Genomic DNA, 475,060 nt, shown 5'->3' with positions numbered 1-475,060 from the left:
TCCTCGGAGCATCTCCAGCCTGGAGACCCAGAGACCCGATAGCTGTGAACTTGAGAATTCCTGTTGGGCCACTGGTTATCTATTCCCTGCTGTGAGCGCTGTTCCTCCCCTCCCTCTCCCCTCCTGCTTCACCTCTGTGAAGAGGAGGAGGGCTTCCCTCCTTTTGTGGTCTTGAGGACTTCCTGGGATGTGTTTTGGGGGACCTACAGGGTGGCAGTAGCAACTAATCCTGATTTTTTTAAATAAAGATTTATTTATTTATTCATGAGAGATACAGACTGAGAGAGAGAGAGAGAGAGAGAGAGGCAGAGACACAGGCAGAGGGAGAAGCAGGCTCCTCACAGGGAGCTTGATGTGGGACTTGATCCTGGATCCCAGGATCATGGCCTGAGCTGAAGGCAGGCGCCCAACCACTGAGCCACCCAGGTGTCCCTAATATCTTGATATTTATGTCGTTGGCCGCCAGGCAGACTTGGCCGTAGTTTTGACTCTGTTGCTCATTGGTTGTGTGGTCTTGGGGGTACTTCCTAAGGTTCTCTGTGCAGTTACCTCATCTGGAAAAAGATATTCTTCATACGGCTGTGTGTGGATTAGCACTTCTGTGCTGAGCACACTGTCTTCATAAAGGCTCCATTCGGTACTTCATAAATGCTAATCCCCTCCGTCTTTTCCTTTAAATCAGGGCTGCCAGCCCGGCTTTGTTGGGATCGAGTTGGCACCTGGCATCGTGTGGGCTTGGGGTGTGCAGGGTGACGGTTTGATTCACATGTCTGTCGGAAGATTACTCCGCACTGGGGTTAGTTAACCCCTCCATCATCTCACAGTTACAGTTTTGTGTGTGTGTGTGTGTGTGTGTGTGTGTGTGTGCACTTAACTTCATTTTCCAATGTTTCTTAAATATATTCTGATTCTACAATAAGAAAAAAAATGTAATTGAAGAAAACAACCAGGGAAGTCACACTTGTTCTAAGTGTATAAGGATTTTCTACAAGGCTGGGATTTTCTGCAAGGACCCTGGGTACAAGTAGGCGGCCCCCTTCTCATGGTGAGTGCAAGGGTTCTACTTAGTAGTCTTGTCTGTCTCTTTGGGCTGAGAAAACTTGGTCATTGTGTTTGTTACCTAAAACAGGTCATTTGGACATTTTTGTTCCATTCTTGGAGGATGCCGCTGTCTCATTTTCCTCCAGCTTACCTTGAGAAAGACAAGGGAGTTGGTAATTTATATTGGCAGGATTGAGAGAGAACATAAAAATGGGCGGAACACATCCAGTGATAGATGGGGATGTGAACATTTTTGGCTTAAAATCAGTTTTCCCTTGCTCTTGTACTCAGGCCAAGGAAGGGCCAATTACTTTGGGTCTTTCCTGGATTAATTAATTCACCTGGAATTCCTTCTTCTCCTCCCTTCCTGTCATTCCTGTCTCTGTAACTTGTTTTCCTTTATTCAAAGGACCTTTAACTAAGAGCTGTATGCTGTCCTAGGGACAGAGCTGCCAGAGGAAGAGGGCAGGGGCAGAGGGCACTGGGCAGACAGAGATGCACACGCTCGTGCCCTCCACTCCTTGTTGAAGTTTGGTGCATTTGGCTCGGTGGCTGGGGGGAAGGCAAGGGCCCTGGGATCCGAGTATCTGCAGGGATCACTCCAAGAAGTGGAGTGAGTGGGTGCAGGCCTGGCCTCACAGGACTGAGAAGGGAATCAGCAGAGCCAGAATGAGTGATGGGGATGGGGCACGCATGTGGGTGGCCTTCCAAGAAACACAGGTCAGTAAGGGTGACATGCGGAGGAGTGGGGAGAAACCCATAGTGCAAATGGCAGTAGGCGAGGGCCTCTCTCTCACACATCTCTGCATATCTGAGCTCTTTCTGGATCCATCTGGCTACACATAATGAGCTGCTTTCACTTCATTTAGAGAAGCATCCAGTGGGTCATGCTGTTCTGGAAGGGAGGATACAAAGCAAACCAGGATGTGGTCACTGCTCTGGAGTTTGCAGCCCCTGTGCTGGGCTTCTTCATCAGGGCTGTGTATCAGAATCACCCCAGAGCTTTAGAACCTTGCACAGCCCTGATTCAGCAGATGGGGCGGGGCTGCCATTTCCGGATCTGAGAACCTGCGTCTAGTGAAACAATGAGCAGGAGAGGAGGTCAGCGCCCTTGTTTTCTGGGCACTAGGCTAAGTGCCTCATCATTGTAGGGGGTAAAATACACAAGCAGAAGTGTTCCTGAGCAGGCTCAGCTCAGTGTGCAATGGTCAATTATGCTCATTTCCTCTCAACGTGGCATTCAATGGCATCACACCGGCTACTCTGAGATCAGCCACGGTGGGAATATTTACACTAGGGAAATTGGCAAATGCTAAAAACCAGGGCATTTTCCTCTCTAGAAAGCCAGTTGTTAAATATTTCCTGAGACACCACAGGGTGTGTGTGTGTGTGTGTGTGTGTGTGTGTGTGTGTATAGTCTCATTGAAATTAATCTCCATAATAAGCCCAAATTTTATGCACGGAATGACACTATGCTGCTTTCTAATCCCTTTGAAATATGTTACCTTACTGTCACAATAACCCAGAGAAATATTGCTATCCTCATTTTAAAGAAACACTGGTTCAAAGAGGTCACACAGTGAGGAGGATGGACCTGACCTGAACCCCAACTTTGCCTCCCAGCCGCACTCTTCCTGTTCCGGCAGGCACTGCCCCAGCAGTCAGATTCCTGGCTCTGAGTCAGTGTCTTGATCACAAGGGCTGGAGGGACCAGACCTGACCCCATTTGCAGATATCTGATAACAGGAAGTTTCCCCAACACTGGCAGGTGGAGCTTTAATAAATGACCTCCCCACTCTGCTTATTTTTGTGCATTGAGTATTCTTATGCTAAGTTTAGGCAGGCTTACAGGGACCTGCGATCCAGGGGGTTATATTTTGGGGGGGTTGTGATGCTGTGGCTGTGGAAATGTGCCTCTGGCTGGCACGGAAAGAAGGGAATCCAGAACTTTTTAAAACCCACCCCATTAAGGTCTTGGCTGAGGCCATGGGAATTTCCAAATATTTCACTGGTCTAATTGAGGTAGCAGTGAGTTGGAGGCTAATATGAGGCCTGAGATTTATGTCAGATGGCAAATTCCCAGTAGACAGGGAGCTAATTCTAAAATGGTGAAAATAGCAGCAAATTCAAGCAGTGCCAAAAGCTATCACCTGCTGGGGACCGTGTCCTGAGGAAGAAAGGAAAAAGAGACTCCTCATTCCCAGGGGGATGCTCCCCACTCTTCTTATTTTGTCAGGACCCACCTACTGTCTGCTGGGATAAACAAGGGAGTGAAAAGCTGGTCACATCATGGAAAAATCACACTGAAAGACTTTTTAAGGCAGAATTTTCCTTTATGTCTGAAGTTCAGGCGGTTGGGATTGTTCCACTCATGTGACCAAACACCCACACGGATTGCCACTGAGAGTTCCTTGTGTGACCGTCATAGTCTCTAGACTCTATCTGGGACTTCTGCAGAGGTGTCAGGTGTCACTTCTTTATGTTCTAAAGGATGTCCTCTCTGGAGGATGAGCTTTCAAGATGGTGCCAGGTGGAAAACGGGGGAGGGAGTCGTGATCTGTGTGGCAGCCATGACATCAGGCCTGCAGAGGCCTCTGAACAATGGGCTCAGAGCCTCCAGGCCTGGCGATGGAAGGTAGATGATTGCTTCACTGAGCTGTGCCCCCCACAGCCACCATGCTCCCTACCACCCCTGGGCTGAGCACAAAGTGCACACTTGTTTTCTTTGGAATGTGTAAACACAAGTGTGCCCCATGAAGTGGCTCAGACAATGTGGAGCAGCAGGAGTCCAGGAGTGTTTGTGCAGAGTCCCCAGGGTTGAAATTTGACCTCAGACCCTGGCACTGAGCACTCTCCCGTGGGCCACACTTCAGCAGGGAACCCTCCTCAGGAGCTCTGACGTTGCCATGAGTAATGTAGAGGGACTCAGAATTTCAGACTCAGGGCATGAGGGGAGATTGGAGGTGACCAGTGTATATAAGAGTCAGCAGGAAGAAGGTGCAGGATAAAGCACATTCACTGGCCAACATTCTCGAACAGCTCACTGCAGTGTGGTTCCCAGACTAGCTGCAACCAGCATCACTTGGTTGGGGGGGGGGGGGGGGGAGCTAGGTATGCAGAGTCACAGGCCCCACCCTGACCTCCTGACTCAGAGTCTGCACAACATACCCTGGGGAATTCCGGTGGATTTATAGCTTGAGCGGCACAGCTCTGACCAAGCCAGACAGGCCTCTCCCCACTGACTCAGACTGGGTTCAGGGCACATCCGGGCACTGGACTGTTTACTATGCAGTAACCTAAAGACATTTACGATAGAGACTTAATGGGGGGAGTTCTCTTTTCCCTCCCCCCCTTCACAGACACACACACACACACACACACACACACACACACACGTGATATTATAAAGGATCAGGAGTCAAGAGATTTGAAGTTTCATGCCTGGCTTTGTCACTTAATAACTTAATACTCGTGGGACCTCAGCCAGGTCTCTGACTTCTCTGAACATGTTTCCGTATCTCTAAAAAGGAGACAAATGGTGACTCTCCTGAGCTGGGCACTCACAGGGAGCAAGCAGTAAACATTTTACATGTACTAACTCATTTAATCCTGTGACCAACCCATATGATGCTTGCACTATCATTGTTCACATTTGACAGGGGTGGCTCTGGAGGCACTCACTGGCCTGCTGGAGATCACACAGCTTGCAGGTGGCAGAGTGGGGCCTGGCTCTGGAGTCCACACTCTGTCCATACCCCAGGTTGAGGACTCAGCCAGATGACCAGTAGGCTGGCACAGAGCATGTGGAATGATGGATGTGAGCCACGCAGGCCAGCAATGGGCCCTCAGTAAATGATTACTTTCAGTACTATCCATGCGCAGTGAAAGTTGGAGAAGACATAGGACTTACTTAGGTATTAGTCACCATTTCTTTAAGATGCTTTTTCTTGTCTTTTTCTTGTATTTTTCCAAAATTTGTCTTTTTTTGGTCAGGAGAATAAATGAGAAGTTGTAATTTATGAAATCCCTCTTGACTTGCTTGTATGAGTTGCTCATAGGACTTGCTCATTCCCAGCATGAAGAAGGATAGAAAGCCTTCAGAGCCTCAGTACCTCCTAACTGTAGTAACACAGAGGACACTTTCCCCAACTCTGAAAAAGCAGCCCCCCTGCACCTCTGTTTCCAAGAGTCACAACAAATGATCTGCAAGAAGAGTAGAGCATGCCACTTGCAGCAGAGCTCAAGGAACTCCCTTTGGTGGGTCTGCATTTAACTACCTTCCCACACCAGGGACCAGACCCTCTGGGGAGGGGGATGTCCCTGTTTCTCTCCCTAGCTCCAACACATCCAGAATGAAACTTCTCAACAATAAACCTTTCAATGCATAAAGTAAGGGCATGGAGGAATGCATGTATTAGAGATTCAGGGTTAATGACTTCCTATGTGTGGAAAATTTTCCCCCGAAGTGTTTCCAAATATAGAAAACTCAACATAATAAACGACAAGAGCTCACAGATCTTGGCGGCAGCAGTAGCAGGGTGCAGAGTGAGGAAGGAGAAGGGGTTCCCAATTCCCAGGCCAGCCAGCCCTCACTGACTTCCTGCCTACTGAACTGGAAGGTTTCATAATTGCACCCACTCTGGACCTCTTCAGATAAATAATCTAAGTGCAAATCAAATGCATTATGATTTTTTAAAGTCACTGACCAAGCCCCTAAAATAGATTGCATTTCTCCCAGCTCTTCTGTGTTGGGGAGGTTGGGAATATCACTAGTCACATTGTTCTTTTCTCTTGTGTCCCTAAAGGAGTTCGTTGTGGGGGAGGGCAGGCATTGTTAATGGCTGTCAAACACTCACATGGCTCAGGCATTTTTAATCTGCCAGGAGCTTGTTGGACCGAACAAACTAAAACCACCCCTGATTCTCTGAAGACTATATTTACCAAGATTACTTCCTATAATTATCAGGTTGCTGCCTAAGCCAAAGGCTACTTTCAACCTTCCCAGCTGAGCCATCTTTTGCTCCTTGACAGCTGTGAGCCTCCTCATCCCCACGGATGGAGGAAAGTGATAGACGTGTCGGAGATGGGAGGATTGTGGAAACTTGAATCTCACTAATGCTCCCCAAACTTTCCTTCTCTGAAGCAAGGAAGGCCCAGTCTTAGGACAGAAAAGCTACTCAAATATATATAAAAAATGCTCAACTGAAGGAAATTATGAATTAACATCGCTGGGATCACAGCTGCCCAAATAGGTCTCTTCCAACTCCGGCTAGTTCCCAAAGAACAAGGGACCCATCAGAGGCTCAGAGTATATTTCCTCAAAAAACAAAAAGGCTCTGGAGGAGGCCTGGGACTTAGGTGGACCTCCAGAAGAATGGCAGCATTTTCAGTCCTCGACCGAGCCATTGTCATAGCATAGAAGAGCTATATAGGGTTTGGGCTGGTGGCTGTGAGGTCCATTTTATGAACGAGGTGGCACCCATCTCTTAAGAGATTGTCAGGGAGCCCTGGACACATGTTTTGACTTAGAAAACCCTAGGAGAGTAGAAGGAAAGGTCACCATGTTATTTTAAACTCAAACTTGATACTTGGATGTATTAATGGCCTGGCATACAGGGGTTGAGAAATAAGTCCTCACTCCCCTTGCCACCGCTCAAGTCCTCATCCACACATCATTAAAGTATCCAAAGAGGTCCCAAGAAGAAGAGAAAAAAAATCGGTATGAAAAGGAAGCATGGAGTTAGGTCTTATGTAGAATGTTTAAATGTGTTGGGAAGAAAGCCACAGGACAATGAAATCTCTGTATTTAAGGAAAAGAGGGTGCTTTTTACAAATGATGCCGATCTGGGACGCCTGGGTGGCTCAGTGTTGAGCGTCTGCCTTTGGCTCAGAGTGTGATCCCGGTGTCCTGGGATCAGAGTCCCACATCAGGCTCTCCGCAGAGAACCTGCTTTTCCCTCTTCCTGTGTCTCTGACTCTCTTTGTGTGTTTCTCATGAATAAATAAATAAAATCTGTTAGGAAAAAAAATGATGCCGATCTGTTTCCTACTGTCAGCTAATTAAATGATTTTCTTACCAGGTTCCCACGAGGTTCCATCTTGGTCAGTGAAGGCATTGAATAAGAATGTCTTCTAAGGGAAGACCCTGAGAATTCAGTTCTGGAGAGGGAAGATGAAGAACAGATTCACCTCATGAGCCATGCAAACAAGGACCTGCCAGAGCCTACCTGGTGACCTCAGGTGATGGCGAATTCTAGTGAAGAAGCTTGAAAGACATGGTGGCCAACAGAAAAATAAATCATTAATCCTAAGGTTAACTAACTATTGAATAAAGGCTATGAAAGAAATAGTGGGGGTCTTAAGAATGATAGCCACCTTCCTCATTTTGAGGATCTTTTTGCTTGGAGTCAGAGGGTATACCAGATAGCCTCTCAAAGCTCCACCTATTTTTATGAATCTACGATGTATTTGAACTCTGAAGATGGAAATCCAGTCCTGGCTGGCCTGGGCAAAGGGGCAGATGTAGGGCTCACATAACCAATCTCCAGTGGGGCAAGGCTGTGGTTGGTTTGGGGGCCCTGCAACCAGAGGGTGGGGTGCCATCTGCACTCTTCCACCTCTCCCTTTCTCTTTGTGTTGGCTTTGGATTTTTGTTTTTGTTTTTCACACAGCAGAACACATAACCCCTGAGAGGCCTGGCTTTAGTAAAGGGAGTAAAGAGGAGTTGCCTCTCTTTCCTTGATTCCAGGCCAAAATATTCTACAGAAGGGCTAGGTCAAGGGCACACCCCCAAAGGCAACCAACCCATCCTTCAGTGGTTGGAGTGGAGGAGGAGCAGACCCCAGGAAGAAGAACTGCGCAGACACACCCACAGACACCCAGCGCGGCACCAAGCCAAATGCTAAATTCTGAGTATGCATGAGCTGGGGTAGAAGAGAGAAAGAGGAATAGAACGCATGTCAGAGTAGAGCTGGGAAGGAGTGAGGGACAGGGTCACTCTGCAGCCTAGTACGCTAATTGAAAGGACATTCAGTTCTACTCTTGAAAGAAGATGCCTCCAGCCATATGTATTTCTTGCCAATTTCCTTTCAACCTTAACTAATAACGTTTCCTCCTTAATTTCTGTCCGAGCTAGTTGGCAAAGCATACAAACACTTTCTGTTTATTTGTGCTTGGTATAGCTGGAAAGAGTCCCATGAAGATTTTTGCTCTCATCATTTTGTCTGTAAGTTTCTCCCCAACTCAATCCCTTTCTTAGCCGGCTACCTGAGAAATGCGAGGGGCAGTAAACTTTGTCAATAGCTGCCTCTGTTTACTTGGTACAATATATCTTGCAGCGATGAACTCTAGCTGTGGGGCGGGGGGGGGGGGGGGAGTTTATTTATGTTGAAGCCGGACCCGGGGGACAGGATCTTAGTTTTCCCAGAACAGACCACCAACTAAACAGTGGTGATAACAGGGATGTGCAGTGGGGATGATTAGGACTTTGGAGCCTGAGAGATGAGGATTTGAATCCAGGCTGTAAAATGAGCAAGGACCATATTGGAGGCTGCAGGGCACCTCCCAGATCCTCCTTCCCAGCTAAGACATTCATTCTCCCAACTGCTGAGGGGCATTGGCTGCTGAGGCCTCACAGCTGAGTTCCCTCCTAGGACTGCCATGGCTGAGGGACCAAAGTTACATCTCTCCCAGAATGGCCTGATGCAAGGGTTCAAAGCCCAGTGCTCGTACTTCAGTCCAGGGCAAGTCTGAGGGTATCCCAGCTCCAGAGCTTCCAAGGGATCTGCAGGGGCCTTTCTTGGGACCGCCTCAGTGTTCAACTTCAGCATCTGCTCCATTCTGCTTCCTTACTCCCTAAAAGCTATTCCTTCAGAGAACACTCCCCAGTAAACTTCCTATGTGCAAATGTCTGTCTCAGCATCTAAGACAGAGTTTCCTTGTAGGACTTTTCCCCATCAGGATGAAAGCCAGCCAATGTGCATCTTGAGCAGGTGCTCAAGATTATTGTAATATTTTTAAAGCTATAACCTTTATGGTTCAGTCCCAGAATTGAGCCACAATTAAGTAGGATACATTCTATTCAACAGGAATAATTTAAAAAATAACTCAGGTCCTTTACTGATTCTGTTGAGAGTGAGACTTTTGGTTGCAAGTTACAAAAACAACAACAACAACAATAACAAAACCTAAGTAAGACTGTTTAAGGAAAGGAAAGTTTATTTATATATTTACATGGCCAATAGGGAATGTTCATGAACTCTGAAGTCTAGGCGTAAACTTTCATAGATGTCTGGATCTAGGGGCTTAGGGTAGGGTCATAGGACCTACTCTCTCCTCCTTCTTCCTTTATGTTGCTTCAGGCTCTGGTGGGTACCCCCTGCTGATAAGATGGCTTCCATTACCTGCATTGTTTACTCCAACATTCCAGCCTCATGGCTCATGTTCACAGTAGAAGAGAGAATGCTTCTTTCCGAGGTGCTCCCATAGAACAGGTACATTGTAGAATGATTGAGAGGATGGAGTCTCACCCCACGTTGTCCAGGTTCAAATTCCAGTTCTGTCCCTTAGCAGCAATATGACTATAGATGATTATAGCCCCTGAATAGGTCCTGTATCTGTACAGTGGTTGATGACAGCACTACTCTTCCCATAGGATTACAAATATGAAATGTGTTAATACTTTTAAAGTGTTCAGAACAGTGCTAAACATATAATAAATACCACATAAGATTTTTTTTAATTAAAAAATACCTAGATGATTTACTTGGCTTGAGTCACAGTCTCATCTCTGAATTGATAACTGTGCACCAGAAGAAAATGTTTAGGTTGCTCACCCCTAGAAGTAGGGGTAGAGTTAACATCATTGAAATAAGGTCTGAGGTGGGAGGTTCTCCAACATCACTCAGGCTTCTGTTACCAGATGAAGAGGAATAGATGCTGGGCAAGGCAAAATAACAATTTTCTCCTCTATTTGTATTTCTTAAAATAGTATACACAGACATACAACTGCTTAGCAGTTTTTTAAATCCTAAAAAAATTAAGATACTTTTATAATGAAGTGATCTGATAGACACCAGATATTATCCAAGTGAAAAAAAAAATTGGTTTCATCTAAAATGAAACAAATTTATCTGTTGACTTTCTAATTTGAAGATACTCTCCTTTATTAGCTTCTAAGAGTATTTTTAGGACTATTTGGAATTCATCTTTGTATGTGAGATGAGTCTTTATTTTTTTCCCAATTTGGATACCCAGTACCATTTTTAAAAGCTCATCCTTTTCCCTGCTATCCTATCTATTCTATCATGCTAATTATATTTCAGTTGTCATAATTGTGAGTTTATTTCTGGCTTTCTATTATAATTCATTGGTCTATTTGTCTATTTCTGTGCCAATACCATACTGTTCTAATTACTATACAGAGTTTTAAGTGAAAAGGTTTAACAGATACTAAAAAGTCCTAAAAAGATAGTAGGAAATTCAAGAAGCCAAATAAACTCTAAGGAAGATAGATAGATAAATATAATACATATATATATTTTTATATATAATATAAATAATAAAATAAGATAAACAAATGAAGCCAGGGAAGGCAACCATAAAATATATTCACACCAGACACATCAATAGAACTACAGAAAACAAATAGAAAGTCATAAAAGAAACTTGAGAAAAAAGACAGGTTGCTTATTAATGAATGACACTTGACTTCTTAATATAAACAAAGGAAGACAGAAAACAGTGAAATGAATCTAAAATGTCCTAAAGGAAAACAGCTGCCAACTTAGAATTCTGTACCCAGTGAAAATATCTTTTAAGAATGATGGTGAGGGGCAGCCCAGGTGGCTCAGTGGTTTAGCACCGCCTTCGGCCCAGGGCATGATCCTGGAGACCTGGGATCGAGTCCCACATCGGGCTCCCTGCATGGAGCCTGCTTCTTCCTCTGCCTGTGTCTCTGCCTCTCTCTCTCATGAATAAATAAATAAAATCTTAAAAAAAAAAAAAAAAGAATGATGGTGAAATAAAGACATTTTTGGACCAACAAAACAGTAGTTTGCTCCCAGCAGATATGTGCTAAAAAAAATTCTAAAGAATACACTTTAAACCAAAAGGAAAAGTATCCTGAATGGAAAGTCTGAGATGCAAGCAGTAAAGAGCAAAAATCTTGGTAAATGTGGCTCCAGTGATTATAATGGTACTTTGTGATGGTGTTTTGTTGTTGTTTTCCTATTGCTACGTAATGACAACCATTTCATTGTCTCTCATGATTCTGTGTGTTGACTGGCACAAGCAAGACAGCTCTTCTGCTGGTTTCCCTTGGAACATCTCATGTGGTTTTCATTAGATGTTGGTGAAGGCCAGAGTAATCTGGAGGCTCAACTGGGACACCATCATATCTGGGCCTCGCTCACTCTCCATGTGGTGTTAGGTCCTCAAGACTCCTGAAAGTACAGTAATGGAAGCTGCCAATGTTTGGTTCAGAATATCACTTCTGACTCCTGTACTGGTTTTTCGAGAAGCAGAACCAATCAGATGTGTAATATACATTATATATGTATATATGTATACATAGATGTATATATTATGTACATATATTGTTTGCTTATTATACATATGTATATGCATATGTATTATACATATGCAATGTATATTATATATGACATACACATAAATATATGTATAGTATTAAAGTGCTTGGGTGACTTAGTTGGTAAGGGTCCACCCTTGATTTCAGCTCAGGTCATGATCTCAGGGTTGCGGGATTGAGCCCAATATTGGGCTCCATGCTCAGTGGGGGGAGTATGCTTCTCTCCCTTTCCATCTCCCTCTGCACTCTCAAATAAATAAATAATTATAATTAAATTATATTTCTGTAATATATACCCACATATATAGATTTATTATATGGAATTGGCTTATGTGATTATAGTAAAGAGATTGAAATAATAATAATAATAATAATAATAATAATAATAATAATAATACAAACTTCCCACAAATGAAAGCCCAGGCCTAGATAGCTTCACTGGTGAATTCTACCAAATATTTAAACAAGAATGAATGCCAATTTTTCACGAACTCTTCCAAATCCCAGGTGAGCCCTGTGGGACTACATCAGAGAGAATACCAGGTGTTCATTGGGGATCATCTTTGGAGGCCAGCTACCAAAATCCACCTTGTGCAAAATCTGATTAGATCAAAAGAGCAGACAGTTTTTGGCATTAGCTGATTGCTTCCTGAAACTCCTTTGGCTGGAGCTCTTCCGTGTTCAGGCTTTGAATCTTAGTGAATACAAAGCCCCTTGAGGAAAAAAAATAAAATAAAATAAACAAAAATAAATAAATAAAACAAAGGCCCTTGAAGCAGTAACACACTAAATTTATAGCAATCATTTACATCTTAGTACAAACCAAGGACTTGGGGATGTGATATTTAATGTTGTGATAAAAGAAGATATTTCAAAGCCTTAGGACTCAAGGTGGGAAGAAAGGAAGTTGAGTGAAGGATGGGTGGAGCAGGCTGGATGGCAAGGTTGGAGTCAGAAAGTTTCCTCACTTGCTTGTTGATTTGCTTAGTACCAGGACTGTTTAAGTCCTTCATAGATAGGGACAGCAGTGTCTCCTTTCAAGGGGGGACTTTAGTAAGAATCTCATTCCAAAGCCATGAATCTATAATGGCACGATTTTGGATACATACCAGCAGGAAAGGAATGGCCTTGGGGGCATTAGAGCCTATTCAGAACCCCTAAAATTACAAATTAGTTCTGCAGTGTGGTCTGTTGACAGCCTCCTAACTCAGACTACATTTACTACAGAACAAAGATTCTATCCTTTCCCCTAAAAATTATGCTTTTCTTAGAGATTGGAGCACATAAGAGTCTTTGGAAGCTACTTTATAAATATTGACATCATAGTTATTTTGACCTCAGTAACCCAAAGCTACCAGCAGTGGCAGAGGAGCCAAAGGGTTCAATGTGATTGGCCAGACTGAGAGTTCTTTTCTTGGATTTCAGCAGACCAGTGATTCCTCAAGTGTGTTGGGAATGGAAACCATAAACAAGAGACGTTGCTTTCTTCTTATGTGGTGGTCCCCCATCTCAGGCTTGTATTTCAAGTTTTACCTGTACCTCGTACAACCTTTGGCATGAAGCGTTTCAGTGAATAATGCTTTTAAGTGGCTTGCTTAACTCCATTTCTCTTCACACATTCAGTGAGCTAATTCTATTAGCAAAGGTTGTTGATGGTCTAAGAAAAATTGAAGGAGTTCATTTTTGGCAAAGATTCCTAATTTGTAATGTTGGTGGTTACCGCACCCAAGGCTTCCAACTTAATTGGAAACAGTGGAATGTAATTTAGTGGTGGCTGTTCCTCTGGCTGTTAATTTAGCTGATTTGAATTCCATTAAGGTTTTAATGGAAACAGCTCCTTGCTAATTAATCAGAACCTCCACTGCTAGGAGCTGGTTACAGGTAGGATGTGCACAGTGCTTTGCTCACCCGTGTTTCCTGAAGCACACTCTGCAACGGTGCCTGGCCCAGCTCTGGATACGTTTGGTATCTAGAAACAGATTTTTGAAACTGTTGGTGTTTATAATCAAAACCAGAGTCTATTCAGTGACCAAACACTAAAACTGCTTGAGTTTTGTTTTTCTAGCTGAATTTCCAATGACAAAATATTGAAGGCGTTTTGTTTATTGGCTTTTCCCAGGAGATCTACTGCTAAGATAAGACTCAGGCTTTACAACATTGTTTAAAAAGAGAAGTTAGCATCTTAAGAATCTTCTTCTTAAAAAAAGATAAAGCAAATATTTTCCACTTTATTATTTTATTAAGACTTTAGTGATTTTGAAAATCTGATATTTTGGTCTGCTAACCCTTGTGGACTAACTGTGGTCTTCTAAGTTTTCCACGGGAGTGTTTGAATTGCCCCATGTTCCAAAATAGTTACAAAGCATGGGTAATGGTCCATCTCATTTAGTCCTCCCCAAAGTTAGGAACCAGGCTCAGCGCAGTTCTGAGAGAACAGACCTGAGCCCCAGCTGTCCCAGGCCTAGTAGATTCCTTTTCCCCTTGCAGAGGTAACTGTGTCATAGAGCTCCAATCAAGAGTTTCCTCTATAAGGTCATGGTAAAATATTGTTGATTTTAATTTGCAAAGGCAGATTTAGAACAAATCAGAGAAATCTATGATGGCCTTCCCCCCCTCCCCATCTTCCCCTCTCCCTACTTCTCCTTGCAGCTGAATCTGGTAGGTATTCCTCCTTCATCTGTAGAAAAACACATTCCACTTGTTGTAAATTGCCTGACTTTTCAGTGGCAGCTTAGATGTTGGCGGAGCTTTAATCAGTCTTGCAAGAGGAGTCTTCACTCAGCACATTCACTTCTGAGGTCCAACGGGAATGTGTGTGACTGCATGGCCTCACCGGAAAGCCAGCCTCAATGCCTCCCAGCCCCATCATGTGGTTTCCTTGAGGTCGAAACTACTCTTCTTAATTCCTGCTTTCATTGGGCTGTTAGTCTCAAACCACATGCTTACCTCTTCTCAAAAGTCAACATTTAGCTTACATAAGAGTGGAGACCTAAGGATTAACATGTCACCCTGCTGAGGAAAAGGAATGTGTTCTTATATGCTCATGATTCAGCTACCATCCATTGGATGTCTATTCAGGGATCAGATGGTTTAGATTTTCCAAGATAGTGCCGTGGAAAGAAATTTTGAAGTTTTCCACAAAGGCAAATTATTAACTATATATTAAATATGGTCATAATATTTGAGGTTCTGATAAATATATAAATAAGGAAAACAAGAGGCGTTGAATTGTGTGTCCCATATTTGAGGTTTGACTATCTGATCACCTTAGCTGTGCGTTCACATATTTTATAGGAGCAAAGATGATTAAGGCATGATTCTGCTTTAAATGTGTTCACAGGTAGCAGGGGACAGAGGCAGTGTATACCAATAACATTAATAGAAGGTAGAAAGTGACAGGTGTGACCAGGAAGAAAATACTGATGGGGGAGTTCAGAGAAACAGATTATGTTGAGCTAGAAAGGTGACCCAGAGGAAGTATTCTAGCCAGGGTTGAAGGACCCCAAAGCTTTGGAATAGTAGAGATGAATTGCAGGGTGTTGAAGACTTGTAAGACATATGAGCAGAAATCTGCAAATGTAATGTTGTTGAGGGCATGGAAGGCATGTACAATGAAATGAAGAGAGAGTGACAAATCAATCCAGGAATCTTAGGCCAGAGAGATTGGACATCACTTAGTTGGTGGTGGGGTGAAACTGAATATTAAGGTAGGGAAGCATGATCCGAAGAGTTAATGTGGTGTCATGAGTGGACTAGGGATGGGCAGGGGGTTAAAGGGAAAACAAGAGTATACCAGGAACTTGGAGGAACCCCTCAGGTGCCTGTGCAGGAGGTGGAGAATTGTCTATGGAAATCTGTGGTCACATGGGTAGGGTTCTGACATCTGATAATATGTGTGGCAACAGTCCAGCAAAAGGCTCCGGCCAGGAAAAAAGGACTCCAGGTGAGTTAGAGCCACACTTCTCAAACTTTAATGTGTACACAAGCCACTTGGGGATCTTGTAAAAATGTAGATTCTGAACCTGTCGGTCTGGGTGGGGCCTGAGATTCTGTGCTTCTTAACAAGTTCCCAGTGAGGTTCAGACTTTTGGTCCAAGGCTCATGTGTTGAGTAGCAAAGAGCTAGAATAATTCACATTTACTAGTTTTAGGAAATGATTTATAAGCTCTCAAAGCCTGTGAGAACCCAATTATTTCAAAGTATGTTTATTTCTTTAAATCCCGTTCTAAATGTGGCAAGAAGCTGGCAAATTGTATTAGATTGTGTTTGGTTTTTAGGTTCTTGCTTGATGCATCCAGACTGTGGCCTTCTTCTCAGAATAGTATGTGAACAGCCTTTGTGGCCTTAGGCTAAGTCACAAAGGAGGGTCTGCTCAGGTATGAGCAGCTCTTTGAGACAATTCAATGGCTGCTCTAGTTTCAAGTAATAGATGTCTTCATTATTACAGAAGCCTCCCTTCTATGTTTAGGATATAAAGGAGTAGAAATTGAGGAAGGAAAGCTAATTGTCCAGATGTGGCAGGTCCTCAAGCCTATCCTGACCCAGTAGTCTGGAGTCAGTCTGTAGCCTGGGAGGGAATGGGGTTAACCTCAAGGCAGTGTGGTGGGTCAGTGACCAAAATGGTGACAGGAAAGCAGATATTGCCACGGGTCAGTGACCAAAATGATGACAGGAAAGCAGATATTGCCACATTTGAGGTTGGCCCATGCAGGTTAATGGCCCCCCTGTCTCTGGAATTGCTCTTCATGACCCTGAGGAGTGCCGCCAGCTATACTGCCTGAGGCCCTTCATTTATGGGGAGACCAGCTTTAGCTTTGTGCCAGCCCTTTGGCAGTGGAGACCCCTGGCCCTCCACATGAATCAGAAGAATTGGCTTTGAGCTTCTCCTCTTGGAGCTGAAAAGAGTTGGGGGGAGGTGCATAAGCCAAATCCACTTACAAATATAGGGGAACTATTTATCTCCCTTCATTATCCTAGACCACAAGGAACTCCTGTTTCTCTTAATAATCAAATTGGCAGGATTCTCAACCACCATCTACTAACTTGAGCCACCTTAGTACCTCCTTAGTTTCTTTCCAGGGACAGCCTCCTGATGTCACTCCCGAAGCCAGAGCTCCAGCCAGTCCCAGTGGGCCTAGAGAAGGCCTGGGCACTGCTCTGCACAGAGGGCCTTGAAGTCCCCGTGTAGGCCCAGGCCCAGCATTGTCTGTGGCCAGCACATCATCTTGGGGTTCAGCCCTGGCAGGAGCTGATGGATCAGCCTCATTGTCACATGGGATTTTTACAGAAGCCCAAGGCTTTGCATGACATGGCTCTGAGGCCCCTGGACAGGAGCAGTTTCTCAGGGTTGGAGGGGAAGGGACAATAGATGGCTCCCTCTATGGGACTGGGTCTCAGTCCCCATGTGGCTCACATTCTTGCGGGTCATTAATGCACTGCTCAGAGGCCCTTATGAGTCCCTTGTCATAGGTCATCCCTGGACAGTCAAGGTCCAGGCATAGAACTGGGGTCACTCAACTGGCATCCCCTCATAGAGAGTTCCTCCTGGTTTTCACCCATTGATTGGAAGTTGGGTCTAAGCAACCATCCATTACTCTCATAATTGGAGATGTACACATAGGCATTCTGGAGTTGAACAGCCAGTGGTTAATCCCAGCTTTACCAAATAGTTCATGGCCTCCTGATCAGGGGCACGCACCTTGGGGCCAGCCCGACTGGGACCCATGCTCCAGATCCTCATCTTCCTCGGCCAGGCCTAGGATCGCTTGGAGTCTAGGTGTCCTCAGCCACAAAGCAGAGATGCTGAGGCCCCCTCCCCTGGGGCTGCGGTAAGAATGGAGAGATGCAACGCAGGGGGAGCACTCTGCATTGTGTGTGGCACGTGGGAAGCACCCAATAAATATTAGCTAGTGCTGTGAAAAGATGCTTATTTAATAAGTAAGGAGTTGTGGGTTTTATTAGAGGCAAAGCAGGTATATCTGCTTCTAAGTCCCTCATCCCTCTGGGAAGCCACACCACGAGCTCGTAAATGCTGAGTGCGGCATCCACCTGGTGGCCGCATCCCCAAATCTCTCATCAAGAACCTTGAAGGAAATGAAAAGGCTTGTAATTTATAAACCGAGGCTTCTCAAGGGGGCAAGGAGAGGAGTGGGGAGGGTCGGAACCCATGCTCTGGGGCTTCGTGGGGTCGGCGCAGGCAGCTTGAAAACAAAGCAGCACTTTGTCCTGTGGCTTTGCTTTGCTTTTTGTCATAATATTTAATTAATTTTGAGATTTCAAATAACATTAGAGGAAAGTGTGAGATATTTACATCTCTTAAGGAAAGGGGCATGGTTTTAAAAGGTTGAGAAGCCATCTATAACCTATAAAACACAGCAAAGCTCCCAGGAATGTTATAGCTACAGGAAGGCATAGTGCTCTGCACACTCTGTCCACCCTGCCAAGCACTCACCCATCCCCAAGGTGGCAACGGGTGGGTGGAGACATGCAGCCCTCCCAGTCGGCCTAATTGGAAAAAGCTGGCACATGCACAGGGCGCTTCTGTGTTCTGGACCCTTCCTTTTGCTTTATAATGCTAATGAGTGAAACTTGAATAAATGTTCATTAAAACCATCTGAAACACGATGCCCCTTCATCCTTGGGTTTTCACTATTATTCCAGCTATCCATTAGGATGTAGGGCATAAATCCTGTATTCGATCTGAGAGGTCCATTTGCCACTCTGGTGAAATAAAACTCCTTTATGGATCTTTTGTCCTAGTTTTCATTTTTTTTAACATAAAATATTTAATAAAAATTTAAAAGTTAATAAAAGTGAAAAATATTCTTGCAGAAAAAGTACACAAATGTATGGCTTAATGAACTGTTACAAAGTGTGACCAATCAAGAAACAGAGTATTACCATCCTCCCCTGCCCCTCTCCATATCTTTGGTCACCAACTACCCCCAGAATGATGAACACAACCCTGGCTTATAACAGCACATAATTATTTTGCTTGATTTTGAACTTTATGTAAATGGAATCATACAGGATATGCTCTTTGGGGTCTGCCTTTGTCCAAGAGTATGTTAGTAAGACCCATCATCCATGTTGTTGAGTACTGTAGATCATTCATTCTCATGCTGTGTAGTAGGATCGTTGTGTGGCCCTTCATGTTTGGAGCTATCCTCAGTAGAGGTGGGCTTGTGTCCCTTAACAGGACTGGTTGAAGATACGTGAGGGGACTGAGGTGAGCCGACTGGGATTTCCCAAATTGGAAACAGAAAGTATCTTTCTTCCTTAGGGAAGTAGTCCATCATAGCAGATTCAGGAATCAGACCATCTGTGCTCTATCCTGCCTGTGTCACTGACTAGCTGTAGTATCTGGTATAAATTTTGTAATGTCTACATTTCCAGTCCTAGTTTCCTTATCTTTAAAAGGGGATAATAATAATACTAGCATTATCAATAAAATGAAAAGGCAACCTACTGAATGGGAGGAAACATTTACAAATCACATGTCTGATAAGGAACTCATATTCAAAGTATGTAAAGAATGCCCAACTCAGTAGCATAAAAACAAACAATCTGATTAGAACATGGGCAAAAGATCTAAACAGATATTTTTCCAAAAAAGACACACAGATGAGTAACAGACACATGAAAAGATGCTCAACATCAAGGAAATGCAAATCAAAACCATAATGGGATATCACCTACCACCTGTTCGAATGGCTAGTATCAAAAAGACAAGAAACAGCATGTGTTGGTGAGAATGTGAAGAAAAGGGAACCCCTCTGCACTGCCGGTGGGAATACAAATTGGTACAGCCACTATGGAAAACAGTTTGGAAGTTTCTCAAAAAATTGAAAATAGAACTACCGCATGATCCACCAATTCCACTTCTGGGTATTTATTTGAAGAGAACAAAAATACTAACTTGAAAGGATATCTGCACTCCTCTCTGCTAATTGCAGCATTATTTATAACAGTCAAGACATGGAAACAGCCAAAGGAAAACATGCCATTTGTGACATGTTTGAACCTCAAAGGTATTATGCTAAGTGAAATAGGTCAGACAGATGAAGGCAATGACACCAAACTATATGACTGGACACTGGATTCATCATTATGTACTCATAAAAAAGCCAAATGCACTTAAGAATGCCTTTGATTAGGCAGTAAAAATTGTCAATTTGTGACCTGTGACGACCTGTATTTTAAAATTTCTGTGTGACCAGATGGGAAGTACACATTAGGCACTTCTTGAGTGCACAGGAGCAGGAGGGCTGTCTCAAGGAAAGGCCCTTGGGCAAATGCACTGCAAGCTAGATGGGCTTTATTCATGGAGAACCATTTTTATCTGAAGGAGCAAGTAACAGACCATGGTTGTTCAGACTTGGGGATCTAGCAGATATTTTCTTTTCTTTAAAAAAAAATATTTTATTTATTCATGAGAGACACAGAGAGGGAGGCAGAGACATAGGCAGAGGGAGAAGCAGGCTCCCTGATGTGGGACTCGATCCCAGGATCTCAAGATCATGACCTAAGGCAAAGGCAGACGCTCAACCACTGAGCCACCAGGTGCCCCTCTGACAGATATTTTCCTTAAAATGAATTGAGAGAGCCTGCTACGTCAGAGAAGGTAACGGTCAGTATTTGTTGCCAAAGATAAGATTTGAACTTTCAAGTACAAAATTAGAATTCCAGAAAACATGGAAATGCCACAATGTGTGAAACAGCTCCCCACTGTTTGCAGGCTTTTCTGGTGAGATGACAGGAGACAGTAATGAATGCGATTGGGTCATGATCTTCCATGCCTCTCTTTCCCTTTCCAGGTCTCCCCCTTTCCAGGTCACCATCCTACTCCCTGCATGAGTTTTAACCCACTTGTCGGCTCCCTCCCCTCCAGGTCCTGTATTTCACTCCCCACATCTAAGGCCACTCCATACTGGGCAGAGTTCACTGGGAAGGAGCTGGGCTCACTTTCGGGACACCTGCCCCATGTACTACAGCCTTGTGGATACAACATCTGCTCGTTGGCTGGTCCCTTCGCTTAGGGTCCAGGGGATTTGGATTCTAGTGGTGGGAGGCTAAAGCCATGGGAATGTGGGGAAGCTGGAGGGCTGGAGAGAATGGTAGAGACAGGCAAACATTACAGGACCCCTGGGCTCACACTCTTGCTTCCACCTAGAATTCCTTGTGAAAAGAGGAGGTGTCATACGAGCATACTCTTCCACTCTTTGAAGGGAGAGCTTTGTGATCTAGCATGTTGTTTTATTCGAAGCCACAATGAGGAAAGAATATTAGGGCCTGCCCTAATCTCCCATCATTAGTTTAAAGGGGAGAAAAGTCTCTCTCAGCCTTCAGTGGATCATAGGAAAGTATTTATATTAACTTCTTGTTAAGAACTGATTAATATCACTCTATCGCAATCATTCTGAACTACCTTTTAATTCCCCCTCTTGAGGAGCATTTTTCTTAAAACATCAAAATCTCTTATGTCTCATTCCTTCTTTGCTTCAGGAATTTTTAAACATACTATTTCAAAAATTGTTTTAGACTCAAAGAAGTGCAGAAATGGTATGGTGCGTTTGTCCCCCTGAACCCATCCCACAGCATCCCCCAGTGATAACACCTTATATAACCAGAGTCTCTTATCCCAAGCAGGGAACTGACATTTGTACAGCACAATTAACCAAATGACACATCTTACTCATTCTTATTTATTTATGCTCCCTCCTGTTACTCCTTTATAGATGTTCTCCATTCATCTTTAAAATATAGTTTTTAGGGGATCCCTGGGTGGTTCAGCGGTTTAGCGCCTGCCTTCCGCCCAGGGCGTGATCCTGGAGACCCGGGATTGAGTCCCACGTTGGGCTCCCTGCGTGGAGCCTGCTTCTCCCTCTGCCTGTGTCTCTGCCTCTCTCTCTCTCTCTCTCTCTCTCTCTCTCTGTCTCATGAATAAATAAAATCTTAAAAAAATAAAATAAAATATAGTTTTTATTTTAATTAACACTCCATAAAAGTATGATCAGAACCACTGGAGTCCAGTAGAGTGTCATGCATATGAGGCAAATTATGTGCAATTTAAGGTTGAAATCCTGCCTATAAATGTTGAATTGTGGCTCACTTGCTGTGTGATTATAGGCAAGGAACACCATATCTTTGAGCCTTGGTTTTATCACCTATACAGTGAACCTAGTAATACCCACTTGGTAGAAGTGCTGTATGGGTTAGACAACAAAGTGTATGGGTGCCTGATGTGTTGGTCACAGGTGCTCTGTCCAGGGGCTGTGTCCCAGGTCAGGTCACCCAGGAAGACTGAGATGGAAGTGGATATGCAGGAGGTTTACAGGGAGTGCTCAAGGGGTCACATGACCAGCTGGCTGGAACACAAGGTTGGACAGAGGGAGAAGCTGAACTACCTGAACTAGCTGAACAACACGAGGAGCCAGGTGAGAGCTGGGTGGCCAGACCTGTGCACTCCTGCATCCACCTGTCACTGCATGTGGGCTGCTTTTAGGGAGGGGGTAACCTTGGGCCTCTGGCTTTAGCTGAGGGCAAGGCCTGGGGACAAGCCCAGCTGTGAGCCCTCAGCAGCTAACAGTCACCCAACGGTGAGCCTCTGCCCTGCTGGGGAGTCTGGGAGCCTCTGCTGTTTTATGACAATGGCTCTGAGGAAGGGCACATCAGAAAGGGAGACAGTCATAAGTTTTTCACCCACCCTGCCCAATAGCCACATTAGACCCTGGCATATGTGAATGGTTTGATAACTCCAAAAAAACTGTTCCCTTTTCTGTTTTAAGTCATTGAAGGGAATCTGTTTACATTTTCAGGAAGAGCTAATTTGGGAGAGAGAGAAAAACAATGGATCTTAATCTTCTTTATGGCTACTAAAGGGAATTTCTTAAAATTCTCTTTGCCTTCCCCACAGAAGAACCCCATCTTGTACATTCCTGCCCTACATGAGGACTACCTTGAAGTGAGTTTTGGAGGCCGACTTTTAATGACTTTTCAAGAAATCCCTCTCAGCCTGCCAAGGACAGGTTGGTTTCAGTGATGTCATACAATAATTGTGTTTGTTTAGTACTAGCTGAAAGCTTGACACTGAGCTAAGGCCCACTGGGGGATGCCAAAGAAGAGATACCAAGTCTTTAGCTATAAAGTTTCCATTTTGTGCCTTTCTCTCTGCACAGCCACTCAGAGATAGAATAAATAATGGAATTTTGAAAGCACCAACTTGAGTGGTACGATTTGGTTTTGAGTACTCATTGGATATGGGTTAAGATCCTGATAGTTCTTATCTAAAGTTGGTTAATGTGCTCTGGTCTATAACATGTGATTGTGTTCCCTTTTATACGGGAAAGATCACATGTGTTAAGGCAAAGCACATCTATTTGGTGCAGCACTGCAAGTTTTGAGGCAAACAACTGAAATGAGTTTTCATGAGTTTTCCTAATTTGTTAAGTCTCTTTGGAGCAAAGTGCTCTGGCCAGTTATCTAAGGAACTTTTGCCTTTGTTTTTAAATAAAGATACAGCTCACTGCACACAATAATAGTGACATGATAACACGAAGAATTTTCATAAATTAAGGGGATTTTTCTGCCAGAAAACTTGATAAACAATTTTTATCTTTTTCTAACATCCATGCTGGGGATTTGGGGGGAAGTGTCTCCACCAGCACACAGTAGAGAGTGACCTAGAAAATGTTCACATCTGTGACAAGAGTTCAAGCCCTTATGCTCACCAGAGCTGGGAAGGGTTAAGCCTAACCCTGCTGGTCATGGTCCTCCACTAGTCTCTGAGTCTTTGTCTCTCTCTCTTTCTCTGCCTCTTTCCAAACTGAGGACTTACAGACAGCTGTGGCCTGCTTAGCACGGAGGAGGAAGAAGAGTGGGTGCTAGGTCAATGCCCTGGAAGGCCCAAGAATAAAGCTCTGCCAGAGGAGAGCCCCTGCAAGATGGAGTGATGGGAAGGTCTGTCACCCCCCGGGACCTACAGGGCCAATGTCACTCCTCTTTTGGCTTGAAGAAAGGTCTAAGGGGGCAGGAGCCAGATCTGATTTCCCTTTGGTTGCTCACAGGGCCTTGCACAGATATAGTTAGTGACTAACAAGTGTTGGAGAGTGAATGGCCTTTTCTGTTACTCCTTGTTAGCAGGGCCAGAGAGTGAAGATATGAACTAATCAGCATTGATGAGTTCCGCAAATTAGTCATGTTTGGAGGCAGCAGCATTTGGACAATTACATCAGTGATCATTCCTGGAAACTTAATGGGCAATTGTCCTCTTAAATCAGAATCTGTGGTGAACTCATCTCATGGATGGCTGGATGTGCATGTTCTGGAAGTCAGAGGAGGCCAGGGCTCAGATCTTTTCCCAGCTACAGGACCCTAGAGAAGTGGCCAAACCACCTGAAGTCAGTCTTCTCTGCATTTAAATTGGTTGATCCCACACTACCTGACATAGGCTTGTTTTATAGGTCCGATTAGCCTGCAAAGGGCTCGCCCCAAGTGCCTAACACGTGGTGGCCATTACTATCACAACTAGGGGTAATGATACAATAGGTCACCAAATCAAGATACCTTGGCAGCAAAGGGGTCATAAAAATAATTAGAATGATAACCTTCTAAAAAGTTTATTTAGTGGCCAACAGATTGGTTCCTTACATTGGTGGACCTATAGATGGTTCTATTCAGGGACTCTTTTCAAACATAAAATTCTTTTGAAGAAATGAAAGAACATATATCTGTGTACATTAAAGCAAATTTGACATTTTTCTCTATATCGATCTTTACATTAAAAAAATTCTCACCAGAATAATTATTCTTCATACATATTTATATACTTTAATCAATTTCTTAGCTTATCTGTCATGGTACTTTTTTGCAGAATATATCTTTAAAGGATTTATTTATTTATTTATTTATTTAGCATGAGTGAGTGTGCATGCAAGCGGGGGGAGGGGCAGAGGGAGAGGGAGAGAGAGAATCTCAGGCAGACTCTCACTGAGCACAGATCATGACCTGAGCCGAAATCAAGACTTGGACAATCAAGGGAGTGAACCACCCAGGGTCCCCGGCAGAATGTATTTTTAAATAGTTTTATTATTTTGAACTTTTTCTACCAAATTGTATTTGGGGCTTAATAAATTTGAAATTGCTGATACTTGCATTGACTTCTCTATAGATTATAATGTATTTAATTGAGAAAATATTCTCTTTACTGGTGTTAAAGTGCCTGGAGGGGCAAGAGCAATTCTATTAAACAAAGGCTATTATTCTCAATTCTAATTTTTAAAAATATTTAAAAGTATAAATAATTCAGTCCAAATATTTGCTCAGGAAATTTTGGCTTTTATTCAGAGTCCCTTTTTTGACAAGTATTTTTACGATATGACTTGTTGAATAAATTGTCTCTATGTATGATTCTTTTGAATGGCTCACCAAATTTAGATGATTCATAATTGGAGGCCTTCTCAATTACATTCTATTCTGGGACAGAATTTAAATTTATCCAAATAAAAATAAGCTCCATCAAAATATTCTTCTCACAGGTTGAGATCATCTAGGGCACAATTATAGAATTTCAAAATACTTCATTAGAGCACTCATGCCCTACCCCCCACTTTTGCAGGATACATTTCAACGTCTTCCTGTTTGCAGAGCTGGCTTCATGGGCTGTGGCTCGTGCAATCACACAGAACCCAGTGCTTAGAAGAACTCCACACTTGGTTTACTGTTCTGCTATTGCCATCCTAAAATTCTTAATTTTTTAACAAGCATTTTCATTTTGTGCTAAGCTCCACAAATTATGTAGCTGGTCCTGCTTGTTTGTCTTGGTTTTCAATAATTGCAATTTTCCAAAACCTTCAAGCTCAAAAGCTGAAGGTTTTTAAAAATTCCATTTATTTGATACTTTAAAGATTTCCAAATGATTTTGAACAAAAGGCGACCCAAAATTGTAAGACACTTAGGGTGACTTTAAGAAAATGATTTATCAGAAGGACTGAGATATTCTAAGTCATTTGGTAGGCAAGAAGGAGAATTTTGTGAGCCAGTTACTTTGTATGTCTATAAAATTTGACAACTTAACTTCCATTTCCCTTGATAGACCACCACAGCTTGTTTGGACCAAAGTACTAATTACATATGTTCCACTACCCAGTCCAAGTACATTTCAGCCCCAAAAGTTCTTATATTAGTAGGAATACTGTTTCTACTAGGATTCTCTAGCCATCAAAATATACCATCTCGAAAACAAAGTTTCCCTGCAATGATGAACTTTTAAACTGGATTTATAATAGCAATCAGAATATGTCGGATTTTTCACCTTTGACAGAATGAACTTTCCAAGTATTTAATTTTGCTCCCTGAATTAGGTTTTTTTTTTTTAATGAACCATTATTAGAATTAACAGATTTCTCATTTGAAGGATTTGATGACTCTGATAGAAAGCTTGTGTCATTTCACTGTTCATGTAGTGCTACTTCTGCTACAGGCAACTCATCAGCAGCTAATACTTCATTGTTCAGTCAGGCATAAGAAATCCTGGGATTGAAAATGAGTGAAATTAGTTTAGAGAAACAGTCATTGCATCCAAATAAAAGCTCAGCTGTGCAGAGTAATAGGAAAACACACCTGTGCAGCTGCTTATGCTAGATTGTTATCTTTGTGCACGATCTACTTATTCAACTTACTTTTGAAGAAGCTGATTTTTTTTCCCCAGCAAAATTGCGTTTGCTGGTTTTCATGATGATATCCCTATGGTAGAATCAAGAGGTCAGTATTTTATGCAAGTTATTCATTTATCTACAACTTTAATATTTTAATTTTTTCCCTAAATATATGCTTTGATCTTTTTTCATCTTTCCTATTCCCGAAGCTGATTGCTGCCCAAAGAGTTTATTGCAAAATAAAAAGACGTTACTCAACAGTGTAATAAATCATAGTTGTAGGTACACCGCATAATAGGTGACAAAACTACGGTAAGCAAGAGTATTCACACTACAGTCTCTGCTCTGTGACCAGGCTGCTTAGCTTCCATTTCCTGCATGTGTCTCACTTCCACCCACCCTGGGCTTGCACACATTTCCCACCGCCCCTGCTGGTGTGTGACTAGTGAGGGGTGGCAGGTAGCAGGACTACTTAGCACCACTACCTAGTCCCTAGCAACTGGTGGCATTTTATCATGCTGTCCTCCAAAGGCACTGTTAGTTGCACCTTACCAGGAAATGGCCAGGGAAAAAGAGAAGGGCGTTGTTGGTCATCTTTCCGGGTTTACCAGAAGAAAAAAATGAGATCTCAGTTTATTGCACTTGTGTCTCAACATACTGTTCAAGACTGGCAGAGGCTGAGAATGCCAAGTGCAGGTCTACGAAGCCCATTCTAGTGTGTTTAATTCCAGTATTATTACTAACGTGTTTTAAAATGAAGTATCTGATATATGTTAAACTGCCTGGCACTGTCCTAGACAAACCTAGACATACCTGATTATCATCTATTGCTTTGGCTGTCCTATGACTCTTTGCTGAAACATAATATTGCACTATTTTGCCAACAACTTCTACATCAGAAAAATGAACTTTCATTTAAATGTGAAGGAAAGAGTGAGGTTGGTACAGTCTGGAACAGGATAGTGTAAAGCTACAAGATGAATGGCAGCTCAGGGGACCCATTTGGATATCGTGACTTACCTCTCCTGGAAGCCAAATCCCAGAGACAATTTCTGATCATTTTCTTACTGGTCCAGAGCTATTTTTAGCAAAAGCAAGCTGAATTCTTGAGGAGCAGGAGAAAGCTAGGTAATTTATCTCCCCTTGCTTCATAAGCCTAGGGCCTACATAAGTTTGAGTCTGTAACACTGAAATCCCCTTTTAACTGTGCCCCAAGTGAAGTGTCAGGAAATCACTACCTTTTTGGGGGCATGGAGGTGGGGGTGGTGTTAGAAGTCCAACATTGTATTGGAGACCAGCTATATACAAGTTGTGTAAACTTTATTGTCTGAGGGCTTCATCACCTGTAAAATGGCCCTCACAGCATGGGCTGCCAACACATCTGGGTCAGAACAGCTGGGAACAATTTTCAGTTGGAAAAATAACTTATGTGGAAAAGGAGCATAAACTTTCATCATATACTGGCTGGTTGTAAACTAGGGCCATGTTAGGGAGAAATTCTAAAGGCTTGTTTTTCTATTTGGTTATAGTCAGATATTTCTGGGGCACACAGGGTGCACATTTCCTAGGCAACAGGTCAGAATAATAAAATGAACTGGATCACCTTATTACCTTTCTGGAGTCCTTTACTAGTGGATTTGGGAAACAGATGCTAAATCCAAATATAGCTTTGTTAGGGCTTTTCTACAGTAACCTAATCTACATAAGGTATCTGTAGAAAAAGCATATCAAAGTAAACAAGTATGACCTAACACAGTTTAAAATTGTACTTTTTGAAAGATTTATTTACTTATTTTTGAGAAAGAGAAAGAGAGAGAGAGAATGAGCAAGAGCTTGGTGGGGAGGGATGAGACAATCCCAAGCAGACTCTGCTCTGAGCATGGAGCCCAAGGCGGGGCTTGATCTCAAGACCCTGAGATTATGACCTGAGCCAAAGCCAAGAGTCAGACACTTAACTGACTATACCACCCAGGTGCCCCCAAATTGTATTTTTTTAGTGCCAAATAATGCCACATGAACTTAGGTGACAGATGACTGATATTGGGGATGTTCAGAGAGGAGAAACAGCAGAGAGGGTCCTATCCAAAAGCAGAATCAAACATATTTTAAATTTGGAGTTGCTTATAGCTTTAATCGTAGGATATCCTTGCTCTTTTCCTGGTTTGGAAAGCAAAAAGCATGAGTGGACTTCAGTCTACAGAGTGTTTAAGAAATAGAACTGCACCTGATATTTGTAAACTCTACCTGGACTTGTATCTTGTCAATTTGGAAATCTTTCTTTCTTTTTTTTTTTTTTTAAAGATTTTATTTATTTATTCATGAGAGACACAGAGAGAGAGAGGGAGGCAGAGACACAGGCAGAGGGAGAAGCGGGCTCCATGCAGGGAGCCTGACGTGGGACTCGATCCCGGGTCTCCAGGATCACACCCTGGGCTGAAGGCGGCACTAAACCGCTGAGCCACCTGGGCTGCCCTGGAAATCTTTCTGTTTGCCCAAAAGACATGATAAAAAGCCAGTTATTTACAATTTCATTTGACCTATTATTCAACTATTCTTTAAATATTTTGTTATTTCTAATTTCAAAAAACTGTAGCAGAACATAACATTGACTAATCATTAAGTGCATATACAATTTTGTGTAACCATCATGACTATCTGCTTCCAGAACTTATTTTTTTTATTTTTTATTTTTTAAGCTTTACCAAGATAGGGTGATTAAGCATAAGAGGAAAAGATACATGACTTTGCTTTATTTTTTTTATTTTATTTTTTAAATTTATGATAGTCACAGAGAGAGAGAGAGAGAGAAGCAGGCTCCATGCACCGGGAGCCCGACGTGGGATTCAATCCCAAGTCTCCAGGATCGCACCTTGGGCCAAAGGCAGGCACTAAACTGCTGCACCACCCAGGGATCCCCATGACTTTGCTTTAAGGTGAGATCAAGAAGCAATTGTTTGCAGTCTTCCCGCCTGGGAGTGTAGACTATTCCTGAGAGCTCTAGGTAAGTATGTCTGTATCTATCAACATGTTGTGCTTAATCTGTTTTGAACTCTGCTTTTATTCTACGAGGGTTGTAAACTAATGAAAAGCTACAAAAATCTTTAAATGCTCTAAAAAGAAGTTCCAGGCCTATATGGCTGGTATGGGAGTTGAGGGGAACTTTATTATGTTCTTATTTGGAAGAAATGAAAGTCATTTAAGTCCCATAGTGGTGAGATGTGATGGTGCATGTTAACTAAATAGGGCTTAAGTAAGATAGGAGTAAAAAGTAAGATAGCAATTTAGTTGCTAAACTAAGCAGCTCAAACTGTGTATGGATGTTATTTAAAATGGAGACACTTATAAGATAAAATCTTAGAATATGTTTGCATTAAAGGAAATCAGTAAAGTAAAACTAAATTTAGACTTTCAATCTCTCTGAAGCTCATGATCTTCAGATCTAGCCACTCTCTTGCTTACAGAGCATTTATTTCTCCTAGATGTTCCATATCAGTGTCCACACAGACTCTCTTGCCCTCTCTCACCCAACTTCAGGCAGGAGCAAAGCTTTGTTGAAGTCCTGTTTGAAATATTTATGGTCTACTCGGGAACCTGTCTCTTCTGTTTTGAAATCATGGTTGCGAAAGACTCAGAAATGAAAGGTTTAATTGTAAATGTCCCTTAAAGAGAAAAACGGAAGAGGGCTTGTTGGTTTAACCCAACAATTTATTTCGTGGGTCAAATGGAGATATCCATCATTGTATTTATACATGACAGAAATATGGCAAAATATTGCGTCTGTTAAATCTCTATGGTTACTACATAGATGTTGGTTTTATTATTCTCTGTGTTTTTCTGGGCCTACTATTATAAAAAGGAATAAATACAATTTATGGAATTGACAAAGCAGAAGAAATCCTATCATAGACAAAAGAAATGTCAACATTATATTAATTTGGAATTCACTGGCCTTCCTAAGAATAAAATTGCTTCCAAAATCCCAAGCAGTCTTATCTTCACATCTTTTGAAAAAGATTTAATTGTTGTGCCCAGCCCACGGGCTCATCTCATGACATTGGTCCTGGGGTACTACAGCCCTTTCACTATAGTGAAAGAACATTTTCAATGCGTACTAAAGATTGGCCCATGTTGGCCGGTTTGGAAACTGTGATGAGTGAATTCAGAAAATAAATTGTTCTGATTCTTTCGAGCTTTTAGGCTTTGAACAAAATAATGAATAACCCTTAGTAATTAAATGCCTTGTTTGTTTTTAGTTCTTTTGAATGCAATCAAGGAAAGGAATGGAAAGGAAAGAAGTGCTCAGGAGGCCCCCAAAAGCACTTTGGCACTCACCAAAGCAGGCAGATGATGAATAACACAGTGGGGGTATATGGCTAAGTAGGTCCTATTTTTGTGTTGTTCAATAACACTAGGAAACATGCTTTAGTTCAAAGCTTTATTTCTCTTCAAGTGTCTCCAATCAGCATCGCATAGCTTTTGGTAATGCTAGAGTGATTTCAATGTACCAAGTGTCTTTGAGTAGTTGTCTAAGGGAATAAAGCTAAGGAAAGAAGAGGGCAGACAGAGGGCATCTGACCACAAAGACTGAGCAAATTTCATTGGTTTGTGGGAGAATTCCTTGGCTAGGACCTCTGGGAAATGGGGTGGTTTGGAGCAAAGATTCCCAGGCATACATGTTCTTAATAACAAAGAGGCCTTTTCGATGCTGTCTTGGTGAGGATGCTTTTAGCTGCAAGTAACCACAGACCAACTGAGGATAGCTTCAGCCCTGAGGGGGTTCGCACTCTTGCAAAACAAGTCCTGAAGCAGGCACGCTCCACCCAGCACGCACAGATTGCTGGCTCTGCTTCTCTGCGCCTCTCTGGGTTTCTCCTTTTCTTTGTGTTGGCTTCATCCAGCAGCAGTTCTGAGCATCACATCCACTCACAACAGTGTCTTGAGGTAGGTTTAGCTCCAGCCTTGAGGTCCTGATCAGGCAATCCCAGAAATGGACTCTTCTCAGTGAGTTGGTGCTCAAAGCAGTGGCCCTGGGGGTGGTTGATGTTGAAGAGGCTGAGCGGTACTGTAAGAGTCGGAAAGAGATGTGTGATTGGGAACAGGATAACCCCAGTTCTTGAGGAGGACACACTCCCTGCAGTCACTGTTTCCTGACTTCTGAGATAAGAAAGCCAGCAAATTGAGTGAAAACAGTACTGCGCTCCATAGATTACTCTAGGCATAATGCCTTGAGGACAAAATGTCTTCTCAAAGTCGTAAATGAAAGAGGCTACTCTAGGTAGAGATGTACATTTTCCATATTAACACAATGACTTTGCCTTGGTTTGTGTAACATAACCATCACAAGGGCCTGGATTTTGTGTTATTTACTACTGGACCAGCAGTGCCTAGACCAATGAACAGCATATAGTAGGTCCTCAAATATTTGCCAAAAGAATGAGTAATGGTAGTGGCATTTTAATTTGCTGGTTAAGAGGCACCTGGAAAAAAAGTGACAGGGAGAGGAAGACCAGGATCTGAATGCCAGTTCTGTAATTTACTAGCTGTGGAATCTTTTCTGTTTTTCAGTTTCTTTCTCTGTAAAATGGGGCTAATAGAAAATGGCTTTGGCGGGTTGTAGTGAAGCTATAATGAATTAATACACGTAAAGTGCTTGGAACAATAGTTCTCAGAAAGTACTTATTATTATTACCACTACTACTAAGTTCTTAGTTTTTCAATTTCCTTAGTAGTAAAGTGGGGATAATATAATCCCCACTTATGGGGATAATAATGGGGATAATAATCCCCATTTTGAGGATTAAATAAGACAGTGTCTGTTCCTTCCCCCTGGGGTCAGGTATGGTGTTAGGAACTTGGCCAAAGTCACTATAATTCTATATCAATTCTCAGTGTTTTTTATTTTATAAAGTAGTTTTCTAAAGATTTTATTTATTAATTAATTGAGAGAGAGAGAGAGAGAAAGCATGTGAGCAGAGGAGAAGCAGAGGGTGAGGGAGAGAGAATCTGAAGCTGACTTCATGCTGAACATAGTCTGATGTGAGACTCGATCTCGTGACAGCAAGATCATGACCTGAGCCAAAACCAAGAGTCAGGTGCTTAACTCACTGAGCCACCCAGGTGCCCCTAAAGTTATTTTTTTATTAAAAGATTTTTTTTTTTTTTTATGTATTCATGAGAGACCCAGAGAGAGGCAGAGACACAAGCAGCAGGAGAAGCAGTGTCCTGCAGAGACCCCATCCCAGGACCCTGGGATCATGACCTGAACCAAAGCAGACGCTGAACTGCTGAGCCACCCAGGAGCCCTGCCCCGAAAGTTATTTTAACCCCATTATGTATTTGGTTCCCACAACAAACTACTGAGAGAACAGGTCAAATATTATGCCCTTTTATAGTTTGAGCAACTGAGGTACTAAGGAATTCAATATGCCTCTAAAGACTTACTAGGCAAATGGTAGATTCCAAAGCCAATGCAGCAACTGTATGATGCTTTACTGTGTAGATCTTCCATTTTTTTTTTTTTTATTCATAGAGACACACACACAGAGAGAGAGAGGCAGAGACACAGGCAGAGGGAGAAGCAGGCTCCATGCGGGGAGCCCGACGTGGGACTTGATCCCGGGTCTCCAGGATCACACCCAGGCTGCAGGCAGCACTAAACCGCTGCGCCACCGGGGCTGCCCCGATCTTCCACATTTTAAATGTCTAAGCAGACTTTTCAGGGCTAGAGAGTGACTCTATTGAGTAAATGTGAAAGGTGAAATATTTCTAAGTGGGATTGTTAAGGGGAAAGAGGGAGAAAGTGACCAGAACAGGAAATGGCATTTTTAAAAGATTTATTTATTTTATATCAGAGAGAGAGAATGTGCACACGAGAGTGCACAAGTGGGAGCAGCAGAGGAAGAGGGAGAGAGAATCTCAAGCAGACTCTCGCTAAGTAGGAGCCAGACATGGGGCTTGATCTCATGACCTTGAGATCACATCCTGAGCTAAAACCAAAAGTCAGTAGCTTAACCAACTATATCACCCAAGCCCTCCAGGAAATGACATTTTTAAAGAGGTGCTTATTAGGTGGCAAGGTTAGAGTGATCCATGTGGTACTGGATGAGAGTTGTAGACTTCTGTATTAACTCATGTGTGTTATATATAGAAACACACATGGTTATATATAGAAAATGTACAGCTATCTGTAGATACACAGGTTAGTATGCTGCATGCATACTGCATACGTTTGCTTGCTTTGTCAGCTGAGGGCCTAGAAGCAACAACATCTCAGTAGTAACAAGTGCATCCAGCATCCAGTTCTTGGTTTCCAAAACTTTTCTTCAATAGAAGGAACCAAGGCTCCTTAGAGAAATGGCTTAGAGAAATGGAGGATCCTGTAGTGCCAGAAAGTAAGGGAGTGCTAAAACAAACAAACAAACAAACAAACAAACAAACAAACAAACAATGAGGAGTATGTCAAAAGGACATAGTAACCAACTGAAAAGTCTTCCAGTAGCCAAAGTGGAAAAAATATGAGCAATAAAACAAATAACTTAGTATCAGGTTATGACCTAAATTGTAAATAAAGACCTATTAATCCAAACTAATATGAATAAATGATTGAATAAATAAACAAATGGGGGAGAAGAGACAAATCTCCCCTGCAGAAGAATTAAAGACAATTTATGTAGATATCCCCTCTCAAGGAGATGGAACGTAACTTCTTATCTCTTAAGTGTGGAGTACATATGATCACTTCCTTCCAAAGAGTCCAGATGGAATGTGGGAATAAGAGAAGAAGCTTACAATGCAGAAACCTGACAAACAACCTCAGCCAGGTGATCAAAGTTCATATCAGCAGAGATAAGTCATCTTGATAGTATGCACCCTTGATATAATGCCATGAGAATGGTACTTTATCTCCATCTACAGTCTTGCTTCCAAAAACCCATAACCCTAGTCTAACCATGAGAAAAACTTCAGACTAACACAAACGAAAGGACATTCTATGAAATACCAGACCAATATTTCTCAAAACTGTCAAGGTTATCAAAAATAAGAAAAGTCTGAGAAATTGTCACAGCTAAGAGGAGCCTAAGAAGACATGACAACTAAATGTAACAGTATCCTAGATTGGGTTCGGGAATGGAAAAGGGACAGTTGGCAAAAACTAAGGATATCTGAATAAAGTCTGAGTGTAGTTAATTCAAATGTATCAATGTTGGTTCATTAGTGACAAATGTATTATATAAATCTAAGATGTTAACAGTAAGGGAAACTGGGAGTCAGGTATACCAGGACACTCTGTACTATCTTGCAACTGTTCTAGTTGTCCAAAACTATTATAAAACTTAAAATTTAATCAAAATAAAATAACCAGGCTAGTAGGACAGCAATAACAACAGCAACAAAAATGTAAAGAAGAAAGAAAACAAAGAAAAAATGGAACAAATAGAAAACAAACAGCAGATGATGGATTTCACCCAACCGTGTATAGAAAATTACATCAATTGATGGTCTAAACACTCCAATTAAAAGCCAAATATGGTCAGATCACATTTTTCAAAAAAAGAGCAAGCTCTAGTTGTATGTTGTGTAAATAACTGCTTTAAATAAAGATGTAGACAGATTTTTAAAAGGATGACAAAACATATGCCAATCAAACACTAAACAAGAGACAGCTGGAGCAGATAAAATAGTATAAGACAAAGTCAAGTTCATCACAAGGAATATTGCCAGGGATACAGAGGAATGTTTCACAATAATGAAGAGATCAGTTTATCAAGAGGACATAACAGTCTTTAATATGTATTTACCTAATAATAGAAAAAAGTAAAGACAAAAAGAAAATCTGATAGAACTGAAAGCAGAATAGAGAACTGGACAGTTTTCACTGAAGATTTCAACACTCTTTTCTCAGTAATTGATAGAAAAAGTAGAAAAAAGTAAGAATATAAAAGATAAGTGAAGTTAGAACAAAGCTAACAACATTCTTCCTTACAACAGCAGAATCAACAAAAGTGCATGCCTTATAAATAGCACAGAGATGGCTGCCACTTTTTAAATCCAGTCTATAGATCTCTACCTTTAATTGAAATGTTTAATTTCTATATTTGATATCATTTCTGATAGATTGGGTTTATGAATCATCTTGCTTTGTTTTCTGTCTCACGTATTCTTTGTTTCTTGCCTTTTCTCAGACATTATTATTATTTTATTATTATTATTTGAAGTAGGCTTTGGGCCCAGTGTGGAGAACAATGTGGGACTTAAGTTCATGACCTGAAATCAAGAGTTGCACACTTAACCAACTAAGCCTCTCAGGTACCCCTGATTATTATTTTTATATTCCTTTTAGCTCCTCTTCTAGCCCTTAGCTATGCCTCTATGTTTTCTGAATGGTGACTCTAGTGTCCTCAGTATGCAACTTTAGTATATTGTCTACAGTGAAGAAATATTACAGCAATTCATGGATGAAGTGATAACACTTTAATTCCATTTACCCCTCATTCCTTTGTACTCTTTTGTTATATGTTTTACTTCTACATATGTTATAAACCCCACATACTTGCTATTATTTTTATCTAAACATTTAAACATCTTTTAAAAATTAAAAGAATGAAAAATAGTCTTTTCTATTTACTGGCATATTTGATTTTCATTCTTTCCTGTAGATTCAGACTTCCATATGGCATAACTTCTCTTTAATTCACAAAAATCTCTAGAGACTGTACTGATGTAAACAAAATGGCCCATTTATTATACTGTGGTAACACGTCCTCTCAGATCTTGTTTGTTTCGAAATGTCTTTATTTCTTCCTTATTTTGAAGTATATTTTCACTGGATGTAGAGTTCTAGGTTGATATTTGTTTTTTGTTGTTGTTGTTCAGCACTTTAAGGGTGGTATTTCATTATCTTCCAGATTCTATTATTTCTTTCTTTTAAAAAAAGTATTTATTCACTTGAGAAAGAGAGAGTATGTGAGACCAGGGGGAGGAGCAGAGGAAGAGGGAGAGAATTTCAAGCAGATCCCTGCTGAGGGCAGAGCCCAACACAGGGCTGAGATCATGACCTGAGTCAAAATCAAGAATTGGACACTTAAATGACTGAGCTACCCAGGCACCCCCTACCCACTCAGATTCTGTTATTTCTGATTGCAAGTCAGTTGTCATCTGTGTTTGACAGATGACTCTCTCCCCTAAAGTATCTTTTTCCTTTCTGGCCTTTTTCTGAGGCGGGGAGGCAAAGGATGTTGATTTAGGTTTGATCCCTTGATACTGCCATGAATGCAAAAACATATAATTTAAAGTGAGGGAAATAACAATCAGGTTGGTGTCACCTCTCTTCCTCCCTTTTGGCACAGCTTTTCCAACTGGCCTTCTTTCTAGCTGTCCTCTTAAAAATCCTGGAGTGTGAGGGACAGGGGTCATTTCTTGGCATTTTTCTGCCTGGGCTGCCAAATCTGCCTCTTTCTGAGCAGCCAGGAATGCGACCCACTCCTTCTGGAAAGCTGCTGGCTCTTCTGAACTGAGGTTCTTTACCACACGAATGTCCAGGGAATGGGCAGAGCCAATGATGGAGCAAACAACAGAGGACAGGACACATCCTGCTTTAACTCAGGTGATGTCATACACATACTTCAAGGTCACCTAGCCTACTACCTCCTTCCCTGTCTGTCGGGCCCCCCTTCTCAATCTCAGCAGTTGCCTTCAGAAAGTAGGAAACAATGGGTTGTGCAATCTTGATTTCAAATGTCCTGTTAGCCTTCACAAAAATCTTGGTGGGGAAAGGAATGCCTTCTTTCATGTCTTTGTCTTCTCATTGAACTCCTTACTGGTGAAAATCAAGAGTCAGAGGCTTAATCAACTGAGCCACTCAGGCACCCCTTTGATTGAGATATTTATTTATTTATTTATTTATTTATTTATTTATTTATTTATTTATTTCTCTGTGCTTCTTGTTAGAATCATTTATATTGACTTGTCTTCAAATTCTCCAATGTTTTTTTTTCCTGTGTCCTTTATTCTCAGGAATTCAGTTCATTTACTCTTCTTTGTGTCCACGGTTCTTCTCTATTCTCTAGCTTTCAAGAATTAAAGACACAGATATAAATGTAGATATAGATATAAAATTTCCCTTGTCAAGAGCAACATTCTTTCATAATTGTCTACATGTTAGTGGGAAGTAGAACCTGCAGTGATTCTCAAGTAATCTTAAATCATCCAGGGAACTTGTTTAAAATTCATATTCTTTGGAAATGGCACCAGACACCATACATCTAGGGTACTAAACAATTCTCCAAATCGTACCCACGCTGGAGTCCCCAGCCACCCTTTGAAAAATTTGGGGCAGCCCCGGTGGCGCAGCGGTTTAGCGCCGCCAGCAGCCCAGGGCGTGATCCTGGAGACCCTGGATCGAGTCCCACGTCAAGCTCTCTGTATGATGCCTGCTTCTCCCTCTGCCTGTGTCTCTGCCTCTCTCTCTCTCTGTATCTGTGAATAAATAAATAAAATAAAAAAAAAAAGAAAAGAAAAACACTCATTTGTTTAAAGCCTAAAGTCAAAATAAGTAGTTGGCAGTTTGAAAATGCAAATCAGCCTCAATTGAGATGTAAGTAAGACTATCAACAAAGCTATCAGATTGCTTTACTGAACACAAATTAAAAAAAAAAAAAACCTAATTTAAACAAATAAGTACACATGGAAACAGACACAGCCTAAAATTGCCAAAAGCCAGGAAGTTGCTCCATTTCAGATGGTATTAATTTCATGTTGGGCTGTAGCTCTTCAGTAAGCCAACTGGAGACATTGGATAAACAAGAACATCTTCATGTTTGTTTGTACCAGTGGGCTGGTATAACTCTTGAGGATCTCTAAAGAGGAATATAAGTGAATGAAAATATCTGGATTTACTATGCCCTAATCAATTTTGATTTGCCCCAAATTTGTTCAAGGCCTGGAACAAATACCAAGAGCCAAAGACATTAACTGACATATGATGTGGCTAATTTTTAGACAAGCATACCAGAAACTACATTCAAATGAGTACTGTTCTCTTCAATAGGGTATAATGCAAAAAGACCAATAAGTTGAGTATCAATACCACTTCATTGGTTTGGTGCCCTGAAGAGCTGGATCTAGGTAGGAAAGAGTGCTTTTCTCTACTATCAAAATCTGCCATGAGCATGGTTGGGGACAGTGGGAACACACATGCTGTATAACTACCTTCCTGGTTAAACGGTAAGACCCCTGGATTTGGGTTTGAAGATTTGAACTTGAATCTTTGTTCTGCCATTTACCAGCTGTGAGATCTTTGAAAACAAATTCTGTAAGCCTCAATTTCTTTAATTTAATGACAATTGGTCTTAAAAAATATTTCCACTCTCTCTTTCATAGATATGTATAGGATAGCCCCTTTCTAATTTATAAAGCAGTAGTCATAAATTATTCAAAGAAGTCACTTTGGTAGGCTATGGCCTTATTCACAAATAATTTGGTTATCGTATATAATACTTTTGGAGTGCATTGACAAATATTTTGAGCAACTTGAAAAAAATACTTTTGTATGTACCTCGTTTTTGTAATTCAGCCAGATTACTAACAAATTGATCATGACCTTTGGTTCTAAATGACATGATTCTTCCCCAAAATAAAATTCACTATCAATGGATGAGCATTTGCTACCCCTGGATTATTAAATAGGGGATGCCTCAGGCTTTGGAAGATTCTTCCCAAAGAGGAATTCCTAAAATTATTTGTGCAATTGCAGCCTCATTAGTGTAAGAGTATACTCTTCAAGAGTATTACATTGAAGGCCAAAATTCACTTGAATGTGTAACTTCCTGTTAGCTTGTTTAATAAGCCAGTCATTTTGCATTAGACTCTCATGCCATGTATAGCAATATCCCCATGTACTGAATCCGAATGATGCTTATAGGCTGATCCTGCAGTAATCTCTAGGAAGGCATGGTGATGTGAACAAGGAGCCCAGGTAAACTCTCAGCCTCTGATAGAGAGGGAATTGGAGCTCTGCAGTTCTTATTGATAATGTTAATCTCCAAGCAACCAATTGTTGGCCATGCTAGAATTATGAAATATGGATTTCACACAGCTGTGAAAATCTTGTCTTGTATATAAGTAACTACTGTGATAATAGAGAAACAAGAAATATTTAAAAGAAAGCAACCAGAGTCCTTGGGAGAAGTGTCTTTCAACATTGGTGTCTGGGCTTTTGAAGGGGATGTTGGTATAATTCTAATCCTAAACAATTATAGAAAGTGAAACCGGGTCATGGAGGGCTCCTGCCCTGGGCCCTGAGCTTTTGAGGGTCATACTCTGGCCTTCCTATCTCCATGAGGAGAAAAGTCCCATAGACAAATGGATGTACCACCTTAAGTCCATTGTGGTAGGAAGAAATCTAAGATGGTACCCAAGATTCCTATCCCCTATATCTTCCTTCCTCCTTGAATACAGCAAGACCTATTAATATGATGGATATCATTCATGTGATTAGGTTACATTATATGGTAAAGGTGAAGGGATTTGGGATATGTAATTATAGCTTCTAATCAATTGACTATAAGTCAATCAAGAGAGATACTATCCTGAGTGAATCTGACCTAATTAGGTGAAATCCCTTAAAAAGAAGACTGAGCCCTTCCTAAAAAAGAGAAATTCTCCTACTGGCCTTGAAGAAGCAAGTTGCCATTAGTTCTATAGCCCCAAGGAACTGAATTCTGCTAACAACCAATGAGCTTGGAAGAGGACCTGGAGCCTCAGATGAGACCCCAGCCCTGGTTGACATCTTGACTGCAGTCTGGTGAGATTCTGAGCAGAAGACCAGGATAAGCCATGCATGGACTCTTGTCCCCTCAAAAGTAGTACCAAATAATAAATATCTGTTGTTGTTAGCCACCATGTTTGCAATGATTTGAGATAACAGCATAGACCACTGGTTCACCCATGTTCATCCTATAATTGGTGACACTTAAAGTATGTCTATTTACTACTGGTCCATAGTGAGCCAAATACAGAAGGTGAGAGTTAATGTTCCATACTTGCTATGGCAATTTGCTACTTCTCAAACATTTTAATTGTATTTTACAAAAGTATTGGCTCACAGTAGAGTGATATTTTTAAAAAATAACTAGAAGTAGCTCTTCACCAGAGAGCACAGTTTCTAGTTCATGATCTGGGTATCTAGAACCCCAAATTCCCTGCACAAATGATGGTAAGCCAGCTTCCAGAGCCTGCTCAGTCTCCTTTCTCTGGTCTATCCAAAGGCATGTAGCTCTGCTGCTGAACTGATCCTAGGCCTGAGGGTAGCCAAGGGGTAGCTCTTTATAGGGAAGAGAGGTTGGAGCTTAGGAGGGAGGCATGGGTCAGTGTCCACATGTGGATGTGAGCCCTCAAACATGCTGGCAGGAGGTGGGAAGAGAGGGAGGGAATAGCCTAGGGTCAGGGGCTATGGATAGCTCTCTGTACCCCCTCTCCTTGACAAAATATGGGGAATTCACATTTTCTAAATTAATTTTCTAAATTCATTCATTTTCTTAATGGCTTTCATTTCACTATGAAGGTCTGTTGGTCAAAGTAGGAGGAGAGAATATATTTTACTTAATATTGTGTTATCTTGATTTGTATTTTTAAACATTCTAGACACAGGCTATGTGGGCTTCCATTTGTACTCTTCACTGGCCTTACAGAGGCTGAACGCATCTGGAGTATGGTCATTACTCATGGGTCGCTTACAAATTCTCCTCCCAGTGCCTGCAAACCTAGAACCCTGGTTTGCTAAAATGCTAAGTGAAAAGCATTGTTCATTTTGTTTCTAGTGAACAGCTCTCTGCACTGATTATGCTTAGCATTTTACTCCTTTTTTTTTCTTAAGTATATGAAGTGCGTTATCCTGGATCCATGATAACCCGGGGGTCCAGCACTTTTCTTGAACATTATTTCAGATCCTCAACAGAAGATAGACACTGTAAAGAGACCATGCATTTGCCACATTGTGGTAGGCTGAATAATGGCCCCTAAAGATATTGGGTCCTAATCCCTGAAACTATGAATGTTACCTTATGTGTCCAAAGAGACTTCGCAGATATGATTAAATTAAGGTTTTTATTTTTTTAATCCTTTACTTATTTTTTTATTATTATTTATTCATGAGAGAGAGAGAGAGACAGACAGAGGCAGAGACACAGGAGGAGGGAGAAGCAGGCTCTATGCCGGGAACCCAACGTGGGACTCGATCCCGGGACTCCAGGATCATGCCCTGGACCAAAGGCAGGCGCCAAACTGCTGAGCCACCCAGGGATCCCCAAATTAAGATTTTTAAATGGGGGGTTTATCTTGGCTTATCTGTATCGCCCTTAAATGCAATCACAGGTGTCCTTACAAGAGGGAAGCAAAGGGAGACTTGACTCAGAAGAAGGACATTGAACGGTGATGTTACACTGCTGGCTTTGAAGATGGAGTAAGGAGCCCTAAACCAGGGAATGCAAGGAATGCAGTTCTAGAAGCTGGAAAAGGCAAGGAAAAAGATTCTCCTCCTGAGCCACCAAGGGGCGTGTAGCCCTCCCGATACTTTGATTTTGGCTTGAGAAACTGGTCGTAGATTCTGACCTTTCAGCTGCCAAGTGTGTCATAATTTGTTACAGCAGTCATAGGAAAGTAATGGAGTGAACATTAAGGCTGTACAATCTGAATTAAGAGTCTGGGGTTTTGGTGTGCACGGGCAACCACCATCAGTCTTCTAGATGCTGTTCTAGAGGTACGTACCATGGAATAAGTGATATAAATGACAAGGAGGAAGAGAAGGACATCGACCCAAAGGGCATGCTTCCAAAGCAGCACGGAAGGCTGGGTCCCAGCTGATGTACTACTTTAGAACAAAAGGGTGTTTCCTTAAAATAACTGAAGGAATGCTGAAGAGGACTATATGTGTGTACAGCCTTATTCCCAGTGGACATTTATGATGTAACGGTTCCTGCTGATAGCTTGACTGTCAATCAAGGCATGCGTAGACCTTCCTTCTATAAATGGTCCTGAGCACACCCGAGAGGGAACATGCTCTAGGGCAAGCTTTGGAGACCAGACAGAAATTAAAAATTGAAACGAGGCAAAGGAAAACTCAGGGAGGCTAGGGAACAAACGTTCCCAAATAAAATTTCTGAGCCTGGGGCAGCCCAGGTGGCCCAGTGGTTTAGTGCCACCTTCAGCCCAGGGCCTGATCCTGGAAACCTGGAATCGAGTCCCACGTTGGGCTCCCTGCATGGAGCCTGCTTCTTCCTCTGCCTGTGTCTCTGCCTCTCTGTCTCTCATGAATAAATAAATAAAATCTTTAAAAAAAAAATGTCTGAGCTTGGAGTCATTTCTGATCACTGGGAAATAGTGAGAAGCTCTGGATATGAGATGACTGAGATGTGACAAATATTTGTGGGCAAATAAGGGGGGGTCCTTTCACCCTTCCCTCCCCTGAAGCTTTGGGTTAGTCCCAAGGACTGCGGATGCTGTTGAGGTCCAGGGAGTGCCAAGTGGTGGAGAAGATGAGACTCACTTTCTCTACCATCTTCTCTGGGCCTCAGAGGGGAGCTCAGACTATTTTGGAAAGTGCTGTAGGCACTTCTTCCAAATGGCCTTTTTTGGTTCCTTTTGCCTCCCCGCCCTTGAACACATTCTGTATTTTTCTACTCATGCTCGTGTCTGTTTGAGTCCAGCCTGCAAAAGTGTTGCTGAAAGCCATCGCATAGTGCCGCTCACTTTCATCTACACTTGACAAATGGTTTTTTTGAGGGTTGGTTTTTCTTTTTTTTTTTTTTTCTGACTCAGACCTACTGACCATAATATTCTCCAAAGAGCTGCAAAACTATCTCGCTTAACTAGTCTAACTTTGGATCCAACTTGCATCAAAAGAGAAACTGTACCGAATAGAGTTAACTACCCCAAATCCATGTACCTCCACCGGCTTCCCAAGAGTTCAGTGTTTTCCGGTTGTGAATGGCAGTGATGTGCGTGGTGAGAAGTGAGCTGCCTTCCAGAAACACTTCATCTGTTTGCTTTGGTGTTCAACTCTTTCTGCCTGAAACTTAGTGTAGTATGTGCTTCTATCTCTCTCGGGAGAGGGGATCCTTGAGGCAAGGGAACATATTGTTCTCATTTTCATATTCCCTCCTCTTACCCACCCCCATGCCTGCCTCTTCCCCTGCCCTTGGCTCTCCACCAATACTTAGCAACTGCCATACCATAGTTAGGCTCTTAATGTATAGTCCATGAATATATGGATGAATAGGAGCCTTCGCACATTAGTTATTTGGCAAAGTGATAGCAGAAGTATCTCGAATGTACATGGCACCTAACCAGTTTGATATGTTTTTGAATATAGCATCTTATTTTATCTCTACAACATCCCTGTGAACTCAACATAAGTAGTAATAGTTCCATTGAACATGTTTAGAAAATTGAAATCTGGAAGTGTTGTGACTCTACCAAGGTCACACTGCAAATTATTGGTAGAATTCATGTTAGGTCCTGTTTCTTACTCTTCTCTCCTTGCCATGACACCATGAAGCTTTGGTTCATGTCGCTGACCTCCAGTAAAGTGATAAACGTTCTCAGTTTTACAAGCAGAGAGGAGACTGGGACCTAGGCATCTGAGTTTTGACCTGGCTATAAATTGTGTCAATAGGGCTATCACTGTGGTCTCACGGGTTCAAGAGTGTCAATAAAACCATCGCTCTGTACCTAACACAAAAGGACACCTTTCGTCCTGACCCACAGCAGATAAACCACAATACCAACTTTGTTTTCTTTTTTTTTTTTTAAAGATTTTATTTATTTATTTATTCATGAAAGACTGAGAGACAGAGAGAGCCAGAAACAAAGGCAGAGGGAGAAGCAGGCTCCATGCACCGGGAGCCCGATGTGGGATTCGATCCCGGGTCTCCAGGATCGCACCCTGGGCCAAAGGCAGGTGCCAAACCGCTGCGCCACCCAGGGATCCCCCAACTTTGTTTTCTGATTACAATCGCTTACTTAGGTCATTTTGTTGAGACTGAGGGTGGGAGGCTCCAGGCATAGTGATTTCCAGAAGGAAGAGTCTTACTCTTAGGTGCTTAGGAGTGAAGACTCACAGAACCCAGAGGATGGTGCTGCATGCCCATTCCTTTCCCATCAGGGCACTGCCATTCCACATCAGTGGAGACCAACTGGGGTTTCCTTTCTCTCTGTGGCCGCATCATGTCACAGTCCCTTCTGCCTTTGGACCCACCCTTCCCAGCGCTCTCTGTTCTCAGCCACATATATTCAGCCTGAAGGGACAGCATCAAATACTTTATGTTCTTCCCAGAGAAACCAAATTCCCCCAAATCAAATCATGCTTATCTTGCAAATATTAACTTCTTTCCTGCACAGCATCCATGAGCTATTACATGACCGGAGTTTCCATCTCTGCTTCTTCTTACAAAAACTATTTTCAAAAAAACAAAACAAAACAAAACAAAACCTATTTTTCCAGCAGAGGATGAAATTAGGGGTGGGGCAAGAGGAGGGTGAGGAGGGAAGAAAATCCCAGGCTGTCACCCTGGGAGCGTTCAAAATGATCGGTGCCCCGCTCTCCCCCACTTGTTCCTCCAACACATGTTGATTGAGGATTTGCCTGGTGGCAGGAACCATGACATGGGATATAAGGATCTATGGAATAGAGTCCCTGAGCCAAGGGAGTTTGTGGTTTAGAGAAAGAAGCGGGGTCATTTTAAGGAGAGGTGGAATTCCAAGGACATAGAATGCCGAAGGCAGCAGGAATGAGGGGCACCTGTCCCTGGTGGCTCCGAGCGTCCTGGGGGGGGTCCCTGGGCGGCCCATTTCTCGGTGGCTGTGGGGTGGCCCGGGCACCCTGGAGGCCCGGGGACACTCAGCCAGGCAGGCCGAGGCGAGCTTCCAGAGGCAGGTAGACAGTCTCCAAGGGGTGCCCTGCAGGAACTGATGTGATCACGGAGTGAGTGTGAGGGCTTTGGGGACCCAGGGGATTTCCCCAGGGTGGCTTGGGGTGGCGCAGGGCAGCAGCCGGGAGGCGGGTTGTTGCCAGTTTAGGAAACATCTTCCTCTGCGCTTACCTGTGTTCACACCTGGGCCAGCAGCACCTGGTCACGTTAACCAGCTCAGCCGCTGCCCACCTCACTCCCTTCCCTCCACACCCCCCTGAGGGAGAGTCAGTCTCTCTCTTTCTAAAATCATTTATTTTTCCTCTCCCTCTCTCTGTTTTTTATCTTTTAAAGATTTTATTTATTTATTTGACAGAGAGAGAGAGAGAGCACATAAGCAGGGGAGGGGCAAAGGGAGAGGGAGAAGCAGGCTCCCTGCTCATGTGTGGATGTGGGGCTCGATCCCAGAACCCCACTATCACGACCTGAGCCAAAGGCAGATGCCTAACTGCCTAACCCAGGCACCCCTATTTCTTATTTTGAGAAAGAGAGAGAGAGAGAATGTGAAAGTGCATGCCTGGTGGTGGAGGGGGATGCAGAGGGAGAGGGAAAGGGATCTTAGGCAGGCTCTATGACCAGCACAGACCCCACCTGGGGGCTCAATCTCACAACCCTGAGATCATGACCTGGGCCAAAATCAAGAGTGGGATGCTTAACCAACTAAGCCAGACACCTCTCTTAATCTCTCTCTTTCCCCCTCTCTCTCTTTCTGTTTTTTAAATGGATGAGAAAACTGTGGCTTCAGAGGTTAAGCCACTCCTTCCAGATTGCATATGGAGTTTGAACCCTGGTACTCTGACTTCAGAGGCCAGGTCCTTAGCAGTTATACGAACATAGAGACCAGAAGCAGCTTTGATGTTAGGGTGAATCCACAGATCTCTGTTATTTGACCAGTGCAGAAGAGGGCTTCAGAGTGTACTAGCCACTATTTATTGACCACCTGCTAGGAGCTTTATCAAATATTTTTTAAAGATCTATTTACTTATTTGTGGCGGGGGGTGGGGGCAGAGGAAGAGAATCTCAAGCAGACTCCCAGAGTGTGGAGCCCCCAGGCTCCATGACCCTGCTATCATGACCTGAGCCAAAATCACGAGTTGGATGCTTCACCGACTGAGCCACCCAAGTGCCCCAGGAGATTTATTTTATTAATCTTTACAACCTCTCTATGAGGTCAGCAGAGTTACTGCCTCATCTTACAGGTAAGGACATTGAGATGCAGAGATGTGAAGCAACGTGCTCCAGGTCACACAGCTAGTACTATGTGGGTGAGAATTTGAATTTGAGTATGTCAGATTCCAAAGTCCATGCACTTGTAGTGGTAATATGTAAAGCATAAAAATAAGCTAATGTCACAAATGATGTTTTAATAATCTGAATCAGTGTTTCTCCACCAGGGCAAGTTTACCCTCGAGCGGACATTTGGCAATGTCTGGAAGCATTTCTTTTTGTCATAACTGAGAGGGGTGTGCTACTGGTATCTAGTGGGTCAATGCAAGGGATTCTGCTAAACATCCTATAATGCAACAAAGAATTACCAAAATGTCAATAACGCCAAGGTGAAGAAACTCTGGTCTAAATTTTTAAAAAATTCTAACGCAATTGGAAGAAATAGCATATTTTTTATTCCATTATGAATTCCTCGGTCAAGGTCAAAGGATCCTGGTTCTAGTGTCCTTCCAACTTTGCTCCTTGCAGAAGTTTTTGGACAATGGGACTATGGTTGCCATGGAGATGAATGGCATGAGTGCCACTGGTAGGCAGGCCCAGGAGAATACCTCACTAACTTCCAGGGGGAGGGCATGAACCCTGGCCCAAGACAATGGCAAGGGGAGGGCTCCTTGGAGATGGAGCATCCATTTCATATTTGCTAGTTGTTGGTATTCTTTAGGATACAGTTAAGCCTTCTCAAATGTAAAGAATTTTTTAAGTATAAAAATATATCAGGGCTGCAGCATATTGTCCTGCAGGTCACACCCTGGGGATGAGTCAGAGTTGAAATCCCTGGCATGTCTGGCTCTAATTCGCACAAGGGCACCAAATAAGCTAGCAAAGACTCAACCCTCCACAGGCCCCAGGTGTGAGCAGCTAGCTTGTAGATTCTTTTGATTGCAAAAATATATAATGACCCCTTAACTACTCTAAATTCAGTAACACATTAAAATGAACTTAACATTTTATTAATCATGGCAACATCAACACTTTTGAAAAATTGTAGTGCCAGGATAAGCCAGGGTTATTTATTCAGTCTGCAAATAGTGCATGGCCCGTATGGGTTTGTGAACTGTGCTATAACTCCAAGTTCTCCCAAGACTCTGGGGCTGTGGGACAATCGATGCTCCCCTAGACCTCTGTGCACAAAAGTTATTCTATTCCCTAGCTGAAGAATTTATTTGAGGGGCAGAAGGCCAGTTGGCAAAATATGAACATTTTACACATTATTGTTGCACAATAAAAAATTCAAACGTTAAACATTTTCAGTTTTCACAGTTGTTGGAAAGAAATTAAGCCCTTGGATGAAAACCAAAGGAATAATGGGATCTATAACCCCTGTCCCAAACTCTTCTTTTCCTGTCTGGGCCTGCCACAGCTTTGCTGTTCCTGTATTTGAAGATCTTCTCTTGTCCGCTAGACTAGCATCCAGTAAAAATATAATGCTAGCTACATCTGCAGTGTAAAACTTTCTAGTAGCCACATTAAGAAAGTAAAAAGAAAGAGGTGAAATTAATTTTAATAGTATATTTTATTTAATTTGTCAAAAGTATCATTTGAACCTGTAATCAATTTTTAAAATTATTAATAAATACTAGAAATAATATATGTGCTGACATGCATACATTAATATTGTATGTGATATAGCAGTGTAGGCTTACCAAAACAATAAAGTCGTGAAAGATATTTTACACTAGTTCAATTTTAAAATTTAAAATTTAAATTCAACAAGATGATATAAAATGTAAAACTCAAAGCCTCCATCACACTGGCCCCATCTTAAGTGTTCAAGAGCCACATGTGGAATGGCAACTGTATTGGACAGCACAGCTCTAGACTTTCTGTGTGATTTTAACAGGCCTCTATAAAACCTCACAGACCCCATCATCATGTGTCAGTGGTTTGGAGAGAAGTTCTAGAACCCTCTCTTTGTGACATCAGAGCAAATCCTAGGTGGTGGTTGGGAAGCTTTTGGTTTATGTTTAACACAAAAACTTCCTGTGGTGTTAGCACATTTCAGGTGGCTGTTACCCTGTGGAGATGAAGAATACTCTGCTACTTTTGAGTCCTGTGGTGAATTCCATCCACAGCTGAAGGTCATTCCCAAGCAGGCTGGTTTGCTGGTCTCCTTTGACTGTTTCTAGGAGTGTGATTTTCAAAAGGAATCAGAAAGGCAAACCCTTCTCATGAAAAACCCTTGAAAAATATCATGCGTGAACTTCAGGCTGAAGCCAGTGGGAATAAGGATGGAAGGCTGGAGGTGCTCCCTTCTCTGAGGGAACTCCACCCCTACACTGGGAGAAAGCACTGTGATGTGGTTCAAGCTGGGAGGAAGAAAGAGCATCTTAAAAAAAAAAAAAAAATAGGCGGAGAAGTTTAAATGGCCACAGAGCAGCAAACCAAGGTCTACACAGTTACCGTGAAATAGGACGTGGTCAGTACCTCTATTGACCTCTCTTTGCTGTTCCAGAATATTTTAATAGACACACCCAAAACATGTTTAGTATCACACCACCTGCTGCTTTCTCGGGGCCAGTATTATTGTCATCAGATCTGATCCCAATGTTTGCCATATTATTGGATATCCTGTGAAACAGAATCTAAAAATATACTTTTTTTCCCCCTCTAAATCAGTCCTAACCTTACCACAGGGGTAGCAACTACCACACTGTTGCCTATTTTTTTACTCTCAAGGATTAGGTAATAATATTAAATTCCCCCAGCTCATGCTAGTCTGTTTGCACTTGGCTTGGTATTTGAAGAATATATTTATAAACTAAAGCCGTGCTACATTTTATCCCATGCAATTGTCCCATGTGGTTATGGGTTTATAGATTTGTGGTCTCTCCGTGTTTTCTGTCTTAAACAGAATAGTCTCTCCCAACTGACGTTGCTCAGCTGAAGTTATTTCCATCTCTGAGAATTTCTCAAGAGCTGTTTCTGTTATGAAGGAAGAAGGATAAAGAAGTCCAAATTCAGGGCCTCCTTAAATACCTTAAATACAGGCCTCGCATGCAGAACTTGATTTCTTCCTTTAATGGTCCTCCAGAAGGTCCGCACTCAAGGATGGAAGGATTTACGGAGGAGTCCAAACAGCAGGTTTGCCTGGGCTTGTGCTCCACTCTTGTGTGGCTGCTGTTACGAGGGCCTTCCGGCATGTTCTAAGAAAGCCAATTAAAGCAGAAAAGGCCCTTAGAACCAATTCTGTCGCCCCCAATATAGCTGTTAAACTTATAACTTTCAGAAAGCAACCCAGTGTTTTGTGTGCCCCTAAAGCAGATCATAAGTACTGCCTACTGTTTTTCTGTGACATTCTTGAAAACCCTTGTTATATTTATATATTTATTAGTAGATGAATCTATTAGAAATAAAAAGGGTGGGGCACCTGGGTGGCTCAGTGGTTAAGCATCTGCCTTTGGCTCAGGTCATGACCCTGGGGTCCTGGGCTCGAGTCCCACATCGGGCTCCCCACAGCGAGCCTGCTTCTCCCCCTGCCTATGTCCCTGCCTCTCTCTCTGTGCCTTTCATGAATAAATTAATAAAATCTTAAAAAAAAAAGGGGGGGGGGCAGGAGTATTGACTGCAGGATCAGTTCATAGAGAAAAAAGTACGTTTCTATTTTGTCATGTTCCACAAAGCACCTAAGTCAAATACACCAATTGTTTCTGGGATCTATGGCCATGCATTTTACCTGTGAAGGCTAGATAGTTTAAGAACTCTATTTCTGTTTGATTTCAAATAAACACCAGCTTGATTTCAAACAAACACCAGCTTGATTTCAAACACCAGTATGATTTCAAATAAACACCAGCTAATTAATTTTCAGTAATATACATTGGCTCTGACATTTAAAATAGAAAGTACCTAATTTTCTTCTTGCTTTCACTTTGTAACTGTTGTTTGCCATTTATTTTAGTCCTCTAGAAAGAATTAAACTTCTTACAGACTTAACCCAAATGGAAATAATAGACCAAAGGCCTGAACGTGTACTTTATGATAAACACAAGACTCTAAGGGATTCTACCCGTTCGGAATCATCATGGAATTTGCCCAGGAAGCATGACATTGGCAGAAAGGGATAATACGTATCTTTTACCATGTTTGTATGGACATGGATTCTGGGTTTTACAAATAGAGAAATCTCCTACAAGTCCATGGTGATAGTGAAGTGAAATGCAGAGAGGGAGAAAGATCTTTTGTTTTTTAAGATCAAGTAGTGTAGCCAAGTGAGAGAAGTGAGAGCACAAAGGTAAAGGTATTAAAACATTATTGTTTGCTCTCTTTAGTTCTCTTTATGGGGCATCTCCCAGAGCGCAGTTTCACAATGTGGATGGAAAGTGTATTAATATTTTTTGACCCAGAATAGCCAAAATGGTCTTGAAAAAAAAACAAAGTTGGAGACACATACTCCCTGATTTCAAAACCTACCACTAAGCTACAGTAAGCAAAATAGTGTAGTATTGGCATAGAATAGGCATATGGGCCAATGGAATAGAATTGAGATTCCAGAAATAAACTCATACATCTGTGACTAGTTGATTTTCAACCAGAGTGTCAAGATCATTCAATGGAGAAAGAATAGTTTTCTCAACAGATAGTGCTGGGACAACTGTTTGTCTACATGCAAACAAGTGAATCTGGAACCCTACTTCACAACATACATGAAAATTCAAAATGGATAAAAAATCTAAATGTATGGGCTTAAACTATGAAACTCTTAGGTGAAAACATAGGTGTAAAGTTTGTGACATTGGCTTTGGCAATGATTTCTTACATAGGAGAACAAAAGCACAAATAGAGGGAAAAAAAGGATAAATTGGACTTTATCAAAATTAAAAGCTTTTCTATGTCAAAAGGCTATCAGGAAAGTGAAAAGACAACCCTCAGAACAGGAGAACATATTTGCAAATCCTATATCTAATAAGGGTGTAGTATTGAGAATATTCAAAAGACTCTTAAAGCTTAACAATAAAGAGAAAACCCAATTTAAAAATGAGTCAAGGATATGAATGAACACCCCTTCAATTTACAAGTGGCCAATAAGCACATAAAAAGCTGCTCTACATCACTAGTCATGGAAATATACATCAAACTGCATGAGATACCACTTCACATCTACTAAGATACTATAATTTTAAAACGTTAATGGAAAATAAGTGTTGGCATGGATGTGAAGACTGGAACCTTCGTGTATTGCTGGGAATATAAAATAGCGTAGCCACCGTGGAAAACAGTTTGGCAGTTCCCTAAAAAGTTAAATATAAAGTTACCATATGACTCAGAAATTTCACTCCTAGGTATATACCCAAGAATTGGAGACATATGTTCATACAAAAATGTGTACATGAATGATCATAGCAGCATTATTAGTAATAGTCCCAAAGCAGAAATAACTCCAATGCCCATCAACTAATGATAAACAAAATGTGGTATGTTCCTGTGAGAGAAACAAAAGGAACTCCTGACACGTTAATATTTATTCCCCTTGCCCACCCCCTCCCCCCATTGTCCTGGCAGCCCCTGACAACCATTAATCTACTTTGTCTCCTTTGATTTGCTTTTTCTACACATTTTATATAAATAGAATCATGCAATGAGTGGCCTTTTGTCTCTAGCTTCTTTGTGTGTTTGTGTGTGTGTGTGTCTGGCTTCTTTCACTCAGCTATGTCTATCCCAGTCGCAAGATGTATCAGTCCTTCATTACTTTTCGTTGCCAAATGATAATCCACTGAATAGATAAACAACATTTTGTTTACTCATTTGTCCATTGATGGATATTTGGGTTGTTTCCTCTTTTTTCTTGCTATGAGTATTCATTCATAAGTTTTTGTATGGTCATATTTTCATTTCTCTTATGTTTTTGTGTATATTTTAAAGGCTGTAAAAATTCTGATTTAGAAAGATTGTAATTCCCTTCTTAACGTGTATAAAGCTTTCTCATCAAAAGGTAGAAAACTCCGTTAGAGCATTTAGCGCTCTAAGGAACCTAAGATGAGAGACTCTAATTTTATTTTTTATTTATTTTTATTTTTAAATATTTATTTTTTATTTATTTGAGAGAGAGAGAGTGAGCCTGTGTACATGAGCAAGGGTGAGGGTGCAGAGGGAGAGAATCCAAGCAGACTCCCTGCTGAGTGGGGAGCCCAACTCAGAGCTCCATCCCACAATCCTGAAATGATGACCTGAGCCAAAATCAAGAGTTGGACACTCAACTGACTGAGCCACTGAGGTGCCTGAGACTGCTTTCACTGATGAGGCCTTGAGAGGTGAGGTGACCACCACGAGTTAGCCAGCCAGTGGGTGATCAAGACAAGCACAAAGCTATATCTCCCAACTACATCAGCCACTTTACATCATGAATGCTTTAACCCCATGAGTCTCACCCAGACTGAACCATCAGTCCAACAAGAATCTGGGATGGGAGTGCTCCCATGGAGAAGATGACTTCTCCCACAGTGGGGTCTGAGAGGGAAGTAGGCCTCCTCTACTTGTTCCAAACAGTCCCCATGCTCCATAACTTGCTATGGTCCTGGCAGTTCCACCATGGCCAGCCCCCCTTACCGAAGGGCTCACCAGTGGAAAAGCTAGTGTAATGGGAGAGAGTGAACTGGGCAAGCTGGCAAGCTAGAAGCACATCCCACACCAAGGAGCTCAGGACAGCAGTTGCAGGAGCTGTGTTCATGAAAAATCTTGAAGGCTTGGAGTCCAGCAAGTGGTTTCTGGCCTCAGGCCATAAGTGTATGGGCCACACTAGCCTCCCTGATAGCACCTCACAGTAGCTTAAACAAGCTAGCAAGCGAGGGTGGGGGGGCTTATTCCTGAGCACCATGAGATGCTACTACCATGGTGCCCCCTTGCTAACTGGGAGAACCTTTGAAGAAGTGGTAGCCAAAGTCCCATGTAGGGGCGAAGAGCCATCATAACTTGAGCTATAATACTGCACTCAAGGGCCAGCAAGCCTGGGAAAATGTAGGCTTCATTTCTAAAACAATATTCTCTCATCTGTAGCACATAGAACATTTCATAATCCAAATGGGCTTGCATTTGTGAGATGCTATTATCTCAATAAATGTAAATCTCAGCTCTGTTAGCTTTGGACAAGTTTTGAGGCCTTGGATTGCTGCTCCATGGTCCTGCTATGAGCCTTGCTAGGAGCATATGAATGTGCAGATGACAAGAACAGATGTCAAGAGCCCCCAGAAGATCAAAGTGCCGGCGCTGCCTTAGAAAAATCTGCCTAGGCCACATAGTCCTCTGAATGTGCAGGAAGGCTGTCATAAATATTCAATACAGATTTGTTCAGTTGAGTCAACTCTAAAACAAACATATTCTTTAAATTTTTTTAATTTTTAAAAATTTAATTGAGGCATAGTTGACATATAATAAATTAGTTTCAGGCATACAGCATAGTGATTTAACAATTAGATACATGACAAAATGCTCACCAGTAAGTATGCTGTAGCTCACTTATTATTACTATTGACAAAAGCGAACACATTCTCCACCATTCCTATGGAAAGCTGGCGTGCAGGCAGGCACAGCTGAAAGCCTTGGGAACAGTTGTCACCGCTGGTTTCTTCCCCGAGTGAACATCCATTTCCCTGATATACTAATTAATTTAGTACAAGGAAAATTTTCTCTTCTCTGTACCCAAACTACCCCCTAAAGTTGTTTTTGTGGTTGTCTTTTCAAAACTGAAAATAAGAACACATTGTTTCTAGCACTGTGGACAGTGATTCCAGACAAGGGAAACCAGAAGGGTTTTATGACTCAGGAAAAGAGAGCTCCCACAGGGGCCCAAGCTGTTTTTCTTCCATCTTTCCCTTTTACATTCTCTGAATCTCTTTTCGATTATTTTTAAAAAAAAAAGTTTCTCAACTTGCCCCTCCACATTTCCAGACTTCTCTTTCTGGTCCTTGCACCATCTCTTCCACGTTATTTTTCTGCTTGCTTTTGCTTCTCCACATCAGCAGGCCCATATTTTTCCTGGGCTTCTGGCTCACATTTACTTAGGAGCTCACACTTATTTTTCTTTTATGGATAAAAGTGAGCAGAAAGCCACTAGGATGATTTTTATAAAGAGAAGCTCTCCACAGGCCTGCTTCAGATGGAGCTGAATCCTTCCTAATTGAGCCTGCTTACTGACACTGCATTGTTTTGCGACATTTTGCTCAACTGGAGGATCCCATTATCTTTTACATTGTGCACTTTTCTGTGAGGACGCTTCACCAGGACAGCTGGATAAAACAAATGTTGAATGGGAAAAAAATCAAAAGTAGATATTTTTAAGACCTATCCAAACGTCACTAAGCCTATCTATTGCCAAAACCTGCATCTGGTAGTAAAATCTTTCTTTTTCAAACATTGTTTTCTCCAAAGAACCATCCAGAAGTTGCTACTGTGTGAAAGCTTTTTAACCATTTATACTTTGTGGTTTTTAACAGGCATGTCTTTGCCTGGGAGAGGTTATCACCCATCATTCAGTAGACACACAATTCTGACGAGTCCATGACGTCTCGTCTAAGAAATTACCTGTCACCAAGGATAATAATTGACAAGGGCAGCTCATTTTCCCATATGGTATGGGCTATCTCTGTCCCCAAATATGCAACTCTTGTGGTGTGACAAATTGTTTGTGGGACAATACACGTTACAGCCCAGACAGTTAGACAAAACACCCCGTTGGAGTTGAAACCACAGTCTGGGCCCTTGAACCAGAAACATGCAAAATCACACCTGCTGGACCACATTGCAGTTTGTGTTTTCTTCCTCTGATTTTTTTTTTCCTTTCCAACAAAGAAAATTAAATGTCAAATGAATTTAATGTTGAAAGCATGCAGGGTGAGGTTCCCACAGAAACTTAATTCAGTTAGCGATTTATTAGGTGGCCTAACTATAGATAGCTTGAGTGGCGTGGCTGAGGCCAAGCTGTCTGTGATTTGGAGTTTATTTATTTATTTTTAAAGATTTTATTTATTTATTCATGAGAGACACACAGAGAGAGGCAGAGACACAGGAAGAGGAATAAAAAGGCTCCATGCAAGGAGCCCGACATGGGACTCGATCCTGGGTTTCCAGGATCACCCCCTGGGCTGAAGGTGACACTAAACTGCTGAGCCACAGGGGCTGCCCTGATTTGGAGTTTAAATCCTGATATTTTCACTCTTGGCAGACATTGGGTGCAGCATAAATGGCTGAGAACACGCGGATCTAGTCTCAACAGTTATCTGTAGTTTGGTCCTGCTTGTTGTTTAAAGATTGATGTATTCTAGAAAAGCATCCTTGCTACAATCGAATTCTCGTGGGCACTGCTGTTGGACTCAATATGACACTTGAAGGCAGGGATGTTTCCATAGGTGGAAGGTGGGATTTTTTTGGAGTAAAATAGAGATGAGAGGATTCATTTTTGGAGATCCATTGTGACATGAAAGCACTTAAGGTTATTAAATGTCAAAAACCTCTCTTTTCAAGAGAGAGTTTCTCCTGATGCTGTAACAAGATGAGGATGCTTGTGCTGCCATTAGGAACATTTATGGTATTTGTGTTTGGAGGGTTTCAATGTATATTATGTGCTTTGAAAGCATAGGTGCCTTCTATATTTTAATTTATGAGCAAAAGTCTAAATTTTATAAGCAATAAGCACATATTACATACATACACATATGGCAAAGTTTACATTCAGTTTTGCTGGTATTCATGTTGTTTTTCCCGGGAGCACTGTATGTTCTCGTAGAAATGGCTTATTGGGAGCGCCTGGGTGGCGCAGTTGGTTAAATGTCTGCTGTTAGCTCAGGTCATGATCCCAGAGTCCCAGGATTGAGCCCTGCCTTGGGCTCCCTGCTCAGCGGGGAGTCGACTTCTCCCTTCCCCTCTGTGCGCACACATACTCTTTCTCAAATAAATAAATAAAATCTCTCTAAAAAAAGAAAGAAATGATTTATTGGTGCTTGTGATGGAAGATTCTGAATAGTGGCAGCTAAAGCCCATTTTCCGGAGGGCTTAGTAGACTTGCAGCAGGAAGCATGTACCTTCCCAAATCTTTTTATTTTTTTATTTTTTTTTAATTTTTATTTATTTATGATAGTCACACAGAGAGAGAGAGAGGCAGAGACACAGGCAGAGGGAGAAGCAGGCTCCATGCACCGGGAGCCCGACGTGGGATTCGATCCCGGGTCTCCAGGATCGCGCCCTGGGCCAGAGACAGGCGCCAAACCGCTGCGCCACCCAGGGATCCCCCTTCCCATATCTTTAGAGGTTCTGCTGTCATCATGAATCAATCCAGCCGTAGTCTTTCAGGTCCTTCCTGTCAGCCCCGTTCTGCAGCTCCCTGTCCAATGGCCGCTCAGCGCCTGCTACCTGAGGCCATCTTGGGATCATTCTAGCCATTGGGCTGCAAACTCCATTTTCAATTCATCAATCAATTCTGTCTCCATTACCTCAACACATTTTTGAATGAACTTCTTTCCAACTTGATGCCACACCCTCGGTTTATACTACTGCGTCAGTCGCCTCCTAGAGGCTCTCTCTCTGCTTCCCCCCGGGCCAGGCTGACCCACTCACCCCAGAACTGCTGGGGTCATGACCAAAACACATCCACCAGGCAGATGGTGGGACTTTCCTGCTCAAAACTTGCAATGGCTGTCCTCATCTCTTAGGATACATTTTAAGTTCCTTAAGATGGCAACATCTTACTTCCCGAGTGTTGTCGCTCTTGGCAGCCTTACCTCACGCTCTGAGGTTTTCCTCTCCTGGCGCTGTGTCTCTCAGCCAGGCTTCCTTCAGTTCCTTCGAATGAGTCAAGCTTTTTCGGGTCTCAGGGTCTTTGTATCCATTGTTCTCTCTGCCCCAAAGTGTTCATATAACCCTGCCTTTGTCATATGGATCTCAACACAGATGTCACCTCCTCAGAGAAGTCTTCTCTGAAACCATCTTTCAAGTAGGTACTCACTGTTACTATCTATCCCCTGTTCTTTCCTTCCTGGCTGTTATGATCTGTAATTATGTTTCTTGTTTTGCTTATTGTTGATTTTCTTCCCAAAGACTCTAATTCCAATGAAGGTAGAAACTATATATTTTTTTCTTGAGCAGCATAATACAATGTTTTGAAAATACTTTAAAGTTTCCATTTTTTCATGTATACACTTTCATGTATCTTTTCATGTACCATGCTTAGCACTGGCACAAAGTAGGTGCTCAATAAACACTTGTTGAATAGATGAATGACTAGAAAAAATTTTTAAAGATTTTTTAATTTATTCATTTGAGAGAGAGAGAGAGAAGAGAACAAGCGGGGGGCGGGGGGGGGGGGTAGGGCAGAGAGTTAGGGAGCTGACACAAGGCTCAATCCCAGGATCTCAGGGTCATGACCTGAGCTGAAGGCAGATGCTTAATCAATTGAGCCACTAGGGTGCCCCAAACAGAAAATATTCTTAAATTTAAGGAAAAATTTACCTACTTAAAATTTTTACTGTTGGTTCTAGCTCTGTTTTCTAAGGCAACACAAAATAATTCTACAGCTCCTTGTAGATGATCACATTTCAAATCTCTGCTACCTTTTTTAGTCATCTGTGATTTCTATGCTGTATACTCCTCTCAGCCTCCTCACTGTGGCGTGGCTGCCACTTTTCATCATGCTGATTACTCTCTTTTGGAAGATCCTAATGTGACAATGACCCTCATAAAAAAAGCTATTATGTTGTGACCCACAGAGTCCTTTTGGACTCATCCTCCTTGATGAGAATCACATCCAGCTTATGGATCTTTAATTTTTAGGGTCTGTTTTCCACCCCCTGACACATTGCAAAATAGAACATTTCCCAAGGTTTCTGGCATCTTTCCCATTCTCCATGATTACTCAAACTCACTTTCTTATTTATTTATTTATTTATTTATTTAATTTTTTTTCGAACTCACTTTCAGTGGCTCTGAGGTTATATCTTCAAATTCTTTTTATACTATGGAATATGATTTGTTTGGACTTAGAGGTTTGCAGTCATTTATTAGGTTTTTCTTTTTTTCCAATTTACTGTGCACAGTAGCCTTTGCAGGGTCTCCTTTGCCCCACATTTAGAATTCAGAATCTGTTCTCATTGTGCTGAGTATCTGGTAATTTGGACTTTTTGTCACCTGCTAACATTATACCTTCTTCTTGAATGTGTCACTTTCTTATTTTTTTTCCTTCTTTTATCTTTCTTTGTTCTCGCCTCCTTCTCTTCCTCCCTCCTTTCCTCCTTCCTGCCCTCCTTCCTTCTTCTTCTCCCATCTCATTCTCTCTCTCTGAACCAAGCCTTTCTTGGAACATCATTTCTCAGGTTTCTCTGGTGAAATCTCTCATGTTTCTTGCACTTCCCCTTAGCTGAGGACTTAACCTTCCTAAAAACCCTCATTTTTTTATATTGGTTCTTGGGTATGTGTCTCTCTCACTTTCTTTTGTGAACATGTCCTTTAAAAAATATGAGTTCATGAGAAAGTTTCTGTGAAACTCTCCTCAACACTGGCTTAGGAATTTACTTATCCTTTGCCTTTCCCCTGGAATTGTTCATTATTACATCGCCTTAGAATTCATGTAATGTTCCCCTTCCTTGCTATTATGGACTCCCAAATGGGACATGGTCATGTTCTCCCCGGGTCCCTATAATTTCTGTACAGAAAACAGGTTGTTCTCATTGGTTAAAATTATATCCAGAATGGCAGTTTCTCCTTCTTTCTGAGAGCTGGAATCGTTAGCTAGGAATGTAAAAACTTTTATAAGCAACTCTATTTTGGCAAAATGTGACTTCCAACAGACATAAAGATAGCTCAAGTCCCTGTCGGCATGATTGCTGGCCTGCGGTTGTGCGGTCGGCCTTCAGAAAGCCTCGTCCTTGCCTGGGCCATTGCACCATAAACACCCACCCTAGATGGAGTCTTGTTTATATTTTGGCTGTAGTTCTGTCCTGCTTCTCCTCTTATTTAGTGTCTTTCTGTACAGGACCAGGCCATCTTTTCCCATCCCTCACTCATATGTAAGACTGCTTCCTCCTGTATCTCGTGCACAGTCTGCTTCCTTCCTCTGCTGCATTTTGGGCAGGTGTCCCATCTCACCTCTATGAGAATGGCTGTGCTGATGTGAACATTCCAAGTTCTCTTTCTTTGCATTTCATCCACTGTGAATCGAAATCAGAGAAATATTTTATTTTATTTTTTATTTTTTAAATATTTATTTATGATAGACATAGAGAGAGAGAAGAGGCAGAGACACAGGCAGAGGGAGAGGGAGAAGCAGGCTCTATGCCGGGAGCCCAACGCAGGACTCGATCCCGGGACTCCAGGATCGCGCCCTGGGCCAAAGGCAAACGCCAAACCGCTGAGCCACCCAGGGATCCCCAAAATCAGAGAAATATTTTAGCACATCAGGGCTTTTCCTGATGAGTTTTGGGTGTGAGGTACCAGTTGATCTGATCTAGCAATTTCTTCCAGTCGCCCTGTTCTTCTCATCCTTGAGCCCATCCCCTTGATGAGACTTTCCTTCCAAGTTCCTTATATTCCATCTCTTCTCAGTTGGTTTTTGCTAATAATCTTGTGTATGGGAAGTTCTGCTGGGATTTTGCCTGTTTTTCTGATCACAACCAATGTTGCTGGTGGCTACCCAGGAGCAAAAATAGGATACACGCTGCACAGGGAAGGAGGGAGAAAGGAGGGGGAAGATCCTCATTTTGCGGACAGTGTGATTTTTGACCGAGAAGCCTACAAGATGTATAGACAGGGGACCACAACCCGTACAAGGGGCCCACACAAATGGCAGCGTGGCTCTCTTTGTGGTACAAAAGCAGCTTTCCCTTTGTTCCTGGAGGAAGGGAAGGGGGCTGCGCTTGGGTGAAGAGGAGGTTCAGGGAAGGAGGTTGGACTGGAGGAGGGATAGCAGGCTTGGGCCGGGGAGTGGCTCATGTGATTTGGCCTCCTCTGCCCTCCTCTCTGTCAGATGAACCGGACAGTCCTTCTGGCTCCCATGGGGCTGGGAGGAAAGTCCTTCCCCATCCTGCTCTGACATGGCCTCCCCTCTTCCTGCTAGGATTGTGTCCCACCTACACCCATCCCCCGCCCTGTGCTGCCTGCCCTGGTTCTACCCAGGACCTCAGGGAAGCAGGCTGCTTAGTCTCCAAGTTGCCCAGGCCTGTGGCCCGTACCCCGCCACCCCCTCCCCCCAGGCTGTTCTGCTGTCTCTGCATCTCTGCTTTTCCCACCTGGCCTCTTGCCTTGTACCTGACGCTGGGCACCTGACAAGCAGCATGGACTTATGGATTACAGGTGGAGGCTTATTAAACAACCCATTTGTAGGCCATGTGAGGTATGCAGTCAACACAAGATACAGACTTGGGTTCTAAATCCAAATTTTGCTATTTCCAACCAGGAGATCATTCTGAGTCTCAGAGCCCCAATACATAAGAAATGGATAATAATCCTCACGAAGCACACACCCGTGCACACACCCGTTCACACACACAAAAAGAGTATATGCTCACCACTTACGCTGATGTTTCCTTCTATAAAGTAGATCAAATAACACCAACTATTTGTTTTTTCTTTGAGGGAAGATAAGCAAGTACATTAAATAGTACCCATAATTAAAAGCTATTGCGGGGAGATGGGTAGGCTACTGGTTAGGGTGATTATTAACTTTGGAGTCAGACTGAGTTTGAGGCCTGCTTCTGCCACTAACTAGCTGTGTGATGCTAGGTAAGATATTTAATCTTTCTAAGCCTCATTTTCCTCAACTATAAAATGTGAACAATTAAAGAACTCACCAGCTAGGGCTGTCATGATTGCATGAGACCACCCATGTAAGACATGCAACCCAGCACTTGGTGCTTACCGAGGTCTCTAGAAGGTTTTGTTACTATTCCTGATCATATTGATCATTTTATTCTCCTGCTGCCCTTCCTAGCCCTGGGGCCAGGAGAGACTCTGGTTGCCTGGTGGGTTGGGAAAGGGAGGAGAACCATGGGCAGAAGATCCCAGAAGGTATGACAGAGATTCAAGCCCTTGGTAGAGAGGGAGAATGGCGCATAGAAGCAGCTGGAAAGGGCAAGCTCAGAGAGGATGTGGGTTTAGCCAGGATGAGCACCTGGTACTTTGGTGCTTTTCTTCTGATGCCTTTTCCATCATTTTTATGGGCTGGTGTGTAGACGTTTGCTGAAAGGGCCGCTCCACCTGGATCTCATTGAAATCGTGCAGACTTTCTCTTTGCTGAACATTTTTCTATCCTAGTAACTATATAAATGTTCCATTTGTGATGTAATTGTTCTGTTTCAGATTTGCTTTCCTAAATTGAAAAGTAGAGTATCCAAAACATCTGAGACAATGGCTTCAATGTAACACTTTGTGTGATGAACTCTTTATTTCCTGTGGTTTACATTTCTTTTTCCTACTTAGTCGTCTACACTCTGGCTCTTGGTGGCGGTCCTAAAGATCAGAGGCTGCATTGTGAGGATGATGGAAAGATGAGATGAATTACTTTTATTGTAAACTTTCCACTTCCTAGAGAGCAGGAGTAAGCATCAGCTCAACAGAGGCAACTTTCACTTATTTGGAAATATGGTGCAATCATGATTCTTATTTCAGTTGCTAAAATGTTTGCAGAAAACAACCAGGTTCTGCCAAAATTATAAAGAAAGTCTTCTATGGCTTTCGCTGTGGATGGCAGTGACTTTTTCTTGGAGCCAATGACCCTCCCTCCCACTTCTTGATGGTGCCAAATAACCACACATGGGAAGAAGAAGGAGGAGTCAGGAATGGGCTAGACTTGAACACTGACATTGCTAAGGGTAGAAAATGGACCAGATCTTGTTCAATGAGGAGATGAGATAGAGCATTAATTGTTTAGTTGCCATAAAGTGAAAGGTTCAAAGTCAGACATTTAGGCTCAAGCCCCATTTCTCCTACTCACTTATTTAAATGAGATGAAAGGGACACCTGGGTGGCTCAGGGGTTGTGTCTGCCTTCGGCTCAGGGCATGATGGAGTCCCGGGATCAAGTCCCGCATTGGGCTTCCTGCATGGAGCCCACTTCTCCCTCTATGTCTCTGCCTCCCTCTCTCTGTGTCTTTCGTGAATAAATAAATAAAATCTTTAAATAAAAATAAATAAATGAGATGTAAATCTTAATTGTATTAACCATCAAGTGGGAAGACAACACCCAGTTGGTAGGACTGGCTGAGGCTGAGCAGGAATGACCTGCAGTGCAAGTGACCCTTCCCCGGAGGCATTTGCCTGAATGTGACAAGATATATGAGGATTTTCCTCTTTTTGGCTAGAGAAGACAGAGTAGTTTCTGAGTGTCCTTGAATGCAGGAGGCCCAGAGGTGACAGGAGGACCATGGAAGGTCAGTATGGCATCTGTGTCCTGTGCCCTTATTCCTCATCTGGGGTATGAGTACCTACTCCTGTTTCTGAGCCCTGCCCCCACCCGAGTGCATGGGGTTTGGAGTGGAACAGCCTTGGGGCCCAGGTGATAAAGCCTCATCTGAAGATGGAGCAGAATAACTGTTCCCATCCTGCCCAGAATCTGTGACAGCCCAAGGGCTCAGGGCAAACGTCAGCATCCAAGTGCAGCTCTCAAGTGGCTTGTGGGCTATGGGTGTGTGACCAGAGGAAGGATGAGTAGAGGGATGTTGCACACTTATTCATGAGCTAATCTGTGGCATCTTCTAGGGCATCCAGAAGCCACGGAGTGAAGAGGGGAGGGTTAGGTAATAAAGGCATTGGGTGAGGCGATTAGCCAGCTGTTGAGGCCTTACAATCCTGATGGAGCCTTAATAGGACCTCACAAGTTGGTAAGGCCTGGGGACATTTGAGATACCTGTACCGGATAGGGCTTCAGTGTTGATTAAAAGTGAGAAAGGCCATGGAAAGCACTTTGCAAATTTTGAAGTGCTATAGAACTGGAATTATGGATAAGACTTTCTGTAATCTGTGGTGCCTCCTGTTAGGGTATCACCAGAGGCCCTGCCAAGGTCAGATGGAGGTCAGATACAGATGCAGGTAACCAGGATATAGAAATACCTCCTGAGGCAACCCATAGGAGTTTTATTGAACACCTGTCGTGTTCTATGTGTTTAGGATTAAAAGATAATGTTCTTTAGGAGCTCACAATCCAACCAGGTCTTTTTTTCCAGCCCCTACATCCTAAGGCCTGCTCCAGAGTGGATGTGAGTGTCTTAAAAAACTCACCCAGCCTCCTTTGAGCCTCCATCTCTGCCAGGGTCCAGGCTGCAGGGAGATCCCCCAGATCCAAGTGTCCACGGTGGGAGGAGTGTGTTTGCCCACTTCAGGTGTCCGCTACAACCTCCATCCCACTCAGCAGAAGGCAGGTGACCTCACAGCTGAGTTTACAGCCAAGAAGACTATATGCTTTCAGTAGACAGTTTGTCTCTTCTGCCTCCAAAGTATCAATTGTACAGCAACAATTTACTGAGTAGTTCTTGGAAGTAACCATAAGAGTGAAGGCCTCAGCAGCCCTCAGGTGGGTAAACAGATTAATGCACTAAAGAAAGGCATCACAGGACTGTGAGTAGGTGTCATGAGTCAAGGAAACTATCAAGTTCTTCATGATGAGGAGGCACCTCTAGGATTCCTCAGATAACATGCTTCTGTGTTCACCATGATGACTACCATCAAAGGCCTGCGGGCGATCTAAGGGGAAGGCATTCAGCTCCACTCTACAGACCCAGTGAACATGTCGGCGGTATGCATGCATGGGGGTTCTGCAGAGGAACCACCAAGAACTCATAGTCTGGGTGGGCAAAATGGGTGAAGGGAGTCAAAAGATATAAAATTCCAGTATAAAATAAGTAAGTCCTGGGGATGTAATGTCCAGCATGGTGACTATAGTTAATAATACTGTATTGTACATTTGAAAGTTGCTAAGAGAAGAGACCTTAAGAGTTCTCATCACAAGAAAAAAAGTTTGTAACTGTGTCGTGATAGATGTTAACTAGACTTACTGCGGTGATCATTTCACAATATACACAAATACAGAATCATTTTGTTGTACACCTGAAACTAGTATAATGTCATATGTCAGTAACATCTCAATTAAAAAAAAAACCACTGTCTACTGCAGGGCTTGGCAAACTATGGCCTGTGGGTTGAATCTGGTTTGCTATTTTTGTAAACAATGTTTTATTTGAATCAGATACACCCATTCCCTTATATATTGTCTACATCTGCCTTAGCACCCGCTATAACAGCAAAGTCGAGTAGTTGCCACAGAGGACTTCTGGTCCACATAACCTAAAATATTAACTGTATGACTCTCTAACTCTACAGAAAATGTCAACCCCTGTTCTTGTGGGAGAGACATATGCCCAGTTAACTCTAATTCTTGGCTTTGGGTGATGATGGGGGTGAAGAGCAGAGATGGCTGGTTGGCTGGCTGCTGCCCAAGGGCATTGCCATAATTGGTGGACCTGCCTGCAGCCTTACAGGTCCAGAAACTGAACTTTTTAAGTTCACCTGGTCATGACAATAGTTCATGAGGGATTGACAGGCACCAAAAGCAAAGACCAGTGTACAGCCTAAATGCAGGTGTACTGGGAGGGATAGCCCTTTCAGGGACTGGACTGGTTTCTAGGGGGCCACCCTTTGTGCATACTGTGACACTTACCCAAGTGTTCCTGATTTTCTTGAGCTTTCCTGAGGAGCATGACTAGATTGTAGGACCCCTCCCCCCCCCGCCCCCATAGCAGCTGGGAGTCAAGGTGAGACCAGAAGAATAAACTAACCCTGTCCCTGGCCAGACTGGATCATTCCAGTGTCTGGAATCTAAAGCCCCTTCCCCTGGCATCCCCCCCCCCCTTATTAGCATCATCTTCCCTGAAGAAGGTTGGGGAAATGCCAAAATGTGGTGCTTTGGAGCCCACCCTAATCTGACAACCCCTGCTTCTGTTAACAGCCTTTTGGCAGCTTCATTAGCATCACTGACTAAAAGCTACAGCTGTGGCTAGTCAAAGGCGTAGCTTCTGTAAGGCAAGCAGGCTCTTTTGTGCTTTTCCATCCTGTATTGTCTTTCTGGGCTCCTTGGAAGAGGGAACCCTCACATCTCTGTGCTCAGGTTCTGGAGGGCACCTCACTGTCTCCCTCTGTCCAGCCCCTCGCAGCTGACAACCCTCAACTGTGCTCTAATGGAGGCATAATCAAGATGCTATCTGGCTGCAGAGGAAAGCGCCCTTAATCCCGACTCAAGGTTTGGGAAAAGGCTTCTCAGTGGAGGTGACACTCCATCTGGGCAGAGTGGTGGTGAAGTGCTGATGGGCCACGGGGAGGCAGAAGGAGAGAGAAAAATGTCAAGGATGGCAGAGTGGTGGCCCTGGGGTCAAGTGACAGGAGATGGAGCAGGGGATCGATCAAATCAGAGTGGGAGGGGGCCCTGTGTGCTTGGGTTTCATTCTGAAGCGGGGGTGCGGGACATGAGGAGCTTTTGGGCAAGTTGGGACTTGCTGAGTTCTGTGTTTTAGAAAATAAATCCAGCAGCCATGGAGAGTGCAGATTCAAAGCAGGAAACTCTTCGGGCTTTGGCGAGGATCTTGTTGAGAAGAGGGTGGTGGGAATGGGATAGAAGGAAGGATGCCACTCCAGAGAGACCGCAGTGCTCATCAGGGAGGGTGCAGGAGGGTAAAAGGCTCCTCCAGTTTCGATCCAGAACATTGAGGGCATGGTGATGTTAACTGAGTCACAGCTCTTAGGAGGAAGGATGGAGAGAAAATGATAAGTTGGGGAGGAGAGTAAGGAATGCCTGTAGGTCCACGTGAAAGAAGCAGAAGTACAGGTGAGGACAAAGGGGTGAGGTAGAGCTGTCATGTTGGACTCATGTTCCTGCGAGTGTCAGTGAAAGCAAAGAGAAAATGGATTAGCCAGGGGAAGAGTACAGAAGAAAAGAAAAGGCTCAAAAGAATTGAGCCCAGAATTTTGGGGACTAGCTCTATTTAAGGGTGAGCAGATGATGAGGTCCCCACAAAAGAGATGAAGGATGTGCATCCATTCATTTCACTCATTCATTCATTTGGCCAGCAAATATTTATTGGGCCCCTGCCACGGGCAGATCCTGGGCACTGAGGTGGTGAGGGGGGAGCGGGAAACAAATCTGCCTTCCCGAGCTCATGGGAAGGGTTCAGAAAAGTGTAGCACCCTGTGGAGGACCAGAGAGGAGGGGAGTCCGGAAGGGCAGGGACTGCAGTGTGGGCAGCTAAGAGGCGGGGAGGGGGGGCAGGGGGGAGCAGAGGGAGGAGCTGGGGGAGGAGAGCAAGAGGCAGAAAGGGGAATCCTGCATTCTTTCTCCCACCTCACCTCTGCAGCGCAGTGAATGCCGGCCTAATCAGGTTTACCTCTGCAGCCATGGCAACCTCTGGGTGTGGTTTTGTTGCACATTCTTGAAACTTGAAGTGAGGAAGTGACTTTATATCAGGTTACGTACAAATTAGAAATGCAGCAATTTCCCTGCCTCTTAAAACGTTCTCCTAAAGGCTTGCCATGATTTCTCTTTGCAGAACTCATTTTTCCTGTACTCTTCCATTCACAGGGATTCTGAGCCCTTACATACACATTACTAACAAAGTATTAAAGATGTCAGTAGGATACAATTACTCTGTTTTCTGATGATAATGGTGCTCATTGTAAAAAACTTGAGAAACAGAGTATAAAGTAGAAAATACAAATTATTCATTCCCCATCACTTTTAAAATTGTTTTTTCTTCTAATCCTGTGTCTAGATGCATTTTACAAATTTAAATACATATGTTTGTGATCGGTCTGTCTTTGGAGTTTTGTATATTTTGTTCAATAATTATAATATGGGCATTTCCCAATGCCACTAAAATAGCTATAAAAACATTTTATTCCACATATGCTTCACACTTTAACCATTCCTAGGTTGTTCATTTAGGTTTTCCTAATCTTTCTCAGTTTGATGCAGCAACTCTCTACCTTCATACCTATATTTTTGTCCCAGACTTTCAAAGCCCTTCACACTTCAAAATGATTTATGATTTTTCCTAGAATCCCTGTATTTAATGAATCCTTATATTTAAATTAATAATCTCTCACAAATTTCAGAGTTATTAGTCACAATGAAAAGTGACTCTTTTCTTTTGTCTCAAAATGCAAATTACTTTGAAATTTTGTCTAATTATTTTATAAACTTCATTTTTAAGTCGGGAAATCTGGCTCAAACTGGAGTAGTGATAACTTGCACGTATGTATGTATGTATGTATTTGTGCCATCCAGGCACCCCGAATTACATTTATCTTAAAAATTATTATTTTTTTAGTTGCAGTATAGCTGACAGATTGTATTTATTTCTGACTCACTACTAAACCCCAGTTTTCCACCAATGCTTGCTTGAATTCCACAGGGATAGCACTAATGGGACTATTTTTTTCATATTTTTAGATTTGTCAGAGAATATTAACTCTGAACCTTGATTTTTTTCTCCTTTTTCTCTTCACATTTAATTTCTTTTCTTTGTTTTATTTTAATATCACTTTCCATGAGGATTCAAAGGTTACTCTGGAAAGCAAATAGAAAGTCATTTTTGTCTACTGGAAAAATTTGTTTGCCTTAAAGAACTTTCTCAATTATTTTATTTTCAAGCATTTGTTGTACTTCTGTTTTAAGTGTTTCTTGTAAGAAGAATATAGCTAGGTTTTTAAAAAATGATTTTAGGGATGCCTGGGTGGCTCAGCGGTTGAGCATCCACATATGCTTCGCACTTTAACCATTCCTAGGTTTAACCATTCCTGGAGCCTTTGGCTCAGGGTGTGATCTTGGAATCCCTGGATGAGTCCCAAATCAGGCTCCCTGCATGGAGCCTGCTTCTCCCTCTGCTTGTGTATCTGCTTCTCTCTCTCTGTGTCTCTCATGAATAAATGAATAAAGATCTAAAAAAAAAATGATTTTAAACTGGGAGGTTTAATTAATTATTCTTTTTTGTGATCATTGATGCATTTGGGTTTATTCTTACTATCTTTCTCATGCTTTCTATTTGTCTTAGGAAGTTCTAATTCCATGTTTTTCCTACTCTAGTGGTTGGAAACCTATAAAGTCTATTGTATTTTTTCAATGGGTAGAGTTGTTATATTTACTCTCTTCCTAAAACTTAGTGCTTTAACTCTTTCCAATTTATAGGCTATCACTGTCCAGAATTTTATTTCTATTAAAAATATTTTGCAAAATGTATATAGAGTGTAGTGCACACACAGCCACTCATGAACACTATGTATTTACTATTTTAAGAAACAGAATACTATCTCTATTTTAGAGGCCCATGTACCACCCTCTTCCCCAATTTTTTTTAACTTCACAAATCAGGTGTTACCATTAGCATTGTTTATTCCTATTTATCCATATGATCACCATTTTCTTTGCTCACATGGTCACCATCCTTCTTACACCTCACATCTCCCTTCTGTGGTCCTTTTCCCTCTTCCTAAACTATATCCCTATTAGTACTTCCTTTGCTAAGGGTCTGTTGATAATAAATTATCTTTGCTTTTGTTCATCTAAACCCACCTCTGGTCCTCTTTCTTTAAACATATATTTTGCAGGGTATACGATTATAGATTGACAATCATTTCTTTCAGAACCTCAAAGACATTAGCTTACAGTATTTTGGTGTCTGTTATTGTTCTTGAGAAATCAGACATCAAGCAGGTAAGCTGTCTTGTTGTTTGGGCTCTTTTTAAACTATTCTTTTTTTTTTTTTTTTTTTTCTTTTTAAACTATTCAATTTGCCTTTAACATTCTGCAATTTCACCAGGATGCTCTGGCTACAAGTATTTTTTTCAGTATTTTATATGTCCTAAATTTAGGGACCCATGAAAATTCTTGAATATTGTCTCTCATGTTTTTCCTACTCATTCAGACCTTGACATCTATTAGCTTCTCTTTCATAATTTCCTCGTCTTTGTCTCTGTTCTATATCCTAAGTGATTTTGTCATATCCAGCTTTCACCTCATTAATTATGTTTTCTAATCTGTTAGTTAACTCATATATTGAATCTTAAAATTTCAACTACATCTTCTACTTGGAGAAGCTGCCTCGATATTTATGATACTATTTTATTTTTTGCTTATGTATTAAACTTAAAAAAATGAGAACATATGTATTTTATAAACTATGACTTGCCAGCCAAATCGAGCACACTCCCTATTTTTGTCAATAAAGGTTAATTGGAACACAGCTAAGCCCATTAATTTACATACTACCTATGTCTGCTTTTACTCTAGAATAGAAAGTAGAGGTTTTGAAATAAAAAAATTATTTTCTTTTTGCTTTGGTTTTTGTTTTTAAATTGAGTCTTTTTGATAGAAACTATATAGCTTGCAAAACCTAAAATATATACTACCTTGCCCTTTGGAGAAAAAGTTTGTCAAGCCCTGCTACACATGATAATTCTAACATCTGAAGACCTCGTGTCTCTGATTCTGCTGCTTGATGTTCCTGCTAACTCTCTCATAGTGTCTTGCTCTGTGATTTTTCTTTTTGTTGGGATCTCATTTTGTTGGGGCATAATCTGTGAGAATTTTGTGATACTTAATTTGAAAGAATATTCCTTCACTTTGTGTCTACTTTGCCAAGTACCTGGGAACTACTAATCCAGGACTACTTTAAATTTGTTTCTTTGGCTTAAAATACTTTTGCAACAGGCAAGTATAGTGAATTTGAACCACAGGTTGAGGCCTGGTTTGTGGTTAGGCTTTGGGTGTGGAGGGGGGAAGGTAAAGGACTTTTTTTTTTCCAACCAAAATCAAAGCTGAGACATAAAGCTTTTCTTTGCTGTCCCCCTTTTGCAGGGCATATAGTCCACTCTTTCACTGGAAATGTAGGCTTTTGGGGACTTATTCTAAAGTCTTTATGCTGACACTACCTGCTTGCTACGTCTCTGTCCCCTACACTCACCCTGGGAAGTCAAAGGCCCTCAGAGGTCTTGAGGCCCTAAGACCCGATTGAGTGAGCATTTACCAGCTCATTGTGGATTCTGGCTTCTACTTCACTTTTCACCTCTGAGGATATGCCTTAATTTCTTGCCAAGTCAGTTTTTCATTTTATCCAATATTTTACAGGTATTTTTTAGGGGAGAATTTTTAGGATACGGAGTCTATCATGTTGCTGGAAATAAGTGTCATTAAAAATTTAAATTAGGGATCCCTGGGTGGCGCAGCGGTTTGGCGCCTGCCTTTGGCCCAGGGCGCGATCCTGGAGATCCGGGATCGAATCCCACATCAGGCTCCCGGTGCATGGAGCCTGCTTCTCCCTCTGCCTGTGTCTCTGCCTCTCTCTCTCTCTCTCTGTGACTATCATAAATAAATAAAAATGTAAAAAAAAAAAGAAAATTTAAATTAAAAAATGCACACTTAGAATACTGGAAATGTGAAAATATAACAGCCCTATAGGTTCTAAGCCTACCTAGTATTTACCTACATCTAAATTATGTGTGATGTCTCTGGACTCAGACAGCCTGGGTCGGAACCAGGCCTTGCACAGGGTGGGGAGAGAAGGGGAGGGTCCAAACTTTTTCTGTAAAGGGATTTGTAGGCCATACTTAACTACTCAGTTCTGCCACAGTATCAGGAAAGCAGCCATAATCACATACAATGTAGTAAATGGGCATGGCTGTGTTCCAGTAAAACTTTATTGATAAAAGTGGGCAGTGAGTTGGGGGTTAATGAACATGTTTCATCATCTCTAAAAATAAATACAATAATACTACCTATGCTGTACATGGGTTGTGAGCATTAAATTAGTGAAATCATATAAATGCTAGTGTTAGCTTTGGTGATGCTGCTGGCAAGATGATGATTTCAAATCAGTTCCCTGATGTTTCAAGATTTTAAGGGCATCTTCACTTCAAAATACTCAATTCAGATTTAAGTCTTGCTTACACTGTATTTCCATTATAGGTTGATAGGGGATTCTGTTCACTATTGTTCTCCAGGGACCCAGACTGATGAAACAGCCACCCATCTTGAAATTGCTGGTCACTACACAGGCAAGAAGCTCTGGAGGGTCTTGCAGTATCAATTAAATATTTGGTCTGCAAATGACTGTGTCATTTCTATGCACTTCATGGTCAGAATTGGTCATACCTTCCCCTCCCACCTGTGTCCCTGCAGTTGCTGGGAATGCTGTCAGTAGACAGGTATCACCTGTTGGACCCTCCAGAAGTACCTGAGTTTCATGGCTGCCTTACCCAAGGCTACCCCCTTCCTAGGGCAGCCCACATGTAGTGATTGTTCCAGGTAAGGTTACCGAGGCCTAGCTACTTTAACCTAATGTAAAACTCTGATGGCCACTTGAGCTCCAGAGATCCCTGTGAATTTGACTCAGCTTGTTGGGCAATTTGACTTCTCTCTGCACAATACTGCTTCCTTCCTCTCCTTTCCACAAGGGTTCTCCCACTGACACTCCTTAATGAATATTCTGTACACTGAACTGCATCTCAGGGTTCTCAGAGAATCTGACCTATGACACCCACAACATGCTCAAGAGAGGAGGGCTGGAAATATCTCTGAGGTGAACCCCACTCACTAAAGTGAGTAAAGGCAGCATATATAGCTGGGAGGGTCTAGAATTTAAGCATGGATAATAGCTAATATTTATTAGCAATGACCTGCCGTATGATGTACTAAAAAGTGTTACTTGGATTAGCTCATTTAAGCCTCACAACACACTATTGGACCAGGGAATTAGATGAGGACATGCAAGCTATGGCCCACAGCTTGCATGCTCATTCTGCCCATGCTCATTCCTTTGTGTAATGTTTATGCTACTTTTACACCATAATGGCAAAGTTGAGTTATTACAGTGGAGACTGTATGGCTTGCAATGTTGAAAATATTTACTACCTGAGGCTTTTAAGAAAAAGATTGCTGAGTCCTGAGTAGAAATTATTTGCATTTTATAGATAAGAAAATAGAAGCTTTATTTATTTATTTTTATCACAGAATGCCATTTTTTCGTTACAGGGGCAACTGGCTATAGAATGACCTCCTGTGATGGCAGGTGCGGAACCCTCCTATGCCCACTTATGGGCCTTTGTAAGTGCTCAGTGAATGAATACAAAGGATTCTCTTTACTTCCTTCCACCATCCCCCTTTGTAACATTGAGGTCACCTCTTCCATCTCTGTGTTTAATCTTCTCTTTGACCGAGTCTGTCTTCTGCAGGCAGGTGGGCCTGAAATAGTGACCCTGTGACCTCTCTCTACCAGGTGAATCACATGAGGGACTCATCAGCTTTTGGTATTCGTGACTCTAAAACCCCTGGAGAAAGCTCTATTGTTCCAGAACGCCTTCCTTCTACTGGAAGGAGTTAGGGCAGTAAATGTGTACTGGCTGAGCTGACTACCAAGACACACTTCACCATCACTAAGGACTTATTCTGTGTGCTGAACCATAAAGTGATAAACTAAAGTGGCAGCCTTGATAGCCTTAGAATCTAAGGCTGAGATTATCTATTTCCAACTGCCTCCAGCTGAGAAGTGGTTCCCAGGACAGCGCTGAGTAACTCAAAAACATTCCCTCATAAAAGTGATTGTTCAAGGGGGATTCAAGAGTTTAGTTGCTTAATGCCCAGCCAGCTGCTTCCGAGATTCACCCAGAATTTGGGCCTCTGCCCCCAATTTCACTCTCATATATAGAGGCAGACCTAAGAACTGAGCTCAGGTTGTTTGGCACTGAGGTTTGTCCTGTTAACCATGCATTCTTTTCTTTCCCGACATGCAAATACCCAGGATTGTGTATGTACATTCTGCAGATGCTGCTCCATGTGCTCATACAGATTTTCTGCCAGCAGTTCCCCAGCATTGAGCTGCAGAAGGACTATAGGTCCTTCTTTAAGAAAGAGATTCCACTTAACCAGCTCTTTATTTCATGCCTTCTAACAAATTTCCCCAACTTTCAGAGAGAATCTTGAACCTAGTCAGGAATATTAGGTCCCTAAGTAAACATTTTTATTTTTCATTTTTTATTTTTTTTAAAGATTTTTATTTATTCATGAGAGACAGAGACACAGGCGGCAGGAGAAGCAGGCTCCATGCAGGGAGCCCGATGTGGGACTCAATCCCGGGTCTCCAGGATCATGCCCTGGGCTGGAGGCAGCACTAAACTACTGAGCCACCCAGGCTGCCCCCCTAAGTAAACATTTAAAAAAAATATTTTATTTATTTATTCATGAGAGACACAGAGAGAGGCAGAGACATAGGCAGAGGGAGAAGCAGGCTGCCTGTGGAGAGCCTGATGTGGGACTCATCCCAGCACTCCGGGATCATGATCTGAGCTGAAGACAGATGCTCAACCACTGAGCCACCCAGGCGTCCCTGAGCAAACATTTCTGAAGCCCTTTTTCCATTTTTGTTATTTGAAAAAATGTTGGCCATCAACTTTGGCTAGTGAATGAATGAATGAATGAATGAAAAGGGTCAATGACTGACTGAATCCATTTCCAGATCCTTGACGACTTAAGGATCTTGGACAAGGTTTTCATGATGCAAAAGAGATAGTTTTGTTATTGTGGACCACCCTCTGTAATTAGGTGTCTGAAGAGACTGTCATTTACTCAACAAACACTTCTGCAAGCATTTTTTATGACTTGCACACCATGCTGGGCACTGAGAACATGATATACAAGGTCTCTGCCCTCCATATAGGCCTCCAGGGATGAGGTGGAGGAATGGAAGCTGGGTGGGCATTGACCAGTAACTTGTAGGGAAGAACATGAGGGTGGGGTTGGTTGGGCAAGAGTGGGGGATGGGGAGCTATGTGAAGACTGAAGATGCTCTTTCTAGTAAGTGAAATGGAAGTGTAACATCCAGGTGGTGGGTTGGAAAGGGTTAAGAGGAAAGTTCTGGGGCAGCTGGCAGATGTAACTTGATCTCTCTCAGCAGTAGCCTGGGTTTTAAAACCTGGAAACCTGGAGGAATCACAGACACTGAGCTGGTTTTACTGGTCTCCCCTCACTGTTTAGAAAGCCAGGCCTTTCCTTATAGAGCTGGTGTTTCTTCAGTGGTGTGAGTTACTTCTGCATATTGCTCAGTGCATCCATGTTATGTGGATTTTTACTAGTTGCATTCTCAGGGTATGTCCTAGTCTCCAATAATAGGGCAAGTTGAGAGGGCAACAAAAAAGAGATGTTATAAAAGTACTGACTATTTTAATGATATATCTCTGGCAATGTAACATTTTTCTTTTTTTTAAATTTTTTTTTTATTTATTATTTATGATAGTCACAGAGAGAGAGAGAGAGAGAGAGAGGCAGAGACACAGGCAGAGGGAGAAGCAGGCTCCATGCACTGGGAGCCCGATGTGGGATTTGATCCCGGGTCTCCAGGATCGCGCCCTGGGCCAAAGGCAGGCGCCAAACCACTGCGCCACCCAGGGATCCCCAATGTAACATTTTTCATATACAAATACAACAAAATTCTTTCTATAGAACTTTCCAAACCATTAATTCAGAGGTTGGAAACTTTCTCTTTGTATAGAGGGCCACTGCTCAATTTGGATAGAGCAACTTAATTTAGGTTGGGGGGAAATTTTGGGCAAACCCCATTGCTCAGCAGAACTCTGCCTATAAACATCTAAAGATAAGTTGACTACATCAGAACCAAACCTCAACGGTTATTAGCCACTACTTGCCTTAATTCTGGCTTATCTTCCTAGGACCAAGAATAAAAAAAGCTTTCCCCCTGCCTGAAATGTTTTACATGTGTTACAAAGCATGTATTATGTGCTTGCTGCCCAGAATGGACAATAGATGCTCCAAGGGTTAGGAATGGGAATCAGCTGAGGCTTGTGGTGGTCCCAGGAGCTTCATGAAATAAAGGATCTTGAGTTCGATTTTCAAGGAGAAGGACTTGGTTAAGGAGATGAGGATGTTTCAGGAGCAGAGGCTAGGGGAAGACATGTGAAGTCCTGTTTCTGCAGACCAGTAGCTGGTCTTTCTTTTTCTTTCTTTCTTTCTTCTTTCTTTCTTTTCTTTCTTTCTTCTTTCTTTCTTTCTTTCTTTCTTTCTTCTTTCTTTTCTTTCTTTCTTTCTTTCTTTCTTTTTCTTTTTCTTTCTTTCTTTCTTTCTTCCTTCCTTTCTTTCTCTTTCTCTCTTTCTTTTTTTCTTTCTTCTTTCTTCTTTTTTAAAGAGAAAGAAGAAATACAGGTAGATAAAGGTAGTTGGAACACAAGGTTCATTTAGGGGAGTAGCCCAAGATGAGGTTGAAAAAGTGAGAAGGAGGCAACCTATGAAGGACCTTGGATCTCAGGAAACAGAAAGACTGGCTAGAATTGATTGGTATGTAGAGGTGGTATAGTAACTTCTCTCACTTTCTTCTTTTTTCTCAGTTGCTTTATTCACTATATGGGAAGCAGAGAGAATATTATGGAAAAAAATTAGGATCAATTGTTAAATTCAGGCAGTGTCATGTGTCACTGGGTGAAAATTCTAAATAGGCAAGAGGAGTAATAATTAATAATGTCCTGAAGTTGAGATTGAGAAGCAATTCCAGCAACTTAGCAACCCGGGAAGTGCTGAAGCTTACGTCAAGCAGGAAGGTTCCCTTTAAAATTGGATCACAATTTATAAATAGTTGTATCTGAGCAGAGAGAACATTACTCTGTTTGCCCACCTGGCATTCCGCCAATCTTGCAGGTGTCTGGGCATCTTTGGAATGTAAATCTAAGCAGGGAAACTAGGAATATTCCTTGACTGAAGGGAAGGTCAAAGGAGTGTTTAAAACTGAGATACCAAAGGGCAATGCAAGTAATTGGAAACCTATTTGTGATCAAAAGGCAAATGTTTCATAGATTGCTTTGTAGAAGTGCCCCACAGCTCAACGTATACCTACACCCAAGTGTCTTCCAAGATTCAAACTCATTGAGACAAAGAATAGAATTCAGTTGGGCTCCCTTAAATGTTGACCTGCTGGTGGCCCAGTGAGGTTGGGAAAGTGTGAATGACAAGTGTACAATTGTATTGATACCTCCCCAATTGTTATGTAGCCTCATGTTTTATGTTCAAGAGCTCTGAATGAATGGGTATGAAGAACTTTAGTGAAAGCTACATGAACAGACAGGTTTCAGTTAGATGTAGTGAGGCATTTCATTGTCTTCAGAAGCTGCCATTGTGTGATGATACTTGTCCTTAAAATTTTAAAATATTTGATTTATTTATTAATGAGAGAGAGAGAGAGAGGCAGAGGGAGAAGCAGGCTCACTCGATCCTGGGTCTCCAGGATCACACCTTGGGCTGAAGGCGGTGCTAAACCTCTGAGTCCCCCCCATCCCCAGGCTGCCTGACTCGTCCTTAATTTGATAGACGAGTGAGAAGGGGACTAGAATAATTAGGGAAATTTAGGGCACACAAAAATGTACTTTTAGTGAGTTTACTTTTATTGCTTGGCTCCTCTAAATTTGGAGGAAGGCAGCCCATGCCCCTGACCTGGTTTCCTCTTAGGGGTCTCGTTTCTCACTCTGACCGTCCTTTATCAGTACTCGCCACCCATGTAATTATTTATCTCGGGCCTGACCCCATTAGACTCACGCTCCATGTGGACAGGGTCTGTCTTGCCATGGCCAGGCACAAAGGCACTTGCTGGCCCAGGGGCATCTCTGGGCTGCAATCCAACTAGGCATTATTTTAATGTCTCCATCTGAACTGGAAGTCTGCTTTGGCTTTGCTGTAAGGGGCCACACAGGCTAGCTCAGGGCCCCAGGGCTGTTCAATCAGTGTTTATTGAGTGACAACTCAAGATGCTTAACTTTCAAACCTGAAGCGTTAAAGGGAGGGGAAGCACTGGGATAAACCTCGATTCTACTTGTTGCTCAATTCCAGGGGTGTCTCATCTTTCTCTGCAAATCAGGCCCGCCTCCATGTTGCTCACACAGCTGGCAGACACACTGACATCTTCATCAGATGGACCTCTGCTGTAACTCTTCATTTGTAAAGCTGCATGTGACTTTTCCTGGAAGCGGAGTTAAATGTGGAGGAGGTCACATATTTCTAATCTTCCTCACTCCTGCTTTTGGATGAAATGGTTGAAGGAACAAGGGAGACAGCAAATGAAGGACCCACTTGTGGACATCTGAGCTGAAGCTGCGGTCCTTGGCCACCTCCTGCGGTGGGAGGACTTGGGGCTTCGGGATCCTCCTATCTCACGTGAGGGGTAGGCAGCCAACCAGCCACAGCCTGCCAGCACCTTGTGGGGTTGCAGGTTTACTTCTAGTCCAAACCTGGACAAACCGATGTTTAGATCAGAACCGGCGAATGTTCGGCTGCCAGGGTCCCAGTGAGCAGCCTGAGAAAACTAGCCCACAGGTTCTGGGTATAATTCTTCGTGACCTTACATGTTCCTTGTAATTTTTTCCTTTTCCCCCTCCTCTCACTGCTCTATGTATTCCCTTCCCCATTCATTGATTTCTCCTCCATCCTCTCCATTCATTCCTCATCTGTCCTTTCCTCTGGCCACTTCTGCTCGTCCCTCCTCCACTATGTCCCGTCTTCTCGCTCCTTCTCTCCTGTTTCCTGAGCTCTCTCACTTCTCCATTCCTCAGTCTCTCTCCTGCTTGCTCTTTCCTCCTTTCTCTTCCTTTTATCTGTGACCCACTGACTTCCTTGTTGCTCTCTTTCCTCTTCTCTTTTTAAGAATTTCTTGATGCAATGAGAAGAGGGCTAAAAGGGGCTCCATGAAGTCTTGGCTGGAAGAAAACATGGGTGGAAGCTGTTCTGATCACAGGCAGCCACTAAATTTGATTTGTAGTTGATCCTAAATGTAGGAAAAGATTTTCAATTACAAAACTCATAAAATGTAAGGATGAGGGGACCTGGCTACATTTTGCGTTTGACTAATGGTTTCAAAGTGCTTTAAAGAGTTTGGCATTTGCCAGCCTTCCCTTCTTCCCCTAATCCTCAAACCCATGAGTTTTTATGGGAAACATAATCCTCTTTTCTGATTCATTTACACTTAGCTCATCAGAGTATTGTTTTGTAAAAATCGTCTAAAGTCCAAGAAGTTTTATGAGATCTTTAAAGACTTTTTTTTTTTGAACCAGGAAGTTGTGTACTGCCAATATAAATGGACCTTGAAACCTAGGGGGCATGGGTCCAGAAACCATGACATTAAACTAGGTCTACAATTGGCAAAGGCTGGTCCTCATGCCTGACAGCAACTGGGCTTTCACTTTCAGAAGAAGAGTGAGTGGAGTGTTTAGATGAGTAATCATCTCATCTGACGGTACATAGGGTGCACCGCATATTTTTCAAGGATCATCTTGCTAGTTATGTAGACAGCAAGAGCCTGATGTGGAACACTATGACTTTACTGGTGTTTCCTGACTAGCGTGCTTACTTATGCATATATTAGCATATTAATGGTTGCATATACACACATGTTCACCATCACGGATGTGAGTCCTTTAGGGAGGAGACCCACAATCACACAGGAGATTCTTTCTGTGGTTATGTTTCAGAGTTGATCTATGATATATCCAAATCTGTCATAAAGCAGTTTGCAATCAGGCTGAAGATCAGTTGAAATATCCGCCTGTTGGTTGCTTTGGGTCAAGAGAAAGGAAGACCGCGTTGTATCCTTTGGACGTTAGAGAACATGTTTCTGTAGAGCCACAGGGCATGGTCAAGGTGACTGCTTTCCCCAAATGTGAGGACTTCAGGTTGACCCCAAGGCCCCCTGGAAACAGGTGCAGAGAGGTGAAATGACTTGCTCAAGTTCCTGGCGGGAAAGCAAACTAGCAGGGAGAGAGCCCGGGGCTCTGGCTCCCTGTCCAGGCTCTGCCCTCTACAGGCAGCTGCCTCTTAGTGACAGAAACTGGCTCAGCTGTCTGGGTCCCGTGAGTGGCCCACAAAAACAGTGTACCCAACACAGCCGACTAAAATCTGGTTCTCTGGGGATGCTGTCCTTCACTGTTTCCTGAGCTTTTCCTGCCTGATGCCTCTCCTCCTCTGGCCTGCCTCTTCAGAATGGAGTTAGTGCTTGGACACCTCTTCCCTCCCATCCATTTCAACTCCTGCTATATGATCCCTACTTGTGAGGTAAAAATCTCTGTAGGCTGATTTTCACTCCAAGTAGTAAATATTTTCCCTCTATAATGTGAATTTTCCATGAGACGACAAAGAATTATGGGTGCTGCTGTGACACTGGCCTTGCACAAATCAGATTGTGCCTTGTGAGGGCTTTATTATCTAAGTGTTGCTTAATTCAGCTGTTACTTTTTTTTTTTTTTTTAAGCTTTCATTCATTTACATCTTGTCTCCCTAACCAGATGGGAAGTTTCTCCAAGACAAAGGGGTTGTGCCTTGGGACACTGTATGTGCAGAGGGTCAGCCTCTGCGCTTGCCTGTGTAGGCACTGGGTGGATATTTCCTAGCTCCTATTGTGTTTTTTAAAGAACCCAATGCTGGGAGGCAGTTTCTTGACCCACCCTCCTTCCTCAATCGTCTCAGCTAGTTCTCTTTGGCTTAGCTCAGAGACTGACCTTGAATGACCTCACTGATCCTGTCCACAGGGACCCCGGATGTTCTTAGAGCCACAGATAGTTAGTGCTGGAAGGTACTTTTAATCCAACTATTCTGTTATGGAGGAGGAAGTGGAGGTTCAGGGATGAGAGGTGAACTGCCCGTGGTCTTTTGGCTAATTATCCACAGGGTTAGGACTGAATTGTGGTGTCTCCCTCCAGCCCAGTGCTATTTAAGCTATGGCAGCGGCTCTCAGTGTGTTCTCCCATGAAACTGGTGCTCAGGCAGATGTACTGAGTGAGGCCCTCTCCTGCCAAATCAAATATTGGAGGTCTTTCTCCAAGGTACAGAAGAAAGAGATTAATGAATTGGCTTCAACTTTAAATTATTTTCCATTAACTCGTTTTAAACCATCATCACCCGCTACCAGTTGTCCACTAGCCAATGCCAGCAGACAACAGAAGAAAAACATTAGCCACAAATAAATATGACCGAGAACAACCAAAGCCTTGGAAACCAAGTATCATTTTTAGTTAAAAAACAAAACAAAACTGGACTGCTATGACTATGGGTTTTCTATTGCGTTCATATAATAAAATTGCGCACTCTGCTGCAGACGTTGTTTTAAATTCAAATGCTAGAGTACAGGATTTCACAGTTTTCCCCAAAGAGCCCAATGAACTCCAGGGACTATCCCCAGGACATCCTGCATCTTCCCTAATGTGATTTTGGGTCATTTCTCCCCAAATGAGTGAGTGATCCTTCCCTTTCAGATGGGAGGGGAAGGTCGGGGGGCCCAAGGAACTGAGCTTTTTTTGGTTTGTTTTTGTTTGTTCGTTTTTTTGGAATACTAAATGGCTCGGGGTTGTCACGGATCCTAAAGTCTGTATGCCTATCCCGGAGGCCTTTTCTCCAAAAGCAAGGCTGCTCTGGGGGTCAACTCTGGCCTGGGCTTTCCCGGTCCAGGCGGGCGCCCCCTGCTGCCCACCCTGCACTCCCGTCCGCGCCAAGCTAGGAGCGAGCCGGGTACCAGAGGCTGCAGCCCGAGACGCAGCCCCGCGGGGCTTTCAGCCTCAGGGGGAACCATCTAGACGCCCTGCGGTGGGCAGCTCGGCATCCGGAGCAGGCGCGGCTGGGGCCCGGTCTGGTATCTTAATCCAACACCTAGCGTCGTACCCGAACAAACACGGATAAGAAAAGGCCCTTCCAAACGGTATCGAGCGAAGCCCGTGGGGCTCCTGGGAGCGGAGGGCGGGCAGCGGCTCTCGCCGAGCCCTTTCCCTTGGTGCCTCCCGGGACGCGGGGCCGGGGGCCGGGGACCTGCGCCTCGCCGCCCCGCAGGGACCATCTATGTGGATGTGGAGGGTGGCGGCGCGTCCTCGGGCTCATCTCACGCTTTCCCCAATTAGGACTTACTGCCTGACGTCACGTCTGCCGGAGATTGGCTGTTCAGACCTGACCCTCGGCTCCACGGCGAGAGCAACTTTTTAAAGAGTTTGCAGCCGGGGCTGCCTCCGAGCGTCCCGCGCGCCCACGCCCGCCCTCGCCCGCCCTCGCCCGCCCTCGCCCGCTCTGCCCCGCGCCCCGCGCCCCCGACCTCACCTTGCACCGCCCGCTCCCCCGCCCCGCCCCGCCCCTCCCCTCCGCTCCCCACCCCCGCCCGCCCCCTCCTCCCCGCCGCTTTCGGCTGGGGTCTGGGGCCGCTCGGCCGCCCGCACCACTTCCTCTCCTGCGACCCGGGCCGCCTCGTCCCGCCTCCGCGCGCTCGGGCAGCCGCACCGGGCGAGCCGCACGGCCGGGGGCGGGCGCCGGGGGCGCCGCTCGGCCCGCGATGGCGGGGCCCTGGCTCAGGTGGGGGCTGCTGCTCTGGGCAGGGCTGCTCGCGTCGTCGGCCCACGGCCGGGTGCGGAGGATCACGTACGTGGTGCGCCCGGGCCCCGGGCTGGCGGCGGCCGCCTTGCCCCTCGGGCCCCCGCCCCCGCGCCCGCGCCCGCGCCCGCGGACCTTCAACGTCGCGCTCGACGCCAGGTACAGCCGCGCCTCCCCGGGGGCGCCCTCGGAGCGGACGCGCCGCACCAGCCCGCCCGGCGGCGCCGCCCTGCAGGGGCTCCGGCCGCCCCCGCCGCCGCCCCCGCCGCAGGAGCCGCCGCGCGAGCCGGCGCGGCCCGGGGCCCCCGGCGGGCAGCGCGCCCCCCGGCCCGGCGGTGCCCCGGCGGCCGCCCCGCGCGCCCAGCAGGGCCGGCAAGCCGTGCGCGCAGCAGCGCAGCCCGAGAGCCGGGGCGGCGGGGGCTCGCGGCCGCAGGGTCCGCAGAAGCCGCAGCTGCAGGGGTAAGCGCACCCCCGCCCCCGCGCGCAGCCCCCCGCGGGCTCGGGGCCCCTCGGAGCCGGGCGGCGGGCGCCCCCCTCCCCCCCCCTCCCCGCGCCGCGCCGGGCCGGGAGCGCCCGGTGCGGGCCGCCGGGGGCCGCAGGACGAGCCCCAGCGCATTGTCTCTCCGCTGCGGGTAAACACAAAAGGCATTTCTGCCTGGGGCGTAACCTCCTGAGCGCGACCCCAGCCGCTCCTAGCAGATGGGCGGACGCATGAAGTCACTGCAGCTCACTCCCTCAGCATCAATTAAACTCTGCAACTCGGTCATAATTTTTTTTTTTTTCCTAGCTAGTGGGGGAGGAAAAAAAAAAAAGTTTTGGGAGGGCTGGCAGTAGCGATCAGCCCGTGGTCGGTGCCCTAGAACCTCTCAGCATCCCAGAGACGCTGGGCTGGAGCTTCCGTGCACCTGCGGGGGCTGCTTCCCCGGGGCGGGGGCCCGGGCCGGGGGCCGGGGGGCGTCTCCGCTTTGGCAGAAGTTTCGGTTGGGAAGCTCCTGTCGCTGGGCACTCAGAAACATCCTTCCTGCCCTCCTCCCCATCCATCCCAGGTTGTGGGCAGGGGGGCGAATAACTTGTTTCGTTGCCTCTTTGGTTCTTTTCTTCATGGATGGTTCCAGGCACTGTGATCTCACCCGTTTGGACACTTCTGTCCCAAACTCTGATTCGGTTTAAACGGTGGGTGAGATAACGTGCAGAGGACACTAGGCTCCACCTGGGGCGCGTGGGTGGGGGGGGGGTCGTTACGAAAATCACTTCCGTGGACCTGCTTCTTCCCTCCTGTGTAGCTCTAGGTTATGCAGGCGTTTTGGTTCTCCGGGCTTTCCCCCGTACCTGGTCTTTATCCTTCTACCCGGGCAGCTTCGGCTCGGGCATCCTCTGTATGGCTTGGCACTCTCTGGAAGCCAGAGGAATGTGGAAGCGGGAGCCTGGCTTTGCAGGGACCCTCAGAAATTGGGCTTTCCGGGACAGAAGGTTGCTACTGCTGGACTCAGAGGTCTTGCTTTGTTTTAGGGTTAATGTCTGTGGAGGCCAGTGCTGCCATGGCTGGAGTAAGGCCCCCGGCTCCCAGAGGTGCACCAAACGTAAGTTTCCATGTTCACTGTGGCCCTGCACGGTGGGCAATAGTGGGACTGTCCACATGGGGGAGGGGGGCTTCACGGGAGTCCCATGAAGGGGCTAATGCTGTCCTGGGGAAATTAATGTCTGCAATGCAGTGTACCCCGTTATCGACAGCCTTCATTACCAGCCGTGGAGGGTTGGGTCACAGTGATGATGGTATCAGGACAGCAATTTATTGTACAGAACCGTGCCATGCATTCAGGGGTTTCCCTGCCCCCAACCCAGTATGAGCCATTGTCACACCTGGAGAAACTTCCCATTGGAGAATGTACCCTATGCCAAACCAGTACAGTGAACTCAAACACAGATATTGACAAATGCAAAACCTTTAAGTTGATGGCGGGAGGGGAATGGGTAGTAGGTGGCCCTGTCCTGAAATAAAATATCAGCAGTTTTTAAAGCTTTCTGAACACAGCCACAAGAATCCTCCATCCTTGGGGCCTGATTATTTCCCAGGAGGTGAGCACTTCATGTTCTTCAAAACTTACAAGTGGGGTTTCCTTCAGTGCTTCTCCAATTCGTACACATCTTAGCAGCATTTTAGAAGAATGTGTTATTGGGACATAAAGGTTTGAGAACACCAGAAAACTTTTCCCCGATTATTGTAAAGTGAAGGATTTAGTTAAAACGTGTTTTGAGGCTCCTCTGGACAAGTTGACTTTGTCGCTAATTGGAAATTAAAAAAATCTTTCACTCAAAAGTTCAGCATTCTTAGGTCTTCTTTGCGTGGAGCTTGAGCCATAAATATCGTGAATCAGAATCCAAAATTGAGGTGTTTATTGGTATTCAGCATACTAAGTCACACATTTAGCAATTTGTCTTGTATGTAGTTTGGGTTTTTAAATACTGATTTAATATTTTAAATATATTTAAAATATAGTTTGGATTTTATTTTTTTTTTTTTTTTTTTTTTTTTTTTTTTTTTTTTAATTTTTTATTTATGATAGTCACAGAGAGAGAGCGCGGCAGAGACACAGGCAGAGGGAGAAGCAGGCTCCATGCACCGGGAGCCCGATGTGGGATTCGATCCTGGATCTCCAGGATCACGCCCTGGGCCAAAGGCAGGCGCCAAACCGCTGCGCCACCCAGGGATCCCTATAGTTTGGATTTTAAAATAATGGCAAAAATTTCTAGTACAGTCATTCTGGTGAACTACTTGTTAAAAAAAAAAAAAAAAACCTTCACTCCTTGAAAGAAACAGGAGGGCTTTAGCATAGTGGCCTGGGTTTTGTAGAAAGGAGTGTCTGGATGGGTTATGATTTAACTGTGGTCAAGGAGTAATGGCAGATACGAATTCACTGTCAGCCTCCTGATTATGGAACTCAAACCACTAGATCAGAAATGCTTAGGGTTGTAGGCATTTAGACTGTCATAATTTTTCACTTCTTCTTAGATTATACTTGACAATAGTGGACCAGCATTTTCCTGAATTTATGATGAAATCAGGTCAAATTACACACCCTTTCCCCTTCAGTATCTCCTGCTCAAAACCTGCCATGCTGTAGTTTCCCTAGAACATGGAGCTAACCCACCCATAAAGGCACCATTGCAGTGGGATGCCGCTGTGTGAAGGCTGGAGATACAGAGCAGGGTGTTAGAGACAGTGGGTGGGTTCTCTTCTTTGATGCCTGTTAGAATGCATCAAGACTTGGAGACATTTACTTGGCAAATGGTGCAGTTGAGTGCCTTCTCTGAAAAAGGCTGTCTGAAGATTTGAGGATCCAAAGATGTTTCAGAAGACCCAAAGATGCCTTAGAAAGGAGAGCAGCTGGATCTTGAGGCACCACTTCATGGGTTCCTGCTTCTCCAGGCGAGGAAGTCAAGGGTATAGTGGTGCCTAGGTTTGACCAGGTTTGTCCTTTGGTGATCCAGAAAGAGAGAAGCTGCAGAAGGCTCTGGGGGAACAGGCACTTGCAGGGTCTCAGAGGAAGTTGCTACACTGATTTAGTCTCACAATACCTACAAGAAATATCTCTCGCCTTTGGTTCACGTTCTCTTTCTGATTCCTAGAAGTTAGCCCTTGGACAGCACAGGGTCTAAGCCATGCAACATCACTTGCTTTTTTGATGATTTTTAGCATTCAGAAAATTGGCCTTCCTCTGCTGCCCAATCTGACAAATTAATTCAGGCCCAAGTGGTAGAAACTTACAACCCAACTCCTTTCAGGCATAATTTTAAAAGTGATGCTGGGGTAGGCCAGTGCCCAACCTAAAGTAATATAGTTACTAGGTAGTCATGTTTCAATGGGAGACTTGTTTTGTATATGTGGGAGAGCCAGAGAGATGAAGGAGCGTCTGCTTTTGGATGGGATGACGGGGTTATAACTCATGCTGTGAAACTTGTGTCCACGGCCCAGCAGTGTGCTACTAGAAGAGCCCTTGGCCCTGAGTTCAGATCCCGGAGCCTTTGCTAGCTGTGTGGCCTTGAGGAATTCACTCAACCTTTCTGACCCTGTATCTTCTCATCCAGAAATGATTGTGATAAACCTCGCTCCCTTTGTTGGATCATTCCAGGTATCAAGATGAAAAAGAAAGGGTATAAAAAAGCCTTGATGAGACCAGAAAGATTCCTAGTTTATTATTGGATCAAGCCAAGCAAATCCCGACTCATTTCTTTATTACTTGGTTTTCTTTTCTTTCCTATGCGTGTCTCCCCAGCTGGTGTCATCATCGTCTTCTTTTTAAGTAATATTGATATGGATCGCTTTTTGTATTATAGCTTTGAAGTAGTTTAGGGTTGGGGGATGGGGTAATGGGGAGATGATGGTCAAGGGGTACAAAGTTTCATCACACAAGATGAGTAAGTTCTGGGGATCAAATGTACAGCAGTGTGACTATAGTTAACAATGTGAGGTTGTCTACTTGAAATTTGCTCAGAGAATAGATCTTAAAGTGTTCTACTCCCTAAACAATGTTAACTATATAAGGTGATAGGTATGTTAATTAGCTTGATTGTGGTGATTATTTCACAGTGTATGTGTATATCAAAACATCATATATCGTAAATATATACAATTTTTATTTGTCAATTATTCCTTAATAGAGATTATTGGGGTGGGGGGGAGAGGCAGAGAATAAATGAAAAGGCCAGTCACTCCCATGCTGTCTTGGCTTCGATTTCCAAGAAAAAAGAAAGCAGTTTGTTCTGAATGATTCATTTTAGTAGAACTTTAAAATGACTAAATATTAGACTATTTGTGTGTCTCTAGTTCTTTTTGGATAAAGCTTGCTGTTCAGAGGTAGAAATACTCTCCTAAAGTATATGTAAATTAAATTGAAAAAAATCCTGACACCGTTTTTGTGACGGTAACTGTGTCAGTAAGTACCAGTGAACTTTGGATTGTAAAAGAAATTGATTTTAAATTGGTGTCTCGGGATCCCTGGGTGGCGCAGCGGTTTGGCGCCTGCCTTTGGCCCAGGGCGCGATCCTGGAGACCCCGGATCGAATCCCACATCGGGCATCCCGGTGCATGGAGCCTGCTTATCCCTCTGCCTGTGTCTCTGCCTCTCTCTCTCTCTCTATCATAAATAAGTGAAAATTGAAAAAAAAAAAAAACTAAAAAAAAAAAAAAAAGAAATTGGTGTCTCATTTCCTTATTTTGCTGAATTGAACAATTGCGCTTGGGTATGCTTTTTTATACTTAATACAAAACCTCGGAAGTTCCCTCCTTCCTAGTCATCATAAAATGTGAATGCGCATTTAAACGTACCACCCAGGGTGCCTCCTAATTGTCATTCTATTTTGAGGATAATTGAAAGGGGTTAGCTGAATAATTTCAGTTTATATAGGTCCTGTCCAATTGATGCAAAAAATGTTTCTGTGAGAGATGGGTCGTATTTATGTTGTTCCATTTGCTTACTTCAGTGAAGAAAAATAAGATGCTCTTGGAGCCAGACTCTGTTGTTTTTAGTGAAACTTAATTTAAATATTGTGCCACAGGCAAATGCTTCTGAAGACTAAAGATTAAGGGAGCCTTGCATTGCAGATCAGATGGGAAACAGGCAGGCACAGACCCACACCGTGGCGGGGAATGTGTGTGTGTCTCCACAGAGGTGGTCTTAGGCGCTCCAGTCATCTAGTCTCTGTAGGGATGCCCAGTTGCATGCTAATGCTGCTCTACTAGACATCCTTTGTGTGTGGATCTCTAGAAGCTAAGAGGTTAGTGCGAGATATGTCATTTTAGCTATTAATACTGAGGGACTGTTGATGGCAATCATCTGTTTTGGGCAAAAGTGATGGCACCGCATTTTTTTCTCTTTCCAAAGACGAGACATTTATAGGAGAGTCTTTGTAGCTTTGAGACTTTGTCTTCCACTTGGGGCATTAAATCCCTAATGTGCCCCATTTGTGCCTTTCTTCATTTTTGCCTGTTTTTCCTCTGTCCATACTGAATCTGCGCCTTATTGGTTCTTCGCTCTGTGTCCACACTGCCCACCCCCTCTGCTGCCCCCGCCCCCCCCCGCCCCTGTGGGGTAAGTGCAGCCTAGAGAGAGACACAGCCAGTGGGCTCAGCTTGAAAGAGGAGGCTGGATTGGGAGCAGATGACATAAAAGAGTAAAGGCGAGATGAGGGTGAGGCCAGGTTGGCAGAGTGAGGAGGACGGAAGAGGAGAGATGGCAGGTAAGAGTCCTGCGCGGGTGCCTGGCACATTGCAGGCTCTCCATAAATGCATGGATGGTTCTTTCATTTATTTAACGGATATCTGTTTAGCTTTTACCATGTGCCAGGTTCTATGAATAGAGGAGAAATGCAGCCAGCTGTAGGGAGTACAGGGTCTGTTTTTACTCACTTAACTCATGGCACATCAAATGACTTGTTCTCTCCTTAGCAAGAAACAGAAAAATCGATATTCCATTGCTTTTCCATTGGCATTCAGCCCACACTGCTTTGGAAAAAAAAACAACCCCAAAACACTACCACCAAACGTAGAAATGTTCCGTAATTAGATGCAGAGGAGACAGCTACATATATACCCTTGGTGTTCACGGATGCAGTAGATGGCATCATCCAGGAGGGAGTGATGTGGCTGGAGTTCAGATGACCAAGAGGACTTTTCAGGCTGTCTCCCTTCCCTTTTGGCTAGCCAAGCTTGGGAGTCAGGCCCAGAATGATTACACATTTTTCGTATGCCTGCTATGGCCATTGACAGCTGCTTTGCCAATAGATCTGCAGTGAGGTTTACCATGGCAGCTGCTGGGAGCAGGGGTGGAAGGGTCGGCTGGAAAATCTTGTCATGTGGCACAGACAGCCTGGCAAAGGGAGAGGGACCTGGAGGTCAAGTTCACACTGGGTCAAATATGTGTTCTCAACACTAGTTAAAACAAACATTGAGAAACCATAAATTCTCTGTTGTGATAGTACTTAAACCTTCATTGTGCAGCCCTCCTCCGGCCCATGGCCTGGCCTGGACACACCGCCTGCTCCTGCCTGGCCTGGTTTATTGAAGTGCTTCTCTGCCCGGTGAACCCTTGGCCCTTAGGAAGCCTGACTTGTTGAAAGGACCTTTGGCAGCCTCGAGAGTTTGCTGTCTCTGACGCTGTTATTTGTTGTCTTGGATATTCCAAACATACTCAAACATGTTTGGGAGCTCGAACTGAATTTTCCTGAAATGCAGATTTTGTTTCCAAGTCCTTCCTAGTGATTAACAGGGGGAGTTGGAGTGCTGGGGCTGTGTCGCCACTCCAGTGCTGACCAGGATCGGAGCCTACGCGGAAGAGCTGCTGAGCGATGAGGACAACCTGCATAGTGCTTTCTTGCAGGCGGGGAGCATTTTCTTGATCTTCACACACTCTGCGGGTGGGAGAGGCAGGCATGATTTACTACGTGTTTTACAGGCCGGGGGTGAGGGGGCACTGCTTGGACACCCCCCCCCCCCCCCCCCCCCCCCAGATCTTGCGGTTCCTGATCCCTTGTTCTTTCTACGGGTCTGGGATGCCTGGACATCGGTGCTGTGACCCCTCCTGACAGCCTGCAGAGGGATTGGCTTGTACTGCCTCAAGTCACTTTGCTCGGGCTGCCATAACAAGGTACCATGAACTGGTGGCTTAGAACAACAGAACTTTCTTGTCACAGAGTTCTGGAGACTGGAATTCCAAAATCAAGTTGTGGATAGGGTTGGTTCCTTCAGGGGCTATGAGGGAAGGTCTGTTCCAGACCTCTCTCCTTGACTTCTAGAAGGCCTACTTCTCCCGGTGTCCCTTTATATCATGGTCCTTCTGTCTTTGTGTCAAATTCCCCCTTTTTGTCAGGGCACCCAGCCTCCCCTAATGACCTCATTTAAACTGGATTACCTCTGTAAAGACTCAGACTCCAAGTGGGGTCCAAATAAGGTCGTGTACTCAGGTACTGGGTCAAGACTCCAACACATTTTTTGGGTGGGAGGGTTGGGAGGATATACTCAACTCATAAAGTAAGGCTGAAGATGCTGGGCACATGGGCTTGAGAGGGGAGCTTCTCAAGAGTTGGGCCACCCCTACCTAGGGACTTGGGGTATCCTTAGCAATGACCCAAAGATGCAAGGATGGGTGGGCAGAAGTGGAGTTGGGCCTCTCCCATGCATCTGTGACTGTGGATCTCTCTAGTCTTCTTAATGCAGGAGCTCTGGCTGTGCCAGGGAGTGGGAGAGGTAAGGAACTGGCCACTGTTGATTTTGTTTATGACTGGCCATTCTATGTGGTCTTTTTTAAAAGATTCTAGATCTGGGTGCCTGGATGGCACAGTGGTTAAGTGTCCTACTCTTGATTCTGGCTCAAGTCATGGTCTCAGGGTGCTTAGATCAAGCCCGTGTTGGGTTCCATGCTCAGTGTGGAGTCTGCTTGAGATTCTGTCTCTTTCTCCCTCTGCCTCTCCTGCTCTTTCAAATAAATAAATAGATTTTTGTTTTGTTTTTTAAAGATTCTATTTATTCATGAGAGACACAGAAGACAGAGACACAGACAGAGGGAGAAGCAGGCTCCATGCAGGGAGCCCGACGTGGGACTCGATCCTGGAACTCTGGGATTATGCTCTGAACTGAAGGCAGATGCTCAACTGCTGAGCCACCCAGGGATCCCAATAAATAGATCTTTAAAAAAACGTTAGTGAAAAAAATTCAAGATTGATGGCTCCTAAATGTCAATGTGCAACTCATCCCAAGAGGAATTTGTTAAACTGCTTTATTGAATCAACATCTCTTGGGTTTTTAACAAGCACCGCAAATGATGCTGATGAAGGAAGTCCAGATTTTGAGAAGCAGTTGTCCAGAAGGAACCCTCTTCTGGGCATTATTTGTGATTCTTTGTGTAGGACTTTAAAGACCAAGCCCAGCACTTAACAATTTAGAAATTTCTCAAGGCAAAAGCCCTCTGAATATTGGTTTAGGTCAATTTTGAATAGTACATACAGAGTCTGCTGCATATGGGGTTATTTCATCCAGTTTTTTTCATTAGTTAGTTGGAAGTTTGATAAATATATATACATTGTTATAAGAGTTGGAAATATGCAAACTTGTAAATAATAGGTGTACTTAAAGTGTTTCTAAAAAAGGTTTAAAACACATTGGAACTCATTGGGTGTTTTTTCCCCAATTGAAATTGAAAATATTCAATTTTTATTAATAAAATATTTTAAATACATAAAAACATAGAAAATGCATCCAGTAGCTACTCATCAGGGTCATATTTTTAAAGACTCCATGATGTGATATTTAAACACAATGATTTATAGATAAGGAAGAGACTATGGTCTTATCTTGTTCTAAATGCATGTTTTACTAATGTTTCCTATCTTGTTAGTAGAGAGAAAAAAGTATATGAAAGTAACACAAATTAGGTGTTTCGGTACTTATGGAAAAACACATCAGAGCTGAAAGTATTTGTATATGCTCATGTGTACCAATTAATTTGCTTTACTTATTAAGGATTGAACATTTCATGTAGGCACAGTGCCTTGGTAGCCAGGAATCTGTGCGCCTAACACAGTGTGGCTGCAAGAAGGAAATGCTGCCTGTTACTGGTCTCCCCTGTGCCTTTCTTGCCTTCCTCTTCTTTCTCCCCTTAGTGGCTCTATATTTTCTTGTCCTAAGCTAGAAGGCAGTGTAGGTCAGTGGTTAGAAGTTCAGTCTTTGGGGGCACCTGGATGGCTCAGTCGGATGAGCATCTGACTCTTGATTTTGGCTCAGGTCATGATCTCAGGGTCATGGGATTGAGCCCATGTTGGGTTCCACACTGAGTGGGGAGCCTGCTAAAATTCTCGCTCTCCCTCTCCCTTTGCTTCTTTCCCCCATCCCTCTCTTAAAAAAAAAAAAAGTTCATTCTTTGGAGGATACAGGGCTCCTGTCTGGATGTTAACACCCCTCACTGTGAGACTGGGGAGATGAGGGGGGGGACGGCTAGGTTACAGATACAATAATGGTCTGACTCACCATTCAGAAGCTTGTTGGGGAACCACATGAAGTAATATATAAAAAGTGCATGCAGAACAGGACTCCTGTCCAACCGTATTCAAGTTCTCAGGGGCTTCCATTCTGCTTAGGCCTGCCCCCTCCTGAGCGCCCCAGCCTTTTACACACCCCTGTCTCTGTTTTTCAGGTCCCCTGGTGAACACCATGGCTCCCTCCTCCCCTCTCCCAGAGCACTGTGATTTCACTCTTTCTTGACTTTGGGTGTAGGTGGACCTGGCGTGGGAGAGGCATCTCTCTCCCCATCCGTGTGGAGCAGGATTTACTCTGTTGTGTTAAGCACCCAGGCTCCCTTCCTTGCCACAGTACAGATGCTAGCCGAATTGAATAGAGATGAACTGAACCAGCATCTCTGATGTTGTGTTGAAAATACTGTCCTCTAAATGCTATCTAGAGAATTCTCCTTCCTTTCTTTGTGTACTCTCACCTTTTTAGCAATCCTTTCCATTTGGTGTTCTTTCCCCTCGTGCTTATCCTTGCCCTACAGACACTGCTTATTATGACAGCTTTTCAAGGGCACACCACCTTATTCTGTTTCCTTCAGCTTTCTTTCTGAAGGCTGCCCTGGCATGGCCCAAACTTTAAGACAACTTTTCCTTTCTTCCTGCCAATTTTAGAATCTTTCTGTTCAACATCATCTGATAGAGATTTGGGACCAAGTAAAATGAATGTTGTATGATTTTCCCTGTAATCTTAGATCCCTGAATACTGCTCTTGGCCAGCTTCTCTATTCCCTGTGGCTCTTTCACTGCACCGCATTTGAGTAATATTGTTGGCACAGACGTAAGTAAACAGTTTGCGAAATGTCGTGTTTTGTAAATTAGGAGATGGATGGGCTGGTTTTTGAATACGCACTGTTGGTTCTGCTGGACCGGAGGAAAAGATGAGTTTGGTTGGTGGGTGGGAAGATGAATTTGACGAAGGTGTTGCTCATCTGGAATTGACGTGGTCCACTTTACTGAACTAATGGGATCCGTTCTTCATAGGGGAGAAATAGATGCTGGCTGTATTTTGGTGATGAATTAAGAGAGAACCTTTACAGAGGAGATAGTTGTGCAGAGGTGAGAACAGCTAGTACAAAGGCCCTGGTAGGGAATATATCTGGCCCAGTGTAGGGACCTAGAAGTGGGTTTGCTGGGTTGTCACAGTGAGGGCCAGAGTGATCTGGAGCTAGATCTGGATCCCTATTAGGTCTTGTAGGCTGCGTAAGGCCATAAATAACACAGGGGACTTGTAAATGCAAGTGGATTTTACTGTTAAGAAATAAAACACAAGACAGGATCTGATTTTTTTACAGCACTTCTTTGAAGGTATGGACAAAGAATGCTTTAAATTGAAAGCTCATTTTTTTTTACTGATGCTATTTTTTTTAATTGATGACAAAAACTGCATATAGAACAGTGAAGTACCCAAAGCCAGCAACACAAATTATTATCATAGCCTGACCACCTGCATTGTGCCCAGATCACCAGACTGGCCCTATGCTAATGGCAGCCTCAGGCCTCTGCTGAGCTCTGACAGACAAAAGGTGACACTTTCACCAGAGCCACTGGCCAACATTTAGGATGAAAGTTTGAGGGTTTAAAAAAAAAAATAAAGTCTCTGGTCACTGCTATGTTAAAAGGAAATTAGTGGGGATCTGCATATGGTTCTAAATAAAAAATAAGATGTTATATCCTTTAAGAACAAAAGCTAAGAATCCCAATCTAGCCACCATGGAAAATTCAGAGAGCAGTTAGGATGTGTTAGATGCAGAATATAAAATTTTTGGAATACACTTGAATGCTGTTCTGAGGTTTTCTACATTACAGGACTCCCCCACCCATCTAAATTTCACAAATTGTGAGGCAAACCTGAGGTCGGTGCAAAGGCTACCTCTGCTGGGCCTTTTGGGTGGTCACTCACTGTCCCTGGGCAATTTTATTCTGTTTCTAAATGGGGTTCATAGCACCCGTTGGCTACACACCCCCCGTTTTGTAGAAAATAGCAAGTAAAATGGGGTTTGTGAAAATGTTTCACAAAAGAGCTCTGAAAACATGTGGTGATATTAATAAGGCTTTTCTGGCTATTTGTGAAAAGTTTTCAGTTTGTGAATTTTTTTTTTCTATCGTGTTGGTATATTTTCTTGTCTGGAAAAATAGAAGTCTTAACATATTACAGTGGGTGTTTGAGGATTACAGGTCTGTGTCTCATGTTTTTATGTTGATGGTGCCATTTACTGAAGGTTTATGGTCTCTGGGGAATAGGCTGGAAGTTGGTTTGAAAATAAACAAAAATACCTAACTCCCCACTTTTATCCCCTCCTTCCCATCGTCAAGTGACTTGCTGTGTCTTCCTTAAAGTAGAGGGTAAGGAAAGACAAGAATCCTTTCGAGAGAGCTGTTTCTTTCTTTCTTTACTGTGATAGTGAATGGTTATGTTAAGTTAGTCCAAAACTTCTTAGTAATTGGAGGTGAAATAATACAGACGATAAGTAAATTAAAGGCAGGGACCCTGTTTTTGTTTTACTTTTTATCCATTAGGAAGTTGGACTACATAGCAGTTCTGTGTGCACAATAGACCCTCAGTAAGGTTTCTTGATTAATAAGCATTACAAGTCGCATTTGTTTCTGAGGGCAAGACCAGCTGAAATTCATTTAAATCAGTGGCTACTGAGATTATGTTATTAAGCATGAGAGAATGTATATTACAGCAAATCTTCCTGCGTAACCATTTTTAACGCTGAGTTTTGAGCCTTCAAGGCTCTTTCTTTGGTAAAATTGCCCCATTCTGTCCAAAAGTATAGACTGCTTGACTAGCACTTCACAAACCTAGTGGTTCTCAAAGTATGGTCCCTAAATCAGGGGCAGCAGCAGCATTTGGGGACTTGCTGGAAATGCAGATTCTCAGTCCCTGTCTTAGACCTGCTGAATCAGAAACTAGGCATGGGGCCCAGCACTCTGTGTGTGTTTTAAAGATTTTATTTATTTCAGACAGAAGAGAACAAGAGAGAACGTGATTGGGGGTAAGGGACAGAGGGAGAGGGAGAAGGAGAAGCAGACCCCCACTGAGCAGGAAGCCTGACAACTCAGGGCCAGATCCCAGGACCTCGAGATCATGACCCCAGCACTCTGTTTTAATGGGCCTTCTAGGCAGTGCTGTCGCAGCTGTGGTTTGAGGACCACTGCTCTAGCTATACCCAACTCCTCCTCTTTTTCATCATGTGTAGACAGAGGAGGGGTTCAGGGAAATTGGTTCCCTTTGGTTCCAGGCCTTGGGGACTAGAAGCTTGTCTTTTCCTCCTTCCCGGGCATGGAGCAGTTCCCTAGTCTCAGGTGGGCCACCTGGTAATCTGAGCCACACACGTCACCACACATTCTATTTGCACGCTCACGGAGGGGCCCTGGGCAGCCATTTTGCCATTCGGGGAATGTGAGTTTTGTACCTTCAGGACTTTCTAGTTCTCTTCTGTTCTTTAATATGGAAAATGCTTAAATCATACTTCTTCGTATTCTTCCTAGCTGCGTGTAGCAAGGTATGCTGCTTGGCTCCCTTGTGCATTGTAGTCCCCCATGGGATGCATAGCAGAAGCAGGTTGTGGCCCCCCTCCCACCAGCCTTACCAAACTGGAACCCTCAGGGGTGACCCCGTGACCCTGGTTTTCATAAGCGCTGAGCAGCTGAGCCACACTGAGGCCTGAGGATGCCAGGTTTAAAGTGAGTATACTGGAATGAAAGATGTTAAGGGCCAGGAAGGGAGGAGAAAGGTATTACAAAATTAATAAAAGTAACAGGAGTGAATGTGACATTTTGTTTTGGAGGAAGGTGCCATTACTGGTTTCCAAAATACTTCAGAAGTGAAATGAAGACCAAGCTCTTGTCCAGAACATGCCCTCAGCATTGGCAGGGACAAAGCTTTCTCATATGAGGATGAGGAAGTTGAGACGGAGAAGGGATGAGGCGGTGTTGCTTGGCCATTCCTTGGGGTCCTGCTGATTCAGGCCTGCACGTTGCTGAAGGAATGCATCAGATGTTTGGAAACAGCCCAGTGAAGAATTTCAGCAATGATCTACACTTTTATTAGATGTGTTTTTAGGAAAGGAATTGCCTGTTATGAGACTGGGAACCTTTGTAGAAAGAGCTGAAGAAGGAGTTGCTTTGCTTGTCCTGTGAAATAGGGAGTCCCTCCCCCCCCCCCCCATTATGTATCTCCTTTCTGCAAAATAAATGAATGCAAAGATACTTTACCTGGATATTGAAGAAAAATTAGGTCTAAAAATATCTATTTTCTTTCCAAGTAGAAAGATTTGGGGGGCAGGGCAAGGCTTCTAGTTAAATTATCAGTTTTTGTGGTAATAGTTCTACTTGGTTAAAAGTAAATATTTTATTTTCTTTTCCCAGTGTGAGCAAATTTTCTACATGTTACTTTTGATAATACACCCAAATGTTTATCCTGTAGACAAGGCCACAATCTTAGAAAATAGTATTCAGATTTTTGAAAAAAACAAATTTGAGGAATTGCTGGATTTTAAAAATCTTTAGTTCTTTTTTTTTTAAAAAGATTTTATTTATTAACTTATTTGAGGGAGTGAGAGAGAGAGAGAGCATGAGCAAGGGGAGAAGCAGGGGGAGGAGCAGAGAGGGAGGAGCAGACTCCCCACTGAGTAGGGAGCCCAACATGGGGCTCGATCCCAGGACTCTGGGATCATGACCTGAATTGAAGGCAGCCGCTTAACTAACCGAGCCACCCAGGCACTCCTAAAAATCCTTAATTCTCACACTTTTGGTCTCTGTGTGGATAATCTCTTTTTTGTTTAAACAACTGCTAATGTTTCTATAACTGATTTATCTCTCAATATATGTCCTTTGAAGTCTATTTCTTACCTCTGCCTCAACCTTTCATTTCAACTCACTAACTTTGTCTGAAGTGCCTGCTTTGTAGAAGGCAGTGTGCCAGGGGCTAAGAATACAGTGAGGACACTGCTCTGTGGAGCTCACAGCCAGTGGAAGGCCAGGATGACCACAGCCCTAGGACTATGGCAGATGCACCTCTGTATAATTGCCTCCCCTCGAGTGTGGGCAGAAACTATAACTTGCTTCTAGTCAGTAGAATTTGGCAAAGGTGATGGGATGTCACCTCCTTGGTTATGTTATGTTGTATAGGACTCCTTTTTGGCTGACTGGAGTGAGAGACTTCTTGCTGGCTTGGAAAAAGTAAGCTGACTTGTGCTTGTGGCTTGCCTGTAGAGAGAGCCACGTGGCAGGAAACTGCAGGCAGTGTCTCACTGGTAGGCAGGATGAAGCTGGAGCCCTCAATCCTCCAGCCACAAGGAGATGAATTCTTCCAACAACCTAGATGATCTTGGAAGTAGAGTCTTACTCAGTTGAGCCTCAGATGAGACTGCAGCCCAGCCGACACCTTGATTGTAACCCCTTGAGACCCTGAAGCAAAGGACTCACTTATTCTGTGCCCAGACTACCGTCTCCTAGAATCTGAGATAATAAATGTGTATTGTTTTAGGCCATGAAGATGGTGATTACTTCTTAGTAAGAGGAAACTAATACAAGGAAGAATGTATAGGTTCCAGAAGAGTGTCTCAGACTGGAGCCTCATCCATCCAGCCAATAAGCACCTAATGAACCGATTCTATGTGCTAGCCCCTTTCCCAGCCCTGGAAATACAAAATATGAACAAAACGTGGTTGTATCTTCAGGTAGCTCCCAGTTTGAAGTAGTTGGGTTTCAAGGGACGGACATTGCTCTCCCTTGGGGAAAAATTAGAGTAGGAATTGTTTGAAATGGGTTTTGAGGATAGAGGAAATCTCATGGGAAGGCCATTCAGGTAATGGGTGGTGCTGATGTTATAGTGTGGTTAGAAAAGATGCTCTTCAGTTACAGTTTGAAGGGCTTGGATTTGCTTTAACCACAAGTCTTTATTGAGGATAGAAGAATACCATTGTAGTAGAATAATAAGGTACAGTCATGGGTTAAAGTGGTGAGCTCTTATGGCCAAAGTAGACAACATTAACTTTTAAGAACAATAAAATTACTAATCATAAAGGCTCTGAGGCATCCTCTGATTATTCTTCCCCTTAATTGAAGTCCTAAATTGAATCATTGGATCATAAAGCCAGATTGTAAACATAGTCCTGAATAATTTTCTTCTAAGACATTTGTTTTATGGTGTTTTCTCATATTAAGGATCTGAGGGTAATGAATGTTGTATTTTTAACCTTTAGTTGAGGGTGCTCAAGGGAGGTCCATCAGGGACCCTCAGCAAGGATGCCATTTACAGCAAGTACCTAACCATGTTACAGGGTGGTGTCAGTGACAGGGTGGCCCCACACATAGCCATGAGGTCCTAAACATGGCAGTCCAAAGGGAACTGGTGTGCATCTTGTGTCCTGTGTACCTGGACAGACATAGTACTGTCTGCTTCTGTGCTGCTGCTGCTAACGATCATCTCACTGTGCTGATATACTACAAGTGGTTTTGGTCAAGTCTCTTGTTTTGTCACTTTCTCCTTTCATCTCTCCTGACATTTCTCATCGCTCAGCTTGGTAGTAGAAAACATGGCTTTGAAGGGCCATCTGATGTTGTGATCATGTGGAATCTTCTCTTGATGGTTTTTTTGGAACAAGAGAGCAGACTCTGGCACGTGGCTCAGCTTCACCTGTCGCTGTGGGCCTGACCTGTGGAAATGTGGGGCCAGAATGGGAGGACAGAAGGGTCTTCTTCTGTGGGCATGTTGTCATGTTTTCGGAGCCTTCCATTTTGTAGGAGGGTGGTAAGGGCCAGTGACTTCCCAGGCTCTGTGGACTTGGATGGCCTCTCTTTACAGAAAGGGCTTTAAAAGAGTCTGCCTAGTATTCCATAGGGTTTGATAATAATGTGTAAGGCACATCTTAAACTTACTTGAAAGAAATGTAAATATTGACTATAATTAGTCATGTATTTTGGAGAAGGTATCTCACTTTAATGTTGCTAAACTGCATTGATATAGTATTAATATTAAAAACAAAGCTGTTGGGGATCCCTGGGTGGCTCAGCGGTTTAGTGCCTGCCTTTGGCCCAGGGTGTGATCCTGGAGACCCAGGATCAAGTCCCCCATCAAGCTCCCTGCATGGAGTCTGCTTCTCTCTCTGCCTGTGTCTTTGCCTTTCTCTCTTTCTGTGTCTCTCATGAATAAATAAATCTTTAAAAAAGTAAAAAAATAAAAACAAAGCTGTTTTCAGCTGGACCTCAGAGTAGCCCTGCTTTTCTACAAATGGTGTCCCCAAAGGATCTTTATAAATTGGTGGTTTGAGTGTGGGTCTTCCATTCCCAGGTGACACAGGGCCTTGTACTGAAGCCTGGATATGCCTCACAAGGCTGACTTCTTCATGGATTACTTCAAGTAATCCTCGCAACAAGCTAATGATGAGCTACCATTTGGCACCTCAATTCTATAGATGAGAACACAGGTTTAGAAGGGTTAAATTCTTGTAGCAGGTCTCAAAGCCAGATCCAGCTCCTCTTCATCTCTGCATTCCAGTGCTTCACCGGGAGGAATTCAGTCTAAAGACCAAGGATGGTGCTCAGCCTAGTTTAGAGGCAACCTACCTAGAGATGTTTCTATGGGAAGTACGCTTCAGGTTTTCCCTGGGATTATAGGGTTACATGTCCTTCCATCCTCATGGAGTGGAGCAAGACTTCTTTCTTTTAAGCATACATGTGTAGTTGTCCCCAGAAACATGAAGAACTTTTGTAGGAGCTGGCATTCTTGTTCGTGGTCTAATGCCCCAGGGAACCCCTCTTTCTCTCTTAGGTTCCAGGCCCCCGTGGGGTGGCAGGGGTCCTGCAGATGGGTCGGGAGATATTGTGGGGTAGACACAGGGACACTCAGGGGTGAGTGGTGCACTGTATCACCCTCCAGGGACACTTCTTGTTTCTTCTCTGGAAATCTCAGGGAAAACCTAGGTGTTCTCTTTTCCAGCCCTCCCATACCTACCTTCTGATTGGTTTCTTTTCTCCTCCTCACACCTTTAAGCTCCTCCACCTGTTTCTGAAGGAAGGCCACAGCTAATTTAAGGCTTTCTGAGGGTGTTTTCTACTATTAGTTGCAGGTGCAAAAAGGTTTTTTTTTTTTTAATCTCCTCTGCCTAGTACATGGTAGGCACTCAAGAAATACTTTTTAAATTAATTAATGAGTGAATCTTAGCCATCTTTCTGACCCTGTTGGGCTAATCAGGTGAGTTTTGTAAACAGGGACAATGGAGTCAATTAATTCATCTGTATTTCTGAGGGAAATCCAGACTCTCAGCAGCCAGGGCAGAGGATCAGCTGAGGCTTTTAGGATGGTGTTGGAGAGGCAACAGGTTGACTGGAGGCTAGTGTAGAGGCAGCCCGAGCCGAGTGGTGTGGTGGGTGTCTGTAGGATGTGACAGGAGACATGGTAGATAGGAGATCATTGAGGCAGGACCCTATGGCTCTAAGTGAAAGATACACAGAGTGGCTAAAGGGAAAGAGGCTGTTTATTGCCAAATAGCTGGACATCCTAAGATTTATACTGGCTTCAGGCCTCCCTGGATTCAGGGTTCGAATCATCAAATCAGGACCAAAGCAGCTACATCGTTTACAGGGCCCAGTGCGAAATGGAAATGTGGGAACCTTTGTTTTTTTTTTAAAAAAAAAATAGCATTAGGTTAAGTGTTACTTATTGCAGGTTTCCAAGCAATAATAATAATAATAACCAAGTTTAAGTCCTGTATTTTACCGTTTGGGAGCTTCTGTATTGATCTGATAGTTATTGTGCTCACCAATACTCTGTTCATATGCAGCCGGCAGAGGTCGGGTCAGTTAACTCACAGTCTCTTTTGTCTATTGGGTGTGATGATCTCTGAGCATTCTGTGGGACCAGACTGCTTCTAGAGCTCAAATTTTCAAATTTAATTTTCAAATTTTAACACAGGGATCAATATTTCTATCACATCATATGGGACAAAGTGTAGGGTACATAAAAATACATTTTTTTTTTAGTGTGGTTTTAGTTTTGGGAACCTTTCAATAAAGTTCTAATAGAGTTCCATTTAAAAAATGTCACTTAGAAACAGATGGAGTGAGTTTCCCAAAGCTTAATACCATTGGGCTGGAGTGATCTTCTCCTTTACTATTTACTTACATGTTTACATGTGGGTCATTAACCACATTTTCATGGATTTGGATGCTTCTCATTTTTTTTTTTTTATTAAAGATTTTATTTGTGAGAGGGAGAGAGAGGGGGAGCAGATGAGCATGGGGAGGGAGAAGCTGACTCCCTGCTGAGCAGGGAGCCTGATGTGGGGTTGATCCCAGGACCCTGAGATCATCACTTGAACCAAAGGCAGACGCTTAACTGAATGAACCACCCAGGCACCCCGGATGCTTTTCTTTTCTTTTCTTTTCTTTTCTTTTCTTTTCTTTTCTTTCTTTTCTTTTCTTTTCTTTTCTTTTCTTTTCTTTTCTTTTCTTTTCTTTTTTCTTTTCTCTTCTCTTCTCTTCTCTTCTCTTCTCTTCTCTTCTCTTCTCTTCTCTTCTCTTCTCTTTTCCTTTCCTTTCCTTTCCTTTCCTTTCCTTTCCTTTCCTTTCCTTTCTTTCTTTTCTTTTCTTTTTAAATATTTATTCATGAGAGACACAGAGAGAGAGAGGCAGAAGCACAGGCAGAGGGAAGAAGTAGGCTCCATGCAGGGAGCCTGATGTGGGACTCAATTCTCGGACTCCAGGATTACGCCCTGAGCCAAAGGCAGATGCTCAACCTCTGAGCCACCCAGGCATCCCCCGTGGATGCTTTTCTTTTCTTTTTTTTTTTTTTTAAGATTTTATTTATTTATTCATGAGACAGAGAGAGAGGCAGAGACACAAGCAGAGAGAGAAGCAGGCTCCATGCAGGGAGCCCGATGTGGGACTCGATCCCTGGTCTCCAGGATCCCGCCCTGGACCGAAAGCAGGCACTAAACCGCTGAGCCACCCGGGCTGCCCCCTGGATGCTTTTCATACAGGTTTCTTGAACACCCTTTTTGAGAACTGTTTTATAAACTGTTACATAAATGGAGGTGTGTTGGGAGCGATCCACAGGTTACCTGGTCTGATTCATAGCACAGCATTGCAGAGCAGTTGTGTGGGTCAAGTTGTGTTTCCTTAGTAAAGGTTATGACTCATTTTGGTGTTAGGGTCCTACCTGTCTGTGCAGCATTTTCATGTGCAGGGGGACACAAATTAAGCTTTTGGGTCACACATCCAGATGCATGTAAGGAAGCCAGTGGCCATGGAACTGTGGAAGGCTGTTGGGTGCTGTCCTTTCTCTCAAGAAGCGGTGGCCTTTGTTCATTCTTCACAGCAGACAGTTCATCCCTCACAGAGAGACAGTTTATTTTCAGAGATTATAATAGCTACTCCCCCTGGCTCAAAGTGGGATTACTCAGTTAATAAAGATAGCCGTAGCAGATTTTTGAAAGTGTGATGACAAAATTTTGACTCGGGAAGAAGAAAATGTTTATTTTCTTTTGCTTGAAATTGTTACTCATTTCACTTCTTATCTCCTATCGTAGAACTTGTTGCTGAAAGTTACAAAAGATGACCTCATATTAGCGTCTCTTTAAACATTTGTCCCCATCAGTACCTGCAACCACAGAGAATTTGAGCCCATACATTTTCTAGATGGACCTCGGGTGTCCAGAATTGCAGGAATCGTACCTTTGGGTTTGTTGCACAGCATCATTATTACTTGCAGACAAACCTTTATGATTCTAATGACCTAAATAATCTTTCGTGACTTACAGTTGTGTTACTTAACTGCATTAGTTTGCAAAGCAGTCGCCACCTGAACTGTCTACATATTAAGCTGGTTTTTGGTGGATCTGGAAAATGTTTTAAAATCACACGTAAAAGGAAAATGAGAAAAACAAGGGTTTGGGATCAGAGGATGAACTCATTGGCTTCTTTGACTTTTCATTGTTGCACAACTCCAGGGTTAAGTGACATTGATGCTTGGCTGAGTGACCTGGGGTAAGGTTTCAGTTGTTACAACATGACAGTACGTGCTCGTCATCTTCAGTGGGCGTCCTGACAATGGGAAGGGGGTGGCTTAGACTCCTATTTGGAAATGATCTAGGAAGTCAGACATCTAATTCAGCTGCCCCATCCCCGTTCTAACCCAGGAATCTTCCAGGCACTTTTAGCACAGACCACTTAGCTCATACTTGAATCCTCCTAGAGACAAGAACCTTACTCCTTATGACCACCTCTTTTACTTTACAGACAACTTTTTTTTTAATATTTTATTTATTTATTTAGGATAGTCACAGAGAGAGAGAGAGAGAGAGAGAGAGAGGCAGAGACACAGGCAGAGGGAGAAGCAGGCTCCATGCACCGGGAGCCCGACGTGGGATTCGATCCCGGGTCTCCAGGATCGCGCCCTGGGCCAAAGGCAGGCGCCAAACCGCTGTGCCACCCAGGGATCCCACTTTACAGACAACTTTAACTGTGAAAAATAAAATTGATTTTCTGGAGCTGAAACATGCTTCCTTATAACTTCCATTCATTTGCTAGCTTTTACTTGTAGATGATAAAAAGAGTCCCACATGGATAGGAATTCTTCAAAATATTGGAAGAGGTAAGATAATTACATATAGTTTATGACTCTTGTATATTCTCAGTTTGCTTCTCCTTGATGGCATCTTAAAACATCTCCATAAAGCAAATATTTGCTGAGTACCAGCTGTATGGGAAGCACTATCCTCAATGGGTGCTAGGGTGGCAGACCTCTGTGGGGACACAAAGACAATGGGTCCTGCCATTGAAGAGTATGCTACAGTGTGAAATGGATCAGAAAAGCCCATGGATCGATAAGAGAGAAGCCAAGTGCCACTGGGGTTCAAAGGAGAGAGATTGATCCTAAACTCAGCTCTGTTAGAAAAGTGCCAGTGCAGGATCCAGAGGGAATGGAGATAGGTGCAGGGTGTTTTTGAAGGCTGAGTCTGGGAGTAGGGCATTCCAGGCAGAGAGACCAGTGTGAACCAAAGTCCAGGGGTGCGAACCATAAGTTGTGTCCAGGAGTGGGGGAGTGTTTTTGTTTGCTCAGACAGTAGGATGCTTGGAGAGGAAGGGAAGGTGACTGGGTGAAGGTGGTAGGTTGAGCCAAGGGCTGGGAAAAGCTGGATTCCCCACCTCACTTGTTCATCCAGCAGCACCATGATTCCATCGCAAGAGCACAGGCGTGGATTCGAGTCCAGGTATTGTCCTGACTGTGGATCCCAAAATGGAGATCTGTGTCCATTGTAAGGGGGATCATACAAAATGTAAGTGAAGAATTCAGTACCCTGCCTGGTACGTAGCAGAGTCTTGGTAAACAGGAGCTGTTAGGATTTCTGAATTTGACAGGCTTTGAGAAGCTGGGGGGTGACATGGACAGAGCTGCAGTGGGGTGCAGGGTGGTTGCAGGGGAAAACCACTTCAGAGGCAGTGCCCCAGGTTAGGAAGGAAGGTGTAAATGAGCAGAGAGGAGGCACCGACATGGATTAAGGAGGAAGAGTCAGATTTCATGTGTTGGGCAGGGGAAAGAGGGGAGAGAAGTCGCTTCGGGTTTTCACGAGGGAAGGACGGTGGGCCAGAAGGCAGTGTTGGGCGTGGGGCCTGCTGCGGTGGAGAGGGAGGCTGAACGTGAGGGGTGAGCGGCGGTGGGGAGACTCCGTCCAGGCTGGCACCCGGGGAGCCAGAACCTCAAAGGGGCTCATTTAAAAAAGCAGAGGAAGGAATGAATTCAAGAGACCCAGTGAAAGCAAAATTGGCGGAGACAGTCTGACAGATGATTCCTGGTGTCTTAAGAGTTCTCAGGGAAAACCCAATACAATCATCACATTGTTTTTACTCACACACACACACTCACACACACACTCACACACAAGTTCAATCCAAACACCATCTATTATTTAGGTCTGTTAGTTTCCTCAGAAAAACCCTTCAGGAAATCCTCTGCTCTCCCAGAGAATGTGTCTATATTTAGAAGACTTTTAGAGAAAGCCTATTGTTACATTTTCGTTTATGGGCTAAGCACCAAGAGACTGTAGAAATGTAAATTACACACGGCAGTGGGTAGAAAGCTGCCTTTTTTGTGCTATTGAAGCCCATGAAGCAAAAAATGTGACTGGTCCTTTGTGACCCCAGGGAACCCAAGAAGGGTGACACTGGCAGGGACCACAGAAAACCCCTTGTATAATAGAGAGGAAACTGAGGCCCAGAGCATTGTGACTGGTCCAGGGTCACACAGCTCATTAGAGACAGAGCCTGCAGCCTGATGCTAAGCGTTCCTGCTTCTTGAAGTAACCCATTCTTCCCAGACCAGGACCTTTGGGCTGCATTCCCAGGTGGGTGGCCCAGACCCCAGGGTCTTCAACGAGGAATGTGTGTATGTGTGCATGTGTGGTGGGTGGGGTTATTCAGGGACCATGCAGCTCCAGTGCTTGATAGCTGGACTGTGGGAAAGGACAGAGGGCTGACGTGAATGATTATTGCTATGCCCTCATGATTGTTAGAAGAGCTAGCATGGCTTGCTTTCTTCCTTTCTTATTAAAAAATATATATATATATTTAAAAGATTTTATTTATTCATGAGAGACAGAGAGAGGGGCAGAGACACAGGAAGAGGGAGAAGCAGGCTCCATGCAGGGAGCCTGACTCGGGACTCGATCCTGGATCTCCAGGATCAGACCCTGGGCTGAAGGCAGGCGCTTGACCACTGAGCCACTCAGGCGCCCTTAGGGCAGTGCTTTTCAAACTCATGGGCACAGAAGTCTCTTGGAGGTTGTTGTTTTGTTTTTGTTTTTGTTTTTTTTTTTTAAGATTTTATTTATTTATTCATGAGAGACAGAGAGAGGCAGAGACACAGGCAGAGGGAGAAGCAGGCTCCATGCAGGGAGCCTGATGCGGGACTTGATCCCGGGTCTCCCACATCAGGCCCCGGGCCGAAGGTGGTGCTAAACCGCTGAGCCACCCAGGCTGCCCCTGGAGGTCGTATTAAACTGCACATTGTGACCTAGAAGGTCTGGAGTGGGTCTGAGATACGGCATTTTTTACACAGGTGATGCGGTGTTATTGCTCTTTAAGTTTCCTTTATTGGCTGAAGACTAATCATCAAGATCCCTTCCAGCTCTAAGATTTTAAGATTTTATGGCTCTGCCGTCAGAACTACCATGCCTTTGTGATCTTACCGACTGTCAGCCCTCTGCTACGTACATTACAGACATGATTTCTGGTCTTCTCAGCAACATCCAAAGGAGATACCATTCTCCCCATTTCCAAGATGAGGAAATTGAAGTCTCTTGAGTTTAGCCAGAATCCTAGCCTGAGTCTTCTGAGTCTAACACGTGTGTGATTAACTGCTATGCTATGTTGCTTTCCCTTATCCGTGTAGGTACTGTTCCCAAGAAGAACTTGTATGGCATTGTCTTTTCTGACCCCATGGGTTAGGTTTGCAACCCTAGAGAAAAGGCTCCCAGGGAACTCAGTAGTTATTAGGAACTTTTCTGGTTCCCAGTGGCCTTGTTCTCTTTTCCTTATGGTGGACCTAGTAGTGGCTTATGAGAGTATCTCAGGTGTGCAGTGGTGGCACTTCATTATGAAGTACATTTGTGATATTCAGACTGTTTCCAGTAAAGTTTGCTGTCGGTCTCAGAAATGCTTATTGTATTTGCAAGATGCAAAGTCGAGACCCAAGTGTGGTCTCTGGCCTAGTGGACCACACTATTCCCTTGTGAAGCTTGTTGAACTGTGATCGTTGGGCTCCTTCCCAGGACTTATGTGGATTAGGCCTGGTGACCTGTATTTGAAAGTTCCCCAGACTGTTTTGATGTAACCAAATATTTAAAACCATGGTCTTCATGGTTCTCCAGATGTGGTTTCTGGACTATCAGCATAAACATCACCTGAGGACATGTTAGAAATGCAAAATTTGAGGCCCCACCCCAGACAAATTGAATAAGAAATTATAGGGCTGGGTCTAGTAGTCTGTTTTAACAAGCCCTCCAGGTGATTCTAAAGTTTGAGAACATGAGATCCTTGCTCCTCCAAATTGTGGACCAGCATTACCTGTGAGTCTGTTGGAAATGCAAGACCTCCAGCTTCACCTCTACCGAGTCAAAAATCTTCATTTTGATGAGGTCTCTGCATAGCCACATTTGAGAGCCCTGCTCTAGACAGTGATTTTCTTTCTTAACTAATTGTGCATTGTTAAAGATTTGAGGGGGGAGGGGCAGAGGGAAAGAATCTTCCAATACACTCTGCACTTGGTGGGGAGCCCAATGCAGGGCTCGATCCTACGACCCATGAGATCATGACCTGAGCTGAAACCAAGTGATAGATGCTCAACTGACTGAGCCACCCAGGTGCCCTGATTGTGCATTATAATCCAAGAGGCCTTAAAAAAAATACCAGTGCACTATCTCCCCCACCACCCAAGGCAGTTAAAGCAAAATCTGTGAGGTTGAGTGGGGCCTAGCCATCTAGTTTGTAAAATTTCTCAGGTGATTCTCATGGAGCAAACCATGGTCCACTGGTCAAAGCAGTTCACTGGTGCCTAGTTGTCTGCAGTCCTGTTCTCATACTTAACGGATGGGGTAAGACTGAGAAGGAGTCAGGGCTCCAAGACATTCCTCCTTCCTGCTCCCAGAATGTGACTGGACACCCAGGCTCTGGAGATGAAGGCTCAGGGACTGGTCAGGAGGACTCCCTGCCCAAAGAGATCAGGAAGGATAAGTTCGCTTGATAGTTTCAGGGAAGAGTTTGAGAGATTGAAGGAGATTGGGGTGGAGGAGATGGATAGATAACACATTTTGGTACCAGGTGTGGAAATGAGAGGGATGGAGTCTCTTCCGTAGCCTCAGGCCACAGGGCTTCTCACTCCTGATGCACCCGAGAACCACCCTAACAGTGCAGATTCTTGGGCCCTGAGAGCCAGTTTCCTTAGGGCTTGGGAAGGGCCCAGGAATTGGCAGGGTTAACATCCTCCAAGTGATTCTGGTATAAAATTTCAGTGCCCTCCTCTGAGACTTACACTGCTTAAAGTTTCTCTTTGGTCATGGGGATTACCTGGAGAAACTGAAAAATACAGGTCTTCAGGGCTCATCCCCAGCTCTTTTAGTTCAGCGGGACTGGCAGGGCTCTGGAATCCGTATTTTTTTTTTTTTTTAAGATTTTATTTATTCATTCATGAGAGACCCAGAGAGGCAGAGGGAGAAGCAGACTCCCTGTGGGGAGCCTCATTCGGCACTCGATCCCAGGACCTGGGGATCAACTGAGCTGAAGGCAGAGGCTCAACCACTGAGCCACCCAGGTATCCCAGGAATCCTTATGTTTAATAAGCAGCCTCTGCCTTTCAGATTCTCTCAGAAACCCTCAGGTATCCACTGAAATCTATCAGGGGCTACCCAGGGGGAGAGGTGAGAGGAGAAGTAAGGTGTGTGTGTGGGGGGGCCCTCAAACACCCCTGCTTTGTTTCATATATTAGGCTTCAGTGTAGAATTGCATCTAAAGAGAGGATTTAGCCTTTTATTAAGTGTTGAGAGTGAGTCCTAGCTGCCCATGGATTCAGACCACTCTGAATTTGTTAGCTCAATGACCTTTCAAGCTACAGTTGAGAACAGCATCTGCATTATGACCACCCATCCTTCCTGTCCCTTGACCTTCAGTCTCTGAGCTGCCTTGTCCTTGTCCTGTGGTGCTGACTGTGCTGAATGACCATGACCCTACTCCTATCATGGAATTGCCAGACTCTGCCTCGTGCCCCAGGTATCATGCTACTTTGCCACTAGTGCAATGCTGGTCACCCCAGAGATCCCAACTGCACAGCTCATGGTACCTTAAGACAAGTGACTCTCAAACAGGACTATGACTTAATTTTCCATACATCAATCACCTGGAGTGCTTGATAAAGCAGATTGCTGGGTTCCATATGTCTGAGGTAGGGCACGAGAACTTGCATTGCCAGTAAGATACCAGGTGATGCATGCTGCTAGTCCATGGACCATCCTTACAGCCCCTGCCTTAAGATTAAATAGTGTTGATATCGGTGGAGCCTGTTTCTCCTACTACATGTGTTTCTTTCATTGGGCAGTCCTCTTTTGGTGTTAAAATATGCGAGAAGAGGAAAGGTCTCGCCTGAAGAGTAACCAGTAAGTAGAATGAAGAACTCCGTGTAGGGGAGGATTATGGCTCAGTCCCGAATGTACTCATAAGGTTGCCAAGCTGACAACAGTCTACTACATGGTTTCTGCAGGAAAGTGCATTGCACAGTGGGTTCCCTTGCCACTCATAACACAGACCCTGCCAGAAGTGGTTGTGACAGTGACAAGGATCTGACAATTGCTTTGCATTGCCTAGGGCTTGGTCAAGTGAGAGTGTGACAAACTGTCACTGAACACAGGTTATTAGAAATGCAAATATTTTCTCCTCCCTGAAACAAGTAGTGAAAGGAAAAAGTATGATTAATGGCTCCTTTTTAAGGAGTGTCCCCCTTTACAGCCTCAGACTTCTGGGCAGAGCTGGGTGTGGTGGTATGGCAGAGAGGGGTGGCCTCCCAGTGGCCAGGCAGACACAGGGTCGTGGTCCCTGCCATCAGGTCACAGGTTGTCACCAGTCACTGGTGGAAAATCCCCTGTGGCTGTTGAATGGTTTGATCAGGCAAATGGCTATAATTGTTGTTACATAAAAAAAAAAAAAAAGCCCTCAAGCTTCTTGATTGGGTAGTGGTTCAGCTCTATGGTGAAATATATTTAATTTTAGTTTTCAACAGTGCACCTGGATGACTCCACTAACTAGTCTTGAACAAACACAAAGCTTTAGTTAATAAGGTAATTACATTTGTGCAGGTGATAGGGCAGGCATCTGTGGGGTGGTGAATAGAAAATGTGTGTGTTTAACGTTCAGTGGGGTGGAGTTAGCAAAACCACCTTCTCCTTTTGTGCTGGTGTGTATGGGTCAGTGCTGTCTGGGAATTAGGATGAGTGCTTCCAGATGAGTACGAACACAGCTGCTGGTAGGCACTTAGAGGGGGTACCCTGGGGAGGGTAGCATCAGGGTCTCTTCTCCAGGGTGCTCTCATAGGTTTTCTAGCTCTCTTTATCTTGCCTGCTGAAGGAAGTAGAAGAAAGTCCTGGGTATGACATTAGGAAAAAATGTCCCACTTGTAGGTCTGCCCTGTTCTGCACTGGGCTGCCCACTTTGGAAACATCAGATTAGAATTTTGTCCTTCCCTCCTAGAATCACAATGGATGGAATAATAAAACCTAAAAATTTGAGTGGGCTTCTTGGGTTCCAGACACTGTGCTAGTTGTTGAACATTGAGGTAGGTTCTTTTTAGGGAAGTTGTATCATTTATGTGCTTAATAAGCTTGAAGTATGTGTATGTGTTTAGCTGAGGGAGATTGTGTTTAACTGAAGAAATGGGGACCTGTTCAAAAGCAGAAAGACCTTTTGAGAGACTGTACCTTGGCCCTCCTAAATACACACACAAGGGCCAGGGGTCATTCTATGTGTGATTTTCATCTCTACTTAGTCCCATCCTGCTTCCTCCCCAAAAGATGAGACTTCTTTCTATCCCCATTTTATAATGTTGAACTTGAAGCTTAAGAGGGTAAAGATTCTGACTCCAACCCTCATACTCTTGGACACTGAGACAGAGTACATATATTCAGAGCTGTGCAACTAGGTGATGGAGGAACTTGAAACAGTGCCCACAGGAGGAGTAGCTGCAAGAATGAGTATACATGGAGTCAGGAGGAAAGAAGCCACAGGCAGTGTGGTAGAGCTTTCTTTAAATACTGGGGAAAAAGGAGTTAATGAATGGAAGCTATGGGTAGATGGGTTTTAAGTCAATATAAGTCAGTTTATTTATTTTTAAGATTTATCCGTTTTGGAGGGGGAGAGAGACAGCATGAGTGGGAGGGGCAGCGGGAGAGAGAAAACCCAAGCCAACTCTGTCCTGAGCATGGAGCCCAATGCAGGGCTTGATCTCACGACCCTGGATAACCACCCCAGCTGAAACCAAGAGTTGGATACTGAGCCAACTGCGCCACTCAGGCACCCCAAGGAAAAATCTTTTTAAGATCAACTGTTCAGAGATGACCTGAGCTATTGGTAGGTGAAGATCCTTACTGGAGGTACTTGACTTAGATTGTAGGGGAATTTTAATGCTTGGATGAGGTCCTGCTTAGTCTGAGAGTCTCTGACTTAAGCTTTGGCCACAGCTGGGCCAATTTATCTGTTGTCCTAGATTTCCTTGAGTTTTATAAGCTGTTTGGTGGAATTGCTTTATACGGGCATGGTGATTTTGTTTTATACAACTTTATTGAGATATAATACGTATACCATGTAATTCACCCATTTAAAGTGGTTTTTTTTTTTTTTTTTTTTAGTTTTGTTTCTACATATTATAAAACGGTAATAAATATATATAACAAAATTTGTATTCAGTTGTGGCAATTATTATCAAAGGTGAGTATTTCTTTCTGTACCTGGTATCTTGGTCAGGCAGGCACTCTTTGGAAATCTGGCCTCGTATTTGATCAGTTCAGTGCTTGAGCATGCATAGAAACAGAAGCCTGTGTTGGGTTTTCTCCCTGCTTTACAGGATTCGTGAGGTTATTAATCACGTCTGTGCTAGTTTTCAGTTAGAGGACTTGATCACACGGCCACAGCTTTAAGTGTTCATACAGGGTAATTGAGCATGGTAGAGTTAGTAGAAGGCCTGGAATGAGATCGATGATTCTTCTTTGAGACTGTTTCTGTAATGCATTGTTGCAAGACAAATTATCCTACTACTTAGTGGCCTAAAACAAACATTGATTTAATTGTAATTTTGCAATTTGGCAGGGCTCAATAGGGACAGCTCCTTTTGGTACCATGTGACATCAGCTTGGGTAGCTTACGAGTGGCTTTACTTCCAAGAAAGAATACTCACATGGCTGGCAAGATGATGCTGGATTCTGGCTGTTGTGGTCGGGAGCTCAGCAGGGGCTGTTGGTTGGGGGTCTCAGTTCTCTTCCATATGGGTCTCTCCATATGGTTGCTTGGGCTTCCCTATAACATGGTGGCTGGGGTCCAAGATGTAAGAAGTATTGGTTCCTGGTGTCTTTAATGTTTGGGCTCTAAGGTCTCAAAATGGTGCTTCTGCATTTCCTTGGTAGAACAGTTATACACCCAGCTCAGATTTAAGGGAAGGGAACATAAGCTCCATCTTTTGATGGGAGGAATGGTGTTTGCCGCTAAGGGGTGGGGTGGTGGAATTATTTGGGGCCCTCTTTAGAAACTGGCTACCGCAAAGAACCATAATAGCCTTCTTTTCTTTTTCTTTCTCATTCCCACTCCACAGAACCCTGCTGCTAATCACAGTATGAGCTAGTGATGACCAGTGGGTAGAAATCTAAGAAAAATAAAAAAAAAATGGGTACCAGGAATACACTATTTTTAGGGGATTATGGCTTAGGAATAAATGACTTCATGGTCTGTTAAACAGGCAGTTGTAAGAAATTCATGATGATTGTATTTTTCACAACTTTATTAAAATCTCTGCTTCCAGAATTTTGTATAAAATTTCCTTATTTTCCTTCTCTTTATTATATTTTTCCAGAATTGATTAGAAAACTTAGTTCCACTTTGTAAGAAAACAGAGGCAAACAAAACTACTAGTAATGTAAGTTGGTTATTCATGGCATATTTTGAACAATACAAAGAATTATTTGGATTAAGTCTTTAAAAATTTCTGTGACTATTTACTTCCCTGAAAAAAGCATTAAGATTTTGGGAAGAGTAACACTCAATTATCATCATCCACTTAATAAGTTTGCATACAGTTTTCGAAGGAAATAATTAAAGTTGACAATTTCTAACAGAAAGATAATCCTAGCTTTTAATAGTTATTTAAATTTCTGTTTACTGATGACACGGTTTTTACTTCTGACCTGATCAGAGGTTACAGATTGTTGAAGAGATATTAGAGATCGCTTAAATTGAAAGGTAATTGAGATACAGATGGAAGGGTAGGCCCACTGTAAAAAAGGAGCCGTTAGACTAATTTGACCTTCATAAGGATGTTGTAAATGAGAATCCTCTTTCAACAATTTTATATATTAAGGTTTTGGAAAGGGAGCTTTGCTTGTTCCTTTCAGCTGCTTGCTGATGAGCCCTCAGAGTCCATGGTTCTTTTTCAGCTTCAATTCTGAAAATACTTCTATCACATTTCACAATAAGAGTTAGCAGCCAGGGGACTAATTGTTGACAAATAACATCATCTGCTGTGCAGCTTCCTTCATTAGAGGAATGGCCTTCTATTTCACAAGGAGGATTCAACTATTCTCTTCAGGGTGTAAGAACCTAATTATTGTGGCCTCTGCAGCAGGGGCCATGTCCACAGGCTGTCAGATGTTTGTGTTCTGCAGTGACGCTCAGGCATCAGTGACATTTGCAAGTGTTTTTATTTTAGTGAGGAAAGGCTCTGGCATGGCTTGGAGTGTGTGTGTCTTCCAGGGTGGTGTGTCCTTGGTCACATAATACTCTTAATTTACCTTAAGGAATGCTGTCAAAATAAATGGTAATTTTCAAAGGCTCTGCTCACTCATGTAGCTATTATTCTTTATTCACTTAAGACAATTAGTTTGTAAATATGAGAATAATTACATTTTAGCTTAATGATGCTGTCTGTCTGTTGCCAGCACAGTTTTACTCTGGATGATTAAGTATGGGAAAGAAAGAAAAAAAGATAGTTGCTTATTTTTAATTCAGTGTGAAAGGCTGCTTTGTTTTAGGTAAATGTAAAAAATCTAATGGTGGAAATAAAATTATATTCCAGATATAGATATGATCTATTTCTTAAAACCTTCGTTAAAGGCTATTTTGGGGCACACGTGGGATGAATTTGGTACATAGAGTAATAATAATAATAGCTGACACCTGTCTAGTGCTGCTCTGAACCAGGCACTGTTTTAAGTGGCTTGAATATAGTTAATCAATATAGAAATGCTTTTTTAAAAAATTCTCTTTTTACAGATGGGAAAACTGAGATGAAAAGAAGGTCATAGAAACTTACTCAAAGGCACACAGCTAGTCACCATCTGAGAGGGGACTTGGTTTGGGCTTCCTGGCTTCAGTGGGTTCTTTACCACTAGGTGACACTCCATAATCAAAGTAATGATTTCTGTCTTAGTCTTTTTTCCTTTTATTTTAATTCAAGTTTCAGATACTCAGTTCTCAAGTTGGCAGTCATTTTAGCCTTATAAAACTTATTTTTTATTGCTCTTATATTCAAAAAAGCTTCTCCTATATAACATTTTTGGTTGATGAAAATAAAAGAAGTCAGCTCTTGAAGCAGATTAAACATGTTAATAATAGTACGAGACATATTACCCAATCATAGTATGTTAATAAGTTTCAAAGTAAAAATGTAAGTTCCAATATAGTACAGTTACCATAAAGTCTAGTGTATGGTACTCTGTCTCACATATTGTTTAGATTGTAGAAATTACAGCCCTTAAAAATTTAAGCATGTTTACACAAGCCCTTAAGTGAATTAATATTACTTTTCAAAAAAGTATTGTTGATTTTTTGCCATCCTATAAAATAACAGGCTATTTTAGAAAATCTGGAAAGTATAATATGGTATAAACAAAATTAATAACATGTAATTTCACCACTCATAGGTAAACAATTCATGTTCGCATTTAGGTGTATTTTTCTTCCAGCCTTCAGTCATGTGTTCATTCATTCAACAACTATTTATTATTTTCTATGAACCAGACTTTATTCTAGGCCCAAGGGAAAAAAGTAGTGACCAAAATAGTCTTTCTCACTGTGGAGCTGATGTCTTAGTGAGAGAACAGACATTGAATAGATAAATGTCATGTAGGGATAAATGCTCTGAAGAAATAGGCAGAGTAAGGGAATAGAGACTCAGAGGCTGCTGCTTTGGAGCAGCTGGTCACAGGAGGCTGAGTGATGTGACATATAACATCTAGGGAAGAACATTACAGGTGGAGTGCTCCCAGTAAAAGGGCCTTACGGTGGAAGCAGGTATGAGGGGAGTATGGCACTCTAGGAATGCTAGGAGATGATGTGGGACAAGTGGTGGAGATTTGCAGCCATAGACAGAAGGGTCTAGCATGTGTGAGAGGGAAGCCCTGGAGGATTTGGAGGAGAGGGGTGATGTGGTCTGGCTTTGGTTCTAACAGGATCCCTCTGCCTGTCCGAGTGAGCACAGACTGCAAGGGACAAGGTAGCCAGAGGAAGGGTTTGAGGGAAGGTGGAGAGAAATAGTTAAAGTCAGAATGTATTGAAAGGTAGGGCTAAAAGGTTTGAGATGGATTGGATGGGTGGTATGAGATAAAGAGTCAAATATGACAATTGGGTGTTATGCGTTGAAATATTACCCTGCTCTAATTCCTTTGTGGAAGTCTTAACCTCCAGTTTCTGGGAATGTGACTTTCTTTGAGAGAATTGTCATTGGAGATGTAATTAGTTAGAAGAGGCCCTACTGGAGTGGAGGGGGTGGCTCATCCAATATAACTGGTGTCCTTGTGAAAAGGGTAGCTGGACACACAGATCCTCAAAGAGGGGAGCCATAGGGAGGGATGGCAGCTTCCACAAGCCAGGAGACACCTGAGATTACCAGGAGCCAGGGGAAAGAAGTGGTACAGGTTCTCTTACACCCCTCAGAAGAAAGCAACCCCTCCAACACCTTGATTTCCACCTTCCTGTCTCCAGAACAGTGAGATGGTGACTTGCTGTCATTCAGGCCATCCAGTGTATTTCCTGACAGCAGCCCCCGTAGACAAATGCAGTTGGTGAGCAGCTTGGTGAATGGCAGTGCCTTCTAAGGAAATGAATGCTGAGGAGGAGCCTGTGGTGGAGATTGGGCTGGGGAGGGGCTAGGCTCCATTTGAGGAAGTCTGTTAGGTCTCCATATGGAGCTATCTATGAGGCAGTGGAACGTAGAAATCTGGAGTTCGGATAGGAGGACAAGGCCTAGATTTGACTGCGGGCACAGTCTCCATAAGCCGTGGGACTGGAGGAGGTCACCAGGAGACGGGTCCAAGGACGAAACAAGCTTTGGGAAATTTCAGCAGAGGTCAGGAAAGGAAGGAAGCGCAAGAGGGAGACAGAGAGAGGGGCTGTCAGCCTGTGACCTCTCAGCTAAGGGAAGACAGTAGTGAGGAAGGAGGGACTGATCCACTCTGGCCAGTGCTGCTCTTGGCCAAGAAGGAAGAAAGCCCACTAGATGGGCAGCATGGAGGTCATAGGCAACTCTATTAAGATCTGGCTTAGTGAGTGGGTAGAGGTGTAGAGTTGAGGGGAGAGAGTTCTAGAGCGAGTACAAACTTTTTTTTTTGAAGTATTTATTTATTCATGAGAGAGAGACAGAGACAGAGACAGAGACAGGCAGAGACACAGGCAGAGGGAGAAGCAGGCTCCATGCAGGGAGCCCGACATGGGACTCGATCCCGGGACTCCAGGATCACGCCCTGGGCCAAAGGCAGGCGCCAAACCGCTGAGCCACCCAGGGATCCCCGAGTACGAACTCTTTATGTATTTATTTTTTAATTTGGCTTTACATCATTACTATTAATCAGGCCATTAAAAATGTCTTGGAAACATTATTTTTAATGACTTCTCACATTCCATGGTTTTTATCCACTTGTTTTATGGGTAAGAGGTTTCTATTTTGTACTACTGTATTGATTGTAATACTGCAGTGAACATATTTGGGTATCAGATTTCCTAGGTTAGGAATAGCAGAACACACACCAAACGGGCAGAGGGTGAGGCAGAGAGAATCCTCAAGCAGACACCTGCCGAGTGCAGAGCCCAGTGTGGGTCTGGATCCGAGGACCCTGAGATCATGACCTGAGCTGAAATCAATAGTAGATGCCTAACTGACTGAGCCACCCAGGCCCCCTTGCATTTTGCTACTTAATGGCTTTGTGGTAGATTTCTCTAACATTTGGCCTCATACTCCAGGGCCAGGCCTATGTGTTACTTACTTCTCTCAGCTTTCAGAAGATCCAGTCCTTAGTTCATGATCTCAGGGAGGTCTTTCCTAATACCCTAAATCCCATATGGGTGAGCCCCCACTATGTACCATGCTCTTTTTGAAATGCTTATAATAGTGATAATGACTATTCCAGTCAGTCTCCTGCTAGGGCCATGAGTTTCTCGAGGTAGAGATGACATTTTCTTGCTTGTGGTTCTATATGACTGTGCCTGGTGCAAAATGGAATGCAGAATTGCCACTCAGTTTTTGGTTCAGTGAAGGACCAAGGAAGGCACAGGTCGAACTTGGCAACTGGCCCTGGGGCACAGAGCAAGGGTGTGGAGTTGGGGTGATGCAGACTCAGCGGTGGTGTGACTCCAGAGCCCAGCTTCCTCTGCTTTCATCAGTAGGTGAGCCTGGGGCGGGGATTTTCTCGCTTCTCTAGGAAACAAGCCATTCTACCAATTCTTTGTATCTTTCGTGATCCCCTGGATACAATAAATCAAAATATTTGTCATTTACCCAGCGAGGGCCCCTCCTTTCTCATTCCTTCTATACCTTTTGTTCCCGCACATAACTAATCAGTGATTTTTTAATACTTGTCTTTCCTAACTGGACTCTGATCTGCTTGAGAGCAGAAGATTTTTTCTCCTCTGTCTTTATCCAATGCTTGGCACAGTGCTACCATATAAGGGGGAGGGTCTTAATGTGTGAATGAGTGAAGAAAGATAATATGATGGGATTAAAACACATTACAGGTTTATTACTTGGAAATAAATGGCCTTTCTTCTAATGAACTATAAAGATGTCAATTATAATCATACGTGCATAATATTTTACAGTCTGTAAAACTCAAGATTAGTCACAAACCTGTATTTATCATACATGTGTACTAGCACTAGTGCACAAAATAAAACTGCTGTTAGAGGAGGTGGTTAATAGCTAACAAAATAACATTGGGCTTTTAGTCACATTAACAGTATCAACATTTAAAAAACTCAACAGTATGACATTAAGATTCTCATTTTGAATGGTTGTAATACCATGCTTGATTCCACATATATGCTTCTTTTGGATTTTTCATTGATATAAATAACGTGGCTGTGGGCAGCTGACTTATGTGCATTATTTCCTTTTTTGACTATTAGAATATATTTCTAGAAATAAGCCAACTGAAATATTTGAAACCTGTTGTTAAACTTTCTAAAAAAGGCTTATACTATTCTACCACCTTTGTGGCACTTTATAGTAATACTTTTACATGACTTTGAAAAAGCTAGCCAAATATTCTATCTCCTCAGTTTTGTTTGTATTTTTTGATGACTTAATTTGGACATTACCCTATAAGTTTATTTACTAATTCTATTTTCTTTGGTCTTAATTTTCTTTGTCCTCCTTTTCTTTTTTTTTTTTTTTCAATTTTGTCTTTAATTTGTTAAAGACACTTTTTAAAAAATATATATAAGAGCATTTTCTGAAACTTTTTTTCTGGCTTCTCTCTTCCTTTTGCTATTTTTAATCAAACGTTTACATTATCTAAATGGTATATCTTTAACTTTGCTTTCTTTTCTTTTCTCACTGACTTTAAGAAAAAAAAAAAAAAAGCTAAGAAACGTTAATAAAATGGCAGTAATAAGACCAGAAACAGAACCCAGAAAAAACCGCTGGTGGTTTTTCATTACATGACTTACGACTTAATTACGTTATATTCCATGAGTGATTTCACAGTTATTGATGGCATTGGGAGGAGTGTGTTTGGCCTCAGCTGACCACCTATTTTAAATTAAATCACAGAGTAACAGGCTACTCCTGCTGAGTGCAGGCTTCCAGAACCTCAACCTTCCAGAACACAGCTCCTGGGGAATTAGGCAGATGGCGGCTCAGTACTTAACATCAAGGCCTTCAACTCCTGAAAAAAAAAGCCATGAAATTCTGCCCACGACCTTTGTGACTTGTATTCTATGTAATTTGTGCTGACTGTCTGCTTGGTTAAGTTGTCACTTGAGATTGAGTAGATTACAAGAGCAAGCAAAGTAGGAAAGAGTGGGAGAAAGCCCATGCTACTTGACAACCTGACTTGGAAAGAGGACATGAGACCCACACACCCCTTAGGTAGTTCACGTGGGTGTTCATAATGATCAAAACCCAAAAGGATTAGTCTATGTTTTGGTGCTTGGTTTCCCCTATGTAGAAAATCCAGTGATGTGGAATTCTTCATTATTCCTTAAGGCTGGATAGAAAGGCAGTGGGATGTTATGCTAATATTTTTTGCTCTTGAGGGATTTGGAGGAAGCTGACCCGGGGACATTTGCAAGGCAAGCCCAGCATTTATTTGGGTTTGGTACACGGAGCAGACAGTTAGACTAAAATGTGTGACCTCATGCTATGTTTCTTGTGATCTGATATCACTCAGTGTTATTGAATAACTTCAAAGGGCAGCTGGGAATTACTGTGAAGACACACACAGCAAAGCCATTTCTCACCTGCTGTCTCTGATCACAGAAGACACAGTTAGACTCACATTTCTCTGCGGGACACATGCAGTAGACATGCTACAGCTTGTTTGGAGAGAAAAGCAAGGGGCAGAGAGTCCCACTGTTGGCCCTGTGTGGGTTGGGACGAGTTTTAAATAGAACTCAGAGTTACTTTTTTAGAATTAAAAGCAGTAGAGGCTGAGCTTCAGGCATGGGTTACTTCCTAAAAATACAGTCACTGAATTTTTAAAAAAACATTAGGATCAGCTTGTCAACTGGAGTCGGAATCAAATATGGAAGAAATGGGAGAGTATTCGTTTGGAGTAAAATTTGAGAATTTGTTTCAAATGATGAAAAGCTGTTTTCAGAAGACTGATCTGGCCTTCAGGATGGAGGAAGATTTTTTTGCATATCTTGTTCACCCACATCTTGATGTTGGCTTTCTGCAAATCCAGAATTTGCTTTGTCCAGGGGGCAATTTCTGACACTGACCTGCCTTATCTTGGTTAGCACCTTTTCACCCTCAGACTAAGGAACAATTTTTAACTGCCTTCAGTTCTTAGTTTCTTTTTGTGGCATTTTTTTAAAAAGTTATTTTGATTTTGAAAAATAGGAAAATATGCAGAGTAGTACAAAGGGATACAGTAGTAAATCCCTATTTATATACTATGCACAGCTGTTATAGGTAGGCTCATTGCCATATTTGCTACCCATCTTTCTTATAAGAAAAAAAATTTCAGTAAAGTGATTTATTTTCTTCTCTGGTATTATTCTGCTTCTTTCTAAGAGGTGATCACTGTCATGAATTTAGTGTGAATCCAGTACATATTTTTATGCTTTTGTTGACTTCATGTCTATAAAAATAACTAGTATTTAATATGTTTAAAAAATTGCATGGACAGTTATAATCATATAAAGAACGGTATCATAAAGTAGGATCATATAATTTACTTTCTCAGTGTGTTATTTTCAAGATCCCTCCATGTGGCTAGGTATAGATGGATCATGGTTTTAACTGCTGTATTTCATTGTATGAACAGTCCTGTCTGTGTCTCTTTGAGTACATGACAGCCTAGAAGTGAAGTTGCTGGGTCTTAAGGTTTTCGTATTAGAACCTTACTAAATATTGCCAAATTGCTTTTCAGAGAGGTGAGTATAAAATATCCTGCGAGCAGCATATAAGAGTTCCCATCTCCTTATATCTCTGTTAACACTTGGTGGTAACAGCCTTACTGCCAGTCTCTTTACTGTAGAATTGCATCTCAATGTTGTTTTGATTTTCAGTTTTCAGACAATTGGAGAAGTTGAATACCTTTTCACATTCATTTCCCCTCTCGTTTCATCATCTATGAATAACCAATTCATACCTTTTTTTTTTTTTTGTATTTTGATTTTTAGGAATTCTTGATATATCTGGTTATAATCCTTTGTTAAATCTATTTCAAGTGTCTGTCATTTGTCTTCCAATTTTGTGTATGGTGTTTTTTAAATTATGATCTAGTCAAGTTTGGGGGGCACCTGGGTGGCTCAGTTGGTTAAGCATCTGACTCTTGATTTTGGCTCAGATTATGACCTCGGGGTTTTGAGACTGATCCCCACATCGGGCTCTCGACTGGGTGTGGAGACTGCTTAAGAGTCTTGATATAGTCAAGTTCATCAATGCTTTTTTGATTTTTTACTTAACTGTTACAGATTTCAGAAATTCTTCCTTGCCCCAAATCATGAAGAGATGCTGTCACATTTTAAGTTTTTAAAGATCTAGAATGGGTAGGGCTCGGATTTTTTTTTTTTTTTTAAGATTTTATTTATTCATTCATGAGCAACACAGAGAGAGAGAGAGAGAGAGAGATAGAGGCAGAGACACAGGCAGAGGGAGAAGCAGGCTCCATGCAGGGAGCCTGATGTGGGACTCATCCCGGGTCTCCAGGATCATGCCCTGGGTTGAAGGCAGCGCTAAACCGCTGAGCCACCCGGGCAGCCCTCAGATTTTAATTCTTTTAGATTAATGTCTGTTCCAACACCTTTAAATAGTCCATTGTTTCTGTACAGGTTTGTTGTATCTTCTTCATGTAGCAAGACTCCATGCTTTAGTCTAAGCTTTATATTACATTGTATTGATCTGTTTGTCTGAACCAGTTCTGCATTATCACATAAAATAGTTTGTAGAGTCTTTTCGATTATTTACATAGACATTTACTTAAATTGTAGATGATGATAAATTTGTTTCTTCCTTCCAGTTTTTAGACCTTTTCATTTTCTTGTTTTGTCCTGTTGGCTGGAAACTGCAATATAGCGTTGATTATTAGAGGTTATTGTAGGTATTTATACTAGTTTCCAACTTTGATAGGAATGCTTCTGCCTTTGCCTCAGAGCATTTGCTGTAGGTTTTGGTATGCCGTTTATTGTGGGATTTGGTGTAGATACTGTTTACCAGACCAAGGAAATCCCCTTGTATTCCTGATTGGTTAACAGTTTCTGTTATCAGGAGTAAGTGATGAATTTTATTGGAAGATTTTCTGCACTGATTGAGATAAGTTCTCATTTAATTTTTTTACATGGGGAATTCCATAGATAGGTTTGCTGACATTAAAGCCATCCTGTATTTCTGGAATTCTGCTTGCTTTTCTGTGTTTGAAATACTGAGATTTTATTTAGGTATTTGTATCTGTGTTTTTAATTGGTTTGTGTTAGTTTTCTTTCAAGTATTACTGTTCTTGCCTGATTTTGACATTGAGGTCTTGCTACTCTCTTATTTTTTTTTAACGTAAATCTTAGTTAAACCACAGTGCAGTGTTGGTTTCTGGAGTAGAATTCCGTGATCCATCACTTGCACACAACACCCAGAGCTCATGGGGTTAAATGTCCTCTGTAGTATCCATCCTCTATCTAGCCCATCCCCCACCCACCTCCCTCTCCTTAAAGGAGTTTAATACTGGGGATCTGCTGACTCTGGTAGGGGCAGGTCCTAGGTAGTTTGGCCTCATGGTGTTCTACCCCATGCTTGTGGAGCTTAGGATCAGGTGAAGGCTCGGGAGAGTCTGCAGATCTCTGAACTACTCTGTGCATGTAGTACCTCACAGGAGCACTTTTTGCTTCTACTGCATCTGAACTTCTTAGGTAATTCCCTTTTCCACTGGAACGTGCTTTTCCACTGGAAGCTTAGTAACTTACCACCTCTCCTATGAGTGTATTGTGATGTTCTTTTCTGATAGTCCTTGACCAGCTTGTTTGAGTGTCACATCCCTTCAGAGTTCTTCTGGAACACATTGGGTCTGGGCTTCTGAAATGGTTTCTTTAACAGCATATTGTTTGTTTATTTTTAAGATTTTATTTATTTGAGAGAGAGCGAGTGTGAACATGTGTATAAGCAGAGGGGAGGGGCAGAGAGAGCGGGAGAAGCAGACTCCCTGCTGAGCAGGGAGCCTGATGTGGGGCTCAATCCCAGGACCTTGAGATCACGACCTGAGCCTAAGGCAGATGCTTAACTGACTGAGCCACCCAGGTGTCCCTAACAGCGTATTGTTTATTTTATTTTATTTTATTTTTTATTTTATTTTTTCAGCGTATTGTTTAAATAAAATCTTTAAAAATAAACAAATATTTATTCATGAGAGACAGAGAGGCAGAGACATAGGCAGAGGGAGATGCAGGCTCCATGCAGGAGCCTGATGTGGGACTCGATCCCGGGACTCCAGGATCACACCCTCAGCCAAAGGCAGACACCTAACCACTGAGCCACCCAGGCATCCCAACAGCATATTGTTTAAGTGCCACTACAGAGCTTACACATTAGCAGAGTATATTTTAATACTGATTTTTGTTGGATTGGAGATTTGATTGAAGAGGCAGGATGCAAATGAAGTCTGGAGGTGTACACGTTATGACGTAACAGATTAGGAGCCTTCTGATTATATTCCCTTTACAGATCCTTTGGAAAGGAGTGGCTCTGCTTTCATACTAGTTAGTTGACCAAGATGAAATTAAAGCTCCTGTCCTAGGCTACAGAAAGTTCTACATAAGCCAATTAACTGACCTCACGGTTGATGATAATGTAGTTTGGGAAATAAAAGAACTTGATGAAAGGGGATGGGCATTTGGGTGATGAACAGATTGTGGTGCAGCGGGCAGGCATTTGGGAAGGACTTCATAGAGAAGATTTCACATGAGCAAGAGCTTGGTGGGGGGGCTGTGTTTCACAACAGGGCACCATGTACAGAGGTGAGGAGTGGCAGGCTTCTGCAGGATGAGCCATGGGCAGTGAGGGTGGAAAGGGGGTTGGGGTAGGTATAAAGGGTCTTTTTTTTTAATAAATTAATTTTTTATTGGTGTTCAATTTACTAACATACAGAATAACACCCAGTGCTCATCCCGTCAAGTGCCCCCCTCAGTGCCTGTCACCAATTCACCCCCACCCTCCTCCTCCCCTTCCACCACCCCTAGTTCGTTTCCCCGAGTTAGGTATAAAGGGTCTTGAGTGTATCTCATGGGCAGCTAACATGGGTTGAAAGTTTTTGAATGAAGGAGAAAAAATCCACAGAGCTGCATTTTACCAAACCGAGTCTGTCAGCAAGTCTGGATTAGGATTTTGTTCGAGTTTGGCTGCACATTGCAATCATCTGGAGGCTTTAAAAAAACAAAAAGCAAAACCCAAAACTGGTGTCTGAGCCCCTTCCCCAGAGATTCTGATTCAGAGCCTGGAGTTAGCCGGGGGTTTTGAGAGTTTTAAAAGCTCCCCAGGTGATTCTAATGTGTGGCAAAGCCTGAGAACCGGGGCCCAACCCGCTGATAAGATCTTGATGTAGTGTTTACTCATTGTGTTGAACCACTTCTGGCTGGGAAAATGCAGAATCAACTGGTGGAAAAAGTATTTTTAAAGTGCTTCTGTAACATTTATTTATAATATTCCACATAGTTTGGTGCCTCGGTTAGAATAACCGTTTTCTCATAAGTGCCCACCAATTTTTACATTGGAAGTAGATGGTGACAAACTTTTGGAAAGCACTCATAATAATCTTGGGAATTTGGCCACATGGAAAGTTTTAAAATCTTTTTGCATTAAAAATAAAAGGGCAACAACATAAAACACATTTATCACAGCAAGAATTCAATAAAATAAATGCAATTGTAGTGTGAAAACACCAAATTCACAAGTATAAAAATATAAATCCTAATGTATGGAAGTGCTGATTCACTATATCGTACACCTGAAACTAATACAACACGGTATGTTAATTATAGTGGAATTAGAAAAAAAAAAATCAAAAACTTGCTGGTGGAAGAGTGCTGGTTTCCAAACACTATATGTCAGTGGTTTTCAAAGTTGAGTATGTATCTGACTCATCTAGAGAGCAGTCAGATTGTTGGACTCTAGTTTCAGATTTAGCAGGCCTGGGACCGCCCAGAATGTGCACTTCTGAGGTGCTTCCTGGTCCAGGCACCACACTTTGGGGACTGCTACATGAGAACCACGACTACGTGAGGTCCCAGTTTCCTAGGAAGAATGGCTTGATAAAATGTGGTTGCAGGACTAGAATTTTGCTTTTCTTTTCATGTTGGGTGAGGGGCTGATCTTGGCAGTTAGGGACTCTGTCCCTGTCACCTCCAGCCCCAGGTCAAGCTGCTCCAGGGAGCTGCTGCCTGAGCCTTACTACTTTAGGTAGAAGAGCAAATTATCTAGTCATTCTCCTTATATTCTTTCAACAGTTACTGCAAAAGGGTGATACTGTATGCAGTCATACTGTTATATAACATGTTCTTTCTCATAGTAGAAAATTTTTGTGAGTTTTTAAAAAATTCTTTCCCTGCCTCCCACAGCCTACCAAATTTGAAGAGTTAAAAAAAAAAAAAAAAACCCCAACCCCAATACTTATACCCTTTTTCATTTCTAATCCATCCATGTTCTCCTAAACCCACATTCTTATATGGTCTCAGTGGCATTTTGGAAGATTTCATGATTGGCCCCTATCTAGGTACCAACTTTTGTAAGCTGCTCTGAGCAGTCTTCCTGGTAGATTAGGGGACGTTTGCAGTACACCTTGGGAGGGAGGAGAAGCGGAAATCAGTCTCAGATGTTAAAATGAAACATGCTTCTAATTGAAAGCATGAAGAGAATGTATACATGAAAGTGCCTGGGGGGTGATCTCTGGCAGAGGCTCAGCTTTGAAAGCCCAGTCCTGTCCTCCCTCGTGGCCACTTCTGTTCTCTCTGGGTGGAGCCCATTTCCATTCCTGTGACATTCCATAAATAACCACGGCTGAGTAGGGACTCAGTGGTCATCAGTTGGCCAAGAAAATGCTGATAAATTAGAATCCTGAACCCTGGAAGTGCATAGCTTTGGGCTTTGAATTCTAGAAGCCTAATTTGGTAAGAGCTCTTGGGGACCATTTTAGAAAAAGCAGTCACTGCCCTCTTTCTGCCCCCAAACATGTACAGGTGCAGAGGCCAAGATTAAATAATTTACCCCAAAGTCACCAAGGAGCTGGCTGCATTTTTCTTTGCTTTTTAAGAATCCTTTTACTTTTGCAAGATTTGTTAGCCTAGTATTCTGACACTTGACAGTCATTTCTTACCATTATTTTCTATAACTAATAGGAATGAGATTGTAGGAAGATGGGAAAAGTATCTTCTCTCTTTTATAGAAAATCAGGAGGGTGAAGAGCTTTTAGGTCTTGGTTATTTGGGGATGCATGGTGGCTCAGTGGTTGAGCGTCTGCCTTTGGCTCAGAGGGTGATCCCGGGGTTCTGGGATCAAGTCCCATGTCAAGCTCCCTGTAGGGAGCCTGCTTCTCCCTCTGCCTATGTCTCTGCCTCTCTCTCTCTCTGTCTTTCATGAATAAATAAATAAATCTTAAAAAAAAAAAAAAAGATCTTGGTCATTTGGCTCATCCATAACTGAGGCTTCTCTGGTTCATATCGTACCTCATCTATTTTGTAAATATTTATGGACTATCTGGCATTGAATTTTATGGGAGATTTAATAGTAAGATCTGCCTAAGGACCAAGAGTTTAAGTCAAAAGTGAACTGATAACAAAATCAATTGGCATAAATCAATGCATTTGGACAAATAAAGAAGAAACTTAAGGAATCCCATCCATCGGCCTATAACATCAACCCAATAAAATTTAAGTCTGAAATCTAAACTCCTATTGTACCTTCCCTGTGATGAAGTCTACTTACCTTACCCATGGCCCATAGCCCTACTGACATTAAAACTCTGGCCACAAATCTGGTGATTCAGAGTACATGTACCCTATTGGATAGGAAATAAAGAGCTCATTTTTTTTTGGTTGCCTTTCATTGTAACATTAGGAATGGTGTACAGGGCACTGGTATTTATTTATTTATTTATTTATTATAATAAATTTATTTTTTATTGGTGTTCAATTTGCCAACATATAGAATAACACCCAGTGCTCATCCCATCAAGTGCTCCCCTCAGTGCCCATCACCCAGTCACCCGTACCCGCCTCCCACCTCCCTTTCTACCACCCCTACCTAGTTCGTTTCCCAGAGTTAGGAGTCTCTCATGTTCTGTCTCCCTTTCTGATATTTCCCACTCATTTTTTCTCCTTTCCCCTTTATTCCCTTTCACTATTTTTTATATTCCCCAAATGAATGAGACCATATAATATTTGTCCTTCTCCGATTGACTTCTTTCACTCAGCATAATACCCTCCAGGTCCCTCTACGTCGAAGCAAATGGTGGGTATTTGTCATTTCTAATGGCTGAGGAATATTCCATTGTATACATAAACCACATCTTCTTTATCCATTCATCTTTTGATGGACACCGAGGCTCCTTCCACAGTTTGGCTATTGTGGACATTGCTGCTATAAACATCGGGGGAGGGGGGGCACTGGCTTTTAAAAACAAAAGTAGAGGGCAGCCTGGGTGGCTCAGCGGTTTAGTGCCGCCTTCAGCCCAGGGTGTGATCCTGGAGACCGGGGGATCGAGTCCCACATCGGGCTCCCTGCAGGGAGCCTGCTTCTCCCTCTGCCTGTGTCTCTGCCTCTCTCTCTCCCTGTGTCTCTCATGAATGAATAAATAAAATCTTAAGGGATCCCTGGGTGGCGCAGCGGTTTGGCGCCTGCCTTTGGCCCAGGGCGCGATCCTGGAGACCCGGGATCGAATCCCACGTCGGGCTCCCGGTGCATGGAGCCCGCTTCTCCCTCTGCCTATGTCTCTGCCTCTCTCTCTCTCTCTCTGTGACTATCATAAATAAATAAAAATTTAAAAATAAAATAAAATAAAATCTTAAAAAAAAACAAAAGTAAAAAAGTGTATATTGGTTGATTCTAATCCGTGCAGCCTTCTGTCCTGTAAAAACAAAATAGTGGGTTGAACTACATTTCTGAAACAAACTCTGATAGCTTGTGCCAGGTGAAGTCTGTCACGCTTTTTGGGGTTAGGGATGGGACTTGGGCTTTTTTTTTTTCTCCCAAGTCTTATTTGGATACCTAAAATGTAAACTTGAGCCACAGAGCACAGTTTAAAAAGAAGGGCAAAGCATTTTCTTAAGTTTTTCCTTTGTTTCTGATGTATTTCTGAGAGGTACCCTAATAAAGTGGTTAAGAATGATGGTGTTGCGGCCAGTTCACTTGGATTCAATTCCTAGCTCTTCTATTTACTCATAATTGTGTGACCTTTGGCAAATTACGTAACCCTGGTCTGTTTCTTCATCAGTAAAATAGGTAAAATAAAATGTCTACTTACAGTGATTGCTGGGGGATTAAATTTGTTGATACCTTATTAGAATAGTGCCTGGAACATAAGAACCTGTTAATAAATATTAGCTGTCATTGTCCTCATTGTTGTCATTGCCATGATGTTATATTTTTATTTATTTATTATTTTTAAATATTTTATTTATTCATTCATGAGAGAGAGACAGAGAGAGGCAGAGACACAGGCAGAGGGAGAAGCAGGCTCCATGCAGGGAGCCCGACGTGGGACTCAATCCCGGGTCCCCAGGATTACACCCTGGGCCGAAGGCAGGGCCAAACCACTGAGCCACCTGGGCTGCCCTATTTTTATTTATTTTTTAAAGATTATTTATTTATTTGACAGAGAAAGCACAAGCAGAGGGTGTGGCAGAGGGAGAGGGAGAAGCGGACTCAGCACTGAGTAGGGGGTCCCATGTGGGGCTCGATCCCAGAACCCCGGGATCATGACCTGAGATAAAGGCAGATGCTTAACCGACTAAGCCACCAGGTGCTCTGCCATCATGTTTTTTAAAAAATTATTTTAAATTTATTTTCTAGAGAGTGTGGGTGGGTGGGGGGGAGGGGCAGAGGGAGAGCCTGAGAACCTTGAGTAGGTTCCACCCAGTGTGGAGATCATGACCTGAGCTAAAATCAAGAGTCATCAGATGCTTAAGTGACTGAGCCCCCCAGGCGCCCCTCCATCATGTTTTTAGATAGTTTTAGTTTTTGGTGGAGGGAATCCTGGTGCTACTGTGAAGGCTTTGGAAGAATTTGTGAAGTCTACAATGTTTTTCTTCAAAGTCGTGTCTTCTGTTGCCTTTCTGCAGCAAGCTGTGTTCCACCGTGCCAGAATGGAGGGATGTGTCTCCGGCCTCAGCTCTGTGTGTGTAAACCGGGGACCAAGGGCAAAGCCTGTGAGAGCACAGCTGCCCAGGACACCTCATCACCAGGCTTTGGAGGGCAGAGTCCTGGGGCTGCTTCCTCCTGGGTCCCCCCTGAGCAAGCAGCAAAGCACACTTCATTGAAGAAGGCAGACAATCTCCCAAGAATCAGCCCTGTGGCCCAGATGACCTTGACCCTGAAGCCGAAGCCTTCAGTAGGACTCTCCCAGCAGATTCATTCTCAGTGAGTAGTTTCAACTTGCTTCTACTCAGGCGCACCTTAATTATTGTCCGGGATGCATTGCTTTCAATCCACTTTTCCTGCACAATTTGCTGAAATCACTTGGATAATGATGTCTTGTTTTTCCTTAAAGTTTTACATTCTAAGTTCCTACATCAGGTCTCTTAAAAGTATTTGGTATGCATGCTTAGCCTCTGCAGGGAAGATTGACCATAAACATAAACTGGAGCATTAGAGAGGACTAGGGGAATCAAGGCAGGATGGACATTAGAAAGATAGTTGTTTGTGGTCCACTTGTGAGTTAAAAAATTCTTCTTTTGGCGGAGGGGGAGGGGAATGTCTAGAGTTTTGAAATAATTTAAGAAGAGATGGCAGGAACTCTGCTCTGCACAGAGAAGGTATTCAAGTGAGCGCGAGTGCTGGGAAAACCTTTCTCAACCTCTGTAGCAGGTTGTCTCTTCCATTAGCACCGTGTGTACCTCCCAGTTGCCAGCCAGGTCCATTTTTGGTGAATGAGCTTGTGTTCTATTTATGGGAATGTGGTTTGTTTTTTTTGTTTGTTTTCCCTTAGCATTTGGAGGTAAGTGCCATTCGGAACACAATGAGGACTCCTGGATAAGATTGCTTATCCCTGCCCTCCTCTCAGCGGCCTGAGGAACAGCTCCTCGCTGCACAGGGTCTTTAATGCCCATTGTTTCCTCTTAATTAGCTACTCGACATGGATAACAAGATGCAGAAGGTACTGCAGCTCTCACTTGTCATTTGTCTAGGAATGTAAAATACAGGAAGTTCTCCCCTTGAAAATGGGCTTGACCCAGCAGTTCATTTGTAAGTCACTTGCTGGGAATTTGGAATACTTTTCCCCCCTAGAGACAGCTTCCACATGGTGATTAGTATCCAGGCAGCCCACAGAAGCTATTTAATCTGCTAGTATAGATGAAATTATCCTAATTTATACTTCCCCTTTGAGTAGGCCACCTACTGTCCCTGCTGAGTGGGGTCCTCAACTTTTTCCTCTCTCTTCTTCTTCGCTCTTCACCCCTCTTCTTTCTGTTTTTCTTTCATTTCTTCATGTCCTGTCATTCTGCCATGGTAAAGAGATTTGGGGGGCTAGTTTGAAATCTAACTCCTTTGCTAACATTTCAGTTGGAAAACACATCCTGCCGTCCTCAACGAGAAGGGTTGGTAGTTCCAGCTAATCCTTAGTTATGGCTTACTGTATGCCAAGGACTGTTTCAAGTGCTTTGCCTGTATTCTTAGCTTACAACTGACAGGGACCCCATAACGTGGCGCCTATTATTAACCCCATTTTACAAATCTGGAAACTGAGGCAGAGTGGTTATGTGATTTAGTCACACAGTAAATAAGTGAATAATATCAACAAATGTCAGGCTTTAAATAGAAGCAGCATCCATTCCCTGAAGTAGAGGGTAGCAACTTTTTCTGTAAAGGGCTGGGTAATAAATATTTTCAGCTTTGTGGGACATATGGTTTCTGTTGCAACTTCTCAACTCTGCCATTGTAGAACAAAAGCAGCCATAGATGACGCATAAATGAATGTGTGTGACTGAGCCAATAAAACTTTATTGATGGACACAGAAATTTGAATTTTGTGTAAACTTAACGTGTCACCCAATATTCTTCTTTTTTTTCCCTCAACCATTAAAAAATGTAAGAATATGAGAATTATTAGCTTGTGGGTCATACCAAAACAGGCTGTGGGACAGCTTTGGCCTATGAGCTGTGATTTTCTGACCCTTTCTCTAAAATATAGTGGTGCCTTTTGGGGCCAGAACATGAATGTAACTGTGTGTCCTTGAAATGATACAAAGCTTTGATTTATATCCTACTAGACCTCTCTCCTCCAGCATTATTCTGGATCTTAAAAACAAAGAACAATTCTGTGTTGAACTGTGCCTTGGCAATCAAGAGTCAGGTTACTGTGCATTGCAATTATTTTTTTCTTGCATTACTACTTACATAAACTGTGAAGTTATTTACAAGCAATATCATTTATCTTGAATATCACCATCTACTGTTACAATTTGACCCTCTGTGATGTGTGTATATATATAGATTGTTAGTAAGAACCATATGTCAGAAGTCAGATAAAGGAGCAATTTTTTCTTTTTTTGGTAGCAGGAGTATAATTTAGACAAGAATGTTGTGACTCAAAAAGGTGGTGGCTAAGGTTTCAGCTTTAACATGGCTTTAGAAAAATAAATCAGTAGATAAATTTGCTTCAGAGGCTTCATCTGCTGAATGAAGACACTTTTACCCTGGCATTGTTACAGGACATGTGTATGTGTGTGGCTGTGCCTGTGGCATGCTTTTGGGTAAGGAGAGGAGATAACAATTCTGACAATTTCTTTTTTATTTAATTAATTAATTAATTTTATTTATTTTTTTTAATTCTGACAATTTCTTAATAAAGTTTTATAGGTTGTCCTATTATGTGGGCATTGCAGGGAACACTAAGATGTACAAGATCTAGTTCAGCGTACCTGGGTGGCTCAGTGTTTGAGCATCTGCCTTTGGCTTGGGTCATGGTCCTTGAGTCCTGGGATCAAGTTCCACATTGGGTTCCCCATGGGGAGCCTACTTCTCCCTCTGCCTATGTCTCTGCCTTTCTCTCTGTGTCTCTTATGAATGAATAGGTAAAATCTTTTTTTTTTAAAGGTCCAGTTCACCTCTTAAGGTTTTGAAATGATCGATGAACGATAACTCACGAGGTATGCAAAGGCAGGGGTGCAGTTGGCCCACAGATGATTTTAGGTAATGACCTAATCACCTGAAATCCTATTTAATCAGACCACCAAAGAACAAATGTGATAGGACCATTTTTGGCGACTTTGGGGGAGATGTAGCAATCCTTAAATTATTTTTTTTTAAGATTGCCTACTTTAGGGGAGTTTCAGGGTTTTGTTTTATTTTTATCTACTGAAGGAGGAGATTGATTAAGCTCCCTTAAAGTGCTTGTAGACATAAAGATAGCTACAATATCAAAGTGTGTATTTAGTATTATATTCGTTATGTGGCATATGAAGCCCTATGGTCTTGATCAGTCATCCACCAAGTTGTTGTTGAGCACATTCTGTGTGCCATGCATTCACCATCATAAGGGCTCAGGGTATAGAATGAATGTATACACAAAATATCTGCCTTTTGGGACTTACAGGCTGCAAAGTGGGAGGCCACTGAAAGTGGCATAATTAAACCGTTGTGATAAGTGCTGTGGTGAAAATTGCAGTTATGGACTGGTGCAGGGTGGGAAAGCAAGAGGGCTCTGGTGATTTTAATAGGCTGTCAGGGAAGACTCAACTGAGAAGGTGACATTTAAGCAAAAGCCTAAAGGAAGTGAGAGCATGAACCCTTTATATGGGTGTGTGCCTGGCATGTTTGAGGTAATAGTTACTTTAGTAAAACTGAAAAAGTTAAAACTACACATTTTAGGTGTGTGAGCAGTAGGTGAATTGGTTTTACCTTTCTCCAGATTGGTTTTAGACAGCTTGATTTAGAACCAGATAGAGTTCTTTAGGAAATCAAAGAGAAGGAGCAATTGTTTCCAGATTTTGGAGTGTTGGTGAAGTGGAGGTCCAGGAATGGCTCTGAAGAAGGTGAGCTTGGAAAGATGGCTAAATCTGGACACAAAGAGCTGGATAAGAAGGGCATTTCCAGGAATGACATTGATGTGACATCAGAAAGCATGGCGTATTAGTAACCATGGCTGTGTAACAGATCACCCCAAAACTCCACAGCCTAAAGCAATAAACATTGATTGTCTGACAGTCTCTGGAGGTGGGGAACCCAGGAGGTTCTTAGCTGGGAGTTGTGGCTCAGCATTAGTCAGGAGGTTGCAGTCAGCAAGCATGGCTCAACTAGGGCAGGAGAATTCACTGTCAAGTTCACTCACTCCCATGGCTGTTGGCAGGAAACTTCACTTCCTCTCAACATGCACCTCTCTACTGAACTACTTGAGAGTCCTCACCACATGGCCCCTGGCTTCCTCCAAGGCCAGTGATCCTATACAGAAGAGAGTGAAAAGAAAGCCACCGAGCCTTTGTAGTTTTCAGCCTTGAAAATACACACCTTCACTTCCGCCTTATTCTACTCATTAGAAGTGAGTCATTAAGTTGAATGGACCCTCAAAGAGAGTGAAATTAAGCTGCTCTGCTAGAAGGGACAGATATCAAAGAAGTTTTGGATGTATCGAAAAAAGACCACATTGAGGATATGATTTGTTTGGAACTTGATATAGATGCAGGCTAGTAGCAATAAAAGGTTTTAAGGATTGGTTAAAAAAATCAGATGAAACATTTAAGATTTCAACATAACAATTCTAAAAAGATATACAACGTAGCAAACTAGAATAAAAAAAGGAATAGAGAGGGAAATTATAATTTATTTATTTGGGAAACTATAGTTTAAAAGAGGCTTAAGAAACATGCTAACTAATCATAATGTTTGGACTATATCTATTCTGATTCAAACAAACCATAAAGAAAAGAAAAAGATGATGATGTATAGACGAATCATAAAAATGCTGACATTAATTAGAAATTTAATGGTAGAAAAGAATGTTGATTTGGGGGCCGTGATGAAGGTGTTATAATTATGTAAGGAGAATGATATGAAACTATTTGCACATGAAATCATGTCTGAGCTCTCATTGAAATTACTCAGTATGTTGAGGTATAGAGGTAATGAGATTGGCCATAAAGGGATTATTACTGAAGGTGGATGATGGGTACATGGAGGTTTCTCACAGAACTCTTATCTTTGACATCTTCCACAATGAAGATTGACAATAACAGTAGAACAAACCAAAAGAAAATTTCAAGTGGAAGGAATCCTATGATTTTTTTCTGCCTTGGAGGATTTATCTGGCTGTAGTGTCTGCAGTAAATTAGCCCTAGAAATCATTGGAGGAAGGAAGTGAATCAGGAGTGACCATAAATGAAAAACCTTGGCACATCATGAAATGTGAGAGGCAAAGATAAAGAGGATTGGGTAGGAACCAGGTTTGGGAATGTGAGACGAAGGGGAGATGTGGAGGTATTGCCATCCTGTTGTTTTTGAAGGTTTCTTTGGTGATATCATGGATCTCCAAGGTCTTTGAAGTGGTTGATACTTGGTGAATGGATGGTCTCTGGTAGAGCTTTATGGATGATGGTGAGGATCATTCTCTGTACCCCGCCAGGGGCTAAAAGCAAGTGGATATCAGTGGTTCACGGCTGGACACTTGATCGGGTATTGGTTTGGAAAGATCCCCTGCCAGTGCATTCTGGCAGTAATCCCTGCTGTAGATGGTAGTTTTATTCCTGCTCTTCATGGAAGGTGTTCATTATTATGGTGTTCCTTTATCCAGTTTTGTGGACCACATCACAGCTACTCCGTGAGCTAAACAGAAGACCAAATGATGCTTCATCATCCTGTGTGCAAATTTTGGCAGCGATTTCCGATTCTTTGAACTTCTGCTTCACTTTATAATACTGTTGTCCTTAGGAAGTCCATATTAACACTTCAGGTTACTCTCACACTGTATCCCGTAACTGTTATTGGCATGCAGCTGTTAATGCATTTGCTGAGGAATTGTCACCGTTAGGTCGCAGATGCTTCTCCAGTGTCCGTCTTTAGTCCTCTATGTAAAAAAGGTGTTAATGCTTATAAGTTATGGCTGGGAGAGTCCACAAAGGAGCAAAATTCAAAACTATTCAGCTCTCCAGAGCTTTTTCATCACCTGTCAGTATCGTTATTCACATGTATATTGAAGTTTCCCATCAAAGTTTGTTGTTAGTTCTCTGTGTTGCTCACTGAGACTGTTTTGAGTTGGTAAAATGTCTGTCTTTATCCTTGTTAATCAAGATGAATGTTATAGGCATTGACTGTGAAACCACAAAGTGGAGGTCGTGAGGGGCATTCTTTAGCTGCTGATGTCTTTTGGTCATGAGAGAGGGTTGGTACGAATGACCACTGCTGTGCCAAATGGGAGCTGTTATCTTACCATATAAGGCGGAAGCACTTTCATGGGAGGCATTGTACCCAGTCTCCTCTCTATGAGCTTGAGAAGGAAGTCTGGTTTTACTCAGGATATGGATGTCAAATCTATCTAGGGAGTTCACATGTGTCCCATCTTTTTTCTTCCCTGGTGATGGCTATTTTCATCATCTTATGGTGTCCTGATGTTAGAAAGGATGATAGTTTCCCTGGAAAAATCCTGTCCAGTCTCAATCCAGGTGAGGGGACTGCATTTATCTAATGGCACTATCCCTTTTCATTATCTTCTTCCCAGGGATGTGGTGAAGAGAAGAAGCAAATGAGCAAATGTTCTTTTAAAAGACAGGAGTAATTCAAATGCATTCTATATTTATCAAGTGAGCTCATAGTATGCCAGATATTTTCTAAATATAGGCAAGGCCCTTTAGAATCCACATGGAGATGATGGGTTCCACTTTCAAAGTTCTTGAGAACTGAATGCTTTGCATTTACCATGGGTTAGTTGATAGGAAGCAGCGTTGAATGAGATGGAGAAGAGGGTGCTACACTGTCTTTTATCTCTGCCTCATTCTTAGCTTCCTGTCATTGTGGTTGTGAGTCTTTAAAAGAACAGAAACAAAAACCATATGCTGTGATACCTACAAGGACAGGAGGCTCGTGTAACATTCCCTCAAGTACTCTCTCCTAGTTAACAGCAGCAACAATGCAATGTAAGCTCATTCACTTTATTTGGACTTTCTCCTACTACCCTGCAAGAGGGGAAAAGAAAAGCCTAATTCTAAAACTGCACCAACAGTTAAAACTCTGGGGAGAAGTTTTAAGCTTTTTGTCGAATAAGAATTGAGATTGGGATCTTAACCTGAACTTATTTATTTTTTTTTAATTTTTTTTTTTAAATTTATTTATGATAGTCACACAGAGAGAGAGAGGCAGAGACACAGGCAGAGGGAGAAGCAGGCTCCATGCACCGGGAGCCCGACGTGGAATTCGATCCCGGGTCTCCAGGATCATGCCCTGGGCCAAAGGCAGGCGCCAAACCGCTGCGCCACCCAGGGATCCCTTAACCTGAACTTATTAAAGAAGCCAAGGAAGTGGTCAGTACTTGAATGGGCAGTTTCCCCAAATGATCTCTCCAGCTAGAGGGGGATCCTTGCTCAGTCTTGATCCCCAGTCCCCACTCTACTTACCATCCCTCGGGACTATCTTCTGTGCTTCCTCTACTCTCCATTATCATAACACTCACTCTCCACGGTCTTCCATCTGTTTATTAACATAGGTACACCAAAGGGCCTCGATAAATGTTTAATACATTTTTTGAGTTCTTTTTCTAGAGAAAAAAAATAAGGTCTAAATCCTTGTCTGAGTACTGTTTCATGAATACTTATGTATATTGCAAGGAGTTACCTTTTTCTCTTGGAATAATACTGTTTCCCTTTGTAAAGCCTTGGACGTTTTGCAGAGTACTTTGCATTCCTGTGGTGTCTGATCTACCAAACATGTCTATGCAATGAGGTTTTGATCCTACTTTATGATGTGGAAAAAAAGGGCAAAGTGGCAGAAAGTTGAAGAAAAGGAACTCAACCTGAGGATTGAGTGTACATCTTATGACACCATAGGGATGGGGTGAGAACTCATTAATTTGAACTAATGATTGATTTTCTCATTTTTTAAAAATTTTTTTTATTTATTTATGATACTCACAGAGAGAGAGAGAGAGAGAGGCAGAGACACAGGCAGAGGGAGAAGCAGGCTCCATGCACTGGGAGCCCGATGTGGGATTCGATCCCGGGTCTCCAGGATCGCGCCCTGGGCCAAAGGCAGGCGCCAAACCGCTGCGCCACCCAGGGATCCCTGATTTTCTTATTTTATATGCATATTTTAAACTTAAAAAATTGAAGTTAAATTGAAATTACATAAAAAAGAGTCCACAAATCAAAAGTGCATTAAGCCTAGTGATTATCCCAAAGTGGCAACACCTGTAAGTACCATACACTCCAAAGGGTAGAACATAGCCCGCACCACAAAGCCCCCTTGTTCATAGATCTGCCCTCTCCCTCCTTCCCAAAAGGAGATGCTGGCTTGACTTTTGACACCAGAAATCCAGTTTTTTAATAACGTATGTATAAACGAATCATATAGTGCCTATTTTTTCGCTCATTGGTATGTCTGAGATTCATCTGTGTAGTTGTGTGTGGCTGTAGTTCACGTTTACATTGCTGGAGATTATTTCATCATGTGAATATACCACAATTTATGATTTATTCTGCTCTTGATGGATGTTTGGAATTTTTTAGTTTTTGGTTCTTAGGAATAATGTTGTGTAGGTTGGTATGTGTGGGAATTCCAGAAGAAGACCTTTGTGAATTCATCAGAAAACCAAGCCCAGCTGGACACAGCCACATCAATGTTTGAGAAGGACTTCATAATCCATTGTATAAAGTGTGATCATATTAGTATGTGTGGGCCAGCGCTATTTTGTTTGTCAGTGCATAGGGAACATGGTGGGGTGAGATGGTGTTTGAGGAACTGGAAGCAAAGCACCTTTTCTTCTGATTGGGGCTTGGCAGGAAGAGTGAACTGTGGGATGGGGGTGCAGGAGGCAGGGGAAGGGTAGGGGAAGTCACTTGTGCATTGCTCTGCCTGCACCCTGCTAGGTCCCATGAGGAAGACTTGACCAAGAGCAGTTTTGAGATTCAACCAGCAATTGACTGGGTTTAAATTCTGGTGAAAGGTATGTAAGGAATTGGAAACTCAGAGTGTGCAATAAAAAGGGCAAGTGCTGGGATAGAGTGTGCTCTCCAGTTTCATTGCTAGAAGTCAGGATGCTGTTTTGGTGTTGTATACTCATAATTATAACTAATATTTACTGAGTATTTATTCTGTGCCAGTTCTTTCATCTAACTCTTCCTCCTCCTCCTCCTTTTAAGGACACTTGTAGTTATATTGGGCTTATCTGGATAATTCAGGATAACTTTGCCCATCTCCAGGTCAACTGATTAGCAGCCTTAATTTTATCTGCACCTTTAATTTCCCTTTGCCAGGTACCCTAACATATTCACAGGCCTGGATGTGGATATCTTTGAGGAGCTTGGTAAAATTTTTTGGTAATGATGCTAAAGCCATTGTTCTGGCTTCCAGAGTATTTTACCAAAGACCCAGTCTTGTTTTGGTGATCTTCCCTGATACTCAAGAGCAAAACATAATCTCAAGGGATAGTAAATAGTCATCAAAGTAGCCTTCAATTAATAGCATAGCTGGCCCTTATGACTTTGATGAAAGTTAGATGTCAGCACTTCACATAGATTTAAGGCCTATTTGTGGTCCCCACTGTTCTCTGAAATCTTGGGACCAGCACTCTCAGATACTTTTGGCGGCTAGAAGAGGGAAAAATCGAGAGCCTCAAGATGTCCAGGCAGCAGCAGGGACCCTGACTCTCCTTATGCCCTTAGCCCTGTGGAGCGAGGGATTGAAAAGTCAACACCACTCATAAGTACTTTTTGACATATAACAGTCCCAAGCACTAGACATGTGGTTTGGGGGCTCTGAGTGCAGCGCTCTTGGGAGGAGTTGGGAAGGGGTGGGCAGACATGGAGAGGAGTGGGGAGAGGGCTAGGAATGTCCCTTCCTTCAACAATTAGACTGGGGTCCTTGAGCCTGATAATGTATTTCCCATATGATTATCCTGTGTTGAAATTAAATTTGTACACCGGAAATGAATTAGTTGTCAGAGGATTTGCTGCACACTGACGATGGAACTGGGATGGAAACACACATGAATCCACTGATAAGCAGTAAGAATGGAATGCAACGTGGTGGACACGTGGGACCCATGGGCTTTACCCTTGGCCTGGACGGCTGATCCCAAACCCGAGAATAATTTTTAGAGTCTGACTTTGGATGTTGTATAGATTACAGTAAAAATTCTTCTTTACACTTGGATATGTTTGGTATTCCGTAGATACTGCCCATGAATCCTTCCAAGGTGCCCCTAGGGTTGCACTAAATCCTCTTTCCTTGTTTTCCTTGGCTTAACAGTTTGTTTATGTTCAAGCAAAGTGTAGACTAAATTTTAAGACTAAACTTTTATAGCATTTCTCTGCCCCAGAGCTGTCTGGGATCAGAATAAAGAACCTATAAGATGTAAGTCCTACGTGAGGGAGACAACAAGTACAGTGCACATTATACAAAATATGCGTGAGAAGGAAATAAAAAAAAAACAAGTTAATGTCTATGGTAAACATGCTTAGTTAGTATGTTTTCACCGTGGTTCTCAGGGTTGAGTATTTTTTTTACCTTTTTATCTGTTCCTTGAATGTGTTAGAGATGACCTAGCAGAAAGAGCTGATCCTCTGGTCCCAGAGTCAGGAACTTCTAAAGGGAAAGAATGTTCTACGTAAACACTGTGTAGAAAAGAAACCCTAGATTTTTCTAATCCAGCAGAAAATGTCTGTCATTTTTCAGGACTGCTATTTCTGGTCGAGATGTTTATGTGTTTATGCAGAATAGCAGGAGGAACCAGGAAGACTGGATGAAATTAAATAGTGGACTGAAGAATGTTCCTGTACCCACTAGAGTTAGGTGGATTTTCCCATGAGTGGGGTGGAAAGGCTCTGACTATAACCCAGTGCTTGGGGTTTTATCAAGTGTGAAGTCACAACTGGAGGGATCCTTTCAAAATGTCAGTCTCCTTTTGCCCTCCTCTATGTAACAGCCTTCCGTGGCTTCTCCACGCTCTGAGGGAAAGATGAGTTCTCCCCTCCTGGGAGACAGACTCCCTGATCTCACCTTGTACCTTATCCCCTGGTTGTCATCATCCCCAGGCAGCAGCCTGTCACCATGTCCCAGGCACCTCCTTCACTCTGTCCAGCTCCTTCCTGACACACTTTGTCTACAGTCTACCCTTGCACGTGCTCCTCTTCCCTATTAACACCTGCTCATTTTACTGATTTCAGTTTCCTCAGGGAAGAATTCCCTGACACCTCTGTTACTCCCTCAGGGATGATCTCATGACACCATTTCCCCATCCCTCTCTTCATAGCATTCATTTCCGCTTGTGTGATTTACTCTTCTTGGCACAGTGCTTCCTCGGTGAATGAGTAAGTGTAGGTGATACTCTGGCTGCTTTGAGTCCAGAGTTCTGACCAGGCAGAAATGCAAATAGTAACCCATCAGCTAAGCTGCCTCAGTTTCTCCAAAGTAATCAGAAGAAATCAGTTTAATGAGTCATTGATGAGAGTAAGCAAAACCTGACTCAGTCATACCCCACCCCATTCTGGGGCAGCAGTTCAGTCTTTTGTGGTGCTTCCAGGTGATAGTTAGGACCTACTTGCTGTGTATCTCTGACTGTTACAAGGATTTTTCATTGTTCGGACTATATTTAGTTCTCTGGGTCTTCTCTTCTTGACCTTTGCCATGCCAGGTCTTCCCTCTTCTTGCACTTCCTCGAACGCCAGTGACAGCTGTGAGGCACATTAGCAAGCAGCAAAGTGACAGCTAAGCCCAGGCAGCCAGTCTCTTGGGAAAATGACTGAGATGGACACTGAAAATCCATCTTATGAGCTTCAACTTCCTAGTCTTCATGAGTATTTAATCAAATATTAATTGATTTGCACCTTGATACAAGATTTGGCTCAGTTCTCAGAAGCAAACAGGGAGGGGCAGGCAAACTTTAATTATTTTTCATTTAGAGTTATTTTTTACTAAGGGTGAAATCATTTTTCACTTCGAGCTCATATCGTTCCAGAGTTAGGTGATTCATGGAGTTAGCTCTCACCAAAACACAAATATTTTATCAATATCAGTGTCTTTGAAAAGAATTAATCCTGGGTATTTGTCCCTTTTGAGAGTTACTTGAGTGTAATGGGAAATGGAACAAGAATGTATTAGGTACAATCTTTTTTCCATCTTCCAACATCTTTCATCCAGCACAGATCATAAAATTTTATAACTTAAAAGGATGAATGTCTTACCCAGAGTCACATGAGTGGGTGGTAGCAGAGCTGGGACTTGAACCTTACCTCTTCTTATTCTACATACTCCTTGCAGTTTTTTATATGCTGTTGTCTGATTCTTTACTATCAAAAGTTATGAAAAAAATTTGCACAATGTGTTTGAAGCCCAAAACCTATAAAAGATAGAGAACGATGGAAAAATTTTGAGTTGTTTCATGAATTTTCAAGCAAAACACTTGTTTGCCAGAAGTTGTTTATTTTCAAAACGATCAAGATTCACTTACCAAAATGTGTCCCATCTCCAGGAGAAAATTTGATAGTTACTTCTTTATTGTATGTTACCAATGTAGAAGCTGTTTTCCAATCCTTAAAAAGTAATTGGACTGTCTGCCATAGATATAGAACTTATTTTTTAAAAATTCTCATCTTAGAGCCTTTTTTTTTTATTTTTAAAGATTTTATTTTTTCATTTTAGAGATAGAGCACCGGCAAGGGCAGGAGCAGAGGGGGAGGGAGAAGCAGACTCTGCACTTGAGTAGGAAGCCCAACGCAGGGCTCGATCCCACGACCCTGAGCTGAAGTCAAGAGTTGGACACTTAACTGACGGAGCCACCCAGGTGCCCCTCATCTTAGGGCTTTCTTGACATAGGCATCACTTTTATTGCTTGTGAAGCATGCTGCCTTTATTCTTTGCCGGATGTTGGTGTTTTGCCAACTGCTGGTATTTGGAGATTTGATGGACAGAGTCTAAAGTGAGGCATCATTCTTCCTTAATTTGTTCATAGCCTCTTTACACAGCAGCTAATCCTTCCTAATTATATTTCTAGGAAGGATGTTCTTAACTCCAACAGGAAGGCGACATAGACATTTTGAGATGATTAGGATGCAGTTCATTCTGAGAAAAGGAATTTGCAAGAAGTGCTTTCTGTTTCCCCTACCTCACTCAGGGAGTATAACAATTCACCTTCTAGGCCCTTCACAAAAGTCTTCTCTTTCTTTTCCTCTTGCATGGCTGTAGCTCCTCTTTATCTTCTGGCTTAATGAAGCTATTTTGAAGGAGAAAAAAAAAATTCCTAAAAAAGACCCATTTCCACGAATGAGGCAAGTATTTCACAGCATAATTGCCTTCATGTCTTGAAAGGTGACTTGTGAATTTAAATAGTTCTGGAATTTAGAGTATTGGAAATACTTTATGTGAGGTTGAGCCACTTTGCAATCTTATTAATTTTTGTTGCCATGCTGCTTTGTATTACTTGAATGTAGTGATTTTTATGTGAAAATAAAGAGGTTAGTGATGTGTGTATTAGATCATTTCAGATCCTTAATATTTTGAACAGAGTACATGTGGTCACTGTCAAATAAGACTTTGATAAATCAAATGAATTATAGTCTATAAAGCCTTAGTAGTTTTGAATATTCCTATGGAGTGTGGTTTTTATCCGTTGCTCAGAGATTAATTTCATTTTGTTTTTTTAAATTTTTTTTATTGAACAGTTTCTAAATGTTAGCCCTTTGTATTTTTATATGAATAATCTATTAGCATTTTTTAAAAAAATATTTATTTATTTCATGAGAGACATACAGAGGGAGTCAGAGACATGGGCAGAGGGAGAAGCAGGCTCCCTGCAGGGAGCCTGATGTAGGACTTGATCCCAGGACCCCAGGATCATGACCTGAGCCAAAGGTAGATGCTCAACCACTGAGCCACCCAGGAGTCCCTCTATTTACATTCTTTTTTTTTTTTTTTTTTAAAAAGATTTATTTATTTGTTCATGAGAGACAGAGAGAGAGAGAGAGAGGCAGAGACACAGGCAGAGTGAGAAGCAGCTCCATGCAGGAAGCCCGATGCGGAACTGGATCCCGGAATCACACCCTAAGCCAAAGGAAGATGCTCAACTACTGAGCCACTCAAGTGTCTCTCTATTAACATTCTTTATTTAAATTTCTATTTACATATAATTTCTATAAATGTTCTTTTTCTTATTTGTAAGAGCTTTTTTCATATTAAATATCTTTCTGTGAAACTTTTTTTTAAAGATTTTATTTGAGAGAGAATACGCATGAACAAGCATGAGTGGGGGGAAGGACAGTGGGAGAAGCAGACTCCCTACTGAGCTTGGAGCCCAACACAGGGCTCAATCCCAGGACCCTGGAATCATGACCTGAACGGAAGGCAGACACTTAACCAACTAAGCCACCCAGGAACCTCCCTTTTTGTGAAACATTTCAAGAACTCTCAAGGTTGGTTGGAGGACCCTTTATGCAAGGAATGTTATTAGTACCTACTGAATTTTTTTTATCCCTAATTTAGAAGAAATTTCTTACATTGAATTTTTGAAAATTCAAAAATTCTCCTCATCTGGGAGGACAAGAATATAATCAACGACTTGAGTAATGTATTTCAGAATTCTTCAGTCTTTTGAGAGGCTTGTTGGTTGACAAAAACATAAATCTTGTGGTACTATTGAACCATCTTAATCTTCTAAGCTTGAATAGCTCTTAGTGTATTTCTAACCCAGTTGCCTTATCCCAGGTTCACCATAATGAAATAGAAGCTCTGTTCTCCCCACTTCTGCAAAACAAAATTTAATTTACTGTAATTGTTTGATTTAGTCTATCAACAAATAGTGCTAACCATATGGCAAGTACATTCTAGGCATTCCATTTGGAGGATCAGGCTAATGTGCTTAGAAAGATAGTCCTTAATATGGGATAATACCTTATTGATTGATAGATTAGGGGGTACCTGTTACAGATTCTAGTGGAGAATAAGGAAGGGTTGCCAGAATCTGGAGGACTTTGTGAAGGAGAGGCTGGCCTTTATGTAAAGGAAATGACAGGATGGAAGATAAGTCAGGAACACATCTCCTAGTTCCACCAGACAGGTGGGAGATTGATCTCTTTTGGGGGAATTAAAGGACAGTAGGAAGTGAGATTGAGTGGCAAGATCCAGATTATGGAAGGCCTTGACATTTGGGGAGTGTGACTTTGAGTGGGCCTGTGAGAAATGGAGAGATGTGCCTGAAGAAGAATAAGATTTATTACCTGTGGGGAGCCAGGTCAGGCCAGTGCTGGGGAAATGCTAGGAGAGCCCAGGTTGACGTGCAGATGAGAAAAAGGTTCCTGAAGGAGCTGGCCTTGTAGCCCACCTGCTTCTCACAGTAACTTCTGGAAAGGAGATCTAATTTTCATTAAAAATAGAAGGGATGCAGACTAGTAGTCTAGAAAACCTTTCCTTTGGATGCAGGCTAAGGAGTTATGTAGAGTCTAATGATTGTCTCTAGATGTTAAGTCAAAGGATCTGTCATCTTAGCCACTTGAGGAATGGAAAATGGGCGGTGTCTTTGAAAGCTTTCTTTTTCCGTCTTCCACTGTGTTCCTGGATTCAAGTTCACTGACCTGTAATCAGAAGCAGATTCTATTTCCTTCTGTGTTAATCAAACTAACACTCTTCAAAATGCATTTGGTGATCATTCATCATACTCTGTAGAAAAATCAAGGTCTTTTTTTTCTTTTTCAGTTATCAGACTCCCAATTTTCTACCTTTTATCTTTGTTGACTTTGCAGCTTTTGCTGTAGTGTGTTATCTTATCCTTTCCAGTATAAATCTCATTGCATCCACTCTGGTTTTTGTGCTATACTAGGAATGTTCAGCTCACCTATACTTCTCCTTTAGTAGGTGACTGAAATTCCACGTTGTTCATGATGTTATTACCGATCGCTGAAAGTGAGTCTTGGGTACTTGGGTGCATGTGCACACACAGGTGTGTAGCAACCTACATGTTGATCAGCTCTAGATATTGTTCTAGTTGGATTGCATTATCTGGCTTCTAGTTGGATTGTATTCTCATTAGTTGTTGAAAGCCATGTAATAAAAAGAAATAATAGTAATTAAAATCTGAAACAAATTTTATCGTTTATTGTGTAATATCAAATTATCGATTTTGTTTCAGACTTGTTTAACTTAGCTCTTGAGGCCTAGGGGTTCCTAGGAAAGTTTTTGTGATTTGCTCTGTAAGGTAATCAGTCCAGCCCCAGGCTACTTGATAATAATGCTAGGATTACAAAATCAGAAATATTTTCCAAAGCTAGTGAGTAAATATTGTGCTTCTCTTAAAAAAACTTCCATATATCACCTTTATATTCAAATTAATTTGGGATGTTCATAGAACATAAGGATTTTTTCCTAATTTGAAGGATACATACACCCCATGTTTGTAGCAGCATTATGAACAATAGCCAAATTATGGAAGGAACCCCAAATGTCCATCGACTGATGGATGGATAAAGGAGATGTGGGTACACACATGCATACACACAGGAATATTACTCAGCCATAAAAAAGAATGAAATCTTGCCTTTTGCAATAATGTGGTTGGAGCTGGAGAGTATAATGCTAAGTGAAATAAGTTAGAGAAAGACAAATACCATATGATTTCACTCATGTGGAATTTAGGAAATAAAATGAATGAACATAGGGGAAAAAGAGAGGCAAACCCAGACACAGGCTCTTCACTATAGGGAACACACTGATGGTTGCTGGAGGGGAGGTGGGTAGGGGGATGGGCTAAATGGGTGATGAGGATTAAGGTGTGCACTTGTGATGAGCACCAGGTGTTGTATATAAGTGATGAACCATTAAATTCTATTCTTGCAACTAATACTACACTGTATGTTAACTAGAATTTAAATAGAGACTTGGAAAAAAAAAACCCGTAAGGCTTTTTGGTTAAGCTTTACTAGGAAGTCTTTGGCAGGAAACCAAAAGAAATGATTTGGGACCTCCCCTCCAATCTCACATGTATTTATTGAATACTTACTATGGGTCAGATACTGTGCTAGGGGTTCAAGTAAATATTCTTTAATTTCAGCAAACAACCTGTACCTGTTGTGTTTCTTTTCTGTTTGTAGGATGAATAGTTATTTTGGTGTTTTTAGTAGAGTGTTGTATTTTTATAGGACAAAGTATATGTAGTGCTGTTTCATTTTCTGGCACTAAGTCAGATATTTGACTTGTTTCATCAAAATCCAGTTCTAGCATTAACAGTCCTGAAATTAATTAATCAAATGATTAGCTTGCTGTATCATCACACCAGGCACCATTTCCGACTTGTAGACATAGTGCTCTGGAAGATCAAACCCAACCCTAACCAACCTTACAAATTCAAACCAGTTTAGTTGGGGTATTTAAATGAGAGCTGGGAAAGAGATTTTTGCTTGGTCAGAAACACGCAGCAATAATAGTGTGTGAATTCATAGTTCCTGTAGGGTTTGGAAGAAAGGGCGAGGCCAGCCACAGGAAAAAAGGGCATTGTATGTGTGTGAGAGATATTTCGCAGAAACAGCAGTGTCTAAGAGCTTAACTGGGTGCAGCTGGACAGGCTTCCTTTTGTACGGAGATGCTGCCTCTAGTGTTAAGGGAGAAAACCTATCTGAAGAACTACTGTGACATTAGGGTGCCATCTGTCTTGAAAGTGAATTATTTTTTATAGTCTCCTTCAGAGTAGTTTCCAGACAATTAGAAAACTTCAATGAGGGTGGGTGCTGTTTTGCGTATGGACAAGTTCCTTCAGGCAAGAGCCTTGAAAGCTTTATTTCAAAGGGGAATCACATTGGGAGTTCTCACTGTGGTGTGATGAGGCTGCTTGCCACAAAGCTCCCAAGAACTACACACCTGTCCAGGTTCGTGGGTGAAAGAAGAATCTATGGCACAGCCTGTGCACCTTCTCTCTCCTGATTCAGCCTGTGATGGGTTTCCAAGACCTCTTCCTCTCAAGATGGTAATTTCCCCCTGAAATCAGAGTTTGACTTTTTCCTCTCAGCGTTTGGAGTTTCTTTTTGAGGGGATGGTGACATGAATACACATATCCACAGAGTTGGAAAATGAGACAAAACCTGAAGGTTTGCTTCTTAAAAAAAAGGCTAAAAATAGTTTTAATTCTCAGATTTTCTTGGAATAAATTCAAATGAAGAAGAATGCTAGAAACATTTAAACAATGCAAATGCTGATCAATATTAATGAAGATTTTTAAAAGCTTAAGTGTTTGGAGTTGACATAGCAGTGGTGACATGTTGGCGAGTTTTTTCTTTTTGGTTAGCTGGACTGCTACTTAAGATTGTGTAGTGTAAGTGTGTATAAACCTCAGTTAAACTATTAACGTTTGCATTTTAAAGTCTGCATGGATCAGAAAATGGAGTTAGTATTTCATATCCTCTAGAATGATGACAGGCCATGGAAGTATAGGACAGTGCTGGCACATTTTCAAAGGCATTCTTCCCTGGTCTGGATACCATCATAGACACAACTGCAGTTTGGTTGATTTATTATATACACAACATGTATAATAGTTTGGAAGTTGGGTTTTTGTTTTTTGGTTTATTTTGCTTTTACATGCATTGGTTAGAGTTGATTATGTAAAGGGTTTGAAATAGTGTCTGGTTTAAAAACTTTGGGGCTGATATTCTTATCTTAAAAAAGACTTGGAACTAATGAATCTAGAAAATGCAAACATCAACACAGATCAATTCATAAAAGGATGTCAGCTGAGAAATGTGAACATAATTTGAACTTTTACGATTATGCCATTGGGCAGCAGGTGGCAAGCTTTGCTTTTCAATGAACTCCAGTTTTATTTTTGTACCATAGAATGCCAAAATTTGAAGAGGGTGGTTTGAATCCACTGGAATATGTCATTTCTTGGCAGTGCAACCTCGAACCACCTCCTTTGCTCATTGTGCATAATTGCCTTTCTTTGGATGCTGAAGCTGATCCTTCGGTTCCCCTTGTTGGGGGAATTAATTCATATGAGCAACGCTTTATTCTCTGATGATTTTAGTAACACATTGTAGGGGAGAAAATAAATTAAAAACAAATGAGTTTTTTGAGGCAATCTGGGTATGGTTTGTAAGAGGTTTTGTTGTACAGTCTTAATGCTAACACACACACACACACACACACACACAACTTATTTTGCTTCCACTTAAAAAAAGATCACTTTTAACTGACTAGAAACCTTATCACAAATAAACAGAACTTAATGGAGTTCTATGAAAGAATTTTTGGAAAATTAGAGAAGAAAAATACTTTTGAGCCCAGGATTGAAAACCATTGCCTTCCCTTAGGCTGTACTCTGTGTTTAGTCAGGATTTGGATCCCAGTCTGGTAAAGAGACTCAGTCAAAGGTGAGAGTGATAGTAGGGTGGGCACTGAATTATTTTGTCAACTGTTATACTCCCTATATAAAACTTGTTTTTTGGGTAGTTAGGCATTGTGGAAAAATTGAAGGGAACAGAAGACTGAAGAAGCATGTGAATCATTGTAAATATTTAACATTGAGTAGTCTACAAAAATATGCAACACCTGCTGTGCATTCTTTTTTTTTTTTTTTCCTGTGCCTTTTGTTAGAAATGAGTTCATATGGGCTAGCCTACTTTATGTTCATAGTTTGTTTTTTTCAATATGTTCTCAGGCTCTCGTCTTTTCCAGTGATACTTCAAAAATTTTTTTTAGAAAGTACCATGTACAAAAAAACTATAATTTACAACACATGCATCAAGGATAATACTAATAAACCAGATTTCTCATACCCACTGTCTAACTGAAGAAATAAAACACTGTCACTCTTAGAGGTTCTTGGTGTGACCCTTCTCCATACTTACCCTCTTCCACAAAGTAACTTGTATTAATAATTTTCGGTTTTTTGAAAATAGCTTTATTATATTTCTCGGTACTTCTGAACACTTATTTTGGTTAGCCAGTTTTTCGTTTTTCAGTAAACCTATTTATATTCTTCTGATATTAGCTTTTCTTGCCCAGGTGTTACTGACCTTCATTCATAATAGCAGCTCTCAGACTCGAGTCTGTCTGATTCATCTGGAGGACTTTTTTTTTTTTTTTTTTTAATGGAGCCTAATGTGGGGCTTGAACTCATGACCCTGAGATGAACCAACTTAGCCACCCAGGTGCCCCCACCTCGAGGACTTTTAAAACCTGACTTGCTGTCCCAGCCCCTGCCCCCAACTACTTAGTTTCCAATTCAGTAGGTCTGAGGAGGAGGGTTTGCTCAGTTAACAAACTTGTAGGTGATGCTACTGCTGTTGTTCTTGGGACCACACTTGGAGAACCAAGGATAATTCTGAGAGTTTATAGAGGGGCTTCATTCTTTTCCCTCTTTTGGTGTCCCATTATATGAATGAATATACCACAATTTATATATCCATTTTCCTGATGAAGGGCATTTGAGTTTTTGCTATACCAACAGTGTTGTGATGAGCATTTTTGTATAAGTCCTCTGTTAAACATTTTTAAGAGTTTTTACACAATGGAATAAAAATCAGTATTAAAGATAAGTTTTGTTTCATGAGACTGATATTTTCGAGACACAGTCTATGTGAAATGGCTCTTTTTTTGACATTGGCTGAGAGAACTTTTTATTACTTTTATGTACAGAAAATTTATGTCCACTTAGTCCAGTTTGGTGGCCAGTTCTTCAGCCTTTGCCTTTCCCAGCTTGGCAGCATGAGCCACTGACTTTGGACGTAGGACATTGCCTGTCTAGTAACAGCGAATCTCCTCCTGTCATTGCAATTGGTCCCGATGGCTTCCACCGGCTTAGCCAGAGCTCCTTGGTCTTCCAAGTTAACCTGTGGGAAGGCGACAGTGGACCAGACACCCCTGCCTGGGCTTCTCCTTGCTAAGGCAGGGTAACTCCCATCTTACAGCACAGGGCAGGCAGGAGTTCAGCCAGCTTAGTGGGATCCACATCGTGCACAATCCTTGTTTTCCATGAAGGTGATGACAGTAGTAACCCCAGCTTGCAGGACAGGCAGCCTCTAGGTGGGGACATTGTCTGCCGGCAGCTTTCTTCTCAGCCTGGGCCAACAGTCTCCGATGCTTCTCTTTGTCTCTGGTTTGTTCGGTGGAACAAGGCCTGGGTGAACTGCTTATTTGTGGGAGGCACTTTTAGACATTTTAGAGAATAGCCTTTTGCTGCTGCAGTCATTTGACGAAGCAGGTGAGGTCTCTTTTGGGCTGGATGTCCTGTCTGATGATAATCCTTGGGCCTTTTCTCAAACAAGGGATGACCACCTTTTTGTCCTCCTGCTTCTTGACGACAACAGGAGCTGGGGCCACCTTCTTCCCCTTAGCCTTCTTTCCTTTCGGCATCTTGGATGGCTGGAAGAGAGAGGCGACATAATAACTTTTTTATTGTGAGCTCTTGCCAAAGTTTAAAACCACTTGTCTTGGGTATATTGATCAATGTTTTCCTTTTATTGTGTTATTTGTGTTTGTTTGTTTTTTTAAATCCTTCCCTAGGGTGCCTGGTTGGCTCAGTCTGTTAAACATATGACTTGTGATTTTGGCTCAGGTCTTGATCTCAGGGTTGTGAGATCCAGCCCTGTGTCAGGCTCTGCCCTAAGCCTGGAGCCTGCTTAGGATTCTCTCCCCCACCCCTACACCTCCCCACACCCCTTCTCCCTCTTTATAAAAGAAAAAAAAATCTTTCCCTAATACACTGTTCTTAACATAGTTTTTAAAAAATTTTATTTCAATTCAGTTTGCCAACAAATAACACCCAATGCTCATCTCATTACATGCTCTCCTTAATGCCCATCACCCAGTTACCTCATACCCCCATTTCCCCTTCTGCAATTCTTTGTTTCCCAGAATTAGGAGTCTCTCATGGTTTGTCTTCCTCTCTCTCTCTCTCTCTTTTTTTTTTTTTTTGCCAGTTTTCCCCCTCCCCTTATGGTCCCTTTCACTATTTTTTATATCCCACATGTGAGTGAAACCATACGATGACTGTCCTTCTCCAATTGCCTTATTTCACTCAGCATAATACCCTCCAGTTCCATCCATGTCACTGTAAATGGTAGGTATTCATCCTTTTTGATGGCTGAGTAATATTCCATTGTATATATAGAACACATCTTCTTTAAACGTTCATCAGTCGAAGGACATCGTGGCTCCTTCCACAGTTTGGTTATTGTGGACATTGGTGCTGTGAACATTGACGTGCAGGTGTCCCATATTTTCACTATCTCTGTATCTTTGGGACACTCAGTAGTGTAACTGATGGGTCATAGGGTAGCTCTGTTTTTTTAACTTCTTAAGGAACCTCCACACTGTTTTCCAGGGTGCATTCCACACTGCACCAGCTTGCATTCCCACCAACAGTGCAAATGATTTTAATAACGTATTATGAGCAACTGTATGCCAACAAATTAGGCAATCTAGAAGAAATGGATGCATTCCTGGAAACCTATAAATTACCAAAACTGAAACAGGAAGAAATAGTAAACCTGAACAGCCAATAGCAAGGAAATTGAAGCAGTCATCAAAAACTTCCCCAGAAACAAAAGGCCAGGGCCAGATGGCTTCCTGGGGAAATTCTACCCAACATTTATTTTATTTTTATTTTTTTATTTTCTTAAAAGATTTTATTTATTTATTCATGAGAGACACACAGAGAGCGAGGCAGAGACACAGGCAGAGGGAGAAGCAGGCTCCACACAGGGAGCCTGATATGGGACTTGATCCCAGAACTCCAGGATCACGCCCTGGGCCGAAGGCGGCGCTAAACCACTGAGCCACCCAGGGATCCCCTCTACCCAACATTTAAAGAAGAAATAATACCTATTCTACTATATCTGTTTCAAAGGATAGAAATGGAGAGGATACTCTGAAACTCGTTCTAAGACCCCAGCATTACCTTGATCCCAAAACCAAAGACGCCACAACAGGGGAGAGTTACAGACTAGTATCTCTGATGAACATTAAGAGGATCACTGATGTAGTTTTCTGTGCTAATTTTCCTTTCACATTTGTTTAATGCACTTGGAATTGAGTGTGGTGTGGTTTTATTTTCCATATGGGTAACTTATTGTCTATCTATTGACTAATTCCCCTCTGCCCAAAGACGAATACCATAGCTATCACATGCAGACTTCTAGTGTATGGGCTGCGAAGCAAGCACTGTCATGTGCAAACTTCTAAATAAATGCAAATCTGTTCCTGGATTCTCTGTCCTGGTACATTGGTCTCTGGCGTTGAACCAACATGTTAAATACTCTAACTGTATAACAGATCTTGGTAGGCAAATAGTCCCTCTTTGTTTTTGTTTTTTTTTTTTGTTTTTTTTTTTTAAGATTTTATTTATTTATTGACGAGAGAGAGAGAGAGAGAGAGAGAGAGAGAGAGAGGCAGAGACACACACAGGCAGAGGGAGAAGCAGGCTCCATGCAGGGAGCCTGATGTGGAACTCGATCCCGGGTCTCCAGGATCACGTGCTGGGCTGAAGGCAGGTGCTAAACCACTGAGCCACCCAGGGATCCCCTCCCTCTTCGTTTTTAAGCTAGGTTTCCACATAATTATAGAATTGGCTTGTCACTTAAAACAAACCCTGCCTCCAAAAACCTGGATACCTTTTTGACTGAAATTGCATTGAACCAATATATAATTTTTTTTTGTTTTTTTTTGAACCAGTATATAATTTTGACATGAATATTCATCTTTCTGATAGTCTCCCTATCTGTAAATGTAAGCTCTCTCCATTTTATTTAGGTCATCTTTCATGTTTTTGAATACTCTCTGATAAGATCTTACACATCTTTTGTGAGATCTATTGCTCTATTGCTCAGAATAGTATTCCTGGTTGTTATTGTAATGCAGTCTTTTCTAAAATTTCATCTTCAAACATGCTTTCCTGTAGAAATGAGGTTTTGTGTTTTTCTGTGCACTGAAACTGCTGAACTTACTCTAGTACATTGTCTGATAGTCTGAGTTTTCTACAGAGAATTACATCACATATGATGACTTTCTTTTTCTGATCTTTACATCTGTCATTTTTGTGCCTGTGGCACTGTCCGGGGCCTTCAGTTCCTTGTGAAACAGAAGCAGCGGGAGTGGGTGTGGTCCCTTACTTAAAGAGCGTTCCATGAGTTCATTATTGGAGACCACATTTGCAGGAGGCTTTTTGTAGATACCCTTATCGAGTTAAAGACAGCCCCTTCATTGCTAGATTGCTGAGAGTATCTGTTACAGGTGTTGAATTTGATCTGTTGGTTTGATCATACGGTTTCCTTTTATCTTTAATGTGGAGATTAAGAGACTCGCTGGTGTTGGAACAACCTTGCATTTGTAGAATAAACTTCACTGATGTCTCGTTTAAATCTGTCGTTGCTTTCACTTTGCATCTGTAGCCATGAGTGAGACCGGCATATAATTCTGCTTTCTCATGTTGCTTTGATAAGAGTATGGTGTTAAGGTTATGTTAGCATGATAGAATGAGCTGGGGAGTAATCTTTCCTCGTCTGTTCTTGAAAATTTTGTGTAAGATTGGATGTTTGGTAGAACTTGCTTGTAAAACTGCTTGGGTATTTTCCATGTAGGGCGATCTAATTTTTATTGTGTCATTTAGTACTTTTTATTTGTATTAAAATTTTTATTTTTCCTTTTTTGGGGGGAGGGGAGTATACCGTTCTCTTAGATTTAGTCTTTTCCTCCTTGCTCCCTCCCCACAAACTGCTTTGGATTATATACTCTCTTTCAGTTCTAACTGGTTATCACAGACATTACCTCAAATCAACATGTATTTAAATTAACCAAGGCAAAGGTATTTAGTATTTTTATCTACTATCAAACAACATAAGGCCTTTGGATACTTAAACTTTGATTTTTTTCCTCCAGAGGTCTGTGCTATTATGTTTCATTTTTTTAAAAAAAGATTTTTTTTTTTTTTTTTTTTTAATGAGCAAACAAACAAGCGCACAGGGGAAGAGGGTGAAGGAGATTTGCTGCTGAGCAGGGAGCCTGATGTGGGGCTCAATCCCATGAGATCATGACCTGAGCCAAAGGCAAATGCTTAACCAACTGAGCTACTCAGGTGCCCCTGTGCTAGTACCTTTCAAACTTTCCAGGAAAAAAAACCCAAACCAAAAGCTTTAATTCTACAAATTAGATAATCTATCATAGCTTTATATAGTCAATGCTTACTTTATTTTTAATTTGGTAACTTTTAATTTTCTTATAATTGCAACTTTGCTATACATTTGCAAGAATCCTACAAAGCACTCCTGTATACTCTTTCCCCAGATTCAGTGGTGAGCCTGACATTTGCCCCACTGGCTTTATCATTCTCTCTGTATGTGGATACATGTCTTTTCTGGACTGTTCGAAATTAAGTTGCAGATATCATACCTCTTTGTTCCTAAGTACATCATGTGCATTTTGTTCTAGAAACAAGGGCATTTGCTTACACAATCACAGTACAGTTATCAAAATCAGGAAATTTAACATCTAGATACCAGTCATGGCTTATTTTAGATTGTTGCACGTGTTTGCCCCTTTTGTTGTTCTCCATTTGGACTTGCATTTCATACATTCTCTCTGGGACAGTTTTTCTGAAAGTGCCCCTTTTATAGATTTCTATGGTGAGGGTCTTTTTATTCTATCAAATCCTTCTGGGTGTGCAGTGGAAGCTGGTCAGTTATTTTTTTCTCAGGATTTGGAAGCCATTTTGCCACAAGCTGTGGCTGCTGGTGGTCCATCTGACTCTTGTTTCTTTATGGGCACTTTTCTGTTTAGATTTTATTTTATTTTATTTTTTCAAAAGGTTTATTTAAGAGAGAGACAATAACACAAGCAAGGGGAGCAGCAGAGGGAGAGGGAGGAGCAGGCTCCCCGCTGAACAGGGAGCCTGATGCAAGGCTTCATCTTAGGACCCTGGGATCATGACCTGAGCTGAAGGCAGATGCTTAACCCACTGAGCCACCCAGGTGGCCCTCTGTTTAGATCTTAAAAATTTGTCTTGCTTGAAATTTATTAGAATTGCATGTAAGGATTCGTGTTTATACTTCTGGGAAATTTTTAGTTTTTTTTCTTTGAATCTTGCCTCTTTCCAGTTTCCTCCTTTTACAAGTGTAATTAGACAGCTATTATACCATCTCCTTTTATTCCCTGTGTTTTAATCTCTCTGTTTCCCTGTCTCTGTGCTGCATAGAGGTTCATTTCTTGCAGTTCACTAATTATCTATGGAGCTCTGCTGTACCTGCTGTTGTCCTTCTGGTTCTCCATTTCAAATGTTATTTATTTATTTTTTTTTTGTCTAAAAGATCTATTCATTTTTCAAACCTCTGTAGTCTATAGTAATCTTTTATATTCAGTTATAATTTCAGCATCTTCCTGATGCATATTAAATATACTTATATCCTGTATCTTAAAATCCCAGTTGAATAATTGGCAGTTGTTACTGGACTGAGCCTATGATTTGATTTGTGTGTATGTGTGTATGTGTGTATATGTCCCTACAGAGGGCACTTGTGTTTGCTTTTCAGAAGTTCCTAGAGGTGCTACCCATTCAGGCCAACATTTTACTAAATTGGAGTTGCTCTTGTTTTGGTCACTTGGGTATTTTTCAGTTGACTGCCAAACTTGCATAAGGGTAGACCTGTCATTAGGAATTCTCACCTGAGATTATTTTTGTTGTTATACCATAATTTTTCATGTTCAGCCAAAGCCCTAGCTGAGACAGCCACATATCCTCATGTTCCCAGTGTAGGGTGGTTTTCTTTGGTTCACTTACTACAAGTATTTCTGTTTGGTCTTACGTGGAATCGGTTACCTTGTACAGTTACCAGGTTTGTCCCTGTGCCCCATGCAGCACATTAAAACCTGTAATCGAGGCATCCAGAAATGGCAGATGCCCCTCCAGGCAAATTCCTATTCTGATGCCAACTCATTTCCCTGGATTCATGGTCTCTGGTTGTTTCTGGCCTCTCTGAGAGTTTCTCTTACTCTCGTGCCAGCTCAACCATAGTTTGATATTTTGTCCAGCAATTTTAGTTGTTTGATACTGGCACATTTTCTCTGGACATCTAACCCTTTGTTTTGCCAGGAGTAATTTATTTTAAAGAGTTTTCATTCTGAGAAATTAGAAACCTAATATTTGGAGGATAAGCCATAAAGTTCCTTGTGCTGCGAGGAGCTCATATCACAATTGAATAACTAGACTCCAGGTTGTTGGAGAGATTCATGCATTCTTTTCCTTGTCATTTATAGCATGAGAAATCTTATGAAAACCTCATTTTGGGGGGGCTCTTTCAGCCAAATGGCCAGTGAGCCTGAGGGAATACTCCGGGGCAGCTTTTCTCCATATCTGTTCTTTGGCACCCTGCCTGGGATGCCTGTGTTCTGGGCTGTGACTCTACCTCTTGCCCCTTGTCTTTTTGTGCCCATACAACTAGCTAAACCTTGTCTCCTATTGCTTCATTGTGCTCAGTGGTTTCATGGCCGGGGTGGGGGGTGGGGGGGCGGATTCTTCAGCTTTCACAAACATGTAACAGGAGAGAACCTATTAGTATATGCAGAGGTTAAATTGGCTTTTGTGTGCTCCAGTCCCACTTTTCTTATTTAGAGTTTGAGAGAAAGTTGAAGTTCTGTTCATTTTAAGGGAGGTGGAGAGGGATAGTGATTTGGGGTAGGAGGACAGACAGATACTTGCTCCTTCTACTCCTGTGGCAGAAAGAAAAACTAACTGCTGTGACAAGGGAGAGTAGAAGCCCCGTTGATACCTATTTTCTTAAGCCATTAATACTTCTGAATTAGTATACCCGCATAGTAATGGAAATAGTTTATCTATTTCGACCGTGTTCTTTTCTTGGGTTTAAATGATAATCCTTTAATTTAGATTTAGATGTTCTAGAGTCTTCCCTTACAGTGACCACCTGTAAACTTGGCAGCCTGTAGAGCATTGCCAAAAATATCAGGACACCAAGTAAAACATCTTTTCTAACCGAAATTGAGATCAAGTATATCTTTGGCTGACCAATTCTAATCCCAGACTTGTCTAAGTCATTGAGAAATTACATGTTATGTTTCTGGGGGGGGGGTATAATAATATAATAATAGGCAATTAAATTGAATTGAGGGAGTGAATGAAATTACTTTTTTTTTTTGGTCCCTTATTATTTCTTTTTCAGGAATCCGGGTTGGAATTTGATAACCCTCAGTTTAGCCTGTCAGTATCAAACCTGGGATGATAAGTTTGGAAAGGCAGGTCCTGGGGTGAGGGCAGGCTGACTGTGGTTGCTTCAAGTTGAGGTTTTAGTTATGAAATGCTCTATTCTTTGATTCTCTCTTCTTTTCTATTCTGTTCCATTCTCAAAGAAAGATCAGAGGAGAGACCCAACAGGACAGGTTTTGCAGTCCAGAAGGGGTGGGTAAAGTCCAAGTAGATCAGAAAACAGCAATCTACAGAGTTTTCATCTCTTGGCACAGAAGAAGATGAGCCTGGGTTACTCGAGGGCAAAGCCTGGGTTTGCGATCATGAGTACTGGTTACTGGAGGCTATGATCGGTGGTGCCCAAGGATCTGCAAGCAGGAGATTCACAGGGGATTGGAGGATGGGTGTGGACTGAGATTTGGGGTGGGTATTGTGAACTGCAGCTGCAGAGAGTGCTTCCTCATTATGTGTGTTGGGAATAGAGTCTTTACTTGCTACTGAGGAGCTCACGGTTCTGTAGAAGGCGTATGTACATTCATATGCACACACATGCACAGAATACTTGTGCTAAAGATCATGGGAGAGGTTTTGCAGCGGGTGCTCTGGGAGTTGAAAGAAACATGGTTTACCATTTCCTTCTCTGTCAGACCTAAACTCTTTTTTTTAAGATTTTATTTATTTATTCGTGATAGACACAGACACAGACACACACACACACACACAGAGATGCAGAGACACAGGCAGAGGGAGAAGCCGGCTCTATGCAGGGAGCTTGACATGGGACTTGATCTCAGGTCTCCAGGATCAGGCCCTGGGCTGAAGGCGGCGTAAAACCACTGAGCTACCTAGGCTGCCCAGACCTAAACTCTTTAAGAGCCTCCATGATATAGGTCCATCTACCACTTGCTCAGTGCTGTTCTTCGCTGTTCTCTAACTGATGCCTCCTGCACCATGTGGGCCAGTTTCCTGACTCTTTATCCCCTGACTTCTGCCGTGGTCTTTCAAAGCTCCACGCTTACTTTCTCTCACCTCCATCTGTCAAATCCTTCCTTGAATTGTGAGATATGATTTATTGTTCCCAGAGCTTCCCAAGAACTCTGATGACAGCCAGCATTTACTGAGAACATACAAGGTTCACAACATGTTGGGTGTTGTGCATACGTGCTCTGGTAACAGGGGCGTTGTTCAAATCATGACTGTATAGTCGAGACACGGAGCAGAGTAGACAGCCAGCTGTAGTGCGGGACAAGGCTTCCCACTGCCCTGGAGGTTATTGTCTTCTTTTTTTTTTTTTTTTTTTTAGGTTATTGTTTTAGCATTGTTTTGTAGGGAGAGCTGAAGGAGGTTACTGGGCGGAGCTGCACTAAGGGCTGTTTGCTGTCTGCTCTGTAAGAAGACCAGCAGTTTTATCATGGTAACACTGTCCTGTGGTACCTACCAGTTGACTGTCACGCTGCCTTGCAACAGCCCCATGATTAATACCCTCTTTTGATAGATCAGGAAAACTAGTTTTAGAAATGTGACCTGCCAAAGTGACAACTAGTAAGCGAGGATCAGACCTTGAACCCCAATCATTCTGACCTTCAAAAATGATCATGAACGTGTTACCACCATCCCACTTCACATAGCTGGTAGGTAGTCATTCGGAGTCTCATGTTTACCATTTCCTCTGGGTCTAGCCTGTTTCTCTAGCTAGATGGCTCTCTGATGGTAGCTGGCCAAGGATCATTTGACATGTATATATTTTACTTTATAAGAAGCTGCCAAACTGTTATCCACAGTGACCACACCATTTTGTATTCTTTGAAGTAGTGCGTGAAAGTTCTAGTAGCTTTACATCCTTGCCAGCACTTAGTAGTGTCACATTTTCTTTGTGCCATTCTAATAGGTGTATAGCAGTAGCTCACTGTGGTTTTAATGTGAATTTTTCTAGATTCAGAATGGTGAACATTTTTTTTTCAGTGTTTATTTGCCATGTGTATATTTTCTTTGAGGGGTCTGTTTGGTTCTATTGCCCATATTTTTAATTGGGCTGTTTGCTTTCTTGTTATGACTTCTTTTTTTCCTTAACAGAACCTCCTTTTCAGGGATTTGTTAATTAGGTTTTTCAGTGCATTTGATATAAACAGTTTATAAAGTGCTTCAAAGAAGATGCTCTGGGAGTGGTTGCCAAGGAAAACTAAGATGGACTTTGGTTTTGACTGGGGCAGGAGTGGTGAGGATGTGCTTTCCTCAGTGTGGTTTTGAAACAGGAGGACAGAAAAAAGGGAGAAAGAGAAAAGAGCCAGAAAGCACAGGAGGGACTTTGATCTTCAGTCTAAAAAGGAAAACAGGATTTGTTTGGTTGCCAATGGAAGCTGGGAGCATTAGAAATGCCAAAGTGATGGTTTACTCTGAGAAAAGCAGTTGAACAACAAGAAGGAAGAACTGTCCATCCTTTCCTGTCCAGAAATGGGTGAGGCTGGACCAGTGGGAGGTTGCTACCACTGGGCAGTGACGTCAAATTATTTTGTAACCTAGAGTGAGTGGATATCGAATACTTTAAGGAAGGGTAAGAATGCTTTAATTTATGCCTAGATATTGACAATAGGTACATATTTTCAACATTTATACTGGTACATTAATTTTTTTTTTCTTTAAAAATACTGTTTGGCTTATATGTGAACTTCTGGGAAGGGATCTATAAGGCTGAAGCTCTCCCTGCCTGTCACCTGACTTGCAGGCGCTGTGACATTGGAAAGACCAGGGCATTGTCTATAAACGGTTGTGCATATGAGTATTTTTAGGGGCAATGGTGACACGGCCTCATTGAGGTTCTACAAGAGCTTATAATCCCCGAAACCAGTGAATCTCTGATCTAGAGGGTGTGCTTGGCAAATTGGCTGTGGTGATGGCATTGTAAACCCTCCATGTCTCAGCTTGAAAACATTACAGCAGGAAGTCCTGTGTCAGATGAAATTAGGTATACATTAAAGTAGTGGGATTGAGCCCAGAGTCTTTTCTGGTTTTGTAGAGCAGCTTTGATTTTCTTCCTGACATAATTAATAATTGGCCAAGACAAAACTTTTTCACTTATTAAAAGTACCCCAGATAATGTGTGTTCCTGATTATATAGCTATAATTATAAAAAAAATCTATAGTGTCTAATAAAAAATAAACCCAGCTTCTAGGGTGGGCTGAATTTATGTACTGTACCATGCTCTGCACTAGAGAAGACAGAACAGGGTAAAACATTATTGAGAAGTTAAGGGCTCTCTAAGCAGAGCATGAGAGCAGTAGAAGGGGAGAGCAGCTCAGGCTGGGGTGTGGCAAGTATTAGCTATGGATGGATGGGTAGTAGCTGATAGGCCAAAAGGAGAGGCAATATAAGGAGAGATTGGGCTGAACGTGCTTCACTTGTAGTATTCCTATACATGGGAATAGATGCAAGTGGGTGTGAAAATGCAACATAGGCCAAATGCTAGTTTGGAGAATGTATCTGGTGGTAGAGGCAGGTGTTTTGTAGAGCAGGAAAGGGGGTGAGGACCAGAAAATTCTACTGACACGTAGAACTCTGGGTTCAAAGTATAGATTTCTGTTTGATTACAAAAACAGTTTTCCAAATGTTCAGAAAGAGAACTGTTTGGACCTCTTATTCAGTAGAGTTTTTAAAGGAAAAGACAATTTAAAAAGATGACAATGGATGAACCCTGAATAAGTTGAGAGCCATAGTGTTGTTACCAGGCACCATTTGGGAGTGGTGGATTCGGAGAGGTGCGTAAAGAGAACAGAAAAGCAGAGAGGGACTCGGAAGCAGCTGAGGATTTCAGGTGGCCAATGGTCTTGGTGGAAAGAGATGAAGAGCATTTATTTAGTACAAGGAGGTGTATGACCGTAATTGAACCCATTCCTTAGAGTACAGCCAAGTGTTGGCAGGAATGACAGAACCAGAACTAGGAAAAGATTTTGGAGTGCAGTACTGATCCTCCAGATTCCTCCTGGAGGAGAACAATATTGTTGGTTCTACTAGCGGAAGAAGACAAGTTAACCGGGTTAAGAAGTGGTTGTTACAGTGAAAATCTTGACCTGGCACATTCATGTCTACAGCAGCACTTCCCAAAGGAAGGTAGGTACTCACACTCCAGACCTGTGTAAGACTATAAGACATCCACTGGGATGCAAGAAAACAAAACAGGAGATATGCTGCTTATATTTATTTTTGTCTGGAGATAGGAATTGGGCTTTACTGATAGTCAATCTACAGATTGCCCTCTGCTGCCTTCAGTGCACAAAGGTCAGGAGCAGGGTTTGGAGCCCCAGGCATTTTAGGGGAAGGGTGTGCATTCTGCTGACGAGGGAGGCTGGCTCTGTAGACAGAGGTTCATTTCTCCCCAGTTACATAGATTGACAGATTACAAGATCTCAAGGAGCCAGAAAAATCTTACAGCACATCATAATGGCAAGGAGAGTGATCCTTATAATCTTTGGTACCACAGAAGCTAATAGGAGCAGATTACCTAAAGGAGTTGTTGAATGTGGATTAGGAATTTTTCTTGCAAAGGCAGTCATTTCCAGACTTTTGGCCGTTTAAATGATATTTGGCTGAAGTATTGTTACCCCACAGATATTTTAAAAGCTAATAGACATAACCTAGTTTCAAAGTAGAGACGATAAGTTAATGAATAAGAAAGTGGGATTTTGGAGCTCCTGGGTGGCTCAGTTGTTAAGCATCTGCCTTCAGCTCAGGTCATGATCCCAGGATCCTGGGATCGAGTCCTCTGTTGGGCTCCCTGCTCAGCGGAGGAGTCTGTTTCTCACTCTCCCTCTGTGCTCTCTCTCTCTCTCAAATAAATAAATCTTAAAAAAAAAAAAAAAAAAAAAAAGGAAGCAAGTGAGCTTTTTCTTTTAACCATCTTGTGCTACACAGTGAACATCTATAAATTAAGTGTATGGACACACTTCAGTTATTAAATGGTTTTCATTGTGAAAAGCAGTGGTTGTGTGTTATGTAAACTCATTCCTTTATACTCGAAAACCTTAAACTAAAACCTTGCAGAGGATTTCAAACCCAGTGAAGATTTTTGTCAAAATGGAACATTTTCCAATTAGTTTGCAAGACCAACGGACTGACAAGGAAAATGGAAAGTTACTAATTTTAGTCAAGAAGCCTTTGAGTAATTAATGTAGGAGACTGAAATTGGAGAATGAAGACTTTAAGAACAGTTCTGCTGTTTGGATCTATGTGTCTGTGTCAGGTGTTATTTTTAAGCTAGACCAGATACTGAAGCTAAATATTGAAATACACTGTACTTAGGGGTATTTCAAAGATCTGATTCCATCACAAGATGTTAAACCAAGATTTAGAAAAATACCGAAGCACATTCGGTGGCAGAACCGCTGGGAAGAAATATTTTTAATGAAAATAAAAGGATTAAGAAAAGCAGAATTAGTATTGAAATTCTTAATTTCATCTTTATTTCAGCCTTCTAAATTGATGTTTTTGAGTATGGTTATATATGAGATGTTAACCCAGTAGAACATGTGTGTATTGGGAGTTATAGTAAAGTTGTTCCCCTACCCCCCCCCCCCCCCCCCAATACAGCACACAACTCTAAAAGATGGGAGGATATTGGTCAACAGAAGGAAAGCTGCTAGGAACTTTCCTACAAAATCCATCCTAGTCTCTGAGGGATCGGGGGGTGTTTTGGGGATTTGAGTCTCTCCCACCCTGGAATGGTAGCACCAGGGGTAGAGGAGAAAGAAGAGCTAGCAGCCTTCCTGGAAGATTGAGGGGGGCCCTGCTCATTTGCAGGCTGGAAGGCACTGCCTGGGCCAGGCTGTGGGGAGGGGGGTTTCTGAAGGAGACAGGACTCTGTCCTGCTGGTGAGGACCTGGCATGTGGGAGGACGGGAGGAAATGCCTTGCTGAGGTTCTTCCTGGCCTGTTTTGGTTTCCATCTCTGGCAGCAATGGTTTTGATCCTGAATTCTGTCTTTAGGACAGCACTGTCCAATAGCAATATAATGTGAGCCACATGTGTAATTTTAAATTTTCTATTAGCTGTACTAAAAGGTAAAACAGATGAAATTATTCAATAACATTGTTTAACCCCAAATACCCAGAATATCATTTTATCATGTAATCAGTATAAAATAGTAATGAGATTTTGGGGGTCCCCCCATTCTAAGTTTTTAAAACCAATGAATAGTTGACACTTACAACTCCTCAATTGGGATTAGCCATGGTTTTTGTGCTCGTTAGCCAGTGCTCGGTGCGGCTTTAGAACATCGATCAGAAAGTTAGAGCAGGGCAGCCCCATTAGCTCAGTGGTTTAGCGCCGCCTTCGGCCCAGAGTGTGATCCTGGAGACCCGGGATCGAGTCTTGTGTTGGGCTCCCTGCATGGAGCCTGCTTCTCCCTCTGCCTGTATCTCTGCCTCTCTTTGTGTGTCTCTCATGAATAAATGAATAAAATCTTAAAAAAAAAAAAAGAAAAGAAAGAGCAAAGTTAGAAGAAACCTGGAGATCATCTAGCTTGTGGGTTAGGAGGCCTGGCTGGCTTAAGGATCTTCTCCTACTCACCATATATTTTTTAAGTAAGCTCTATGCTCACCGTGGGGCTTGAACTCACAACCCTGAGATCGAGAGTAGCATGCTCTACCAATTGAGACAGCCAGGCGCCCCTCCTACCCCCATTTTAAAAAAGTTGAAGCCCTGTGTATTTTTTTTTTTATGGATTTATTTATTGCTTTGAGAGAGGGAGTGTGCATGAGCTAGAGCATGTGATAGGGGCAGAGGTAGAGGGAGAATCTCAAGCAGACTCCCTGCCAAAGCACAGAGCCTGACATGGGGCTCGATCTCATGACGCTGAGACCATGATCTACACTGAAACCAAGAGTCAGGTACTCAATCAACTGAGCCAGGGACTTCAGGGTCCCCTATGTTCATAAAGAATACAGAATAGTTAACTGATTTGAACACTTTTTTTGGTAGCCAGCTTACTGGAGACTTGCGTACTGTTTCTGGAATCTCAATTTTTTTTTTCCAGACAGAGACAGAGTTGCTACTTTTTATCTTTGTGACTCAATGAAGAGAGGTTACTCTCCAAGGAAGGTCACGTAAATGTCTCTGAACCTATTTTGTCACCTGAATGTGCTTAGAGTGATGTGGAAGAGCTTAGATATGGGGGGAACGAGCCTAGATTTGGAAAGAACATGCTGCTTCAGGTTTCTGTTTTGTTCCATAGCAGCTTTATCATTTGGGCAAATCTGTGGACCCCCCAGTGAAGTTTCCTAAGCTAGAAAATGAACACTGTGGTCGGTCATGGTGTTAGAGTCAAGTCTGACTTAAGGCAGGGGGAGTGCTGTAAAAAGTTCTGTGAAAAACTGCAGAGCGCTCTGCAGAGCTGCTGAGTGAAGACTGAGAACCGGGAAATGTCCAGTAGCTGCCTTCTGTGGACTGGGGTGACCCTGCCCTCGCTAAGATAGGGAATTCTCTAGAAGGGCCTCTGAAATATCTATACCATTTAGGGCTGCATTTGTGATGACTCAGTTGCCTGCCAGGCTGCTCCTGGGTTCCCAAAGCTTGTGTTGCTAAGTTGTGTGACGTGTGTAGAGCTGTGGGGGTGAGGTGGGGGTGGCCGACTCGGCCTGTGTTGTGCAGCAGAGGCCATGTGTGTGCAATGCTCAGGGTTGGCTTTGCACATCTCATTCCAGTTTTACTGAAGTGCTTTTGAGGGTTGCAGCCTGGTCTTCTGCCTATGTGTCAGGTGAACAGGCTGATGAGGACTTCTTGACTTTTCTGTCAAGAGCCATGAAACTTGAACCAGGAACAGGGCTTTCTGGATGTGCAGTGGAAGGCTGTGTTGTTAGACCGTATTCTGGGAGAATGGATTTAAAAAATCCCAAATAGTTAATGTCTAATATGTGAGGTAGTTAAGAATCTGATTTGCTATTTGGTAGATATTTTTGACAATAAACTGAGGCTGTCTGGAAGAGAAAGACCAAGATACAGGACCAAGCAGAAACTGAGATGCTAAAGGAATTTAGTTTATTGAAGAGATATTAATAATAAATGTTTTTTCCCCTGAAGTGTTGTTTTAGAACATGGCTTTGTTAAAATCTGTTGTCATGGATTTCATGATTTTTGGGTTGCTTCCACTTATTGAGTTACTTTCACTATTCAATAATACCCCTCCCACTTTCCCCCCCTTACAGTTGGGCTAGAAGGACTGGAAGAAGGAACCTAGTACATGGTCTACTCTTCCGAGGCTGGGGTAGGGAGGAGGGATGTGTAAGATACGGTTGTCCATTGGTGATGTCAATGGACAACCCTTTTGGTAGGATACTCACAAGAAAGCTCAAGCTATCTATAATCTTTAGGATTTAATTCTTTTTTTTTTTTTTTTTACGATTTTATTTATTTATTCATGATAGACACAGGCAGAAGGAGAAGCAGGCTCGATCCCGGGACCCCCGGATCACACCCTGGGCTGAAGGCAGACGCTCAGCCGCTGAGCCACCCAGGCATCCCTAGGATTTAATTCTTAATTATCTTTAGGGGTAGACTAAGTTATGCCATGGTAACAATTTCAGTAACTTAATGCATTTATGTCACAGTCCAGTGTGGCATACATGACTCACTCACTATGCCAGCTCTTCTCCAGGAGTGAATCAGAGGCCCAGTGGATTCCATTTTGTAATTCCTCATCTTGTGGTTCTTCATTTCCACCTCTGAGTTCAGGAGAGAGAGGGGAGAGGGAGGGAGAGAGAAGGAGAGAGAGCTCTTGGAGATTCACACATACTCTTTTTTTCCCCCTTTATGACAGGTTTTGTTCTGTTTTTTTTTTGTTTTTTGTTTTTTGTTTTTTGTTTTTTGTTTTTTTTTTTTTAATTTATGATAGTCACAGAGAGAGAGAGAGGCGCAGAGACACAGGCAGAGGGAGAAGCAGGCTCCATGCACCGGGAGCCTGATGTGGGATTCGATCCCGGGTCTCCAGGATCACGCCCTGGGCCAAAGGCAGGCGCCAAACCGCTGCGCCACCCAGGGATCCCTGTTTTATGTTTTTTGAGATCTAAAATACCTACAATTACTTGCCTGTCACTCACATTCCCATGGAGAACTTAGTAGTCCTAACCTAAATTCAAGGAAGGCAGGGAAATAGGGTCCCTCTATGGGCCCAGGAAGGAAAAAAACAAAACAAAACAATTGGCAAACACAATATGTTGTCACTGCTCCACTACGTTTCTGTGACATCCCTTGACTCGGGAAGCTCACTCTGCCTTGGCTCACAATGATGCCTTAGAGTCTCCAGCTCCATCCTTTCCAGTTGCTTGTTTTCTTCTATTCTGTTTGGACAGGCATGAGGATAGGGGTGTAGATCCCCCAGTGCACTGCCTAAGCAGATGCCTGGCTGGGGAACAATTGCCAGCCTCTCTGTGCGGTGGGAAATCCCAAATTTTACAAGAGGTTCAATTAGACTATCTTTCCTTGCTTGACAGAAAGACTCAGTAACCCACAAGATTATTGACTTGATTCCTCTCTTCTGTATTCTTTTCTCAGTCCTCTTCTTTATAGTTTGGGTTTGGAGTTACAGGGTGGGGGGCATCCAAGTCCCTAATAGATACCTCTTGCATATGGGAGGGGAGGGCATTTCTTTTATGGAAAATGAGAGGATTTTCTTTATAATTCCACAAAATCATGAGTTACCATAGAAACAGTTAAAAATTCTGAATCTCTTAAAATGATTTTTCTTCTGGGAATACCCACAAGGTGCTAAAATGTTTATTCAGTATATTTCAAAATTCCTTGTAGTATTGGCATATTTTATTTCAGTGAGTTAATATGGAGTATGAGTCACCAGGTAGTAAATTTGACTCAAGTGTTTGATTTATTAATATTATACAAGCTTTATTTTGGAATAACTTTAGATTTACAGAGAAATTGCAAGGATAATACAGGGACTTCTCATATACCTTTCACACTGGTGCTTAAGGTGATGATTTGAATTAATTTTAATGTACTCATTAAGAGTACAACCATGGTAAATTAGTCAAACCTAAGAAATTAACATGGTATAGTGCTATGAACTAAACTATAGATTTTATTCTGATTTCACCAGTTTTTCCATGAATGTACTTTTTCTGTTCCAAGTCTGGTCTAGGGTACCACTTTGTACTTGGTCATCCTGTCTTCTCAATAAACCCCATAATATATTAATTTGTCATTCTTTCTTCTTCTTTCTTTTCTTTTCTTTTCTTTTCTTTTCTTTTCTTTTCTTTTCTTTTCTTTTCTCTTCTTTTCTTTCTTTTTTTTATAAACCTTGACAGTTCTGAAAGTATTTTGAAGTAGATCACTCAACTTGGGTTTATCAGTGTTTTTTCATGATGAGATTGGGATTATGGTTTTGGGAGAAAAATACTGCAATGGTGCAATGCCTTTCTTATCATGTCAAATGAGGAGGTATATGACAGGAACATGATTTCACTGGTGATAATAATCTTGACCACTTGCTAAGGTTGTGTCTCCCATGTTTTTCTACTGGAAAATTACTATTTTCCTGTTCCATCCTTTCTTATAAGTCGCTAAGTACCATCCACACACAAGGGGTAGGGAATTTACCTCTGGGGGTGTTTGTGGGGGTGGCATATCTTTGTATTTTATTTGGAATTCTTTTGTAAGGAGGACTTGTCCCTTCTCATTTTATTATTCAGTCCCTTATTTATATTAGGTTAGCTGGATACTTGTTTTATTCTTTAGATTATATAATAATAATTGTTCAAGTTATTTCACCTTTGGCTGTTGAGAGCTCTTTCCAGTTGCCTCTTGAGTAAGAAGAAACCTCAATGTTTCCAGTTATTTTAGCTTGGATAAATTGGGACTTCTCCACTTCTTCAAAGTGGTAACTGTTACATGAGAAGCATTTTATGATTTTTCTAGACCAGTAATAACTATCTATAAGGAAGTATATAGAAATTTGCCAATGTTGATGAAAGTAATAAGCATTTAGCAGTATCATTAGCATTAAAAGCTGTCTCAAAGAGATTAATTTCTGCAAAAGACCATTGATCATAGATTCTTAGGGGCTTAGAGGAAATTAGAAATAACCACCCTACCTCCTTTATTTTATAGATGAGAAATGAAAGCTTCCAAAGTTTAAGTGATTTGCCTGTACAAGGCCAGGTCTAACATTCAGTCCAGTGACTTATAAGCCTAGTTCTTTCCACGGAGTCAAGCAGTTAATCTTCCTCTTGTTCTTTTTACGTTTTCAAAACTGAATACTCTGGAACATTTTGCAGATACAGAATCATAGGTGCTATGAATGATAAATACGCTAGAGGATGAATTTTGCTTGTTTGACATTCACATTTGAAGTTGATAGCTTGTTATTAAGAGCACATTAAAAATAATTTATTGAATTTCCTATTTTTCAGCACAGAAAACCGATGTTTCAGGTTTTTTGGATTACTTTGATTCAGAAGTTCTGTTTAACTGGTACTAATTCAATTGCTCCTATTTTATTTTGAAAATGTCAGCTTTAGTATAAAGGTAGCATGATAGAAAGCATTTCCTTTTATGCTCAGAAAGTGACATGGCATGTGTGCAATTGAAATGACAGTGCTACAAGGAGAGGATAGAAAATGTGTGGTACCGACCTGTTAATTTTACCTGTGGCTTATACAAATGTAGGTGTTTATCTTATTTTCACAGCCACACACATTGACTCCCAGTTGGTGTTATCCTTACAAGTGATGACCATTAAATTAACTTGGTCATACAGGAGGGGACAGATGATGTGAATTTCATTTTTAAAAGGCAGCGTTAGCTAGAACAACATTAAAGAAGTGTTTTGTCTATGCCGGTAAAAAGCTATACCATTATGTTGATGGATTTGCTACTTTGTGTCCTATTAAGTATAAAATGTGACCATATATTTTGGATTCCAGGGTCTTTTCTGGTTTGTTGAGCACACTGGTGCTTAAGATGATGATTTAAATTAGTTTTAATGTACTTGGGTAACCAAGCGTACAGTGCTTTGAAGCCACTAGCAGAGAAAAGAAGAGGGCTATTCCAGCCTTCCCCACTAATGAGACCCATAAATCAATGGAATGAACATGGAAACTTCAGGGAGCCTTGGGATCTAATTTCAAACACCGTAAAGGGACTCCTTTTCTTGGGTTCAGACATTCTAGGACGATGGTGCCCAGGGTAATGGCTGAACTGAAAAATCTAGGTACAAAACAGAGAACTTCTCTAGGACTGAAGCAGCTGAGCCACACACTCTCACGCTTACCCTTCATGGATTGGACAGGCTTGTGGTTGGGAAGTCTGGGCCTTTAGAGGTGGAAGAGTATTCAGTATTGGTGTTCATGATAACCAAACATAGGTTATCTGAGAAAACCCAAGACGACTGCAAGAGGGTAGAGTATTTTCCTTTCAGTATATAATTATAGTGGGCTTCTGAAACTTCAGGTGAGACAGAGGGAAGGAGTGGGAGCTTTAGAGAATAAATTGGACACCTCCCTAAAAGAACAGAGAAATGCCTTCCAGACTTCAGGTACATCTGTGGCAAATACGAAGGCAAGCTATTTCTGGGCTTCTGGCGGGGAGACTGGCCTTTAACTTTGTTCTTAAAAACAGAAAGAAAATAGGCAAAGATGTTTGGAGTAAGAGATCCAAGGTCTGTAGATGTTGTTGGTTCAGGCAGTGTCAAATTCTTAGCTCCTCTCTTGCAAGCTGACTTTGGACTGTACACATAGGCCTATTTTAGACAGCAGACTCCATTTTACTCCCACATACTTCACCCTTACGCTGGTCAAGTGCTGACACCAGGGGTTATTTAAAGTCTACATGCCGCTGCATGATGGGATGAGAATTTAGGATTGTGAAGTGGTGTTAGAAGTGGACTGAGAGGAAAAGACCATGTGATAGGGATCCTTTCTTGTTTAATTTCCCCCCTTGAAAACTCACTGGAGTCCTAGAAGACACAAAGGTACTTGATTCTGAAAGCTGTAGGAAGTTATTTGCATACAGGATAGTTTTCTATAGATTTTAGTGACGTGTTATTTTTTATTATTACTGGGAATCATTTAAATCCAAGGTGTAATGTACAATTATTTTGTAATAAAGGTTTTTATTTTAATTTGGGCTGTGTGTAAATCATCTTAAGGGGCACATGTATATGGGACTCCTGGGTGGCTCAGCAGTTGAGTGCTTGCCTTCAGCCCAGGACGTGATTCAGCACAGGAGTTCTGGGATCAAGTGCCACATCAGGCTTCCTGCATGGAGCCTCCTTCTCCCTCTGCCTGTATCTCTGCCTCTCTCTCTCTCTGTATCTCTCATAAACAGATAAATCTTTAAAAAAAAAAAAAATGTGGCACATGTATGTATTCCACGGGTGGGAGTGGTGGGCCTGGGTGGGGAGTTGGTCTTAATGCCATTGGCTGCACTGAATTTAAAATTTTATGTGTTTTTTTGATTTTTGTTTTTGTTTTTCTTAGAAATACATTTTTTAGAAATACATTTATGATGGTTAAATTGAAATATTTGTGGTCTTTAAAAAAAAAGGAGGTCAGAGACAATGGATTATTTTCATATTCGAAAGAAAATTGAGGGGTCAGAGAGGCTTCTGGTTTTGAAATGGAAAGTACAATGTTTATATTTTTTAAGACTCAGGTTTTATAACTCTTGGAATTTTCTTGTTTGGCAGTTTTTTTTTTTTTTTTTAAACAAAAAGTGACATTACTTTAAATGTTTTGTGAAATGGCTCTGGTACACATTTGGCCAAAATTAGCTGTTGCCTTGTACTTGATTATGTCATATCAGATCATAAAACAGTATCGGTGTTTTGCCTGCTTCTGACATGGAAAAGCAGATTAGTAGGGAATGTTCCTTTCACTTAGGGAGATAATGAGGGGTAAGATCATCAAAGTGGTTATGGAAGATAATTTAATCTCTATTTATGAAAGCTTTCATTTTCCTAACTGAGCATCTCATGGTGTACTTCATTGTGTGTTCATAAATCCATTTTGTTGATTTATTGTTTTCAGACTGAGGTGCAGATATTAGTGCTGTATTTTACCCATCAGCACCTCAGATGCATTTTATTAACTAAAGGTCAGTATTTGCTTATAGGTTTTTTTGGTATCCGGTTTACATGCACTGAAATGAAGAATTCTTACATGTGTACCCTTGAACTTTGAGAAATGGATATACTTGTGAAACCCAAACTCAACTGAGATAGAGAACTTAAGCCTGCCAAAGACCTCTGTCAGCCTTTTCCCACTCAGTCTTACCCTCTGTCTGAGAGACCTTGACTGTTCTCATCTTTTCACCCTAAGTTAGTTTTCCCTGTTTGCAAACTTCGTATAAATGAATTTATATAGTGTGTGCTGTAGTGTATGGCTTCTTTAACTCACTGTACTTTTTTGGAAATTCACTCATGTTGCCATCTGAAGAAGTAGTTCATGCCTTTTTTATTGTTGCATAGTATTCCACTGTATAAATAAACCACAATTTGTTTAGCCATTCATCTATTGATGAATATTGAAGATGTTTCTCGTTTGTGGCTTTTATGAATAAAGCTGCTATGAACATCATTGTGTTAGTCTTTTTGTGCACATATGCTTTCAATTCTGTTGGGTAAATACCTAGGCGTACAATTTCTGTGTTGGAAGGTAGGCATATGCTTAGTTTTATAAGAAACTGTTACGATCTTTTTCCGATGTGGTTTTATTATTTTACTCTCCTGCAGAGAAAGAATGAGAGTTCTGTTTGCTCTGTATATACATACACCAACATATGGTATTGTCAGTTGCTTTAATATTAATTTTTCTAGTGTGTAGTGGTATCTCATTATATTTTTAATTTGCATTTCCCCGATGACTAATAACAGTGAATGGCTTTTAAGGTACACTTTGGCCATCTGTATATTTTTCCTTCTGAAATGTCTGTACAATCTTTTGCACACCTACTAATTATTTTTTCTCTGAGTTGGAATTCTTTACCCTGGACACCAGTCTGTTTTGTTACACACACAATGCATTTTTTCTCCCAGTCTGTGGCTAGCCTGCTAACTTCCTTAATGTTTGCTGATGAGAAGAAGATAATAATTTTGACGTCTGATTTGTCTCTTTTCACATGATTGATTTGTGTGCCATTTAAGAAGTCTTTGCCTATTCCCAAGGTATATGCTTTCCTATGATTTCTTTAGAAGCATTATAGTTTTAATATTTAAGATTAAGTCTGTGGTTAGCTTAGAGTTAGTATTTGTGTGTAAGGATCTAGGTTAATTTTTTTTCCATACTGATATGGAAAAGTTTTTGAAAAGTTTCTGTCATTTTTGAAAAGTGTTTTCTCTCCTTTGGGGTGCCTTCTGTCAAAAATCAATTAACTATATCTGTATGAGTCTGTTGGGTAGTTTCTAGTCTATTTTAATGATCTGTGTGTTGATCCTTAATGTAGAACCATACTGTCTTGAATACTGTGGCTTCAAAAGTAAGTCTTCAAACAAAGTTGCATAAGTCATCTTTTTTTTTTTTTTTTTTTTTAAGATTTTATTTATGAGAAACACAGAGAGAGAGGCAGAGATACAGGCAGAGGGAGAAGCAGGCTCCATGCAGGGAGCCTGATGTGGGACTCGATCCCAGGTCTCCAGGGTCACACCCCAGGCCAAAGGTGGTGTTAAACCGCTGAGCCACTGGGGCTACCCTGTGTAAGTCTTCCAATTTTGTTCATCATTTTCAAAACTGCTTTTTGATATTTGCAGAGCCTTTGTGTTTCCATGTAAATTATAGAATCAGCTTGTTACTTTTTTTAACTTTTTTTTTTTTTAAACAAAATAGGAATTATGGTGGGACTATGATTTGCATTGTCATGAAGCTGGGATCCTTGATGTTTACCAGATCAAACTATTTTCATAATAATACTAACACATTGGGGCACCTGGGTTGGCTCAGTGATTGAGCATCTGTCTGCCTTTGGCTCAGGTCATGATCCCGGGGTCCTGGGATTGAATCCTGCAATTATGGGGCTTCCTGCGGGGAGTCTGCTTCTCCCTCTGCCTATGTCTCTGCCTCTCTTTCTCTGTGTCTCATGAATAAATAAATAAAAAAAAAACCTTTAAAAAAATAATACTAAGACATTACATGCTTTCACACTCTTATTTTCTTTAGAGTGTACAATAGTCTTTCAGAGTCTATAATGTGTGATCTTGAAATAGAAGCAGATAGGAAAATCCAGCTGCCTTATATTCTAAATATATTATACAAAATATAAATATAATATTATGCTAAAACAATGCCAATATTTTCAATTTTACTATTTTAGGAAAAATTTTCATAAAAATGTTAATGTTTAATGAATATTAATTTTAAATGAATTGCAACATTATTTTAAATTTCCCTTGGTAAATTTGATAGATATCATTTACATAAATTAAAGCTTTTTGGATCCCCCATTATTTTTAAGAATGTCAAGGAATCCTGAGAAAATTTGGAAATTGCTGCTATAGATTGAATTTGGGATAACTGACTTATCTTAATAGGATTCATTCTTAAAATTCATGAACATGGTATATCTCCACATTTATTTATATTTTGTAGTTTTCAGTATAGATGTTCAAAAATATCTTTTGAGGGGTGCTTGAGTGACTCAGTTGGTTGAGCATTCAGGTCTTGATTTCAGCTTGGATCATGATCTCAGGGTGCTGGGATCCAGTGCCCTGCTAGGGATCATGCTCAATGGGGAGTCTGAGATTTCTCTCCTTCTGCCCTACCCACCCCCTGCCCCCCTGCTCATGCATGCACTCGTGTCCTCTCTCAACCTTTTAAGAAAACAAAAACCTTTTGATAAATGTTATATTCTTTCTGATGCCATGTAAATTTTCCAATGGCTTGCTAATGTATTCAAATACATTTGATTTATACTGGATGACCTTATATCCTGCGAATTTGTGAAATTCAGACCTCAGTCTGGTAAGTCACATTTCAAGAATTGTGAAGAGTTTGAGCTTTTTTCCTGATTGCGAGCAACAATTCAGCCTCCTACAGTTTTGTGGATGCTGATGGAAGATACGAGAATTCCTAGAGATAAAGGACTTTATTACTGATGGCACAAACTCCATGTTCACATTCATTGCCATAGCTCCTAAGTCCCATAGGGCTACTGACTTTTTGGGTTTGTGTCGTAGGCAGAACCCTGAGCTTAGGAAACTCCATTATCAACAAGAAGCTGCTAACAGATTTTGCCTAACCTTTGCCCCAGAGAGACCTGTTCTTTTCATTTTCCTGGACAGCAAACAAATCTATTTTGCTCAGATGGAGATGCTTTCTCTTGTGTGCTTTCCAAAACATCCTTGAAAAGGTTATCCAGATGAAAAGCTGGTACAAGAGCTGAAGAAACACAACAGTGTTTCTCCTTTTGATTACCACTGTAGTTAATTTTTTTTTCCTTCTGATTTTCCTGATTCTACCCCTTCACTTTATCTTTTGTATAGACTCTCAATCTACTAGCTTCTCAGACCTTGTTTTGAAATATCATTTCACTCCTTAAGTTGGGGGCTTAGTTCTGTAGTCTTGAGTTTATGGTCCTCTGATGCCTTAGACCTGCATTGTTATCTGGTCTTACTTCTCATACTTCCATCAGTGATCCTGATGCTTACTTTTACTCTGAGACTTTTCTTGAGGGCAGTTCTCTTCCCTGGCATGTTGTGTTCCTTCTGCTTCTCCAAACACTACCTCGTTTTCAAGACATAAATCAAACCCCAGTTCTATTAAATACTTCCTCAACCTGTTCACTTTCCCCATAACCATTAATCTTTCTTTTCTAAATACCTAGGGCATGATTTAGCAGCTATACATCAGTTAATACATACCTAGTCAGTTGTAGTTACTTAATTATAGAATGAGAGAATATCACTGTTCTAGAAAAAGGCAGAGGTTAACCATTTTGTGTTTCCTTCATTTGACAATACTGGTATAGCTCTCTGCTTATGCTGATTTTGTTCTCCCAAAAATGTGTGGATTGATGTTTATGTTTTATTGTGTTGTTCAGTGCTCATCATAGTGTTGAGAACTTGGTAGATGCTTTAGTCATGAATTTGGCAACTAAATATTTGTAAAGTCTTTATATTTTAACTTCAAGAATGGTTTCTGAAACTTAATTAGCTATATGGGGAATGTGATTTGACCTATAGGGTATATAAAAAGTTCTAAAATTTGAAAATTTTTAATTGAATAGTTGTCATGCAATATTAGTTTCAGGTATACAACATGGTAGTTCAATATTTATACATTACAAAATGACCAAAATTCGTATGTTGCCAGCAGTCAGCATGCTTTTGAGGGAGAGCAAAAGAACAGGAAATTAAAAAATGAATTTGAGCTCTAATATTTTAATTCTATTCTTTTTAGCTTTATTGCTAACTGTATGTTACTTGAGGGAAGTCAGTTTGCCTACCTACTTTTACCTCTAGTAAAATATGAATAACAACGTTCTGTCTACTTCCCAAAGGTATAAACACCCTTAATAAGGATTGGGAAAATACTGGGCTAGGAAGCATGTTGGAATATGGACTGCTCTTAAAAATTAATGGATGTATTCATGGATTCTTCGGTCATCTGGAAAATGTGGTGAAGTTTTTGGAGGGGCTTGTGAGTAGACATGGAAAAGGAGGCTCTTTGTAAAGTTTTTACTTTTTAGGAGGCCAGAAATAACAATATATTGGAAGACTAACAATATATTAATGGATGACAATGGCTTATGATATATTCCTGTTCTAGCATTCTAATCAGGACTTTCTTCATTTTGGTGAAACTAATGAAGAGATTTGTGTACTATAAAACCTTACCTTACTGGCAGGCTCCAAGGCCACCTTTGAATAAGGTCAGCCTGTTCAGAGGATGGAAGGGCCCAGGAGTGGGATGGGATAGGAATCAAATCAGATAAATGCTTTCCCCTCCCTCTTCCTACTTCCTGTAGGCCCAGAGCAGGCACACAGGAAGGATGGAAATCATGCTTATCCAAAGCCAGGTGTCTCTGCGTGGGGTCCACACTTGCCATTCTTACAGGAAAAGGTGATTAGGCTGTGCTGTGCTGTTCCTGCTTTTAGAAGCTGTGGCTGCCTTGAGAATCTGATTTCTCTCCTCTCTAAACCACGTGTGCCCATAGTAAGCCTTAGTCTCGGTGAGAGAGAATGACATTCCTAGGGACAGGGGCTGTGCTTTGCTAAAGGAGCTATTTTTTTTCTGGCCTCATTTGCTGTTTTCAGGAGCTCACTTCTCTGATGGCCCAGGTACCTTACCTTGAACTGTTAGAGCAGTAGTTAAGGATTGGACAGACTTGAGTTCCGATTCTTGCTCCACTCTTTACCAGTAGTAGGACTGATGGGCAATCACATAACCTGTTTGAACTTCAGTATCTTTTTCTTTTTTTAAAAATATTTTATTTATCTATTTATTTGAGAGAGCGCACGAGCAAGAGAGAACAGGAGTTGGGGGTGGGGCACAGGGAAAGGGAGAAGCAGGGAGCCCGACACAGGGCTCGATACCAGTACCGCGGCATTATGACCTAAGCCAAAGGCGGATGCTTAACTGACTGAGCCACCCATGCACCCCTGAACTTCAGTTTTCTGATTGAGGAATAATACCTACCTGTTTTGTGGTATAGAGAGGATTCAATATAAAGCTTCAGTCCATAGATTGTGGTGGTTACCATAATAATAATCACTCCTGTAATCAGGCATCAGGAAATTGGTTATCTGAGACTTCCCTAAAGGTAAATGGACTTGACTCAGGCAACACTATGAAATGGATAAAGTTTATCCATGGCATTTCTAATTCCTCTTATTCTCTGTTGACCTCTCCTTTCCTCCTTCATGGACCCAGTGGCATTCTACTTTCTGATTGCCTTCCTCAAATGGAAAAGATAAAAGTCTGATAGTGGTATAACTGTGCTGATGGAACCATAACTCATGTAAATCAGATGTTGGCAATCAATGGCCTGCTGCCTTTGTTTGGCTCATAAGTGAAGAACCTTTTTTACATTTTTAGATGATTGAAACAAATCAAAAGAAGAATAATTTGCGACTCGTGAATGTATGAAATTCAAATTTCAGTGTCATAAGTCAAGTTTTATTGGAATACAACCCTGCTCATTTGTTTACGTATTGTCTACAGCTGCTTTCTCAATGCAATAGCAAGACTGAGGAGTTGTGACAGAGGCTGTATAGAGCTCCCTCGTCACTTTGTGCTGCCATTTGGTGTGCTACAAATCATGATGCAGCTGTAACTTGACAGTGTTTTGAGTGCCATGTGTATCCCTTTACAGCCTCAATATCCCTTTGTTACTCAAGGAGATGGCAAAGCACTGTGTTTGTTATATGATGAGACCACGATGAAAGAATATGCTGTAGGCATCTCCTTCAGGAGACTAAGCACTCAACACAGTATGCCCTACTCACAAGAAAGCAGCAGTGAAAAATGAGAATTTAAAACCAAATTTCATTATGGTAGTTTCTCTCCCTGACTCCCCAAATTAAATGAGGCTTCAACCAAAGTAAGTTTTCAAGTGGCTTGTTAGCCCAGTCAGAAAAGCCAGTTATTGATGGTGAATTAATGCAATCATGTTTCATGGCAGCAGTTGAAGAAATATGTTGAGAGAGAACAAAATTGTTCAAACTATTAGTATTCTTTAGACAAGAACAGTTTTTTAGGAATTGAGAATATTGGGCTTGATGTCAGTAGTCAACTAACAAGGCAAATGGTTTTCCTTGGTTCTTGATGAGTCCACAGATACTAATTCTGCTCAGTTGTTTGCTTACTTGGATCAATGTACAGTTTGAAGTGATGGAAAGTTAGCATCTATGAACAGTCTGGACAGAACAGCTACATACTAGAGGGAATATCCTCAAACAAAACATAGATTCTACTTCTAACTGTACTGAATTCAAGATGGTTTATGACTGGTGATACAGTATGACTCAAGGGCACATGGCTGGCTCAGTCAGTAGAGCATGTGACTCGATCTTGGGGTTGTGAGTTTGAGCCCCACGTTGGGTATGTAAATAACTTAAACATAAAATCGTAAAAAAAATGCATAGATCAGAAAAAGGCTTAGTTGGATAAATTTACAGAGCTTGTGAAGATATAGGGTGTTGAATGTCTATGATTATTGTTTTTATTACTTATTATTTTGGAGATCCTTGAATTTGTCTTCTGTCAGTGAACAAGTGGTGCCAATGGTAGACTTCATTTGTTCTTTTAAGTCAGTAACTTCTGTGAATTTTTGCCAGGAATAGAAGCTGAATATCCTCATTTGCCCTACCACACAGCATTTGGACGGCTTAGCACTGGTAAAAGTGTATTTGTGTTTTGTGAATTTTTAAAATTTAGGGCCAAGATGAAAGTTCTTCTGAACACGAAGAACTGCCTTTAGCCACTAATACTGAACACTGAATGGCTCTGAAAATTAGCTTTTGTTGCAGATGTGGTAATGAGCTAACACAAAACTACAACTCAAAACATTGCTTATATGTGAAACTTAATACTGAAGTTATTTAGTTATTTAGAATGTTATTTAGTTAATAATGTTTGAATCACTAGCAATGTCAGTCTGCTTTATGTACTTCCTATGTTGTCAAGTTAAAATAAGAAATGAGATCTCTGTTCTCAAACCAGTTTGCAGTGGTTAATTTCTCTTAGCTCAGGGGCACCTGGGTGGCTCAGGAGTTGAGCATCTGCCTTATGGCTCAGGTTGAGATCCCAGGATCCCGAGATTGTGTCCCGCATTGGGGTCCTGAGATCACGGCCTGCCTCGGGCTCCTCGCAGGGAGCCTGCTTCTCCCTCTGCCTGTGTCTCTGCCTCTCTCTGTGTGTCTCTCATGAATAAATAGATAATAGATAATAGATAAAAATCTTAAATAGATAAAATAGATAAAATCTTAAAAAAAATTTTTTTTCTTAGCTCAAATGAAATACCAGCAGTGCTTTTCAGACCTTAGTCCAAGTACAAAAGATATTTCCCTATGTCAAAATCCATTTAACTGTGCAAATGAGAAGCTTCCACCTAATTTCAGTTGGAATCTGTAATATGATATGCTAAAAGGAAAATATCAGGGGAAGAATCTAATAGAATTTCTTAAATGCCATCCATGTGCTGAATAATTAAAATCATTCTCATGGATCAGTATTGCATATATGCGTGAAAAGAAATTTCAAAGGTGAAATACATAAAGTCACACTATAGATTCTGTTTTAACAGGTAAACGTTTGCAGTTGATTTTGATTATAGAGAATGTTAACTTTGAACCCCAAATAAGCAACTCATCATCTCCCAATCTTAGGAGGCTTGTATTACAAATAATTGTATTTTATTATGTTTTAAATTTTTTCAGTATAAAATTTGTGGGAAGCTTTTAATTTTTTTATTTTTTTACATACACCTAAAATATCCTTGATATTCCTCTTGGCCCACAAAGACTAAAACTTATACTCTATGGCCCTAAACTGAAAAAATCTGCTAAACTCTCATTAATATGTGTTTTTTAAAATTCTATATCCAAACTCAGGGAATGAATGCTTTTGTGTTCTTATAAAGATCAACGTCAGAAAACCAATAGTGGTAAGGGAAATTTTGTTTGAGGCTGAGTTTCTTTTGTTCTAGGAGTGAAGCTCACTTAAACTTTCTTCTTGTTCTTAACGTAATATTGTCCAGGAGAGGACAGAACACAAAACAAGGCATGAATTCTCTCTCCCTGTACCTGTTAGGTATCCTTCTACTCTGAGAAATATCCCCCTCCAGGCCTACTTGGACTGAGGAGGAGGAGGAGGAGGATGGCCTGCTGGCTCCGTGCACTGTTTCCTCCCTGCCAGCCTCCCTGGCCCCCACCCCTGTCTGCCTCTCTGTCTCCTTTTGTTCAAGGAAACACATCTCCAGTCTGTTAGAGATTCAGCACACATCCTTGCCTTTCCCTCTGGACAATCCCTTTTGGTATGGAAGATGGTGTTATTTCCTTGAAGGCCTTAGATGAGTTGGAGTCGCCTACCCTAGAGTTGCCACTATTTCCTAAAGCTTTCCTGGAAAGAAGAGGGAAAAGGAAGCCAGGTAACAGTGACCCTGGTGCCTTGACACCCCTGGTGAGTGTGCATGTGTGTGTACAGACACATGCCCACAGTCTGTAAGTCGTAGGTCAGGATTATTTGCAAGTTTACAGACTTAGATGGCAGGGGCATCCGCTCACAGACCAGTTTTTTGCTCACAAAACAACTAGATCAAGGAGTGACCATGGTGCAGTTTCAGTGTTTGCCTATCAGTTTCTTCTTTTCCTCTTTCTTGTCCACAAATGTGCGTTGTTATTACTCTTCTGTGCACTTTTAATTTATCTGGGTAATTTATGGGGGTGGGGGTGGGTAGAGTGCTTCTGACTGCTGGAGAATGCCAGACCCTCCTTCAAGGTGCTGGATATAGCCCTCAGACCAAAGGAAGTTCTTGGAGAACTTGGTCTATTGATCATGTCGAAAGTGAGCATAGCATGTGGGAAAATGACTCATTGCTGTGACTTCACCATTGCCCTCATTTTAAACTTCTTACAGGGAAAGCATAACCTAGTTCTGACAAAGATTTGCAGCCAGGGCTGGGCTTGCCTTTGACTAAGTGATGTGTCACATTCTCTCTGCCGGAAACTCACATTCTTAGCACCAGTCATCATGGTCCTGGCAAGAAACCTCTTGGAGAGGTGTTGGTATTTGGTAGATTTATTATTTTTTTTCCAGCTGCCCACAAAAAACAAACTCAGAAATATCTTTTTTTTTTTTTTTTCCCTTTGAAAAGTTTGTTGGAATAGTTTGTCATTTCTCCATCTGGAGTTGTTTGTTGTTGCTCTGCCAACAATGGTTTGCTTAGGGCCATGGCAAGGTGACTGTGGCCCTAAGTGGAGGGTAAAACAAACTGGGGCAGCGTGCCTGTCTGGGAAGGTGAAACCTCAGAGCTGTTGTTAGGCGGTGGGTGGCTAGCCATGGCTGCTGGCCACGGGTCCTCACTTCAAGTGTGGCTGGGATTCGCTCAGAGAAGCCCTTTAAGTGATGCCTGCCCAGTTGCTCACCAAAGTGGATACTTCCTCACTGTTGAGTAGTTTTGTGCCAAGAGAATGCCTAAACTTGCTAGCCTGCACTGAGAACTTCCCAACCCACAGTGGGAACTTCCCAGAAACCCAAGGGACCACGCCTAATTTACAAGAAAAGGAGCTCTTACTTCTTTATTCTTACAGCTGGAAGAGGCATGTTCTAATAGGCTCTTTCACTTCTAATTTATTGATCCTATGCAAGCAGCCCCTTGGATGGCAGGGGTCTTGCTCCTGTGTTTGCCCATAGTGTTAGGTCACAGCAGACCCCAGTAGGGAAGGCAGTGTGGTATAGGGGATCCAGATCAGAATTCCAGGTTGGTCAGTCACCATAAGATACATCAGTTCTCTGGGTATCTCCTTGTTGTTATTCATTTACTAGGTTGAGTGAGAGATTGTCTAATGCACTGGTTCTTATCCTTGCTATCCATTAGAAACACTGTAGACTCTCTAGTCTGCAAATATACATGATTGAGGTCATCTCCTAGATTGGTTTAGCAGGTCTGGGTAGAGCCTGAGGAATGAGTATTTTTCTGGAATTCTTTATGGCCAGGTTTGAGGACCACTACCTATGTCACATCTGTCCATTATGAATAAATTAAAAAACTAAGTAGATAGGTAATAGGAGCAAAGACTGACTAAAGATATTTCAAATGAGATATGTTAACATGTCTTAAGTAGGACCTTTGGGTGGGTTTTAAAAATACTGAAAATGGAGTGAGGTGAAATAGGACACTTTTCCCCCCTTAATAGAAACCTCAGGATTGTTTTGTGCTCTGACATGTGGAACATCCCATTCTGAATAAAATGGAAACTCTGAGGCTAGGTCACAGGGAAGTTGGGACTATAGCTTAGGGACAATAGCAAAAGAGATGCAGATGGGTGCCTGAGCACAGGGTTGGAATTTCTGTTTTTTTACAAAGACTGAAGAGTGGTTTTTACACTTTTCATTTTTTCATCTCTGAGTTAGACACTGAGGGGTGTTCCCATGCAATCTAATAAAATTCTGTTTAATATAATATGTTATATCTTACAATGGAATGGATTCTGTGCTAGATGCTGGAGGTTCTCAGAAGATGAGAAGCTGAAAAGATGGAGACAGGTTTATGAAAAAGTAAGTAAAATACAATTTGCTAAGCACAGTCATTTGTGAGTATAGGGGAATAATTTACTCTTGGGAAATGTGAAGTGATCAATCAGAGAGGGCTTCACAGAAGTGATGTCCGAGTAGTTTTGAAGGCTGGACAGGAGTTGACTTGGCATCCTGGGACAGGTGGATGTGTAAGGTAGAGAAAACAAGGTGGAGGTACACACACGTGCAGCAGCATGGCATAACACGCTGAACCCCAAGGACTATAGATGTTACTTATCTGTGAAGTGGAGGGAGCATTAGAAAACCAGGCTCATCTTTAAGGGCTCTGGGTTCCAGACTTGGGGATTTGAGTTTTGTATACTAGATTTTTGAAATATTGTGAGATAGGGACATAATTAGGTCTGCTGTTTAGAGAGGTCAATCTACTGGTTAAGTAGACAGTGGCCAGCTAAAGTCACATTGGTAAATCTTGGTGATTGAATGTGGGGGAATAGGGAGAGGAAATCAAGGCTGATTCTTAGGATATTGGCTTGCGTGATAAATGGAAGGTCTTGACACCATTTGACATATGCGTTACATAGGGTGGAAATCAGAGGTATTGGTTTAGAGGTTGAAGAGATGTGTGGACGTTTAGGCAAAAATATCTGGTGGGCATTTGAGAAGGGTCTGTGCTCAAAATAGATTTAGGAGTGATCAATGTAAAGTCAATACCACGGAAAATAATAAAATTCTCCTACATATGAAAGTAGGGGAAACCAAGAAACACCCAAATCTGCATTAGTTAGCTATTGCTGCGTAACACAATTATCCCAACTCATGACTTAAAACCATATATTATCTCACAATTTTTGTAGGTCAGGATTCCAGGTGCAGCCTACATGGGAGTCTCTCTTTCAAGATCTTTACAGATCAAGGCTGTAGTCAAGTTGTTGTTTGAAGCTGTGATCTTATCTGAAGGATTGACTTGAGAAAAGATATACTTCGAAGGTCACTCAAGTGATTTTTGGGTAGGTCTTGGTTCCTTGCTGGCTGTTGGGTTAAGCTTATTTGTGTCTCACCATTTGGGCCCCTCTGAACAGCATCTCACAACATGGCAGGTGGCTAGCTTCCCTCAGAGTGAGCAGGAGTATGGGTGAGATGGAAGCTATGGTCTTTATCATAACCTAATCTCAGAGTCACAAGTGACCTCACTTTGCCATATTCACTAGAAATGATTCAGTCTGCCTCACACTCAAGCCTGAATCCCAGGAGGTGGGAACCATCTTAGAGGCTCCCTGGCCCAGCAGCCAAGAGGTGAGCTGATGAGTGCATAGTGGAGAAGCAGCAGTAACAATGGGAAAAGCAAGTTAAGAATAAGGAGGATGTGGTCTCACGAGGGAGTAGGAGGAAAGAATTCAAGTGCAGGCTATGTTACAATTTGGTTAAAGAATTCATAATCTCAGGCTTAATAACAAAAATTTGTTTCTTGTTCATGCAGATATTCTTTGCAGATTGCTTTGGGCTCTGTGCCCACATAATCATCCCCGGAACATGTCCATTAAAGTCACTTAGGGATTCTTCTTGTCATTTTTTTACTATGGGCCCTAAACTGACAGAGCTAGATTTAGGAAATTGCCACTGCCTGCAATGTTGCTGGTTGCCATGGCGGAGAGGGAAAGTTAGGGAGAACCATGTGTTCGCTCTCAGGACTTGAACCCCTGTTACTCCTTTCATATCTCACTGGCTAAATTTGGTCCCATGGCCTGCCTTACTTCCTATGATTTATCTAGACAGTGGGGGGTCCGGAAACATTTGGTCATCTGCTCCAATGACAGCCCTGGAGGGAAGAGTCATGAGTGTCACACTCCTCAGAAAGGGCAGCATGACTGGACATGGTATTGGGATTGGCAGTGATGTCACCGTTGTTTGTGTTGTGGAGAGCTGAGGCATACCCTAATTGTAGAGGGCTGAGGATTGAATAGGAGATGAGAAAGTGGAGAGAGCTAGCTGGAAGAAATTGTAGAAACTGCTTTCTCAGGCAGAAAGAAGCTCTTTCTGCCTTCTTTTTCATTAATCATTGACTGGTACCATGGTGGGTTTTTGTGTTGTCTATCAGATACATGTCAGCAGATTCTTCTAAACTGCAGTGTGCTGCTCTGCACTCAGGCTTTGAAGATAATCTCAGAAATGACCAGTGGGAGTTGACTGAATTCTGTGTGCCCTTTGAGTATTGCATTTAAACAAGAAATTGCTCCTTTTTATAGTTTTCCTGTTGGGGCAAAATTGGGGTATTATGAGGACTGCCAAGCTGTTTGAAGAAACTTTACTTTTGTTGTTCTTGATACTGCCCTTTTTTTATTATTATTAACTGCTTTTGGAAGTTTGGTTATAATAAAATTTGATACAATCTCCAAATTTGCTCCCAAACATCAGTTTTCCATTTTAGCTGAGTTCAGTATTTCAAGCAGGATATATGAAAGTACTCCGTAACTTACAGAGTGATATAGACGCAAGTTGTTGTTGCCACCAATTCCATTAATTTTTGGTGGTCAAGGAGTAACAGTGCATATTTTCCTGTTGTGAGCTGCACTCAAGAGGCGGCCGACTGATAACCGAGAGGTCAATTGTATTTGATCTCACATAATTTTATTTTATTTTATTTTATTTTATTTTTTTTTAAATGGTACCAATTGTTAAAACTCACAGGACCCTCCGATTTTATTTTTTTAACTTTTATTTATTTATGATAGTCATACAGAGAGAGAGAGAGAGAGAGGCAGAGACAGAGGCAGAGGGAGAAGCAGGCTCCATGCACCGGGAGCCCGACGTGGGACTCGATCCCGGGTCTCCAGGATCGCGCCCTGGGCCAAAGGCAGGCGCCAAACCGCTGCGCCACCCAGGGATCCCTGATCTCACATAATTTTAAAAAGTAGATTTAACATACAATATGTTGTTCTGAACTAAATATTTAGATAAGTTGGTACTTGATCAACATATGAGTTGAGAGAATGAATAGACCTGGCTGCAAACCAGGTGTGATTAGCCCAAGTGCCGCTGTGATTTCTTTTTTCTTTTCTTTTTCTTTCCTTTTTCCTCCCTTTCTCTCTCTCTTTTCCTTCCTCTCCTCCTCTTTCTTCCTCTCCCTCCCTTTCCCTCCCTCCCCCCCTCCACGACTTGTCACTAGTTTCCAATTTTGGTATATGTGCTGCCGAAGCGAGCACTGTCACTAGTTTCCATTTCTATTCATGACACTTCTTTCTCAGCAGCTTCTGTTGATTTGGTGACTTCTCAGCTCTGCAGAAGGTGCAGAGAGAGAGAGGAATAAGTCTGCACTCAGGAATCAAGAAGTAGAATTTGAAGTAAGAGGAGGAGGCTGGTGAGAGTACACTTGGAAGCATCCCTAAAATCTCTGAGACACCACAATTCTATTTCCTTAGGAGGCTGCCCTTATACAAATGGGTTAAGCTGTCAAATATTAAGGCAGATTTTCAGTGGCCTGTGGATAATTGAGATTTGATATGTGAATGATTAGAAAATATTTGGGGGATAAAACTTCCTAGCAAGCATTAGGTCTGTGTTTTGACTTCTTACTAACTTGGCATTGTGATTTTTAAACTTCAGGACTTGAAATGCATTAAAGTTACTAGTATAATTTTAAATGATTATCTTGAGAAATCTGCAAAAAACATGTATTTGTTGGTCCTGTCAAAGGGCTTGACCGTATTCAACTATGAGAGTTATCTTGGAACTATGTTCATGAAAAATTCCTTCCAACCTTCTTGGCAAGATGCAAGAATGATGGACTGTAAAATTGTACCTTCATAATGGCTTTAGGTGTCTTTGAACCAACATCTGACTTTGAAGTTACCCAGCTGCCTGTTACCAATTTACCTGTTTTACTGGGTGTTATTTTTTTTTCAAGGGGGGGTTATTAAATTTAATACTCTAAGCAAGTGATTTAATCCATATTGCTTAGAATATGATGGTATTCTGATAAAAAGTAATTTCCAAGTGCTTCAAAGTGAAATGCTTTAGCAAAAACATCCTTCAAAGGGTCATTTTTCCTAATTAATAAAAATTTGCTTGCCTGTTTTTTTTTTAGACATTGGGCCTTTTTTCCAGTTTATTATATATGTTGTTCAGCTATTGAAGTATTAGAGTTAAATGACCAAAACTTTCCAATTTCCTACTAATTAATTAAACCTCTTTGAGTTGTTGAAATGATTCATGGCTGGTCCTCTATGCCAGTGTGCCAACAAGTGAAAAAAGAGTATCTCGTTGTGATTGTTGGTATTTTGAGCATGAGTGGTTTGTGACAGATTTGTGTTTGTACTTCTCTGCTAGTGGAGGTAAACTGGTAGAGTTAGGGAGGGAGGTGATACCACTACCATTACTGAAGGTGGGTAAGCTGTGAATTTTAAGAGGACGCAGCCATGACTAAAGATCACATGGCTAAGTGATGTCCCATATACACTTTGTAAACCAATGGCCAGGCCACAGTTCTTTTACCCGCTTGGAAAGTTGTTGTGTTGCTAGATTAAAGTTCTTTTCTTGAGCTGAATTTATACTCCAAAGAGTTACTAAGGGTGTTTTAGGCCTTCCTCCATTTGTTTATTTGCTTTTGGGGAAGCAATATTTTTACTTCCAAGTTTTATTTAAAAACAACAAAGCTCAAAGAAATCCAGTGTTAATGGAAAGGATATATGTGAGATGAATGGTGGTCATTGAGAAGCTTTTCCGTTTCTACCAGGTGGATAAAAATCTGAATCTTGAGAATAAAGCTTGTGATAGCCATAGAAATATGTCCTATGTGAATATGTGACCTAAGAAAGATTCTGTTTTGTTTTTGAAATGCCCATGTGCACTCGGGATTGTTCTGAAGAGCCCACCCCTCCCAGGTCCCTCTATGGGCAACGAGGCTGTCCTAAACCGCTGGCGCCACCTTGGGCCTGTCACAGGGATTGCATCATGTGTGACCTCCCCTGTGAATTCTTCTCTTGCTCCTTAGAAAACTTGATTTTGTTTTTTGTTTTGCTTTGACTACTCACAGTGCAGTTAATTTTCCAACAGACAGCTTTTTTTTTGTTCATTTGTTCTTTTAAATCCATAAGCGGTTACTTTTTCTTTTTTTGACGTGCTACCCTAACTTTATGTTGTGAATATAGACCAAAGAAGCCCTAATCATGGAGGCAACTGGGTGGCTCAGTCATTGAGCATCCAACTCTTGGTTTCAGCTCAGGTTATGATCTCAGGATTGTGAGATCGCCCTGGTTGGGCTCCGTGCTCCCTCTGCCCCACTCCCTGCTCGCTGGCTCATGCACACTCTCTCTCTAAAATAAATAAATAAATCTTAAAAGAAAAAGAAGTTGTCCTCATCATGACTAGCAATACTAATTTAAAAAATCATATTGCTGCATTAGAGTGAAGATAGTCCAAGTTTTAAAATAGAACCTATGTCCACATTTGGAAAAGCCCTTGAAGAATACCAAAAGTTATATTGAAAAGCTTCATGTCTTTATCTAATTGTCATCTACTTAAATCTAAGTTCATCCTTTTATAGTATCTGTGTTCAGGACACAGATTCTAAATAATTTCTATTTTAATATAAGATCTTTAAAAGACCATACATTTACAATATTTTATATTGTGTATTATATATAACACACTTTTTAAGAGTATTTTGTTTCAGTTAACTGACAGGAATTAACCCTTGAAAGCAATCAGTTCTTTTTCTTTATCCATTTCCTTTCTTCCTTTCTTTCTTTCCTTGATGAATAGTTGTTGAGGTACTGTACCTGGTCTACAGCACTTGGTCTTTCAGCTGAAAAGGATATGCTCTGTGCCCTTACAGATTTTGTCCTGGGTTAAAGCTTCCACATGGTGCATACACACACACATGTACTTGGCATGCTTAACATACACACTTAACGCATGTTATACACCTATGCATGTACAGTGATATTGAGCTAGGAATTGAAGGATGAGTAAGAGTAAATGGATAAAAATATGAGTAGGGAATTCAAAGTAGGAGGAATATCATGCTCATAGATATGCTGGGTAGGGCATCTCAGGGTGCATCATGTCAAAAGGATTTGGAATTGTTGTCACACGGGTTCTAAACAAGGAAATAGCGAGAAAGGTAGCACAGTAGGAATGCATCTCAGTTCATAAAGTTACCTGCGGAAGTATTTTTTTTTAAAGATTTTATTTATTCATGAGAGACACAGAAAAAGAGAGAGAGGGGGGCAGAGACACAGGCAGAGGGAGAAGCAGGCCCCATGCAGGGAGCCCAATGTAGGACTCGATTCTGGATCTCCAGGATCAGGCCCTGGGCCGAAGGCGGCGCTAAACCGCTAAGTCACCTGGGCTGCCCCTGCGGAAGTATTTTTGATTGTAATGCCACTTACTTTTCAAGCTCATATCTGACTGTGTTGTGGGAAGCATCTCCTTAGTCCATTTTGGGCCTCCCTATCCTATATCATGGTTCTGGAATCTTAGATTTGCCAAGTGAATGTGGGCATATACTCCTGTTGGCTCACATAATTTACTGTGGAAACCTAAAACATCCTGGTCTTTATGACCCTCCAGTTCTCTTTTGCATGGGAATCCTTGTGAGGCTGCAGATGGCTGAGACCTACCACCATGCTCTTTCTTTGTTGGAGTCTTGTTCCCTTCCTAGAAGCTCTGCTTCTGAATCTGGAAATCAACCTATTGGTTGATTTTTTTTTTCTTCTCAATCCTGCCTGATGAAGTCTCTTCCTAGTTTCTGGAAATACCCTTTTTGGTAGTTCTGGCCAGGTTATGTGCTCTATGGTGAGAGCCATCTTTCCGTCTGTGGGCTTTTAGGCTTTTGGACATAAATGTCAGGAATCTTTGCAGGCGAGTTCTGCTTTTTCATTAGCCCCATGTCTCTCCCAAGATGATGAACATAAGAACCTAGTTTGGGGAGAAAAGGGGAATATACCAGGAGAAAAACTGGTTCAGGTCATAAAATATTAATTGCCCCCCCCCCCCCCCCTTTCCCCCAGTAGGATGGGTCTCAGTATTAAGGAGAGTCTTAGAAATCTACAGGAGCCTAGATTCCCCTGGGGAGGTAATAAGCCCAAGTGACACAGGATCAGGGGTGTGCTTTAGGAAGATTCATCTGACAACAGTGTAAGCAAATGGGCGAGGGAAGGGTCTGGGTATTCAGGCACATTGTGGAGTCTGGGCTCTCTAGCAGGTGACATGGTTGTCATTTCATTGAGTTTCCCTGATAGCACAGCTGAGGTCCTGGGGGGCCTCCGCTGAGGTTTTAGTTCCTGGATTTCTCTCCAAAAGGGGTGAATTAACTCCTCTCTGTGTGTGATCTTGAGGCAGGGCTGTTGGAGTGCAGAATGTTACCATTCGAATGGGGAACTTGAGAGGTCAAGAAACAGTCACTGAAAAAGGAAGTTCTAGAAGGTCATTGTTGAAGGGAAACATTGTCCTGACCTTCTGATGCACTGCAAGATGGAGGAAGCCAAAATTCCTAATGTGCTTCTTGACCTGAAAGGAAGGGGATTTGATACTCAAACAGAGGAAGCTACTTGTACTTGGGGGGCTCCCTTGATGGGTAAATAGTTAATTAACCTGGGGAGACCTTGCTGAGTGTTAATTAAATTTGCATTACAGGTGAAGGGATCTGAGGTCTGAAAATGCTTTCTCATTCCATTCAAAGAGAGGTGAGCTGAGGATCTCCGAGGCTCTTTGTGACTCTTGAGAAAATAGACAAAGAAGGCTTTTGTAGGATGAAGATAGAAAATTTCTTGGTGAAACTTGATGAACCTAAAACTGTAGCACATAAATGTATTAGAGCCTGGTATGTATGTGTGTGTGCACGCACCCAGGTAGGGATATATGTGTTTAAATTTGTAGCTGAGTTGGATTACCTGAGTCGTTCAGATAGGCCTCTTCAGGGGAAGACAAGAAGAAAGAGGCTTTAAAGTTGTGCAGGGAACTGCAGAGCAGACAGGAGTCTGGGAGCTGGGAAGGTGCTGCAAGCAGGGCTGTCTCCCGAGGCTCCTGTCTGCATCCTCATTGTTTCCACGCCTATTCATGCAGGGGCTCCTTGTGGATCCTGGGCAATAGTAATATCCTGGATTTAGGAAATCTGGATAACCTACAGGCAAGCAGATAGAACCTCAAACTGTTCAGAAGAATGTAACGTAAAAAAAGGGTCACCATCCCTGGCAGCCTCCCTCCTCACTGCATCCCACTCTCTAGAAGTGGCCACCGAAGTTTCCTGTTCATTCCTGTAAAAAAACAAACAAAAAAATTCCCTATGCACAAACAGGCATACTTTTTTTTTATACTTTTTTTAAAAAAACATTTTTCCTCTTATTTTTCTTTTTTTTTTAAATTATTTATGTATTTATGTATTTATTTATTTATGAGAGAGAGATAGAAAGAAAGAGAGAGAGAGAGAGAGGAGAGAGAGAGAGGCAGAGACATAGGCAGAGGGAGAAGCAGGCTCCCTGCCAGGAGTCGGATGTGGGACTTGATCCCGGACTCTGAGATCACGCCCTGAGCCGAAGGCAGACACTCAACCGCTGAGCCACCCAGGCGTCCCTCCTCTCATTTTTCTTTTTTCTTTTTTCTTTCTCTTTTTCTATTTATTTATTTATTTATTTATTTATTTATTTATTTATTTATTTATTTATTTATTATTTATTTTTTATTTATTTATTTATTTATTTATTTATTTATTTATTTATTTATTTATATATATTATTTTTTCTCTCCTCTCATTTTTCAAATACTCTACTGTACACCATTGCTGAGGGTGCCTGCAGGTGCCTTGTGCGGATCAGTCCTGCTAGCACCTCCCGCAGCTGGGAATATTCTACTGCGTTCCTCTACTGGTTCATCCAGGTCTCTGTGGTGAGCACCTCTGCTGTTCCTGCCTTCTAGCCTTTACCGTGTGGAATGGTCGCCCTCTGAATGGAAAGTCCACATCTTCATCCCTGGAACCTGTGATTGTGACCTTATTTGGAAAGAGTCTTTGCAGATGTATTTAACTTAATACATCTTAAAATGTATTAAGTTAAGAAACTTAAGATGAGATCATCCTGGGTCAAGTGGTTAGGCTCTAATTTAATCACACGTCCTTAGAACAGAAGAGAAGGAAGGCCTGGGAGAGGAAGAGAAGGCCATGTGTGGAGAGGGAGGCAGAGATGGAGTGGCACAACCAGATCCAAAGGCCTCCAGCCCTCAGAAGCAAGAGACAAGGAGGGCTTCTCCCTGAGAGCACTTGGAGGAAGAGCAGCCCAGTCAGCACCTGGGTTTTGGACTCGGTGACTGTGAGGGAATGCATTGCTATTGTTTTAACCCCCTCTAATTTGTGGTGATTTATTAGGCAGTCCTAGGAACTTAATACACTCATCTCCTGAACCCTCTCCAGATTCATCTATACACACTTGCTCAAACTCATCTGAGTTTCCACAAATGGAATTCTGGTCCTCAGTCCTGATAATAATGCATCCTTGTCTTAGGAGTGACGGGAATAGCTACAGCAACTACTGGGTGCTGAGCACTCATTGTGTGTCAAGCATTGTACCTACACTGTTACTCTTATAACAACCCTATCAAATATTGATTAGAATCCTCATTTTACAGATGGCAAAGTGAAGTTTAGAGTATCAAAGACAGTTGCACACGATCATGTATAATTAGGAATTGAGGCCAGGATTCAAACCAACCTCTTACTTAACTCCAAACCCATGATACTTAATTGAGAGTAGGAACCACATTTTAAATGTCTGGGTGCCATGTTGTGTGGACATGGCCTGGCCACTGGGTGTGGTGGGTTCTGGATGGTGACAGGCTCAGCTGTCCCTGGGAAAGGGTCTAGTCTGACAGGTAGAAGGTGGGATCCACCAGGAATGAGAGTCTGAAACAGCACCATGTGTTGGGAGTAGGAGGTCCCAGCAGGTGGAGTGAAAATGTAGGCAATGATAGACTTGAGGTTCTCATTAGTTCTTATGATGTACCAGGCTACGCTCTAAGTGCTTTGCATGTGCTAGTCCGCTATGAAACAGATCCTGTGTTAGCACGGCAGGGCACAACCTATCAGCAACTGCTTGGAGTTCGGGTACAGAGAAGCTCCTCAGTGACAGGGTGGCAGGAGTAAGCAGGACATTAGTCTTGAGGAACTGAGGTACCAAATAGGTTACTAAGAAGGAGCTGTCGGCTTAGACTGTAAACTGGGTATCCAGTTAAGGGATGCCTATGTCCGGAGAGATGGGACTGGGGCCCATAGCCAGAGGTCCAGTTCACCAGAAATGAGTGATCCCAGGTCCAGTAGGTGGCACTCACTGTGGGGTGTGTGGTAGCAGCAGGCTGATGATGGGAGATAGGTAGACCTTGAAGTTGAGACCCCAGAATTATGATTTGATGGGGACCTACATTAGGCCTGAAACTTTGCATCAACCCTTGATAGCACTATGGCTTATTCTCATTTATGTTTTCAGTATAATTAGGGAACAGAGGGTTCGGCTGCCTACTTCTGGCTTTCTGTGAACTTTATGATATAATCTTTAAACTTTTATTTTTAGTAAAATTATCTTTACGAAGACAGTAAATGTCTTGTTAATGTCTTTTATCATCAGAAGCATTAAGAACAGTTTTGGTTGACTCAGCGATCAGAATAATTTTTTACTTCTTGTCTCATTGGGCCCCATTCCATCTTTAACTTGTGGGAAAGGAAAAAGGAGTAACAGTTTTTGTTTTGTTTTGTTTTTGTTTTTTTTTTTAATGGGAGTCTGTCCCCATCTTATGGTTATTTATTTGTGTAGAAACTCACCTGTCTGGGTACTTGATCCTAGAGATCGTTCTGTGGTCTCCAATTATTTGCTGTCATGTTGGATTTGGGGCAATCTCACTTATGTGATATTTCTTTGCCTTTACCCTGGTATTTGACTTTTCCATTTTCAAAGGCTACCCAAAATGATGGTTTCATTTGCTCCTCCAGGGTAGTCCTAAGGATTAGCCTATGTTTTCTAAATGAGGGAATGGAGATAATGTAACAGTAAATTAATATTCTATCTCAGGTCAGAAATTTCTCCTTCTCTTTCTGCACATCAGTTACCACCTCCATCTGCCACCCTGACCCCAAATTCAAGCATGGAAGAAAGTAGAATGTAAATGATAACAGTGTCTGAGGTCATCTTTCAGAAAGCCGGCCACAGAAACAAGTTACTTTGTTTTTGAACTGTCAGTGCAATTTATCCAAACAGAATTTTCTTTGCCTTAATAATTCAAGTAGTTTTCATAAATTTGCAGGAATTGGAATGAGTTGACTTTATAAGCTGTACTAGAAAGTTCCGATTACTACCTAAAGAAGTTAGAGAACTTAAAAAACTGAATGTGATTAGTGGGTAGGCTGGATGGTGCAGGGGTGTAGATTTAGGACTTGGAGTGATTTTTATCTGGTATGTAGAAAATTTTATTAAGTACAGTCAAAATGAATTAAATTTTTTTTTGTTGTGAAAATAGTAAATTTCAGGGGCACCTTAGGTAGCTTAGTTGGTTAAGCATCTGCCTTCTACTCAGGTCATGATCTTGGGTCCCGGGATCGAGCCTCGCTCAGCGGGGAGTCTGCTTCTCCCTCTGTCCCTCCTCCTGCTCATGTTTTCTCTCTCTCTCTCTCTCTCTCTCAAATAAATAAAATCTTCTAAAAAATAGTAAATTTCAGTCTTTAGGCATTCACTTTGATAAAATTCCTAGATAATATCAGTCATATAAAGCATAAAAGCTTTTACAAATAGGATAGCTAAGGCAGTTACATTCATTCTACAGAATAATATAATAGAAATCTTTCATTAATTCCTGGAGATTGGGATTAGAGATGCTAAGGCAGATTTTTGATTTACCTGAGCCAGTGCCTTCATGTTTTACATTCTGCTCACTAGACTGAGCTCCATGAGGGTAAGGACTCTGTCACTTTTTTCATTGCTAAATTCCTTGGCCTCAGATAGTGCAAAGTAGGAACTTCATGTGTATTGGTTGAGTGATTTTTTGAATAGATATATAAAGGGGGCAAGAAACAAAATAAAAATAGATTTTTATTAGTGACAAGTGAAATTAAAAGAGCTCTGTATGCTACTTAATGGTAATCATGATGCTTTGAATATATCATTTAAAACAGTACCTCATTGAAAAATAACTGTACTATAAATGAATGAAAAAAATGGGCAAATTTTGGGCTTCAAGACTTGGTAGACTACTTTGGCTGGATCTTTCTTTAATGGGGACAAAATGGGATTGTGAGATTAGAGATGATGTATGTAGAACATGTTACCGGATAATAGCATAGAATGATTGTTTCTTGATCTCATGCATGTTTTTCAGTTAAAACTGGAAAGGAAACAGTCATGTCTTAAGTCAGTGGTTTCCTACAATGGCAGTCTTGTCCCCCAAAGGGACATCTGGCAATGTCTGGAGAAACGGCTGATTGTCATGATTTGAGGGAGGGTACTATGGGCTTCTGTGGCCAGAGGCTTAGGATGCTGCTAACTACTCTACAGTGCGTAAGACAGGCCCCCACAGCAAAGAATTATCTGCAAAAGAGGCATCTGGGTGGCTTAGTTGGGTAAGAGTCCAACTCTTGATTTCAGCTCAGGTCTTGATCTCAGGGTCATGAGTAGAAGCTCTACTTTTACCTCCATGCTGGCTGTGGAACCTACTTAAAAAAAAAAAAAAGAAAAAAGAATTGTCTGGCACAAAGCAGTGCCAAGCAAGGTCCTGTCCTGGTCAGTCATGAAAGTATGTCATGAAAGCAGTGCCAAGAAAGTATGTCATGAAAGCAGTGCCAAGCAAGGTCCTGTCCTGGTCAGTCATGAAAGTATGATATTAAAATATTGAGCAAAATAAAAAGTGTGTGTCACTGTATGTATCCTGTGTTGGACTAGGTATTACTTACCAACTAAAATCTGTTAATATGGGGATCCCTGGGTGGCTCAGCGGTTTAGCGCCTGCCTTCGTTCGGCCCAGGGCATGATCCTGGAGATCCGGGATCGAGTCCCACATCAGGCTCCCTGCATGGAGCCTACTTCTCCCTCTGCCTGTGTCTCTGCCTCTCTCTGTCTCTCTCTTTCTGTGCCTCTCATGAATAAATAAATAAAATCTTTAAAAAAATCTGTTAATATGTAGCAAGTAAAAGAACTTTTTCAATTTGTGATACTTTGATTCCAGACCTAAAGTAGTTTCCTTTGTATTGGATTTTTTTCATCAATATACTTACGTATCTTAAAAAGTTATTTGCAGGCAGCCCGGGTGGCTCAGCGGCTCAGCGGTTTAGCGCCACCTTCAGCCCAGGGCCTGATCCTGGAGACCTGGGATCAAGTCCCATGTCAGGCTCCCTGCATGGAACCTGCTTCTCCCTCTGCCTGTCTCTGCCTTTGTGTGTGTGTGTGTGTGTGTGTCTCACGAATAAATAAATAAAATCTTTAAAAAAATGCATTTGATCAACTTGATGATATTGATTGAGCTAAACTTGATTGATCTTATGTGCTTAATGTATACTTAAAAACTTGCATTTTAAATTTGAAAAAAATTTTTACATTAAAAACATTTAATGCATTTTGCATTTTTAATGTAAAAAATATTTTTTTCTGGTGGAAGAATATTGTGAATTTCCAAGGTAAGAGAAGAAAGTTGGACACTACGTAATTCCATTTTTTCTTTTTTTTTTTTTTTTTTTTAAATTTTTATTTATTTCTGATAGTCAGAGAGAGAGAGAGAGAGAGAGAGAGAGAGAGGCAGAGACACAGGCAGAGGGAGAAGCAGGCTCCATGCACCGGGAGCCCGACGCGGGACTCGATCCCGGGTCTCCAGGATCGCGCCCTGGGCCAAAGGCAGGCGCCAAATCGCTGCGCCACCCAGGGATCCCCAATTCCATTGTTTCATTTGTTTTCTTATTTAGATGTTGTCAATGTATCATGTTTGAGGAATTGTATGGAGGGAAAAAGACTTTGAAGATATTCTTTATTTATTGTCATCGTCTTCAAAGTTGACCCTTTTTCCTGGATGTTTCATGACACATGAGTTACTTACTTGGTAGGGTAACAGGCATTGTCCTTGGGTGGTCTGATGTTTCCCCAAAAGGGGTTCTGATGTATGATGAATCTGTTTCATGCTTGTAACATTGTGTTCAGCTCTTGAGTGCTATATCAACCATAGCTTGTTGTGAAAATGGTGACACTTACCAAGAACGTAGTTTGTACCAGGTACAGTGCAAAATGCTCCTCACCTATGACTGTTTTGTCCTCATTGCAATGCCATTAGGTAGGTACTATTATGATTCCCAATTTAAGAGAAGGAAACTGAGGCAGGGTTAAGTGACTTGTTCATAGTTGTATAACGAGAGTGTGGTGGGGCCAGAATAGGCCAAGCTATACTGCTAATGATCTTTGATGTCTTGAAAGGAAGCATCGAGGTGGTGGTGGTACTTCCAGGGGAGCATTAGAGAGAAATCTGACCTGAATGCTCAATTGCACAATAACAAAACATCAGTGAAGTATAACTCCGTACCATTTCTTACAGCTCTGCAAGGACAGAGAAGATGCTTATTGGTAGAAGGTGGGGTTCAAAGAGGATTACCTTGTTAAGTCAATTTGGTCCCTATTGTTTGCCATTGGGGCAGAATGTGGCTGTCTAGACTGGGATTAACACGTGTGATGTGAGGAGAAGCCTGCTAGAGTCACGCTTGCTGTCTTCAGTCTGGACAGACCTCTGCATGCCACATGGGGCTCTAGGTGTGCCCAGTAGCTGGGATTGCTGCACCTCTGGGTAGCAGCCCTTTTACAGAGCCTCCTTGTCCCAGAAGCCATATGAAGCCAGGTTTGTACCATATGTGTGTGTACATGCGTGTGTATCATACGTGACTCCAGTTGGCAGTGATGGGGAAGGTGTGGACTCCCCCTTCGGCGCTTGATGGTAGAATGCTGGTCCTTTGGGATGGCAATTGGTTAATTCTCCTCCTCATCTCTGGTCTGTGAGCCCCTTCAGGACAGGGATACCGTGTGCTATTAGTAGGAACAGAGCCCATTTGTGTTCTAGGCCCTCTTGGTTTTACTGATGAGGAAGTGGAGTCTCAGAGGCAGAAAGAACTGCCTGAGATTACCCAGCCAGTGCGTGGAAGAGCTAGGATTCTTACACGGGGCCGTCTGATGCGAACATCTCTGCACTCGTCACCACTTCCCTTGCATCTTAATCTTTTTTTCTGCCTTTTTTTAAATCTTTGCATTTCAGGCACATGATACTTAATAAATGTTGAATGAATGAATAATGCCCATGGATGCTTCTGGGAGGAAGCTAACCATCGTGCTTGCCCAGGTATAAAGCAGAGTAGGAAAACGAATAGGAGTAAGTGGCAAGAGCCCCTAGTACTGGGAGCCTGACTGGCACTAGAAGGAAGCTCAGTGTTCTGAGTCTCCGCCCTGTGTCTCCATAGGCCTGGATTTTTCAATCTCCAGTCTAGCTTTTGAATTTGCTTCCAGAGCCCTGGCAGGGAAAGCTTGCCATACTTTCCTTGATGCTGTTTGGATGTTGACTTGCAGTGTGATTCTTAATTCAGACATGCCTTGATTGGGCTTCCCCGGTTGCCATGAGAAGGAAGTCCTCATGTCACCCATAGCTCCCTAAAACCACAGTGCTCAGGGATGAGGCACCTCAAGCTGTGTGTGTCACTCTGGAGAGAGGTCATTTTTGGTGCACCGCACGTTTCTCATCTGTAAATAAAGGACTTGAAGCAGCAGGTTATCTGCAGTAGAAGTAATACCAGGTGTGGGTGCGCGCGCGCGTGTGTGTTTGAAATTATTGACCTCTTAAATTGCCAGAAACCTAAAAATACATACATACATAATTAGTTGTACAATTCTGTGAGACTCAGATTCCTCTTATCCAAAGCCCATCCACCTGCCAGTTATCCCCTGAAAAGGATCAAGTCTTTATTGGGTTCTGTCTCTCACAGTGTATGGCATGCCAGGATAATGTGTTGTTGTTGATGTTTTAAGCAAATTTATGGAAAAGATAGTCTTATCTATTAGAACTTGAACTTGTAGGCAGACAGCCTCTCCTCTGCTTCCTGTCCTGCTGCTCCCTTGTGTTATATTAATAATAACAATAAATTCAATAAACTTCTATCTCCTAAAAAAATAGAATTTGAACTTGTGAAATTCATAAACCTTGCAGCCTATGTTTTGAAGTGCCAAAAAAAAAAAAAAAAAAGACTTAGAGTTATAGTGTCGGCTCCTATCAAATAGATGTTGACAACTCTGGACTTAAGACTTCTGGATTATTCCTTCTGACTTTTTACTCCATGCTCTTATCATCTATATTACATACAAACAATGGGATAAATGTGTTTTCCTTAGAGGAATAAATAGTAGAGAAAGATTTCATGGAGTGGAGTTTTAACGATAGGGAAACAGAAGTAATACAGGTTTAGTTTTTGTTTAAATATTCGATCAAGTATTTGAGGAGCTCCTGGGTGCCACAGAAAAGTTTCAAATCTTCTTTTGCCGTGACTCTTGCTCTCTGCACACAGGAATTACCCCTGAAAAGCCACGGTTCCCACGGTCCTAAACTCTGAAATTCTTTCCACTTATCTCCCCCTTTGTGAGCCCATTTGCTGCTAGAGTACTCTGTTCTTTCTAGTATAAATCCTACCCACTTCATGGGGCTGCTTTAGAGACCTGGGCTGCTGTTCCTTAGTAGGAAGATTTCAGTCACTTCTAATTTTATATTTCCTTGATTCCTTTTTTTTTTTTTTAAAGATTTTATTTATTTATTTAGGAGACACAGAGGAAGAGGAAGAGGCAGAGAGAGGCAGAGGGAGAAGCAGGTTCCCTGCAGGGAGCCTGATGCGGAACTCAATCCCAGGACCCTGGGATCATGACATGAGCTGAAGGTAGACGCTCAGACACTGAGCCACCCAGGCGTCCCATATTTCCTTGATTCCTGTCACAGGTGGAGGGTAGGAAATCTAAGGAGTAAGAGAGAGACCACCCCACTGGGCATCCAGAGCACCAGAAGACCACGTGGTCCCTTCACTCATTCCAGCAGACATTCTCTAAAGTGGAACACACCTTTCAACAAACTAGCATTTTGCTCATAACGTTCTCACCAGTCCCTCATATATTTGAATCAAACCTTTGTTTCATGTGCATGTATTTTCAAAGGGAAATAAGTGAGCAAAATCAAATATTTGGTTTACAGCAGTTAAGATGGTTAAATGCAAACGTTTTTGGCTTGCCCCTCTTTCCCCTCCATATTCTTCTGCTCCTGCTCTCCCTTCTATTCAGGGAGATAGACTGTTGCCCAAGGACTCTGGGATTTTATTTACTGCCTGGTGGAAACAGTTGGGAGGGGGAAAAAAAAGGCAGAACAATCCAAGCATTTTGAAACAGTTTCTTGGCAGGTTTTTTTTTTTTTTTTTGGCAGCGAAGATAGGCCTGCTCAAAATATTTTTTTAAAAATGTTTTACCTTCATGGGCTCCGCATTTGCCAGTGTAAATGTTTCCAAATTGTTCTCTTGATTTCTTTCTTAAGAACAGGGAACTGGTGTAATACACACACACACACACACACACACACACACACAGATTACTCTTGTTCTTTTGGTTTTAAAAGTGCAGTTATTTCTGTTGAGAAACAATTGCAAAACTGCAGTTATTAGAAGGCAGCTAATGGAACTCCCTGGATGAGCCTTGTTACAGAAGTGAGGATGACCACGATCTCATAGCACTTGGCGTTTGTGGAAATGAGGACGTTGAACTTAGCATCTCCCAGGCCCTACATGGGTAATTGAATGTGGAACTGAAGGATGTAGAAAGAGATATCAATGGGATGAATGGGTCCTGGCGATCAAAGATAGGAGTGAGGGATGCTTGGGTGGCTCAGTGATTGAGCATCTGCTTTTGGCTCAGGTCATGACCCCAGGGTCCTGGGATCTAGTCCCACATCAGGCTCCCTGGGAGGAGGGGCCTGCTTCTCCTCTCCTCTCTGTGTCTCTGCCTCTCTCTCTCTCTCTCTCTCTCTCTCTCTCTCTCTGTCTCTCATGAATAAATAAATAAAATCTTAAAAAAAAAAAAAAAAGGTAGTGGGCGAGTGATGTAAGTTAATAACCAACAATGGGCAAAGCAGTTTTAACAGTTACTCATATTTAGAAGCTACTTGCAGTTATTTTTATTGATATTTGTAAGACAGCTCTTTTGGGATAAGCTTGTTATGCTGTTTCAATTCTTAAAAGGCATAAAAAAGTTAAATACCTAATCTTGACAAAGAGTGAGAGAGTAAAAATTTGGAGGTTTTGTTTGTTCTTCCCTCAAAACTTTTTACATCTGTATCTTTCATATTAAAAAATTATTCCTTTTCTTTTTCTGGATCTAGGACAAATACTGGAAGATACTGGAACAAGCATTTGGCTCTAGACTTGTTTCTGACATTGTTGAGAGTTAATTTTTTGATTTTTGAGTAAGCTACTTAATTCTTGCCCTCAGTTTCCCCATCTTTAGAATGACATGATTGGACTAGATGATATCCAAGTCTCTTTTACCTGTCTGAATACTGCTTTTCATCAATGAAGTTATAACTGGCCTTCTTGCAGGATGTAGAATACCAGACCATTATCACATGAATTACAGATTCAGTCTGGGGAATTATATAAAGCCATTCACTGTAATTGGCTTGTAGTGCTCAGTGAGCACCACATAATGATGTTATTTTGTTGTTCAGTGAGTTAGATTTTATAAATTCCCTAGGTGCCAGAAATCTGATGAATCCTGTTGGCCTTAGCAAACACTGCTTTCCTTAGTTGCGTTGGACATGATAATAAACCTCATGGCTTTCTGAGCTAATGTGCGAGGTAAAGCTATCTTCTCCTTTTTTTAAAAAAAAATAAAGATATAGTTTATTTATTTATGAGAGACACAAAGAGGTGGAGACATAGGCAGAAGGAGAAGCAGGCTCCCCCACGGGGAACCTGATGTGGGACTTGATCCCAGGACCCTGGAATCATGCCCTGAGCCAAAGGCAGATGTTCAACCGCTGAGCTACCCAGATGCCCCAGGTAATGCTATCTTCTAAATGGGAAAAACTACATCTGTCCCTCTTTCTAAAGAGAACATATTTTCCCCCCATTTTAGAAATAATTCCATTACCAAATATGCATGTGATCATTTCCAAGCTTATACCCTATGCCTTTGTCTAATGTAAGCAGAGAGTTGCCATGAAACTGAAAATGCAGATCTTTATTCCTTAGGTAATCTGATTACTTAAAAATTAACAGGAAATATTTCTATTTTATGCCTTTTCTTTTTAAGGAAACTAAACATCTCCATGCAAAATATTAGTGATCTTGATGGAAAGAAACGTTTTTAAACAATAAATGAGGAAGTTTTTTATTTTGGTGATGCTGATAGTGATAGACTTTAAAAGAAATATATTTATTCATGAGAGACACAGAGAGAGAGGCAGAGACATAGGCAGAGAGAGAAGCAGGCTCCACACAGAGAGCCTGACGTGGGACCCCATCCTGGGACTCCAGGATCATGCCCTAGACTGAAGGCAGTGCTAAACCACTGAGCCATCCGGGCTGCCCATGGTAGACTTTTTATCAGACTAGACTTCCTGCAGCTACCATTTATAAACTCTTGGTAAAATATAAAATCTATTACTTGAAGATATCAGAGAGCAATTGAAAGTAGACAAATTGGAGAGGAGTTGGCTCTTGAAAGCAGTGAATTGCATTTGGGTGAATGTGACATTGATATGTGTTGTTTTTGCCTGATGGCATTCCCTGGTCTGTGCAGGATAGGGTGGCTGGACCTCGAGCAGAAAGTGGCAGTTAGTGACGTGAGTCAGGAGATGAATGCATTTGTGACTGCCAGAGTGACTGGAAAGTGAGACACATCCAGGAAAGGAGGGAGCCACAGCAGGGGAAGCCCAACATTTGTATGTAAACTCTGCCCAAATTCCTGGCTGATCCAGGGGGAGACTACAGTTTCCATTGAAATGCAAAAGCTGGAAAGCTGAAAGAACTGAGTAGTGCCAGCCACTGCACACCATAGGAAAATGGAATTTGGAGTTTAAATCTAGCTAAGTAATTGTCTAGCCAGAATTCTTCAGAACAAGATAGTCTCTGCACCATAATATTCATAATATTCTTTCCATAATACCAATCATGAGAAAAAAAAGGAAATATGACTCAGTCAAGAGAAGAAGCAGTCAGTAGAAAACAACCCCAAGATGAACTGGGGTATTGGAATATATGCAATAGAACTTTCAAAGCAGCTATTGTAAATATTCTCAACTTCAAATGTCATAATGAAGCAACAGATGGGGAATTTTAATAGCAAAATAGAAAACATAAATGGTGAAAGTAGGATAAAGATCAATGATGAAAGGAAACTACTCCATCTGGAGAAAAGAGAAAAATGATAAAAGAAAAATGGAAAGTCTCCATACTGTTGGGGTAAAATAAATTAATATATATTTGTAATCTCAGAAGGCAAGAAGAGAGAGCATGTGGCAAGAAAGTTTGAAGAACTAAGGGCTCAAGCAAGGTGAATACAAAGAAACCCATATCTAAGGCACTTAGGCGTGAAACAGCTGAAAATCAAAGATTAAAGACAAATCTAGGGGGATCCCTGGGTGGCTCAGCGGTTTAGAGCCTGCCTTCACGCTCAGGGCATGATCCTGGAGTCCTGGGATCGAGTCCCACATCGGGCTCCCTGCATGGAGCCTGCTTCTTCCTCTGCCTGTGTCTCTGCCTCTCTCTCTCTGTATCTCTTGTGAATAAATAAAATCTTAAAAAAAAAAAAAAAAGACAAATCTGGAAAGCAGCCAAAGTAAAAAGATATATACTATGGAACAATGATATAAATGATGAGTCACACTTCATCAGAAATAACGGAGATTATAAAATGCTGAAACTTTTTCAAATGCTGAGAAGTCCAGTTATCTACTTGGAATTTTGTGTTCAAAGAAAAATCCTTCACAAATGAAGGTGAAATAAAGGTATTTTCAGAGAAATGAAAATGGAGACCATTTGCCATAGATTGGTACATCAAAAAATTCTGAAGGAAGTTCTGGCTGAAGGGAAATGACATCAGATAGGAACTGAATATAATGGCGTGGGAATTTATTACATATGCAGATGTTAAGGTCTAACATTTTTATATATATTACAAGTGCCGTAGTGATTTCAAAGGTAGTGAGATCCATGAAACCTATTCTTGCAAGGATGAGAGAGTTATCAATGGCAATTTTATGGTGCTTTTAGTTTTCAGAGGTTTTTAATGTGTCATGTATTCATAGAATCGTGTTCACGGGATTGGGAGCAGGCGTTTAGAAGATGATATGAAATTCGGATTAAGAAAGATAAGGAAGTGGTGATAGTGGTATAGATTGGTCACATATTAAAAGGACAGGATGTAGTTGCAGAGCGGATTAAAATAAATTTTAATTTTTTCAGGGAACTAGCTCCTTGTTTCATTGATCTGATTGCACTTGTGATGAGCACCAGGTGTTGTATGGAGGTGTTGAATCTCTGTTTTGTACATGTGAAACTAATATTATGTATATGGTAAGTAACTAAAATTTAAATAAAAAGTCAAAAAATTTTAATTTCTGAGTTACTTTTTTTTAAAGATTTTACTTATTTGAGAGAAAGAAAGAGTGCATGCATGTGCATGCTTTAGGATTTTATTTATTTGAGAAAGAATGTGCATGCAGGAGCCTGGAGGGGGTTGTGTGTGTGCAGAGAGCCAGGGAGAAGAAGAGGGAAAGAATCCTGAGCAGACTCTGTATCCAGCTGGGAGCACAACATGGGGCTCAATCTCATGCCCCTGATCATGTCTTGAGCTGAAACCAAAAATCAAATGCTTAACTGAGCCACTCAGGCACCCCAGTGAGAGTTATCTTTTTTTAATTTGGTGACTCCAAGAGGGTAGAAGGGGAGAGGAAATTGCTGATAACCTGATCTAGGGGAAGCAACAGCCAGAGATAGTTTATATGTTTATAGATTCTACAGATTCGTAATTCTGTAGAATCTGTAAGTAACTAGGTGAATAAAACCTGCCTGATGGAATTTTGATGTTAAAACTTAGCCCCGCCTTAACAGTACCACTTCTCTTCCACAAATAACTAATAATAATATGGAAAACAACCTTCTGTATTTCTTATGCCCATATAGTCATGTGTATCTTTTTTAAATTGCATAATAAACCATAGGGACAAAATACATAAATGTTCCTGAATCATGATCTTCTCACTTAAGAGATCATAGAAACTTGTATAATATGTATATAATTCCTTTTAACGGTTATAATATTCCATGTTATAAATGTTCTGATTTGAAAAAATTAGCATAGTAGATGTCAAAAGCAATTTTAAGTTTGTATCACTGTTGTGGTTGGGATGCCACAGTATTTTAGATTTACTCTTCAGGGTGCCGGAGTAGCTCAGTTGGTGAAGGTCCAACTCTTGATTTCGGCTCAGGTTATGATCTCAGGATCATGGGATTGAGCCCCTTGTCAGGCTCTGTGCTGGACATAGAGCCTGCTTAAGATTCTCTCACTCTCCTTCTGCTCCTCCCTGTCACCTCTTTCTAGCTTAAAAAAAAAAAAAGATTTACTCTTCAGTAAATTGCCCATTCATATCCTTTGTCCATTTTCTTACCAGGTTTTGTTTTGTTCCTGTTGGATTACCAATTTGTCATTAATTAACAAGAGATCTCTGTATCTAATACCCTTATTTTTTATGTGCCTTGCAGATACTTTTTTCTAATTTTATATTAATAACTTTTAAAAAAGTGTCTTTTTATATGAAAACCATTTTTATTTCTTAAACTCAATATAATTTTCCCCAAAGTCAAATTTGAGTTATTGGCTTAGAAATTCCAGTGGAAAATGGGGTAGCTCTTCTCAGAGCAAAGCTCTTCTAGTGTATATGGGAGCTAGAGAGGCACTTCCTTCATCAGTCTCTGAATAGACCTACCAAGCCAGCCTTCACTTGGATACCTACCAGCCAAAGTTTGTGAGTTCTTTTGTTTTAGCACAGGAAGATCCAGTGTGGCATGATTTACTTGGTTAGATTTTGCGGCTTCCTATGTACTTTTGTACTCATTGTTCTCCAGACATATTGAAATAGCCATATTTTTTTCACCAGGTATATTGGTTTTAGGAAAAACCCCAACATTTCCAGCAGTGTGGATCTTGCAGGTCCTGTAGGGCAGTGGGTATTTTGTTTCAGCTGGATCAAGCACTAGAAGAGGATTGGAACAGATGTTTGAATTTGGTTAAATGCTTTCAATATTTATTACTTAGGTGACCTAGTTTAGCAGCAATTGTAATAGAAAAAAACAAGACCATTTGGGGAAAACAGAGTTTATTGCATTCACCTTAAAAATTGAAAGAATTTTATTTTTTATGTAGCTTGAATGTGGGGAAATAAAACGTTGAGAGATCCCTTTTCTACTTGAACAGATACCTAAATGTATATTACATTAAAAACAAATACGTCACTTATGAAACATTTATTAATGTGACTAGAGAACAGTTTTGGAGTTAGGGTTGTTGGTGTGTTTATAACAATTTCAGAGCTGGAGTACTTGAGAAGTTGTCTTATAGATCCCTCTGCTTTATGGGTGAGGAGACTGAGGTAGGACTCTGACCCTTGGCTCACAGATTCAGTGGCACAGAAAGTGGGATTTTAATTGGCCAGATCTGATTCAGTGCTGTTGATCCTCCCTTTGTCTTGAACTCTGCGAATGCCTTGCCCTGGAGAACTGAGCTCTTGGATCTTTATACCCATTGTATCTGTCCTTGACACTCTCTAGATGCCTATCAAAGAACTAAGTATAAGGAAGATATTGGTAATTAGGAAGGGGGAAATAGTGAAAGAATGGTTTTGTTTGACATGTTCCCACTATTTGTTCCACTTTTCTAGGTTTACAGGTAATGAGAGGAAGTATATGAAGGTAGCATCCAAAACCAAAAGTCATGAGTGTCTCTTCTTGCTGCTACTAGGGTCCATGATGGAGAGTTGACTAAAAAAATCATGTAAATGTAACAGACACAATAATGCTGGGCTGGGTGGGAGGGCGAGGAGGGTGAGGAAGAATTTGGAGAATGAGCACAATCAGTATGAAAGCCTTCCCAGGCAAGTGGGTAGAGGTTATTTCTCATGTCTGGCAAACAGAATGTTAATTCCTTCATTGCTGTAAGAGGAGGATTATTGGAGAACGTAAGGTATTAGAGCTATAGAGGCCAAAGTCTCAGTGGATTCAAGGAGTGGCTTACTCAAGTGAAGAGTGTCAGAGAGCAGAAGGAAAAAAAGATTGAGATGATATAGTATGGGGGAGGCAACCATATACCTGGTCATTACTATAGAATTGGCATCTGAAACAGTTGGCTAAAAGGGGACAAGAACATACTTGGATTTTGCTGAGATGAACAAGTCTTATGCTGTATTATCCAGAAATTCTGGGTCCTAGGGAGCTCAGGGGCTGAGAAACCTACCTTCTCCTTTCCTCTCTGACTATAGTGCTATTTTTTTTTAAATGGATCTGAGATCTTCATTATGTAGGCTTTTTTTTTTTTTCCAATTGTGGTAAAACATAGATAACAAAATTTGCCATTTCACCCATTTTAAGTATATAATGCATTAGCATTAATTACATCCACAGTGTTGTACAACCATCACCAGTGTCTGTTTTCAAAACTGTCCTCACCTCAAACCAGAAACTTTGTGCCTATTAAGCAAAACCCTCATCCCTTACCCCTGTTCATTCTACTTTGTGTCTATAAATTTGCCTATTCCAGGTAACTCCTAAAAATGGAATCATACAAAATTTGTCCTTTTTAATCTGGCTTATTTCACTTGGCATAACATTTTTCAGGTTCATCCACATTATAGCATGTGTCAGAACTTCATTCCTTTGTAGAGTTGGATAATATTCCATTGTATGTATGTATCACAATTTGTTTATCCATTCATCTGCAAAGGGTATATCTTGGGTTGTTTCTACCCTTTTGACTATTATGAATGATGCTGCAATGAACATTGATATACGCTTATCTGTTTGACTCTTTGCCTTCAGTTGGGTTTATACCTGGGAGCGGAATTGCTGGATCATACAGAAATACTATATTTAGTGTTTTTGATACACTGCCAAACTGTATTCCATAGCAGCTGTGGTACTGAGTTCCTGGACTCTTGCAAACTCATGGAGAGCTTTCCTTTGTAAGTGTATCATTATGAGCAACTGCCCTTAAGGTTGCTGAATGGGACTATACGTTCCAAACTCACGGTCTTAAAAAAAAAAAAATCTGAAATTACTTATAAAACTTTGAAACAAATTCTGCTTTTCTCTCTTAACTATCCATTTGGGTGATTTCTGAATATGAAATCTAATATAATCAGAGGGGTGAAATTCTCTTTTTGTGATGTCCTCCATACCTGGTAGAAGAGAAAGAATCAAACACTCTTGTTTGTGAATCACATGTGTGCTAGGTATTTCCACACATTTCAGAAAAAAAATCACATTTTGTATTTGTCTTCATGTTAACTTTATGAAGTGGTTGTTATTCTCCTTAGATTACAATGAGGAAATTGAGGCAATTCTCCCCTTCCTTCCCATGGTAAGTAGTTGAGTCAGGATTTGGTTTCTAAGATTTGATTTAAAAGCCTTGTGTTTGGCAGTTCCCCAATAGGGTAGAGGCCTTATTGTTTACATTTTGGAATTTTTTTGGATTGCATTAAATTGGGTTTCCTCTGGCTTTTCTTGGTTTAGATAAATAGATGACTACAGTTCCTTTTTAGTTTGTGTTCAGGGACATTGTCCCAAGTAACCAAATGTAGCAGCTCATTTTTTGACAAAACTAAGGACTTTAGCTATTAACATTATTTCCTTCCATGGTTACTTGCTAAATAACTTAATCCAGTTCAAAGTTTTGATGATTTTAGTCTTCTGGTTTTTTCAGGGCTGTTGAATAGTTACTTCACTCTTGGCAGACACGATATCTGTCTCATTAGCACATAGCTATGATAATTAACAATAGAAGGAAAGAGAGGATATGAATTGCTGGCATTTTCTATTTCATCCTTTTTTCCCTCCTGCTGTTCATTGATCTCCATTTTTCTTTTTGTGAATCAGTAATATTCTTACCTTACCCAGAGAGTGCTTGTAAATATGTAATTTGATACAGATTTAAAAAATCAGGAAAGATAATTGTTGTAGGGCATATTTTGTAAACTCATAGATTATTTAAACACAAAAACAACAAAGAAAATAGTATAAAACCCCTCAAAATATCTATGCACCAGCTTTTCATGCTTAATAACTTAAAGTCACTTGCTTTGTTTATACTCAGTCTGTTTCTGTGCCTCCCTCTGATTATTTTGAAATCAATCTGTGAATGTGTCAGCATGTATCTGTAAAAGCCATGGGTTCTTAAAAACTCAGGTATCTAAATTTCTCAAAATGTTTCACAAATGCTTCCTACTTGTTCACATCAGGATCAAAACAGTGTTCATCCATTGCCACAGATTCATATTCTTGAATCTTTTAATCTCCTCTCTTTTTACTTGAAATTTCTTGCAGCAACCATGGATTGTATGCTAGTTATACCCCTGTGATACTAACATGTACTCTGTTCCACTGAGTTTCCTATAAATGTGTATAGATCTAGAGGCTTGATCAGATTCGAATTTGATTTTTGATTGGACTGCTTCATAAGTTGGGTCCTGCTCTTCCATTAAGGGGCACATGTTGTCTGTCTTTGTGATGCTAGCAGCCATTGATGATCAGCACCTCCATTTTCTAATGGCTTGCAAACGATGGTGTTTTAATTCTGTTCCTTTTTTATTTCCTTTCCTCAATTATTTGGCTGGAGTTCAGTTTATATAAGGAAGGTAGTGGGCACATTAGGCATCTCCAGAGAAACAGAACCAGTAAGTATGTGTGTATGTATAAAGAGATTTATTGATGAGGAATTAGCTTATGTGATGTGGGGGCTGGTAAGTTCAAATTTTTGGTTTGGGTCAGCAGGTGAAGACCCAGGAGAACCAGTGGTAGAGGTAAAGTTCAAAGGCAGTCTGCTGCTAAGAATTTGCTGTTAGCCAGGGAGGCCTTCAACTCACATTATGAAGGGCCATCTGTTTACCTAGTGCAGTGACTTAAGTGTTAATCTCATTCAAAAATACCCTCCAAGTTGACGTAAAAATAGCCATCACATGAGAGTATAATATGCTTGGTTCTGTTCTTTCATTGACCAGTTTTGAAATGAGTTGATTATCTAGCATTTTCCAAAGATGAGTTAGAACTTTTTTCTTTCCTCCTCCTCCTCCTTCTTCTTCCTTCCTTTCTTCCTTTCTTCTTTTCTTCTTTTCTTCTTCTTCTTTAAACAAAACAAAAACCAACTCTAGATTTGAATTCATGACCCTGAGATCAAGAGTCAGACATTAACTGACTGAGCCACCAGGTACCCCCCGGCTTATTTTCTTAAATTAATGGGTGTATTTATATATGAAATATTTCAAATGATCACTTTTTCTTACCAGTGCTAAAATTGTTTCATCTTTGGCTAATGAGGGCTTCTTCAAATTGTTCCATTAAAACTTTTGAGTCTGTGGTGGTATCACCCTTCCCATTTCTGATAGTAACAATTTGTGTCTTTTTTTGTTTCACTAATCTTAAGCCAGCTTTTGGGTTTAGTGATTTTTTTTTCTATTTCTTTATTTCATCAATTTCTGCCCTGACCATTATTTCCTCTCCATTTTGGGCTTCAATTTTTTTTTTCTAGTTTCTCTTTGTGGAAGCTGAGGTCATTGATTTGAGACCTTCATTTCTAATACAGATATTTAGCCCCACATGTTTGCTCCTCGATAGGGGTTAAGCAGTATCCCATAGATTTAGGTAGGTTGTGTTTTCATTTTTCAGTTCAAAATAATTTAAAATTTTCCTTTTGATTTCTTCTTTGATCCTTCTTTTTTTAATAATTGACAAAAATTGTACATATTGTAAGGTCTATAATGTGATGGTTTGATATGCGTACGTGTTGTGAAATAATTACAGTCAAGGTGATTAACATTTATTACTTCACAAATTACCTTTTATTGTGGTGAGAACATTTGCAATATATCTTCTTAGGAAATTTAAACTATTAAGTACTATAATATTAACTGTAGGCACCATGCTATATGTATAGTGTGTATTAGATTTCCCAGGACTTGACTTTTTTTTTTTTTTTTAGTTTTTATTTAAATTCCAGTTAGTTAACATACAGTGTAATATTGGTTTCAGGTGTGCAGCATAGTGATTAGATACTTCTGTATAACACTTGGGGATCCTATCACCAAGTGCCTTCTTTCATCCCCATCACCTATGTCACCCATTCCCCCACTCACCTCCCCTCTGGTAACCATCCATTTGTTCTGTATAGTAAAGAGTCTGTTTCTTGTTTTGCTTCTCTCTCCCCCCCCCCCCCCATGCCCATTTGTTTTGTTTAAACTCTATATACGAGTGAAACCATATGGTATTTGTCTTTCTCTTATAGACTTATTTCACTTAGCATGATACTCTCTAGCTCCATTCCAGTTGTTGCAAATGACTAGAGTTCTCTCTTTTCTGTGACTGGGTAATATTCCATTTTACACACACACACACACACACACACACACACACACAGCCCCCACATCTTCTTTATCCATTCATCAGTCGATGGACACTTGGGCTCTTTCCATAATTTAGCTATCGTAGATAATCTATAAACACTGGGGTGCAAAAATTACTATTTTTTGTATTCCTTAGGTAAATACCTAGTAGTGCAATTGCTGGTCTTAGGGTAGTCCTATTTTTAACTTTTTGAGGAACCTCCATGCTGGTTTTTTTTTTTTTTTTTAATTAAAAAAATTTTTTTTCCATGCTGTTTTCCAGGGTGGCTGCACCAGTTTGTATCGCCACCAATAGTGTAAGAGGATTCTTCTTTCTCCACAGCTTCGCCAGCACCTGTTGTTTCTTGTGTTGTTAATTTTGGCCATTCTGACAGGTATGAGGTGATCCGTCATTGTAGTTTTGATTTGTATTTCCCTGATGATCAGTGATGTTGAGCATCTTTTCACATTTTGCTGGCTATGTGTATATCTTCATTGAAAAATGTCTATTCATGTCTTCTGCCCATTTTTCAACTAGATTATTTGTTTTTTGGGTGTTGAGGTTGATAAATTCTTTTTTTTTTAAATTTTTATTTATTTATGATAGTCACACAGAGAGAGAGAGAGGCAGAGACACAGGCAGAGGGAGAAGCAGGCTCCATGCACTGGGAGCCCGACGTGGGATCTGATCCCGGGTCTCCAGGATCGCGCCCTGGGCCAAAGGCAGGCGCCAAACCGCTGCGCCACCCAGGGATCCCTGATAAATTCTTTATTTGGGATACTAGCTTTTATCAGATATGTTATTTGCAGATATCTTCTCCCATTCTGTAGGATGCCTTTTAGTTTTGTTGATTGTTTCCTTCGCTGTGCAGAAGTTTTTTATTTTGATAAAGTCCCAATTGTTTATTTTTGTTTTTATTTCCTTTGCCTCAGGAGACCTATCTCATAAGAAGTTGCTATGGCTAATGTCAAAGAGGTTACAGCCTGTGTTCTCCTCTAGGATTTTGATGATTTCCTGTCTCACATTTAGGTCTTTTATCCATTTTGAATTTATTTTTGTGTATCGTGTAAGAAAGTGGTCTGGTTTTGGTTTCATTCTTCTGCATGTGGCTCTCCAGTTTTCCCAACACTATTTGTTGAAGAGACCGCCTTTTTTCCATTGGATATTCTCTCCTTCTTTATCAAAGAGTATTTGGCCATACAGTTGTGGGTTTATTTCTGGGCTTTCTATTCTGTTCTATTGATCTGTGTGTCTGTTTTTGTGCCAGTACCATACTGTCTTTATCACTACAGCTTGTGATATAACTTGAAGTTTTATATACTATATACTTCCTAACTTGAAGTCCGGAATTGTGATGCCTCCAGCTTTGCTTTTCTTTTTCAAAATTGCTTTGGTTATTTGGGATCTTTCGTGTTTCCATTCAAATTTTAGATTGTTCTAGTTCTGTGAATCATTTGGTTGTTTTGAAGTTCACAAATCTGGTTTGGTTTATTAGTTTACACATATTTAGAGGATTTTCCAGAGATCTTTCTGTTACTGATTTCTGATTTAATTTCATGATGGCCAGAGAACATAGTTTGTATGACTCAAATCCTTTAAAAATTACTGACACTTTTTATATACCCAAATTATGGTCTATCTTGGTAAATACTCTGTATGTACTTGGAAAACATGTGTTAGGCTGTTGTTGGGTGGGGTGTTCTATGAATGTCAATTAGGTTAAGTTGGTTGATAGTGTTAAGTCTTTTATATCCTTACTGATTTTCCATGTACTTGTTCTGTTAATTTTTTAAACGGATATTGAAACAGGAACTAAAACAACAAAATTATGTTTCTCATGGCTTTTTAAAAAAAAAACAGTTTTTGCTTCACATATTTTGAAGCTCTGTTATCAAGTGCACAGCTGTTTAGGATTCTTGTGTCCTCTTGATGAATTGACCCTTTATCCTTATGAAATGATCCTTTTTATCCATAGTAATATTCTTTGCTCTGAAATCTACTCTGCATGTTATTAACATAGTAGTCATAGCCACTCCAGCTTTATGATTCATGTGAACATGTGAACTCTTTTCTCATTCTTTTGCTTTTAACATGTTTGTCTTTATAGTTAAAGTGGGTTTGTTGTAGGCAGCGTGTCGTTGGGTCTTGCTTGCTAACCATTCTGACAACCCCTGACTTTTAATGGAGTTGTTTAGACCATTTACATTTTTTTCCAAGCACTAATTTCAGCCAACTTCATTTTTTATTTCCGAACTGTGGGGATTATTTTGTTAAACTTTCCAAGAGGAGGACTTTTCCCTGCTGCTTTTTAAAGTTTCCTCTTCATTATAACCCATTGATTATATTTTCCCCTCCTCTAGGAACTTGGGATGAGATGAGTTGAGAATTCCTGGGATGTTTTCATGTAGCAGTCATTTTCAGAAGAATATCGCCTAACCAGGGCTGTGTGGAGACACAGGTTCCCTCTTGGGGGGCCAATTGTGAGACGCCTTAGATCAGACATTTCTTTAGGGATGATTTGGAAGACCATTTGAAGGAAGGGCAGATGTGGGAAGTTGTAGATGCAGCACTCACCTTTGTTACCCCAACAATTGGCACCAAGCTCCAAACGTGGGTGACCTTCTTAGCATAACTAAACATGTACGGTAGATTGGACTTGCCTACCTTAGAAAGCAGTTTGGCGACTATTTGCCCACCATCTCTTCATAGCACTCTCCCATGCCAAGCAGTTGAACAAAAAGTTCTTCCCAACTCTATGTTGTATTGTTCCTACAAGGGCTTCTGTGAATGACTTTTTTTAAAAATTGCTATTCCATAACATTTTCAGTGATAAGCTAGCTTCCCTTGCAGTTTGCCACTCAGGCAACTTGAGTATGAGTACAGGGCTATGTCCCTAGTCACAGGCCATTTGCTCTTTACGTATGTTTATTAAAATCATTTGGTGATAATAGCACATGTTGAGAACAGGGTCTTTCATCTTTGGAACTGTTAACATTTGGGGCCAAATAATTCATTCTTGTGGAGGACTGCCCTGTACAATATAGGACACTCAGTAGCCCCTCTGGGGGACAAAATCACTCCCAGGAAAGAACCACTTACAAATGAAAATTGGTTCACGAACTACTTGGTTGTGTTTTCCCTATTTATTGACAATGACCACCAAAGTTTACTTAATCTCCATGCGTTCCCTCTCCCCTTGCAATATCTACTGTCCCATTTTCATTTCCTCAATCCTCTACTGGTCTATCCGCTACACTTAGATTTTTCATAGTCTCTTTTCTTTCTTTCTGTTCTCAAGACTTTGTGTTTGCTTGTTTCACTTTACTTTCACTGTGTGTGTTCTGGCTTCCTCCAGCTCTCCTTATCCGGTTACTGGCAGTCTGTGCTACCCTTTGATCTCGTCATCAGCAGCCTTTTACCTATTAATCTTTTTTTTGGTCTGAGGGATCATTCTGTGTGAATGGGGTCATCACAGAAGGTAGTCTCCCTTTCCATGTGTGTTACGCTGCCTGGGGACCTCTTTGCCGTGTGTTTTTCCTTGGTCCTTCCCCTCTGTGCGTATCATCCTCAAGAACTCTGTTTCCCCCATCACACTGCAGCTGACATCTCATATACTTGGGCGCACTGCCGTTTCCTCGAGGGGCATGTGCCCATGCTTTTGAACAACGTGGAACCCATGCAAGGCACATCTGATCCCTTGAATTTTGTAAGGACAAACTGGCCTTGAAAGCCTGGGGGTGACCCTTGGTGGCTTCCTTCTGTCGTTCTGTTTTCTTCCTCTTCTGATTTTTCTTCATCTGGATTATGAACCTGAGGGCTCTAACCATAGGGGAAAGGTTTGGATCGCGTTAAACGGGCCTTCTGTGGGAAACATTTTATGGCCTGATGGGGGTTTCCTTCTGTGAGGTCCAGAGCTCTTTTCTTAAGTGGAAAGGGGCTTGTGTTTTGCCAGATCCTCCCACCCGTTCCACAGGTCAAATAATGAATCTAGTAGAAATGTGGAAAAGTTTAGTCCATATGTGTGCCAAAAATTGCCACTAGGAAGGCAGCAGTGTAAACAGTGTGTGACTAATCCTTTCTTTTAAGGAAAGAAGTTGTATGCGATTGTTTCCCCTCCGCTTCCAAAGATACAGAGGTGTCTACAGATGCGGGTCTCCAGATGGCCAGCCATACCCCTCAGCTCTGGCCCATGTTTCCTCGTCTGTCTTGTCCTTGTGTCGCAGCATGTCACCTATCAAGTGTATTGCCTGCTGCAGCCACACTCCTCTCACTACTGAAACCACGCTGTGGATGGTGCCAGTGGCCTCCCTAACCCAGGCATGGCCTTCCTGAATCTCTTTCCCTGCTTCTTATGCTGCAATTGGCAGGTGGTCCTCTCTCTTTTCCTCCTAGAAACCTTCTTCTTTTTTTTTTTTTCAATAAAGGTTTTATTTATTTATGAGAGAGATACACGGAGAGAGGCAGAGACACAGGCAGAGGGAGAAGCAGGCTCTCTGTGGGGAGCCCAATGTGGGACTCAATCCTAGGACTCCAGGATTGCAACCTGAGCCAAAGGCAGACACCCAACCACTGAGCCACCCATTTGTCCTAGAAAGTTTCCCTGGAAACATTCTTCCATTTGTCCTTTTTAGATCTGCATTATTCTTGTTTTTCTCCAAATTTTCCCCCCATTTTCTCTTTATGTCCCTACCCTTAAGTGTGAATATCCTCCAGATCATGTAGTTCTGTGTTCTTTTTTTCTGAAACATTTTTGCCTTTAAAGAAATTGGCTCCGCTTAGAACATCACTTTTCTTCATCTTGGAGGCTTTCCCTAATGGGCCCTTAGAGACTCCATGTTCTGTCTCTAACATAATTACCGTCCTTGCAGACTGACCCTTTCTTCCGACTGCCGTAACTCAGCATGTTTCTTTGCTCTTTCTTTTTCCCGTGACCTTGAACAAAAGTACCTGTCCAGTTAACCAGGCTTGAAACCTTCATTATCACTTGAGTCCTTTTCTGTTTAGTCCCCAGCCATCTAGCATTTAATCCTCAAGTCATATTGGTCCTTCTGATAGTAAGTTCCATCCAGCCTTTTCTTCATGTATTCCTTTTAGATGTCTCTAAACACTTCTTGCCATAGAAGGTGAAGATTTAACTTATTTGCTTTCCCTCTTACTTCCCACCCTTTCTCTCACAATCATTATTTCATTTTCATAGCTTGTGTACACCCCAACAGCACATTTATGCTTCTGTTTCTTCTTAAGTCAATGTCATCTATCAAGGTCATGACTAGTATCTAATGACTTTGCATTTTATAAGGTGAAGGTGGTGGCTCTCCCAGTCTTCCTTCCTTTTCTTCTCCAAGAATTTTCCAAACTTCAGGGCGCTTGGGTGGCTCAGTGGTTGAGTGTCTGCCTTTGGCTCAGGTCATGATCCCAGGGTCCTGGGATCAAGTTCCACATCAGGCTCCCCATAGAGAGCCTGCTTCTCCCTCTGCCTATGTCTCTCTCTCTTTCTCTGAGTCTTTCATGACTAAATAAATAAAATCCTAAAAAAAAAAAAAAGAAATTTCCCAACTTCTCTTGCTAATTTTGTACATTGATGTCACCAAAGTTGGTAACCTGGTTGTTTCTGATCATTACAGCATTTGTAATATTTTGTTCATGGATGTACCACTCAATGCTTGACTTTCTTTCTTTATGTGTCCTTCACTCTCATGCATGCTTCTTGAAGAAGTGTTCTTAGCTCAAATTTGAATGTATTCTCCCATTTTTCTTTCTAACAGTTGTATTTATACCATATAGTCAAGTGTCTTCAAAATCGCAATCATATTTTTCATTTTCATGACTCCTTTTCCCCCTAGCATTACTCTCTTGGAGCCTGCGGTCTTCCTGATTTCCTGGCAAGCTTCTTTTTAGGGGAAAAATGGGAGAGCAGTCTTTGATCTAGGGGAACCCAGAATCCAGAATGAGAAGGCCTTATTCTGGGAGTGGGGAGCAGTAAGTTTTTTAACTTATACAATACAGTTCTATTCTTTTAGGGAAGAATACTAGTCCCCCCCCCCCCCCCCCCCGAGAAGGATAGAAGTCTGACTTAATGGATGCTCTGTGTGTTAGAGTTGGGGAGGATAGCTGCCTTTATAGATAGATTTTTTAGTTAAGACACCAGTGTTTAGCCCTACTTTTCATCACCCTTTGCTTTACTTGGTTTAAGGTCCAAAATGCCTCTGTGTTTCCCCAAGAAGATTGCTTTCTTTGTGGCTGTGCCCTCACAGAATGATTCTTGACCAGTGCCCTTAAACCTACTGGTTGCAACCCATTAGGGAGTCATGAAGTCATGAAATCAATGTAGTGGTTCAAGACTGTCACTTAAAAAATAGATGAGAGGACAAAACATCAAAGTGCCCTCCTCATGGTAAGGGTAAATATTGTTGTATAAAACTTGTTTGAGTTATATGAAAACACAGACCCCATATGTACACATGTATTGGGTCTCCCAAGCATGATGGACTTCTTACTGCAGGTTTACCTAGAAGAAGTTAAAATATTTCTCAGGCCATGGCTTCCTCCATGCTGCTACAACAGTCAGCATTTCTCAATCTACTTTGAGTCTTACAGATTTGTTGAAATCTCTCTTGTGTGTTTATTAATGGCCAAAATGAACCATATTTATTACCCTGTGTGGCACAGGTATTGACTAATCAGAAGGGATGCTGAACAGAGATTCAGAGATCCAGAGATCCAGCTCTGCCACATGTCAACTCCTTATTTATAGGATTAAAGGGATGTATGTCTTGGGAGGCCCAGTAGAGGGAGGCGGGGCCACTAAGGGCTTTGGGATAACAGCTGTTTATCAGAACAGAATATTTCCCATCTTGTAATGACTAGTGTGGCTATACTGTTGTGTAACAGCCACATGTCAACTCTGGATTTAAATCTTTTTTTATTTTTTATAATTTTAAGGACATCTTTGGAGGAAACTGAGATATATAGGTACCTTAAAAAAAATCATTTTGAACCAGTGGTCCTACAGTTTTCATTCTTAGCTTAATTTTCCCTAGTATTTTAGTTCTCTCAAAAAAAACTAATGCTCTGACAAATCTGATGTTCACTAGTGATAATTAAATTACGTTCCCACACCCAGGAGGAGGGAAGAATGGAGAAAACCCCAGTTGAAATGAAAGGAGAGGGATTATTCCTGAAATATTTGGGTAAAAGAGAAAGAAGAGTTAAAGAGGATTTATATTTGTGAGACTGAGAGGTTGTCCTGAGTGGAAATAACAGAACGATGAAATTAGAGGGAAGAGTGGACACCCACCATAAAGGGAGGAAGACTGAAGAGGATCCAAATCATGTATTTGTGAAATGAGTGAACAGTTTCCTCCATCTGTCCCATGTGCTGCCACCATTCATGGCTTTGCTTCCTAATCTGTGGGGCCGTCACTCAGAGTGGCTTCAGTCTGTTCCTGTGCATTTATATGCTTGCACTGGAGAAGAGGAAAGGTGGTGGAGAAAGGGGAAGTGCAGTCCAGGTGTAGCTCCATGTCTGCACTGTGTTTGTGACTTGGAGAGTGCTTCTACTGTAGTCAGACTTAAGTATCATTGTGCTGGCATTTACTCACTGCTCATTTCCTTAAGTCCGCGATGGCTGGGGTTGTCACTCAAGTTCTAGACCTGGTAAGCTCATCTTATTTGTTTATTCATTACTTTCCAGTTAGGTGTAGGGAAAAAGAGCCCATATATTAGCTTTCAGCTCATTTCTTAGTGCCTCTCACTTCCTTGATTCAGAGGGGAGAGTAGGGAGGATCTCAAGTAGGAGGCAGGACCTTCTCTCTCCCCCCAGCCCTGAGCTCATCCTACCTGGCAGTGATCAGAGCTGGAATGGTGTTCCTTTGTGAACAGGAATACTTCTACCAGCAGGTGCCAACAGCATAGTGACAGGATGACAGCATAGTTGGGGAGTGAGTTGCTCTGGAGATGGGAAGAAGAGCTTCCTGTTTTCAGGAGGCTGATGGAGTAGACTTGTGGTTCTTATCATTCACCACCAGATGTGTCCAGCTGTTACACTTTCTACTCAATCCCAACCAAACATACTTAAAGTTCAAACCAACACTTACATCATCAAAACAAAAGTGTTTACAACATTAAGCCTTACTTAGGCTTTTAGTAATTTAAGTTATTATTCTAGTGATAGAGGGAGTGCCCTTCCATAGAATTGTGTCTGGGAAAAGTCAGGCCCAGGGTGGATTTTCCTAGGTTTTCCTGCAACTCTAAGCTGTAAAGTGGTGGATCGAGATCACTGACTGGCTAAGGGGGAGGTACTCTTCATCCTAGCCTCTTCCTTCATTTCTCACGGATGCCTTGTCCTACAGAAGAGCTTATCCATCAACTCCAGTTGAGGATCAGTTGGGTAGACTGCCTTTATTCAGGACTGTTACTGCTTTTGATGAGACACTATGTGGTGGTGGTTTTTGTGGCTTGGCAATTGATCTTTCATACTCACCCGTCATAGTGTCATTTCTTCTTATTTAGAGCCCCTCATTTGGGAGAATCTTTGGGGCTTTGGACTACTTATCAGTGTGATTATATCCCAGTCATCTATTTCCTATGTTAAAGTATCATAATTTGGGAATATTTTGATTGGTTTAGATGGCTTTAATTATGCCACGGTCGGTAAAATTCAGGGTTACTCTGGAGAGGTCTCCTTCCATAGGCTCAGTTTGCTGCTAAAATATTCTGTCCCAGGGGTCCCTGGGTGGCTTAGTGGTTTAGCGCCTGCCTTCGGTCCAGGGCATGATCCTGGAGTCCCGGGGTTGAGTCCCACGTTGGACTCCCTGCATGGAGCCTGTTTCTCCCTCTGCCTGTGTCTCTGCTTCTCTCTCTCTCTCTCTCTGTCTGTCTCTCATTAATGAATAAATAAAATCTTAAAAAAAAAAAAAAAAAAAAAAACTCTGTCCCAGCAGTTTTACTAGCAATTAAGCATTTTTAAAGCATTTTCTGGAATTAGTTGGTCTATCTTCTTCACATTGTTTATTTATTAGTCTTGCTTAGCTAATGATGTTAGTTCTGTTCCCCAGGGAATTATTAAATCTGGGCAAAGGCTTATTATTTTAAAGTTTACATGCTGAATAATATTCCATTGTGTATATATTACCACATGTTCTTTATCTGTTCATCTATTGATGGACACTTGGGCAGTTTCCATATCTTGGCTATTGTAAATAATGCTGCTATAAATATAGGAGTGCATGTATCCTTTTGAATTAGTGTTTTTGTATTGTTTGGATGAAATATCAGAACTAATGTAACACGATATGTTAACCATACTAGAATTAAAATTTAAAAAATTACTTAAAAAGAGAATAGTTTCCATTACATGCAACAAAAGAGAACTGTCCTAGAAAACGATTGGGCCAGAGGGTTAATACAGAGTAATTGTGTTCAGGAGTCCCCAGAGGTCTTGACTTGTGGTATTGAAGAAATGAGATTGTGATTAGTTATTATTACCATTGTTATTATTCTTAGGAGCTAGTAATTATAAAACATTTAACCATAATAGTTTTAATGTTATGAGATACAGCATAAAATATTTAAATGTGAACTAGAAAAAGTTGAATATGTTTCTTCCTTATCGTAATTATGTTTCAAAAGGTAATTAAGAATTCTTTTTTTCCAATTTTTGAGCTTTCTATCATTAGGGACGTCCCACTGTTTACTGTTCAGGCTCTGATCGTTGAGAGTTAATTTTGCATAACTGATCAAGCTGGGGATCTCTTGCATAATCTCCTTTCTGTTTTTTCTTCTTCCTTTCCCCCTCTTTGCATTTCCAGTACTGCCTACTTATCAGCATATATAAAATGCACTTTTTAAATATATGTACCTGTTCACATATGTCTTTCTTACATATAAATGTCTTGTGTTCTGCATATGGGCTATGGTAACTGTGCTCTGAATCCCCTGATAGAATCCACTTGTGGTGGCCTCTTTAGCCTACACTTCTTGATTAGATAGGCAGAGTCCCTTTGATGTTAAGGTCTTTTCTTTCTTTTCTTTTCTTTTCTTTTCTTTTCTTTTCTTTTCTTTTCTTTTCTTTTCTTTTCTTTTCTTTTCTTTCTTTTCTTTTCTTTCTTCTCTCCCTCTCTTCCTCTTTCCCTCCCTCCCTCCCTCCCTCCCTCCCTCCCTCCCTCCCTCCCTCCCTCCCTCCCTCCCTTCCTTCCTTCCTTCCTTCCTTCCTTCCTTCCTTCCTTCTTTCCAATAGAGAGCACATGCCAGTGTGGGGAGAGGGAGACAGGCCAACTCTGTGCTGAGTGTGGAGCCCAATGTGGGGTTCCATCTCACTGTCCTGGATCCCGACTTGAGTCAAAATCAGATACTTCACTGACTGAACCACCCAGGTGCCCATATGTTAAGGTTTCTAAGTGTAAGCAGTTAGTCCCTTGTGTTATAAATGGGCAACTACAGTATTTGAAGGAAAAATTGAGCCTTGTGTGGAGTCTATTTCCTTTCTAAGTTTAATTTATTTTTCCCTTCTTAGTTTTAAAAAATCTGTAATTAATATCCCTATCCCCACTTTGTTTCTTCCCAGAGTGACACCCCTTTCCTCACAGAATGTGATGATTCATCATGGCCAGACCCAGGAATATGTACTGAAGCCCAAGTACTTTGCAGCCCAGAAGGTGATATCAGGAGAGCAGTCCACTGAAGGTTCGTTCCCTTTGAGATACGGGCAGGGTCAAGTTACGGCACCTTTTCAGTGTGAGTATAGTCCAGTCAATGATTTTTCTAAGTTACAGTATTACAGTTTGGAAACACTTTGTTTGGTTTAGATGTCTTTAATGTGTCATAGCAGATAAAACTTAAGAGTTGTTTAAAAAAAACAAAACAAAACCCAGAAACACAACAAACCCACCCTGGTTCCCAAACAACCAGACAGCAATTCAGTTTCTTTATTTTGAGGAAAGCAGTTTCCTTGGATGTTGGCAAAGACTGAAGTGGGCTGCCTGTAATTCTGTTTCTCCAAGATGGCTCCATTTCTGAGAGATACTTGTTCTCATTTTAGATAAGTTGTATGCCTGACATGTTTACATTGATAAAATATTTTCTTTAGTAAGCTAGCCAGGATTCATGACTTGTGAAATGCCTGAAATGTCCTGCATTACTCTCTGAGGTTCACCTACAGTGGTTGTTTTTATGGTAGGAGGTCCACTTTTTAGTATATCGAGCAGATGGCGTGGCAGGTTTTACTCTGAATTTGTAAGGAGCTATTGTATCAGTGGCCAGCTTGGTTAATATCTCAGTATGTGGGAAGCTCAAGGACAAGCCCTGGCTCAAAGGGTGGGGAATGTGATGATTTGTGGTTTAGGTATTACAGAGTGTCTGCTGGCAGCATCTGGAGGAAACGTTCTGGAGTGAGGCGCAGACCATTCAGAGCCGAGAGCTAGACACACGCGCCCATTCCAGCAGCTTCCTGCTCTGTCTCACGTTGACTGATTGCCTGCGCCACAAGTAATGAAAGAGGATGCCAGTTGTTAGGTTGAAAAGGACTATCTTTCACCACCAAAAGGAGTGCCCATAGCTGAGCTAGAGGTTTTACAACCATGTGGCCCTTCAGAAGTCTGTATATGTGTGGGTTTGGTTCCCTGGGCCCACGTGCACCTCCTGAGTTGGTCACCATCCTAGAGTGATTGACTCTTCCCTTAGAATTGGTCACTTAACAAAAAGACTATCTAATATAAGGTTTGCATTTTTCATCTTTTGAGAAAATTATGCTCGGTGACCTGAGGCAGGAACCCCAGAGCAGTAATTTGGTGAGGTTGGTATGGCTGATGAGGACAGCAAGTCCTGAGGATTTTCAAGAGGGAAGAATGGAGAAATCCTATAGAGCATCTCCTGGTCCTTTAGGCAAGACGCTTCCAAGGCATTTGTAAAACAATACAAGTGTTTGTCTTGTGTTTAAAGATCCTTTGGGTTAAGTGCTTCATAACCTGTTCTGTGTGAATATCCCGGAGTATGTAGTATTTTTCTAATCTTAATTTAAAAAATAACTCCAAAGAGGTACTTATTTATTTCTTTGGATTTTTATATAGATAGAAATTTCTTTTCTTTTTTTTTTAAATTTATTTTTTATTGGTGTTCAATTTACTAACATACAGAATAACCCCCAGTGCCCATCACCCATTCACTCCCATCCCCCGCCCTCCCCCCCTTCTACCATAGATAGAAATTTCTTAGAAGCCTTCCAGAATTAGAATGTGATGGGAGGAGAGTTTTTGAAAGCTGAAAGAGAAGAGAATTTTGAACTACATGGAAGTATCAGGAAAAGGTGGTCTGAGAATCGCTGGTTTTAAGACTAGGAATGAGACTGGTTTTGATCTGTCGATGATTCATTATTGGAATGACTGGTCCCACTATGTGTATTTTAAACTCTCAGACCTTTGTCCAAGGGTCTTCTGGAAGATGAAATTATATTTTAGAAAAACAGGAAGATAAGTTTATCTATATTGTCCATCAATTTCCCACCCATTCTGTTTAAATGTAGTTCTTCCATAGCTGGGAGCTAGGAGAATAATTCAGATTAACATATAATCACATTGATGGGATTCTCTGCTCATACTCCCCAGGAGTTAGTGGCTTTTCAAAAAAAAAAAAAAAGTCCAGGAACTAACTGAAATAGGCATATAGAAAGGCCAGGAAAGGAGATGTGGCTATTTTTTGCTGAGACCAAAACTCTTTTGAGAGCTGGAAGGCTAATGGGAAAGTTTTAAAAAGAGGTAATTTGGCAGGACCATGAAGTTACGGAAATAGCAAAATTGAGTAAGAACAACAATAGAAAGATTAAAACTAGAAAGGAGGAATGAGTAATACTAAGAACCTAAAAGTAATGTCTTCCCATATTCAGCTTCATATTAGGTGAAAGGATCCCCCAAGAAAACCTTACATGTAACAGAAAAGAGAAAGTAAGGGAAGTCTGAGGAAAAGCAGGAGCTTTTAGTGTCTAATTTCATCTTTATAAAAGAGATCAAATGTAAACAGATGAATCTCTCATTTTGCCAAAGAATTTTAAGGTCCAGGTTTAGGAGGAGATCATTTGAGCTCATGAGAACAACAGAAGATATGACCAGCAGGTAGAGATAATGTATCTGGGGAAGAGACTGAGGAGCCTCGTAACAGGCCACTGCTGTTACTTTTGGGAAGTTTTGGGACTGGAGCAAATGTTGAGATTGGCAAAAGGCAAGTGGTGTTTTCCCTGTTTAATTGGGATTGAAAAAGGTGGTCTGTCATAATGAATGTAGGTTTAATAGTATCATGCAAGTAGCAATGATGATGTTTAACTAGAGCTCTAAGCATTGTGTAAATTAATCACATGATAATAGAGGAGGCCATAGCCCTGCCAAACCCAAGTGAATAAGGATTTGCTCTTGACACCCAGTGGGACAAGAGAGAAATGGTCAGAATAAGCAGGAAAAGGGTGATGGTAGGGGAGTGAGGGGGAGGGCACGGGGAGTGATGGGTTCAGTAAAGCCAAGTGTGTTAATATGTCTAGCACTCTCTAGATAGAACAAAGTAGATAGGGAGAACCAAACTATCAAGCTGCTAGGGAGATGTACTCTGCTGTGAAGAATGAACATTTTGTTAGAATTTTCCGAGTTTTGATCACCTAATGTGCCATCCTTAACCACTGTATACATACTGCCTTTCCTATTTGGGTTCTGTGCTTTACCCTCCTGAGTCACTTCCCAGGTCACTTGACATCCTGTGTTGGGCATTCGCTGCTTGCTGGATATCTCTGGTGACAAATTAATAATGGTGCTACGCTTTATTCATTGGTCTTAAGAGAATTTAATTTACATGAGTGTCAGCTACAGCAGGGTTCTGTAAACTTTCTCTTAAAGGATCTGATAGTAAATACCTCAGGCTTGGTGAGCCAAGATATATAATTGAGGACATTACATATAGGTTCTTACATAACCTTTAAAAATATGACCATTTAAAAATGTGAAAATCATTCTTAGCTGGCAGGTTGTAAAAAAAAAAAAATCGAGTAGCTGGCTAGATTAGTCTCATGGTCTGTAAAGTTTGCCAGGTGCTGATTTAGTGGCTCAGTCTCTCAGTGTACAAAAAACATCTAGACTTTGTATCTGTAGGTACCTAGGTCATAGCCTTGAATCAAAAGCTGTCTAGGAGGCCCTGTCTATATCCAACTGTCCTTTATTGTCACTGCCCTGGCAACTTCACACCATAATGTTCTCCGATAAATCTCCACTAGTTGGAAGGCAGCTGGAAGAGTATGAACTACCAGGAGACCACTCTTATCCAATAAGTCTAGTTTCCTTTAATGTTAGAGTGACAGGCCACACAGCAATTGGGAAAATAATGGATGTTACTCCTGGTTGTTTAAAGAAAGCCTTTTAATATTGACAGAAATAACATTTTCCTTGGATGAACCGGTAACTGCCATCTGGCTAGACTGAATCACATTAAGCTATCACCTGAAGTCCTCCAAAAGTTAAACATAGTTGCTATATGACCCTGTGTTTCCACTTCTAGGTATAGACCCAAGAGAACTGAAAACATATGTTCACACAAAAACTTGTATACAAATGTTCATAGCAGCATTATTCATAACAACCAAAAAGTGAGAACAACCAAAATGTCTATCATCTGATGAATGTATAAACAAAATGTGGTGTGTCTTAAATGCCTTGTTCAGCCATAAAGAAGGAATGGACTACTGGTACATACCACAATGTGAATGAACCTTGTAAGGATGTGGAGTGAAGGAATCCAGACACAAAAGGATTCAGGTCACATATAATTCCATTATACGGAATGTCCAGAATAGGCAAATCTCTACAGACATAGAGTATATTAGCGATTGCTAGGGGTTGAGGAGTGTGGGGGATGGGGAGTGATTGTTTATAGTTAAGGAGTTTCTTTTGGGTTGATAAGTATCGTAGAAATAGATGGTTATGGTGATTGTATGACCTGTGAATATATTAAAAACCATGTTATGTTAAACAAAAATTAAAGTACTTATAAGTTTTTTTTTTTCACCATATAGATAGTTATAAAACACTTAGCATGAACTCCCAGGAATGCAGCTCTTTGGGCTCTCTCTAAAGATGGATGGTATGAACTGAGGGATCTGCTTTATCCAGTATTTTTCTTGGTGACTTCTAGGAAAAAAATGGAATATGTAAACCAAATTCTCTTGTGTTTATTTTAGTATTTACAACCCAGAGGAAGAAAAGTTAAAATGACTTGATAACATTTGAAAGACCATCTTATAAAAACAGTCTTGACTATTAGTATAGTTTGTGCTCAGGAGCAAACCCAAATAATTCATGCAAAAAGAGATTAGTTTGGTGTAACTCCCTTGAAAAGAGACCTTGAAGGTAATGAATATCCACACCAGACTATCTGCTGTTGTAGTAAAAACACTATGGGATGCTTGATAATGTTAGAAGCAGAGAATATTTTTATTATAGTCTATGGTGGAAGGACATTATAAGTAGGAGAGCTTACTAAGAAATTTGGTAGACTTACTTGAAAAGCAGATATTTAGGAGGAGCAGAAATATTCATGTAAATGAAATGGTTTGCAGGTTATGCAAAGAGTCCTATGAGCTAAGAGACTGGGCAATCTCTGGTTTAAATATGCAGCTGCTTATTCTCCTTTCCTATTATATTTTAGTATTTGGAAATATTTAGAAATTTAAACTTCCTCTAAATCAAATTTTCCATTGCCAGTTCCAGTTGTTTTCCTATCAAGATGGACTTAGCTTTTATTTTACTTGATTTTTTAAAGATTTTATTTATTTATTTGAGAGAGAGAGAGGCAGAGAGACAGAGACACAGGCAGAGGGACAAGCAGGCTCCATTCAGGGAACCCAACTGGGACTCAATCCCGAGACTCCAGGATTATGCCCTGGGCCGAAGGCAGGCGCTAAACTGCTGAGCCACCCAGGGATCTCCAGACTTAGCTTTTAAACAGGCTATTTACATTTTAGTCACCTAAAATTTTAGTTTAATTTAATTCAAATTGTCTTTAACTTCATTTTAACTTCACTTAAATTTTTCATTTAAATTTCAGGATAGACACATGTCTTAGTTTACATACTACCTTCTTAAAGTTTGAAAAGCAGATACACATCAGACTCTTAAAAGAATTGCCAGTTATCCTCTGATGTGCCAGAATATGGGGGAGAGATTGATTATTGGCCTTTCAGACACTTATAAAAGAAGTTCGGACAAGCCCACTATTTTCAGTGTTAAACATAGCCTTGCTGCTTGACTAAGCAGCCGCTGTGGTGTAGGAAGCAGGTACACAGCCCCTCTTGGGCCCCTTCTGACAGCAGAAAATGTAATCCTGCCTGTGTTGGGGCCACCTTAGCCCTGGATCCTGTAGTCTCTGTCTGCTCCTTGGAGTCCTTGCTATAGACCAGCCAGCTCAGCAGCTGCCCAGCAGTTGGTCACAGGCAACCTGGAATTCCTGGCTCCCCCACTTGAAGATACAGCAGCCACTCAGGTCTCAGCCCTCAGAGGGGGAGGCAAAGACTCTGTTTTCTCAGAGCAGCATCCTTGCTGTCTGAGCCCCTGCATTCCAGTTCTGGCATCTCAGGGTTTGAGAGTTACATGATCCCCCTTGAGAAAGTCTGTTCCTATGTTTGGAGTGAAGATCGTGTATGACTGCAGACTGGTACAACAAAGAGGTTACCAGGAAAACCGTGTGTTTCCTGGTTGTCCTCACTGTGAGAAGGCAGTGCTTCTGCAAAGACTCAGAGCTGACAAGGTTTTTTTTTTTTTTTTTCTTTGACAAAACAAATCTGAAGGTTAGGAGGCAGGTGGTATTTGGCTGGGACAGTTCTTCTGCTTATCCCAGCCACTTTAAGGAGGTAGACAAGAGCACTGCTTGAAGACTCTGGATGCCCAGTGCCAGTTTGAGTTATCCCAGGGAGAGAGGGTCTGTGGTATAGTTCAGAGCACCCAACATGGGATAGAAGGTGGTTTGAGGGAGAAAGGCCAAATTCATCTTCCACCTATTGGCCCTTCACAAAAAAGACAAGAGAAACCCTGGACTGGCCATTGGAGAAAGACAAATGTAGATGTAATCAGTAGAGATAAGGAAATCAGAGCCAGATATTTCTGCATGGGATAAATTGTGATAGGGAGATCTTCAGAGCAGGAACAGTTAGAAAATACACACGAGGAACAGTCTGGTCCTGAGAACCACCCGGGCCTCACTTTAGGATAGGAGTTTGAAGAGAGAAAAGAAACAGAAGTTACTGATTGATGGGAGCCCCTCTGGATCAAAGCTCTGCACATGGGCAGAGTGTGCATTTCAGGGGAAGGAGAATTCTGCAGCACTGATGGCCTTCCCTGCATGGAGACCACCTTTGGTTTGGTCAGGTGCAAATGAATGTCTTTGGGATTGGCCCCATAACTGATCCAGTTTGGTACAAGGTGGCAGTGAAAGTGGGACCAGCCAGGAACTAGATGTTTTTTTTTTTTTTTCATTAAACTCTAGACACTTTATTCAGATGTTACCAGTCTTCCCAGTGATGTGTTTTTTTTTTCTGTTCCAGGATGCCATCCAGTAACCCACAATGCATGTAGACATGTATTTTTAGTGTCTTCCACTCTGTGACAATTTCTCAATCCTTTCTCGTGTTTACCATTTTAACGATTACTGATGAGGTATTTTGTAGATTGTCCTCCAATATGGATTTCTCTGATACTTTCTTCATCTTTAGCCTAGGGTCATAAGTTTGGGGAAGAAAACCACAGAGGTGGGGTGTCCTTGTCATCACTTCCTATCAGGTGATAATATGATATCCACATGATTATTACTGGTGAAGGACCCCGGCTTTTATTCTGAATGATATGGGAGCCATGGGAGAGTTTTGAGCAGAGGAAGGATATGTCCTCACTTTTAAAAGGATCATTCTGGAGCTGTGTGGAGATGAGGCAAGGCAAGAAGCATGGAGAACAATCAGGAGACTACTGAATTGGATTCAAATGAGAGACAGTCATGGTATTTTTAGATTAGGATAGTGGTAGATGAGGTGGTAAGAAGGGGATGCATTCCAGACATATGCTAACAGTAGAACCAGTAAGATTTGTTCATGAATTGGATGTAAGATGTGAGAGAAAGAGAGGCTAAAAGGTAAGGGTAAGATTTTTGCAGGAACTAGATCTTATAAGAAGCTGTTGGAAACTAACAATTTAGCATTTAAAATACCAGGCGTGGAAAAAAAAAAACTGCTTTATAGAAGGAATTCTGGTAAAGCTCTATGCTTTTTTCCTCATGAAATCAAATTCCTGATTGGTCTGTTTGGTCCCACCACTTACTGTGGGAATAAGGACCCTTGATCCAGTTTCTAGCCATTATGTCAGGATGGATGTTAGCACTATAGATGGCTGGAAGAAAATCACCTGTTCTTCAGTAGTTTCTGGCAAAGTGCTTGTTGGCTTATAAGCCTAGATGGCAAAGCAACAGTATTACTTGGTACAAACTGATGCTCAAGAAAATGTTCCTGTGAATGTTGGTGAAGGACCAGGGTTTCGCTGAGCTCATGCCCTTAAGAATCTATATTCCATTGAAAGGCAGGGTATTACCTGCTGAAGAGAAGGTTCTATGTGTAGTCTTGCCATGGCTGCTGTGCCTCAGTTGAGGGTGGTGAGGGAAGGGGGTGAGGGAAGGGGGTATTTTATCCAGGGGTTGTTTGATCACATCCCAGTCCAGGAAAGTAGGTGAACATGACAGTTCTCTTTGCCTCTTGATTGCTTACACACAGTGGACGATCGCTGGGAAATGGCAGACATAGACTGATCATAAACACTTCCAAGAAGCTTATCCAGCAATATTAAAAACAACAGTGGAGGAAAACCTAGAGTGAAGGGTTATGTAATCTCAATTCTCCAATGGGCAGCCTTTCGTGCCAGAGAAGGAGGTTTCAATCCCAAGGGCCCAAGATTTCATAATAAATAAAGTAATCCAAGGATATTTCTGGGTGTTGAGACCAAGTTTAAGATATTGAGAAATAGATAGCGTGGTTCCGGAATATTCTGTGATCAAACTGTGGTATTGGTGGGGGAAAATACCACGAATGAATTTACAGGATGCCTGGAAAGTACAAAGCAGCATTTTGGGAGGAGGAAACCTCCTGTTTGAAAAAGAAAAGTTGCTGCCTCCTCAGTCTGTGGATTTCTCTGCCAGAAACTGAGGGCTTTATTTTGGTTTTATTTCTGAATAAGAAAATAGTTTCCAGGGAATCACCATTGTTAGAGTTGAAGTGATAGTTTTGATTCAACATGCATTTATTCAACATAAATTCAACATAAATATCACAAAAAATGGTAGTTTTGATTCCACACACAAAAAAATATTGCTAATGAGATATTCTGAAGGGAATTGAAGTAGAGTTTGTATCAGCTCAGGGTAGTCCCCTGAAGGAGGAGGGCTCCTCTTAGCGTTGATAATGACTGTCTTGCGGTGAGTCTGCCTTCCTCACTCTGAGATAGAGACCTCCCTTAACATTTTATGACTTTAGAATTTGTGTTGTAATTTTCTACAATTTTAGTTCTGCATGATTTTTTGATATTTACTTAGTATTAGCCGCTTGTGACATTGAAATGTATCTTTACTGAAACCCAGCTGCCCACGTTCTGTGTTCCCGTGCAAGTTCACACATGGCTGGAATGGGAGGGAAACCCTTCTTCCCTAAGAGGTAATTGCAGTATAGTTATATTGGAGTACTCCTGGCAGGAAAACATTAAACCAGGAAATGTGTATGTGTATGTAAGGCTGTATATGTATGTGTATGTATATGCATAGATAGGCATGTATATTCAATCACACATATAAATGTGTGTTATTTAAAGAATTACTTTTTTTGCAGCTGCCTGCCATTATCCATCTGATGACTATCCATTTAAAAAAAAAATTGCGTGTAGCCCTATCAGTGCTTCACACATTTGCTCTTCCAAGGTCCCAGCTTTTTAACTAGATGAAAACTTGCAACAGGCAGTGGTTGCTCTTGTGAAAAACATCATGGTTTTAAAAAAAAAAACCTTGTATCCTAGGAACAGACATAGAAAGCTTTGGGGAAAAAAAAGAATCTGGACGGCAGGTGGGAGGGCGGTGGTTGTGGCTCCCTTTGGTCGATGGCCCCTAAGGCTGCTTGTGTGGGATTGAGTGCTCTCTGCTAAGGATGTCTGGAACCGTGTGCACCAGGCAGCTGTGCGTCTTGTTTGAATGAATGCCCCTTCATGGCTACAGGTGCATCTCCTGATGGCCGTTGCCTGCCTCAGATCCAGCAGAAGCCCCAGCTCTTCCTCCCACACATTCATTTCCCTTCCTTGCAGAGCCGCTGAAGCAGGCTCTGCTTGACTTCAGAGGGCTACAGAGTAATACTCTCCAAACAAAATCTTTTGATATTTTTTCCCCTTTTACTCATCATTCAGAAATATCATGGTGCCTTTGATGATTCAGTTAGGTAGATGCTATCTAGTCCAAAGGTCTTTTTCTTTGTTTTTGTAACTGTGGATATTTAACAAAAACAAAACACTGTTTAAATGTGCTTTAATTTGTTTTTCCAGGGAGAGAGGGAGGCACATATATTTTGTTAGTATTTCCCTGACCTGTTGAACTTTTTTCATGACCTTTTTTTTTTTTTATCCTGGAATAAATAATAAAAATGTAGATCTTATTTACATGTAATTCTTTCTTCCTGCCTCCTCCTTGCCGTGGCTTCCTCGTGGGTATACTGGACTTTCCCACCCATTGATTTTGAGCTTGGCTATGTGACTTGCTTTTACTAATGGCGTGTGGGTGGAATGACAGTGTGCCAGCTCTCAGCTCTAAATTGGATGGTTCCACTCTTCCTTATACTATGAAAACCGCATTTTTCTCTGGTCTGCTGACATGCCAGTTCCTTTGGCTTCTGATTTCTTAGATTAATTTAGGGCAGAGGATTTACTTTTTAAGACAATCTGGACAATTGTCAGTCTCAGAGCAAATGATACCATTTTAATCTGATAGGTTACACAGTATCCTACTATCCATAGGATAGTAAAAATGCTACTCTGGGTGACCTCTCCTTCTTGCCACTGTGGACTTAGAAGATGGGTAAGCACTTGACCTAGGAAAACCGGTCTGAGTTGGCCAGCTGCCCTAAGGTGGACTGACAAAAAAACATTCCCTCAGAGGGATGATACTGATGAAGTAAGATTAATTAGAATATTTCAAGAATTTGTAAGTTAGAGTTGAACAATAAGCAACTGGAACAGAAAAGAGAACACCAAGTAGAAGAGGAAAAGCCGAGAGAGGCTTTCATGTTAATGTTGGATCCAAGAATGAAGTTCAACAGCATTTTCTGGATACAGGGCAATATATAATGAGTTGCTGAAAGTACTATGTATTTTTAATGTCTTCCCAGTTATTTAGGTATATATTCTAGTCTCCATAAGGTCTGGCTTTATGTGGCTGGTCATTCCTGTGTTGTCTTGAGATGTGCATCTCCCATATTACTACGCACAGCTTTAACGTACAATCTCATCACTAGAGAGCATGTGCAGTGCTCCCCCACCCTGCCATTGTACTGTAGGCAGAGACCCCAGCTAGCACACAGTCTGTTTGAACCCTTCCCTTTAACAGCTGCGTGTCTTGATGTGTCAGAGCACCAAAGGCTGTCTTTTAGAGAAGAAACCCCAGGTGCTTTTTTTTTTCTTCACTCCCTTTCTCCTGTCTATACCCTATTCTTCCTGAGAAAGCTCGGGGTGTTGATAGATCTACAGGCAGGTGGGTGGGGTCAATTCTATCCAGGGAACATTGAGCACTCAGAATTGCTCTGCCTGGCCTGGGCTTTCATAAAGCCTGCAGTATTACCAAATTTATATCTCAGTACCCATTTGGGTTTTTAATAGAAATGTTTTCAGCTCTTGGATTCTTGCTCACACCGAATGGAGAATGTCTAGCTTCAGTTCATTAAAGGAGTATGGACAGGAACCTTTCCAGTAAGACCCCTGAAATCCCATCATGCTTCCTATGCATCTTTTTCTGGTATGGGTTTTCAGGCAACCACAGTGGGGTATGTGTGCAAATACCTGTCAGACATGCTCTTCCATGTCTTGAACATGGAAATAGAGTAAAATTAGATGCCTCTTTTTAAAGTTTTAAAAAGACTCTTAGTGGAGAAAGTGATTCATAATGTTTCTTGTCAGAGATCCCAGTTTCCAAACCACACCTTAATATACCTCGAGAACATATAATACGTATTTTTAAAGACCTGCTGAAGGTATTGGAAATTATATTCTTGTCTCTGAGCATCAGATAATTAGGAAATTTGGACATAAACTCATTTGTTCCCACCAATGGCACTATGTAGATTCCATCTTTCTCTTTTTCCTCATCTGTGTAGTACTTACTGTATGCTAGCCACTGTATAAAGAGACGGATATGCATTAAGTCAGTGTGTTACATTATAACATTAGTATATTAATCATTTTAAATTTACCCTACATGTATATTCATGTGAGTTTGTTAGGAACCAAAAATATAATGAGTTTAAAATTACCAAAACCAATCTATTCATTGGGAAGAGTGCTACTTTATCTGATACGGTGGCAGATGGTAGCTACACTTGTGATGAGCATAGTATAACCTGTATAGTTGTTGATTCACTGTGTTGTACACTTGAAATGAATGTAACACTGTGTTTCAACTATACTTCCGTAATAAAGGTGGAAAACAGGAGTGCTACTTAGCTCTTTATGTGTTATTTTTAAGTGAGTGCAACCCTAAATTTGATGACATTAAAACAAAGCTGTCAACTTTATTGTTATATGCAGGGCTTTAATGATAGTAACTCTTAAAAATTATCTAAACTTAGAGTTTCTGGCAAGAATTGTTTAACTTAATTACAGAATAAGCCATTCTAATCAGTGGGTTTCAATTTGTTGAAATCCATTTTGATACCTTTCAAACCAAGTCAAGCAATCAGATCTTATCTGGAAATTATGTAGGAATCAAAGTCCACAGTGGAACTTTACTTGATTCTAGAGTCTTAAATAATAATTATGACCATAAAGCAAACATCTTGAGACGAAATTTTCCATACTTAGAAGCTCTTGTGGGTTTTGCTATCTAATATATCATGGGGTAAATGTCACCACTAGTTTGAGCTTTCCCTCACAGTTGCTCCACTAAGAACTGACCACATGTAATGATATCCTCTTGGGTTTGCATAGTATTTAACAGCTTATGAATTATACCCATACAAATTATTTCATATGGCCCCTGCCACGGTCTCACGAGGTAGATGGGTTGGGTGGCATTAATCTGTGTCTTTTTTTCCACTCTAGTTTGCAAGATCCTGGAGGGTGGAGCCTGTGACTCGTTTCACTGTATTCTTTTCCATTGAACCTCTGAATATTAGTTTCTCTGTCAAATAAAAATCTTAGCAGTTATTCTGTAGGTCTGTTGTAAGAGTGAAATGAGGTGAGTGAAACCTAACGTACTGCCAAACATATAGTATGTGCTCAGTCTGTTTCCTTCCCTTGCTCCAACCTTCCCAGGTGCTTAGTATCCTGTAGTTTTCATAGTAAATGCTCTTTCGAAGTGTAGGAGAAGCATTGGGCAGTGAGGAAAGAGGGAAGGCTCACACTGAAATGCCAGCTCTACCATTTCCTGACAAAACGACCTTGGTTAGGTTTCTGACGAATATCTCTTAGTTTCGTAGTCTGTGAAGGGGTGTGAGTATCATCTAAATGATAGTGGTGTACCTGTGAGCTCCATAGCTTAATTTAGGTGCTCAGCACACGAGTCCATCATTTATGTAGACAGTGCTCTGTACATTTAGAAAGATCTATAAATTCAGTTTCTGTGTTCTCAGAATCTAGGGAAAAAGAAGCAGAGAAGTGTGTGTGTGTTTATATTTTACTGTGTAACAAATTAATCCAAACCTTAGTGTTTTTTTTTTTTTTTAAAGATTTTATTTATTTGAGAGAGAATGAGAGCCAGAGAGATCACAGAGGAGGAGGAAGAAGCAGACTTGCCGCTGAGCAGGAATCCTGATTTGGGGCTCGATCCCAGGATTCTGGGATTAGGACCTGAGCCAAAGGCAGACACTTCACTGACTGAGTTACCCCAGCGCTCCTAAACCTTAGTGGTTTAAAGCAACAAATGTTATTTTACAGTTTCTGTGCCTCAGAAATTCAGAAATACCTTAGCTGATTGGTTTTGGCTCAAATTCTGTCATGAAGTTGCCATCAGGGTATCAGCAGGGGCTGCTGTCATCTGAAGGCTTGCCTGGGGCTGGAAGATTTACTCTCAGGGTGGCTCACTCACATGGTATTTGGCAGGAGACTTTGGTTCTTTGCCATGTGGACCTTTTCCTGGGCTCTGTAAGTATTCTCATGGCCTGGGAGCTGGCTTCCCCCCAGAGGGAGTGATTGGAGAGAGAGAGAGAGAGAGCCCAAGACAGAAGCTGCAGTGCCTTTTGTGATCTGGTCTCTGAAGTTGAAGCCATCACTTCTGTTTTATTCTATTCTTTAGACAAGAGTTCCTAAGACTAGCCCCATGCTCAAGGGGAGCAGAATTGGATTTCAAAAGAATTTGTGGATAGATTTTAAAACCATCACAGCGTTCAACAGGAGAGGCACTATCTTGAGGAGGGGGAAAGTGGAGAATGAGTGACCTAAAAAGAATTAACCTGAAAGCTGGAGAAGTTACAATGTACGATTACACATCAATTCATTTTTTTATTGGCAGTTAATCATTTTTCAATCTTATTTATCACATGATAAATACAAGCTCGATCTAACACAACTTTGAGAAAAGGGATGTTTAGGCTGAAATCTTTTCTAATGATGAGTTCTATTGAATTTGGCATTAATCCCTTAGAGAGCATCATTGGGGCCATTTGATGGAGTCATTTAGAAAACTGAGCCAGAGAGAATTTCGTGCTGTGGGGAGGAGAACAAAAAGTAAATGACAGAATCTGTATTCTGCAAGCTTGGATTCCTCTGATTCTGTACTTCTAAATTCAGCGATTAAAAATGCCACTTTTCTTCCATATAGCCAATTGCTTCAGCGGATTTTTTTCTTTCAACAGAACCCATCAAACTGAAGAGTTGTTTTGGCAGTTACAAAATCGTTCATATCTTCACCTTCCTTAGGGTTTCTTACAATGAAATGCTTTCAAATTATATCTCTTTGCTCTGGACTTAAACTGCCTCTGTGACAGAATTGGAATTTCTGAGAGGCACATCAAGGTATTGTTTCCAGCTTGGCAGCTCCAGTGATTCAGAATACTTGCACAGGGTATAGGAAGTTTGGATCTCCAAAGTCTGCCCTGTCTTTTGAGTTCTTTTTTCTTCTTTCAGGCAGAATTTAAATTTTGTAAAGTATGCTAGACCATTTTCTTCTTTGTGTCTGCCTTGAGCATGAGAGGGAAGTTCCTAAACCTCCTTATGGAGATGATAGAACCCCAATGGCTCTCAACTCCTTTAAAGTTTTGTGACTTCCAGTTATTAGTTGGAGTAAAAGTTGCTTCTTTGCCCTTTTGGTAGACAGTGGAATGCCTGTGTATTCCTCACCTGGATTCATACTACCTTTGATTCAACTTCTCTTCATTTCCTAACCCTGCATTCTTTCCCATGGTGCTCCCCTCTCACCACCTAAGCGTTTTTTGTCTCAAAGAGGGAGAACCACCCAGTGGGATGTTCATTACAAATAGAGAAGGAGGGTAAGGATACAAATTGTTTTCTTGGGCTTGATTGAGGCCAAAGGAAGATTGGTAAAGTAGGAAAATATGTGTAAATTGAATTATGTGCTAAAAGCCAAGGGAAGATGGAGAGATGCACTGTCCAAACTGGCATGTCTAGCTTGCTGAAAGCTGTATAGAGAAGGGATAAGTGGGTTGGTTCAAAAGGATAAAAGTTGGAGAAAAAGGAAGAAATGTTTTCTAAGGGCAGAAAACTGTACATGAAGGAAGTAGGCATGTGAGAGAGGACTTTTGGGCATTTTGGTTCAACTAATGCCCAGGCTCTGTGTGGAATGCTGAGGATGTGAGGCTAGATTTGCTCTTGATGGGAAGGGGTCTCAACTTTCTTTGAAGGAGTTTGTTTTTGTCAGAAATATGTGTCAAGAAGATTTGTCAAAACCAGTATGTAAATAATACGGAATCCTAATTCTCAAAGTGTATAGTAGATATAATCTGGTACCCTTATGAGAAGTGGCCCCCACTTAATGGAGCTGTGATAATTCATGAAATTTTTTCTTTGGTAAACAAATAGCCTAGTAGGTGATCCGCCTTTTGAGTCAGACTTGCTTCTCCACACACACAAATAAACAGATGTTATTTATGGAAATGGTGAGTGATAGACTGATAACAAATGCCTCCATTTACTTCTGTTTGGAAAAACAACAAATGTGGGGATAAATAAAACCTAATTCTGTTCCAAAATTAATGCACAGAAAATTTGAATCATGTGAAGCATATCTAATCCCTGCTTTCTGTAAGGAGACCATGCAAGCTAGCCAGATTGTATGAGTACAAGACATATAAGTGTTCACTGCTCTGCACCTTGTTCTCTGGGCTCATGGACAGCAGTGCAATCCTCTCTTGTCAGTTGTAGAAAGCCTGTCCTCCCATGGCTGTGTGTGTGATCTTTAACTGTGTTGCTGCAAAGACCAGAATGGGTTTTTAAAGAAAGGTAGAGATATTCACTTGAAAAAAAAAATGCATCTTCTAAATGGTATTTCTCTCTTGGGAGACAAACTCTGAGAGGGAGTAGCATCTTGAATGTTGATGCCAAAAAAGAAAAAAAAAGAAAACCTCCCTGGACAAACTCACAGAACCCTTCCCAAGTATGGTTCCCATAATTGTGAGGATTCTAGATCCAGGTGGTGGACTACATTCTCAATTCAGTATTGAGAACATAGATACAGTGAGTATTCCCCCCTCTGCTCTTTCTTTTTTGCTTCATTTTATGTTATGAACTGAGTTAAGTCTTGTCACCTTGGGGATGTTTCTCTCAATCTCTTTCTTTTCCAAGATTTTATTTATTCATGAGAGACACAGAGAGGCAGAGACACAGGCAGAGCAAGAAGTAGGCTCCCTGTGGGGAGCCTGATGTGGGACTTGATCCCCAGACCATACCGAGGATCACGCCTTGAGCCAAAGGTAGACACTGAACTGCTGAGCCACCCAGGCGTCCCTCTCTCTCTCTTTTTAAAGATTTATTTATTTATTTGAGAGAGAGAGAGTGTAAGAGCATGAGTGTGGGGAGGGGTGGAGGGAGAAAATCTCCAAGCAGACTCCTCACTGAGCCCAACCTGGGGCTTGATCTCTTGACCCATGAGATGGTGACCTGAGTCAAAACCAAGAGTTGAATGCTTAACTGACTGAGCCACCTGGAATGCTTAGCTGACTGAGCCCTGGGAATGTGCCACAGCATTTCAGATGCCACCATCCTTTCTGGATAGATTGGCAATAGTAGATTTCCTGGTATTCAAGATTAGGAGCAGAGATTTCCAGATATGTTCTAGACAGGAGAATTTTTAAAGTCTTGTCAAAGGAACCACTGTGAAATAGCCTACTGCAGTTGCAGGATGCCATGACTGAGGTTCCTCAGAGTGTGGTCATCTCTTTTCCTGGACTGCAGTCCAGAGCCTGCCCTGAACTTTGCTGGGTATTCCTTATTTGATAGCTGATATATGCCTGCCTGAACAGTTGAGTCCCCTTGGGGAATGTTAAAGAAATTATTTTACAAAAAAAAGATCAGAATATGAAAATGTCAAAAAGCATTGGTTTGTTGTGTTAGTTTTCCACTTTTAGTATGACTTTATTTTTTTCCCCAAACACTGGATCCGATCCTGCTGGGTGAGCAATTTGTTGGGTAAAAGTTAGTCTTTTGACTGTAAAATATATTACACCTTTAAACATACTTGATTTTGTTCCAGAGATAAAAATAGGATCTTTTAAAAAATATTTTTAGAGAAGGGAACTTATGGTTGGTGTTAAAAGAGTAGAAATCCTGAGGAGAAAAAGGAAAGATGAAAACCAATCCCATGGTCTCAAGGTGTGTTGCTTAGAGTCCTCCTGGTGCAGTGGGTGTCTGGTTGGCAAGGCAAGATTGAAGGCTGAGAAAATGTGATTCTAGGTGACAGTCTGAGATTTTATGTCTGGAGTCAAGGTAAAACAAAGACTGAATGAAATAGGAAATTAGACCAGATTCCTGAAATATGTGGAAATTTGGGATGAAATCTACCATCTTTGTTGTGGATCTCTGACTAGTCTCTTGGCCAGTCTCCCTGAGCTGGGAACCAACATGTATTTCATAAAATTGTATTTATTTATTTATTTATTTATTTATTTATTTATTTGAGACAGAGAGAGAGAGAAGGCACATTAGCAGGGGGAAGGAAAGACAGGGAAAGAGAGGAAGACTCTTAAGCTGACTTGGCACTGAGTCCTGACTAAGATTATGACTTGAGGTGAAACCAGGAGTCTGGCACTTAACCCACTGAGCCCCTCAAACCATGTGCCCCTCAAACATGGTTGGTATATAGGGTGGGTTTTATGGCCCAGTGGCAATTCATATCAGGCTTGTAGAATCTCAATAATAATGTTTTTGATTTCCTAGTTCTTTGCCTGACAAAGGGTGTGGATACTTAGTAAACAACAACAAAAAATAGGTTTAAAAGCTCCTTATACATAATTATAACTCTTATTTACAAAATTAAAGGAAGTTTCTATCATGCGTCAGTTTGATTTGTGCATTAGTTGTTGTGAAACTGGGAGCAAATAATTGTTTTTCTTTTGAAAAAGTGTTTGAGAAATTTCCGTTTCCTGTTTATTCAGTTATTCTCTCATTGGCATGTTTAATTGAAAAATTTCAGGTTTTTTTTTGTCATTGGCCATTTTGGGGTAATGTTTTAATGATTTTGGGAAAAATGTGTTTTGTAATGATTGCAGGGTTTCCTGAATAACAATTGTGTTTTTGCTTGATCTGAAACTTTTATGGCTAAAACATTACTCTTTGACATACAGCAAAACATACAGCATATAGCAGGTATGTTTTGAGGCTAAAGGTTTAATAGGATTATTCTTTACTATTTTAACACTACTGGCAATTAACTCATAGATAAATGTTACTTATTTAGTTTCTTTCAGTGAAGTTTGTTCATTCAGTTACTGTTCTGGAGCACTTACTATGAGAAACATGTTGGGCGTATAATAGTGACCAGATACATTCCTGTTGGCATGGAGATTATATTCTCATGATGATAATCAAATAGTATAGAAAGATCATTGGTTGGTTGGGTGCACACACATACAAGGTAGAGGCAGTCCAGCCTAGAATTAAACATTTTCTATATGTAAGTTTATAGGTCATCTTTAAATCCATGAGCTAGAACAGGATGATATCATCTAGGAAGTCAGTAGGGAAAAGAGAAGGCTACAGAGGCTGAGCTCTGGGGCCCTTCCCTGGATAGGGTCATGAGGAGCAGTGGACAGCAAGGTAGACCCATGAAGGAGTTAGAATAACTCAGAAGGCCAGTGGAGAAAGTGTGTTACGAAGCAGAATGTCCTTGTGTGTCAGGCTGAATGTTCAAGGAAGAAAGACCCAGAAGGTTTACCAGTGAATTTGGCAATGTGGAGACCCCAATGGCCTTGACAAGGGCAATTTTGGTGAAGTATGGACAGCAACAGCTTAACTGCAGCAAAGTTCAAAAGAGAAAGGTTGGGGCGGCAGTGGAGATAGCCAGTAGAGCAGCTCTTTGGAGAAGTTTTGCTGTAAGGAGAGCAGAGAAATAGAGCATTACCTGCAGTAGAGAGGCATGGAGACAATATTCTTGATATTTTGGGCAAGAGCACAATGTGTTTGCATGCGAGCAGATGGGAAGAAAAGCAAGTCTTTGAGTCTGTAAAAGAGGAAGGGATCCACTGGTTTAGCAAGGGGTTAGGTGAAGGGGAGCTGGCTTTAGCTAGAACCTCTTCTTTCATCAAGGGGAAGGCAGGACAGCTACAGATACAGGTAAGTTGGTAGGCCTGGGTCTTTATAGCTTTTATTTTCTCAGTGATTCAGGGAGTGAGGTCATATAAGAGAGTACGTGACTAGGTTGCTGCTGTGTTTCTGCCCAGGTGGATATTTTAGGGACTGTGGTCACATTTTCAAGCATGGTATACATTTGATGCCTGCTTTTTGATGAGCAGTAGGCAATTCTGTAAGGAGCTCAGAATATATCCAGAAATTTACTCTTACATTAAGTGATTTAACGGACATATAGAAAGGCAAAGAAGAAGAATTTATTTCCTTTAATGTATAAAAAAGGAGAGGAAATCTTGTATAGATGTGTGAGAGAGAAAAGTAACTGATATAATTTCCTTGAGTGGATATTAATGGAGGGTTGAACAGGAGAGGAAACTCACATGGACTTTCCTTTAAATGTGTATCATCTGGGTAGCAACCAGTTCTTCCTCTGCTTCTTCACCTAGTTACATGTACCTGGCAAAAACCTCAAGAGATGCTACTGGAATGTAACTCCTAGATTCTTATCTGAGGAGGTGCTCAATCATACCTAGAAATCTCCTCTGAGTTTCCCTCTTGGAGGATGTTTCCCTCTTGGCGGATGTTCCAGGACTAGAGCCACCTGATGAAGTCACAGACGGTGATACAAGTTTGTTTGCATTGCACCTTTCTCGAGGAACACAGAGTTTTCTCCAGGAATTATTTTAGTAGTCTGTGAGGAGTTAAGCAAGCCTGGAGAGCAGAACAATGAAGCCCTGTTATTCTTAGCATTATTTAATACTTTTATGATTTGTCCTTCAAAGAATTCTTGGCCTTCGGGCAGCCATGGACTGCAGCAGGAGAACAAGCCCTTTGCTCCGTCTCTCACATGTGTCCTGTGTATTGAATCACCTCCAAAGTCTCTTTCAAGAGCCTCAGTTAATGCAGGGCAATGTCTTTTAAACACAGAGAAGGTGCTTCTCCTTCCCAGAGCCTATGCTACTTGGTCCCTGTTTTTAAAATGGGATGAATGGTCATGTGCTGTCACAGCATGAGGGGAGGCTGTATTTATGCATGACATCTGATGTGAGTCTTGAACTTGTTCTGTTCATTTCTTTGGCTGCCTTTGCTTTCGGTTCCATCATAGGCTAGTGATTGAAAGGTGGCAGCTGGGCTCTTTTCTAGACTGAAGTCCATTGGTCGGTGACAATTTTCAAATTTTTGAGTTTTTCTCTGTTAATGATTTGGAAGCAGAAGTGAAAGCTTTTCATACTGGGAAGATATTGTCTTCCCTTCCATCCCATTCACCATACACTCTGAATGTCTGTGGTTTGTTCTAAACCACGTACCAGTACCTCTTCCTGGAGGTTGAAATCTGCATGGGGTCTGGCACAACCTGCAGACAGGATGTTGACTCTTGAGTGTCTTGACTGACTGGCTGACTAGGAGGCCCAATGGAGGTGCTGCATGGCTCCAGGCAATCTGTGGTCCTGGCCAACACCTCAAAATGCAAGGTTTGAAAGTGCTTGCTTAGGATTTTGGGGACTGATTTGACTATGGGGATCTAAAAATGACATTTTTTCACCAGAGGGACCAAGCATGAAAGCCGTGCCAAGCAGTTTTCCCTATTAACTTCCGATTGGCCTGACTTTTGCTTCCCAAATTTGTAATTCTTAATCAGTGTTAGTGCTCCAGGGACAGTCTTAGACTACTGATTTCATCATGGACTTTAGTCTCCTTGCCGGTGAAGCAAGGCCTTATTAGACCACAGTGGAATCCGTGATCTCCATGGGGTTTGACAGTCTTCCCTGGGGTCACTTCATGTATTCTATATTTACTAGGTACTTCCTAGATGCAAGCATGTGGGGTTCTTGAGTATATGTTTACTCAAAGCATTTGAGGAAGGTGCCTCTTGCAAAGGGGTCTCTGGAGGAAAGTTCACTGCCACTGTCGCTAAATTCCCACAAACTCTTAACAGATAAGTGGTATTGTCTTGAGCTTGTCACATGTGAGGAATTTGAAACTCAGAGCAGTTTACCTTACTCTTGGGTACTTTGAAACTTAAACTGTACATGATACCCTAGAAATGATATATAGAATGCATAGAAATGATTTTACAAGGGGATGGAAGAGTGTATTTTCTAATCCATTTAATATTTATGGAGATCCTATTAGAGCTACAAATGACCATCTAGCGTCAAAAGAAGCTGTGAGCTTTTCAGTACTGATTTTGAGATTGTTGTAGAAGACAAGAGCTAGTGTAATGAAGAAATCAATTCTTTGTGAAGACAAGAGGACCTGCTAGGATTTTGTGTCTGCTTTAGAATTAGACTACTTTATAGCAGATGTTAGTAAAACACAAAGGGAAATATGAAATAAAATGTGTCTTCTTCCAAGAAGATGTGAGCATTGTAAAAATCAGAATTAAGTCATATGAAACTGTCTCTGCCTTTTGAAAATCCAAATGATTCCAGGCCAAAAAAATTTTTTTGGCAAAGAAATAGAATAAGTTTTAAAAACAATAGGCCCGGAGAATCTCAAGTGCCTATAAAGTGACTACTGTAGCTGAGAGGTGAAATGGGAATAATGATTAAGTGCTTGCTTTCTTTGGATGTCTCTCTTCGCCTAAGTGAGCATAATTTAGGTGACGGTATGAGCATCTGCATGGCAGCTGCTGGTGCCACGAGTTAATGCCAGAGAAGACAAAATAGTTGGCACACCATTTCTAATTTCATTATTGTACCAAGAGCCAGAAAAAATAGAAGTTTATATTCTTTTGAAGTGGCACGATATTGTCTCTCTCTCTTTTTTAAATGGCTTCACACACTTAGATACACAAAGTATTCTCAAGATATTTGTAAGCATGGTCTGACAATTTAGAGTGTGAGCTGGTTTGTTTGTGTGGGTGTATGTATTCTACTGTAAAAACAAAACAAAACAAAACAAAAAAAAAGCCGAGCTATATGAATTTCGCCTGACTCTGGAATCAACATTCTATTGTAGTTTTTTAAATTTCTGGGTGCACCCAAACATTTTAAATGTCGTGTAAGCATTCAAAGCAGTGGTTGCCAACTGTTTCTTTAAATAAAGTTTTATTGGAATATAGCCACAACCATTCATTGACATACTGTTTTTGACAGTCTGCTTTTCTGTTATCACAGCGGAGTTAAATAGTTGCCCAAAGAGTCCATTAGGCCTGTAGCCTTAAAATATTCATTATTTGGCCCATTATAGAAAAAGTTTCTGGATGCCATTTTGCAAGGTGCTGGAAGATCTGGTCAGCTCCTAGGATATCTCCCCACTTCACACTATGTGTCCTTTCTCTTGTCTTAGAACCACTGAATGAGAATGGGTAATATTCTTGGAAAAACATTTGAAAAGAACTGAGGCTATTTTTTTTCTGGAAGACTCCATGTTAAGTGAGAGGGCCAACCCAAGCTGATCTCTTCAGGTTCCTGCTAACTTGTGCATTCTTTGCTTACTTGGTGTAGTTAATTTTGAGTAGTTGAAGACTGTCTTGTGGAAGAAGCATTATTAGATTGTGAGACCATGGGGAGGGACCAGGGTGGGGATTAAGGGGTGCAACTGACACACTTGAGCTCAAAAAGGAAGAACAGTTGCTAGGAACAGCTTATAACTAGAATGTGCTATCCTAGTGGATAATGAGCTCCCTATCACTAGAGATGTTTAAATACAGGTTGTGTCAGAGGACCTTTGAGGTCCCATTCTATCTTTGAAATTCTAATGTGTGTGTGTGCGGTGTTTTTTTTTGTTTGTTTGTTTGTTTGTTTTTTTGTTAAGGTTTTTTTGTTTCGCCAAAGCTCAGATTTGACCACAGTTTATTTTGTTGAGGGCCTATAGAGGCCTCTTGGATGACTTCCTGAAAATATAATCTTGGTCAGACCAAGGCAGAGTTGCTTCTGGTAGGCAGGGGATAGCCACAGAAAGCCTGGCCTAGTGCTAGTCTCTTTGGCCACTAAAGTAACACAGTGGTGATAGGAAGGGTACTACTTCCTACCGTCCTTAGTCTCAGAGATGAACTGTTTGGGTCCAGCTGCTGCTACCACTTTGCTTTCTGCCTTGGATGCTGGAAAGAGGAAGGGCCTGGATGGAGGAGTAGGAGCATATCACAGACATAGAAGTCAGACTAGAGTTTCTGTCTTGTGCTCTGCCATAGAATCTATATTGAGACTTGGCCATGAATGGCAGTTCTGGGTGAGCTCATACACCCTCTGTGCAACTCTACTATTGCAGCACAAAAGCAGCCATAGATAATATGTAAAGGAGGAAGTGTGGCTGTGTTCCAATAAAACTTTATTTACAAAAACAGGGAGTGGTTCAGATTTGATCCCCAGCCCACAGTTTGCTGACCCCTGATAAGAGATACTGGAAGTCATATCTAGCTAGAAAACATCAGTTGCAATTCTCTCATGTTTCGGAGAAATGGTGAGATGACCTGTCCAGAGTCACATCATGGTTGAGCCAGGATTATAAACCAGAATCTGACTTTGAGATCAGTGCCCATTTTGTGAGTCTCTGGTGCCTCTGCTGTGCAGTCTGGTTATAGCATCTGGTTTTAAGGGGAGGGTCATGTGAATGCAGGAAATACCTGCCTGAGGTGGCCTGTGAATAGCAACAGCCGAGGGCTCCAGGATGGCAGTTTGACAGGGGCAACCCTTTAGCCTCGTGACCTGCCCTCCCTTTTTTTAGATGGACCCTGTTGACAGTAAAACAAAATACAGGTTGCATAAATTAATATGGAGAAATAATGCCCCAGAGTTGTGAAAAAGAAATGGGCTCCCACAGCTGCGTCACAGGATTTGATCACTTCAGCTGAGAGTGCCAGGAGATTTGAGACAGATGTTTTCAGACATGCCGCATGCCTAAAACATTTCCAGGGGTCGGACTGCAAATAGTGACTTAATAAGCGGAGAAACAGGGAAAGTATGCAAGTTGAGGACACAAGCGTTTATTCACCACGAGGTGCATGGCCAACCTCTTTGCATTCCATCTGCCTGTCAGGGTTGGCTCTTTCATGTCGTGCCCTCCGTATTGCTCTTCGTCTGCCCGTGAATAAAGTGCAGCATTGTGGTTAGTAATCCCACTCCAGTGACTCGACTTCAAATGTGGTTTTGGAGTGCATCCCAGAGTTCTGTTTGCTAAGCTTCCTACTCCTGTTTCAGAGACACCACTGGATACAGAGCAGCGAGCACTAAAGGCTTCCCTCTTCCCTTAAACCTGTCGGGTTGTGGGCTCTCTCTCGTTCCCCCTCTCCTTTCCTTTCCTTTTTCCCCCCTTTTTTTTAAGAGAGAAAAAAAAAAAACAAAAACCTTCCAAGGCACGTTCATGGATACTAAGCTGATGTGTTTGTTGTTCTTTTTCTCCCTGCCTCCGCTCCTAGTGAGTAACCACACTGGCCGCATCAAGGTGGTCTTTACTCCGAGCATCTGTAAAGTGACCTGCACCAAGGGCAGCTGTCAGAACAGCTGTGAGAAGGGGAACACCACCACTCTCATTAGTGAGAATGGTCATGCTGCCGACACCCTGACGGCCACGAACTTCCGAGTGGGTGAGTTCCTCCACGGTCCCTAACTGTCCTTCCCGAATAGAGTTTTATGAGATCGGAGCGTTTAGACCTACTCCTCCACTCACCCGGCTCCCTGCTTGAATGGGCTTCTGTATCTCAGTGCGAATATTCTGCTGCTTTCGTGAGATCTTTTAAATAGCTTGCCGAATACTTTTTTACTCTGCTTTTTTGGCTTCTCAGAGAAATGGCAAGCAGGATATTGCCCCTCATGGCTTATCCTTTACGCAGCCTGTGGTGATAGGAGATATCAAGAGGACAGAAGGGAATAGGTGTCAGAGGAAGACCCTCGTGCATGACTTGCATGGATCAGCTTGAGATTTTTGTCTGCTCAGTAGCAGGGAGAATTTGCATTGGATCTGACTCCTGTTGCAAAATTTGGATAGTGGTGATTAAGTTAGAATTTCTCCTTTATGAAGAGTCACGTTCTAGAAAAATTCTAAAAATTGTCAAAAACTGAATTTCGGCTGTATAGAGGAGTACGGACTTGCATCTTTTGCCACATTTCGGCTCTGTATCAAAAGGTTGGATTATAAATTGATATATGACATGGATTTAGGGGAAAAATGCTAGTGGCATGCTGTCAGCACTCAAAACCTTTTAATCTTTTATAACTAATTTAAATACGAACTATGGGGGTTATTGAAAAGAAAGCTTTTCACTTTTAAAATTTTTGTGGTGTTTTTACTTTTTTGTAAAGGGAGAAAGTATTGCGGTCCACTGAATGCTGTCACACAGCCATGTTGTCATGCAATACAGTATTTTTGTCACGGAAAAATGTCTTTTATTATTTTTTGACCAATTATGGTTTGCCATGTGTACTCAAATAATCACAGACACCCACATTGCTTTATGAGTTACTCACAAGAATAACCCAAATGTCAGACAGATAATAACACTGGCTAGATCTGGTCTTTTTATGGAATATTGCTGTTTAGTCTTGAGTGTGTGTGTCTGGGGGGTAGGAGAGAGGGTGTTTCTTTCAAACTGATTATCATCAAGACAAAATACAAGGGGACAGCCTGAAGTCCTTATTAGCTCTTTGATTATTCTCCTGCTTTATTGTGACTCCTAGTCTTATGAGGTCAAAGCAGTGTTCTAGATAGATAGTCTGTGCTTGGAAAAAACATGTGCCCACAGATACTATTTAAAAGAGTATTGTGAATGTCCGGGCTCTGATAGGGGTGTTTGGGCATATTTTAAAAAGAATTTAGCTGGTAGGTGCCAAGGGGCACATTATGGTTTGCAGGGCAGAGAACCGAGTCTAATGGGAAGTGTGTTGAACTGAGGATCAGGAAACTAGATTCTGGTCCTGGTCCTGCCACTAACTCCCTAATCCACAGGGTGTGACAATTAGTGTTTCTGGACCTCAGTTTTGTCTCATCCACAAAATAAATGGCTTATGTTTAGCGACCTCTGAAATTCAGTGTGTTTTTAAAATCTTAGGACTTTTTATGGGTAACAAGTAATAATTTTTTTTGGAGGGTTACAGACAATGAGGGGAAAAGAAAAGGTATTTCCCAGTAGGTCGTTATGGGCTTTAATGGCTTTTTCCCACTTTTACTTTTCTTGATTGCCTTCGTTACTCTCATTACTTTCCCAGCTCCAACATCATCGACAGCGTCTGCTCCTCCTCCTCCTCGCATTTTTCATAAATCTTTACAGTAGGAATGACAAAGTAATCGGATGGGTGGTAATTTTTTGGCTTACAGTGTATTCATTTTGAAACTAAATATTTGAAGGCTTTGAGAAACAGAGGAAGTCTACTTGTTAAAACATGCTGCACACTTTCCTGTCTGGCATTTAAGCAGATGTTTAGGAACAGGATACACGTAGCCTATTCACAGTATGAAACGGAGCAAACTTATTTACACACAAAAAAATTTCAAAACCAGAACTCTACTGTGCCACAAAAGGATTGGCATACTACTTGAAAAGAGAGAGACAGAGAGGGCATGGTAATAAAGTTTCACCCTGGAAATCCTGGGAAGTATTTCATTTATATCCAGAGCTATTTTCCTCTTCCCTTTATTTTAATTCAAATATTGGAAAGTTTCAAAGAGAAGTTTTACATTTTTTTTAAATTGAAGAATGGTTATTTTCTAGAACTCAGAGATGATTAGTCAGAAGTACAGAAAATTTTAGAAATTCATTTTTCAGCCCTGTATCTTTGTGGGCTTAGATGGTTTAATATAGTTTTATTACTTACAAAAAAGTGGCTTTCTAACTTAGTGGGTTTTCTCTCTATACAATATATTACAATATTACAATATATTAACAATATATTAATATTACAATATATTAAATCTTTTGACAAATAAGATATACGTATGGAAAATACAATAGCTTGGGAAAAATTCAAAATTCGTTGTAACTTGTTGCTCTCTTTGGCCTCTGGTATGTAAGGTGTGGAGGCTGGCTAACTTCTGTAAAGGGTCAGATGGTAAATACTTGAGACTTTGCAACATAAACTGTGCGGCGTGCAACTACTCAACTCTAAGTGCCCTTGCACGCAACCATAGACAATATGTATAAGAATGGGTGTGACTGCATTACAAAATCTTGGGTGGGCATAGTTTGCTGACCCCTGCTCCAAGGAGTCAACATAATACGGGGAAAACCATATGGACTTCAAGGTCAAGGCAGCTTAATTAAATAATCTATTTTGAGAATCAGAATACAGAAATAATTTTGAACATTTCCAGGGTGATTTATAGTTTTTTTTTTTTTTTTTTTTGAGGAAGCGAGACACATAGTATTGTTAACATTTTTTTGATAAGGAAACTTAGGTGGGTGGTATAAGTGAACTTGACTTAGTTACACAGCAAGTCTGTTAGCTAGGACCAAAACTTAGATCTCCTTAAGTCATCTGTTTATTTAATTTCCTGGGGTCTGACCACAATGTGTAGGAGGGACACAGGTGAAGGACCTCATGGAGCTGGGTTTTGTGGGAAGGATGAGTGATCTGATAGAACATAGGCGGCTGAGACAACACCTGCTCTGGGTTGGCGTCCTGGCTTCATCATGGCCATTGGAAATATTCCGGCTTTAGGTCCTCATGGACTCAGGTCACTGACCACAAAAAACAAGTAATAATAGATACACAGAGGGTAGTTCTGTGGCAGCCACAGGGGTAATATTTGTTTCTTCCTTTTTTAATGCTGCTTCTACATTAGTCTTTCTGGTTTATGGTGATGGTGAGTCTGGACTGTTCAGATGTGAGAGACAGATGTATTTTTCATGACTATTAAGCATATAGTCTCTATTCTTGAATATTCAGTTGGGGAAAATTTTTTTAAGACTTTATTTTTAAGTAATCTCCATACTTAACCAGTGGGGCTCAAACTTACAACCTCAAGATCAACCCCTCAACTGAGCCAGGCAGGGACCCCCAGTTGGAGAAATCTTTTTTTTTTTTTTTTTTTTTTTAAGATTCCATTTATTTATTCATGAGAGAGAGAGAGAGAGGTAGAGACACAGGCTGAGGGAGAAGCAGGCTCCACACAGGGAGCCTGATGTGGGACTTGATCCCAGGTCTCCAGGATCATGCCCTGGGCTGAAGGCAGCACTAAACCACTGAGCAACCCGGGCCGCCCATCTTAAGTATAACTTCCACTTACTGTGAGGCCTTAATGACGATGATATCCGAGGGAAGTACTCTGAGATTCTAGAATAAACTTATTTTTATGAACATGATATTAATATGATGTAACAGAATATTTACATTAAATGGCATTTCCTTTAAAGCAGATTTCTAATAAGTTTTTTTGTGACATTCTGAGCTTTGTCTCTTTGCTCTCCCCACCTTTGCCTTTTTAAAAAATGGGAACATAGTCCCAGTTGGGTGGGCCAGCAGGTTAACCACTGTTGTTTTAATGGATTCTTTCCATTCATAGGGATATAACGAAGATGACCTTCTGGTATTTTTAAAGTTGTTTATAGAGTCGTAAGTTCTCCTATTAAGAAGAACACAGGAATTCATGTTGTCACAACTTGACTATTTGAAATAAAATAATACTCTCCGTAGCATAGCTTATTTGTAGAACCAGTGAAAAGCAATCATGATTGCTAAAATAACACATTTGGTTTATATGATGCTTCTTTCACTGAGGAGTTACAGGGGACATAGTTACCATCAACATCAATTGAATAATTACAAAAATTATTCGATAATTTAAAAAGTATGTTCCCATATGTTATTTCATTTGATGCTTGCTTCTCCTATTTTGTGGGTGTGAGTATCAAGGCCCTGGTGGTTTGATTAAAGATGACTTTCAGTTGGGTTTTCTGTCCCAGAGTCCAGATACCTCCTGCTTTCCATGTTGCCAAGTGAGTATGTATTTAACCCTGTACTAGATTTTCCAAGACATATCGTCAAGCTGTCTCCTGAGAGCTCGTGCTTTGCGGAGATGAGCAGTATGTGTAAATAAATGGAAAGCAACGTAGCACATTTTCGCAGGAGCTCAGAGAAGGAGATACCCTGTCTAGCTGAGGGAGGAATACTTTGAGAGAAGGAGGATGGTGTGTGACTTTTCTGTTGAGCTCACTGTGCTACCCCAGCTGCTATCCCCGTTGGCTCATGGTGGGAGCTGGGGAAATGCACGTTGCCTGATTGTAGATGGATGGGGGCAGTGAAACTTGAAAGATTAGTTAGGTTTCAAAACACAGAGGGGATGGGAAGGAGTGAGAAGGGATATAAAGCTGATGGGGGAGGAATGACTTCACCTGTTAGAAGGAGGCATGGGGGGCCAGAAGGCTCAGGTTGTTTCTGCAGAGTGGGAAGAGTTTCACTTAAAGGTAGAGAGCCTGGGAGGTAGTGCTCAGAGACATGACAAGTCCAGGACGGTAGGTTGGGGCAAGACTGGAGGAGTACCTTGAATTCCCAGCTTAGGAATTTGGACTTTTTCAGAACTTGCTAACAGTCTCCAAAAAGGGGACATAACTATTGATCATTTTGAAAAAAGAGGGCAGTTTTCTCAGTTTTTAAAGGGAGGAAACTAGTGTTGTAATAGCAGAATTTAGCTTTTGAACAGCTCCTGATAGAGGATGACCTCTAGCCCCTTTTAATGGTTTTGAGGTGGGCTTGCTGCTTTGCACTGGGAGTCTTCCCCACACACCTCACAGAACCAACTTAGTCCTGAGTGTTCTTGAGGAATAGAAGCAGTTCATTTTGTTACACGCTTTCCATAGGATCTCTTTGTGAGGAGGGAAGAACAACAGTTCCCGCTCACTGAGGCACTCAGTAAACCAATAACTGCTCAAGGAGGAGGAAGCATTTAGATTTTTTTTTTTCCAGCAACTTAGTTCAGATGCTGAGTCTTTCGTCCTCTGCCAGTTTTTGTATGGATCTCTTGATGTTTATCCAACACAAAAACCAATGAAATGCCAACATATCACTCTCCGATTCACTGGGGCATATATTTTCCCCTTGATGCATTATATAGGTTTATGTTTTTAAACATAATCAAATACTACATTAAAAAAAAGTGGTGGCTTTTCAGTTGGGCAATTTGGAATGCTTAAGAACTCATCAGAGAAACTGCTCCAGATATATTTAACCTTCTCAAAATATTTTCAGATACTGAATAAATGTCATAATGTAAGGCATTTTCTTGTTTATTTTATTGAGTTGTGGAGGTGGTATAGGAACATGAATGTATTTAACATATTTATCGAGCACCTGTTGTGGGCCAAGGATGGGTATCACATTGGAATACAGCACTGAACAAAATAGATTCTTGACCCTGCAACACTGAAAAAATACAGTGTGGCTGAATAATGTGGGTGAACCTTGATGATACTATGCTAAGTGAAATCAGCCAGTGACAAAGTGCCAAATGGTATATGATTCTACATGTATGAGTTACCTAGGTAGTCGGATTCATAGAGGGAGAGAGAGTGGTGGTTACCAGGGGCTGTTGGAAGAGGGATGGGGTGTAGGGAACTACTGTTTAATGGCTAGAGAGTTTCAGTTTTGCAAGATGAAGAAGTCCTGGAGATTGAATACTCAACAGTATGAATGTACCTAACACTAAAGACCTGTACAGTTAGAAATAGTTAAGAGAGTAAATGTTATTTTGCATGTATTTTACCACAATTAAAAATTTTTAAAAACCTAAGCTGTAGTGTGAGCGTACACTACTGTCAAATGTATACTACCAAAATTTATTACATGTATGAAAAATTTGACATAATGCCAGATATTGATAACTGCTATGAAGAAATAGAAACTTGGGAGGGGGATAGAGATGGGAGTGTTGGTGGAAGGTATGGAATGATATTTTATTTTTATTATTTTTAAAAGATTTTTTAATAAAGATTTTATTTATTCATGAGACAGAGAGAGAGAGAGAGAGAGAAAGGAGCAGAGACACAGGCAGAGGGAGGAGCAGGCCCCCTGCAGGGAGCCCAATGTGGGACTTGATCCCGGAACTCTGGGATCATGCCCTGAGCCAAAGGCAGATGCTCAACTGCTGAGCCACCCAGGCGTCCCCCCCCTCCTTTTTTTTAGGCGCCCCTTTTAAAAAAGATTTTATTTATTAATGAGAGACACAGTGAGAGGGGCAGAGACATAGGCAAAGGTAGAAGCGAGCTCGCTGTGGGGAGCTGGACGTGGGACTTGATCCCACTGGGATCACAATGAAGGCAGCTGCTCAACCACCAAGCCACCCAGATTCCCCTGGATTGCTATTTTTAATCCACCCAAAGGGCTGTCTGTTGAAAGGACTTTTTAGCAGGGACCTGAATGGAGAGAATAGTGAGCTGTGGAAGAGAACATCATAAACTTTATAATCTATCACTGTGTTTATTGTTTTATTTAAACTGTGGTTCATCACCAGAGGGCTGGTGTTTGGAGCTTTCAGGCAAATTTGTCCTATATGTTGTCTTGGATTAGGTTTTATCGATCTGTGAATAGGTGCATTTATACACACACACATAGTCTATCAGGGAATCCTGTTAATAACATCTGTAAATAAAGAGCCTCATTCAAAGAGGATGGAGGCAAGCCTTTTTCCTGGTGTAAAAATGTTCCTGGAATAATTGCAGAAGGAATCTTGATTATTTATAATGAAAAGTATACAGTGTTTAATGTAGAAAAGAATTACCAAAGAAGCTGTTTTGCCTCTTTCTCCAGTATTTTATATAAGACAGATCCCGTGATTTTGGTATGGAGCTTGCTTTGAATGGAAATTAAAACTGGTTGTGAGGGCAAATGTGTATGTGTGTGCATTTGAGTGTCTGTATTTAGGGAAAGGGTCCATCATGGAGGAAGACTGCATGGAAAGGTGATTTCAGGGGTTAGTTGGACAAAGGAGAGGCAATAAATTGACTCTAAGAACCAAAATCAGGAGTGAATGAGGTCCTTTTGGTTGAAAAGGAAGATCTTTGAAGATGAGAAGGTGAGGGGCATCAGAGTGGTTATATAAGAAAGGAGGTCTATAGTCAGGACAGTTAAAGAAAGAGGGAAAGAATGAAAAGAAACGAAATAACTGTAGGTAAAAGAGTTCAGCAGTTTGCTAGCTCTGTGAGAAAGGCATGAGTGATCTATTGTTCTTTGTAAGCCATGCCTGGCCTATATCATGAGGGTGGCTGGGACTCCTTAACGGGGATGTGCTGGCTAACCTAGAATAAATGATCTTTCAGAATTCCTTGGAGTCTGTAACACACTGTCTCGAAGTGTGTATTCTTTCCTAGTCACTCAGCGTGAGCACATGGGATGAACTTTGGAAAACCAGACTCCTTAGCATGCTGGTTCTTCCAGAATAAGCTGCTGCCTGGTTCCCTGGCCTTAACTCAGCCTTAATCTCTGCTTCTTCAGGTTTCCAAAGGTCCCCAGACACGCCAGGCCTTCTGCACTGCTGTGCCTGGCAGGTGCATTTCCCCACCCAGTGTGCCTGGGCAGTCACCCGCTGCTCTGTCAAGAGTCAGCCAAGCGCTGCTCACGTGACAAAGCCTCCTTTCCTTAATTTGTTGTCATACCTGTATTTCACTAAATTCTAAACTGCTTGGGGACAGGGACCTATCTGCTTTTTGTTGGTCTCCCTGGTGCCAGCATAGTGCATTATTTTAGAAATGGTTATTGCATCTTGGTTGACAGAGCAGTTTGTCTATGCAGGTGCCCGTAATAGTGGCACAGAGATTTTTCCTGATAAAGCTTCATCATGAATCCTCAGGCAACTGAAATCACATGAGCAAAATAACCATCTGAGCCGTCTTTATATAGAGTTTGGGGACACAAGATAGGAGAGCATATGCCAGGGGCTGCAGGATGCATGAAAAAGGACACATTTGTAGTACCTCGTATGGAGTTTGGATTTGGCATTTTAAACACTGACTGTAGTGTACTTTCTACTCATGGCAAAGTGCAGTTAGATTCCTATATATTGAGCTGCTCCTGCTACATGGACTTCCCACTCCCACTCTTACATCTGTCTAAATACCCACAGTCTCTTTAGGAACAATTTCAAGCTCTATTTCATATGTTTCTGTCTGTGCTGCTTTTTCTCTTTCCTGTTCTCCTTCTAGTGATTACTCTGTCAGTTGGCACTGGTGATCTAGCTCAGTTGTACTATTGATGGATCTGGAAGCCCAGGCTAGTGATTGAAGTAGTAAAATGAAGCCTGTAATGACCCGACCTTCTTGTAGTACCTTTCTGAGGCTTATGAGAAGGAGCAGGCTGAGGGTGTGTATGGATGGGTTCCTTAGATCGATTTCAAGAAGGCCTTTATCCCAAACATGACCAATCCTTCTCTTAATTCACAACTTCTGTGTCCTGTTATATGGGGCAGTGCATTTAGAGCTCCTGGAGTTTGGATAGGGTATGTCCCCTTCATACTACAGAGACCATGGTTCCTTCATTTACTGATCCTAATGGCACCTTAGCTTCAAAAAAGACATGGGGCACCTAGGTGGCTCAGTTGGCTAAGTGTCCAACTCTTGTTTTCAGTTCAGGTCATGATTTCAGGCTCGTGAGACAGAGCCCCACATCAGCCTCTGCACTGGGCGTGGAGCCTGCTTAAGATTATCTGTCTCCTTCTGCCCCTCCCCACTTCCTCTTTCTTAAAAAAAAAAAAAAAAAAAGACACAGAAGGATGTTTCCATTACTCCTTCACTGTGGTCCTTTGATCCTAGTGCACAGAAGGCTCTGTACTTGCTCACATTTAGGCTAGCTCTGGGCAGATTAGAGTACATACAAAGTAGTATTAGGTATCGTTATCATATGGCGGAGACAATGTAGTAGCACCATGTTCCCTCTGCCTTGGATCTGCTCCTCCTTGAGGGGTTCACTTGCTTACCCAAGAAGCTCTTGCCTGTTTCCAAGCCTGCTGGCAAGAGTGAAAGCATTTAAATAGTGTAGCACATTCTGGAACTGAAAGCTGTGGTCAGGAGGAAAAGTAATCATGCATAGATGGGGGCATCTCTAGTGATGTACGATTGTAACATTTGATCCTGCTTTGTGCTCCTCACTTGGCTGTCGGTTGTGTAATTTACCTCTGGGTTCCTTGGTTATAGTAAATTTAAGGAAGTTGGACTTAACATAAATACTGAACTCACATTTATGAGATATGGTGTATATCTGCAGCATTTATTGGCATACAAGTTGGGCTCAATTTTGCATCTGTAGTATAAGAGTCAAACATTTATATCGGCTTTTAGTATCAAGGTATATATATTTCTTCCAAGTGGAAGAGGAATAACGCATTTGTGTATTGTTGGAAAAACGTCCTGGAACTAACATCACAGATGATATGAAAATGTTTTTGAGGGCAGCCACACAGTCATCTTCATGTTACGCAGTCCAGGAAAATAAAATAACTACCAAATGGGGAAGGATAAAGTTAGTTAGGAAGTTTGAGATTTATTCTCCAAAGTTATATCACAAATAAAATGAGAAGAGCCAGATGCCCTTCCTTTGCCAATTTAATGTAATGCTGTCATTGATACACTTATTGAAACTTGATTTAAAAAAAAAAAAACCAACAACTAGATTTTCTATTTAGTTGGAATATAGTTATAGAGAATGGTTTCCTGCTTGACACCATTATCTTGAATTTAGATTCATGCAATAATTACCAAAAAACTGGCATGGCTGCAGTATTGGCTTTTGTAAGATTTGGTGGGAAAAAGAAAACTTTCGGCAGTAATGAAAGGTTTCTTCACTCTGAGACCAAACTTAGGATGCCCATCAGATTCAATAAAAACTTGTTCTGGATTATGAAGAGTTTCTAAGCTTTCCTCGTGTAAAACCTCAACCTGATTTTCATCAAATTTTCCTTAGAAGAGGTAAAAGGGAAACTTGACATTAAGATTTTTACAGTGAGGAAAGCAGACCACTGCCCTTTCTCTGGCAAATTAGGAAGTACACTGGAACATTTTTAACTAGTCTTATTTAGCAGGATTAGAATATGTCACTTTTTGCCACTTCATTGTCCCTTTCTGAAGAAAGGGTGATTTATGAGTCCTCTGGATCTTCTTGTGGTATTAATAACATTTTGAGCCAGCTGTTTTATTGGGTGTACACAGAGGGTAATTAGAAACATCTGAGAGTCCTGTAATGTGCCCAGAAAACCATGATGTTGTATGGAAAAGAAAAAAAAATAACATTCATGCCAAAGTTGTGTACTTGGTAAATAGATGAATTAGCATTAAACAGAATTTACTCTGTATTATACCCGTTTTGAAAAAGAAGCTAACTCTTCTGGCTGAAAATACCCTCTTATTGAAACACTTTCGCTGCAGAAATCGTAACCTTATTTGGTAAAAGACCTTCTGACTGTGCTGTTCATACAGTAATTATCATTTCCCTTCTGTCAAACTCCATCATATTATAGACCGTTTTCTGCCAGAAGTATTTCTTCTTTTTACCTGGCAGTTACTTGAAAACTTTAGAATTCTGAGGGATCTCGTTTAAGGAAATTAACTCTTAGAAACATACTGCACGAGGGACTAATAGTGTCCAATTTGCCTAATGGTCTATCCTAGAAATTAGGGTGGGACTCAAGAGCTGGGGCTCTCTTTTAGCTGGTTTTTTGAAATCCGATCTGCTCCAGTGGTGGCTGAGTTTGAATATTTGGGTATGCAGCAATAACAGCAGCTAAATCAGGGTCTGATTTAAATCAGGTCCTGTTCTCTCTTCCCTCAAGACAAAATCTAGACAAGAAAACCTAACAATTTGCTGGTGGCTGTTGAATGGTTCCTTTCATCTTCATTCACAAATAACAAGCCCTCCTGACAAGTCAGTGCCGAGTCAAACTGACGCATCCCAGGCAGCCATGGACAGGGTTCAAGTTGGAGGAGTCCAGTCTCTTTTCAACCTGTCTTGCTTTGTGTGTCTCCATTGGGTGTGCCATTTTTGTCCTGTTTACTCATTTTGAGTGGGATTCCTCATCAATCCTGAGACAAAATGGTAGCTAATTGTTAGAGGCTGGTGGTGACTTAATGAAGCCTCTAGAAGGAGAAGTGGATTCACCTGTATAAAAATGTTCATGGGGTGAGGGAGGTAAGATAGTAGTTAGGAGCTCTGGCTGAAACCTGACTTCAGATGCCTGCCTTTTCCAACCCCTAAATCGGTGGTTCTCAGTCCTGGTTCCACAGCAGAATGTCCTATGAATTACTTAAAAGATACAGATGCCCAACCCACACTGCTGGCCTCCTGGATCATAATGCCTGGGTGTGTTTTGAAAATGGACAATGTTGGCAATCGTTAGCTGTGGCTCTGATAGAGAACCTGTGGTCTAAGCCAGTGCTCGTCACCCTTCCAGGCTCAGGAATCACTATGAATCTTGACAAAATGCAGGTTCTGATTCAGTAGGTCTGGGATGGGGCCTGAGATTCAGCATTCCGTACAAGCTCTTGGGAAAGGGATCCCACCAGGCAGGCCATGGATCACCCACACAGTAGCAAAGATCTAAGGTATTATTAATTCATAAAAATTGTTTTGAAAAGATACATTATCATTAATTAATGATCAGGTTCTTAGGAATCTGACACTATGTTGGGAAGTGGTTTATAAATGCTATATAATCAAAATATGTTAACCCTTTGCAACTTTCCTACCTCATTTTCTTTCTCTATTAAGCTGAGGTTACCTGCCAGATAGTCTCTTGGGCACGATCACAAAGGATAGCATCAAATGCTGGTGTGCAGGCTGCCCTCTCTCTTGACCCTACTGTTTCAGCCTGCTGTGGCCGGTCTCTTTGCCTTCAGAATTTCCAGGGGGCAGTCAGATAGCCTCTTTGTTCACCTTGTCCCCTGAATTTCAAGGGATATGTGTTAGGCTCTCCAGACAATTGTCACCTTCTCTGCCTTAGGGCAGCAAGCTGGTTTCTGCAGTGCAGCCAGCACCCCAGGCAGTGAGATGACTATTACTTCTGTCAGCTTTCAGATGTAGTTCAAATCCCATAACAGAAGTTAAGCATCTGACCCTTGGTTTCGGCTCAGGCCCTAATCTCACAGTTGTGAGATCAAGCCCTGAGTCGGGCTCTGTGCTCAGCATGGTACTGCTTCAGACTCTCTCTTCCTCTGCCCCTCCCCACTGTGCTTTCTCTCTCTCGCAAATAAATAAAAATAAAAATCTTAAAATAAGTTCCATTCCATAGTCTGCACAAATAGATGCAAAAACAGTACTTTGCCTCCTGGTACTAGGATATAAATTTGAATTGTTTTTCTAGATGAAGTGAAATGGGAGATATATTTGCACAGATCCATCCTTATTCCAATTAAATTTTACTTGTGATTAATATTAAGTATTTTGAAAGGACTTGAGAATACAGTCTTCATGATAAGATTTATTCAAATGATACTGAGTTGTCTAAACCCTTCACGAAACCATCATCTTGGCTCTTTGATAACATAATCTCTGTCCTGAACTTTTTTATACCCAAGCCTCCCTAGATACCTACAGTGCCTAGATTTTGACTAATGAATGTGACATTTGAGAGCAGTTACAGCATACTAGAGAAGTTGACTTAATGGGAAATGAATTCATTAGCTGGGATAGCAAAGCTAAAACTCTCTCTTGTTTTTGCCACCACAATCTCATTGTATTTCCTTCTCTTCACTCTGGCCTCTTCCTTTTTCTCCACATGCATCTACCAGGCACATCCTAGGTGGCACATGCTCTGTTCTCTCAGTTAGTTACTCTGCAGTCTCTGGCTCACACCCATAATGCTGATGGGAAGGGGAAAGCCAAGCTTGTGTAATGGTTCTCAACGTGGGGAAGTCTTGTTCCCCGCTTCCCACCAAGAGGCACTTGGCAGTGTCAGACATTTATTAGTTGTCCGTACCGGGGACTACTCCTGGTATCTAGTGGGCAGATGTCAGGGATGCCACTAGACATCCTACAAAGCACAGGACTGCCCCTACCACAAAGAATTATTTGGTCCAGCTTATCAACAGTGGCAAAGCTGAGAAGTGCTGCTCTAGGGATTGCTACTTTTCCCTATTGGGCAATATCTCTGACCTTCTTGGATATTTTGTCCAAGTTCCTAAGAAACCCATCCTCTTAAACCTCAAGATTGTTTTCTAGATAAAACCTTCAGTATTTTGTCACAATGCATTATTTTCCCCCACAGTGCACTTTTTTGGTGATGGTGCTTGGGGCTCAAACTGACAACTAGTTTGTTCAGGCCTTCTTGCACATGTATTAACTAGTAGATAGGACCCAGCCTCCCAGAAGCCAGATTTGCATTTGATAATTTATACCTGATGATCATGTTGGATTTCAGAGGGTGCAAAGATTGGGATGATTTGCGGTGTCTCTGGATGACTCACATGGGCTTGATTGGCCTTTATGGGGATTCTTTGGAAACTGAAGAAATAACAGTGGGAAAATGCTTAGCATGGGAGACGTTTTTTGCACATCTCAGAAGTGATTGTATAATAGAAACCACTTTTCAACACTAAGCATTGCTACCGTGGACATTCATTTGCAAAGTGTCTGCGCTACGGCTCTTGGAAAGGGAGAGAAAGCTGAGTGTGTTTATTTGAGCAATAGCATCATCACATGTTCAAATAAACACAGCACCTTGGGAGGGTTACAGGTTTGTTATTTCTAACCCACATGTCTTGACACATGCCTTTTGAAGGGTCATTTTGCCAAGTTTAAAAGAAAAAACTATCCAAGCATTGAGAGTCTGACATATTATTTAACTGGTTGAAAAAAGAAAAGCTTCTTTGTGGCCAAACACTCCAGGTTCGCTGGACAACGAGGTATATCATGTTTTTAAATCATTTGCTTTTGGCCTCAGAAACAGCCCTAGAGAGCAAGTAAGACCTCACCCTCACCTGCACATAACCTCTTACACAGCTTTCCCTTAGGTTTTGGTCATCTTACCCAGGGAACTTGGGATTTTCAGTCATTTTGTGCTTTTTTCCCTTGAACAAAATGCCTGTTCTTAATTCCAACAGTACGGCAATATTTTCTTGCTGCTTTTCATGAGACCCTCAGCCCATAATTCACATGGCTGATTTTTTTCAATTTTGTTTTCAGTTTTGGTAAAATATACATAACACAAAATTTACCGTTTTAACCATTTCTAAGTATATACTTTAGTGGCATTGAGTATATTCACAGTGATGTACGGCCCTGACCACTAACCATTTCCAGAACCTGTCGTCATTTCAAACTAACTCCATACACATTGAACAATAATTTCCCAGTCCCCTCTTCCCCCACACAGCCCCTGGCAACCTTCGTTCCACTTTCTCTGTGAATTTGCCTATTTGTGGTACTTCATATAAGTGGAATCATACAGTATTTGTCCTTTTGTGTCTGGCTTCTGTCATTTAGCCTGATGTTTTCAGGGTTCGTTCCTGTTGCAGCAGGTGCCAGAATTTCCTTCCCTTTTAAGACTGAATAGTATTCCATTGTATGCATAGGCCACCTTTTGTTTATTTATTCATCTCTTGATGGACATTTAGGTTTCCATCTACTGTGAATAAGGCTGCCGTGAATATTGGTAGACAAGTATTTGTTGGGAACCCTGCTTTCATTTCTTTGGGGAATATACAGAGAAGTGGAATTACTGGATCATGTAGTAATTCCGTTTAATTTAAGAGGAATTGTCATACAGTTTTCCACAGTGGCTGTACCATTTTGCATTCCCACCAATGGTATGCTAGGTTCCAACTTCACAGCATCCTTGCTAATGCTTATTACTCTCCTTTACCCCCATTCTTTGGGGATAACCGTCCTAATAGATATGAAGTGGTTTTGATTTGCATTTTTCTAATTATTAATGATGATGAGTCTCTTTTCATGGGCTTATTACCTATTTGAATATCTTCTTTGGAGAAATATCTATTCAAGTTCTTTGTCCAGTTTTGAATTGCTTTGTTGTAGGTGATATTTTAAAAATGAAGATTTCCACTAGGCTAAGCACTTAATTACAGTGTAATCAATAGCCAATACTGATTGCAAATCTTTTGCAAGACCCAAATTCTAGTCCTGGTCCTGCCACTTTAACAATATTCATTTTAAAGTCTTAATTTTTTCATCTGCAAAAGGAGGAGATTAGGGAGTAGATATGCAAAATCCTTTGTAGCCTGAAAATGATATCTGATCTAATATAAAGCCCATGTTATGAAAAAAAAAAAAAAAGATAGAAATAGGATTAGGCTTTCTTTAGTATGTTTTATTCTGAAAATATTTACTATTCTTTCCTAGTATATGTAGTGTGTTCCCTTTTGTATTGTCTGGCTGTGTTTTGCACTGGAAGTTAATGGGCGAATTTATATAAGTCCAGTGATGTATTGTACAGTGATATGTCGTTGCCCTTGACAGGTTTTAACAGAAAATGGGAGGCTTGGGATACCTGGGTGGCTCAGCAGTTGAGTGTCTGCCTTTGGCTCAAGATATGATCCTGGGGTCCTGGGATCAAGTCCCACATCAGGCTTCCTGCATGGAGCTTGCTTCTCCTTCTGCCTACTACGTCTCTGCCTCTCTGTGTGTGTCTCTCATGAATAAATACATAAAACTCTTAAAAAAAAAAAAAAAGAAAATGGGAGGCCTGAAACATTTGACAATCTTACAAATGACTGTTTTTTTTTTGTTTTGTTTTGTTTTGTTTTTGTTTTGCTTAGTTTTTTAAATCAAAGTGCTCAGAAGAGTTTGGCCAGAAACAGAATGACTCCAATGGTGGCTTGAGGAACACACAGCTCTTGCAGAGTGAAATGAGAGGATGTGGATTTGGGCTGGGTCAGTCAGGTTGTAGAGGGGTCATTTTTTTCCCCTTCCCTCCCTCCCTTTTCTTTTCCTCCTCCCTTTTCCTTCCCTCCTTCCTTCCTTTTCCTTCCTTCCTTCCTTCCTTCCTTTTCCTTTCTTTCTTTCTTTCTTTCTTTCTTTCTTTCTTTCTTTCTTTCTTTCTTTCTTTCTTTCTTTCTCTCTTTCTTTCTGTTTCTTTCTTTCTTTCTTTCTTTCTTTCTTTCTTTCTTTCTTTCTTTCTTTCTTTCTTTCTTTCTTTCTTTCTTTCTTTCTTTCTTCCTTCCTTCCTTCCTTCCTTCCTTCCTTCCTTCCTTCCTTCCTTCCTTCCTTCCTTCCTTCCTTCCTTTCTTTCTTCCTTTCTTTCTTCCTTTCTTCCTTTCTTCCTTTCTTCCTTCCTTTCTTCCTTTCTTCCTTTCTTTCTTCCTTCCTTTCCTTCCTTTCCTTCCTTTCCTTCCTTTCCTTCCTTCTTTCCAGAAAACTGAAATGAAAGCTTACAAGCTTTAGAGTATGCTGGGACCCTTCTACAAACTGTAACAGATGTATGGTTTAGGATTAAAAATCTGAGCTGCAAGGATTTAAATCACCTTACTGGGGGGGATAAAGTCAAAAGCTCATTTTAAACTTAAGGAGCATGGTTTTTATAGTAATTGAAGAGGTCGTTTTTTCCATCCGATCCATGTTTGGCTTCATTTATCTCTTGCCAATTCGCCTGGTTATCTTAATTTACTTGGATTAACAGCTCCTTGAATTTTTTCTTTGTGTGGACTTAAAGAAAAGGCCAGATGAGTGAGCATTCTTCAACAGCCAAAATACGAGTTTAATAATGCTTTTGCCCAAATTCCCCGCCCAGCTCTGTGTCCCTGGAGGCACCAGTGGGCTCCCTTCAGTAGGAGACTGGAGGGCAGAAGGGGAGAGAGATTGGGGTATTTATTCTCAGCCACTGTCTGCAGGCTCCCTGGGAGTTTCTGTTGTTTTCACATCTGAGGCTACAGCCTCTGTCTTGAGGAGCTCTCTTTGCCAGTTTCTTCTGCAGTTTCAGGATCCCCTTCTTACTGTGGTTTTCCAAGAACTCAGTCAAGCTCCTATATACCTCCATCAAGTGTCTCTTTATTAGACTGTGTTCAGTTTTACCATGTGCTGACTGCACCTTGATGGATACCAAAATTACAGTTAAAGACCAGAGTAGATTTTTTAACACAGTTGATTGCATGGGATCTTCATCCTTCTTCTTCTTCTTCTTCTTCCTTCTTCCTTCTTCCTTCTTCCTTCCTTCTTCCTTCCTTCCTTCTTTCCTTCTTCTTTCTTCTTCTTTTTTTTTTTTTTTTTTTTTTTAAAGATTTTGTTTATTTATTCATGAGAGACACAAAGGGAGAGAGAGATGCAGAGACAAAGGCAGAGGGAGAAGCAGGCTCCATGCAGGGAGCCTGACATGGGACTTGATCCCAGGACTCCAGGACCACGCCCTGGGCCGAAGGCAGGCACTAAACCGCTGAGCCACCCAGGGATTCTCTTCTTCTTTTTTTTTAAAAATGATGTACTTTTTGGATGATATAACATATGACACAGATTTAAAAAACACAGCAGGGCTTACTCTAGAGTGAAAGTCTCGTTAGTTTGCTTAACAGTTAATATCAGCACAAACGAATCTGCCCTGTTTTTTTTTAAAGGCTGCATAATATTTTATCCTGGCATATACTGTAACAGAGTTATCTTGACTGTGGTGTTCCATATTTGCCTTCTCAACTTTTGCCATTGTCATCTGAACTGTAGCAAATGATGAATTCTTAGTATATGTGTGTATCTTAAGAACTTTTTTTTTTAAAAGATTTTATTTATATTCATGAGAGGCACAGAGAGAGGGGAAGAGATAGAAGCAGGCTCCCCATAGGGAGCCTGAGGTGGGACTCCATCCCAGGATCCCAGGACCCTGGGATCACACCCTGAGCTGAAGGCGTCCACTTCACCGTTGAGCCACCCAGATCTTAAGAATTATCAATTCTTAGAAGTGAAATTGCATTGGAGGGTATTGCCAGCTTAATTTGAATGGATATTTACCAAATTATCTATAATTTAGTTGAACTCTCTTACACTCCCAGTACAGAGAATTTGCATTTGAATTTAGAACCCCAATTTGCATCTCCCAATGGAGAGATTGTTTGACCATATTCTTTCCAATACAGATTATTAAGCATTTTGAACCGTGAGTCTTTTCATGTATCTGCAGTAGGATTTCTCAACCTTCACATTTGGGCTGGACAGTTCTTTGTTTCCAGGGCCTGTTCTGTGCGTTGTAGTATGTTTAACAGTATGTCCATTATCTACCCACTAGATTCAAGTAATAGTCTCTCTCCCTCCCCACACCCTCTCCCTCACAAATGTGGCAACTAAAAATGTCTCCAGTCATTTCCGAATGTCCCTGGAGGCAAAAATCACTCACAGTTGAGAACCTAGTGGTCCAAACATTTTTTCCTTTGCTGCTTTTCTTTTCCACTGGATTATTGGTATTTTAACTTTACTTATGGTAGTGTTTTTTTTTTTTTTTTTTTTTTTTTGTCATGAAGAGACTTGCGATTTTTTTTAATGTAGTCAGGGTTACCAGTATGCTTCTTCTTCCTTACATACAATTGATAGACAAATTTGTTTTTGATAAAATTTTGTTAATTACATCAAGATACCGAATTCTGTGTCCTTTGATCAGCTATGACCCCTTTCCAATACAACACAACAAACTCTGAGGGGTATGCCAGAGGAAAGCCTGAATTTTGTTGATCAGGGTAGGCATATACATATATTGAAGTGGATCAGAAATTTCAGAATGCCAGTATTGAGTGCCTTCTGTATGCCCAGCGCGGTGTTAGACATTTTATCTGCATTCTGTCTTCACCTTACAGTAGTCCTGAAGGATCAGATCATTGTTCTCAGTTTATAGATGAGGAAAATAAGGTCCGGACAAGGTAAATAACTTGCCCAAGGCCACAGAGCATGTGAGTAAGCACACTTGCTTAGGCTTTCCTCAGAAGCCAGGGCCATACCCTGCCCTGTGCATGGTGGTGTCTCATAGGCCCGTCTGTGCCAGCATTGGCGTGAAGTCTCAGAGGAAAAGAATGCATTTGATGTGTCTGATCCCTCTTTTTTCTGCTGGGCTCCGACAGACCCACACACTCCTTTCATCCATTGCATCTGACTCAAGCTGTTTGCTGGATCTTGCATCTTGGTGGAAGCTCTGTCACATGTGTGTGTGAACCTCTTTCCCCATTTGTAGAGTAGGAAAGATGATACCTACCTCATAAAGTTGTTCAGAGAGTTAAATGAAGCGTGGTTTCTCAGAATGCTTTCTGATCAGAGCAGTGTCCATATGTTCAGTATTATTATTAATTGCTTGATTACCATACAGCATATACTTGATTACATCAGAATGCAGTCCATTAACCGTAACGCCAAGCATATTTTAACATACTGTAAGATAGAAGCTTGGCATTCACAAATGTAACCAGTTTATGTTTAATTTCTTGTGTATGGTAAACTTATGAAACATAAATGATGGCATTGCCTAGGACGTCTAGGTTTTTATGTCATTTAGCTGTGGTTCTCTGTCTGATATGAAAAAATTATCTTCTCTACATAGCTTTAATAAATTTTAGGAACATCCAAAGAACTTTGATTCAGTTGAATTTGCTATTTGGAGTTTTCATAAAGAATGTAAGCATTTCACAGTTTCACAAGTGACAGATTTTATACAGTTGGTAGTCGCTCCATTGGTGACTAAAGAACAGATTTTTCATTTGGAGTCAAGGCGAGCATGGAAAGTACACGGAATCTCTCCCTCCTTCCCCTGCTTCTGAAGCATTTGGCCTTTGAAATTTAATATATAATTTAACCTTAAAATTAGAGATGCTGAAAAATTGATAAGCCAAACATCAAAGGTGTTTGGATTCCAGAGACTTGTTATGGTTTCGGTTTATTTAAGAAGTTGTTACTGCAGAAAGCATTAAAATGTGGTTAATACACATATGGGAATGAATCACTATGAGGACAGTAAGCAATGAGGGAAGGAAAATGGCATTCCAGAAGAGGCTTCTCTGTGGTCATTCATGTGTTTCTGAAGAGTTGATCACCAGTGATCATCACTGTGAGTGGGAGATCCTTAGAGCTGAGAATGTCTCATTCACCATTTTCATTTCATACATCAGAACACTGAAGCCCAGAGACAGAAGGGGACTACCTCATGATCACAGCTGGCAGCAGAGCTCTGGTTCAGACTTGGACTTACGACTTTTCTTGCATTACCAAATGGGGTCTTGAGGTTTAAGGTTCTGTCTCTGGAGATTTCTTTTTTTTTTTTAATTTTTTTATTTATTCATGAGAGACCCAGAGAGAGGCAGAGACACAGGCAGAGGGAGAAGCAGGCTCCATGCAGGGAGCCCGACGTGGGACTCGATCCCGGGTCTCCAGGATCACACCCTGGGCCGAAGGCAGCGCTAAACCGCTGAGCCACCCAGGCTGCCCCTCTGGAGATTTCTTGAAGCGGCTTTCTGTCAGAGGATGCCACTGTGTGGTGATTTCTAAGGTGGTTTGTATATGTGAAGAAGGGATTATTAGAGGTGGATTCTGCTCTAGCCTTCCCTACTGACTCCATTCCCACCGAAACAAGATGAGAGTCATTGGGGGGAAACCAGGATTACCATACTCCAAAAAGGAATATATATGTAGAACAGAATATTCCCCAGTCATTGTGTAAACTTTGCTCAACTGAACAGTGAGTAGGTAACACTGTGTGAACTTCAGATAGAGATTGATGTGTGGAATACCAAACCTAGATATCCAGGGAATAAGAATTAAAAATGCAAGCAGTTATGCTGAAGAAGTAGACCAGGGCATTGGCAGACAGGCCTTCCTGTCCCAGCCACTGAAGGCAACTTACTGCCCACGTACGTTTTGCAGGGCATGGTAAAGACTGGATGCCACACTCATATGCCATTTTCTGAAATGAATCCAGAGAGATGGATGTTCCACATGAGTGCAAGTCTGGGAGACTCACTTTCCTTGGCTAATTCCTTGAGGGGGTCCTGAGTAACTTTTTCTTAGCTCATTGAAAGGAAGTCGAGTAATAAAGTACTTATGATTCATTGACTTTGTGGTTATCAAAGGAGTCACCTTTTAGCCAGAAAATGTGAGATTTCTTTCCAGTGATTCACATGTATTACCCAGAATATTTTGGCTTCCTGGAACTTAAAATATAAACTAAAATCTCTTAGTATAATAACTTTTAAGTAACACAAATCAGTGAATCTCCCCCATTCTGTCTCCTCTCCCCTCCTTATCCCTCCTTACCCCATCACTTTCTCCCCTTCTCCTATAATGCTAATCCTTCTCTACCCCTCTCTACCCCTCCTTCCCCCACCCCTTTCTCCTATTCTCCCCCTCCCCTGTAACCCTGATATTTCAAATGAACTGGACTGGACCTAGCTGTGAAGATCAAAGTCTTCTTGGTCTTCAAAATGGTAGAAACGCGGAGTTTACATTTTATTCTGTGAAACTGGTGACACAGGCTTAGTCTAGCACATCATGTAAATGAGGCAGGAAACACATTTCTTTGGAGTGCTCAGTTAAGGTAAGATGAAATGTCTCTTGTGCTTCTTTGTCTCATGGCCAGACAGAATGCAATGAGATGGGAATGTGGGGGGCTTGGGTCTGCTTAATCCCAGCCCTGAGTGTGCCTCTTTGAGTGAGGGAACAAAGCTGCAGCCTGGTGAGCTGTGACCGTATAGCAACAGCTGCATTTAGCTTGGCTTCCTCCCCTTGGCCTTAACTGAGCCCTGCTAGTCTTCACAGTGAGGAGCAGCCTCCTACTGCTGTGTGCCCTGCAAACTCAAGGGTCTTCCTAAAACAAGTAGTGGAAAAATATGGGTCCCTCTAAGCTGCAGCTAAAGGATGGCAATAGTTCCTCTGAACCCTGTCCTTAGCTGTCAAGTCAGGGCTCAGCTGGTTCAGCAGCTACTTAACCAAGCTGTTGAGTTTGAGCTAACAAAAAGGTACCACTGCCGCACCCCCCTCCACCCTTTTTTTTTTAATTAAATTTATTTTTTATTGGTGTTCAATTTGCCAACATACAGAATAACAGTGCCCATCCCGTCAAGTGCCCACCTCAGTGCTCGCCACCCAGATCCCCCCACCCTTTTAAAGACACCTTGCCTGGTTCTTTCGCCACACAAAGAATTCTGCTCCTCATCTCTTCTATTTGTTAAGCTCTCTGAGGATTTAACTCGTTAAATAATATGTTTAAATAACAGAAAGACAGGAACTCCGGTATTTGTGCTTCTGTTTGAAGGTCTCTACTGAAGCCACATACTGACTCTGCCTCTTGGATCTATGGGTAGGTCCAATTTGGGCTGCATTACCTCCATGTGTGATAATTCAGTGGCTTTCTAGAGAAGAAAAATTCCTTTTAGAACCCTAGGGAAAGATCTGGTCTGGAGTTGCAGGAAAAGGAGAACACTAATGTCTATTGAGTCCCTTCTGTGCACACAGCACAGTTGTCAGCATTTCTCACATACTTTTTCTCTTCTTCCTGAGAACAAGAGGTGTATTATTCCCATTCACTGGTGAGAAGAGTGAGGCCTAGCAAGTCCAAGTACTCAACCCAGAGAATTACAATATTTAATCCAACTGTAAAAATAACTGTTGTGGACAATTTCCATTTCTATAGCCACATGGAGAAAATTTATTAGGGTCTTGAAGAGACCTGCCCCTTTTAATTGTTGGTAGTTGAATAGCAAAACTTGAACTTAATGGGATCCAAGTGCCTTGGAATTCCTTAGAGCGGGTCATTCATGTGGTTTGGGCAGCGCTGCTTCCAAGGGGATATTTTGATTGATTATGTCAGCGTCCTTGGGTGGCCCTCCCAAGAGCTTGAATGCTGTGTAAGTTTGGTTTCCTCTTGCTGGCCTCTAAGCTTTTACAGATGAGGCACCACATCTTCATTTGTTCTTTTAATAATAATTCATATAAGAAATGGAAAAGTATGAGAATTCAGTACAGCGGGTTGACATACAATAGAAATAGGCTTTTTCAGCTCTGCTGAGAATAACTACATATGATAGACAAGGACACTGGTAACTAGATGTTGGGCCCTTGTGGTTTGTAACAAATGCTATTTCTCCCTCATTGTTATTGGTGATTGCAGTACTTAGGGATGGAAAGGGGTTTTTATCTAACGACTTTACCTGTAGCCAATCCTCACAGTGTGTTGAGAAGGATTTAGTCTACTTCTAGGTCCAGTAAGAGCTATGAGAGGTTAGTAATTTTCATTAGGAGGGGAGACTGTAGCCCTTGCCCTATGGCTGCTGCTTCTGTGGGTGTTTACCACAGCCCCTACTCATAGCCATGACGACCAGGCCTTGCTATCACCTCCTGAACTCTCCAGAATCTTTCAGGACAGGACAACGTGCACATTTTGGAGATAGCATGGTAGACTGTAAATATTGACTGCCATTTATTGATGGTGTGCCTTGGGAAGGAAATTAGTGGTCTTAGAATCTCTGTTATCTCTTTTATGGTTTGATGTGAAACTGTCATTCACAGGGTTGCTATAAGGAATAAATGAAACAGTGAGTATAGTACCCTAGAAAGAGTAGAAGTCCAGCAATTATTAGTACCTTTCCCTTACACAGAGGACAAATAGCCATTTCCTTATTGAAACCGATTGTCCTTGCCTTCTGCAAACATTTTCACATGGTTGCTTAGATAATGTCAATATTGACATAAAAGCATTTTAAGGTAAGTTATCTCCATCACTTAATACTAGATGTATTAGCTGAAAAGGGTTACTCTATTTTATTTATTTTTTTAAAAAGATTTTATTTATTTGACAGTGAGGGAGCACAAGCAGGGGGAGCAGCAGAGGGAGAGGGAGAAGTAGGCTCCCTGCAGAGCACGATGCCCAGTGTGGCACTGTCCCACCATCCTGGGATCATGACCTGAGCTGAACTGACTGAACGCTTAACTGACTGAACCACTCAGGTGCCCCAGGTTAATATATTTTAATTTATTAATGAAGGAGAGACCTTTCAACAGGTTTATGTTGGGCATATTGAAGAATTTGGATCTTAGACTAAACATACCTATGATTACTTTTACTGCTCAGTCTGAGAAATTTTAGGTCATTTGATTAGTTACTAAATAATCTCTTCTGTACTTCTAGACAGCACTCATTCAACTCTTTCCAGGCCTTTTGAAACACTACTTTCAAGTGGAAATGAAGTGACTTGGTACCAGTGAACATGTTTGCTAGCAGTCCTTGATAGTTCCACAGGCATCTGAGAAAAACACGCGTGGAAGAACTTATTTGATACTCATCAATTTGAGAATAGAGTGACCGCCGCAGATAAATAATTTGTTTGGTCAGGCTCAGAAGAGGAAATTTGGAAGGAGACAGTAGTATTATTCCTCCCTACCTTTTGTGGCTTAGGTGTTGAATTTAAGGTGCCAGAATAAAGGGTGAAGTTTATCAGTCCTGAATGTTTATTCAGTAGGTTTGTATTCATTCATATGTGTGTCCATGGATTTGTGCACAAGAGCATATCAAGATGGCGGTCAAACAGCATCTTAAAAATGAGACCTTAAACATTATTTTTCTTGTTGGCTCTAGGAATTCTGACTGGATGTCATGATCATATATATAATAATTGGCAAATTCCATCAATCCCTGTTTTTTGTGTTTTCTGTGGAGTATTGAGCTATGAAAACTAGAATTTTCCATTTTAATTATAGGAAGTCTGCAGTTCTGTGCAAATGGCAAAAACAGAAATTTTGTTCTTGTTCTCAAGTCAAGTGCAAGCTTTCCTAATTCGGACCATACTAGTTATACATATAGTTGACAAATAAGATTCACTGTCATTCCTCTGCATGGCTGTTGATCAGCTTCTTGGAAGCTGGAAGATATCTCACCATAAATCACTCATGAAGATTAGGAACAAGCTGTAAGTTTATCCACATGTATAGCATTTCTCTTCCAATGGCAGTAGAAGCTTTCTGTAAGGAGAATAGTGTAAGTGAGCAATTAGTCAAATTTTGTAGGAGGCATTCAGAAGAGACCTGCCAGATACAGAAGAGGACTATTGTTGTCCAGCCCATGATTCACAGACGTGGCACACATGTGTATGTGTATGCAAAGGCAAAGGGTTCTGGGAAAGAGTGTGAGGGAGTGTTCCTTTTAGACCTAGGGAATAGGAAGCTTTAAGAGATTTGAATCATCACTTAACCCTGGAAATATTTCAGTATGTTAAAAATTATGGAAAGAATACAAAATACGGTTTAAAAATATTCTGGATATAATGTTAAAAGTTCTAACACAATTTGAGGCTTGTGACCAAGGTAGCAGAAGTGTTCAATCTTTCCAGGATTGCTGCTATCTAAGTCGTGGAAAAAGCGTTGGAAGCAATCTAAAATATCATGGAATGCTGGCGGAAACTACCCCTTCACTTCAAGCATATTACTCTACTTATTTTGGTGTCATTTGGAATAAAAAGAAACAGAAAAAAGCTGTACTGGGAAAAATTTTTAATTGGTCTATGCCTAAATCCAGAGAGAGTTTAACTCTGGATTCTCTGGCCTCTGTCAGAGGGCTGGCAAGCTGGCTCCACTGAGGTCCATTCAAACCACTGGCATTTATTGGGGCATCTACTTAGACATTCAAGATGCACAGGCAGGAGCTTTTTGGTCTGCAGGGGATGATCAAGGGAGACTTCATGGAAAGAGAGGACTTGGAATGGTGGGGGGCCCAACAACTGAAGAAGGAAAGATGTGAATTCTTCCAGAATCTAGCCAGGTGCATTGGCATGAATGAAAGAGAGAGAGTGGTATGTTCCAGGAAATCACAAGTAGATTGATTGCGTGGTCAAAAATGCCCCAAGCAGGACCTGGTGTAAAAAAACAGCAGCACTTGATATTTCATGCACTATTACCAGGAGTAGAGCCATGAATTCTTACCACAAACCCCATAAAGCAGTTACCCCCCCTGGGGTCTTTGACCAAATTCCATTGAGAAAACATTTTTTTCTTCTGGGCGACAGAGAGCCACAGAAAAACCATGTAGGGTAATGAGCTAACTAAATATATATGTCAGAAAGTACATTCTGGACATGGTATGGAGAGAGGTAAGAAAAATCAAGAAGGCTTTGCTGTAGTCTACACAAGATACAGTAGCCTGAACTTGGACAAAGGCATCAGGGAATGGAGGGAGAAAAATAAACAGGAGGGTTACTGAAGCTGAAGAGAGAGGAGTAGTAGGACTTGGTCACAGTGCACAGGTTATTGGACAGAGAAGGAAGTGGCTCCAGGGTTGGTGGCTTGGAAGCAGTATTCTTTAACATTTTGTACATTATAGGAGTCATAAAAGTTGAGCACCAAGAAGGAAATGTATACTTCCGTTCGATCTGTTATTTTACTGACTAGAAAATCAAGTTCCAGAGAGCCAGATTGAATTGCTGAAGATCATTTAGCTGTGTAATGGAGACCAGTGACTGGAACTTGGTCTCTTGGCTCCCAAAAGAGAGACCTTCTAATACGCTATACTTTCACCTTGAACAGAAAAAGTTTCTATGGTGAAGATGATTTTATTATATCCAGGAAGTATTATTGTTATCATTATCATCTGGATCTATTTCCTGATAAAAGTTACAGATCCGAAAAAGTGCATCCCGTGTAAAGTGCTTAAATCAGTTCCAGGTAAAGAATTAGTAGAATTTTAAAGGTGAAAACATTTTGCTTCAAATAGCTTTGCTTGTGAATATACGTCTTTGGCATGGCATTTGATAGGTCTCAGTGGTTTGAACCTATTAATAGGTATAAAAGGTGTGAAATGCTTCCCTCTTTCCCCATTAGCTTTTTCAAGTTACCAGCTCAGTTGTGGAAATCACCTCTACTGGAAGAGAATAATTCTAGAAGTAGATACACATCTAAGAATAACGTGTGGGCTTTTTCTTATTGTTTGGATCAGATCTGTTATATACTATAGAACTTCATGTTGAAATCACTTTGGCAGTTTGTTTAGTTTGTGAGAATTATGGAGAAATGATTATAGTTTGTGGAAGTCTTTCATTTTATATCAGTAAAATCAGTGTATGGTGCGTTTTAATTCTGAATTAAAACAGCTTTATATAGTTGCCTTAAGTTCAGTGTCTGACAGGCCATAAAAGGAAAGAAGAAACAGGAGGAATATCAGGGAAAAGTTTCTGAAATTCTTCTTCGTATACCCGAGTAGTTTCCCTGATGATACTTGGTTTATTTAGGAAAGTTGCCAGAAGGATTTGGAAATTTTTCTAGTCCTGATTAATGATGGTAGTTTTAATTTACTTTTCTTCCATGTCTCTGATTCTTATCCTGTTCAAAATCTAGACCTCCAATTGTTTTATTGTGGTAACTGAGTATTAGTGTGTACACGAAGATGTTTCAAAAGTTAACTTAGTCTGAGGCTGAGCTACATCTCAAGAGAGTTAATTAGAAACATACCCATGGGCCAATACTGGGGATTAGAAAGAATTATCTTCAGGAAGTCAGTTTTGATACATATTGTCTTGATTTAATGGAATGTTCCAGATCCAGGAAGTATATATGGAGCCCGGAGGAATGAATAGGCATATTTTAATAACCTGAACTTGACATATCAAGTTATTTAAGTTAAATAGAAGGAGACATCTTGGCTCATCTCATCAGTCAGTAATGAATCACGTGGCTTTGAATAGCTTTAGCATTTGACTCTGGAAAGTTCTGCTATGTAATTTTTTTTTTAAGTCATCAGTGGTAGAAGCTCTCTAAAGCTATCTCTAACTTTTCAAATTAACCAACCCCCTCCACTCTTTTTAAAAAATATACTAACTGATGCCCATGACATACTGAATCTTCCTACCTGATACTTAACCTCATATACATTATACTTCCCAAGTCTGAGCTAAATGGCTACAAAAGGGTCAATTCTTTTGTTTCTGACCAGAAATTACATCACTAAATGAAGTTTTATGTAAGCCAGTCAAAAATGAGTGCAAAAAAGAGTTTTCTTTTCAAATGAAAATTAAGTCAAATGTTTGGCAAGACAATAAAAGCAAATGACTAATTTTAATGGTAAATTTAGGGTCAGGTAAGACAAGATTAAGAAGTTGGAAAGCAAACTATAAAAAAAATCTAGAATTTGGCATTCAGTTGGCTTCACAATCAAAAAATGTTCTGTAAAAAGAAAATGTTCTGTAAAAAGTTCCATTTGCTCCTTTACTCATTAAAAAAATATCAGTTATTGACCATGTGACTAGCATTTTGCTAAACTCTAAGGTTGGGCCACTGAAAGAGGCAAGATCGTGATCAAGATTTCTTCCCTCCAGGTGCTTGTGACCTTTTGGAGAAATCAGACACACATCCATAGTTAAAGTTCATTGCTATCTGTGCCAGGCTGTCATACACATATATTCATTGCTCATACTGTGTGGCACAGAGTGGAATCTACCAGCTGTCCTCTCCCATTATCAGAAAGGCCTTCATGATGTAGTAAGACTTAAAGGCTTGGTTTGAGGTAGTAGGGTTGGGCTGGTAAGTTGGGAAGAAGAGAGTAAAGAGACCATATGGAACCACATATGTGAGACAGAGCATGGCACACTTGGAACAGACCAATGGTTGGATATAAATGGAACTGAAGAGAACATGATGGCAACAGTGGGAAAACAGACAGGTAGCAAGAGCTAGATCAAGAAGAGCCTTCTGCCATGATTGGGTTTTGATGTCTTCTGCAAGGGATACACAGAATGTCTGAAATAGATAGGCAGGATATTGCTGTGTTCAGCCTTGAGCTCAGATGAGTCTGTATCTTAGAAGGAATGATCCAGGAGAAACTACTTGAGAACCTTTTGTATACTATCCATGTTAATGGTAATGTCCATAGATCACGTTCTAGTTCCTGTTACACGTTCTCATCCCTCTCAATGCGCAGGGACAAAATGAAAAATGGGATGCTGTGTAAGATGAGAAATCTGGGTTAAAAATTTTTTAAAAATCTAACAGGCTGTAAAGTTGAAACTTGGAATGTGGTCTTAGAAATTTTTAGTATTAGGGGTGGCTGAGTGGCTCAGTCGGTTAAGTGTCTGATTCTTGGTTTCACCTCAGAAATTCTGATATTCTCAGATCAGAATCTCACAGAAGAAGATGTGGAATGTATTACAATGGAGTATTACTCAGCCATCAGAAAGAACAAATACCCACCATTTGCTTCGACATGGGTGAAACTGGAGGGTATTATGCTGAGTGAAATAAGTCAGTTGGAGAAGGACAATCATCATATGGTTTCACTCATACGGGGAATATAATAGTGAAAGGGTCTTTAAGAGGAAGATGGGGAACTGAGTAGGAAAAATTAGAGAGGGAGACAAGCTATGAGAGACTCTTAACTCTGGAAATGAGCAAAGAGTTGTGGAAGGGGAGGTGGGCAGGGGGTTGGAGTAACTGGGTGATGAGCACTGAGGAGGGCACTTGATGAGATGAGCACTGGATATTATACTGTATGTTGGCAAATTGAACTTCAATAAAAACAAATGAAAAAGCAAACAAAAAACAAGGTAAGAATCTCACACACACTTCATGAGATCGAGCCCTGCCTCTGGCTCTGAGCTCAGTAGGGAATCTGTTTGAAGATTCTCTCCCTCTGCCTCTCCCCCACTCTTTCAAATAAATAAATCTTTAAAAAAATATTTAGTATTTGTAAAAATCCATTCTTTTATCTGTAATTTCAGTCCCTTCTAGTAAGGCCTGTAGGTCTAAGAGTCAAAGAAGTGAAAAAGCAGGGTTTTTTTTCTTACTAACAGAAACAGCAACTGCTGTGTAATCATGACAGCAGTGGTCAGATGGTTATTCAGCCCATTTCAACTCTGAGTGTGGGTAACCTCTGTCCATACCTCTTTGTATGTCCTGTGACCTGTCTATAAGAGTCTGGAACCATCAGTGTTGGGGATAGCTTACCCAGCAGTCCAGAGAGGCCTCTACACTGGTTTTCCTTGGGCATTTTTGTGTTATAGGGAGCCTGAGAGGCACACAATCTATCTGGGCTCCTCAGTATGTAAAGAAGGCATTGGGAGCCTGTGGTTTCACCTTCAGGGTCTTCCAGTCAGGTATCTAGAAAGATCTGAGATCTCAGCTTCTCACATATCTGTCTCTTCAGCAGCTACACAGCCTACCCCGCTCTCTTGGGAATGGAAAATTTCTTGATTGCTGGTGGTTTTGACTCTTGGTTCTACAGCAACATGTCCTCTGCTTTGATGCTTGTCGGTGACAGCATACTACCCAGGAAGAGAAGGCTGAGAGAGTTACCTGCCCTGTGAAAGGAACAGGGCAACGATAGAGAAATGGGCCTTGCTGTAGCTGTGTAGTGAGGTATGGGAGCCATGGGAAAGTAATGATCCATGGAGGGTGGGGGAAAAGGAAGCCGTAGACGGCCCATGCAGATTCGTGTTTATAGTAGTGGTTCCCAAACATTGTCTACCCAGAATTTATCCCTTTTGGCATCTGCCTGGATTTTACAGACCCCATTTCATTTTATTACCCAATATGTTTCTTCTTTCATGTCTCACAGGGAATGTTTCTCCACTCTTGTGTTAGCTCTATGCCTTGACTCGACTCCTGTTTACCCTGCATTCTTCCCCATGCTCCCAGCCCCAGCCCCAGCCCCAGCTCCACCCTCAACTGCCACATTTCTTTTTCTTTTTTTTCCCCCAAAACATTATGTTTTCCTGATTTTGAGGCCTTCCCGTCAAAATAGCTGCTTAGTGGGAAAGCAAATTTTAAGTAATAACAAATATTAAGATATTTAAATTGCAATTTGAAGAATATTAGTTATAATTCATATTTATCCCCTGGGTAAAAATGCCAGATGGAATTAGTTACACAATTTAGCAAAAAAGAGGTGAAAATAATCTAGAAAGCTAGCATGAAATAGGTTATTTATCAGATACTTGGAGATATAGTAGCTTTTAAAGGAATGAAACTGGGAACATACTATAGAGAAAAGAACTTACAAACTTAATTATGTGAAAACAATAAAATGCATGTATCCAAAACAAACTAAAAGGAACAGGAAATATATTTGCAAAGATTATTTCATCAAAGGACAAACAAGATCTTGAAATCTATTGTCCATAAAATGTCAGGAAAGTAATTAAAATCATTAAGACTCGAAGGGATATGTAAAATACATAAAGGTCAAACAAGAGGAAATAAAAAGTGAACAAATATGTGGGGGAAGTGTCAAAATTCCTTCCTAACTAAAGACATGCAAAATTAGCATCGTGATAGTATAATCTGATCATAGGTGAAATGTTAAAACTCTAAAGTTAACATTTTGGAACTATTAAACTAGTAGAAATATTTAAAAATAAAATCCAATTTTGACAAGATAGATGTGAATTTGATATGTCAATGATAGATGCTCTTGATGTTAATGAGTTCTTTCTGGAAGATTCATCCATTGATGTACTCAGCAATTCAACAACTCCTCAATAGATTCTATGAACAGAGTAGCAACTGAAATAATACAGTTGAGTCCATGACCTGACTAGTTGCTAGCATATCTCTTTCTTTATCACAATGCTAGTTTGGTTTCCCCTTTAGTATGATTCCATTGCACCCTATTCATGAAGTTGATGCTGATTTGCTGAGCCTCCCATTTGCTGAGTACTTGCTGTGTGCTGAGTTCTGAGTGCTTTGAATATATGACCTCATTCAAGCCAAAAATCCAGCCAAGCTGGGTATGGTTTTATTGCCATTTCATAGGTGAAGAAATGGGGGACAGAGAAGTGTTCAGTAAATTACCCAACATCATACCACTGATGATGATGAAACTGGGATTCGCACCCCCTGAAGGTCTGGCTCCAGGCCCTTGGTCTTAATGCCTGTGCTCATCTGTCCTCCTCATGATGAGGCAGGTATAATTGACTCATCAGTGTCTTACTTGTTCACTCTGTCACCTAGCACATTGCCTTTTGCATACTAAACAATCAATAAATATTAGTTTAATGCATGAGCAAATAATTACTAAGATAAAACTATATACTTGACAATGTTCCTTGCAGCTTTATCTGCAATAGTTAAAAAGAAATGCAATCTAAACAAGCAGAGGAATGGCTATGTAATTTATCAGGTGTCAACTTACTAGACTAGTATGTACTTCCTAAAAATGTTAGGACTCTGTAGCAATATATAACATGAAACAGTATGGCTGTGTGGTAACAAGAATGCAAATGTGAACTATAGTGATCATGACTGTAACCTGGATGTCCCTGTAGGCCTCGGCAGCTTGTGGGGATAGATAATATAGTGATAATGAAATAACCAGAGTATGCTAGCCCAAAACCCTTACCTTCTTACACAGAACCTTTATCCCTTCTACCCTCACCCTTCCTGTGAGGGTATCTGAGGATCCCCAAGGGTATCCTGTTCCCCTCCTAGTGCTGGTCACTTGCAGTCATCACATAGCATCTGCCCAGGTCTTCCTGTCTAGATCCTTCCAGGGCCACTGCAGATGGAGTCCCAGGAGAGAGCCCTTTTCCTATCCCAGGGAAGGCCCCTCTCCAGAATTCTCAGCTCTCTGCCCTGCCTGATGCCTCTTGACACTCTTTGAAAGAGCGGGATTGGTAGTAGTAGCCTGCATAAATGGGAGAATAGCTCTTTCTCCAACTGTGTCCTGTCGATTGACTCCTGGGCCCTGAAGCAATTCTCCTTATGCCCAGATTCTCACAGGGGCTGTAGATGACAGAAGCATAGTGCCAGGAGGGCCAGGGAATTTTGTCTGTTTCATTGACTGATATATGCCTCATGCTTGGAATAGGACATGGCCATTGGTAGATCTACAATAAGCCTTCATTAAATGAGCAAGCATCACTTTTTGAGCTTCTAGCCGTCACTTCTGACCTCACTGGAAATCAAGGGGACAAGTGATAGACCAGCAGTGTGCAATAGAACTTTCTGAGTGACGGAAATGGTCTAATCTATGCCATCCAACAAATGCTATTCATTTCCTTTTTCATTTCATTGTTCTTGAATCTGTATCTCTACTCTTCCACTGATGTCTATGGCCCAGCAAACCTATGTGTCTTTCTGTTAAAAGACCAAGAAGGGGATGCCTGGGTGGCCCAGGGGTTGAGTGTCTGCCTTCGGCTCAGGGCATGACCCCAGGATCGAGTCCCTCATTGGGCTCCCCCATGGGGAAGCCTGCTTCTCCCTCTGCCTATATCTCTGCCTCTCTTTAGGTGTCTCTCATGAGTAAATAAATAAAATCATGAATAAAAATAAAATCTTAAAAAAAAAAAAGATCGAGAAGCTCTGGTGTGATGCAACTTATTTATTTAGTCTACCTGATTTGCAATAAGCTAAACCCACCCATCTGAATTAGGGCTCTGTTAGCAAACCCTACTATGACCAATTATGAAAAATGTGCCACTGGAAGAAGAACTTAAAAGGATTTGGGACAAGATTCTGTGGTGATACTTGAGGGACACCTCTTGGTTCTTCCATCATAAGGGCTGTGTGAGCAAGAGCACTGGACTAGAATTTAGGACACCTGTGTTCTGGTCCCATATCTGTGACTATGACTACACAGCCTTGATGTCCTAAGCACACACAATGTCTGTAGCTCACTATCTATAGAATAAGGTGGTTGAATTAACTTATTTTATGGATATTTTCTAGCACTTGTGTGGAACTTTAGTGCTCTCTGGAACCTAGTTAGAAAGTTAGTAGTTAGAAAACTACTCCAGTATATGCTCAAGTTATCATATGCCAGAAAAACAAGGAGTGTTAAAAGAGGTATAGTTACTTGCTGGGTTCTTTTCCATTTGGAATTTTTAGGAGATTGTTGGGAATTTTTTGTTGAGTTCTTATCTGTAAGATTCATACTGTGCTATGAAATACAGGGAATACAAAGATGAGAACACCATGGCTTCTTTCCTACCATGTTCCAAATCAAGCAGAAGGAAAATCAAAAAATAATTAAAACAGGAGGCAGATCGATAAATGATACAAGTTTTTTAGGTGCCCACCTCAAATTAGCAAATGGCACTAGGATTGTTTCTGATGAAGCATGCCTCTTTCTTTGGAGGAACATTCCCTTTTGGGGGGCCATATTTGGACCAGACTTTTTTTTTTTTTTTAAGATTTTACTTATTCATGAGAGACAGGCAAGGGGAAGCAGGCTCCCTGTGGGGAGCCTGATGCAGGACTCGATCTCAGGACCCTGGGATCATGACCTGAGCCAAAGACAGATCAGATACTCAACCATTGAGCCACCCAGGTACCTCTGGACCAGTCTTTAAAGGGCTGCCAGAATTTGGAGTGGCTGTGATGTCAGAAGGTTTTAGTGCAATTTTGTGTTCTTAGGTCAGATGTGTATTGTAGCGGTTTCAACTTTGCAGATATTTTAAAATTCTAAATCAGCATTTAAGTCCTTTCTTGAGGCTCAGGAATAAACAAATAACAAGCAGGTATTACTTAGTAGGAGTATAAACTTGGTCTTGGGAGACACCACAGAGTTTGCAAATTATAATACATACAAAAAGGTTTTTAACCTTTATTTATAATACTTGGTAGCATAAGTGATAAGTGATATCACTTGGTACTAGGCATAAATGATATTACTTGTTTTGAGAAAGCATTTTTGCAGTAATATTAAAGAAAATGCTAGGCTGCAGTAACTAAAATGGCATATGTCTATGCAGATTTTTGCAGTGGTACCACTGTAGAAAGTAGGGTCTGAGGATGAAGCATGTCATCATTTTTATGAAACTGTTAAGTGCAGCATTACCATCTCCCTCCGTGATATGCTTATATAGTTTACCCAAATAAAGTGCTCTTTCCATAACTCCATGAGCATTTTATTAACTGCTTTGTCAGTAAGAATGAAACTTAAATTTGAATGAGTGTCTGATTATACATATAATTCAGTAAAACATACCACCTAACAAAGTAGCTCCAGTTACTTTTACAGAAATTGTAAGGATCTGGGATGCCTGGGTGGCTCAGTGGTTGAGCGCCTGCCTTCAGCTTAGGGCGTTATCCTGGGATCCAGGATCAAGTCCCACATCAGGCCCCTTGCGGGAGGCCTGCTTCTCCCTCTGCCTGTGTCTCTGTCTCTCTCTCTCTCTCTTTGTGTCTCTCATGAATAAATAAATAAATAATTTAAAAAATTGCAAGGGTCTGGATATACATCCTTCCCCATTTTAAAATTTAAATCCTGCCATTCCCATTAGATGAGATGGGGAAATCAGGACATCACTATATTGACTAACTTGGTTAGACTTTTGAAAACCAGAATTTCAGGGGTGGAAAAGAACCTGTAGATTGTATCTTGGAGCCACCCCTTTTAGCAGATGGGGACACTATATGCACAAAATGAAAACATCTGCTTCAGTTTTCAAAGATTCTTTCTAGAGGGTACTCCCATCCTAAGGTGTCTGGAATTCTTGTGTTTACTCTGCAGCCTGCAAATGCTTCTGTTTTTTTTTCCCCCCTAAGGGTAAAAAAAATCCTGGTGTTCAGGAATTTTTAAGAGATAGCTACTCTGACAGTTTCTGTGGATGAAGGGTAATAAGTAGAATTTTGTGATAGCATTGATAAATGGAGCTCCTTGGGTTATGCAAAGGATTAAACTAGATCAAATTAGATAGCTCAGTGCTATGGTGAGGTTGATGCTACAGCAACAGAAAGCCATAAACAAAGCTGAGATGATGAATGGCTTCATCCCAAGTTGGAAGCTCTCGTGTGCATGTGTGTGGCAGGGCTTCATATCTCCTGGATTGTAAACAGAACATGGTATTGAAGCATTTGCTAATGCACCCAACATTAAAAACTAGTGACATTCTTGGAATTCTTGTTTGTATTAAGGTTGATATTTTGCATTTGTTGAAATCTGCAATCCCTTTAACTCGAGCCCAATAATAAACTTCAGGATTTGATAAGTGGGAATGGGATGAACATGGTGTTCCTAATTACCAAAGCAGGTAAAACAGAGAGATTCCCTCTGGCAGGGAGAGGGTGGTGGGTGCCATTTTAACTCCTATGAAAGTTTTCTCCCTTTGCCTCAATATTTCTTAGGACTTTTTATCTATTTTTTATTTTTTTGCCTTTTGCTTGTATTATCAAGAACACAGAAAAAGAAGAAAATATGAATCTGTTCTCCACACATTAAAAAAAAATCCTCTTACCAATGGAATGATCCTGTATTTAATGATTTTTTTTTTTAAATTTATGATAGTCACACACACACACAGAGAGAGAGAGAGAGAGAGAGAGGGAGGCAGAGACACAGGCAGAGGGAGAAGCAGGCTCCATGTACCGGGAGCCCGACGTGGGATTCGATCCCGGGTCTCCAGGATCCCTCCCTGGGCCAGAGGCAGGCGCCAAACTGCTGCGCCACCCACGGTTCCCTATTTAATGATTTTTAAATTAAACCTTCTGGAATTTAACTTGAATCTGGTAGATAGTATTAAGCCACTTTCTGGCTGAATAGACTTTAAGGATACCCTTGAAAAGAGGGCAGCGTAGAGATATTTAGGGGAAGAAATAAAGTGATAACTTTGACTTTCTAAAAATATTACCACTTTTTTTTTTTTCATATTCCAAGGCATATCAACAAAAATGCTGCAACCCTTTCAGGGAACATTATTCTTCTAATCAGAGACAAGTGGGAAACTTTAAGTAGCTCTTCAAATCAAAATCATGTGTGTGTCTGTTCTGTGAAATGACAGATGTAGGTTTTTCTTCAGATGGAGGTTTGTTTTCCCTGTTCTGCCTTAGCCACAATAACTTGAAACGGTCTGTCTGCTGGCACGAAAATCCAGGGGGTGGGTGGAGGGGCCAGGATGTTGCTGCAGGAAAGTCGAGTACATTCCTAGGGCGCCTTTTGGGGACAAGCAGCTGAAGCATTTTTATAGTCAACTGAGATAACAGGAAAGAAAGAATATGGCTTTTTATAGTATGTATCTTGAGAAAATTCAGTTGGCTCATATTTGTATACAAATAATGAATATCTATTCGTTTAACTCCTAGCTTGTGACGTAAAATGTGACTGTTGTATTGGCCCGATTTCTCGAGTAATGCCGAGTTGTTTTCTAGACAACTCGGTTGTCACTCTAGTTGTTTCTAGAGTGAAGGGTGGAACACACTGAGACACTTGGACATATTTAAGACCTCCAACTTACTGTTCTTCCAACCTGGGCCCCTTTGCTTTTTTTTTTTCCCCTCATTTTGATCACTACTACATTTTGACCTCACATAGTAGTGGTATGAGATATTCGGAGTGGTTGTCATGAAATTACACTTTCTGGAATAACAGGCTAAGGACCCATATATCTCTCGTTATTTGCAGTAGGTCCCAGGTGACCATGTGATGCAATATAGTGAATTAGTTAATTATGGTGGTGGCCAGCAAAATGTCAGGCTGCCGAGGAGATGGAATTTCTCAGCCAGTGTTCTATGTTACACCTCCTAGTTGCATGTTCTAAAATTTATGTGCCAGGGCAGCCCAGGTGGCTCAGCAGTTTAGCACTGCCCTCGGCCCAGGGCATGATCCTGGAGTTCTGGGATCGAGTCCCACATCGGGCTCCCTGCATGGAGCCTGCTTCTCCCTCTGTCTCTGCCTCTCTCTCTCTCTGTGTCTCTCATGAATAAAATAAAATCTTTTAAAAAATCAAATAAAATATATGTGCCATAGGTAGACTTACAACCAGCGTACTGCAAGCTTCTCAAGTCAGCCTTAAAGATAACTTATTCTTTTAACTCTTCATGTGTTGAGAAGGTTTTATAGAACACTGGCAGCACAGTCTGTATATCACTAGATGATTGTTTTGAGAGCTGTGTGATCTCTAGAAACAGAAAGGAACCGTTCATAGTTAAATCCTTAAGTTTGTAGGTTGATTTTTGTTTTTTTGATATAAAAGATTATTGAGCTATAAAAAGAGTGCCTGCCACAAAGGACTCAACGTGTAGTTATTGAGTTGAGGCAAAGAACTTGATATTGTAATTTAGATTTTAGGAAATGCTGGAATAAGCGAGTAGATATTTTACATCTCAATCATAAATAGTTATAAATAGTACCCACTTATTGGTTAGAGGAAGTCAGGCAGAAACTATTTCCTTTATGAACGAGAGAGAACAAGGTTACTAGAGCTCTATGCTGGGACATTGCTGTTTCCACTTAGACTAGTGCATCCTTGAAACACTTGTGCTGCCTCAGTAGTTTAAGGGTAGATTTAAATAAAACTAATTAAATTGATATTAGATTCACAATGGGTTGACACCAGAAACATCTCACAAAAGTGAATTGGTTAACCTTTCTTTGAAGAGAAAAGATGGTAACATATATGAAGTTATTTTAGTATAGATTGTAGGCAGTCTACATGGTACTGGAGGACCAAGTAAATGATCTGCAAACTGAAACCATGCAAAATGACCTTAATAATCAATGGGAAAATGACCAGTGTCATGACCTTTAAAATTTTTTGTCAGAACATTGAAGCTTTCTTACTGTAGGTTATAAATGTATAGGGCAATGCAAAAAAAAAAAAAAAAAGTGAAGCTAATATTAATTTAATGCCCTATAATTTAAAATGTTAGAACACTGAGAACGTGTTTTATTTCTTTGAGTAGAACTTATCAAGAGTAGTTGGAACATGTTTGCTTTCTTCTCACTGTGTAACTTGCAATGTGGGCTGTCTCTTCTCTGTGGCGGTGAATTGTCCTGTTCCTTCCCAAGTTTGGATCTGCTTCCAGCTTGTTATCCTTGGTGCTTCCACAGCTGTGAACTGAGTGTTCTTTCAATATAGCTTCCTGTGGGACATCTCCATCCTCTTCCTACAACCACTTTCCAATTTCACGTTCAGTGTTACCACTTTTTATTTCTTTGCTACACTTTCTTTTTGTGCTGGCCCCACATCCTCTTTCAATTATGCACTTTTGCAAAGTGCCCTGGGAGTTTCTTACCACAAGACTAAGGGGGCAACACAACCACCTGTTTACTATCTATCTGTGCGTGAATTGAACAACGGATGTGCAGGGACTGGTTGTCCTGCACAGTCGTGGAAGTGACACGATTGATTAGTAATCATGATACACATCTGTTATTCACACAGAGATTTGTGGACCAAAAAGCTAGCAGTGAATTTTGTGCTTTCTGTAATTCAGCATTAGTATACTGTGACAACTGAAGTTGGAACCATGCTGTCAGGGGTACTGGTGTTATGTGACCAAACTGTGGTCACTGAAATTCAAGCCCATTGGAACCATGCAAAGTGAAGAGTACCTCATTCTGGTAGTAAATTGTTTGTAGTACATTTAAATCTTGGCCTGGCTCCCCTTGCCTGTTAGACCGAGTGCATCTACTGTAGCCAAGTGATTTAAAAATTGAATTGAGAAGTGAACTGGGGGGAGGTCTGGGTGGCTCAACAGTTGAGCGTCTGCCTTTGGCTCAGAGTGTGATCCTGGAGTCCCGAGATTGAGTCCCACATCGGGGTCCCTGCATGGAGCCTACTTCTCCCTCTGCCTATGTCTACCTCTCTCTGTCTCTCATGAATAAATAAATAAAATCTTAAAAAAAGAGAGAGAGAGAGAGAGAGAGAAGTGAACTGGGAGTTATGAAGTGTTTGACCCAACCATGGGTTGGGAGTGCTTTGACTCCTCTCTTTTACCTAACACCTCAGAGTAGAGTGGGCACTGGAGAAAGCATATATTAGTCTCCATCCAGCAGTTAGGTTTCTGTTAAGGACCACTTGGTGAATGGAAGTATTGGGGGGAAGATGATGAGTTTGATTTTGGACATTTACAGTTTGAGTTGCCTGTGGGGTATCTGTGTGAAGATATATTGTAGTAGATAGATTGGAGCTCAGCAATTGAAAGCTTTGGTTAGGAAATAAAATTTGGGTGACATCAGCTTCAGACATGGTAAAATCATCGAGGAAGAGTGTATAGAGTTAGGAAGGATGAGGAAGTTAAGACCAAACCTTAAATCATACCAATAATTAAAAGGCATAGAAAGTGGAGCCTGCGGAGAATATTAAGTTGCAATGGACAAAGGGGAAGGAGCACAATAGGTGAGTGAGATGTGATGGAAACCAAGGGAAGAATGAAATCTGTCCATTGGGTTTAGCAACATGGAGCCCATGAGTGACCTTGGTAAGAGTAGTGTCATGTAGAAGAGAGGTGGAGAGAGGGAAACAAAACCGGGTCCAAGGTAGATGGTAGTGTGTGGAGAAGTGAACAGACAATTCTTTTGAAAGGTTGGTCGTGGAGGAGAAGGTTTAAAGAAGGTAGAAGCTAGAAGGAAGAGGAGTTGAGGGACTTTTACCGTTCAAGCTGGTAGGAATCTGATCAGGTTAAAAGGCTGATAGGAAATAGGAAGAATTTGTTAGTGATAAAGAAGTTGGCTATAAGCTTAATTTAGCCAGAATTTAAAACTTCCCTTACAATTCTTTGCCCTCCATGTCCTTTTATCTTTCTTTATTCTAAATCGAGTAAAGTCCATACTGCTGATCACTCTGCTACTTCTGAGTTTCACTGGGGTCTTATTATCCCTGTGAGATTGCAAATTCCTGTAAAGCAGGATCCAAACTGTTCTTCTCCCTGATTCTGGTTAGCATGTCATTCCCTGTCTTAGAGAAAACCCTCAACAGCTACTTTGAGCACTCTCATTTGTTTCTTTATTTTTTGAGGAACTAACTTCTATGTGCCAGGAATTATTCTAGATGCTAAGGATATAAAAATCACTAAGCCAGACGTATCTCTTTTTCCCAAGGATTTTATAATTTAGGGAGACAGTTAATAAACAAGTAATAAAGTACAAAAGAAGCAAAGTAATTATAGAATGTAACAGATAATAATTCTGAGCAAATATGTATATATTCTTCTCCCTGAATTCTTTCCATTGTTGGGGGGAACAACCATAAGCAATTGGAAAGTTAAATGACATAGATGTAAAGAAGATAGTAATAGAGACTGTTGTTTTTTTTTTTTATGTAGAGACTTCTTTGTTGAATGTTTCTAAAGTCAGGAATATGATGGTTATAATGGGCTGTGTGTTTTGGGAGTTTTCTTGGTTAGTTGTTACTTAGCATTTGAGAAACTAACCAACTCTCCACGTTTTCTCTTTTCCCTTTTAGTAATTTGCCATCTTCCATGTATGAATGGCGGCCAGTGCAGTTCAAGGGACAAATGCCAGTGCCCTCCAAATTTCACAGGGAAGCTTTGTCAGATCCCAGTCCATGGTGCCAGTGTGCCTAAACTGTATCAGCATTCCCAGCAGTCAGGCAAGGCATTGGGAACGCATGTAGTCCACTCTACACACACCTTGCCTCTGACCATGACTAGCCAACAAGGAGTCAAAGGTAAGCTTTTTTATTTTCTTTTTGCCCATTCATCAGACTTCTGTTAACCTGCCAAAGCCATACGGAAGCAAGTGCTGGCAGATGGCAGGGCTGGTATTGAAACAGAAAGAAGTATGTGATCTGTGGCCCTAAAAAGTGGCAGCAGGGGACAGAATATGGGCCCATGTATGTGGCTACAGTACTTTCTAGGCCATAGAGATTTGGTATCTAGGAAATAAAATAAAATAGGAGTCTATCCTTTTCTGCTGGCTCTTAGCCCCAGGAGCTGTTACACACACATATGTCTGGCAGGGCCTAGGAAGCAGAAGGATGAGCAAGGCAGTGTTCAGGCCCATACAGTAATATGCTAGTGGATCACATACTACCTGCTGGTGAATACTTTGTTTATTTTTTAGTCGAAGAGTGCTTAGTTTTAGTTATAAACAGTCAGTTAACCTCACTGGACTTCAATTTATTCATCTATAGAGGAAGGTAAACTAGGTCACTTGGAGCTCAGAAATTCTATGACTAATTCATTTTTTTAAACCTGGCATGTATACATGCACAGTTTTTGAAAAGGGGTCAGAGAAGTGTTACTGGCCTTACTCTTTAAAACTTGAATGTTAGCATCAGAAGATGAAATTTTATTTGAAAGCTGCAGCAAGTAAATACAGATATAAAATATCACATATAGGTATTTTGTGTGGCTCATGAAGCACATGAGTATGTCTATACTATGATGTTCAGGGTAAGAGAATTATGCTCTGTGAAATTGTATTTCCTCTTTTGATGTAGAAAGTTTGGCAATGAAAACTTTGAGAGATGCAGAAGTAGTCAAACTCTTTAGTCTTTACTACTATTTTTTGATAAAATGTACCCACCTATGGCCATAAGCAGCATGGATTTCATAGTTTTCTGACTCTGAAAGAAATATTTTTGTCTCATGAATGTGTCACTGTGAGATGTTTTAATTTCTCTTTATACTTTGAGTTTTATTCTTTAAAAATATGTAAATTCGAGTTTAATTAGTATTTTGGACGTACCCTCTTATTCTCCAGAATTGATGGCTGAGCAGCAAAAATACATACACGCTATATATATATTTTGTTCCAGGGATAGTATATATGCAAATAAACACAAAAGTATGTATATAATATTTGCTTTAATGCTGATTTGCATGTTAAGTATTCATGACTGAGTTTTCCTGTCAATCTCTTTTTAGTGAAATTTCCTCCCAACATAGTCAATATCCATGTGAAGCACCCTCCTGAGGCTTCAGTCCAGATACATCAGGTTTCAAGAATTGATGGCCCAACAGGCCAGAAAACAAAAGAAGCTCAACCGAGCCAATCCCAAATCTCTTATCAAGGGCTTCCCGTCCAGAAGACCCAGACAGTACATTCCACATACTCTCACCAACAAGTCATCCCCCATGTCTATCCTGTTGCTGCTAAGACGCAGCTTGGCCGATGCTTCCAGGAAACCATTGGGTCACAGGTAAGCAATATTGTCTAGCCCATGTTAGTAATGCATTCTAGGCGTGGTCTCATATTAGTAGGAAAGCCAGACCTGGTAAAATGATTTTCTGTAGAAGGGGTTGGCAAACTGACCACAGGCCTGTTTTTTGTAAATAAACTTTTCCTGAAACACAGACACATCCATTCATTTATGTATTGTCTATCCTTGCTGACATGCTATTGATGATAAAATTATGTAGTGTCAGTGAGTTTATGTGATAGCTAAATCCTAAAATATGGTCTGCAAAGCCCTTTACAGAAAAAGTTTGCTCATCTCAGTCTAGAATATTAAATAGTGATCTTTCATAATTGTTGCTGGAAGTCCATGATTGGCTATTTATATAGTTTTTCAATTAAGGTGATCTGTGTATAAAACATGTGTTGGGCGTGAAAGATGATATGTGAGATGTATTCTGCAAAGACATTTGAAAACTTTTATGCCTTTTTACAGTAGCTTGCAGGTTATACAGAGGAAATTTAACCCCTGTGTGCACTAATAACTTGGCATCTTTTCTCTCCTAATAAAAATTCATAACTAGAATGACAATGCAGGAGTTGTTTGAAGTGCATTTTAATATTGAATTTACATGTCACTTCACGCCTATATTTACATCATAAAATGGGACAAAGGCTGAGTTTTCTTTAAAACTCATCGTTAAATGTACATAGCAAAGGCAATATAAAAACATTGGTTCTTCTATCCAAACTACTTTGTGAACTTGCTTTGGGACCACATGATAATGATGTTGATTTGTCCTCCAGTTCTCATCTTGTCATATATGTTTTGGATCCCCCATGAGAAGAGTAGATGAGGTAACTGTATTATTACTTAACTGTTGTTGCCTGAATATTAAAAAGAATATATTGTGTGTGTGAAGTAATTATAGATAATAGAATCAATTGTTACTGCTTTAGGAACCTAGAAAACACTTTTTAGGTACTGGACCAGTCCATGGTAAGGCTATAATTTTTCTTCCAGGGCAGTAAGACAAAATTGGTTTATAGACCCTAATAGAAAAGAGCACCCATGTGGATAGAGTTAAGGGTCTGTGCTAGGAAATCAGCTTCTTTATCTGTAAGGTAGAAAGAATAATATGGAGATTTGTCAAGATGAGACAAGGTAATGTGAGCACTGCTTTGCGAATGTTGTAGAACTCTGTAGTTATTGGCTTAGAGGTTACTCCTCTATGCAGATAGAGTCAAACTTAAAAATAGAGCAGATTATTGGTTATGTCTTGTAATTTCACTAGAGCAAGGAAGGCTTGATCCCCCAAACACAACCTTTGTCCCCTGCCTGCAGATACCCGGAATGCCCACTGAAGGGTACCTTTTCATTACTCAGTTGAAGACCAGGCGTAAGCAAATGCTTTATGGAAAAGGAACATCATCAATTTAAATTTAGCTTAGAAGTAAAGACTGGATTATTGTGCTAAGTGCAGGTTTCAATAGGGATAGAGGGCTGAAGATAAACTTCATAACTTGGCAATGTTGCCCTGGGTTAGCTTTGGAGAGAGAGGATAATTTTCATGCCATTTGCGTTGTTTAGTCATTCCAGTTTGGGCTGGTCATGAGAAAGGAAAAAGCAGGTCTTTTTAAAACTATGTGCCCAATATCTTTCTCCCTAATTTCCAAGTTGGAATGTAGAGCCTAAAAAGCAAGAAAACGAGGCATTAACAAACTTATAATTTTTGTATAATGTTAGGGAGATGATTGCTAACTAGAAAGGATAAAAAACTATTTACTTTTAAGCCTAAGCTGGACAATATAGTCAAAGTGAATTAGATAATTGGTGGAGTTACCCAAATAATCCAAACTCCATGGAATACTTTTGCCTTATCTGGATACTTTTCTGCCTTTTGGTCAGAATGATCCAGACAGTGATCTCAGTTCTTAATTTATTTTGCATGTGTAGTCGCTAATACACAGCTTCAAAATAAGACCTGTTTTCAGAAAACATTCTCGGTGTATATTTGTCTTCTTGTTACTGAGAAATGCTGCTGGGTGCCTGTGGTTGCTCAATTAATTTGTGTGATTAGGATGATCTAGGCATTTAAAAATATACACTACTGGGGCACCCTGGGTGGCTCAGTTAGTTAAGCATCTGCCTTCCGCTTGGGTCATGATCTCTCAGGGTCCTGGGTTTGAGCCCTGTGTCTGGCTCCCTGATGACACAGGGAGCTTCTCCCTCTTCTTCTGCCTCTCTCCCAACTTGTACATTCCCTCTCCCTCTCCGCCTCCCTCCCTCCCTCCCTCCCTCCCTCCCTCTTTCTCAAATAAATAATATATTTAAAAAATAAAAATACACACTACTGGTAAATAGTCAATAATATATAAGATATATACTACAAGAGTGTTGGAAAATATGTGTACTTTTTTGCTGTGATTAGTTTGCAAACAAAACTTCAGGAGGAGGTGTAGGTAGATTTTGAATGAATTCCAGAAACAACTGCATAAATGCTCACTCATTGCACATTGCTTTGCTCAGTTGGGAACACTTGTTAGCTGCAGATTTTGGCTGTTGAGACTTTGAATGTGTTAGAGTTACCAATAAGCACCTGTGTTTATGCCATGAGAAGTCATACACAGAACAAATTTGGCATAAATTGCCCTTGTTTCTATGACACATTCTAATAATTAGTAAATTTGGAGTTGAAAACCCCACATGAGCTGTGATCATGTACTTAAATTCAGGGGATCTTTGTACAGTAGAATTTCGGGAATTACTTGGATGGTAGAGGAAAATGGATGACTGGCTAGGGAAGCCAGCTCCTACAGAAAACAGGGAGAATAATTAAAGGGAAGAGAACAATGCAAGAAATAGAGAAGCAAGTGTCAGGAAAGACCAGAGAAGTGAAATATCTTGGTATTCCTGGCATGCATTGGCATAGATACATGAAGCTCATTACACCTGAGGCATAATGCAATATAAACTACTTACATCAAGGGAACAATGTCATGAAGCCTCCTTGACCAGGCAAAGTCAGAATCATTAGAAGTGTGACAACTGATATTATGTGCCTCCCAATGTGCTACAGTATGGAGTTTACACATCATCCTTGAAGTAGTCTTCTCAAAAATGGTTCATCTGAATCCGATCAAGCCCTTACACCTTAACCTATCCAGTTCGTAGGGAGTGAAGAAGTCAACTAAAAATATTGCACACATATCTCCTCTATCAGACAGATTTATAATGTAGGATATTATTGCCTGGTTTTTGCAAAAAACCTTCTTATGGAAAAAAGCAAGGTAACTTTTCTAGAAAGAGGCAAAGAGACAGAACAACAAATGTAACATATGAGCCTTAATCAAATCCTGGCTAGAAACACATACGACACCTAGCTCTAAAGGGCATTTCAGGAATAATTGGGGAATCTAAATAGGACTGGATATTAAATGATATTTTTGAATTACAGTTATTTAGGTATGATAATGATGTTGTGGTTATGTAGGACCGTGTCCTTATTCTTGAGAGATGAATGTTGAAAGTTTGAGGGGTAAAATACCATGTTTATAATTTATTTTCAAATACATTTTACACAGAAATAAGGCAAAATTTTAACTATTGCAGACTCTGAGGGGTGGGTATTCAAGTGATCATTGTATTATTCTTTGAATATGTCAGAGTATCTGAAAAATTCTTGAGGAAAAGAAAAATGCTAAATTTCTCAATGTAGAATAATCGAATTTTAAACTGAACTTAAAAGCTGTAACTTTGATACATTTTATGAATTTTAAGAAAGTAATTTTTAAAGTTTCAACTTAGGAAAGAATGGGGTGGGTGGATGTGGGAATGGTAGATGTGAGGAGGCCCGGGAAGAAAAGTTGGCCTTGGTCCATTTTGAATTGACCAGGGTCCAGTCTAAGAAGTGAAGTTGAAAATAAAGATGAATGTCTGAGCTTTTGTGAAGAATCAAGCATCAGGATTTGATTATGGGCTGTTGCAAAGAAAAGGATGGTGATGAGTTGGACCATTCTGAACTAACCTGCTTGAGAAAGCGGATAAATCCTGACTCTCATTGATTAACTGACCCTGGGGGAGGATTGTAAGGTGCAGATGAGTAGCTACATCTTTGTTTTAAGCAGCCCCATCCTTGGCTGACATCAAGAGTGGTGTATTCTTGAGTATCAATCAGGAAATCTAGTACTGTTTCAGAGATGGAGTAAGAGTAGATGAATGGAGAAAGTTCAGTGGGCAGCAAAAAGATCTAGTGGTGATAAATTCATGAGAATAGAGGACATTTCTTTGGGTTGTATTATGAAGAGAAAAGAGCAGGAATAATGGGATTGGAAATTTATAATTTTTTTTTTTTACCTTGACAGACTGTGTCAAGATACGAGTTTGAGGGGTGGGGTGGAGGGAGGAATTGGTCCTCTTGTTTTACTGTTGTACAAAGTGTTCCATTTTTTGAGTCCTAAAAATAATGTCTTATTTTTTAGATCATAAAGTATTGGTTTCTGCATGAATTGGGCTGGGTACAGGTACAGACAAAAAAGGACAGAAACTAATAGAATGAATGGTGTGGCTAAGAGGAATGGGTTTCTTGAATGTAAATCAAATTTGAAGTAGTTAGCAAGTCATGATTTGGCATTTACATATCTGTGTGCTACCTGAAGAAAATCATGGTACTCTGTGTAAGTTTGAAAACATTTTGGCAGGTTTGTTTATGGCATAGATTGAGGTAGAATTACATCTCCAATGATTACAATTACCAGCTACTTTTAGGAAAATCTCATGTTATTTCACATGCTTAAAAGTTGAACATTTCCATGCTAGTTTTCATTTCTAAGGAGAGGCCAAATTTCAGGAAATACCCCTCCAATTTCTTTTTGCATCACAGGGACATTGAATACATATACCTTTCCCATTGTACAAGGGTTTCCTTTGTTTTAAAATGGTTCTCTTAGCAGTGACCTAAATTTGAAACTTACTTGGCATTTGAGTTTTTGGTTGTTTTAAGCATGTTTTATTTGTTGCCCAGTTGCTGGAAACAAACATTTGCAGTGACCTAATGATGCCAGATGGTATAAAAAACCTTGTCTGAGAAGTGTTTAGAATCATGATGTAGGGCTTGGGGTCCAGCGTCCACACTTGGGTCTGCCATTGCCCAGTTGCGCAATCATGTGTTCTTTGTTAAACACGGGAACATGCCCCTTAATTAGACACAGACATTACAAGACGAGACAAAAAAGTCAAGTGCTTCAAGACCTTCCTATTGCAAATGCCAAGAGAGCAGAAAATTCCACATATAAACACCTGAGTTAACTAAGAACAGAAGTACTGGAAAACCTGAAGTAGGTGTAAACAAAAAAGATATTTTTAGTACAGTGCTTTAGCACAGATAAAGATGATCAACACGCAAACCCACTTTTTGTAGTTTGCAACTTATAAAGTGTCCATAAGTTCAAAAAAAACCCCATAAGAAACAAACTCTAAGATTAAATTCTCTATTAAAATTAGAGATAGAAATTCTTTGTAGAAAAAATAATCCTAATGTAGATTAGGAAGAAAAAGCAGCAGTAGTTGCTGTGAAATCCTGAAATTATTGGAAAAGCCTTTCTTTCCTTTAATTTCTGGTCATACAAATAATCAGAACTGGGGCAAAACTGAGTTAAAGCAACCCAAGAATTATTTGGGAGATCCTCTTAGAGGTTCCAGAATTGTTATAACAGTTCTCTTTAGACAGGAGAAAGTGGAAACAGAATGGGCCTTTGGAGAAATAATTGGATATAACTGGAGATAGATCTCTTTTGGCAGATAAATTCAATAACATCCTCCATCTCTAAACCTAGGTACTAACACACACACACACACACACACACACACACACACACACACAATTTTTGAAGGGCCAAACAGATGCACTTTTGTTTAAAAACAATTTTTTTAAAGTAAGCGTCATGGAGAAATTAGCAGGAAAGTGTGAGCTTATAAAAGTGGAAAACTATCCTAATTATGGCTGAAAGTACTTTTTAAAAACTCAATTCTTCAGTGACAGGACTTTGAAGAAAAATATTTTTTGGTTTCTACCACACAGAAGCCAGTGAGAAAGTAGGGAAACAGATGCCAGGGCTGTCAGTTCCATGTGGAAGAAGAAAATACAGATAGATGGATAGATACCTGTGTGAATTGTTACCGATGTACATATAGAGACAGACTGTAGACCATGAAAATCTCTTCCAGTGATGGAAAATGGATTAGGTCCTCAATTACAGGGGCTGGAACATTAAGCTCTGCTTAGAAACCTTTTTCTTTAGTTTCCACACTGCCAGAATGAGGCGTAAAGCTAAGATGGAATAACTAGTTGAGGATATTCTGATGGGGATGATGCTGGAATCATTGTAACACTTTACTTTTTTTTTTTTTTTAAGATTTTGTTTATTTATTCATGAGAGACACACACAGAGAGAGAGGCAGAGACACAGGCAGAGGGAGAAGCAGGCTTCATGCAGGGAGCCCGACGTGGGACTCGATCCCGGGTCTCCAGGATCATGCCCTGGGCTGAAGGCGGCACTAAACTGCTGAGCCACCTGGGCTGCCCATTGTAACACTTTTCATGTTGGTTATTTCCCTAAACTAAGTCCCCAAGCGGCATAAGTAGCTGAGCCTTCTAAAGAAGGAGTAAGTAAACGACATTTTAGCGAAGATGCTTGGCCTCTCACTGATGTATTATCCCTTTGGTGGGAAGGGGAATGGAGACAGTCAGGCTGGGCCAGCAGTGGGTACAGGCGTGCCTGTGGTCCTCACCCCTTCCCCATTTCCCCAGCCATGTGCTTTTAGAGGCAGGGCCATCCCAGGTGAACTTGGCCTTCATCTTCTTGCAGGTGTACTGCTGGGCAGTGACTGGGAAAGGCTAAGTCAGGGCTACCAGCCCTCTGCCCTTTCTGTGAGCAGAGAGCCCCACTGAGGTGTGCCAATTGCATTTACTGAAGTTTGGCCTCCTTCAGTTGAAGTAAGTCATTAACACCAGGCATTTCGTAGGACATCAGGGTTTTTCTTCAGTGTCCCACTCAAATACTCCTTTAGCATAATCTAAGAAATATGTAATCAAATGTTGATGAGTCTGGTTGTCTCCAGTGGCTCCCAAATGGCCACCCTTGCTAGATCTTACCTGTGTCAACAGCAGAGGTAGCACTGACGGTGTCACACATATGTCAGTGATGAATGCCCAAGGCTCTACAATGTAGGCTGGTCTTGCTCCAGCAGATTTACTAGACATACTTCCTGCAGGTCCCCTCTCCCTCTGAGCTGAAAAGATCAGTAAAGACAGGGATAAGATCCAAAGGGAGAAAGAACTGCATGTGAAAGAGAACATGTCTGCATGTCATTGGGCTTCTGCCACTGGCAGGGAGAACTGCTGGTTTTACTTGGATTGAATGTGGCACTGAGACATTAGGATAATCAAAACATAGATTCTTAGAACTGAGGTAGAGTACTTCGGAGACTGGACGATGACCCATACATTACCCTTTCTACCCCCTAATACCAGTCTTTCCCCAGACCAGTGTCTTCTGGGCACCTGTGAGTATCTGCTTTGAGTGCTCACTCACCCTGACCTGTTTCATAGACAAGTTTATGCTTCCTTGGTCCTCCTCAAACCCCTCCTCTCAGATGTTTTTCATTTAATTGGCAATGAAAATTCCTTTATCATGACATGCAATATCAAATTTCCATGTGCTATATCTCTAGGGCTCACTAAAATAATACACCTATTAATAATTAGACTCCTGTTTTTGTTGAGGAACAGGCATTGAAATTAATTATGGGGCACTTGAGAGTGAAAGCATGTTATGTCACTTCGGATGCTGGCAAAGTGGCACGGTTTTGTGATTATTAAATTTGAAGATGATAATTCTGAGTACGTTGGGAGTAGTTTTAAGGGACCAAGGCTTGAGTCAACGGTTGATCCTCATGACAAAATGAACTCTGTCCATGACAAAAATGTTTAAAGAGTCGCAGCTGGTATTCTAGGGTCTGTTGTTGTTTCTTGGCTTTGTCTACATGATCCCTTAGAATTGAGATTTGCTAACACAAAGTGGAATCATCTGTTTACTTTAAAAAAAAATCAAAATAAACCCCAGTCGTCCGGAATCTGACCCATAGATTTGTGGAGGAAAAAAAAGCAACATTGCCCTGTGTTGAGAGCTGACAGAGTGACTCCCCCATGCTGCCCTGCCCCTTCTCCCACGACAGTTATAGTACAGATTTCTTTTTCTTTCCTATCCTTCCATTTTTTTCTCCTATTGTCTCCTTTTATGTATCAGAGAATTTATGTATAAAATAGAGTATTCTCTTTCATTGAGATCTGTTTACAAGGCTGTGCCTTTATTCTAGTGATGTTGTGCAAATAGACTTGCAACTTGTTTTTTTGAAGCAATTGTTTCAGAATCGGTTTATGAGCTCATAAGAAAATTAGTATGTCTTTGATCTGCTGCTCACTCATTTTCTGTAGTCTCAATGGATCGAAGGCTTTCAACGTCGATTCAGCCTTCAGCAAGCGAGGATTTGTACCATTGAGGATATTTAAAATAGTATGTCTTCAGCCCTGAAGAGAATTCTGAAATCCAGACAGAGGAGCTCTAAATATTTTGAACACAAACAGCAATGCTTTCAAGATGACACTTTGAAGAGGTCTGGTTTAGAATGTGCAGGCTTTAATGGAGTTGTTAAGAAAATGGTATGAACATTCTGTGGCTTAGGGACAGGCATCTTAGTAAGACAATGCATTTTTATAGAATTGATGGCTGATAGAGAACTTTGACATGTATGACCTTACTTGACCTTTAAAACACAAGGAAAATTGGTATTTTTGTCTCCCATTTACTTATGTGAAACCCGAGGTTCAGAAGTGGGGACTAGCCCTGTTGGTGTTTCCATGTCCATAGATCTTTCTCCATTTTTGCAAACTTGCCATGTCTCTGGCCCTTAGTTTTTTCATTTTTCAAATAACTGCTTTGGCTGAGAAAACCAACACAGTCTCTTTCAGCCCTGCAGTCCTGTGACTGTGATAATTTTGACATCATCTTTCCCACCGTCTTATGTGCCACTGATAGTGACATATGCACAGGATCTGTGGACAGAGCAAACTGCCCAAACATCAACTACATCAAGACCTACTGTGGTCTCAGAAATCTAGGCTGACCCGAGAGCCTCCTCTCCAGTCTTGGCGCTTCCAGAAAGCCTTCCAGTCCTTCAGACCACATCTGCTCTCTCCTCCCTGAACTCTCACTGGGTTTGGAATCCAATCAGGCCATTTTGAATTATCTAAAAATTGTTGATTTTGATCCTCTTTGCCCCATGAGATTGTCCTTTCCATGAGGGCATGGCCATTTAGGAATTCAGCTCAGTGCTGGGTGCAGAGGAATAGTCAGAAAATGGATTATTAGGTTCAGCTAGGTTGTGCTGTGATCATAAATCAACATGACAGAAGCTTGCATTTTGCTAGTGCTAGATGTGTAAGGGGTGAGCAGAGAGCTCTGTGCTATATCTCTGAGTGTCAGGCTGATGGGCTTCCACTATATTAACGCCGTACTCTCTGGAATATGTGGCTTCCTTAATTCCTACAATGGAGTGAGAGAGAGATGCTGCAAGGGACACTACTTTTCCTACAGTTCTTGTTCACAGTGAGTCACTTGGCCCTGCCTGTCAGGACTGTGGACTCACTTGTGGCCCTCCCAAAACATATGTTGAAATCTTAACCTCCAACATGACTATATTTGGAGATAGAGTCAATAAGGGGTAATTAAGATTAAATGAGATTGTAAGAGTAGGGCCTTGATATGATAGAATCAGTGTCCTTTTAAGAAGTGATACCTGAGAACTCACTCCCTTTGCCATATCTGGACACGGCAGGATGGCAGCTCCTACAAGCCAGAAAGAAAGACCTCACCAGAGTTGACCATGCTCTTACATCTTGCACCTTAAGCCTGCAGAGCTGTGAGAAAATGGATGTCTGTCACTTAAATCCCCCAGTCTATGATATTTTGTTAGAGTAGTCTAGCTAACCCATGGTAGTTAGGAAGCGGCACACACCGGGAAGCTGGGACAAGTGGTTCTTTGGTGAACAGAGAACATCCTGCCACAAGTGGCAGAGTGTGGTCAAGACAGACCTGGTTTCCTGCTCCCAGGGAACTAAAGAAACCTATTAATATGATTTGTGGCATTCAGTTTTTCTACACTATTTGCAACCAAACCACAGGTAATTATTAGTTTTGAGTTCTGTGTACTTGGATAAGACACAGAAAAACAGAACTTAACCAGATGAGGCACGTGTTAAAATTTACACAGTGATATGAGACCCAAAATGATTTTCATTTCTTTCAGTATCTCCACATAGACAAAAAGAACCCGAGAAGCACTGAAGCTTAATATAGAAAATTTCCTTCAATGCAGTTGTAGAAATAAGCACTGGGGAAAGGAGGACTTGATGCTCATCATTTTGGGAGTGATCTGGTTGCATAGTAACAACCATGTCTGTCTGCCTATCTTTATTTCCTCCTCAACACGAGTCTGTCTTTTTAGCCACATTCTTGGTAATGGAACTTTGAATAAATTTCATGTTCTCACCATCTAATGTTAGGATTTATGGTGTGATTTGTGTTGTTTTGTTGCAAGGATAGGCTAATGGGAATTATGATGTCAGAATATAATCATGACAATACTTATTCTTTTCACAATGTAAGAATAGCAAGACACATATATCACAACTGTTGAAATGCTTAAATTGTTGTAGAGATGGAGAAAATAGCCCAAGTTTAATTGTTTCTTTAGAAGAGATGTCAAGCAGAATCACAAGTTTCATGCTTAAGAATTTTTTTCCCCTTTGTATGTTACTTTTTAAAACCATTTTTGCCTTAGTGTAACTTTTAAAATACCGTTTTATAAACTAAAGTAGTTGTCTGGAATTCCTTGAAGCCCATGGTTTGGCTTCGGCAGGCTTTAAACAAATACACTGTCAGAAATCAATGTGGATACATTTCCAGCAGTTAATGCCCTAGTCACAGTAGATATTTTGTAAAATCAATAGCCTGAAATATCAGAGGATTATGGTTATATCAGATACCCCAAATGCCTAACATTGTTTTAATTACTCTAATAAAAGAAAGCTGGGTGGATTTAAAAAAAAAAAGAAAAAAACCTTGCCTATAAAGAATGTTCTACTCAAGCCAAAGCAAATTTTTTACAAGTTCTTTTAGAAAATCTGGAAGTATTTAAGCGTTTTCCTCTTCTTATGAGACAATGCCTGTTACCCCGCCAGTGCTCTACCATACAGTATTCTCCTTTATGACAACAGGCCTTTAGGACAAGTTGATCAAGTATGTTGCTCTAGTTGCATTAATGATAGACTTAAATATTTGGACCTTCTTTCTTACTGGCACATAGAAATAAACATATTTAATGGTCTAGTGCATGGACATTGAAGAGCTCTCCTGAGATTTTCCAGTTTAGTTTGGAGCCATGGTTGGCCCAGAGGCTATAAGAGCACCATTTTGCTCAGAGGATGCGCAGAAGTCACTTTGCCGGAGTGGGGATGTGTTTATATCATAGTGAAAAGATTGATGATAGGAATAAAGAAGAGCTGTGACAGAAGTTTGGATTCATCCACCCCATTATATACAGTTAGAACTTTTCCCATAAGGGACCTCATCCTGGTTCTTATGAAAAGAAGCCCAAGATTTCCAAAAAAGGGATTTACATTCCTCAACCAAATTTAGAGTACTGAGGGTATAGCTTCTGTTTGCCAGAAAACCTCGGTTTTGTGCCAGAATGTTGGAATAAGATTTTCTAGCTCGGTTGTTGGGAGGTGGGGTGGTGAGATGAATATCTCAACTGCACAGGTGGACTAATTTATGGGACACCCATTCAGGGTGGGTTGATCAATCACAATGTGACTTTATAGTAGGTCACAGCTCAAGAGATGCAAAATCTGCATCTCCATGACCATCTTGAATAATTTCTGATATTTTGCCTATTGATAATCATAATACAATTCATTATAATTACTATACTCTAGAAAATAGTTGTTTAGGGGCATTTGGGTGGCACAGTTGATTAAGCGTCTGCCTTCAGCTCAGGTCATGATCTCCGGGCCTGGGATCCAGCCCCGATTGGGCTCCTTGCTCAGCGAGGAGTCTGCTGCTCCTTCTGCCTCTCTGCCTGTCCCTCTGCTCATTCTCTCTCTCTCTCTTTCTCTCTATTTCCCCTGTCTCAAATGAATAAATAAAAAATATTTAAAAGAAAAAAAAGAAAGAAAATAGCTATGTAAAAGCCATGACTGTTTTCAGGAAGACATAGCTGCCTTTTTTGTGAGTACTGGCTAGCAGGAAAAGGGTGAGCATAAAGTAATGTCAAGAAGTGGAGGCCCATCCTGGTTATCACTGGTCACCCTGGTCTACGACAGGGTGTGATGTTAGGACTAGCAAACACATGGCATCATGAAATGTACTGTATCAGTCTGGCAGGTAGGAAACATTTGAGCACTGACCTTCATAGGATTTCCCTGGCACAGCAAAGCATTCCACTTATAGCTCCCTGTTATTCTCTACCCCTGCACTGGAGCCTTTATGAAATCACAGAACTTAAGCACATCAATGAGTATTAGTAATTAGTCTATACCCAGAACTTATTGTTGAGGAAGCTGAAGCCCATAGAAGTAAGTTAATTTGCTTTGCATCTTGTATTGACTTTGCAGTTGGTGAGGACTAGAACTGAGGCTCTTTGGTTCCTGTTCCAGAGTTCTTTGTCCTATACCACCCTGGCTCTTAGGCCATCTCTTTTGGACGTGGAGTATTCACAAGAAACCATTGCTATCTATATAAGTCAGCTTGGCTGTCGTAACAAAATACCATAGTTTGGGTAGCTTAAACAACAAGTTTGGGAGATTGGAGACTGATATTGAGATGCTTGCAGCTTCAGTGCCTGGTGGGGCTGTTTTCCTAGTTTGTAGACACCAACCTTGTTGATGTGCTCACATGGCAGAGATGGGGGAAAGGGGGGCAGGCTGTGCCCTGGTCTTTATTCCCCGCCTTGCAAGGACACTAACCCCATCATGGCAGCCCTATTCTCATGATTTCATCTAAACCTAATTACTTCACCTATAGAGAACAAACTGAAGGTTGATAGAGGGGAGATGGGCAGGGGATGGTCTATGTGGGTGATGGTTATTAAGGAGGGCACTTGTTTGATGAGCAATGGGTATTGTATGTAAGTGATGAATCACTAAATTCTACTCCTGAAACTAACCTATGTTAGTTAACATATAGTGCAATACTTAATTCTTACTAAACTAAGAATTTAAATAAAAATTTGAAAAAAATTAAAAATAAATAAATTAGGCATAGTAAGAGATTAACAACAACAATAATAAAGTAGAACAATTATAATAACAGACTGTAATAAAAGCTATGTGAATATGGAAAAAAATAAACCTAATTACTTCCCAAAAGCCCCACCTGCCTATGCTGTCACATTAGAGGTCAGGGCTTCAACATAGGGTTTTAGGGGATGAGACACACATTCAGTCTATAACACTAGTTGAACCTAAAAGGACATATATTTTCTGGGACCTGTCTTAGTGAGTTCCACATTCTGCAGTGGTTTATGACTAAACCATGGATGATTGTGGGCAAGAGGTGTGAGTGGGCTCTGCTATTTTGGCTTCATGGTCTTGATCTTTTGGCACCAAGACATGGTACGTGACCAGAAGGATCTGGATGTCCCCAAAGTGAAACTTACTGCTTGAACATTGACATTAACTGGTTGAATTACTGAAATTCAATGACATCATGTTGTGTTTCTTGAGGAGAATTAAAATGAAGTCCATACAATTATAAATATTCCACAGCATTTATTCTCCAAACATTTTTTCACTAGCCAGAACACTTTTGTGAAAACCTAAACATTTGTAGCAAAATCATAATCATAATCTTTTTATTTTCATATTTCTATATTATTTTTTGCATCTCCTTTCTTGATAAATTGAATCTGGGACATTGTATACTGAGTAACTGTTAGGTTACTTAGTTCTTTGTTAAATAAACCCTGGTTTCTAGGCGAGGAGCCTGGGGAAAGGGATCTAACATTGGTTGTGAGCCTACTGCATGGTGGCCATCTGACTATCTCATATGTATTATCTTGGTCTCTTGAGAGCTCTGTGAAAATGGGCATTTTTAGTTATGTTTTGCAGAGGAGGATATAGGCAGTGAGAGGTTGAGGGTTTTGCCCATGGTGGTAATATATGTGGTAGTTGGTGAAGTGAGAAATTGGACCCATCTTGGTCCAACCTCAAAAGCTAAGCTCTTAGCATTTACTCTGTTATGGGTAATCTTTACACTACTTCTCCTTTGGTCCACAGGGACTGTGAAGGTGTGGAAAGGTCTATTTCACCTTCAGAGAGCACCAATTCTAATGCACACAGAGGTGTCTGGGGGTTTGCTTTGTGATAGGACATCTCTTATTGGGGAAAGCATTTGTTGGGGGAAAAAAGCTCATTTTGGGCTGAATGTAAAACTTCCCTTGTGCTTTTTTCTTTGAGGAAAAGTATCGCCAATTTAATAATTATCCGATTTTGGGTGTTTTTTTTGTTCTCTCATAACTGTTCATGTTGACCTTCAATGTCATTTCTTCCCCTCTGTTGACCACCGCCCTGCCCTCCCTCCCCCCCATGAATGATATACTCTGTGCTGATAATTCTTTTTTACTCTTGAGGGGAAGTATCAGATGTACAAAACTATAGTCATATGAAAAAATTTTCCCCTCCTCCTTTTTATCAATATTTCTGTGTTTGCCATTACTTCAAAGATGCCAGATACTTCACTGGAAGCAATCCCAAACTTCTTGATTTGGGAAAAGGAACTATCTCCTGATTAATTTTGGTACTTAAACAAACTGAATCCCAAATTTGGAAAATTCTCTATGGCTTAGTTCTAGCTCATTCTCTGCCTTTCTCCCACCCACTCTCTCTGTTCCTCTGTCTTTGGCCTGCCTTCCTCTGCCCTTCCCCTCCCACCCACCTGCCCCTGGGTCCTCTCCCAGTTGGTGGTCAGCCTTGGGCTTAGCTCGAGCTGCTCCATCTCTTTGGAATCTTTCTCTCCAGTCCAGCAGTTGAGTCACTGCCTTGTTTCAGCTCTTGCCTAAACACAGTCCTGCACACTCTTGCAAGAGTTGCAGTGAGTCAGCCTTCTCTGTTCTTTCATGTTTTACTTTAGTGCATTTAAAAAAATCTGTGCTACTTTTCCATTTTCAGTCGTATTTGTTTCTTTGGCTCCAGTGCCTTACTCTCTTTGAGAAAACCTTCTTTATTTAAACTCAGTATTTTATGCCTCATTGCTGAATGGTTCCTGATCACAGAGTAAAATGAGTTCTGTATGGGTGATAAAGGTGATTTGTAAGAGTATTTTGGTATTATTGTTTTTAAATGTCTTTAGTAGGAAAACTAAGTAGTATGTCCTTGACATGGTGGCTGTCACTATCGAGCAGCCCTTTTACTAGTGAAATATTTGAGCTGTTTTCAGAAAAGGATGCTAGGAGGCTAACAGATGGCCAGCACTTGAACATTTTATAGGTTGTACTCACATGGGACACCAGCTGAGAGGGCAGACAGGGATCCAGCCCATGCTCTGTTTCCTGAATGCTGTGTTCTGATGCTGAATACAGCTTACGGGTCACTTCTTTTTAGTCCTTGCACAGGTGCTGAAGGGATAGGGCAGCCCTTCCTGGATATGCTTCATTTAATCTCACTACAGTTCTTTACCGTTGGGATTATTGTCCCATTGTCCCATTCTTAGCTGGGAGAGGCTGGACAGTGTGGTGAATATCTCATTGCTCATGAGAAAGAGTGGGAATTTAGATCCAGGTTTACTAATTGCAATCCAGCACCCTCTTCTTTTACCCACAACTAGATCTTCCTTCCCCAGCACCTGGCACAATACAGCAAACACTCTTAAAATGAGGATACTGTAAGTACTAGTAATTTTAAGGTATGAAAATTAAATCTTATGAAACCATGCTCCAATATTTATTACAGCTTCCTCAAATTACTGCTCATCTCTGAAACATCTCCAGTGGTGAGTTTTTAATTGACAAAAATGACAGGCCTTGGTTGCCAAATGGTAAGTTTTGAACTGTCATTCCTACTCATACATTTATAGGGAGATCTAAAAACAAATGCAATCACACCTTACCTTTGAGGATCAGGAATGCTCCCTGGTAGGTAGTACCTCAAAACTGAGGTTGAAGTGTGAAGTGTTCCCAACTAAGTCAAGATTTAGAAAAGTATGTTATCCTACAATCTGTTTATTCTTGACAGCTGCTTTAAAAACGAAAGGTTTTTACACCATTGTGCACGCGCGATAATTTTGCATTGTAGAAGTTAAAACACAGCTCTTCATGGAGCAATTGTGATAACCCTTGAATAGCTTTACCTTCTGAGGCATGGTGCCAACATGGGAAGGGAAGAAAGGTCACTGAATTATTTTTTTGTGCTCAGTCTTCCAAGAATCATGCATGGCCAGGGCATTGGTGAATTGGGGCTGGGACTAGCTCTGTTTGTTTTTCTCCTGTCTAGTTTACGTAAGTCCCGTAGGGGGAAGCTCAGCCTGGGGTGAGCAGCCCTGGAGAGGCTGGTGTGAGGAAGGAAGGAAGACTTTAGAGAAGGTGGTTAGGATGCATCTAGACATGCACAGTCCTGAATGCAGACACGAGAGCGATGGAACCTCTGGTAATCCACCTTTCCTACACCGAGTAATGTGACCTGGCAGGAGGTATTGAACACAGAACCTCAGACCTGGCAGGGAACCTAGAAGTCAATCTGCTTCATGCCCTGGACATTCCTGACAGGTGGTCCTCCAGCGTCCACTCCCAGTGAAGAAGTCCGCACCTTCCATCATTGAGGAGCATTCGCTGTGGAAAAGGTTGCCTGCTGGATGACATAAATCCTGTCTTCTTGTGACTTATGACCTTTAGTCCTGCTAATATGTTCTCACGCAGCTGGCTGCAGGCCACAAGCTTGTTTCACGTGTCTGAACTCTGTCATCTTGGTCACACACACTGCCCCCTCTCCTTTCTTCACTTGACGCTCACAGGACCTGGTTGCCAGAGTCAACCCTGTTCTGCTTTCTGCTCTAGGTGGGTTGTGCATCTGCAAACCCTAGAGCACAGATGTGTGGAATGACAGCGTCCCTGGTGTGCAGCCTAAGGTTGGGTGAGCTTTTTGAGGAGCTACAGCACAATGCTCATTTGATGGGATAGATTTTTCTTTCTGGCTTGAAATAGCTAAATATTGGTTGTAAATTTTTTAGCACATTTCTTCTGAATCACTTATACATAAGATATTTCTTGAAGCGAGAGACAGGCTTTCTCTGAAAATGCGGTGAATGAATCACATAGGAGAAATTCCATTTGTGTTTTTAACTTGTAAAAAGTCACCCCAATCTGGGCATAAAAATGCAGTTAGAGCCAGTCATGGGGCCTTGTGATGATGTCCCACGAAGAAGTGAAATCCACTACTCTGAGAGAAGGGCAATCTGAATGCCAACTCCTCCTATTCTTCTTGAATCTCTCCAGTGTGACCTTTAGTGTGGAGGAGAGAAGATCCTCTTCCGCCTTTTCTTCTGGATATGTCCTACGTCCAAGTAAGACCTCATAGTGGTGGGTAGTCTCTTGTGTGAGAGCCCTGCCTATGGCCACAGATCTCTCAGGCCTTTTCTGGCTCACACTGAAGCCTCTTCATAATTAACTACCTCAGGGGGCATGTGTGAGACTGTGCCTTGTTATAAGCCTGACTTCATCCTTTGCAGCCTATTATTATCTTGTGCAGGCCCAAGTTTGAGAAGAACACACAGTTTGGTGGTACCACCTACACCGTCATTTATTTAATCGATTTGGATGGTTTGTGCTGCTCTTGGCTGTGGACCTGCAAAAACAAAGCCATGGGATAAAGCAGCCTGAATCCTGTAATGAAAACCTTGTACCTTTTCTGAGGCCTGGTAGAGAGAAATGATTTATTTTTACCCTACCAAATAAAACATTCTAGGAATCTGAGGTGAAAATTGGATTTTAACTGCTACTAAAATTTTGAGCATATAAAATCAGCAAGTGTTGAAAGTTTTGCTTGATTAAGAGAAGAACCTGAAGAATCTGGTACACGAATGATGTACGTCTGAGGTATACTGGTGTCTCACATCAACCTGCTTGATAAACCTGGAAACATGAGGCACACTGGCAGCAGAACCGATGGTGGAGACAGACCTCCATGTTCTCCACATCATCACTGGCTCCCAGTCTGATGCCTGTAGTCAGTTGCCTCTTCCTTCCTCATGAGCTTCCTGTTTCAGACTTCTGTGACTGTGCTGAAGGAATTTGGGAACCACCTGCCTCCAGCCACTGTATGCTTTGCTTCTGTCAGGTTCTCATTTGTTGGCGTGTTCACTTTCCTTCCTGCCTTTCTGCCCTCCGCATCCCCAGCAAACCTCATCATTGACTGGTTTTTAGAGCACACAACAACATCCTGTCGAAACCATTAAAAACCACAAACACCTAAGGACCTCAAAACTATGATGGCACTAAACCTTCATGAACTGTGCGGGTCTTCCCTGGTTTTATTTTACAATTTGAACATGTGGTTACTTAGAGCCTCCATCCGAATGGAGAGGCCCACCAGGTGATTGGTGTCTGCTGCCCTTCTAAGGGTCACCACCTGTCCAGACTCTCTGTCATCTGTCACCACGTTGCACTTACTAGCCTGGATAGCACTTGCTACCTTTTCCTGGTTTTCACAGAGCCACTGCTTGCCTGGATGGACTGTACCTGGGTCATTTCTTAGTTGCTTATATTCTTTGCTCCTTCTTCCATTCAGAATTCATTGAGCATGTGCACTGTGTCTTGGGATATAAAGATACATAAGATACATCTGCATTTAATTAGCACAGCAGAGGCGGTGGAGCTATGTGGAGTGTGCTGTGGGGTAAAGAGAAAGGAGCTCACTGATGCTGAGGAGATAGGAGGCTTCATAGTGACACTTCTTCAGAGCTGGGATTCCTGGGGTAAAGTGTCTCTAGACAAAGGGAAAAGGAAGGGCATAGGGTATACCAAAGGAGACACCTCTTGGAAAGACATTTGTTTAGAAAATAAACAGCTTTTTAGAGTGCCCAAAGGCTAGATGTATACAGGTGGAGGGGCTAGAAAAAAAATGATACGCTCTACGGCAGGGTAGCGAGGATCTTGTGTATCATCCCACGGAGTTTGCAGTCTTCAGACTGTGGATGACACTGGCAGCTGTTTGGAGAACTTTTTAGAGGTTGAGGCAGAGGAAGGCAGAGTGACCCCTCGGATGTGGGGTCTGGGCTTAGTCTGCTGAGTGTCAGTGGAAAGCCATGTGGCCTTTTTTGCACAAGTGGCCTCGGGATGGGTACACAGAGAAGAATCTGTTTGCCTGACCCCACTGGGTTAGTCTGATTTAAGGCCCCTTCCTCTCAGCCTCATCAGACCTCCTGTGATTTTACCAGGGGAGATGAGATGGGTCTTTATATTTGACAACTGTCAGCTCTGCTCTTCTGCCTGCGAGCCTCGCTTAAACCTGCCAGCACCTTCCTAACTTGGCTGACCTCCCTGGGTCAGGCCACTCGGTTGTGTGGAGCTTTCATCTCTGCCAGAGCTGATCTGGCACAGTCCGTGATCATTTCTTGTACCGTCCTATGCTGCCCTGTTCCTGCCAAGGCCTTGGTGTTGTAGGAAAACCAAAAGCCTCTTGCAGATGGGACCTGTGCCACATTCTCAAGGTTTACACACATGCCCTACACCCTTACAGCTCTGTTCTCTGATGATCCACAGCAGAGATTCCAACAGACAGTTAAACTAAATTTTAAAAGTTTATGTTGAACTTTTGAGTTGCGGTTCTTAAGGAAAAAAAAAATAAAAGGAAGGCGGGCATTGGAAACATACGTTTTATGAAGTGCTCTGAGCAGTGACAGATTTTCTTAAGACTCTCAAAATGCCAGGAAGCTCTTAGAAATATGCTTGTTCATTAGTGTTGTATTGATTTTATTCTGATGTTTCATTTCAAAGTTTGAGGGTTTTTTCCCCCCCTCTAATTGTGTCGATAACAAGGGAACTGTTTTATAATGTGACTGGGAAGCACAGCAGTGCTCTAGAGCTGGGCATCTTGCACTCAATTAACCTTCATATTTCCCATCTCATCACTGCAGTGTGGCAAGGCGCTCCCTGGCCTTTCAAAGCAGGAGGACTGCTGTGGAACTGTGGGTACCTCCTGGGGCTTTAACAAATGCCAGAAATGCCCCAAGAAGCCGTGTAAGTGACGTTTCATCATTCCTTTGAATCTTAATGTAGCATATCTGTTTCCTTACGATTACTGTTTGGGGGGTGAGACAGCATTAGACTTTGAAAGAAATCTTACTGAATTCTAGAATATATTGGTGTAATGTGGATTTCCAGAAACATTGCTGCAGGTGTAAGAAAGCTTTCCTGTTGATTCCGTGTTTGAATAAGCGGTTTTCAGTTGCCTTCTCCAGCTAGATTACTTAATTTTAAAAAGTCTTTTAAGAAGGCAGTAAGCCAAACTAGAGTGGTTTTTATCCCCCTCAGGTGAAGAGAAAATAAGAGGTCTTTAAAAATTGTAAATGTTTCAAAAACCGATAAAATGTCAGCGAAGCTGTTATTTCTTAGTTTCAGTTGCTTAAATGACATTTTTATTAATAGCCACAACAGAAGTTATACTGTCAATTTTCAGATGTCACTAAAAAAAGGCAAAAATGGAGAAATGATTGGTTGCTAATCTGTAAAAGATAAAGATACAGTTACTAGGACACAGTACTTTTCCCTTCTTAGTTACCACTTTTATTTTTTTTTTAAAGATTTATTTATTTCTTAGAGAGCGTGCACAAGCACAATGCGCTTGTGTTGGGGGAGGGACAGAGGAAGAGGCAGAGAAGCAGACCCCCCCCACCCCATTTAGCGTGGGGCTGATCTCATGACCTGAGCTCATGACCTGAGCTAAAACCAAGAGTTGGGGGACGCCTGGGTAGCTCAGCGGTTGAGTGTCTGTCTGGCTCAGGTCATGTTCCTGGGGGTCCGGGGCTAGAGTCCCTGCATCGGGCTCCCCGCAGGGAGCCTGCTTCTTCCCCTATGTCTCTGCCTCTCTCTCTGTCTCTCATGAGTAAATAAATAGATCTTTAAAAAAAAAAAACATCAACAAGAGTCGGAGGCTCAACTGACTGAGCCACCCGGGCACCCCAGGCACCACTTTTGTGATACCATCACAGTTCTCAGTGACATGAATCTGTATTGATACCCACATGTTTTGTTTGGTCTATAAATTCTGGGTTTTAGAACCTATTGATTTGAATAAATCCAGATTTAGGTCTCTCTGTTCCCTTTTTCCCCAATTATAGTTACTATTTTTAGTTTTTGAATGCAGCATTAACTCTGGCTGATTCCTAATAGAGATTTTTTAGAAAGACAGGGGTAACTTGATTTTTTTTTTTTTTTACATTCATTCATCACATTTTTCCCAAGAAAGCAAGTGATATTTCCCTCAATCATCTTTCTTTGCTTTGTATAACTGAAGATTTTTGTAGGAGGTTTTTACACTTGGTGTTACAAGGAATTTCTCATTTGCTTCAGTTGGATAATTTTTAATTATTATTCTTATGCACTTATCGATTTGATATTTTTAATTGCCTTTCACGCCACTGTTCAGCCTAGAACTGCCATCTTGGGATCAGTGCTCCATAGCTCTGTCTTCTGTACTCTTGCTCAGTCATCATAGTGACTTGTTATTAATAATTTCTTATTGCCTCTCATTTGGACCTCCTTGTCTCTCAAACTTCCTTGTTCTCTAAATCTTTTGATGCCCCAAATTTCATTTATTTTGTTGGTACTGCTTCTATTTTTTTTAGAGGTCTAATTTGTGAAAACACCCACTGAAGTTTCCAGTAACTAGTGAATTCTTCATTTAGAGAGAGAGTCACGTAAATGAAGACCTTCATTACTGAGGATGTCCCCTGTGGACTTTTTATGGTGATTCAATAATGACTGGTAGTGTGGATTTCCAGTAAGTGGGTTGAGTATGCTTGTCCCTCCTCACTGAGAGATTTGTGTGCCTAAAACTATTCTGGCAGCCTGACCAAAGCGAGATCTAAGGGAGATTTGGTATGATTTAAAGAGCAAGGGATTTGGAGCTAAGTAGACTCGAGTTTGACTCTCAGCTTGGTAATTTGCTATTGAGTCTTATGGATCATGAAACAAGAGTCTGTATCTAAAATGTTGAAAAGCATTGGCTTCTTTTCTTTTCTTTTCTTTTCTTTTCTTTTCTTTTCTTTTCTTTTCTTTTCTTTTCTTTCTTCTTTTCTTTCTTTCTTTCTTTCTTTCTTTCTTTCTTTCTTTCTTTCTTTCTTTCTTTCTTTCTTTCTTTCTTTTTCCTTCCTTCCTTCCTTCCTTCCTTCCTTCCTTCCTTCCTTCCTTCCTTCCTTCCTTCCTTCCTTCCTTCCTTCCTTCCTTCCTTCCTTCTTTCTTTCTTTCTTTTTCTTTTCTCAGCCTATCCCTCATATACTATGTAAGTTTGTCTGTAGGAATATTGTAGAGTGAGCGATAGATTTCCCGCCTCTAGGTCTAAGGCCTGAAGAAGGAGAAGTCCAATTCTTCCAACTTTATTCTGGGGCCAAGTTCATGTTCTCTAATACTTGTTCCATCTTCTCCATTATCTTCATGCCTTTTTCTTATCCCTCTTTTTCTCTCTCTTTTGCTGAACCGCTTCCCTTTGCTCCATCGTCTCAATCTCAGAATAGCAAGAAAGGGACAGAAGTTAGGGATACAGAGAATCTTAGATTCTCCTGATTGTTTTTTAATGCGTCATCTCTACTCCTGACCTTCTCTTGTTTTTATTTCGAATTGTGTGAGCATAAATAAATCCACTGCTTTAAATGTTTTTTTTTGTTAATTCTCTATTTTAGTGCTAGTAATAATTTAAGGAGGAAGTTAAAGTATAAAGCTTCTATCACTTCTGACCAAGTGCTGATGAAAATAAATTCATGTTGTCTCATGCAATGTATAAAATTGAAGAGATTGATTTCATTTCAGGAAGGGCAATGTGGATTATGACTGAAATAAACTATTAACATCTTGACATTTACTTTGTTTGTGCTGTCCTAAGTGACTCACTCCCAAGAAACACACGCAGGGTCACATTCTTCCTGTGTCATTTAGAAACTTTCCTTTCCTTGGTTGGTACTACTCTCTAAATCATATTCATTTTGGAAGAGAGCAGACTTTCCTTGGCTTTATGTGCTATGGTTTTGTGTTCCATGCCTTTAAAAAATTTTTTTTTTCACTTAAAGGAGTTCAAACTGCAGTTTCAAATGACTTTTATTTAATGTTTGAAGTTTTTGTTTAGCCACATACAGAAAGACTTTTCACTGTTGATCAGTTTTTACTGTGAAAACTTAATTTTAAATCTGCAAATGATTTCGTTAAATACTCTGTAATCTAATAAAAATGTTCTTAGCTTGAACAAGTCACTTGTCCTTTAAAAGTTTGTAGAAGAAAATGAACATGGAATCCTAAGCTGAGGAGGATCTGAAGAGATCAGCTGGTCTGGCTCTTTGCTTTGAGGTAGATGACTGTTGAAACTTTTTATTTTTTATTTATGTATTTTTTTAAAAATTATTTATTCATGAGGGACAGAGAGAGAGATAGAGACACAGGTAGAGGAAGAAGCAGGCTCCATACAGGTAGTCTGATGTAGGACTCGATCCCGGGTCTCCAGGATCACACCCTGGACTGAAGGTGGCACTAAACCACTGAGCCACCCAGGCTGCCCTGTTGAAACTTTTTTTTTTCCCACTTTTTTTTTCTTTTATAAATTTATAAATTTTATATAATTTATATATATATTATATATAAATTTATATATAAATATATATAATTTATATAAATATATATAAATTTATATAATATATAAATTTATAAATTTTATAAATTTATTTTTTATTGGTGTTCAATTTGCCAACATATAGAATAACACCCATCAAGTGCTCATCCCATCAAGTGCCCCCCTCAGTGCCCGTCAGTCACCCCCAACCCCCACCCACCTTCCCTTCCACTACCCCTAGTTTGTTTCCCAGAGTTAGGAGTCTCTCATGTTCTGTCTCCCTCTCTGACATTTCCCACTCATTTTTTCTCCTTTTTAAACAAGATAGCATTTCTTTTGCCTTTGAGTGGTTCACAGAGAGAGATCCCCAAATCTCTGCAAGCACCCTGCTCCACAGGGTCTTCATTCTATGGAAGACTAGTTATGTGGCCAAGGAGCTTAAATGGAGCTTGAATGAAACTCTCCACATGCCAGTTGCTCCCTCCTTAAAAGTCACTATTCCAGGACTCCTCACTCTAACCACTTCTAATTCAGAAGGATCTGAAGAGATGGGACATATGGCAAAGAAAGGAAGTGAAGGAGGAGAGAGAAATACCACTAGTACATATTCATCCTGTTCCATTAGTGGTGAGAATAAAGAGCATGTGTTAGGGGCAAAATAATTTTATTTTCCAAAAGAAAATTTCCTTTTTTATTTTGAATTTTCCCTCTTTACTCCTTGTTTAAGTCTTTGTAGTGGTCTAACCATCCATCCTGTTTTGATTATTGCCCATTTTCTATTGCTCATGATCTTCTTAATGAAAGAATACCTTATGGCAGGAAATAATGACATCTGTCATCTCATGAGTGGTTTTGTGAGGCACTGCGGTAGGCATTTTGCATAAATTATATCTAAAATCCACAACAGTCCTGACCTGCTCAGGAGATGTGAATACTCCCATTGTATGGAATCCTCGTTCGAAACCCAGAAAGCTTGTGTCCCAAAGTCACAGAGCTATTGATAGGCAGAGCCATGATTTGAACTTAGGTCTGCTTGGTGCCTGAACTTATGCTGTATCCATTATGCCAAGAAATCTCTTGGGTCTCACTTAAGAGTGTCAGAATCAGTGAATAGGGTTTTGTTGATAATTTGGTAGTGAATAGGGTTTTGTTGATAATTTGGTAGTGACAACATTGTATTGTTGATGAAAATTCTGGGTGATGAACAATACCAATGATCCTGGTAGTCCTTCTCATCTCCTGACTTCCTCTTGTCATCTCCCATTCTTCTTGGGTTCATAGCAATAAGAGTCTCTCTTTATTAGCATGTGTGAACCAGTATTTAAGTTAGCACATAGTTTATTGTCAAAACTGGGACACTTCTGAGAGTGAAATGGAGTGCTGTTATTAATGAACTTTGCTAGAACAACTGGCTTAACCCAGGGCTGTCCCAGGTAGGCCAGGATGTATGTTCACCTTACTTATAAGAAAATTCAAATGCCTGTAGCACATCATTGGGGAGGAATGGATCCTTTGTGATAAAAATAATCATTAAATGGAAGAAAATATAAAATAGTCTTACGATTCTTTGGATTAACATAATCTAGATGACAACTATGTGGGACTGCATCTATTGCAGAATAGGAAGCATACTGAAAAAACAGGGATAATGTGGAAAAAAAACTGCCACATATTGAGTTGGGTATCTTAGAAATAAATAAGTTAGACCACTGATGACTTCATTGGTTTAGGTTATCACATATGGTAGTTTGGGACTGTATAAATTTAAGCATGTAACAGAATTATTTCTTCCTTACAGCTTATCATGGATATAACCAAATGATGGAATGTCTACAAGGTTACAAACGGGTTAACAACACCTTTTGTCAAGGTAAGGTTAACTATTCTTTGGTGTAGACTTCATTGTTTGGGCTTTTTAGGAATGTGAGTTGTTTGACCACGTTTTGCTCATTAGCCCGGTGTGCGAAGGTCACAGCAGTGACCAACTGCCTGCACACTCAGTTTAAGAAAGAAAGAAAGAGTTCTAGTGTCTGGTTACCAGAATTAGTAACAGTTAAACTTCACGGAACTTTTTTTCCCCTTATTTTAATTTGTAAGTCACTACCTATGTTTGCATGGATGGATGCATGTGTGCAGATGAGTACACATGTGTACCGAGCAGTATTGCTTCCTTGCTGACACATGAGTGGGTAGTGAAGTCCCTTTTTTTCCTCTCATCAGAATATTGCTAGCCACCTTGAAGTATTAGAGTATTAAATATCAGGGTAAATAAACATTTCTTAGGCGATAGTTCAAGCTGTGTAACTAAATATGAAATGTCATGAGTACTTTTGCTCAGTTTATTTTGAACCACGTAGCAGTCGAACAAGCAGGGGGATCTTCAGAGATCATTTAGCCCAGTGTTTGTACCTTAATAATGAGGTCATTCAAACCCAGCCTGGCTAAGTGACTTTTCTTAGGCTAACTGGAGCAGAGGTTAGAACTCACATTTACTAGTGGTTTAGTTTACTACCCTTATATGATATCAAATTTTGTGTCACTTAACTTTGTGGAATGTCCAATGAATGCTCCTAATTTCCTTTTACATCTACAGGATAAAGGTGTTATTATTAATTTGGAAATATGTGTACATTGAAAGAGTCTTAGTGAACCAAAATCCATGTCAAGAACACAGCACATGTGTTCCAACTTGTCTGGGGCTCTGTATATTTGACCAGTACGTGTTTATAGGACAGAGTAGATTAAGGTAATGTTAGAAAATATCGATCAATTCCTATTAAAAGGGCTCATTTCACTGGACTGTCTTAATTCCCTGAGAATTTTCTCAAGTTGTTCCATATTGTATCTATCTAACTTTTATGATGTATAGAGCTTTAGCAAATAAAGAATTTCCTTCTGAAATGCACTTAGGTGTACCATGTGTTTAAAAAAGTTTTGTCTTAAAATATGATAAGCCCTCATGTGAAAGAGTATTGGGAAAGTTAGGTTTAACTTTCTCAAGGAGCTCAAGGAGTGGACACTTAAGACACTTTTTGAGAAACCTCTGTACATGTTCATGTTACATGGGAGTAATGGGTTAATCAGTATTATGTAGGAATCAGTAGAATTTAAGACATCCTTAAAAGGTCCTATTAAATGGATGGAAGAGTGAGTTAAATGGATGGAAGAATAAATATATCAAATGAATGAATGTGTATTCTACAGAGTAAATGAAGTGATTGCTTCACAGGGTTGGATAACAATCTGTATGACAAGCCCTAGCCCATTTTTAGAATGTACTGGTAGAAGCAGAATGAGCAGGGTGTTGGAAGGAATAATCTCGTCCTCTGCCAGTCAGACTGGATTTGAGGTTTGGGTGTTCATTGTCTCTAGGCTGATAAGGTCAACAAAGCTTGGAAAGGGCCTGGAAACCTGAGCGTTTAGCCCTGGAGAAGTGCAGACTAAAGAGAAATAGAATGTTTTTAACAACACGCTTTTAAATGTTTGATAAACTGTCTTACAAAACAAGTCTTTGATGAATTGCTTCAAAAACCTATCAATAGGTTGGGGTTAGAAGGAAGCATATTTACAACTACAACCAAACTTTGTGTGTGGAATAGCGTTCCCCAACATTGTACTGAAATGCCTTTGGAAGTACTGAGTTTCCTGTGCACCGAGGCGATCCAATGGTAACAGCTAGGCAGGGATGCCATGGGGAGTTTCTGTCCTGTGCAGTACGTGAAGTTGAGTGACTTTGTAGGCATGTTCCAGTTGTCTGATATTATCATTGCTCTGTTGCCTGGGATAGAGGTTGTGGATGAGAAGAAAGAAATGACATCTTGGTCTTTCCCCCATATTCTAACCCCTAGGTAGGAAGGTTTCTGAGGTGTGCCCTGTGTATCTGCTTGCTCCTTAGACTATTGACAGAGGAAGAGCCTTATTTATCTTTCCCCATTGTAAGCCTGTGTGACTCTCCAGAATGTCATCATGTCCTAACATCAAATGATGAGGAATGAACATGTTTCTGTGGTTGGGATTGGGGGTGGGTGGGATTTGGACATTATTAATCCGAGTTAAAACTGCGACACAGAAAGTAACTTTACCAAGATCACACAGATAATAAGAGGCCCATCCAGGCTTAACCTCCCAAACCACCTCTGTTTCTGTGTGCTACATGGCCTCCTTTACTGATTTTATATACATCTGTGAAGTATTACTAATGTAGATACTAGCTCATTAGAACAGAAGATAGGCCAATAGAAGTCAAAGCAATTAATATTAATCTGGTTTTGTGTAATAAGAAAAGATGGTTATCTAATATATTCCTTCTTCTAGCTGGCTTAAGGTTCTGCCAGTATTTTTAAAAATACCATGGTGGAAGTGAAAGCAAAAATGTCAACTATTGGACTTGCTATCTCACTTAGCAAAATAGAATGAAGAATCCTTTAAATAATTGCTAGATGTTTGTTGTTGTTATTTTCATATTTTCCTCTTCTGGTATGGCTGGTATGGAGTGACCTTTTGCAAATTTTGTTCATAGTAAACATATCTAATGGTTGCACCTCATTCTTTGCACTGATGGTCAGTTAACACCAAATCCTGGCTTACATTTGTCTCAGGAGGATATTTGCAAAACAGCTCTATACTTTTTGGCATGGATTCTGGAGTGAAGTATCACAGAAAATTCTATTTCATGGTGCCTCAAAAAGGCACTGCTAAATTACACTACAGAGAAGATTGACTCATAAAATAATATGATTTCATTCATCATAATCTATTAAAATTACCTTTGAGAGAAGGGCTTAATTTCACTCCCTTTGTGACACTATTGGTCAGCAAAATTAAATAGAACTTTCTCACATTACATACATACACTCCTTTTTCCTAGAGCCTTGAAGCCTTTGATTTTGTTATCCTAGAGTTTTTCAAAAAGAGCCCTTTAACCACTAATTACTTGTGCGTTCCGCATTGTTCTTAGAGTTTAATGTCTTCTCGGTTTACAAAGCACATTTAAAATTAAAGTGATTAATAACTAGAATTACATTAGTTCCTTCACCTAAGCGAACTAATGTCCTGAAACAACGTTTAGTAATGTGGGCTCAGTAACAAAGAGCCAACTGTGCACAAGTTAATTCGAGGAGCTTTCAAGTAATTGCCCTCAAAGTTGGGTTTTTCCTCCTCTCTAGTGGTCTTGCAATTATCTTTTCAAAGGAATGATTTATTACATATACACACACGGAGCTCTAAAACCTGCCCTCACTACCCTTAACATTATGGAATTGTTATAATTTGCTTCATTTATCATAACAAACAATACAAGCATATTTCCTGGTGGATCTAGAGCTGCATTCATCATTTGGTTATTGTGCGAAAGTTTGATGGAGAGCTAGAATTAAATGGAGTGATACCTCATGAATATGATAATAGGGATGTCTGCTCTCATACTACTTGACTCTAGAGCTCAGTTCTTTCTGGCATTGAGTACTCTCACTTGCCCGTAACTTTGTCATGAGATAAATGAGCTCTTAAAAATTAGGCATAAATCCAAGTTTTAAAAATGCATTGGGTTCTGAAATTACCTGGGGACCAATCTATTTAGTGAAATCTTTTATTAAAAGCAAATACCCTCTTTGATACACTGAAATCAACCATTTCATGAGCTTATAAGGTATAAAATCAACCTAGTATTACTTTGTACATTTTTTTAGCATGTCCTGCGGTGCTGAGGGCAATCCCAAAATATATGGGATAGAGACATCTACACTTTCATAATCCAGTGTATATATATTTTCCTTTTTCATAGATAATCTTGAAAGCATTAAAAAAATATTCAATGATCCACAAACATTAATTGGCAGGGCTCTCCTGAGCTATGGACTGAGGATAAATGATGAATAAGACATCCTTCTTGACCTTGGACTTAGTGTAATTAAATCAGTTGGAATCAGCAGGACACAATTTGCTTTGTTCACTCTCCCAACTAGCTAAATTTTAGCTGACTCCAGAGGAGCCCGTTAAAAAGCAAATATGAAAGAGCTGTCCACATAACTTTCTTTTGGCGTCATTTTATGACACTAGTTTTTCTGCTTTAATAAAATAAATTTACAAAACAGATACATTAGGGCATCATCATACCCATACCAAACTTTCACCATAGAACTCCTTTAAGATGGTGCCCCAAAGTGCATTCGAAACCAAATTTTGTTTGGAACATAGAAAGGATAGTGGACATTTTTTTTTTTTTTCAGGGGCACAGCTGTTATTAAATGAAACTCCCAACTCACTGCACATCAGTGAGCCATACATGGGATTTGGGGGTTATGAAGAGCTTGGCTAGACTATAGCTTCTATTTTAGATCTCTTAATCATTACAAAAAATTGTGGTGGTGGTAGCATCTAGAAGAAGATGGCCTTTGGTTGCTTTGAGAAATCTAAAAAGGACAGGTTTTAAGAAAACCTGCTTGGCTGGAGAAAAGAATGTGGCCTGTGGCATAGTGCTTGGTTCACTCAGAAGAAGAGTCATCATTTTACAGTTATTTGCAAAGGTATAGTTAATAGAAATTGAGAAGGTTTTTTTTCCATACAGTTAATAGTTAAATGAATTGAAACTATTTTGTCAGGTTTTGCATTTAGCATTGCTTCTTGGATTCTGTGCTTACTTTCTGGGTTTGTTGTTTTTGTTTTGGTAGGTTTGCCGGCTAGAATACAGGACACTCAGTTAAATTTGAATCTCAGATAAACAATAAATAATTCGGTTGGGACATATATATTAAAAAGTTCTTGTTTATCTGAAATTCAGATTTAACTGTGTGTCCTATATTTTTATTTGCCAACCTGCATTTTAAGATGATATTCTTTAACAATAACAGTTCTTTCAATGAGGGTCACTGAGAAGGATATACTTTATATGTCTGAGAATATTTTTCTATTGAGCTCATTCTATAAGGAGACTGGTCAGGCGTACAATTCTAGGTTGTTTACTAGCAACCCATTTGACCACATTATATTGATGTCTTCTGACTTATTTTTGGTGCTTTTTCTCCTTTGTAAATAATCTCTCTCTCTCTCTCTTTTTTTTTTTTTTTTTTTGAGATCCTCTTTGGATTTTTTCTTTTTTCTGTATTCTGTATTTTTTCTTTTTTCTGTATTGTCCATCCATCCAGTCATGTCTCTCCTCAAATTTGAAAAATGATCAGCTATGCACTCTTCAAATATTGTTTTCCCACCATGCTTCTTCTCAGCTGAAACTCTTATTGCCTACTTAGGGGTTTTCTCTAATATTTATGCCTCTGAACAAGTCTTTTTCATGCTTGTATTCTTTTGTCTTTTTTGGTGGGGGGAGGCTGCATTTTGAATGAATACTTCAGTTCCATCTTACAGTTTTCTAATTCTTGCTTTATTCCCATCTGGGCTCTATTGATTATTTTTAATTTTAAGACTTTTACATTTCAAAGGTTTTTAATAATTTTTTTAGCTGGATTTCAGTTGTGAGGAAGAACAATTCTGCACAGATACTTTCAGATTCTTACCTTCAGTTGCTGGATCCTTGGCTCGTGTTTCTTCCTAGAGAGTAGGCCCAGAAATTCAGGGGCTTCATCCACTACCATGTATTTCTATGCCATTTCAGATTTACTAGGATATTTGTCTTGCTTTTTTTTTTTAATCTTCTTTTATAATTTATCTACAATTGCTATGTCTTTGGAACAGGAGAGAATGCCAAAGCACGAACTTACTGTGTTACATTTCTTTAACATTTATCAGTATCAGGATTGAGCTTTTAAAAATTTAAGATACCAATATTCAAATGTGGTATTTAATATATATATTATACATTTTCTTTGAGGATGTTGAAAAGCACTGACAAACTTCAGATTATATAAATTAAATGTTATTCAAAGATAGTCATTTTCTTCTTGTAATTGAGCAGCCACAATATCAATATATTGACCATCTGCTATTCATTAACTCATCCATTTTACAGATGATTTAAATGGGGGTACTCTGAGAAATATTAGAGTAAGACTCAATTACTGCCCTTATGAGGATCCCTGTTCTCACGCATAATTAAAACATCAAGGTTGCATGCTCAAGAGATGAACCAAATACTGCAGTTTCAGAAGAAAGTTCCCGGGACACTTGGGTGGTTCAGTGGTTGAGTGCCTGCCTTCAGCCCAGGGCATGATCTGGGGTCCTAGGATGAGTCTCGCATCAGGCTCCCCACAGGGAGCCTGCTGCTCCTTCTGCCTCTGGCTCTGCCTCTCTCTGTGTGTCTCTCATGAATAAATAAATAAAATCTTTAAGAAAAAGAAAAAAGAAAGTTCCCATTTAAAAACCTGTTCTTTAAAATAAGCACATTGTCTTTGCTGTTTATAAAATAATTCATACTTACTGTTCAAAATTTAGAAACTAAGGAAATGTATAAAAAATATAAATTACCTTAATCTCCTTCAAAAACTGATGGATTTTGCTAGAGTTCTTACCAATCATATATATTTTGAGAAAATATTTCGTGGATAAGTGTGAAACCGTTTTTCACTTAATAGATAATACTTTCTGATGTTATTAAATCTTGTAAAGATTATTTTAATGCTGACCTAGGTATCCCAGTTAATGGATATATGATAATTCATTTAGCCATCCCCCTGAAGTTCTATTTTCAGATTAATTTTTATTATTTTTTTAATATATGTATTGTTACCAGCATACTTGAACATAAAACTTGAATCCTGGTTATATTGACAAGAGAAATTACTGGTTCCAAGCTGTGATTCATCCTGTGCACATTACATCTCAAAGAGGATGTACATTTTCCCTTCTCATTCGCGATAGAGAGTTCATTCACCATGTTGCTCCCCTCCTCTCCTACTTCTTTCTTTTATAAATTTGAAAACATACAAAGGGCAGTGAAATACTATCTTTTTCTTCACATAGGCCCTGTACATTTCTATTTAGGCCCTCCCCAGGTTTTTTTTTTTCTTTTTTTTTTTTTTAAGATTTACTTATTTATTTTAGAGGGAAGGAGGAGTAGAGGGAGAAAATCCTCAGGCTGACTCCCTGCTGAGCACAGAGCCCAATGCAACAAGGGGCTTGATCACAGAACCTGGAGATGATGACCTGAGCTGAAACCAAGAACTGGTCACTCAATCGACTGAGCCGCCCAAGTGCACCATCCCAGATATTTTATATTGAATATGGCTGTGAGCAGGATTGTAATTTATTATTTATTGTTTTACTGGAATGCTTGTCAGTTTTATTAATTTCTTCTGAGTTTTCTACATAGGAATGATTTTACCTACAAGTAGTTGTAATCTAGGAAAGCTGTGATGGAGTTGGGAAAGTTATGAGGAGTGGAAGAAATGAAGATGCGGGCATAGGAGAGCGTGTGTCATGCTTGTGCCTGCTGAATCCCACAGGTGGAAGTGAAGGTGGATGAGTCAATTTTTAAGGGATGGAGGAAGTGTACGCTGAATGCAAAATTTGTTTGGCATAGTGGCTAATGACTGTAAGCTTCTTTTAAGTTTATGTTTAAATGGATGGAGCATTGATGTATCTTGTTCATTATGTTATGCCATTGACATTTCCGGTTTTCCTCAAAAGCCATGTGCAAGTTTGCATAGAATAGAAATAAATGTCTTTAACTCAGTAGTGAGCGCTTTGTGCACTCCCTCTCTCTCTCTCCCGGTACACCCACCACCCTGCTCAGGGTGCCTTCTTGCAGTGATGGAAACAAGGTGCGAGGGAGATAATGACAATTGATAGACATAAAGATGTTATCAGTGACAGTAATTGTAACACAGCAGGTGACTTGATGGTCTGTGTTCCCATGTTCTCCAGCATGCAGGCCCCGTGTAATGATCCTTTTGTACAAAATCTAAGTTCTTCCTCTAATACTCTTTTGTTCTGACTGAACTTTTTGCAGTTAGCAACACCAGTTGCTGCTCCATTTCTTCTCTCTTTCTCTCTTTTAAGGTTTGTTTATTTATGGGGCTGAGGGGGAGAATCTTCAAGCAGAGGGAACCTGTCGCAGGGCTCCTTCTCACACTCACAATATTATGACCTGAGCCGCTATCATGAGTTGGGTGCTTAATGGACTGAGCCACCCAGGTGCCCCTGCTGCTCCATTTCTGTTTACTGTTGATTTTATTGATGTGAGGCTTTTCTCATTGTATTATTGGCATAAGAATAACTTGATAGTTCTCTTTTTTTTCTAATATAGTCAATTTCCTTTTTGGTCATTATTGTTTATGTATTTTTGTCTGCCCATTTATATATCTTGCTATCATTTATTGAGTGCCTATTTAGTGGAGCCATTGTGTTGGATGCTTCAGGTATATCATGAACAACCCTGTAAAATAAGTAGTTTTATTTTTTTTAACTGATGATGAAACTGAGTTGTGAGGCTCAAAGAAATTAAGTGATAGAAAGTCACATACTTCTGCAGCCTGAGCTCCCCCCGCATTCTACTAGCATTTATATAGCAGTTTATAGCTTATAAAAGTACTTTAAAAAATACATTTATATATTTTAGAGAGAGTGGCAGGGTGTAGAGGAGGCGCAGAGGGACAAGGAGAGAGAGACTCCCAAGCAGACTCCATGCCCAGTACAGAGCCCAACGTAGAGCTTGACTCAGGACTGGATTTCATGACCCTGAGATCATGACCTGAGCCGAAATCAAGAGTCAGATGGTCAACCGACTGAGCTACCCTGGTGCCCTGAAAAGTACTTTTAACACATTTTTCTTCTCTTAATTCTTAACAGTGACCACGTCTACTTGTTATAGGGGGAAACCATGACATAAAACCTTGCTCAATGAATGGCAACTCTGAAAGTGATATTAAATGCTCACTGATACTTTCACAGTCTCTGTTTAACTCTTAAGCTCCTTAACTGGTTTGATTTAGATACTAAAAGTTCTCCAAACCTCACCATTTGTTTTTATAACAAGTTGCCTTGTAAATGTGTCTGCTGTGCAGTAAAAAAAAAATTTTTTTTTGAATCATATTATTAGTAAGTTATTGTACCTCCTCAGTTTTATCAAGAAGTCTTTAATAAGCAGAATATTTATGCTTCTAAATGCTTTTGTTTTTATTTGGATTCTTTTTGGATTCTGAGGCACTCCTTTTCTGGTATCCTTTCTTTCCCCCTTCCCTATGCCTTAATAAAACAGTTGGGTATTTCTCTCACTTCTCAGTGCAATGGAGTAGTTTTGCTGACCCACACCAGGTGTGGATGATCTCAACCAGGCTTGGTCATGCATCTGTGATCTGCTGCTGAGTGCCAGGGCTCTTAGATGGTCTTGGCCGGGATGACTTCACCGCCTTCCATAGCCTCTCATCTTCTGGGCAGCTGACATGGGCTGTTCTCATCATGACGGCAGGGTTCCAAGGGAGAGTGAAAGCACACAAAGCTTTTCAGGCCTACTCTTGGAATTGACACATTGTCACTTCAAATGTATCCTGATGGCTGCAAGTCAGAAGTCATAAGACCAGCCCACGCGAGAGGGTGGGGGGGACGACTAGACTCCACTTCTTCATGGGAGGAGCTTTGAAATCACATAGTGAAAGGCATGGATAGGTGGAGAGATGGAGAATTGGGGTCATTTTGAAAGTTAATCCATAACACCCTGATGGTTTATCCTGATTCTGCATGTATAAGTGTGTTTGCCTAGGAAAAAAGGAAATGAAGATATTTACTTGTATTAGTGGGAGGTCACTTTACATCTACATATAGAGCCATATTGACAAAGTATTGGTGAAAAAACACTATTCTGGTGATTATATAGAAACTGTGCAGTTTGTATATTTTTAAATAAACTTTGTATCTATGTATGACCTATGTGTAGAGTGTACTCTCTTTTGGAAGTAATCACTGGCCTGACTCTTACAAGAATAGGTCAGTTTTGGTTTTTGATGACTTTCAAATTACCCAATTTGTGTTCTTTTGTGTCTGACTTCTTTCACTCAACAGCATGTGGCCAGTACCACTTCCTAATATTCAGAATTCTGGCTAGTGAAGTGATAATATCCATCGATGTTTTCTTTTTAAAGTCTTTTCAATACTTCTTTCCCTTCCTTTGACATTTTCTTCTGTGATGTCTCCATCTATGCAGTATTCTCTAAAGTTGGTTTCAGTTCCGTTATCAGAAGGGAATTGATTGTTGTGATGTTTAGAGGTAGGGAATATGTATATGAGAGTAACATGGGTATAGATATGAAATTTAGAATCCATTGTTCTTACCATGTATTTGGAAAGTTACAGGAGAAAAATCAGTAGGTAGAGGTTAAGGCTGGAATCCACCAGATTTGATAAATCAGCTCTTCAAAACACTGAAGGATGTTTAAAATTCTTTTTATTTAGCCTGCCAGAAATTCATCACAATACTCTGCTCTATCTAGTGATTTAATCTCATAAACTATGGGGTACTTAGTGTGATTGTGAATCAAGTTTTACGATGGTCAATGACTAAGAGGGAATTGATGTGTTACTGATCTGAAGAGGTGATTTTACTGTCCTGGATCTCTAACTGCAGTTTATAGTTTAAATAGGCACAAAATTTTCTTTAAGAATTTAAATAGTTTTTAGTCTGAACCTGGACATCATATTTCAGCATTTAAAAATCAATTTGGGACCCATTCTGATCCATTTGAGTCTTTTTCTAGTGTGTCTTCTTGCTATGCTTATATCACTGGGATAAGATTCAAAAAGGAAATGTCTGTTTATTTTATTCACTTTTCTTCGGAAAGACAGTGGTGAAGTGAGTCATTAGCACATTGTATTTTTCAATAGCTCTTTGACCTTAATCTTTGGGGCTATAAAATCAATGGGAAGATGCCTGTTGTATCACAAGGGATGAGGAAAGCCCGTGATGGATTCATGTGACTGTGAATGTTTCAAGGAGAAATTAATGTTGCGTCTGTAGACTAGAGTTAGAAATCCAAGACCGACAGAGATGTGCATGTTATTAGCATCTTCCATGTGTAGCACACATGTATCAAGAAATAAATACAAGCTGTTCTCAGGGCTCTGATAATCTTTTATCATGTTACCCTGAAGACAGAAGAATTGGAAGGAAGAGAGTTGCTCGCACAGTGGTTTGCCTTCTCTCAGTGAGTCTAGTGATCAAATCTATCTTGTGCTATATTATCAATTTACAAAGGTGAGACACTTACAGGTCAGGAGAGGAGGCTACAGCAGTGGTGAGCTCTAGATTGAAACAAAGATGACTGCAAAGAGACCTACAGTACAATATTTTTCGGAGCCATCCCCAGAGAGCATTTCATAAAATGTGTTCTACAGACCACCAGTTCAGAAGGATATTAATAGACCGTGTGTGCAAAAGGGCCCCATGGCGAAGGTGTGAAAACACCAAGTTAAAGAAAACCAAGAGTCCTTGCCAGAGGACTTCTCGAGGTCTGTAATGTGCTCATGTTTGTAGAACATGCAGTGTTTCTTGAACATATTTGGCCATAGAACCCCTTTATAAGCTCATAAAGCTTGTTTTACATAACATAACTTGGGTGAAGTTGCTCTAGAACATTGACCTCCAAACTTTTTTTTTTTGGTTCACTTATCTCTTAAAATAATTTGGAAAAACTGTGAGTTCACGCATATTTAAGCTGACATCTACATTTTTTCTCATTAAAATTAAGTGGATGCGGTAGAGTAATTTCTGGAACAGTTGTGTTAGATTTGTACTTTAAACATATTTTCATCAAAATCTTAGAGCTTCAGAGATGGCTCATTCAGTTTATGAATAATGTTACCATCTAACCTAACTGGCAAAAGCTGGACCTTCTTGAACAAACCAGACTTAACACTTTTCCTATGACTCATCCTCAGGAGGCATATATTTATGAAATGTTCATATGTTTGGTGCCTTTGAGAATTTATATTGTGTAGGGCAGGGTACTTAGCAGAGGAAATGTTCTGGATGAGCAAAAGGTGTGCCTTGACTTTGTAAAGAGGAACAAAGGCACCGAGGGAAGGAGGGACAGGAAAGGAAGATTGACACATGTGTTCTTAGATTCCTTTAGAGAAGGAAACACATGAAGGCTAAGATCTAGAAATTGATACCCTAAAATAAAAATATCCAAGCCTGTGTGTACCCTGGGACATATTGTCATATGCCTGTAGGGATAGATGTGCCCAGCACACATCTGCTTCTGTGAGAGTTTAAGGGATACATATGTCCTCTGAGAGAATGCATTCTGTCTAAAACAAGAGATCTCTAAAAAAAAAAATAATAAAAAAATAAAACAAGAGATCTCTAATAAGTAGACAAATTATCTGTCTGGCTAGGAAAATATTTCCCTCAAAGGTATTTTTTTCCTGCTTTCAAGTGGAAATCATTTTGCTAAATTATATGCTAGAATTTCTATCCATCAGCAAAAACTGAATATACATAGCACAATGTGTAGAATGCTTCATGTTTTCACACAGTACCAAGATCTTCATGTACTCTTCTCACCTTGTACTTAATTCCTTTCAGTTACTGGACATGCCTCATTTCCTGTATAAACTTGCGTCACTAAAAAGGCAGTAAATTATTACTTTGTTAAACATACATAGTTTCCTTTAGGAGAATGGATACATAAAAATGTGTTTATTTCCCATAAGAACATTTAAGCTATTCATAATAGATTATGCATTAACTGTCATACTTTATTCCTTGGCATTTTCAACCCTGGCAGGTTGTTGTGAAGTCTGAATATTTAAGCTGGAAGTAACTTTTGGAATTATCTGACTCAGCCCCTTTGTGTTACAGGAAAGGAAGCGAGAGCAAGAGAAACTAAGTGACTTCCCTAGGTAACATAAGTTAGCATCTTAGTTACACCAAAAATAGGTCTTAATGGGATATACTTCTCTTTAGATTTTCACAGCCCTCCTTAACCCTTTTTAAAGATAACGTCTTGGAGTTCCTGGGTGGCTCAATAGATTAAGCATCTGGCTCAGGTTGTGATCTCAGAGTTCTGAGATTGAGCTCTGCATAGGGCTTGGCGCTTAGTGTGAAGTCCACTTGAAATTCTTCCCTTCTTCCTCTCCTTCCCTTTCTGCCCCTCCCTTCAGCTCACATGTGCATGGGCATGTTCTCTCTGGCTCTCTCTGAAATAAATAAATAAAATCTTAAAAAAAAACTTGGACAAAGCTTATAAAATGAGAATAACCATTGTGTGCTCACCATCCAGAATTGTTACGAAGTTCCAGTAAGAGGAGGTATGCCATACAGACGTAAAGAAAGAATGACCAAAGAATGACCTAATCTAGTAGAGACCTTGTCTCTACTAGATTGTTGTACCATTCCCTACCATTGAAATACTAAAGCTTTGTTACATTAGGTTGTTTAAAGAGTTTAAAGAGGTTAGAGAGTCTCTTGTTAAGCATATTGTCCAGCTACTCTGTATTTTTTTGCAATCTGGGCAATAGATGCCCACCCTTCAATTTTGATGATAATAGGTTGAGCCATGTGATGCTGCTAATATTCAACCATTGTAGACTTAACAGGAAGAGCAGTTTTGTATTATTAAACTTGTTATGGCCAGAAGCACGTGGTGGGCTCTTGTGGGCAGAGAAACTATAAATGTTTTAAGGGAGTTGAGAAGTATGTAAGTCTCCTTCATTTTCCCCCATAGCCTTATAGATTTTTACCTACTGGAAAGGAGCACATGGGGCTATATGAGTTTCTTTCCTTCTTTCGGCTTCTCTCAATTTCTTTTACTTTTTTTTAAAGATTTTATTTATTTATTCATGAGAGACACAGAGAGAGAAGCAGGTTCCCTACAGGGAGCCTGATGTAGAACTCCATCCCAGGATCATGCCATGAGCTGAAGGCAGACGCTCAACCACTGAGCTACCCAGGTGCCCCTGCTTCTGTCAATTTCTAGACTTAACAGAGCAGCTCGGGTTGGGAGGTGTAGGGATTGGCTTATTCAAGAGAGCCAGCACCTCCAGCCATTCACTTGGATCTTTATTCTTGAACTCCATAAACTATGAGGTTATACCATTCCTTGGAAAGATAGATTTCCACAGTTGGCCAGAAAAATCTGGGACTCGGCAGAGGGAGAACAATGACCAAGTTCATTTGTTTATCTATTTGTGTGAAACACTGAACTATTTCCAGTTTAATCAGAGTACACTAAAGGAGATTGGCTGATCTTCTAAAATATGAGACTTCTGAAACACAGTTATATCAGTCAAATATAAGTTATTTAGAAAAAATGATAATCCAGTTAGAAGCTTTTATTTGATTTTAAAAAATAGCCGTAGGAGTTGAAGTCTAAATAGAATTATAATTCATGATTTGCCCATCATGTTTCATGTAATTGTTAAACTCTTGCCTGATAACATCTTCTGTTAGTGTACTTCTTAATCCTCTCATGTCCAGATATAACATGTTAATACATGTTTTGTTCTTAAAGCATATTGAATCTCTAGTTTCCTTCAGTTTATTTAGAAAGATCTTAAAGAGTTTGGCTACATGAGAAAGTCATTTGGATAACTATTCATGTTTCTTATTAATTTCTAAGGTTCTAAATTAAAAACCATGGGAAATCTGTTTTTTACCTCTTTATTTTGGTTTTGTCTTATTTTGTTTTTAAATATTTTATTTATATTAGAGAGAAAGCATGAGTGAAAGGGAGGGGCAGAGGTCTAAGCAGACTCCCCTCTGAGCAGGGGTGCCCCCCTCCCCCCACCTTGCTGATCCTAGGACCCTGGGATCATGACTTGAACCAAAGGCAGATGCTTAACCGACTGAGCCACCCAGGCACCTCTTGTTTTTTTGTTTTTGTTTTTGTTTTTTTTAAACACAGAACATATAACTACCTAACCACCTACAGTCTTCTCAGGAGTGAAGTAGGGGATGGAAGAAGGAAGTGCAAAAAAACCCCAAAAAACCACCCAGAAAACAACAACAAAAAACCTCTTTTATATCTAGGCTTTATTATTTGTTTTATTTATTTATTTATTTATTTATTTATTTATTTATTTATTTATTTATTTATTTATTTATTTATTTATTTATGATAGAGAGAGAGAGAGAGGCAGAGACACAGGAGGAGGGAGAAGCAGGCTCCATGCCGGAAGCCCGATGTGGGACTCGATCCCGGGACTCCAGGATCGCGTTCTGGGCGAATGGCAGGCGCTAAACATCTGAGCCACCCAGGGATCCCCTATATCTAGGTTTTAGATGTAAAATTTTATATAATAGGAATTAATTTATGATAGGAATGCTTTTGGAGGTTTTATTAGTGGGTGAGTTCTTGAAACCTGCAATATGATTTGTCACAGAAATAAGTCAGGATTCAAAACTTTTAAAAATTTTGAGAGGTGTTGTCTTATTATAAATGCTCAATATTTGAAGCAAATGCAAGAGAACTGCCTTGCTTAAAACAGCTGTACCAGGTACCCTAAGCTGTAGGGACAGCTTAGTAGGTGACAGTAAAGTCTGATGAATCATGTTAGAGACCTGATCAGACTTGGTAGTGCTAGGATTGTAGCCTTGTAGGTCACAAACCACACAGGCCAAAACTTAGGGATTTGAGGGACCCCAGTCTCTTGTGCCTTTAGCTAAGACCATAGCATATTCTCAGTGACAACAGGAGATTGTCAGATGGACAAGATATAGATGCTGAGTCAAGCGGATAAAACCTGTCAAGTCCTCTCATGTAGCTAGCACCCACTTTCACCCCATCATTCCTTAGAGAGCCTCACTTCAAAATAATCCCTTCTGTACTTACAAACTCATGGTTTCATCATCTCTGTGTAAATTTCTCCACGAGGACATTGTGGACAGTTTTGGCTGAGCAATTCTTTATCAAGGGGGACTACCCACACTTGTAGAATGCTGAACTCTCTACTATCTGCCCTCTGTGTTCTCCAGTCCTTGGGACAACCCAAAATGTCCTGTAGGTAAGTACACACCCTTACCCCTTTGAGACTCCTCAGCTAATCTCCCTGGCTACCAAGAAGGAAGGAAGGAAGGAAGGAGGGAGGGAGGGAGGGAGGGAGGAAGGGAGGAAGGAAGGAAGGAAGGAAGGAAGGAAGGAAGGAAGGAAGGAAGGAAGGAAGGAAGGGAGGGAGGGAGGGAGGGAGGGAGGAATCTCTCACGAATAAATAAATCTTTAATAAAAAAAATAAAACCACAGTGAAACAACACTACACTCCCGCCAGAATGGCTAAAATGAAAAAGACTGACAATAATTTGGTGAGGATGTGAAACAGTTGGTACCAGGATGGAAATTGGCGTAACCGCCTTAGACAACTATGTGATTGTTTATTTAAAGTAATCATGAGTCTTCACTAGTGAGTCAGAAATACTCCTAGATACATACAGGAGAGTAATGAGAACTGGGCCTACCAAAAGACATCTATTTAAGAATGTTCACGGACGCATTGTTACTGATAGCCAAAAAGTTAGACTTAACCCAAATGTCAGTCAACAGTTGAATGGGTAAATTAATTTTGATATCCTCACACAATAAAATATAACAGCAGTAATAGAGTAGATTGCTGCATGCAACAGTGATGAATCTCACAGGCATAATAATGAATAAAAATCAGACAAAAGAGCATATACAATCGGATTCCCTTTATATGAAGTAGAAGAACAGGCCAGACTAATGGATGATAATAGTTACCTATAGGGGCAGAGGTGTTACCTGGAAAAGGAGAGTTAAGGAGGCTTCTGAGGCAGTGGAAATGTTCTAAATCACAGTCTGGATGGTGGTTACGCAGTTACATACATGTGCACACGTGGATATACATATACATATGTATGTATAAAAATTCATGTAACTGTATATTTAAGATTGATATACTTTGCTGTATATAAATTAAGAAGGAACTGGGCAGCTCTGGTGGCTCAGCGGTTTAGCGCCACCTTCAGCCCAGGGCATGATCCTGGAGATTAGGGATCAAGTCCCATGTCAGGCTCCCTGCATGGAGCCTGCTTCTCCCTCTGCCTGTGTTTCTGCCTCAATAAAAATCTTAAAAAAAAAAATTAAGAAGGAACTTGGAAATTTAATCTCTGATTTATGATATTTTGGAGAAAAGGTAAAAAATAAATTGAGGCAGTTAATGGAAGTAGAAATTTTTCTGGAAGCCAAGAAAGTGGGTAATGTAGAAAGTTGCATGCTTCTGGGACCAAAATTAGGGGAGGTAGAGTTGCTAATGCTGATAGGGCAAGCTGATCAGGATAGAGTTAGTAGGAAATGCATGATTTCCTTTCCTCTTGAATTTTCCTATTCCTGTCTCTAGCCATAGTGGGTTTTTTGGTAAGTCTTAATTCCTATCCTCCATTCCCATGGCATCATGGTTGAAGCAGTGGGCCATGTTGAGGAGAGTCAAAGAGGGGACATTGCAAGAGGGCAAAAGCAAGTGGTTGTACATCAGATGCTTATGCATTGGAGGAGAAAGCCTCCATTTTAACTTGACAGCCAGCCGCAAGGCTGCTACACTACTTCATGGAAAACTCTAGTCTAGGGACAATTTGCATCCCAAGAGGTGAGCATGGAATATATAGTGGTGTAATCGATGAGCAAGAGTACAGGCCACTCACAGGAAAAAGAAAGTGAATAAGTCACACCCAAGCAGGGACATGAGGGAAAACAGAAGACTACAGACTTTGTCCAGCCTTTTTGACCACAACTGGCTGGTTCCCCAAATTTGGGGTTTAAGTTGGGACATATGATAAGGGCTTTACTTGCACCGTGTAGCCCCAACTGGACTTGGCATTCTTCCTGGTTCTTCATGGTGGTTTTCATAAGAAAAGTGAGTGATAGGGGGATATTTTTACTTACATGCTGTGCATAAATGTTATCTGCATATTACAGCACAGTGTACACTCTGAGAAGGAATAAGATGATCAGGTGCTGGACCATATGTTGTGCCAGGTATAATCGAGTGGTGCCAGCTTTCAGCTGGATCCAAGTTAGAATGCTATAAAATTTATACAACAAATAGATGTGTTAATTTGTTTAGATGTCATCGAGAGTGAGTTGTATCATTGAAAGTAAAAACTGCATGTGTTTGATAAAATAGATCCATTATAGAAATCCATAGCAACTTAGAATATGAAATACAAGCAAATAATGATGTATTGGGGGCTGTATTTGCCTTTTTACGTGATAAATTTGCTAGTAATATTTTGTTACCAGTTGTGTTCAATTTTAACTTAGAAAACTAATTTTAAGGGCAGCCCCAGTGGCGCAGGGGTTTAGCGCCGCCTGCAGCCCAGGGCGTGATCCTGGAGACCCTGGATCGAGTCCCACGTCAGGCTCTCTGTATGATGCCTGCTTCTCCCTCTGCCTGTGTCTCTGCCTCTCTCTCTCTCTCTATGAATAAATAAATAAAATCTTTAAAAAATAAAAAAAAAAAAAAGAAAACTAATTTTAAAATCATTAGTAAGAGGTTTATTAGAACTGATGATTGAAGGAAGCAAACATTATTGGAAACAGAAATGCTAATAACCATGTCTGTTAACTGTTAAGCTTCATAAGCCACCCTGAATAAAAATAAAAATTACTATTAAGTTTTCACTTTTAACTTGTCCTATTCTTTTTCATTTTTAATTAATTACCTTTACAAAAGACTCTCTAATCTTTTTTAAAAGCACATATGTTTATCTCTCCTCTTCCAAATCATTTTGATTTCCCTTTGGATCACTGTCCTAGCTGCCATAATAGAATGCCGCAGACTGGGTAGCTCATAAACAGCAGATGTTTGTTGCTTCCATTTCTGAAGGCTGGGAAGTCCAAGATCCAGGTGCCAGCACGATCGCCTTTTAGTGAGGGCCCTCTTCTGGTTGCAGGTTTCTCTGTCGTGTCCTCAAATGATGGAAGGTACTAGGGATCTTCCTCATGGCATACGCACTTTCCAAAGGCACCCCTACTATTACCATTACCTTTTGGGGGTTACAATTTCAACACTTGAATTTTGGGAGGACACCAATGTTTAGACCATAGCAATCACCCTCTGTGGGTGACCTCAAATCTCTATTTTTAGCCATTCTAACTCTTTATTTTATTCCTAAATCTGCCATTGCTGCTGGATTTTATTCTTGGGTATCCTTATGTGACCTTCAAGTTAAAACTCATCTCTTCATTTGCCTCTTTTTTTCCTCAGACCTTTCCACAAAACCAACAATGTCTTCTCCTCATTTCCCAGATTAGATGCCTTCCAGGCATCTTCTACTCCTTTCTTTCTGTTTCTTTCCACTGTTGTGCTGGCCAGTCAAACACTCTGCATTGCCCATTGTTCTTCTCAAAAGAAAAATTCCTTCCAGATTATTCTCACCATCCCAACCTGGCTTGTCCCGTCTCCTACTTGCATTACTCCTTCAGTCATCAACTTCTGGTCTCTTTTCACTAAGCCATGTGTTGGCCAGATGAATAACCCTGAAGTCTGCCTTTGGTTATATCTTCCTTGCACTCAGAAACCTTTAGGATTGCTCCCTGTCCTCAGTAAAAGTGAACCCAAACCCAGCCTGGCTCTAACTGGCTCTTTTTCCAACTATTTACCTTCCTGAAACTACTTTTCCAGCCAACAGTTTAACTCAGGGTTTCCTGATCTCCCTTCTGCAACCTCTATGCCCATGTTCTGGGGTCAGTCCTGTAGGTCACCGACCCCTTTCTTCCCATGCATCCATCCATCTATCCACCTTCTCCCTCACTTCAATGCTGATGAAATCTTAACACCACCTCAGGGCTCTAGAGTCCCCTACCTTCACCCAATTCGTCCAGCTCTTCCTGTCTATATGGGCAGTTTCATAATTTGACTTTTTCAAGTTGATGACCTTTCTTCTAATTGTGCTAAGTTTATTTTCTTTTCACTTCTTTAGTTTGTAAGTAGGTGTATGTCCAGCTAGGTTGCCATTGTCTTCAGGGTGAAAGTCTCTGCCTTATCCATATGATCTCGAAAACCTAACACCTAGTAACATGTAAGCACCGTGAGGGCTGGAATCTTCTCAGTTTTGCTTGCTAGTAAAGTTCTAGTATCTAGAACAGAACCAGGTACATCATAGGTGCATAATAAATGGTTGTTATGTAAATTGTGGATGTTCAGTGAATGCTTGGTTTGATTTTCAGGTCACTTGTATCTGCTGCATTAAAAGCTAACATTTCTTATTTACTAAGAGATTATTGTAATGAAAAAGAAAATGAATGCTGTTTACAGCCAGAATGTGTTCAACTGGGCTTGACTACTTCTAAAAGGATTGTGTTTTCCTGCAGACATTAATGAATGCCAGCTACAAGGCGTGTGCCCTAATGGTGAGTGTTTGAATACCATGGGCAGCTATAGATGTACCTGCAAAATGGGATTTGGGCCGGATCCCACCTTTTCAAGTTGTGTTCGTAAGTAATGATTACTTTTTATTCCTATTTTGGATCAGTTTTTTTTTTATTTGATCAGTTTATTTATTTATTTTTTTATATCCAAAAGAAGATAAATACTCAGTGTGGTCAACTGAATCTTGTAAATGTTCAGGGAAATCTCATTAAAAGGACAACTGGGAGGAGGCAGACCTGCGATATACTAAAATCTGTTTGGGATCTTTCTCCAAAATAAATTTTTATTACAATCAGAATAACATAATAGCTGTAACTCAAGGTAGGGAAGAAGCACACCGAGAAAATAAACTCCCATGAAGAGTTATTTAAAATTTTCACACCTGAAAAATGAAAACCGTTTTTTCCCTCATGAGCATTTTAACATTATTTAGGCGGAGTTAAACTTGTCCTAGCCTCTGTCTTTAATTAGTACAAAATCTGAGTCACTGGTGTCTGATTTAAGAGGTTTCACTGTACTTGCTTAGTTGGTAGAGTCTGGGAAATAGTTATAAATGCCCTGCATTTCAGATTTTCTATTCAGGTCTAATTTCTAAGATTCTTCTCTGTTGTCCTCAAAAACCACCAAAATGTGTCCCCAGAGTTAGGCTGTTTTGCCTTACAAATGTTGTCTCTAAGTTTTTCTCTTGTACCTGGTAAGGGTAAAAATCCTTCATTAAACCCCATGTTCTAATATTGATACAGAAAATATAGTCTCTCCAAAGAAACTCTCTAGTCACAAAACCTAACCCACTGTAATCACTAAAAATCACTCAAAGACCAGAGAAAGATGCATTTAGATATAAAGTTCTCACATGCAGATATTTTTTATAAGGTTACCCTCCTTTTTAAAGAAATTGTGTTCATAATTACAAAGCAAGTAAACACTGCAGGTTATTAAAAGCCATATACAATTAAAGTTTAAACATTGAAAATTAATGTATGGCAGAAAACTGTTGGGCTAATTTTATTTATTTATTTTTTATTTATTTATTTTTTGTTGTTGGGCTAATTTTAAAAGCAATTCTGTATTTCTATCCTGATAGGTTTTTGTTATTATTACCTATTTTTTAATGTGGTATATGTTAAGCTGTATCCTTTTGGCCTCCATTTTTAAATTTGGTATTTGGTCAAGACACGTTCTTGATGGATGATAATCTATTTTTAATTGTGCAACTCTCCCTGAGATGCATAGACACAATGAAGTATGGGCAAATGTAGTAAAATAAAAATTACAGTCTCATTCATTACTTTTAAAATTCTAAGAGTACACTGAGTCTTCTGGAAAATTGTTACTAATTATTATTGTTTTCTTTTAAAAACTGTCAAATGCAGATTAGGAATTTTTGCACGTAAGTTCCTTTTATTCATGTTCTTTCACAGTTCTGATCAGAAGCAGACAGGCAACTAGTTATAGGTTTTTTTGTTTTGTTTTTTTTTTTTTTTGACACGTGGTAAAATTAGACTGTGAAATGATGTTTGCATACAAGGTACGTTTGAAAACTAATGCAAGGATTTGGAAAGTTCAGGCCAAAAATCACATTGTTGACAATATCCAGATAATTCAGGAGTTGTTTCTGGCTGATTAGAATTACACGAGTAAATATTCTAAATAGTTTCTTAATTCTAAGTGTAAAAGATTTTATAACGTTTGGATATAGAATTTGCTTTGAATATTTATTTGGTTTTTCTTCTCTTAATTTGACTTGTAGTCTGGTTAGAATTACCACATTGAAGATTGAAGATTAGTTAAAGTTGGAGGACTGGTCACAAAATGTTTATTGAACTTTGACTAGATCTGATGTCTAGAGTTAAGGGCAGACATCCAGGTTTTAATAAGATTGTAGAAATCTGCCAATAAGATTTTTGAAACACACATTTCCTTAGCATTTATTTTCCCTGTCATTACTCAAATAATACTGAACTTATTAAACAACCATCCGTTCTTATTTGAAAAATAAATAATTCAATTTTATGGTTCAGCTACAACAGCTGAAATGATAAGTATTAAGAGAGGTTTGTTACTAGTTAAATGTTCCAGTTTAGACTTTGAATTAAAACCTGGGCTCTTTACCAGCGTTAAGTGGCAGATTTATTTCTCTTTCCGTGAATTTACCACATGTAACATCACACATATGTGGAGTTCCTTCAGGATTTGTGACTTGGTTCAGTCCAGCCTGATTTGTTTGTGAACTATATTTTGAAGAAATCAATATTGGGGGTGGAAGAGGTGTGGAAGTCTGAAGACAGTTGGGAAGAAATCAGGCAAGAAGGTGATGCTTACAGTCAGGGAAAAAAATATTGGCAAGATGGTGGTATCCTTAATAGAAGTAGCAGAAGGAGACTGAGGGTCACGCATACACATGCATGCACGCCCACACATAGACCCACGCACCCAGACACACAGGCACAGAGGAGAGTTGGTGCTTAATGCTTGGAGTATCTATTTTTGAGAGGTTTAAACACAACCACAGTAGAGCATGCAAGCAATTGGAAGAGGTTGACCACATTTATTCAGGCAGCATGAATTGAGGGCATATCCAGGCCATAAAAGGTGTGGCTGACTCTGCGAACGCAAAGAAAGCCACTTGGCAATGGCCGAGGAGCAACGGGAAGCTCTCCCTGTTCTCAAATGCACTGAAGTGAACACCCTCCGAATTCCTTGACTCTGGCCAAAGGTTGCAGCCATTTCGCTTTCTCTCCTTGTGCGCTCTCTGTCCTTGACTGAGCAGAGCTATAGGAAGGGAAGCTCGGAGGGCTCTGGCATCAGCTGCCCAGGACCTCTGTGTCTCTGCCTTTGGGTGCTGCGGCTGAGTTCTTCAGACCTCCTCCCCCGCTCTCGGGGGATTTGTCAAATTTTAGGATTTGTCAGAGCATGTCCAAGGAGAGTATAATAACCTTTGCAGTTGGAATAGGGAAATTTTCTGACTTTCTGAGCTGCAGTATTTAGGAGCACCAGGATGAGAGCTGGAGTGGGTGTGTCCATAGATTTAGTAGAAAAATGCCCAGGTGGAAAAACTCTGAGTCTGGATGTTTGCTGTGTGATAGCTTTTTTGCCCCATGGCCTTGATGCTAATTTAGAAAGAGGATTGGAGAGATGTGCTCAGCAGTTTCTGCTGAGAACCTAGAAATCATCAGATGAAGGACATGTTTCTTCTAAAAGCTAGTCCTGGTAGGCCCATCATATCTTTTTATCTCCCTAACATCTTAATGAGATATATTTTACTTTCAGTTTATACATTAGGTAACTGGAGCCTGGAGAGTTTACACATCTTTTTTTTTTTTTTTTTTTTTTTACACATCTTCTTAAAATCAGACAACTAGTAAAGGGACTATTGAGATTTAAATATTTATTTTTGAGAGAGAGAGAGAGCACACGCACAAGCACAACTGGGAAGGGGCAGAAGGAGAGAGGGACAGACTCTCAAGCAGACTCTGTGCTGAGGGTGGAGCCCGACAGGGGGCTCCATCCCAGTGACCCTGAGATCAGAACCTGAGCCAAAACCAAGAGTCAGAAGCTTAACTGACTACTCCACCCAGGCACCCCACGGACTCTTGACATTTAAAACTGGGTTTTGTGCCTCCATGTTTAGGGTCTTAGATCAGGGGTGGGCAAGCTATGGGCCAAATCTGTTCCACTGTCTATTTTGGTAAATAAAGTTTTATTGGAACACAGCCATGTCCCTTCCTTTACATATTCTAATGTTGCTTTAATGCCACAATGGCAGAGTTGGGAAGTTGTAGCAGAGACTGTAAGGCCACAAGGTCCAAAATAGCTATTTATTATTTTGCCTTTTGCAGAAAGAGTTTGCTTAATCTTGAGCTGCATCAGCACTGTCCAGTAGAGCTCTCTATGGTGACGGGAATCACCGTCTGTATCTTCCGTGTCTGTGCTGTGTGATGTAGCAGAAGCTAGTCACATGTGGGGACTGTGACTGAGGAATTTGAGTTTCCTCAATTGTATTTCCCTGAAATTTTGTCGAAGTAGCAACACCTGGCTAGGCATTACTGTGTTGGACAGCACAGTTCTAGATCATCATTTTACACAAACTGATGGGGTAAACGACTGCGTGGCCTCCTCCCTTCCCCCCAAAATGGGTTTTCCTTCCTGACTTAGTGGTTCTCTGCATGTGACAGCATTTTCTAGGCAGTCAGGCTGGGAACTCCTCTTCCCCTTTTTGACTCTGTCCTCTCCTTTGGTCTCCAAGAAACTGGTTAAATCTTGTAATCTGCCTTACCCATTCTCTTGTCTTTCCACCTCCCCCATGGCCATCTAACTTAGGTCTTTCACTTCCCTCGCTCACTAGTCTTGTAGCATCGTGGCCAGGGGATTAGACAGACACGTCTGTGCAAAGTGGTTGCCCCCTATAACAGTAACAGCAGAAACCAGGGCAGTGATGTCAGCATCTTTGTTGTGCACTTGATAAGTGCCAGGCAATGTGCTAAGCACTTGGTATGCATTACCAGATAAAATACTTTTTTTTTTCTTTCTTTCTTTTTTTTTTTTTTTCAGATAAAATACTTCTAAGACGTCCATGAGGTTTATGTTTCTCTCTTTCTATTTTAGAAATAAAGAAATGGAGGCTTGGAGGGGTTAGTAAGGATCTTGCCCAAAGTTACACAGACTTTACGTGGTAGAGCCCATGTTTAAAGCTGGATCTGACTCCACAAGCTGAGCCTTGACTTAGGAAGAAGGAACTAGTCTGGTTTGATGGGAGCGAGTCCTTTACTTAAGGAGAGCTATTATTTAGTTATACTCACCACACAATAGAGTAGGTGGTGTAGTGCTGTCCTGGCTCTAGAGTCATGGTTTCTTTTATTTTGGTTCTCCCAGAATTTAATAGCCCGTTTCCCAGAAAGAGTGCCTGGTGACTCTTCTTTCAGTAAATTCATCTCTCAGACTCCTTATAACACTTCACCTGCCTTCCCAACACTCCTCCCATAGGGATATTAAGCCTAAAGGGATGAAACTCTGATATGGAATTCATCCAAAAGATGAGTGAGGATATTGGGGGTATCGGGGCAGGGGAGCTGAAAACAGGCTAGCTATATGCCATCTTCTCAAATCTTATATCTTTCATCTTCCTCTAAGTGCCAGATTAATTTGTATCTGCTTATTGATATTTATCATTTGTGTGTGGAAGCATGTCTTTGAAGGCATGATCTGGATTTATAGTATAGCCCTATAATTAAGTTCCTTGATACACCACTGGGGAGCCCAAATAAGAGAACCATAGCATCTTTCCTTCATACATTGGTTTTGTAAGTGGGGGCACCATCAACAGTGGCTATATAGTGATGATTCAAGACGAGAGTAGGGAGCTTTATGTTTATTATGTTGGAGGATTTCTATACCTCTAGCTAAGAAAAGAAAGATTTATGTTCCTGACTGCCTTATGTGGCATTTCCAGTAGGTTTTACACTCCTGAAATGTGTTTCCATCTATGGAGAGTGCCTGAATCTTTCCACCTAAATCTTAGCTTTGCATCTTGCAAAAATAGAATCTGCAAAAACCACTCTTTCAATGTGTCTACATATAGGAACTTGTCAGTACCTTTGTTATTGCTCCTCAGTACTCTATCCCATACCCATTTCTACTTATTCTTTATAAATCTTTTGGCAATACTGGTTTCTTTTAGTGTAGCATAAAACCTTAGGACTCAAGAGACTATATGATGATGTGTGCCATATTTTAAAATAATCAATGTAGTGTGTAATGAATTACCCCTTATGAATAGCCTTCCAATCTGTGGGTAAAAAAAACTCCATAATTCAGAGCATATTATAATTTTATCAGTTTTTTTCTTATAGTGTCTAATTAAGATGTCAGTTAGTATGATTAAAATTGAGATCTGAACAGGAAGGGAAGGTGATTTTGGAAGCAGCAGGAGCTAGAATAATTAGTTAAGGGAAAGGCAAATTGGAAAACTCTCATCTGAATAGTGATAGAGTAGAGAAGAATTTTGGTTGGAATGGGAGAAGAGACGTAGAGGGGCCCATCAAGCCTGGTCTATCCAGCATTTTGGCTTGGCCTAGAGTCGGCCCTGAAGAATATACTCCACCCTCATTTACATTAGAAAATGAACTTCTCACAAGCAGGATTGTGTCTTATCCTATTTGCTTTATGTGCTCAGTAGAGTGTCTGGCTGTTAGATTAACAAAGTCTTATCTACTATACTTGGAAAAATCAGGAATAGGATTTAGGTATTGGATGCTTATGGACTGGTGTGCTTTTGCATGTTTTCTAAGGGACTGAACATACCATTGCCTTTCTGGTGTACTGTCTTATGTGGCATGGCAGGTCAGAAGCTGTTCCCTGCGTCTCATCCACTGTTGATGGGCCTACAGCAATGCCCTGCAACCTCTCATTGTCCTTAAAGTGAGAAGGGCAACAGCTGGCTTTCAGCATCAACTATGTTGAGTTCCTGATTTTCACCATGCCTGATTATTCACTAAACTCTGCCCTAGAAATACCTCTATTATGGCTAAATACAAGAAAATGAGATCATGATTTTGATAATAGGTACCTAGGTTTAGTCAGGCAGCTGATTTTGGTTGAAATTGTTTTTTTTTTTTTTTTTTAATTTCATGCACCCATACCTGATCTAATGCTTGCTAGAATGGAAGAAGGGACCAGACAGGGAAGAGACATTTGGGGCCCTGATTCTAAAACTAATTTGGTAAACTGACTGAATCAGGAAAGGTGATGCCCTAAATCTATACAAAGTTATTCCAAAGTATGGTGTCTCATCCAGATTTTAAGGTTCGTTTTACTATAACAGGAAAAGTCGATCTAGCCTTTTGTTGTTTCTTGGGTGACATCAGGCCTTATCTCTCTGCTTCAGCGGATACCCCCGTGATCTCTGAAGAGAAGGGGCCCTGTTACCGTCTTGTCAGTTCTGGAAGGCAGTGTATGCACCCTCTGTCTGTTCACCTCACCAAGCAGCTCTGCTGTTGTAGTGTGGGGAAGGCCTGGGGCCCACACTGTGAGAAATGTCCCCTTCCAGGCACAGGTAAGACATGACCAGCTGTATGCTCATATTCCTTCCTAAGCCACATAAGGACACAGGAGGACTTTGGCAGCATGCGTTATTTTTAGTTTCCAACTTTTAATTTCTGTGTTGATAATACAGTGTATTTTTTAACAGTTTTGTACAAACGTGACCATGGAAGGTTGAATCAATGGAAAATACTACATACAGAGATTTTCCTGTTTCTGTGTAACATTGACTTCCTCTTGAATGTTATGAAAAGCCATTACTTTGTATCCTCATCTTCTAGGACCCTAAGTCTAGTGTTTAAAAGTGTAAAGAGACCAGAGGCCCTTGCTGAGCCAGGCTCTGTCCTAAATACTGGTCACATGTCAGGTGCATGGTCACAAGCCCCTACGTGGGTTGACTCACTCACTCACTGGTTGAACATGAGCTTGTCACTTTTTCCACTTGGAAATGGAGGGAATTATCTTCATGATTGAATTTGTGCTATGAAGATTACTAACTCAGGCAGATCCTGCCAGTGCACTGAGAAACTTCAAGTCAGAATCTCTGTGGAAGTTGACAATTCTTTATACTTTAGTTTGGTGTACATATTTACCTAATGCCCTAAAAGGGTCAATATATTTCTCTCAGTACCTTACTTCTCCCAAGAAATCCTCAACTTCTCAAGCAAGATCAAACAGAATCAAATGGAAGAGAAAGAAACACACCCTATGAATACTTTGATAATAATCAAAGGAGAAGTGATCCCTATTTCATGAACATGTGGTGGCCATAAAAAAAGTCTAGTCAGGTGCTTATTTGATAAGATGCTTCCCACTTAGGGAAGTGCACAAACTCTCACAGGACTACTGAATGTCTCAAAGCTATAGCTTACATGGCAGCAGACAAGGCTTAAATATAAACTTAAATCTCACAATCCACCTTTGTTGGTACTGAGGATCGAAAAGAATTGGTAAGGTAGAGGATAGTTTAATGTTGACAGTATTTTGGTAGACTGGATAATTTTAGACACCTCCAAAAGGGCCTACTATCCATCTGTGAGATCTAAACTACTGGTTATTAAAAGATAATAATCCATGAAATAAGTGATCTTCATAATTGATAGGCCCATTCCTCTTCAAGTTCAATTTTAATAGCTTTGAAACTCTTAGATGAAGCATTAATCAAGATGGTGAATCCAGCAGAGGGCTACTTCTCCATAACATACAGTAACTAAATTTGAAAATAATTTTGAAGACAGACTTTTTGTACTTAACCAATTTTTTGTTATATGTGATTTTCATAGCATTTAATTCATTAATACTGCAAATATTTGATAGGAAAACATGTTTTATTCTGGAAACATCTGTTCTTTCCAGTAAGAATTGTATGTCATAGTTAAATTTAAGAAGAGGTTCCACCATTTAATGTGTGATCCTTAGAAAAACGATATTTTAGCATGCTTCAAGGAGGACTTTAGTTTCCTTTCAATTGAGAACTAATTTTAGGTCCAGAACATTCAATAGGAGAGCTCTTGTTTAGTAGGAGTAAGAAATGACTTATTTTACTTTCAATTTGAAAAGTAGAAATAAAAAAGTTGACCATAAGCTCCTTAGTGTCTGCTTTTGGTAACTTGCCTCCAACACCAACACCAAAGGCATTAGGTGGATTTTCCTCCTTAGGCCACACACTGCCTTGCCACCCCTGTCTTTCTCCTTGACTTATTCCTGGAGATGATGCAGTGGAGGTTAGCAAATCCCATGTGCCCAGTCTACCTTTTTTTTAAAAAGGAAAAAAAAAAAAAAAAAAAAAAAACCCCAGGCAAGACCACTTTCCTGGCGAGGATCACAGTCCCAGGGCACAGAACATCTCCTTGTCCTCTGGATAATTAAGCCAGCTGGTCAAGATCAGGCTGTTGCCTACTCATCCCGTTTTTTGAAAATAACTCCATCCTGACTTGGCATGTCCTGTTGTGCTTGACTTTTATCCATCATCTCTTTAGTATGTCTTTGCTGGATTTGTTCTCACTATCCTGAGACTGTCTTGAAAAACACTTCCTTTTCTTAACCAACTTCAGCATATCAGCTGATACACTCCATTCTGGCTGAGTCCTTTGGATTCCTCAACTAGAAACAAATTATGGAGATTTCGGCATCTCATTTCCCTGACTAGTGATGGATTTTTCTTTTTTAACCTTCATGCTAGTCATCTAGCTTAGAGAGATGTTACTGAGTTCCTTGTTAATAACTAATGAAATTACATCAAAGCAGGAGGAAAATAAGAAAGTCTGGAGTTTGCTGATCTTACACCCTATGAGATATATATAATATATATAGTATCTTCTGTACATAAAAACCTCCTAATATATATTACATATATTTCATATATGTGATATATATGATAGAGAAAATTAAATATAAAATATGTATATATAATATTTCCTAATTGGTTGCTAATATATATAATCTATATAAATATATGCTCTCTCTATGCTATATATGCTATATATATAATGCTGATAAGGAATTAACAGATGGAGAAATGTTGAGTAAAAAAAAGAATTGTTTTTTTCTGTAAATGTGCAAGTTTAACAAATTCAAGCATTATGCATCTGTTTTTGAAGTTTTCAAATGTAACTATATTAATGATGATTTATTAAGAAATACTCATCATGATATTTTCCTCTGTATAAGTTTGCACTTTTAGATTTTTAAAAGGAATATTTTCCCATCCCAAATCTAGCTGCTTTTAAGGAAATCTGTCCTGGTGGAATGGGTTATACGGTTTCTGGCGTTCATAGACGCAGGCCAATCCATCACCATGTAGGTAAAGGACCTGTATTTGTCAAGCCAAAGAACACTCAACCTGTTGCTAAAAGTACTCATCCTCCACCTCTCCCAGCCAAGGAAGAGCCAGTGGAGGCCCTGACCTTCTCCCGGGAACACGGGCCAGGAGTGGCGGAGCCAGAAGGTGAGAGTGGAAATAGATCATGGCCCCAGCCCTCTGTCTTATGTGTCTTTAGTTTCCCTGTTCATAATCTTTCTAGAATAAGATTTTTAATTTCAGCACTACTGATATTTCAGGATAATTCTTAGTGAGGGGCTTCTTTCTATGTGGTAGGATGTTTAGTAACCTCCTTGGCCTCTGACTTTTAAATGCAAGTAGTGCCCCCACCCCCCAGTTGTTACAACCAGAAAGGTGTCCAGCCCTGCCAAATGTCCCCGTGGGGCAAAATGACCTCTGATTGGCAACCACTGCTGTAGAGTAATGTGTTTGCAGCAGGTAACGATATTCCATGGTGATCTCAGGACATGCTTGGGGCTACTTTTTCTTGCTGTTTATTCTTGAAGAGTTAATTTAGATCCTTTAGGGAATAGCCTTAATTCATTTTTTTGCCTAGAGAATCATTTAATAAATATTTATGTATTTTACAAAGTGGAATCCAGAGACTTAAGTTAAAGCACTGATTGAGCTTCCATAAAATAGAGGACAACAGACAGGGGTAATGGGGGTGGGGGGGTGGCAAATGAAGGAGAATAGGAGAGTCCATCAAAAGGATCTTGGAAATCACTTCATGCAGTCCTTTCATTGACTTTCTGAGAAACCTGAGACCTATAGAGGGGATATGGCTTGCCAGATGTCTTATAAAGGGTATGTATTGGGGCCAAGGAGCACATTTTTTCCAAGAAAGTGGCTATGCCAATTCCAAGAACTGACCTTGACTGTGTCTTTATATAAGCCAGTATGTTCAATTCCTTGAATATCATTATTATCACAAAAGTTTTTGCCCCAGATAGGAGGAATAAAAGTTTTAGATTTGTGTGGAATATATATTTTCTTTAATGAAGCTCCTGTTGGCTTCTCACAGTTTATTAGGTCAGAATTGAGGGTTCCCATTTATGGATTTTGTGAGGAGAGAAAGTATCTAGGTTACTGGAGAGGCAGGAGCTTGGCAAAGCTGTCTTCTGGAGAGGTCTTTTTTCAGGGCTCTGAATCTTTCTGTGTTCTAGCCTGTTTTATTTCACTCTCCCACTTGTTGCACTTCCTGTTAGGCAGAGCCGGTAGGACCTCAAGTAGAATTGATGGTATTGACCAGTTTGCTCCTATACACTTGGTTATAATGGCCAGATGTTTGCAACTACTCATCCTCTGCACAGGCAGGAGGAAATGGGCTTTGGTCCAGGTTCTGCCTCAAGACTTTCTTGGTGGGTTAGGCAGGACAGATGATTTAGTTGGGTTTTCCAACCACAAGAATATAGCAGCAGTGATAAGCTATCTGTGCTCTGATTGTTTTTGGGAGTTAAGCACCTACCAGAACTGTACACTCATGTTTATGGAGACAATGATTAATGAGGAAAATCCTACTAATTGTTCACCATAGGCTTGAGGACTAACACTAAGGACTGATGAATGAGAAGCAAGTCTTCCTAAATACAAAAGCAGAACCACTACCACTGCCTCACAATAGTATTATGATTGTGTAATTTGTAATTTGTTCATCATATTGATGCTAATCTCTAATTAAATTTTATGGGCTTGTGATTTCTTTCCCTCTAATTTAGTTAGCTTATCTTACTGACAATACTCACAGGGCTTCAATAAAGATTAGGAGTACAGTACCCATTCTTCGATCTTTTATTGAAATAAGTGGCTTGCTTTTTTAATATTAACATCCTCAGAAAGTATTTCAAACATTATATATTATGCTAAGAATAAGTACGTGGCCAATTAATGAAAATTTTTTGATGTGGAAAGTTCTGTGAAATTGAGATTAGGCATAAAATAATGTACCAGAAAGTATTGTTTCCTTTAACCTTTTCAGTTAATGAGGGAGTTGGAAAGAATTTCATCACATCTAACTGAACTTTTGTAGTTAAGGAATGATACAGCATGGATAGGTTTTCTGTTGGTCATGTGTAAAATTCTCCAAAATGGTAGATGACCATAATTCTGCATTTGATTATGACTCTTAATTCTTTTGGAGTAATAGTGGACTTTTATTGCTTTTTAAAAATTTAACTATGTGGTGGATTGACCTAAATTGTACTAATGTCCTCCTTTCTTTTTTGGCTTTAGTGGCGACTGCACCCCCTGAAAAGGTAATTTATTCATTATTTGCAAGTCTCTCTCTCTCTCTTTCTCTCTTTTTTAAAAATTTTTAAAATTTTTTTTACTGTCAAAATGATTTTCTTTTAGAGTACATGTGGATTTTATTTTTTAGAATTAAGTACAGCAACATGCCTATTATTCATTATTTGGTTTGAGGAAATACAGCATTCATTCAAGAGATATTTATTGAGCACCTGCTATGTAACTGGCACTATCCTGAGTGCTAGGAAAATAATAGTGATCAAATGAGACCAAACTCCTGGTTCTCATGGAACTTAAATTCTAGAAAGAGAAAAAGGTGGGACCAATAGAATCAGGGCTTAAACAGAATTTGAGTCAGTTCATGGCCTTGATTGTGGGTGGAAAGAAAGGTTCTGATGTATGTTTGCACTTGTAAATTCTTAGGGTGCATATATATTGAGCAAAGTACTTCTTAATTCAACTAAAATTTAACATGCATGTTTGATTACATTAAAATAAGAACAGAGCTTACCCTTGGAAGTTATAATCCAATACCAGAATATTGGTTCTTAGAAATTTCGGAGAGAAATTTAATCAGCCTCTTGGGTTTTTGGGCATAAAATGGGACCATGAGTTGTGAGATTTATTCACAGGAAAGATAGAAATTGGCTGGATTTAAGTCCTATTTGTGTAATATTGTTCCCCATCTGAGTCTTTGATTCTTTAATAGCATGAAAATTAGATCATTAAATCTTCATACATTTATGTGTCACTCAGTAGACAAGAATAATTGTTAGAATTTAGATGTCATGAACACATATAGATTATTATAAATAGTTTTTAAAATATTTAGCTTATGAATACAGGCTAGAATAACTTCAGAGTTCTAACATAAGTGCTGAAAAGAATCCAGACAACAAAGAAGTAGGATTTTAGAGTAACAGCACCCAACAAAGAAGACTGTTGTTATGTTGACCCCAAAAGAAGTACAGCACATATGCATATTTTATATGCACGTGTGCAGCTCCTGGATACTGTTTCTAAAGGTCAGTGGTATGCAGTAGTTTGCAGTTTTGTCGATTTTTGAATTCAGTTCTGTTTGATCTGTGGAAGGAATCATTAGTGCATGAGCAGGCCTGCCAGGTCCCTGATAACCTCATCTTGTTTAATAACCTCTGTCTTCTTCGCTGCCGATGATTGAGTTTATGGTAACTCTCATTAGGATCTGAAAGAAGGCTTGAACGTTTTCTTGTATACTCACACTGTAAATTTTTTGGAGATGAGGCAGCGGGAGGAATGTACTCATAGTCTTTGCAGGCTTGACTCCTTGCAAAGATCTCATGATACAAATATTGATGAAGAGAAAGCAGGGTAGCCCGTGGGTGGGAAATTATAGGTGCAGCAGAGAAGACAGCAAGAGGTCCTTTAGAGGGGCATGAGAGGCTTGATTAGAAAAGAACTTGGGCCTGCTTTGGAAGGGTTGGGATCCAAACTGCTGTTTTCATCGGTGGCGGAATACTGTGCTCCTCTCTTGGACTCTACTTGTCAAGTGGAGAAGACTTCCCATTGATTGGAAAGTCTGCTGCCCCATGCTGATGGGGGAAATTCTGTCTGAGTTCCAGGAGTGCATAAACATCTAATGACGGTCTGCTCCTTGCTGGCCTTGACCATGGGCTGCAGTTGAGACTGAAATCACTTTAATAGGTAGTAAAAGACTAGTCTGTATTCTTAAGAAGAAGGGGAAAAAGTAGTTAAGTGCTCAGTATTTCTGGAAGATAAATCACAGCAGGATTAACTGAACCAGCGAGCAGAGGGAGTTTAAGAGACCAGTTAGATGATTAGAATAAATAGGAGAGAGAAAGAGAGAGAGAGTCCAGACTGGGGCTGTGGGTATGGAAAGGTCAACAGATGTAAAGAGCAGTGCAGATGGGTAGGGCTTGGAAGGAAAAATGAAAGAGCCTACAGGAGTCCTGGGTGGCTGGAACTGGAAGCTGAGCCACAGGTGCCAGTCTCTTTCTTCACCTCTGGTCTCGAGGACAGGATTGGGCAACAGGATGCATGAGGAGGCCGCTGGTGCATTCTTGGAGTCCCCCCACCCCCACCCTTTTTTTTTTTTTTTTTTTTGTCGCTCTGCTTGACTACCACTCTGCTGAGAGCTGGAGGTGCAAAGTTACTAGATGGGAGGTTCAGAAAGGCCTTAATGACTGCCTAGCTTAAAATATTTTAATGTACTATGTGTTTTTGGTTATGACACATGTGCTATACCCATTATTTACTATGCGTACTGTGGCTGGTCATCTTCCTAGGGCAGAGCCACATGTCAAGGAGATGACAGTCTAGTTCTCCTTTGGGGTTGATGTTACCTTATTTGAGACCAGATGTGGGCCCCTGAGCCAACACATTTGTTTAAAGTGTCTGATAGGACCTTTTCCTGTGGGCCCCTGGGAAATGGATAAGGGTGTGTACATGGGTCAGCACTGCTGTGGAAATCAAAGGCTTGCTACAGCAGTGGCACAACAACACTGCAAATAGGTATTTTTTCGCACAGGATTGCGCAGGTTGTTGTTCAGTGTCCTGTGATGGTTGGTGCCGTCTTAAGAGTAGAATTAAATAAGATAGTAATAATGTGAAAACTAAAAATAATTCCTACTTTCAGTTCTCTCTCTCTTTTTTCTTATTAATACAACCAATCCAGGAAATACCTTCATTGGATCAAGAGAAAACCAAACTTGAGCCTGGTCAACCTCAGCTCTCTCCAGGCATCTCAACTATTCATCTACATCCACAGTTTCCAGGTAACCTCTCTTGATCTGTGCTATTCACAAGTGTATTATGAACAAATAAAAGACTAAGATAAGGATTCTTTTGTCTTTGATTTTAAAGTTTGATAAATTGGAGCACCTGGGTGGCCCAGTTGGTTAAACGTCTGTCTGCCTTCAGTTTAGGTCATGATTCCCGGGTCCTGGGATCGAGTCCTCTGCAGGGAGCCTGCTTCTCCCTCCCCCTGCTTGTGCTTTCTCTCTGTGCCAAATAAATAAAGAAAAATCTTTTAAAAAAAATTCAATAAATCATTAGAATGCGTAAGTGAAGTGCCATATGAAACATATACTTAAGTATCTTAATATACTTATAATGTTAGTGTGGGGTTGGTCATGTAAGTTTTAGAATGGTAAAAGGAAGATAAGATTCTCACAATTTTCTATGGCCAGGAGTAGGTACATATTATTAGAATGTTTTTGAGGGTCATCATTTGATGAAGGGTCATTTTTCTTGGCTTCTGAATTGTTCTCATATATTCTTGCTAATGTTGAATACCACGAGCTTCAGGGATCTATAAGAGTCCTTAATTATCCGAGTACAATTGTGATATGCTATTAGACTTAAATTATGCTTGCATTTTGGGATGGGATCTTAAAACATCTAACAGACTTTAATTTTTCCATCCTTTCCTTCCTCATACAGTAGTTATTGAAAAAACGTCACCTCCTGTGCCTGTAGAAATAGCTCCTGAAGCTTCTACATCGAGTGCCAGCCAAGTGATTGCACCTACGCAAGTAACAGGTGGGTGTGGTATTATGTTATACAGCCTGTGCAGGAGACATGAGGGAGAGCTTCCTTTTGAATGGACTATCAAAATTGTATCAGATGTATAAGATAGCGCTCATGGCAGGGTTAGTGATAACAGCAAATATTTGGAAATAATCTAAATACTGTTAAAAAGGAGGAATGTTTAAATAAATTATGGTACATATACAGTGAAATATCACATAGCTATTAATGTTGTAAAAAAAATATTTACTGTCTTGAGGAGATACTTATGGCACAATAAGCAATGCAGGGCATCCTGGGTGGCTCAGTGGTTTAGCACCGCCTTTGGCCCAGGGCGTGATCCTGGAGTCCTGGGATTGAGTCTCATATCAGGCTCCCCGCATGGAGCCTGCTTCTCCCTCTGTCCGTGTCTCTTCCTTTCTCTCTGTGTGTCTCTCATGAGTAAATAAATAAATTATTAAAAAAAGAAAACAATAAGCGATGCAGAACACAAATGATTTCAACTTTTTTTTTTTTAATGTTTACAAACACAGAAAAAGATACAGTGCATCAAAGTGTTCAACTATCACCAGTTAATAGGGTCATAATCTTTGTTCTTTGATGTATTTTTATATATTTTCAAAATTCTTTATAATAATTTTAATCAGTGACACATGAACATTTATGATAATGTGAAACAAATCAGCATAAAAATTACTATCCTTAAAATATAGTGAGCTCTTATAAATTAGCAATAAAAATACTAACAGAGAAGTGGGAAGGGGCACCTGGGTGACTCATTTGGTTGAGCGTCTACCTTTGGCTCAGGTCATGGTCCCAGGGTCCTGGGAGGAAACCCTGAATTGGACTCCCGGCTCAGCGAGGAGCCTGCTTCTCCCTCTCCCTCTGCCTGCCACTCCCCCTGCTTGTGCTCTCTTGCTCTATCAAATAAATAAATAAAACCTTTTTTAAAAATGAGGAAATATTAAAATAATATAACAGATAATTTATAGAAAAAACATAATAGGAAATGTCTAACAGTAATCAGAGAAATGCAGATTAAAAAATTATTATCAAATTAACATTTAATTTTTACTTGAGTAAAATTGAGACCAAACACATTGCTGTGAAAGAATGTAAACTGGTTCAACATTTCTGGGAAGCACAAATTGGCATAATGTATCAAGAGTTTTAAAAATGTTGAGAATTTTGACTCAGTGATCCTATATTAAAATATCTAGTGTGAGGAAATAATGTCCTTGAAGACTAAGATAATGATTTATATAAATGGATACTTACCATGGCATCAGGTGTAATAGAGAAAAACATTTAACTATAGGGAAGTAGATCATTATGCTACATCTATACATTGAAACATTACACTGCCATCAAATACAGTATTTTAGAAGAATTTTTTTTAAATCTAGCAGAAAATGGTCAGAAAATACTGTTGAACACAAGATGAAACATATGAAAATGAAGGAATGTAGACTGTACATTAATTACTGTAATGTAGATTGTACTGTACTGTAACTATACCAGTTATATAAAAGAGACTTATGCATTGAGAAAATACTGGAAGAAAATATGCCAGATATTAGCAGTGATTATTTTTTATAGTAGGATCTAAGAGGTTTGGGGATCTTGTAGATTATTTTCCATATACTGTATAGTGGACAAATATTTTTATGGCCAGAAAAAGATCACTAAGATGCATCATGCCAACTTAAGGTCAGGATGAGATTGGCAGTATATAACAAGAGGAGCTAATAGAGGAGTTTGCAGCCTTTCTTAAAATATTCCTTCCTCAGAAACATGATATGTATAATTATTCAAATAAAAATGTGCTTAGTAAGTTAGATGAATTATAGTGATCATTTCACAACGTGTGTATATATCGAAACATCAAATTGTACACCTTAAATATGTATATATGTTTTATGTTATAAAACAGTACAATTACATAAATTACATAAAAATATAAAATATTTTAAAATATATAATTTTTATATGTTAAAAACTTTTGCAATTTTCTCCAAAATGTGGATGTAAATTCTCTTAGATATTTGAATTGAGATGTCAGACTGGAAAGTGTTTTGTTTTGTTTTTTTTTTTGTTTTTGTGTTTGTTTGTTTTTTTTGAGAGAGAAAGAGACAGAGTGCATGTGCAAGCCAGATGGGGTGGGGGTGGTATGGTGCTTGCTGGTGGTGGGGTGGGGAGGGAGAGGGGGAGAGAGACTCCCAGGCTGGCTCCATGACCAGTGCAGAGCCTGTTGGGGGCCTTGATCTCAAGACCCTAAGACCATGACTTGAGCCAAAATTAAGAGTTGACTGTCTAACCACCTGAGCCACCCAGGTTCCCTGGAAAGTGTTTATAAAGCACCTGGGGTGCCTGAGTGGCTCAGTTGGTTAAGCTTCTGTTTTTGGCTCAAGTCATAATCCCAGGGTCCTGGGATGTAATCCTGCTTCCGGTTCCCTGCTCATCGGGGTGTCTGCTTTTCCCTCTTCCTCTACCCTTCCACCCTACTTGTGCTGTCTCTCTCAAATAAATAAGTAAAAAATCTTTTTTTTTTTTTTTTTTTTTAAAAAGCATCTGTATGTTCCAAGATGAAATGAACTTGCAAACGAGTGCTAAGTCACATCATGGACCACAATGCATTTTTAATCAGTTCAGGGCACCTGTACCCAGAGCCATAGCCTTCCCCAGTAATTGCATGGCAATTGCTCTTTGGTTTTACTCTTAACACTGAGTTAAGTGATAGAGAAATATCAGATCTTCTGAGTACCTCTAGAGTGATACAATGAAACAATTTTTTTTTTTTTATATATAACCATGGCTAAAACAGTTCTTCCCTATGAGTGATTTATGCATCTGCTCACTTTATTAAGCAGAGCCTCTTATAGAGAGACTCTATAAGTCTCTATAAGAGACTTTGCTATGCGCTGCAACATGATATACAAAGATGTAATAAACCATCTTGGATGGCAAGGATCTTCTCACTGTTGACCTCATTATTAAAAAGAAAAATAGCAGCATGACATTGTAATTTACTAGGTCTAAATACTGTATTTCTATATTTCTCTTTTCCAGTGTATAAATACAGTTTTGTGCCTTTTTAATAATGGCTGACTTCAGTGGGTAGACGTTTTGCAAACTAGCTTTGTAGAGGTTAATTAAGTTTGGCTAGATAAATGCAGTTTTGCTACTTAAATGCAGCTGTGTGAGGAATAGCAAATTGAAATTACCTAGCTTCAACTGAACTACAGAGCTGATTTTTTTTTTTTAAAGGTAGCTGTGCTCTATGAAGTTGTTAGAAGACAGCTTAATTGGAGTTTGGCAGAGATATAGGGTTAACATCTGCTATCACATGTTTGAAGCACAAATATTTCCTTCCAGGAACAAAGTGACATTAAAATTTTATCCAACGTTTGTAGGTGTTCCTGCTTCTTATAGTAGAAGAATCTGAAGCAATCCATGGGGAGAATATTATAGTCTTTGAATTAGAATGGTTGCAGCTTTAGAGCTACACAATAATCAGTAATCTACACTAGAACAAGAAGACTGTTTTGTATCAAAGTTAATCTAAATCAAGCTATAAATGTTCCCATTGGTTTGATATGAAAGCCAAACATATAGACTGAAGGAGCAATCTGATTGGCTCTGTCAGGAATGTTATACAATGTTTTTTTCCCTAAAACACAGAGGAGATAAATTTTACTTGTCACTATTACTTTGTCTCCTAAATTAAAGAGAGGAGCAGAATAATACATAGGAATCTTATCTAAAATAAATAAAATCAGCTCCACATTGCTTAAGGATGATATCTTTATGGTAGTGAGGTTGGAAATACAACCTTTTCAGATTTCTTCATATACGCTTTGACATGTATTAATTATAAAGTGAGCCACATATTTGCAGGAAATAAGTGTGATTTTTTTCACTCTTAGCAGCTGATTTGGTGGCTTGCAACATTATTGGCATACTGTTTCCAAATAGATTATACATTTCAGCATATAAATTGATTTAGCATAGTGTCTTAATAGCTCAAGGATAGGTTGGAAAATCAAACCTCTGGCAAATATTTACAAACTGGAAACATCTGCTTCAATTGTTGTGGGACAATTTATGCTCATTGTAGGGCAGTTAGGAAGCCAGGGTATGTTTGTAAACCTTTCCATGAGTTAACATTTGATGCCTTCCTCCTCCTTTTCCCAAACTTCCTCAATGGCCCTTGCATACCAGCCAGAAAGTATTCTTTGACTTCCATGACTACCTTGTGGAAACCTTTGTAGTTATCATAGCCCAAACATTATAAAAACCATTTGCTCATCAGAGCTTTTCCCTTTAAAAAGTTTGTCTCTAAAGCATATTGCCGGCATCATTACAGCTTCAGTGAACTATGTATGCTGATGGAAAATGAGCTCCTTGCTACATGTAAAATTATCAAGCTTTAATATTTCCAGGTTTTATTTATTTATTTACTTATTTATTTACTTTGAGTAATCATCCGATGAAAAAAGCAAAAGGTCAGCATACTCATTTTTGTATTTTGCCAAAAGCTTTTTCATTTTTAAAAATATAATAAAGATACCAAACTCTTAAATCCACTGTTGGCCTTGTTGCTGGGATAAATAGAGTATTTGGTTTTCCACTGGCTTTTGGTCATGGCTCTTTTTCCAAGTTTTAAATGGAACTCTAGTGAAAGAAACAGAATATAGTCCTTGACCTGGTGAAGGTGAAATTGTTTCAGGGGCATGTAGAATAGAAGATCAGGTGGTCCTGAGGACCGGGAGACATGTAATGGGTATTAGGGGTGAGTCTGGTGGGAAGAGTCTCTTCATGATCTCTTTGGGAAACCAAACATGCTAAAGAAGACAAGACATTTTCATTAACTAGAGTCCCCTGGAGACCAGTAATTAAGGCTTCCTGTGTGAGGCTTTGCCATAATTTTTGTGCTTATATCCACACAGTGCTCAAGGAAATGAATGTTTCAACATAAATTGATCCATTATGTGGGAGCAGGTTAACATCCCTATGTATGAGTGACCTCTTAGAAAAATAAAAAATACAATATTTTTTCCCTAAAAAAAAGGGAAAAATGAGAGAATTTTTTGAATTCTTCTTCAAGACAATACCCTCAGGACTCACCTTTCTGTGTAATAAACCCTCCTAGCGAATGAAAATCTAATAGAAGAGGAGGGGAAAGCACAGGAAGAGGTGGTTAGGAGACTGGTTTTAAAAATTCTAAGGGGGTTTTGAAGGTGTTACAACTCTTCTTTCCACTTAGAAGGGTGGAGTCCTACCTCAGGGATGGGTGGGAGCTCTGAGGCTAAACTGATGAGTTTAATTAATTATTTGTATAAAAAATGGGACAAACAAGGTAGGAATCAAGTATATTTTAGCAAAATCCACTCCTCAGATGTATCTCTTAGTACCCTCTAGTGGTGTCAGAGTAACATTTTCTTACATATGTTAATGTTCTGCCAACTGTGATCAACATTTTTTAAGCTGTATCTCCATGTACTTTATCTGTGAGGTAATCAGCTAAAGATCCTCAAACTTACCTCATAAATATTTATTCCCTCATAGCTTCTATTTAAGATTCTAGGATGGAAGGAAAGGGCATTATATTCTTTTCATTTCCCAAGACAAAGGAGTACAATTCTTAAGTATTTTTCCTGTCTTAGAGCTGATGTAAGAAGAAACTATTTAAATATATTGGCAGACTGTGGTCTCAGAATGTATTATATTTGAATTAAACATCACATATTTTTGAAGGTTTTTATTCACACATGTAAAATTTCCATTCTAAAGCTATGCCTGAGAAGTTACAGATATTTGGTAATCAACAAATTGGTATGTACTGGCATTGGGGCAGTGAGTCCTGCTCAAGCATTGCATGAAAACTCCAGACTTATAGCCTTTGAAGTTGTTTTGAATCCTTGTCCCTACTATATTAATTCATCTTCTAATTTCCCTTTTTGCAAATCTGATCATTATGTCTCTTGTGTTGTAAGAAAATGGCAGAGAAAACTCTTAAAGTAAGATCAGTAATTACAAAGAAAATTGAGAAAAGTAAATACCAATAATTTGCAGAGAAGGCATCTACCTACAATATGGAATAGAGGGTTAGAGATACGATTTTCACACTATTCCACTAAAGAGTGCAGAAAAATATAGAGCAGAAAATACCAATTCCCATAATCATAACATTGAGCTTTCTTTCTTGTCTTTTTTTCTGTGTATATTGTAATTTAGGTTATATTCTGTATTTGTAACCAGCTATATTTTTTAACAAATAAGCATTTTCCTATCCTGTCAATGATTATATAATTATGCTGTATATGCTTCATAATTCATTTTTTTGCATTACTGCCAGTCACTTAAGTTTAAGCGGTTATGTTAATTACCCATGTTTTTACTCTTTTGAGTTATTTTATTTTTTCCAGGATTTTACGTTATACAGACTAAACCAATTTCTTTTTCTGATAATAAATTTGCATAAGTAGGTTCCCTAACGGTATAAGCAGTTTGTAAATGTGTGAATTCAAGTAGATACTGCAGCTCTGTATTCCTATGCTTGCTTTTAAAGTCTAGTGACTTTGCAAATCTCTTGAACCAGTTGTCTTAAAGTCACAGCACAGTGAATAACACTTGATGAAGAATGTGGTTTGGGTTTTGGAAAACAACCTCAGCCCGAATTTAGGTCATTTCCATAGTGAGTCTTTGTTAATAAAGCACTGTTTTTCACATCCTTCTGCAGAATGCATAGTAGGTTATTGGTGATGGTAGCACACCTGTTTTTCTTCTCACTCAAACCACAGACCCCTCCAACAAAGCTGTTGCTGTAACTGGTTGTACTTGAGGCTCCAGTCTTTGGGCATTTGGGCTCACCCATGGCAGCACGCCTTTTAAACATTCTTTATTTTGTGATGGCCATGGGATAATAGTCCAAGGTAACACTGTTACAAATGTGCAATAAATGACTTCAAAAGGAACAGCATTTACAATCATGATGTTAATGGCTAGCTGGTGTTTTGTACACACAGAAAGGCATTGTATTTATTTATAATTCACCGTTAAATCAGTAAATTAAAAAAATTAAAACATATGGATGAATTAGTTCCTTTTTAAAATTTCTTTAATTTTTAAATTCCAGTATAATTAACCTGTACCATATTATATTAGTTTCACGTGTACACTATAGTGATTCAACAATTCTGTATATTACTCAGTGCTCATCACAAGTGTACGTTCAATCCTTTTCGACCTATTTTACTCATCCCCTGATCCAACTTCCCTTTGGTAACCATCAGTTTTCTATAGTTAAGTCTCTTTCTTGGTCCCTTTTTTCCTTTGTTCATTTGTTCCCTTAATTCTGCACATAAGTGAAATCAAATGATATTTGTCTTTCTCTGATAGACTTATTTTGCTTAGTGTTATACTCTCTAGAATCCATCCATGTTGTTTCAGGTGCAAGATTTTGTTCTTTTTATAGCTGAATAATATTCTTCTGTGTGTGTGTGTGTGTGTGTATTCTTTGTCCATTCATCTGTAGGTCGACACTTGGGCTGCTTCCATAGTTTGGCTGTTTTAAATAATGCTGCAGTAAACACAGGGGTGCATATATCCCTTTGAATTTGTGTTTTTAGATTCTTTGGGTGAATAACAAGTAGTGGAATAAGTAGATCATATGGTAGTTCTGTTTTTAGTTTTTTGAGGAACCTCCTTACTATTTTCTACCAGTGGCTGCACCAGTTTGCATTCCCACCATTAGTGCACAAGGGTTCCTTTTTCTCCATATCGTCACCAACTACTTGTTTCTTGTGTTGTTGATTTTATCCATTCTGGTAGGTATGAGGTGACATCTAATTGTGGTTTTGGTTTGCATTTTCCCTAATAAGGAGTGATGTTAAACATCTTTTCATGTGTCTGTTGGCATCTGTAGGTCTTTGGAGCAATGTCTTTTCGTGTCTTCTGCCCATTTTTAAGCAGATTATTTGTTTTTTTGGTGTTGAGGTACATAAGCACTTTATATATTTTGGAAACTAAACCCTTATTGAGGTATATTATTTGCAAATATTTTCTACTATTCAGTAGGTTGTATTTTAGTTTTGTTGATTGTTTCCTTTGCTGTGCAGGAGCTTTTTATTTTGATAAAGTCCCAATAGTTTATTTTTGCTTTTATTTTCCTTACCTCATGGGACATATCTAGAAAAATGTTACTATGCCTAATGTCCGAGTAATTATTGCTTGTGCTCTCCTTTAGGGTTTTCAGGATTTCAGCTCTCACATTTAAGTTTTTAATGGCTAACTTTTATTGAGCGTGTATAGTGTGCTAGACATTGAGCTGTGTACGTTGTTTATCTTTTTTGAACCTGACACTCAAGTTGGTGCTCTGATTATTCCCATTTATCTCACATGCAGAAAAAATGAGACATTGAATATTTGAGCTAAGAAAAGGCAGCAAGATTTGTGTTTGCACTGTCTGCAAACCTGGGCTTCTACCAGCAGGACTGCCCTACCACCATGATGCCTTTATAACTCCTTACAAAAGTCATTGAAAACAGACTAAGTAGGGGATCCCTGGGTGGCTCAGTGGTTTAGTGCCTGCCTTTGGCCCAGGGCTCGATCCTGGAGTCCCGGGATCGAGTCCCATGTCGGGCTCCCTGCATGAAGCCTGCTTCTCCCTCCGCCTGTGTCTCTGCCTCTCTCTCTCTCTCTCTCTCTCTCTCTGTCTATGGTAAATAAATAAATAAATCTTTAAAAAAAAAGAAAACAGACTAAGTAGAGTAAGTCCTCTTAGAAGGCCATTTTTGAATCCTCAGGAAATTAAGGCCATCTTACATCTTTTTGATAATTAAGCTCATTTTGAGGTCCTTCACCCATCATGGACTCCTATGACCCTGCCTCTACCATGGTGTGTACCTGAATGAAGTGAGGACTCAGGGCCAATCTGCTCAGGCCTTATAGAAGAAGCAAGTCTCAAGCAGGAATCAATAGGAGCACAAGGGAGGAATTTAGCAGAGAAGATTGGGAAGAAGATTCTACTCTATCAGTATAAATATGGTGATGTTGAAATTGGCTGATTAAGAGTGAGTTAGTTACACTGAGAAGTTTGGCTTTGATTATAAGTGAATCTTTCTTGAAAATTAATGAGAAATTTTGGAAGAGGTTGGACATAATTGTTGGAAATTGGCTTTTGTAAAAAAAAAAAAAAAAAAAAAAAAAAAAAAAAAAGGAAATTGGCTTTTGTAAGTGATGCTGCACTAAACAAAAGGGTACGTGTATCTTTTTTTTTTTTTAAGATTTTATTTATTTATTCATGAGAGACACAGAGAGAGAGGCAGAGACACAGGCAGAGGGAGAAGCAGGCTCCATGCAGGGAGCCCGACGTGGACTCGATCCCAGGTCTCCAGGATCATGCCCTGGGCCAAAGGCAGCGCCAAACTGCTGAGCCACCCAGGCTGTCCATGTGTATCTTTTTGAATTAATGTTTTTATTTTCTTTGGATAAATTAGAGATGACTTTTGTCTTCTGATTGCATACCTGACAATGCACTAGTCAGGAAATCCACAGGAATGGTTTGAAAGCGATGAAATCTTTGTTGACGTCTGTTTTTTCCTCTGTTGTTTATTTTTAAGAAATCAATGAATGTACTGTGAACCCTGATATCTGTGGAGCCGGACACTGCATTAACCTGCCTGTGAGGTATACCTGTATATGCTACGAGGGCTACAAGTTCAGTGAGCAACAGAGGAAATGTGTTGGTAAGAGATACTTGTGATAGGTGAAATTATTAAATATCAACTGTTTACACATTAAGAACATGTTTTATGTAATTATCATGGGAATTGTTATTGTGCTTAATTTTTAAAAATTTGTGTCCCTGAACTAAGGGAGCCCAAAAAGAGGTTAGCTAATCTCCTGAGATGCTCTTATCTCCTGGTCCAATGCTACCTACCTGGCCAAATGTAATACAGTTAGATAAAGGTGAAAAAAAAAAAGGATGAAACAATTTTCAAAGATTTCTATGTATAATAAAATATTATAATAAAACATAGAATAAAATAATAGAATAATAGAAATAGCTACCTACTAACATATATTTAGCAAAATAATATTTATATGTAGCAATAAAGGCTTATATTCATGTAAGTGCATAAAATTTGATTTCTAAAAGCAACTTCTAAACTGAAAATAAGCTGGCACAAAGCTATTAATGAATTTACAAACACAGAATCTCATACATGGTTCTTTGGAAAGAATGTATCTCAGTGATGGATAGCATTATGGAAATCATTTCAGTGCAATTACATTAACATTATATTTAACTTCTCTTTTTTTTAGAAAAAGGAGATTCAGCACTAAGAGTTATAAGGCAAATGTAAAGCAACAAAGGCATATTCCAATTAATACAACTTTAATATGCCTTAACCATTATGCAAGATGTGTGAATTGTGCTTTCTGGTTTTGTACATATATGTGGGGTTGGTCAAGAGGAGTATCCACCTCTCTATCCCATAGCTATTTGTCTTGAATTCGTGTACACTGTAATGTATTCTATTTGGAACCCTAGAATATAAAAGGTGAAAGGGGCAGTTGATTATCTGGTCCAGCTTCAACCATGTGTGCAGTAAGTGAAAGAGTCCCTTTCACAATATTTCTGGCCATCTCTGCTGAGCTGGCCTGGGAGTCACACAGCGAATTTCATTGCTTTAAGGACTCCATGTATCTGGTGGGTCCTTCTGCGTTGACCCAAATCTGTCTCTCAGAAACACCAACATCATAGTTGTAGTTTCAGCTTTTCAAACAATACACCCTAAGCATATTTCCTGTTTGCAATAACCATCCTTCAGGTATCTGGGAAGTATGATCATGTCTCCTTTTATTGTTTTCCTCGGTTATAAAGGTTTGGTGCACAGGGAATAGTATGCTAGTATTTAATGAACAAGGAGACAGAATTTCATGCTACACTGCACTAATCCTTTTATCTGTATTTTTGTTAACAGATATTGATGAATGCACTCAGGTCCAACAACTCTGCTCCCAGGGACGCTGTGAAAACACTGAGGGAAGTTTCTTGTGTATTTGCCCAGCAGGATTTATGGCCAGCGAGGAGGGTACTAACTGCATAGGTAATGTCCGGGTTCTTCCCGATGCATAAATTTCCCCATCTGGGTTATTAGCTCCCCTAAGATCCCATCAATCTTACTGCTTATTCAGGCAACCCAGAATTTATTATTGAGAACCTTTTATGACATAGTCATCTGCTTGATACTGGAGGATATCAAAATGGAATCTTTTCTCCAAAAGATGAAGAGTGTCAGATGTGTGCAGAGCCCGAGGTGTTAAATGTTTTGGGTCTCACATAAATCAAAACCACTCAATTTTGAAACACGTCACATGAATCGAAGAGATGGTGGCAGGAATCGGTTATTTTATTCTTGACTTCAAACTGACCTGGGAGATGGAACAGGTTTGAAATGATATTGTGGGAAATAAAACTCAACAATTCTGCTTTCTGCTTCGTGTAGATGTTGACGAGTGCCTGAGGCCAGATGTGTGTGGGGAAGGGCACTGTATCAATACCGTGGGCGCCTTCCGGTGCGAATACTGTGACAGCGGGTACCGCATGACCCGGGGAGGCCGTTGCGAGGGTGAGTCTGTACCACCTCCAAGTGTGGAATACACATGATCCTGAAATGCAGGGCTGAGTCCACAGCCGGGGCCACTCAGCTCCTGGCCCGGTACTTTCTCTCCTCTGCCGATGTGTATATGACACCAGCTCATCCAAGCTCTTCCTGCCTTCTGGAGTCACAGCCTCTTTGCCTCGTTTCAGTGGCTTTGTCTGGATTATTTTTCGTCTTCATGTTCTCCTTGTCCACTTCAACACCTGCCCTTCCCTGGAATTTGTAGTGAATTACTATAGAACAGTTAGTTGCAAATTATTTTAGCATAAACCCGACTTAATTACAGCATCTGGATCATTCATCTGGGAACATGGTGCAGGTTCACCCACTGTTGATTTTTAGTTTCCCACCTTTTGGCCTTATTACATTCCTTTCTCTATCAGCTTCTTTCTTTTATGTGTATTCTGGGATTTGCTTACAAACCCTCCACAGAAGCACTGCTTGACTAACTCCAGGTCAAATTCCAACCATGCTAGATAAAATTTCTTTATTAGTGACCACAGCAATGAGTTTGCTAGTGTTATTTAAAAAAAAAAAAAAAAAAGTTCTGAAAAGCTTTTGGAGCATGGTCAGAATGATTAACCACTTAATTTTTCTGCTCATGTTTGTGTCCCAGTTATGGTTCTATCTGAAACCACCCATGATACTTTTTAAACAATTCTTTTCACGAAGAAATACATTGCTTAGATGCTGCCATGGATGTGTGCCGGCAGAGGAGCAGGGGTCTCTGAGCACGTTTCTGAGGAGCCAGGCTGTGTGGATGGTGCCAGTTCCATGGGGCTCTTTGCCTGGCTGCCTGGAGATCAGCCTGTTTTCTAATACGGCTGGGCTTCCAGGCTGAGGGAGGAATGGACAAGTTGGTGCAGGCTGCTCTCAGCTGTCCCTGGCTCCTCCGTGTTGGTTTTCTTCATGGATCTAATGACCCAGGCCTGAAGGGAAAGCTAATTAGATATTTTTTGGCAGCCTGCACCTGCCGCTCCCCCTTGCCCCTTGTTTAGCCCCTTGCATTCTGATCTGGAGAGAAGTGGGAGCATTTTACATGACTGAATCTTTAACCAACTCAGATCAGAACAGAGCTCTAAGGGGGCTCTCCTGGCAGCTGAGGGCCGTGGGTCAGCAAGGGGTGAAGCATCCCCCTCTCCTCTTACAGGGGACCCTCCTTCCACCCTTGAGAGGCAGCATGGCCCTGGGAGAGGGCAGGACCATGGCATTGGCTCCTGACTCCCACGTTTAGTAACTCTCTGGCTTGGAGCCAATGACTGAGCCCTTCTGAAAGCTGTGAAACAGGAGCTGCAAAGTTAACTTTCTGGGTTGTCATAGGAATAAATGCCTGTTGCGATATCTTGTGTGGTGCCTATCACCTTGCTAGTTCTCAAGAACCTCCCCATTTTCCCCGATGACTTTGTTTTTGCATAGACCCATCTGTATTTGTGGAAGTGTTCTTTAAAAAAAATTGCATGGGTTTGTCTACCTGACAAGCATTTATGTGCACAGCAACACTCCCCCAAAAACGTCAAATGCTGATTGTTAGGTTCTGCATATAGTTTCAGGATGGGAAAATAAAAATGCTTAAGTAGGAACAGTAGCCTAAGTATAGAAAGTAGGAAGGAATAGAAAAGAAATGTGAAAGTTCTGTAAGCGAGTGGGAAGCAGTTAGGAGACTGTTCAGGAATATTCAGTGTATGGAAATTAACAGAAATACTACCAGGGTTCCCTGAGTAGATGATCTATAATTCTACCCCCATGAAATGGCTTGAAAAGAAAAAGGAGCTAAATAACATGGCTGTTTCCTAATTTCGTCATGGACCAGAACCAAAGGTCCCCAGGCTTCTGGCTCACCGAAGATTTTCTCAGCTGCCACTAACAAAGTTGCTTTCAAACAGCGCCAGTCTCCAAGGAGTCTCTTGTAGTTCACAGACATTATCTCATGCATCCTTACTTTGTTCGCTTAAGGTATTCCTAGGCAGGTAGTCCCTAGTCTTTAAATGAGGGGACAAGCAAGCAGAGGTGAGACCAGTGGGGAATTCAGGGATGTGGTCTTATATTACTCAGCATTGGACCTTATCTATTGGACCAGCCTTTCTCAATGACCTTCTCTGACTTAGCAGTTGTAGTTCTGTTAAAAAAAAAAAAATTCCTTCCAAAGAAGAATGTAATGCTGTTTGGAAAATGAAACTGGCAAGCCTCATCTTTTTGTAGAACAAGAAGTCCCAGAACATCTGACCTTAAAAAAAAAAAAAACAAAAAAAAAACAACACTGTGTGTCATTGTCTATTGGCAAGGATTTTTCACTGATAGGAAAAAAAATTACCACACTGACCTGGTGCTTATTCTATTAATATCATCTTCAACTTTTTTACTTTGAGCATCTTTTTTTTTTTTTTTGCTTTAAGCATCTTTTCACACTTGTCTAGTGATAAGCGGAGATAATTGTTTAGAATTTACCAGAATGAATGACTGTACCCATTATATATTTCTTTCACTTTTTAGCTTATGTCCTGAAAATTCTGTTTATATTTTAAGCATGAGAAGACCTATATACAGTTTAAATGAGAACGTAGACATTAAATCCACTCACTTGAATTCAGAATCCAACTCCAGAAAAATGATCATTTTGAATGGGGCTGATACCCATGGTATTATCACCCATGATAAATTCTTGAACCATTTCCTGTACCCTGCTTCTCCCCCATTCTGTTGTTCTACCATTCTTAAAAGTGCCTAAAGCTGTTGTAGTACTAACCTGTGTCATAGCCCCAACTGTACTGAAGGTGTTTTTTTTTTTCAATTCACATGGAAAAGAATAATAATGAAGAACTTCAGTTAACTGTGAATGTGAACAATAAGGTATATTTTTATTAGAAAATATTACCATATGATCATATCACCATGTTTTCTGGAAACTCTTGGAAGTATTTGATGAGTTCATTCTCTCCTAATGTTTTTTTCCACCTCCAAGGAATTCCTATCCTATGAAAGGTTCTAAATTATCCAAACCTAGGATATTTTTGGGCCCACGAAGTCAAAGCAAGGATTTCCCTAGAGCATCCATTGTCTGCAGCTCTCTGGCCATCCATGTCTGGCCAGGTGGCTATGTGGCTTCGTCACTCTCATGCCTCTTCGTTATATTTCCTTCTGGCAAGCTGCACTATTACTTCAAAGGTTTGATGTCCAGGAAGTGGCCCCCAAGGACCTGCCAGCTCCCGGGGTGGAAAGGTCTGATCCTGGCAGTTGGACTGTTTGGGGCCAAGTTCTTTTGAATGTGTGTAACTATTTTAATCCAGGTATACCTGGCCATGCTTTATCACTGTGGTGTGTAAGTGTGGGCCTACTGTTTGACTTAAAGTTTTCTCCACCAAAATGTAGATGTAACACACCTTCCCCACCCACCAACTTCATCAGGAAAGTAAGTTTTTTCCTTTAGTATTGTGATAACATGTTTGTGACCTAGTTTTTTGATTTTTCAGATATTGATGAATGCTTGACTCCAAGCACTTGTCCAGATGAGCAGTGTGTGAATTCTCCTGGATCTTATCAGTGTGTTCCCTGCACAGAAGGGTTCCGAGGTTGGAATGGGCAATGTCTTGGTAGGTGCTCAAGTGTCTTCATCATAGTTTTGTTTCTTCTGTTTTATCCATTTTCTGTCAGAGTGGTGTAATGCCAAGTGAGCCCTCTTTCAAAATTAAAAAAAAGAAAAAGAAAAAAAAATGGAATATAGCAAACTTGTGTCCTCCTGAGAAAGTTTCTAAGAAAAGCTGTAAGTTACTTTTAACCAGGGAGAAAATAAGAAAGCAAATTGGCATGAAGAATGTGAGATTTATACCTAGGGGAAATAATTCTGATCAAAGCAAATTTTCCTTGAGGTGATGAATAACCACGACTGAGTAAAATCCTAATCACCACAGTGGGGAGAGTGGTGGAGAGCAAAAGGCTAAAAAAGAGAGAAAAAGCTTAAGAAGAAGCTACCGTAGACTAGTAGAATTAGGAACATACAAACACAAATATGCAGCAGAAGTAGAAAGAGAAGTCTTGATGGACTGCCGAGCCTCTTATTTTATTCATTTAAGTGTTTAAGAAACTGCATACCGACATTAGACTCTGAGGAAAGTACATGACAAATTTGCTTTAGTTCCAATTAGCTGTGCACTAATTAGCTTTCCCCCTTAATGATTTTCTTCAGTGTTTCTGTCTCTGTGTGATCTTTTCATTAGTAGCTGAGATCTTTTACACTCAACGCCAGACTCTGACGACATGAGTTAAACTTCTCATTTATTCATACATTCTTTCTTTTCATCCATAAACGCTGAAGAACTTACTGTCATATACCAGAGTTGTGCTGACTGCTGAGATACGTTGAGGGAAGAGAAAGGGCCTTCCTCATGGAACTGTCTGGTGAGGGAAACTGATACCCAGGCATCTCATAAATAAATGGAAAAACCCAAATGAGACAGTGCTGGGAAGGAGGGTCCTATGATGCTGTGAGAGTGTGTGATAGAACGAATTGCCTCCAGGGAAATTCTTGATTGAAGTTTACCTGAGGTTTTAATTGGGGAAAGGGTGGGGAGGGAGACAGTTTTGGGCAGAGGAAACAGTGTATGCAGGAGGCTTGGGAAGGCGGAAGCAGTTATGTTCTAGAAGCTGAAAGGCAAGTGTAGCCAAAGGACAGAGAACAAGAGATTTGCTGCAGGATGAGGGGGCAGATGGTGCTAGACCCTCTCAGTTCTGTTTAAAACATTCACCTTCACTCCTACATCTCTGGGAAAGATGTTTAGGTGTTGCAGAGCAGGTGAGATAAGTAGGCTTGGCAGAAACAGTACCAATTTCAAAGCTTTGGACTCAACACCAGGTTGCATATGCTCGGTTCTGTACATGGTACAGGTGGACCTCTGCCCTGGACCTCATGCCCATCTCCATGCATGTCTGCCACTGGAATTGTGAGATATTGATCTTTGGGAGAAGAGAAGATTTTTGTTTATCAATTACTTATTTGATATGCATTAGTTTATGTGATCAGCGCTGGTCAGAACATACATTTGGTTTTAATTTTCCTGTTTGGCATACATTTTGCGGTTGCCTATCAAGATTCCATTCTTGTTCTCATTTTTACATACTGATGCATATTATAATCCAAGAGTAGAGTCTGAGTTTTACCTTAAATAACTAAAATCTGTTATAGTGGTATAAACACAGCCTTGTTTCACAAACTTACTCATAAAATATGACCAAACAGGCAAATGATTGCTGTTTAATATAAATGGATTTATCTAGCCTGGGCAATAATACTAAATGAGTTATCATACGTATATGTATGCAACCAGTCTAAGCACAGCCACTTTGCTCCAGATTAGTGACAGAAACACACCACCTCTGTTAAAAGTAACTTCCGTTTGTCAACAGATTAATAGAATCATAAGCAGAAATATTAGTTCACTGTGGAAGTCAAACAAAGTCACACATTTAGCCACTTATTCCAAGCACTAGTTTTCGTTTTTGCATTGCTAAGATCACGCATTTCCTGTGAAAAATAGGCCATGTTTTGTTTTTTTTTTTTTCCTTCTGTGTTGGGTGAAATTTTAGGCTCTATCATCTGCAGATGAAGTTCCTCTCTGAAATACTTTCACTTCCATTCATTGTTCATACAGGACATGCAGCTCCTCTAAAATTATCAGGGGGGCTTTTGCAGATTATACCAAAATGGATCCATCTTAGTTTTTTACAGTAGTTGAGCTTTCCCATGTTAAAAAGTTGAGTGTGACAAAAAGTAGATTTTGCAACATGCTTTTCTGTTCTTATTGAACCAATGAACAAATAAGATTTTTCTACAAACTCCGACAAGGCTACTGAATACCCAGCCATATTATGTTTTAGTTCTCACCTTTATACTTCTGGTACTCCAAAATACCTTCCAGAAGGTGTAGTCATTACTTAAGCTCATCACTGAGTTGAGCTAATTGACAACAACTTGATTAAATATTTATTCATTCAGTTATTAAACAGTTGTCTACCAAGAGCTAGGCCTTTTTCAAGACCCCGGAGTAGAGAGTGAACAAAATAAAAGCCTTCTCCTCATTGCACTTATGCTCTAGAGCTCACATTGTACTTGCAAATAAACAGTTCACCAGTAGAAGTATATGGTATGTCAGATGTGTGTTAAGTGCCACAAAGGAAAAAAAGAAGCAGCTTAAGGGAGATGGTATCAGAGAGTCAGTGGGGGATCAGAGAAAGCATCAAATGATAAGCTATTTATATGGTGTTCCTTTCTATTTGTTTTTGTCTCTAATGGTTATTTGGGACTAGTTTGTGGCTTTTTAATATCCTTTTAGTCCAGATCATTTAGAGTACATTGATAAGATTTTCCCCCCAATTTTAAATATATGAGAATATTAGACTTAAAATTTTTCCAAAGCTCACCATTTGAAGAAAGTCTTGGATTTGGTATTTGTTATCTTCTGTAGATTTTCTGTAGAAAAAGATAATCCCTACATCACAGGGGATTCTGTTCCATAAGTCTTGGTACCTTCCTTTTTCTATCACTCTGCTCTCACTGAATGAATATTTTTAAATTATTATAATTAAAGTTGTACAGTGTTATATGTAATGTGTGGCATTATGCTCATGGTTTTTCCTAAAGTCCATTGATCCATATGTTGCTCTTTTTTTTTTTTTTCTGTTAAATGGATTCATTAGAAGTTGAGAATTGCTGTTTTGACCCTCATATTCTGCAGAGATTTGATGCCAGTTATACTTTATGCTTCTTTTACTGACTCAAAGGTGAACTTGGTGAAACCATTAATGGCCTCCTTGTATTCATGCCATGTACACTGGATCTCACTGATTGATGCTTCTCCTTGATTTATGAATTAGAACAGAAATTGTTTGGAGCAGAAACAGGTCAGATGTCAGCAGGTGTTGTCTGGGAGACCATGCTGGTTTTCTAGTGTTGAGTTCAGGGCATATGATCCTTCATTCTCAGTAGTTTATTGTCCACTTTCAAAATATCTATCCCTTGATGCCTTTTGGCAACTCTTGTTGGCTCCTCTGTTAATGTAGCTTCTTCTTTCAAGTTGTGGATTTCAGTCCTCTCTTGAAAGCTGCTTTCATCATTCACCATTGTAATCCTTGGATCTCACATTCAGCCTGGAGCTGCTGCCCTCTTGATCCCCGCCTCTAATGACTATTTCATCACCCTGGGTTCTGGCCAGTTCCAACTGGCTGCTTCAACTAGAACCTTTCTTGAGGGAAGCTAGCCTGTCAGGTACTCAATTAACAGGTTTCTCTTCACTCATGAGCAAGCGTGGTTCAGACCCTACTGGAGCCATCCTCCAAACGAGATTCTCAAATATTAAATTTGTACTGAAAGTACATTCAGTAACTCTGATATAAAGATCCTGTTTCCCTGAATTTAGACAGATTTGGGGTTATATATGATTTCTCTGAAGCTTGGTTTCAATATCTTTAAAATGGGAGACGAAATCTTGATGGGATTTACTGTCAGGATTAAATAAGCAATATAAAGCACCTGTAAGGTGTGTGACACAAGGTAGGATCCAATGAACGTTATTATAATGCTTCTTCTCCCAACTCTGTTATCCTCTCTTTTACCTCCCTAAACCTGAAATACAAGAAGTGTGGTAATAACTGGTACCTGTTTAAGTAAATTATATGTCGAGTTTCTATCTATAACCGTCTTTGACTTTCTTTAAGAAGTTCATTTCCTGTAGTTCTTAGCTCTCCCTCTATCACAGGAGTTTTCTTTTTATGAATCTAAGTAATCTTAATTTTATAGTTACCTTTCAACTTCTCAGCAATTTTGTTTAGCTGGGATCTGTTTCTTGAGAATCATAATGCTTTTCTTTAGGGTCATCAATCATCTCTAACAAATGTTCTACCTTCTGCAGCTTGGCCATCTCCATCCTTTAACTTCATTCTTTGCTCACCTGCATAAGACACAGTATCTGTCACCTGGTGGATGTATGCAGCTACCCCTTTATTAGTTACTTTATTTTCTTGCTTTATAATTGAGTCTATGAAAGACCATGTGACCTGGGAACACAAATTTCTGAAATTTTTACCATAGTAATCCTTCTCTGTCAAACCGTAATTAAGTTAATGGTGACTTTGTGACTCCGATTTACGTTTTCTAAATGTAATGGGTCTTAGGCATTTGAAGAACTTAGTGTCATTTGATCCACTTGACAACTGGTTAGCCAGTCTTAACCAAAACCAGGTGCGTAGAACTTGCATGGAAACATGGAAAGCTCCTTGTTCTAGTTCTTCTCACACTAGGATTTACTTCAGATTTTAAGAATTGTTAACCTTTATGGAATAGATGGATACTCTTAGACTTAACCTGAAATCAAAGACCTTCATTCTACATTTACTTACTTTATACAAGATGGCAACAGAACTGAACATCTCTACCTTTTGCAGTTATTATTAAATGTGCAAACACCAGTCTAATCCCTAAATCACTACAGCTAAAGAAGTCTTTTCACTAGTCATTATGTTATTATTAAATACCTAATTACATGCTTAATTCCAGAGAAGACTTGAAGTTGTAAATAAGCAAAACAAAATAGAATTGTAGTTATCAGGGGCTGGGAGCTGGGGGAACTGGAGAGATGTTGTTTATGGGTATGAACTTGCAACTGGCAGGTAGATAAGCCCTGGAGATCTTTTGCACAGATTAGTGATTATAGTCAACTGTGCTGTATTACACTGATTACAGTCAACGGTGCTGTGTTATATACTTCAAAGCTGCTAAGAGGCTAGATGATAATTAGGTTCACAAAAAAGGGAAATAATTATGTGACATAAGAGAGGTGTTAGCTAACTGTGTTAATAATTTTTGCAATATATAAGCATATCCGATTATCACTTGAACTTACCCAATGTCATTTGCAATTATATCTCAATAAGAAAAGCAAAGAAAAACTACTTTTTAAAGCAGGAAACGTACGTGTGTGAGAAGACTATTATAACAAAAAACTTCTCTTACATTGCTACAAAGGGCTTTGTCTTTGTTGTTTCATTTGCTATCAGGGCAATAGTCCCTGTAGTACAGGTGTAGAAATTGATTCCCAGATATGCTTGCTTAAAGTCATAGGTAATAAATGGCAGAGCTAGGACGTGATCTCAGGTCTCTTATCTCCAAAACTCGTGTTCTGCCCTTTACACTAACTCATCTATCTGTCCTGTACACCCAAGAAAATAAGAGAACAAAGTAATATGATTAAGATAATGGGGAAAGAGAAGTTCATAGAAGATCTGTGTGTGGGAATCATCCTTTGCAGGCAGCAATAAGAATGGCTGAGGGGTTCTTGAACTCTCAGATGGCAGATGGCAGCCTACACCACAGATAGCCCCAGTTGAGTTTTGCTGAAAGACAAAATGTTCTTTTGGAATAGGGGAGGTAGGAAGCCTGTGATTTGGTAGGAGTAATGGATTGATTTTCTGAGATCATCTTTGGCTCTTTAACTGGGATGTACATAGCATTGGCTGTTTTCCAGTTTTGAAAAACAGTGATGAGTCTTTGAGGGATGTGTAACATATTTTTGTAGGCTGCACTGCTACTGCACAGCTTAACTCGGCCAGGCTTGATGGAGGGTGCCTGAGATCCTGCGGATATACTGCACCTTGGATTCGGGTTGTTCATCACTCTGGCCTAACCAGTTTTCGTGTCTTAACCTTACCATGCTTGTTTTTCTGTCAAATACATTCTGCCATTATCTGTACCATCAAAGACTATGTACACAGAAGAGGGATAACTGAAGTAATGCCATGTTGAGGGTGGGGAGTAGTCCTGTATTTTCATGTAGACAGAATGACAGAATAAGATGTTTACTGTGCAATATCAAATGGTGCTTGCTCATCGAAGTCTGTGGTGGTCACTAAGGAATTAAATGAGTTGGGATGGCCTATGAAATATTTCTAATTTGAAGTGTTGGGAGAGTCATTTCCTTGAAAGTACAGGAAGTAGGTAAGCTGTCACTCTGGATCCAACTCTAACCAACCTCAAGGAAGTGATAGGTGAAGTGGAAGCAGGCAGCATAGCCTGGGTCTGACTTGCGTGAGGTCAGCCAGTGAACACCCTCTGTACCTCAGATGTCATGCATACCAGAGAGGGGCTTTCAGGCTGTCTCATATGTACCCAGGACATTAGGAAGGGAAATTTCAAAAGGGTTCCTGACCCAGAGGAATTCCATCCCAAGACAATGAGAATATTTGCAAGTGGATTTGGTGGCCAGACGAAAGCCATCTTTGTAAAAATTATGGAGAATGGAAGGTTGCCAGAGAGCTGGATAGAGATTAATGTCCTCCTTTCTCCCCAAAGGAAAAAGAAGGTGGAGTTTAGGAACTAATGACCATGAATTTCATGTTCATGTTGACAGCTGTAGGCTGCAGGGTTCAAATGATGAGGTGAAAAAAATTTTTAAGACTTATTTATTTATTTGAGAGAGACAGAGAGAGAGAGTGTGTGTGTCTTAAGCAGACTCCTCGCCAAGCACAGAGCCTGATGCAGGGCTCCATCTTAGAACTCTGAGATCAGGACCTGAGCTGAAACCCAAGAGTCTGACACTTAACCAACTGTGCCACCCAGGTGCCCCAAGGTGAAACATTTTAAAAGAAAAAGACGATCATAAGAATCAGCCAGGGCTTACTAAGGACAAATCATGCCCACTATCCAGAATGCCCCTTCTAATAGACTTCTAATAGACTTCTCAGAGGAGCACATCATGAAATTCTATAGACATGGCATATCTGGTTTTCCACAGGCCTCTGTTAGAGTCTCTCGGGGTGTTGTAGATTGATCAATTTGGATTGGGTAATAGTATACCAGGGTGATTCATAAGCTTTTAAATGATTATATCCTCAAAGTGCTGACCTCATAAACTCCTGGCAGTTTCCTTACTGTGGGAGGTTTAATTAATTCATTGAATAGCAGATGCCAAATTATGTCCCAAAAGCCCATTGGTAAATTGTATTTTGGGAGTTTGGAGCACATTTTTCTGTGAACACAGTGTTTTTTATGGTGTTTCGCTTTTGAACTCATTATGTGTATGTAACACAAGAATTTGGATAATCTGACTCTTGTACAAGACTATAACTCTAGAGTAAGATGCGATTTGAGCTCCAATATAGAAAACCAAAGACCTAGCCATTTCCCTCTGCAGGAAGGATAAGAGGCTATGGGTGTTGGCTGGTGGGGTAGATAGGGACTATCTTGTTTTCCAAAGCCTTGATCCTCCCAAGGGTTTGAAGAACTGGGAGGAGAGGATACATTTTCTGTTGATAACACTCAGAGCTCCACAGGTTTGTATCTTTGACTGAATGGAGGAACACTGGAAACCATTGACGGTTTTTAAAAGAGCAACACCATCAATTTTGTTTATATTTTAGATTAGTCTGGCTACTGGCTGGATAGTGGATTAGAGAGAGCAACACTTGAAATAGAGAAACTATGGCAGTAATCCATGTGAGACAGAATGGTGGTAGTAAGAATGAAATGAAGCAGGTGTATTTGAGAAATACTGGGAAGATAGAATTGATCTATTATAAATTGAATGGGGGTTAAGAGGGAGAATAAAGAATCTAGAAAGAGGGAGAATAAAGAATCTAGAATTGATCTATTATAAAATGAATGGGGGTTAAGAGGGAGAATAAAGAATCTCCCAGTTTCTGACTTGGGCATCTAGGTGGATAGTGGTATCGCATATTGACCTGGAAGTCAGCATGAATAAAGTAGAGGAAGAAAGATCAGTTTTGGCTGTGAAGACTTGGAGGTGCCTATGGAATATCAACTGGAGATGTCCAGTACACTGACCAACTAGGTTGTAGGGGTCTGCAGCTTAAGAGACAGGTCTGGGTGAAAGATAAAACTGAGTTTATTTCACTCCTTTTACCTCCATCAAGTGAGGCCCCATAGTCCAGGCACCTTCCTACTATATATTCTTTTTGAGGTATAATGGATCTATAACATTATATTAGTTTCAGATTTACAACACAATAATTTGATACTTGTATATGTTACAAAATGATCACAGTAAGTCTAGTGAAAGTCTATTACCATAGTTAGAGAATTAAATTTTTTTTTCCTTATGATGAGGACTTGTAAGATGAACTCTCTTAGCAACTCTTCAGTGTGCAGTGTGGTACTCTTAACTCAAGTATCTTGTAGTATCAAGTGGTTTTTTTTTTAAAGATTTTATTTATTTATTTGAAAGAGAGAGAGAGTGTGCAAGCAGGGGGAGATGTAGAGGAGAAGGGACAAGCAGACTCCATGCTGAGTGCAGAGCCCAATGTGGAGTTCTGTTCCACAACCCTGAGATCATGACCTGAGCCAAAACCAAGAGTTGGACACTTAACTGACTGAGCCACCTAGGCGCCCTAATATCTAGTATTTTTAAAATATTTCATGAATGATAATCTGTACTGCCTGTTAATTTGCTTTCGCTAGAGAAAATATGGTCTTAGAAGTTGATTTTGTTGCTATTTTCTGTAGCCCAATAAATCACATTTCATGGTACGTGAATAATTAAAGAGAACAATCCATACGTTTTTTGACTTTTTTACATTTTTGAAACCAATCCGCATACTAGACATGACATTTTAATGTTGCTGTCTGGAATTTACATGCCAGGAGTCTAGGCTCATTTTGTCCCATTATTTACTTTGGCTTCAGTGTTTGGCTGCTTCTTTCAAGTTGTTTGTGTTCAGTGTTTATAAAAGTGGACTCCCACAACCAGAGAAAGGATGGACAATGAGTCAGTCTGGAAGTGCTATTTTTGCCGTCGTAGAGTAGGGTCAGTTCACCATAACAAGTGATTTTGTGAAAGCAAAGTAGAACACGCAGGCAATGCCAGTGACTTAGCTGTTTTCAATTAGCATGTGAAGCGTGCGCCTGTGTACTTGCGTGCTCACACACCTTTGCCCTATTTGGGTAATCCTCTATTTCTAGATAGCATTGTAAGAAAGCTAGCGTACAGTTTTCATGAAATGTCATGCAAACGAGTACAGTCTGACCTCTGGAAGGCTGAGTTAGAACTAGATCTCTGATGTTAATATGTTCGTGACTCTCTGCCTGTTAATATTAGGAGGGTGGAAAGCTTTATTGCTTTCATGATGAGCATTGCAAAATGAAATGGATGTAGTCAAGAGCATTTTCCTCCTTATTGTTTGTCTGCGTTCTGATTAAGATACTTGGATTAAGTCACAGACTGCTGTAAAGTTAAGCCTAAATCATGATGCTATGTGTAGGTTTAACACGTAGGGGTTTAAATTTTTCCTCTTAAGGGTTTGGTTGTTCATGTTACACTGTCTGCCTTTTCACTGCAACATATAGTGGACTTACCAGAGGGACTCAGATGGGGCATAGAACGCAAATGTTTCTTTTTCAATCAACAATATATTCTTTTTCCTGTTTCTTTTTTTAAATTTTTTATTGGAGTTCAATTTGCCAACATCTAGCATAACACCCAGTGCTCATCCCATCAAGTGCCCCCCTCAGTGCCTGTCACCCAGTCACCCCCAACCCCTGCCCACCTCCCTTTCCACTACCCCTTGTTTGTTTCCCAGAGTTAGGAGTCTCTCATGTTCTGTCTCCCTTTCTGATATTTCCCACTCATTTTTTCTCCTTTTTCTTTTTTCTTTTTTACAATTTATTTTTTTAAAGATGTATTTATTTTAGAAAGAAAGAGGGAGAAAAAGGGTGAGCAGGGGAGGGGCCGAGGGCGAGGAAAAGAATCTCAGCCAGACTCCCCACTGGAGCTCAATGATGGGCTTGATCTCCCAACTCTGGGATCATGACTTGAGCCAAAACCAAGAGTTGGATGCTTAATCAACTAAGCCACCCAGGCACCCCTGAATTAACAATATTCTAGTGAGAGCTTAATGATTCCTGAATGAAATCAATGAATATTTTGATGATTGTTTATTTATTAATGCTATGTTAGCAAATAATAAAAACAAACATTCTTAATTCTCTCTTCAGTGGTTCCTATCACTAGACCTGACTTGTGTTAGTAGAAACGGGTCTAAAGGATGATCTTTGGAGTTAGGCTGACTAGATTCACCTATGAGCCACCAGTTTCAAACCATATGGCCTTGGGTAATCTGTCTTCTTCGAATCTTGGTTCCTTTTTCTATACAATGGTTGGCACATATGGCTTCTGTTAGGATTACATAAGCTAATACACGTACAGCCTTTAGAGTTTCCATGCAGTAAGTGCTTGGTGAAGATGAGTATTGTTTTCTCTCTCTCTGCAGCCTGTTCTTTACCTTCAAACTGCCCAGTGGCTTATTACTGATTCAATGTCATCTTTGAACATTTGATCCGAGTTTTGTTTTTTTTTTTTTGTTTTGTTTTTACATTTCTGTTAAGAACTCTGGTGGGGGTTTCTTCAGATCCTGAGTCCTATCTTTTTCTTTGGCAAACCATCTCTTCCTGCTAAACTTGTCAGTTCCCTAACTTAGGTATCTTTGATTCTCTGGAATACTTCATTTTGTAAGGGGTGCTGCTCTGAAACTGCCCTCTCTTCTGCCCTCCCCTCTACAATGAACTTTCCATTGAATTTATCCACAGAGTATGTTTGGTTCCTTTTTTTGAGTTACTTTGCATAAAATAAATCAAGGTATAGAACTGTCATACATGCAGTTCACACCAGAGCGTCTGTTTCTCCTTTGGGCTAATTTGAAAGTTTATCTTAAAGAAACCTGTCCCTGTTTGAAGAAGTGCTATTTCTATTTTTAGCCAAATGCAACTTTATTCATGTTTTATTTATTTTTTCTCTCTTCATGGGTTTTTCCCCCCTTATGCAATACTCTTCAAGATGTGGATGAATGCCTAGAACCACAGGTCTGCACAAATGGTACTTGCTCCAACCTTGAAGGTTCCTACATGTGCTCCTGCCACAAGGGCTATAGCCCAACACCAGACCACAAGCACTGCAAAGGTAAATACTGTGATCAGATTTCTCATTTTTATTTGAACTGCATTTAAGAATATGTTAGAGTAATTAGCTTAGAAAAGGGAACCAAAAAGAAAAAAAAAAAAAAAAGAACCCTGCTACCTGTCATTTATTTTGACTGAGTTACTTGGAGCATATTTTTGTTGGCATCTTTGAAAGTCACTCCTCCCTGTGGTAACATACAGACCGTATCTGTTTACATAAAAGGAAAACAGCATATTTTTAGAGAACATCTGTAAACCACAGATCTATTTATTTCATTTCTTCTCTTTATAAAAACAATACACCAATTCCACAACTCTGTGACTATGCTAAAAACCATTGAATTGTACACTTTAGGTGAATTGTGGTAGTGAATTATATCTCAATAAAATTGCTATTAAAAAACATTTATTGTAGGAGTGCCTGGGTGGCTTAGTTGGCTAAGCATCTGCTTGATTCCAGAGCCCTGGGATAAAGCCCTGAGTTGGGCTCCCTGCTTAGTGGGGTGTCTGCTTCTCTCTCTGCCTCTCTGCCCCACCCCTGCTCCTGTGTATGTGAGTGTGTGTGTGTACGCACGAGTGCTCTCGCTCTCTCTCAAATAAAAATTTGTAAAAAAAAAAAAAAAAAAAAAATTATTGTAGAAAATCTAGCAAACACAAAAAAGTAAGAAAAATAATTTCTTAATCTCATTCAATACTCCTTTCTCATGGATGTTTTCTATCACTAAGATAATGTATGTATAATTTTGTATCTTGCTTTTTGTCACTTAACAGTATATCACGTGCATTATACACATCATGAATAACTCTTCTCAAGTATTATTTTTAAAAGCTGCATATTACTTTTACTATGCATTTAAAGGTTGTATAGTCCAAAATATTACTATTTCAGCATTTTCTTGCTGTTCATGTGTTGAACAACCGTATTTTTCTTCCAACTTATTATGTTAAAAAAAAAAAAAGGAAAAACCTAACAAGCTTTTTTTAAAAAAAATAAATAAATAAAACTTAGGGATCCCCAGGTGGCTCAGCGGTTTAGCACCTGCATTCAGCCCAGGATCCAGGGCATGATTCTGGAGACCCGGGATCGAGTCCCACATCAGGCTCCCTGCATGGGGCCTGCTTCTCCCTCTGCCTATGTCTCTGCCTCTCTCTCTGTGCGTCTGTCATGAATAAATAAATAAAATCTTTATTAAAAATAAATAAATAAAATAAAACTTGGTCTGAATTCTAGGATCATTTCCTTATTTATGAAAGTAGAATAATTGGATAAAATGTTTGTAATGTTTTTTATTATTTTGACAGAACACTAATTTATAATTTTTTAAATGTGTTTCTTTTAATTCTAAAAGATTATTTATTATTCATGCTTATTTATATTAATTCCCTGGGCACTTCTAATTATTACATTTATTTTGTATGGTTGTTAAACATTTGTATTTTTTTCCTTCTAAAAGTTATGTTAATATCTGTTACCACCTATCAGGTTTTTTAACCAGTCTATATGAACGCTTTCTATATAATGTGTAAACCTATGTACATGTGTCTGTATATTACAATACATTTTTTGGAGGTATATTGTAATTTGTCCAAGGCTTCTCTAATTTTTCTTTGCATAATTCTTTAAATTTAGATTTTTCTGTGGTCCAATCTCTGGATGGCTTCCTTTCTGCTCCTCAGGCTTTATACCTAAAACCATGGTCTTTGCAGGGGAGGAGGAGAGGAAATAAGTGAAGTTTGTCTTCTTTCTGAAGTGTCTCAATGAAAGTGAAGGCCTTAGGGTGGAGATTAGTTTCTCACCACAGTAGATAAGTAGTAAGCAGATATCTTACTGTCTTTAAGAATTGTAGCATCTCCCACTAGTAGTAGCAAATTCACTAACCTCAGCCTGGGGGGCCCAACTCCTTGTGTACAGTGGAACGCCAGCCACTCCCAGCTCAGCAGGTAAAGTGAGCATCTCCTTTCCCTCTGAGTCCTTTTCCTGCCAGCCCACATCCACAACCTTCCTACCCAGCTCGTCTAGTGGTTTGCCATGCAACCTTGGATAAATAAACTCAGAGTTCCAGGTCTCATGCCGTCTCTAAAATCCAGGGATTAGACTCTTTAGAGGGATAATGCTCTGAGTAAACACATGTTGGATGAATGACTTATAACCTCTTTCTTACTCAGCCATCCCAGCTGAGCCTGCTCCTCTCTAAGAATGCTCCCCAGCATCCCCAGATTCACACCATCATTTGATGCCAGCCCTAGGAATACTCTTTTTCCCCCTCTATGTGACACTCTTTTGGGCTACAGTAGAAACTTCCCTTCATAACTTCCCTTCCTTTTGGGTGTATCAAGAAACCCACATGTTCCAGGCACTGTGTTCAAATGCAGGTGCTACTGAGAGGTTTTAATCTCTCACAGAACTTTAATGGGTTGGAAAAATAGAAACCTACTGCAGATAATTATAGATAATAAAGTACCAAGTAATAAAGGTTAACAGTATCAGTGATGTCATGGGCATGTCATGTACCCCTGACGTTATGTGAGAGCCAGAGCATTTCACCTCTGTGTTATTCCTTCCAAAACCCCATAACCCCCATCTAATCATGAGGAAATATCAGACAAATCCAGATTGGAGACATTCTACAGGTGTCTGGCCCATATTCTCAAGACTGTTAAGGTTGTGAAGGTCAAGGAAAGACTGTGGAGACAAGACCCCTAAATACAATGTGGTACCCTGGATTGGGTCCTGGAACAGAAAAGTGCATGGATGAAAACACTGGTGAAATCCAAATTAAGTCTGGAATTTAGTTTAAAAAGGAGTGTAGTGTATCAGAACCTAGCTTGGACACTCAGAAGTGTAAGCTTGGATAAGTTTTCTTCCTTTGCTAAGCCTTATTTGCTCATCTGTGAGAAGGCAACAGTAATGGTGCCTACTCTTGATGTGAGGATTGTGTGAAAAAATACAAAAACAGAGATAATATGCAGAAGATGGGATAATGCAGGGACAGGGTCTGACACGTGGTTGATGTTGTTATTCACCACATTATAGGCATATACAAAGTTCTGTTAAAGCCAAGAAGTGTGGCTAATCCTGCTTGCGTGCTTCTGGGAGAGTTTCCCAGAAGGTCTGCTGTTCGACCTTGGTCTTAAAATTTTGAATGCGGAGGGGGGAAAATTTAGGAGGCAGAAAAAGCAACACACATCAAAGGTTGGAGGCGGGAAAGGGCAGTTACGACCACTTGCCAGTTAACCTGGGCCCCTACTCTGATTTTCCTGGTGTCTGCATTACAGTGTGGGATAGGGTTAGGCAAGGTCCCCATCTTCTGCTCTAGAAACCTACATTTCTGCTGATTCTTTTCCTTACTCCCCAATCAAAGCCCACCCTTTTTACAATCATAAATTATATAACATCCTTTTTCTTTAATTATTTCATAATATTTCCCAACAATATCAGCTCACAGATGTCACATTTTTCCCAGATCTTAAATCTGTCCCCTTTCCAATATTCCAGCAACTGCCCATTTCACTTTAGTGCTAAATATTGACTTTGTTTCCACCTCACTAAATGTATTGACAGCTTTTGTTCAAAAAATGAATTCAGTACTTGTTTCTTTGTATCTTTTTTGTATCCTTTTAAAAAGATTTTATTTATTCATGGGAGAGAGAGAGAGAGAGAGAGGCAGAGACACAGGCAGAGGGAGAAGCAGGCTCCACGCAGGGAGCCTGATGTGAGACACAATCCTGGGACTCCAGGATCACACCGAAGGCAGGCGCTAAACCGCTGAGCCACCCAGAGATCCCTGTATCTATGATTTTGTATCTCTTTGTATATTTTAGCATTATATGTCCAAAATTTATAGATACCTAGAGATAGTCTCTATTTTAACTCTGAGCTGGGTTTGTCATAGTGATACATGTGAAAGTCCCTTAAAGAAATACTTTTCAGGGATAATGATTTTTTTCTGTGTATATCCTGGCACAAAAGAGAGAAGACATGTGTCCCGCATGCCTGTTTTATTAGAATGTGTTCTTTTGTCATAGGAATTTTGTCCCTCATCACAAAAAGAAAAAGGCTTTTTTAATCTGTAGAATTACACTGCCTCTGTCCCCTTGATCATTTCAAAGACCCAAAGATCACCTATTCGAGATAACTGGGTTGCCTCAAGTTGTTCCAAATGTGTGTGTCATTACTTATAATGAATTACTTCTGACAGTACTCCCGACATAAATGAGTAACTTATGTAAGTTGTCTGGCATACCCTGACAGTACTTGGAATAGAGGGTATATTCTTGCTGCAGACATCTTCACATGGGAATGCTTAATTTGTCATCTTCTTTGAGAAAGTCAAAAAGAGTCCAAGGCACTAAAAATGTTGTCAGACATTACGTGAGATCCAACCAGCTCCATGAGCTGCTGTTGGTCTTAAGTTCTTGAAGCGACGTCTCAAGTATTTAATAGAATGTGCTGAAAGAAAATATGGTGTAGGCTGTTCTTTGCTGTCGACCACTCCTAAAGCTAATAGACTTAGAGCACTTGGAAAGGTGTAAAATCATTCTTAAAATGACAGCTCGCTTGTTTAGTTTCTCCATTGGCAGTCAGTAGTTGGCAGCCAGAATTTACTATGTGATTGATTTGTTTTATTTACAAATAAGTGAGACAAAAGTTTCTCATCAGCCAAATTAATTTCTCTGAAAACTTAATTTAAAAACGAATTCATGAGCTCCCATGACATTAATAGTTTATGTGAACCATTTCAGGAAACATGGGATCATGTGACACCTTGCTTATATCAGGATAAAATTCAAAATTTTAATGCTACATGAGAGACTAAGAATTACAGCTTTGCTCAGGAAATGGATAATTGTCAGGTTACTTGTGGGGAAGGACTGTGCCACAAATGAAGTTCTCTGGGCAAAATGTTTCAGATGCATTTCAAGCAATACATTTTCAGAAGAAAAAAGTTGTTAGACATTCATCTTTAGGACATGGTTTCATAGCTTGATTCATAGGCTTAGCATTGAGGTGATGGTATGTTCTAGATAGAGGCCTATTTTAAAATAAGTGTCATTTGTTTCTCTTTACAGATATTGATGAGTGTCAGCAAGGGAACCTGTGCATAAATGGACAATGCAAAAACACTGAGGGCTCCTTCAGGTGTACCTGTGGGCAGGGATACCAGCTGTCAGCAGCGAAAGACCAGTGTGAAGGTAGGAGTGTAGCTATGTGAGCTACTGTGGTTTGCATTTATGGCACGTGGCCTGAGAAACTGTCCTTGATAAAGGGAGTGTCTGTCAGAAACTAACTGAATGGTTGCATGATAGTGCCAGAAAGCAAGGGACCTCAGCCTAAGGCAGAAAAGTCAATAACACAGGATGGACTAGGGTTAAATTGGAAAAATACAGTATTTGTGATCAGTGGCTGAGTGTTCTTCTTAGGAAGAAAAAGTACTGCTCTCTCAGTTCAATTAAATTCATCTGAAAGTTTTACCTACTCATATTTCAGCAGTTGGAAGGTTATTATAACAGGCCAGCGTTATGCTATGGAATGCTAATGACCTTAGTTATTGGGTAATATTCCCCTTTAAAATTTTTTTCTTTTTTAAAGATTTTATTTATTGATGAGAGATACACAGAGAGAGGCAGAGACATAGGTAGAGGGAGAAGCAGGTTCCCTGTGGGGAGCCTGATGCTGGACTCAATCCCAGGACCCCAGGATCATGACCTGAGCCAAAGCCAGACATTCAACTGTTGAGCCCCCCAGGCATCCAAAAATTTTTATTTTTTAAAAAATTTTTACTGAAGAAGACTTTTCATCAAGACTGAATTAAACAGCATCCCCCTCATGTCACAGATAAAGCTTGTGAAATATGTCCTGTTCTACACATGATAGTATTTTGGAGCTTGCTGGGGTTGACCTTAGACTTGAAAAATAAATGTCATCGAACCTCACACAGAATTCCTTCACTTCTCACTAAATATGTGCTTCCTGAGCTTGAAGATATCACAGTATCACTGGCAACCAGTACAAGTATCTAGAGTTCTTGAAAATAAAAGTCATTTAAATGCCATTTAGTTAAGAACAGAATACACACTCTACAAGATCAGTAAGGAAACAAATCATAACCACGTCTCTATGTAAACTTTGAATATTTAATGAGTGCAGATGCCTTCTGAGATGCTATTGTAAGTGATGGCACTACAGAGAGATCTGCCAATGTCATCATAACTTGCCCCCGTTTCCCCTTTCTTAAATGTGGAAAGACATTACAATTCCTTATCCAGAAGTTGAGAACACATGCAAGCATGTTCATAATATACAAGTAAATTAAGTAATTTGTTCTAGAGTCTACAAGTCTGTCTCAAAGTTTTTTACTTTATTTTATAACTCTTGACCTTAATTAGCTAAGCATTTATTAAATGCCCACCAGGCCTAGACAACTACAAATGCATGTATAATAGAAGAAGACTACAGGTAATATAATAAGGCTATCATATTCATAATCCTTTCTTCTGAAGAGCCTGTGATGTCACTACCAAAAATAAGTCAGATACATGCAGAATCATCCACAGATTATCAGTAGGGGCAAACTGATTTTAAGTGCCAAATGCCATGATAATCAAAATGATGCTGTCAGCAGAGTGAGGGAGAGCAGAGTTGTGCAGGGTCCCTGTGGAAACTGACGTTTGTGTTAACTCTTCTAGAGACATGTTGCCAGAAGTAGGTCAATGTACTCAGATGTGAAGAACAAAGTTTGTCAACAAACAGCATGAATTAATGCCTGCTCACTGTAAAATACTAGATCATCTAAGTAATAAAGGATGTAGTAGACATAGTCCGGCCCTCAGGAAACTTAAAATCTAATGGTAAACGTGAAATAATTGAGTACATGCGAGACATCAGTGTGCCTTCTGTTGTGCGGATATGACGTGTGTGTGCTTGAGCCTGAGCTCAGGGCTGAGGTTACAAAACAAAACATCGCTAAGATGAGGACACGTGGGTAAGGTAGAGAGAGATTCAGTGACAAAGTAGATAGCAAATTGGCTGAGAGGAGGGAAAGGCCATTAGATTTGGCTGGAAAATCATTGGGAGAGAGGGAAAAAAAAAAAATGGAAGCCTGATTGCTAGCAGGCTTGAGAGGTTTATCCGCAAAAAGGAAATGAAGATGTTTATGCCATTGACACTTTAAATCAAGGGTCAGCAAACTTCTCCTGTAAAGGCCCAGATGGTACATGAATTTTTGGTGCTATTTGCCAATAAAACTTAGTTTACAGTAGTAGGCAATGGGCTGTAGTTTGCCAACCTCTCCTTTAGTTTGTTACAGGCCTTAATGCTTTTGTTCAGTGTTGTCTTTGAACCTACAAAAGAGATATAAGAAGCTAAGTTGAGGTTTACAGGTGACAGCACAGTATTTGCCACTCAACAGTGAATATTGGGATTAATATATAGAGATCCTTAGCTTACTGGTTAAGATTTTAAGTTCATCTGGATTTTCCTACTGGGGGATTCATGACCTTTTTAAAAAAATTTCTTTATTCATGAGAGACACATAGAGAGAGGCAGAGATATAGACGGAGAAGCAGGCTCCCTGTGGGGAGTCAGATGCGGGACTCAATCCTGGGACCCCAGAATCATGTCCTGAGCCAAAGGCAGATGCTCAACCACTGAACCATCCAGGTGCCCTGGATTCATGACCTTTTACTAGAGATTGGTTTAATTCACCTAACAAAGAGTCTACATTAATTATAAACCAGATAGTTTATAGACTTCTTTACACATACGGTTAAAAAAATTCTTAAAGTATAACCTATACAGTTTCTTTTTACTCTCTTGCTCGTAGATATTGATGAATGTCAGCACCACCATCTCTGCAGTAATGGACAATGCAGGAACACAGAGGGCTCTTTTCTCTGTGTCTGTGACCGAGGTTACAGAGCATCTGCCCTTGGGGACCACTGTGAAGGTGAGAATTGTCTTGATTGTGGAATCCCAGAGAAATCTGGACATCACCCTGGCTTCTTTCCTTGAGTCCAACCTTTTGACTTCACAGTCAGGACATGAGGTTCCTGCAAAAACATTTTCCCCATGATCACACAATGAAAAGAAGCCAATGGAATCCAGGTTTTCTTTGCACTGCTCAAAGCTGTGTTTTAGAATTATGCCATCTAAACAAGTAAAAATCAGTTTCACTTTTCTCAGCTTTGGATGGTTTATCCTGGATATATAGTTCTGAATGGTAACACCTTATTTATGTAGGACTAGCATCCAAGTAGGTAAAAGCAAGTTAATTTTCCAGATAACTGGAAAAATTTTAAGAGCTAAACCTCAATTCAGCTTTGAGCTTTTCGCCTAAGCATTTCTAAAAGATACTCCAGGTGTACAGCATGGTGTAATTGTCAACCAGCCACCACCCAACTACCTGCTGTGCCTCAGCACCTCTGGGGTGGTTAGGGCTCCTGAGCTGGTCACATGCGAATGCTTTGTACACATTGTCTACCCAGCTCGCCGTTTTTTTGTGTTTGTTTGTTTTTCTGGTTCATCCCTTGGCATACTGTATATAAACTGTCAGTTGTGAAACTAGAAATGTGAGGAGGGCAGGATTGTGCCTCACATGGAGAGTCAGAGTCTGTGAGTGAGGGGCTGAACCCTACCTTGGACAGAAGCACATGAGCTTTTCAGTGAGTGGTTTTTGTGACACATTTGTGCCACAGTGTGGCACACATTAAAAAATGGCCGTGACACTTTCTCACTTGTCAGGCCTTCTTGGTCAGGAAAGATCCATTATACTTTGTAGCATCCTACTTTACTGACCAAAGAACTTGGCACAACGAGGGACAGCCTTTCCAGATAGCAGTTGGGGCAGTTTCAGAGGCCTTAAAATGTACGTTATCGATGGATAAGTAGATCATCTAGGATTTGATCCTGAGGTAATGATGTTCTTCAAGGGCTAATGACTCCAGTGAAAAGTTGTAGTCAACATACCTTTATTGAAAAATAGGCAAAGAAGTGATGAATCAAAATAATGAAATTCGATTTCATTATTTTGTATATTCCCAATACTCAAAAATTGTGTATTGGGAACTCTATAACACATGGGTAACTTTTTTTGTTTTGTTTTGTTTTGTTTGTTTTGTTTTTATTTTTAAAATTTTTTTATTGGAGTTCAATCTGCCAACATATAAAATAACACCCAGTGCTCATCCCATCAAGTGCCCCACTCAGTGCCCGTCACCCAGTCACCCCTACCCCCCACCCACCTCCCTTTCCACCACCCCTTGTTCGTTTCCCAGAGTTAGGAGTCTCTCATCTTCTGTCTCCCTTTCTGATATTTCCCACTCATTTTTTCTCCTTTCCCCTTTATTCCCTTTCACTATTTTTTATATTCCCCAAATGAATGAGACCATATAATGTTTGTCCTTCTCTGATTGACTTATTTCACTCAGTTTAATACCCTCCAGTTCCATCCATGTCCAAGCAAATGGTGGGTATTTGTCAATTCTAATGGCTGAGTAATATTCCATTGTATACATAGACCACATCTTCTTTATCCATTCATCTCTCGATGGACACCGAGGCTCCTTCCACAGTTTGGCTATTGTGGACATTGCTTCTATACACATTGGGGTACAGGTGTCCCGGCGTTTCATTGCATCTGTATCTTTGGGGTAAATCCCCAGCAGTGCAATTGCTGGTCGTAGGGCAGCTCAATTTTTAAACTCTTTGAGGAACCTCCACACAGTTTTCCAGAGTGGCTGCACCAGTTCACATTCCCACCAACAGTGCAAGAGGGTTCCCTTTTCTCCGCATCCTCTCCAACATTTGTGGTTTCCTGCCTTGTTAATTTTCCCCATTCTCACTGGTGTGAGGTGGTATTTCATTGTGGGTTTGATTTGTATTTCACACATGGGTAACTGTTAACGATTCAACATAGTGGCTTTCCAATGGAAGAGGTAGGCATGTAGCTGGGGGCCAGCCACAGAAGAACCTCTTTAGGAACAAATAGGTGACAGGACACCTGCGAAGGCTCTGAAAACCTAACCTGATCACCAAAATCTCTTCTGCCCTAACCCCTGACTGACCCAGAGGGTCACCAGGCCATTGACTGCTTCTCAGTAGAGGACATGTTGCTCTGTTTTGCCTGTTTTAATGTGTTGCCCATCTCATCAGAAGCCCAGGATTTTTATTCTATCAACATCAACCACATAAAAAGCCAAACAAAAACTTTTTAGCCAATTTGCTCATCAGTGTTTATATTTTTTTTTCAATAAGGTTTCTTTTGGAGTATATAATTGGTCTTTTTTCTCTTAAAGTCAGGGATAATTTCCCTAGTGTTCTAGGTTATAAATAGAATTGGAGTCCATTCAACTAACTCAGTGCTCCCTTTGAAACTATAATAGCACTTCAGCCTGCTAATTCCCAACTAGTAGTATTTCCGACTCTCCCCAATGGTATTTAGCCGTAAATTAACTGAACTGTTACTGTTCACATGCCTCTCACAGCTGTGGGAGGAAGAACCATCTTTCTTGTTGGCTTTTATATTTACATGTGTAACTTTCCTCTAACAACTCTGGCAAAGGCCTTGTTTTCTTGCAGTGTTATCCTACAATCCTGCTGGGAGTCAGAATCAGAGTCAGAATCCCAAGTATTGTGCTAATTTCTGTGTGTTACTTGCTCCAGCATGCTCAGTAGCCACTCAGCCTGTGAAGGGTGGCCTCAGTTGTCTTGGTTGTTAGAGGCCTTGGCATCTCAACGTTCAGAGGTTCTGCCTCTGACTTATTCCCCTTCTAGATACAGTCTCTGCTTCCATGCCCACCTTCCCACCTTCCCACCTTCCCAGCCCCTCACTGTGATTGCTCCATGCTAGTCCCTTGCAAAGCTTGAAAAAGAAGATTTGTTATTTACCCTGCCTTTCTGTGGCCCCTCTCTCTTGGTCATTTCTTTGTGGACCAAATGAAAAAAAGGTGAGAAGAAGTGCTAGTATTTTCTATTAGCACATAAAACCATATATCCTAAAGGAATTAGGATATTCCTTTCCAAGTCAAAATCATTAGTTCTTTTCATGTATGCATTATTCAATAAATATTTGAGTGCCAGGGATGTACCAGGTATTGTCCTAGGCATAAGATACACAGCAATAAAGCAAACAGACAAAAATTCCTCCTTTTGTGGAGCTAACATTCTAGTGAGGGAGATATACATGATAAATAAGTAAAATATAAAGTTTGTTAAGTGACAGTAAATGCTATGGAGGAAAATAAAAGGGGGGCATGTGGGGACAGGAGAGAGGGGAGGGAGCAGATATTACAGAGGCAGACAGAAGCTGCCTTGAGTTCATGGCATTTGATTATTTATAGGAAGACCATTCATTCAAAGGAATAGCAGGTGCAAAGGTGCCAAGAAATAGGCTTTGTGGAAGAGATTAGGAGTTTGACTTGGGCACTTTAAATTTAGGATGCCTGTAATGAGTATCCAAATGAAGAAATCTGAAAAGTAGTTGGACCTTTGTGTATGGAATTCAGGAGTGAGACCCGGACTCTGGGTCATTAACATGTAGATGGTGTTTAAGCTGTGAAATTGGAAGACATCGCCATGGGAGTGAGTATAGCTTGAGAGAAGGGAGTCAAAAGATGGAGTCCTGGCCTCTCATTTATAAGTGAGGAGGAGGATAGGAATAAGCAAAGCAGATTGAGAACAGGTGGCAAGAGAGGAAGGAAGAAAGTCAAAATCCAAGAGAAGAAAACATTCAAGAGAGGAGAGAGTCATGAACTATGTCAAACATTGCTGCCAAGGAAGATAAGGCCCAGAATTGACCATGGGATTGAACAAGATAGGGTGACTAAAAAGCATGACTTTAAAAAGTCATTTAAAAAGAATGACTTTGGCCAGTGCATTCTTAGTGATGAGGTTACCAAGATTTACATTGTTTCTTTAAAGCCTATTGTCCAAATCCTAGAAGGGCTCTATCTTTCACACCACCCTAGGTGGGGGTGCAGACAGTCCCATGTTGGGCTCACTTAATGTTCAATCTACTATTTTTTTTTTTTTTTGCTTTTGAAGATAGAGGTCTTTCAAAAAGCATTTAGAATAAATCAAGCTCTAATACATTGCACTGAGTTCTCAAATCTATACAATTATTTATAAACAGAATAGTGTTTCATTTCCTCACATATGTTCTTTTAGATTTTGAAAAAGAAATGAAAATCAAATGATTTTAAAGTAGTGCAAAGCCAGTGTGCTTCCATTATGCTAAGGCAAACATCTAGGTAATGTAGTATTTCTCTTGTTAATGAAATTCATTTTCTCAGGACTCTCCTTCATCGTTTTTTTTTTTTTTTAAGATTTTATTTATTTATTCATGAGAGTCACACACACAGAGGAAGGGAGGGAGAGAGAAAGAGAGAGAGAGAGAGAAAGAAAGGCAGAGACACAGGCAGAGGGAGAAGCAGGCTCCATGCAGGGAGCCTGATGTGGGACTCGATCCCGGGGCCCCAGGATCACACCCTAGGGTGAAAGGCAGGCACTAAACTGCTGAGCCATCCAAGGATCCCTCCTTCATCTTTTTTGAATTGAGATTTTTCACATAACGCTAACAATCAGATACGCCTTTCCTTGTTATCTCAGTTTCCAGAGAACAAAGAAAGGTGAATCTAAAACTGACTACCCTACATAACACCCATCAGAAAAGCGGTGGAGCTCTTAGCATAAATATGGAACGTTGGAGCTCTCATGCTGGCCTCTGGGAATAGAAAATGGTGTAGCCACTTTAGGGGCCTCTTCTATCACAGTTTAAACCTACTTTGTGACCCAGCCACTCCACCCCTAGAAATTGACTCAAGGAAAATGAAGCTTGTGATTACACAAAGACTTACACATGAATGTTTATCAAAACCCTATTCATAATAGCCAAACTATAAACAATCCAGATACTCAAAGGTGAATGGGGCAACAAATTGTGGCACATTCATATGGTAGAATTATACTAGGCAATAAAGAGGAGAGAGGTGTTGGTATACACAATAACTTAGTTCAATCTCGAAAACACTATGCTGATCAGAAGAAGCCAAACAGAAAAAGAGCCCAAGGAAACTTTTAGGGTGATGGACATGCCTATGCCCTTTTTTTAATGGTTGGTCTAATTTTTTCACTTAATACATGTCTTATGGCAGAGATTCATACACAGTAGACTAGCGTTTATCCCCATTTGGCAAATCATTACTGAAAATAAATCAGAGTTGGAACTGATGGATTATTTTCATGGAATTTATATCTAAAAGCCTATTCTCAATTACCTGTGTTTCTACTTTCAAAAATATTGCTGTACCAAGAGTCAGTTAGCTGGTGAATAAAACATTCTTTGGCATGGGAATGAACCCTGAAGGTTTCACACTTCACGGGAGACACTCATTCCTGCATGGTCTTCTCTGTCTTGTGCATAATTTTCCTTTAGTGTCTCTTTCGTGGCATAAGATTAATTGGGAATGGAAATTTAAGGGCAGACTGGAAAAAGAGTCAAAGGGAAATACCACCAAGCTTTATGTTTGTAACTACAGAATAACATTCTTACAGAGATATCTCTTAATTCCTTCAAAAAATGATTGCATTTACCATGATTGAAGAATCCAACAGTGATCCCAACAGATGTAAATGGATAAAGAAATGCCTGTATCTTGATTGTGATGGCAGTTACCAGAATGTATCTACATTTGTTCAAACTCATTGAACTGGACTCTTAAAATTAAATCCATGTATTGTATGTAAATTACACTTGAGTGAAGTTGGAAAAACACACTGGAGAAGAAGGGATAACCCTCTTCAGTTGTGACAAAGTCACATCAGCTATGTTTTATGAACTAGCATCATTATTCAGAAACATTTTAACCTAGGAGGACAGCATGACTTCTGTTCTTTTTAGTGGAATGAAATTATAAGGTGCTTGCTTGTTTCTCTTTTATTTTCCGTATAAACGGTACAGAAGCCAGTTAATAAGTGGATTGGGTTCTATGAGGAAAATTTAATCTGGTGTGCCAGCGTTTTGAACGAGACAGTGAGGAGACTGAGACTGCAACTGTCTCCATGTTCACTACTTCCTGGAACTTCTCATGCATTTTCACAGCAATCATAATTATTGGCAAGAAATGCCATCATATGCCAAATTCTGAGAAAACAAAGAAGGTTTTGTTCCTTACTTTCTTCAGTGCTAATAATTGAAATCCTGCACAGACAACAGAAGAGGGAGTCATGGACTATGTTAGAAATAATGAGCTCTGACTGGAAGTAAATGTGGTAATAAACAGCCCTTGTGAGAGATCTGCCTAGCATTCACGCAGTGAGGGGGGTCATTAATTGTCTCACATGCTCACAGTCAGAACTCATTACTGGTTATGTAAACCATGTTTAGTTGCACATATGCTATAAATATATGCATTTAAAAATCCAGTCGACCTCAAACCTATCAGTGATAGCTGCTGAGTAAGGGACTTCAATGAAGCTTTTGATCTTGCTGATTCCCTTTCCTGCCACAAGTCCCCTACTTGCCCTCCTCCACTTTGTACCTTCCTGTCCGGGCTGTAAGTAAATCCCTTCTGGTACATGAAGCCACCTTTGGTCTTTATGATATCTCTTTTCTAAATCCATGTGACACATGAAATTGGCACTATTCTCTTGACAAATAATTATATATTTTGACAACTCCTAGGTTAAATTTCTTTGGGACTACAAAGCAATATAATATTTTGTGTTTTTATTAATATAATTTAAATCATCTCTGGGAGCAGGAATCATGCTAAATATTTTAAGATTTTTCTTGTAATGCATAGGACAGGATCTTATGTAACTAGATGCTCAAGGTATTTTTTTATTTTTTTTTTCCTTTTTTGAGAGGTGAGGGAAGGACAAAGGGAGAAGGAGAGAGAGAATCTTAAGCAGGTTCCATGTCTGGTGTGGAGCCCCATGCAGGACTGATATCATGACCCTGAGATCATAACCTGAGCCAAAATCAAGAGTCACTTAACTGACTTAACTGACACTTAACTGAGCCACCCAGGAGCCCTCACTCACTTTATTACTTATTTTTTAGAGAAGGAGTGGGGGGAGGGGATTGCAGAGGAGCAGAGGGAGAGGAGGAGTCTTAAGCAGGCTTCACACCCAGTGCAGAGCCTGACTCAGGGTTCAGTCTCCAGATCCTGAGATCATGACCTGAGCTGAAATCAAGAGTGGGATACTTACCCGACTTAGCCACCGAGGTACCCTTAAGCAGGCTCCCTGCTCAGTGGGGCTCAATCCCAGGACCCCAGGATCATCACCTGATTTGAAGGTAGATACTTAACTAAACTACTCAGGCACCTCCCTTAATACATATTTAAAGAATATTTTTATCTCCTCTTGTCAGCAAGAACGTAGCCAAGTAACTTGGTTAGTACAAGACTTTGATGTTTCCTCTTCCAAATTTCATTTGATGTTAAAATGTTAATTTACTTATTGTTCAAAGCCAAAATCCTTCCAAAATGTTTCATTTTTAAAAACTCTAAACATTAAAAAGCTGTCTTCCATTAAAAATTATGTTATTGTGAAAGACGTAATATAATGTTCATTTATGTGATTTTTGTAAGACTAATGCCTGATTTTTTAATATACTTTATTCCATCTCTTAAATTTTTTAAAATTGACTTACAGATATCAATGAATGCTTGGAGGACAACAGTGTTTGCCAAGGAGGAGACTGCATTAACACTGAAGGGTCATATGATTGTACTTGTCCAGATGGATTCCAGCTAAATGACAATAAAGCATGTCAAGGTACTTCTCTGCTTTTTAGGTCCTAATTTACGTGGTTGCTCAGTTCTATAATGCTTCCTGACAGTAGTCTGTGTCTTCATCCATCTATATGTAAATGAACTGCACCAATTTGTAGTTTTAAAATCTCTTTCTTGGGTCTGTGTCAAGTGTGGGAAGTTCTCACTGCACTGCACCATGTCAACTGAAACTCATGCATTGTGGAACTGTCCTGGCTTTGCAAGCTTCTGTGGTAACTGAGATCACCTGTGCTGTGCTGTTCCTCCCATGGGCCAATCTTGGTGCTAGATTATAAACTATCTTCTGGCTTTTTGATGTCCTTTGTGGGTATATTTCATTTTGTTTCATAGCTGGTATTTATCCATCCTTTCCTTGATCCCTGTTTTTTTAATCCAACATCTAGCTTTTCCTTTTCCGAAAAAAAAAGAACCTCTTTAATAATTTGGTCAAAATTATACAGGTATAGAGGACAGGATTTTATTATTGCTTCAAAGTATTATCACATTACATCTCCCAAGCAAACATAAAGAGGATACAAGGTACTAATAAGAACACAGCACCAATCATAAGAGCTTTAACTGAATAACCTAGTATGTGCTAATTGCTAATTGCTCTCCACAAACCTCATAGATTTGTGGAGAGTTTAAGAGACAGCTTTTCTTATATCCATTTTGTGCATGAGTAACTGAGACTCAGAAAGTTAATTAGTATGCTCCTCCCTAGTAAGTAGAGCTGAGATTTGAACCCAAGATCTTTTCCTGCTATTCTTTCCTATGTTGTCCTACCAATTATTACTACATTTATAGCCACAAGAAAGAAGACTGTGAGATTTAGTGTTTTTCCCCATGTGGCACACTGAGTTGTTGGTGACGCTGGAACTGAAAAATCAGATTGTCTAGATCTTTCATCTCAACATTTTTAGTTCTACCTGGCTGCCCTCCAACTTTTCCTTTTTATAGGTGCATATAGGTCTTCATAGGTGCATGCTGGTTTTTTCCACTGAAGACTATCACTTATATTTACCTTTATCCTTATTTCTGCCACTTGGATAAATTTTTTTTCTAATTGTTCTCCCCTTCCATTACGAACACTGAAGTGTATCACAAAGTACATATAAGTAAGGATTGTTGGAGTTCTTTTTTTTTTTTTTATCCACTGCTACTGAACATGAATAACTTTTTAATTCTGGGTTGTCATCATTTGCGTCTTCTCTCACATATCCCAGATGTATAGTATGTGAAAGGGAGGATGGTGTGTACTCTCTAAGACATAGCACTGGAATAATACTATACCCACTGTCCGTACTGTTATCTCTATGTCACTGTGATACAAAAGACATGGGTCTTTGTCTCAAGATCTTTTAAAATTAATTAACTTATCCCGAGATTTAACTGTACTGTGATGTACTTCATTTGTTGTCCTATATTCATTTGCCATCGTGATGCAGTAAGGTGAATTTAAATTTTTCAGTATTTCCAATGCAGAAAGTAAATGCACTTGGATTTAATGCAATAGAGAAGAAATACTCAAATTATAAAAGTACTGTGTGAATATTTCCACTTTGGAACTTTTACATCTTAAAATTAATCTTGATTTATATAAAAATGCCAAGAGTTGCCCGAGTGTCCTGTTTTTATTACAGACATTTCAGTTTAAAAGCAATACTTTCTTTTCTCATTCCTCTCCTCCCAGTTTTTGACCAAATAGAGGCAAACTAAGTCTTCTATAAATGGACAGTGATTTCATATTGCAGATTTCATAAACTTCCAGAGTTAAATCATAAGGAAGTAATTTAGTCATCTGATTAATTAATTATACTACTGCGTTCTCTCAGGATGTTAAATTTGTGATTTGATATCAACTCAAATATGTCACTGCTCCAAACATATTTTATTGACTTTAAATACTTATTAAATTGACTTCATGCTCTGTCACATTGGTGATTCCTGTTTTCCAGAATAAATTGTCTTCTTGAAAAATGAAACAAATGAATAATATTCCTGAAAAAGGTTTTAGTACTGTTTAAAGAGCATCCTCTAGGAATCTGCTCCATCACCCACCTTCTCTGATTAGAGGCTGTTTATAATGGCATGTACACTCATCTAGTTTTAAATCCTCCCCTTTGTGTCACTGGAGGCAGCCTGGTGATCTCTCTGCCTGAAGTTACTAGCCTACTTCTGTCTAATCTCATAGCCAGTTCACATTCTGTACATAGGCATAGACTATTTTAATGCTAAAAATGTGATTGATGCCGTTGCTAATAACCATGGGACATATTTGAATGACAGTGTGTGATAGATGTAAGCTTTAAAGTTTACCTAATAATCTGAAGATAGTTCCTTTTTCAGTAAGGGATTTTCAACTGAAAGTATAGGAGTCTCTTTCCTCAGCAAAATTAAGGCTGATATATAGACAGCATGGAAATTCCATGTTAATAGTCTCTTTAGGAATGTGACAGCGTACATTTGAGATTTAGAACACACTTCAGTTTTGCGTTTTGACTTACACATGCCAAATTGTGAATTTCTGTGGAATCTCGGACCCATGAAAGAAACCCAACTTAAATATAGTCTGGCTTTCAGCTGAGTTACTAGCAGCATAGTTTAGAAATGCCTCAGTAAGTACAACCCAAATTGAATGCATATGTTTCTCTAGTTCCAGATATTCATGTTGTTCTTTCTTAGCGGTTTCCTGGAAAAAAGTCTGGGAATTCGTCTTCAGTTCCTGTCATCAAACTTTTTAGACAATTATTTGTTAATCAGTGGCTTCTCTTGAAGCAAGAACTTCATGCACATTATTCCCTATGCAAAATTGCAAGCTGGCAGCTTTTAAAGGGCCACAGTGAGGCATAGGATGAAATGAGTTCTTTGATAACCTATTGGGCTCCACAAGGTGGATATGGACTTTGGACTTACCCCCCACACCATTGGAACTTTATTGAACCTTGTAGTCCAGATGGAGATAACTCAGGGCAGCAGGCTGGAAAGAAAAAATGAAACTAAAAGCCAGGAGAAGGTCAGAGTTGAAAAAAGATGACCAGTCCAAGAATTGAAGGATTTCAGAGTGAAGTCACATTGAGAAGTAGTTAAGTAGAAAATGATTCATTGCTCTTCCCTGAAATACTCTTAAATTAGCGACAATAGCAAGAGTGGGGGGATTGTTAAGAAATAGGAGTAATTCCGGCTTGGTTTCTTACCTTGATTCAGCAGTAGATAGGCCAACTTAGTCCAAATTATATGGCAGATAGAATGGTAATGAGTTAAGGATTGATACAGACAGATGAATAAATCAATGATATTCCCAGAATTTCTATCACATCATGAGGTGAACAGGTCAAAAAGAGCACCAGGAGATCCTGGGTGCAGAGAAAGGGATGACTTTATGGAAGAGAACTGCAGGTTGATGGCTAAGCATGTTTTAGAGGTCTCTGGGAAGGACTCATAATCCATACATTTTTCCCTGTGCCCACTCAGCATAGCAACTATTCATGTTGGCTCCTGCCTCCACTGTTGTACCATGAGCTTCATAATGGCAAGGGCCCCGGCCTGTTCAGCCTTCTCATAGGAAGCATTTAGTAAATGTTTTTTAACCGAATTAAAGATAGACTTCTAAGATGTACCAAGGTCCTGTTTACTAAGATGTAAAGGAAACTTCAGGAAGGTAGGAAAATGGCCTTCGTAGGGCTCCTACCTGCATGGTGCTAGGAACCTGTGATAGTTTTCATGGCCCCAGCTAACTAAGAGTGCCTTGAACAGTCATGGTTTAATTGGGAGAGAATGAGCATATAACAGGTTTTGTGATGGGCAGACATCCCTAATGCACCATTAATGTGCTGCACTAGGAGTTGGGGACTCCATTCAAATATGTTACCCTCTTCAAGGAGCAATCAGTGTAATAAGGAACACAGCTGAGTAGAACATTGATTAAAACACAATGCAGATAGGTGGTTGCATTTGTCAGTATCGGTGTGAGTAGGTGACCATTCTCCAGGATCCCTTATGTTGTCAGTGTGGGCACTTGTAACCACAATAATTAGGACTGGTTTGATAGAACATTTCACTTCAGGCATTCAAAGTGTTTAGGAGTGGGGAGTGTAATCACTCTTCATTGAAAACAAGTCAGCACGAGATTTGTCCTAAGATGGTCAGCACGAATTTCCAGTGTTACTTGTTCATGAGTGAATAGTCATAGCTACTACTCTCTGACCCTTAGTTGGGTGATAGGCGCTGCATTAAGCCCTTGACCCTCATTCATTAACTTCATCATCACAAAGCTGTGCAAATAATAGACGTCTCTGGTCTGCAAGAGATGTGTTTGGAAGCTATTTTATTTACATATTCAGCAGATATTTGTGAAGTGCCACTTGAGGGACCAAACACTATTGGTAAGACCTGTCCAGTTGGGCCCTTAAGAAGTTCACATCATAGGGGTGGATCAACATGAAAGTGAGGTGCTGGGGGGCTACAAGAATTGTGTGCATGGCAGTGGGAGAGAAGAAGATAGCACACTCACAGATGAAGACTATTTCTCAGAGGAGTTGTTAGCGTGTTCTTCAAGCTTCCAGTGTGTCTTTAAAAATATATATATATATATATATTCAGGTCGAACCTATGAAAATGAAAATACTTTTTTGGTAGACTGAAAATGGTTGAACATTGGCTAATTCATATGATTCAACTGAAATAGTTTCTCTCTTTAAACAGTCCAAGTTGTGGTCTAGTATATGTACAAAGAGTACAGTTGTGCCACAAAATATGTGTCCAACCATTTTGTAATAGATTTGCTTGCTGTATGTCTGCTATCATATAAAACCAAAGGAAAAAAAAATTCACATACTTGGAACTCTTTTCAATTCCAGATATTAATGAATGTGAACGGCCCGGACGCTGTGGTCCTCACGGAGAGTGTCTAAACACAGATGGTTCTTTTCACTGTGTCTGTGAACAGGGTTTCTCCATTTCTGCAGATGGCCATACATGTGAAGGTAAGATAAACCGTCGGGAGTCCTGTAATTAATGTCACGATAAAGCAGAGAGGAGATTGCTTTCTGTTTAAGCAGGCAAAGCCTGGAAGACACTCCGAGATACTCATGATTTAAAGCCTCAAAGCGTGTATGTATCAAGGCGACTCCTGCCAGCAATCACAGCTCAGGAATTGCTGGGATTTACAAATAGGATAACCTCAGGTTATGTGGATGAAAATACTCACAGGTGATTCCACTGCTGGTACTGAATTAATTACTGGAAACCTGCAGGACATGATGATTTCAGGTACACATGGGAGGCCCGGAGGAAACCTGTAGCTCCCTCCCTGATGTAACTCAAGGCTCTGCCAGTTGTGATGAGGGGTCATACAGATCATCGTCATCACTGTTAACGTGTCTCGTGTGATTCTTCTTTGTGCTGTCAGCAGAGATCTTCCAGTTATTTCTCTAACATCCTTAGCTGTAGGTTAGTCTGTTTTCTTGCCCATTGGTATTTATTATCTCTTTAAAAGTTGTTCGTTGTGTTGTAAGGCATTAAGAGAACAACGTTGGCTTTCTCTGTGCAACCCGTGTGTATTTTGCAGGGATACAGCACTGTTTATATTCATAAGATTTATGTTCTTAATGATGTATTGTAGTTTGATAAATTGAGGAATAATCCATCCGAACCTACCTACCTACTTACTTATTTATTTAAAAGATTTTACTTATTTATTAATGAGAGACAGAGAGAGAGAGAGAGAGAGAGGCAGAGACACAGGCAGAGGGAGAAGCAGGCTCCATGCAGGGAGCCCGACGCGGGACTTGATCCCGCGTCGTTTCCAAGATCAGGCCCTGGGCTGAAGACAGCACTAAACTGCTGAGCCACCCGGGCTGCCCAAATAAATCAGCCGAACCTTTTAAAAAGTAACTGATGGGAATATCCCATCATCATAATTTCAGTCCATCTCTTTGTTCATCTAGCTAAGTTTCAGAGAAGTAAATTGTAGAGTTTTTGTCTCGGGCCTGTGATAGTACCCGAATGCTTTGGTTTAAAAAATAGCGCAGCAGGAAGTGCCTCCTCTCCTTGCTCGTACCACAGTGGAATCAAGCCGAGAAACAGCGACCAGGTTCATCTGAAACTAATTATTCTATTGGGAAGAATAAACTGATCTTATAAAAAGCAGGAGATTGTTGAAATTGCTCTCCTGCTGAGTAGACAAAACATTGATGCCAGATTTGGCTTCAAGTCAAAGAGAGATAGTGCGGGGTGCGGTTTGAGCAAGCAGATTTTGAGGGGTTTGGAAGCCATCAAAAGTTGGGAAACAGGGAAAAACATCATTAAAGGTGGCCACGAGAGGTTTGCAAGGACTCCGTGGTACAGTGATTTGAGTGTTACCTTAATTTTATATTTAGACCTTGGGCCTAGAGTTCTTACAAAAGACCCTGCATGAATACACGTGTTCTGCAGAGACCATGGCACTCCCTGGCAGAGGGTCATGGTGCTAGCCTCTGGGAGTCACAGATGACACCGGTGTGCAGAATGCACATTTCCTAGCATTCCAAAAAGATGCGGACTTGGTTCTTCATTTGGGTCTGAAACCTGGATCATAAGGGCTTCTTTCACTGAAAAATGATCCACATGATAACCGCTGATGGTTGTGCCATGCAAAAACTATGTTCAGGAAAAAAAACATAGGTTTTTTTCACATGTTCACTTGCCAAAGTTATTGTTCCAGAAGAATATACCAATATGAATACATTCACATCCATTTTGTCTTTTGTACTCAACGACTCTCTTTTAATTCTGTCTTTTTAAACACTGATTTCTGCAACTCTGGAGTTATATAATCACTCTAATTTACTTGCAGTTCTAATTTTCTTAGGCATTTACTTGGCAAAGACCTGAATTTTAAAATGTGTTTTTAGAAAACTTCTAGTACTTTGTAAATGACTATACTTGCGTATACTTTCTTTGACGCTTGGTCCATGTTTTTTTATTCTAGAAACTGGACAATTTTATAAGTAATAAAATAGGTAATTTAGAATACTGTGCTGATATATGGCAGTACAACTAGAAATCTCCCTAATTATTAGGCATGTTATTTCTCTTTCTAGAATAAGCTTTGCAAAGCTTTCATTTTTTTATGGGCTTACTCCACTACATTAAACTGGTCCAAATTTTCTTTTGTTGGACTTAGCCTGAAACTTGTGGCAGTAGCAGAATGTCCTGATTCTACCCCTGGCTGTGGTGTAGGCTGAAGCCAGCCCATGTGATCCGGGTTTAGCTGTGGAACTGATGTGCATAGTACTTGAGTTAACACTGAGAAGCTGGCTCTCTTACTTCATCTCCATCCACCAACTTATTTCTGAACTTCTGGGTTAAGTAGCCAGAGACTTGTGGACACAGGGCTGGCATAGCTTGCTCTAAGCTGGGCTAATCAAATCCCACCCGGCTGAGGGAAGGGGAGCGTCCTTACTTGATTTCCCATGGCATAGTTGCTATCTGGTCCCAGTTACTGTACCACAGTGAAGAGCTATACTCCGTAAACATAAACTATCTCAAGTCTCAGGTAGCATGGCGGGTTGTACAGAAATAGGAACAGCATCACTGGATCCTTCCTTTCCACTCTGTGTGCGGTGTTTGGGGAGCATGTACCTGATAGAGAAGGAGGAACACCTTGATTCTCCTGCATGACATGAAGAACAGCAGTGTTCTTTGAAATTCCACTGGAGTGGAGTGGGAAGTATGTAGTGAGTGATCTGTTCATTCATTTATTCACTTACAGAGTGGCTATCATGTGCCAGGCACTGTTACTGTTCTGAGGGCAAAACACACAGTTCATGTCCACTTGGAGCCTACCTTCCAGGAGGGGAATCTGGGATAAATGGGTAAACAGTAGATACAAAAAATTATGTGCTTGTCTTTAAACAATATAAGATAGCCAGGATATAAGTAAATACAGGTTGTTGGGGTGCCTGGGAGGCACAGTCAGTTAAGTGTCCAACTCTTGATTTCTGCTTAGGTCATGATCTCAGGGTTGTGAGATTAAGCCCCACATGTTGGACTCTGTGCTGGATGTGCAGCCTACTTAAGACTCTTTGTCTCTCTCTCCCTCCCACTTCCCCCCAGAATAAATTAATAAGTACAGGTTGCAACATGCTCTATATATTATGCAGTTCGTTTTCCTCCCATCCCACACATGGGGGTCAGAAAAGTGCAGGGTAGGGACGCCTGAGTGGCTCAGCGGTTGAATGTCTGCCTTCAGCGCAGGGCGTGATCCCAATTTCTGGGATTGAGTCCTGCATCGGGCTCCCCGCATGGAGACTGCTTCTCCCTCTGCCTAAGTCTCTGTCATTCTCTCTCTCTCTGTCTCTCATGAATAAATAAATAAATCTTTAAGAAAAAAAAAAAAAAAGGAAGTGCAGGGTACCTGGACTCTTCTGTGGACTTTCTGCTCCATTTCTGTTTCTTCTTAGAAGTGTGGTTCATCTCCTCCTGCCATCACCTTTTGCATCCTCTAGCCAGAATGTTTATCTTGTGTAGAAAAGAAAAGGAAACTTTACTACAAAAGAAACTTTTTTACCTCTTTCACTAAGTCACTTTTTTTATATCCCAGTCTTTCTTATTCATGTGTCTTAAAAAATTACAATTCTTTTGGTTTTTTAGGTTTTTTTTTTCATTTTGTTGTTGTAGAGCTTTAACTCATAAAAAATATGTATCATCCCATTTATAAGCTGACCTAGGGTTTGGTTTCATCATTGACAACAGAATGTGTGAGAGTGGGAAAATGGGGGAAACTTGTGACAGATTCCTGTCACCTGTCTCCTGACCCCTGTGAAGAGGTGTCCCTGACCTCTTACTTTGCATCATGCCATTCATGGGTCTCTCTGCATATTGCTCTTGGCCAGGAGCTATGGTGCTCTCCCAGTTGGGCATCCAGGTTGGATGAGAATTTATACAACAAGTGGAGCTGGGGACATCAGACATGTCTAGACCCCTTGTGCTTTCCAGCCCTGTTTATACCTTAGAATGGCCACACTGAGCTAGTAGGGACCTTGGAGGAGCCCAGCAACACAGCAACAATGGCTTACAGAACCTGGTTAGTCATGGCTTACTAGGCCTCCATACCATGACCAGAATCACTCCCTGAAGCCTTGTCTTTTAGAAAGCATCTTTATTCATTCATTTGACAAATATTAAGTGTATGCTATGGGCCAGCCACTGTTCTAAACACTAGGGCTGTATCAGTGAACGACAACAAAAATTCCTGCTTTCTTGTAAAATACATGATAGGCTAGACAGAGACATAAACCCTGTGGGAAAAACGAGTAGAGGAGAATAAGGGAGATCTGAGGGTTGGAGCAGAGAATGGAAAGCTGGTACCATACTAACTTGCATGGTCTGAGTTGGCCATTCTGTCTCTGTATTGAGAGAAATAGTAGGAATTTTATGTCTGGGTAACAAATGAAGCCATATTAGGTGCCCTTTTTCACACTGATCATCCACTGGCTGAGGGACAATAGCTTGTCAATAAATAGACAAGAGGGCATGAGATGGTCTGCTGAGGGCCGTTAACCTCTTGCCAACATGAATTCTGTTTAGACAGTGGAGTAAATATCAGAGTACATCACCTAGAGCAAACCTACATGTAAACTATGGACCTGGGTTGACAATGATGTACGAGTGTATGTTCATCAGTCCTAACAAATGTTCAGGGATGTTCATAGTGATGGAGCCTGGGGAAGAGGACAGGGGGTTGGGAAGACAGGGAAATAGGGGAACTTGCCATGAAATTTTACTGTGAATCTAAAACAGCTCTTAATAATAACCTCTGTTTTTGAAAGCCAGGCATTTCTAGAATTACCTGTTTTTCATCAGGAAGAAAAAATCAAAACCTTTCATTTTCATTCTGTATTATCCTATATTTTCCTCCCCTGAATGTTATTTCTTACTTTTCAAAATAATACCTCAAACGGACTGTGTGACCAGAAGTTTCTGCTCCCACTTTCAGAACCATTCTAATACTGATTCAGAATTTGACAACTGAAAAGATTGGAAGAGGACTCTTTTTTTTTTTTTTTTAAAGATTTTATTTATTTGACAGAGAGCACAAGCAGGCGAAGAAGCAGGCTCTCCTCCTCGGAGCAGGGAGCCAATGCAGAGCTCGATCCCAGGACCCTAGGATCATGACTTGAGCCAAAGGCAGACGCTTAATAAGCCACACCCAAGTGCTCCGAAAGAAGACTTCTTACAACATGTAGCCTGAACTTTGAATCCCAGAGTATTCAAAGAATTCAGTGCTGTTGTTAAGTAGCTCTAGAGATTCTAATCCTGGAACTTTTTAGGGTATCTTCTACAAACTGCTTCTTGCTAACGCATTCATTTGAAAGGGAGAATGTAATCAAAGGCCAAGTGGTCAGGATGGCTAGCTTCTTAAACTTTTCTGAGAACTTGATATCAGAAAGACTAAAAGGGGTGCCTGGCTGGCTCAGTCAGAAAAGCATGGGACTCTTGATTTCAGTGTTGTGAATTCAAGCCTCATGTTGGATGTAGAGATTACTTTAAAAAATAAAATAAAATAAAAATAAAAAAGAAAGAAAACTTGAAAGAAGTTAGGTTCATACTCTGAGGCTAATGTTGTGTTCTTTGGAACCAGAAAATATGGTAAAGGCAACTTTTGCCAAATCAAATTAATCAGGAGCAAGCATGATTTTGTTTTCAAACTTTTAGGTACATTTTCTATGAAGAGTATAGAAAGAGAGTATAAAACTATTGTTGACAGTGTGCCAAGGCAATTGGTGGCTTTGTGGCATGGAGATAGAACTTTTTATCTGTCACCAAGGAGAAAATATTTTTTAAAATGATTTAGCCAAATAGGACATTGAGGTGCCCTAACACATAGTAATGTATTACATCTGGCTCCTTGGCTCAAAGATTTTTAAGGTGTTTGTTTGTTTGCTTGTTTGTTTAGTTTTTATGGCTTTTTGTTTGTTTTACGTTTTGGAGTTTGTTTTAGTAGCTTTAGGGTCAGAAATAAAAAAAATCTAAGAGAATACAACCTTAGTGTTTCTCTTCTAAAGAATGGGAATTTGGATTAACAATAAGATCCTTTTTCTCCCACATGTAAGACGGAAAAGGATCATACAACATTCCAGGTAAAGAAGGGAAATGGCTTCCTGTTGTAAAGGCTACTGTTCTTCATGCTCACTCCTCCTGCGAATCTACTTCTGCAGAAGTGAGTGAAAATGGATGTTTAAATCATTAGGGAGAGAGCTGAGGAAATTTTGCTGGAATAAGCTGCTTTTGGATCTGGAATACATATTTTCCATGCATTGCTTGATTGTCTTCCGTATATCAACATTTTTATAAAGAAATTCATAATAGTAGCAAAGAAATTCAAGAGCTCTTCCTAAGCCTTTTATCACTGCTGACCTTTTAAAACCCCAGAGCTATGGAAAATCATCTGTTCGTAGACAGAGAAGTAAACACTTTCCTTGCAGCCAAAAGATAGATATGGGACTGCCAGAAAGTGAAGTCTGTAGGTAGTGAGCTGCTCCTCACACCTTCTTCTGCCACCCAGTGCACGTCCAGGGCGCCAGGCTTCCTGCATCTATTTTGGTGAGTCTTTTGATGTCATCTGCCACCAGAGTACCTAACAGGTCATGAAGGTCATCGTAAATAGTATCTTTGTATTTTAGGGTTAAATTATAATGTTTAATGTATCGATTCCAGAATTGGTTATTTGTTAGTCATCTAGCTGATGGAATGTTACATGGTTGTCTTGAGTGGGCAACCTGAGTGGGCTGGAGATTCTTCCTATAGGTGATTTCAGGACTTTATTATAATAATAGCGATGATAATAATAGCAAGCATTTGTTGAATTCTTCTTGTGAGCCATTCACTGTGTGAAGTGCATTGTACTGATTTTTTCATTTAATCTTCATGACAACTCTATGGGTAGGGTGAGTATTAGTTGGAATGCTTTTGGCTGCAATGAACAGCTTAAAACAAGGAAATTTATTATACTGAGAAGCTTAGAAGATGGTCACCTCTTCTCTAGTATAAAGCTTTATTCAAGTGTCTCTTTCTCAGGGAACCCTTTCTGGCCACCCTTTCTCACATTCGCCCCCTAACATTTCCTTTTTGCCCCCTTGCTTTGTTTAACCACCTTATTCTACTTCTTTCTCGTTGCTTATCGTCAGATCCCACTCCTAGATGATAAGGCTGATAAGACATTGCTATCAATCTTGTTCTGATAGCAATGGCTTTGAGAATAATTAGGGCACAATAAATGGTGAGTGAATGAAAAGGTGAAGAGCGGATGTGTACATCCTGGAATATCATGAAACATCCAATAAGATTATTCCAAAATGAGTACATTGTGTATTTTTGGGAAGCCTTTCCTGTTTTTTGAAAAAATTCTCTAAAGCACACCCTGCATAATTATTGGGTATAGAAGTGGTTAAGAAGTTAGGCTGTGTGGATTCCAAGTGTGTGGGCTTGAACTCTTACTCTACTTCCAAGCTGTGTGAACTGGAGAAAGTTGCATAAGGCTTCCGTGCCTCAGTTCCCCATGTGCATAATGAAGTCATGGAGTCATTGTAAGAATTAAACATGTTGATGCGTGTTGGCAAGTATCAGCTTAGAATGGAAACTGCCCCCATAGAACATGGTCCATGAATGTGAATTATGTTGAGTATGCTAGCACTTTTTAACTTGATACCCTGATTATTTTGCCATATTTGTTTTCTTAATACATAGACATCTGAAAGGAGGGAGCATGTGACACCTAGTAATTTGTATTGGATCAGTACTTACAAAATAGACAACATATAGTCAGATTACATAAGTATTTGTGAATTAAATTGTTGGTTTGAAGTCCAGGTCTGGATATAAATGAAGTACTGCATTATAGTCTATCTACTTTTAAACCCCAATCTTATTTAATATAAATTATAATTTATAAATCATATAAAATATAGGATAGGATACCTATTTAAACATAATTTGCTCTAATTCCTCACTCTTTGTTTTCCCTAAGAGTTCCAGATGACTGACTTTCCCTTTTCACCCCCTAAGTTTAAAATGTTTCATGAATCAATTGCCAATAAACTGATGGCTAATTCTGATACTTATTTGCATTTAAACATTGGAGATGTTATTTCTAGAGATACACTGTCTATTTTCTGTGGCTTCATAACTGATCTTTCTTGGCCTCCTATTTGAATATAGAAAGAGAAAAATTAGAATAGTGAAAAAAATGGGAATTTTTTTTGGCTGATCTTATGTTGCTTTTGGGGCCTAAGTGTCAAAAAGATGAATCTGGGGTTTGATATGCTTGGCTTGTGCTTAGAGTTTTCTCCCGGTCCTCGTTGGCAGCACCTCTTAGTGTAAGAAAGACTATATGAAAAGAGAAAATGTACAATGTGACTCTAAAGTTAGAAGAAGATGTTTATTTCTTGGAAAATCTTGGTTGTAGAAATATACACTATTAAATTAATGCAAAGATAATCCAGTGGTTAGAAATAAATATATTCAGAGAAAATAGTGCATTTTAGAAATTTTAGAGAGTGTAAAAAAACACAAAATCTATTTCACACATTAGCTTTTGCAAGTAATTGTGTTAGAAATATGCAACTTAAGTTCAGGCTATTTTCCTTAAGTATTTAAAGAAATTTTTCGGAATGGCATAGAATTTATTCACTGTGGAGAATTTATTCAAATACTTCACTTCACAATGGACTGTGGTAGTCCATTATATAATAGTAAATTAGGATTATTCTTATCTTCAGGAATAGAGGAGGTTTCCTTTAAAAAAAAAGCTTTCTTCCCTTTTCTTTCCTCCACGTTTTTAGAGATGTTTCTTTTCTATAGCAATTTAAATCCTTCTTATTCACTTTTCCAGTTTTTATATAATATTCTGTTGGTCTGTAATGGGAAAAAATGGTTTTTTAAATTCTGAAATAGACTGCAATCCTCTTTTTCTCAAAAGAAGCATAAATAACTTGTGTCTATAGGTTTTGCTTCTGTCAAAAGAAAAAATGTTTTATGTCTCACTGAAAATATACTGCTTTTCAACTTGATTCAGATTTTTTCCTGTAAGTGTCACAGATACTTAGTTTTAGATTTTAACTGATAATACTGGGATTTTTTTTTTTTTTTATTGTAATTGAACAAACATCTGGCACATGCAGTGGCTTTCCCACACAGCACCTTGCCTCTACCCTGTGTCCTGGTTCACTGAATGGGAGGATAGGTGCCCAGGGCAAACTGCAGGCTTTTGAACCTGTTTTGTGACATGTGCCCTCTCCAGCTACAGAAGTTGAGCCTTGCAAGCTCCCTCCATGAGGAACACTGAGACACGGTGCATTTTGCCCCATCTTCTTGGTCTTAGTGCATCAATTTGTTAATGCAATTTGAAATATAAACAGTTAAATTCTCTTCTTGGATTTTTTTTAAAGCAGTTAATCTAAAATGACTTCATTCATGAGGATTTCCATTCTTGACCTCATTTTAGATGATAAATCATCTTCTGTCCGTTTGCCCTATTGCATTGTCTTTGAAAACCTAATGTGAATGAGAGTTAAGGACATAATTTAAATACTTGAAAAATTCTTAGGACTCTTTTGGGTGCTCAAACAGAATTAGAAAACTTAAAACTTACTAATTTTATATTTTACCCTCATGTAAAAAGAATGTTTTACTAGCTGTATTTATCTGTAAACGTATGCATGCAAGGGCAATGTGGAGTGAGGAAAGAAACGGGAACTGGGAGCCACGCTTAACAGTTCAGATGGACTCTGGGAAGGGAGCAGAACTGACAGGGGCTCTGATCCAGATCTAATGTCTCATCATGAATACTTAACAATCAAATATGACCTCCCCTTCGAGCATTAGATGTGTCTTCCATTTTCTATTATATGTGTAAATGCTCATAATTCCTAAGTTAGATAGACTAGAATTCTAGTCTGCTCTGAATACATAGAAATGCTGTTATAATCTTAAGTAAATGATTTAAAAATTCACCCCATAATAATCTCCTTCTATGAGACAAATAACCTTCTATGAGACAAAAAAATAGTAGCATATTTGGAACAGAGAATCAGGTAACTCCCCTGACTTGCAGTAGGTCACATAAAAGTGTAGTTACATTTTTTAAAAAAGATTTTATTTATTTATTTATTCATGAGAGACACACAGAGAGAGGCAGAGACACAGGCAGAGGGAGAAGCAGGCTCCATGCAGGGAGCCCGATGTGGGACTTGATCCCCCCATCTCCAGGATCCGCCCCTGGGCCAAAGGTGGCGCCAAACCGCTGAGCCACTGGGACTACACTGTAGTTATTTTTTTTTTAATTTTTTAATTTATTTATGATAGTCACACACACACACACACACACACAGAGGCAGAGACATAGGCAGAGGGAGAAGCAGGCTCCAGGCACCGGGAGCCCGATGTGGGATTCGATCCTGGGTCTCCAGGATCGCGCCCTGGGCCAAAGGCAGGCGCCAAACCGCTGCGCCACCCAGGGATCCCATGTAGTTATATTTTTAAGGAGGATTATTATGTCACATGTGCTCTCTTATTTCCACCTGTATTCCTATGTAAAAACAAAAAAACAAAAAAACAAAAATAGCTTGATTTTATTTTGTACTTGGAGGAAATTAAATTTCACAGTTTTTGATTGGCTTATTATGGACAGATAGGAAATGGTGATCAGGATTACTATTCAGAGTCCCTTAATATTTTAGTTTGATATATACATCTTACCAATAGGAAAAAGAGAGGGAAACAAAATGAACTTTTGAAATGGTTAAAGTGGTCTTTAACCAGGAAATACAGTAGTGTGGATTGGCTTTTCTTTTTAGGTGAACTTTCTAATTGCTTAAAATGCATAAAAAGGAATACATGAATCATAAGAGTACAGCTTGATGGACTTTTACAGAGTGAGCGAATTTGGTAATGAGCCTCTGAGCCCTCCCTTAAGCTTCTTCCTAATTTTTAACCCACTCTCCTCCCTATTACCCACACAGAGCAGTAATCACTACTTTGTCTTCATTTCTGTGGCTTTGTTTTACCTGTTTTTGAATATTTTTTTGGTGGTGTATAGGAAGTATTCATTTGTGTCTGACTTATTTCATCCAACATTTAGATTTGCAAGCTTCATCTATGTTCTTTATAGCAGTATTTCATCTTCATTACTGTATGGTATTTCATTGTATAAATATACTATAATTATGTATCCATTCTACTGGTGATGGGCATTTGGGTTACTTCCAGTTTGGGACTATTGAGAATATAGCTTTTACGAATATTCTTGAGCATGGTTTTAGTGGACATAATCACTAATTTCTTGTTGGATATTACTTGGAAGTATAATCTCCAGGTCCTAAAATATATGAATGTCTCAGTTTCATAGAGATAGCCAATTTTCAGAATCTGATGAACTACTTTTGATGTTTTAATTCCACATCTTTGTCAACCATTGATGTTGTCATTTCTTTTAATGGTTAGCCTTGCTGGGGTGCCTGGGTGGCTCAATTGGTTAAGTGTCTGCCTTCCATTCTGGTCATGACGATCCCAGGACCCTGGGATCGAGCCCTGCATCTGGCTCCCTGCTCAGCGAGGAGCCTGCTTCTCCTTCTCCCTCTGCCTGCTACTCCCTCTGCTTATGCACATCCTCTCTCTATCAAATAAAATCTTTTAAAAAAGATTTTTTAAATCTTTTTTCATTCCATCCACAGGTTGGTTTATCCTTGCACCAGTGGCATATTATCTTAACCATAGTGGCTTTATAATGAACGTTAATATATGTGCTCTAAATTCTAAATTGTGCAGTTCTTAAGGTTGTCAGGGTTATTCATGGCCCTTTGCATTTCTATATAAATTTTATAATCAGCTTATTAATTTATACTGGAAAAAAAATCTCCCAGGATTTTGATTGGAATTGCATTGAATCAACAGATCAATCAATGTAATATCTTACAATATTGAGTCTTCCAATACACAAATACACATCCTTCTATTTAGGTTTCTTTCATGTGTTTTGGTGTTTTGTTGTAGTTTTTTGTGTAGTCTTGAACAGAATTTTTAGGATTATTCGGAGGTTTTCAGTGTTTTTATATTGTTGTAGAGGGTAAAGTGTATTCTCCCCTTGTAACAATTTGATTTTTGTGCATTGACCTTGTACCTATGAACTTGCTAAATTTATTTCTCTTAGTTTATCTGCAGATGCTTTTGAATCTGCAGTTATGTTGTCTACAAATAATGTAGTACTAGGTTTCTTTGTTTTCTTTCAATAATTATTATACTTTTTTTTATTACATTATCTAGGACCACCACTTCAATAGAAATGGTGGTAGCTAGCTTACTTGCCCCATTGCTGATCTCAGCAGGAAAAGCATTAAATATTTCTTTACCAAAATGATAAAATAAAATATATAATAAAATATAAATAAATAAAATATATAATATATAAATATATATTTTAAAAATAAAATTCTTATTTTGATCCAAAGGAAAAAAATTAACAAGATAAAATTAAAACTACAGAAATACCTCAATTATCCAGAGCAATATATATATATTAAATTAAAACTACAGAAATACCTCAATTATCCAGAGCAATATATATATATATATATATATATCTCCAGAGCAAAAGAAAATATGTGTGTGTGTGTATATATATATATATATATACACAGTTGATTGCATGTTGTAAATGTGTATGTGGGTTTTTATTCTTTCTTTTAGCTGTAATTACAAAAACAATAAATATAAATAATACTAAAAAAAAATTTCTTTACCTTTGATGTTTGCCATAGGATGCACTCTATCAGATAAGGGGGAATTCCCCTCTATGGATTGATGACAGTCTTTATTATGAATGGTCTTGAATTATTACAGAGGCTTTTCCTGCATCTATTGAAATCATTGTATTATTTTCTTTTTTTTTTAATTGTATTTTCTCCTTTATTCTGTTACTGTAGTGAATTACAGTGACTGTTTTTTTTTCCCATTTACTTATTTTAAACAAGATAAAAGTTTGTTTCTCTCTGTTTGAGCATAAGTAATCCAGGGCCAAGAATTTAGGTTTATAGTGCTGAACCCCAGGTGACACCTATCTTGTGCTATCTTTGACATGTGGTTCTAAATCATGGTCGGAGGTGGTAGCTCCACTGTCTACCATCACATACACATTCAAGGCATATTGATTTCTTTTTAGTGAAAAATAACCTTTGCATTCTTAAAATAAACCTAACAGTCATGATATAGTATCCTTCTTACACAGTATATCCCTGGAGTCAGATGACTAACATTTTGTTGAGAGTATGTGCATCTGTGTTTATTAGAGAGATTAACCTTTAATCCTCCTTTCTTTTAATGTTTTGTGAAGTTGTAGACTCAAAGTTGCTCTGGTTTCATAAACTGAATTTGAAAGTATTTTTTTCGAAAATTTTTTTTCGAAAAGTATATGTAAGATTGGTGTTAGTCTTTCTCAAATTCCTTGAAGAATTCACAAGTAGAATCATTTGGACCTGAAGTTTTTTGTTTTGTTTTGTGTGTCTTTTGGGGGGGGGGGGGTGTTATGAAAGTTTTAAATTTGCAGTTAAGATTTCTTTAAAAAATAAAGTAATGGTCTCAGTTCTTTGACTTTTCGTGACAGTTTTGGTAACTTTGTTTTTCGAGGAACTTACCCATTTTAGGTAAAAATTTTAGGTAAATTTCCAATTCATTGCCAGCAAGTTGTTGATAATACTTTTTCTTATATCCTTAGTGTCTGTAGAATGTGTCAGTGATGGTTTTCTGTTTTTATTTGTGCTTGCTTTGTTCATCATCAGTCTTTCACAGGTGTTAGTCTTGCAAAGAAACAATTTTGGTGATTTTTCTCTTTGTTTTCATTATGTTAATTTCTGCTTTTGTATTCTTTGGGCTTTATTTGTCTTTATAACTTCTTGAGATAGATCCTTAGATCATTGGGTTTTCAACCTTCTTTTCTATAATATATATATCCTTTTCTAATATATATTTATAGCTATATATTTCTAAGAATGGCTTTATCTGCACCACAAATTTTGATATGTTTTTTGCTATTCAAACTAAAGTAATACAAATGCATTGTCGTTTTTTTTCTTCACCCAGTGAATTATTTAAGGGTGTTTTGCTTAATAAACAGACGTTGGGAATTTTTATCTTTTTTTTTTTTTTTTTAAGATTTTATTTATTTGACAGAGAGCATATGTAGGTGGAGTGGCAGGCAGGGGGAGAGGGAGGCAGTGAGAGAAGAAGTAGACTCCCTGCTGAGTAGAGAGCCTGAGGTGGGGCCTTGATCACAGGACCCTGGGATCATGACAAGCTAATGCAGATGCTTAACAGACTGAGCCAGCCAAGCACCCTTCTTTTTGTTATTTATATCTTAATACCTCTCTAACCAGAGAACAAAATTTCAATGATTTCAATCTTTGGAATTTGTTGTGGTGCAGAGTACAGTCCATTTTGGTAAATATTCCTTGTATACTTGAAAACAACATATTTTGCATTGGATCTATATATGTTAATTAGTGCCCAGTGTGTAGATTGTTTAAATCATATATATCCCCATTGTGTTTTTGTCTGCTTATTATATAATTTACTGAAGGGGTGTTTTATAATCTTCCATTATTATGGAAATTTATCTGTTTCTAATTTTTGTTTCCTGGGCTTTGTTTTATATATTGTCTGATCGTGGAATTAAATACTGAATTTTTTGTGTCATCTTCATGTTTTGACCCTTTTATCCCTTTGAAATGTCCCACTTTGTCTCTACCTATGTATCTACTGTCGTTTATCAGAATAATTACATATGGCTCTTTCAATTAGATTTTGCATGGTTTCTCTTTTCCCAGTTCTCCATGTTCTTATTTTGAAAGTGTCATTTTCTTGTAAGGAGGATATAGTAGTTTTTTCCTAATCCAGATTGCCAGTCTTCATCTTTTAATTGGAGAATTTAGGTCATATACATTTAACATACTGGTATTAGGGGGTTCAAATCTATACTCTGTTTTCTATTTGTCTTATCTGTTTCCTTGACTTTTTTTTTTTTGGCTGCCTATTGGAGTATTTATTATTATATTGATCCCTTCCTACCCTGCTTCTTTATACATATTTTTTGAAGAACATTTCCCTATGATATTTAATGAAACATTGTGCAAAAGGAAAATAACTTTGGGATCATACTGGCCCAAGATCTATTTTCACATAGTAAAAAGTAAATTTGTATACAGTACTTAACCGTATACTGTAGGAAGGTAATTCTTCAGTAGAAAACCTATATAACTGGGAATTTACCATTTATATTAGAGGAAGAGATTAGGTCTAAAGTGTTTTTACTTTTCATTCAACATTCCCTGAATTAAAGTTCCAGAAGATTTTATTTTTGGGCAGAGTCTCCAGAGGTTTTGAAACTAAACAAATACAGCTTTGTATGCAACAAACAAAAAAAAACTTGGCTAGATTAAAAAGCATTAAGATTTTTTTTTTGTTTGCTTGCTTTCAATTTTAGTTGTAATTATTGAGAACTGCTGTGTTTTTTTTATAAGTATATGTGTACTATTAATAATAGCATTTTTCTCATGTAATTTTTTAAAGATTTTATTTATATGGGGGGGGGGGCTGAACACAAGTAGGGGGAGGTACAGAGGGAGAGTGGCAAGCAGATTCCCTCTAAGTGGGAAGCTTGACAAAGGGCTTGATCCCAGGACTCAGAAATCATGACCCAGAGAAGTATCTGAGCCAAAGTCAGACACTTAACTGACTGAGCCACCCACACACCCGTCATGTAACTTTTTATCACTTCAAGCTAAGTGTTTAAATATACATTTATTTAAAAGACATTCTATGCCTTTTTGTTAGTTGAAAGACATATTTAAATATGTTCAGTTTTTAGGGGATCCCTGGGTGGCTCAGCGGTTTAGCGCTTGCCTTTGGCCCAGGGCGCGATCCTGGAGACCCGGGATTGAGTCCCGTGTCAGGCTCCTGTCATGGAGCCTGCTTCTCCCTCTGCCTGTGTCTCTGCCTCTCTCTCTCTCTGTGTGTGTGTCTATCATGAATAAATAAATAAATAAATAAATCTTAAAAAAATAAATATGTTCAGTTTTTAAATTGTTTTCAGAATATTTATGAATATTCTACTTTTGTTTATATAGTTTTATTTTACTCATTTGCTTTTTCTGGTTAGGGTGCCATCTATACTTGGTATACACTCAAGTCAAAGAATTTTCTCCTTTCAATATCTTCAAATAATTGTTTTCAAGTATATAAATTTTCCTTTTTTTTTAATAAATTTATTTTTATTGGTGTTCAATTTACCAACATACAGAATAACACCCAGTGCTCATCCCGTCAAGTGTCCCCCTCAGTGCCCGTCACCCATTCACCCCCACCCCCCGCCCTCCTCCCCTTCCACCACCCCTAGTTCGTTTCCCAGAGTTAGGAGTCTCTCATGTTCTGTCTCCCTTTCTGATATTTCCCCCACATTTCTTCTCCCTTCCCTTATATTCCCTTTCACTATTATTTATATTCCCCAAATGAATGAGAACATACACTGTTTGTCCTACTCCCATTGACTTACTTCACTCAGCATAATACCCTCCAGTTCCATCCACGTCGAAGCAAATGGTGGGTATTTGTCATTTCTAATGGCTGAGGAATATTCCATTGTATACATAAACCACATCTTCTTTATCCATTCATCTTTTGATGGACACTGAGGCTCCTTCCACAGTTTGGCTATTGTGGCCATTGCTGCTAGAAACATCGGGGTGCAGGTGTCCCGGGGTTTCACTGCATCTGAATCTTTGGGGTAAATCCCCAGCAGTGCAATTGCTGGGTCGTAGGGCAGGTCTATTTTTAACTCTTTGAGGAACCTCCACACAGTTTTCCAGAGTGTCTGCACCAGTTCACATTCCCACTAACAGTGCAGGAGGGTTCCCTTTTCTCCGCATCCTCTCCAACATTTGTGGTTTCCTGCCTTATTAATTTTCCCCATTCTCACTGGTGTGAGATGGTATCTCATTGTGGTTTTGATTTGTATTTCCCTGATGGCAAGTGATGCGGAGCATTTTCTCATGTGCGTGTTGGCCATGTCTATGTCTTCCTCTGTGAGATTTCTCTTCATGTCTTTTGCCCATTTCATGATTGGATTGTTTGTTTCTTTGGTGTTGAGTTTAATAAGTTCTTTATAGATCTTGGAAACTAGCCCTTTATCTGATAGGTCATTTGCAAATATTCTCTCCCATTCTGTAGGTTGTCTTTGAGTTTTGTTGACTGTATCCTTTGCTGTGCAGAAGCTTCTTATCTTGATGAGGTCCCAATAGTTCATTTTTGCTTTTGTTTCTTTTGCCTTCGTGGATGTATCTTGCAAGAAGTTACTGTGGCTGAGATCAAAAAGGGTGTTGCCTGTGTTCTCCTCTAACAAATATATAAATTTTCTAATTTTAAGAGTAACGTGTGCTCATTGTAGAAAACTTAGAAAAATCCAGGGACGCCTGGGTGGCTCAGCAGTTAGGCGCCTGCCTTTGGCTCAGGTCGTGATCTTGGGATCCAGGATCGAGTCCCACATCAGCCTCCCTGCGAGGAGCCTGCTTCTCCCTCTGCCTATGTCTCTGCCTCTCTCAGTCTGTGTCTCTCATGAATAAATAAATAATCTTAAAAAAATAAACTTAGAAAATCCTCTCAAGTATAAAGTCATTTATCTATCAGCCAGATAGATTGGTGTTTTTTTTTTAGAGTCTTCATTAATTTATTACAATAAGATCTTATTCCTTTTATCTTTACTTTTTCACTTTGCATTATATTATTTGTATTTTGCTGATCTTTGAAAATAAATTTTTGATGACCACATAATTCCATAACATGATCATACCATATATTTGTAAAAGTGTCTTGTGAGTTATGGAGATCAGACTGTTTCCTTTGTGATTGTTGCTATTTAGTCCTCTATGAATATACTGGTATGTACACGTTTATTTTCATCAGTGATCATGTCCCTAGACTAGATTGTAAGGTACTTAATACAAGATCAAAGAATGTTGGCAACCTTACTGGCTTAACAACACCTGGGACCACATTGCTTGCCAGAAATATGTGCTGCTTTCTGTTTCTACCACCACCCGATGAGACCTAGCTCTTGACACTCTCAAGAAGCTAATGCTCCATTTTTGTGTTAATTTGATAAGAAGTAATATCTCATTTTAATGTGCTTTATTATCAATAAACTTTTATAGTTATTTCTTATGTGACATTTTTTTGCCTATATGAGGTGGAGTTTGTGTTTTTCTGACCAATTTATGTATATTAAGGATAATGATTTATCAATATTTTATAGATATTTCTCTAATTCTTTAATTTGCCTTTTAAGTTTATTATGCTGTTTTTTTCTTTCCTATCTTTTTACTTTGCCATTTTATGTATTCTGTTGTGATCAATTTTATACTTTTATTTCTTAGAGTATTTTATCTCTGTGCTGTTGTTTTTGTATTTAACTTTTTTTGTACTCTGGGGTATAAAAGTGAATATTTTCCTCCATTCAGTTTTCTTTTTCAAGTTGCCTTTGAAAATTTCAGATACAAGTTCCTGCGTTACAAATTCAACTTTTTAAACTCCATTGCAACTTTAATGTACTTTGCTTTTGATCAGATGGAAAAAGGCTGTGTCACCAGATGTTCTTCTAGCCTAGCACCACTGCTTCAGTGGTTCTCTGTCCCCTGCTATGACTGTGAGTGCTCAGCCTTGGATTTTGGTGATAATGTGATGTGCCATCTTTTTAAGGTCCTCATAAGTGGCTAGGGAGGGGCAGGAAGAGGCTGTGTGTTTAGATACATTTTTTTCAATGCAAAATTGGGTCAGAAAAGCTTTCAAGAGGCTCCGGTTAAGAATTGGTGGGCATGGAGACTTGGAGGATGGGCTTGGAATAAATGCCATAAGCTAAGATTTGGAGACATGAAAGATTGGATAAGTTTAGGAACATAAGTAAATTAGTTTCAGTTGAACATGTAAAAGAGGAAAAAGGGATATATAGGATATAGATAAAGAAGTAGGCAAAGGCTGGATTGTGGAAGTTATGCTAGCTTTGGTATTAAGCAAGTAATATGCTGAATATTGCCTTTGCACACCTGCTATGCACCAGGCTTGTTTCCATGTGGGCATGTGGTAATTAGCAAAACAAATATCTGTGTACACAGGGCAAGCAGTAAATACACAAATAAGCTTTCCAAACAGCATGTGACCACAAGCCTTTACAGCTGCTATGAAGGAAAGAGAAGAGTCAGTGAGAAGGAGGAGGAGGGAAAACTATCTTATGAAATGGCATTTGAGCTGAGCTCTAAAGAGTGAGTTAGCTGCTAGAAGAGTGGGATGGGGATGGCAGGTGGGATAGAGCATTCCCAGGTAGAGTTTTAGTGAGGGCAGAGACTCTGAGGCAGGGAAAGTAGTAGCATTCAGGGAAGTGAAAATGAAAAAGACCTATGTTCAGTACTTGAGGCAGTGAGTCATGGGCTGGAGAGTCAGGAGCGGAAGATGCAAAGCTTCCCAGAAAACACCATGGGTTTGGATATCATTCTAAGTGTAAAAGAAACAGATTGATTAATTTTAAGGACCATGATATACTGTATGTCATCATTTTGAAAATATATATTTTTTCACACTCTAATAGTTGGATGCTTCTTATAGTTGATGGGTTTTTTTTTTAAGCAGTACAAAATAGCTTGTAGAATTTTTCCCCCTTTCTTAGAGGCACATAAAATATTTGTGTCCTTTTCAGTGTTTTTACTCTTAATATTTGATTTTACTCAGTGCTGTATATTTTTAAAATGCACATCACCCAGAATGCTGTTTAGAAATGGGATTAGAAAAAAAAAAAAAAGAAATGGGATTAAAGGGGCAAGAAAAATGTCAGGGGAAGTCTTGCAGGATGTTGTTCAGGGCAGACATATTGGTACTCAGGCTAGAGTAGTAACAGTGTGATGAAAAAAAATGAATGACTCAGGAAATCTTTTGAAAATGGAACCTGGTATTGGGTTAGAATATAGTGTTGAGTTGGATGTAGGGTAAGAAGGAGAAGGAATATTGAGAATAGATCTCTGGTTCTGGATTTAGCAATAGATATTTGCTGGCATTATTTGCTCACAGGGGAAAAAAATGAATCAGGTTTTTTTAAAGATCACATTTATGATTTGGGATTAGAGCTGACCACGAAATAAATATTCATGTGGGTGTATCAGGCAGGCAATTGGATGGATCAATTTAGATCTAGTACTTGGAAGAGGAGTCTAGCCTGGAGATATAACCTGGGACTTGTCAGATACAGATGGTATTAGAATGGGTAGGGCCATCAAGAGAGATCATAGAATGAGAAGAAAAGAAGATCTAGGACTAAGCCCTGAGAAACACCAACATTTAGGAATAAAGTAAAAGGTTGTGTAGAAGTGGCCACAGGATTAAGAGGAAACCCAGGAGCATACAAGACCATAGAATCAAAAGTTAGAGGGTACTTTAAGAAAAAGAGTAGTCTGCTATATTAAATACCACTGAACAATCTGTAAAGATGCCAGTCAAGAAGAGTCCTTTGGATTTTACAAAATGGTGACCTTATCAACAGCCATTTCAGTGGATTAGTATATATGAGAACCATCTAAGATCATACAAAAACTGGTGGAGTGGACACAGCAGAACATTGGCTGTTAGAATTTAGACTGAAAAATATGATTCTAGCTAAAGGGCTCATATGCAAGGAGCCTCTAGGTTATTTTTAAGATGATAGCTGGAGATTTTTCATCTTCTGTGATCCTGATAGAAAATGACCAGTAGGGAGGGAAAAAGGGAAGTAGAAGATGCAGGGGCAGAGGGTCAGTTAGAAAAGCACAGATCTTGAGAAGCCAACTGTGGATGAGCTCCAGAGGACATGTGTCAATGGCCTTTATACTGTGATCCATGAGAAAACCCAAAGAGGTCTAAGCAGAGAATTACTTGGTTGGACTGTTTCAGTAGGTTAATCATTTTCTCATTAGAAGATGGATTTGGAGTGGCTGAAAGCACAAAACCCATTAGAATTCCACTGTGGGAATTCAGATTAGAGATAGTAAAGCTCCCTATAAGGTCGAGAGATGGGGAGAGCATGAGCATGAAGATAGAGTCAAGGGAGAAAATCAGAAGAGTGCAATGATTGGATGTAGGGAGGTAATCAAGGATTAGTCCCATGCTTTGGGACTTGAGATGATATTTTTGTTTTTAGGGTGGTTTTCATTAGGATGTCTTTAACTATGGATGGTGAATGTACATCATCCACATAATGATTGATGAAAATCAGGGCAAAAATTTGGTTTACCTTCTCTGGAACTTCTAGCTATTTCCAGAAATCAAATGGTAGGCTGCTCTGGGTAATTTTTGAAGAATATTTTAAGTAAATCTTTTCTGAAGCAATGGGTTTCAAGATGAGGAAGAAAATGAGCGATCTCTCATTGACTAGCCTTGTTTTCTAGAATTTATGTACTAGGAAGTTGGATTTGAAATATAATTTGCTACCTCTGTCACTTTTTGATGCTTACTTATTTTAGGCTACTAGCTTTCAGAACATACTTATGACCGTCAAGATCCCCAGGTTTTCCCGCCATCCTTCTCTGTCAGGCAACGGCGTGGCAGTCAACTCCTTACAAGGACGTAGTTTTGCTGTTTTCTGGCTCATCCCCATTTCTCAGAACAAAGTTATTTTCCATAACACATAAGGCCCATATTCTTCAGCCTGTTGATATTGCCAGACCTCAGTGGACCTTTTTCTTTTCAAGGCTCTTTCCATATCCTATTGTATTGTCTGGACCATCTCCAAATCCAGTTTTTAATTTCCTATTGGCTAAATTTTATTTTTTTTCTTTAGGCCTTGCACTCCTCTTCCGTTTAATCCTGGCTTCTCTCCTCTGCTGTGAGAGAGACCTTAATCTCTTTTGGGCCAGCCGCCATGCCATTTTAAAATTCCTTTGGGCAGCTATTCAGCTGGTTTAACATTGTTCAGTCCCACTTCTTGGCTGGGATTTACTGTCTCCTGCTCGGCTTCCGTTCCTTTCAATAAGAAGTATGAGGGCTGCATTTCCCCTGAAGCAGGAACCCTACATCCCTTCCAGTGTAAGCCTCCTCCACCCCTACTTTTTTGGCTTTATTTTCCTAAGATTCTGGCACCAAATATTTAACCAGTTGAAGTTGGTCATGAAGCCCTGGGCTGAAATAGTGGGTCGTTCCTTTATATGAAGAAATTCCGAGAGCACCAGTATTATACATGGTGCTGGGATTTTCCGTGGCTGGAACACCCTCGGTGCTTGCTGGGCCTTTCTTCCAGGGTGTCCCCCAAAAAGAGCCTCTGAAGGACGTCCAGCACCTTGGGTATTTAGGTTTCAAGTATGATAATACTTGATGTTCAAGACTTGTTTAAGGATAAGAGTAAGGTAGTTGATTAAACTCTTAAGTCAGTATAAGTTGAACAGTGTGTGTTCTGACTTACATCTTTGTAGTGAGAACACTCCAATATGCTTGTTGGATTCACAGACATTTGTTTCTATTCATCCTCTGGCACTGGCCTTCTAGAACCATCACCATGATGGGAGGCAAGAGGTTGTGATAGGTAGAGCCGCAAACTTAGATTCAGAAGGTTGCTCTTTTGCTAGCCTCTGTTCCTTTGCCAGCTTTGGTTGGGTAACTTTGAGGCAAGTTACTTTGCATCCCCAGGCCTCAGCTTTCTGATTCCTAGAATGAAAGGGTTGAACTGGATAATCTTCAAAGTTCCTTCAAGTTGAGACGAACCCTATCATTCATATAAAAAATGTTTTGATGACAGGAAGTCGTCTTCTTCTCAACCATGCAGCTGTGGAGATTTTCCTGAGAATGATCCATTACCAAAAATGGGACTCAGTTTCTGCCATCCAGCTCCCTAGAGTGAGCTGGTGGCCGCAGAAGGCTCATAAGCGAGCTTTTTCTTCCAGCAGGTAGATGTATCTTACTCAGAATAAGTAAAAAGAAAATCAACACAAAGGTAGGACATGTTAAGAAAGAAAAAGAAGCACTTTTTTCTTAGTGCAGAACAAGGAACTGAGTGGTGTATCTAAGAGGAAGAAAACCAGCTCATTTCATTGACAAAGTATTTACAAATAGTCTTTTCTCCCCATACCCATACTTTTTGGTATATAGTACAGAATACCTAATGGAATCATTAGGAATCTTATTAGGAATTTCACTGTTGTGGTCTTTGAACATAGCTGTAATTTTCTGGTGAGTAATAAGCCTTATCCTAGACCCCAATCTCTTTTAGAAAATCCTGCCTCTTTTCCATACTTTAACCTCATTTCATAGTTCACTTTACCTAAGTGAGATGACACCAAGGATCTGGCCTTATGCCTTTATTTGAGAATTTTAGGAATGTGGTTGGAGTTCTGCTCTTATATATAAAATCCCTGATACTAATTAATAGGTTTTGAAAAGCTTTGGTCTGTTGAGAAAATGTACCAGGCAAAAAGCATATATAGGCAAGGAAAAAAGATCTACCAAATGGGTCAGAAATTAAGACCTTCAAAATGTGGACCTATCTAGTCACTGACAGCATTGCTACTTTAAAAATGAGCCGCTGGTAATTCCAGCTATCCAAAAGGATGCTCTGTTTCTCTTTCTTACATTTATATTAATCTTGTTATTAGAGAATTCATATCAGCGATCTACCGTTCTTGATCTGTGTAATTCCTCCTTGAATTCATATCCACATACCTATAATATTTATATCTGCCTTACTCTATGAAATATGAATAGAGAAAACTTGCCTGAGAAATCAACAGTATTATCGGAGCATAACTAATTCATCTGGGTTGCCAACTCTGGAGATCTCTGGGAACTCATTTCTTCATCACTCATCTAGTAGACAGTATGACTGGTGATAATATCATGCGTGGCTCTTCCAGATGTCTAAACAAAATTGGTTTTAGTATTTAGTAGAGTGACCCCTTCATTAAAGAGAAATCCTGCTGTATTAGCATCATTCAGAATTGAGTTTCATATTCAAAATCAACTTCAGCAAAACAAGATGGCTTTCACTTATCCATTTAATGAAACTTGCATCTTGGAAGGGCTTTTATTCTCAAATAATAATAAATGTTCTTGCATTTAGTCTTATTTTTATAGAGTTGATCTTAATTATAGCAGGTCTTAGGACTTTATAGACAGGACTAACAATGGGAAAATATCTCAGCACTCACATCATCAAAGACAATTCTAATGAAATAATGTTGTTTTATACAGGTCATTAGAGAAATAAAGCGAATGTCCTTTTGTTAAGCTATTACTTTACCTCATTGTTGAAAACATGAAACTGCTGAGAGTTACAGTATATCATTTTCATAAAATATGAGTTGTTGAAGAGCTAGTCTCCAGGCATTCCACGTTATTTTTTCCTATTCATTTAAATCCAAAATATTGCTCATCTAAACTCTCTGTGTTAATCACTGGTGCATTAAGTCTGAGACTGCAAGACGCCCAGTAATTCATAACCGTCTCAGGACTTGTTCACCTTAAGGTCAGTTTCTCAGTTCCTGAGCTGGTGGTCATTAACACAAAGTCATCATCAGCTGTGACTGCACAGAATTAATAAAAAAGAAAGCAAAGAGATGTTACTATAAGAGTCTGGACTGAAAAGCCGCCAGATTTTCGGCACTGGTTTTCCTTCCTCCGTCTTTGCCGTCTTGTTTTAGTAGGGATCTAAGTTGCTGGTGAGACTCAGTTGGGTGTTCTCCACCCCAAAAAGTGGCCCTGATGGGTACGGCAATGGCACAAAATGCCCTGGGAGCAGAGAGGAGGGACCCTAAAGTTTGATACTTGGGATGTGTCCCTTGGGCTGACTCCTGATGGGCCAGGAAGAGTTTGTGGAAGGTTCCAAGTCAGTGAGAAATCAAAGACTATAGGGTTTTCAAGAAACTGGTATACTGAGAGGGCTAGGATGTAAATTGGGAAATAAATGTTGGCTAAAAACTCTGGCTGGACTGTTTAGCCAGGAGCCTAAGGAGGAAGGATGCTCTCTGCTCTGCCAAGGAGAGTGGTTGGTGTCCTCCAGCCAAGAAGAGATACTGAATATTCTGAACAAGGGAGTGTCACTGACAGATTTGTAGTTGGTAGACAATGGATTAGAGGGAGGGTGGCCAGATTGGGGATAAAGGAGTGTGAGGAGTGTGGGGAAGACAGAAAAGAGGGTATGATAGGGAGGGACAAGACAGAGGAGAGAGAGAAGCATGCCCCAAGATTTCTAGCTAAGGGGGCTGGTTGAAATCCCTGATGAAGAGAATATAGGAGAACTGTAAGTGAGGTGAGGAGGAGGGTGATAGTAAGTTCATTTATCATGAACATGTCCCATAGTATCAGATAAATGGTTTCAAAGGACAAAGATCAACCTTTGAGAGACACTGGGAAATCATCAGTATAATAATTGGTAATTTGAAGCATTTCTGAGTTTCTTTCCAGCCATTAAATCCTGTGGCTCAATGAATAGTCTCTTAGACAAATACCCATTTCCAGAAGTCTAAAATTAGTAGGAGCCCATGGTAAGTGATTTGATAATAGTATATAGTTACTGCTCTCACAGTTGTGACCGGTAAATAAATTGTGGCCTTAGGCTAACATTGGAAATCCATCAGAATAGAGTCACTGTGTGTCATCTTTGTGTTAGTTGTTGCAGAGGAGATTCAGTTATTTAGATGTGAAATAATGTCATTGAGTTTTTGGTTCAAGTTGAGGTAAGAGAGAGAGGCAAAAAAGGACAAAAATAAGAGAGGTTTGTCAGTAAGCTCAGGAAGTGTGGTTTAGGAAGAATACAGTGAATTTGATTTCAGGCCCGATAAGCTTGAGATTGGAGCAGAAGATGAAATGGGAATGATTAAGAATCAGAAGTATCCTGGCTGGAGATGAAGCTTTGGGATTCATTCTGATGACCGTGGTAATTGAAATCCAGATTGTCTGGAAAGGGTGGAACAGGGCAGCTCTAAGGAAGCCGTAGGTCCCAGGGAGGCCCGAGCCTTGGCAGACCCCATCTTCAGGCTGCAAAAGGACGAGGGCCAGCCAACACGGTTAAAAGTCAAACAAGAATAATACTCCATCGTGGGATAGAGAGAGAGAGTTCAAGGAGGGTGTTGGCAGCCTTGGAGGTTAAGGATGATGATGGCTGACTGGAACATGATCATCAAATTTACGCACAGGTCAGCCGTTGGTGGCCTTTCTCAGAGGAGCTTTGTAGAGTAAAGAGAGAGTGAGTTTGTAGGTCATGAAGGAACAGGGAGAGGAATACTAGTAATAATTAACATGTTATTTTGGTGAGTGTTCACTGTAATTTTAGGAATCTAAAATTTAGGAATCTACCAATGTTACTAGTCGTGAGGTTGCTAGTATTTTCTTTTAACTGATGAGGTACGTGAGGAACAAAGGCAGTAGATAGTAGATAGTTCTTCTGAGACGTTCTGTAGCAGTAGAATGAGTGGAAGAGGACAGTAGGTGACATAGTGAAGTGAACGGTTTTCCAGGAGATTTTAACCTTTTTTCTTTTTTTTGAGATTTTTAATATGTTTGAAGTCAGTGAAGGGGGTGGTGGTGAGTGGCTGAGGATGCTAGAAAAAGGTGAGCAGGTATCAGTAGGGGGAGGAGAAACTGATAGGGAGGAAAGAAAGAGCCCAGCCTCGAAAGGAGAAGGGACAGTTGTGTTTGAGTTGAGAAAATTAAGAAAAGTGGGTAGTCCTTCGTAGTTTCCAATTCAGCAGTGAGACAGTCTCCGAACTTAAGCTCGGTTATGTTGGAACATTAGGAAGGGAAATGGAGACAGCTACCAAGTAATCATTGTATTCATCTTATTTTTCTACTGGAAAGTTTCTTGACATTAAAAAATTTAGGAGGAGGGCAGCCTGGGTGGCTCAGCGGTTTGGTGTCGCCTTCAGCCCAGGGCGTGATCCTGGAGACCGGGGATCAAGTCCCACGTCAGGCTCCCTGCATGGAGCCTGCTTCTCCCTCTGCCTCTGCCCCTTTCTCTTTGTCTCTCATGAATGAATAAACAAAATCTTTAAAAAAAAAATCTTAGGAAGAGCAGGGACTCCTGGCTGGCTCATTTGAAAGAGCATGTAACTATTGATCCTTGGGGTTTTGAGTTTGAGCCCCATGTTGGGTGTAGGGATTGCTTAAATAAATAGAACTTTTTTTAAAAATTGAGGAAGAGGAAAACTCAGTTCTATTGACTCCTCCAAACTAAATTCTGTCAAGGGCTTCTCAACTTACCATTTTTTTAAATCATTTGTTATCTTCCCATGTATTTGGATACAGTAACTGCATTTTCTTAACTGTATCTCAAAAAGCCTGTGTTTTGGGACTATGTGATCCAGAGACAGAGAGGCAGAACCTGACAGATGGGAGTGTGTGGTGTGGCAGTAAGCAAGGAAAAGGGCACCAAAAACCCAAAGGAAATTAGTCACTGTGAGGATAAAGAAGTGTATCTAAAGGTCTGTTTGCAACTTTGTAATTGAGACATCACTTTTATGAGAACATTTTTTTTTTTTTAATTTGGAAACAAAGGCATAGGACCACTATCATCAAGTTTATAGAGAACACAATGAATTTACAAATCAGCCACTGGCTGATCAGTGGGAGCATTGATATTTAAGACCTTGAGTGGCTATAACTTGGTGACAGGAAATCTTGTGAATCAGTCAGACTGACTGGCTACGCTGCTGAACTCATGAGATTCTCTGTCTCTCTCCTCCTCTTCCTCCTCCCCTCCTCTCCTTCCTTCCTGGGAATGCTGTTGAGATTTGCCCAAGGTTATCTATAGGGTTGAGTGAGCCACTGCCAGGAGGCCAAGGCTTTTTGCAGCCCCCACCTCTGCAGATAGAACTGTGAGCATTGACAGCAATCCAGAAAGGTGACAATACTTTTCACGTGTTTCCCCTGTAGGAGAATATACCCTCCTTGGACATAAAGGGTTGGAAGCAAGCAGAAAACACGGACCGTGGCAATTATAGCAGCTATATCTGTTTGAAAACATTTCCTAAGGAAAAGTAAATGTTTTCTCACAAAGCCTAGCATTTGTCTATGAAGACCTTTTCATCAAAACATTTTATTTATATGTAAAATGTTTTAGAGGTTCATTCTGTGTAAACATGATCATCTCATGCTAACCGAGGTGTGCTGAGCACCTCTGTCTATCCATTAATATCTGGTGTTTGTCAGTCTGTGTTTTGTGTCTGATGTTACATGTCTTTTTTACAGATATTGATGAATGTGTAAACAACACTATTTGTGACAGTCACGGGTTTTGTGACAATACGGCTGGCTCCTTCCGCTGCCTCTGTTATCAGGGCTTTCAGGCCCCACAGGATGGGCAAGGGTGTGTGGGTGAGTGTTTAGATTTCTTTCCACAACATGTTTCACGTTCCCCCTACTGAAATGCCATCAAAATCATCAACAGCAGGAGAGATTGTAAGCAAGGTAATTCGGATAGACTTTTATCCTTATTTGATTTTGTCACACAATTTGGGGGTGTACAGAAAGATGGCTTCTGAAATTGTAAGGGCCCTAAGAAACAGAGGAGAACTTTGAATTTCATGTATATTAAGAAAGAACATCTGTTTAAACTCTAGCTGTGCGTATGGAGCCCTTGCGCAGAGTCCCTCCTGCCCAGGAAACAGTCTGGTGGGTGGCATGGCTTGTCTGTCTTCAGGATGTACCTCCCTAGGCAGTGCACTTACGGAAGAGTGTTGGCAAGAGTTTCATTTTCCAGGAATGACACCTGTAAAATGATGCTTTGAATTGTGCAACTGTATTTCTTCAGTCTGTCTGGGCTTGACGGAGCTGGAAGACATCCTGAATATCATTAGATGTCCTAGAACAGGGGTCCAGGAAATGCTCCCATAGTCCATATATCTGATATTTCATTTTCTGATCAGCTGTGATTTCTTTAAATCAAATTCATTATGGAACATTTGCAATTAGAGCCATGAAATGAGAAAGAAGAAAGGTTATTAAATTAAGAACATCCCAGGTAACAAGGCTTTTTCTTTACTCTGACTCTGTTCATTTTGTAGCAGACAACGCCTCAGGAGGCGGCTGTGTAACTTCTGAGTTTGAACATATGCAATTCAAAGCATTAATTCATATCCAGATTAGACAAGGAAAGCAAAATTGATTTGGAAGTTTAATGATGAACCCACCCCCTTGAACAGTCACCACTTTTAAACTAACACTGTCATAAGTGCTGGTTCCAAATCCCGCTTTAGTCTCCTTTGCACTAAAAGGCAATAAAAATTGTCTAAATATTTGGACTAAACAGCTTACGTGACTGGCTCCCACTTCTCAGCCTCCACACCTCCTTCTTCACCTTCTGCACCCCAGTGACATACAACTGCATGTGGTTTCTCACAGAGCTGTGCAGTGATTTGGCTGTTGTGTGCCCCTCCTGCTGGGGATATCTTCCCAGCTTTCCCTTGCCTGAGTGGCACTGACTCCTCAGGATACTGTCTCTGTCTTCCCAGATGCTGTCCCTGCTCCATTTTTCTCTCTCCAGCTCAGTGCTGACCCCTCTCCTGCTTCCATAGTACCTTCAGCGGATTCAGTTACAGTACTTACACGCTTTGGGGGGTGTCATTTGGGCATACTGCCTGCAGCTGCCTTCTCCGAGGCCTCCAGATCCTGTGGTTGAGAACATCGTCTCTCCCTGCCCTAGTTGGGACTAATGGTTGGCCTATTTGTAGATGCACAGTAAATTTTAACTGTTACCTGTTGAGATATCAGATGTTAAGCCACTGATTCCACATCAACTCCTGAGTCCCAATTGGTGATGTTTACTTCTAACCAGGCAGATGAGCACGCTGAACCCATCTTGACATTCTCTTTTAGCCCACAAAACACCACCCTTAGGGGAAGGATATTTGTTATCATTTTGCCAAACTCAACAGGTGTCATTTTATCTGTTCATTGACTCTTTCAAAGATATTAACTGAGCATCTACTATGGGCACTTCATGCGAGGTGTTTTATAGAATTTAAGGGTTGAGACAGCCCTGAGACCAAACTAAGACCATGCTGTCTCCTCTGCTTGGACCCTGCCAGTGCCTCCCCACCCCTCACCCCTTGCCTATTCTCTGGCAACTCTGTTTCATATTACTACTCATCCTTCAGATGCAACTTCTTGGCTCCAGTATCATTTCTGTGACCCACCCCTCCACTTAAGGTCCACTGCTCCATGCTTTCCTTGCACTTTTCATTCTTAGCACTTAGCATGGCCTGTGAGATCATCTGGCTGATTTCCCTGGCTTGACCATAAGCTCTGTGAAGGCAGGAGTTGGGCCTGCCTGCGTCATTGTTCTGCCAGTGCCTGGCCCACAGGAGTAAACTAGAAAGTATTTTTTGATTGAGTGAATTCATTCTCATGGGAGAGATACCAATAGTCATGTAAATAATGCAAGTTAGAAAGTAGAAAGTTCCATTTGACATTTACCAAATTGATAAATGTGAACTGGCAAATTTCTAAAGTCAATTTTTCTGGTCTAAATTATGACTGTCTGAGTTGATTAAATATGCCAACTCTTTGCTTTCCTTCATGTTATAATACCTTTTCATAAGCAAAACTCAGCTCATTAGGTTTATATCTGTTTATATACAAAGTGAAACGGAAAACTGAAGTAATTATCCAAATAAGTCAAGATACATAAACTTTTTGTCCAATTAACTGGGTATAGCAGGTGAAAATAAGATTTTTTTTTCCCCTGAATGATTTGGATAATTGCTCAAATATTTAACTTTGTATAAACTGTCTCAGAGTGTGCTCATGAGAGTTGATGTTTGTACACGTTTAATGCATAAAATACATGAGCATTTCAGATGTCAAGTCAGGTGCTTTGTTGGACTGGGCATTCGTTAATGAAATTTCTGTGGATGAGACAAGGTAAAAGGTAGTATTGGGCAAGTCCGAACATTAGGATTAACCTTTTTTAGGGCTATGTGCTTGCATAATATCAAATAAAATTTACTCATTAGTAGCTTCCTGGACTGTGTTTTAATTAAGTCTAAAGTACAGATGAAAAACACTTAGCAAAATAGAAATGACACTCTGGAACATCCACAGAATTTTTCAAGGAACAGCCAGTCATATCACTATATGTTACTGGAATATTTTTTTTTTCTTGTGAATGATTAGTGTAACCTGGTGAGTATTTACAAGGGTCTTTCCTTTATCTCCCAAAGGGATACACACCCTGATTTCTGGTTGTTGAAGTATGGGCATTTTGGCTACTAGAGAACTGTATTTTCAGATACGTGAACAGGTTGAAAACAACTTTTTAAATGAATGTTAAGAAATGTTATTGTTTCTGAAGTGTCAGTTTTACTAATTTTCCTTGAATTCAAAAGTGAGAGTGCATTGTCATGTTATTTAAGACCTCATTATGTTAAAAAGTCAAGGAAGAGAAAATTAAATGGTCAGAGTATACATATGATCCTTGCAGTACAGTTCCAGGGCCCTCCTTAAAGTGGAATTGGAATTTGGAAACTCTGCTTGGTGTTTTCATGGTCCTTTTACACAAACCAAATTATGCAGCCCAGCCTTTAAGCTTAGGCTTCTACTATTCCCCCAGAATAGTAGAAGGGTTTGATTGCTCACTAGGGAGCATTTGTGACCAGCAGGCACCATGAGCCCTGGTACACCTGGTAAAATAGAGAGCTGTCAGGAATGAGGCACACATCTGACTTGATCTGTGCTCCCTTTTCCAGATGTGAACGAATGTGAGCTGCTCAGTGGGGTGTGTGGTGAAGCCTTCTGTGAAAATGTGGAAGGGTCCTTCCTATGTGTGTGTGCTGATGAAAACCAGGAGTACAGCCCCATGACTGGGCAGTGCCGCTCCCGGGCCTCGGGAGGTAAGTCACAGTGGCTCCTCTTGGAGACTTGTACCTACACAGGTTTGGGCCAAACAGTCTGGGAGTGAGGTAAGGAATAACCAAATGTTCTGGCACACTGCTGTCTCTGGAAGCATCCCTGCTCTTTCTGAGCCTGCCTTATCAGTGAATTAGGATGTGGTCAGTGATGACTATTTGAGCTAGATGGCCTCTGTCGTGCTTTCCGACCCCGAGACGCCATGTGTAGGGCAAAGAATCCAAAATGATGAGAACATTCACTGGGAATCGCTCACAACTCAGCCATCAGCTCAGGGTTTAATATGGCATCATCTCATTAGGTTGCATAATCTTTCTTTCTTGGCCCTAGGAGAAACGTATCTTGACACTTCTCTAAATTAAAAGCAACATATAGGCCTCTCAGGATCTACAAAGACTTCCACTTGGAATTGTTATGGTGGTTTTTTTGTTGTTGGTTTTTTTGGGGTTATTATTTTTTTTTTCCAGAAATTGGCCCAGAGAGTGGCTGTGTTTGCATTCGTTTAAAATTTGATTTAGTCTGTGTCGTCATGGCACGAATTGAAATGGAGAGCTGATGGTTTTCCAGATAAATTAATCAACTTCCAGATCGGTCTTTTAGTTTGTGCCATGTAGCTATAGTTTGGTTGTATTTTAAGGAAAGCAAAAGACCAAAATGGTCATTTGAGAGCCAAATAAAATGAAACATTGGCCATTTGACTTTCTTACTCAATCTCAGTTGATTTTATCCATGCTTCTATGAGAGCTCTCCCTACTTCTCAACAGGGTACACTTGTTCTGTGTGAAATAACGGTCTTTGGAAGTGATAGGGAATAAAAATTAAAAATATTTTCACCAACACATATCCTTCTTAATTATTAAATATAGAAAGGAGGGGTGCAGAATTACACAAAAACACAGTAATTCCAAAATATGTGAAGGGGATGAGATGAAGTATTGTCAGAGGGAGGGGTTGCTCTTCATTCTTGTGACTACCACTGTGACACATGAGCCATAGAGAAAAGACTTCTCATCTTAATGGTTCCTGTAACAGCAAAGACATACACAAAATTAAAAAACCTGGCTGGCCCATACTAGGATTGGTTAGGTAACTATCTCTTTCTTCTTTGTCTTTGTTTCTATAGAGTAGCACCTCGCCCACAGTATTATTTTTACTGAAATAATTCACATATCGTTCTATTGTATTAAATGAGTCATGCAAAGGTTAGGTAGTCAAGATAAGTGGTACAATGTGAAGTGACAAAACATGGTCTTCCAGTGATTACAGATGCCAGTGGTGGGGAAGGAAGACGAGAACACATTTAAAAAGATAATTCTTAGAATTAATGGAAATTTTAGCTTTTTCCTTTATTTTCCAAACTTCTTGTAATATTTAAATTGAAATGGCCATGGTGGTCTGCTATTTTCCAGCTGTGCAAGCTTGGGCATATCATTTACCTTTTATGAGTTTTGGTTTTCTCACTTATAAAATAGAAAGGTTATATTTACCTCATTTTATGAAGTTTTTTTTAAATCCTATATGTAAAAGCCATTTGTTAATGGCAAAGTAAGCTATAATCCAAACACTTAAGTGATACCTATTTCTCATCTTTTTAGGATTTGTTCTGAAATGGTGGACCTTTTAATTATTTTTTTCTTGATTTTTTTGCTAGAATGTTTTAGCAACATCAAAAAATAGTTCATTCACTTCACATAGATTCGAATGAGGTACATGTCTGAGATCCTAAAGCTTGCTCATTTCTTTTTTTAGAGATTAATGGCCCCATAATAGGACTGTAATACCATCTGAACCATTTTGGGGGAACTGGAGTAGTTCATTATAAACTGCCTCTTAAAACTTAACAGTGATTCCTTTTTTGTAAGTGTTGTTCCTCATCTCCTATTTTAAAGTTTTTCTGTACAGGGTCTGGGAATTGAGTCCTGCATCAGGCTCCCTGCGAGGAGCCTGCTTCTCCCTCTGCCTGTGTCTCTGCCTCTCTCTGTGTCTCTCATGAATAAATAAATAGAATATTTTAAAAAAATAAAGTTTTTCTATAACAAAGTTCCAAACACTTGCTTTACTTTTTTCCTCCCTTAGTGTCCTTGGCTCTCCCAGTGACTGACTTTCTGAAAAGTTCTGGAATGCGTCCTAGTCAGAGTTCACTAAGTACTATCCTGCCTTTATAAAAGAACTTCATTTTGAATACTCGTCTTCATAAATCTTGTCTGCCAGTGGATGCATAGTTTCTTTTCCTCTTAACTTTGTATCTAATCTTTCCATGATGGTTTCATACATATTTTCCTCATAGTTCTCTGGCTTCTGCTAAATATTGTACATACCCTGTTGTTTTTATTGGTCCATGTTAGTATAACCTGACTAATTTATATAGTTCCTGGCAACTCTGACAACCATACCTCAATTTGCATAGTTCTTGGCAAACTTTAACTGATTATATGCAGTCTTAAGATTGTCTATGATGACATCTTCATCTGAGCAATTCTCTGTCAGGACCCTGAGAGACAGGCCGACTATAAACTGCAGGAGGAGATTTCTCTCCCTGACTTCATCAGGGCCAGGAATTGATCTGCTGTTTAAAAAGAGAATTGAAGCTGGAAATCCTAAAGAAGATGATATAGTTTTTAAATATTTAAACTTTAACTTAAAGCACATAAAGGTACATTCATTCACCAAACTTTGAAGGAGGGCCAAGGTCTTTCTTCAAGTAGAAGTCTACTCTTAGAGTCCTGCATGGCTTGTCTTGCATATACTGTATTATGCATGATCTGTGCCACCCACTTTTTTTTTAAAAAAAGGTATTATATATTTATTTATTCATGAGAGACGCACAGGGAGAGAGGCAGAGAAACAGGTAGAGGGAGAAACAGGCTCCTCAGGCCTGATGCGGGACTTGATCCCAGGACCCCAGGATCATGCCCTGAGCCAAAGGCAGATGCTCAACCACTGAGCCACCCAGGCATCCCTATGCCACCACTTTTTTTAAAAAAAAATTTTAGTTAAGTTCAATTAGCCAACATAATTAGTTTCATATGTAGTGTTCAATAATTTGTCAGTTGTGTATAACACCCAGTGCTCATCATACACCACCTACTTTAAACTGAGTAAGATTTTAAAGGCCTTTGTAAAGTTAATGAGTGTAAAATCCCTCTAGGTTTTTATAGTTGTCTTATCCACACTTAATTTGATGGCGTTGTTTTAACTGAATCAACTTCAGTCTTTCCAAACCTTGAACTTGTTCTATAAACAGCTCCTTTTAACTCATACTTTACTGATTTCCATACTGTTTAGTTATATAATTACAGTAATTAATAAACTGGCCAAAATGTTTGGGAATAAACACAACTGAGTCCTGGTCAGCCTACTGCTCATCATGAAAGAGCAGAAGGTGTGCTCCTATCTGGGAGAAGCCTGCTGGCTGTGAGCACCTGCTGTGGACATTGGCCAGGGTGCTTCTCAGAGGGCAAGAGAACACTGGTTCATACAACAGGTTGCTTAATGGAGGCCACTTAAAAGCATTTGTATCCTACTTCAGTCAAAGGATCTGCAGTTACATAGGACCAAACTTGGCTTACCAAGTGAAAGTTTTTAACAAGGATTCAGATTAATACCACTTATATATATGATAGACCAACAGCTCAGATCTCATCCTCCCTGAAAAGTAATTCAGAAAGGAAAGATGAATTTGCAAAGAGGCTATAACATTTTTACTCAACTGTAAAATTTCCCCAGGACAAAGGGTATTCCAACAGTGAGCAATAGCAGAATAATCTCCAGTGGTATCGTTCTGAGGACAGAACTGAAGCTAAGGGGCAGATGTCAGGAAAGCAGATTTCAGATCACTCTGCAGATTTTCCCGATAACTAGAGAGATAGCAGGTAACTCATGAAATGTGGGTGTTTCTCTAGAGGTATCCTGGAACAGCTGGGATACCTGCTGGCAGAAAGGCACCCACTTCCAGCAGGACATTGTGCCAGGTCACCTTTAAGGTACTTTCGGATTTTAATGTCCTAAGATTTTTGTTTCTAGACTACTTCTTGGCTCCCACTTGATTTTTTTTTTTAGGTCTGGCGTAATGGTTTTCACTGCCTGGGCCTTTGGCCACTAATTTACATTGCTGTACATCGCCTAAAAGCACCTGCAACAGAAATAACTAGAAAATATCCACGCCACTCATCACATGTAAGAGGGTATGGATATAAAATATAGCCTGATGCTTTTATTTCCTCAGTGCCTGTGATAATTGCTCAATAAAAACTTTATGTCCTTGGGCACTCTAAAGGAAGCAGTAAATAAGTAGTCTTGGCAACTTCAGCCTTCAAGCCTTACCCACAAAATGCTGCTCTTGCTTGATTGATGCACAGAGGAGACTCTGGGGTAGAAACTGAGTTTTATTTTTAAAACAGAAGGCATAAGGAAAAGAACACAAAAAGGTATGTTATCATCGAGGCAGGTGTTCCTCACTTTAAGAAAAGCAAATAAATAAGATCAGAAATTATGAAACAAATTGGAGTGATAATTTGCATTAGAAAATAATTTTCCTTTACACAATGTATTTCAGGGTTGCCTTAAATACCCATTTTTCTTTAACGGATTTGAGAGCTTGTTCTTACATCATGAGCTGGGGCATAGGCTTCTACAACTAGGAAGCTCCTTCGTGGTTTCCCAGCCCAGCTCCTGTACTTGAGTGTAAGGAAGCCAAGACCCAGAGAGAAGTTCTAAATGTTCTTCTTTGGGTCCGATGGCTCATGCTGTGCAGGAAACCCAACTCCGAGATCTTTTCCAATTCACCATTCCACTTCTCAGGGCTGAGGACCCCATGATAGCAAACTCTTCTAAAAGTTGGCTTCCTTTTCACTTTATTTCTTTGTTTTGTTTTCATTATTAAGATAATGCACATTCTTCTCAGAAAATTGGTAAATACAAAAATAGATCAAAAATGAAAATCCCCTGCAGTGGCACCATATGGCGATAATCTCCAGATTCTTGGGAGAGGACATCCATGCTCCACCTGCCTCTGCAGGACTGTCTCCCATTTGGTCCAGGGCCCTCAGTCTCATTAGTCTGTAAAGCACCTTCCCCTTGGGTCAGAGGTCAGCTCTCCTCTTCTTCCCCCTTCTTTTCCTTTTGATTGATTTCAGGACAGTCCTCTCCCCTGCATCCTCCTTCCTTTTGCTCTGGTCTTTTTCTTTCTCATTCCCAGACTCTTTTTCTGTTGCCCATTCCTGAAATAATAATGACCCAGGAAGTTGCATGTTCAGGCTTCTTTTTACTCTCCCTTCTTCTCTGGGGATATTTAATCCTCTTCTCTGAGTCAACTGTTACTTACATGCTATGCCCTGCCAAGTAAATATCTTTTTGTCCCTCCACCTCCATCCTTAGGGCCGCACTCCTGTTTCCAGCTGCTTCTTAGGCCTTTCTCTCAGGTTGTCTTGTAAGTCTGCCCGAAATTATCCAAAACCAAATTCATTACCATTCCTTTTCCAACCTGTGTTCACTCATTAATTGCCAAACATCAGCACTGGAAATCCTGACATCATATCTTATTTCACTCACCATTCATCCAAGCCATCGTAATGTCCTGCCAATTCTCCCTCCACAGTGTCCTTCGGAGCTGTCCTTGCTCCTCTGTTACCTCTACTCTGGGCCAGTCCTTCAGCATCTCTTACCTGGACCATGGCAGTACCCTCCTGACTTCTCTCCAACCTCTCCCATCAATTTCCTGCTCCTTGCAGTTGCCACAGTTGATGTTTGCAAAACATGAGCCTGACTTTATTTTTTTTCCTTCCAAGTTTTTATTTAAATTCCAGTTAGTTAATATATGATGCAGCGCTAGTTTCAGGTATAGAATTTAGTGATTCATCACTCACATACAACCCCCGGTGCTTATCACAGCAAGCTTCAACTCCTTACTACTGCCTAAGCATGAAGTCCAAATCCATTAGCAGGGCAGCAGGACCCCGATAGTCTGTCTTAGTCCTCTTTGCATCCCCTGTAACCTTGCTCACTGCTTAGCACACCCAGTGCCTGCCTGACCTGTGGCAGACGCTAACTCTTGAATCAAATTGCCTCTTGGCATTCAAGAGCATATCCCCTCAGTATCTCACTGTCTCATTCCCAGCTAGTACTGTAGAATCAAAATAATTATCCATTTGGTCAGACAACAGTGGAGGCCACACTTGAATGAGGAATTATCTATTTATACCTCTCTGTAGGGGGCGATGGTTCCCCCTTAAATAACAAGTAGAACAGAAGAAAAAGAGTCTCCCTGCTGTGCAAATCAATCTCATGGTTCTGACAGAGGAACTCAGACAGCATTCCTGTTCTCTTTCTAGAGAGGTCCGCTATAGGTTTTACGTATGTACATATTTTTTTAAAGGCAGGAAACCACAAATATTATCATTCAACTGTTATATTTGGCAGAGTAGGGGTTTTTTTTAATGTGTTTAGTTAACCTGTAGAATAAATTAACATTGAAAGAATTTTTTGAAAATAATTTCTGATTAGAAAAAAAGACCTTCAGTAGGAAAAAAAAATTAAAGACAGAGCACAATATGTAAAATGCAAACATTGTAAAATGCCATGAAACTCCTATGGTCTTATTGTGTATTGGTGATGGATCTCTACCATAAATGTAGGTAAGTCTAAGGAAAATATGCTCATTTGTTTGTGGGGGGGAAAGGTTGGGTCAAGTTTCTTCCCACATTCAGAGAGGATTGAATAATTTACCAAACCATGCTTTTATTTTTATGAAATTTCTTTACTTGCTCTCTCTCTAGTCTCCAAAATAATATCTGAGTGTTTAGTAGAGAGACTGGTCTGTGTTTGAATGAACTGATAGCAGTTGGTCCAAGTGACAGACTCAGACTGTGAATGAGCCATTTCACGTTCTTGACACTACAGGGGACACCCACGGTGTTGCACTAGAGATCATGATGTGGGATCCTAGCATTTGCTATGAATATGGTCTGAAGAGGAAGGGTTTGTGCATGTCCTTTGAAATATTTCCAGGTAGTTACCCTGTCATGTCAGATGTGGCTTCACTGTCCCGATCATGTTCACAAGTCCTCCCGATGCACCCGTGCCCATGTGGGGACCGGGCTTTTGCTGCTGAGCCGTCTGTTCTGTTCTCCACCTACTACCTACTCACCTGCTTCAGTGAGTCACACCCGTTATTCTTTCCCTTGGGACTTCATCCTGCTTCTGGGAGTCTTCTTGCCCTGATTTTTCCGGTTTCGAGTCCTGGCCCCGTGAATCATACACTTTCCCTCCACCCTGCCCACCCCAGCCTGTTCCTGTCTCAGGCTCGCTTCTCTCATTCTCTTCTAGTCCTTCACCAGAGAAAGAAACAAAGACAAAGAACCTTCACTCGCCCTGGCCAGTATTTGTTGCCTGCCTGCTAACCTGAGGCCCCGAGGTGACCCTCTTCCAGCGGACAGTTGTGTTGTCCTCTACCCAACACCTAAGTCAGGAACATAGCTTTCCCATGTTCCCATGACAGTGCATCCCTGCCCTGTCCTCAGACTCTCAAAGTCACCTTCCCTGACTCCTTCTGTAGGCCCCGTAGCCCCTCACCCTTCAGTACTGTTGTGCCTTTTACCTCCTCACCCCTGTCTCTCCTTATTTCCTGTCCTATTTTTCAGAAATTATTTTTAAAGAAGTTGGCTCAAATGTCACCTCCTCCAGGAAGTCTTCTGTGGCAGCCTTGCCTGCCCTGGCCCTATGCAGCTACCTTCCCAGCGCTGTCAAGTCCTGGCTCCCCATTTACCTGACTTCTTTCAGGACAGAAACTGTGTAGAGGAATCCTCTCGCACATATTTATTCTCTTGCGCTTGGCTTTCTCTTCTTCTTTTTCACTTCTTTCACATCTTCACCATCGAAGTTATTAGCACGTATTTCCAGTCTTCCTTTTCACTTGCGTCCCTTCCTTTCCAGCCCTTTCCTATTGTCAGTGCTTATTTTCTGAAACTCACCAATGGTTCTCTCCTGAACTCCACTTAAAACACACATACTTCTTAGGGGTGCTTGGGTGGCTCAGTGGTTGAGTGTCTGCCTTTGGCTCAGAGCATGATCCTGGGGTCCTGGGATCAAGTCCGGCATTGGGCTCCCCTGCAGGAAGCCTGCTTCTCCCTCTGCCTGTCTCTGCCTCTCTCTCTGTGTCTCTCATGAATAAATAAATAAAATTTTAAAAAAATCTTTAAACACACACACACACACACACACACAGTTCTTGTCCTGCCAGTCTTTGAGAAAACTAGGAAAAAAAGATAGGAATTTCCAAGTTTTCTTTTATTTCTCTTTGGAATATTACACTAGAAATTGTTTTCTTATAAAAATACAAGTTGGTATAAAACATTAATGCCTGTGGTGATTTTAAAATATATAAAAGGGACTAAAGCTTCGTGAATGATTGTGTTAAAAGTAATTTACTGGGGACGCCTGGGTGGCTCAGCAGTTGAGTGTCTGCCTTTGGCTCAGGGCATGATCCTGGGATCCTGGATCAATTCTTGCATTGGGCTCCTTGCAGGAAGTCTGCTTTTCCCTCTGCCTATGCCTCTCTCTCTCTCTCTCTCTCTCTCATGAATAAAGTCATTTAAAAATGTAATTGACTGAACATTACCATAGTTAGAGTTTTATACATTGATGTCTTTTTCTGGACATCAGGACTATGGCAGGTGTTTTATTTGGGGGCATTGTATACTCACGAGTATTTGTGATGTTACTCTTTTTGTCATTGTCATAATCTTGTCCATCCCAGAAGGGTATGAAGAGGATTAGCCCATAAAGACCTTCAGAATACACTGCAAATGGAAATTGAAAGCAAAGGCAAGGGCCCATTTAAAATGCTCATGTCCACTTTAATTAGAAAAATGTCCCAGATTTCCTCAGCCTAACAGCAAACCTAAGATAAGACCAAAGAAGGAAACAGTCCTATAAATAAACACCACATCCTCTTCTTTCTGACAAACCAAGAGAGAAGTTTCTAGAAAATGCTCTTCATAAGTAGCACATATGATTGAACCCACAACTTGCTATTGAGAGCAAGGAACCATGATGGCCACGTCTGTGACTTTAAATCTACACTCTACACCAGCAGGGATTATCTACTGTCCATTTGTCTCAAAGAGGAGAAAGAAATGAAAAAAAGGCAAAGCAAAGCAAATTTGTGCCAGTTCAAATGCTAAGAAGCTGAGCCCCAAAGAAGAGGTTTGGGAAAAGCAGTAGGCATGGCACATTGGATCCAACCTAAATGGTTTCTTCTAGAGGCTTATAACCTGCACCATCTGCTTCATGGAGTTACTCTGTGGATCACAAGAAAGGGCCTTTGTAAAAATTGCTTCAGAAACATGTATAAAAGATCCCAAAACTCATTTATCACCATCCACACCCTGGAATTAAGCTACACAAATTGCTGTTTGTACACAGATGTTATGCCAGCCTCTTAATAAAATTGACAAATAACATCTGAAAATACCAGAGGAGAGGTAGTTTCTTAGAAGTCTGTGGTTTAAAAAAAAAAAAAAAAAAAAAGTCTGTGACCTGAGGTATGTGATGTGGCTAATCTGACTCATAACATCTTTAAGAAAAATAAAACTCATTCTTTTTCATGCTTGGCACTTTTATGTCTATTGATTAGATCTCTTAAAGCTATTTTGTGATAGAACCATTCTTCCTGAGGCAGCAATGACTTAAACTCCTACAGAGATTCTCTAAAGAAATCACATTGCATTGTGTTTTCCCCCAGTGGAAAAATGCTCTAGGAAGTTAATTGTTTAAAGGTTAGAAAGATAGAGAAATTGCCTGTTTTTCACAGAACAACCTTTGTGGACCAGTTTTTTTTAAAAGAATTTGCATCTCTTTCCAAACACGAATGAGGGCCTGACTGACCCCCAATTTCAGCTGTGTAAACATTGAACTTTCAGTCTGCTTGGAGAAAAAAATAAAACTTGTAACAACCAATGTAAAACCTGAATAATACAATGATTTTATTGATTATCTCCCTTATGCAATAACTTGTGAGTTTCCTTCCAAAGAAAAAGGAAAACAAAGATAATTTTATTTCTCAGTTTCTGTGCTGTAAGTAAAACAGTGTAGAAAACAGACCATATATGTCTATATTTTTATATATATGTAAAGTTTCTGACTAGTGTAGAAGCTTGTGGTGTCTGATTACCTATGAGTATAGCAATCTTCATGGTGTCCTACTATATAGTATTCCATTTTATAACAAACACCATGACATACTTACAACTTTGAAGACAAGAAGACAGTTATTCAGTCCTCTTTTATCTTCATTGACAAATTGCTTGTGTTGCTGATTTGACTTGTATTTCTAAATGCGTTCGTTAATAGCTAGGTGCACTTTTAGATCAAGTGATTAAAATGAGCAGAATAATTAGTAATAGGCTGTCAATTTATTCACAAGTGTTGGGGGAAAATTTATAAAATGTTGTACAGGGCTCATGATGGATTTTAATAACTTAAAATGCCCTGACTTTTCCCAAAGAATTCTGTGGATAAGAGTTCATAGAATGAAGTGATGGTCTTCTCCATCCATGTGGACAAGACACATTTCTGTCTTCTGCACACTTGAAAGCTAAAAAGGACGAGGGCTTTGGCAGGTTCTATCTGATTTCACACACAAGGAAATGATTTAAAACCGCTTCATAAACTGCTGTAGAAATCAGCATTTCTGCTTTTTCCTGGACACTTATTCTAGGTTGGAATTTGTCATCAGCTATTAACACTGAGAGTCCAGACTGAATTATGTCAAAGGCAGAATGATCTAAGAAGTAACCAGAATCAAGGGTGAAAGGGATCTTTTACATTCTCATTGATGTTGTATTTTTTGAGAGATATGTATACACTAGTTTTGTTTGCCATTTTGCTTGTTTTCCCTGCCACAGGAAGAAAGAAAAGGTGGTAGCTTTTCTGATACAAGTCTATGAACTTATATTTTAAGAAGACTTTCTATATGGCATATTAATCTAGTTTTCACAGTCAACCTGACCCTGCCAAAATAAATACATAGGAAATTATTGTGAAAATAACTCATTAAACTTTCCTAATAATACAATCATCTACCAACTGCAAAACAAAGGTTGGTGTTGACATTAAAGTCTTATCCTCACTGGCAAATGTTTTCCCTTTATCCCTCTAGTTTCTTTGTGTCCAAGAATCAGGAAATAGCATTCTAATGAAAATATGTCATTCAAATTAATCTCAGTAATTGCAATGGCTGTAGTCAGCTTATTAATAAATTCTAACTGGATCAGAGGCAGTAATTTGAACTCTACGGCATATGGTAGGGAAGAGATTAGACTACAAGCCTAGTCTCAAAATATTGACCATTTTTTAAAAGTATAAACTTGTTCATAGACTACAGATCTGATGGGATTAAATTATTTATAGTATTATCAGAAAGCTAGGTGATTGTGTTCTCACTGTTTGTATACTATCATGTCCCTTTGTCTTTTATCATAGAGGGTTAAACTGAGTCTGTTGGAAAACATATTCCTCTAGAACACACATGAGCCAGGAGTAGAACCTAGCCTTGAAATTCTACCCCGAGTCTTAGCTGGCATTCATTATTTCATTCAAAGCCCTATTTTGCAGCAATTGAAGTAGACTTTCAGTAACAAAAGGTTTTTTTTATAGACGTTAGGTTATTGCAGTGTTTTTCTGGTTATCTTATGCTGCCTTGTACTATTCAGAAAAGATTGGGGCATGGTTGATTCCAATAACCACCTAAGAGTTAAATACTTTGTGCGGCCCCACATTTCTGGTCAAATGTTGGGGAAAATTTTCATTGATTTAAGTAGGTGTTATAGCTCATATAGGACGGCTCTACGTTTGGCAAGAAAGCAGATATGGAAACTCTTGTCACGGCCAAATGTACAAGAATAAAGTAATTGGTTAACGTAAAAGGAAATGATTTTGACAGATTTACACTCTTGGGGTGTGTTAGAAATCCATCAAAATTCAGGATTCCAGGGCATTTTTTTTTTATCTCACAGTGGAAGAATCCACCACCAAAAGGAAAAGACAGCTTTGTGGAAGTGAAATGTCACTGACACACCCACACACACACACACCCACACACACGTCTTTTTACCACTGTGTCTTCTGCTCTGGTGTGATACTGATCTCATTGGTCCTGGTGGTCCTCTTTTGACTTTCTCCACTCTATTTAGATTTAGATGAAGATCAACCCAAAGAAGAAAAGAAAGAATGCTACTATAATCTAAACGACGCCAGCCTCTGTGATAATGTGCTGGCCCCCAACGTCACCAAACAAGAATGCTGCTGTACATCTGGTGCCGGGTGGGGAGACAACTGTGAGATCTTCCCGTGCCCTGTCGTGGGGACTGGTAAGGACCAGTGGAGTGGTGTGTGCATACTTGGGTTTGGTCCTGTGGTGTCCAGGGCCTTGAAATGTCCTCATTTTGGTCGCTGCATTGAAGCCTTATAATGATAGCATTGCCTGGGACCTACCGTAGTGGAATCAAGATGAGAATACCTTACGGTATGTTTCACTGTAGGCTAGAAGCATCCCCTTCATCCCACCTCCAAATGTATTCTTAAAGTTAATTTCAGTCTATCTCAGAATAGCCTGTTACAGTGAGGTTCCATATGAATTTTGGCAGAAAGATGATTCAGTTTTATTCCATTTTTAAGTTGAAATCAGTCTCTTTTGCTAAAACTGACACCACATTATCCATTATGAGAACTTGCATATTTAGGCTAAGATCTTGCTTGAATGGAGTCTTACCAAACCTTTAAAATGCTAGAAAGCATAGTAATGGAGAAGTAAGTCATCATATCAGTTAAAACATGGGTAAATAAAAGGTGCATGAACTAGGAAAGTTTTTAAAAATTACAAGTAAACTTAGAAAGTCATTAGATTTATTTGTATCTAATCTGTAATTTTGGAGATTTACTGAATTTATTTGCCCAAATTAGATGACAAGATTTGCCTTAAAGTTACTGAGTCTGAGAAAGAAGAACTGAATTTAAAACACAGGTTAATAGAGGATGTTCTTTTTTTCCCTTTCTTCAACTTTTTTCTTTTCTTTCTTTCTTTTTTTTTTGGTTTCCCCTGAACTCAGCTGAATTCACCGAAATGTGTCCTAGAGGGAAAGGTTTTGTCCCCACTGGAGAATCTTCTTACGACACGAGTGGTGAGAACTATAAAGGTCAGAACCAAACAAATGAATTTGAGACGTGCGCATACCAGTGTTCCAGTTTAAGCATGGTTGGGGTTCAACAGAATTAGAGTTCTTCTAATCATGGAAACTGATTAGAAAGCCTTTAATTCTTCTATTGGAAGGCCCCTGTGGACTCTGGGCAGAGCTGTATCTTGGGACTTAGAACACTTAAGACTGCGTGGCCTTGGGATATCATGTTAACCTCCCAAGTTTCCAGCTCTTCATCTCTGAGATAGGAATAATGTCTCAGAGGTTATCATGAGAATTAAATAAGGTAACATACTAAAAATACTTAACATAAAATTCTGTCTTTATAAATTCTTTTATTCGGGAGGTATATTAGAAATAATATAAATTAAGACCGTATAATTTTGACCATCATTATGTGGGTCTTTATGACCATCAATGAAGCTAAGATTTTGCCTTCTTTAGAAGTCATTCTACTGTTGCTAAGATACTTTTACCAATGGCTGCAGATTCCTCAAAAGGAATGGAAAAGAAAACTAAAGTAGATGTGTTTTATATATTTAATGCTATTAGTCCGTAATTCTAAAATAAATGGGCAGCTTTTTTATTTTGACGAAATTTAAACCACATGTATGAATATTTCTTTGTTAATCACTCACTTTTGACATTTCCATGATGAAGATATTATGACCTCTTATAGACAATGTGTGGCTTTTTTTCCTTTACGGTTTAATAAATGAAAACTGCTAAGTTGCCTAGAAAACAGACTAAACATTTTTATCTTCCATCCGTTTTTCAGAACTACTGTTTTAATGATAGTAGCCAAATAAGAAATTCCATACGTGTTTTTTATTTTATATCAGTGATTTAGTACAATTAATAACAAGACTTGGTTTGCAATATATGTTTAATGGTTTTTAAGTTCACAAATATTCTGCTTTGTTTTTGAAGGGATATAGTTGAATCTCACTTCATGTTATGGAACAGAGCCTTAATTTCACCACAAAGTGACCTTCTTTTTCATATAAAAATAAGTTCCTCTTCACCCTGTCTTAGCAGTGCTGTAAATGATTGGAATATTAGTTGCAGATCCAAACAGCTATGTATTATGGATTTGACTTTACCACTTGCTATGTAACTTTGAGTGATTCATCTATGGAGCATGTGATTTTTTTTTTTTAATGACATGGTATTTGTTCTAAAATGCTAGAACCAATGATAATAACAATAGCAATCGGGATCCCTGGGTGGTACAGCGGTTTAGCGCCTGCCTTTGGCCCAGGGCGCAATCCTGGAGACCCGGGATCGAATCCCACGTCGGGTTCCCGGTGCATGGAGCCTGCTTCTCCCTCTGCCTATGTCTCTGCCTCTCTCTCTCTCTCTGTGTGACTATCATAAATTTTAAAAAATAAATAAATAAATAAATAAATAAATAAATATAACAATAGCAATAGCAATGAAAGAAAGGGGATAAAAGTTTTTGAACATCTATGGAATCTTCTACATGGATTTATATCATTTAATTGTATCAGACAGGTGTTCCTCTTGCCCCAACTTACCAATGAGTAAACTGAGGTTTGCAGATGGTGAGCATTCTAAATTCTGTGAAGGAATAGGTCTGCCAACACCCTTAGAAATTTGTGCTTTTATTAGCTGGTCATTATCACCAAAAAGGAAGATTCATCAAATTCCATCAAACTCTTCTTGGAAGTGTTCTTTCATCTCAACTAGTTAATGGGCCAGAATACACATTTATAGAAAGGCACGTTTCTTAAAAGGTATGCTATTAAGCCAATCTTGTTTATATGTTAACCAGTTGAATTTAGATCAAATAAAATTTAAAAAAATATTGTCAGTTGTATTGTGAAATCCATCGAGTATTTCATTAAATAGGAGGTAGCAACCCAGAAATCATATTTACAAAAAGACCTTCTCCAATAATGTTTTGAACATAGTCCCCAAATATCACAGATTCTGTTTCCACATCTGTGAGTTAGGCCTAACTTGAAGAATTTTCTGATGTTGTATCTGAAGATTCTTTGGAATGAAATATAATATGAATATTATAATATTTAACTTGAAGCCCCATATTGGTTAGACTCTTCTTTTTAACTGAACGACCAAAGCTAACTGTTCTCTTTCTCCATTTTTCCCCCATAGATGCAGACGAATGCATGCTCTTTGGGCAAGAAATCTGCAAAAATGGTTTCTGTCTGAACACTCAGCCTGGTTATGAATGCTACTGTAAGCAGGGGACATACTATGATCCCGTCAAATTGCAGTGCTTTGGTAAGTATTAAGAGGATACATGGTGCTGTGAAAATACACAGATGGAAAAAATAAGTAATACTGTGTAGTAAAAACAATTCCTTTGCATCTACGTTACGTGTCGAAAAGATCTTTAAATGTTTTATGGATCCTTTTCTTGAGTAAGATTTAAGAAAATAAAAAACCTCCATAGTATTTGAACAGATTTCAAGCAAAGAGTTAATATTCAATGTGGAATTATAATTCAGGTCACTGGTTTAACTGAAGTGTTCTTTTGGTCTGGGGAGCCTCCTGTTTCATCACTCATACCATGCAAGTGAGAGTCATTTTTAAATACTGACCCAGACTTTAAGGCTTAAGCAGAAAACCATATACACTAGGCAGAAAAACATAGCAAAAGGAAATAATTTTAAAACTATCATAAAGAGGCATTTTATCTTCAATTTCTAAGCATATCCTGTTCCTAAATGTTTTCTTTCTTTAATGTCAGCAGCAGCAGGACACTATTATTTTTTCCAATCAATACAATTTAATATTTTTAGAGTCAGAGCTGTTCTTTCTTGGATGATGATGTGTAGTTAATTAAAATGTGGCAGCCCCTGGAATCTGGACTAAATTTAGCAGTGTGGGAAGTGTAGGAGGTACAACTGATTGCTGGTTTTCTTTAATAATTTTTTTTCTCTTAAGATATGGATGAATGTCAGGACCCCAACAGTTGTATTGATGGCCAGTGCGTTAATACAGAAGGCTCTTACAACTGCTTCTGTACCCATCCCATGGTCCTGGATGCTTCAGAGAAAAGATGTATACGGCCAACTGAATCACATGGTATGTTCGGATGTGAGGTGCAAGTCTGTGTCTAAAGAAATGGCAAGGTTTTCCTTTTGACTGAAATATGAGCTACTGGGAAATAGAAAAATGACTCCTCGGGTATTTTGGAGTAATTAAAAGGAGATACTAAAAATAATAAAAGAGAATAATTGTAAGAGAAACAATAAGCTGCATATCTTCAGTATGTAGGAGAATCCATACCCTGCATGTGCTTATTTAACAGATAACAAAATATGGACTGGCTGAGCGGATAGCGGGGCTCTTCTCTGGCCAGCATTTGCCACATTTCACCCTCAAAGGCAACTGAGGAGGACCTGAGTTGAGAGAAAGATAATCAGGCTTGTTTGACTGGACTGGAGAATACAGATGAGACGGGGCAGAGCAGACAGGGGAATCCAGCAAGGTGATAGAGACCCCTGGTGTCCATTGATTGGAATCCTTGTTCATCCCCAATCAGATGATGTGCTACTCATAATTGGCATAATTAATCTATCCATCATCACTGTAAGGAACTGCTTTGGATGGAGTCAGTTGAAAGGCAGAAGTTTGGAATCAAATCTAGCATGAAGTGTCACTAGTCTGGGGCTTTGGTGGATGAATTGGGTGAGAAAACATGAATCTGCAAAGTGTTATGTAGAAAGAAATGGTAGGATTTGACAGAAGAATAAATGTAAAAAAGGAAAGATTGGGAAATCAGAAGTGCTTTAGGATTATGGAGTATAGAAGGAAGACAATGCAGTGCTGTCTATAATGAAGCTGCAGAGGGAGGGATTTAATTGAAACATGATGGGCAGGTTGAATTTCAGCTGATGGAATGACACCCAGTTGGAGATGACAGGTTTGATCCATGGAAAGACCAGGCTGGCTTCAAACTTGTACTTGGAAGTCAGTCTTAGAAATAGAGATGGAAACTTTGAGACTCATTGGCTTCTACCACACTGTTTATGAAATAGGAATAACAGTGTGATTGTCATGGAACCATGTTTTCCCTTTCAGAACAAATAGAAGAAACTGATGTCTACCAAGATCTGTGCTGGGAACATCTGAGTGATGAGTATGTGTGTAGCCGGCCTCTTGTTGGCAAGCAGACAACCTACACTGAGTGCTGTTGTTTGTATGGAGAGGCCTGGGGTATGCAGTGTGCCCTGTGCCCCATGAAGGATTCAGGTGAGCCCTGATCCAGCTCCTTCTGCTGGAGGCCTTTGGGAACCAGTTCATCTCCCCTCCTTTGGAGCCTTCTGTGTATCTTCATCTTCACTCCTGATTCCTTTCATCAGAGGTGTGTGTGTGTGTGTGTGTGTGTAAGAGCAGGGTCGCATAAACATCTGGCTCTTGGTTTACCTCCAGTCCAGACCCTGTCATTAACTTTTGAAATCCTCATTCTATTTCACCAAAAAAAAAAAAAAAAAAGATAAATGACACAAAGAAACATAATGCAACTTTGCAATTGGTGGCAAAGATCTTTAGAATTTATATTTCCTGATACTTCCTTTTTTCCTACAGTCTTCCTCATTTCTAACAGTGTCTACTTAGAGCAAAAAGTATTAGAGACTGTAGAAAATCTTTGTAGGTCAAAGCCCCGATTTTTGTGTCAGCCTCTTGGTGAGAGAGATCAAAAAGGGGTTAGGACAATAAAGGAAGAGAGGTGGAAGTGAGTGAAAATGTATTTGAACAAATGTCCTTTCATTTTAAGGGTTAGATCTGAGGATAAATCTTTGGTCAAATTGCAAATGCAACTGCTAGGCTTTGGATCTATCCCCTCTCCTTGTGTTGGGGGAGGACTGACTGACTGGAAGGTGCTGACTCTGGGCTGTTGGGTGACTGCTGGTTTGTGCCTTGACTGCTTCTCTTCTTACCTCGGCAGCCACTTACTGCTCTTTAAAGGAAAGCCCTGGAGGGGGGAGGGGGTGTGGCCCTGCTGGAGCCGGGGCTGGGGGGGCGGGCACGGGTCCCGGGCTTCGGGGGGTGGAAAAAAAAAAAAAAGAAAAAATAAATAAATAAATAAAGGAAAGCCCTGGAGATTGTAGGAGAAAGGAGGGGAACTGAGTGGGAAAAACCAGAGAGAGTGACAAAACATGAGAGACTCCTAACTCTGGGAAACGAACAAGGGGTAGTGGAGGAGGAGGTGGGCAGGGGGATGGGGTGACTAGGTGACGGGCTCTGAGGAGGCACTTGATGGGATGAGCACTGGGTGTTATACTATATGTTGGCAAATCGAAATCCAATAAAAAAAATACATAAAAAAAAGAAAGCCCTGGAAAGGTTTGGTGTACCATTTAGTCTTAAGCTATGAAATCTATTTGCTAAAGCTAGAAAGATACTGGTGGGTATAAAATAAAGGAGTTTATAATTTAAAAATTCTCAGAATGGCCACAAGGGGAAGAATTTCTCAAAAAGAGCAAATGCATTTATTTCCAGTTAACTAGAATGCAACTTTCAAGCTATTTTATAGTTTTTTCAGATTAGCAATAACTTAAAACCAATGTAGCATAAAAAAATAAAATGATTTGAAATGCCATAAAAGAAAAAGGATTTGCAAAGGATAAAGAGCAAATACATAAAGAAATAGATGGTGATGTTAGCAGCCCGGAAGTGGAAAGAGGATGCGTTCTGGGGTCAGACAGGCTGGGTTGGGAATCCAGAAATGTTCATTGGGAAAAATAACCTCACCCAGTACAGCTCTTTGGAAAACAGAGGCATTTATATCTATCTTGTTGAGTTGTTGAGGACAGGGAGGGTGTAGGTAGAGCAGAACACAGGGAATGGTATAATTATTAGCATTTCTGTGGCCTCTGTTCCAGGAGGCAGATGCCACAGGAAGGCAGGAGTGAAATCCACAGGAAGTGAGCACCCTGGGGCTTGAGACATCTCACAGGGCTCTAATCCCTCAGATCATTTTACTTAGCCAGTGGTTTTTGTTGTTTAATTTTTTTCAAATAACACATACCCCTTCTAAAGAATGAATCCAAGATGTTCTGTCTGTCTCTACCTACTGCATCACAGTTGCACGCCCCTCCTCCTTAAAGATGTTCATTCTTAACAACTGTGGGTTTTTTTTACATCATCCAAACCTTTTTCCTACACATTAAATGTTGTTATATAGCTACATTTGTATTAGTTATTGTTATATATTTATATTTTTTAAACATTTATTTGAGAGAGAGAGAGGAGAGAGTGGAGAGGGACAGAGGGAATCTTCAAGCAGACTCCCTGCTGAGGCTCAATGTGGAGCTAGAGTTCACCACCCGTTAGATCATGACCCTGAGATCATGATCTGAGGAGTTGGATGCTTAACCCACTGAGCCAGCTAAGCGCCCATATATTTAAGAGCATTATTTAAAACTGAATTCCCTATCATCCATAAAACACACTTTGTTTTTTTGTCTTACTCTTCAGCATCTCTGAAATTGGGGGTATCTTATAATTGATGGCATCAAACAACAGCCACAAGCCTTTGTTTCACATTTTAATAGTGTCTATTACATCAAAATGCTTTTTACAATCTGTGGTATCTTAGAATTGATGAAAGATGGTAAGTTTTAAATGGCTGCACAGACTGCTTGATGGATGTACCAGGTTTTCTTTAGTCACCTCTGGCCCTAGACATTTGGGTTGCTTGTGCCTCCCATGTCTTGGCTCGATCTTGATTTTCCTACTATGACCATTGCTGCAGTGTACTTTCATGTTTGTATCCTACACATACCTGCAAAATGCCTACAGCTGAAAATGCTGAGTTGGGAAGTACCTGTACTTTACATTTACTATATTACTCTGAACATATTGTGCAAATTTGCACTCAGCTGCATAGGAAATGACTCTTTCTTCATACCCTTCTACCATTGGCTATTTTCAGTTTCTTTAAAAGTTCATTTATCAGGTGAGTGAGAAGGGTATCTTAACATGTTATCTCCCTTATTTCTAGGGAATTAGAGTATCTTTTCTCTGTTTATAAGTGATATGTATTTCTTTGTCAGTGAGTTTATCATATCCTTTGGTCGTTTTTTGTTGGACTTTATGTCTTTTTCTTATTAATTTGTAGGAGCTTTGTACATATTCTGTTGACAGCCCGAATATTTGGGTTTATGGTATATATGCTTGTCTTTATGGAAACTCCTTTATGGAGATTCTGCACATATTTGCATTTTATTCTGTCCCTGTTCTGATCCTATGATATTAAGTATTTACTGCATGTAAATCTGACAAGCCAGTTCCTTTGAAAATCAAATTTAATTGACCTAGTTTTTGGAAGAATAGTCCAGCATATTGCTGTTAGAAATTAATTTTAGAATATTGCCTCAATTATGTTTAGCTGAGACTTAACACATTTTTAAAATGTAAATTTGAGGAAATATATGTGAACAAATACATCCTGTGTATAATATTTTTAGGGGGATATCGATTATCAGGAAATGATACTCATTGGTTTTCGATCTTTTTTTTTTTTAAACATTATGTCAACTGAATTGTAATTTTAACCTCCAACATATAAATTGATTAATCTCAAAGATGCTGCAGGAGCTGCCTGGGGGAGGAAGTACTTAGGCTCTTGAGATATCTGTGAAGGACACGAGGGCTCCAAAGAACACATGTTGAAAACTGTTGTTCTAAATGTTTTCGTCAGAGGATAGGAATCAGTTAAGCAGCCCAGAAGGAGTATTTCTGTTATACTCCTAAGATTATGGGCCTGCACTACACTCCGTGGATTCAGAATAAATGACTCATTTATTCTCCACAGAGAGGATCCACAGCACAGTTAAGCAGGTTTTCCAGAGTTCCTCCGACCATGCTCCTTGATCAGCAGCTGACATTCTAGTTGTACCTACAGCAGACCATCTCCCATTGAGATTTTCTGCTGGAATATGGTCACTGAGGGGAACCAGAGCATGGATGTCAACACAGGGGCTCTGGAAGCAGGTCGCCTGAGTGTGAATCCTGCCCTGGCATCTTCTTATCTATGCAACCTTGTTACTTTGTCTCTATGTGACTCAATTTTAAGACTTGCTTTTCGAGACTGCTGCTTCATAAATATCAGTGGGCATGTCCGTTACCTGTACCTGGAGATCTTACCAAAAACAGATTCTGGTTTCTAGGTGCAGAGGGGTGGGCAGGACTCTGTGTTCCTAGCAAGTCTCAAGATGATGAGGATGCTGCTGGTCCTCAGACCACACTCACAAGCTGTCCTCAAGACATCTAAGAGCATCCACTGTGATTTTGTTAAAAACCAACTTTAATGCTGTAGCTAAGAGGAAACAAAGAACGTGAGCTTTAAACGTGTTTATTCATAATTTCTGTCATTTTACCTTTTAAATATGCTGTTCATGGATATCTTGAGAGTTGAAAAGGACCACATTGTCTGTTAGTATAAGCACTGGATTAATCCCAGCCTCTCAGGCACTGAACCGTCCAGTTTCCCTAGAGCTCAGCGCTGCTTTGGGGAACAATTAGTTACTGATGGAAACAGTGCTGGAGGAATTTGAGGAATAAATCGCAGCACTTGTCATCAGCTTTGAGCATTAAAGTGCAGTGTAAAGTAAAGCTTTGGCTCTGGAGCAGGCTTTCACACTTCTGGTCCAATAGGTCATGGGCACTAATTCTTGCTAAGGCAGCAACTACATCTGAGAATCCTGGTAGTTGGAGGAGGTGGGAGTGGCTTGTTCAGTAGTGTTCTCTGTAGTTGGATGGCATCGTGCGGATTGGTACCACATGCTAGGGAAATGAGTAGAGGGGGACAGATATAGCAGGGCAACTTTACATGAGAATTATATAGATGTATAATTCAGTGCATTTCTGGGACTGCTTAGGATCCCATCTTCATCCTCTGCGAAAGTCATGGAGGCCAGACCTCATGCATTAGCAGAGGTTCCAGACAATTGAGGGAGACCTAGCAGGTGGGACAGTGCACAGTTTGTTGAAGGCATCATGTGTGCTGACAGTCTTCCCATCCTCAGCCTACCCTAGAGGCCTTAGTTCCCTTATTCCCACTCCCACCTCCTCCTCTCCTTCCCCTCTCTGTACCCTTGGATGCTGCCTGCTTTAAAAATGTTTGAGGGAGAGGGACTGAACTGCTTTGGGAGGATCCTGAGATTTGAGCTCATTATCAATATATCATTCCAGACTCTGGGAGAGAAAAGCTGTTTGGAAAACCAAGTCAGAGAAAACAAGCCATTTTATCCATATCATAAGCAAGACTTAGGGAAACTACAGCTTTAGAGCTAGGTGATAAGGTACCAAAATGAGCAAAACGGGAGGTGGTGTCTCATCAGCTGTGCACCAGAGTCTAGCACACTGGTGGGCAGAATGATCTATGTTTGATGAATTAAGGGACTACAGCAAGGCAGTAATTCTTGAAAAGTAAAATGTAAAATGCCTTGCATTTATGCAAAATGAATTTTTAATGTTTTTATTGCTACTCTTAAAAGTATCAACTTCAATTTTCTGGAGAAAGTACCTATGAATTACAAGATATTTGGGATGCCATTATCTCTTGTAAATAAAAACCCTTAACCTGCATGTGAAAGAAAATTAGGCACACTTCAGTACTGGAATCTAAACTACCCAGAGTTGGGGCACCTGAGTGGCTCAGTTGGTTAAGAATCTGAATCTTGATTTTTAATTTTTTTTTTATTTTACTTATTAATGATAGGCACACAGTGAGAGAGAGAGAGAGAGAGGCAGAGACACAGGCAGAGGGAGAAGCAGGCTCCATGCACCGGGAGCCCGATACGGGATTCGATCCCGGGTCTCCAGGATCGCGCCCTGGGCCAAAGGCAGGCGCTAAACCGCTGCGCCACCCAGGGATCCCCTGAATCTTGATTTTAACTCAGGTCATGATTTCAGGGTCCTTGGATAGAGACCTGTAGAGGCTCTCCATGCCTAGCGGGGAGTCTGAGAATCTTCTTCCTCAGCTCCTCCCCCTGTTCATGCTGTGTGTTCATGCACATGCATGCTCTCTCTCTAATAAATAAATCTTGTAATAGTAATAATAATAAAATACCCAGGGTTCCCAGTGTCTGTGGCTATCTTGTTAAAATAATTAGACTTCTATTAAGTAAATTATTAAAGTAATTAGACATATTGTAAGTAAATTGAACATAAAGACTTAAAGTCTTTGATCTAAAACTGAAGAAATTTGATGGGACCCTTAGTGTGTTGGGAGAGTGCCACCTATGGGTGGTATAGTGTATTGCACCACAGATGTTGGACCCTCTGAAGTACTCTTAATGAAAGTCAGGTGTAGAAAGGTGAGAGTTGTTAAAAAAAAATAAAAAACCTCTAAGGAAACTTGTGCCACAAAAGACATTGGCAAATGTTAAAACAATTTTTGTAAAACACTAATATTAATCGAAATGCAGAGGAATTGTCCTCTCAGTTTTGCTTAGAGAACAGTTGGAAGATACACACACACACACACACACTTGATGCAGAAATTCTAGTTCTGGGGATACAGATCATGCTTGTACTTGAGTGCCAGAGGGGAAAATGTAATCATTCCAGCATTACAAAAATTTGAAATCAATTCTGCCATTAGGGAATTTGTAAACTATTCTATGCAAGGTGCAATTAGAAATAAGAACCATGGTTGAAAAGCAATCTCAAGTTATTTATAGTTTACCTGTTTTCAGTTTTCGTTAAATTACTTACATACTCCTTCCATCATTTCATTATTTACTGCACACCTGCTATGCACTAGCCAACAAATTTTGGAACAGATGTATAGTTGGTATTTACATGAAGTATAAATTTCACTTCTGTAAAACTAACATAGTATACAATTATGTTACTAAATTAGAGTAGTTTTCTCCTAAATGTTGTCTCATCAGAATGTACACGTGATACCCTTAATTAATAAATTCACCCTCTGCTGCAACACCAGATTTTTTAATACTTCCTAATAGCTGATCAACTGCCAATTTTTTCGTATGGTTTTGCAAAAGTGAAAGACTGTGGAATCTGTTTTTGAACAACTGAGCTGGTGATTTCTTCCATATCCATCCAGAGCTCTTACATGTTCCCAAATATCTCCATGTAAGAAGTTTCATAATACCCTTGGAGGTGTGAAGGAAGACAGGGATTTGACTCATGGACTGAACTTGAAACAATATTGTAACTGGGCAGTGGTTGCAAAAGTCCTTTCAGCAGTCATGGTTTAAGGCCTTTTCCAAGAAATATGTTTCCAAAGAATGTTAATAATAACTTTGGAACATCCTCCATGTGAGGCACAGTGAGTGGTCACTGCCTTCGGGTTAGGCAGTCCAGGGATCTCATTCTCTTCCTGGCACTGCTTCTGTCGATTGCACTGGACAAGTTCCTTTAGTTTCCTTTATCCAAAGTTGAGAACTCTTGTGAGGGTATATGGTAATTAATACTCTCGGAGTGTGAAAGCATTTATCATTTTGATCAGTGAGCCTGAATAGTATGATTAAAGGAAGTATAGCTGTTAATAAATTATAGTGGGACATTAAAATCCCACTGGAAAGATATAAAAGGCCTCCTGAATCGTCTGGCTACCATGCATACATACATTATGTATGCTGTATGCATGCAGAGCAGTAAGTGATCCAGTTCTTTGGGACGTAATTCTTGGTATCCGTAGAACTAGATTGGATTGGATACCACAGGGAATGGCGAGTAAGCAACCTGTGTTGTTTCTTACTGAAAAAATTTATTTCCTCCTTCCTACCCCTCCCAGAAAGGAGCAGAAATACTTTTCTTACTATAGAAGGACTAGTGCAAAATAAAGTTTAGTCATGAATTTTGTACATACAGCTTTGTGATGTAATCATTACATTAGTTTCCTTGCTTGTAAAATGACAGTAGCAACAAGCAGTCATTTGAGACTTAAGTGTGATATAAATGCATGTGAGATGCTTGGATTACAGTAAATGCTTTGTAGGTGTTAGCAAATCAAATCCTGTTCCAGGAAATGAGTTTGAGCTAATGATTATTCCCGACTGCTACTTTGTCATTTGGTGCTACGAGTCCTCTTTGAAAGGAGGGAAGAATTAAAGACAATGAAGAATTTGGAAGAGTGTTTGGGGACTAAGAGACAGCCCCGTGACCCCTGAGAGAAGCTACTCTGTCCACTCCCCTCCAGGCTCCAAAGCTCTGAGTGTTTAAGCTAGGGGAGACTTTATGGCTAAAAAGGACCACTTCATGTTGCCTTGCAATGAACAGTCAGTGAATTCAATTTTTTTTTTACTTTTTAATTAAAAAAGCAAAATAATATGTTTACAAATAGTATTATTTACAAATGTTAAAACCTAGATTTTCCTGAGAATTTAAGTTCAACTTACACATTTTGCCATGCTGCTTCTATAAGTCCAATATTTTTATAATATCAAGTTTTATTTCATGATGAATATTTAAGTATATCAAGGAAGAAATAAAACTTCCCTCAAGATTGACTTCTATATCGAAACTATGTGAATTAAATCTCTTAACACTTTGGTCTCCATTTATAAACTTTATGTATTTGATTTTCTCCTCAGCACTTCATATACCCAAAAGGGCAGCCCGCAATCCTAATAAGCATTTTCTTCTTAAGTGCATAAGCAGCTCTTAAAAATCTAATAAGTCAAACTTGAAATGATAAGTTGAATTTTCTAATAAATATAAATACTATTTGCCAATCTAATCAGATCCTCTTAATTTTCATTCAACACAAATCCTAATCTAAAGTCAGCTTTATTTCAAACTAAAATCACAAAGTCTACCCGTCCGATTCTGTATTATAGGGTACTCCTAAACATTAAAAACATAGAAAATAACAAAAATTTCATTCTAAAATATGTCTAACAGAAAAATATTACTATTCTATATTTAATGTACATCACTACTAGCAGAATTTCCACCTCAAGTCAGCCCAGGTTACTGGGTGAAAGAATATACCACTGTGATTGTCAATTATTAAAGAATTAAGACTAGAGTGTGGAATGTGTATGCTCATGTGTGAGTCTGAGCATCCATGCATGATATGCCGAGCACATTTCATTACTTCATGTGAGCAGGGAACCACAAATGTTTCTCCTGTATTATTTTTATAATCAGTATCTTCCACTGAAAAGGACTCTCAAGGGAATAATAGGGTAGATAAAATTAATAAAAGCTTTTGTCCAACAACATATGACTCACCCTTAAGAATCAGATACCTGCTCCTAAAGGGATGTGCTCACTCTGCAGAGAGATTCCGTACCACACTAGTGACTCAGACTGAAGATAAACTTCCCTTGTACCTGGAGGCTGGAGGATTTTCTCTGACTTGAAGGTCATTCTCTGTTCTTTTCAGCAATTCAGCAGTTCAGAACTGAGTGAGGCCCACCTACATGATATGATGGAGGGCAGTTTGCTTTACACAGGTCCACCAATTTAAATGTTAGTATCATCCCAAAACACTCTCACAGAAATGCCAAAAGAACATTTAACCAACTACATCAGGCCACCCCTAAGTTGGCGCATGAAATTAGCTATCATGAGTGGGACTGAAAAAAAAAGTGAAGTATTTGCATTTTGTGGGCCTTCTGCACTGCCCACTAAAATTACACTTAGGGAAGGACCTTAATTTTCGGTTCTTTCCCCTCCCCAGATAGATGCTGGAGAAGGTAGGATACTGAACACTTAGCCAGGGGTCCCCAACTAGACAGACGGCAGGTCAGGGGCTCTTTGTAACCAAGCTGTGCAGGAGATCCAGGACTTAAGAGAGGAAAGAAGCAAGCAGGGGTGAGGGACAGAGAGGCCCATTCCAAAAAGGAGGATCAGCGCATCAGAGGAAGAAAACTAGAGATGAAGCTAAAAAGCTAAAACAAAACAAAACAAAAAACCTTGCCTTTGGCGGGTGCATTAGACAAAGAGAAAGCACCAGACAAGTCAGTCCCATTCAGGTTAGGATCATATTTTGTAGTCACTGATTAAAGACATTTTATGAGAAAAGTAAACCTGGTATGGTTTCAGAGTAAGGACGGTTAAAAAGGAAAAAGAAAACAATAACAACCGCCCACCCCTAATTGATGGGAGAACTTAACTCCATTTCCTGCTCTACTCCTGGAGACCACACTCTGGAGGCTGGTCTTGGAATGAGATGCAGTTCCCAAACCCAGTTCCCTGGGGTTGGGAGCCAGTGAGTGTCTGGAACGCCAGCTGCAGAGACCTTGCTGGACTGCAAACCTGAGTATTAACTCTTGGGAGAACTGGTGGAAGCTATTGTTGCAGGGGCCCCAGAACAACTCGAGAATAGTTAAATGTGAGCAGCCTTTGAGAACAGGATTGCCAGGTGGTGTCCCAAGGACTTCTGATACTTTAGTTTGTGTACAGCTTGGACTTTGGGATGTCAGTTGTATTCACTGCTTATTTTCTTAAAAGCTGTACTGCACTCAAGTGCTAAGAGAGTATTTGGCTCCATTCTTATATAAAATATTCTGGACAGAGCGTTCATTTGATAATGATTGCAATCACATCGATGTCCTATTAGAATCTTTCTCATTTAGAGCCAAAGTAGAACATTGAGACATACATGTAAAATGAGCAATCTGATGACAAAAAGCAACACTTTTATTTTTAATTAACAAACGTTTTTAATTTGTCTCAAAAATACAGTGGTTAGCAGTTTCAACTTTCTTCCTTGAAATCAGAGATTACAAATAGGCATTCGGTTTCTAGGAACACCTTTCAGTGTTATTTTTTATTAGGTGATTTGCTCTTTAGTGGAAATTTTACTTTCACATATTTTAAAGACACTTTGCTGCTGTTACAGTTTTTTTCCTCTTTGGTGATAAGAAGAGTTTTAATGTACTCTGAGCAGAATGAACTATGATGAGTGAGGCTGTGACAAAAATCCCAGCACGTAATTATTTAAAGCCACGTTTTACGTTTGAGGTTTTGAATTCAAATAATATTGTGCTTATTCGGACCTTTTCTTAATTAGGCTTATGAGACAGCTGTGGTTAGAACAAAGCTGCTGGCCGCTGGTGCCTTTAAATGCTGACCTCATGGCCGGAATAGGCAAGCCTGGCAGAGGGAAGGTGAGGGAAAATTTCTCTGGTTTCCCTTCATGCAGCACACAGATTGTGCCTCTGGATGTTTGGGAGAAAAGCATCTAGAAAGTGCTTAGAAAACTATCATGTTCTTGTCTTTGTGCTGACACAAATCTGCAAGGAGAAGACGCTAGGGAGGGCCATGTTTTTGCTCCATATTATTAGCCAGTATCTTAAGAAAGAAGCAATTTCAAAAGATTAGCTCACTGGGGAACTTAGGACACAGCACTTGCCTTCTTTATGCTTCCTTCTGAGATTCAAGTTTCAGTGGCAGGCAGAGCTGTTGTGAACAGTTGTGCCAGTTGTACACTGCTCAATCCTAGAGGGTACCAATCTGTGAGCACCTACAAAATGTAGCTGAAGAAATCACTGCCAGGAAGAAGAGCTACTAAGACTATATCTAATTCTGAATAGATCCAGAGGGGAAGGTAAAAGAAACTCATTTCAGATTAAGATAAATGGCATTTCAGATTAAGATTAAGACTATATCTAATTCTGAATAGATCCAGAGGGGAAGGTAAAAGAGACTCATTTCAGATTAAGATTACGATTAAGAAAAATCGTAAAATTGACGGATCTTAAAAAAGCTCAGTTTTGCTTTGTAATAAGTGAATGGAATAATAGTAATATTGATTATGTTTAGTGTTACTTTGATATTATATAAACTATCTAGAATTTGCTCTTCAAATAACAGATTTAACAGTATCCCATAACCTTGGGATCTGTACTTCGGAATATTAAATTAGGGTTTTTTTTAAGATTTTATTTATTTGAGAATAAGCAGGGTGGGGAGAAGGAGAGGGAGAGAGAAGCAAGCCTCTGTTGAGCAGGACCCCAGGATCATAACCCGACCCAAGTCCAAGGCAGCTGCTTAACTGACTGAGCCACCCAAGTTCCCCTCAAGCTAGTTTTGAACAAATATTAATACAACTTTCTTTGCTTCCAAGCTTAAGTAAGCAAGGTTAAAAAAATATACTTTAGAACCCAATTACCTTTACCCTTATATTTTAATAATTTGTTTTTAGTAAAAGAAAATGTTATATTTTGAGAATTTGTCGTCACATGGGCTTTGGAATATCATTAAATTTCTCTGGCCTCCGTTTCCTCAGCATAAAAGTGAATGAGAGACTAACCTTATAGGTTACACTGGCTGCTTACAGTGTGTTAAATTCCATGATTATCCATCCTTCTGAAAACATCCAGATGAGCTTTGCTGGAAGCAATAGCGGCATCTAGTGGTTATTACCTCCTATCCCAGCCACAAATTTCCATGACGAATTGTCTTCCCTAGATTCTGCAGCCTAATAGTAAAAATTTTCTGTTCAGGATCATAGAAGATGTAAACTTGAAAGGACCTCAGAGATCAACTAGTTTCCTCATTTTACCAGTTAAAAATAGAAAGATTAGATGAACTCCAGACTTAATATATAAAAACATTTTCTCCTTCATTGTTTTATTCTTGACTTTTTTTGAGGTGAGATTCATGTAACCTAAAATTAAGCATTTTCAGTTGTTTTTTTTTTTTTAATTAGGCTCCACTCCCCGTGTGGAGCCCATCATGGGTCTTGAACTCGTGACTTTAAGATCAAGACTTGAGCTCATATCAAGAGTTGGACGCACCCCATAAAATTATGCATTTTCAAGTGACTGATTCAATGGCATTTAATACACTCACCATGTTGTACAATCTCCCCCTTATTCTTAAGCACACACTTAGCTCCTTTTTTAAAGTCATTCTTACTTGGTCAATGCAAAAACTTAGAAGAGAAACCAGTGTATTCCTGATAAATAATACTTACTGATTTTTCCTACTTGTGACTTCTCGGGTTGTCACTTCAGAGCAATATTTAAAGAGCAGGAAGGAAGAAAACAAAATGGTGTAGATGTCTTGCAGTTAGAAGATATGAAGTAGATGGATTGAGAAAACCAACATGTTGAACTTTCCTCTTGTTTGCCTGTTTATTGTACTGTTCAGTCTTCTCTTATCACACATTAGAGGTTACCTCATTCCCATTTCCCTTGCGATTGCCTGAATGTAAGACTTGAATGATGTATTTCCAAAGCCCTGGATACTTAGAAATGGGGAAAACTTTTCATGCAGTCCTTCATAAGAAATTCATAAGCTATCAGTCATTATTTCAGAGTTTTCGTGTGTGGCATGATTTAATACCATTACAAGTGTATAAATTTTGGATCCAGGTTTTAGAAAGCAGAGGGAGCCTCCATATTTTTGGCATTCATACCCAACAAATCTGTCTCTCCAGTAGAGTCTGGCTAAATAAACAGCAATCTGTTGGAAACGCAGGGAATGACTTAACTTGGAAGGGCAGCATTAGGTGACTGCTGGGGTGGGGGAGCTCCATTGGTCTGTGGTCCACGAGTTTCCTTAGAGCATTAACATTTACAGGAGTCCCGCAGAACATAAACCCTGCCAAGACTTTCGACTTCATTACTTCCCTGTCCTCGACAAGTACAATTTAATTGAACATTAAGCAATTTGATCTCTTTCACCTAATAAATCGAGCAAATTCAATAAACATAAATCCTGCTAATGATAGAGCTGACCCTGGTGGGGCTGAGCTCATCAGCATTCATGGTTATTACTCTCCCTGGAATTTCAGTCACAAATGCTTATTGCTGAACTAAGTACTTACCTGGTGCTTACAGTCTGGGGAGCGTATTTAATAATTTTCTTCTGTAGGGTTTCCGAAGGGCAGCTGTGGAATAGAACATGATTTTGCAGATAGACCAACTTGGATTTGCATCTCTCGCCTAAACTAGGACAAGTTCTACTATAAATCAGAAACAAAAGGGTCAATTGCAATGATTTCATAGGGTGTTCTGAGATTTAAATGAAAAAGTGCATGCAAAAGCCCACAGCACCTGACATGTGGGAACTTAATGGTACGTGTTAGCTCACTTTCCTTTTATTTCCACTGTTCTTTAGCACGGCTCTATGGTAGCCAGTGTTTACATGGTACTTTTTTGGGTTCTCTATAAAACTTTCTTATCCATTACATATGTGACTCTGAGTCATCTTCCTCTTCACCTAGTTGGCTCCTTCATAGAGACTGAGAGACACTCACCTCCAAGGTGAAGCCTTGCCCAACTCTTCCCGGCTGGCTCTGGTCATGACCTTCTCTGTGGTCCCGGTAAACTGTTGCACATGTCACAGTGTCATGATAACCGTCCTCTCTCCCAGATCCCACCCTGCCCATAGTGATTATCCGCGTCTGGTTGGATAAGTGAATGAGTCAGTCACTGAATGAAACACTGACTTGCCTTTAGTATCACAAAGGCAGTTCCCCTCATCCATTGAGTAGGTGAACCCCCCCCCCCAAAAAAAAGAAAAAAAGAAAAGGGTCCAGTCCAAGGAACTGGAAAGCAGAGAAGCAGCATGAGGACCCAAGACCTTTGACTCCCCTGTTTTCTCTCAGAGCTCAGTAAGTTTTAATATCCTGGAAGCAGGCTTTAGGCACTGCGGGTTAAAGCTTTTTTTCTGAGAAGAGGGTAAGTAGAGAGACACCCACCCAAACAGGTGTCTGGTTCCACAGGGTGCAGCATTGCCATTAGAACGCCCTCTCACCTTCATCACCAGCGCTGGGGGGCATATTTTGTCAGTGGTTACTCTTTATCTAATCTCAGAGTTTTTGCTAATTTTGGTCAAAACTACCTATTTCTACTGCTGGCTCCACCTGCACTGAGGCAAACAGTCATTCCATTCTCCCTGTCGTCTTCCTCCATTTCCTGCTGGTGGTATGTGTTTTCCAAATACCATCACCAATCAATCATGTGTGTAGAAGACTCTAAGAAAAACACCTGGTCTAGAAATGTGAGCAAAATGAGGCCCATTTTTCTTAATGCCTAAGAATTGGTCCTTGTGTCTCCTGCATTTGAAAATAATGCGCTTCAAAGTTTAGAGCCGTGAGTTTTCAGCCTCGATGTGAGAACAGTGAAATGCAGCCTCATCTTCATTTCTCAAAGCAGCTGAATTTAATCTGTCGCAGGACTAAAACTTCACCTCCCAGTTTCCTCACATGCCAGAGTGGCATAGTGACATGTGACTGTCCAGACCAGCCCTGCAGATGTGTCTGTCATCAGGAAGGGAGATTTCCTGCCAGGATGTAGTAATGTGCTTCCCACTGCTGCTGACAGCAGAGGCCCCAGACCCAGTGGCTCCAGGGGGTAATTTTTAAGGTTTTATTTTTTCAATTTAAAATTAAAATCAAAGCAGGCCCATCTGTCATATGAATCTGACATGCCAGGGAAAGGAGTGTGATCAATGGCCTGGATCTTGTTTAGACCACTTAGTGACGGTGTCCCACACCATCCCATGTGTGTCTTTCATAGCTTTGATCAAGAGCTTAGCATTTGTCCTTGGGGAAGTGGAGAATGTGTTGAGGGGGGAGGCTTTGAGGTGTGAATATTTCCATTTCCTGTTCATTTCACATTCGTGTGGGGCGAGATCCTGGATGAACACATTGTATGGTGGCTCAGAAATGGTATTTGCCTCATAAAGTATAGGCTTTGCTAAGCAAAACTATTCCTTTGCAGCAGTCCCCAGGCAACTAGGCACTTAGTCATTGTTGATGTGATTAAGTAAAGGTTGTTTTGGAGAAGGGACGGTATGTGTTCATCCCCACGTGTTGAGCTACATGGAATGGAGTCTCATGTGCTCACATGGGAAATTGTGGAAATAGTTCAGGGATCTGGTTTTCCTGAGTTCTGCACCCTCTGCCGACCACAATTCACTGTGTCCCCAAGCTGGAGGGAAGGATAACCAAGGTCATGCACCTCTGAGCTAAAATGGGCTCTAGTTGTGGCTTGGGGTGCACAAAGGCCCAGCAGGTGCTAGAAATATGCACATGCCCAGTTCCTGAAGAGGATGCCTTGCTGAGGACTCAGAAAATTCTGTGATATCCCGTTGCTCCCCTGGAAGGTGATGAGAAGCCTGTGTACCTGAGACATCTCTAAAGAATTCAGGCATATACTAAGAGTTGGTGAATGTCAGTCCTGCTTCTACTTTGAGTTTTGTTGATCTAGTGTTAAAATGTGCTGTTACTCTCACTGCCTCACCAAGTAATTAAATTCATCAAGGCAGTAAATGATTTTGTCCCTGGTTGTTTGAGGCAGGGTCTATGAAGACATCTTCCTGTGTTTACTGAGCAAGAGTTTCCCTCCATATATATAAAATTCCAAATAACCTTGAAAGAATATTTAAAAACATCTAGAGAGTATGCTTCATTGCTCTTCATTTACTATATACTTCTTTGCCCACGGACAATCACCTTTATGTTTTGCTAACACTGAAACTTATTCTTTGACTGTCTTTGAAAATCCTTATTTGCACATGTTCAATAGCGTCTTAGTGATTTTTACCTATGAGATAAATTGGCACCTCCATTTTCTTGGTGATTAAAAATTTATGAACAGTTCCATAACCGTATCTCTTTTTCATACATCAGTAACGCAGAGGTAGGCAAATGAGATAACCCGCATGTGAGAGAGATGGAAACTGAGGCCTGCCCCAAACTGCTAAGCTGGAAAGTAGAGTGGTCCAATCAGGACATGAGCCCAGCTTCAGCCTCCAGAAGAGCCCGTGTTCCTTCCATTACCCCAGGCTCACTTTACCCTTGACCCTGGCCAAGAATGAGAGCAGATGTGCATGACAGGAGGGGCAGCAGCATGGATGGATTAGAGGAGGCCCATCCGTGCTCCCAGAAAAATAACTCAAAATGCATGTCCCAGTGATGATGGAAATGTAACACATCCAGAAATACAAGAAGTGTACATTTAATGCAGAAATCATGCTTTGATAATGGACCAAAATTGTTTTGAAATTTTGAATGTTTAATATGTAAGAGAAGGTAAAGCAGCAAAAGACAGTAAGTTCTAGAATCTAAAAAATGCATGGCTGAGGAGGAAAGGAGGGGAAAGAAAATACAGCAGGTCCCTGGGGCGCCACCTGCATTTCTCTCCTCTGTTCCCTTTTATCAGCCTGGGTCCAATTTAGAAGCCTTCCTTAGGAACCACTGGGTGATCCCCAAACACAACTTATAGCTAGCTTTCCTGTTGCCTTTGGGCAAGCTCTTTTTTTTTTTTTTAAAGATTTTATTTATTTATTCATAGAGACACAGAGAGAGAGAGAGAGAGAGAGAGGCAGAGACACAGGCAGAGGGAGAAGCAGGCTCCATGCAGGGAGCCTGATGTGGGACTCGATCCAGGGTCTCCAGGATCACGCCCTGGGCTGCAGGTGGCGCTAAACCGCTGAGCCACTGGGGCTCCCCTGGGCAAGCTCTTTAAATCCAAAAGACCTTTTCCAGCAAAGTAAATCCTACTCATCTTCATTTCAGGCCACATGCCACCTTTTCTCAGAAGCTGTTCTCCTCTTCCTCTCACATTTGAACCATTTCTTTTGCAGTGCTAGGTGATGAGAACTTGGAGGGTAGGGACCAGCTCATTTCATGGTGGAAGGGGTGATGATCTAGGGGAAGACCAAGCCCAAGGGCCAGACAGCCCCGATCGGCCCTGTGTCAGTCCACAACCCCAGGACCTAGAGTCTCATCGAGGCTTCCCCACTGGGCAGATGTTGGGTAGGACCATGCTCAGCTATCTCTGGATTTTGTTTTCCAAAATAAGAGCATGACTTTATTTTTAATATCTACCTCTTGTTCACAACCGTTGCTTGGATATAAAATATTGAACAGTCTCCCTTTCAGATGTACAATGAATATATAGAAAAAAGGAGAGAAAATGACCTCAGCTCTTGAAACTTGTAAACATTTCAGCAATCTTGCTCTCACAGGGAAATCCTTAATTCTTTTTCAAACTTGAAGCAGAATTGACAACCATTTGCATTCTCTTTGCTTTCAATTATGTGTGGATTTTTTTGGCGGGGGTAGGGGGCAGGAGTCGAGGTAGGTTCAGCTGTTTCCTTAATGAAATTAATATTTCTTATGAAATGGTTTTGTGCACAAGTGTTGGGGTATCTGAGGTCTGTATGTTGTTCCTGAAATGCTTCCACACAAGGAGAAGTTGAGGAAGGGGCAGCCATCATCCTACCTACTCAGGGTCTTTTCTGGCCTTATGCTTCCTTTTTGCAATTCTAGGAAGGCATTGTGTGAGTGTATGGGCGTACACATGTGCTCTGCACACACCCACTTACTCCTTTGACTCTTGTAAGTGTCACACTCTTGCCCTAGTGCTTTGCTTTAGTTTCATGTGTCACAGGAGGAAACAGAATAGAGGGAAACCCCCATAAACTGCAATCCAGCCAAGTGTGGCTGTTGCCTTGGGCGGCTGTCCTGAGTGTGTCCAGCTGGTCCTAGGGCCTCCAGACTGGCATCCCCGGTTCTGGAAGGAGCCCCAGGATTTTCACCATCTGCTAGATAAACCCTTGGGCACCATATTTCCTACAGCATGTATTCAGAATGCGAATCCCCCCCTTCTAAAGCTTGCTTCTCTAGACCTGCTACATAACTCTGCTCTGAAACTCAAGCAAGACCCTAGGACCAGGAACTGCCTTGAAAGCTCAGTAGCCCTGGGACATATGGAAAACCAAGATCTGCTGTGCTGGCCGGGTCATGAAGGGGGACTACAGGAGAGTTTAGACAAAGGTGGCTGTGGGGCTGACCCAGCTTAGAATAGGCCATCTGGAAAGTGGTAACTGCAGAAGAACAATCTAGGGTGTGGAGGAGGTAAAGGCAGGGATTTCAAAGGAGCTGAAATAGTTGTAAGAGAATATTCAGTGTGCTCACTGGACCTTCATTACTGAGTTCGAATTTGCCAACACCATATGCCAACTGTCACTTAACCACTGTTCCTGCTTCCTCATCGGTAAAACAGAGTTGATTGATAATAGTATTTCTTCATAGGGTGTTGTGGGCGTTTTAGGGCATTAATATGTAGTAAGTGCTTCGAACAGTACTTGGCATAGAGCAAGCATCATACGACTGTTAGCTACTATTATTACTACTGCTGTTACTACCCCTTTATGACCATCCTCGTCGTTACCGTAATATACCCTATTCATACAGACCAGGCCTTGCATATAGAATTGTAATAGTTGCTGTTAGAAGGGTACCTGCTGGCATCGTTGCTTGGTTGTGTCATTTCTGGATCACCAGAGATAACATCTTTTCTGTCTCTCTTGAGTGAAGATGTACCTCTGTAAGAATGACTATACCCTTAAAATGATACCACCTGCTGGTTTCAGGTAAAATCGTTCTTCCAGAAGGCCTGCAGCACGCAATGCTGGCTCTTTTTTTTTTTTTTTTTTTTCCAGTTCCTTACTCTCTTGGAATACATTCTCCCCACCGCTCAGCTACTATTTTTTATGTTCAGTGTAGAATCTTAGTTACGCTAGATAGCATTTCATTGTGTGGGGTTGAACACAGCTCCCACAAAGAATATGGAGATGAGTTCTAGGATCATTGGTGCGTGTGTGGAGGAGTCGGGGGCATGTGGTGGACAGGGCCCAGGCCCGTTCACGGTGCACCAAGTGGTGAGTGGGTGCATGTGGGTGCCAGCAAACAGCGATGATGTCTCACGTTGTTGTCCTTTCCTTCTTAGACGACTATGCCCAGCTGTGTAATATCCCTGTCACGGGACGCCGGCGGCCATATGGACGGGATGCTTTGGTCGACTTCAGCGAACAGTATGCTCCAGAAGCTGATCCCTACTTTATTCAGGACCGTAAGCACCATTTTTCAATTATGTTGAAAATAAATTATGGTTAAAGGTTAGTCAATGATTCGCAAAAAGTAGCTCCTGGGAATTTGTCAGAAACCTCAGCTTTTGGGGCCCACTCTAGACCTGCTAAATTGGAAACTCTGGGGTAAGACCCAACAGTCAGTGTTACTCACCTGCTGCATAAGCCTTGTGCATGCTTGAGTTTGGGAAATATTGGATCAAATTATTGGCAAGCTGGTGGGGATGCTCTTATGTTTACTTTCTTTAAAGGAAAAAAAATTATCTTCTAATAACCTTTACGAAATCATTTCTTGACTCATTACATGGTAGTCTTAAGGGTCAAGGTTTTCTTGAAAGCCTGATTATAATTGCCATCTTTTTTCACACAAGAAATGACATGTGAACTGTGCCAAGTTGATCTTTACAGGTATTTTAGATGGAAGGTCAAAAAATTGCTCTTCTGATCAGAAATTGTTAGAATCCTGGTGAGGGGATTTATTAAGAAAGGATGGCAGGCTGACTCCTCCTGGATTTGTGGGCAGAATTTCTTCTGTAGAAGTAGAGCGTGGCCGTGTGAACCCGGATCCCATTTAGGAAAAAAATGTCTGACGGTTAACGGGAGTGTCCTCAATAAGGAAGCCATAGGAGCTAAAGGTTTCTCTGGGGGGAAGCCATAGCTTTTCAAATTCAAAATGCAGTATTGGTAAAGCACAGGTTGCCTCATTTCATGAGTGGGGATGGGGAAATGCGGATTCCAGCTGCCTCCTCTGCATCTTCCCAATGGGCCTTTCTGGAAGTGTGCAAAGCTGCACCAGATTTTCAAGGCAGGGAATCCCTTGAAGCCAGGGAGCTGGAATTAGGACTTTGGAGACATGCTGAATGACAGACTACGCTGAAACTCTTCTTTCTTTGGCTCCTGTTATACATGAACAAAGCAAACTACCACGGCATGGTTCCCAAGGAGCAACCCAAGCGTTGTGGCCACACTTGGAGCTACTTCAATTCTGAGTCAAAGAGTGTTTACTTTTTCCCTTCCCTTCTCTTTCTTTCCCCTGCCTTCCTTTTGTTTTTTGATGGATGCATATATCGATTATTCAGAATTAAGAGCGCTTCAAGTTCTACATGAAAACAGCATGGTATCCATCCAGCCAAGTTGATTAACACACACCTACACACAGGTGTAGAACATTACCAGCATCCAGAAGGCCCCGAAAGCCCTTTCCCAGCCAGGCCCCTGACCCAAGGGTAACAACTATCTTGACTTCTAATAACTTGGATTATTTATTTTAATCAACAACATACAGCCACGCACTACTTCATGACAAATAAATGACAGGTACACTAAATAAATACACTGACAGGTATAAGACTGTGCACTTAGAATTTCTGTACTGACCTATGAATATATTACAGGTCAAAGAACAATTTACCTTTAAAAAAATGAAAAGGAAGGAGGAATATTAAGGTTGAAAGAAAGCCCAGCTTGCCTGTCCCATAAATCTGAAATAACAGGTTAAATCTATATGCAATTATGACACCATCCTGTAGCTTCCATGTGCAGCCTCTATCATTTAGACAGAGTCCAGATTCCAGGAATTTTCATAGTGAAATGTTCTGGCTTGTGTACTTTTTTTTAATGCTGACGTTGCTTTAAAACTCTTTGAATTCACTACAAATGTTAAGAAATAAACATGTTGGTGCCACATCCATTTCCTATTTAGCAACATAGAAAGCTGAGATGCAGTTCTTAGACCTTGAGCTTTGACTGTGTCAGTGGCCTTTAAACTTACTACAAGTTCTGAGAAATAGCTCCTCCTTCCCAGAAAGGAGTAAGGACTTTCTGGCCCTGCTAAAGAAATGACCGTATTGGGTAGAGAGTTAACATAAAGGGAAGGCTGACACTTCTTATCTCCTGACTTCTGGTTATTTAAGAAAGTTGAACTGATAGCTGAGGGTATCAGTTAAGGCAAGGCAGTAATTTAAAGTAGAATCTCCAGGGTGCCTAGGTGGCTCAGTGGTTGAGCATGTCTGTCTTTGGTTCAAGTCCTGATCCCAGGGTGCTGGAATTGAGTCCCGCATCAGGCTCCCAACAGGAAGCCTGTTGCTCCTTCTGCCTCTCTGTGTCTCTCATGAATCAATCAATCAATCAATAATAATAATAATAATAATAAAATAGAACCTCCGAGAGCAGAAATCAGCTTTATCTCTTAAGGACTAGAGAGTAAAATTTTTAGGCTTTGCAGGCGTGGTCTCTGTTGCATCTACTCTTCTACTAGGATATCAGGAAAGCAGCCATGGACAGCATGTCAATGAATGCGTATATCTGTGTTTCAGGAAAACTTTATTTACCAAAGGCAGCCAGCCACCTTTGGAGCAGAGGCTATACTTTGCCTACTCCTCTAGAAGTATTTTTGAGAGTCTCCTTGATGCGTGTGTATAGGAGTTTTCAAAATTTAGTTTCATGTTTTAATTTCTCTAATAATAAAAATTTTTAGTAGTTATAAAGTCAAAATGATTTTGCCAGAGTACCTGGAATTTGAAAATATTTTCATAGATTAAGACTTTATTTTCTTAAGTATTTCTCAAACTGGCTTTGGGGACCTGATGACATATTCTTGATGGCTGGTATTTTTTTTTTCTCCCCTTCAAAATTTTTAAAAGGGCCTGTCATGGATGTGTTAATTTTTAAAATCACTTGAATTACACCTTATAGCCCTGCATAAGCAATGATATTTTGCTGCCCCCTGCAGTTCCACTGGAGAATTACTTCAGAGGCCAGATAGAGAGTTAAGGCCATATTTTGGAAAAAAAAAACTTTTTTAAGGCTGAAACACGATGAGATTCAGAAATGGGGATGAGGGGAGGTGAGAGTCCACATTAACACTGTGTTTGTGTCACCCTGGGTTTATATTTACAACTTCTCTCTCCAGAAAGAGAGCCAAAATGCTCTTGATGCCTGTTTTTATATTACTACACTGTATCTCTAAATCCGTTTAAAGATATCTAAGCTATAAAAAGAGCCAAACAAAAAATTCTTTGTTTCCCTAAAAAAAAAAAAAAAAAAAAAGATTTTTGGCTTTCTCAACAAAAGTATGATGTACTTTTCTCATTTATCAGGATGTTTCAGAGTCCCTTTTACTGTCTTTATCCTTTGATCTCCTGACAGCCCTTTTGTAAGACTCATTCCAAAGCTAGGCAAACAAACAGACTTTACAAGGCAAGGCCAGCTTGACTTTTCACTGCTTTTTGGGGAACTCCAAGTGAAAAACCACCGCCTGAAGTTCTCATGGATCTTCTGAACAAATGTCTGCTGAACTGTGATTGTGACTTTCATTGGTTCCATCCTGAAAGTTGTACTGCCATTTGCCCTACTGAGAACTCAGGAAATTTGGGATTTTAGATAAGCACTTCTATTAATAAGGGCAAGACCAAAAACCATACTTCATCATTTTTTTTAATACTTCATCATTTTTTGTGTGTGTGATTTTATTTTTATTTTGTGTGTGTGTGTGTGTGATTTTAATATAGGACATCAGAATTCAAGATGTGTGGCTATTAATGTAGAACACGTATAAAGTTTTTAATATCTTATGCTTAATGTTGTATACAGATCTATTCAGCATGAAATATTACTGCTAACTTTAAGGCATCTGAAACAGGTGTCTAAAATAGATATATATGATGAACCATAACCTTAATAAAAATATAGTTTTAAAAGATGGTGTAAGAAGCTGCAAATTCCTTTCTTAAAAAAAGAGATTTATTTATTTTATTTGAGAGAGAGAGGGCAAGCAGGGAGAGGGGAAGAGGGAGGGAGAGAATCTTCAAGCAGACTCCCTGCCGAGCATGGAACCCGAGGCAGGGTTGGATTCCTTGACCCTGTGATCATGACCTGAGCTAAAATCAAGAGCTGGCCACCCCACTGATGAGGTCACCCAAGTGCCCAGAGACTGCAGATTTCTAACCTGGCTCCTGGTGTTTCCTTTTCAGGTTTTTTAAATAGTTTTGAGGAGTTGCAGGCTGAAGAATGTGGCATCCTGAATGGGTGTGAGAATGGGCGCTGTGTGAGGGTGCAGGAAGGCTACACCTGTGACTGCTTCGATGGCTATCACTTGGACATGGCCAAGATGACCTGTGTTGGTAAGGATGATGTGGGTTCCATGGCAAATTATTCTTGTCCTAAGATCCCCTGTGGCCAGATCTCATATAATCGAGTGCATTTAAGATAGGTCTGCAGTTTTGGTTTGGGAAGATGAGACAAGTTCTGGAGGTGGACGATGGTGATGGTTGCACAACAGTGTGAATATACTTAATGCCACTGCACTATCCACTTAAAAGTGGTTAAAATGGCCAGTTTTATGTTTTGTATATTTTACCACAATTTAAAAGAACACTGATACCTCATTGAAGAATTCATACAGTGGTATATTGGGAAAAAATGTCAGAATGTTCTAGATAATTAGTTTGACTCTTCTAACTTCAGCTTTTGACTCTGCAGCAAGTAATATTTTCTCCCAATACCTGACACCAGCATAAGGGAGTGTAGACATCTGGAAAAAATGTAACTGTCATGGTAATCATTTTAGACAACATTCTTCCTAAAATTCCCTCTCCCTCTCTGTCTCTCATATTGCCATCCCTTCTGTTTTTGAAAGACTGATAAGTGTACATTTATTCTTCCTCATGTGATCCATGCCACCTTCTAGAGCCTGACCCTTGAATTATAGGTCTTCCCTTTCTCTATGGCTCTCCTCCCCCCTCCAGCAGCAACCCCCTTCCCCACTTGAGTTTTGTTTGTCTCCATCGGTGGTGGGTCTGGAAAATAGGTAAACCTGGGTTATTACAGGTGTTTCGAGTGTATTTCTTTCCTGTGGAAAGAAATCTAAGAAGGTAACTTGAGCCTTTACAGAGGCTGCCTCGAGGGCTCTGCTCACTTGTTTGGTTCTTACTACAGTGTATTCCTGTCTACAAATCTTAATAGTTTTTCTGTACCTGCAGAAGGGAATTTAGAAGTAGGAAAATTCTTCCAGCTTTCTTGAGTTTTGACTCTAAAATGTCAAGCTGGCCAAATGTTCATGGTGTTTTAAATAACAGGGAAGAAAATTCTGGAACCTCTCAGGTCTACAAAGTCGTATTTATCTTGCAAGTAATTGCGACAAATAATAGTGAGAAAGACTCTCCAGTTTTCTGGGGGGAGAGCAGAGAACTGCCAAGGTATGTTCCAGCCAGATGATGCCTTGATGCCTTAGGTAAGCTGTAGGTTACATTTCCTCTTGGAGTGATACGAGACCTTGTTTACCTGCGTGGTTTGGCTTATTGCAGATGTAAACGAATGTGATGAGTTGAACAATCGGATGTCTCTCTGCAAGAATGCCAAGTGCATCAATACCGAAGGCTCCTACAAGTGTGTATGTCTGCCTGGCTATGTACCTTCTGACAAGCCCAACTACTGCACTCCATTGAATACCGCCTTGAATTTAGAAAAAGACGGTGACCTGGAGTAAAAGAGAATCTACATAACCTAAGCCCATATACTCTGCACTGTGTAAAGGAAAAGAGAGAAATGTATTATACTTGAGACATTGCACCTAGCCTAGAATGTCAGAAATACGGAAACATCACGGAGCTGTGTGTCCTCGGAAGGAAGACGAGAGGATCCGGTGTGAGCCTGCCTGGTGTGACAGACCAAATGGACATTTCTCTGAAAAACCAGTATATATAGTCTGTTCATATGTAAAATTCAGTGGAAAAGAGGCGGAACAGTGCTGTTATTTTAAACAGAAGGTTGTATTATGATGTTTTTGTTTTGTTTTTGTTTTTTTACTATTGCTTGATTAAATTTGGCATTTAAATAGTGGTGGAAATATTTTATATAATTTTCATTTTTTGGTTGTGCAGTTCCTTGGCTACTGTTTTTCTTCAGATTTGTTCTTTCATTCTCAAGTGCACAAGTCTTTGATAAAATATTGTTAAACTGTATTATAAGTATTGTTACACAGGGTTATGTTTTCCTGGTCTGGAGCATTTTTAAAATCCAAACTGTCTGTCCTGTGGAGCAGGCAGTGATTTTTGTTTCAAAACTTTTATACGCATTTGGAGGAAAGTACTTTCTATTTACAGTGTGTTGTCTGATTTTAATGTCCATTCTTAGCCAAGCTGCTAGTAGGCATCAATTGGATCCTTTCCTATGTTGAAATGGAAGAATTAATGAGCTTACATTAATTAGTATTGTAATGTGTAAAGGAAGCCCAGCAAAATTTTTTGAAAACTTGATGATCCCAACGTATTTACCATTGTATGTTAAAGCAAAATAAATCACCATTTTTTTAGAAAAAAAATTCTACCTGAGAGTAACTGTCAATGAGTATCTGTGTACACGTTGTATCCCTCCCCCGTTTAGTTTTGCAAATGGTTCTCTAGTAAAGTCTTTTGCAGGTGAATTATTAAATTTATTAGGTAGTGTTAGGGACTGAATCATGTCCGCCCCCAAAAATCTTATGTTGACATCCTACAAATGTGACTGTAGTTGTAGACTGGGTCTTTAAAGAGGTAATTAAGATTAAATGGGGTCTTTGGGGTGGGCCCTAACCCCATATGACTGATGTCCTTCTAAGAAGAGGAGATGGGATGGGGACAAACACAGAAGAAAGGCCATTTGAAGATTCAGGGAGAAAATCACCATCTCCAAGCCAAGGAAAGAGGCCTCAGAAGAAATCAACCCTGCAGTACCTTGATCTCAAACTTCTTACCTCCAGAATTAAGAGAAAATGAATTTGTTGTTTAAGCCACCCAATCTGTGGTACTTTGTTATAGCAGCCCTGGCAAACAGGATACAGATACAGATCACAGATATCACAGGAACAGTGAAAACAGCTTTCGGGGTTCTAGTCACTGTTTAATGCCCAGCTATAGTTAAGCAATTGTTAAAATGAGTTTCAGAATCCATTTTTTTTACTGCGTAAAACATCTGAGTTTAAAGAAAAACAATGAAACTTTGTATAGGGATACCCAGCAAAATCTCATTTAACATTTTCCTGAGGGTAACTCCGGTGGCTCAGTGGTTTAGCACCGCCTTCAGCTCAGGGCATGATCCTGGAGACCTGGGATCGAGTCCCACTTCGGGCTCTCTGCATGGGGCCTGCTTCTCTCTCTTGACTGTGTCCCTGCCTCTCTCTCTCTGTGTCTCTCATGAATAAATAAAATATTTTTTTAAAAATTTTTCCTGAAATACAGGATTTAGGTTTTTAATACCCGTCATAAGAAGAGTAATGGGATGTCAAAGATGTCTGTATCCTCATCCCTGGAGCCTGTGAATATGTTACTGTGTGTGGCAAATGGAAA

At 40.5% G+C, this 475,060-nt stretch overlaps 1 protein-coding gene and 1 long non-coding RNA gene across 16 annotated transcripts in view; both read left to right on the top strand.

The window, feature by feature from the left end:
• The window catches only part of LOC140601535 (uncharacterized), a 12,521-nt gene extending 4,181 nt beyond the window's left edge, over window positions 1–8,340 (top strand). Inside the window, exon 3 of the long non-coding RNA XR_012004548.1 lies at window positions 7,122–8,340. This is a non-coding gene — a long non-coding RNA (uncharacterized lncRNA). The remainder of the gene's footprint in view (window positions 1–7,121) is intronic.
• Window positions 8,341–81,756: 73,416 nt separating this feature from the next.
• LTBP1 (latent transforming growth factor beta binding protein 1) lies at window positions 81,757–474,057 on the top strand. Of its 15 annotated transcripts, none has more exons than XM_072770565.1 (34): window positions 81,757–81,968; window positions 83,319–83,389; window positions 128,874–129,171; window positions 221,523–221,641; window positions 246,356–246,523; window positions 287,915–288,139; window positions 289,341–289,615; window positions 309,835–309,937; window positions 315,313–315,384; window positions 335,720–335,842; window positions 342,661–342,828; window positions 345,535–345,762; window positions 347,869–347,891; window positions 350,558–350,657; window positions 351,325–351,423; window positions 361,035–361,160; window positions 362,403–362,528; window positions 362,928–363,050; window positions 366,551–366,670; window positions 377,912–378,034; window positions 383,104–383,226; window positions 385,857–385,979; window positions 393,689–393,811; window positions 398,667–398,792; window positions 427,078–427,203; window positions 430,575–430,718; window positions 442,923–443,099; window positions 443,838–443,924; window positions 446,064–446,192; window positions 446,859–446,999; window positions 447,999–448,169; window positions 467,600–467,722; window positions 471,710–471,859; window positions 473,042–474,057. In XM_072770565.1, exons 1-34 carry the CDS (start codon window positions 81,772–81,774, stop codon window positions 473,221–473,223), a joined length of 4,812 nt encoding a protein of 1,603 aa, XP_072626666.1. In that variant the 5' UTR covers window positions 81,757–81,771; the 3' UTR covers window positions 473,224–474,057. The 15 variants fall into 15 exon arrangements, with proteins under 15 accessions (XP_072626666.1, XP_072626665.1, XP_072626663.1 ...); XM_072770564.1 differs by having other exon boundaries at window positions 221,523–221,692; XM_072770562.1 differs by having other exon boundaries at window positions 81,757–82,268; window positions 221,523–221,692; window positions 345,694–345,762.
• The last annotated feature ends 1,003 nt before the right edge of the window (window positions 474,058–475,060 follow it).

Source organism: Canis lupus, chromosome 12 (assembly GCF_048164855.1).
Source record: "Canis lupus baileyi chromosome 12, mCanLup2.hap1, whole genome shotgun sequence".
In the NCBI taxonomy this organism is placed as follows: domain Eukaryota; kingdom Metazoa; phylum Chordata; class Mammalia; order Carnivora; family Canidae; genus Canis; species Canis lupus.
The sequence above is the reverse complement of the archived record's forward strand: the minus strand, read 5'-3'. Positions and strand labels throughout refer to the sequence as shown.

Coding starts and splice junctions, on each gene's coding strand:
- LTBP1 (XM_072770559.1), top strand. CDS start 81,772: ATGGCGGGGCCCTGGCTCAGGTGGGGGCTGCTGCTCTGGGCAGGGCTG. Junction 363,051..366,550: donor CCGGGGAGGCCGTTGCGAGG/GTGAGTCTGTAC, acceptor TTGATTTTTCAG/ATATTGATGAATGCTTGACT. Junction 447,000..447,998: donor ACGGCCAACTGAATCACATG/GTATGTTCGGAT, acceptor TTTCCCTTTCAG/AACAAATAGAAGAAACTGAT.